Source organism: Grampus griseus (genome assembly GCF_964374135.1).
Source record: "Grampus griseus genome assembly, chromosome: 7".
Taxonomy (NCBI): domain Eukaryota; kingdom Metazoa; phylum Chordata; class Mammalia; order Artiodactyla; family Delphinidae; genus Grampus; species Grampus griseus.
Genome location: NC_139001.1, coordinates 68,596,416 through 69,081,867, shown reverse-complemented (window position 1 = coordinate 69,081,867; position 485,452 = coordinate 68,596,416). Strand labels below are relative to the sequence as shown.

General features: G+C 36.0%; 1 protein-coding gene across 2 annotated transcripts; it reads right to left on the bottom strand.

The window, feature by feature from the left end:
- Positions 1–7,483: 7,483 nt before the first annotated feature.
- KCNH7 (potassium voltage-gated channel subfamily H member 7) lies at positions 7,484–460,210 on the bottom strand (the record flags this gene model as incomplete). Of its 2 annotated transcripts, none has more annotated exons than XM_082658650.1 (16): positions 7,484–7,753; positions 9,118–9,310; positions 16,560–16,728; positions 21,532–21,795; positions 30,296–30,371; positions 32,149–32,360; positions 35,308–35,560; positions 54,476–54,675; positions 60,710–61,109; positions 72,917–73,342; positions 121,968–122,182; positions 130,100–130,120; positions 134,707–135,135; positions 154,206–154,361; positions 458,235–458,465; positions 460,135–460,210. In XM_082658650.1, the coding sequence occupies 16 exons, from the start codon at positions 460,208–460,210 to the stop codon at positions 7,484–7,486; spliced, it is 3,591 nt and encodes a 1,196-aa protein (XP_082514776.1). The 2 variants fall into 2 exon arrangements, with proteins under 2 accessions (XP_082514776.1, XP_082514775.1); XM_082658649.1 differs by having other exon boundaries at positions 21,532–21,783; positions 30,296–30,395; positions 32,155–32,360.
- Positions 460,211–485,452: the final 25,242 nt, after the last annotated feature.

Below are 485,452 nucleotides of genomic sequence, written 5' to 3'. Positions count from 1 at the left end.
GAACATTGCTAGTATGGATGTTCTAGAAACATACTAATTAAAGATCCATATTCTTTTGAAAATTATAGGCCATTTAAAAATGATTTTCTGATTAATTGAACTTGTGGATACATATTTAATTGCCCAAAGCTATCTAAATGCATTACCCCCAATTTATCTTAAGGCAAGAGACTAAGTTTTTAAATATTTTGCTTTTTCATACTTTGATACTTATTTTCTAATCAGCTTCACTTGTAGATATCAATGCAGTGCTTTCTGCTACTCTGATTTCATTTTTTATTTATCAAGTAGGGAATGTTCTCTTGGTTTTTTAAACGTTAAAAATGAATGGTAGGTATTCTCAACCTTAAACAGACTAAACAGCCCTTAGCTTAAAACATGCCATATTATGATTAACCAATTTTATTTAAAAGTTTTCTTTGAAGATAGTTTGATGTTTTAAAAAGTAATAGATAAATGATTCCAGGGGAAGAATTAAGAATGTATGAAACTTAGGCAAATGAAACTAATATCCCAGTGTTTTCATTCTAGATGAAAAATATGTATCAAGCATACATTATGAAAAACTTTGTCTCACATGTAAATTAAAGCCTGATTAGCCATCAAAAATTTTAAATAATCAAACAATAAATGTTTTAGTAAGTTACTGTTGTGTTCTCAAGAGGCAAAAAGTGCAGTGTTTTTATGTTTCTTTAATTTGAGATTTAATGCTTTTTACCACTCAGTCCAGCTTACTAGCACCTCAGTGGAACTCAGTAAAACTGTAGCACTGTTACAATTATGTGATTTTGTGAAATACATCAGCACCACCATGCCTGTATCTATCACTGTACCTAGCAAAATGTTGGAAAGAGTTGGCTTCTCTAATAAAAGTATCCTAAGTAGCTAATGAGATTTACTTTCTTTTTCCCCAAAATAATTTCTTTTACAAATTCTTGAATTTTCATGTATAAATAGATCAGAAATTATATGCTTCATTCTTAAATTATGTATATATACTATATTTTCAATACAACTTGTACACTTTTAGCTACCAAAAATTTGCAACCATTTTTACATGAAATTTACAGTTTTCTTATTTACAGTTATTTGTGGAAGGTTATTGCAAAACTAGTTGTGCAAGTAGATTACACTGTCAGTATCACATACCAATCTTTGAAGAAAATATTTGCTAAAAAATAAATATTTCTGCACAGAGTATTTCAAAAGCATCATGATTTCATGCTACGCTATGTGCATAAAGACTAGGAAATATACGTGTTTTGGTAGATTGTTTCATTATGTTTAAAGCATTCCAAAGTACTACTACTTAACCAATGTGAGCGAGCTTCTTTATATCAGATGACTGACGTTTTCAAGTAATTACACACATTACTGTTTGAAATGTATTATTTTTTAACTGCAAACATTCTGGTATACATATTCCTAACAAAAGTATAGAACACAAATTTCAGCTAAAAATAGGTAATATGCCTTTAATTAAAATTGGCAGGTGCCTAGGAGATTAAAAACTAGGGATCCCCCAATATTTTTATCCTATTTCCTTAATATTTGGAAAAAGAGTACCATATTATTTCAGTGCTATTGTAATTACAGGGCCATTTTGATGAGGCTCTTTGGAGGAGTTAATTATAAGATTACTGATCTTTGAATTTTACACCTAAATAACATAAGAATGATGGAATTGTGTGGAATTTTCTCAAATACTCAAACAATATATGTCAGTATTAAAAAATACAGTTTAAATGTTAACAGTTGTGATTATTTGATTATTTTCAACTTAAAAACACCATTAATATACAGACAGTGGAAGTACAAAGAACATAGGTAAGACATATAGTACTTTAAAACCACAGCTGTGCTAAATTATTTTGTGTCTCTCAAAATATAAATGAATTAATGTAAGTCACAGATGTCATGACTGCAATTCAGTAATTCATCTGGGTTTTGATACTAGCTTTTCAAGAATAACCATGTTAATATTGCCACTTCTCAAAATAAAAATATTTTATTGGGAGCATTTCTGTATTAATTCTTGGTATTCTCACTTAAAAGTTGGATTATGATTGGAAGAACAATGCAATTGGTCAGTTTTATGGTTCTGTGTTCTTAACATTGCATTCCTCGAGATGTGTTAGTCTATTCATAGTAATAATGTGTCAGTTTTAAATAAATTTTAGACATCTCTCTCAACCCCCATTTAATAGTTTACATAAGCCTTGTAATAATTTCTTTTATGCTGTCAATTATTAATAGTTATTAATAATTCATGTCTTTTGTGTATTGCATATTCTTAAAGTGTATTTGTACCACAAGAGCATGTAATGAATTATTGTAAGCTTGGGCACTGATCACTCACAATACCTAATGCTTTATAAAGCATTTAAAAACACAATCCATTTAGTTTTTAAAAGGTTGACATCACTGCATAGTAAGTTAACGAGAACCACAAGAAAAACACCTTTAAATGAAAACAGGTGAGAGGGAGAAGGGGACGCTATTGCATACCTAGAAAACAATTGCAATGTAAATGTAATTTTATGGATCTTGGACAAATGTAATATTTGACAAATATTGGGGTGCTATGGCAGAGGAAGCTTCCCTAATGCTGGCGTTCTCCTCTGACCAGATGCATCTTTGAGAGTTGTGTGAGAAACACCTTATAGATTTTTGTCATAAAGGTTAAATGCAGGCAGTGTCAGGCAGGGGAAAGAGCACTGAAAGGTTTTTAGAAGACAAGTAGTGCTACTGCACTGGTACCACAAGACCACCACCTTTGTGATGATGCATAAGTCACACGATGATCTTATAGTTTTACGGTGCCTTGTGGTTTACAAAGCACTTCCGCAAATATATTTCAGAGACCCCTCAACACCCCTTCAAGATATTTAAGATGTTGTCTCATTTTTATAGTTTTGGATACTGGGGCTCACTGAGGGTCTGTCTTGACAGTGAGTAGAGGAGGTAGGATCTGAATTCAGGCTTACCACACTGAGTCTCTTGCCGTTGCTACCACTGCACGCTAGAGCTTAGGCAGGCTACGTCTGTGTAATGTAATGTCTGTGCCATGAGGGAGTGGGCCTAGATGCCTGAAAAGAGCCATTACAACTGTGAAATTCTATTTTCTGAAAAAACACTATTTTCTTCCAAAATTGTACTTTGAAAATTATTTTTAAATATCCATTTGGGAACTATCATGGATGTAAAGAGGCTTCCTTAGTGAGCCAGTCTTCACGGAATACATTCTAGTTATACTGAATTCAGCAGATCATCTTTGCCCACTTGGCATTTAACATCACTCAGAGTAGAGATGTTTGTAAAGATGAGATTCATAGTCTCACAATTATTATTGTGAATAGTATTACTTTAAAGCTATAAACCTAATAGTGCAAAATACAATTAGGAGAGAGACACCAATAGCTACACTTGAGTTTTTCTGAATCGAAAACTTTAGTCTCGGTAACAGCTATTTAGTTGGAGACATTGCACGTTGTGCAAAAGCTAAATTGTGGAAAATTGTTTGTTTTCGTGATTGAACATAATGTTATGTTCCTGGATGAGAGCCAAAGAATCTAGCATTTTTGAGCACCTACCATGTGCCAGGCACTTTCCTATATGTTATCTCATTTCCTCCTCAGGTGTCTTCAGGGCAGGTACCATTATCTCTGGAAAAAGACTCAGGGAGGTTAATTAACTTGCTCAGGGTCACACAGCTATTAATGGAAGAACTCATGCTGAGACCCAAGTTGGTCTGACCACAGAACCCTGCATGGGTGATTCTCAAAGTGTTCACGTGCATCAGAATCAGAATCGTATGGAGAAGGGCTTGTTATAATGTGATTACTGGCCCCACCCCCAAAGCTTCTGATTTAATAGGTATGGGTGACGCCCAAAAATATGTTTCTAACAAGTTCCCAGGTAGTTGGAGCTAGTGCAGCTAATTCGAGGGCCGCCCTTAAGGATATCATCATCCTGTCTTTCAGGTGCCTCTTTGAACTCACATGATAGACACATTTGTTTTACTGCAAAAAATGTGATTAGAAATCGAATAACATTTAAATTTTTTTTGTAATTTATAAACATTTTAGTTTACAGTTAGAAATCCACTTAAATAATTGATCTACTTTTGGTTTTAACCATGGATAACCCATTTGAAAAACTCCAATTCACTTTTAGTAACTAGTTCTACCAGATTCCTTTTTTTAACCATGAAAGGCATTCAGAGGAAAGATACTATTGTTAATAATTCTTATTTTAGATAGGCAGATCAGGTGATCAATTTTTTCCTTAGATAATATATGATGGGATTTTAAAATAACATTTGTATTAGGACTTTGTTCTTTTAAGCATTTGAGAACCACTGCTAAAGATCAACCTCCAAAAGGACCTTGTGAGTAACATACATTAAACCCTCATACACACATTAAACCTGACACCAAATTCTACTATGGCCTGATTCGGTTTCCTTACGTTCTGACTAGAAGAGTCAGAAAGTTCAACTCTGATGACCAACCCATTATAATGGACTTAAGAAACTGTACTGTCCCAGATGTGCCCCTACCTTCCCATGTTTGTTGAATGAGTGATTATTTAAAAACCCTACAAGGACATTGCTTCAGCGTTTTTCATTCCTGGTTTTCTCAACTAATTAAGAGTATGGGACTCCTCTATAGGAGGATAAGATCTGATAAGTCTTTCAGATCTCTGCCCAGCAAATAATACCATCAGAAAACATCTAACCCAAATAAACTTCAGATATTAGATGTCATTTTATTTAGGCCTGGAGACCTAAATATTAATATTATCTATTATTTTAAATATAAATATTTATATTAATATAAATATTAATATTATTTTTAGGTGGAAGGCAAAAAGAATTATGTTAGTGCTTTTAATTACCTAGAAGGAGAGCGGTTGCTATACTGCTGTTAAACCTACAGCAGTGAAACCTGGCTCTCAGCAGGGTCCCAAGATGGAGGGCTCAGACTGATTTTGCTACCGCCCATGGGGAAAGTGACAGTGACTTCAGGCATTAGATAGATATTCGGCTAGGACAAGAGGATGAATCTTGTAAATTAAGATAATTCCTTTGGTTTAAGTCATTGTAGCTACTAAGTCTTCTGACTTTTATGCCTGACTCACCACATCTTTATACTGCTTGGGCTCTTTTAAAGCTAATATCCTGTAGGAATGGGCCTTCCTAATCCTGTCCAACTCTCTGAGATTCTATCAAGCAATTCTTTTATGTTGAGGAATTAAGAACAAAAAAGGTTTATGTTATACTAGAATTTAAACAATCTGGATGCTTGCACACCCGTCCCCATCTTCCTATTTCTTCGTGCTTAGTTTTTATAAAGAAGTATAGAGACTATGTGTGGAAGGCTGAATTTTATGCATGTCATACCAAATGTTGCAGCTGAAGCGTTCACTAATCAAACAATCAGATCTAAATTCCTCACCTGCCAAATCCTCTCCTTCTACAAATGAACATCCTCTGGTGAATTCATTCTGAATTTCTCTGGAGCGTGGACTGACAATCCTTACGAAACTTGTTGCAGCTGCAAAGATCTGCCTAAATATGGAAGTAAAATCCCTAAGTTGTCCTCTGAATCAGAGGCAGCCATTTCTCTCTTCCCTGCTAGGTACCCATAAAAGTTTGTTGAATGAGGAAAAGAAAGCATTGGTTAGTCCCTAAATTTCTATCTGCATAACACCAAATGGTTTGGAAAGCTGGTTAGAGTTATTATACTTCTATTGAATTGACTGGTCATTCTGTCATGTGTACTTGATCGTTAATGTTTTTGTCTGCACAAATTTAGCAGGGATAAGAACATGCCTGTGCCTACAGATCGCATCCCCCTACAGATTAGCAATTTATGGAACCATTAAAAAACATATATGGAGTAATTTAAGGTCGCTTTAATCATATTTTAAGTAGTGCAAAGTTTTTTGTAAATTTAAATAAATTGCTTGTATCTGAAACTAATATTCTAGTGTCAAAGGTAAAAGTAAGTCAATAGATTATATTTCTATCCTGGAGGGATAGATATTAATCCATTTAATAATGTATACAGATATAATGTCTCTTTAAAAATATATGTGAGTATAAAAATTAGTAAAGGATAAAGAAACTTTGAAGGATTTTCACAATTTTGTTCAGAAGGAGAGGATACAATGGGCCAGTCTATAATAAGTTAAAAATTGTATTCAAATGAATTGAAAAATAAAATTTCTCAACTAGAATTTGACTAATCAGAATCTTAAATTAGCTTGCAATTTTTCTGTACCCTGATTTTATGAGAGGCATATACCACCACTCCCCCAAAATAATCTAACAGTCGAATATATTAAAATATATTCCATGGTATATTCTGATATTCTGGAGTCCAATCCATACAGGATAGATTTTCATTTAATCTTTGATTAGCAAATGTATTTGAGTAACCAAATAAAATTAAATTTTTCTGCTGGTTTGTGCATTTTCTTTATACGTAGGTAAATGCACGTTGTTCTTTTACAGCCGGGATTAGAAAGCCATAGCACGGCATATACTTCATGGAAGCTAGTTTCGCCACACAAATCCACTAAAATTGTACGTTTTGGGGGGAAGAAAACAATGTGCGTCAATAAACTCTTTTGATCAAATTCAGGATTGCCCTAAAATATAAGTCAGAAGAAAGCTGTGGATATCAGTTTGTGTCTGTAGCACTTTAGCAGTTCTGAAGAAGAATCCCTCCCACCCCACCCCCGCCACCAAAGAAAAAGAAAAATTAGAGAAACTTGTTTCTGAGCATTCAAGGAAACATGCCAGTGGAAAATATTTTAGGGAGTTTGTGAATTCAGTTAGAGACAGAATTTTAAATAGAAAGGCCTTTTTGTCCTCATTAAAGCTGGCCTATATTCATGTATTTGGAGACGGTTTCCTCTACTGTCAGAGATTTATAACTCTAAAACTATATATTTTTTAGCGTGCGGGAATGAATGTAATTTACTATAAACATCTCAATCCAGAAGGGTATCTGTCCTCAAAAGTGACAAGGTTCCCTATCTCCCCCTTGAACTTCCATGAGTTGAGGATCATCTGAGTTGCATCCATGAACAATTTTATCCTTTGCTTTCTTATTTGCTTGGAAGGCATTTTCGTAACAAAGTATGGGTTTAGTAAAAGCAGTAACTAGGAGTCTCCATGCAAGAGAAATTGGAGTTTCCTAACATGCACATGATTTAAAAAATAAAAATAAAAAATGAGGTGCCTTGAGATGCTGGCAGTTTTAACATTTGGAACAAAAGAGTTCATAGATATATTTACATCCTAACTGCTCAATTTTACCTTACAAGCTTCAATTTAGGAAAATATACAGTACTTTTGCATATAATGGTAACTTGTGAGCCCCTGAGTCAAGTAGAGAGGATTTAAATACAAAAAAGGAAATCAGCCATTAAAAGCACTTACATTGTATGTGGAATAAATAGTACAAAATGATTATTTCCCCGGAAGACCAGGATCAGAAACATGCCTATGAAGACCCAAGATTCCTACAGTGCTTAGGGATGAATCTGTCAAAGAAGGATGCCTAATTGGATGAAGGCAAGTTTTTCTTTGCCTCGGGGGGTGAAGCTCTAAAGAGAGATCACTGTCTTGTTTTAAAAGTGAAGTCAAGTTGTCTTCCGAAGCTGTGTTCAGATGCACCCCACTTGAGAGGGATTCTTTGGATTTAAGTTTAGATTTTTCAAGGTCTAGAAATTCAGGACACTGATAGAAAGAAAAGAGAAGAAAACATGCTTTTATAATTCATTTGGATATATTTCTAAAATTACACTCATGAAATCTAAACATGTTTTCTTTTTCCATAAATCTGTATTTGATTAGTGGTATTAACCAATCTTTCCCTCTCAAAGGTGGGTCAAGATACTGAAGGTCAGGTATCAGTTTAGATAATCCTATATAACCATTCCAAGATCTTTAATTTTACTTTGAAGCCATATCAGATTATTATTATTATTATTTTAAACACAATATTTCACATTGAGTTTTCCAGATGCGTTTTAATTCAAAATTCCCAACAAAACTGGGATCAAAAAGGTGGGTCATTGGGTGAGTACATTTGGAGAACAAGGAGAAAGAAAAAAGAAAGGAAGGAAAATCACCCATCCCTTGGCAGAAAATGTTATCTAAATCCACTGAAAGCAAAAAACAAAGTACATGGTTTTGCATGTTTCTCAGCCATTCAAAACTCGAGATAAATTATGCTTTCATATTTTAGAAAAATTGCATTATTTTCCTTCAGTCACATTACCTCGTGCTATTAATATAGTTTCATTCCCCAGAGCATTTTGCACTCAATTCCCAAACTTCTAAAAAAGTTTTTACAAGATAGTTCTGTAAATTCTTGTTTAAATCATTGTTCTTAGGTCCAGTTTGGCCACAGTGTTTAAGTAATTAAGAATGATTCCCAAAATAGAATTCCAAAGGAGTTGGACTTTTCATATTAACATAATTCAAAGGGTTCCTCACAGGACTTCAGAGGAAAGATAAGGACACTAACATTCCTCTTACCATCACCAAGGTGAGAAAAGTTTAGAGCTCACTGGTGATGGGTGGGGCACAGATGTGGTTACTAGTCTGATTACACTTGGATCTCAGGTCTTGCTATTGCTTGTTATTGCTGCTATTTCTCTGCCCCTTCCTTCCTGAGACCCTGCTCAAGGGTGCCTCTTGTCACTAGAGCAAATTACAAACCTTTATTTGAAGCATTTTTTGGACCCAGGGCTAATCCTTAGCTTTCAAAGCTCTACCATTTATAAACTTAAGTAGATCGATATTTGAAAAAAAGCTTTTTCTTTAAAAAAAAAAAATACTAGTGTTTTAAGATCATTCTTCTAGGTCCATTGTTCCCAAAGTTTAAATGAGCAAAAGAATCGGGAGTGAAGGTCAGGGTTGGGGAGCTTGTTTAAGATGGAGATTACAGGGCTCATTCCCAGATGTTCTAGTTGAGGAAAAACAGAGATGGGGATGAGAATCTGTATTTTCCACTGCAGCCCAGGTGATTCTGATTCAGGTGGTCCCTGGAAACACACTTGGAGAGACACTCTTGGTTACATGCTATCTATACTCACTTGTGAGGAAGGACTGAAACTTCGATCCGTCTTGATGGATGCTACCGGATGACTGGTTCTCATCAGGCGGATGACGGGTCTCTGATACTCTGTTCCTGTAGTTACCATACTGTAGGCTGGGGGGACCACAGTGGTTTGTTTCTGCAGCAGCTGTAAGATGGTCTGGACGTCTGCAGTCATTTGGGATTCAAGTCTGCAGGACAGACAGAAATGGGGGAAGACAGTCCTAAAACTGTTCAGGATTGCAAAGCATTTGAGAAAATTGCAGCAACACCAAAGAACAGAATTACGGCCCTGCTTTAAACAAGAAGGACAGGAGAGGGAGCACGGAGATGCTCACTTTCTATATCCCACTAATGGCTCTGATAAAGATCGTTGCTTTCCTGTTCGTTGATCTTAACAAAGAAACAGCTGACTGAAGAGGCTACATTTTCACAGTGTACATTGTATTGCATTTTTACAATTAAGCTTTATAGATTTCAAAATGTAAAACGCATTCAGAGTCCATTTTTAATCAGTCATTGTCTCTGCTTTTTATCAGGTTTTGGTCAGTTTCTTGTGAATATTTTATTTACTGTTTAAAAAGGTTTCATAGCACATTTCTCTTATAGCTGCAACAAGTGGATAATTTCTTATGTGTTCCAAATTTATATTATCTATATTTTACTTTACCTCTCTCCTATAAACATCAAATATTGTATATCATTCATTGTATTCTTTCCTTAATGTTAAGTACTGTCAAATGCTAAATTCCTTTCCCATCTACAGTTTGGAGCCTTTGGTAATTAAGAAACAGACCAAACATAAAAGTTCACTTGCTTCTGTAACCCATCTGGCTTGCAAAATACCAGTCTGATCATTTTTTATCCCTAAAGCTCACAAGTAGCCTACTGGCCTGTTAATTTCATTCTCATTTTAAATTAAAATTCAAGGGAAAGATAGCAAAATACAATGGATCTGATTCCCCTCCTTTGCATGTGTTAACAGTATTAAAAAAGGATTTTGTGGGTATAAGAACAGAAAATTTGGACCATATGCCTCTTTAGAAAACTTTTCTTTTAACTCTTTACTTATTTGTGCTTACTATTTTGTTTCAATGAAAAATACAAGGAAAAGGTAAATCTTACCAAAAATTTAAAATCATAGACTAATTTTGCTCAGTTACATACATGCTGCATCTGTGAAATTCAAAGTGGAGAGAACTTAGCCTTTGATTTGAGAGAGAAGAGAATAAACCTGGACAACATGAGAAAAAATCATTTTTTTCCTTTTAGTTTTTAACATTGACACTACAAAACTTCCTTCTGAGAATCATGATAACACAAGATTTGTGCAGGTTTTCTATATTTGGTATATATAGCCATATAGCTTAGCGTCTTCTAAACAAATAGCTATAAATTATACATGATTGTGCCTTGCAAATGTCAAAACCACACACTGAAAAAGAAAATTTGAATTAGCAACTAGTTTATGTATCTGTTACCCATTGTTCCGATCTAATATTTTTATGGTGCCAGCTAAACAGAGGAGACTCGTTATTTTATTATGCATCAATTTTTTCTTTCACACTTCAAGGTACAGCACAAATTTTTATCTGCACCCCCAAATCTTCCCTTATTCAGAATTAATTTCTCTCTCCTCTGAGCCCCCAAGGAAAATTCTACATCCATTGTAAATATTTCTGTATGAATTTATCCCATCATTAACAGCATTGAATATTTAGGGAGTGGCTTACACATTACATGTAAAAGGCTTTGGGCGTGGGGAGTGGAATAATGAAAGCTTCATCAACAAATGGGATTCAAGACCCAATAGAGAGTCAAAAATTATGATAACGATTTTGAGTCCTCACAAAACCTTTGTCAAACAGCAGGGGTCTCCAAGAAACAGGATCTCTGTCTCATAGATTCTATATATTTGAATAGTGTCGATGAGGGAAAAACCTATTGGAAGTGTGTAATAGCAACATGCTACCATGAGTGGGATTCCCAAACACAAGACCATCACATGCTGGTGCAGGGTGAGAACAAGACTGTGTCAACATGACTTAACTAAGACAGCAGACCACCTCTGTCAACATGACTTAGTTGTTCCAGGAAAACTCTGCCTGGGAAAAATAAGTCTAAGGGAATAAATAACTTTACTCCTTCAGGAAATTTCTATAGATTAACTCACTGGAGACAGCAATCTGCTCTTTTGAACAAATAAACTTGCTTAATCAAACAAATTTTATTTATCCATACTTGCTTCAAGGTCCTCATTTCACTGTGTCCATCAATTCTGAACTATTATATTATGAACTTTGCCCAGATCCACTCAGTTTCCCACCTTGAAAGGCCCAGGCTCCAAAATCCTATAAATATCCTACTTCTTACTTCCCCTTCTGAGATAACACTTCGGACTCTGTCTAGGTGGTGGTCTCTCTTCCTGCAGTGACTTTGAACCAAACCTTAGTTTGGTTTTATTAACCAGTAATCTGATATTTTGGGTAGTTCAATGCAATGGATTCAATGTTTATGTTGAAATGCTAATGGTGAAATCCTAACCCCCCATGTGATGGTATTAAGAGGTGTGGCCTGTGGGATTTAATTAGGTCATGAGGGTAGAGCCCTCATGAATGGCATTAGTGCCTCATAAACCAGAGCCCCAAAGAGCTCCCTTCCTTATTCTACCATTTGAGGACAGAGTGAGAAGTCAGCCGTCTATGAACCAGGAAGCTGGCTCTCAGTAGATACTAAATCTCCCAGCAGTTTGATCTTGAACTTTCCAGTCTGCAGAACTGAGAAATAAATATCTGTTGTTTATAAACCACCCAGTCTATTGTATTTTTGTTATAGCAGCCCAAACAGACCAAAACATTCAACAAAGAAGAGCTTTCGTGAGGAATTTCTTTACCATGCATAGGTTGTATTTTCATGTTTCATGGCTAGGGTCTATCAGCTTAATTGGAATGGACTCTTCTAATGACACAAGTAATCTGCTCTACTCTGGAAGAATTACAGAGAATTTAGAAAAAGTCCAGCTTTGTCTTTAAAACAGAAAAGAATAACTCAATTTTATAACTTTTTTGTTGTCAGTGAAGGCATATGCCACTCCAAAACAAGCCACTTTGGCATATGGATTCTTTTGAGCTGTAGGCACTTGGAGAACAGCAAGTGTGGGGAAAAGCTTTCTCTGAACTTCCCTCATCTGCCTAAAGGCAGATCTTCCAGAAGGAACTCAGTTGTCATAAATCCCCTCCCTGGGAGTTTCAACAACCAGGGAAGATCGACTTTTGTCACAGAAGAGGCATCACACTGAGACAAACTTTGTCACAAACTGTCATACCTCCCATCTGTTCTTCTAAGGACCCATTCACCTTCCTAATGATCATTCATTCTCCTCTAAGAGACCTACATCCCCCAGCCCCTTTCCCTATTATGGTGGTATTTAATCTTCAGTTCTAAGGCACCTCAGGGAGTTACTAATTTTCCCTTGAGTATCTCCCATGTGTACGTGAGGTACACATGTTAATAAATTTATGTTTGTTTTTTTCTTATTAATCTGTCTTTTATTATAGGGGTTTCAGCCAAGAACGCAGAAAGGTAGAGGAAAATTTATTTTTCTTCCCCTACATCAGCATAGCTATACAGCTGTGTAAAATGAATGTTTTCATTCTATGCAAAGACCCACAGTGTACCAGGCACCGAGTTCTGCAAGGGATGGACTCCTCACTGAAAGCTTTTACATCCTCTAGGGCCTCGCTATGCAAAGCATGGTCAAATCTGGGAGCTTGTTAGAATGTGGGATCTCTGCCGATTCCAGACCTAGACTTAGAATCTACCTTTTAACAAGATCCCCAGGTGATTCGAAAGCACATTAAAGTTTGAGAAGCACTGCTTTAGGATCAACAATTAGTGATTTCCTGATATATGTATATCTGTAGGCATAATACATAAATATGTAAGAACATTTCTTAGGTAAACTTTTAACCCTGCATATAGTTTAATTGGCCATTAAAGCAGAAAAGCAGCAGCGGCCAGGACGATTCAGGATGGACCATTTATATTTGTTTTTATTGCACTGTGTACTTAATATGTGTATTTGGGCGAAATAAATGGGATAGAATTCACAGTTCTACTACATTTGAACAGACTACTGAGGCTAAACAGAGTAGACCCAACTCTAGAAAGAGTCCCAGGATTCTTACCCTGCAAAGTTGAAGTCTAAATTGAGCTCCCCTTTTCAAACTTGTTTTCTATACTTTTGCCTTCTAGAGTAAACTGGAGGTAAGAGGTTCTTGGAGATGGCAGTGCAGTAAAAATGCAATGTTTTGGATTTTAAACCCAAAAGAGGCTAAGGTGAGTCAGGCAATAAAATGTTTGTGACAATTTCAGAGCTAAATAGGAAGAAGTTAGTCAAAGAAAATAATTATGTTAAAAAACATACAGATGCTAGGACATGTCAAAAAAGATTTAGTTGCAGTTTGGCTGTGAAAAAAAGTATCATAAAAAATTCATTCTAAAACTAATGTAATAAAGTAATAAGAATTATTAGTATTAAAGTATGGTTACTAGCCAAATGGGTCCTGGATGTATATGCCCTTAAAAGTTTACACTTTCAGCCCCAGGACACATTAAAGGCAAGTATTTTCAGTAATCTTTGATTTACACTAGCAGCAATGATTGGTATCCATGATGAAGCAACAAGGGAACCTTAAAATCTCAATTTTCATCCAGAAGAAAGGTCCAAATCAGGAAACACAGAAACATATGAAAAGCAAGAGAACATACTCAGACAAACATCAATAATAGAAGTTAAGTTCATTGTTAATCATATCTTACATGTCCGCCTTCCAATGCAGGGGACATGGGTTCGATCCCTGGTCGGGTGATTAAGATCCCACATGCTGCGGGGCAACTAAGCCCATGCGCCACAACTACTGAGCCCACACGCCCTGGAGCCCTCATGCCACAACTAGAGAGAGAAAACTCGCACGCCACAACTAGAGAGAAGCCCGCGCACCGAATCGAAGACCAGACGCAGCCAGAAAAAATAATCATATTTTACCTAATTACAGCACTTTCTATTTTGTAGCATATACACTCTCCACATGTATTACCTTAGTCTTTACAACAGTAATGCAGGTCAGTATAGGTCAAAGAAAGAAACTGAGGCTGGAGAAATTTAAATGACCTGACCTAGTCATCCTATTAGTAGTTAAGTAGAAGAGTTACGACTTTATCTAGGCTAACCAATTGCAAGTGCTGTGTGAGTATCATGCTGAAGAAATCACGGCTGTCCCTGTCATTAATCCATTCATTCAGTAATTTTCCCATTTACTCCAGGAATTGAATGCATACCATATGTTTCACAATAAAGGAATGGGCAGGAATCAAGGAAGTTAAAGTTCAGAGATCACCCTTTTATCAATTCTTTTGTGTGTACAGTGTATATTTTGACATATGTTATGGCTAAAAGATCAATGTAGCTTGGTATAAATAGCAGGGAGAGATAGTAAATGTACTAATTAACTAAATATGCTTCTCTGAGCAATAATAAGTATGATCGTGTCAAGTTCTTAAACCTTAATTAGGAATTACTGACTCTAAGTAAATGATAGTTTGTTTTAATTTTCTCAGATAAGTTTCAATTTTACAAGACTTTCATTTGGCACTTGAGAATGGGATATAGACCTCAGTTTTTTAACTTTTAAACTTTGATTAAATTACATGAAAACAAAAAATACAAAATTAAATCTTTAATTCATATAGTATTGTCATACTTCTGTTTGAAATTAAGGCATACAAATTTATTTCAATTTACAAATTTGTAGGTTTTCTGATTCCTTTTGTCTGTTTTAATTGCTAGTTCATCTTTCATGGTAATGTATGTGTGTGTGCATACATTTTTATGTTTACTGTATTGTCTGACACTGTTCAATTCAGGCATAAAGATTTAAAAAAGCGATAAAACTAAAAGCAGCATTGATGAAACACAGAAGAAAAATTAAGCATAGATAGCTAGCTTATGTAGTATAAACAAAACTCATAGAATGTGGTAAGTATAGAGAACAAGAAAGCAAGTAGCTTGTTACACATGGGCAGAATTCATAAGATGCATTAAATACACACAGCATGGTAGCAACCTGCAAGACATCCCAAAGGTAGAATCGAAATATGATGTAACAAAGCAGAGCATGGCTTATACATGGAAAGAGATGGAAAGGACAAATTATTCTCCTGTCACCTCTGGGTAGATGACTGCCACCCCCAAGTTTGGTCACCCACTGGTGACACACACACAGTATAATCTCCTTCTGACGTCTCACGTTTTTTACCTATAAAGACCAATAAAACATATGGCTGTTCGGCAGGCTAACTGAAATGCCACAGCTGTGGCCAGGTGTACTTGGCCTTACATGTCTGTGATAGAGCAAGTGTGTCATTGGCACTGGGGAATTATTTTTATCTGTGGACCCCTTTTGTGCAAACCTAAACTCTGGTCCTCATAACCACACCTTCAGCCTGGAAGGCTGATGAGGTATATATATATATATATAATTGCATAAATCAGGATACAGGTTGTATGGTTCTTTTACCAGGACTGCGCTTATTAGAAATGTGTTAATTACCCCATCTGGAGCCCCTCATCACTCACTGTGTTTTAAATGGATTTAGTAAATCCTGTGATTTGAACATTTTAGTTTAACCCATGCAGTTTTCGGTCTGTGACTACTGGAATACCTTGCCCAGTGATGTCCTGGAAACTACCTTGAATCGAGGTCACTTTCTACATGTAACACAACTAAAGCAATATCATGCTTATACATCTATTTTTTTTTCCCCTGAATGTCATTGATCAGTTTAATTTTAAGGAATTCATGTAGATTTGGGTTAAGGGGTTCCATCCTTCCTAAAACCAAAATTTATTCTTTATCTTAAAAGGTTAGAGATCAAAGATGGAGGGAAAATGGAGAGGATCTGGGTTCTTAACTCAATCACATTTTTGACAAGTTGGCTGAAAAACTAAATGTTTAAATCATTTTGTCAATATCCTTAAAAAAATACCGTACCACATAACTAAGTTACCATGAACAGCCAAAAAGTGCAAAAGGAGGATTGAAAGAGGAAGGGTGTTAGTCAACAAACTAAATATGAATTATTTTGAGGGGATAAAAAAGGTTTCTTAGGCAGCCAATGCTGATGATATATACTAATTTTATGACAAGTAAAGAAAAAATAGGATTCATGCTGCCAAAAGTGTGAAGCGTTTTAAGTAAATGCTCTTTGAAAAACAGATTAATAATTCTGTCAACTTGTAGTCTTCTTTTAAATAAGTAAGTGTATAAAGAAGTGTATATGCCATCTATGGTAGGACGAATTTGCTATTTACAAAGAGTAAGGCTAGACCCAGCTAAGGGCTTGGATTATGTTTTCCCTTTGCCTAGCTATTGCTTATACCTGTTAAGCTGTTCTTGGAGCAGATCTAATCTTTGCTCCACTTCTCCGTAGGCGAGGTCACTTTCGGTTTCAGAGATGCCCCAGGCAGCTCGCGGAAGCGCTGAGGGACTAGACTCATCAGCCTGAGTTCCGGCAGTCTCTCTTTCCCAGCTTCTGGTGTCAGCGATATCTGTGGGAAACGGCAAGATGGATGTCAACTTCTTTGGGTGCCCATTTGTAGCTCCAGAGACATCCGCAATACAAGCAGGAAGGGATCTTGGAGTTTAACGGGAAGACAGAGAACCAGAGTGACTCAGGGACCTGTCCAGGGGCCACAACCAGTTGGTAGCTGAATCTCATCCACCCCGATCCCGTCTGCCACTTCCCACACCCATTTCCATACGAATAAAAACATACAGCCAGTTAGGAGTCTTGAATACAATTTTGTCTTCTTTCTATTTTGTGCTAAGAGGAAAACATGAATGGTCAACCCCGAGCTCCGGTTAGAGAGCAATGACTTTGTGCGTTTACATTTGGGAAGAAACAGCACCATTTGTATGTACTGCCGCACCTCAGGTTGAAGATGTTAGGGCTCTTTCACCCAGAATAATGTGCATACTTCATGATTCAGAGGGGGCTCAAGAAGAGACAGCCATGGGGAAGTGAGGATCTTCAGAGCGAGTCCCTTAGGCCATCCCAACTCAAAGTAGAGCCAAGGAACCATGAGCCATTAAAGATGGGAAGAGTCCTAAAGTCTCTAGTCCTATGACATTATTTCATGTTTTTATGTTTCCTTGTAGCTCCTTCTGCACTGTCCTTTAACGTATTCTGTCCATTAATTTCCAATATTTTTTCTTGGGACTCTTCTATTTAGAATATTTTTATGCTGCTATACTTTAAAACATATTGTTTATCTGTTCAAGTCCACTTTTCAGATGGTCCTCATGTCTGTTATGTTCCAGACACTCTGCTAAACGTGGGGGAGTTAGAGATGAAGAAAACATAGGCCCTGCCCTTGAAGAATTCAGTCTAGCAAGGTTTTAATCATTTTCCTCACGGAGATTCATTTTCTGAGCCTCATTTAATTTACCGTTTCTCCTACAATCTGTATTTGCAAGTTGTCAATATTTGAGGGCAAATATAATATCTTACTTTCCCTCTCAGTCCTGCCATAAACGTTTGATGGCTTTTGCTACGCTTTCTTCCCCTCTACATTTCACGTATCTAGAGAAGTACTTAGAATGATTAAAAGGCTGGGAAATAAAACCCAGGAAAAAATACCAGTGGAGTTGGGAGTTTATTTCAGAGATAAAGAAGGAGCATCTTTTCCTCACTGGGAGGGCTGGTGGGAGGAAAATACTGTCTAGAACTGGTCTTCATTTTTACGTGGAAATAGACTTGAATAACAAAAAGTGATTTTGCTTTGATAGAAAGCCTTTTTTTTCCCCCTTTGGACAAGTAGTTATGATTCAACACTGACAAAAGTATGTAAAATTAAGGAATTTATATCCTTGGCTATTTTAAAAATTGGATAGAAAGTAACTGATTTGGGGAGGGTTAGCTATGATTCTAGAAACAAGGAACAGGATTTGTAGGACTTCTTTCCTACGGTTTCTCCAAAAGTACAGTCAGATAGCTCAAAAGCACCTCCTATCCTCCAGCAGCAGACACAATTTCTATATCTTTTCTTCATGGTTTTTCTATCACTATACTTTTATCACTGAATACACAGACATATCTACTGAGGTGCCTACAATTTCGGCTTCAGATGGGTGAAGCTCTAACAAAGGGATTAGCATATCCAAAGACAGTATTAGAAAAATATAAGGTCAGGGTTCCCTGTACTATTGAAATGGCTAACAGACCTCAGAGAGCTTGCTATGAATTCCAGAACAGTTCTTTGTGATTAAGGCTTCCTTAGACTATGGAAGGCTGGTGTTTTGTTCTTTTTAAAGTGACAATATATAATTACCCTTGATACTTAATCAAACACAACAAATGAAAATGAACATCAAAAAATGATAATGCTGAACTTTTAAGTGCAGTAATACATCAGCAGATTTTCACTGAAAAGTATGATTTATTATTCACAGACATGTGACTCTATTTAAAAGGCAAAACAATAATATGATGTCTTAGTACACTAGGTTTTCAATTTTGGAGAATTAATGCCAAACAAATATTCAGAACACACATACTAATGGTCAGATGATGCCAGTGTTTCTCCCTGTCTAGCCTCTTGCTAGACAATAAAACAAAAACAGTAAAAACTGATAGGATGGAAGTTACATATTATGCTCAGAAGTTTTGTGCTGAGAAAGCTTAGAGAATTTCCACTTATGCCTAATAGCTCTCATTCTCAAATCATATATAATAAACTGATTTTTAAATAACAGTGGTGAATCACATGCAATAAATTATGTAGGATTCTATTTTTTCTTCAGTGCTCAAGAACAAAACCTGATAATCTTCTCTTAACAAAAAAGAATAACTGTAAACTATTGGGTAAAGTCTTCCTTGATGATAATTTACTCTTTTATTAAAATCAGTAATGTGTGATTAGCTTATTTTAACAGCAATATGAAAGAAAAAAGGAGTTCAAAGGGGAAATCCTGCTTAGTAGTCTTAATCAAAATGAACATCCTTGTAGATACTTTCTAAATATAGCTCAGAAAAAATCTGCACTTGGTTGCCTTGGAAAATGTTGCTATAGTTGCAAGACACATTTCTAGAAATGGATGAACAGAAAGTAAACTTTCACTTTGCTCTGGGTACACAATTTTCCTACAGTCAACTTTTGACCTCAATCTAAGTAGGATCAGAGTCCATTTAGTTTAATTTTTTCTTTTCAGTTTTGTCTAAAGGTGCTCCTCTGTTGGATTCAGCATGACAAATGCTAGAAATGTAAGTGGCATTTCCATTGATGATAAAACTAAAATTTGTGGGGATTTAGGAGCTCAAGCTGCAGCAGTTCCAGCTACACCCTACATCTTATTCAAACCCTTTAACATTGCACAGTATCTCACCTTAGAAAATCACTAGGGAATGAAATTTGCAGTGAATAAAGTTTTAGAATTCTCCATCGGTTGATCGTATTGATTATCCAGGTTAACCATGTGTCACACTAATAGACTCTATAACAACATCAATCATGCTTATTCAATTGACATGAGTATTTAACTATGAATTGTAAAGGTAATTATTTATTTGAATAGGGATCGCATTGTAAACTTTTGAAAATTAAAATTTTAGATAGGTAGATATTAAAATGATCTGTTAGAATACTATCTTTTATTGTGCATGTAGAATAGCTAATTAAAAATAATTGGAAGAAGTGGCAAAGCAAAATATAAGATGAAGGGCATGAGAATTCACCATCAGCGAGAGTCATTATAAAGTCAAATCAAATCCCCAAAATGTATCATTAACGACTTGTCACTTGAGACTTTAAAACGCAAGAGGAAAACAACAAAAAGTATTTTGAAAAATGTCAGGCCCACGTTATGCTGACTCTTGGAAATAGTAGGATGGTTCAGCAAGTTCTTCAGAACTTCTGCCTTCCATGATACAACCTGTTTCAATTTTTAGTACTTCCCAGAATCCGTTTTCATAAATAACTAAAACGGGACGTTTGGTAATCACATCTAATATTCCATTCTTCCACTGTGATAAATGAGGTACTATTTTCATCCACTTCATCAAGATTTTAGATTGTCCAGAGAAAATCTGCATATATTCTTAGCTTACTTCAACTTGGGGTCATGGCAAAAGCTGATTTGATAATATAGGGAAAGTAACTCAGGAAAAATGTAAAGCCTAAACATCCTAGATTCAATAAAACTTTTGTTGTCAGATATAGTCACTTCGAATAATGGTGACAATGACAGGTAATATTTACTTACTCTGTGTCATAATTTTGTATCCTGCCAGGTCAAGAACATCCTATTTTTCCTTCATTTCTGTTATATTCTTTTGATTTTTTTGCTACACCTTCTTCATCTCTACATTTTTATATATCTAGGAATATGTTCAATGATTAAAGGGTTAGAAAAGAAAAGCTGTGAGAAAATACTAAGCAGAGTTGGGGATTTTATCTCAGAGAAAGTGATTTATGCATGTTCTCTTGTTTAGTAATCACAACAGACCAGTTGGTTAGAAGATATTATTCCTATTCTGAAGATGTGCAAACTGAGTCTTAGTGGGGTCTGTCAAATCACTTACTGAAAGACATAAAGGGAGTAAGTCACAGAGTTGAACTTGGAACCCAAGCAGCCTGCCTGTACCTGTTCTTGCACCCACTTAGCAAGATTTAACAAGATCCGTATATCTAGCTCCTGATGAGAAGTTAATTGTTCTTTCATGTGACTGTCCTCAAGTTTTCCTGAGTTTTCCACTCTTTAGCATCTAATCTGGATATACTGATTAAGCACAATTACCCAGTTCATGCATATTTTCTACAACAAAACCCATATATTTGGGTATCCCTTTTAAACAAATGTGTTCAACTGAGTTGGATCTAAAAGCATACTTTATTTAGGAGCATTTCTCCCCATTTTCTCATAATTCTCAGTAAACTGAAATTCTTTTTGGTATTTATTGCATTGGTCTTTCATGCTATAAAAAAAAACAGGTTTGGGGGTGAGGAATGGATACAGAAGATACATACAAGATTCAATGGGCTTGCTCTCTTCAAATACTCATCGATCCCCTCTCCCCACGGAGTCACTACAACAGACATTCCTACAATGTTCTATGTGGCATTATGTTAAGTCTGCCTGGCCACACAGACCCTCCTATGCTATAATTGGGAATAATGACCACTATTCCAGAACCCTGAAAACACTTTGTAGATGATCTAAGGTTTGATCTTTGCAAATATATCACAAAATTGCAGATTAGATTAATGTGCGGTATGGTTCTTCATTTGTGCGAAGTCACCATTTTGTGATTAGTCCTGAGGAAAGACAACGAGATTCTGGAGAAACTTGATTACCTTTGCAAGAGTGACTTCTTTTATCTATGGGAATTCTTCCTGAGGTGGGTACTGTTTCTTCAAGATCAAGTCCAGTTACTTTCCCTATTCCTGGAGGAGAATCTACAATTCCTGAGAAGAGAGGCTTTTGTTCATCGTCAATAGAGGAGATGAAAGATGAAGATCTGCTTTTTTTCTCTTCAAAGTGTTTCTTGGACCTCTGATAATGTCTTATGGTATCTACAGAGTCTTCGGGATCATTTGTAGTGCTTCCTTTGCCAAAATCTATCAAAGAAAAGTTATTTTATAGAAGAGAATCAAATGTGAGACTCTATGCCTACTGCACTATCTAGTGCTACATAAACTATCTTTGTCATAGTGATTTTTTTTGGAATAACTTTAACATAGATTTTTTTTTAAACTGCCAGAAAAGTTGTTCTTTCTCTTTTTCCTACTGAGAATGGAACTACTTAAGAAGACTTTTTTTTTTCATAATTCACAGGACATTAGATTATCTTAATGAGATACGCTATTCGTTCCAAAATTAAAAGAATATCTGTGGTAGTAATAGCATTTATATCTCTGAAAAAAAAACTTTAGGATAACTTAGACCTTACTTATACATGCTCAACAGTCATTTGTATTCTTAAAATATGGTGTACTATTTCTTGAAGGAAATGAAAAAGTGAAGAAAAATGTGTCCCAATTCTAAAATGTCACCGCTATGCAGCTTACTGTTTGTTTGTTTTTAACCTTCATGCCCTCTCATCTGTGGTGGTCATTCCACATTGTGAAGGTCAAAACCGGAAGCCTCCTTCTGGTACAGGCTGGCAGGCTGAACTTCAACCCTAGTTCAATGCATGTAATGGCCTTGACATTCCAGGCAGTTTGGTTGTGCAGGATATTGCAAAGAATATAAAGCTTAAACACAGTAATTAAGGTAGGTTTACCTAATTACATTAAAGCCAGTAGTGCATATTAGCTGCTTTATACTGAAATGTCAGGATAATTTCAGCCTTGCAGGTTGTGTTAGAACATATTTCAGCAGGAAAAACTCCAAGAGACAAAACCCAGAACTTGTTCCCATTAGTGTCCTGGAGAGACAGTATAATTCTCCATCTGGTTACTGCTAATAACTAACCCACATACTCCAGAAGGTATATCATTTTCTAGAGAAATGTTTAAGACGGTGTCTCCATCTATTCTCCGCCTGGTTGTGCTTACTTTGTTATTTATAGAAGGCCAAATGAACTGATTTAAGGCCACTCCAGAGAAACTTCCAACTGTTTTTTTAAAATTCCCATATGGCACAGAAATTAAACAGAGATCTTTTTCTTTTATTTAAAAAAATCATAATTTAAAATATGAGAAGCTAGAAAGCAGCCCAAGGTAAAAATGGATAGAGTTTAAAAACCAGTTCATGGGGCTTCCCTGGTGGTGCAGTGGTTGAGAGTCCGCCTGCCGATGCAGGGGACAGGGGTTCGTGCCCCGGTCCGGGAAGATCCCACATGCCGCGGAGCGGCTGGGCCCGTGAGCCATGGCCACTGAGCCTGCGCATCCGGAGCCTGTGCTCCGCAACGTGAGAGGCCACAACAGTGAGAGGCCCGCATACCACAAAAACAACAACAACAACAACAAAAAAAACCAGTTCATGTGAAATGGTTATTAAGGAGTTAGTTTACACCTTGCCAATTAAAGTTCAATGTAGTGCAAGCAGATTGCTTAATTTATTTTCTTTAAGATTCCCCACTTGCTCAGTGATTTCATCATTACTGAGAAGACCACAGACCTTTCCAGTCTCAAGCATTGTTGACATCATTGATTACTCAGTATCACTTATATTTCTCTGCTCAACCACTAGTCTAGTTGCCTGTAAATCTCCAGATCAACTCTTCTTACACAAGCCCTTTCTCTCCAGTGTCACGGACACAGCCTTCCTTCATTCTTGTCATCTCTTCCTCTGTTTCCTTTGATTTTAACTTCTCCCCTCCTGAAAATCTGATCAACATTTCCCCACTTTATAAACATATCATTTCATTCCTCAAAAAATAATAGTTTCCAATTTTATGCTAGTAAATGTGAAAAAAATTAGACACTTCACTTCTCTAAATTATATTCATACCTGCTTTGTGAATTGCATCAGTTTGTTGCTCCTAAGTAAATTTTTGTGCAGTTTGGGCACCAATGGAATTTGAACCAACAAAGGCTTCTCATCTTCCCCAAAATGCTTTTCTTTTAAACACTTTCGTGGAATCTTTTCCAGCAGAATCAAATGTAAACTGAATTAACATCGAACTCATATGTCTCTGATATAAGTAAGGATAATGCTAACATGGATATTTGTAATGAATGGACATCACACATCATTAAATCACTTCGCCTGTTTGGCTTGGAAGACCTTGGGAGTTCTCTGTGGATTTGTAAATCCTCATACATAGTAAAATGTTCTGTCCCGCCTACCACACGGGCCTTGGTCTTAGTTTACTAAATTATGGCTTGATTTTGGATGCTTAGGCACAAATTCATCAGTCAAAGTATATTGTTAAACTGAATTATAACCTGTTGATTTCAACTCGGGACATGTGTTCACAAAATGTGGTGAATGAGGGATTATTATTTAGTTCTCTAGTGAACCGGAGCAAATTATTTCATACACATGGCATCTAAATCCTTTAGCAAGAATTTCAGGTAAAAGTAGGATCATGGAAGAAGAAGACGTTTGATATCCTTGAATTTTTTCTAATACAGAGGGGAAATGACTCCACATTTACTTCTGTGTTCATTGCCACTGGATCATCAGCCAGCTGCGTTTTGGAACTCAGGCCATGTGAACGGTTTCTCTGATGCAGCCCAACTGCAACATTTTTCTATTCCATACTAGGTAAATCAAAGCTTCAAATCTGATCATTTAAAATGACAGTTGAAATGACAATCTATTTGTGGATTAAAAATGGAAACTGCTCAGGCTTAGGCTGGAGGTTGGCTAATGGAATACATGATATTGGGCTGAAATGCATTATAATTGGCTTCCAGGTACCTCTAGATTTTGATGGCTTGTTCCATTTCTGGTTAAACTGGATTATTTAATAGACATTAAGTAGCATTAGGTACTATTTTCCTTAATGTTATTCTTAATGCTATTTTATTTTATTTTATTTATTTATTTGCGGTATGCGGGCCTCTCACTGCTGTGGCCTCTCCCGTTGCGGAGCACAGGCTCCGGACGCGCAAGCTCAGCGGCCATGGCTCACAGGCCCAGCCGCTCTGCGGCATGTGGGATCTTCCTGGACCGGGGCACGAACCCGTGTCCCCTGCATCGGCAGGCAGACTCTCAACCACTGCGCCACAAGGGAAGCCCTGTTATTTTATTATTATTATTTCTTAATGTTGTTTTCTTAAATGCTATGTAGAAATAGTATTCCGAATAGTAATCTGAGTAGTTTTTACATTTTCCCTTTTGCTAGAAATGAGACTGTATAATCATTCCTGTTACCATCGTTTTACAAAGAAAAAAACCCCTGCCTATTTAATTAAGCCTCGAATTTTTCTCATTTAGATGACTGAAAACTTTTTTAAAACTCCCTTGTTTCTGTAGGCTGACAGTTCACCTCCTCCCCTTTCCTCACAGGATCCAATTCTAAAGCAGTTGTGAATTGTCTTGTAGGTGTCTCTCTGTGTTTAGGATGGATTGAAGAGCACGGAACGAATGTCCTGATGGAGTGGTTGACCCATCCATCTTAAGAATGATTATATAAAATTCTTACATTTCAAACAATCTGGGAACAAATGCTTGTGCTCTCTCCATTATTTATGGAGTCTTTCTCTCAGGTGATTTATCATTTTTATTTGTCAGACCCAACAGGTGGACCCAACTTTTGGTAAAAGAGAGGCATTTAATGTACTCTCTCAGCATTCGCGTTTAAGATTTCCTACTGGTAACGATTTTGAGATGAGTTGAGCATTTTCCAGCCGAATGCATTAAAAAACATTTATTTCATTGGAAAATTGGAGTCCAAAATAAATTTCTTCATTTGATCTCAAGTACTTTAGTTCTTCTCTAGCATCAAAGAAAGTTGAAAGTGGATTAGAGTCATTTTTCTATATAAATAAAGTTAAAGAATTTATCTTAAAAATTAAAATAAAGATACATTTATGTATTACTGAAATGGATAACAAAAGCTAATCATTTTTATTATTGGAGAAGATATTCCAAAGAGATGCCAAAGTATAATAGCAATATATTTATAAACTTAATAAAGTTAGAATTTGACCCACCTATAGTCTGTAAAAACAAGTTTAACAGTGTATATATTTACTCCTAACTTCAATAACTTTTACAGAAGTTATTTATTTTGGAGAAACACTTTCAAAACTTTACTGACTTTTGGATGGCAATGTGAAATCACTAAACCAACATTACAAGGAGATAAGCTTTATTGCTATTCTTTGAAACACAGGTATGATGAGTTCAAGACCTCTTTCCACTCATTTTCTGGAACACTAGATTTTACTAGTTGATATATATAGAAGTGCCTATTTCAATAAAAATTACATGGGTAGGGAAATGAGAAAATTGCTCTTAGGATGTGTATATCTCTTAAAATGGGTTCCTGTTTTTTAATGAAATGTGTGGCACTATCTAAATCCAAAGTAAAGAAGATGCTGAACATTTTTTCACCTTAATTTCCATCCCTTTGGTTGGTACAGTCATATCTTTAGCACATTTTAATTTTTTTTCTGTTTTCTGTGGAGGCCTGTTAATTGCTGTTCTCATTGCATTATTCTCTCTCAAAAGGTCACCGTCTCCCTAAGTCCGCCATTAGTAGCTACTTTGATATTGCATTTTCCGTTCATAGAAAAAGGTGAGCAGAATATTCCAAATATTTGGTCACAAAAGTGCTATCAGTAAAAAATATATATATGCTTGTGTGTGTATCTCATGTGCCATTTTACATGCTATTGTACTAAAATTTATGTATATTATAAAATATACACAACATAAAATTTTATTTTATTTTATTTTGGCTGTGCCGCACAGCTTGTGGGATCTTAGCTCCACATCACAAAATTTTAAAAGAAGTATTCCCATAACCCAATAAACCACACTGACACACTCTGAAGTAAGTACAATCCAACTCTGAAGACCAGTTAGAGACTATTTTTCAACATGTTCCAAACGGTTATACCACATTTATTTCTATTCTGTCCAGCTATTTTGCCAATGCTTGTGATCACTAAGGAAGTCATTGAAGATACATTTTTATTCTTCACTTTCTGTAAAAATAACATTTTACTTCCCTCTCAGGAACTATAACACCTCCCCCTACAATGACCATAGTCAGTTCGGGGAGGTCCTGGGTACCTCCATGCCAGAATTTTAGGAAGGAAAGAGAACTTCTTGAATATATCTTCAAAAAAATACAAGGTGTCCTCAAATTTGGACCTGAACTGACAACTCTTACTTGTCAGGAGCTGAGTTTATATTCTTAAAAGAAATGTGCAGCCTATGAGGACAAACCACTTTCATCTACAAATGCATTTTAGGAGAGAAGTGATCCGATACGTTAAGCTTCTATTTAGTTCAAGTCAACGTGCAGAGGTTCTATATATATCTTTTCATTTTTAATATCTCTTTTTGAATGTAAGCTCCTTAGCACCACGTGGTAGACATGATGGGGGGCGCTGTGCAGGTGAGAGTTGAAGCCTGAAGAGTTCCAGTGTTGTATTGAGTAGGTCGTGAGTGGTAATTGTAAGACTCAACCTCTGTCTGTCTCCAATGGCTAACCACGTGTTCTTCCCTCTGGTTCTTGATGCCTCTGCTGATTAATTCACAGTCATCAGCACTCTTGGATATCTGCCCTCAAGGTATTGTTTCAAATGAGCAGTAAACCAACTCTAAAGTAATCAATACATTTCATGGGCAGCTTTTAGTTTATGTACCCTCCCATATCATTTAGTATCAATTATCTTCTGAAAGTTCTCTGCTCTTTATACTTACTTATATGCATTTTCCTCCCAGATATTGATTCTATATCAAGAAATATAGAATGAGCGGCCCTTTCAGATCTTTAGATTGGGGTGATTGGGATTAAATTGCTTTCAGCAAATTTTAAACTTGCCTATTGCACCATGGAGTCCTGAAGACTGGAATAGGCTCTCAGGCTCTGGATAACTGGAGTTAATTGTGTTTTCATGTTGACCAAAAAGTGCTTACTCACTGACACACCAGGAAACTTCAAAGAGCTACAGGCAGGCAAATCCCTTACCATCAACACTTTATATAAAATGGGTCTTATAGATTAAGCCTGTGATTAAAGGAAAAGTTTTCAGAGTCAATAGAAATGTCTACATGCATGAGCACAATATAAATTGTGACACACTCAGGGCCTTGTCAGGAGATAAAAACGTTAAGTTATTTAGCTTGAGAATGAAGAAACTAAACAAGATTGAAAGGAGATTTAATAAATCTTCAACTGTATGGGGGACATTATTACATAGACAATATCGTCAAGCTGTTCTTCATTTCTAGTGAGATCAAAATATGAGATTAACTTCAGGATAAGGGATTTAGATTAAGCTGACAGAAGAACAGCTTGACTGTTATGGTTCTGATTTTAGAAAAAGTCACTAGGAGAATAATGAAGGACATTGCAGTAATAAATTATCACCTATCTATGAATGGTTTATTGTTCTGCAATCAGCCAGAGGAGTCAACAGTTAGCCCAATTCAACAGATATTTATCAACCATGATTTGCTAAAAGAATCTGCAGTTTGATAGAGAAAAAAGACAAATGTACCAATAACCACTGTACAGGGCAGATTTTGAAAATAAAGATCTTCCTTGATTTACAATGGGGTTACAGCCCAATAAACCCATTGTAAGTTGAAAACATCATAAGTTGAAAATGCATTTAATATATCTAACATACTGAACATCATAGCTTAACCTAATCTACCTTAAACATGCTCAGAACACTTACATTCGTCTATGGTTGGGCAAAATCATCTAACAAAAGCTTATTTTACAATAAACTGTTGAATATCTCATGTAATTTATTGGATACTGCACTGAAAGTGAAAAACAAAATGGTTGTAAGTGTATTGGCTGTTTCCCTCTTGACCATGTGGCTGACTGGGAGTGGCGCTGCCCAGCATCACAAGAGAGCGTCACAGCGTATTGCTAGCTGGGAAAAGATCAAAATTCAAAATTTGAAGTATGGTTTCTTCTAAATGTGTATTCTTTCCACACTATTGTAAAGTGAAAAAAATCACAAATTGTTTCATTGTAAGTCAAGGACCATCCGTATAACAACGGGGAAGTGGCTTAGGAATTCAGGAAAGAAAGAAAACCTATATTTTTGAGGAAATCAAGAAAGAGTTCACACTGAATATCACTGAAGATTAACCTTGACAAAAAAATGTAATTTAACGGATGAAAAAGTGGTGTGGTATAGTTGTGTGTGAGTGTGTGTGTGTGTTTGAGGATAGGGAAGTAAATTCCAATTAAGGAAAGGATATAAGCAAAAACACAAAAATGATGTACGTGAAAGAGAGGGTAGCTGAGTTCATTTGAAATATAGGGCAAGTTAAAGCTAGTAGATGCTCTCCCCTTGGGAGAGAATCCAGAGGGAAGAGGGCCAAGAAAGAACTTGGATTAAGAAGGCAAAAGGAGGAAGAGAGTCATATGGAAAATGCTCAAATGCTAGTTCATTAACTCAGTCATTCTTTCAACAAATATTTGTTGAAGACCTGCTGTGAGGCAAGCACTGAAGCTTCAGGTGACTAAATATTTCCCATGGGGCTTGTGATCTACAGGCAGATATCACTGATTAAATGATGATGCAAATCATACGGAAGTACAGCTGGAATAAATGCTGCAAAAGAGAGGAGCTGATGCGGAAGGCCAGGTTAGGGTAGTGAAGGAAAGGATGGTATGAGATAAGACTGAAGAGGTAGGCATAAACCTACCCTATGGAGAATTTAGGGAATGGGAAGTCTTTAGAGGGCGTTAAATATGTGGGTGACATAAACATACCTGCATTTAGAAAAAAAAAAAATCACCAGTGGTCCAGTGTGGAGAATAGATGACAGAGGGCAAGTTGGGAAGGTGAGTTGAAATGTGTTTCAGTATTATGGTAGCTTGGTCCAGAGTTGCGGCTCTGAAGATGGAGAAAAGTGAAACAATAGAGACCTAGTTTGAAGAGTAAATGGATGTGTTGCAGGTGCCACTAACAAGACTTGTTACCAGGGTGGATGAAGAGGTTGAGAGATGGTTGGTTCCTAGATAGATCTGTTTTGTGCAGTTTATAGAATGGTGATGCCATTTAGAGACACGGCAATTGATGGAGAGAGAGGTTTCCAGCGGGACATCATGATTTCAATTTAAGAAATGTTGAGTTTGAGCTGCCCTTGCGATTTCAAGTAGATGGCTTAATAGGCATTTGGATATATGAGACTGAAGCTCAGATGATCTGGGATTAAGATATAAATAGGTACATCTCCTATGTGAAAATATAATTAAACTATGGGTATAAATGAGATTACTCAGGGAAAGAGTATGACATAGAATAAGAAAAGAAGAGGGCCTAGGATCAGGTCTTGAGAAACACTGTTGAGAGCTGTCAATCAGAAACCATATCATTAGCTACTGAAAAAAGCAAAGGATTTGCCTTCTTAAAATCTGAATAAAGTTTATCCTTGAAATCAGAAGTATAATGAGCATTTAAGTAAGAAGAACTGATAACAACATGTTCTGCATTTAAATTTTAGAAAAGAATGAATTACCTTTCTCTCCTTCACTATCAAATGACAATCTCCTTCTGCGTAGTTTACAGTTGTCTCCTTCAGAATCATTCATGGACTGGGATTGTAATAAGAGATCAGCCTTTGTTAATGGAACGTGAAGATAAAAATGGAAGATTATTCAATTTGAACACAATATATCATCAGTAAACTCTTTACTATTTCATATTATTTCAACCACTTTGAGATTTAATTATTAGATTGCAGGCAGATAGCTACAATACTTTGCTTAATGTTTTTCTCTAAATTATAAAATAGTCTGCTAGAATAATCCTAGTAGTTTCTCCACCTAATGGGGAAATCAGAGTTGTAGAAGTTATTTATCAGAAATGTCTGGGGATGATGTTGTCAACATTTAGAGACAACATATTCCTTCATGCGGAATATATTTTATGTAACTTGGTAAAGTTAAATAAAAATAATAATAATTTAAAAAATTGCAGAATCTGCATTACTGCAGAGAAAAAAGTGTAAACCAATTATAATTAGCTATGATGTTTAAATTACATGGTAATGATGGCAAGGTTAAATTTCACAAGAATAAATATAAGGTTGAATTCAATAAACACTATGCTCTGAACCCTTGATTATTTTGTTCCCCATTCCTCCTTCCTCCCTCTTGTAAACAAAACTGGAAGTTTCCAAATATTTTTTTGGTTGCTGCCTAAACTTTTTATGTAAATAAGTTATCTGAGGTAGATGCCTGTTGTTTTTAAAAGCAAAGTAAGAATGAGGCTGGTGATCTCAAACTGCAATTTGATAGAATTCTGAATTAAAATCATTATAAAAAGAATATACTCTTGGTAACGAACCTCTTACCACCTAATTATTTTTCAACTTTTCAGCTTTTTGAAAAGAAGTAACTATCTGAGCTGGTGCTTCAGGTTATCGAATGGTACTCTTGTGACCTTAAAATCTTTGTCTCTCACAGCACCCTGGGAATGACTGTAACTCCAGGGAGAATGAAATATACCACGTTTTACCTAACTCTTGACTTGAGGATCTTTTATTTGTTAGCATTAAAATACACTGGCAAGTGTCAAAACATTTGGTTTCTGACAAAAAAGTATTTAGAATTGGAGTTGGGGTTATGAGGTTTGGGGGGAAGGGGATGGAGGAATAACCTAGTAATAAATTGTGGGCTGCAAGATAAAGTCTATATTCTTAGAATACTCGTAGGTCATAAGGAAACATTTTCATAGTGGAAGAGGGTGAGGGATATAAGGGTTACACCCTCAAAATTCATCCTAGGTGAAATCATATGTAGAATTATTTAAAATATTATTTCTAGTAGAGTGAATGTTCTTCATTCTGTAGCATTAATTTTGACTCAGGTATAAGCCTGATTAATTTATACTTCTGCAATTTAGAAATTGTGTTAAATATGGGCCTAAATTTTAAGAGTTTAACTTCTTCATAATTATTGAAAAGGTATCGGTAAACAGTTTATGGTGTAAATAATAGCTGAGAGAATATTTTAACCTCTTTATAAGATAAACTCTTCTAGGCAATTTTCAATAGACTAGAATCACCCATTTATTACAAATAATTGTCACACTTAATATAAACCAAGGCTATTATAAATCAAATATGTCACCCAAGAGTTCCTAAAAGGTCAAATTTAATTGAACTACCTAAAATTATTCAATATACTTGAAAGAAATTAGACTGAATTCCTTCTCTATAATTGAGAAATTCCAATATTAAGTTAGCTTTTCCTTTCAAATATTCACAATTGCTTAAGTTTTTCTACACTAGTCCACTTGATCTTTCAGAGGTATCTGGGCAATCCAAGAATAAAATAAAATGTCAGAGTACAAAAGTAAGCAGGCAACATATACCTTTGCACTTTCATGCCTTAGGTTGAAAGTCAACTCTAGGTTTGTGAGAAAGTGATCAGAAAACTCAGGATACATGTCCAAAACCTCTAGCAAGTCTTCTCTCTGGATCTTATGCAAGTCACAGTACGTGAGAGCTCTTACATCTGCATTAGACTTTCCAGGTTTGGCATAAAGATGAACCATTTCTCCAAATATATCATTTTTTCCTAAAAAAGATAAAAGGAGAAAAGGAAAAAAAGGAAATAAAAGGAATCTGAACTTAATGTTTTCCTTCTGAAAGTAGAAGGGGACCACTGACCAATCCCTGAACCAAAAATTTCATAGGTAAGACCCTACAGCCAACAGACACTTGGGCAGCAAAATTCCAGTACCTCGTACTGGCTGCCCCAGTCATGTTTGTTCACTGACCGGAATTTTGTCTCTTAGAGCACTGGTCCTGGTATAATCCCCATTACTTCCTTGCTTTGATTCTTTGGCTAAGCATCTGGAATGCAGCAAACACGGCTCTAGTCTGCTATGCCACACATTGCTAGAAAAGAGTCTTGCCAATAGTAGGTGTGGTCTAATTTTGTCAACCTAGGAATATGGGAAAGGCTGTGGAGAGTCAAATTTTAAAACTTTCTATCTCAGGATGGTCTCGGGAGGTGATGCCAAACATGGGGTTTTGGTGGAACTCTTTTAACACTTAGAGGACTAAGGGTACAATTTGAACATACCCTGTTTCCTTTAGTAACCACTTTTGGATTTGCCCTTAATAAAGTTGCCCAATTGTTTAATAAATCTAGTTACATTTTCTCAAAAAAAAAATACAGTCATGCTTTTTTACTATATGGCCTTATGGCCTTTCTTCTAAAAGTGTGCCCTTCCTGCTTTTTTGCCAAACCTGGGGTTATTTCACTGTCTGGCTTCTGATGGGCACCCTCCGCATCCCCTCTGCCTAGCCACGTGTCACCTCTTTCCTAGGTGCCCTTCAGTGACGAGGATGATAATGACAGCAACAACAAACGCTGAGGACTAAGTAGGTGCCAGGCACTGTGTCAAATGCTTAGTTGTATTATCTCACTTGATCCCCAAAATAACCTCATGAAAAAATTACTAATTATTATCCAAATTTTATGAATATGGAAAGAAGATTAAAGAGAGTAAACGGATTAGGTCAAGGTCACCTTCTTAGTTGGGTGAAGTAAAGGGAGGGAGAGAGTGGCCATGACTAAATCCCATGCATTCTGACTCCAGTCATAATCTTTGCACCCTTGATATATTTCATCTTCTCCCAATATTCTCCCTGAAAGTCATGGCCACTTAGATTTTTCTGTCTCTGAATGTCAAGGCACTTAAAAATCATACCTATGGAATACATGCGTAATGACTACTGATGGATTCTTGATTACATAACTTTTAAAGGTAGTCAATGGCAGCGTAAAATGTACCTTCTTACATATATCCTGAAGCGTCTTTTCAGATTTAGAAAAAACTCCCTGGATCTGTTACTGTAGTTTTTGGTAGACAAGTTCATATATACCCAACTATGGAAACTACCAAGACTTTTAAACAATAATGTTCATGTAAAAGAAAAATGCTGTAATGTTCTTATTCTAAATGTGAATATAACGGGGAGAAATCAGATGCCATATCTTTATAAGAAAAATTAACATTGGAGAGAATACATTAACTGTAGTTTAAATAAATACTTAGCTTTTCAAAATAGAATAAATAATCACTATTTCTGAGGATTTTAAGTGCAGATTTACATGGAAATGGAGACAGAAAAGGAGAATCTCTTGAAATTCTTTATAGTTTTGATATTTCAGTATAGATATTATCAGAGAAAAGCTCTGAACTAAATTCAGCATGAGCTCCGTATTTTAATTAGCTACGTGACTGTAAATGAGCAAAGGGTAAAAAATTATTATTTTATAAAGCAACAAGGCTTGTTACCTTCCTGTAGAAGTTAGGGATGGCTGATTTGAAGATCAGGAATGCAATGATGTGTGTTCCTTCCCTGGCAACATACTAGAGCAAACTGTCAAAGCCAAATCTGGTGAAAATCCCACTTTATTGTTTAGCTGCTAAGTGATTTAGAATATGTTTTTAGCCTGCTTATTGGATCGTAAACCAAATTGTGCATCTGGTCAATTTTGAAAAAATTTTCAAAAGGCTCTCATAATAAAATTATCAAAATAAATCGGAATCTCTCAAACATCTTCATTCATGTATTGGGTCCTGTGCTATGCCCATTTTGGTTCTGCGTAGCAGTGAAGAAAACAGACAATATCCTTGTCCTTTTGGATGTTAACATCAAGAGTCAAGTGAAAGGAAATCACTGACTTATTTGCTTCTTATTTAAATAGAACCAGATTTAATCTGCAGGAAAAAAGAAGTGCACATGTTCACAGTCATTGGGGGTGGGTATTCTCATGGGGAGACGGAGGCTTAAACATACTGGCTAGGGGATAGGAGAGGACAACAACTGAGCTAGTTTCTCTCTGCTCCCTTGTTCTTCCCCATTGTTCTAATATTCTAAAGAAATCTTACAAGTTCGCAATGACTAAATTTATTTTTGAAGTGGCAGATTGGATAGATGGACTTTCTTTTGCACCCAAACCAGTTTAACTTATTACTAATTTTCATCTCCTCACCACTTTTATCCCTAGGTGTTAAGTTTATAGCCCTATATTACCCAGGTAAGGACTCATGTAATTCTGTTTGATGGGACACAGCAGGTAAAGTGCACAGCAAGTAGATGAAATTCATCAACATATAAACCCACTTCATGACAGGGCATTGGCACATGCTAGCAAGTATGCTTACTACGTATATATTTTATTTAAGGTGATAAGATCTCAGCATGAATCCAAGATCCTCTAACATGAAAAGGAAAATGCTGACTATTTTCATATATCTGGCCTCAAAAGCTTAAGTAGGTGCCAAGATGGAAGCATTTACACACCAGAGAAAAAGTGAGACAGTCAAGAAAACATATTTTCTGCAAGGTTAATTTGATTTGAATTGAATTTTAAATAAAGCTTTAAAATCACTCATCAGTCTTAGTACTCATAAATAAATAGGAAAGTCCTCTTTTCTATCATTTTAAACTATGCATTGCACTAGCTAATAACTGAATTTGTGACTATCCAATTCTAAAACACTCACCCAGAATAGCTACCACAATGTCATCTTTGAGGATTTCAATGGAGCCTCTGGATAAGAAATAAAGTGCAGTGAGGACGTCCCCACAGTGAACCAGGGTATCTCCTGGAGGTGCATGGGTGGTCTTGAACTTCATTGCCAAAGCTCTAAGGCAACCTTTACTTGCCCCTCGAAAGGCTTTGCAGTTTTGCAGCAAAGTCTGGTTGAGATGTAGACAAATGTCAGCTTGTAAACATTCTGGGAAACCCTTTAGGACCTGAAGAAAAAAAAAGAAAGAGTTTCATACTACCGGCGCACAGGGTTACCTCCACCTGAAATAAAGTATATTTCGCGTTCACAGAACTGCAGGTGTAGTAAATGTCACCAAGGAGTTTTTACAATGCTTCTACCTCGCCTGCCTTAATGAATACTTGCTTTGCTGAACATGTCAGAATTTTAACTCAAATACTTGTTCTCTGAATTAACTGCAGGCATTCAGACGCAACACAAATGCTGTCTCATTAAAATGTAATGCCTACAACGTTTCACACTGCTTCTCATTTCCTGCATTGTTATGTAGCACCATACTGTGCACAGATATAATGCAATGTGACGATTAATAAGACATAACTAATGAAAGGTGGTACAACTAGAAAGACAACCTTTAGAAGGAATCTCAAGTCAATTTGGACTACTATCTCTGGTACACATCTTCGTTATAATTAGGAAAAATAATGATCCTGAAATAGCCACGGTATTTGTGTCATATACCAGAAAGTGTCATATACCATACTGTTAGACCTTAGCTAACAATACTTGGAATATTTATGTTTCATATGCACATTATTAGTACTAAATATTTTGATAAGCACTGAAAATAGAGAAAGGGAAGCAGAACAGCAAACGTACTTTAAAACTGTAGTTCAGTTTTCAGAAATGGAAATTGTGCCAGAAGTTACGATGCATACATAAACCTCCTAACAGCTCTACTGTTTTGACAACCTATTCAGTGACTAAATTAAAACTTGTAAAAAAAGATTAAACAATAGCTTGTGATGAGTGCTACTCAATTTAAATTGAATAAAATTTTATGTTATTAAAAAAAATGTCCAGTATACAATGGGTCAAGGATACTCAACTCTTCTGTATGTGTCTTAGCTATTTTGGGTGGCATATAGAAATTTTAATTCTCAGGTTGACTCTCTTCTGTCAGTAAAAATGAATCCATTTAAATATTCTTTGGAGTAGAGGGAGAAGGCCTTATATAGTGCCTAAAAATGTAATTTTAGGATTTCCTACCTTTTTGGGTCAACCTTCTTATTGCTGTCCACTATAGCTAAAAGTAATAATAAATTATTTGTGCAGATAATTCAAATGCATGTGGCCCGTAGAGAAACTTCAAATTAGATCATATTTGAGTTAACTCACAATTTTTACTATGTTAAAGATTAAAGTAACTACAGGGATCCTGTGTCTGCAGGACCACTGTGTGATGCAATTGGTCAGACTGATTGTGATGAGATACAAAAGGATCAATGAGAGACCTGAAACATGACAGCCACTGTTTCCAGTCTTATTTCCTTCATTGCAGGGTCACCCACAGAAATGGGTCAAGGGTGTTTAAGAAGAAAAGCCACAGAATATATAAATTCTGGTCATGAATTTGCCACAGGCTGATGCTTGTGCAAGTCACTTGATCCATCTGTGTTTCTTTGCCAGAGAATAAGAGCCTTTGCAATATTGGAATTCGTCGTAAGTTACCAATAAATAGTGTGTTGATTGTAGGACCCTGCTCATCCAGCTCCAATCAGCCACAGAAACTCAGACTTTTACCTTAAAGTTCCTGTATTACCTGGCTCAGACTCCCAAAAAAGGAGCTCTCCTCTGTCTGAGTTCCTAGGCACTCCTCTGAAACCTCTCCCCTTAACTGTAACCTTCAGGCTTCACCTCCATGACTGGACACCGGTCCGATTGCCTGCTTAGACTGGAGACCTCTCCAGAATGATGACTTGTCTTTGCCCATTTCTGCCTTTGGAGTTGGAGACTCTTTTCCCACGCTTTGCTGGGATCACAAACAACCCAGCTCCTCTCATGGAAGCAACCCTCTAGTTTGCTGGTCCTTCTACCTGTCTAAACTAATCACATTCAATTCTTTGGCACGTGATGCTAGACTAGAGTTAAGCTAGGTGTGGACACTGTCTTCTGAAATGGGGCCACTTTATTTGGAGGTGCTATGTTAGGAACAAACCCCAGTTCACTGGCTTCTCTGCATATGATTTACTTTTCCTGCCTGAAGCCCACTATTGTGGTCTCAGTGTAACTCTCAGATGTCCCCATACAGATAAAAACATAAAGAACATTAGCCCAAGTAACAGATATGCCTATTTTTCTCTTAGGGTTTATCTATAAAGGCATTTTATATTTCACATAAATGGAGATATTGCTACCGTTATAGTAGTTGGAATGAGAATACTGAGCTTACAGCTGTTATTTCTGTCATTTTCCTGAAGTTTCTCAATTATACTTTCTGAATATAGCCTGGTTATAGAAGGAAAAATTGTGCACATGTGCGTGTGTGTGTGTGTGTGTATGCATGCTTTGAATTGGAAGATGCAGATGAGATGATGAAATAGAGGTAGGGGTTATTCACTTCTCTGGGTGCGATATGAGCTATGGAATCAGATAGGCATGAGCTGAAGTCCTAGTTCCATCCCTTACTAGCTGTGACTTTTGTCAAGTCAATTAAATTTTCTTGAGATTCAGTTTCCTTTATTGTAAAAATAATATCTACCTCACAGGGTTGTGCCCACAATTAAATGTCATAATGAATGTAAATCATCCTGTGCATTGTAGATGTTCAGTGAAAAGTGTACTTCTAGCTTTTTCTGCTTTTTTTTTTTCTCACACATATTTATTGTTCCTAAAGAACTGTTGCATTCTCTTTGCTAGAAATTGAGAGATACATGCCCAATGTGTTCTTTTCGTTGGTCTCTTTGGTGAGTAGGAAATTCACCACTAAATTTTGTGTTCCATTGCCTCAAGAGAGTTTAAGAATTCTTTTCCCTTTCATCTCTCTAACTTTTGTTTCCTGTTTCTGACTTGTGTTAAATATTTTGGTTTACTTTCACTTAGGTTTTCACTGTGAATTGTCTTAAATCCTTTTTGAGAGTGGTCAGTTACTAAATCAATGTACAAATATGTTCTTGGAATTCCAATATTCTTAGAATCATCCACAAAACCTTAAGAGTGCTTGAGAAAGTTTTTCAACATCATTCTCAAGGGTCTTTACTATATGTTGTCAGCCCCTAACACTCAACCTATTAGGAGTGGCAATCACTGGAGAGAATGACCTCTAATAGGAGGTACCATAGAGTTCCATGGAGAGGACTTTGTTTGCATGCGGGGAAGATACACAGATCTTAGCATGAAGGACTTGATTAAGTAATTCTCCTGTGTTAGCCCTTAACTGACTTTCTTAATTTTCTTAAGTGAGTTACATAGATCATTCAGGTAAAACTCAATAGAAGTTAAGATTTAATAATGGAATCTCTTCCTAGCCCAGAGGTTTGGATGTCTAAAATAAGTTAGCAGCATCGGAATCTGGCTATGCCTAAGTAAAGGGATTTTAAAGTGGGAGTTATAAGAGAGGGAGCTGTATTGGAACAGAGGTAGAAGAAGATTGAAAGGAGTGGGTAGAAAGGGTAAGTTTAAGTGGGTATTTATCCAAGGCACCCCTTTCCATTGGGCCCAGCCATTTTACCTTTCTTGCTTCCAACGGATAATCCTTTTTTTGTCAGGTTTGGTTCCTCTGCTAAATTACCTAACTTGGAACTTCCTCATTCAGCACTCAGATAGTGGCATTTTACCAGGCCTAGCAGATCTGGCTAAAAGACTATCTATGCCAAGTACACAAGTACAAACCAGGACACAAGCTGGTTTAATGATTATTATAGTCATGTTGCTACCCTCTATACAACCTTCTAGTTTGTCAAGCTCTGGAGCTGCTGTGAGGGTACTTAGCACCTTTCACTGTGCATCTGGAGCCATTGTTTTATGGAGTTAGCCTGTTTTCAAAGACTAAGGAGCATCACCCAGAATTAGTTTCATGGCCTGCAGCTTGGAAAAGCAGTCCTCATTCTTTTAGCAAATATTTATTAAGTATCTACTGTATACCGAGCAGTATGCTTAGCATGAGAGCATAGCAATGAATAAAACATGTTCTGAAAATATCCCTGGTCCTCAAGCCTCTAAATGCTCAGATTAAAAAAAATTATAGGGTTAATCAGAATTTCCCACATTTTCAGCCAAATCTGGACATCTATAATGCACATTTACAATACTAATTGTTGTTCAAAGGAACCCTCAAGGGAACAGTTAATTTAAGGTGAGTAAAAAGCTGTAATTTCACTTTTCTAAAGTTCCAGAACATTTTTTTCAAGGCTGATAAAAATTCCATATCTTAATTATGATATAAAGTCACTTGAATATTTTATAAATGTAAGATTAACTTCCCTTTACTTGAATTTAGGTAGACAAAACTCTGTGGAACTCTCAAATTATGTAAGACAAATGAGACATTTGTTCTTTTAAGTGAGTATGGAGTGTTTTCTGTGATTATTAAAAGAAATCAATCCCATAAGTTAGCATTAGAGAGCCCAAAGTTTAGGGACATTCAAACAAGAAGCACCCAACAACCACAAAACAAGACAGAAGTATTAAATCAAAGTAAAACTGAAGAAATTATACAAAGAGAGAGCAAAAACAGAAATAACTATGCCATAGAAAACATCTATCAAACCCTATTATTCCTTCCTCAAATTTAAGATACCAGATTCAGTGTTTGCTGTTTCTTAGCCTGGATCGCAAAACACTCTCTTTTGGTGGTATGTACACTTTCTAGGTTATGTTGGAAGAGCATCAACAATTGAGTTTTTACCAAAAAAAACACCCTCTTCCATAGTGTTTTGAAGTTTTGTATTTGCTTTTGAAAAAAATCAAAATATATTCTTTAATAGATGCCCCTTATCTAGATAGTATTGGGAAGTTGACCATGGTGAAATGAATGGTTTCTGGTTTGTTTCACTTAGCACAGCTGCGGAGAAGGACATTCCTAAAGAGACGCTAAAAAGGGCACATTGAGAAAGACAATCTGAGTGTGGCAAATGGTTCCCCTAAATAGCAAATTAATCATAGAAACAGCTTTGGTAACTGTGATAACTGACATTAGGAAATATTCTGGGGAAATTCATTGGGTCATTAAATACATGTAAATCTTGACAAATTAAAATTAATCAAAACACAAATTAATGTTCCTTATGAAACACTAAACCTCAAGCATGATTATTAAGTAGATTATGCAAGAAATACATCAAATCTTAAATTTCTGCCCTAGAGTACAACCTTAATATTTTATAGCATTTTTGATTCTAATAGAATTATTGCTTGCTATGTGAGCACTCTAGGCTTGATAAATCTTTAGCACTTAAAAGTGCTTTTTGTTGTTTCTAGAAGTTAATATTCTTTTTGTTGTTTCTTGCTTTTTGTTGTTTTTTTGTTGTTTCTAGAAGTTAATATTGCTTTTTGTTGTTTCTAGAAGTTAAACCTTGCTTTTTGTTGTTTCTAGAAGTTAATATTCTTCTTTAATGGATTCCATAATTTTGAGGTCATCCCAGATTATATTATTTCTATGATTATGGTTTATCATTAAGTGATAAGAAGCAGATATTTTTCATATTTCCTCGGCAATTACACATTTAACCACTAATCAAGGTAGGTAGATTCTTTTAGTAGTTTTAAACATATAAATATATATAGCTCTAGTCTGAAGCTCAAATTGCTTTTTCATCTACTTTCTTATTTTACTTTCATGCGGCTTATTATTTTATTGCATAGGGCCATCGTACCTGGCCAGATTGCTGGCAAAGCAGGGCACTGTAGAATCCATGACTAAGGGCTTTTATAAGTCTTGGGAAAATTAACTAATTTTCTACATGCAACTTTTCAACATATATCATATGGTTACATCATTTAGGAAAAAAACATATGAGCAGAACAAAATCTTACTGCACACAGACATGGAAAACAATGTCATAAATCCTGAACAAGTTCTGGTGCAAGTAAAGGTTCCTTGAAAAATGAAACAGAGTCCTCCCTCCTGCATCTTCCCCTCCCCTCTCCTGCAGTTCCCATCCCCAGTTAACAGCATAACTATGAGATGTTCCTTTGCTTTCGGAAGGACACAGTCGGGGCCTAGGATGAGTTGGAGTGTGGGTGAGGATGTGCAGGCAGAGGGGATTTATTACTTTTGCATACATATTCTTGCTACTCCAACTCTGGAGCCTTCTGCTAAATCAGCAAAAACCTGACTTAAAAGGATGGGTTAGGATTTCTGAAATACGGCCTCAGGGGAAAACCTTGGAACTCACTAGGGTTTCTAAAGGTAACAGGAGGGATCAGCATCCTGAGAAGCAATTTGAGGACCTTCCCCTCAACTGCCCAATTACTTGAGAGAGGGAATGAAGGAGGGGATGGACAGAATTTAACCACAGTGGATGAATGGACATTTTTGCAAATACTTTTTTACAAGTGGATTGATTATAGATGATCTGAGCTTGCTTACAAAGTAAGGAAAAGGGAGGTGCAATCTGCCAGGCGATGAAAAGAGTGATTTAAGTACCACTTCACACTTGATATACCATTTTGAACTTGGATCTAGTTTTATATTTCAGAAAAAATTTCTCATGTATAATATTTTAAAATCAAATCTTCTTTTGATTTATCAACTTTATATAAGGAATATAGAATGGTGATTTCCCCATTTTTCATGTGAAAGCTGAAGTATAAGTGCATTAAGGGATTTTATTTGTGGAAGAATTAAGACTCCAAACTTACTCCAGGATTCTTCCAACTATTGTGACTTGCCATAGCTGTTCATCAGATTGGATTTCAAAAGCTGCTACTAGTATGGTGAAATACAAAATGTTTCCCACTCATTTTATTTATTGGTTTATCAGTAAGTAAGAAAGAATAAAAATGTAGCATAAATGCCATTTTCTTTTTGTACCAGTTAGGGAATTTGTTCCTCAGAAAGATTAAGGCTAGACAGCAATTCAATTGCTTTCTAAGGAAACTGATGGTTGTATCAGCAATTATATAACTTTTGCAAAATAGCAGAAGCTCTCAAAATAGTAGAAGTTCTCTTCCTCCACCTATTAGATTCCGCTTCTGTAAACTATGTTGATTCTCGTTACCCAACGCTCTGAATGTTACATATTGTTGTGTCCCTACACGTTTCTACTTCTACCAGTTGGAGTTACAAACCAGCAGTGTATGTTCTGAAACCTATTTATGTCAGCTGTACTTGTTCAAGAAATTATGTAATTCAATCGTACTACACATAAAAGAATGAAATAAGTACGTGTAAAGAAAGAGAGCAGGGTTGCCCCATACCCACGAAAATAAAGCTAAATGTTTTGGAAAACCTTTATAAAGGTGAGTCATTTTAAACAAATGCAACCATAGATAATTTTTGCACTACATGTGAGTGCTTAAATATTTATAATAGTAGAAAAGTTTATACAGTCCCTTAACTCTGACTGTAATCCAAAAAACAAGAAAAAAAATTATTAAAATGCGACTAAAAAAATCAGAAGTATGTGAAAATTAAGAACCACACTCTATGATAACCTTTGGATCCAAAAAGAAATAATTTACAAAGCAACAGAAGGAGAACATTTCATGTCAAAACCCATGGAACCACAGAAAAACTTGCATTGAAAGGAAAATATATAGTCTTAATGTCTTAGATATTACAGAAGGAAAGACTCAAACAATAAAAAACCTTAAAACAACTGTTAAGAATAATAGGACAATACAAAGAAATAAAAAAGAGGGTAATGAAGGCAAATTCTGAAAATGAAAAGAATAGTAGCAAGAATAAATTAATCCAAAGGCTAATTCCTTGAAAAAGATCCAGTGAAATCAATGAATCTTTCAAAGGCCTGCTACAGGAAAGAACAAAAATATACAAATTTAGCAATGATAAGGCAGATGTACCTACTTATACAGAAAAGACTGAATAAATGAATTAAAAGAGAATCCTACAAGCAATATTGTAACAACTTTGAAAACCTAGATGAAATGGATGAATTTTTCACAAAATATGAATCACCAATATTGACTAAGAAAGAAATGTAATAAATAATTACTGTAGTAGAGTTAGGGATTAAAGAACTACCATTAAAACCACCAGGACCACATGGCTTAACAGATGATTTCTTTCTAACATTTAAAGAGCGTATAGGGAGACTTTCAAGATGGCAGAAGAGTAAGACGTGGAGATCACCTTCCTCCCCACAAATACATTAGAAGTACATCTAATACGACCCAGCAATCCTACTACTGGGCATATACCCTGAGAAAACCATAATTCAAAAAGAGTCATGTACCACATGTTCATTGTAGCACTATTTACAATAGCCAGGACATGGAAGCAACCTAAGTGTCCATCGACAGATGAATGGATAAAGAAGATGTGGCACATATATACAATGGACTATTACTCAGCCATAAAAAGAAACGAAATTGAGCTATTTGTAGTGAGGTGGAAGGACTTAGAGTCTGTCATACAGAGTGAAGTAAGTCAGAAAGAGAAAAACAAATACCATATGCTAACACATATATATGGAATTAAAAAAAGAAAAAGGTTCTGAAGAACCTAGGGGCAGGAATAAGAACACAGATGTAGAGAATGGACTTGAGGACACAAGGATGGGGAAGGGTAAGCTCGGACGAAGTGAGAGAGTGGCATGGACATATACACACTACCAAATGTAAAACAGATAGCTAGTGGGAAGCAGCCGTATAGCACAGGGTGATCAGCTCGGTGCTTTGTGACCACCTAGAGGGGTGGGATAGGGAGTGTGGGAGGCAGACACAAGAAGGAGGGGATATGGGGATATATGTATACGTATAGCTGATTCACTTTGTTATAAAGCAGAAACTAACACACCACTGTAAAGAAATTATACTCCAATAAAGATGTTAAGAAAAAGGGAAAAGTAAATAACAATAAAGTGGATTTAAATAATAAAAAAGAGCTTATAATTATAGATCAATATCACTATAAAATAGTTGCAAAATTCTAAATAATTTACTAGCTGATAAACTCAACAAAGTATCAAAAAAATCTATGACCAAGTAGGATTTATTTGAGGAATGCAAGGAGATTTTTAAAGTATTAGTGTTAATGGTGAAGCTATTTTCATAAAGTCAGCTATTACTATTCAAAATTATTTTGGAGAATCTAATGAACTAATAAAGAAAATAAATAGTATTTTTTAAAAAAGAGAATGAATTTATCTCTTTTTGTTGCTGATATAATTGCATACCTAGAACATCCAAGAGTTAATCGAACAAACAAAAAAAGAATGAGGCAAATAATTTGTTAAGGTGGCTATAAGGAAGATAAATAGTTTATATATTATTTATAAGCAGGTAAAAATGGAAATGTGTAATATATTTCATTTGTTTGACTAAGCTATATAAATTTAAGAATAAATTTAATAACAAAGGTAAGAATTTCTAAGAACATTATAAAATCTTGTTGAAGGAGATGTCATTTTTTAGGATCTAAATCAGTGGCTCTCAATCCTGGCTACATGTTAGAATAGAAATATAAAAATACTGATGCTCTGACTTAGCTATAAGCAATTCTGGTTTAATTGTTGTAGGGTGGGTCTGAAGCACTAAAATTTGTTTAACATATTTCAGATGATTTTAACGTGGGGCAAAGATGAGAATTTAATATTGAAATTTCAAAATTATGTAAAAATTAATATAAAATTCATAGAAAGGAAAGTGTTAGCAACAGGAATACAGTCCATTCTCTATCCTTGCTGAGGAATACCGGGAAAGAAAAGTGACCAGCTAATGACAAAGATTAGTGACCTGCTCCTGGCAAGCACACTAAGGGTGTGGGGCAGCTCCTATCTATGGAGTGTTTTTGGCAGGACGTGTCTAGTTTAAATTGCTTATGATAAACAAAACTTTCATCAGTAGATTTTGGTGTTTTTTTTACCTTCACCTTAGATCATTTCATTTCACATTATTTAAATCCTGTGTTTGATTAGGATAGTGAACAAGCTGTGACAAAATTCAGTGTATGTTAGATTAACTAAAAGTAATGTTGCATAGAAGTTTTGCAAAAGAAATGTTGTCTGGTTTTAACATATACTATCGACAGGGAAATACAGCATGACCTGGCTGTGAATGGTGTTAATAACCTGTTCAGGTAGAAGTAGGTGTGATAAAGATCCTGCTGCCCAACTTTAAAGAATGAGCTGCCTTTTATCTATCTTCTACCCAGAACTAGACTTTTCTCTACTGTTTCTTCACAGATGATACAGAAGTTGGGAAGTATTCAGTCACAACCATCCACTCATCCACCAACAATTTCCCATTAAAGTGAATCCCTGTGTTCATTCCTCACTCGTAAGAAATAAATTTCCAAGGCAGCTTGTACTGGAATAAACTGATCTGAAGGCTTGCAAAGCACCTGGTATCTTCTTCTTAAGATCTTGGAGTCTTTAAATTATAGCTCATATTAATTTTACTATTATTGTTATTTTACTTTATTAATAACTGTTAGGCTAATGTTCTTTCAAAAGCAGATTTGTTTTAATGTCATCAATAGACCTATAGGATATGACTTTCTGGAAAATGTCATGTAAGCTATGTAACTTCCAGACTATAAAATGTGAATGTTTAATGACCAAAAATGTTACATTCTGCTTAAGTGTTATGTCATTGCATACACAGTTTAGGGACCTCCCATGTTAAATCTGAGACAGAACACATACTAATATGCAAAGAAGGATCTCTATGCTTTGCTTATGCCTTATGATTACATATATTCTTGAAATTATTAGTAAACTTTAATATTGGTTACAAGTTCTGATTTTTGTGTGCCAGATTTGACAACCTGAACTTTGGGTTGTCTCAAAAGCCCAACATGGAGTTTGTTGTAAACGAGTTAAAATAGTCATATATTTTATATGGAAGAATAAATACTCTCAAATGCCCCCCAAAATAAGAAAAACAAGATTAGTAAGAGTTGACCTATCTTGTCAGAAATTGAAGTATGGTATAAAGCCACTAAGTATAAATCTTTATTATATTGCCACAGGAATGGACAAATAGAGCCAATTTGGGAGTAAAGATATGTATTCCAATTATACCTAATAATTTAATGTGTAAATCAGGTGGTATTTAAAATCAACAGAAAAAGTACTATCTTCTATTCATGTGAAGAAAATTTACAGAACTACATTTCAAACATATTCAGAATTTTCTTCCAAATCATATAACAAAACTTAAAACCTAGGAAACTACTTGTACAATCCATAGGTTTAGTGAGACCTTTGTAAAACAGGACAGGATCTCTGAACTGTACAAGAAAAGTTGACTAATTGGATGATATTAAAAAACAAAAAAACTTTACAATTCAAAAGATACCCTAAACAAAACCAGCATATTGAAAAGAGATTAGGAACAAATTGCAATATAGATGACAGATAAAGTGTCAATGAACTCTTTGTCTATAAATTATAAAGAGTTCTTAAAAAATGAGAAGAAGGGCTTCCTTGGTGGCTCAGTGGTTGAGAACCCGCCTGCCAATGCAGGGGACACGGGTTCAATCCCTGGTCCGGGAAGATCCCACATGCCGAGGAGCAACTAAGCCCGTGCGCCACAACTACTGAGCTTGCGCTCTAAAGCCCGCAAGCCACAACTACTGAGCCTGCGTGCCACAACTACTGAAGCCCGTGCGCGTAGAGCCTGTGCTCCGCAACAAGAGAAGCCTCCACAATGAGAAGCCCGCGCTCGCCACAACTAGAGAAAGCCCGCGCGCAGCAACGAAGACCCAATGCAGCCAAAAATAAACAAGTAAATTAATTATTTTAAAAAATGAGAAGAAAAAAGTAACCAAAAACTATGCAAAAATGTTATAAGTAATTCATAGAAAAGAACATCTTGATTAACTACTCTTTATTATAATGCTCTGACCTCATTGCTGGTGTTACCTACTGTTAAATATTAAGCACAGCTCATAGATAATGCAGGTAAAATCAGAGTTAGAATCTGGGCCAAAGCTCCCATCTTAGAAAACACTACTAAGGCCCGATTTTCCCAGCGTCCACATATTGTGACTCACAGTCAAAACTAGATAATGGCTCGACATGGACCTCTATGATTCAAGTACAATAATTACACCTGTGTGGACTGAGTCTTTGGTTTTCCCTCCCACTATGGTAGGTGTTTCTAACTACTGATTTGTTTCAGTTTCGTGTGTATTGTAGAGCACTCTGATCTAAGGAGATGACCAGTAGAGTGGGAAAAATTATCTACAGCACATATGTAAATGATTTAGCATCGCTCCAGAGCATTAAAATGCACTATATGAGGTGCTGGACCCCAAGTGAGGAAGATTCTTATCAGATAGTCCCTAAGATGAGTGTAGAGTTCTGCTGGGGGTAGCCCACTTGACTAATAGGAGCCCAAGATGCAAACTAAAATAGGTTCTTTAGGAATATCTGGCACGAAAGAGGCATGATTATATATTTTTTTCCATCCACATTCAACTCCATGGAGAGCAATATGTCTAAACCAAGAAAAACAATTAAAATATATGTACCTTTCCTGAGTCTGATGCCTTAAGCCTATATAATCAATTGGATTAGATGAACTACTTGTGCTTATTTTCACCTTTAAAAAATGATTTAAAATATCTGGTATATTGGGTGGAACTTTACATATCCATTTTCAATATAAATCCTCAGGCTATTGGTAATGTCTCAGAAAATTCTTTAACTAAAGTAAATATTGGACTTTTATTTTGGGAGAAATTGTGAATGGTTTGATTTTATTAGGTTTGATAAGTGCTGAGTTCCTCTAATATTTTAATTTAATGGACTTAAATTCATATTTCCAAAGAATATTTTTAAAGTGAACTTTGATGTCTCTATTTTTTGTTATTGGCTAAACCTGTGTTGAGTATTAACTGATCCTAAACTGAATTGAGCTTGAATTACTCCTGTGCTTCTACTACTCCAAAGAAAGTATTTGGCAACACATCACACTCTTCAGCATAAGAAATTGCACTCAAGTCCTGTTTGAATAGTACCATAATTTTTAAAAGTTGAAAAACAACTTGAGATATTATTTCCACCATCCTACTACTGTGAGAGGAACATTATTAACAAATGGAGACACTGAAGCATAGAAGTGTGTTCATCACCTCAGCATGGTATTTCTGCAATGACTCTTTTTCATGTGTAAAGCCCCAGACCATGCTGTCATTATTTTTCTTGACTCAGAAATGGCTAAAGATCAGATCCCATTGTTGATGAACTTGCTTTGCATTAAAACAGCACGGTGTCAGATGTAAATAAGTCTTTCTTGTTGATGGTTGGAGACCAGGCTGAAGTGACCATCATCATTTGTGAAACATGATTGAGCATATACAATTTGTAACCTGAAAATACCAGATGCTTGTCTTAAGCTTGATATTGTTCATGTCAGGGGGCTCCAGATGGTATTTGTTGTGTTCTGTGGCATTTTTGAGACTTTAGGATAAATAGCCTTGGGGAAAAATAGGAAGGACATGTGACTTGCCCTTTCTTAAGCACCTGTGGTTCAGGTACTGGCTACAGTTGGTAAGTATGTGTGTTAATAGTAGATTTCTTGTGAGTGCAAAATTTTACTACCTATCCAGTTTTTACAGAGCCAGGCAATTCCTATCAACTAATCAGCATGGAGATGAAAACATCTTTTAAGGTGCATTGTAAACAGCATTACTTTAATTCCACTCCTAAGTAGTAACTAAGTATTTCGTTACAGAAAACTAAAAGATGTCACCAATCCTCGGGGTCATTATCTTTTAAATGCATGTTTTTGCCAATCTCCATGCTCCCTTTTTAAATGGGTGGATTTACTTGTTAGGCCATTTGGATATAAGTGTAGAGAAGAAGCGTACGTCTTTCAAATTAGGCAATATTTGTAAAGCTTTCTGTACCTTGACAGCTAATTTTGAACCGATGCTTTTTTGTTAAACTATTACTGGTCAAATAAAAAATATCAATCTAAATTGTAGGCTCACCTATGCAAAAATTGTATTATGCTGTTTATATCTTTAAACATGAGTGATTTTATTTTCTGAAGACTTCTTGAAAACAGGGTCCCCATTGGAGGGGTGGTCAGACGTGAAGGGCATCATATTTGTAGTCATTTTATTTTAGCTCTATGATGAACTAGTCAAAGGTTTTTTATTGTATTTATCAACTTCAGTATATAAGGGTCATTAGAAAAAGGTAAAGGGGGATAAAAATATTATGGTAGAGACAAGCCATGCTATTTTATAAATTTTGCTTTCCTATGGGGTTTAATGTCACAAGGATTATTTTATTTGAGTTGCTTAATTGGACATACTGAAAGAGCTTGAAATTACATTTCACTATGGTGTATCAAAACAGGACATGAGTGGAGTGTATTTGAATGTGAAGGTCTGGCACAGATGAAGTTATTTAAATCAGTATAGAGAATGGATGCAACAAAATTTTTGATGGAGTAGAGTTAGATTGTAGATGCAGGTTAATATTAGTAGTTACTAGTTAAATAGATAGTAGTTAGTAGTAGTAGTAGTAGTAGTAGTAGTAAGCAGTTAGTAGTAGTAGTTATGGTCAGTAGTCAGAGTTAGCAGATAACAGAGGAGCAGGAAAAGAGTCATGGAAGGAAATGAAATCAGACTGTTATTAAAATGCTCCTTAGAAATAACATCAGCCTTATGAAGTAGGAATTTCTATTTAAACAATATGTCATTCTTCATTACTTTCCTTTCCATTTTGATTGGCTTTGCTTGTTGGGTCCATGATAAGTGTATGTTTTGTCACTCAGAGTCCTACTGGGATTCTAAGCAATTTTAGCCGACTAGGTTGACTCTTGATTGAAATCTCTAAAAATTCTCCCTTGTTCAACTCTTCTCCTATCCTACACCTTCTCCTTTCTGAGGAATTCATTTAGTCTCTGCTTGATCAAGGAGACTGGACCATGTAGTACAAGTACCATTGGGTCTTCCCCTTTATTCCTCAAAACCAATGCCATCACCATTTTTCTTTTCTCCCCTGCTTATCTTTAAGGAAACCTCACCAATCTGCCTTGCTGAAGAATTTATTTCTCTTTCTAGGTTCTTATTCCAACTCCTTTCTACAACTGTTTCCCAAATTTTTCTCCATTAACGTCCCAGACTAAAAAAATACTCAATTGTTCCCCTTTCTTCCTAAAATAAATTAAACAAAATTGTTTCTGGATTACCTGCCTTAATTCTGCCCTGGATGTCACAAATATGTGCCTCTATTCCTGTCCTTGTCTTTACCTGAAATGATCCCCTTGGGTTCTCTGCCTTCCACAGTTCTACCACTCACTTAGTTCTGCGGTTTTTGAATAATATTCGAAGCAGAATAAAATGTTCCATGAAGGAGACTCAGAGGGAACAAGAGAGTAGGCAGCAGGCAGATTAGACTCTACATCCTCAAGCAGAAAAACTCCCATGATAATTGTTTTACACATTTAGCAAATGCAGTTTTGGCGCTTTAAAACTTTTTGAAAATGACATGTTGAATGAAATTGCTGAGAGGTTAAGTGACTTGTCCAAGAAAAGTGGCATGTTGAGAACTAGTACTTGGGTCTTCTGAATTTTTATTCTGTATTTTTTTCTATTATTCAGGCATTACTAGGGAGGCATTTTTAGGTAAGGAATAACATTTTTCATTGAATGTTCATAAAGGCTTTTCTTCCATGCAAATATAACTTAAAATTATGCAGTGGTTTCTGTCAAAAGTGATTTATTTCTCTCCATCCAGAATGATGGATAGACCATGGTTATTGGTGCCTTTATTCATTCAAGCCATGCTCCTCTGTGTGCATGGCTCAATTCTACAATGACATGGAAGGTGATTTTCTGTGTTTGGCAATGTTGTAACTAAAATCACTGTTGGATAATGTCTGAAAGTTTCAGTTTGGGTTATAAGAAAGCTTTAACTTGGAGAAATTCGTTGAGATGCTTTCAGTCCTAATCTGAGAAAGTATTGCAGAAGGGAAAGGATTTTCCGGACTTGACCTAGGGACATTTTTGAGCTAATTTTTACTACTCCTAAGCCTGACATAATATGCAAAAGAACACCTTCCTTTCACTAGCCTCATTATTCTGACCCCTTTCCTTTTGCAACCTGAACCATTTGGTTCACCTGAAAGGAAGCCCATAAGTGTTCCCAGAATGCGTTTGGTTCTGGAACATTCTGGTAATAGCTGTTTCACAAAAAGCAAAAGATGCAGGGAATAAGAAATATGGGTACATATTCTTTCTTATGGAGTAAGGAATATGGCTACAATTCTTTCTTATGTTTTGTGATCTATCAAGGAATCAAATATTTTGGGTTATGAAAAATAATTTTAGGTCAATTAATAGAGTGTTACTGAACATCTTATACTTCATTTGGACATGGTTAAACAGCAAAAATGACCTGAAATGTTTCATGAGAAATTATGCTTAAGGTTATACTTAAATGAAATAACATGGAATGCTGATGTAAAATACAACAGTTTGATGTACTTTTATGTATCACAATACATAAAGTTAAATCACTTTAAATTGTTATTCAATTACAATTTAGTTAACAATAAACTAACAAGACAGGGATTTAACGATGTGCTGTTAGAGGTAAAAAATCCACTTAGATTTTTTTTTTAACCTCTCAATAGTCTAAGAGTACAGTTGCTTTATTCTAATCAACTTTCTTTTGCACATTGTTCTTAATTAGCAAGCATCTTCCATCTGCTGAGTTTTCAGAGTTATGTTGCACTTTGATTTTTTACTCACATTGCAGTCACAAGATGAGAAATGTAGACACTGTGAACAAACAAGAAGTTCGTGCAAAGTCAAGCTCTCAAAACCACATGCAAGACTTAGTGGCACATGGTTTAGAGCTCACACACTCCAGGATCATGTGAGACAGGCATGCAGATGAGAGGAAAGAAAAGCACCTACATCATGAAAATAGAGGATGATGAAAGAGAATGACATTTTCTTTATGACAGTTATCTAATGCAAACCGTATACCCATAACCTTTACCAGAGTGAAGGAAGGGGCAGATAAGTGACTTTTTGTGGGGAGGGGGAAACTTTATATAAACGTTATTAGAGGTCAAGTTGTTGTTAAAGTTAAGGATTTCTATTCTGTACTTGGCCTCTTCCAAGTTATCTTTCCCAGTTTCTTGCTTTGTATTTCCTCTGCTACATCATGCAAAAAAAATCAGAACTAACATTGGAAATCATTTAACAAGCTCTAAACCTGACAGATAACAAGGGTGATCTCCACAGTTTACACGAGAATTAAATTGGATATAAATACCTCCTGTTCTTACCGGTGGGTGTTGTGATTCCATGTATTAAGGTGTGAAGCAGACAGGAAAGAGATAAATCTTTCATAAGTACATTGTAAATAGGCAAGTGGTATATACACCATATTCATAGGTAATAGAGTCAAACAATGAAAGGTAAATAGTTTTCACAAAATAGACTTTATCACACAAAAAAATGGCCACGAAACTAGAGTTATATGGAGAGGGGAAGTAAAATAAATAATTGTTTTACTCCGGTTATTGAAATAATCTGGCAGTATGGAACAACAAAATTGAGCGACATGTGTTTTGATTAAAAATTCTTGACACTGCTTCAGCCAACCCAGCATTAGAGAATCCCCAATAGTTTCTGAATGCTGATATCTTCATTAAACAATAATAGGGATGGAAGTACATAAAAGTGACCAATTTGTAGGTAATTTCTTATGAGATTAAAGTGTTACCTTGGTGAGATCAATTTATCAAATGAATTTTCACAAGTAACTTTGGGATAATCAGAAATAACTCATGGGATTCAGTTATGGCTTTGTATGAAATGTGCTGATTGATTAGCTCTTCAAATTAAAAATTTTATGATGGCATGACCTTACTTCTCCATCAAATAAATCATGCACAGCTATGATAAACATCATATAAAAAGATATCTTTCAAACTGGGCAATATTTGCAATGCGTTCTGTACCTTAACTGCTAATTTTGAACCTTTTCTTTTTTTGTTAGGATATTGCTGATCAAATTTTAAAAAGTCAATCTAAATTGCATAGGCTCACTTATGCAAAAATTGTATCATGCTGTTGATGTCGTTAAATTTTAAAGATTCCATTTTCTGAAGAATTTTTAGAAACAGGATCCTTGCCCAATGGAGAAGTAGCTAGATGGGAAGGTACTATAATTCTAATTTTTTTTTAATAGGTCTATGATATGCTATATAGCTTGTATTTATCATATATCTTTAGTAATCAATCTCTATAGCCAAATAGCTAGGTCAAAAAGATGTATGCAATTCTCCTAATAATAAAAGAAGCTCTTTGGATCAATTAATCTTATTAGTTGTATTGATTTTTGAGCACTGATAAAGGAGGGAAGGGTTATGAAAAGTGATTGTTGATGTTGAATTTGCTTGAATTATGAAGGAATCCATATTTCCCCCTTGAAAGGAAAGATGCATTAAACCAGGTACAGTAAAAGGGCACATATTAATTGATTAAAATATAGAAAAATTGTCCTTAACAGAAACATGAAACTTCCTATTATAAAATGTTTATGGTATACTTAAGCTCCTTAACCTCTCCCACAAATCCTCAAAATGTCCTATTTTTAAAAAATATTTCTGTTTGGGGGCATTATAGTTATTATTGTTTACTTGTAATGTCTTAATGCACATGGGTCCACCTATTTTTGGGGGTGCTTGGCAGCTAAGCCAAGTGGTGAAAGCCCAAGTCCCAACTTAGCAATGCTCTCCCTAACCAGAAGTGGGAGCTCTAATACACAGTTATATCAGTTTGCATCATGTTATAATGCCTTTGCCACACAGTGTAACTAGATATAGCACCATGCAATGCCATGAATTGAGAATGAAAGACTATCTCCAGGGGAGAAAATAAACATCCGAGAGAGGGAAACAAAAGCAAGGGGTTCAAAGCTGGTGAGACTGGCTTATCCATTTTGGCTGTAGCTATAACGCCTGAGGGGCTCCAGTTTTGGAAAACAGAAATACGTACCATGTTCATGTCAATGCCATTGGTGTAAGTCCATGCATGCTGGAAATATTCTTCAAGCCGTTGCCTCAGAGGGTTGGGGATTTGGTGAAAGCGAATGAACTCTTTTACTCGCAGCATCTGCATGTGGTACCTGGCAGTTCCGGAGTATAGTCTTTGGATAATTGCTGATACGTTCCCAAAAATGCTTGCATACATTAGTGCTGGATTGGATAAAAAACAAAGTTATGGGGGAACGACTGCACTTGGGGATATTATATCTTGTCAGAATCTCAAATATGTAGATTTTTATTATTTCAATCCGTTTGTGAGGGTTTACCACTGGCCCTAGGGGAACAAAGAAGTCAAGTCAAAACTATTGTAAAATTTATAATTTTGATGGTAAATTTGGAGAGGAAAAATATACAAATTCCCCATGGATTCTCTATATATTCAAGTAGAAACTCAGACTGTTTACAATATCAACCTGTAACTAACCTAGACTATTGACTAGAGATAAAATGTGTTTAAAATAAACATTTCATTTGTAATGTAATAGAAGGTATGTCATGGGGTTACCACACAGATCTGTTTTCTGGAAGTGGAGTAAAAATGATAATTTTTAAATTGTGACAACTCCACCTTAGCCTCAAAGCTAACCTTGCAATATTATAAACCTACTATAAATTTTAAGATTATTCAGAAGATTTTGGATTTCCTAAGGAATAATAAATTGTTTTAAGGAACTCATAGTTTCCTTAGAATGTTTATTTATATGTAATTTTTAATCTATTAAAATTCATTTTTACAGTATTTCTATATGAGAAACAGATATCTTTGGCTTAGACTGTGAGAATATAGTTTTATTTTTTTTTAAGAGAAAAATAGAATACCTCTTTGTTCTTTCATCTATGGGAAGAAAAAAACTAACATTCAATACTTAGAATGCCCTTTTTAAAGCTTCCAGGGCTAAATATTTATGATTTAACATAAGCTTTTTAAGCATCTTGTCTTTCTTTTTAAATTTGTATTTAGTTTCTAATAATCGTAAGAAAAATACTATATACTGTACAGAAAGTCACATGATGATACAAGCCCTATGTCTTGACCTTTGGACATGTGTCAGACACTTACAGAGGAGGTAACACACATTTAAGGCACTGGAACTGCAAGGTACCAAGTAGGTGGGGAAAAAAACCCAACAACTCCTTGAAGTGTTTATTTCAACAATATCCAACCAACGTATTTTTTTCCCCAACACGTCTTATATACACGTCTTACCTATATAAAACACTTCATCATTTTTAAAGTAGATGTTGGCCAGATTCAGTCTGTGTTTTAAAATGACTTATCTTCTTGGTCATTTGTTTTCTTTTCCATCTTATTTTTGTCTCTTGGTTAGTATGATCCTTGTTTACCATAGAAGTCCCAGGTAAGAGAATGTCCCAGACAAAGAGGCAGCCCTTTATTTTTAATCTATTTAAAGGGATAAAAATTGGGGAGATCTATAGGGAGGCTGAACTGGGATTTGTGAAAGACAGTAATTCTCATTAAGGTAGAAAAGCTGTTTAGGTAGTCTCTTCCACAGGGGGGCGGAAAAACAAAACCTGGGCCTAATTTGAGTAAATGCATAGTTGATTAAGAAGGGAGTTAGCAATACTTGTCTGAAATGGATTTCTGCGATTCAAGGAGATTCATGTGAGAAATACATCCTACTCTGCCTAATTTTAGTGTTGGAAATATTTATGCCTGTTGTTAGGTATCCAAAGTACCTATCATGTTCTCAGGAAATAGTTTAGTTAGTACAGATTTTCACTTGATTTAATTAGAAGGCACATAATCAGTGCTAGTTATTTTACTTAAACCACATAATTATGCAAAGAAGAGTCAGGGAAAACATTCTTATTTTGTTTTTAATAAATACTGTGGTTTTAACTCCATACTGCCATAAAAATGAACCAAACATTAGTCTGGATCATAAACACGTATTTCCACTCATTGACAGGATGGCAAAAATCTAGATTATAAGTACATAGTTGAATACATGAATAGTGTATATTTTTCTAAGGAAATTCTATGCTAATGGATTTTTAAATTATAATAAAGGCATACTTTTTTTTTTCTATTTTTTAGGAAGCAAACGGAGCTAAAGTCTGTAAGCCAGAGAGAAGCACAAAATGATTATATTCTGTATACGTTATTAGTTAATGCCCATCGACTGGCATAAAATATGACTCAAAAGCAAGTTGGCAGACTATATAGGCATTTCTTTCAACTCAATATTTTGTTTAGCTTTCCTTAATAGAAAATTCTTCCTTCACCAGAATGGTTTGTTTTACGTTGCAGTATTATAAAAATAAAACAGGTATAATTTAAAACGTCAGCACACCACACTCAAAATTTGAGATGCTCACCAAACTAATGAATTTAGGGTCACTGGGTAATAGCTGAAACATGCTGATAGAACAAATACACTTGCTTTTCTATCTAGTACACAAGCTTAAAAAAAATTTTAACTTAAAGAAATAAATTTTAGTGATGTGTAATTTAGATATAACAAAATGAATCTGTTTTAAATGTATAGCTCAGTTAGTTGACAAATGTATACACCTCTGTTAGCACAATCAAGATATAGAACATTTTCAACATCCCCAAAAGATTCCTCTGTGTCCCTTGGCTGTCTGCCCACTGGTTTCTAGGTTGACCCTAGACAACCACTGAGTTCCTTTATGTCATCACAGATTAGTTAGCATTTCTTAGAAGTTCATGTAAATAGAATCATAATGTACATATTCATTTGTGTCTGACTTCTTTTTGCTCAGCATATTGTTTTTGAAATTCATTGTTTTGTATTTATCAGTGGTTTGTTCTTTTTTTAATTGATGAGTAGATTTGCATCACATGGCTCTACCAGTCCATTTATCTCTTCTGTTGATGAAATCTCACTGCTTCTAGTTTTTGGCTATTATGAATAAAACTGCTATGAACATTTGTGTACAAGTCTTTGTGTGGGCATATATTTTCGTTTCCCTTTGAAACATCTAGGAATAGGACTGCTGATCTGTGTGGTATGTTTAATTTTATAAGGAACTGCCAAACTATTTCCCAAAGATGGTGTGATTTTTACATTCCCACCAGCGATATTTGAGAATATCAGTTGTTCCTCAACCTTTCCAACATTTGGTATTATCTTATTTTAACCATCACAGAGTTTTAATTGCATTTCCCTGATGACTAATAACATCTTTTCATGTATTTACTGGCCATTAATATATCTTGTTTTGTGAAATGTCTGTTTAAAATCTTGCTCATTTTTAAATTGTCTTATTACGGAGTTGTAAGAATTCTTGATATATGCTGAATAAAGGTCCTTTTTTAGATCTAACTATTGAGAATATTTTCTTCCAGTCTATCATTTTCCTGTTCCCTTTCAAAGTGTCCTTTGAAAAGTTGAAGTTACTAATTTTGATGAAATCCAAATGCCTGTATATTTTGTTCAGTTTTCTGTTATTTAAAAAAAAAATTATAGGGGTATGGTAAGGTTTCAGTTACTCCATCATGGTTAAAAGCAGATATGCAATAACTTTTTTTTACATGTTATAAAAAGATGTTTGTCAAGCAGGTCACAGATGAAATACATTTGTCTTTGGATACTGATTTATGTGTTTTTAAATTTAAATGTATATATTATATTTATAATATTTGAATAAAGATATAAACATATATTAGAACACATAGATATAAATATGTGAGCATAGCTTGTATTCCTATTTATTTAATGGCCGCTTACATTTTTCTTTATTTTTCGTCTTGAATTGTGTATATGTGTATATTTTTAAAAAGAATTCTCTGGTTACTGTTCTCTGTACACATTCAGCAGCACAACTGGTGACTGTCTTTGCAAATAGATGCTTTTAAAAATGTATCTATAGGTATTTGTGTTATTTGAATTTAATTAGATGATAGCTTTAATGTTTAATTTTTAGTTTCCTTGAATTATATTGTTGTAAGAGGGATTGTACATTGCATTGCTTTCTACAACTTTGCTTCAAACTTTTATTTTAGAATGAAGATTAGTTTTAAAGAAGCTTAGGGATAATGAGAGTTCAACTTGATAACTAGACTATATCAACTTTAACGTGTAGTAGTATATATACAAAATTTTACATTATATTTTGGATATTTTATTTTTAGGTTTAAATCAAGTCACTCATGTAACTGAGGCGTATGTACTTAGTATAAAAATATAACCAAATACAGAAAACCAAATCATTTTCTAATACAGTTGGATCTAAATGGAAATATCATGTGTAGATATACACATATACATCAAATGGCTAAGAAAATTTCAAGGCATGCTATTATTGCTAAGTTTCTAGTCTTATTTTACCTTTTATGGCATAATAGCTCATGATAGAATTCTCTAGGAATATCTATAAACTTTTTCCTATGTGACACTAAGCTTTACATAATCCCATTTTGATTAAGTTTTGTACAAGCAAGTCTATTCATATAAAAGATATTATGTGGAATATGGATGTATCTTAGTCTACTCAATTAACAAGAGTGTTTTCTCTTTTCTTAAAAGATAGAATTCATCTGCAGGAGACAAATATTCTTCCTAAAGAATCAATAGAAATAGGCTAGTGCCACTTTTAGAAAAAGAAGGCAGAAACACAGAAAGGAAGGAAAGAAGGAAGGGAGGGAGGGAGGGAGGGAGGGAGGGAGGAATGAAGGAAGGAAAGAAGGAAGGAAAAAGACAGGAATAAAGGAAGAATAAAAACTGCCAATAATTTCCTGATTTAAGGATTAGAGATTGGGTATAGAGCAAGTAAAGAACTGAGTTCTCTTTAGTTTAAAATAATTCACATGATAAACAGTACTATGTATTTCACTTAATCCTCACAAGCGGTAAGGATTCCTAAGTGGTGAACACGTTAAACTTCAATGCACTTAAAAAATTCTTCCTTGCAAATTCTAAGTTTCAAGATGCAAGTTCTGTTTTCTTTAAAAAGAGTATACATACATATATATATATATATTTCTATACGGGTGTATAAATAATTAAAAACAGACATTTTTCTTTTCTTTTTTTGTTACCAATGCCACTGAAATTGATAACCACTATAAAGTATTAACTAGCAGTTTCAATCACAGAGTGGGACTGTGTTTGTTCTGAAAGATTCAGTCTCTCTGGAATGAATTTTTCTATTTTTTCAAGTGGGCCTCACTTCCATTTCCTTCTGAGTGCAATTCTACTTTTGTGTTTGTGGCAAGACTTGGTCTGAATTTGCAGAATATCTTGAGTTATTTAAATAGAATGTTATCTGCCTATACAATCTTACTAAAATAAAAACACCAAGACACATATATGAAAAGTAAATTTTAAATACAGTGAACAGTAAACTGGGTGAATCTACTTAAGTTTCATAAATAAAGCTTATCTAAGCACATTTTATTAGACAACATGTTAACATTTAAAAATTAACTCTCTGGATCTACTTTCTAATTTGTATGCAATGTAAGGATGATGCTCTTTTTCAAGCTTTAAAAATCCATCATGTTTTTGTCAACTGCTGTCTGCTATCAGCAAGGTTATCTTTAGTGGTTCCACAGTGTGATTTTTGAAAAAATATATTAATATTAAAGTATCTTTAGTTTTACACAGAATTTTTTTCTTATTCCAAAGACTATACCTTATAAATGAGCTCATGTCATTACCCATTGTAGGGTAAAGGGCAGTCACTTAGGTCCCTGACATAATGTCACAGGGAAAGGAATTTTTAGTCAATGACAGGGGGAAAAATATATATATATCTGTATGTATGTGCATATGTATGAAAGGTTATCTTACATTATAATTAGTAGGGTGATATTTATATATCTATATCTATAGATACGTAAATGTAAGCTAGTCTTTCCCATTCTAATCTGGTCTCAGCTTGAAACAGAAAATAACCATTAGTAGTAAATTACAGATATGTTTTTACATCAGTAAACGTAAACTGCAAGTCTCAGTTCCTGAATCCCAAGATCCATGTCATTCCAGTTTTATGTTCCTGAGGTCATGAAAGACCTTTGTTGTCTCCCCTTCACAGAGAGAATCAGATCTGATAGAATATAATACCCGTATATTTAATCCTATTATTTCTACAACTTTCTATAATTTTTTTCTTTGCCTTATTCTGAATGTTCTAGAGATATCAATTTTCTGATATTATTTTATCCTAATAGATAACAAAAGAGAAATCTACTTACAGCCAATCAACATGACACAAATTGAAAAGATTTTCTCCGAATTGGTGTTAGGCGACACATTCCCAAATCCTACACTCGTTAAACTGCTGAAGGTAAAATAAAGTGCTGTGACATATTTGTCTTTAATGGATGGCCCAGAACTTGAGTCACTGTCATTGTAACGTTTCCCAATTTGTTGTCCTAAGGAATCCAACCATCCGATTTTGTCAGTCAGGTAGGGCCTTTCTACGTTCCCAATCGCATACCAAATGCAAGCCAGCCAGTGAGCAATCAGGGCAAATATGCACATTAAGAGCATTAGAACAGCAGCCCCATATTCTGAATATCGATCAAGTTTTCGGGCCACTCTCACAAGACGAAGGAGTCGAGCTGTCTTCAAAAGACCAATTAATGTTGTTGTCTGTGGAAATAAATGTGCATGGTCAGAAACAGTTGGTAAACAATTCAGTGTATGTTCCTGTGAAGCAAAGTAAGTAGAAACAGGTTACAACAATATGGTAGCACTGAAGATGACTATGTATTTGAATTAAGTATTAAGGTTAGTTGTTTGTTTTTTTTTTTAATTTTACACCTGCTTTGGAAAGTACCTTGAAAGTTTGTAGTACATTAATTCAGTATCTTGGCATGTAAAACTTATGGGACAGAGGCTCTATCTGCTTGGTTTCATGCTCTAACCACATGCCTGGCACATAATGAATACTCAGTAAATCATTCATTCACCGACAAACATTCCAGAGTGCTACTGGTGGGCCTACCAAGGGCCACACACTGGGATTATAGTATTAAACAAACAGTCATGGTTACTTTTATAATAGAAAAAGACATTTATTTACTAGACAAAGTGTCTTATGAAGTGAAACAAGGGCTACTGTCTGTTGGGGAGAGATACATATTTTTAAAATAAACATATAATAAGATCATTTCAGAGAGTGAAAAGTGTGATGATGATAGTAAAACAGAGTGATATGATAGAGGATGTTCAGGGGCTTGGGTTGGGATGGGGACCACTTTAGAAAGGAAGACCAAAGAGAATCTTGCTGGGGGGCTGACATTAGAGTTTAGAAGGGTTTGAATGATGCGAAGGAGCTAGTCAAGAAGGCAACTGGGAAACATATTGGATGACTGCATGCATGCGTGAAGTACTATATTTAAATTCATTTTTTCTTCCTAAATGTGTTGAATTGATAAATTGCTTCTTGATATCCCAATGATATTATGTGTTTTGCTTTGGGGTATGATATGTGTAACTAACTGCACGATTATTACTGACCAGGTATCTAATGATAGGACACTTCTATATAATAACAGGATACTTAACTGGTTGTTTGGATTTGAAATCTGATAAGTACAAATTACAAGTTCATTTCTTGGGTTTCCTAAATAATGTCAACTATAAGTACCATATAATTCACAGGGCATATAATTATTCCATAGTTACATGGTGTTTACTGATCAATTATTGAGCCATTTTATGTGTTTATTGTTGTTATTTCTCAAAGTACATCCATCTATGTTAAGAACACATATTTTATATAAAGAAATAACATGTGGTATAACTATCACCCTATATCTTCATATTGACTTGGTGGAAAAAGAGCTCTAAATATCAAGAAAATATTTTCATTAACATTCTATAATAAGTGTTATAGTTTTTTTTTTCTTGAGCCAGAGTGAACACAAGGGAAGGGAAGATTTCTCAGCCTCCCCTGACTTCTTTTCAGTTAGTATTCAAATCTTCTGGAGATGAGAGGAGCTTGTGTAGTTGAGATGTTCTTATCACAATTGGATTCTGGTCTTTGCTCATTTAGGGATGGGTGGAGAGGTGAGTCTTCTCTGTTTCCAAAGCTGAGTTATTATTTTTCAGGGTGCAATAAGGGAAACAGTGTTTTCTTCATCACAAATTTAAAATTATATCTCTTCAAAGAATGAATGGTGAGTTTAAGTGAGTATGAGGTGTTTTCCTGGGACAGATGTCAACTTTCCACTACTTGTATTGTCAGTGTTTCAGCTTAGCAGTTGTAAGTTAGAACTTCAGAACAAACTTAGGTCTGAAATTCTGCTTCCATACCAGTGTGTCACCTTGGACAAGTTATTTAGTTAATCTCTAAGTGTCAATTTTTTCATCTGTAAATGGCCATAATAATAACTCCTTCTAGGGTTGTAGGTAATACCCAGTAAATTTTAACTGTGTTTTTATTTGAATATCCCACACACTTTCGCTTCCATCACTAAGCAGGAACTTTATATTGTAAAATGGGTTGACAGAGCTACATATTTTCCAAACGTGTTACTTTGATAGCTGGAATTTCAAATGGAGGCTTTTGGACACTGGTCATTCAGCTCCCTATGGAAATTGCAGGGATTTTTAAAGACAAGAACATCATCTATATTCATTGACTACTCAGACTCTGGTAACAGAAATCACCCTGGTTCAGCGTAACTCCATTTCTACATTTCACAGCTTAAGTTTGCATGTTTATTTTTCCTCCTAGCTTGGTTATCTATTTACTTGTGTTGAGAAATCAGAAATATTTGAGGGTTATTATTATTTGATTTATTATCAAAACTGCCTTTCGTTGGAATAATATTTCTGAACCTCAAAATAAATCACACATAATGACATTTCTATAGGTATTTGGTTAACGAAGAGAAATGCTTCAAAACAAATGAGCTGTTTTAATAACATATTGTGATAAAAAGTACTAATGACTCTTCTGGCTGTAAAGATGGTAGAGTAAAATGACGTTATGAAAAGAAAAGGAATCAAATCTGCTGTATATGCCACTTCCCTTCTTTTTGCCTTCCCCCCAAAGAAACCTCTGGTGTTTCTTCTAGAGTTATGTCAGAATGAGGTGAAACCTAGATGACAGTAAGTTAAGATAAATAAATATAATATATAATAATACAAAAATGACCTCTTTTCTGGACCAAAAAAGTTTAAGAAATAAGGTACATGTTGAAGTCTCAAGCCAGCTGACACAAAATAACTGCAGAAGGAGGGGGAGATGGAAAAGAAAAGGGAGAGGGAGATGTAAGGGTCGGGGAGAGAGATTACTTTCAGCTGCATCATAAGGATGAATGAATATTGACCTCGACAGTCAAAGCCATTCTCTTGTGATTCTGTAACGTGTACCCAAGCATAACTACATATGCTAGTTTGACAATGTAACAAATGACTTGGGCTTTTTTCTGTTGTTATCAAGATGCTGCTAACATGCCTGGGCATTCTTAGCTACAGTTGTGTACAGCACATCTTGTAGATGACACTTAGGCTTGCAATAACTCTTTCTTCTTCTTCTTTAAATGTCTCTTTAAAGATTTAAGGCATTTTGCCCCAGATTACACAACAGAGAGAAGTGATTGCACCAAAATCTCAGAAAATGTAGACTAAAAAATGATCCATCTCCTCTTTCAGATTTGTTGGAGACTGTTAGTCTCCATAGTTTAGTTCAACGAGCTACTATCTTTGTATTATCTGCAAGTCAAAAATGGGACCAACAACTACCTTATAATTGTAGTTGTTGGCTGATTAGAATATCTTCAGAATGCATGGTTATCTCACAGTATATCTCATTTCATGTAATACCCAGACATATGAAAATCTACCTTCGTTTTTTTTTTCATTTTTTGAAAATAGAAATAAAACTATCCTTAAACTAATGACAACAACTTTTAAATTGTAGAGGTAAAGAAGTTTCTCTTAGGTGGTATTTATTGAACTTTTCACTGGTAGACAAATATTGTCTTTATTGTTACTTTTGGTAGAGATTGAAAAGGCATAAAAGCTCACTGGAGGTAAGTGTAATCATTATTATAAAATATAAAGACATCATGATAATAAATAAGATCTAGAAAATGGTTAACTATTTTGCAGTAGATTGAAACAAGGTCAACTGTTTTCCAGTCCTGCCCATAAATATATAGCAAAGGAGATAATAATAAACTCTAATAGGTCAACTCTCCACCTCATCAGTGCCCATGTCATCTCAAAATTCAACTCCTTCACTGTGATTGAATGACATTTCAAACTCTTTTTTCCTGAATGCCACAGTAAAGAAGGCCTACTTGACTTGCATTTTGTCAGAATTTTCAAAAAATGTAAAATGATTCTTCCTCTGAAAATTTAATTATTCAAATTTCTGAGTAGCTGATGAATATCATCGAATTTCAATTTTTAAAAAATGTACCCACATCCATAGTTCATTAAAGCCCTAGGTACTTTTTTTTATATTGAGGTAAAAGTTAGTTTCCTTTATTAAGTATGACTTTCTTAACTGAACTTTAATTAAAAATATATACTCTAAACAACTACAATTTTGTCACTATGTTAGATACTAGACCCACACTCAAGAAAACTATGTGATTTTTTTTTTTTTTACTAGACAATTCATAATAGTTCAGGCATTCTCTCTTAATGTAAGCGGTATTCTTTTTGAAGAGCTAAAATCAGAATAGGTGATTTCTTATCAGTATTAAACAACTCTCTACTTAAGAATAAGTTTGGTTACAGTTAAACTGAGAAAGCATCATCAATAAGAGAAAATCTCATGCTCAAGAATTTTTCAAAATAATTTTGAAAAATAATTCTTTCTTTTTAGTAAGCATTTTCAAATACCTTACATTTAAGATGCTTTATTTCAGAGGTTTACTCTCTAAAATCTTTGCCTATAGTAAGTGGATAGAATTATTCTTTTATAAATGAGGAAATATAAGTATGTGATCTTTGGTTTTGCCTACAGGTTGTTAGGATGAATTGTCATTGAAACTTTCTACTTAATCCATCATTCTGTCCTCTTTGTCAAGTAATATTTGGGTACAAATGGGGAAAAGGGAACACTTAGTGAGTAATACATTTCATAACTCCACACTCATGTTTTATTTTAGATTTCATTTCTAGTCCCTCTAAGTTCTGGTGCTTGTATTCATCATTCAATAAATTGCCCAATAAAACTCAATAGTATTGAAACTAGTTTCAATTTGTTTTGTTCAGCTTGAGTCACACTATTTCAATATTTCTAAAACACATTCACTACTACAATCAAAGAGCTATATTTTGAGTGTGTAAAAAACCTTGTGGGGGGGGACACGTAGCTTAGCCTTTCTTAGTCCGTACCAAACCTCACAAATTCCTCCAAAAATGGGCTTTTAAAAAGAAGATTTTAGGGACTTCCTTGGTGGTCCAGTGGTTAAGAATCCACCTTCCAATGCAGGGACGTGGGTTCGATCCCTGGCAGGGGAACTAAGATCCCACGTGCCACAGGGCAGCTAAGCCCACACAACAGCTAAGCCTCCACAACTGCTGAGCCCGTGAGCTCTAGAGCCCGCGCGCCACAACAAAAAGGTCCTGCATGCCGCTACAAAGACCTAAGACCTGATGCAGCCAAATAAATAAATAAATAAATATTTTAAAAATAATAAATAAAAAGATTTTACAACCTCCATTATTTAATAGCTTTTACTGTCAAGACACTTTTATTTTTATTTTGTTTTGTAATTAACATTCTATTTTGCTGCAATTTGACCTCTTTCTCTTTAGTTATAGTAACATGGAAAACTGGTTATCAAATGATTCTAAATAGTATTAGGCAAATGTTACAGTAAATAAACAATTATGAATGTTATGTTATATTTTTAAAATTGGAATTTGACTTGTTCTGGAAACATTTAACCAAAAATTGTATCTTATGCCATCTTTAGCAAATTTTATCAGTGGATCACATGTAAATAATGGATAAGTGATGAACTTAATGCAAAATTTTTTGATGGAATACCCTTATATTTCCTTAGTTCAAAAATTATTCCATTGTGGATCCTGTGTGTCTTTACTTGTCATGGCACAGATTTTTGGAGACATGACCAGTAGCCTCAAATACAAGCCAATGGAAACTTCTGCCTTAATTCCCAAGAACTATCTAATAAGAGACTTTATGTGTAGACACATATATGCATGCAGGTCTTCAAAATGTTTTTTGTCACTTAACTTTGAACATGAGTATGTCTAATGTTTTAGAAATTCATTTCCAACAAACTAATGACAACTATTGTAGAGATCAGGTTCGGAAAGTATCCTGACAAGATGATCAGAGTTTCTATACAGAGGCCTGCTACGTTGTTCCTTGTATCCATTCCATGATTCATCTATCAGACTAATGAAGCAAACATATCAATGTGAACTGAAACTCCTCTTTTCTATGAACTTTCTGTCAAAGGCCTTGCCTGCATTCACAATTCATAAAAAATAGCAGTGAAGTGTGGAAGGAGAGAGGTCAACAAAGCAAGTAATTAACCAAAAGAATACTACTAATTTTCAGGGGAGGAAGAGTTTAATGAAGCATGTAACTAAACAGGGAGCTCTAGATTCTAACTACTAATATCTCTGAAAGTAAAATTTGCCACAGAGAAGCAAACTATGGAAAAATTTGAGGCAGATAATGAAAAGTTGACTTTCTGGAGACTGAACCAATAATATTGTTCCTTCACATCAATGATATTGAGGTAATTTGCTATGGATGGCACGATGCTTGATGATGCAAAAATTAAGAAATAGAGAATCTTTTCCTTGGTCTGTCCAGATGGCATTAGCATCAGGAAGATATTAGTATTAATGACATAGGCAAGCCCAGTTACTGCTACTATTCATTTTCAATGACAACAGGTCTTGTGGTATTTGTATACTATATGGTATACAGCACAGCTATATCAGTAAACATTTGTAGTTATCACAGTCACAGTATTTCTAGCTATCTAAATATTAATATATGCATATAAACATATCTATCTGTATAAATGCATGTACACACATATATATCAATACATTTATAAGTGCACACATTCTATGCAACCCTTTATTAAAATGCAAATATAAAGAAAACTAACAATATCCCATTTAATATTGAATTTATTGTTTAAATATGGACTTTCTCATTATCAGTAGGTACAAGCATCTGATAACTTCATTATATCTTTTTATGCAGACATGCCTGAAGCATTTACATATTCTACTAGGTATTTTATTATGAACATTTCTTTTGTTTTTCCTTTATATTAAGGTGAGCATTATAAATTATATTTGTGAAATTATGTATGTAAGAAAGCTATATTATCTATGACTTTTATTTAACAATAGTAGAAAGGGGCATTATAAAATATTTGTTATGTTAGCTCTGGTAGGGCTGGAAACCAACACTTTATAGCTCCATGCCTCTAATGGGCATGACCTTTCTACCCTTTCTACCTGGGAAACTTCCACTGGTAATCAGAAACTTCCCCTTCCATGCTCACATGTCCCCTTGAATATAGTACTATTAAAGCTGTTATCAGATAGTACTCTACCTGCTCATCCGCTGCTCTCCCAGTCTAGGATGCAAGCTCTCAGGCAGTGGGGTCCTCGTCTCACTCTTTTCTATAAACTCAGAGTCTAGTGCATTGGCACTTAGGACTTTTCCAATAAATGCTAATTGAATGAATGAACCTACTTGAGAAGGGAGTTACCATAACCTTTTCTAGAAATGGCAAAATGAATTAGGTCAATTCTTGTTAAAACTATTGAAAATTTACTTGAAACTCTAATCAGTAAAGCAGATAAAATCAAGCTACTCTTTGTATAGTGGAGATGGATGGTTCTGAGTCTTATCAGCCTGTCTTCTGTCAACCTTTGAGGGCCTCTGAGACTCTCGGGCACCTCCATGAAACCCCAGTTTGAAAAACCCTGGACTAGATTACCCCTCATCAGAGTGACCTCTAGCTTAATGATTTTAGAATTTGTCACTTAATTTGGGGGCCAAAATCCAAAGAGGTTTTTTTTTTTTTTCATATTCATATGATGAAACTTTCCAAATTAGTCCATTTGAACGTAAGATCTCTTTTCTCTGGAAGCATTTCTTTTCTTTTTTTCTCAGAAACAAAAATAAATGCTGAATAGTTTTTATACTCTTGTAATATGGTATATTATACACTTTTGGGGAAATTTTATTCTGAAATATCATTACATCCTGAAAATCCTGATTATAGTTATGGTTTGTATGTAAAAGGGGCATCTTCATTGTCACTCTTGAAAAATGTATGAAGTAATCCAATCCGTCACTGGTCTTGTTACCCTTCATAGTTGATTCTTTTTTGTTGTTGTTGTTATCCATGGGTACTTTTTTTATTAGAGAAGAAATTAACCATTCACACTAGAGGCTACAGAAGGAAATTAGCTTAATTTTGCAGTTCTAGAACAACCTTCACAATAAGGGATTCTGAAGTTTTCAGAGTGAAGAGGGGAAAAGGAGAGAGAGAAAATCATTTAGAACAGTGTTTCCCAAATTTGGCTACTTTCACAGACATATTCTTGGGGGAGGGGGATACAAGTTTTCTATGATAACATTTAAAATTTTATGTTTTACTTTTGTTTATAATCTAAACAAATTAATACACACTTGCTAAGGATCCCTGGACAGCCATCTTACATGACAGAGCGTTGCTATGTGATCGCAGCATCTGCTCTTGTACCTCTGATCCCTGTGGCACCAACTGAGGACCTCACTTGTCATGTGACGTCTCTCAAATTGGGTGCTCAGACCCTTTGCAGAATTGAACATTTCCTGTGAGATCTGTGAGTTGTCAAGTTTCAGAACACCGTTAAAGTAGGATAGGGTAGGGTGGGGTGGGGATGGTGGCTAGGGAGACACTCTTTGACAATACACATTCAAAATACCTACTGATTTCATAATGCAAATTCTATAAAGTTAAACTCAACAAAACGTTTCAGACAGTAGCAGAAAACCAACTATAGATTCATCCTAGGGTGCCTGTGATACACTTGGTTGAGAAACACTGATGTAGAGGTAGAAGAGTCCCAGCACATGGAGAACAGTTGGTAAGAAATGTGTGCCAAAGAGAAGGAACATCTTTTGGGTCAGTGAGTGAATCCTAAGCCATAACTTGTCATGGTCTTTTGGAGCCCTAAGGGCCAATCCACAAGAAACCTAAGACATCCATCAAACTTCTCAGACCTGTCATTTTGGGCAGGTTGGTCCACTTTTAATACTGAGTCAAAGGAAGAAAAAGCTCTTTTTGCCCCCCAACCTGCCCCCCTCCCCCTTTATTTGGGTTAACATATTTCAGAATTTTAAGTAAACAGTTGCTGTAGTTGGGTAAAAGTAGCCCCAGGTCCATCCACCAGGAAGTTTCATCTCTGATTCTTTATGCTCCTTCCAGACCCACCCCTCCACTTCCTATCCTTGATGCAGACCTACTTCTCCCTACCACATACCCCAAATTCCTGTGCTTTGCAAGACAATAACTGTCCTCAAAACATTTCCTTTCTGTCTCTTTCTTCAGGATTCCTAGCTGCAACTAGCTAATCTAATAACTACTATACGATAGTCTATCAATAAATCTCAATAAATCTACTCAGTAAATCTTGTTGAATAATTTAGATATTTATGGATTAATGTGGTAACATGTACGTTTTTAAAGGGAGACTTCATTAAGAAACAGGGACTTTAATCCAATGGGATGGGAAGAAGAAAAGAAGTAACCTTTGGTAAGCAAGTACTACCTACCTGCTACTGGTCTAGTCTCTTCATATATGCTGCTTTATTTTTAGAAATCACAAGAACCTACCTGTCACCATTTTACAGAAAAGAAATAAAGTCCTAAATGAATTAAATATCTTGCTTAAATACAGCAAGTAAGAGGCACAAAGGCGAATCAAACCCAGGTGTGTCTGACTCCAAAGCCAGGATCCTTCCCATATCATATCACATTTCAAAAGAGAGAGGAGCAGCTTTGGAAACAGGGAGGAATCCGGGAAATTATACAAATCAGAGTGGAGAATTGGAATTGCTTTACTTGAGGCAAACTTCATCTTTTCCTTTATGCTACATGAGAAAGATGATCCAGACACCATTTTTTCCCAAGACTATTTCATCCTATATTAATGTGAATCACATAAATTTTCTCTTGTTTCAGCTCACTTGAAGTTCTGTCTGAAACAGTGATTACTTGAATTACATACTTTAATAAACTTTTATTTTCAAGTGATGATATAGTAATTGAAATTAAACTGATCAAGTGCTGCATCTTAGAATAATTAGCATATTCTAATACTCACTTGTTTGATTGCTATTGATTAAATATCATTGGTAAATCAACTTCCCCTAACAATCTTGTTCGCCTATTTATTGTTAACCCATTCTTTCATTTCACTAAGCTGAAATTTAATTTGCTGTTGGTGTATATATTTTAAAATTTGAAAGTGAGGTTTTACTCTATTTATCAATAAGAACTTATTTGGTGTAATTACATGGATTGTAATTGTAAGAAAATCATGAAGATGAATATTGTTTAAAGAAGTATTTCACTTTCTTGCCTTTTAATTAAAAACCAAAGTTAGGAATATCTAACATTAAGAGTTCAACTAGTTTAGCAGCAGCTGATTTTTTTTTGAGTATTTTGCTAGAGTTTTACATATATTATCTCATTAGAGTCTCAAATTAAGAAAAAAAACTTAAGCAGGGAAAGTAATATTATCATCCTTATAGATGCAGAAAGTCAAGTTTGAGACTTTGTCTAAGGTTTGTAGAATCCAGGAAGAATATATTGTTTCATTACCCTGCTCTTAATTCATCCACAGTTAGACAGGCATGCTCTGTGGGAGAAAATTTACTTCTAAACCTATTGTTTCCCTCGGCTGAGGAGAATTCTCTTGTCCTCAAGTGCTAATTGGTTAGGGAGCAACCATCTGCAGAGGGCATTTATGATATTTGATCTCCTCTTGAAAAAATACCAAAACGATGGTGAGGCACTGACTGATTCTTAGGTAGAAAAGGACGCTGAATTTTAGTTCTTCCTTTTTTTTTGGCCACGCTGCGTGGTTTGTGGGATCTCAGTTCCTGACCAAGGATTGAACCCAGGATCAGGGCAGTGAAAGCACAGAGTCCTAACCACTGGACCACCAGGGAATTCCTGACCCTGAATTTAAAAAATTCAACACACCCAGGTTATCTTTCTCAGTCTAATCCCTTAGATCTACTTTCACACCTTCTGTAAAACTTTGTTATAGAATCCAGGAAATTTATTTACAAAAAATTAGTGCAATAAATTGGACGAGATTTTAGGAGAACATAACTTGTTTTAGATCAAAGAACACTTTGAGAAGAATCTGATTAAAAATATGGACTTTCTATCCAGAATCTGCACATCCACTTGTCAGATTTCCTTAAAATTTCCAACTTTAGGGGACTTCCCTGGTGGTCCAGTGGCTAAAACTCTGAGCTCCCAATGCAGGGGGCCCAGGTTCAATCCCTGGTTAGGGAACTAGATCCCACACCCCGTGACTTAGAGTTCACATGCCACAACTAAGATTCCGTGTGTGGCAACGAATATCCCTCATGCTGCAACTAAGACCCGGCACAGACAAATAAATAAGTAAATATTTAAAACAAAAAATAATAGGGTGAAATAATATTTTTAAGAAATTTCCAACTTTATAAGATAGTGGGGACACAAGAAATATTTTCCAACCTAGGTATTATTATGATTATGATTATTATTATTATTTTTTTTGCGGTACGCGGGCCTCTCACTGTTGTGGCCTCTCCCATTGCGGAGCACAGGCTCCGGACGCGCAGGCTCAGAGGCCATGGCTCACGGGCCCAGCCGCTCCGCGGCATGTGGGATCCTCCCGGACTGGGGCACGAACCCGTGTCCGCTGCATCGGCAGGCGGACTCTCAACCACTGCGCCACCAGGGAAGCCCCCAACCTAGGTATTATTTAAGAGAGAGTTTTGAATAAAACATTTCAGAAGATGCCTCTTACACATAATTTGAACATAAAACAAGTCCCTGCTCTTGAAAACCACAATTATGAGTTAAGAAAGAAAGAGGCATCTTCATCTTTGACAGTTTTATATCCATAAAGTTAATATGTAGAAATTATACATTCTGGGAATGTGCTATGTGCTATGAAACACTTGTCTCAAAGTTTAATTTGTTGTTTAAAAGATAGTCTTTACTATTTCTTAGCAAAATTAGAAAGAATTGTGAATTACTTGCAATGGCAAAAATGTTCCATTTCATTTTATAGCATTTCCAATTGAAAATGAATTTTATCTGTGTGATATAGAAAGTTTGTAAAGCAACCGCTGTTTTTGCAGTTAAAATAGCTTCATTTTTATAACTTCAATCTTTCAGAAAATAAGATTCTTAAGCAGCTCTTACCTCATCAGAACCAGATCCAAAAATCAGCAAGTCAAAAGGAATTGCTGCAACCATGTCAATCAGGAACCAGCCTTTGAAGTAGTGTATTGCTATTTTGGCTGGATCACTTACCACTTCTTCATTTTGATTTACATATGTTGTTCTGAAGTTTATTAGAATATCTATGATAAACATAATATCCACAATCAAGTCTACCACATTCAAAGGGCTACAGGAATAGCCACATTCTCGTCTTTTCTGTTCTTCTCTGTCATTGAGGAGAAAGGCTGCAGAGTAGGGAGTGAATATAGCAGTGTATATGACCAACAGCAGAATAAGCCAATCCCAGACGGCCTTGAAAGGACTGTAGTGCAATATTGTAAACTTGTTGATGCGTGGTGTCTGCAGTTTATATTCTGGTAGGACGTCTGCTCCTAAAGAGAGAACCTGAATACAGAAAAGAGAATCATACACTACATAAAAATGTGATTATTTAATCTCCAAATCTATAAAAATATTAAGGCAATTATACAGCAAAATCTTCTAGAAAAAATCATGGAATTGTGAAGTATGTACATTTAAAGGAACCCATATAAGCCCCTACCATCCAGTATATTTGACCCCAGAAAACCTCATTGGTGTTTCTTGATAAATATAATTTTCACTAAAAAATAGTGAATATTGTCACTGAGATACTAAGGAATGGGTTACTGGTTCCTTTGGAACACACTACTACTCAGAAATAAAAATACATAGCCGTTTTTAGAAAATCATAAAATCAGTTTAATACATGAATAATTGTTTTCAAACTTAAGAAAGGATTGGCTGTAATGATTAGAAACAGTCTACTTGGATTCATGGTCATATTTAATTTACATATATTTAATTTATAATTAAACTTTGATAAATTAAACTCAACTCATTCAAATCTTTAATTAAAATTTCCCACCTGCAAATCTGTTTTTAACATTAGAAAAAAAGGGACATGGGATTAAAATAAACACAAAGGAGACTTTTTCCTAAAAGGTTGGATTATTTTATATTCTGGGACAAATATACTTTCACCTGAACTCCTTCATCACATTTAAAGAACCATGTGGAAAGAATGGTGCAAGGAGATATTCAGAATATTGACCTGGAGAGGCTGCAAGATTCTTAGCCATCAAGGGGTACTTAAACTCTAAGATTCATTCTACTTAATAAAGCATTGGGTAGACTAAACTAATTCACCTTTTAGAGTCTTAGTTTATCTGAAAAAATAAGAGCTAAACTTGAAGTGTGACACTACCCAGTAGAAAATTTCCATGTAGATTTTAACTTGTTTCTAATAATAAATTATCACGGCAAATTTCAATTTTAAGTCTCATTTTCATTGTCATATACCATACGTTTTTTCACATACGAGTTACTGTTCTTATCTTAAAAAGAACTTGAGAAGTTAAATAACCCCAAATGAAGTGAAACATGACTTTTAAATATAACCTTAGTTCAGTTAAAATAGACAAAGCTGTTTTAGATAACAGCTAAACTGATTTAATTAGCTTTGAAAAAAATAATAAAGAATTGAGAGTAAAGCCCAGAGTAAATTTGAACTACAATTATATGGTGGAAAAGGAATATTATTTTAAGTTGTGAGAAATGACAGGAATTATTAGTCAAAGAGAACTCTGGAAAATAAGTGACTTCACTGTTTATGAAATACTAAAAATCCTTAGAATCCAAGATCTATATCTATATCTGTATCTATATCTGTATCTATATCTATATCTAACTTCCAATATCCAAATAAGAATAATGTTTGGATAATCTATCAATTGATAAGTGCAGACTGATAGAACTCTATCCTGTTATGCTTAATATAGAAACCAATGTATGATATTTTGGTTTGGAAGGAATGGATCATCTTATAAGACGTCATTATGTAACGTTCCTTTCTCAAAAACCGGGGACTACTCAGTATGTAGAAAGTAAAATCCGAAACCTTATTTTGGCTCTCAAAGTCATCTAAAATATGGACACATTCTATCTTTCAGTTCCTTCTCCTATTCTCTGTGCACTCAGTTTACTCTGGCAACATGACTACATTTTTGAGATCTTCCCAAATCCCTGAAGTCACAAATTTCTCTCATTAAAAAAAAGAGTATATAATCATCCAAAGAGAGCAAAAAAAATTATTTCTAAATATGGGGATATTGTCTGAGCTTGCTTCCTGATTAAGTTTCATACTTCTGATACCTATCTCCCAGACGGGACTATTTGAATACTTGTTTTAGCAGAAGTATAAGTTAGAATACATCCAGCACCTTGGAGTTACCCTTGAGAACTAAAAACTGTGGGTGGAACTCTTTCCATCCCACATATGCAAACATTCATTTAACAGTTAGAAGACTGTTGTGCTAAGAGTGGAGACTGAAAAGCTGGGAAGACACTGTCCCTGAAATCACAGTTTATTGTCGATTGGTAGAGAGACGAGGAAGAAAATGAGAGCCTTGTTGAGGTTCACTCAGCTCCTGGGGTTGGTGGTAGCGCTGCGGGGTGTCATCATAGGGGACTTTTAGGCGAAGATGGCACTTGAACTGAGACTTCGGGTAGGAAGTGGTAGGGGTGATGAAGTTGGAATGGGAAGGCCATTACAGGCAGAGGAAACAGAATGAACAAAGGTGGGGATGCATAAAACAATGCATTGTGTGTTCAGGAATTATAAGCTGCCTTATGTTGCTGATGGATTAAATGCAAGGGAGTGGTGGTGAAGGATGGCAGCAAAAGACCTAATGTGACATGATAGAGATCTCAGGCTTTCTCCTTAGGTTAGCGTTGCTCACGTTTGAATAAAATACAGACTCCTTTTGAAGGGAAAGATACTTAGGGCAGAACTCCAATGATGATTATATTATTCTTATTTATAGTGGTAGGTAAATATGTACAAAAATAAAACTAGGTTGAAACTTTTCAAGCTTACACCTCTTACTATGACTCTTGTGGGCTGAATTGTGGACCCCAAAGATACGTTGAGGTCCTAATCCCCGTGAATGTGACTTTATTTGGAAATAGCACCTTTGTAGATGTAATCAAATAAAAATGAGGTTCTAGTGGCTTGGGGTGGGCCCTGATGCAATAACTGAAGTCCTTATAAAAAAGGGGAAATTTGGATACAGAGACACGAAGACACACAGGGAGAATGCTACAAAGACAAACAGAGAGAATGAAGGCAGATACAGATGCAAGCAAAGGAACACCAAGGATTGCTGGCAGCCCCCAGAACCTAGAAGAGAAGCATGAAACAAATTCTCCCCCGGTAACTCCAGAAGAAATCAGCCTTGCCAATGCCGTGACTTTGGACTCCTGGGCTCCAGCACTGTGAGAGAATAAGCTTTCATTGTTTTAAGCCACCCATTTTGTGGTATTTTGTTACGGTAGCCCTAGTGAACTAATACAAGGACAAATAATGAAAACAAATGATTTACAAAAATATTTACAAAACCAGTGAATTCATACTACCATCACTAATTCAATATTTGACGTATCTGTAGGTCAAAAATGGTTGAACTTTGGCTATTATGTGTGGTTTGATCTAATAGGTAAAATAATTTTCTCTCTTCTAACCTCAATGCTTTTTTTGCAAAAAGTATGTAGTCAGAATAGAATTACAAACTTCAAAGATTTTATTGCTGTATTAGGATAATCTAATCTAATCTTTAATTCAAATTATGCTCCTACTAGGCTTTGAAAGCCCATTTAAGTGGTGCTACTTAATACTCTAAAAGTTTTTTATTTACTTGGAGTTGACTTTAACTTTGAGGCATTATTGAATTCTATATTAAGTAATAAATCAAATTATCTCTGGAACTGGGATCAGAAATGTAGTTCATTTGTTAACTTCCAACATACCTATCAATACTGAACCACTGAAATTTGGTACATACAACAATGGAGTGTGTTTTGACGATGCATTTTTAGTAACTGGTATGGTAACAAACCTTATGATATAGGTTCTTAAGCTTCTTCATGGCTATACCTGTGTTATATGATCACTCAATTCTGTCACAAATTTTATTAGCCAAATGACTTCAAAAACTTATTTATACAGCATGCTTTGGTATCATGAACTCTCGTAAATCCACATGCCATCATAGGCACTGAAATCAGGTAGATGGCAGTACTCTGTTATGAAGTGATTATCTTATTGATTCAGAAGATTATTGTACTGTTTTAGGTTTTACCAAGAGACGAATTTTTAAGATTTTCCAGGAGCACTCATGGACATTTGAGAATATTCCTTTCTGTGGTTGTTGGTTTGAGAATTGTTAGTTTACTAGGCAAGGAGGTTGAGGTGGCCAAGTTTAGTTGCAAATACATGCATCTGGCAGTGGAATGGAGGAGAAAGCAAAGAGGAGTAGAGAGGCTTAGAGATCCCTTAAGACTTCAGTACTAAGAAACATAGGTAAATGAGGAGAGATCAGGAAATCCTGTACTAGGAACCAGGTGGCAGAGACAGAGAGGAAGGACACATTTCAGAAATAAATTCATGTCCGGGTGTAAGAATGAGGAGTGGAGAAGCATTTGTTTCTTTATGATTCCAATAATGAGTCTTATTAGAGCCAATCATGGTAATTACAATCTTTGAAGGCTCAACCAGGTTTGGAATAAGGGAAAGAGCCCTAAATTTTAAATTTGAAAAGCTGGGTTTAAATTCTGGATACAATTTTTCTGGTAAATCATTTAATCTCTTCGGATCTTTTTCTTATCATCTGTGTGATGGGGACAGTAATCTTTGCTCAAATAACCTATCCATACAGAGCTACCATATCACATCAGATACTTTCTATAGAAGTAGCTGATAAAATGGGAAATATTTACATAAAGTAATTTCATTATTTTTTAGTGTCCTTGAGTTACTTGTTTAAATCTTGAATCTAATGAACCAAATATAACCAAAACATATATGAACCAATTGGAGAAAGTTGAACACTGCCTGGATGTTGATAATATTAAGGTATTGTTTCAGTTATCTTCTCCTTAGAATAAATTAGCTAACACATGGTGGCTTAAAACAATAGTTATTTTATTATTCATGATTATATGGATGAAAAGTTTAGGCAGGGCTTGGCTGGGCCATTCTTCTGTTCCACACAGTGTCAATTGGGGTTTCTCAGTCATAATCAGTTGGTGGCTGAGCTTGTGTGGAGTATCCAGGAAGGATTCTCTCACATGTCCAGTACCTTGGTGTGAACAGTTCGAAGGCATGGTTCACTCAAGATGCTGGAACAAATGGGTCTCTCTCTATATATAATGTAATATAATATAATATAATAATATAATATAATATAATATAATGTAATATAATACAAATAATATAATAATCATATTTACATATATATGGTTTCTCCATATGGTCTTTCCTTTCCTTGGAGCTTCTCCATACGGTTTTTTTTTTTAGCTAACAGGGTAGTAAGATGTCTTATGTGGATGTTTAGTACTCCCAAGAGAGAAGTAGAAATATCTAATCCTCTTAAAGTCAAGGAGTAGAAGTAGTATAGCATTACTCCTGTCATATACTACTGGCCAAAACAGTCATAGCCTAGCATAGATTCAAAAAAGTAGAGAATTAGTCTTTACATTTTGATAGGGGAATGGCATGCGTGTGGAAAGAAGGAATTAACTGTGGCCATCTTGGAGACAAGCTATTGCAGAAATTGTTGACGAGTATTGTTTTTAGATGTGACAATGATGTTGTGCTTATGTTTTAAAAATTGTCTTAACCTTTTAGAGATACATAAATATTTGTGGATGAAATGCTATAATATTTGAGGTGGGCTCCAATAAAATCCAGAGTGAGGGAAGGGAAAGGTGAGAGAAAGTCTGGTTATATGCAGTGTTAGATGTATGTTGATTTTTATTGAAACTGGGTGATGGGTATATACTATTCTCTCTATTTTTACAATATGTCTAAATTGTTCAAAATAAAAACTTTTAAAAAAAGAATTATAGAATCTCAGTCAGAAAGGTCTAAGATATTGAGGATGGGTCTACACATATCACCACGGGGGCTTACTCCTATCAGAATTGAGTTGGTTCCTTGTTAGGCAAGTTAGGATTCCTTTTTCTACAACAGAATGTTTACTTTACTCTCTGCATATCTAATTCATATTATGTTTATCTCCATTCAGTCCACGCAGACTGCACACAATCCCAACTTTGCCCAGACTTGAACTGTTTCTCCTTAAATTTGTGTCACATTGGTGGCTGGGACAAATCACATTATAAGAAGATAATTGGATGTGCTAAGTCTGTAGATGTCCATTCCTCTGAGTATCTTTAGCCATATTGCTCATCAAGTTAGATTAAAATAAGCCACTTTTCAAGATCCATCAGGTTAGGCCTCTTATTAAAATATTTTTACTTCATTAGCATTTCAGATTCAAGCGTTAAGCTTTCATTCTGGATTGATATAATAAGCATGTTTTTGCATTCTTTCCTCATAAAACTAAATGCAATGTTTATGTTGTTTGGTGTCATTTTTTGCAAATATTTGCATTATATATACATATTTATAATTCATTTCTAGAAAAAAATGGATCTCTCTTGAGAAATCAAAAGGTTTCATATCTTTTTTGTTTCAAAAGTGACAGTTATTTCATTACTTATAGTTACTTTTTTTAATCTTACAAAAAGCTGTACGAGTTTAGAATTTCAGTACCATCATTTCTCTTTCCCTTTATATTATTTTAATCATCTTATTTCCATTTTAATGTTCTAAATGCATATATCTTTTATAATGCCACCTCATACTTACTTTGGAATTGGATAAATGAATGAATCGTTAAGTCCCCCAAAAGTTAAAATTAATTATGACAGTGCCTGGTAGTCATTCTGTTGGAAACAAAATATTAGATAGGTAACTAATTGTTCCAAAAGATGTAAATAGGATTCTAAGGGGCCAATGATTGAAAAGAAAAAGTGTGCTATACAGTCTGTTACATTTTGCTGAGAGCCAGCTTCTCCCACGCATTTGAGTAATAACACACTTTAGAAAGATAAAACATGATTAATTGAACTATTATAAGGATTTTCTTTTAAGAGAGAAAGAAAAGCGGGGAAGAAACCTCACTGTATAAAAAGGGGAACTTCATGGTCTCCAGAAAGACACTTCTATTTTCTTTCCTCAAAACCACCACTTAAATGTACAGTTTAATACAGCCTAAAATGTGGTTTTCTTTACCAAATACAGTTTTTCTCTTTGCTAGCACATTACTATTTGTTTAACCTCAAACAGTTAAGTGTTACATAAAAACAAAATCTTTATAGGAAACAGCATTATTTATTCAATGAAGATCTACTGTGAAAATTTTGTGTGAACACCAGGATTAATAACTACTCTTCTCTTTTGAAAAGTGCAATAGGGAACGATTAAGCCTTCCAAAAGATTATACAGTACTTTAGGCAGCTGCTAAACGCCATGCTGAGGTGTTGGTAGAGACTGCTCATGTGTTATTTATCCTTTTCTTGGGACTTGCAGTTAACTAATAGGCTAGCTGTATTTTTATCTATCAAAAGAGTAGTCAGTAACAAAATGAATCAGATAGATTATATAGCATCAGAAAAGACTGAAACTCCCCTGGCTTTTAAGCATCTGATTTGAGAAATAAAGTAAAACCTGAGTAATTTTCATTGAAACAGGCAGCTCCGCTGATGGTTACCCAGATATTTAAATTAAAAGATGAAAAATATTCACACAAATAAATCAGATCTGTACCATAGGAAAATTTTTTAAATAAATAAAATACTAAAATTAGGTAGTAGAATCACTGCAGCATTCTGTATTCAAATAACTTTCTAAGGCTTAAAGTAGACATTTAGTCATTTGTGTGTACGTGGGTATGTGTGCACACACGTGTGTGTATTTGTGTGTGAGTGCTGGATTGAGCCGTGAAGATTGTATGAATTTGTGAAAATAAGAGTCATCTAGCTAAATGTCAGGTTTAGTGTTTTGTTTTTGTATGTTCTGTGTATGTTAATATGAAAAATATCTGCTTCTTGGGCTTCCCTGGTGGCGCAGTGGTTAAGAATCCGCTTGCCAATGCAGGGGACACAGGTTTGATCCCTGGTCCGGGAAGATCCCACATGCCGTGGAGCAACTAAACCTGTGTGCCACACTACTGAGCCTGTGCTCTAGAGCCCGCAAGCCACAACTACTGAGCCTGCGTGCTGCAACTACTAAAACCCGTGCGCCTAGAGCCTGTGCTCCGCAACAAGAGAAGCCACCACTGTAAGACGCTGCTCACCGCAACTAAGAGTAGCCCGCGCTCGGTGCAACTAGAGAAAGCCCGAGTGCAGCAATGAAGACCCAACACAGCCAAAAATAAATAAATACAATAAATAAAGTTAAAAAAAATAAAAGAAAAATATCTGCTTCTCAAAATACGTGTGACTCTCAGAACATGAAAGAAATAGGTTAAATAATATCTTAAACATTTATAATACTCTTGTATTACTTCAAATATATGCATATTAAAAATGACAGTTTCTTCCAGAACCATAAACTCCTCTTAACTTCCACACCGATGGCCAGCTGGACAGTGGCCCTCGGTTCCGGCTCTGTATTCAAATAATTTTGAATCAGCCCCACCCCTATGCCAGGCTGATCTGAGAAGCTTGGGGTATCACCTTGTTGCTGATACCAGATACTTTCTGGCCCAATGTTTGCTTTCTTGCCTGCCTCTTCTCTCCTCTTTCCTTTCTCATGGAAACTATACACATGCACTCTTGTCTCCATTTTCTTCATATTTGTTTTTAAATGGACATAATTTAAGGAAAAATGGAAATCAGGAAAAGGAGCACTTGGCACAGCAGTTCAAATGCACGGAGGAATGAGGAACAGCCTTAAAGATCAGAGAGAAGTACAGGGTTTAGATAGGACAGTTTGAGATCGATGTGCCAGATACCAATTCAAGGAGTTGCCTGATAGATGGAAGGTCTGGGATTGGGCTCCTGAGGGGGTAGGAGCCTGATATTTCATCCTGCAGAGGCAGTGGCTCAAGTTCTGGAAACTAGACTCATTTGCCAGGAGGCTGTAAAGAAAGAGGGAATCCACTGGAAATAACTACAATGTGGGATGGAGAAAAAAGCAAGGGAATATTCCCAGGACTTAGCACCTTACCTGAATATACATAGCAAGTGCTCAAAATAGTTGAACGGGCATATTTGTAGCTTAAGAAAAAGAGACAATGAAAGTGGCAAGAAAGAAGATTCACGAGAGAAAGGATTGATAGAAATAGCTGCTGTCACCAAAATTTGTTGTTCTCCCTTCCATGGAGTAGAGTTGTTGCTAGAATGTGTCTGTCTGTCCAGCCAAGAACACATTACTCAGCCTCATCTGCATCTAGCTATGGTCATGTGTCATGAATAGTTCTTCTTGGCCAAAGCCTTCAAGAAGCAGGTGTGTGATTCCCTATTCTCTCTTTTTCCTCCCATGGCATAAGTCAGATGCTTCCAAGGCTTCAGGTCTGTAAGTCCTATGGGATAGGGGAGCCCCCAGAGGTAGGAAACCTTGGTCACTGAATTACCAAGAGGAGGAAATTATTCACTGCATAGAAATACAGTTTCTGGTATTGCTTGAGCATGAAATATAATATTGGGATAAGCCTCAATGTTATGGGGGTTTATTAGTTCCAGTGCTAGCATTACCCTAACTAATACTTGGATATTTAATAAGACAAAGTCCTCAAACAGGCAGGAGAGAAACATCAAGTCCATGGTGTATCCCATCTCTTCCCTCTGCTCTCCCTTGAGGTTTAGTTTAACAGAGTCACATCACTGGTGTTAACAACTTGTAAAAGACCAAGAGAGCCACATCTAAATCCAGTTAAATCACATGAACCAGCACACTCATTATTCTGGTGACTTTTTCAAGGGTGGGGTGAACAAGGGGTAAAAAACCACAAAGGAATAGTTATGTTCATGCTCACTTCACTCAGTCAGACTCTTTCTGCCCAGGTGTCCCCAGAATCACTATCATGGAAAGGAGGACAATGGGGAATGATTGATACTAAGTGCTTTCTCCAACACCTTCTTCCTTAGGCAGGGGAAGACCGAACTCATGGCCGCAGCTGCCACCACCGCGACCTGGGAAAGGAGCGGAGCTGCCCTGCTCAATGTCTTCTGTCAACCTATTTTGACCCTTGCTCTTTTTTCCTTGAAATATGGTGTATTTGATGACACTGGACTCCTGAGAGAGTTCCTGCTCACCTCATCAATGCTATCTCTTGGAGAAAGAGGAGAGTTAACCCTGAGTTACCACGGCCAGTATTGAATTATGACATTCAATTCTCTCAACAGCTCTTTGAAATAAACATTATTATCTCCACTTTTTATAGAAAAGGAAACTGACTCAAGAGAGGCTGAATAATTTATCTGAGGTCTCAGAGCCAACTATAGTATTATCAGTCATAACATCCCTTAACTTTATTGAGTGCCTATTATTTACTGAAGGCTTGACAGGCACTCTCACATTTAAATATTACAATTTTACATCAGAGGTGCTTGCTATGAGTTCAATTGTGTCCCCCCCCCAAAGATGTGCTCTACTTCTAACCCCCAGTACCTGTGAATGAGACCTTATTTGGAAGTAGGGTCTTTGCAGATGTCATCAAGGTAAGATGAGGTCATACTGGATTGAGGGGGGCTCTAATCCAATGTGACTGGTGTCCTTAGTAGAAGAGGAGAAGAGATGCAGAGACAGACACACAGGAAGAATGCCATGTGATGACGGAGACAGAGATTGGAGAGATGCATCTACAAGCCATGGAACACCAAGATTTCCAGCAACAAAGGAGATGAGAGAAAGGCATGGAATAGATTTTCCCCTGAACCTTCAAAGAGAGAAGTGGCTCTGCTAACACCTGGATTTGAGACTTTCAGCTTCCAGAACTGTAAGAGAATAAACATAGGTTGTTTTAAGCCACCTAGTTTGTGGTAAGATAAGATAAGATATCTTATCTGTGTAAGATAACCCAGGAAATTTAGAGAATGCTATTGTTTATTCCACTCTACAGATTCAAAAACTGAAGCTAGAGGCTAACTTCCCAAAGTTGTCTGGTTCCATAGGCCTGTGTTCTTATTTACCGCAGCATATCAGTATTCAATTCATTTTGTCTTGGAGAGAAAGTCTGTGGTTCTGTTTTTTTTTTTAACTATACATATGTTTTCAGAAGAAGAAATTATTTTGCAAGGGTATGTATATTTTCATAGTTGTCAAAATGCCTTTAAGAAAATCCTAATCACCTTTGCCAAAATAGTGAATAAAGAGAATTATGTACAACTCCTTCTTGCCAAGAGCCTAAATGCCACTCGTTTGGACAAACACACGTGTATAGGATACAGGAAGAACAAAATAGAAATGTTAGATGGCCATGATGGGCAGCAAAAATAATAATAAAGACAATTTTAATTAGCAACCCATAATCTGTCAAATATTGCAGAATAAGCCAGACTCCTGACTGAGACAGCCCTGTTACATATTCCAGCTTGGCCATTTCAAAAAATGTCCCTGAGTATCAGATTTCTTAAGAGCAAAATGAGGACAGCAATCGCTACCTCATAGGCATCTGTAAACTAAGTAAGACAACAAACATAAAGTTCCACATATAACTCCTGTTTGGTTCACTATAAACATCCAATAAGTGGGTATTACTATTATGATTTTAGGCATATTTAACTTTAACAGCTCAAAATTAAATGATAAATAACATTCAATGTCAATTATAATTACTGACTGAAGCCAGTTCTCTGATGTGACCTTTGGAGCAAGTCAATTATGCAAAGATAGAGACAGTAGAAGACAGATGGTTAGGCCTCTTGGTTATGTGTGCTTGCTGGTAAGATAAAATTTTTTCTTTGTTTTTGAACATCTGTTACGCTATATTGGCCTGTGGGCCATGCATAGAGTGGTAATTTAGAGAATCAACTATTTTTTGAAAGCCCTCAGACACTTTGAAAGGACCCAGTTTAAGCAAGCAATAGGAGATTTCCTCATAAAGCATATGTCGTGGAACTAGGGAACATTCAGTGGCCTGCTTGGAGTGCCTATCGTAAAGGAAACTGAACATCTGATGGGTGGTTGGAGAAAATGACTCTTGGGTATCTTCAGAGAGTATATGAATTTCTCTATTTTGCTGTCAGTAAGGGTACTTCTTTTAAATGAATGCAGTAAGTATTTGTGGAGTCCCTGTCAGTTTTAAATCTTGAGTGTACTTTCTAAGGATCCTGTAGAAATTATACATGCAACAAAATCAGTATAGCTGATGTCTGAGATTCTGCAGTTCTCCTATATCTCTTATCTCACACTGGTTGTTTACTCAGTTACACTATAACAGTGTGGTTTCACTGTGTTTGCTGTATTATCTATGGGTTAAGGCTTAATGTATTTTAAGGAAAAAAATCAGAAACAGTCTCCATAAAAATTCCAGGATAAAGTTCTCATCACAGGAGATTTTTTTTTCTTTTTATTGTATCTATATGAGATGATGGATGTTGACTGAACCTTTTGTGATACTCATTTCACAGTATGTGTAAATTAAACCATCATGCTGTACATCTTAAACTTACATAGTCATGTATGTCAATTATTTTTCAATAAAATGAAAAAAATTCCAGGATGATGGGGAAATGTAAATGTGTGTATATATATATGAGCAATCACATGATCATCTAACACAGTGTATTATTCCGGGATATATGGGTGGGTTTTTGTGAACTTCCTGAAATTATTTTTAAAAAAATTTAAGAAGTATGGTGGTATTTTTTTTAGGGAAAATGTGTTCATGTTCTTTTTTTGGATTCTCAAAGTCATCCAAGACCTACAACAGTTAAAAATCCTAACTTATGACGTGAACTTCTATGGGTCTCTGAATTCCATAGAACCACAACACATGTATAATCATCAAGTGAGAGGAAATGATAGAGAAGGAGAGGCAAAAGAGTAAGAATAGGAAATGTTTAGAGAGAAAATGAAGCATAAATTAATGGAGGTGGGCACTAGCAGGAAATGTGCTCAAAATTAGAGTGAACTCAAAGATGGCATCTTGACTGAAGCACAGGTGAGCTCTTTCTCCATTACTGACAGATATTTTCTGAGTACAGTTGGCCCTTGAACAGTGCAGGGGTTAGGGGCACCAACCCTGCTCCCAGTTGAAAATCCATGTATAACTTATAGTTGACGCTCTGTATCCATGGTTCCTCTGTATCCAAGGTCCCAACCAATGGCAGATCATGTAGTACTGCAGTATTTACTATTGAAAAAAATCTGTGAATAAATGAACCCACACAGGTCAAACCCGTGTTGTCCAAGGGTCCAACTGTATCTACAAGATGAACGGTCTACTAATTCTAAGGCCTATGTTTTGCTTTTAAATAACTTGGGTTCAGAGATGGTTTCTCATTCCTGTTAACTTCCCAAATGAGAAATGCCCTCCTGTCAAGTTTGAGAATATCCAGTTACTAAGTAGCCTTAGCAACTGTGACCTTCCTACCAAATTTGCAGTTGACAAGTCTTACTCGGTTGGGCCAGGTCTGATGATAGTTAGTAAAACTTGACTCTAATTGCGGGAATCCACTCAAGTGGTTTACTTTAGTAACAAGTTCTTGGAAGGCCACCATTTGCCTCCTGGATTTGTTCTTTTTGGAGGTCTGACAAATTTCATTAGGGACCCAGAAGAGCAATAAATAGAAAATGCCAGACTATCTATAGATCAACTCAATACAACTATAAGAAGTAAAACAAGATGCCTTCTACAGAATCAGGTGTTAAATCATCAATTTTTCTTTGTTTTTCCTTTCTCCCATCCCCCTATCTTCTTTCTCCCTTCTTCTCTCCCCTCCCTCCTTCCCTCCCTTCCTTCCTTCCTTCCCTTCCTTCCTCCCTTCCAAAATGAAAAGGTTTAACAGAAGTCAAACTTCTGCAAAGAGGAATTATGAATTAGTTCATAAAATTGTTTACTAGATTCTAAACTCCCTGATGGACTTAACCACGTTTGCTATTTTTTTGTACTTCAAACCACCCCATATCCATTGCTGCTGACACAGTTATTCAATACATATTTTTCACTGGATGACTAACCTGCAACACAAGTGGTCAAAAATACATAAGAAGAAAGTTGGTTATGTGACAAATTATTTTCCTGTTGTTTTAAATTCAAAAGGCTTATGAAAAATGTCTTACTAGGACTCAGAAATAGCCCCTAAATATGGTATGGTCAGCCCAATTACTAAAACTCTGAATGTTTTCTCCATGTTCAAACAATGGCAAAAACAAACAAAAAAACACCAAAAAACAAAAAAAAACCCTACAAACAGCAACAACAAAAAAGGTTAAAAAAAAAAAAGCATTCTATATTCTAAAAATTACTGAATATACCTGCACAACAAGAGAAAATTTGAAAACGATATTAGATTTTAATCATGATGTATTATCTGCCCTTCTAAGAGAGAAAATAAGCCAAATGTTTTACTGAAAGCCATCACAAATCTTGGAATTAAATCTGAGACTGATTCTACCATAGCTAAGAAAGAGTTATACCTAAATGCTGGCTAGAAGTGGCAATGAGATAACTGTTTTTGAGAGCCAACTATCAATCAAAGTTGCTCTTTCAAAGTCATACAGAGGAATCTTTGGTAGTTCATTCAAGAAAATCACATTTGATCTTTTAAGTACATAACTTTAAAGCAATGGGTATATGAATTATCTGAAATAAGTAAAAAGAAATAAATATGGCATTCTTGATTATTTAGAAGACTTGATGTGGAAGCATAATTTTGTAGCAGAGATCCATTAGCTTCCTGCTTTTGTGCATCACCTCGCAGGAGTAACTTCCTAGGAGGTAATTTATCTTGATTCTAAATGGTCCTGAATTCCATTTTGCCTGATATTATTCTTAACATCTCACTAGACATTTTTTGTACCTTGACATTCTTTGAAAAAAACCTACTAAGATATTTGACTCCTATCCATGTCTCCTGGGGTGAGGTATGAATCTGCAAATGCCTATCTGAAACAAAAAGGATTATGCAAGTGACACAGAAGAAATGAAAATCAAGCCAGTTTGTGCCTTCTGATGACAGGTATCGCTTTCTCCATAACCTTTATCCTAGTAACTGTGTAATAATATGATTATGTTCATGTTTCAATATCCTTGATTTCTTTGTTGCAGTTTTTAAGTCTTACTGATAGATAAAATATGCCAGTTTTTTCAAATACAGCTAAAAACTGTTACAGTTTCTCTTTTGTCAGAGACACATATGAAGAGCCAAAGACATATTATTGCATTTGAGACCTTTTGCCACATTTTACATGGTAAACAGGAGCAATGTCCTTTAACATAGCTCATTGCATAAATAACCCTTCTTACTAATTTTGCTTTATGATAAATTTGTGTGTCTCATATATTAAAGAGTCAATGGAAGAAATTTTATATTGGCATTTAAATCAGTGGTTCCCCAAGTCTTGGATTTCACAGTTTGGTTAAATTAAAAAGAAATGGGGTATATCACAGGGTTGTCAGGGTTTTATTTAATCAATTACAAATGTCAGGGAAAGCAAGTATCTTTTTCTATCATCATCATTTAATAAGATATGTTAATATAAAAAATATAAGGAAGGACAAACTCTTAGAATAAAAGGCAATAATTTTAAATAAGTATATTTAGTTTTATGAAAACCCGACTATACCGCTTTATTTTTCTCATTTTGTTATGGACAGTACAAAAGGTGTTATCAGAAAGTACTGCTCTGCAGACCAGGGTTTGGAAAAATTGTCATATTAATTATGTTAATTATAAAATACGTGGGTTCAGTTAAGTGACCTCTAAAATCTCTTCCAGCCCTAACATACTCTAAGTTTCTGACTGTTAACTGCATTTTTTGTACTGTAATTTACTCTGCTAGTCAAGAGTGGTTACTGTGTTGCCGATATTGAATTCAAACTCTATTAGGAGAGGGAAGATTTCCAAAATATAAATGTAGCTTTTTTAATGCATAAGGATGTATCCTATATACTTATTGGATAGGCATTTGCCTTGGTAGAGCAGGACTTAATACCAGCAGGCCACTGAGTACAAAGATTTCTGCCCAAATATATTTCACGTTTAATCCCACTGTCCTAGAGTGAAAGCTGCCTCAGATCAATAACTTTGGTCACAAAGATATTATTCTGTGTAGGGACAATTCAGTGAGGTATGCTGAGTAATGATGTGCACCGTATTCTTGTTGAGGGTATAAGCAGGACCTGACAATAGTTAACTGTATATTAATGTTATACATTTACCCCAAATCCATTTAGTATCACGTAAATGTGCATACTGCCATATAGTCATGCATCTCTTTATCCCATTTTTATCTTTTCCTCTATGCACTTTTAAGTAGCAATGGATCCAGAAAAGGCATCTATTTCCTAGATAATAGACTGTTTACCGTTCAATTATTTTTCAAATCCACCTTTAATATTTCTTTTTATAGAGTGTTCCTTTGAGCTAAACTCAACCTCTGAAGTAATCAGAATTTACTCAGCATCGCAGTCAAACTTACATATTGTTAGTGTGCTGTCTTATTTCCCTTTGTTTAATTGAATGCATCTACTTTGCCGCTATAAGCTGGGTGGTTAGGGGCTAAACTTATAACTGTGTTGAGAATGAGTGTATACATATAATGTGTGTGTGTGTGTGTGTGCTTAATCGATGTTGGTATGTTGCCTAGAGTCTGAAAATAGCAAGAGAGACACTACATTTTTAATGTGCTAGGGAACTCTTGCTTGGCAATGTTGTGTCATGAAAGAAACTTAGATGTCAAAAACACATTTCTGTAATTCACTGTACATGTTGTAGATTAGGAATGATTGATTCTCTTATAAAGCAAGTGGCAGCTCAGGCTGCCATCTTGACTAGTATTACTTCCCTAGTAACTAGTTTTGGTTCCTCATTCAATTTGAGGACTGGTAATGGGTTTTATGTAATTGCCACTCAGCAAAAATACTCAAAATTATCTAATTGCTGGTAAATTTTGGAACAATTTAACTGGGCACTAACATTATAAATAAGTTGTGGAATGAGGACAGGTAATTCTAATATATTAAATATCAAATAGAGTAATAATGAATACTAATAGAGTAAAGGGAAAAATCTCTCACAAATGAAGAAATGCATTGTTTTATCAATCTTTGCTTGTATCTGCTCTTGAGGGAAAGAGGTAGATTACCCCATAACCAGCATGTCATTTCCAAATAATTCTGTTTGACTTCAGGATGGATTTTAGTTCTTTCCTATGACAGTGGAAGGCTTTGTTTGGGGAATTCACAAGATATTAAAAGAGAAACCATGCAGCCTAAAGGATCCCACACTGACTGTGGGCTTGGAAGGCTATGTAAATTGTCTGCCTTTCAGGGAGAGTTTAGTCAGCAGAAGTTATCATGTCACAGAGTAGCTGGAAGTGACTCTTTCACCAAAGTTTGTGAAATCAATGTCAACTGAATTCTAAGTGTAATCCAACATGTCCGATCAGCTGGTGACCTTGCACATTTACGTGCCAGCAGCAGACGTTGTCAGCTGCTCAGGTGTTTTGATGCTACATCTCTTGGTCCTCTCCAACTTGAGAGTAGCCACCTTGGCAGTGGTGGACTCAGCAGTGACCCCATTTAAAATGCACTTGGTTATGAACCTTGGCAATTGTTTTTCTTAAGTTGGAGGAATCTGATTACTGGCTACTTAATACACTCCAAGTTCCAGTTAGAGAAGAAAACTTCAGTAGCAATCTTAAAGCATTAAAATAATTGGGCCACCAAAATATAAATAAAAATACAAACACATTCTGACCTTATGCCTTTGTACTAAGGAATATAAAACTGTTAAGTCAACACAACTGAAATTTGTACATTACCTAGCTTGCAGTTAGCTATTCCAAATTATGCAAGATTACTGACAAAATATCTTGGCAGAAGAATTTAATATCCTACTTCTATATCTTGGACAAGCTATTTATTCTTTTTTATAATGTATTTGAAAAGTTAAAGTGGTATGTAGTAGCTAAACACTGTTACGATATTCTTATTTTGTATAGAAAAAGTTGTCTTATAGACTCATACAAGATAACACATTTGAGAACAAAAATAGACTTCAATGTAATGGCTAAAATTGCAGGAAATACGAACTGAGCAATGACGATTTTTGACCTTGTGCCAGAAGTGCTGTCAGAGGTGGTCCCTGCACTCAAGTTGCTCTTGAACTAACCCGAGGGATGAATGCGCAAACTAATAATTTTCATAAAACGTGCCAAGGGCCAGCCAAGCAAGGTCCATCAATTGCTGTGAGGCCATCTAGGGATGCTTGACAAGGGTGCTGAGTAAATCCTGAAATCTTTTGTTTTCTTTTTCAGTTGGAAATGACATGCTTTTCATGAAGAAGCCACGACAGTAGTAAAGTTTGGAGACATGCTCACCAAGATCATTTAATGGGACAAGGGCTGTGGTCTTTAAGGCTTTCTATGAATAAGAACTACCTAGAAAGCTTGCCAAAGGCTGATTTCCTCCCCTTTGCCCTCTGAGTCTAGGTGAGACTCAGAAATCTGAATTTTAACAAGCATCTAGAGTAAATCCAAAGCAGTGAGTCTCCTGGTATATAGCTGTGTGTTGGTAGATGTGTGTATGTATGCTGTGTGTGTGTTTAGTACATGTGTGTATGTCTGTGTGTGTATGTATTTGAGAATGGGCAAAGGAAGATTGGGGGTGTGGAGATGGTGTGGATAAAGAGCTCTGTGGGGAGCAGACTGTGTGAAGTTTTAAATGCCCATCTAAGGAGTTTGGCTTGTGAAGCAACGCAGTTATTATGAAGTTGTAGACTTCAAAATCCTAAATAACCGGAAGTCAGTGGAAGAAATACACTTGTGCCAAGAGTTGCACAAGGATTATTTTATTTAATTCTCACAATAATTCTATAAAATAAGTATCATTACTGTTTCAAGTTTCAATGAGGAAATTGAAATGATGTTAATAAACCTGCCCAAGGGTATAAAACTGATAAACTGTGGAGCCAGGATTAGAACCCAGGCAGCCTAGCTTTAAATGAACTTAGAGACCATTTAATATTGTCTTTATGCTCTGTGTATAAAGGGTCTTATATGTCCCATTAAGAAGCTTAGACACGTTCCTAAGGACGATTAGCAGATTTTAGCTGACATATCAAGATTTGCAGTTTTTTTTTTTTTTTTGCGGTACGCAGACCTCTCACTGCTGTGGCCTCTCCCGCTGCGAAGCACAGGCTCCGGACGCGCAGGCCCAGCGGCCATGGCTCACGGGCCCAGCCGCTCTGCGGCACGAGGCACCCTCCCGGACCGAGGCACGAACCCGTGTCCCCTGCATCGGCAGGCGGACTCTCAACCACTGCTCCACCAGGGAAGCCCAAGATTTGCAGTATTTTTTTTTTTTTAAGATTTGCAGTTTTTTTTTTTTTTTTTTTTTTTTTTTTTTGCGGTACGCGGGCCTCTCATTGCCGTGGCCCCTCCAGCCGCGGAGCACAGGCTCCGGACGCGCAGGCCCAGCGGCCATAGCTCACGGGCCCAGCCGCTCCACAGCATGCGGGATCCTCCCGGACCGGGGCACGAACCCATGTCCCCTGCATCAGCAGGCGGACCCCCAACCACTGCGCCACCAGGGAAGCCCAAGATTTGCAGTTTTTAAAGACCACTTTGCCATAGCAAGGATAGTTTGATTAGAAGAGATCAAAATCAGGCCCTAAGACTAATTAGAGGTAGTAGCTATAATTCCAGAGAGAAATGCTGAGGCCCTGAATTAATTCCCTCAGTGTGGTAGGCAGCCTCTATGATGACCCCCATTGATTTCTGTCTCCTGAGAATTAAGGTCTTTATATAATCCCTTTCCCTCGAGTGTAGGGTGGACATATTTGCTTGTTTCTAATGGATAGAATACAGCAGATGTGATGGGCTGCCGCTCTCAATATTAGGTCATAAAAAGACTGTGGCTTCAGTCTCGTGTGTGCTCTCCCACCCTCTCTTGGGCCGCTTCTCTGGAGGAAGCCAGCTACCACCGTGTGAAGTAGCCCTGTGGGGAGGCCACATGGTGCCCTCAGAAGAGAATATTCCGAGGCCAGTTATCAGCCTTGTGAGTGAGCTTGGAAGCAGAGTCCTCTCTAGTCTAGCTTTGAGATGACTGCAGCCATGACTGTCACCTGACTGCAGCCTTGTGAAAGACCCTAAGCAGAACTACCTACCTAAGCGTCTCCTTGATTCCTGACCCACAGAAACGGTGAGATAATAAATTCTTGTTATTTTCAGTCACTAAGATTTTGTAATCTGTTTCTCGGCAAAAGATCACTAATACATTGAGAACTCTCATCCTAATCATCATATATTCCACAGAGCCCTGGAGACACTTGGTATATACGTGGCAGGCTGACACTGTTTAATGATGTCATTTGTGTACAGAATACGATGTAGGAGGATTTTTTCAAGACGATATTCCTGCCTCTAATTGACAGTAAAGGTCTGACGAGTTCAAATTGCCTTATAATAAACTGGTTTTGTCTACTTTTCTAACAAAATATATTTTTGGTATTTCCAGTATAATTTTGGAAGACCTGATAGCGAACACTTCTGCCGGCTAGCATGGCATGAGGCCAGAGAATGAAGCTTGCATTCCCAGCCTCCGCCCCAGACTGCCCCTCACCCTGGATATTAAGCCAGCTCTTTATGCCATATTTATGTAACAGGTGTTCCAGTATAGCTGTTATTGTAACACATACAGTACAGCCAAGTGACTGTTGAGATATACAGCACATGTTTTTGATAAAGGTGAGATTATTATATACTCCTATAGCTGAATTTCACAAGTATATAGGATATTTATAACCCTTAAATAACTGCCTTTCATTATGTATTCTCCCCCAAACAGCTGACAAAGAGGGCAAAGTGGAGTCCTTGAAGGTCCCCGCCCACCTGCAGCGTGTACTTTCTCAGTCCCATGAGTCATGGGCTATGTGCATACAGTTGGCTTAGATGAGCTGGCACCCTTGAAACTGCAGCAGTTGCACTAAACAATTACCAGGCTCTGACTGAGAAAATTTCCCATGGGGGACAAAGAGCCAGCTGGGCATTGCTGGTGCTTGTCTGGTGGACGTTTGTTAGTTTGTATGAACACTGAAATTCCTAAGGCAGCAATCAGTGGGTGAGATAATTCAGCCCAGAATACATTAACGCAGAAAACTGCAACTGGAAAAGACCCTTTTGTGGGGGGAACTCTTTGCCTTCAGCAAAGCAAATTGGCAAGCCTTGTCCTGAACATTTAGAACCTGGATGAAGCCTCTGAAGCTTGGCATCTCATTAAAGGAGCCTGGCGCCCATTAATGAAATTCCATCTATCAATCCTCAGCTTTCTCACTGTAACCTGCTAAAATAATGTCCTTAAACTTTCTGATCAAAATTACACTGGAATTGTATACACAGAGCGAACTTCTAGTGCTAATCTTCCAAGACATATTCATTACATCAAAGGCTGTATCAAAATATTAATATTCACCTGGATTACTGTCAGATAATACCTCAGAGCACCTTTAATACATTCAGTAATTCAGAAAAACTCATTATCTTGAAACTATCATTTACTTTGTTATGAAGACAGGTGTTAAATGAGGTGATTTTTTATAACAGATTTTATATCTTTAATGTAATATATATTTAAAATAAAAGTTATAAATCTTAAATTAATGAAGGATTTCTTACCAGTTCATTTTAAATTATTTCCATTTTGCCAAGCTATATATCACTTGCTCTGCATCTTTAAAATTATAGCTTCATCAGTGCATTTTATCAATACATTTAAAAACATCTTTAAACACAACTAATCTTGAGATAATCAATGGAACAGAGGTTAATGCCTATGCTCTCTGTAGTAAATAATAATGGCAGAAAACATTATGCGTCATTTCCTTATGAGTTGAAGAAAGAATACCTTTCCAGAGAATATCTGCCAATTTGAAGCTTCAAAAAATAAGATCCAGGGGCTTCCCTGGTGGCGCAGTGGTTGGGGGTCCGCCTGCCGATGCAGGGGACGCGGGTTCGTGCCCCGGTCCCGGAGGGTCCCACATGATGCGGAGCGGCTGGGCCCGTGAGCCATGGCCTCTGAGCCTGCGCGTCCGGAGCCTGTGCTCCGCAACGGGAGAGGCCACAACAGTGAGAGGCCCACGTAATGCAGAAAAAATAAATAAATAAAATAAGATCCAGTTGTTACCTCTAGTAGAAACATAGACTCTCAGATTTTAAAAGTGGTTATGCATATGATTAAGTCTCACATACAAGCTTTTATTACAGCAATAAAAATGTGCATTGGTCAGAAGCAGGAGATGCACGGCTGAATCTCATTTACGTTTCATTTACCTCGGGTGTTAGGGAATAGGACATGTAAGGCTCAGGCCAGCCACATGAACCTTGTCGCTCACTAGCATCTATTAAAACTGAGATTTAAAGAAAAATTTTCTAACTGCAAGGAGAAGAAAAAGAAGAGTGAAAGAGGGGCATAAAACGCCTGCCTGGGACTTGGTAACAATTAAGGGCAGTATCTTCAAAGTTCAGGGGTTTATGCTCATTCCTGACATTCTGCAGATTTTCCTGCCATGATACTTCTTCAGGGTTGGGAGTGCTCACCTCCTAGCGTGGACTCACTCAGCAGGAGACGAAAGCCCTGAGAGCATCACAAGCGTTCAGAGCTTAAGGAGCCTTTGGAGAGTAAAGGAGCAGGGGGTGCAAGAGGCAAAGCCAAGACCCAGGGTTTGTGGAGTACAAAGGTGCCTGGCAGCCTCACCAGCCACGTTCTTTTCTTTTGACTCTTTCTCCAGTTCCAGTTCTATCTTCCCCGACAAGCAGACTTGAGAAAAAAAGTCAACAGGGTCTTCCCTGTAGGCTTCAGTGATAGGGTAGGGAAGGAAAGATTTTAAATGGAAGAAGCTTTACTTATTTTATTTTTGTGCAGTTGGCAAGCCCTAAAAAAATCAGCCTGCGGGCTTCCCTGGTGGTGCAGGTTGAGAGTCCGCCTGCCGATGCAGGGTACGCGGGTTCGTGCCCCGGTCCGGGAGGGTCCCACATGCCGCGGAGCAGCTGGGCCCGTGAGCCATGGCCGCTGAGCCTGCGCGTCTGGAGCCTGTGCTCCGCAACGGGAGAGGCCACAACAGTGAGAGGCCCGCATACCGCAAAAAAAAAAAAAAAAAAAAATCAGCCTGCCATTTCTGTCTTCACAAGGAATAATACTGACACATACATATATGAAGCAAAAGTACTATAAACTCTACAAGATATATTGTTCTAATGCTTCCTTATTTTCAGTCTCTTTATATTACTGAATGAAATGTTCAGCTCTTAAAAGCCAAATACCGTAATAGATTTAAGAGGGAACTTGGTAGAAATCTGGCTCCACCTTGCCCCCTCAAATATATGCCTACTCTTCCTATATAGCCATCTATCCATCCATCCATCCATCCATCCATCCATCCATCCATCCACCCAACATTTACTGAGCACCTACAATGTATCAGATACTGGGAAAGCCATGGAAAACACAAAAGATGCAGTTCTGTCTTCATTGAGCTTACATACTAGTGGGGGAAGGCAGGCATAACACAAATAACTACACAAAGATTTGACTACAATTGTGCTATGTATGATAAGTGATAAGAAGAAGGTGCCATGAGGGTGTAAAACTGGATGAATTTAACTTAGTCTGGTGGGGTGGTGGTTTAGGAGAGCAGCCTGAGGAAATGGTATTTCAGCTGAAATGGGTTAGATATATGGTGGCACATAGGGTGAGACTACAGACAGGTCAGGATCACACACCTGGAATAACTGCCTTGAGGCTCCCAATCACTTCCTGGACCAAGGAATCTAGGCTTCTCCTGTAAGACGCTCTCTCCATCTCCCATTAATACCTCACCTCTTCCCACTTAGTTGTTCTTTACAGCTTTGGGAGCTTCACTGGTTTTCCCATGGGGATTATAGAATTACAGATTTTTAGAGATGCAAGTGAGCTAATAGTTTGTCCTGCATGCAACCGTGACCTGCTTAAGGGCACAGAACATCATGTGTTACCTTGGTGGGGACCATCTTGTAGATTTCATCTACTTGTTTGGCATTAAAATTTTAAGTTTAATAAGAATAATTTGTAATTAGCACATTCATTCTGTGACTCTTCTGAAGTAATCCTTGAATGTATATTTTGGTCTCTACTCTCATAGGCTAAACATTTCCTTAACCCATTGTGCAGATTCTCCTCTCCACCTCACCTCAACCCACGTTAGAGAATGCACAAAACTATTTCGAACCAGGTCGTCTTCTGAATTAATTCAAATTCAAAACTGCATAAGTCTGAATGAATTCAGTTTTTAAGCCTTCAGTATTGAACATTATAGCTCCCCATCTTCCAGACCAATGTGAGGCCACCGAATCATAAGCCATTGCAATTTATGGTGCTAATTTAATTTCAAACCTGCTTACCTTTGGTCTAAGTTAGGCCCATGGGCAGGTTAAGCTCCTGGCCTACTTCAGAGTTTCTTTTATGCTCTGGAATTCAGCACATTTTATAGAGCAGGTAAACTCTAGAACAGGTCATTAATCATTGTAGCTCCCTGGGCTAGCTTGGTGCTTTTAAGAAGGAAGCAGAACTGATACAAATGAAACATGGGGAATCTTTATTTTGAAGGCTTCAGATTTGTTCACAGAAATCACCAGGGAGGGGAGAGAGGTAGTATACCCTAAATTTAGGTAAGTGGAGATGACTCAATTACTGGAAAGCGTTAACTTCCTCTAACAGGAATGGGGAAGATGAGGATTTAAAAGTCTTCTTTTAAATTACATGAAAGGTCATTCAATATCTTGAACTTATATCTAATATTTACTGGTAAATTGAATATACATTATTTATCTTTTAAAACAAATTCCAAGGAAGCATATTTATTATTAATGAGAGCAAATGATCTGTACCCTACCAAAATTCGGTTGAATGAGCAATCAGCTTTCACAGTCTAAGCGTAAATTAAGTAATAATACATATTTTGATCCTTGTTCAATTTTTATAGATTAGATAACATTTATATGTACAGTCATAGGACAAATAAGCACTCCAGGGGCACTACCTGAGGAAACTGAAGGACCTAAGATAATTTGGTATGGAAATTAAAAAGTAGGAGGTCATAATGACAACTATAATGAGAACAGAGCATTGTTCTGGATGCTGTCTTCTCAGTTCCACCGCTGGTCCTTGGCCCAGCTCATCCTCATATCTATAGCACCCTCTCCACTATTCCAAATGCTGCTCATCATTCACGGGCCAGAACAAGTCCTCTGTTTTCCATGCAGTTTCTCCCAACCATGTTGATAAAACCTTCATCTGAATGCTAACTTCAAATATAGTCTGGCCCATACATGTTACTCTTTAATTATAGACAGCTCTGTAATGTATTTTCTGATTATGTCATGTATTGTAGTCTCCCTACCTAGACTTATCAGAGGAAGTCTCTGTGGAACGCTGCTTGTGAATAGCAAGTAGACAGTGTCTTGTGTCACAGGTACACAATAAATGATGTCTCCCAAGGTCAGAGGCAGCAGAATTAAACTCAAAATAAGGAATCGTGTGTGTGTATGTGTGTGCTGTGAAAATTGTTCCTACTTGTATGATGACTGAAGTATAGACTGGAACCAGAACTCCAGAGCTGTATAAAATATTTTTACTACTTGGGGATGCTTTTGGAGAGGTCTTGATATAATCCCTACTAATGCCTTTTTAAAGTTCTATTAGTTCCTGACTTTTCATCATTCTTAGAATGGAAATACGTGCAGGCTGATCCTCAAGATAGAGGGATGGAATTTCTTTTAATTTCTACCTCATGACAATGTCATTTTAGATTTTATTTGAAGATATTGCAAATGTAACCTGATATTCTGTGAAGAATGATTTTGCCAAGGAGACCATGATTTCTTGAGGGTTTAATGAAGCTATTTCAAGCCTTAAGGAGAGGAAGGAAAATCTCTAGTTGAAGGCAGCCTTTAGATTAAGCTATGAAAAATGGAGTTCTGATTCATTCATGTAAGAATTTTGTTTTTTTTTTTTAAAATCTAGGTTATGGAAATGCTACTATTTTAAATAGCCACCTGTGGTGTATGCATTTTTCTTGCTTTTCCTGACCAGTTACTATATTGCAAATGGTCCAGTCTATGGTAAACACAGGAAGCCCACCACATTTATAATTTATTTTGAATCACTGATGCCCATATTTCAGGAGAAGCCTGTTTTACTTGAACCCCTAACTCCTTCTGAGGGTAAAGAAAGGGGGATAATTATGGCAAAGGGGATTGGGTATTACCTGAGGAAGGTGGAGTGGTAGGGAATTTGGGAGGATACAGATAGAACCAGAACACCTGCTTTTTAAAAGTATCTTTTCTTTCACCTGTCATCTCTTCAGCTCCTTCGCCCATGTTTCCATCAATAAAAGATTCATTTGAGTTAATGAGTTTCTCCTTCAAGATACAAATATATCCCAGAGAGAATAAAATTCCATTTTTCATGCAGCTATTTATTTATTTATTTATTTGGCTGTGCTGTGCGACTTGCGGGATCTAGTTCCCTGACCAGGGATCGAACCTGCACCCTCGGCAGTGAAAGCGCTGTGTTCTAACCACTGGGCAGCCAGGGAATTCCCTCATGCCGTTTTTTATATGAAATACTCTAATCAAATTAGCAACATCCAGAACACATGGATTTTTTTATTACAAGAGAAGAACTGAGGGAATTTATTTTTAAACAAACTCTGTTTATAATTTTGTACATTACTTTAGAGCGTGTGGGTAGTCTATCAGATAGTCATCCATGATACGGAAGGAGCATTATGGAGTGGAATATAGACCAGGTAGAAGCGCCTACCTTATAGAGCCAGAAGTTATGAGGTTTAAAAATCTCTGCACTGGAATAAAGATGCAGATGTAGAGAATGGACTTGAGGACGCGGGTGTGGGGTGGGAGGGTAAGCTGGGACGAAGTGAGAGAGTGGCATGGACATATATACACTACCAAATGTAAAAAAGCTAGTGGGAAGCAGCCACATAGCACAGGGAGATCTGCTCGGTGCTTTGTGACCACCTAGAGGTGTGGGATAGGGAGGGTGGGAGGGAGACGCAAGAGGGAGGAGATATGGGGTTATATGTATACATATAGTTAATTCACTTTGTTATACAGCAGAAACTAACACAACATTGTAAAGCATTATATTCCAATAAAGATGTTAAAAAAAAATCTCTGCACTAATGTTTGTGTGTGTCTTATGCCCTCACCGCCCATGTCTCTAGCTGGCTACCATCCTTTAACTTCTCGCCTCTTTCATGTTGCAATGTAGGCATTACCTCCCCTGCCTCCTCCAGGCTAGGTATGATGTCCCTTCTCTGCTCACAGATAACCCCTTTCTCCACAGTAGAACCTTTATCACACTTTGTTATGGGTTCTGTTAATCTTTCTATTTTTGCCCACTTGATGGGATGGCAGGGACATGTCACCATTGTAACCAGACTTTCTAACACAGCGTCCTATCAGAGTAAGCACTCCACATGTATCTGGAGAATGCCTTGGACCTGACACTAAACATTAATGAGTGCCTACAACAAGAAAGATATTATCCCTACTTAGATGCTAATTAAGGATCCAAGACAAAGAAGGATCAAACAATGTAGCCTAGAACATTGGCACTGTTAGGTGATGGGGGCTGGTATTTGAATTCAGGTAACATTCTCTTATCTCCACTCAGAAACTAATGGTATCAGAGTCTCAACCTCTTACAGTTAAGCCCAGACTGGTCCACCTCAAGGTGTGCTGTCCGGCACACCGACTCCCTATCATTTCCTGCCTCTTTCCTCATTGGTAAAAAAGACAGAGTATATAAAAGGAGGAATACAGTTAACTTCCATGTGTCTTATTTGACCTGCCTGGAACTTATAAGGAACTCAATAATGTTAAATGAATGGACATATGAGGTCCTTATTCCTTCTTACCAAAAAAGCATTATCAGAAGTTAGAATCTTCTCTTGTGCATATGAAGAATGTACCATATAAATGACATTTTATCTAGTCTAGTCTGATTACCAAATGATCAGTGTGCTAGGTTCTTTGGGGTATATTTTTAAAAGATGTGGTAAATTCTATTTCTCAAGGTATAGTTAAGAAGATGAAAGAAACTCATAAACTCATGCATATACACAAATATCTATATATCTATCAATCTACCATTTATCCATTTACCAAGAAATACAAAGCATCGTGGAAATAAATCATTTGGTTGTGTGAAAATAAACCAAGTATTCTTAGATTAAAGATGGGAGAGGTCAATGCAAGCTGGGAAGCCTGACAAATTTACCTGGAGATGATATGGATCTCAGAAATGGGTAGGATTTGATATACAGAGAAAAGGATGGTAATATTGTAAGTCTAAGGATCACTGCAAACAAACCTCCAGGTCTTGTCATAAGCAGGGCGAGTGGAACTTAAAGGAGACTGTTTGCCCAGAGCAGACAGTATGTGCTTGCAGGAAAGTGGGAAAGCACACATAGTGTTAGAGGGCTTTCGGGAGAGGGAATATTCAAATGTCTTCTACAGAGAGAGAGAGAGAGAGAGAGAGAGAGAGAGAGAGAGAGAGAGAGAGAGAGAGAGTGTGTGTGTGTGTGTGTGTGTGTGTGTGTGTGTGTGTGTGTGTGTGTTTGCTTTCCAGGAAGATGAGAAAAGTTGATTCCAAAGTATATATGAAAGTTAGTTCATGTGGGTTCTAGTACAAAAAAGGAATTTACCCATTAAAGTTTTCTAAGACAGTGTTGGGAATAACTGTTTCAAACAATTCCAGTACTTGTAAATAAATACATTAAGCTCACAGGTTGAACCAGAATCAAGGTGTGCAGCAGGTCACTAAGGTTAAGCATTAACAAAGCAAGAGAAGAGAATGATGTTATTGGTCTGTTACTTTGTGCAGCTACAGAACCTTGGGAAATTAAAAATGCTGCAGAAGCAGGTTCTCCTGGGCTTTATACAGATTAATCAGGAATCTTTCCTTCCTCTACTGGATAACTACACTAAAATAAATACTTCCCTGCAAACTTCAAAGTCTGTTCTTAATGTTTTCTGGAACACAAACTGAATACCAAGTGCCAGTTGAATATAATTATATCGCAACTACTAGCAGGTTAATTTTCACACGTTGTAACTTAAAACTCCTAAAACTGTCATGTGCTAATAATTGTGCTCTGAGTTTATTCTCAAGAGTTGGGGATGAGGATTAATTCCTATTAATAAGGAATTAACTCTCCATCAGCTGTGGAAATAAAAATAGAATTCAGAACAAATAACAAAGTATATTTCTGATCTTAGTATGTTTTCAAATTTCATTCTTGAATTTTATAGATTTTAAAATAGATAATTTAATATACCATATGGGTGGGAACGAGAGATGTGTGTGTGTTAACTACATCAAAAATATTTTAACAAAAGTCTTCCATTACAACCAATAATTTCAAAACTTTACACTGTAACCTCTTCAAATACTGTGGACAATGGGCCATGCTGCCTAAATCAAGTTTCAGGTTATTTCCTCCATCCATGAGGCATATATTTCTGTGTTTTGCTATGGTCTTTTGATATGAGCTTCAATTTTACATACAATGAAAGAGGTTCTGCAATATGAATTACTGTTCTTGATAACATTTAGGAATTCTTTCTTTCAATGATAAAATCAATTTCTTAAGAAACAGAAGTTCACCACTTTCTTTGTTGCTTTTTTATGTTCTTGTATATTGTGTCTCTTCTCAACAATTAATATAAATTTTACATTTGAACCTGCTGGCACAAAAATAGCATTAGATTCTTTTTTTCTGAGAATATTCTCAGAACGAAAGAGTAATATCAGTTTAAATTTCAGTGACTGTGCTAAAAAAGTTGTTCGCTTCCCCACAAAGATAATTTTCTGTCCTATACCCGAGGCAGATAATAGACTATTGGAACAATCTCATTGACAATTTTTATTTTATAAAGGAGGTTTCCTTCAAGGCAGCACTACAGTATTTCTCTCTATTACATTCTATGTTTTCTTTATTGCCGAGTCAGAAACATGGCAAAGAAACCAGAAGACCACACTGTTAGGATGAACCCTAATTTATCCAACGTGCGATAATTCTTTTCTTGGCAGTTTGATACGCCAGAGAAGATCACTGCATGGAAAAGAAATAGGAACTAAGGAACCTGTGTCTCTGTTGTTTTCCCTGAACTTAAAAAAAGGGAGTTTCACGATTCAGGATGGAACAAAACTGCCTTCAAAGCGAGACTCCTTCAACCTCCCTGCACACTGATCGTTTTCCCCTCTCTACCTGAGTAATTCTAAAGGAGTAGTTTGGATTCAAAATGCAGACAAATTTGGGGTAATCTGTGTAAGAAACATATTCAAAATCTTAAAATGGCTAATCAGAAGACTAAGCTGAGGGGTTATTCTAATTTATTATAAAAACAATATAAAACAATTCTAAAATGCAAAAATACGGTAATGAACTCTCTCTTTTTAAATATCCAGCAGTTCATACCTTAGTTTTTACTCACTTTAAGTAATAGATTGTGTAGAGTGGACAGTAATACTTATTCTTTGGAAAATACTTTTGTTTTAAAGTTAACCTTATACTGAAATCTCATGCTTGCAGTTGTTCATTTACTAGCATTAAAGTTCTCTGTTCATCAGAATTTTTTCATTCATTCCTAAGGCAGAAAGCCTAGGAAAAGGAAAGAAGTCTTTCTTCACTGGAAACAAAAAGTAGGCTGGTAGGATCAGACAGTGGTAGAAAAAATGAAAGGGCCTGACAGGTAATAGAGTAGTCAATTTTGGAAGTAATTCAGGTGCCTGCAGGTAGGAACACTTGGGCGCCTGAAATCATTCTTTGCCAATACCAACCCATGAATAATGAATACAGCTATGGGCATAATTTACAAATGACACCTTATCACCTGAAACAGGATTGTACAGCTCAACTGACAACTGCCATTCAACCAAGAAACAGCACCAGAAAATTCCTCTCTACTATCAATACATTCTTTTTCCCTTTTGGCTTGCGTTGCTCAGTCTCACCTAATGTTGTTGCCGTGACCTGAAAATTAAGCCTGTGTTCCTCACAATGGTATAGGGATTTCTCAGCTTGACTCTTCACTTCAAATGAAAGAAGGATCAACAGGCACCAGAAACTAGATCTGCCTGCAGATCCTTTTTTAATATGTTCTGCCACATCTGAAAAGGAGAACTGAGACACCAAAAGGAAATAAAGGAGCCAAGGAAGTACGGAAAGTAGCATGATTATGTGCCCTGGTTCTCACACCACAGACCACCTTGTCTCTGTTCCCACCATTACAGTAACATCCTTAGTGCCACCAACCTCAGGACACTGGAACAAGGGGCAGAAAGAGAGGTTTTTCCATTCTCAGCCTATGGCCAGCTTTAGCTATGCTACTCTCAGAAGAAAGAATTAGACAATTTTTATGTATGACCCTGCATCCCACATTTTTCCATTTCTACCTAATTGAATCTAAAAGAGTAGGCTTCAAAATACAGGTATACATATAACGAATATTTAAAACAGAAAAGGAAATAAACATGGTATTTAGAACAGAGAAGGAAATATATACGGTATTTTTTCCAGCTCTTCTGTACTGAGTTCTATATTTGGTACATTGTTAGGAAAAAAACCTGAGTGGACTTCACTAAAACAAGGAAGAAAAATGTACTTCCTATTATGTACTACCTCCTTCCCACCAGTATTACCTCATGCTTGTCCTAACCCTCTTTCTTTTAAAAATTAAAAAAATTTCTAACACATCCATGTTTGAGTTGAACATATAGTGCTCACAGTTATCTGTGAAAAAACATTTTGTCTAGGCTAGTATTTCCTAAAAAATCTTTCCTCGGGCTTCCCTGGTGGTGCAGTGGTTGAGAGTCCGCCTGCCGATGCAGGGGATGCGGGTTCGTGCCCCGGTCTGGGAAGATCCCACATGCCGCGGAGCGGCTGGGTCCGTGAGCCATGGCCTCTGAGCCTGCGCGTCCGGAGCCTGTGCTCCGCAACGGGAGAGGCCACAACAGTGAGAGGCCCGCGTACCGCAAAAAAAAAAAAAACAAAAAAAAAAACAAAAAATCTTTCCTCAAATATGAATTCACGATATCAATAGATGTTATAAAAAGAAAAAGGCAAATTAAAAATGAATTCTGTCATCAAAAATGTTTGAGAAGTGTTGGGTAAAATTTTTTTTCAGATTTCTTTAATTTAGGACTTCACAGAACTTTTGTGTTAATTTGCCATGTTAATTTCTTGGGGGAGCAGGTATTACTTGACTAAGAAAAGCTTCTTCTAGGAAACAATTGTGAGACCCATGTTTTGAGGAAGACACTTGAAGCACTCTGGCCTAGGCAAACCCTTAAATGGACATTGTTTCTTAGAGGGTTTACACGAGAAATCAATATGGCAGTAAGCCTGTTTCTCCAATATGAGTTGTGTAAGTAAGCTTGAACATGTTTTTATTTCAAAAACAAATACACTGTAATTAAAACATCATAAGAATATATAACTGAACCAGTTACCTCATTGAGAAATCTACAGAACGAGTGATAATGTACAATAACAATGAGGAAATACAAACGCTAGGTCTCTACTGGGTTCTTTTTTCAGCTTTAACTTTACAGGCAGAATGGAAAGATTGGGCTACACCCATGTTTCCCAAATTTGCCTGATCTTAATAATGTGGGAGTAGAGGCTGCAAATAGAATGAGAATTGTTAAAAAGTCACAATCCTCAGGTTCCATTGAAAATTACTGAATTTCCAGGGGGTGGGAGGACACACAGAGAGAGAGAGAGAGAGAGAGAGAGAGATTTAATTCCAGATGATTCCATTGATCAAAGAGTTTAAAAAAATAAACCAAAAACCTGGGCAAGATGATATTTAAGTGTCCTTTAAATTTTAAAATTCTGTGAAGATTAACTGCTTTTTAATGAACTCTTTCGGAGCAATTGAGTTTCAGTGGGTTTATATCTAACTACATATTTTCCATTATAAATGAGATTAGCACAATACAGAGAAGTAGAGCTAAAGAGAAAAATATATTACTCACAATTTCACCACCAAGATAACCAATGAGACCTTTTATTTTATTTTACTTTCTTATTTGGGATTTCCTTCAAATTAGATTCCATGGTTGAATTCACTTCCTAACTCAAGGAACAGTCCACAGCTACTTAACATTACAAGACCTTGGGTTGCTTGGGTATGTGAAAATGCCATGTCTGCTCTGAATTTCCATACCTGATAAAAATAATTAATTCTCATCCTATGAAACATGAAAAATTACTGCTTCTGCCCACTCTCAGTAGCCAACCCACCTTGAATTTTGTTTGTCCCAACCCCTAGGCCATGAGGGCAAAAGAACAAAGGAACTCTCTGTCCAGTGCTTCCTTTCTGCTCCAGAGTTTGACTTTAACCCAAGGCTTATACTGACTGGGGGGATACAAACTGAACCACCTTGGCAACAGATAGCTGCAATCTTTGTCTTGGTTGCCATAGCAACCAGGCGATTGCTATGTATGCTAAGCAAAATTATTTTTACCTGTCTATTCTGACCACTGGTATTTTACTTCTTTATTTCAAGCATCTATTTTCAATCTGGTTTCTTTGGCTGACAGAACTTTTAAAGGAAAGGGGTATTTTTCCTCCTTTCATTTAAAAATGTCTGATGAATGTACAAAACCAAACAGGTGCTTTTTAAAAGCAATTTGTACATAAATGATTGCTTTACAAGCTATGGCTCTTAGTCAGCGGCTACCAGGGATGTTATTCCTTCATCATTTAGAATATAGAGAAGTATAACTTTTGAGCTAATTAAGATTTTTAAAACTGGAAAGAAACTTTATTTATTTATTTTATTTTTATTATTATTATTTTTTTTGGCAGGCCTCTCACTGTTGTGGCCTCTCCCATTGTGGAGCACAGGCTCGTGACGCGCAGGCTCAGCGGCCATGGCTCACGGGCCCAGCTGCTCCACGACATGTGGGATCCTCCCGGACCGGGGCACAAACCCGTGTCCCCTGCATCGGCAGGCGGACTCTCAACCACTGCGCCACCAGGAAAGCCCAAGAAACTTTATTTTAATTTCAAATATGTCAGCAAGTGATGAATTTTGATGTGCATATAGTAATTAGTGAAAATAGAAAATTAATCTTTTACTTTTTAAAATTACACACGTGTTTTCAAAATAGCATCCTTATTTTACGTTTAATATCTATATAGCACACAACATGTTTGCAGTAGTCAATTGCTACTTACATGTCTATAGTTTTTATCTTTTCCTCATCATTCCCTAGATTATATATTTATTTGCCCAGAGAGAACTAGAAGACATAATCCAGGATCTCAAAGATCAAAGATTTGCATTCAATCAAAGGCCACCAAAGGCAAGGACGTTGACTTATACATTTTTGTATCACCATTGTACATAAGACTTTGACTTACATTTAGTAAGCACTCACAAAGATTGAATCAATAATTATCCTGATGAATGTGCTTTACTCCTACTTGCAGTACCCACATATATTGTTTTTCATTTCAATTTGCATGTATAGACACAGACCAAATCCAGAATAGGAGGAAAATATTGGATGGTGATTTCTGTTTTGCTGAACCAAGTTTGATGGTATTCTATAAATAACAGTAAGATAATAGATGCAAAATTAATGTCACATTAAATTGGAAGTGTTCAGAGGCAATTTGGGACTCCTGCACTGCATTTCAAATTTAATTTGGAATTTTGTGTTTGTTACTATTTCTGGCAGTTCAAGATGATCTGTACAGTTTTATTGAGGTTTGCAGGATACTTAGTTTAGGCAAACAATGAGGTTTAGGAAAACACTTAAATCATACTGTAGAAGTATTGTGAATGTTGTTTTTTGTAATTTCAAGAGTGAAGAATCAATGAGGCTTTATAAAAATAACTGTTGAAAAAATAGACTTTTCAATTAAGTGTTATTTTTATTTTTTTTGTGGTACGCGGGCCTCTCACTGTTGTGGCCTCTCCCATTGCGGAGCACAGGCTCCGGACGCGCAGGCTCAGCGGCCATGGCTCATGGGCCCAGCGGCTCCGCGGCATGTGGGATCCTCCCGGACTGGGGCATGAACCCGTGTCCCCTGCATCGGCAGGCAGACTCTCAACCACTGCGCCACCAGGGAAGTCCTAAGTGTTATTTTTAATTCATGACTGTGATATTGCGATTTATAATGAGAAATATATATTTGGTCTTAGTCCTCATTCCTGGCACAGAACTCTTAAATCTTTGGAATTTCCTACATGCTGAGAGAGATAAGTTGTCATTTGTTATGTCAGTGAGATGACTTTTGGAAAGCTTCTAAGTCAGCTAAGGATGGGGGTTGGTCAACAGTGGAATCAACCTCTTGATTAAACGGTTGGAACTGTCAGTCCCACTCCTGATCTCCAGGGTGGGGAGAAGGGCTGGAGGTTGAATACATAGACAATAGCCAATGAATTAATTAATCATGCCCATGTAATGAAGCCTCAATAAAAACCCTAAAAGGAGGGGGTTCTGAGAGCTTCCAGGCTGGTGAAACAGAAGTCTTCCTTGTGCCATCATGCTGGGCCCAAGCACCACAGGGACATAAGCTCCTTCATTCAGGATCTCACCCTATGTATCTCTTCATCTGGCTGTTGATTTGTATCCTTTAATATCTTTTGTAATACATTGGTAATCTAGTGAGTAAACAGGTTTCCTGAATTCTGTGAGTCTCTAGCAAGTTAATCTAACTGACGGAGGGGGTCATGGGAGCCTTCAGTTTAAAGCCAGTTGGTCAGAAGCACAGGTGATACTTGTATTGCAATTGACATCTGAAGTGGGGGACAGTCTTGAGGGACTGAGCCTTTAATCTGTGGCCTCTGATGCTATCTCTGGGTAGATAGTGTCAGAATTGAGTTGAATTGTGTAGAACACCCAGCTGGTGTCAGAGTCTGAATTGGAGTCATAATTAAAATGACATTACTATTGAAAAGTATTTTTAATTTGTAGTTGCATCTAGAAGATATTTTTTAATACTGTCAAAGAAGAAAATTTAGGAATAAGTTTATCTAGTTTGAGGGAAACTACAGAAAGCATTAAGAAAGTTTGTACTATTTACCTGAGATGATATATATTTTCTTTAGCTTTACTGAAGTATAATTGATATACACAAATTACACACATTTATAATTTTAAACATTAGCAAATAATATGAAATCAATGCTATCTCTCCATTACAAATCAATCTCCATTTCTAAAGAAGTACTGAATTACAAATATTGTTTTGGATTTCTGTCAAAAGTAAGTATAAATTGAGAACACTGAATCATGAAGAGATAATGAGCATATTTACAATGGACAAAATTCAGTGAAAAGTGAAAAGCTAATACTTAGAGCTCTTTATGTCAGCAATATCAGTGTAATTTTGCTTTTCCTGCATCCAAGTGGCATGCCACCAATAAAAAAAAATTTCATCATAATCAAAAATTAGCTTAAGAAAAATGGGATATGGGGAGACCTTCAAGATGGTGGAGAAATAAGACAAAGAGATCACCTTCCTCCCCACAAATACATCAGAAATACATCTACGTGTGGAACAACTCCTACAGAACACCTACTGAATGCTGCAGAAGACCTCAGACTTCCCAAAAGGCAAAAAACTGCCCACGTACCTGGCCATGTGGCTGACAGGGTATTTGTGCTCTGGCTGGGTGTCAGGCCTGTGCCTCTGATGTGGGAGAGCCAATTTCAGGACATTGGTCCACCAGAGACCTCCCAGCTCCACGTAATATCAAATGGTGAAAGCTCTGCCTGACATTTCCATCTCAACGCTAAGACCCACCTCCACTCAACGAACGCAAGCTACAGTGCTGGCCACCTACTGCCAAACAACTAGCAAGACAGGAACACAACCCCACACATTAGCAGAGAGGCTGCCTAAAATCATAATAAGGTCACAGACACCCCAAAACACACCACGGGGTATGGTCCTGCCCATCAGAAAGACAAGATCCAGCCTCATCCACCAGAACACACGCACCAGCCCCCTCCACCAGGAAGCCTATACAACCAACTGAAACAACCTTAGACACTCGGGGGAGACACCAGAAACAACGGGAACTGTGAACCTGGAGCCTGCAAAAAGGAGACCCCAAACACAGTAAGTTAAGCAAAATGAGAAGACAGAGAAACACACAGCAGATGAAGGATCAAGGTAAAAACCCACCAGACCAAACAAATGAAGAAGAAATAGGCAGTCTACCTGAAAAAGAATTCAGAGTAATGATAGTAAAGAGCATCCAAAATCTTGGAAATAGAATGGAGAAAATGCAAGAAACGTTTAACAAGGACCTAGAAGAACTAAAGAGCAAACATACAATGATGAACAACACAATCAATGAAATAAAAAATTCTCTAGAAGGAAACAATAACAGAATAACTGAGGCAGAAGAATGGATAAGTGACTTGGAAGATAAAATAGTGGAAATAACTCCCGCAGAGCAGAATAAAGAAAAAAGAAGGAAAAGAACTGAGGACCGCCTCAGAGACCTGGGACAACATTAAATGCACCAACATTTGAATTATAGGGGTCCCAGAAGAAGAAGAGAAGAAAGGGGACTGAGAAAATATTTGAAGAGATTATAGTTGAAAACTTCCCTAATATGGGAAAGGAAATTGTCAATCAAGTCCAGGAAGCGCAGAGAGTCCCATACAGGATAAATCCAAGGAGAAACACACAAAGACACATATTAATCAAACTATCAAAAATTAAATACAAAGAAAAAATATTAAAAGCAGCAAGGGAAAAACAACAAATAATATACAAGGGAATCCACATAAGGTTAACAGCTAATCTTTCAGCAGAAACTCTGCAAGCCAAAGGGGCGTGGCAGGACATACTTAAAGTGATGAAAGGGAAAAACCTACAATCAAGATTACTCTACCCAGCAAGGATCTCATTCATATTCGACGGAGAAATTAAAACCTTTACAGAAAAGCAAAAGCTAAGAGAATTCAGCATCACCAAACCAGCTTTACAACAAATGCTAAATAAACTTCTCTAGGCAAGAAACACAAAAGAAGGAAAAGGCCTACAATAACAAACCAAAATCAGTTAAGAAAATGGTAATAGGAACATACATATCAATAACTACCTTAAATGTAAATGGATTAAACGCTCCATCAAAAGATATAGACTGGCTGAATGGATACAAAAACAAGACCCGTATATATGCTGTCTACAAGAGACCCACTTCAGACCTAGGGACACATACAGACTGAAAGTGAGGGGGTGGAATAAGATATTCCATGCAAATGGAAATCAAAAGAAAGCTGGAGTAGCAATTCTCATATCGTACATAATAGACTTTAAAATAAAGACTATCAGAAGAGACAAAGAAGGACACTACATAATGATCAAGGGATTGATCGAAGAAGAAGATATAACAATTGTAAATATTTATGCACCCAACATAGGAGCACCTCAATACATAAGACAGATGCTAACAGCCATAAAAGGGGAAATTGACAGTAACACAATCAAAGTAGGGGACTTTAACACCTCACTTTCACCAATGGACAGAACATCCAAAATGAAAATAAATAAGGAAACACAAGCTTTAAATGATACATTAAACAAGATCGACTTAATTGATATTTACAGGACATTCCATTCCAAAACAACAGAATACACTTTCTTCTCAAGTGCTCATGGAACATTTTCCAGGATATATCATATCTTGGGTCACAAATCAAGCCTTTAAGAAATTTAAGAAATTTAAGAAAATTTAAGAAAATTGAAATTTAAGAAAATTGAAATCATATCCACTATCTTTTCTGACCACAATGCTGTAAGACTAGATAACAATTAAAGGAAAAAAAAAACTGTAAAAAATACAAACACATGGAGGCTAAACAATACACTACTAAATAACCAAGAGATCACTGAAGAAATCAAAGAGGAAATCAAAAAATACCTAGAAACAAATGACAATGAAAACACGATGACCCAAAACTTATGGGATGCAGCAAAAGCAGTTCTGGGAGGGAAGTTTATAGCAATACAATCCTACCTCAAGAAACAAGAAACACCCCAAATAAACAACCTAACTTTACACCTAAAGCAATCAGAGAAAGAAGAACAAAAAAATCACAAAGTTAGCAGAAGGAAAGAAATCATAAAAATCAGAGCAGAAATAAATGAAAAAGAAATGAAGGAAACAACAGCAAAGATCAATAAAACTAAAACCTGGTTCTTTGAGAAGATAAACAAAGTTGATAAACCATTACTAGACTAATCAAGAAGAAAAGGGAGAAGACTCAAATCAATAGAATTAGAAATGAAAAAGGAGAAGTAACAACTGACACTGCAGAAATACAAAGGATCATAAGAGATTACTACAAGCAACTATATGCCAATAAAATGGACAACCTGGAAGAAATGGACAAATTCTTAGAAAACCACAACTTTCCAAGACTGAACCAGGAAGAAATAGAAAATATGAACAGACAATCAAAAGCACTGAAATTGAGACTGTGATTAAAAATCTTCCAACAAACAAAAGCCCAGGACCAGATGGCTTCACAGGTGAATTCTATCAAACATTTAGAGAAGAGCTAACACCTATCATTCTCAAACTCTTTCAAAATAAAGCAGAGGGAGAAACACTCCCAAACTCATTCTACGAGGTCACCATCACCCTGATACCAAAACCAGACAAAGATGTCACCATGAAAGAAAACTAGAGGCCAATATCACTGATGAACATAGATGCAAAAATCCTCAACAAAATATTAGCAAACAGAATCCAACAGCACATTGAAAGGAGCATATACCATGATCAAGTGGAGTTTACCCCAGGAATGAAAGGATTCTTCAATATATTCAAATCAATCAATGTGATAGACCATACAACAAACTGAAGGATAAAAACCATATGATCATCTTAATAGATGCAGAAAAAGCTTTCGACAAAATTGAACACCCATTTATGATAAAAATCCTCCAGAAAGTAGGCATAGAGGGTATTTACCTCAACATAATAAAGGCCATATATGACAAACCCACAGTCAACATTGTTCCCAATGGTGAAAAACTGAAACCATTTCCTCCAAGATCAGGAACAAGACAAGGTTGTCCACTCTCACCACTATTGTTCAATATAGTTTTGGAAGTTTTAGCCACAGCAATCAGAGATGAAAAAGAAATAAAAGCAATCCAAATTGGAAAAGAAGAAGTAAAGCTGTCAGTGCAGATGAGATGATACTATACATAGAGTATCCTAAAGATGCTACCAGAAAACTACTAGAGCTAATCAATGAATGTGGTAAAGTAGCAGGATACAAAATTAATGCACAGAAATCTCTTGCATTCCTGTACACTAATGATGAAAAATCTGAAAGAGAAATTAAGGAAACGCTCCCATTTATCATTGCAGCAAAAAGAATAAATACCTAGGAATACACCTACCTAAGGAGACAAAAGACCTGTATGCAGAAAACTATAAGCCATGATGAAAGAAATTAAAGATGGCACAAAGAGATGGAGAGATATACCATGGTGTTGGATAGGACGAATCCACATTGTGAAAATGACTATTGTACCCAAAGCAATCTACAGATTCATTGCAATCCCTATCAAACTACCAATGGCATTTTTCACAGAACTAGAACAGAAAATTTCACTTTGTATGGAAACACAAAAGACCCTGAATAGCCAAAGCAATCTGGTGAAAGAAAAACAGAGCTGGAGGAATCAGGCTCCAGGACTTCTGACTATACTACAAAGCTACAGTAATCGAGACAGTATGGTACTGGCACAAAAACAGAAATACAAATCAATGGAACAGTATAGAAAGCCCAGAGATAAACCCACACACCTATGGTCACCTTATTTTTGAAAAAGGAAGGAAGAATATACAATGGAGAAAAGACAGCCTCTTCAATAAGTGGTGCTGGGAAATCTGGACAGCTACATGTAAAAGAATGAAATCAGAACACTCCCTAACACCATACACAAAAATAAACCAAAATGGATTAAAGACCTAAATGTAAGGCCAGACCTTATAAAACTCTGAGAGCAAAACATAGGCAGACCACTCTATGACATTAATCACAGCAGCAAGATCCTTTTTGACCCACCTCATAGAGAAATGGAAATAAAAACAAAAATAAAGAAATGGGACCTAATGAAACTTCAAAGCTTTTGCACAGCAAAGGAAACCATAAACAAGATGAAAAGACAACCCTCAGAATGGGAGTAAATATTTGCAAACGAAGCAACAGACAAAGGATTAATCTCCAAAATTTATAAGCAGCACATGCAGCTCAATATCAAAAAAACAAACAACCCAATCCAAAAATGGGCAGAAGACCTAAATAAACATTTCTCCAAAGATATACAGATTGCCAACAAACACATGAAAGGATGCTCAACATCACTAATCATTAGAGAAATGCAAATCAGAACTACAGTGAGGTATCACCTCACGCCAGTCAGAATGGTCATCATAAAAAATCTACAAACAATAAATGCTGGAGAGGGTGTGGAGAAAAGAGAACCCTCTTGCACTGTTGGTGGGAATGTAAATTGATATAGCCACTATGGAGAACAGTACGGAGGTTCCTTAAAAAACTAAAAATAGAACTACCATACGACCCAGCAATCTCACTACTGGGCATATACCCTGAGAAAATCATAATTCAAAAAGAGTCATGTACCACAATGTTCACTGATCTCTATTTACAGTAGCCAGGACATGGAAGCAACCTAAGTGTCCATCAACAGATAAATGCGTAAAGAAGACGTAGCACATATATACAATGGAATATTAGCCATAAAAAGAAACGATATTGAGTTATTTGGAGTGAGGTGGATGGACCTAGAGTCTGTCATACAGAGTGAAGTAAGTCAGAAAAAGAAAAACACATACCGTATGCTAACACACATATATGGAATCTAAAAAAAAAAAAAGTTTCTGAAGAACCTAGGGGCAGGACAGGAATAAAGATGCAGACGTAGAGAATGGACATGGGGAGGGGGAAAGGTAAGCTGGGACGAAGTGAGAGAGTGGCATGGATTTATATACACTACCAAATGTCAAATAGATAGCTAGTGTAAAGCACAGCTGCATAGTACAGGGAGATCAGCTCGGTGCTTTGTGACCACCTAGTGATGTGTTATAAGGAGGGTGGGAGGGAGACACAAGAGGGAGGAGATATGAGGATATATGTATATGTATAGCTGATTCACTTTGTCATAAAGCAGAAACTAACACACCATTGTAAAGAAATTATACTCCAATAAAGATGTTAAACAAAAAAAAAAGAAAAATGGGATATGAACTTAAACAAGAGATAATGCATCCTGAATGATGGTTTTATTCAGCTGCTTTTTGCAGAGTTTGAGGAGTTTTAGAGAAAATATACCACATTCTCTTCCTTATTTCTGTAGACTCACTTCTCTAATCAGTTACTAGTAAACATTTAGATTAGGATATTTTGCCATACAGCCAAATGTTACAGGTATTTCCCAATGCCATGCTAACTTCTGAGTAGATTTAGGGGACAGATAAGAAAACAAAACAGAATTAAAGAGGATGTACTTTAGAGATTAAGATCTTCACTCTTCGAGTCAGATGATCTCGGTCTGAAGCCCACTTTCACCATCTATTGTGTGACCTAGGTAAGTTGCTTCCTTCTTCCTAAGCTTGATTCCTCTTCTATGAACTAGAGATGATAATAATAGTACCAACTCACGGAGTGTTATGTGGATTAAAACTGATAATCTGTTAAACCACTTAGCATAGAGCCTGGCATAGAGTAAATGCTCCATCAGTGTCACCTATTATTAAATCTATCATAATTCTATTTTCACGCCAATAATATACTTAAATAAAACCCAGATAATGGGAATTTATTTTAGGTTTAAGGTTCTATGTAGATTTCAAAATTATATGGCCTTTTAAACATTCAGAAATTTCTCTCTTGTGACCTAAGTCTCTTAGTGATTACTCCTGAAACTAATTATTTTGAGTATTCTCCTTAGTAAAGCTATAAGAAAACTATAGTTGTGGACTAGTAGTAATTCTTTTCTTCATCATATGTCTTTCTGATGACCACAATATGGGTTTCTATTAAGTTCACTAGACATTTCTTTTAAGTAGTAAAATAATAAGTTGCGGAACTATTTGCTCATAATTTGGCCAGTACTGTATATAAAGGACACTCAAACTACCTTTAGTTTCATAATATGATCTTGTAGTACTTATTATATTAGCATTTGCAAATGCTATTATTATATGTTGCTGTAATATTTTTCTCCAAGTAGTTTATAACCCCTTGAATACTGGTACTAGGTTTTATACTTCTGTGTCTCTAGAGCCTACCCAGCATATAATGTGCATTTATTGTGTGTGTGTGTGTGTGTGTGTGTGTGTGTGTGTGTGTGTGTGTGAGATGCTGTTAGTCTGAATTCTTATCTTCATCTACACAATGGGCCACTGTTGTTTTGTTTTCTTTCCTTAGAGCCCTTCCTTTCCCGCTGCTTTTTTCTGGTGTGGTCCGCAGTCAAGGGCTATACTTCTTCCACCACAAGGCTGAGCACAGGACTCAGGTTGGCCAATCAGAGTCCACTATCTCGGGAATTGATATGGACACTGGTGGAGAGAAAGCCTTTCCCATCAGATCACCAACTGTGAGTATTAGCTAAGACAGAAGAGTCTAAGGACCTTGCTTCCATCAGATGTAGCATGAAGTCAATACAGAAGAAAGCAAGGCTGAGAGGAGAGAATGTCATCAGCTGTTCAAACAATGAATGTAGCTGTGGCCCAAAGCAGATCTGCCCCTGCACTTTTCGGTTATGTGACCCTATAAGCTGACCCTCCTCCTTTCATTTTTTGCTTAAAGTGGTTTCACTCAGGCTTCTATTACTTGCATTCTGTTACAGCACTGACTGATAGAGCCTTATGTGACTGGCCAATAAAGATTTGAAACCCACAATGCCATCTTCTTAAACCTTCTGACATTCTTATGCCTGTCTAGGGAGAGTGATCTAGTACAAAATTTGTAAGAGCTAAATGTGACAACAAAATGATACATTTTATCCTAAAGCTCAGCATAACATCTGAACTAGAACTAGCCTCAAAAATAATGAAATGATATGAGAGTGTAAAAGTTTGGTTTACTTTTATTTAAAAGGGGGCAGATACAGCCAAGAATTTGATCCTTTACTGAGAAATGCAATCGCACGGTGAAAGCAGATCTTTGCTCTTCACCCGTACATTTCTTCCAATTCATTGTTTTCTCTCCATCACTCCACTGGAATTTGGTAGTAATTATCCAACCAAGGCCTCACTTCCCCAAAGTGGACCCTACTACACATTTGCCTGTACCAGGTGGATTGTAGTTAAGGAAGAAAAAACCCACATCCTCTGAGAGTTATTTTCTACTTCCTTCAATGAATAGAGAAGGTCAGGTGGAATATGACATAAAGAGCTGATGCATGCAGAAGTTTGGCCTCTCAGACCAGCCACTGAAAGGAATCTTTGGACCTAAAACAACAGCAAGAATGAGAATCTTGCTTGAGGGAAGAGTTTGGAAGGCAAGCATTTGCCTTGGGAATTTTTTACCCACAGATTTACTCTTGCTTAATTCTCTCCAACACCTTTGGTGGTGCATTTCTGAATTTTTTAAGATTCTTAGGTGCTGTGTCTTACGTTAGGCTCTAGTAATACAAACACCTCATGCTTCATTCATCCATTGGTATTCACAGTTTCCCAAATGTGCCCCACTCCAGATTCTAACACACAATCTCAGATGTGCCCCACTCCAGATTCTAACACACAATCTCAGAAAATTCTCAAGTTTCAAAACTCATCTAAGAGTTTATATTTCCCAATCACCACCCCAACCTCCCAATATAGGCAATGTTTCCTCTCCCAGCACTCTCTGCTCTCTGAGTTTACCTATAGTGTAATACTTCACATTGCATTACAATGCCTATGTACCGAACTTGTCTGTCTCCATCACTTCTTGAAGGCGGAGAATTTGCCTTTTAATATGAATTCCCGGAACCTAACACTGTACATACTAGCTCTCAATAAATGCTTGTTGAGTGAATAAAAAAATACACAGATGCATGAATGAATGAATAGATGAATGGATAGCAACATGGTCCCTGCTCAATAAACTCAATCTAGCTGGGGAGGCAAACAACTAACTGGCTAATTAATAATTAGCCAAAGTACAACAGAGATAAGATCCAAATGGTGAGAGAGTATAACAATGAACAGAGATGAATTGTTTCTTTCATTTATGCCTTTTTTTTTCTTGATGTCTGCTCTATTGTTTGTGCTCAGAGGAGTGTTTAAAAATCCTTATTGAATGACTGATGAACAAAGCCCTGATATCTTTTGAAAAAAGGATTACCGTACAAGTCCATCAAGGGAATAAAACATATTAGAACATTAGATAACGGAAATACTGCTGGCTGCCTACAGCAAATATGTTGAGAATATCTTGACAAGGAGGATTTCCATGTAGTCCTAACAAAGGTAATAGTAAAATTTCTGAGTCACTACAAAATTATTTCTAGAGACTAGGAGGCAAGTGATACTATATGTTGTGAATATGGGGATTCCAGAGATAGCTACAATCAGGAAACTTCACAAACACTAAATGAGAAAATAGTTATAGGCTCGCTCTGCTTTCAAGTGCTTAAAAAAATTTCCAGAGGCTACGTTTGCAGGAGGAATGTCTCAGTATTTGATCTCCACCTTGTTTGGTTTGACATGTTGACAACTGGAAGCTTTGCTACTAAGAGCTAAAGGGGGCCTAAAAAGAAGATAGAGCGAGCCTACATATCCCCTTCTTTCTAATTTTCAGTCTCAATTTTTTTCCAGTCCCTCATCATTTCTGGCCAGAACCATAGCTACTTAAGTGTTCTGTCTCCAGAATCTCCTTCCTATCACTGTATCTTGTACATTGTTAAAAAAAAAGTGAAAAAAAAAAAAAAAGTGTTGTGGCCTCTCCCGTTGCGGAGCACAGGCTCCGGACGCGCAGGCTCAGCGGCCATGGCTCACGGACCCAGCCGCTCCACGGCATGTGGGATCGTCCCGGACCGGGGCACGAACCCGCATCCCCTGCATCGGCATGCGGACTCTCAACCGCTGCGCCACCAGGGAAGCCCACCTTCGAAAGGTTTTTTGCCTGCTCCTCAGCCTGGGGTAGTTGGGAGGCTGTGGGGAGGGGCACTCCATGATGACTTGGGTGAAGTATAAGAAACTGTAGGAAAACTATGGGGCTTTGTTGTGGACCTCAGTGTCCCTCAGTGGTAAGTAACAGTTTTAAACATTTTTTTCAATGTTAAAACAAGTATTGTAATGTTATGGAGCTAAATATGAAAGTCACAGGATTTTAAAGAGAAAGCATGAGACCTTAAAAGAATGCTCACCTTTTGATGGCAGCTGTTGCATTTTACTCAAACCCCCAAGGCACTTGAGGAGAAAGGTATTGAAGAACCATCTAGAGGGGAAAGTTCCAGCAGCTCCCCAATCTGTAACAAGCCCCTGCCCAGCCTAGCAACTCCCTGGCTCAAGAACCTACTTGTTAGGAGAAGGCACGTGGACTTTCGTGCCTCTACAACTTTGTTCTTGCTGTTTCCTCTACCTGGGATTCTCACCCCTTCCCTTGTCTGCTTGGTCAACTTCTCTTGCCTTCCTTCCTTCAGTAAACGTTCATGAACTCTACTCTGCCAGGTGTTTTACTAGGTCATGGCAGGGTGTAGATAAAAGGATCCTGCAGCGATAGTGCAGAGGGCCAGGAGAAGTCATACAAGAACATTAATAAACAGAATAATGGTTGATGTTGCTTGCCATGTACATAGCACCTTGATGAACACTTTCCACACATCATTCTATTTAATTCTTATATCAACACTGAGAAATAAGTTTTGTCATCACTAAAACTTGCCTCCATGTCACAATAAATGACTTAGCCAGAATTAAAGCACAAGAGCATGCGACTCTGAGTTATGCTTTTAAACATCACTCACTACCCAGTTTGATAAGTAACCTTCTGGATCCATCTTAAATGTCCCATCTCATCTGTTTTTCTTCTCTGAAATTTCCTCCCTTAAAGTATAATTACTTTCCCTCGACCTGTGTTCCTGTATTCTTTAACACCACGATTTCATTAGCGCTATTGGTATAAATGTTTCCTCTCACCAGGCTCAGAAAGTCCCAGTAGAGGTGCCACCTCCGATCCATGTGTACATTCATCTCCTCCTGGCACAGTGGACCTGCTGAAGGTGGCAGGATAAGGTAGGCCCTGCAGTGAACCAAGCTCATGAAAACTTTGCAAAGATCAAACTTGGCTGCCCACAGGCCTTAGGTATGTTTTGTTTGGCCTATAAAAGCATTTTGAATTAGTTTGCCAACTTTTAGAAATAAAGAGTTTATCTTAAATTCTGGATTTCTAGATTCTTTTTAAAATTGGAAGATTTGAAAACATTGGTCATGCATTCTTGCATGACCACAGTTAGCTGGAGATGAGTGGCAGCCATCTGCTCAGGAGGGACTCTGGGCTCTGTAAGTCCCTGTAGCCCCTACCATGCCTGCTGTGCTACCATGACTACTTTACTCACTTACGCTACTGGCAGGACCCTGACCCTAATATCTGCAACCAGCCTACTGTTCAATTTCTAAAATCTCTTTCTATATATCCATATGATGATTATGGTCTACAAATAATATATTTTTTGAGTTAATTGCAAGTAAAATTCAAAGCTATCAAAACGGTGTCAGTACAACACAAATAACAGTAGACTATTCATTTATCACTGTTGGGCCCAGTTTACTAAGTATAAGTTGAGAAAAACAAAATGCCAAGGGTAGAAAGACTAATTACTACATAAATATCAAAATATATATTTGAGTATGGCATGTATAATGTCTCATCTCAAATAAATAGAGACTACTCAGGTCTATTTACAACTGACTCATGGTCTTTACATAGCTATTTTAGCTCACATTTAAGACATTATTTACAAACTACTATAGTGTTGTTTGTAGTGATTACAATTACAAAAAACTATATTAATGTAAAATCTTAAATGCTTGGGATAGAGATTGGGGTCAAGTTTATCTTTATATTGTGACTGTTTATAAAAAGATTTGCTAAGCAAATATACTAGGTTAAATTGTTTGTAAAAAAACAAAAACTGTTTACTTGGCACAAATTTTAGACTCATGAATTCCCAACAATGTAAGTGCATTGTAAGCAAAAGCTGGGTACTGCTTAGGTTGGTATTTTGATATAATAAATACAAATCATTTTTCTTTATTCTTTAAAACAGGACTCTTGCTAGACAGTACCTTTTTACCTTAGTTCAACTTGCAATATTTTTTTTAAAAAACAATAAAATATTGTTCCTGTGAAATATATTGTTTCACTCTGACTTTTCATCAACTCAGACAGTTCTTTTCCCCAATTCCACTGACTTATACCTGACTCTACTTAGTAGTGTAAGTGCAAAAAGAGGGCCACAGTTAAGAGTAAATCCCAATTAGTTGCCTAAACCTTCGATAGACACATCCATTATATTAAAAAAAAACACATGCTTTAATAATGCAAGAGTTGGCAGCAAAACAATAAATGCCCAAACATGATGAATAGCTGGTTAACCACTTCTGCAACAAAAGGAACAAGAAAACCAAGCCAGCCCATTTTTGCTTAGTCTTGCAATAGATAAAATCATAGTCTGTAGTTTTATTTATCTATTACATTAGAGGGTCACCCAACTTCTGAGAAATTGGAGTGCAAATAAATGGCTTACCTCTCTTAATATTCATTCATAGGAAAAGGAATGAGTTTTATGGTGCAGAAAATAACTTTAAAAACAGTTAAAATTGATAGTAAAATCGTGTCCTACCTGGGTAACTTTCTCTGTCACATTGTGTGTTCGATCTTTAACTTTGGGTGCAATAATGGTTTTATCTGAAGAAGGAGGGGATGTGTTCTTTTTTTCAGTTTTGACATCTGAAAAATTCAGAGTGAGCTGTGGAATCTTGTTAATGGTGCTGTATTTGTTGAGGTTTGAATCCGACGTGGATCCCAGGAGGCTTGACTTGATATGATTAAAAGGCCCTAAAAAATTGGAAAGTATTTGTAAAAGCAATATCAGGAAAAATTAAGAAAGAGATGGTCTTGAATGACCTGTTAGTAATCCATGACCATTGTGACCCTGATTCAGATGTGACTAAATGCAGCTGGCTGATACCTGTTCACCATCTGACATATGGAGAGGCATGTGAGTATCCAAGGATAAGATGGTGCCCTAGGTGTGCACCCAGAGAGCAGATGACAGCTTTAGCTGTTAACTGGCTTCTTTCATTAAAGGCTGGAATAAAAGAACGAACTCTACTCCCTATTATTGGCTAAATTCTACTTTCAAAGTTTCTCAAGAATTTCTTTTTTTATAATTTAAGAATTATTCACGGAAGGACTTTTATAATTTAGGAATTATTCAAGGAAGGTTAAAATCATGTTGGCCATGAAACTTCTGAATGGCTGTCTAGCCTGCTCCAATTCGTATTACTCCCTTCTCTGTGCCATAACAAGTGACAAGCCAGTTGTGTTCTTCATATGCTTCTATTACATGTATGAGATGCTTCCCAGAGATTCTGAGAGTTAAGTCCAGACAGGAATTTCAGGTAACAATGAGAAGGACAAATGTCATTTATGTGTATGGGTGTGTGTGTGTGTGTGTGTGTGTGTGTGTGTGTGTGTGTGTGTGTGTGTGTGTGTGTGTGTGTGTGTGTGTGTATGTGTGTGTTATGTGGACTATATTGAAAAATTTGGCTCCTATGGGAGAGTTTTAAATCTTTCCTTTCTTTTTTCTCCCTTTTATTTAGATTTAAGGCTGACCACTTTTTGAGGGGGAAAAAAAACACAGCAGAAGAATGCTTTGGCAAACATAACTTAAAATTGAAGTGACCATAGTTGGGTAAATAAGACTTGTCTGGGGTTGGCAGCACCTGGTTACATCTTTTTTTTTTTTTTAACCATGCTATACATTAGATACCCAGATCTTATTCCTGGAAATTTGGACTCTTTGACCAACGCTAGTCACTTCTCACATTCCTTTCTTACGAAGACAATCTGGCACTGTGCCAAGACCCTGGGCCCCTTAGTTGAGGATAAGTACACTGGCCAGCTACATATTCTTTTGAGATGAACCTATTGTCTGTTGCTTATAGAGAGTCAAGAAATGCTCCAAAGAGTTTCTCCTTTCTTGTATCATTCTATGGCTACATTCCCAGCCTATATCTTAATATTTAAATTTGTAAAATATTCTAGGACTTCAGATTTCTTAGATATTGTCTTTTTCCCAACTCTAATGTCATATTTTCACTGCTTAGGTGACTTTACTGCACACAGGGATATTGACATGAAATTATATAACACTGAGCTCAGGTATATACTTAAATTGTATTTCAAACCCTTAAGCATACTTTTCACACTGTAACAGTACTTCACCCTAGAGGCATCTGTGGGGGAATTTTTGTTTGTTACAGTGATGGGAGGTGTCTATTCTCTCACCATGAAAAATTGACCCAGATGTCCCAACGGGCATTCATGTAGGTGAAAAGCCTATTTATAATGATCTGAGCCTTGAACTTGTTTCACATATTTTAATATACACTGAAACTTTCAGAGCTACAACTGCCACATAGAATGAAGATTTTTACTTTTTTTTGTTCATAACTTTACCAAAAGTTGTTCACCATTTTGGAAAACCAAATCACTTGGAGATACACTACTTGTGTTATCTGAGTTGCCAGTACAAAATTTCAGACTTCAGGTTACAGTCTGTGTTTGTAGCTGTCACATGCAAACATATAAATGAAGATATTTGAATCTTTTTAAAACAATGTTGGAACAAAATATTATTAAATTTGCAGACAATTATAGGAATCACACCTCAAATCATTAATAAAATTTCTGCTAAAATATTTTATATTATTGATCTCCTATATATGTAAAATGATGTATGATACAACAAAAAGAAGCCTATGTTAATTTTTAGGTAAAAAATAAACACCTGGAATGATTTAAGAACTCCCTAGAGATCTGCCACAATGTCTCCATAATGTCTTTTTTATTGAAGTATAGTCAGTTTACAATACTAGATTAGTTTCAGGTATGCAACATAGTGATTCAATATTTTTATAAATTATACTCCATACTACAAAATAATGGCTCTATTTCCCTTTGCTGCACAATATATCCTTGTTGCTTATTTATTTTATACAAAGTAGTTTGTATCGCTTAATCCCATACCCCTATCGTGCCCCTTCCCCCTTTCCTTTTGCCCACTGGTAACCACTAGTTTGTTCTTTATGTCTGTGTTCTCTGTAATGTCTTGATTGCCATTTCTTCTTCTAATCCATCTTCTAGTCCACATTGCTTCTGAAGGCGTATGGTCTGCAAGGTCTTTTTTAAGTATTGGAGGATAAATATACATCCTGATGTTTAGTGGGATTTCTTTCTCCTGTGCAATGCATTACTATTGCATTGCATGTTATCCCATAGGGAATCATTTTGACATTAAACTTAAAACCAAGGGCCAGTTCATTTTTGTGGATATCATACTTTCTCACTTTCTCCCCAGTTGATTCTGGCTTTATTCCTAATTTAATTTTGATTATTTACTATTTTAAAAATTTATATATAAATAAGTCCGATCTGTCATTATTTATTCCAATAGTGGTTTTTACTTGGTTATCCCTCAGTACTCCTGCTCTATCATTTTAGCCAGTACTTATGTGGATTGTTTTATATGTCTTTAATGTTCTTAAAACCAAATTTTTTTCTTATTTCTGATAATCACATTATGTCTTCTAGTATAGTTATATTTGAACATTAACATATTGCGAGAAATATTTTATTATAAACTACTTTCCTTTTAACTCCTCCTTTAAATTAAAGTTAAGGAATAATGTTGAACTTTTAGAAATAGGTTAAATCATCTCTGAACGTCATTTCAGGATAGTAAAATGAGTATAACAAAAAGTTGAAACGAGGGGACATTAGTCTGATAGGGCTGAGAAACCAGTGGCCAATACACATCACACTAAGATTTGGCCTCAGAATATTACTTTATTGCAATCTGTGTTTTAGCTTCTCTTACTTACTAGTGGAAAACCTTTCTAAACTGTTACTCTATTCTGTTTTTTTTTAATGTTAAATCTAGGCATTTAAAGAATTCAGCAGAACTTAAAATACTGCTTAAAATAATTCATGCATGCTTAGATAAGGCATTCAAAATCTATTTCATCTTGTATAATAAAAATCATCATGCTATTTTCCACTGATTTTGAAGCAGATGTTTACATGCTGGGGTCTGTTAGTGTCTGCAAGATAATCAGTGTCAGCTTAGGTTTCTCTGAAATCTGTCTAAACTCTAATCAAAATAATTTCCTACACTTTAATTAAGAAACGTATTAGTAATATCCTCATTTTACCAGTTGTAAGCCCAAGCAGACACAATAGGAGGCCAAAATGGAATAAGAATCAAGGACCAGAAATTAGAATGCAGGGTTTCCTATCTCCTAGGTCTATATTCAGAAAGGCCTTGGTTGAGGACTTAAAGGTGAAAGGCAGCCTCCCTGAGTGTGATCATAAACAGATGGCACTTAAAATTCTAAAGAAAGAAAGGAAGATAACCTGAAAAACAAAGTAAATGAATTTAAAGAAAATAAATGGGCAGAAATACAGGGAAATAGTAGATTCAATAGAAAAGAATGTAAAGCTCAAAAGTATTTAGGAGGACTTGATATTCTTCAGAGAAACATTTGCAGAATGGATGACCAGATTAAATTTTCTAATATACTAGTAGGAGATGGAAAACAGGTGACCAAGCAGACTAAACCAACAGCTGGATAAAGCTCTAATATATTACAAGTGTCTGAGTAAATATAAAATAAGCCAGGTTCTAGCTACAAAGAAATATACTGCATTTAAAGATTAAGCTAGAGGCTAAAGCAACATCTAGGAAGAATTTTAGATTAAACGTATTTAAAATTTTTATGATAAGGTTATTTCAATTTATCATGAGTTACAAGATGCTAAAGGAGAATATATCCTCCTTAAGATGGTGCTGGAAATATAGCTAAGGACATCTGATAAATTTTTAAAAATAATAATGTTAAAAAATACATAAATAAATAAAGATTATTGCTCTTGAGAGCCAAATGGGACAGGAGGGAAAGAAACCAAAAAGATTAAGGTTGTTTTCAAATCATCAGGTCTTTATACAATATACCTTACAGCATGAGTTTATCTGGCTAAAGTTTAATAAAACCTAAATTGCTGAAGTGGCTTAACATCAAAGAAAATGCGAATGCAGTGTTCATTAATTGGATTTTATAAAAGATCACTGTCAATAAGCATAAGGTAACCAGTTTAACATTAAAAAATATATAAGAATTAGTCACCAAATTATTTATACTCAATATCCATATTGTTTGTTTCAGTGCATAACATATACTTTATAGAAGAAAACTGTCATGACTGAAAATCAATTTGCAAATTCTTATAAGATCACAAATACTTGGTATGGCCAATGCAGCATATGAGATACAAGTTGTATCAGATCTGTTGATTTCCTTTGTGTGTCTGTTAGGTTTTGTAGCTAGAGAAATCTTGGGGGTAGTTTTGTTTCTGACTCATATGCCAGATTCACAGACAAGTTGGAAACTGAACATATCATTGTCAGTGGGATACAGAGTTACTTGGGATAATGAAGAGGTGGATGCAATAGAAGGGTAAAATTATTTTAATGACTTACTTACTAATAAGGGTAAGTGGGGTTAATTTTTATGATGACTTGGAAGGCAGAATAAACAGAAAAACCACTAGGATTAAGTTTGCCTCCCACATGTTAGAGAAATTGTTTAAAAAGTGATGCACACACTCACACATACATATAAATAGCATATGCAATTTATCTGAATTAACTTTTTCACTCTTTGATAATGGGTTACAATTTTGGAACTCTGAAGTCTTATTTTAAAGAGTCAGAGTGCTAAGGGAATTATTAAAGGAAAACAAAATTGATCTTAAGAAAGGAGGTAAAATGGAAATTATTCCATTTTAGCAGAAAAGCTTAAGTACCAATTTGCTGTTTTTATACTGTGATGTTACATCAAGAATAGAAGTAACTGGCTAGTATCTCTGTCCACTCAGTATAGATGAAGGGGAAAAAAATTACATTTCAGCAAGCAGGATTTGAGTTAGCTCTTTGTATAATAGGCAGTAAAATAGATTTTCCAAGAAAGTTAAAGAATGGGATCCTCTAGAGATAAAGATGCTTCTACCACCTGTGCAAGAGATTTAGCCAATACTCTTGCCTGAGGGGAATAAACTGCAGTGGATGATATTGAAGACCTTCCAAGCGCATTTCTAAATCATTTATTTTATTTTGTTAAAGAAATTATTTTTGGTTGAGTTAGATACTGAAAAAACTGTAATTATGTATTTGCATACAAAGAAGTGTAGAAATTTATTATTATTATTATTGTGTTACACGGGCCTCTCACTCTTGTGAGAAGACGCGCAGGCTCAGCGGCCATGGCCCACGGGCCCAGCCGCTCCGCGGCATGTGGGATCCTCCCAGACTGGGGCACGAACCCGTGTCCCCTGCATCGGCAGGTGGACTCTCAACCACTGCACCACCAGGGAAGCCCGTTTTTTATTTTTAAAATTTTTATTTAAACGTGGTTTAGTGACAAGGTCACAAAAATTTAAAAAGCACACTAATTCATTGTTCTATATCTAATTAGCATATTAACTGCTCTGTGAAAATCTCAAAGAGCCAGGCACTTAAATATTTTTTAAAGTTTTCAAAATCAGAGCCTGAACACATAATAAGGACATTGGAGGGCGCATTTACATTAAATTTTTATTAAATTGCACATGTTTTATCTAATTTAGGAGTTTAACTTTATAAATATTAATATGTGAAAACTTTCTGCAATGGGTTAGAATTTCCTAATCCCAAATTCTGACTTTTATGATTCATTTTTATTCAAGGACTATTGCTATTAAAAAATGGAGGATTATGCCCATCGACAGACGAATGGATAGAGAAGATGTAGTATATATGTACAATGGAATATATTACTCAGCCATAAAAAGGAACAAAACTGGGTCATCTGTAGAGACGTGGATGGACCTAGAGACTGTCAAACAGAGTGAAGTAAGTCAGAAAGAGAAAAACAAATATCGTATATTAACGCATATATGTGGAATCTAGAAAAATGGTACAGATGAACCGGTTTGCAAGGCAGAAATAGAGACACAGATGTACAGAACAAACGTATGGACACCAAGGGGGGAAAGTGGCAGGGGGCGGGTGGTGGTGGTGGGATGAGTTGGGAGATTGGGATTGACATGTATACACTAATATGTATAAAACAGATAACTAATAAGAACCTGCTGTTTAAAAATAAATAAAATTCAAAAAAAAAAGAAAAAATGGAGGATTGAGGAAAAAAGGGTTGGAGATTAAATGGATTAGTTTGCAAGAAAAAAATGAAATTAATGTAGTTTGAAAGACAACTATGTGAACTACTAGTTTGAAAGATTAGCAAGCTCAATTTTCTATTTATTGAGAAAAATTAGATTTATTTCTCACTGCATTTAAAGATCACTGGAAAATTAATGTCTAATAATTTATTGCTAATTGTTAAATGCTAAAGCCAGTCATATTTCACACAGACCAGTTGTCAAGAGCTGTCTGTATTCTGTTTCTTGAGGTTATGTTCTGAATTATATCAATGCAAATCACTACCCACAGCTGACACTAATTTGCTCCCTTTTAGAAATCTGAGTGGACAGGCCAAGGATAGAATAATCATGTGTATGAAATTCCATCCTGCAATTGGAGGTCCTCTACATAGACCCTTTTTGAAGTGCTTACAAAATAAAGTTAGGCTGGGGAGAAGCTGCCATGATTTCTCTTATTTTCAAATTACCCTGCGCTGCTGACCAGAAAAGATCTTTAGCTTCTAGTGGTCTTAATTCATAATCATCACCAGCTCTGAGTTAGTTAGGGAAGCACTTGAGAAATCAATATACAAAACTTCACAGTGATCGGAGCAGCAGTGACATACAGAAGAGGCCAAAACAGTGAATTCTAAGTAATGATGGTTACTGGTGGAGACGTGTCCATGCAACACACATGCACAAATGAGTCATTGTCATCATATGCACACCGACAGCAGCATGCATAGCCTATGTTAAAGGACTAAGCTCCAAAAGTTTTCAACTGGATGAAAATATAATATGTTATATTTTGTGATTATTTGCATCTACTATAATAGAGTAGAAAAACTGAAGTGAATTTCCAATTTTTAGTCAAATCCAGATTTATACAGAGGTATTGCCCAGTTAAACATTACCCTACAGTAGCTGTAGGTCATGCTAGTGATTTCAGACTTATATAGGACACAATTAAAATGACTGAAATGTAATATAGAAAAATAGAAAATGACTATCATGCATATACAGTTTACTACTACAGTAAGCTTAAAACCATACCCCCTGCCATCCAGGAACGTGAAACTAGTTTTAAGGAAACAAAAGAGGAACAAGTGAAGTGATGCTGTCATGTAGCACTTTGCTTATTTTATTTATTCTTGTACTCAAAAAGGCTTTTTTCTTTTTGGCTGAAATAGGCTTATGTGCCTCTTTTATACCGGAATATATTTAGCTTAATATTTGCTTCTTTCCAAATTATTCAAATATTTAGGAAGTCTTCAATGTCAACCTAGGCTTATACTTCTTGCAGGAAAAAGGAGTTCATAGTCATATTGGTGGCACAGCTGAGAAAGTAACAATGTCTCCAGCAAAATCAAGCCATGATGTCTCCACCAGGCACCTGGGCTCACTAAGGGCAGCATGATGTTGCACTGAACACGGCATACAGCAGGCAAGTTAACATGCCGAGTAAAGGGGCAATCTAAGCATCAGATGATGAAATTTGAGTTCATACATTACCTTTAACATTGCGACCATTGTCTGTTTTGAGCACATAAGGAAAAAAAGAGAGAAATATAAAAAGAAGACTAAAATTATGTTATATGCACTGAATAACTTCTGTAACAACAATCAGAGAAAACAGGATGTAATGATTGAAAATTTATCTTTGAAATTAACATTTTGTACTATTCAACCAAGTAAGATGCATATGCTAAAAATATCTGCCATCATAAGCATCTGTGTTCAAATATGTGAAACATTTATCTCACTTAATTTAAATGGATTCCAAGATCCAGATTTGGAGAAAGCCATACCCACATGCCTGCAATTGTGACAAAAACGTTCAAACTTGTCAGAAGTCAATTTTAGTGTTACTTCAGCCATCACTTACAAAGAAAAACTACACAGCATTTTGCATGTTAAGTAACGTTTTTCATATTTAACCTAGTGTGTTAATAGAAAAATGCTTCTAAGACAATGGTTTACTTTAACAAACCAACTTGCATTATTAATCACAATTTTATGAACCGTTCTTCCCACAAGTGTTCTTCAATGTACATTTTGAAAATACCAAATAGTACTCAAAGAGCCATTCTTAGGCAAAAGTAATTATAAGAAATCAGTGAAAGATTTGACTATTTAAAGGTAATGTGAGCTTTAAAAATTTATGTTGTCCACAATGCACTCAGTGTAATACCTAGAAAATTTAGGAAATTTGTTTATATTATAATGGATTTGTTGTCAAATCTCAGAATGGAGTGTTTGCAGATTCATTCTGAGATTAGCATTCTGACTCTTTGTTGCATATATGCTACTAAAAAAATATTCATTACTAGTTTTGAAACAAACAAGCTTAATGTAAATGAAGTCATGTTAAAATCATTTAAATATATCCAAAATTTGAAAAATCTGTTCCACATTTGTTGACATTTATGCTAATGCTGTTCATATTTAAAATTTGGGATATATAATAATTGTTTCAAATCTTACAACTGAAGCAATTTCAATAATGCAGTATATTGAATTGCTAGCATAGACACTACCTCACATAGAGATGCACAAATAAAGTTGTGACCTTACATGTCAATGCTCTGCTCTCTTTGAGGGACCATAACAAACAAATAGCGTTAATGGAAGAGACCTCGATTACATAGAATTAATTATCTCCATCAGAAGCTAAGCCAACAATCATTAGTAAAGTAATAACTGCTTGCAAGCAAGTAGTTAAATATTATAATTCTATTCATCAACCTGGAAATTACATATAAAGAGTTGCAGTTTCCAAAAAACCAAATGCCCCAAAGTTACATTATATAGTTAATGCTGCTTTGACATTCTGAGGCAGGGCATGTGGTCTGTGTGCTGGTGCTAGCTGAGATCTGCTTGTTGACACTGTAAGTGCAGAAATTGACACTGTATGTGCAGAAATTAGAGTAAGCACTAAGAGTGCTTGACACTGTAAGTGCAGAAATTACACTGTAAGTGCTGACATTAGAGTAAGCAGTAAGAGTCTTGTAGCAGTTTGACAGAGTAATTTTACGTCTGTTCAATTTAATAATACAACAATTGGGGTTTATATTTTGTATGTCTATTTTTTAAAATTTCATTTTCTTGTAGTGCAATTTTACTGTATTTACAAATATGTTGGTATGTGATGGATAAGAAAAAAATACTCTGGTCCTTCACCACAAATGATTTGAGAACTATGGTTCTAAGGTATTTGATAATATAGATTAAATGAAAAGATAATGTAAAATATTATGCACTGATATATTTGCAAATTACTTAAAGTTCCATAAAGATAGCCTATAGAGGAGGGAATTTTTCTTCTTGAGTGAAGAGACAACAATCTGAACTCAAAATCTGGTGCATGTGGGATTTAACCTATTAAAGAGCTACATGAATTCATAAAATTAAAATCAGGTTTAAAAGTTTTCCATCTTGCCTTATCAGTGGCTCAGTTTCTAAAGTCTATTAATTTATAAAGCTTTAGGAATTACAGGTTCGCCTATGCTAATCAATGACTTTGTAGCTAAAATTGAAGTACAAAATACCCTCTGAATTTATCTGTTGGTAGTCAGACATTGACATTAGCATCTGCAAGCAAGTGATACAGGTTTTTGAAAATAACATAGCTTGGGTGGGAGAAGAAAATTGAGGATGATCTCAACACTGAGTGTCCCTGAATAGAACCTGTACTGAGAAGCCCAAAATATTAACACATCCTCTTCCATAATTGTATCAGTAACTGTGTGCTAAATGGAAACCATATAAAATTGAAAATAATAAAGTTAAATCATGAAATCTGATCTAACCTACTCAGCACCACTGTCAAAACACAGGCTAAAAGTCTGTACCATGCACTGAATATGTATCATTTAATATTGTTTCTGAACGTTATTACACTGTAACTCAGGTTCTAGGCAATAAGGCCAATCTCTGAAAAGTCAGTATGCTTCCTAAAGATGACTACACAAATTGGACTAACAAACAAATATATATGCTGGTCATTTGAATTATCATATTGGATTTACTGTTGTTCAGCCATAGGATCCATTGCTCAAAGATCAAATTTCAGAGATTTCATTTAGTCAGGAGAGAGTGAGCATGCTGTGACTAGACGCTGTAGAGCCTTACACAATGATCCAGTTTGGAAATTGTCCTTGATTTTATTTTCCTTTTCCCTTTGACTTTCTTTGGACTAGAGATTAAAGTGGATTTGCTAATTGCTCTTGTACCACATCAAATCTATCTCACAGAAAACTGCTCTTTTTGTTTCTTTGACATTGATTTGTCTCTCTTTGATGTTTTTCCTGCCAACTCATTTTCTTTCACCTCTTCTGCCTTCTCTACTTCACTGCACCCTTTAAATAAAGATCCCCACATGATTCAATCCTGAAACTGGTTTAAATTTCAGAGTACTACGGAACAGATAACTCATTATTTCCTGATGGTGTAGTTCTGGAACATAATTCATGAGCACGATCCTCTCAATGTCACACCAAGGCTTATTGAGTTCCTTCCATGAAACAGGCATCTATGCTGGAGACCAAGGCCATGGAGCCAACTATGCCAGAACTCCTGTGCTAGAGAAGCTCTCAGCGACATCATTATTTGTTTGTATATCTAATAGGAACCCAAGACATATAATGTGGAATAAATGTAGAATGTAAGAAATGCTATAATATATGTAAACACTGCCTTGCACACTCAGGTGTGAAACCATTTAATTCTTCGGGTTTGGAAAGGAGAAACGGGTCCTTATGGCTATGAGTAGTAGTGTGAGGAGGGACAAAGTGAGGAAGAGTATTCCCAGCAGAACAAAGAAATGAAGCACAAAAATGCATGATATATTTTTGGGAAAGGCAATTATTTTTGTGCAGGTTTAGAATTGAGTATATAGTAGCGGAGGAAATCTTGCAGGGGCTAGAAATGAGGCTTGAAAACTAACTGTGGAGAGTTGGAAAATTGTCTAGTACCCTACACTAAGGAGCCCCGTGATCAGATACATGTTTTAAAAAGAAAACTAGTGGCAGCACGGATGATGATGGGATCTCGAAGGAATAAATACCACAGAAAGGACAGTGGGCCTCTCAAGAACCCAAATCTGTAGAAAAGTGAGACTAATGTATGCATGCAATGGGTACCCTGAATCTGGACCTCCCCAGAGAAGATTCAATGACTCAACAGACCCTTGCAGCAAAGTTTCATAGAGCAGGAGCGAAGGAAGAAAAGCTTTGCATGGATAGATTGTGGATTCTGGAGACCAGTCCTGGGTTTGAGGGCCAGCTCTGACATTCTATAACCTTGGACCAATTTTTTATTTAACATATCTAAGCCTTAGTTTCCTCATCTATAAAATGGGCTTAATAATAGATCCTAACTCATAGGGTTGTTGTTATGAGAATTATAAGAGAATCAATGTGTGTCAAGCACTTACATTGCCTCACGCATGTATATATCCAACAAATGTTATCCATCATCATGTTAATGATGGATTGCTTTTAGCATTGCCTTTTAAGCATCCCTACTTTCACTACTGGCTAGTACATGAATGTGACCTTGAAGCAGGCAGAGAGAAATAAATGAATTTTGACTTCGCACGTCAAGTTGTTTTTGGTTGAGCCCCTTCCCCCTACCTATCCTTTCCCTGCTCCCAATTAGTGTATAGATTTCTGATCACTCAGTATATCACATTTCATACACCTCTTCCTTTAGAGAGAGTTGGTCGATAAAATAGTCCTGTGACAGCACACTACTCTTTTTTGCCCAGGTCTTGACTATTTACTAAATGTAGCACAATTAATTATGCTTGAGATGATAGTGTCATCACCTAAACAGGTCTTATGTTAAGCATTAGTTAATTAACACTCCATAAAGTAAGCAGATAATAGTCATCATTCTATCTCAGAAAAGGATGAAGAAGCCGGGAGAAACCAAATTATTCACTAGGGCTCAAAGAGGAAATCAGTAACAACTCTGAATGTAGAACTCATATTTTTAATAGACTCTACTCACATTTCTTCTCCAAAGGTATAAAGATTAATGTCAAAATTAAACACAATAAGAAATACCTTTCTTTACCCCGTAACATATGTTTCCATATTTTAAAAATACAAACATACCTTCACTGGCATGTCGGTCTCTAAATATGTTCTTGGGGTGGACACTGAATCCTTCTATATCCTGAACCGATGAAGCCCTCCGTATACTACAAATGCTTTCCTTTGATCTGGAATGAGTCAGCTGGGAGCTTGACTGCAGCATGTCGGGATAGAGTCGGTCCCATTGCCTTTTGGGAGAGGAATGGTCAAGAGGTCCGGATATATTCACCAAGGGGGAACATTTGCTGGGCTGTATCAAGGCTTTTGTATCATCTGCTTCCGAGGGGCTGCAGCTTTCTTTAGTAGGAGACTTAAAGTGCTTCATGGCTACGGAATCATCGCTGTGCTTAGATGAATCGATCACTACCACATCGGGATCTTCTTGTGGTAAAGACTGTTTTCTGTAAGTGAGAACTCTCAGACCAGGGAACTTGAACCCAAAAAGTTTCCCTACAAATACAAACAGGAAAGAACACTGTTACAAGACAAAGGATATAGCGCCTAAAACAAACAAATGAACCTTGTTGACTCATGTTTAAATACTGTGTAAAAAATTATTAATACTTAAGTCATTTTACAGTCAGAATGAGGTATATTGTAGAAAACTTCTCTGGGACCAATGTGAATTATCATATAAGTTGTAAGAAAATAGTGAAATAATTTTACCATGTTTCTGATGGTTAGATATACTCCAGCTAAATAAAATCATTATTTGGATGACGCAAGGTTTTTTTTTTAATAAACTGAAAAAAAAATCACTATCCATCCATTTTTTTAAAGGGAAACTGAAGGTTGGAGCACAGTTTAGAAAGGAATGGATACTTTGTATAAAAGGGCCAGCTACAGGAAAGATTATATTATATTATATTGTATTATATTATGTTGGAGTGGAGGTAGAGGGGGATGTAATTGCATTGGAAGTGGAGGAAAGGGAATGGGGGGGGGGTAAGGCGTTGGCCTGACATACCTAGAAGGTTTGTATTGGATAATATTGCTAGTCAAGTGTGGATGGGAAAAGTGGGGTCAATTACATATGTCCTCATTCTGTTTGGGATTCTTTTTTTTTTTTTTGTTTGGGATTCTTGAAAAGCTTTTGGTTTCAGAGAGAGATGTACACATAAGAATTTCTTTTTCCTGATTATTTTTTGTTCCAGTGTCAAAGAATATGGCATGGAATGTTAAACATATCTCAGGTTGATGCTTAGAAGTGCAACTAAATATAAACATTAAAAGGTAGATATTAAAAATGAAAATATTAGCTAATAAATTTACTGGTAGTAAAAAATGCAAATTAAGACACGATAATATCATTTTCCACTCTTCAATTTAGCAGTAAATGAAGAAAAGAAACATAACATCTGGTGCTGGCAAAGAAAGCTGACGAGCATTCTGACGCTTTGCTGGTAGAAATGCAAATCGTTACGAATTCTTTGGAAAGTCATCCTACGATATCTATTAAAGTGAAAAATACACTTTTCACTTGACTCAGCAATCTCATCTATAGGATATTACTGTACAAAGGCACAAAAACTAGATACAATCTTTTTTTTTTTGCGGTATGCGGGCCTCTCACTGTTGTGGCCTCCCCCGTTGCGGAGCACAGGCTCCAGACGCGCAGGCTCAGCGGCCATGGCTCACGGACTTAGTTGCTCCGCGGCATGTGGGATCTTCCCGGACCGGGGCACGAACTCGTATCCCCTGCATCGGCAGGTGGACTCTCAACCACTGCGCCACCAGGGAAGCCCTAGATACAATCTTAATATCCACTAGAAGGAGAATAGTTGAATAAATGTGGCATTTTTATACTTTGGAATCTTATGATGTTCTTTAAAAAACAATAATATGTTTTGATTAGGTTATTCAAATACAGTTTTATGTGAAAAGGCAAGTTTCAGCTTAATGTGCTTATAGTGATATTATTTCATTAAAAATAATAAAACCTTATATTTGCCCATATAAGTTGCATGGCAGTAGAGAAAGATGTGGAAGAACATATTCCACAGTTTTAATGTCGACTGGCTCAGTATAATGTATGCAATCCTCTTTATATATCTTTATTGTTTGTTTCATTGAGCATGCATTCTTTTATAAATTAAAAAAAATAAAAAGGTAAAACTTCTACCCCTAGAAGAAATGAAAAGATAAGAGAAAGCATTCAAAAACTACTGCATAGTTCAAAGCTTTTCTAAGTATTGTCTACAAGAAAATGCCAATTCTAATTTTTGTTTCTGTTCTACAGTAGCCTAGGTCCACATCGCCCCATGGCTTTACAATCACATGTTGCCCTTCGAGTCAGTCAGCTGGTGTATCTGGGCTACAATATTATCTACCTCCTTATATTCTTTAAATGTCATAGGCACCATTATCTTTAATATATTTACTATGAACTTTTTCTCAATGCATTGAGGATTGTTTTAAAACATGGAAGAACACTCTCAAAACTTATGAAATTTTCTGCATTATATTTGAGTATACTCTTCCAGCAGATGGTCTTATCTACACACATATTTTCAATTCCATCTTTAGCCCAAAGACTCATAAATCTATAACTCAAGCCTAGACTTATTCTCTTAGCTCCAAACCTGCATTTTTTTAAATGCCAAACATTATTCTTTTTTTTAAGACAACAAGAGTTTATTTATTTTTTTAACATCTTCATTGGAGTATAATTGCCCCACAATGGCGTGTTAGCCCCTGCCCCACAACAAAATGACTCAGCCACGTATATACACATGTTCCCACATCTCCTCCTTCCTGCACCTCCCTCCTTCCCACCCTCCCCATCCCACCCCTCCAGGCCGTCACAAAGCACGGAACTGACCTCCCCGTGCTATGTGGCTGCCTCCCACCAGCCATCTACCTTACGTTTGCCAGTGTATATATGTCCATGCCTCTCTCTCGCTTTGTCACAGCTTACCCTCCCCCCTCCCCATATCCTCAAGTCCATTCTCTAGTAGGTCTGTGTCTTTATTCCTGTCTTACCCCTAGGTTCTTCATGATATTTTTTTTTCTTAAATTCCATATATATGTGTTAGCATACGGTATTTGTCTTTTTCTTTCTGACTTACTTCACTCTGTATGACAGACTCTAGGTCTATCCACCTCATTACAAATAGCTCAATTTCGTTTCTTTTTATGGCTGAGTAATATTCCATTGTATATATGTGCCACATATTCTTTATCCATTAATCCGATGATGGACACTTAGGTTGTTTCCATCTCCGGGCTATTATAAATAGAGCTGCAATGAACATTTTGGTGGCTTCATCAACATCTTCTCTTAGAAGTCTTAAAGACACCTCAAAATCCTGTAGCAAATCCGATCTCATAATCTACCCCTCAAAGCCCAGCCCTTTTTTTCAGTGAATGGCATCACAGTCCCTCTAGTTGTATAAGCCTGAGACTTGCTGGCTATTCTAGTAGTTACTCTTCTCTCTCACCTTCATCCCCTGAATCCAATTAACCCACTAATTGTGTTCATTTCACCTCCTGAATATCTTTTTAGTGTTTTCACTTCTCTTATCTCCACTGCTCTCACTTTCTGGAGATAAGAAATCACAGTTCACCTGATTTCTTGCGATAAGATGCTAATCATTTTCCACATTTGAATCATATTGTCTGTCCTTTAAAAAATACTAACTTCTGATCACGTTAGCTATTATTTAACCTTTTATTACTCCCAGTAACTTCCTGCTTTGGGCATGAAGATATCACTAGCCCCACTATCTGCAGCTTAATTTTTCCTCGTGGCTCTCTAGAATCCAGCCATATGAACTTTTTTTTTGCGGTACGCGGGCCTCTCACTGTTGTGGCCTCTCCCATTGCGGAGCACAGGCTCCAGACGCGCAGGCTCAGCGGCCATGGCTCACGGGCCCAGCCGCTCCACGGCATGTGGGATCTTCCCTGACTGGGGCACGAACCCGTATCCCCTGCATCGGCAGGCGGACTCTCAACCACTGCGCCACCAGGGACGCCCCCATATGAACTTTTTAATTCCTCCAGAGGCCTGTGCTTCTTACAGATTCAGGGCTTCCTTGTGTTTGATAATTTTTACTCTTCCTACTTAGTACATCCTTTAGGGTTTTTTTGTTTTGTTTTGTTCTACGGAAATCTGTTGCATTTCTTTTTTAAAAAATTTTTACTTTATATTGGAGTATAGTAGATTAATAACGTTGTGTTAGTTTCAGGTGTACAGCAGAGTGATTCAGTTATACATACTCTATAAGAACATCCTTTAGGTTTTAGCTCCAAAGTCATTTCCCATGGGAAGCTTTTCCTTCCCTCTGAACTAGATTAGCATTCCCTTCATAATTTTCATAACAGCTCATAGTTATACACTTGTTGACTTTCTGATTAACATTTCTCTCCCCTAGTGGACTGTAGGAAGAGCCCCTATTTTGCTCACCAAATCCCAGTTCTAACAGAATGTCTGAGCACTGTAAATGAATTTCCACTAGCAGATTCTAAACTGATAATATCCTTCAATTTTGACTGTGGAAAAACTAATATTTAATTGCTCTGACCAACTTAACCAGAGAATCTTAGTCTCCTGGGATTGTGTTTACTCATATTTACCAAAAATGATTAATTGAGTAGAACCCAGTAGCTGGTGGAAATGGTAAACTTTATACCATGCCCTATATACTTGATACAACACAGTTAATTTTCACCTTTTTTCCGAGGTTATTAATTGTTACCATTCTGATTCTAGAGCATACACAAAAGTGTTTTCAAACTCCTCAACATCTAGTGAATTTTATGTAAAATACCTATTACAGAAAATTTTAGAATTAAGCAGGCTAAGTTCTTACTCTAAGCTTTCATTTGTGTGCTAGTAGTTAACAGTGGTAAATATAATTGAAATAGAATTTATTGTTCTGATAAAAGACATGACACAGTGCACAAACTCCAAGTACGTTCAGCATTAAACTCTGGATTAATTAGTAGATGAGAGTAACCACTGTGTGCATGTACAATTAAATAATGGTGCATCACAGTATCTATTTTGCAAGCATTCTTACATAATTCTACTAACAACTTTTATATGCTCAAGTAAATTGCCAAGTTAAAAATCAGTGAACCGCATCAAAGTCATTTGATTAGTTTTTAATGCACTAGGAATTGAGTTATAAAGCAGTTTACAAATAATTCTGCAAGCTTATTACAATTCACTGAGGTCAATGCCTACTCTTATTCATTTTTCATCAGTTATTACCCTCCTCCTTTAAAAATAATTCACTGCCTTTCTTAAATTAATGACTGCACAAGGCATTTAGTTTGCCCCTACAGTTTAGTCATATCCAAGGTGGTACAGATGGTCTTTTCTGCATCACTAGGTTAATACGACCATGTTATACTGCATTACAGATTTAGTTGTCGAACCGCAGTTCATCCGGAAAGAATACACATTGAGAATTTTCCTCAACGTTAGCACTTTCAGGCATGAAGTATAAAACTTAGATGAGTATAATCCTGTTATGATTCTTAACATAAAAAAAACACTCTTGTAAGTTGTCTCCATATTTTAGTATATTTGCTTTCTAACTTGAATAACTAAAAGAGATTCTACTTAGCCTATTAGCTACTAAAATGTTCAATAAATCTGAAATAATAACAACAGAATCAGGGGTGCTTTGCACATTTTTTAACACATTCCCCAAAATAATTATAAGTGTTGATAAACTACTTACATAAAAACATAGTTTTGTTTAAATGCACCATTTTTCACTTGAGAGAAGTGAAACTTATAATGAACTTATAATTAACTACCACTACAATGTCTTTCTCAGGACATGTCACTTCTGTGAAGCTGCTGAAAATAAATTTGGAAGCTGCATCTTCATACACGCTGTGTTACATTTAACTAAGAGCTTTTTACATCTCAACCAAGAAGGCACAAAGATATTCCCAGTGTCTTTCTCTTTAGAAAGCCTGTAATTATGACTTCAATCTATATATGAATAAATGTTAAATACTTGGCCCAAGGTCAAATAGGAAATCAAGGTAAAATCAAAATAAAACAGCAATTTCCTTGATTTAATTTCAGTTTTACCCCAAACTTGGTGTTTTCTTGGTCCTTAAATATCCACAAGAGAATCTAATGAGAATCCTAACTCTCTCCTCTAAATAATGCAGATAAATGCATACACATTTTCTTTTTATGATCTCAGAGGTCGAATAACAAAATCCTTCTCCTCCAACCAAAAACCCCTCCATTAACCTCCCCTAGGATTCCCTAGGATTAGTTGACTCTTAATATTCCTTCCAGTTTTGAGTTTCTTTGCATGTATATTTATACTAATCACAGTTCACAAAAAATTATAATGATCACAACTACATTTCTACCCTTATGTCCTGTGGGAATGGGACTTTAGAAAATGGTTTTACCAACTTTTCTAAATTAAGAAAACCTCATCAATCTGAATTATTTCTCTGTCTTTCTCTGTCTCTGTCTCTCTCCCTCTCTCTTTCTCTCCTCTGGGAGCTGATTCTTATCTCCTAGAGTTTGGAAGAAAACTATTATGCTAATCTTGACATGAAACAATTTTCTAACTTAAGAATATACCTAGGGATAGTAGAAACAGTAATATTTTTTGCAGAAAACCAACTATATCTGAAAAGTTCTCCATGTATTCCCAATCACTTAATTTCCTCACAATTACAAATTCCCAATCATTCCCTTGGTTTAATTTCTCATCATTTCTACAAACTCTTAGAACTTTGACTACTTAATAATTTTACTACTAAAATCCAGTTAAAGATAAATTAGAAGCATCTTACTCTTGCTTGGTTCTGCTTAGCTGAATTATAAACTGAAAAGCAGAGAAAAATTTTAGTTCCAGCAGTCATTCAAATCAGAGAATAGAGTGGGGTAAGGAGAGGACATATGTGCGTGTATTTGGGTGGGGGGAAGTTGTGAAGGCTATGAGCAGAGATATTTCCCCTCACAAAGGATTAGGGGTGCTGGAAGGTATCTTGATTGGATCCCTGAAAACAGACTGTGCAAAAGGGTTTGGGGGAAGTGTTTTCAGGAGATATGCCTATAAGGAAAAGAGGAAGGAAGGATTGATAAGAGCAAGTAAAACTGATATGAAAATGTAGCTAAAATGTAGCTTCAGTCAGTTCTCCTGGGAGCTGTGGAGCTGGGGTAGCCCTTCAGAGTTATGCCAAAATGAAGTTAGTGTATCTGGTTTTTATCTCCCTGTTGCAGCCAGTCACTGGCTACAGCTACCCCATGGGAAGGGCCATGACCTTGGGTAAGGCAGTTCCTCGCCTTTGACTACAGCTTCCAATGAGGGGTGGAGCTGTGTCCTGAAGTGGCCAATTTCCAGCAGCTGTCCCCCCCCCTCCCACAGGAAGGTGTCTGAGGCACAGTGCCTATGGTACAGATGGGGAAGGATAGCCAGTTTGGGGTCTGAAAAAAAATTATGATCTGAATAAGTCTACTATCAGCTACTATCAGGCAAAATAAGAATTCATGAATTAACATCAATGTACCTTTCTATAATCAGGGTATTCACAAGTCTGACATTTAAATTGGAAGCCTTAAAATCACTGTGGGACTTTTCTCCAACCAAATAGCTCTGGATGTGCAGAGAAATAAAACTTTAATCTCTGAGTCAGAGAGAGCAGCAGATCAAATTTCATTGGAGAAACAGGGAAGATAATTGACATATCTGACTTTTCTCTTTAGGAAGAAATTTCCACAGAGGCACCCAGCAAGGAGATGTCTTTCTTACTAATGTGTTAGGAGTATATGATGATGCCCATGGGCTGCTAGAGCAACCCGTAATATTGTCAAAGAAGGCAGTACTTAGCTGTTAGACTGGGGAAAAAATATAATTCAGTGTGAACTCAGTACTGACCTGGCTAACCTGATTAGTGGGTGACACATGGGGCAGTGCAGACAGTGCAGTCCTGGTGTTAGTGACAACAAAAGGTCACCAGGGAGTCCATCGACCTGGTAAACCTGCAGCTAAATTTGGGACCCTTTAAAGGAGCAGATGTGGTCAGTAAGGCCTTGAAAGACTAAGACTCCTTGGACATTTCCTAGGGCGAGAGATACCAAAGAAAAAGCAACATCTTACAATAAAGCAGTAAGTATAAGACCAAATAGGAATCTTGAAGCCATGTGAGTCCTGATCCAGTAGTGCAGGACACATGTGTGGAGATCAGGAGAAGTCACTGCTGTAGCAGGAGTGAGAGTAATCATAGGAGCTGTAGCAGCAGCAGAGATCTTCTGGAACAAGTTCACAAATGTTGATGATATCTGAGAGACACCAACCTAGCTGGGTCATCATGAGAGCAAAGAAGCAGAAAACACAGGTTTAGAAGAAAGGAGATAGGGCAGAAAATAGGACAGGCTGGTGGACTGCTTTTGCCACCCAAGGTTAAAATCTGTCCACGAGGAGGCACTGGAAATTAAAGCAAACACATCAGTATTATATATACCTAATTAGTTTCCATTTCTATGTGATAACAGCTTAATAAATCAATGTATGATTTACCATACTGCTATTTTGCTTCTGTTTTATAGAATTCTTTCTTTTCCAAATGCCAAGTTAAAGAGTCCACTCATGTTGTGTGAAAGTAGTAACATCTTTTACCTAGATTGACCCAAGATGGCCATGTAGTCATTACGTTGACAGGGACTCTTCTGATGGAGTGTTCCAAACACAAATGGTACAGAAGCCAGTTACCCACATGCTGTAAGAATAGGGACTGTCCCTGATTTGGGTGTTGCTAGGTAACAAATTCTTCCAAATGGTATGCACACCGGGTCTCTGATGTGGACATGCTGATTTAGGCCATCATTAACATTCATTGCTAACGAAAGGATAAAGTATATTTTTTCAACTGTGAGTAATTTTCTTGATCTTAGAAATACGTATTTTGCTCACATCCTAGGGAGGAAACGGTATAAAGTTGACTGCAACTTATGACTGAACTTTTCTCGGATTTCTTTTAGCAACCATGTCACGGTTCCTTTTTCTACAGCAAATTTAATCTTTAAAAAGAGGAAACTTCCAAACACATGATAATAGTAAACATTAGTTATGTTGTAAAACCTTTAATTAAATTCATCTGAATAATAGATTGTTTCTATAGTAATGCTTGCTGAGTGGGAAACTCTGTATTACTACCGTAGCTCTTCATCTTTAAAGAATGACTTTCAGCTCCAATGGAGAATAGCAAAAACATTGTGAATGCCCTTTTATAAACCAGCTACACAGAAAATTTCTTTGTTCCTTAGCTTGAGGTCTGAACACTGAAATACAAATTTGAAGGAGCAAGGTAGCTATACAGGCAAATATATTTTTTATGTGTCAATTATTCAAAATATTGAGTCCAAAGCATATGAATGCATTTTTAATGGCTTAAATTAGCTAGATAGTTGCCTAAATGACCAACTGTATTTTTGTGTATAGACTTTGCTTCAGTTGAAGCTTTTAGAGTAATTCAAACTTTTATTTTAGTAAGCATAAAGATAAAAATTCTCTTTTGATTTGGAGAGTATAATTTTAATCATTTCAAAGATAATGGAATCTCCTTTATAATACCTTAATGAAATGAAATGAAAAAGTACACTTTTGAAAATAACTGTGAGAATAAGATGCTATAGAAATTTAACTTTATTTTACTATATTTTTACTTTTAGCTTCACTTAAAATTTATCTTTATGGTTTTATCTAACCATTAAGTAACTTAGACTAGTAGTTCTCAAACTTCAATGTGGATCAGAATGACCTGAAGGGCTTGTCAAAACACAGGTTGCTGAATTTCTGTGGTTTTTTTTTTTTTTGCGGTACGCGAGCCTCTCACTGTTGTGGCCTCTCCCGTTGCGGAGCACAGGCTCCAGACGCGCAGGCTCAGCGGCCATGGCTCACGGGCCCAGCCGCTCCGCGGCATGTGGGATCTTCCCGGACCGGGGCACGAATCCGTGTCCCCCGCGTCGGCAGGTGGACTCTTAACCACTGCACCACCAGGGAAGCCCTGAATTCCTGTGTTTCTGAATCAGTTGTTCTGGTGTAAGGCCCAAGGACTTGCACTTCAAACATGCTACAAGATGATGCTGACGGTCTTACTCTTGGAGAATCACTGACTAATATGCATTCAGTAGGGAAAAAACCCTTAATTACTCAATATAACAATAACATTCATAAATTTATACATTCTACAAGTATGTATTGGGTACTCACTATTTGCCAGATATTGGGGATACGGAAGAAAACACAACAGCCCTCCTATGAACTGGAGCTTAAGTGTTCCTGGCTACTTTAAACAAGGTAGGCTTCCTTAGTTTTCCACAGCTCTCACCTCTCTTGCTCTCTATTTTTATTCCTGGCCTTATTTAGTCATTTATGTTTCTTGTCTACTAGGCAAACGGATGTGCCAGTGTGGTAGTAGAGACACGTATGAGGTATCATCATGTCACAGGGTTAAGAACAGGAAAATCTATCTGGGTGAATTACGAACTCCCCACAGGTAAAGGGTCCTTTGGAGAAGGTATGCTAGAGAAAGGAAGGCAGTCTAGTAGAGAGGGCACTATGCTATAAAAACAAGGTGGTATAAAATGTATGTGGTTTCAAAAAACCACCACTGAAATATGGGGTATGACGGCGATGGCTTGGGGGGCGCTGTGATGGGAGATGAGGCTACGGAGGTATCTGAGGCCACACGTGTGTCTTTTGCTTAATGCACAGGGTTTCGGAGTTTTCTAATCTTAGGCAATAGAGAACCATTATAAACAATATAAACAGTGGAGTATTATGATCTGATGCACAGTAGTGGGACATGTGATCCTGAGGAAAAGAAGCTGAAAGCAGAGATACCAATTTTGAGATCACCGCAGCAGATGTGTTGAGGGCCTGAGTAGGTAATTACAGTGGGCTGTATGAGAGAGATATTCAGGAGGTGTGCTTAAGAGAATTTGATCACTCTTCAGTTGGGAAAAGAGGGGATTAGAGAGAAAGAGAAGTTTAGCATGATGCCCAGGTTTCTGGCTTGGGTGGCTGGGATGATGACACCATTCACAACGTATGAAGAGCAAGAGTTTTTGACGGAATAGAGTAGATGGTAATTGGGACGGAAAGGCAAGTCTTAGCTTGAAAATGCTAAATTTCCAGAAGTGCTAAAATCTTCCAGAAAAAGATGTCCAGTGGGCAGTTGGATATATGAAGTTATAAGTAATTGGAAAAGTCTAGAGACAGGTGTGGTCTGGAGATACTGATTTGAAAGGGAGCCTTTATCCTGTAGGTCACAGATAAGTTTGCCCAGCAGGGTGTACAGAGAAGATGACTAAGAAGAGAAGAATACTAAGAGCAGCTTCTGGGGGATAAACAGTGTTTAAGAGTTTCTTGTTTAAGAGGAACAAGAAAATGGTACTAAAATAGCTGTCACAGAGATCAAAAGAAGCAAAGGAGCGTGGTGTCATGAAACATAAAAGAACCGAGAGAAGGGAATCGAATTTAGCACAGTACCTTCAACCTAGAGGATAACATTGAGAGCACAACGTAGAAAGCTCATTACAGTGGGCAGAGGAAGAAAGGAAATAAGGGAGACGATGAGTAGGTGTGGAAAATCCAAATGCCTGTAAGAAGAGTCAGGGGACAAAAGTAAAGAAAGCCAAGTACGAACAGCAACAAGGAGAGTTGAGGACTGTGGCAAACTGGGGAGTACATACCGTCTAAAGGTGCGGTCAGTATTCTCTTCCAGCTTATTGCAAATGTGTGGCCACATACTCATCTTTTTCCAAAATAAGCTAGATATGTTGTTTTGGCTGTGCCGTGCGACTGCAGGATCTTAGTTTCCCAACCCGGGATCGAACCCAGGCTCACGGCAGTGAAAGTCCAGAGTCCTAACCACTGGATGGCCAGGGAATTCCCCAGACATCGTAATTTTAGGTGTAATCTTCCAATTTTTAAATGTTGGCAACACATTTAACTAATTGAAACTCTGAGAAAATATTATTTGATGTAAACAGAATGTATCTATTGAAGTATAGGCTATTCTCAGCAGCATGAGCAAAAGGGAAAGCGCCGGTAGAAAACATAGCTGACAGAGGGGCATTGGAAAGGACAGATTTGGAAGGAATGGCAGAGGGAATGGGTTTCAAGTGGAGATGTGGACCCCAGTTAAGATTTGCCTCCAGGGGTTGAGATATATTTGTTGAGGGTGGGCTGATTAAGGGACTTCTTGCCCAAGCCCTCCCCTTGCTCGGAGGTGTAGAAGGGGAGGTGATTTGTCTGACATAGGAGGTGGATTTGACGTGAGAGTCATGACGAGCCTGGTGAAGTTCTGAAATACTTGCTAAGGGAAAGAGATGAAAAGTACCTAAAAAATTAGGATCTCATGTATAATTTTGACTTGTAGTGTAATCATTTATAAATTAATAAATGATAAAATTCAGTATTTTTCTGTGACTAAAAAGACTTAACTTGGGCCTGCTTTCTTGTTGGGATATGTTTCAAGTTTAGTAAAATGAGAAAATTTCATGGATTTTTTTGACTGTGATGGAAACAGTAAATTAAGTAGACTTAAACAAAAACCTATTTTAAAATGATAAGAGGAGTGAATGTTATTAGTTAAAATTTATTTGGGGATATGAGCTTAAGGTCAACATTTATAGTGGCTCAACTGACTCTTTGGTTTTCAGACAGGATAAGAATATAGAATGCATTAATTTTCTGTTGGTTGTATATTGTTAAATCAGGATTTTTTTGTTTAATTCAGGTTCCCCCCAATCCCCTTAAAGAAATTTTTAACAAATGAAAATGTGTATGTGTGTCTGTGTTAACCAGACTGGCGATCCTAGATTTCTGCTATAAAATAGAAGAAATATAAGACTTAAATATATTTGTAAGTAATGTAAAATAAAACTTTAAAATATTTTATTTAAAATAATGAAAACAAAAGCCTCACACTTGACAATTAACTTTGAAATTAATAGTGTAAGCAAGGACACATAATTTGGTTATCTTTCATGTTGTGCAAATATTTCATAGAAACAGATATTAGAGCAGAAAAAAAGAGAACACATCTTCCCATTGCTCTTAGTTCCTTTAGATGTGGCCCCCTTTTAGTTGGTAGTAAAAGTAGAATTTTCTCTTCTACTCAGTATCATTTCCACTTTTCAGATTGCAGAGTTTAAACCATCAGTGAGAAAATGTTTAATTATATCTTTTATTTGGTATTTATATTTATTATGTAGTAATTAATCAACTCCGTTGTGCAGTATATATCAATTTGATAGACCTATCAGAATAATACTCTCTCCTGTACTTGCTTCATTCCAGGGGACTTAAGACATCTATTTGTGGCTGGTCCTGTATCTTCGACAGAGATTAAGTTTGTGAAAAATGAGTTCTTCCCAGAGAAAGTTGCTCACTTTTGCTGTACTGTGTTCCTGACCCAGAAACTAGATATTTGTACTGAGAATTGATCCACCTTTTTATTCAATACAAGTCTCTAGGTTTCCAGAATTTACTCAGCCAATTGATCATAGTGCCTTTTCATGATGCATCTTTTCTATTCTGTACTTAGCTCCTTTTCTATTACTTAATATTCTCAATTTAATACTTCATTTCTTTTTCGTCTAAGTTTCTTATAGCTCCTTCACATTTTTTCCCTTATTTTGTTTACATTTCAGGAGAGGCAGTTGAATATATAGAAACCCACATCATCTCAAACAAACAGTAGCCTCTCCCCATTACTTTCACTTAAATTCCAACACAAGGGCATGCCTACCCCCGCAGACACACACACACACTTACACACTCCTTATTTAGATAAGAAATTGAACTTTTTGAAAGTTGAGATGTTTCTGCAAAAAAGGGTGTATCAAAATTTGATTTTATTTCCTTATTGAGTTATTTGTTTTAGAGGCCGATGGAGCAACAATGTTTGAAACAGCCAACATGTTATTTCACACAGGTAATAAAATTATACTTTAAGAAAAAAAAGGAGTTTTCCAAAGATCAGAAATGATACAAAGTAGAAACTGGATAGTATCAGAAGCTACCAAATATAATTTGTCTCTCTTTAACTTTTCTGCTTGATTTAACAATCAACTCCTCAAAAACTGACACCAAGAGAAATTTAAAGCATATAATGACAGGAGGTATAATCGAAACCAATATAATGGTTGTAAATAATAGGTCTTTGTAATGCTCTGGAAACAATTTTATCTGCATATTTGTACTCTCTCCAAGATTCCCTATATGAGTGACAGCTGCAGTGTAGGGAAACCATTCATGTTCACATAATAAGAAACAAACTACTGAATTTGCTATATGACTTGCACAAGAGATGCCATTTTAATCCTAGTATAAAGTTGCATAGATTATGTATGATACCTGGGAGGCTACTGTATAGATAGTCTTCCATTCAAGATATCAAAGTTTCAAGTCTCCATTTGTATTTCAGTTTGAAATGAATACGTTTTTTTTAAATCCCCTTTTTTGTCATAGGGCTGATACACTACTCCCTTTTTTACTCCCATCCAACTTGATGGACCATGAAAAACAGCTATTTTGGGAGGAAAATGAAGACTTTTTGAAGACAATAAAGAAACAAAACTAGGCTTCCCCCAGAAAAATTATCTTATTGACATTCACTACCAAAATACAGGCTGACATTACCTAAGGTATACTCTCAGGAACCATTCAGTAATGACTAAGTTGGTTAGTAGAAAATATAAAGATATCAAAAACAGTCATCAACTTAAAGGAACAAGTCTTTAGTATTACAATAGTTTTTTATAGTAATTCAGTTTTGTTCTAAACATGTCACCTGGGAGACTGACAGATTGGTGGTTTTAATAGAGAGTTTTTCCCAAGTGTGATATTGCTCAGAATAAAATATTCAAAATATTGGAATTGTATTACACTAATATATTTGTCCCAATATTGCCTTAACAGGATACTGTACTGTCATTTAGACGTACCTAAGGCAGTAACTGACTATGAGAAATTTTCAGCTGGAGTACATTTGATTTAGTATTAATTCAGTTTACAACATAGGCTTTTGGGACTGTGTTTTATATTTTACATATATTTTGCTATCTGATTTACATATAATACAACAATTTCTTTATGCAAATACTACAGTTTTGTGACAAGGCTTCCAGCTTCCCACAGACAATGACAGTAACTTAAATTTTCATTTGCTCATATATCCTCCTAAAAACCACAGAGATCAATAAGGGAGGCAAATAAAAATACCCATAAACTATGCCTAAAGAGTAATTAGAGAAAGAGACATTACAAACTTTAATTTATATGTAGTCAGGGAAATAAATGCCGAAGACCAGCAGAATTGGCTAAGAAGAGTACACGGCAATAGTCAGGCAGAAGCTAAGTGGAAAAAGTGGTGGGGCGGGAGTTCAGAAGTCTCCTTAGAGTAATGGAACACATATCAAATAGGGTTTAACCTTGGGAGAAGAGGTTTAACACTGAGTGAGAAATACTGAGAGAAGTTCTGTGACCTTAATGGACAAAGCATTGCTTACTAGAGAGACAATAGAAAGTGGCTAGAAAAGTGCACAAGACTCCAGATATCAGCCTTGGAAAAGCACTACATCTTGGAGAGGGGGAGGGATATTCAAAGGTGGAATTGTCCCTTGGAGCCTGGGAAATAAGGAAGCAGATAAACATAAGGTCCCCTTATTAATATAAGAGGGGACAGAATATTCAGAAGACAAAAACAAGCAAACAACAAAAACAGGCAGTGCCATATATTTTAAAGAACAAGTAACCCCCCTACCCACAAACCCTCCAAATTTACAAACTCCTTGCTATATATGAATGAGACTTGGAACTGAAAAATTTTTAAAGGCATGCAAACAAGACCTATTCCCTTTGCCCCCCCTCAGATTTCTTGCTAGTGATGGTCCAGGAAAGACCTTCATGAATAGCTATAAACAAGAATACTCTAATATTCATACAAAAATATCATAAAAGAAAAACAGGAAATGGGAACATACTTTGCAGAGGAAAGTGTGCTAAATATCTGGTTATGAAACAGGATAGATATATAACATCCCAAAATAAATTTAAAAAATTCAAACCAGTAATTAGAGATATGAAATAAGATTATAAATTAGGAACTCAAAAACATAGAATAAAAACTGGACAAATAAGAAAATGCAAAGCAAGAACTGAAAGAATACAGGTACTAAATTCAGGAAAGAAAAAGACAAAGTCATCTAAAAAATTAAGACACATTACAAGCAAATCACAAGAATAGAGGCTAGAAATGAGAGAAGCTAAGAAAATAAAATAGAATAAAGAGAGAAAAAAGGACCAGAGGAAAGTGATGGATATGAAAGACAGGCAAAGAAGGTGCAACATCCATATTATTTGAGTTCCTGAGGAAGACAAACCAAAAGAAATAAAATATTAAAAATTATAATTCAATAAAATTTCCTGAACTATAACGAATGTACGTATTGAAAGGGCCCACCATGTATCCAGGAATATTGACTTAGAACGTCAAATCCAGACATACGCAAGCAATAGTTTTGGACTTTAAAAGTCTGTCTTGGTTTGAAATAGGAGTATTAAAATCTACCATTATTAATTTATTTCTGAAATTTTCTGGGACTTGGAAAATTAACAAAATCCCTTACAAAGGGCAGACAAGTGGATTGGCATCAGATTCCTCATTAGCAACATTTGATGCAAGAAGAGTGGAACACTATCTACCAGGTTCACAGGGCAAAAGGTGTGGGCCAAATATCTTATATGTACCCAGGCTGTCCTCCAAGTGTGAAGGCTATAGAAAAATAGTGTTGATTTACTCATGAACATTTACTGAAGAGGTGAACTTTATCCAAGAAGTTATGTTTGCGGAAACTTTGACAAAAAGACAAGTAGTGAGCATTGAATACATTTCACTAGAAGTTTAAGGCCAAAACAAAAGTGAGAGGTATGTAAATTACATCCTCTGAGAAGCTAGAAGTATCACAACCAAACAAAATGGAAGGAGAAGGAAATATAAAATAAGTTCATTGAGTGCCTTGTTGGTAAAAACTGGGAGTGAAATGATATGATTTGACAAACTGAACGGTAGAAGACTAAGCATACTTAGGAGTGCAAAGACACTGATACTAGTTGAGCTGGATAATCTGAATAGTCCAGTCTCTGGAGAAAATAATTGTTAAAAAGCTACTCCACAAATAAGTACCAGGTTTAGATGATTTTACAGGGGAATTGTACTTAACTTTTAAAGTCCAGATCATCCCCAAACTCTTTAAATGGTTATGTAGAGCATAAAATAGAGGAGAAACTCCAAATTATTTTCCTAAGTAATTCTAACATTGATAATAATACCTAACGAAATTGCATATACATATTCAAAAATTAGAGAGCAATTTCCCTGATGAGGATCGATGCAAAATCCTAAATTAATTTTAGATGAAAAGAATTCAGTATTACAAGGTGAAATACATCATGTCCAAATGTGGTTCCTTTCAGGAATGTAAGAACAGTTCCATGTTAGTAACTCTATTAATAAAATTTACCATAAAAATAAGGAAACAGAATAGCACACTCATTTCTACAGATGATGAAAAGGCAATTTACAAATTTTAACACCCATTCTTAATAAATACAAGTCAATGGAAACTTCTATAAAATTATAAAACACATTCCACTCAACCACATGCCATCATTTGAATTAATGGGAATCACTGGTGGCGTTCACACAAAATTCAGGAACAATTGATGTTCACTATCGGTTTCTTTTTAATGATATGTTGGAGGTAATACCCAGCACAATTAGACAAGAGAAAACTATTAGATGTATAAGAATTGGAAAGGAAAATGTAAAGTAATCTTTATTTGATATTATAGAACATCTGAAAACCTCAGAACAATGTATAAGCCACTGCAAACTAAGAAAACTCACTAAGATAGACCATAAAATTAACATACTCAGAAAAAATCAGTAGCCTTAAAAATTATTAGAAGATAATAATTAAAGAGAAGATCCTATTTATAATAGCAGCAAGAACAAAAAATGTTAAATGTCAAGTAGCAAAGTAAACAATAAGGAAAAATTTTAAACACTCTTGAAAGACACAAAAATTAGATTTAAAAATGAAAATACATATACATATTCCTGTATAGAATGACTCAACATCATAAAAATGTTACTTTTCCTCCAATTAATTTATAAAATTAATCTGAATCCAATAAAAATACCATAGGGAATTTTTTTTTTATCCAGACAAGTTGTTTCTAATGTTCATGTGGAATATGCAACAAGAAATAACCTTAAACCCTGAAAATTAATATTAAAGAGAGTATGTCATATAAGAGGTTAACCGTATATTGAAAACAGTGTGATTCTCAATGACACAGATCAAGAGAACAGAATAGAAAGACCAGAATATACTCATGCACGTAAGAAAGTTTAGTATGTGATAAAAGTGATATCTCAAATTACTGGTGAAAGACAGACTTTCTAATAAATGATGTTAGAACAACTGGATAACCATTGATAAAATGACAAATTAAATTTATAACTTGCACTATAAACCAAGCTAAACTTAAAATGGATTAGAGATCCTAAAACATAAGTCTAGAAAAAAATATGAGTTTATTTACAACCTTGGAATGGAGAAAGCTTTTCTAATTATGACTCAAAAATTCAGAATCGACAAAAGAAAAGGTTGATAAATTTAGCCACATTACAAAAAAATAAAGGCTTCGTGTGACAAAAATTAGGAAAAAGATAAAAGACAATTTGCTGGGGAAGCGATTTGCCATTTATTCCACAATTTAAAAGAAAAAGACAAAAAAACTGAACATGTATACAAGTAATGGACAATTGACAGAAAAAGAAATGTCCACAGTGCTCAAATATGTGAACCTCACTCATAATAAGAGAAATGTAAACTAAACTAATTGAGGTATTGCTTCTCACTTATCATGACAAAAATCGAGCAGACTGACACACTCTGTTAGCAAGGCTTTGGAGGAAAGATATAATACATTGTATTTTATACATTGTATGTACAATATTATATACAATGTATATACAATACATTGTATTGTATTATATAATACATTGGTATTAGTGTAAAATGGTTCAAACATAAGGAGAGGAGTTTGGCAGTATCTAAAAAGATTACATATTCATTTACCCTTTGACCCAGGAATACCGCTTATAGAACCTTACTCTGAAGATAATTTTGTCCAAGAATGTACATATACACATGAAAATACATATGCACAATTCATTCTGCCATTATTACAATAGTCAAAATTTGGAAACAACCTAAATGCCCATCAGTAGGGGACTGGCTAAATAAGTTTGGTATAACCAAGTCAAATGGCTTTGAAAGCAGCTGATCACTTCTGTTAGGCACTGATGGGTAATGTCAGCTATGGCTTTTTTATATACAAATTATTTTACATAAAATGCAAACATATTTTGAGAACTGAATCAAAATGAAGCATGTATTAAAATTACTACAGTAGCAGAGTATCAAGAGCATTACGTTGTCTTTTACTTACGGTTTACAGTTTTGACTGGTAATATTGTATTTAGCCTCTCTGGGGAAGCAGAATTTTCTTCATCTGTCACATATTCAAAATTAATGATGAACATCATAGCCACGCCCTCTTGGTTTTTCACTGGAATGATGTGAGTGTTACAAATGAAAGTAGAACCTAAGGAGATTAAAAGAAAATGAGTGTAAGGTCAAAAATATGCCTTCATTTTGGAGTGTCAGTAACATTAAAATTCTAACAAAGCCCTCAATGACCACTGAAATTCAATTAAAATTTGATTTTTTTATTTCATATTTTATTGCACATATATTTACGTAAAAATGCACAAATTTCCCAGAAAGATTTTACAGGCAAATTCAAGTACTACATTATGGAAAAATGGAATCAAATCTTATTTGTTTTTATACTCACCACTTTAATAATAATAAAAAAAGACATATTCTTTAACTTTATAGAAATAACTGTCAGCCTTTTCTTATATATTTTAATTCTGAATCTATATAAAATATAGCTCTATAAATAATTAAGATAACTCATTTTTTCTCATCCTGAAATAATCTCAAATTATTTCCTTTTTCTTCTTTAATTTCTTAGACATCAAATAAAAAATGACTGACTCTGTCTTAAACATGTCCTAATAATTCTTTCCTTTTCTGTGTAAAATTCACAATGCCCAAATCACAATGATTTTGTTCGGTTTGTATTCTGTTAGAAAATAAGAACAAAACTTTTGTCTATATTATTGTGTTAATTTGATCTTTTTAACCGGGAAGGTGATATTCTTTTAAAAGCACAATTATAGGGCTAATAAGATACATTTTATTAGAATCTCCTGGAAATGAAATGAACAAAGGGATGACTCAGTTTACAACTAACCACTGACATCCATCCTTGAACAGAAAACCCAAGACCCAAGATTTAGAGAAGACAGTCAAGAAGCTGACTTCTTTTAAATCAACTGACTTCTGGGGTCTGACTTCTAAAGCTGAGTATTCCCTCAGAGCAGTTTCCTCACACATGGACCCTCTGAATATTTTCTTTAGTCGTGGTGATGGAAATCTCACATGTTAGGGATTTATTTGGGTTCAAAAAATATTGTATTTTTTAAAATGCAAAAACTTCAGGAAGAGTTCAATCATTTAGGCAATAGAGAGTATTTTGATTGCTTTCTCTCTCTCTCTCTTTTTTTTTTTCTAAACAATTAGCTGGGACCCTTTTGCATCTTGAGGAGAAGGACGGTTCAATGTAGAGGCAGGATCAGGGTGGGAGCAAGATCTGTCTGGCGTGAAACTCCGAAGGGAGATGTGCAAAAGTGAGAGTGTCACTGGCAAAGCCCATTGGGTCCCCAGGAAGAATAAGATGGAATCTAGGTGATAAGATAAGGTCTAACTTCTTCTTTTGTGCTTACTCTAGCTTCACTTGCTCATAGGGTGCCTCGGGCAGCACCCTTGCACCCAGCACTTCAGACCAGAGTTCCTAGTGCAAAATGGCTGCGCCCGAAACCCCAACTCAGTGGGCCGCGTGCAGAGTTGCTGCGCCCTTGGCACTGCAATCTGGAGCCTAGAGGAGCCTTAGTTCCACCCCACTCACCAGAACTCCACCCCGCTTCCCCACAGTTGGAGCACTATAAAGCAGCCCCGCCCACAGCCTTTGGGGGCCGGGTAGGCGGGCGTGGGTGGAGGGAGAGCGTGGACTCTAGAGCAGGAGCTCACACCTCCTCTCCATGCTTTGATCAAAGAATAAACTTTCCTTTGCTTCTGAACCGCACTCAGTCTTCTTCTATTGGCTCGAATGACATTGGGCAGGAGGACCCTCGTTGAGGACCAACTCAGGAGGGTCGGTAATAAGCGGACCTCAAGAGGCTAGAGACAGGGTCATTGAGAGCTCCAACATCTACTGTGGACGCTCGTATTCCGAAATGGTGTTCCATGTATGCTCTCGCTATTAAAAACAAAGTAGGAGAAAACTCTTTCCTTTCTTCTCATCCCTGTGAATTGGCTCCTGCTGCCAGAGCTGAGAACAAAGGCTACTGCTAATATTGCTATAGATTGAGACATCACAGGTCGCAGGGCTTTTGAGGGTGGCCCTGGAGACCTAATTATTATTTATGAAATTGTTTCTATGGGTTAATGTGTTCCAATTTCCAAGGAACTGATTTACAAATACACTTTTAGAACATAGACTCTCTGTAAGTTGGGGATGCCTACGTGCTAGTTTTGATTCAGATTTTCAAATGTGGGTAAGCCTCGCCAGTTTGAAATGTAGACGACCTTATTCATAATTAATTTCATTTCTTTCTATAGATATGGCCATAGTTTTGCAGCTATTGGAAAGGACGTTTTAAGAATGATGTGCTGCACCTTCACAGTCTTCAGCTACATCTTCAATTCATTTAATAAAATAGTTAGCTAGAGCAGTTGTCAGTTTCCATGGTAACAAACAGGATGACTTTAGTAAACAGAAAATAAGCAATTTAGGGCTATTCCATTAGCACTAAAAATAGAATTGCTTCAGGCCAGGCATCACAATACAAAATGATTAAACAGAGAGTCTGAGGAGATGCTAGAAATAGCCATTATGTATTTTGCTAATGAACCAAAATACATATTGATTTTACCACTTAAAATGACATTTCCTGGATCATTTAGAATACCATTGTGAATTCACAGATTTGTTACTTCACAGTTTCAAATCTTTCAACGTTTGAGGTTTACTGCTGATTGTACAATAAAACATAAAGCACAGATTTTTGAGAGATCAATAAATAGAAGATGTAGGGATAGAGATCTAATAGGTTTGTAATAGGGCAGAGTAATTTTGCTTTCAGTAATAAGGGACAAAAATCCTGTTTTTCAATACTAAGGCTGGTACATTTACTGTCCAGTGCAAAAAATCATACAATTATAGTGCTTTATAAAAAAGTTTGGCCATATGCATTGGTTCCATAAACATACTGAGTAAGTGTAATTAATCTAGGATTACTGCCCACTATCATTGTTCCCTGCATGTTTCTATTGAGCAATATATCTCCTTCAAAGTCAACTGAAGACTCACATTTACATTTTTTTCTCTTTTAGTTTTTGGATTTAATGTCTCCATCAATCTTGCATAGACTCCTGGAAAGCAGATACTGAAAGGAGATATATGGAATTTATAAGAGGAGAAGAATCTAATACATTTTACAGTGCAAAAACAGTTTAGCTTGCATAATGCTACGAACTCCAAGTTCTGTTAAGATACTATTTTTGTAAAGTAACATTACTCTAAAAAGTCATTATTGTGTGTTCCTAAATACTTTTCTTATTGCAACAGTGGGAGCAAGAGAAATGGAAGCATAACCCAGCAAATACTAATCTAGCAATGAAGACAAAAATAGACACTTTCAATAATGTATAAATAAGAGAACTAAAAAAAAAAAATCTGGAAATAAAAAGTTCAGGCCTTGGTGAAATAAACCTTGTATTCAAATGAAATTAATAATGTTTTTTTAAGAAGCAGCTTATTTACAATAACATTATCCAATGATTATAAAATTATACATGCAATTATACTAATATTAGTTAGACTCAGGTTCATTTCCATGTTTTGTCTCCTGAGTGAAAACACTGTCAAAGTGGGAAAGGCTGCTTAGAAGGAACAGTGCGAATTTTAATAAAATGTTTAGAATGTTAATTTTTAACTGTAGCCACAGAGCAAGCAAACTCGTGGTAATCTGAACAGTTACTCCTTTATTAATTAACTCCTAGGGGCATTTTTAAATAAAATACCAAGACTCTTCCTTCTGAGCTGCTTGAAAGATGTTTTATTCTACTGTTTGTACTCATAGGGTATCCTTACCCTGAAATCAGAAAATGTCTACTGAGTGCCTAATATTGGGTCAGGCACTGGTCTGAGTTCTCAGATGGTAATGAGAAGAACAGCAGTGAGAAGACAAATCAAGGTCTTGAACTTGTAAAACTTATATCCTACTGGGGGGACATAATTAATAAACACATATATCAAGTAAAAATAAGTGCAATGATGAAGAAGAATGCAGAACAAGGTGGTAGATGACGACAGTGGTAAGGAAATGCTTCTCCTGCAGAATGACATGTAAGCAAAGACATTTAGGAAATGGGGAGGGGGGCTATGTAGCTCTGCCAGTGCAAAATCCTTTAGATGGAAGCATGGCTGTGAGCTCAAGGAACAGTATGGAAGCCAGCGTGGCGGTTGTGGTGTAGGACGGGCTTGGACAGTAGGTAAAGTTAAAGGGGAAGTAGGGAGCCATACCTTGTAGATTGTGGGGAAAGGATAAAGGGTAGGAGGTTGAAGCTGGCTTCCCATTGCCTCTGACCTGAAGCTGGTTGGGAACTGTAATTTTAGAAGTGAGACCGTTTGCATAACAGAAAGTAACCAGAAGGCTTTATTATCTGGGAATGACCTAATAAGGGAAGGATCTGCCAAACATCATCCAAAGTAAGTGGGGAGTTACTCTGGGGAATAAAGTTTAATGGGGCGATGAAAAATAGAAGTTAGCTGCATTTTGTTCATAGTCTGAGCTTTGCACTGTTCAGTAGAACTCATATGGGTGTAAAGCTCTTAGAACAGTACCTGACATGGAGCAAAACTTAACAATGTGAGCTATTACTTTTGCCTCTTGTTGGAGGGTCTCCAGAGGGGCAAGTTAACTCTCAAGTCTATGTAATTTCCTCCAAGCTTTTACCATTCTTGGAACCACAAGCTACACTGTTTGCTTATATTTCTGGGCACCAAGTGGAGATTCTTCTTCTCTGAGCTGATAGGTTTAGTGAATGTCTCAGAGTTTTAAATTCCTTTCTTTCTAGTAGATTGCGGGGGGGGGGGGCGCGGGGGGCAGGGGGGTGCTCTTTGAAGATTAAAAAAATATCATTGGAGACCTGTCCTAGAAGAAAAACTAAACATAGCAACCTTGGGATACAAAGGCCTTATCAAAGAGGCAGCATTGTTTTTTAAATTGAAGAGCCTATTAGAAAAGCAAAAAAGGACTGTTATACCTCTTAGAAGGAGAAAGCTACCCAGTCACGAATGACTTAAGATATAGCCAAGTGGAGACACAAGAGAGAAACAAGACAAATTTGTGCTTGACTTTTCAGTATGTAATGTTTCCTTTTATTTCATTTTTTTAGAACCTCTTCCATCTTCTCTCCAAGCCTCCAAGATGAAATATTATGCCTATCAATGAGGTACATCATTAGATATATTAATTTCTCATAGAATATCGATGACATAATGGATTACCACTTTCTGGATACTTTTTTTAAGGGGAGTAGTGAAAAACAACAATCATCACAAGGTGACCTCTAATGTGGCCTCTATATGGAAGAAATATTTTGGTTGTGTGGATAAGACCTTTCAAATATCCCTCAGTTCACACCATATAAGTCATTGCTTGCTGATATCAATATCACTTTTGGACAATTTACGACCTAAAGAACGGGAGAGGACCATCATGGAATCCTGGAACAAGATTCACCCCCGATGTGACTATACTCGGGAGGTAAGGCCTACAAAGAGGTAATTAAGGCTAAATGAGGACGTAAGGGTGGGGCCCTAATCTAATAGGGCTAGCATTCTTATAAGAAGAAGAAAAGATATCAGGAGTCTGCACACACAGAAGAAAGGCCATGTGAGGACCCAGTGAGAAGGCAGCCATCTGCAAGCCAAGAAGAGAGTTCCTACCAGAAACTAATGCTGCTAGCACCTTGACCTTGGACTTTGTGCCTCCAGACTATGAGAAAATAATTTTCTGTTATTTAAGCCACTCAGTCTGTGGTGCTTTGTTATGGCAGCCTGATCTGACTAAGATGCCCTGAGGTGGAGCTTGTCAGGGCAGGCAGCCAGTGTTGCTAAAACAGATTAAGCTGAGAGGAAAGTGGTAAGAGATCCAGGTCAGAGAGATAACAGAGCAGGGGAGTGGGGTGGGAGTGGATGGTAGCTGAGGAAGCAGCGCTTTGTGGACATTGCAATGACTTGGGCTAACCATGTGAAGCCGTTGGGTGGATTGAGAAAGGGAAGTGGTAGGCTCTGGCTGCTGGAAAGACATGGACACATGAAACATTTTTTGTTAGTTTGTCAAGTAATTTGGTTTACATAGACTAACTGTATACTAGAGCACAGAGTGTGAACTGGGAAGTGATGGACAAGGCTTGAGCCATAGAAGGTCATGTCCTGACGGCCTTCTATGTTCTTGAAATTCACCTTTTGGTCTTGGGGATGCAGTGATTGTTTCAAGTATGAGAGTATCTTCAGAGGAAGTATTTTAGTGTACAGACTGAGGACATGGCTCTTTCAGGTCCTAGTGATGTGTTAGAGAAGTAATTTCAAAAGGTAGAGGAGCTATTTGAAGAGACAGAAGGCACATTTAGAAAGACTATTAATAACTCATACAATATCATATCAACAAGAATAAATGGAATAGGTAATTCCAATGAGCCCATATAGTCTGTTTGGACTTGTGGACTGGGTCAAACTTGACTGCTTGTGGGAGGCAAGTCTTCTAAGATTCGCCCATTCTCTTACTTTACCAGTCACCTGCTTAAACCTAAAGGAGTCTAGTGAGAGCACAAGAGGAGGAACTATGTGAGCTAACAAAAACACTTTATACAAAAAACATTATTAACAAAAGAACTGAGCTGCGCCTCTGACGATGCATTAGGTCTAAAGAAACAAGCTTAACGTAATAGCCACCAACATACACAGATTTAACGTAACAATCACCAACATGATTAAGTTGAACAACTGTGAACGTATTTAGATAGTTTAGGTATCTGATGGAGTAACATGGGACTAGAAGTACCCTTTCCAAATTTCCAGGAGAGATTATATATATGCCTTTTATTTGCAAAATGAAGAACTAGCCTAATTTACACAAGCCTGGTTGTCACGCTCATACCCTGTGCGGTAGTGTTAGCACTGAAATGTCAACAGCATGAATTATTTATTTTTAATTACGTCTTATTTAAAACAATTTTAAACATTCAGAAAGTGCTGAGGCAGTGCCAGTGAGTAGTAAATTCCTTGGATATGTAGCTCTGTGTAGTCCCTGGAATTGGACAGACATGGCTCTGCTATTATTTGCTGAGTGACCTTGGGCAGGTTACTTAATCTCCCCAAGACTTAGATTCCTCATCTGAAAAGTGAGGAAAGGAAGAGAGAGTACCCCACTTCACAGTACTGTTGGGAAGGTGAAATTAGGCAATACATTGGAAGTACTTAGCATGGAGTCTGGTATGTAGAAAGTAAGCAATAAACAAGTTTTATTGTTATTAAATGGAGTAGGAAAACCACTTTCTCAACCATTGAAATGGTGGTTCAATTTCCTTCAAAGGTTTGATGATGAAATTGAGTCATTCAGCTCTTAAGGAACTTCAGAGATAAATCCATCAGCTTAATCCCCTTGTCTTCAGAGGAGAAAGTACATCAAACAGCAATTTGAACAGAATGAGAGCTTAGTAGATGGAAGATTCTTTTATCTTCTAGTGTCTTAAAATGTGTCTCCTTAACTTTGTAGTGACGAGGCCCTTAGTTTGATTCCCATATTTTTCCTGTCCCTGTGGACTGTCCTATTGTCTGTAAAAAGTATACTATATACCAGGTAACTTTTGTGATAACAGAACTCTGTCTCTTTCGGCAAGCTCCATAGTGCAAAGAATTTGGTATGTAGTAGAAATGTATGAAGCAATCTTTATTTCTGGATTTGCTCGAGAAGTACCATGATCGGTAATGAAAGCACATTTTAGAAAGAAAGGTAGTAATAATAGCGAACGTCTATTGGGTACCAGCCACTGTTCTAATGGCTTTATGTGCCTTAATACATTTGCACCTTCACAAAAGCTTGATGATGGTACCATCATCATTCCTATTTGCAGATGAAAAGTAAGCCATGCACAGTCTCTCCTTGCCCTTGATTTTGGGGCATTTCTTCCCCTTTCCATGACTGGGTAGAATACTTGGTTCCAATTCCTTCTTTATGCCAAGACCCTGAGTTCCATGATTTTTAAATCAGGTAAGTTCTAAGAGGTTTTTATCTTTTATAAGCAATGGCCTGAGAACTAAAATTCTTTCCACTTCTTTCTCTCAGTCTTGCACTGTCCTCCTGGCTTAGGCAGAATTCCCTTCTGCTACTTGGGAGGCAGGAAGGCATCATCTATCTGTCCAGGCTTGCCCAGCCCCACATTCCATTTGAATCCATCCAGTCATACATTGCCCCATGACCACTTTCCATCTCTCCTTCTTTTTATCAGCTCTGGGCTTTCTGAGAATAAAGGTGCTCCACTCTGCTCCCTCAGTCCCTGTATACTATCTTTACTACTACTATTAACAACTATATAATTAAATCATGGCTACTATTTTCTGAATGTCTTCTATGTGCCACATGTTTCTCATGAGAAAACTTTATCTCAAAGAAGTTTCTCAAGTAAGTAGTAGAACCAGGCTTTGAACTCAGACTTTTACAGTTTTCGCTCTTTCTCTTACATCAGTGTTTCCCAAACAGTGAGATGTTAATCGATGCTACCGGAAAGGGCTTTCTGTTAATGATCCAGTTTGGGAAATGTTCTCCTCTAGAAGATGCTCAACGCACATCATTGTATTAGAGGTTTTGAGAAGTTCTGTAAAAACAAGTATATATTTACTTTGTTTAATGCAGCACTTCCCAAATCAACTTGACTGTGAAATACTATTTTAGAGAAATTTGCAATAACATCCAGCTCCTTGGAATGCCATTGGAAAACAGTGAATTGGGTTAGCTCCCTCCCTGCTTTAAAGACATCCTGCTGAGAGGGAGGAAAACAAATATCATAGGTCACCTAGATGCTTAAGTGACAGGGAACAAGGGGCTGAAGCAGGAGGGGAAAGAGAATGGCAAAGGCCAGTGTTACCTATGCAATACCTTTTGTGTGGTGTTGGTCCTGATCTATGCTCTCAGAAATCCAACTAAAATAGCATTGGCATATTTGATCACATATTTTGCAGCAATGGTTTTCCCATAAGCTAGAAGGTTACCACTAAATGAAATATGATAGAGCACTTCACAGACTAGGTCTAGTTCATACCATTTGACAGAGATCAGGTGTTAAAGCACAGAAGCCTTCATTCAATATCCATTACTATTCTGCATCAGATATTGCATGAGAAAACTCTGACATCTGCAAGGAAATATTTTCAATCTGTTTTCTCAGGAAGTCTTTCCTCTTCATTTTCAAAATGTGAACATATGTGAACTTACAATTATTTGTTGACTCTCACTCCTTTCCACTGACGCTTCCTCTGTTAACATTAATGTTCAGGTGTTAGGTTCTTATCATACTTGTAAACTTGATGTTTGAAAAAAGCAAGTTTAATTGTCTTTCTAAACTTGATAAACCACTGAGAAATTATTTGGGAATTGAAATAAGGAAGAAAAACTCTTACACCTTGTCTGATTCATAAATTAGACTGTCTCTGTAGATGTACTATTATGATTACCCACTTCCTAGCCCTGGTTCCCATTTAATTTTTGAGATTTTTGGATTGAATTAGTGTATTGGGACATATAAGTGTTAGAACAAGCTGAGGCTGATTTACAGGCAAACCAAGTCTACGTTTGTAATCAGGAACTTTTGGGGCATGTTTATGACAATTTTTTAATGCTTTGTGGGTTTTACACCAAGTAAATGTTTGTTATTTGGTTCAAAATTTTTTTCATAAGACATACTCATGTTACCAAGCCTCTGATATACCTCAAGCAAGTCCATCCCACCCAACTGCCATTTACCCAGTAAAACTGCATTAACACTGAACCAACTGGACTGACTCAACATAAGAGCAAATCTGCACTTCACCCTGGTATGTACACACTACTGTCAAGGTCAAACACAAGTAGAATCCTGAGGCCAGGCACCGCCACGCGGATGTCGTTGCTGATGAAGGCTGTGCACGGCCATATGCCTGGTGTGCTGTGTGCACGGTGTATTCTTGGTTGTTGGTTTGCTCTCACTGTGTTTGCACAGAACTTGATGGGGTTAAAATTAGGCTCTGTAGGCCTGTCTGGGACAAAAGTGATAGAAGCAGAAAAAGGTGAAATTGAAGGTATTTCTCTAGGTAACTTAACCCTCCTCTCTTTTCACAAAATTTCCTATCCCATTTGACCATTATAACTTAGGCTTTTCGTTTTTATTTTTTAAATGCCTAGGCTATTTTTACAAAATAGCAGAAGGAGCAGAAAGGATGTCCTGTCCTGGAAACTAGTGAAAGCAGGGCTTTTTCTCCCATTCGCAGCGTTAGTGGGGAACTGCTGGGCTTTGACACCAGGCTTTGGGGCATGTGGCTACTACAGATGTTCTCTATTCCCGAAGGCTGCCAGAGGCATGGACCTCCCGCAGACGCCTTATGGAGGGATTGCTTTGCAGTGGTTCATCTTGCCCTGCATATATTTTTCCAGAAACGGTTGCACAGCTACACAGAGAGATGTTCTATTTAAAATTCACCCAGACCACACTTCTTGTTGCTTTTGCGTTTTACCCATACCAGGATTCACGACCAAGCCTAGTGCCTTTTCAAGGTAGCAGAGTAGTGACTGCCGTGGTCCAGCTACACACTGAGACCATAGAGAAAGATGTAGGGTGGGATGATCTGATTGATGCACACAGCAACATGTTAATCTGAGGGGCAAGATGTACTTTCTGTATCCACGAGAGAATGTACAGTGTAATGGTTAAGCATAGAGCCTCTGCATCAGAATGTCAGGGGCTAATTCCTGGATCTGCCATTTGGCAGTGTTTGATATTAGAATAAGTGACTTAAATGCTCTGAGACTCAGTTTTTTCCTATCTGTAATATCAGGATGATGATGTTACCCATTTCACGGAGTTATTGTGAGGATGAAATGAACCAATATCTGCAAAAGTTTAAAACCTTGCCTTGTATATTGAAAGAAGTGTCTCATCATAAAGAGATGATCAAAGCATAATTTTGAGTTCTGTAGCCAATCATATCTTTAAGTTGGGGAGAGGGGACAAAATGTGCTTGTAATATACCCATTTCCCTTGTGAGCATCTAACTGCCTATGCACACTCCGTATTTCCAGTCCTATTGGCCTCTAACTTTATAATTCCCTCCCCAGACCTTGCCTCTGATGTGCCCTTAGCCCTAAACTTCTCCTGTCCTATCTTTTATGAAAATTTACCAGTCCATATATTTAACCAAAGGTCTTCCCTAAGCACTTGCTGACAGAGATACCTGGGGCTTAATTTTCAGATAAATCTCAGCTGTAGTATTTGAGATTTTTTGCAGATAAACCCTCTGCTCTTTGATTTTACCCATGACTAGAAATAGGCTGGACATGTGCATTGGGAGGAGGCTGAGGTCTGTGAAAGCCAACCACATGCTCCTGCCTTGTACCTCCAATGGGTTTTATTATTTTTTTTAATTAATGAAAATATGTAATATTAATAGTTATTATTTACTGGTGCAGTTGGCTGACATTTTCCCCTAGTCTCCTCACTTTATGGAAGAGTTAGAAAAGAACATTTTTAAAACCAGAGGACAAAAGGGGTTAATGTTACTTTAAAATTACATTCTCTCTCTATATAAATATATATTAAAATACCAAGTTTTTTCTCTGGATGCAAAGATGTTCATTCTTTTAAAAATGTCTAAAAAAAAAGGAAAAACATCCCCTTTCCTCCCCTCAACTTTTGTGCTCCAGAAAATCTTCTATTCCATAAGTCTGATCGTAAAAACTTCAAGTATTAAAGTAATTTGTACATGTAGAGAGAAAAATGACTTTTTCAAAATATACAGGGGCAGCTGTCAAATTGATGTATTATATATTGTGGTTCTGTTTCTTGAAAGAATTTTTTCGTTATTTTTACATCTAACAAAGGAAAAAATTAAAAAGAGGGTAAGAAACGATTCCAGTGGGATGATTTTAACATGCAAAATGCTCCTGGGGTTTCTTCTTTGCTTGCTTTCTTCCTCCTTACCTGACCACCCACCCCCTCCAACACACACACACACACACACACACACACACACACACACACACACACTCTTTCTGTAAAACTTGAAAATAGAAAGCAAAACCCTCAACTTGTAAATCATGGGATTAAAGTTGATTACTTACAAATATGAACTTTGGATCACTGTATAGACTGTTAAGTTTGATTTCTTACTACCTATTGTTAAATAAACTGAGACAGGAAAAAAAAAAAAAAAAAAGCCAGGGTTAATTCCATCAGCTGAAGGTTAAGCCTTTAGCTTCTCTAAATGGGAACCTCCATCTGAATGTCAATGACTCTTTCTTTTTGCCTGATGACTTTGAAGCTGATTAGTGATTCTGTATGTCAACATGTTACCTCTCTTAGTTAATCTAAACCCACTTGATAGGAACTTCCTGGAGATAAAGTCCTATATCAGAGAAGTTTCTCTAAAGATGGGAATTTCAGGCAGTATGGTGAGCCAATGGTAGAGATGTTTTGATGGCAATGGAGACTTTTATCACCCCTCAAATGGTAAAGAAGAACTGAAAAAAATATTAGATAGAACACACTGGTGAGATTTCAGTAGACATTATAAAACCACTAGCAAGGTTGATCTATCATGTATTACATTTGAGAAGAAAGAGATTCAGAGTTTTAAGATGAAAAGACTATTTCTTAGGTTCCTTTCCTTTACTGTCATTGTAAATTTCTAGGGACAAAGAAAACAGACAATATTATTACAATTAATGCTAACAAGAACAGGAAACGAATCAACATTGAGTCATCTAGTAACATCACTGGAAAGCACAGTAAGAAGGCCCTATTCCAAAATTTTGATTGACCAGAAGAGATTGGATTGATGCCATTAATGTTCTTTAAAATGCTGCTCCTTCTAAGAACTGCACCTGAGAAGCAATCATGTATTTCAAAGTGTCTTCGTGTGGACTTTATGGAAAGCTTCCCAGAGAAGTGACAAGTTGCATCTTAATTAAGAATGCGTTAAGTATTTCCAAGCTCATCTCAGAAGCCATGGTGATAGGGAATGCTTGACAAAATGTATGAATGGTATTTGAGAGCCCAGTTGGAGGGAGAAAAATTGAACAATGGCATACGCTGCTCCAAAGCCACATCCTCTCTAACAAGGCATTGAGATTGGGGTATAAGCATTGTTGGTGTTTCTGCTGGATTTCTTCAGTTTCCCTTCCAGGCTCACTCTGCATCCTTCTTTTCCTGCTCAGAATGAAGAGAAGATGCTGAAAGGACTCTGTTATCCTCTGAATTCCAGTTGGGTTTTAGCCAGTGGGGATTTCCGGTAGGAAATCGAAGGAAGGGAGGAAAGTGATGGAGTATTTTTTCCTTACACTCTAGTCCTACTGGGTTGCAGAGAGTTGGATGCATCCATCACTAAATTTCAGTTTCTGGCAGCCCTCATATAGCCTCAGGGTTCCGGTAATTATCACTCCCTCTGCCTGCCTTTTCGAATGGTTCTTCACTGTTACTCAGCCTGGAACACTGCACCATTCCTTATTGTGCTTTTATATGTTATTCTTTTATTAACTCTCTTCAAATTACTCGATTTGAGCATTCAAAAAATATTTGAATATTGATTCATCCAAGATAAAAATACTACAAAACAAGGGAAGTAAGTGGAAACTTGGTAAGCAGACATTCCATATTTAAGGAATAAAGATGTAGCAAAATACTGGGACAATGAGAATAAATCGTACATGTTAAACAAGACAAAGAGAACCCAAAAAATTAAGCCAGATAGTAGTAATAAGGCAGCACATTTGTCCCCATATAAATTGGCAGAAATCGTAACCATGAGAAAATGTGGGTGTCAGGTATTTGGATATGATAAATGACTTTGAGATAAAATTCCTTTAGAATTTCAAGGAAGCTGAAATGTAATAGGTTTAGCTCTGAGCAGTGGTCAGAAGAGTGGTAATTATTAAGTGGTAATAGCATGATCAAATTCAACATTTTAATAAAAGTGAGGGGAACCAAAAATATCCATTGGAAGGAGGGTGCCTAATGATAGAAAACAAAGAAACAGCCAAACTGACAGAATATTTAAAACATTTTTAAAAAACTACTCATTAATATCCCAGGGGAAACCTTTAAGTCATTTAAAAGCACCACAATGTATTTCGAAGAAAGTAACTTGACCAGAAGTCCTGCATGATTAAGTGATAAAACTACACACCTGAATGAAGAAAAAAAAAAAATTAAGACTTTTTTCCCGAAGTGAAGAAATTATGAAAAAAGAATCAGGGAACCTAGTAAGAGTCAAATGTCAAGTGTAAAAAATTAAGCAAAAACTAATTTGAGGGACACTTGCAAATAATTTCTAAGTGGTTAATTAAGTTAACTAAGTTATTGGATGATTAAAAAAAACAAAGGCAATGAACTGGGGAACAAATCTGATCCCTGTAGAAAAGGAAACTCAGCTAAGAATTCTATTAGACGTGGAGTAGTTCTAGAACCACATTATATAAGCGGAATGCGTTAAATGTGTTGTACAAAACCAATATAAATAAATCACCTCCCATGATCAATATTTAAAGTACTCAAGGTGTGGTGCTGGCGCCCAAAGTATGTAATTTATTATTTTGATGATCAATATGCTGGTCAGCGTGATTCCCATGATAAGCATTTTAAGAGGGATCAACAAATTAGAGCTCTTCCATACCAGGCAAGGTGTTGGCAATGGTAATAAATTGTAGAATACTGTAACCCTGTTGAGAATAATGTGTTGGTGGAACGGTAACATTTTTCTGTAAGGCAAAATCTGGTCTATTTGATCTATTGCAGATTTCTGAGTTTAAATAAAAACAAAGCAGAACCAAAATGAAAAGATAAATAAAACGAAGGAAAAGGAGAGAAACTGTTAGCTGGCTACTCTGAACCTAGCATTGTGGTAAGAATTTTAACACACCCATTAAATACTGACAGCACTCCAGAGGTGGGAATTACTGTCTCCATCTTATAGAGGGAAACAGACTGAAAGGGTTCCATAACTACATCACTAAACTGGCTGAGGTCGAGTCACCATGAAGAAGGAGAATCCAGACCCTTGCCCAGGTTTGGCGGGTTCTAAGTACCCTGTTTATTTAAGTAATTCATTTAGACTTAAAAAAAAATTTTAACAGATATTTACCAGAGATTTTAAAAATTGAATGACAGTCTCATTTGGACAGTGTTTTGCAAAGATAAGGAGCTGATTCAAAAATAAGAAAGAAAAAAGGAGAGAAATAATCAGGCATTTCTATGCCTAGGACTTGTTAACAGTGTTTGGTAGGTAGAATTCTAAGACGGTCCCCAAGATTTTCTGTCTCTGGTGTACACATCCTGCATAATCCTAGCCACAGTGAATATGATGGGTTTAACTCTCACAATTCATTTACATCATATGGCACAGTTGACTTTAAGAAAGGGAGATTATCCAGGGGAACCTAACATAATCATTTGGGACATTTGAAGGCAGAAATTTTTCTCTGGCTGGTCACAGGAGGGGGAGTCTTTGCTGGTCCGGAAGAAAGCAAACACCCTATTTTGAACAGCTGAGATCAGGAACCCCTAGAAGCTGAATGTGGCACCAAACTAAGAGTTAACAGAAAAGCAGGGACACAGACCTACAACCACAGAAAATGAATTCTGCCATCAACCAGTACACCTGAAGAAGACCTGAGCTCAGGTGAGAACCACAGCCTGGGATGATAGCTTGATTTCAACCTGGTAAGACCCTGAGCAGAGAACCCAGCCACACCGTGCCCAGACTTCTGACCTCCAGAACCATGAGCTAATATATGGGCATGGTTTTTAGCTGCTAATTTGTAGTATTTTATCAGGCATCTGTAAGAAACTACTACACAGCAAAAATTACTTCTGGAACTTGTCTTATCTGACATTTTTACAAAAGTTCAGTAAAATCACAGGGAGCTTGTGCATGTTGTATAATTCTGACCTATGGGGAATACACTGAACAGAGATTTAGTTATGTTGACTGTGTGGAATGGCAGAAAAAGCTTCAGTGTGGGTTTGAAGGCAAGGCATTTTAGGAATAATTAATCCAGATGATATTTGCAAGATGATGGATTGGTCTCAACCAGCAATTATGAGTCATTAGAAAGCTACAGTGAGCATTTTCATTGCTGCCCATAGACATAGGCTCAGCATGCTCCTGTTGAGTAGACCAACAACATTTCTGAGCACATCCTTAGGAAAGGTATTGGAAACTCACTAGAAACAAAAGGTCTGTAAAAAGTATAGGGTTAATCCATTCCCAGGATAATATAAAGAGTTACCCTTCTTAACTAGACATCAGGAAGTGCATGAGTGATAGACAAGTTCCCCAGATATGCAATTAAAATGAGCAACAGGCCAAACTTTCTTAGGAAGTATACATCTTACAGATATACCCCTTATCTGGAAAATTAAAGATTAAGGGACTATTCTCAAGGCTTATAAAAATAGATAAACAGAAGGACTGCATATTAGGTGTATTGGAAAGAATCTGTGAGTCTAGTTAGTGGGGAAATGCTGCTTCTTTTCTTTCCAGATGTTTCCTTTCATGTCCAGAAAGCTAGATTCGCATAATACTCCCGACCCCTCTCCATCCCTTTGGTCACTTTGCCCTTGGGAAGGTAGTGTGATTTATCTGGTTGGCAGAATTGGGACAGTATGTTGGGAATGTTTGACTCAGCTCTTCTTTTTACCTCTTAAGAATAAGCCTGACCAAAGGGAGCACACTTTCTTCTCTCATGTCTCTAACTGAGTAGATAAGGCTGTTGTATTCTGGGGTTTAATATTAGGAAGTCTAAACCTCCCAAAAATATAACCAGAAAATGCTATTCGAGACATTTTTTTGAGTAGTAAAGGTGAAGTTTTGTTCCAGGAATTGCACGCTTTTATCATATTTTTCCACTAGTTTAATGTTTGGTGTGTGGTAGGGAAGGAGGTGCTATTTATTGGGTCTCCTCAAAGGTCTTAATTAGAACAAGACAGTTCCTCCTAATGTTACAAAAAGGAATTCTTAAAATTGAAACTAAAACAAAGCATAGTTTTATTCATAATTATTAGTATATTTAAGAAATTTGTTACTTCAAGATGTACAGGATGAAATTACAAAGGACATCAAGAAGGGTTTAATGAATCTAATTATGATACATTTAAAAGGATTGATCCCCTTATTTCTGAGATGACATAACTGGGTTGTTATATCATTTTGTATAGTATCCTTGGTATGTTTTAATTCCTTTGCTCATTATTCATGCAATAATCTAAACCCTTGTGGCATTTTTAACATTTGAAAAAATTTCCAGCATTGGAAAGATTCCTTATGTCAACATATAAAGACTAAAAATCACCTTTAAGCCTCAACATGGAAGGTTGGCAATTCTCGTTCTTCTGAGTATTTTTCTTTATTCACTACCACTTTACAGCTTGGGTTTTTAATTACTAAATTCTTGGTACAGATTGTGAATTTTACATTTCATAATTATTCTAAGAGTTGTTATGAGCACTATGGAACCAATGGAAAAGTATGACAAAGAGTAATTAACCTTTTAAATACAAATCTTCCTAACAAGACAAAAGAAGTGACAAAAGAAAGTCTAAAATGAAGACACTAACTGGCCATGTTAGATACCTCATTCTCATAGTTCCTTGGACCCAGCAGTGAGAAAGATACATGTTGCCTTCATCTAAAAAACACAATTTAAGAATCGTAGCTTTTCTCTTCTCTTTGCAGGAATCTAGGGAGTCAAGGGCAATGTAACAGACAATCCCAAAGGGCTCCAGTTACCTTTTAATCTGAATCTCCTCAGCACTTTTAAAAGGATTCTGTACTTTATTATTCCAGTGTACACTGATAGTCTATTTCACAGGATTCTCTTGTGTTATTCCTGTATAAGTTAACTTCCCAATTTGAGTATAAAATGAAATTATGCCACTCTTGGCTTGTTTATGTTTATTAAAACCACATAACCCTTCTGCACAAAGGTTTTGATTCAAGTTTAATGAATAAATAAACTTCCAATAGTAGGTTCTACCAGAAACTGCATGGCTATAACTCATAGTAGAGTTGGATCTGAAGTAACTATGTTAGTTGCATTTGCTTACACACCCCCGGTGTACTTCTTTATAAGATTTAGGGAATATTGGGTTATCAGTGACTTAGGGATCCTAACTTCAAGAAACAAGTCGCTTCATCCTTGGCATAGCTACAGAGATAGTTCAAAATCATTGTGACAAAAAGCAGTAAAAGTAAGATGTAGTTTACTCCATACCCTTTTGTGTCATTTTGGAAGGATACAACTAGAATGAACTTATGCGTGAACACTGAGGGAAATGAGTGAGGATTACAAAGAGAGGTATAAAATATAACCACGCTTGTGTTCTTATCAGAATTCAGCACGTGAATATTTCTATGACAAGTGTCTCTAGCTAGTCATACTCTTCTTAAACTTTACATATTTGGCTACTTTACTGTGAAGAAATGAGCTATGCAATTCTTTGTCGTGACATACGTCACTGGGAGTGTATTAGTTTCCTATTGCTGCTACAACAAATTATTACAAACCTAGTAAGTTAAAACAATATGAATTAATTATTTTACAGTTCTGGAGGTCAGAAATCCAAAATGGGCTGGCAGGGCTGCATTCTGGAGGCTCTAGGGATGAATACGTTTTTTTGTTTTTTACAGCTTCTAGAGGTCACCTGCATTCCTTGGTTCATAACCTCTTCCTCCATTTTCAAGCAATTAATGTTACATCTTCTAATCGTCTTCATACTCTCTTCCTTCCCTCTGCTTCTGGGGTCACATCACCTTCACTGACTGTGACATTCCTGCCCCAATTTTATAAAGACCCTTGTGATGACATTGGGCCCACATGGAAAATCCAGAAGAATCTACCCATCTCAAGATCCTTAACCTAATCATACCTGCAGAGTCCCTTTTGCAGTGTAAAGTAATACATTCACAGGTTCTGGGGTTTAGGGCATAGACCTCTTTCCAGGGCCATCATTCAGTGTACCATAGGGGATATACTTTATTTATGCATGTATTTCTCTACAACCCTTCTAGAAAAAGAAGACTTCATATGAATCTAAGAAGCCAAAAGCTTCTGGTAAAACATTTCATACATGCGTCCACATGACTCCATGTAAAAGATTTATTATGTGAAAGTTGCCCAAACATCTAGCAGTCAGTGGGGAATCCAGAATTGTCAAATGAGAGGAACTTGGTTAGAAGGCGAGGAATAGGAAACTGGTCAGAGCTGTGTTTTCATAGCAAGCTTGATGTTTCTACAGGGATCTTACATGTATTTGTAGGAGGATTGAGATCAGGGGCTAATGAAACTATTGGAGTCAAATTCTTCCCTTCCTCTCCTCCATCAAGCCAAACCTCTTGGCTCTATCACTGTTAGTGTTTGAATATCCTGCTTAAAGGAGCAGAGAAGAAGAGATAAGACGGGCAGGTTGGTCCCGCTGTGTGAAATTTACTTGGGGTTAATACCAATTAAATAACTCACTCTCTGACATTTTGTATTAATCTTTATGTCAGTTCAATGTTAGCATGCTAATACCTCAGTTTCATTCAATTTGTCAGTATCTATGGTTGATATTCTTTACCCAAATTCTGTCTTCAGATATTCACATATGTTTGGAACTTACTTAGTCTTTGATTAGAATTTTACATGACATAATGAAATAAAGGTTCTCTTCATGACATGCTGAACATAATACAGGCACCCAAAGTCCTTAACTAAACTTGATTATTTATGGAGCCTGATAATATTATGGGGAGTTTAGGTTTTTGATTTTTCTAGTTTTTGTGGTCCTACATATTGGTTTTATTAGAATTTTATCTGCATGTAGATGAGCAGACTCATGGTTTCTATAAGGGTTTAGAGTTAATAAAGCATATGCCATATGATCATAAAATATTCTGATCTATTTGAGTAAAAAGTTCCATATATTTTAAGATACTATTTTTTCTGGTTTTCTTGTTTATAGAATCCTATGTGTGAGATACTTTTTAAAATAAGAATGTTCATTGCAGTGTTTTATATAATAGCTCAAATTGTAAAAAAAGAAAAAAATAATTAAAATAGAACTCTGGGTATATTTTACATATGTTTTTGTAAATTAGAGTACAATGTGGTTATAAGGAGAAATGAGGCATATTTCTATGTATTGTTGTAAAACTATATCCCTATGATATAGTGAAGAGTTAAAAAAATTAGCTTGAAAACTAAGCATTTATGATTCCACAAAGTTTTGCTAAAAATGTATACATGTAATTATGCACGCTTAGAATAGAAATCTGGAAGGAAACACACTTATACATCAAACTGTTACTAATTAAAACTAACACTGAATACTTATTTTATTCCAGACTCTGTTATATGTATTCTGCATGTATCATTTTATGTAGTTCCACAGAAAGCCTAAGAATTATTATTATTTTGATTTTGTAGATGAAATTGAATCACAGAGAGATGAAATAACTTGCCAAAGACACTTGATTATCTAACACTATCTTTGGGATGTGAATATTAAAATGACTCTTACCTCTACTCTTTTTTACAGTCTATGCTGGAATTCTCAATAATGAGTGTGTATTACTTTTATAATTATAAAAAAGAAGAAAGGTATTTTTCATTTGGGGAAAAAAAAAGATCCCCACAAAAGAGTAAATCAGTGGGTAACACCTGGTTGCAATTTACCAGCTATGATACATTATTTAAAATGCAAGAAAACTGATACTTGAAAACCTGTCTTACTGAGTCTTCAAAATCCATTATTTTTAAAATAAATTCAGTTTAGATCCCCAAATCCCCACGCAAATAACTGAATAAAAATTCAATATGTTTTGTCTTCGCATGCTAGTTCCATCTTTTCCTAAAAATTTTTACAGTAAGCTTCAAAACGTGAAATAATGTCTTCATTTTAAAGTTAGTTTATAGAATTTTAAAAACACATAGCATCAATACAATGAAATCACTAAATGATTTTAAAAATCATGTTGGTTTTAGTTAAATTGTATTAATGGATTTATAGAATGAAACAAAGGACAATGACGTCTGGAAAATCATGCAGTAGATAGTGTTCTGGTAGCTATTGCTATGTAGCAAACCACCCCAACAAATAAATAATTTTTTATTATTTTGCATCGTTCTGTAGGTTAAGTTCTGAGCTGACTTGTTCAAGCTTAGTTTCCTTCATGTTTCAGTGAGATTTCGGTTGTCGTTGCAGTCATCTGAAGGCTGGACTGGACTGGCTATCCAAGATGGTGCACTTTACATGGCTGGCAGTTGAAGCTGGCTGATGGTTGGGAGCTTAAGTAGAGCTACTGACTGGAATGCTTACATGGACCTTCAAGTAGCTTGGGCTTCTCAAAGAATCGTGCCTTAGTTTCTAGAGGAAGCATCCCAAGAATGAATGTTCAGTTGTGAGCTTTACAGGAGGCAGAAAGGGGAAGCTGCCAGGCCAATGAAAGCCTAAGCCTGGAACTAGGATAGCATTATTTCTTTCATGTTCTATTGGTCAAAGAGGCCACAGGGTCCACCTATATTTCAAGGAGTAAAGAAATAGGCTCTCTCTTTTGATAGGACAGTGGCAAGAGGTGAGAGATAGGGGAGATATTGGTACAGCTGTCTTTGGAAAATGCAACCTGCTGCAGTCGCTTAAAAAGCAACCTTTGCCTAATCTTTGCAAAATATATCTGATATAAAAAAGTTATTATGTCATTGACAAGGAAAGGTTAAATTCCTGGATATATGAGCTTGGTTACCACAGGCTCTCTCTTCCTAACTGATAGTGACTATTATAAATAAAGCTGCCTAGGCCTCTTTACATTTCTGACGGTCTATTTTTCTGTCTCAGTTTGTTTTTTTCTTTTGATCACTGGTGACTGGGAAATGGAGTATGCAGAGTGGGGAAAAAAAGGTTGGCAGTAAAGAGTGAATCCACAGAGGGGATATTTCTGGTCAAACCATGAGAAGTCTGTGGATAATTGCTGTTGACCTACAAAGTTAATGATCAAAAGAGGGAAGATCATTCTTTCTATATAACTGTGACAATATCATACATCTTTGTACCTCATAATTTATAAAGACCTTTCATGTATATTTCTTGTTTTGAGCCTGCATCAAACTCATTTTATGGATCAGTAACCTGAGTGATAAGTAAGTTAAGTGATGCCCTTAAACTCACATAGCTAGTAATGGAGAGTGAAACAGGTCTTCTGTCTTCAGAACCCTTTCCTTTGTATCACAGTACCTTTACAGACTTTTACTGCCAAAACTGTTTGAAAAGCAGGTAAGAAACAAGAATGAGAAGTGGGTAAGAGTGAAGACAGACGTGATTTTGGGCAAATAACTTAATTTTTTTAACCTAGAAAAGAAAAATGCCTTCCACGTATAAGTGTTGGGAAGATGAAGTATGAAAGTGTAATAAAGTCAAAGAGTGTGTCTGATAGATGTCATCTCATAGTCCTATTACAGCAATTATCATTAGTATTACATTAAAGGGAATTTGGTACAGTAGATAAATCATGGAGTCAGACAGATCTAGTTTTTATTTTTCAATGTAATCAGTAGAAATTTCTACATTTTTTAAGGCAGAAAGCCACTTTGTGAGAATAATTTTCTGACATTAAAATTACCTGGGAAACTATTGTTGAACTTTGTCCATGTATATTAGTCACATTTCGAAGACTACACTGTGGATAAAGCAAGTTTCCAAATCTCAGTAACCTACTCAAAAAATGCCTTAGTTTTTGCTCCTACTAATATAGACTAAGGTAGCTGTGGGTTGTCATTGGCTCTGTTCCTAGATCCTTCTTTATTCCAGGATCCAGGATAAAGGGGCTGTCACCATTTGGGGCACATTGTTCTCATGGCAGAGGAAAATTCAATGACTGAACCACGCAATGCCTTTTAAAACTTTTGTTCAAATGCAACATATATCACTTACACTCATATTTCATTAGCCTAAAACATATAGTTAAACTCAACATCAATGTGACAAGCATACTTAATTCTTCTACAGGAAGATGATTAAATAATTAGAAACAATAAAAGTCTATTTTAATCCAAGATAGGAATCATGTGACTGCTAAACTTAAAGTTCCTGGAGGCAAAAAGAAACATTTGAAATATTTTTAAGTACTCGTTTCTCAGTGCCTAGCACACAACTTCGTACACTGTAGGTGCTCATTAAATATTAATAGGTGAATGCATGATATAGGCAAAGGTTAACATGTAGCAAACCCTTACACTGACCCTTCATCTCTCCATGCTCCAAACTGAAGAAGCAATGATTAAAATTTAAATTTCTATTGTTAGCCTAGATGCGTATTCAAATATACTCAGAAAATGAATAAAACACCCTTTATATAACTGCAATCATAATGAAGGAGAGCAAGCTATTACATGCAATTAGGTGAAGTTAGAGCAGTTAGTTCATTCATTCAGCAAACAGGTTATTAGACCTTTCTATTTGCCAGGCACTGTCACAAAGATGTATTTAAAGATGAGTAAGGACTTCCCTGGTGGCGCAGTGGTTAAGAATCCACCTGCCAATGCAGGGGACACAGGTTTGAGCCCTGGCCCGGGAAGATCCCACATGCCGCCGAGCAATTAAGCCCGTGTACAACAACTACTGAGCTTGCACCCTACAGCCCACACGCTGTAACTACTGAGCCCACACGCCGCAATTACTGAGCCCACATGCTGCAACTACTGAAGCCCGCATGCTCTAGGGCCTGTGTGCCACAACTACTGAGCCTGCGCGCCTAGAGCCCGTGCTCGGCAACAAGAGAAGCCACTGCAATGAAAAGCCCGCCCACAGCAATGAGGAGCAGCCCGGCTTGCTGCAGCTAGAGAAAGCGCACGCGCAGCAACAAAGACCAAACGGAGCCCCCCCAAAAAAATTTAATAAAAAAAAAAATGAGTAAGACTCAGGTACAGCCCTTGCCCTTAATGAGCTGGTTCACCTGCCCTTAGCAGGTTCATAGTAAGTTTGATGGTGAAAAGTTTTGCAGATTAATTTGTTGTTTTGATTTTAAATTCCCAAACTAGAGTGGGGGAAGTATGTCTGTGTGGGGATATATAATTATTTTAATAAATCCATTTTCTTTGAATAATAGTCCACCTAATCTAAAGAATATGGTCATTTATTTTGAATATCCTTAAAAGTAGGAGGAAACATTGCATAGACAGATGTCTCAAAGATGCCTCAAATCATGAGCAAAATTATCTTTATATTATGGGAAGCAACTATTTAAAAGTGTATGCATTGTACAAAGTATTAGATTTCAACCTTCAAACTCTGTATCATCTTGTGAAAAGAATTTTAAATTATTTTGATAAGATATATATACGTGCAGAAAAAATAATACGGAGTGCTTTAATTGACACTTTCTTCTGCAAAGACACCATATTCAAGAATTTTGCACTTCCTTTTTTTTAACATAACAAGACATATCTCAGCTACATACCCAAGAGATATCTAGAGACTAATTAGGGTGTAGAGTGAATACTGGTGGAAACAAAAGGAACATTTCCTAACGTAACTTAAGCATTAAGAGCCAGAGAACTTAAGGAACTAGATTCCAGAGTAATAGACAATTTCTAAAGAACTCAGTTACAAGACCACAATTAAAAAGCTCTATATTAAAGAATCCTAATGAATCATTTGAAGGAAAATCAATGTAAAGAGTCACCTGTGAATTGAATATAAGTTGATAAATAAAATTACATCTTCCAAGATCTCTTCCTAATTATCAATCTGTTACAGAAAACAGGTGGGTTTTTTGATATTCAAATAGCTTCATAAGTTATTAAAAATTACAAAGGACATATTAATTCCCTAGCGAAACAGTTTTACATTAAAAAGCATTCTGAAAATTGGCTTATTGCCTTAACTGTGGGATCTGTTTCTGTGGTTAATTAACATGACATTTGATTCTTTTTTTTTTTTGTCATCAAAAAATTTATTGCTAGAGCTCTAGAAATTACAAAACCTGTGACAACACGCATGTTTGGAAAAACTCTACATTACCATTCTAGCTGACTGGAAAAAAACACTCTGCTTTTCCAGACTAAAAAGCAGGGGCACCAGGACCAACGATCACCAGCTGCCCAGATACCAAAAAATTATGCTTCTGAGATCTCTCGATGTTGATTCCAGATGAGGAGCAAACGAGCTACCTTACGTGTGCCACTCTCGACAGAAGCCCTTTTTGACATTTGATTTTTACTAATAAAAAATAACTCACACAATGCTTTTTAAGATTATTATAATTTGAGGTTATTTACTTAGGTTCATATAGACGTCATTTTAGGGACATTTATAAGAAGTGTCTTTAAAATAAATTTTTTCCCCTCATATACTACAGAATAATTTTGGAAATAAATATAAAGAAGAGTCAAAATTAAGTTATTCATCCTCCTGCATGCCCACAACCAAGTGAGGTCTGTGATGGGGGCAGTGATCAAGGGACACTTCTAGTGTATGTGCCACCCAGGTACTCTGCTCCACAGCAGCTGCGCTGGGACTGTTTTTTCCCCTCGCAGTACTTGAGCTGGGTTTTACTCTTTCCAGTTGGTTCTCCCATCTCTCTACCAATACGGCAGTGCTCTTGATCTGAATCACTTGCCTACATTCTGTGAATTTTTGCAAAGGCTTTAACTCTCTCCTTTCTTCTGCCTCTCTGTCTACCTCCTCCAGAACTACAGTGAAACCCAGTTCAGGTGACAATCAGAAGAATCCCACTTTCTCCCTCAAGTTGCAATTACCCCTTGCAGCATAATGCACTAGGTATTCCACCTACTATGGGCTATGGTACAAATGTATGCTTTGAGTCCAAAATCAAAAATCTGAAAAAAAAAAAAACATGTCAAACTATATTAATTAGAGAGTAAACTGATCACAAATTGCAATGTGGAAGGTATGGTTAAAAATAAAATATGCCTTTTTAAAAATTTTACTCAAACTTGAGTACCATTTTATGTGCCCCACTTTTATGTGTCCTACTCAAATCTGGTGTTTTTAAAAAAATAAAGTTCACTTTGAAATTCTTATATCCAAAGCTCTGTTAAAGGAACCATTTTTATATATGTTGTGAGGTCTTGTGAGTTATTTTAGATAAATTTTAGTCTGTACACAGCCTAAAATAAATAAGTGAAAGAAGTAAATAGTGTTGGGGTAGGAAATTTACAAATAAGAATAAAAATAGTTATGCAGAGATGCATTTTGGGGGAATTCATACCCAGCCCTAAACTTTTTCTTTTTGCTTTGATCCACTAAAGGGAGGTGCAAGGGAATAAGAATAAAGTGCATCAAGTTCTGATATAAACCTAAAATACAAAATAGAGCCTTTTCTTAAAAGAGTTGTACCAGTGTAAAAGAATAAATAGATGGTCTACCGGTGGGAAAGGCGTAAAAACCTTTTGATGTCAAATGGTTTAGAAGTCATGGAACGATAGCATTTTAGAACTCATCAGATTCAGGCTCTTCAGTTAACAGATGAGGGATCTGAGCCAGAACATTGAAGGAACGAGACTCCAGAGTAATGAACAATTTGTAAAGAACTCAATTATAAGACCACACTTAAAGAGTTCCATATTAAAGAAGAGTAATGAATCGTTTGGAGAAAAATCAATGAGTCAGCTGTGATTAGTAATGGCAGAATTAGTAATAAAAGTGATGAATTATGCCAGAAGCTGCATAAAATGTTCTTAATATTTACCATTAATCCCAGTACCAATATTGTTATTTGCAAAGATATTATATTTTAGAATGTTTAAAAGCAAGGATATAAAAAACAAAAGCTCATCTCTCTCTTAGTTTACCATTTCTATGACTTCACTATGAAGAAACCCATAACCATTATTTCCAAGTTGTCCAACTGTTTCTTTTGTGTCATTGCCACTGTCAGTCTTTGGTGTAACTGTTTTAAAATCGAAGCTTCATTGAATGCACCATGCGTGAAACAAATGGGACCAATGAAATGATGATGATATTTATATTGATGGGGTAAGGTAGCCCTCCAAAATGTGACTGCATAAACTGTATAGCTGAGTTATGGCTGTTTCTATGTGGACAATGGCAGGCAAAGGGGTGTGGGTGGGTGTGTAACTGAAGTACATTTGTCTCAGTGATATTTAATAGATGGAGTTCTGAATTATGTGAACACAATTTATAATGTAGAGCTGTAGCACAGAAATGTATTGGTTAACGAAACAGGATAGACTTGTTCTCATCTTTAACAATGGACACCCACTGTGGGCATTAGTTACAGCTTTCTAAAATATTGACTTTCTGACATATAAACTTGACCTATATGTTTGTCTGTGATGAAGTTGATTCTCTTTGGGGGTAACTTCCAAAAAATGGTGAGGATGCCAAGTATAAGAATAATCCTTGTGTGGCATGTAGCCAGAACACTGTGTTCCCCAAGTTCAGTAAAGTCAATGCCAAATTTCACTGCCACAAAATTTATAAATCGGGGAAACAAGTTTTTCTCTGTGTTTGGAAGTTTACATTTCTGAAGCATTTCTCTGCCATTTCAACGTTTCCTATGAATGTATCTGGTCTTAGAGGTATCTGTGCTGGAAAGTTTTTTTCACCTCCCTGCAAGTAACTACCTTGTAACTACCACATCAGAAGAGGAACAAAAGTAGCATGCCATTCTGGCCTCCAGGAGAATTCAGGGCAGAGCAGAAGCCCTAGGTCCAAAGGGAAGGCTGTTCCCACTTAGCCAGGCTGGGAACACCTGGGAATCATCATATAGCTGGGTGACCAGCAACCAGGATTAAAAAGGGGACAGAGGGAGAGAAGAGAATATGTCCCCCATAAACAGTCACACCCAAGCTCTGACTGTTTAACCTTTGTGTATAAAAGGATACCTGCAATATTCGAGGTTAGAAGTGTTATGCCTTTGAAGCAGCCAAGTATGAAAAACTTGTGTTTTTCATATGAACACACAGTTTTAATGTCAGTATCATACTTCCAATACTGAAACTGAAGGATAAAACAGATAAAGCTATCTTGATTTCGTGAGCTGTTTGTTCTAAATACAAATTTTATTTTACAAGTAGTTGTGATTTAAACATATTGCAAAGTTACAGAAAATTAAAGCGGCTGTAATCAGACTTCTTAAAAGGTGACTCTTCAGGCAATGGCTCATTCTCTGATTCACCTTCTTGAAATAACTAAGTATGAGGCCATTTTTCCAAAATGTGAGTTTCTGCAAAGATGTCTGCTGTTAAAACGGAATGATTCTTATATAAAACCAAGGCAATCGGCCAGCTTCATACTTAAAATATAGAATTGGAATAACATTTCTCTTTTCTTTCTACAATTTGGAAGTATCACTTCCACTGACTATTGAATTTTATAGGCTCAAATATTTTTGCTCAGTAGGAGATTTCTCTCAGATCAGTAATTTTTATTTACATTCTACCCAGGCCATCCTTATGCATCTAATTTATATTAAAAACCCATGACGTATAATAGGTATGCTTCCCTCTTCTTTTCCCTTTAAGCACTTTCCTTTCCTTTTATTTATTTATTTATATTTTTGTTGTAGCTGTTGTTTTTGTTGTGAAGTAGTAGCTGTCGTTGTTGAAAAAAACAGCATCTCATTTTCTTTAAAACAATTTTAAGTGAAAATGAAAACTTTGCCTTTGCATTGTGATTACAAAATTTTAATTAAAATGTATTATTGAGTCACAGTGTGGGTAATTTTATGAAAATATTGCTCAGATATGTAATTAAAGAGTTAGGTAATTGAGACAGGCTTTAGTTGTAAGGGTGTGGGTTTCATAGGGTAACAGACAGCTCCTTCAGTATGTAACATGCTGTTGCATGAACACTGAGCCTCTCTCTTACTGGAGCGTGGGTGTCCTGGGTAGTGTTCTGAACTGGCTCAGCCGTGGCGCTGGGGTGATTCTGTGCTGCTGTGCGAAGGCAAAGTATAAAGTAGTGGGTATTTCTGGTGTTAGCTACTCAGAGAAGAGAGGCCCGCCCTTAACTCAGATGTCAGAATATGGGAGGCAGACTTGTCTCTTTGTGGGCCCTTCTCACTTGGGGCCAGGCTTTGAGAAAGCCGAGAGTATCGCCAGGTGGTCAGGGAAGGGTGACCTCTGCCGGGGAGAAGCAACTTGCTGGAGAACGGCAAATGGAACGGGATCTTCCAAACTGGCTCTCCAGTGTCTATGTTACTTTCTTTGTCTTGCCCATGTTGCTATTCCTGGGCCCTCAGTAAAGTCTGATTTAAATATTCTAGCATAAACTCAGCCCTTCTAGAATCCATCTTCCGGTTGGGTGTCCACACTGGTGCCACCACAGCCCAGTGGGACCGTGGTAATAGAAAAGAATGCTTGTCCTTGTGGAGATCCTACTGCTATTGCTAACATTGGAGATAAGGATAGAGCTTTGGTCTTTCTTCCAGCTATCACTTATCTGACTCAGAAACACAAGGTCACTTTCCATAGCATAACTATTTTAGACACTTGTAATTTAAATGACTGCCACTAAATGAAAGGTGGCATATTCACTGAGTTTAAATGTGCAAGTTATAAGTACCTCCCAGGCAAGGACAACTGACAAGGGTTTGAGTTGGGTCTCTGCCGTGTATTATCTGAGGAAACTTGCTTACTTTATCTGAGAACTCAGTTAATACTCCCTTGTGGCTGGTTTTCAGCATGAAATCATATAATGACTTACATGAAAGTGCTAGACACATAAATAGTACCATTTAGTAAGCAGCAACTGATAACAGCTCTAAGGTATGTAGGCATTTACGTTTTAATTATACCACCTCATACTGTACTTTTTGGTATGGAAATTTACACACACCCTTCTCAGTGATGGTTTTATTTGCATGGCTTAGAACACAAGGTGGTTATGCTTTTTCTAACTAATGGTAAAGCTAGGATGAAATGGCTTAAGTCTATCAGATAAAAAAATGCCTTTGCAAAGAGTCAACAGCTTCCTGTGTTGTGCCCTTGAATTTCCAGATATGACTGCTTACCTACTATTCTTTAAAAAAAAAGAAGTAAAAACTGAGTTCAAAGTTTATAAAGTGCAAACTAGAAAAACTAACCCAGCATGTTGACTGTTGGATGAAAGCATATAATTAGAGTTCTGCAAATGAGATCCTTTTGGATATTAAGAGGTGACTTCATGGCATTGTCTCTTTATGGTTATAGACAGTGTCTGAATCTAACAATCTGTCAAGTTAAAAAAAAAAAAATTAGGGCTTCCCTGGTGGTGCAGTGGTTGAGAGTCCACCTGCCGATGCAGGGGACGCAGGTTCGTGCCCCAGTCCGGGAAGATCCCACATGCCGCGGAGCGGCTGGGCCCGTGAGCCATGGCTGCTGGGCCCGCACGTCTGGAGCCTGTGCTCCGCAATGGGAGAGGCCACAACAGTGAGAGGCCCGCTTACCGCAAAAAAAAAAATCCTAGTTCTCTCCTCTTCCCTTATCATTCTCTTGTGCCTGGTGTTTACAACAATGATTTATTGTGTGATTATTTAAGGAATATATTTTCCCAATAAAACTAACAGTTATTCTTATCAGAGGCTTAAAAATTTAAAGTTTTCATTTGTTAATAGCAATAAACTATTAAAGTTCAAAATTACTTTCTTTCAAAACTTAAAACTGATGTATTACATTTTCTTCTTCTATATCCTCCTCTCCACATAAAATTCATTTTAAAACAATTATCACGCCATATATGTTGCTTCTTTGATACTGTTTTTCCACCTTCATTTTTACCTTTTTTTTTTTTTTTTAACCTCTTTTCCAGAATCTCTGTGTAGCATGGTTAGGACTTGTATTTTTCCTACCTGGTTTACAGATATGACCCAGAGAGTTTAAATGACATGACCAAAGTTAAGGAACAAGGCAGAAATTTCACAGATGCCAAGTCCAGTTAAAAGCATTAGCGCAGACCTTGAAACAGAATGTTATATTTGCAGAATTCTTAATGAATTTTTTTAGCTCTGCCAACATGAAGCAGGCCATGCACCCCTGAGAAAATTGAGGTCCAGAAAGGTAAAAGGTAATTCATTAACCCCTAAAATTGCTTATACAATTAAACTGTTCTGCTTTCTTTCTTGGAAAACCTTGGGAAGACCCTCTGTGGTAAATCTAAAGAGAAATTTATACAGGTTATTTTTATTATATATTGCAGAATATTTTATAAGTGACCTTGACCACTAATTCTTTGTAACATTAAGGATGAGAAGGATTATTGGTTTAGGATTAAGGAAGTACAACATAGTATTTTTGCATCCATAAAATTACTTCATGATTCTACTTCTGAGGGTCATTAAGGGCTAGATCTCCACTCTCTTTATTTTTAGCATCCCCAGATCAATATATCATCTTCTGTATCGAACTTCTTAATCCATATTTGATGAGTTCAGAAAATTTATAATAGCTTTCTACAGTCTCTCCAAAACCCCACCTGGTTAAAATAAGTTTAGCATTAGGTTAAACATGTTATTGGGAGCGATTTTTATTTTTGAAGGCTAATTCAGCTCAGCGATGGATTAGTGATAGCATATCCCCTTAACCTCCAAAGTAATTTGTTTTTATGTTCTCAGCTTGGAATCATGTCCTCATATTAATATTTCATACCAACAAGTAGGGGCCTCAACGTGTCCATCTGTTATACTGGCATAATGCCTGCCACCCATATCTGAATATTGCCCTTAGGAATGAGTAATAATTTTCAGCCTTCTTCAGTTATGTTTTTGGTTTTTGGGTGTTTTTTTTTTTTTTTTTGCATTTGGTCTTTTCTAAATGATGCTTAGACTAGAGTAACATACGATATATTTCTTTCCTGATCATCACTCATTAAAATAACATGTGCAAATAAATTACTTTGTTCAGAAAAAAATAACTAGCCCTAAGAAACATCTCCATTACATGAGTTAGACAACACAGGCAATCTAAATAGATTTTAATTATTTAGTATATTCCTCCACTGGGATATGTTTTACATATAAATGTCAGGAAAATTAGCAGCATACAAAATATCTTGATAAGAAGTACCAAAGGGTGACAATTTTTACTGAATGGTAAATGAAAAGGAAAATGGAAAGGAAAAAAAGGCAGCATTATGTTTCTGTATGAAAGATCTCAACATGTCCTGTTAAATAGTCACCAGTCGAATGGTGGTTCAGTTACCCTGATGCTATAGAGCAGAGACTTGTTCCCGTGATTCTAAACACATACAAGAACACTGCAAATCTAAAGTCAGTCCTTGGTCCTCCAAGATCACTGCAAGGGATGTGAAACTGTATTTTAAAAATTTCATCATCTGAAGAGTTTTCTTGCTATATTTTAAGTTTGGGAGCAGAATAGTGGGTAGGAATGTACTGACACCTTGGATTCAACTATTAGCTTTTTTATTCTGAGGTATCTGACCTTGGACAAATTATCAGACTTTTTGTGCCTCTGTTTCCTCATCTATAAAATACAAGGATAATAAAGGGTTTTGTGGGGATAAATATAATAATGGCTATAAAGTGCCTAGTATACTAAATAATAAATATTAGCTTATTATTTATTGCTTTAAGATACTATAAGTCACTTTTATCTATCTGGGAACCATGCCCTGCCTAGTTAATGCTCACAGTGGAGAAAAGAATGTCTTTGAAAGACGTTAACCTAAAAGGCCACTGCCTTCTGCGGAGTTTACCACCACCAACCCTTTCCTTCTCAAAAGAGGTATCTGTTGTTTGTTACTCTGCATTTTCCTTTTCCATCATATTTCAAGGAGTTCACCAACCTCATAGTCAGAACAGTTACCTGGATTTATTATGTTTTCTAAATCTATTTTTATGTAAAGCATGGTCACTTTGTCCTAGTCCAATTTTATTTAGGGATAGCATAAAATTTTGAAACTTTCAGGTGCTCAATAAAATCTTCATAGGTATTTTCAGCTCATTTATTTATACTAAGATGAGAATGAGGTTTCCTCAGACTTAGTCCCCTATGGCCTAGCCTGTGGGCAAAAACGACCTGCCTAAATTGAACTAGTTGTCTTGAAATATATAATCATTAAGTACAGGAAGGGAAAATAAGAGATTGTCAATTTACCACCTTATGTAAACGACATTTATTCATTAGCTCATTATTCATTTAATCAGGAAACATTTATTAAGTACCTAGTAAAGACCAGGTATTTTTTACTAGAAGCTGCAAAGACAAGACAGTTAATTGCCATTGACAAGACAGTTAATTGCCAGGTTTTCAGTCTGGTGAGCAAAGGTGAGGGTTAGGAAGAGATCAAATCTGTAAACACCAAAGTATAACATTTTCATTTCAGCAGCTGTGAGTGAATTAGAGTGGCACCCAAAGGAAAAGTGGAACAATTCTACCTGGGTGGCTAAGTGTTGGGAAGTGCGTTTATTGTTCAAATAACCTTTGGGGAGCCTAGCCTTAAAAGATGAGCAGGATTTGATCAGCTGAAGGGGGATGGGGGAATTCAGGTATTCAAAGGATATGGTCTAATGATGACGTGTGAGTAGTGTGAGTTTTCACTGAACAAAGACAGAACTATTACTATTGATATAGCTGTTTATGACATGAACTCAATACATACTACAAGAAAACAAGATAACTGAAAAATATGACCATTCCTTAGGAGGAAGATGATAATTACAAAATTATCAGTTCAGCTATATATCACACTCCAAAATAACTCTCCACACTCTGAAGTCAAATCTTTTTCTAATAAAATTGGAATTTACAAAGGGTTCAGCACAAATAAGACACCTCCTTTTAACTCTCCTTCCTTCCTTCTTTTCTGAATAATTCAGTCCAAAGGCCATTAGGTGAGGTTAAATAAGGTAGGCATCTATGTAAAACTGGGAGCTGGAATTGAGTAAAAGTGAGAACATGTATCACTATCATACATGTTAATTGTCTGAACCCTCCATGAGGGCAAGTTTTTTTCAGGCTTCTTCCTTCTCATCCACCTCCCTACCCCCAAGCTAAAAGCAAGTATGGCTCATGGGAAGCATCTGAATGATTACGGTAGGAAATGCTGTAAGTCACACCTACTGTAAGTTTTACTTATTTATTTTTATTGTTGACCTCTTTTCTCTAGAATGTAAGTTTTATAGGGTAAGTATTTTTACTATTCTTCTCACTGGCTACCACAGAGCCTGGCACACAGCAAGATCTCAATAAATAATTTTCAGATTTAAAAAGTGAAAAGAATGATTTGCACAATACAAATGCATATGAAACATTGTCATTTATTTTAACATCTTTAAGGCATTAAATTAAATACTTTGTATAATCTCTATTTCTAGTTGATTAAATAATTGAAGCATTATAATGAAGCAAAGGTTAGTGACATTTTAATAAGCATTTTTTTCTGTGTTTGGAATTTATTGCTGAGTTGCATGGTGAGCAGACTCAGTGTTTTAGGTATATATGTGTTGAAGAATGAAGTTAAAGCTATTAGACAGTATAAAAAAAAGAAAATCTAAAGGTATATAAGAAATATGTAAAGGAAAGAAGTCTAGCCAGAGATAGTGAGAAGAATGTAAAATTTGGGGAGATTTTATGAAAGTTATTTTAAATAAAATCAAATGTAAATAGAGCGCAAATAGCATAAGAGAGATTTATCTTATCTTTTTTTAAAAATACATTTTTGGCTTCTTATAGTATCTTTACAGTTTTTCTCAGATATTGCACATATGACATAAATACAACTGTAATTTTAAAAGAAGTCATAAATTTTGGTTCTGAAAATAATTTTCATGAAAAAACAAATATAGCCTAATAATTTTCAGACGGTGTCTGAAACTAATCCCTTCAAAAAATATTGTGAAATGGTGGGGGAAAAAAACCTATATAAATTAAATATCTTAAATTGTATAGTACCTAGCAAAGTCAAAAGGGAAATTGTATTAGGAGATGGAAGAATTCTGAAATCAAGCCATGATTGAGGGAGAGGCCCTTAAGGATGAGAGTAATAGCTCATTCCTGTTTATTGTGGCCTTATCTAGCCCCCAATGCCTGAAAAAGAGGAGGTAAATAAATATTTCTGGAAGAAATAAATAAAAAATGAATGAAAGTTTCCATTTAACAAAGGCACTATTAATAACAATTAAATTATAATTAAAAATAGATGTAGAGATTCAAGGTGAAAAACCATAGAAAACACCAAGCTAATATAATTACTTTGCTTGGGAATTTAGAAAAATTTTATTTATTAATTACATGTTCACAGAATTGTTATAAAATGTTTATTATTTTAATATGTCTCCAGAGAAGATTATTTCCTTCAGTCCACTAGATAGGTACAAATATATCTGCTACTTTTTGTGTTTACATTGTATAAATCTAAGTTAGAATTAGACAAATTATTCTAGGTCCTAGTATGGAAGAATTATTCAACGTGTTACGTTCAATAAGGTTACTCAACTATTTTACAGATATATTGCTATATATTTAATTAGCAGGAAATTTTTGTTCTAACTTTTAAGGAAAATGTAAAGAGATATTTGTATCATAGTTTAATACATTTGCAAGTACTTTGTTGCATATATTTACCAGGAAAAAATGCCTGTGAGAATGGGTTGCTATATAAAGTATGAATGTTATAAAAAGGGCAGAATAAGCATATTTGTGAATCACAATTTGTCATTTGTTCAAATTATCAAACCTCTTACTCTCAAGTGGGTAACTTTTTATGAATTTGAAATTTGTCTTAAGTTTTGGTATTTAATCACCTTCAGTTACATAATTCACCAACTATCCATTGAACAAGTCTATAAAACACAGGTGTATTTGCATCTCTATGGCATAGATATTTATATTTCTCATTGGACATCACAAACTATATACACTAAAGATCAATAAACATGAATGTTTAATACGGTGCAAATGTTACTGCTTGAGAGAGCTTGGGCTGTACGTACTAACTTTTCATTAGTCATTCTTCAATTTGACAGAAGAGCCTGTCTCAGCTCATTATTTCTGGGTTTTAATGGTCTCTTTTTAACTTTAGCACAGTTTTTTTTTTTTTTAGTCTTAATATCTTCTCTTTGTTAAAAAAAAAAGAAGGAATAAAAACTCAATCATATACCTGTTAAAAAGTTGGCTCAATAGAAATGTAATATTCCTTTATTATGGTCTCTTAATACAGTTATATAAATGCACTTGAAGTGTAGGCTATTTACCTAATAGATAATAGGTAATAGATTGTAATGACTTTCTGAAGCAACTGAGGGCAAAGCCCTTTTTTTTGGTTTTTCATTTAAAAAAATTTTTTTTCATTTGTTTTTCATTTGAGCATTCAATGTTATGAATGCCACGTGAACTGTCTAGAAGAGAAATCCCCAAATACTTTAGTAGTGTTTATCCCTTTGACTTCCGGAACGAAAATATAGAAAGCTGGGGCTGAAAGGAAACTGAGCTCATCCTGCAAGTATGAACATGACAAGAACAAGACTGGGTGGTGGCTGTGATACCACAGCCAGCCCTTGCAGGTCCAGAAAGCCTACTCCTTGCAGACTCAGTTCCATATTTTTTCTCTATTATAGTATTACCAAGATAGGTTTACAAAAGTAGACCATTAACTGTTGTTTCTTGTCATGATCAAATAGTTTTCAGGTAGAATACTAAACGCTTGGGTAGATGACAAGAGTAAATATCGCATGAGTTAACCTTGGCATAGAACATTAAATGCCAGTAGAAGTGTTGGGCACGGGAGACTTCCACTCTCCCGATTTTCCAGTTACTGTGGTAAAACTGTAGTGCTCATTCCAGGCATGGCCTCAGGACAGCCCCAGGCCCCTCCTCTCTAGCTAAGTCAGTTGGCTGGCAGGCTTAGCCCACCATCCAGAGCTGGGAATCTAAATCTGGGAGGTTTAGAGCTGTAAAGCCTTCTATTCGGGGACACAGGATCAAATCACATCTGCTGCTGGTTTGCTCCTGACCTTGAAGATCAAGTAGACTAATTGGCCTTCTGCCTTATTCTTCAACCCTGTGTCCCTTTCCACACTTACCCTACTCCTGCCTTCGTGTCTGAATCCCAGCCTTTGTAACCTGCTTTGCTCTCTACTCCTCTAGGCTAGTCTCCCATGGGAGATTTCTGCCTCTATCTATTGTCTGGGGCTCTGCTACATGCAGAGAAACTGCTCACCTGCCTGCCTGGAGTTCCTGACACTGTGCTTTACTGCCTGTCCAGTCACCATCTTAACTTCAGTTGGATCTCCTCATGCCAAATGACGTCCAGGATGACCACCTTTGCTTCCAACCAACCATGTTTCCTGCATGTTTTGTTCTATTATGGTGCTTCTTCCAGCACCAGAAGCTGCATCTCACACCCTAGAGACTGACATTCCCAGGGAATAGATACAATTTCAGGTCTGGCCACTATTGTCTGCCCCTTTCTTCTGCATGTAACTACATTGCCTGGCTACATCCCAATGGCATTTTCAAATACTTTCTTACGTCTTTAAAAAAAAAAATAGCATTTATTTGTGAATTCACTAGGAGTATAATATTTTACTTTGAAACTAAGAAGATTATGCTTAAGTGATTTGAAATGGGAGAAATAACTAAAAAAAAAATTGCTTAACCAAATCACTACTTTAGTTAAAAAAAAATCCAAAACTAGCTCACAGAGATATTTCAATTTCCCAGTTAGCCATAGAACTGTAAAATTAATTTAAGCCAAACAATTATTTTTGCAGTGCTTGAAGCATTATGAATGATGTTACAGATAGTTGACTCACTTACAGGAAATGGGGTTTTGCCATGCATAAACAGTTTTGAGAACCACATAATTTGGGCTGGATTTAAAATAGAACCCATCAGTTTTGAAAGAGGTATGAATTTGGCAAAGTGCGTTTTTCGAATAGCAACATTCATTCTTCGCATAAAGAGAAATCATGGCTGCACACCAAGTAACTGGTTTTTTTTTTCTTCTTCTTAATTGATGTAAAGAATTCAAATTCTCTCATGGAATTTTCCCTGTGACTTTACTAACTGTTGGTTTGTTAAACTTTTTTCTCTAACACTATTTGAGGGTAAGAATGAGGAGTTCTTGAGGCAAAAGACAAGAAAAATTGCTGCTCCTTTAAGTTCTCTGCAACTTTGCTTGAGTTACATACCCGCTCTGGCTTTCCTTTTCTTTTTCTGTAAAATCAGGGGCTTGAGGATAGTGAGAAGGAAGGAGAGGAAATATCTGCCAAGTCTAACATCAAGATTTAGGAGTCAGGGAACTTGAAATGGAACCGATTCCTTACTGAGCTCTGTTCCTTAAAGGCAGAAAACAAAACAACCTGGAACTGTTATTAAAATCGGCCACCCCTTCTTTTTATCTAGTCTTAATGTTTCCCTATCTTTCTCTTAAATCTGTTTTTCCTCAACAATGTAACTCATTCCACTTCCCCTCAGAATTCCATCACAGCCACAAAAATATTTGTCGTTTTCTTCCCTTTTGGCAAGAGAAGTATCAAGGAAAAAAGTGGTGAATCATAGATTTTTAGAGCTAGCAGGGACTGTGAGGACGACCAAAAAAGTATTGTAAACAAGAGATAAGACACGAAAAAGAGAAAGGAAAGTTTGAACTGGATCTCGTAGGACTGGGAAGAACAGAGGCTCTTTCCACCAGAATAATGTATTGTAAGCTCTTCCTGCAATTTCTGTTCTCCCTCTACCTCACTTAATGCCACATCAAATTATATTAATATCTTTAATTTCACAGACAGGGAAGAAAGCAGGAGCAGTCACATAATGAGAAACCAAAAGAGGTTTCAAAGTTTGCTGCTCTGGAAACTTCTCTGGAAGCTGGCCTAATATGGGGGAAAAAAAATTGGTGAGCCTTAGGTCAAAAGCCTCGAACTTTGGACTTTGGACTCTGGACCCAGCTTGGCCATTTGTATGAGTTTTCCTGAAACTTTAGCCAAGGCACTTAACCTAATTTCAGTTATTTCTATAAAATAGAGGGAATATAACCTGTTCTTTTCCTCACAGAGTTCTATTAACTTAGATGAGAAAGATTTCTAGGGAGAGTATTTTATAAACTACAAAACACTCTTGCATAAAGTACTTCAATAATTTATTTATCCTGGGGTGGACTTGCCCAGTCCTCACTCAGGTAGCATGATTTTATTTAAAAGACAGTCTTTTCTAGAATTTTCTGCAAGTTCCTAATTAAATGAATGAAAAAAATAACTTCATATATTTATATTACCAGTGTCAGGTTCTTACCACGTAGGAGTTGCTATTTTCATTTCACAATTGAAGCAATAGCACCTAACAAGGTTAAGTCACCTGTCCAAGGTCATAGAGCTCCTAAGTGGCTAAGATATGATTCCAATCTGCCTAATTCCAAAGTCTATGATTCTTCCACTAGAATGCTGTGCGCTATGGTTCCAAGGAATACTGAGACAAATCCCTATGCTGCAATACATACACAGGTCAAATGTGCTTTAGTGATTTGCGACATTTCCCACAGAAAGTTTTTCCATAGCATCTCTAGAGCATGACACTCATTGGATATTCTCTTCTCCCATCATTTTTACTGATTTATTTGGTGCTGACTCAGATCCTCTATAAGCACTGAGTGGAATCAAATTTGGGAACTGACCAGAACAAAAGGCAGAGACGTTTTTTAAACGATGGGGTAGATTTGAGCAAAATTGTCAAGAAGGTGAGCATGTGTTTACTCTTGCCCAGGGCTCAGTCTGCATCTTTTCTTTCTTTTAGTCCTTTTTCCCTTTTGATCTTTCTGTCCGAACTAATTCTCAGGAGGCATCTGTTTTTAACTGTTTATATCTTAGTGGGAAGAAATGTGGTTGTTAAGCAGCCCTGCCCTGGGAATATTCATTTTAATTCATTATCTATCATCTAGTGAAATAATTTGTTTCTGGATAGAAGAATATCATGAATCAAAGAAGTGGGAGAGGGCTTTGGAGTGGGGTGTGTGTGTGTGTGTGTGTGTTTATTTATTTATTGATTTGCTCATTCAATGAGTGCCTTCAAACTGCCAGGTCCTGACAAGACAAAGATGAACAAAATAAACATACTCCTGGTCTTCATAGAGCTTAAAGTCAAGTAAGGAAGGCAATAAATAATCAATTACAAATAAAATGTAATGAATGCTATGACGGAATGTCATGAGAAAATACTGACCTTGCAAATCTACTGTGTGTCTGTGTGTCTATGTGTGATTTTTGGAAAAGAGTGAGCCCTTCAATAGTAGCTTAGGCAATAGCAAAGGGGGAGAGATGAAAGTAACATTTACTGAACAGTAACTTTATTTGCCAAACAAATATCTATTTATTCAGGCATTCAATATAAGTTATTTCAAGGTGTTTAAATAGTTGTATTTATTTTGTGCTTTAAGCTCTCAAGTGTGTTCCACATACATATTGTCAGTCTTCATTATAGCCCTGTAAAGTAGGTATTATCATTCCCAATTCACAGATGTTAATGACGTGTCTAATAAATGACAAACCAGTTAGTGATACAACCAAGGCTTCTGATCCCCAGGTTTGGGCTCTTGCCAGTGTCTGAAGGTCAATTCAATGCCCAAGTATGGCAGACAAGGTAGGGCACTGCACCTAGGACCTCAGGGAGACGGGGCTGAAGCTTAGATGACAGTGAAAGAAGAAATTGGAGTACTTTGCTTACATCAGGGTTTTTCCTTGGGCTGACTCTGAAGGTGGCACCCAGAGAGATCATGCTGTCTCATTCATGGCATAGGAACTGAGGGTTGGAATATATCTATTTACATATGGAAAAAAGAATAATTGCTGGTTGTGGAAGTGAGACCTACTTCTTTTAATAAGCATCCTTTGCTATCAACTGGGAAAATAAATAGAGTTCCTATGAGGACAGTCCTACCAAATTACTATTATTTTCAGTTCTACTAAAAACAAAAATTAAGTTTTCATTCAGGTTTACGAGATTTTTACCTAGCAAGGTAATCAATTTTACATTTATATCTGCCTGTCTACTGAGATACCTACATTTGGACTGACTGGGTAATAAAATAATTCTATTTATTATTGAAATCCAGCCATAGCATTGAGAAAAACATATGTCAGGTTTATTTATTTTTCTCTAGGGTCATTTATGAGGCTTATGGGGGCTGTGTGAATCCTTAAAAGAGTGATATAAATTATTTGAGCAGAGAGCAAAGGCATTTCTCATTTGTGCTGACTGAGGGGGGATGAGGCTGAAGGGAGATTTCACTGCTTCTGACTATGAAACTTATCAGTCCCCAAGAAACAGTATCACAAACAACTGGTCACATGGCTCCTTTGTGGACTTGAGTCACTCTTTACCCCTTCCTGGGCAAAAGAAGGAGAATACGAGCCTAAGTGTGGGTTTATTCAACTTACTTCCTGTAGAGGGAGATGCAGTATTTCTTGGCTGATGGAAGTTTTTGGAAAGAACAAGTGCAATCACATTTCCAAGGAGGGAATGTTCACCCTGTTCCTCTGCTATGTCAGCGTGAAAATTTGGTTTTCCCCAGTTTCAGTGAGCAACTTGGAGACCCTTTAATCTCCCCCGTGTCTGACTTATCAATTGCAGCAGAGAAACCTGTAAGGTTTCTCATCCTTGGTGGAGTGAAACAGTTGAAGGGTAAGTTCAGGGATGTTGACAGATAAACTGCCCCTGCTTATTAGCTCACCCCTCACATGATGTGCACATCTGAAACATGCACAGACTTCCTGAAAGTCTATATAATGACCATAGAGGTGGTCATTTAATGAGGAGCCCTACCCACAGTAGATACATAGTGGATATAATAGTTAATCATAGATAGAAAACTTTTTTTCCAGAAAGGTTAGCAACTGTAACTGTGAAAAAGAAAAAAGGTACAAAGAGACAATGATTTCTTATTTGTGAAATATCCTGGTAATGATTTTTAAATGAGTCTTTATGGAAAAGTAAAATTTGCTTTCTGTAGATGAAAACAAAAAGATAACACCCTCATGGGTAGCTGCTGCCACTTCATGTAGTAGTTCTCCTTCATTCAAAGTGGACTTGACTACAGGTCAGGACACATGAACTCTAGGCTATTTTCTTCAAAGTGTTCAGATAATGCAACACTGTGACCTTCCTGGCTTGTGCTATAGGCACTATAGCTCAAAGCCAGGAAAGTCTTTCTAAGTTGTAAATGAACTCTTGTTCTCTGACAGGGCTGACATGTTTACGTTATTTATGGTTCGCTGTCCATACCCATCAATTAGAAATGGTATAAGTTGGGTTTTCAAACAAACAAACAAAAAGTTGCCAAATGCCTACAAGGAATGAATAAGACCTAGTTCCTCTCCTTCAGGAAGATATAATATTTCATAATAGTGATTTTTTTTAAATTAAAATGGGTGTAAATAAGGAGCTATCAGCCCAAAAAGTGAACCTTGGGATCGCTACAAGAGTACAAACAGGGGAGGCTTCAAAGAGGAGGGGGTCTAGCACCAAGGTATCCCATTCCAGTCTCTCCCATCATAGTCCGATCCATTCCATTGCATTCAAGTCAATTTAATTCACTTCATTTTTATTTGATGCAACTCAACCCAACAATCTTTAATTCTAAGAGCTTTCATGTATTTCTATAGAAAGGAGGTTCCCTCTGTGAATATGATATCTTGGAAGACCAATGAATGACTTGGGTGAGAAAAAGAGGACCTGCGAGAAGCGATCCAACCATTCCACCAACAGCGATGACATCGGAGAACCTCTTTTAGCAGAATAGCACCAGAGAGAATAAGAGGGCTTGGTTTGGGGTAGAAAGCAGAGAGCACAGCCTCAAGCAAAGTATCCTATGGGCATTGAGGAGGATGTAGGAGAAGCCTTTAAGATTCCTATATAGACATGATCCCAGGATGTCAAGAGGCCTGCCTGATATTCTTACAGAGAAAGGAGAGAGCGAGACTAACAGAGCTTTTTTTAAAGGGTGTAATTTTCTATACTGGCTGTGCACATTGAGAGTCCTGGAGTGTTCATTGATACTGTTTTACTATAATTTAAAGCTCAGGGAGAAAAAGCATATACAGCAACATGATTTTCCCAAGTTTTGAAGAATGTGGAGTGATTATGATGGGTAATGATGGGAAACTTCATGTAAGTGAAATTGGGTAAATCCCTGAATTTTTACAAGCAGAAGAACTTCCATTTTGATTTCAAATAATAAAGTTGTGTCCTTATTTATGACACATTCAAGTCAATAGGCAAAATAAACTCAAAGTTTAAAACCTGTTTTGTTTTTTAAATTCCAATCCAAGTATGGCATACTGCACAACTTATTTTGCTAATTGCACTTTTGTATTCTTAAGTGACGGAAGAGACTTCGAGATATCAAGCAACAATGGATAGCTAACTTCAGAACTGCATGGAATATATGAATGACTGAACAATTCAACAATCTTCTATAACAGCTTAGCAAAAACAGAATCATTGTTTTATTATATCCTTTAACAAGGTATTTGGTTCACATTCTTTTGGAGGTGAGAGTTTATTCTCTACTTTGTTATAAGAAGTGGTATTGTAGGTCATAGACCTTGCTTGTGTCCTTTCTGGACATGGAAAATTACCATTTGTTTTATTACAATTCTTTTACGTTTTTTTAAAAAGTATATTTAAATTCAGATTTTTTTCTCAAGACACAAACTTTGTTCTACACAATGGTATCTTATTAGATCACTAGACTGATTGAAAATTAATATTTATTTTGTGGAATAATATTTACAGTTATTGGGAAAAAATATAATATCAAATGCCAGGAGCAAAACCACAATGTAATGTCATATATCTCAATTGATTGGAATTTGGTTTGATTTATAATTAAGAAAACTCCAATAATCCAGAAAGATGCTCAAACCTTTTTTACTGCAAAGGGACCCACCTGACCTGAGAAATAAAAAGCAGTGACGAGATGAGATACTCATTGTTAAAGAATAAACTGCTGTGTTGGAATCTTATTCGTTCCCCTCAGGCTTCTCATTTGAAGACGATAAGCACACAGCATCTGATGAAAGGACTGGGGAGATCTCCATGTACAAGCCAGCTTGCAAAGCAAAATGGGCTGGATAAACTGAAGGGCCGTTTAGACAGGGCTGGATAAGCATGGCTGCACAATACTGTCGTTCACAATTTGAGATTTATGAGAAAGGTGATTCTAAAAGGTCAAGATGATCTCTGCTGGGATAGGACATAAGACCCCATCTGGCCTTGCACGTAGTTAGCTACCTAAGTGGTTGGTTTGGTGGATGTTAGGCTGAGATGTGCTGCCCTAAACAACCTGCCATTCTTTTTTTAGGACTTAAGAAGGTCTTCTGGAATCCCTTATTAAAATTTAACATAATAAACCTGAGAAGCATTACACTGAACTCTCTTGTATGATGTGATACATTAGCATCTCACCCTTTCGTAAGGATTAGCAGGGATAAAATATTAGGACTGGTGGGAAGCCTCCTTAGAGAAACTCCTCTATTTTATGATTTGGTTGGGGCTTTCTGTCCTTTCACATGTGGGTTAAGGCCAGGAACGCACAGTGCCTTTACTCTGCAATCTAATTTTCAGTGACTCAGCTTCGAAGCCAGCCCTGCTGAAGGGGGTCTGGCTGAGTCACGCTCTTTGTTCCTGGACTCAACTACTGCTTTGTCACTTGGGGACAATTTATCTTCAAGCTTTGGGACAGATAAGGTCACTTCCTTCTTAGATTTAAAGCATGGCATTTCAAATGATAACAAAACTTCAACCATTTGGACTCAAATTGAGGGGACTTGACTCTGACACTAATTAGCTGCATGACCACACACAATCTATGAAGCCTCTCAAAACCTCATTTTCTTCCTCAGATCAAAGGGACCAAAGAGATTGCTCTAGGATCATTGCCTTGGATATTAGGTGACACCTGTTATCTAGAAAGTAAAACCAGCAACAACTCAATGTGCGTTTGCTATAATTGCTTGCTTATAAATCTTCCCACACTGAGTAGCGTTTTAAATGTTACATTTTAGTTGCTTAGTAAGAGTGAGATATTTATTATCTATTTTTGGCAGAGACAATGGAGACAACTTCTGCAGTAAAGGCTAAATTTTAAAATTGCATCCCTGTTTGTATTTTTGAAGTTTTAAAGCATCCCAGCCATTGAAACAAGACTGATTGACTAATAGCTATAAATTGTTTGTAGTTAGTTACTATATATTTAGAGAAATTTTCATTTCCCAGAATCTAAAGATGCTTCAGGTAGGTGACCAGATGGTTAGTAGCAAAGATAGGCTGGATATTTGTTTGTTGCAAAGAGAAGATACAGATTTCCTACAGCAAAGGGACTGGGATTTTCCTATAATAAAGAGACTACATGTAAAGTATAGATATATTTTCATGATCATGTTACAAGTAGTAAAAAGTGTTTTCCCTGATACATAGAAAAATATCACAGTCATATTTTAGGCTATAGCTACATTTTCCCTAGAGTAATTTTGTCAGTACACAAGGCTTTAAAAGGTTGAAAATCACTCCAAACTACTACCTTGTTATCCTTGTTCTAGTTGCTAAGTATAATGTTAATAGGATTAATATGCCTGTGTTTAAACAAGCAAAGAAAAATACCTAGTGAACCTTTCAGTGCTGACCTAAAATACTTTTATTATAATAATATAGAAAACATCTAAAGACATAAAATTCAGGACTAATTTCAAATGTCCACAATTCTTAACACACTTGCAACCAAAATGCATTTATAAGTTTAATATAAACAAAACAAAACAAAAAACCCACACAATCAAAATCAATATCAGTAATTAATTATGATGGTTGGTGTTGCCTTGCTGAAAAACACCAGCAATGAAAATAGGGCACTAATGTCTCAATAAAGCTGTCATTAAAAGTAAAGACTAGCACACTTTCCACCTGATGCAGATTCCTTTGCGGTATCACACACATACAGGTGCACAACCTGTCCTTTGAAACCACTGGGTCAAGATCTATTTTAGAATTCAAAGTATTTCAGATTTTAGAAAGAGACAGTACCCAATAATCAAGCATATTACCATCTCTGCATAATAATGTATGAATACATACATATTCACAGTAAAAGATATAAATAAAAATTATAAGTGACCTCATGTCTATACAGGTCAAGTTTGCTAACAAATGAGTCAAAAGCACTTATTTAATTTCTTTTTTTTTTTTGGCTTTCAGAATTTACTGTATGTAGAATTGTGGAAACATGTCTATAGGCCTCTACTATGCTGTGTGATGATTTACTTTACATTCTGTAAAACCTTCCTTCACAAAGCACAATGTGAAATTTCTTGGTTTTCATGGGATGAAAACATCATACATGTATTAAGTCAATTTCCATTGTTTTTATATTAGCACGTTCAATAAGGTCAAAATAATTCTTGCAGAGTATCTGCTTATCCTCAAGAATGTGTCCTTGAACTTCCAAGAGACTTAGACCCTAGTTTGAGAAATGAACGAAGATCTGATACACTTGAGAGCCAAGAATTTGTACCTCAGATACCACCCAAAGTGGTTTAGCTCTTGCAATAACCAAAAAGGGCTTGTTATAAAACGGTGAGAGTTGGTCTTGTGACCTAAATCCTAGAGCTATGGTAAGAATGGAGGTATTTAGAAACTACCACATGCTAGAACCCATCCTTTGGTTTTTACATACATTACCTCATGAGGAAACTATGATAGCTGAGGAATCTAGATCTTATGGTCACATAGTATGATACCTCAGAGCCACTACATTTTGCAGTGTTTGTGAACTAACACATGCTATTGAAAAATTAAGCTTTTACCCACCAATACTGCTTCCAATTTGCTCCATATAGAAAGACAAAAGCAATGGGATGAGCACAGGGCCTAGGTTTTGCCCTAATTTATGTCATTTTAATTTTTTTTTTTTTTTTTTTGCGGTACGCAGGCCTCTCACTGTTGTGGCCTCTCCTGTTGCGGAGCACAGGCTCCGGATGCGCAGGCTCAGCGGCCATGGCTCACGAGCCCAGCCGCTCCGCGGCATGTGGGATCTTCCTGGACTGGGGCACGAACCCGTGTCCCCTGCATCGGCAGGCAGACTCTCAACCACTGCGCCACCAGGGAAGCCCCATTTTAATTTTTTGTTTAGCTCTGGGCAAGTTACTTTCCCTAATTCATCTCCAGCTGCTTAATCTGTTAAACAAGGGATCTAACTGTCTCACTGAGTGTTGTAGAATTTACTGAGAATACGGATGTCAATGAAAGTGTTTGTGGAAAAAAAGACGTGAGAATCTGAGAGAATACTTATCAACCACCACACTTCTGGGCACCAGCAAAGACTAGGCTGGCCTGTGCTGTAGTGCTCCAGACGGTGACTTTTAGGTGTTGGGAGCGGGCTTTTTCCTTGTTCTTTCCCTTCTCAATTTACTCCTCTCAACCAGCAGATTTAAAAGTGACCAATTTGGAAACATAAATGTGATAACTAAAAGTGACCAATTTGGAAACATAAATGTGATAACTTTGAAGTCTGTATGTTTCTTGATTTCTATTTTCTGAACATGTTTGCATTGGTTTTGTGCTTATATCTTACCAGTGGTAGATTGTAAACTCTTTCGGTCAGGATCTGTTTACTCTGTTGTTTTTTTTTTTTTAATTTAACATCTTTATTGGAGCATAACTGCTTTACAATGGTGTGTTAATTTCTGCTGTATAACAAAGTGAATCAGCTATACGTACACATATATCCCTATATCCCCTCCCTCTTGCGTCTCCCTCCCACCCTCCCTACCCCACCCCTCTAGGTGGTCACAAAGCACCGAGCTGATCTCCCTGTGCTAACCCACTGCTATCTATTTTACATTTGGTAGTGCGTATATGTCAATGCCACTCTCTCACTTCATCCCAGTTTACCCTTCCCCCTCCCTGTGTCCTCAAGCCCATTCTCTATGTCTGCATCTTTATTCCTGTCCTGCCCCTAGGTTCATCAGAACCGTTTTGTTTTTTGTTTTTTTTTTAGATTCCATATAGGATCTGTTTATTCTTAACTATATCTCTCACAGTCTCACTCCTGACCCATGAGTAGCAAATTTCTTTTCATAAAGCAACAGTTGAGGAATTGTCTCTGTTTAATAAAATATAAGAAAATGTAGCATATAGAACATTTAAAAGTGTAGTATATCTAAAAACCCACTTTTTCCAAACTTGGATACATCTAATCACGTTTAGATTTTTATTCTAATAATTCAGATTTGGGGAGAAAATGAAATTTGAATTCAGTTTTTGATAATGGTTAGTAATTTCTAAAATATCCTCTAATATATGACTGAATAATAGTCTTTAGTGTAAATGGGCACAACTGGATAAATGACTACATAAAAAAGAAGTGGGTGGGCTTCCCTGGTGGCGCAGTGGTTGAGAGTCTGCCTGCCAATGCAGGGGACATGGGTTCGTGCCCCAGTCCGGGAAGATCCCACATGTCGTGGAGCGGCTGGGCCTGTGAGCCATGGCCGCAGAGCCTGTGCGTCCAGAGCCTGTGCTCCGCAACGGGAGAGGCCACAGCAGTGAGAGGCCCGCGTACCGCAAAAAAAAAAAAAAAAAAAAAAAAGAACTGGGTAAAAGATTAAATATTGCACAGTTTGCTGTGACATATCTTGTTGATCCAAATTTAGAGCAAGAATTTTCAGGAACACTGTTAGATTAGTATTAAACAGGTTAGAAATGTGTTGGAATTGATCATGTTGGCAAGTCTTATGTATACTTTTTTTTTTAAAGGAAGGAATTGTATGTATTATAGAGAAATGCAACAAGTGTGTGACTTCATAAAGCCATAGAAAGATTTTTCCAGAATCTCAGAATATTTAAAACAGTTTATCAGATGTAAAATAGACTTTTACACAATAAAAGTCTTTTATTTAAATAAAAATTTAAACTCACAGGATTTTCTTCCTATGTATTCATGTTTGGGTTACTATTAATATACCAAAGTATTGTTCCTTTTTTAAATTTGATGATTGTGATAGATTGCAAAATATGACCCTAAATTCCTCCTGTCCTTATTACAAGGTGATGCTCCGCTCACCAAAGGGTAGAGTCCCTTTCCTACCTCACCCCCTTGGATCAACTTGCTTTAATAGAATGTGGAGGAGTTGACACTGTGCACATTTTGAGATGAGACCTCAAAAGGCCTCATAGCTTCTCTTCTGTCCTTCTGGAACTCTCAGAGCACCAGGCTCTGAAGAAGCTTGGAAGAGGAGCCACATGGAAAGAAAGAGCCAGCGCCCCCAGCCATTCTACCATCTCACCACAGGCCTCAAACCTAAAGCCATGCTAGACGTCCCACCCCCAGTCAACTGATCTGATCGTGAGCAATGCCTTGTGAGTAATGCCAGGCAAGTCCAGCCAAAAAACTGCCCAGCTAAGCTGATTTCAAATTGTAGAATTATGAGCAAACAAATGATTTTTCCTTTAAGCCACTAAATTTGAGATGGTTTGAAATGCCTAAATAACTGATGAAGTGAATAGCTAATGTATTGATAATGGTATCTTCTCTGTTTTCATTTTCCTCCTAAAAATAGAAAGTTGGGTTTTGAAATCAATATGAGTTGTAAGTTAATTTGAAATTAGAAATAGAATGATGTATATGGATTTCTTAATACAAATAATTTTCACCATGTCATAAAATCCTATTAAAATTTAAAAATGAAAATAATAAACAGTTGTATCAACTTCACTTATCCCCATCTATATTATACCTAGATGACTTTATAAATGAAGTTGATACAAATGTATTTGTATTTGCACATATTCCCATCATTATGATGAGCAAAATTTAGTCCAATTTAAAACCTGATTAATACATTATACATACACTTTTTTTCTTTCCCATGGAAAGAATAGCTTCATGTCCTTTCATCTCAAATTCTACTGCTTAAATGTTACTTGTAAGCAAAGCTTTTGGTTGGTGTTAAATGAATCCATGTACATGAATCCTGTCATGGTGTGGCTGAAATTTTTTTGCCTATAATCTATGCATTTAATTTTATGCTTGTTTATTACACTATTTACTTCATATTTATGAGTGATCTGCCAGTCCCATTAGGGAAACTTGCATAAGCTTCATCAAACACTTGGACTACATTTGGTTTCCAGTTGGAAAATATTTTAAGGTCCAGATTTTTTTCTGGGAAACTGTCATTGAGATGTTAGACACAAACAAAACTTTTAGAATACAGTGTAATAAGTTTTTCTTTAAAATAAGTGTTTACCTCCTGCATTCTGTATGACATGCACTCAAAATAACTTCTCCCATCTATCACAAGCTTGTGGTGAAAGAACAAATACAGAATCAATTTTATTGTGGAGCCTTTGTCTCTATAGCATTTAGACATTGTTTTTTTAAATGTAAGATAGCAGAAGCAGCAGCAATACACTTTTATTTTTAGTTAAACACATATATGCTGGGTCATCCATACACTCTGTGTGTTCTTGTGACTCTATTTTGGTTTATATAGTTTCTTTTTCCAGCTTTGTTCAGAGAAGACATTATCATGTCTTTGCTGATAAACAGCAAATAAAAAAGTATATCCCTTTTTGCACTGTAGTGATTGGCAATAACTTTGGAGTGTTCAAACATTTGCTTCTTACAACAATATATGTTACCTTTCATTTGCCTTGCCTTTGTTATCCATAAGATGCCAAATTCATTTAGCTATGTCTTTGTTTTTTCATACCCTAAGAACACATGATGAGTCAGTACACAAAACTATATAGGCTAGTACAGCAGAGATACACAGAAGTTCTGCTGAATCTACCAAAAAGAACATTTTCCAGGAAGCAGCTTTACATCTGTAATTGCTGCCAAGACAAGGAAACCAGTCCTACTACTGAATAGCAACAAAGGTGCCACTGGCAAACCATCCCTTCTCCCTCCCACTGCTACTGCTCTGAACGAGCTATTAAAAGACCATGGAATATAGACAAGGGAAGCACTGTCACATAAGTAACACATGAAAAGAAGCATCGGTAATGACGACCCAATTCCTCACATCCTCACTTCTGAATATTACCCAAATTATGACACCTGGAAAAGTTAGGAAAAAATTAAGAAACAGCACAAATCTAAATTTAGCGATTTTCCTGAAATCAAAGACAATATATTTTTATGGTATCTTTACCCAGTAAGAAACCTCTATTTGTTATAGATCCTGGTAGCTTCCTTGTCATATTTAATGTGAAGCAGATCTAAATATTTATGAATTCGTTACTATTCACTGACTGAATAATTAATATGTTATTAGTAGTAGTGTGTTACTATTACTATGGTCTTTTCCATACATCCCCCCCCACCAAAAGCAAAAGTTGGGTATTTGTCACATTGAGATATATGTAATAAAATTATGAACCTCTTGTTGAAGTCAAAGTTGGCTTTCTTAATTCATTATTTATTTGAAACATTCTAGATTCATTTATCCAAGAATGATGATGCATCGTCGGTTAACCTGTTTATCCTCTTGCCTCTCCTTTCATGGGATCAATGGCAAGTATAGTCCCAAACCTGCACTGCTATAGTCAGGAACTAAAACTTGCCTAACCAGGACCCACGGAATAGGCCTTGCGATTTTTCTGAAACCCTCTCTCACCCCAACCACATTTTCATGAGTAGATAATATGGAGAGTTAATTTGCCTCTGTAAATGTGGTCTGATTCTTCACATTTGAACCTGTACTAAAGATTTCATCCCTGTTTACCTCACAAGGCTGATGTAGAAATAACTGAAACAAGACTTCTGGGTGGAGAGTAGCAACGTAGCCATCGTGCCCTCGAACCTTCTGGGCTAAACAACCCCCAATGGAGGCCATAAACTACATGAATCAGGAGAGCGGTGGGGAGGGTCCAAAAAGCTGGCCTCGTTATTTATAGAACAAAACTCCACTTCTGAAGAAGGTGGTCTTTTCGATGTTTATCAAGAGAATAGAATATTCTTCTTAGTAGCATGATCTTAGGATTCAGAGAGGTGAGTGTGTGTGCATATGTGTGTGTGTGCACGCACACGCTTGTGACATGCATCATCAGGATTAGTGAATTTCAGTCATACAAGTAGAACAAGTAGGAAAGTTCCAAATCTGACATTTTAAAGAAGCAGATTCAGAATAATGTTTTTAGCACTGAGGTTTCAAATTGCACTTTGTCGAGCATGAAATTTCCTATGGATATATGTCTCAAGCATAATCACAGGGTATGTAGAGGAGACCTAAAGCATGGCTCATCTTCATTTTCCAGCAGAGCAGCTCTCCTCTTATGTATTTTACATACTGGGAGCTGGGGTCCCACATAGGATTCTGTGTGAGGAATGATTCCAGTGATAAAATAAGTTTTAAAACCATGGATTTAACATAAGAGGAAACTATTTTCAGATTTCATATGTGGGTGGCTTTTGATACAAAAGATAACTATAAAGATGATTTATGAAGTACCATTACTGTTACTACCTCTAGTATTTACTGTGGTATATCCATGGGCACACATAATCCATTAAACATGCAGTATGTTATTAAAGTATTTGTACGTGTAGGTAAGAACTGATACATTGAGGAACGAATGAAGGGAAAAAATGCAAAATAAAGAAGAAAACCACGCATGTGATGTGGAAAGCTAGATTAACTTATTCAATGCAGAAGACATTAGTTAAGTGATAAAATCTAAATATGTAGCTTTGGATGGAACTTGAGAGTAGAGGAGGGAAAGGAGACATTCAATTATGAAACACCAATGCAACTGGAGAAAATGGACTTTAGAGTCTTTTATGTAGAAATACACTTGAAGATAGTTTTGTCCTGCTAAAATGAAAGCAACTTTGGAAGTTCCCAACCACAGCATGCCAGGAAAGAAGATGTCTTGTACTAGGCATTTATCCTACTGCATTTCAGTGGGTGGAGAGCTGCACCTCCTGAAGTTCTGGCAAATGCAACAGCTGGGGAGAGGAAAGAGTGAGTGCAAATATTTTTAAAGCTGCAATGGGAGACAAAAACAGAAAAAGCCTTTGAGATTCACATTTTAGCTCCAACATAGGGAAGAGACTAGAGTTATTGGAATCTTAATGAATCAATGCCTAATCTGAAGTGGACTGGAAGATTGACAAGGAAGGGGACTTAGGTCCAGGAAAATAGCAAAGGAAGACAAGTGAAAGGCTATGTTCTCTAGTCTTCCTCATGCTCAAGGCAAACACTAAGTGTCTATTCTTTTCCTATCACCCAAATTACCAGCACAAAGGTCTCTGTCCAGTCTATCAGCAGCAAGTCTTTAGGTTATATTTCCAAAATATGTACTAAATTCATCAATCTCCATTTCAACCATCACTACTCTAGTGACTACCTCTGTAGCCTGGATGACTATGTAGCCCCACTTCTACTCTTCCTTCCGTTAGCCTACTTTCCTTGCACATCTGCCAGAATAATTTTTAAAGTATGTATTTTAGAGCATGTCTTTAAAGTCCTCCAATGGCTTCCCAATAAACCAAGAATCAAACTCCAATTCCTGACCCCAGCCCATAAGGACCACGATCTGGCCCTTGCCTACTATCTGACCTCATCTTAACCACTCTCATCGCCACTCACTATTTTAGCCACAATCAACTTTCTGTTCCTGGAACATGTCCAACCTCAATTTCCACCAAGGGACATTTACTGGTCCCTCTCCTTTGAATGCATTTCCTCAGCTCTTCAATAGCCGGCTCCATCTCCACCTTCAAAGCTCGGTTAGACTTACACCTTCTCAGGATCTTTTTGAACAACCAACCCACCTTCCTCAACAAGGTTATTTTCTTTGTACATTATCCAATTTATTATCCACATCACATTATCTGAAATTACGCATTTCTTTTATTATTATTTATGGTCTGTATCTCACAACAGAATGTAATTTCCCCACAGCAAGGATTCTCTTTCACACGTGTCTCTGCAGACCATATATCTGTGTCCAGCATATTACAAGCATATAACAAGAGCTCAATAATTATTTATTTTAAAAAATAATCTCTAGTCACTTCTGTTTCTATTTCAGAATTCCACCTTTACAAAAGTGATTTTTCTCCAGAATTAAACAGCTACATATATATTGTGGAAGACATAGAAAGCAAAATAAAAACCACATATGGCATGAAAAGAAATGGCCAGTCTTCATAGTGGCTGCAATTAACGCGCAGGTTAGCTTTCATAAGCGGCTGAACAACTAAATCTCAGTATGTCATCAACTGACTTAGGTCGCATAGTTTTGTCATGCCACTGTGTCAAAAATGGGTAACTGTAGGTATCTGACTTATATAAAGTCTATAGAATATTTTTCTATCGTTAAAATTTAAATTGTGGTTGGAACATTTTTTCATATTACAGAAGTGGTGAAGAATTTTTCTTTTCTTTTTTTTTTTTTTTTATGGGCTGGGGCCACCCTCAGTGAGCCCCTACAGGGGAGAGACCTCTCTTCTGAGTGGATGCCGCACCTCTCCTGCTGCTGCCTGAGTGGGGAAGGCACGCATGCGGCACAGAAGATGAGCATCAGAATTTCTCTCTGGTAAATATGAGCGTCAAGTCCTCCCAATTTTAAGGCTCAAGTATGAAGTGTGAGGTAGCAGAGTGGCAGTGGAGAGACAGGACCTGGGATCATGTGGACCTGGATTGGAGTCCTGGCTCCATGCCTTGTGACCTGGGTGTGACCCTGACAAATCACTTCCTCTCTCATTCTGCATTTCCGATTTGTAAAATGGGAAGGAGTGGGGAGGCTCATGTTATATCTCTAAGTATGGTGCAAAAAAGGAACACAGTTTTGGATACAGAAGACATCATTCTTTTTTTTTTCTTATTAGTCATCAGTTTAATACATATCAGTGTACACATGTCAATCCCAATCGCCCAATTCATCACCCCCCACCCCCACCCCCCCGGCCACTTTCCCCCCTGGTGTCCATACGTTTGTTCTCTACATCTGTGTCTCAATTTCTGCCCTGCAAACCGGTTCACCTGTACCATTTTTCTAGGTTCCACATACATGCATTAATATACGATATTTGTTTTTCTCGTTCTGACTTACTTCACTCTGTATGACAGTCTCTAGATCCATCCATGTCTCAACAAATGACCCAATTTCGTGCCTTTAAATGGCTGAGTAATATTCCATTGTATATATATGTACCACATCTTCTTTATCCATTCGTCTGTCAATGGGCATTAAGGTTGCTTCCATGACCTGGCTATTGTAAAGAGTGCTGCAATGAACATTGGGGTGCATGTGTCTTTCTGAATTATGGTTTTCTCTGGGTATATGCCCAGTAGTGGGATTGCTGGATCATGTGGTAATTCTATTTTTAGATTTTTAAGGAACCTCCATACTGTTCTCCATAGTGGCTGTATCAATTTACATTGCCACCAACAGTGCAAGAGGGTTCCCTTTTCTCCACACCCTCTCCAGCATTTATTGTTTGTAGATCTTCTGATGATGCCCATTGTAACTGGTGTGAGGCGATACCTCATTGTAGTTTTGATTTGCATTTCTGTAATAATTAGTGATGTTGAGCAGCTTTTCATGTGCTTCTTGGCCATCTGTATTTCTTCTTTGGAGAAATGTCTGTTTAAGTCTTCTGCCTATTTTTGGATTGGGTTGTTTGTTTTTTTAATATCGAGCTGCATGAACTGTTTATATATTTTGGAGATTAATCCTTTGTCCATTGATTCATTTGCAAATATTTTCTCCCATTCTGAGGGTTGTCTTTTCATCTTGTTTATGGTTTCCTTTGCTGTGCAAAAGCTTTGAAGTTTCATTAGGTCCCATTTGTTTATTTTTGTTTTTCTTTCCATTACTTTAGGAGGTGGATCAAAAAAGATCTTGCTGTGATTTATGTCAAAGAGTGTTCTTCCTATGCTTTCCTCTAAGAGCTTTATAGTGTCTGGTCTTACATTTAGGTCTCTAATCCATTTTGAGTTTATTTTTGTGTATGGTGTTAGGGAGTGTTCTAATTTCATTCTTTTACATGTAGCTGTCCAGTTTTCCCAGCACCACTTATGGAAGAGGCTGTCTTTTCTCCATTGTATATCCTTGCCTCCTTTGTCATAGATTAGTTGACCATAGGTGCGTAGGTTTATCTCTGGGCTTTCTATCTGTTCCATTGATCAATGTTTCTGTTTTTGTGCCAGTACCATATTGTCTTGATTACTGGAGCTTTGTAGTATAGTCTGAAGTCAGGGAGTCTGATTCCTCCAGCTCCGTTTTTTTCCCTCAAAACTGCTTTGGCTATTTGGGGACTTTTGTGTCTCCATACAAATTTTAAGATTTTTTGTTCTAGTTCTGTAAAAAATGCCATTGGTAATTTGATAGGGATTGCATTGAATCTGTAGATTGCTTTGGGTAGTATAATCATTTTCACAATATTGATACTTCCAATCCAAGAACGTGGTATATCTCTCCATCTGTTGGTATCATCTTAAATTTCTTTCATCAGTGTCTTATAGTTTTCTGCATACAGGTCTTTTGTCTCCCTAGGTAGGTTTATTACTAGGTATTTTCTTCTTTTTGTTGCAATGGTAAATGGGAGTGTTTTCATAATCTTTCTTACAGATTTCCCATCATTAGTGTATAGGAATGCAAGAGATTTCTGTGCATTAATTTTGTATCCTGCAACTTTACCAAATTCATTGATTAGCTCTAGTAGTTTTCTGGTGGCATCTTTAGGATTCTTTATGTATAGTATCATGTCATCTGCAAACAGTGACAGTTTTACTTCTTCTTTTCCAATTTGTATTCCTTTTATTTCTTTTTCTTCTCTGATTGCTGAGGATAGGACTTCCAAAACTATGTTGAATAATAGTGGTGAGCGTGGACATCCTTGTCTTGTTCCTGATCTGAGAGGAAATGCTTTCAGTTTTTCACCAGTTAGAATGATGTTTGCTGTGGGTTTGTCATATATGGCCTTTATTATGTTTAGGTAGGTTCCCTCTGTGCCCACTTTCTAGAGAGTTTTTTATCATAAACGGGTGTTGAATTTTGTCAAAAGCTTTTTCTGCATCTCCTGAGATGATCATGTGGTTTTTATTCTTCAGTTTGTTAATATGGTGTATCACATTGATTGATTTGCGTATATTGAAGAATCCTTGCATCCCTGGGATAAATCCCACTTGATCATGGTGTATGATCATTTTAATGTGTTGTGGGATTCTGTCTGCTAGTATTTTGTTGAGGATTTTTGCATCTATATTTATCAGTGATATTGGTCTGCAATTTTCTTTTTTTGTAGTAGCTTTGTCTGGTTTTGGTATCAGGGTGATGGTGGCCTCATAGAATGAGTTTGGGAGTGTTCCTTCCTCTGCAATTTTTTGGAAGAGTTTGAGAAGGATGGGTGTTAGCTCTTCTCTAAATGTTTGATAGAATTCACCTGTGAAGCCATCTGGTCCTGGAGTTTTGTTTGTTGGAAGATTTTTAATCACAGGTTCAATTTCATTACTTGTGAATGTTCTGTTCATATTTTCTCTTTCTTCCTGGTTCAGTCTTGGAAGGTTATACCTTTCTAAGAATTTGTCCATTTCTTCCAGGTTGTCCATTTTATTGGCATACAGTTGCTTGTAGTAGTGTCTTAGGATGCTTTGTATTTTTGCAGTGTCTGTTGTAACTTCTCCTTTTTCATTTCTAATTTTATTGATTTGAGTCTTCTCCCTCTTTTTCTTGATGAGTCTGGCTAATGGTTTGTCAATTTTGTTTATCTTCTCAAAGAACCAGGTTTTAGTTTTATTGATCTTTGCTATCGTTTTTCTTGTTTCTATTTCATTTATTTCTGCTCTGATTTTTATGATTTCTTTCCTTCTGCTAACTTTGGGTTTGTTCTTCTTTCTCTAGCTCCCTTAGGTGTAAGGTTAGATTGTTTATTTGAGATTTTTCTTGTTTCTTGAGGCAGGCTTGTATAGCTATAAACTTCCGTCTTAGAACTGCTTTTGCTGCATCCCATAGGTTTTGGATCATCATGTTTTCATTGTTATTTGTCTCTAGGTATTTTTTGATTTGATTTCTTCAGTGATCTCTTGGTTATTTAGTAACGTATTGTTTAGCCTCCATGTATTTGTTTTTTTTACATTTTTCCCCCTGTAATTCACTTCTAATCTCATAGCGTTGTGGTCAGAAAAGATGCTTGATATGATTTCGTTTTCTTAAATTTACTGAGGCTTGATTTGTGACCCAAGATGTGATCTATCCTGGAGAATGTTCCATGCACACTTGAGAAGAAAGTGTAATCTACTGTTTTTGGATGGAATATCCTATAAATATCAATTAAATCTATCTGGTCTATTGTGTCATTTAAAGCTTCTGTTTCCTTATTTATTTTCATTTTGGATGATCTGTCCATTGGTGTAAGTGAGGTGTTAAAGTCCCCCACTATGACTGTGTTACTGTTGATTTCCTGTTTTATAGCTGTTAGCAGTTGCCTTATGGATTGAGGTGCTCCTATGTTGGGTACATATATATTTATAATTGTTATATTTTCTTCTTGGATTGATCCCTTGATCATTATGTAGTGTCCTTCCTTGTCTCTTGTAACATTCCTTCTTTTAGAGTCTATTTTATCTGATATGAGTATTGCTACTCCAGCTTTCTTTTGATTTCCATTTGCATGGAATATCTTTTTCCATTCCCTCACTTTCAGTGTGTATGTGTCCCTAGGTCTGAAGTGGGTCTCTTTTAGACAGCATATATGTGGGTCTTGTTTTTGTATCCATTCAGCAAGCCTGTGTCTTTTGGTTGGAGCATTTAATCCATTCACATTTAAGGTAATTATCAATATGTATGTTCCTATGACCATTTTCTTAATTGTTTTGTTTTTGTTTTTGTAGGTCCTCTTCTTCTCTTTTCTTCTCTTCACTTAGAGAAGTTCCTTTAGCATTTGTTGTAGAGCTGGTTTGGTGGTGCTGAATTCTCTTAGCTTTTGCTTGTCTGTAAAGCTTTTGATTTTTCCATCGAATCTGAATGAGATCCTTGCCGGGTAGATTAATCTTGGTTGTAGGTTCTTCGCTTTCATCACTTTAAGTATATCATGCCACTCCCTTCTGACTTGTAGAGTTTCTGCTGAGAAATCATCTTTTAACCTTATGGGAGTTCCCTTGTATGTTATTTGTCGTTTCTTCCTTGCTGCTTTCAATAATTTTTCTTTGTCTTTAATTTTTGCCAATTTGATTACTATGTGTCTTGGCGTGTTTCTCCTTGGGTTTATCCTGTATGGGACCCACTGTGATTGTTGGACTTGGGTGGCTATTTCCTTTCCCATGTTAGGGAAGTTTTCGACTATAATCTCTTCAAATATTTTCTCACGTCCTTTCTCTCTCTCTTCTCCTTCTGGGATGCCTATAATGCGAATGTTGTTGCATTTAGTGTTGTCCCAGAGGTCTCTCAGGCTGTCTTCATTTCATTCTTTTTTCTTTATTCTGTTCCACAGCAGTTAATTCCACCATTCTGTCTCCCAGGTCACTTATCCGTTCTTCTGCCTCAGTTATTCTGCTATTGATTCCTTCTAGTGTAGTTTCTATTTCAGTTATTGTATTAACTGTATTTCATTCAGTTATTGTATTCATCTCTGTTTGTTTGTTCTTTAATTCTTCTAGGTCTTTGTTAAACATTTCTTGCATCTTCTCGATCTTTGCCTCCATTCTTTTTCCGAGGTCCTGGATCATTCAGAATTCTGAATTCTTTTTCTGGAAGGTTGCCTAGCTCCACTTCATTTAGTTGTTTTTCTGGGGTTTTATCTTGTTCCTTCATCTGGTACATAGCCCTCTGCCTTTTCATCTTGTCTATCTTTCTGTGAATATGGTTTTTGTCCCACAGCCTGCAGGCTTGTAGTTCTTCTTGCTTCTGCTGTCTGCTCTCTGGTGGATGAGGCTATCTAAGAGGCCTGTGCAAGTTTCCTGATGCGAGGGACTGGTGGTGGGTAGAGCTGACTGTTATTTTCATTTTTGAAATTTAAACCCTCAGTTTTAATAGTTTCTTTTTTCCTCAGTTGTGAATCAACACACCTGTTATGACTGTTAGTGCTCCTTTCTCTTCCTTTCACAGATTACATTCCTAGTTTCAGTGTTCTAAGGGAGCTGTTTACATACAACAGTTAATACACTTTTTGAGAAACCCATTGAAGACTTGTGAATGTTGAGGTAATGGGGAAAGTCCCATGCAGAATCAATGGATTTTAGTCCATTTTCAGTTTTTCCTTATAGTAGACTGATGGAAAGAGAGAGAAAAAGAGAGAGAGAGAGAGAGAGAGAGAGAGAGAGAGAGAGAGAGAGAGAGAGAGAGAGAAGGCATCGTAATCCTTTTCCCTTTAACAAAAACACTGACAAAGAAACGGTTAAGAAGAGTGTGTGAGGTTGGTGGGGTGATTCAAGTCTCCCACAGCTGAAAGGTTACTTAATTCAGAGCTGTGCTGAGTTTCCTGATCTATTCCTAGTCTCCTGATAGACAAAGGTTTCACCCACAATCTGCAGTCAGCACTACAGTTATATTAAGGTGAAGAGGTTAATGCGTTCGTAAGTACATCAGCAAGGAAAGCAGTAGAAACCATCAGAGGCAGAGAGGACATCATTAAGTATTGGAGAGTCCAGCCTAATAAATATAGTCCCCAGGCATGTGTGTGGGGAGAATGGAAAAAACAGTGAGCATCCTCATTTTATCAGGTTTTCTCTGTGACCCTTCTTTCCACAAAAATCTAGTGTGCTTTGGGAAAATGGCCTCTTGGCTAAAGACAATGGGCAGGCTTAGAAATTTAACAGCCAGAACAGATATCAAGACTTAGATGATCTGGTTCAACAGAGCCAGATGAAAGTTGCAAAAGTTGGCTGCAGCTAATGCTTACAATCTCTCCCTGCAGTGACCCTCAGAGCCTTTATTTACTTATGGGAGAATTTAACACGACTTTATTTGTATATCTCTGTTACTATAATGATATTTATATATGTATATATATATATAATTTTATATATATATATATAATTTTTATTTTGTTACTCCTATTAATTGACCTTACTGGCAAAGATTTTTTGTCAATTTTTTTATCTTCTGTTGAGCCAGCCAAGTTTACAAATGGAAAAACTTCTTTCTTCTTGATTTCAAAATATCGCTGTGTTTTTGACATCACATCAACTAATTCTACATCAGAAGCATATCACAGCATTTTGGAAATTAAATGAGTATCTGTATTCCATTTCTATTTTCTAGGTTTAAATATATTCCATTTTATCCAAATCATTTAATTTACTAATAATCAACCACTTCAGTTACTTTTAAAGGAACTATACTATTAATAACCCTGTAAAAGGCCGAACAGTAAATACTCTAAGTTTTGTGGGCCACCTAAGATCTCTGTCACTGCATAATCTTCTTATGAAATAATCCTTTAAAAACGTAAAAATCATTCTTAGTTCTAGGGTCATGTAGAAAAGAGGCTGCAGACTGAATTTGGCCCATGGACCTTAATTTGCTGACCCTTGACATAATTAATGGAAATTATATTTTAAAATTTGCTTTGCTATAACCAAATAGCTTTGCTTTTCCTCCACAGTATAATGGGGATAATAATGTAGGCAGACAGAATTGATAGGTATTCTGTAATATGGGAGAGATGGCTCACTTTGAGAGTAGGGTTGTTAAACATTTCTAAATGCTCACAGTAATGTAGTCAATCTTAGTCTAGCCTAGTAAAATCTTAGAAAAAATGTGACCCAATTTAGCACTGGTAGCAAAATTTTTTTTGCTTCCAGAAAAGGCACCTATGTAATTCTGAAATGTCATCTTCAATACTGTTCTTCGTTGAAGTTGGAGTAGGTTGGGCAGGTATAAGACTTGTCGCTTCTCACCTGTGATAATATGATTTTCCACTCTTTTTTCCTGATTTCTAGCCAAATCTTCGTTCTTGATAACTAACAACAACAGTAATAGGGCTGTGTGCCTATTTGACGTTTTTCAGTTTGCAGAGTTCTCATTTCTAAATGAAAATAAAGCTGATTTCTCTGTGTTTTTTCATTTCTAATAATACTTGTCAAAGATTCAATCTCATAACCAAGGAGAGATAGCTGAATCAAATTATCTTCAATACATGCCAATGTATGTGTTTATTGACTCAAAATATCCAAGGACAAGCACTCGGATATTGCGCAATTTCATTCAAATATTGCGTACGCTCATTCTAGTGTTATCTTTCCTGTCTTGCACTTTCACTGGCTAATCTTACCTATGAAGGATGAGGAAAGGACTATGGCCTTAGCAGAATCATGTTGAGCAGGAGTCTTGTCTTCCATGACCTTTTGGAATCTGGTCTTCTCTCATTTGGTGGCAGTTTTCTCTGGTTGTATAGCATTCATCTACTTTATCATATTCCAAATTAGACTTGTAATTTGCAAAAGCCTTGAGAATTCAGGGTGGGAGGGAGCACATCCCTATCATTGTCTTTCAGAAGGTTCTAGCTTAACTCACAGATATGCTAGTTAATAACCAGTGAATAGTCCTCTCGGAACCACAGGCTTCATGCAGTTGCTTCAGCCACATTTAATCTTTGTCAATCTCTCTCTCTCATACCCCATTCCTTCTCAACCCAAGCAAGGTTTCTCACTGAGGGTGGACACTGAAATGGGGACAAGGGAAAGGGAATGTAGCCCAACAAAATCAACATTTTAGAAAATCCATTTTTTCCTATTATTGGAAATGGAAATATTTTCAGATATTCCTTGAATCAGATATGTAAATTGTGATGAAATCTAAGTTAGAATTCTGTTTGGGCACTATTTCCCAGAGAAAATTTCAACTCCTGAGTCCCAGTATTTCCAACCAATCTCCAACCTCTTTGTCACCCTGTACCAGTATTCATGCTTCTCTTACTCTCTCTTCTTACTCAGATGGCATGGCCACAGCCAGTGCTACAGATGCCAACATTTCTCCCATGGTAAGGAAGCTGCTGAAACATTGTACACACAAGTTAAACTGTTCAGAATCTAGCTGTGTGCTAAAGAGGAATTTGGGTAGTTCCTTTAGAACACCTATGAGGTTAATGTGGAAGTTACCATATAGTTTTTCTTTGTTTATAAGCTGAGGTTGCAACAACAGAGGTGGAATCTTGCAAAAAGTAACATTTTGCAGCAAATTAAGAACACAGTGAGAAAAATCCCTTTAATTATACAAAGACTCATCTGAAGGATGTTAAATGCAAATATAAGCTCTTCATATCCAAATGCATAAATAGTCTTTTAAACTGCTAAAATTCAGTGCCACATGTCACAAAAAAATCCCTCTAGGTATGTAAGAAATGCAGTATTTAAAAAATATATAGCTATATATTTTATGTGCATTTAAACAAATTTAAAGTTTCCTTTACTGAGTGATTTGGTCAATTAAAAAATGTTACTGCACACTGAAGAGGACTGTGTGGTTCTCATTTCAGGTATTTATAATTATTAAAGGTGTTGTTACATTAACTTTGTCAAATGAGAGGATTGATGGGATTAGGTCAAAAGTCTTTTCTAGCATTTAAGTTTCACGGATAATATAGAAGATTTCACACCGGTTTTTCTTGCTTTACATAACAGAGATATGATACGGTATCAGCATTGCTAAGGAATGTCACATATTCTTTGTGATGTTCTATATCAAATAGTATTAAAGATTTTATAAAAGTTTTAAAAGAATTTTGTAATTTCTCAATAGCTGAAATAATAATTTTGTAATCACTTATTATGAAAGGTTATGCAACTCAATCTATTCTTATAAATTAGCATTTCTTCAGAGAGATAAATTAAAAATCCACATAAACACTACTCCCTTAAGAGATCACAGAATCCTAGTTCTTTTGCACTGGTGAATTCAGGCAAAGCTGTAAATTAACAGCCTAGATTGACATCATCTCTAGGAAATAACATTCCAAAATCAAGTCAGAGTTTATAACATTCAAGATCTCTTATTTATAGCCTAAATCCTTTATGATCTTATTTAACATATTTTCTCTTCATTTCTCTTTGGACAGTGAGCAGCTTTGCACTATCATCATTTCCAAATTCTTTTGTTAATATTTCCTAACTTTTCTATTTTGCTTGTAATTATTTTCATCCTAGGCCTCTGATTCTTTTTCAGGGTTTCCAAGCCTATCTTAATTTAGATACCTCATAAATTAATTTAGAAATGTCACAATGGTTAATCTACATTAGTTCATGAACAAAATTATACACTATATTTAATCAAATATTTGATAGTACATCTCACTAACTTTCTAGTCAGCAGAACAAAGTTGACCAAAGTATAGCTTACAACTCACTAGGTAACAACCAGCAATTTCTCAGCTCACCCACTTCAAGCTTGATTTGTGCAGCCTGGGGTGTGTTAAGTATGTTGCTGCACAGTTGATTTTAGGGAACTCAATTTCATTTGCTTGTAATCATTTTTCGAACTGTGAAGGTCATTTTTAATTCTAATCCTGTCTTTCAAGGTGCTCACTCATCCTGACGATGTGATGTACTTGGCAAATTTAATGACCACTCTCTCCAGCTCGTAATCAATCACATACAGAGATGTTAAATGTACGCAGGACTGCTCTCTGCAAAACATCACCTGTTAAGGGCTTAGGGGCAATGGTTCTACACTGTGTTATTTTTAAATTCTCATGATTGCCTTATTCTCCACACTGAACCTCAGAGAAAGAAAACTACAAGTATCGCTGAATTAAATGAGACCAAATAGATACAGGAATGAGATCACCCTTGGGTGGCATCTTCCTTCAGGGCACTTTGTAATCATGGCACCCTACCTTGACATTATTTCATGGACAAACCAGATAATTTGAGGGTGGGATATTTTTGCCTCTGCCAAACTTACTGTTCTTCTGATTTGCAAGACAAGCAACATGTTGCCCAGTATTTAGGAAAACTTTATTTTGTCCACATGAAAAGAATTAGTTTCAGTGACAACGCCTTAAATGCTCTATTATTTTTGCGTAGAGTAAAAATGATAAAGTGAGCCTTTCAAGTTGTCAGCTCTGTACCAAACAGATCTACCTTCTATATGTTTTGCTTCAGGAACTGGAGCAAAGAAGATTAAAGTTTTATTTCCTGTGTAGACCAATTTGCTTTCAAGATTATAGACTGAATCTCCAACACAGTTGCAAATGAGTTCTGGGTCTCTGTTTCCTTAACTGTAAAATGGAAATTTGGACTAGATCAGGTGCAGCAGGTGGTTTTTACCTGCAGTACCAATTGACTTGAAGTGGCTACCCTTAAGCTCTCTACTGCAAATTGTGAACTGGATTCTGTTTCACGGGAAAGAATGCTCTATGGAGTAGTGATGTCTCCCATGAGGAGATAAAAAGAGGAAAAAGATACTATGTATGTTATTTATTATCCCTGAACTAAATGAGTTTTAAAGCCCTCTTTTGCTCTAAGATTGAATGAGAACTTATCCAAAAGGAAAAAAAAGAAGAAAGAAAAAGTAACTCATATTATTCACATGAATACTCCCGAGAGAATATTACCTAGTTGGAGTTCTGTTCCACCAGCTGGTTGGAGAAGAGAACCTGTGTTCAATATGATCAAGTAAAGGTTTGTGACCCACTGGTGGCCAGTGGTTTGCAGATAAAGGGGCAAATGATGTTAGTTGACCAGAGAAGTTTTTATTTAAGATGAGCGTGTGAGTCCACACTTCTGTGTTCTGGGCATTTGACTCTAACTTCTTATACTCAATCATTTGTGTACACTGCATCTTTCTGACTTCCCAATTAAAAAATACTTCTTATTTTTTTTTGTGTTTTTAACATTTCTCAGGCTAAATATCTAAATCAGGGCACAAGTGACCTTTCATGATCTTGCCATTCATTATTCAATTTATACGTCAATGTCACATTCCCTAACAAACCATACTATTAATCTCTTTAACTTTTGTTTGGCCTATGAGTGGTAAAATTTATTCTAACTTGTCTTCTTTGAAGGTTAATAATTCATATAATTATCTGTGTAATGAAGGATGCACTCAGTCACAGCTGATCAACTTTAAGTGTTGGACTTTATCTTATCAAGTTATATGAACTATTGTAAACACTCAGGTGTGTGCAGGCTCCCTTTCATGTGTTAAATATGGATTGCACTCTTTTCCCTAATAACGTTTTCATGACATGACCACTTTAACTTTTATCAGGAATGAACGGTTTGTAGCATTTTATGAATTCATGTTCACTGACAAGTAGATTAATGCAGAATTTAGGAAGCAAAGTGAGAATAGTTTTGTTGTGAGTTTAAAAAAAACACATTCTATTCCAAAATATTATAAACCAGCCATGAAAAAATTAAATGCTCCTAGATCTGACTGGGAAAGGAACTAGAACTGGAAATGTCCACCAGGATGTGAGGGTTGTTGCAGAGGAGGGGACTGAGGTGACAGTGGCGCAGGGCACACATGGGAGAATCCATTACGATATTTTGGAATAAATTGCAATTTCATTTTCTTTTACTCCCTATTTCCAAGTGGGTGAGGAACAAGGTCCAGTAATCTGAACAGAGATAATAAGTATGAGGCCCAGAAAGAAGTTTGCAACAGGAGCCTCCGAGTAAGAGCTAAAACCCTGCAGGTGGAGGGTTTAGACAGATTGCAAAAAGATAATATATGACAATAAAATAGAACACGGTCATTTTACTCTTTATTGCTTTAAAAAAATCTATACTCTCTGGAAGCATTGACAATGCTCCCAAATTCTCATTTTGTTCTTAGATTTGTTGTATTTCTGGAAGATTGAGTTTTGTTTCTATGTAGATACCATACTTTTGTTATTTATATGGCCAAGTATTTCTTTCTATTTTCAAATATTTAATGAAAGATGCAAAGTGGCGGTGAAATATTATTTTCACTATGTTCAAGAAAAATAACAATTACAGAGTTTTGACATCTAGAGAGAGATTTTTCCACGTACTTCCATTTAAGAAATAAACTATGAGCCTTCAGAAAATGTCTGTCTACTCTGAATCACTTCTTTTTTCCTATTCTCTATGTGTTTTATGTTTAAACCATGTCTTTAGTCTGGTCTTCTCCTAGAATTTAAAGATTTAGTCCCAAAATTGATTAACTTATTATCCCTTAATATTTTAGTACTGTGTTTAAAAATATATATATAAAACAAACATGCAGTGCTGCCTGTACTTCTCATAGGTAGCAGTAAAATATTAACAGTTAAAATATACACCTTAAAATAAAATCTCAATCCATAAAATAATTTAAATTATCTAAGAAGCTTGATTTTTTGATTCTTCTTTCATTGACATGAAAATATGGGAGTGGCAAATACATTTATAAGGGAGAATTTACCTCCTTAGCTAGAGGAAGTTGTGTTTTATACTAGGCATTCTCTTTCAAATTTGATTCAGGAAGAAGGCTCATATTTTCCCAAATTATGGCTATTGGCCTCCTTATCTCTTTTAAGAATTTAATAAATTTATGTTGTTCATGATTGATGAACAAAAAATATAGTAAGGAGAAGATATGAACATTCCAGAAAACCTACCCTTTGGTTCAAAAATGGATTATTCATTGGCCCTAAAATTTTAAAAAATGTAGTATTTTCCATTGAGATAATAGGCATCGATTTATAAACTACTGACATTCTACTGCGCTGCTCCAACTCAGTCCTATGGATTCATGACCTTTCAGGTGTTGAGGATTCCTAGATCTATTATTGTTTGTAAGCCCAGACCTCTCTCAAGCACCCACCTGCATAACAGACTGCCTATTCCACATATACTTTGTAAACAATATGCCCAAAGTTGAACTCTTTGTTTTCTCTTCTAATTTCTTCCTCATTCTGTATTTCCTATCTTTACAAAAGATGCCTTCAGCTGCCCAGTGTCTAAAGCCAGAAGTAGGGGAGTTATTCTGGAAGTATTCCTCTTCTTCACCTTTGCCTCACCTCAAATATTTTCGACCTTTTGATTTTACTTTCTTCAAATCCTTCACATCCATCCTCTCTTTTTTCAAGCTAAGGTATTACTTGAGATATTTTTACCTTAGGAGAAAGGAAAATAACAATCAACTTGACCTGTAAAGCAGGAAAGGACCCCCTCTCCCTAATTTTTGATATTAAGAGCTGGGTTTTAGGATTAGTATATCAGAATTCAGTTCTGATGAACAGCTAAAAATATTGTTTTTATCTATCTGTACTCAAAAATAGTAGTACATAGGGGAAAACAACCTCAAATATTTATTAGTTAATAAATTAGTCCTAAAGTATCATCAACTTATTATCAATGTTTTTACAAGCTACCATAGAGGTTCCCAATTAATTCTCTTTTTCCTACCAGAAAACAGAAAAGTATCTGATTTCACATGAAAGAATTGTAAAGAGGAAATGCCTATCAGAAGCTTCATTTTCTTGGGAGAAATAAAAAGTGTGTAAACATGCCAATCTCTCTTCATCCTGTGTGGTTGAAATGAAACTCAACAGGTTTTCCACATACCTAAATTATTACTGTTTCTTGGGCTGAGCACAGAACGAAGGCTAAAGCAGCATTAATTACTGTCACAGACTACATGATAGGCTAGAGTTCACCTTTACAGAGGCAGATTAATTATGCTTTTCAATTTAGTCTGCTCTACAGCTATGACAAGATAAATCATTTCAGAGAAGGTTTGTTAAATCTGATTAGGATTCCTGTTTTAGCAGCTATCAAACTTATAATGGCCCAGTGGTCAGCAGTAAACAGACACCCAGAGGGTAACAACTAGAAATGTTTGGGAAAGAAATACAGAATGCATTTTTATTTTTCAAATCTCCGAGAAAATGTAAAACCTCCACTCTTTTGAAAGAATTTCCTTGCTGTGATTTCCAGATGCCTAGTAGGTAATAGATGTGAGCGCCAGAATTCCACTTTCATGTGAATTCCACAACAATCATTTCTCTAATGGAAAATATTCTAAATGGAAAAAGACATTCTGTTTGTTTAAAGTGTCAGTTTTCAGCTTTGACCCTTTTCCCTTGAAAGCTTGCACCATCCATACTACTGAGCTTGATAATTTGCTTTCTTCATTATTAAAACAGACCCTTGACAAAGTCAGTGAGAAAAATTCCTCAAAAATCTGGGGTTCCACTTATAGCATATACACAACTAGGGTTCTGAATAATTATTTAAAATTTACTCCAATTTATCAAGACTTTTTGGACTTCTCTATTAGTATATAAGGTGGTCATAGTGCATGCCTTCTTGGTAAATTCCACACATAGTATTTTCTTTATTTTGGTTGTGCTAGAAAGATTAATATTCTGTTCAGGAAAGATTTTATAAGCGATGGCTGACTACACAGTAGAAGATCCCTTTGTGTATAAATAAATCTCTCTCACTACCTTTAAATTCTATTGTTAAAGATTTATTTCTCTGATCCCTGAATTTTTTTTCAGATCCTTTTTGGCTGCTACTCAGTAGTAAGTTTGAGTGTGTGGGATGGGATATGTGGCCTGGAAGAAAAGGCATGAAGTAAGTGAAAGAAAACTGTAACAATGTACAAATCTTCAGTGAGAAATTTGATTTAGGATTTCAAAAGTAAAAGCCAAGCCTTAAAAAAACACTAAAACCAAATTGAGTAAAAAACTGTTGTGTTAATTAAAATCCTCATTGAGTTAACTGAGAGTAAATTAAAAGTTGATTAATTTTTAAGTATTCATAATTACAAGGTGACATTTACTGTTACCATTTTTTAAATTATTTTTTAACTCAGTGTTTTAAATCCTAAATTCTATTCAATTCATCAGAAAGAGACAGAAGTATAATAGATGATATGAACAGTTAATAGAAGCAGTACAAATGGCTTATAAATATGAAAAATGTTCCACCTCACTGTTACCACATCAATATAAATTTGAGCAGGCGACCATTATCTGCCTATCATCGTAACCAAGATAAATACACAGTGCTGTTGAGGATTTCAGGCTCATACACAAGAGAATAAATTGGTTTTTAAAAAAATAAACCTTCCCAAGAAGGCGATAAGATAACCTTTAAGGTTCACATATTTTGATTAATTCACCTAGAAATCTATCTTATTAAAATAATCAGAATCTTAAATAAGATATGTAAACAAAGATATCCATTAAAAATATTACTTTTGGGCTTCCCTGGTGGCGCAGTGGTTGACAGTCCGCCTGCCGATGCAGGGGACACGGGTTTGCGCCCCGGTCCGGGAAGATCCCACATGCCGCGGAGCAGCTGGGCCCGTGAGCCATGGCCGCTGAGCCTGTGCGTCCGGAGCCTGTGCTCCGCAACGGGAGAGGCCACAACAGTGAGAGGCCCGCGTACCGCAAAAAAAAAAAAATATATATATATATATATATATATATATATATATATATTACTTTTAATAAGAAAAAAGCTGAAAACAGCCCGATACTATTAAAATTGGTAGTTTTTAAGAGCACATACTGACTTGGAATAATGTTCAAAAAAGATAATACAGAAAAGGTTGATACAACATGCATATATAATGACCTCAATTTTTTAAAATACATATATAGATTAGAAATAAGACTAGAAATGAATATATCAAACTATAAGTAGTAATTATTTGTAGGTGATGAGATTACAAATTATGTTTTCTTCATGTCTTTATTTGCCTAAGAACACATTAATTTTACAATTAGGAAAATAAAAGTTTTTGAAAATTAATAGAAAAGTGGCTTGTATATTATCAGAAAGGAAGTTGACTGAAGTTGCTAAATTTTGAGAGTGAAAACATGTTTGGAATAAGAGAAAAAGCCTTGAATTATTACCTAGTTTTTAATTTGCATCAAATAGACATTAATAAATAATAATACAAGGTGTGTGACATTATCTTCATTAACAATATTTCAATGCCCTTAACTATATAATTAAGTTGAATGAAAATTCTAAATACATTATAGTTTATACAAATTATTTCCCGAACATATAATAGTTAATATTTTACATTTCACATATCTTTGAATGAAAACAGAAAAGTTTAAAGCACTAGATTTTACCCCCCAAAAAACATTTTGCTCTCCTCCCAGTCTAACAAATTCAGCCAGCTTGATGATATGAATATACTACAGTGGTCTGAAAATACAGACTCTGCTGCCTTACAAGATTTCTTAATTTACAAAATCTGACTTACTCCTTTAGCTGTTTGTAAACCTAATAAATATTCCATACTTATATTTCTTAGGTTCATTCTGCTATGTTAGGTCCCAAATCTAGTTAGTATTTGGGGTTGTACTTGGCTGTGGTGTTTACAAAAGGAGCCATATTTTAAAGACAGAATGTGACTTCCGTTCATTGACCATATCTACACACAGGAAACAAAAACAAATAGCTCAGCTTGTGGGACGCTGCTTCGGCACTGAGCAGATACAGATTCTGCGTGAGAGGTTGATGGTATGATTAGCTGATGAGAAACAAGCAGTTGGCAGAATTAGGTACTCTCAAATGAAATCTGTTTCAATAGTGTTGAAGTTTATACTACAGGCTATATAACCAGGGCGCTTCTAGTATGGACTGTAGCTGGGCATAAGGTGGCCACAGTTCTGTGCTGAGTAGAAGTCAGTTCACTCTGATTTTCTAAATTAGTGCAATTTCCCCTCCCTCCCAGTGCACAAGGGGGATTCTTTGGAGCTATCGAAATTCTGCTTTTTATTCAGCAATAGGAGGAAGGCATATTTCAAGGTGGCAACTTTTGCCTAGAGAATTCCTATTCATACCCTGACTTTTGTCAGACGGGCCTGCCTACACTTCACTGAAAATTTCATGCATTCTTCTGACTGCCTTTGTTCATACTGTTAACTCTACTAGAAATTACTTATCATCGTATCTTCCCCACATTAACTGTAGCTAATTTCAAGTAACACCCGTTAATCAACTTCTGAAGTTATAGCATTTTATTTACCTCACACAACTGGCAATTCACTTGTTATTTTCTATGATAGTGTCTGCCTTGTACATGAGTGTAAGGTTTTATACTGCTGTTTAAATGTTTTCCAGTCAGACTAAACTACTATTAGTTTCCTGAAGAAGAGTTGTCCTTACTCTAATTTCTGGACCTTTACAAGTGCGATTCCCTTTGCTCATATCATTGTCCTGCTCTGATTCAATTTAATCATGGCTCCACTACATACGTGCGTGCACACACACACTCATGCACAGAGTCTTCATATCTTAGCTGAAACAACACTTTCTTCCAAGAAGACAATTCTACCTTCCCATCTGGGAGGCGGCTGGGTACTCTTCCTACATGAACGCAAATATCCTCTACTTTCCCTATTGTGGTTCCTTGTAATTGCAATTGCATACCTTATCATCTTCAATAAAGACCCAGAAGACTGTGAGTTCTTTCCTCATTTGTGAATAAATGAATGAATAAATGAACGGACTTCTCAAATAGTATTTAACTTTTCTTGCATGTAGGTCTTCTATGCTTAATAATGAGGTTATAATAATTAGGGAATGTACCCCCCCTTTTTTTTTGAGTCTTCTATCACTCAGCATTTCACAAATAATGGATTTTCAAAACTTACTGAATTTTTTTTGAGGACTGAATTGGATTTCTGAATTGGATTTTTCCTGTGTATTTTTGTCCTCATATGAAGTCATAGAACTCTTCTCTAGAAGGGCCCTTAGAGATCACTTAGTCCAACCTTTTCATTGATATTTCTTTTGGATTTTACTGTGAGGGTATTTTAGGTAATTTGGCCCAGAGGCAAGATGAGTTAGTTAAGGGAGAAAGTGCTAAGAGTGCATAAATGAAGTTAAGGCAAACTTTTTACTGCTTTTTCCTCCTTTTGAAGGGAGATTTGGCAGAAAGGAAAGGAAAGGGAGGGGAGAATTGTGGAGTGGAGTAACAACAATTGAAAGAGATGCAGACTCTAATGGTGACTCTGGAAGAATCAAGGGTTCAAATGAGGGGAGGGTCAGAGGGAGATGACACAGCACCATAAGACAATGGGGGCTGGCTTGGGCTGGGGGCAGACCGGCCAGAAAGTTATAGCCTGGAAGAGTCTGAATCTATATCTAATTCAGTCTAGTTCAGGCTCAAAGCAGATCATCCCTAGGAGCACTGAGATTCTAAACTCTCCTTAGGAGAATGGGGAGCTTGGGGATGATTACACTCACTGTGTGTCTCTTTCTCTCACCAGCATTTTTATACAAGAAGGACACGTTAAACTGAACAACAGAATGAACTTGGAAACGAGAACAGGAACACATCACCCAAAAGTTGGAAATAAGGTTAAGAGTGCGACATATCCTTCCAATATCATATTGGAGCACTGTTCTTAACTGTTGGAAAAGTACCTTGTAGCAATATAACTTGAGAGGTTAGAAAGCCCAGGCAAGGAAGCCTCAACTGATTGCCTAGGAAGACATTTATGTTTTTATTTTATGTATCACAGCTCCTTTAGGAACAGCTAAATGAGTTCTTCTTCCCACTTAGATCTGGCTACCCACAACGTTTTTAAGAAGCACTGCCTCTGTGGAGTTCTGTTCTCCCAAAGCCTAGATGCTGGGAGATCAACTCAAGTCACTACATGCTATGGCTATTTGGTCATCGAGCCAGAAAATAAAAGTAGGTAGAGAATTGTTTATATATGTGTATTTCTGGAGACAACAGAGTCCTAATTTTATTAACTTACATGTGACCCACAATTTATTAAAATATCTTTCAATTTCCTAGTCCCAGGTTTTTGATAATATCATGCAAACGAAGCAAAGATTACTGATTTAGCAATTTTTATCTTCATTCATCTTGTCTCTGACAAGGTATTCATATAATATTTGGGTTAACATTCTGAAAATTATTAATATCTTTTCTCTTTTCCCTTTCTGAGTACTAGGCCCTCACCCTGCTTGCCTCAAGGTAAAGAGTGAGAAATGTGGTAAAAATTAGGATTTGTTATAGAAGGTATTAAATGGCATGCAAAAAAGAGACTGTTCTGCAAGACTATGGGTTTGAAAGCCAGGTTCAGTAAAAACATAATATTGGCTCAAACGGGAAGGTGTGTTAGATAACTGAGGCAAAGGAGGACTCCAGGTCCTACTCTCTTTAGGGACCATGAAAAGAAGCCACACTATTTTTCATCAGTCAAGGGTACAGAATATGAAAGTAAACTTGATGACCCTGAAGTTTAGCTTTTCCAGCCATCTTCAGTCCCACTTGGCATGGGTGCAAATCAGAGAGCCAAGGGGCCCACCATGGGGCTCACTGTGGTGGCACTGGGGTGAACCATCAGGCAGAGGGGCAAATAAAGTTTGTAGCAGAGTCAAAAGTGGTTCCAGACCAGAGTCAAAAGAGATAAGATCTTGAGTTACCTAGGCCTTATTCATTATCTAAGAGTTCTAGCAGGGCAAGCTCTAACCAAGTGAACAAGAGATCTAGCCCCACGACATGAGTAGCTAGATAGCATCACACCTCTAGACTTTGACTTTTGCTCTCTGATACAAGGTTCTATAAGATACACTCTGCTCTCTAATACTCTGATGCCATTCTAGGGTAGAACTGAGAAAGGGATAATGAGCTAAGAGGTATGAGATATTAAGAGATCTTTTTCTAGAGAGAGTAAACATTATTTAAAGGGACTAACTAAAACAGCAGAGTTGAAAAAGAATGGAACGGATTAGGCATTAAGTTAATGTTCTAAGGCTATGATGTACTTGAGGTTAGGGGAAAAGACAGCCCTAGTAATGCGATTAAAAAAAAAGAGTTGTATTTTCTTTGCACATTTAAGTATAGTAATTTTACCTCAAAGCAATGTACCAGATATATCCTGAGGAAGAGTAGCACACATTTCCTCTCCCAAGACACTTAAAATTGAGTAGAAATCTAGATAATATTATTGCTTCACCAGTGTCTGACTCCTATCCCATGTTGTGAGGTTCACTTAAAGGTGGGATCATCAAGGAACACTTCAGAATGGAGGCAGAAGTTGAGTTGAGTCTTAATTTATGCCTAGGGCTTAGGAAAATGGAGAAAGTCACTGTAGGAAGAGTGGATGTTTGGAACAAAGCTGTGGAGTCAGGAACATATATAGTGTGGCTAATAGACAGGATAGAATTTCACTTCCATTTTTGGCGTTATGGCATATTTGATAATTTGAAAAACTCTGTGGATACAAAATATCTAGAAATGTTGGATAAAATGCAGCAAACATTCATTTTAGACTCAGGACTGAGCTTCCAAGAGATGAAGGGAAATAACAAGAATCAAGAGTGAAAAGTATGCTAAAATCCAGAATGGAAGATGATATAGACAGCATGGTTGCTTTGGAAGGGTTTCCCAGTCTTAGTAACTAAGTATTAATTGTTATGCAAGCTTAGAGCAGAGAGCACCACCCAAAGCCAGGATCCATGAAACACTAGACCCTTGGTGAAAGGTGGACTTGAAAAAAACAACAAGTAAACTCATCTATCTTGACCTGAGCTTGAGTGGGAAAAAAGTCTCCTCTTGAAAATCTGTCATCACTAGCCTACATTCACATGGGTTTAAAGCTCAAATCTGCACTCTGTAGGTGGTCTCAGAGACCCTAAATTAAAAATTACCACCAGTAATTGGTATTTATTGATTGTTATTGTACCAGGACATCTGGCAGAAGGAAAAGGAACATCTCAGGGTTCCCAGAGATAAAGCTCAGCCAAACATAAACCCAAAGTCCACAACTACAAAACACATGAGGAAGAATCAGCAAAGTGCTCAATTAAAATCAGACTTACAAATACAACAAATAATTTAGTTATTATATAATGTAAATACATATATTTAAAATGCTTAGAGAAAAATAGGTTGAAACATGGGAAAGAAAAATGTCTTTTTCAAAGATAGTCATAATATAAAAAGAACTTATAAGATATATACATACTAGGAATGTAATGTACAACATGGTTAATATAACTGACACTGCCCTATGTTATATATGAAAGTTGTTAAGAGAGGAAATTCTAAGAGTTCTTATCACAAGGAAAAATTTTTTTCCTTTTTCTTTTATTTTGTATCTGTATATGATATGATGAATGTTCACTAAACTCATGGAAATCATTTCATGATGTATGTAGGTGAAATTATTATGCTGTACACCTTAAACTTATACAGTGCTGTCTTTCAATTATAGCTCAATAAAAATGGAAGAAATAAGAACTTAAAGAAGCAAAGAATATTAATAAATTAAAATTTAAAACTCAATGGAAGGCTTAAATAACAGGTTACTCCAGACAACAGCTGAAGGGATAACTAATAAATAAATAATATGTATTAAAAGAAGTATCCATATATGTATAGCTGATTCACTTTGTTATACAGCAGAAACTAACACACCTAATTAAAAAAAGATAAAAATAAAAGAAGTACCCAGAAATTATCACAGAGACACAAGATGAAAACTATGACAGTGTTTAAGGGACTTGGAGGACTGAATGAGAGTCCAACTGGGCTTCTGGTAAAAGGATTCTATATAATGAGAAAAGGTAAGAGAGGAAAAACCACAGATGTTTTGTAGAATTTAAAAACATGCATCTTCAGATTGAGGGAAGCTAATAAATCTCAAGTAAATAAAAAAGAATCCATAGCTAGACATTAATGTCACAGTGAAACTACAGAACACTAAATACAACAAGTATTTCAAAAACAGCCTGATTTCCTCCGAAGGACTATAATTAGAGTGACTGCAAACATCTCAGTAGCATCGTTAAAAATCAGGAGACATTAGTCCAATTCTATATGCTAAGAGAAAATGCTGTCATGCAGAATTTTATTCAAGGGAAGAATATGTTTTAGTCAAAACAGCACTAAGAATTTGCCATCAAGAGACTTTCAGTGAATGAAAAAATTCTAAAGCACTAAAACTTCTCAGTTACTAAGAATAAAATTATTCTAGAAAAAACGATAAGACGCTCAAAACGTATTGAGGCAAAAAATGGTTAAAATTTAGGTGATCCAAACAATCACTGATGGTATAAAACAATAATAACTATTAATTTGAATGGTAAAAAAATGAGATGGAAAAATATACTAGATAAAAATAACAAGGAAGAGGGGAGAGAATGATTGTAGATAAGTACACACATGAAATATTTGACGGTTCATCACTAAAAGAACAGAAATAGAGTGTTTAAATTCTACAGTAGAGGGGAAATGAAATAGAAACTGAATAATCTCTATGCCAAAAGAAAGTTTTAAAAATAAGCATAGAAAAAGCAGAGTATCTACAGCACAGAGGAAAAAAGATTCTTCCACACTTCTAGTGCGAATCTAAATCAGCACAACCTTTCTGAAGAACAACTGGCAATATTTTAAAGATTAAGTAATGCACACTCCATGACAACACAATTCTATCCCAAGGTATATAGACTACAGCAATACTTCTTAAGCTATCTATGGTTTAAAACAACTTTTTAAATGCATAATCCACTGCAGAACAATAATTTTGCAAAATACAAAATCACATGCACAGATGTTGTAGCAATGTCAAATTTCTATAACAGTTTTCACTTGCTTACTCTCAGTGGTTGTACCTACCTCATCATAGATAACTAGTAATTCATTGATACTGATTCATACTGTATTTTGAGTAGCACTGCTCTATACAAAGTCTTAAACACACCCATAGGGAGAAACATACCAGAGTAATCTACTACTTCTGGATGGTGGGAAAGAAAGAAAAACCTACTGGAGAGGGTTCATGAACTCTGTATTGTTATACTTTAGTTGAGTAGCAGTTTCAAGTGTGTTCATTATACTGCTCATTATATCTTTTTGTATGTCTGAAGCATTTCATAGTTAAAAAAAGGAAGAAGATACATTGATAAAAGTATTTCTTAAATTGAGAGTAAAAATCATAGTCATAGGGTTTAAATGTCAGCAATCATTCAGATCTGCCATTCTTTAAAATACTTGAAGAGTTGTTTTTCACAGTTTACAGAACTCCAAATTGTGTTCAGTTAATATCTCAAGCTAGCATAACACCTGTGGCTTCTGGTCACTAATACTCCATGGTTGAGTCCTACTTCTACACAGAGCAAGCGTTTGTAGGCACCAGTGTACAGGCAGCCTGGAGCCCATCAGAGGAGATTTTTCCAGGGAGATTCTAATAAGCAAAGAAAAGTGCTATGCCTTCCACATTGGGATTCAAGCTTAACTACTATACTCTTTTCATTTTCTTATTCAGCACTTTAAACATTGTCTACAAACATTTAATTGTAAATAAATAGGCAATTGCTTTACTCTGCTGACTGTTTACATAAAAGACATTAAAAATATATCACTCAAGGGACTCAATTAACAACTGAACACTAGCTAGGACTTGCCTCAGTGGTCAGGGTGACTTGTGCATTCTTTGTTAGATTCTCCTGAGGCTTAAAAAATGTATTAAGGTTCTCAAATGTCAGGTGACAAGGCAAAGTCATAATCTTACCTTTAAGAATCATATTACCACTCTGCACACACAGGAAGTATTATCTATCAATTGTTCCTCTTAATTACAATTATTACTTATTATTTATGCAGCAGTCTCAATACAGAGTAATTGAGCCATTTTATTTATTGTTAAGGTAGCAAAACAATGAGGTTATTAAACTCTCCCATTGCTTTACTCCATTTTTGTTCTTTTTAAAAGATTGTGATCAGCAAAAAGTCCTAGCTCTGGGAGACTGTTTATGAATGTAATTATAATTATGAATGCACATGCAAAAATGTACAAATGAGCCATACTTTAAATACACCAGCAAAAAAAGTACAACTTTTTTCCTGGATTGCTTATAAGTTAGTTTTCAAGTAATTAACAAAATGATTTCCTATTTCACACTAAATTAGAAGTTACCAAATTAGAGGTAGGAAAATTGCTGAGATGAGTTTCTAATACTATGGTTTTCTAAACTGCCTTCAAATCCAAAGTATTCCTAGAGTGGAACTCAGGCATATTTCAAAACAAAAAAAAAAGCCAAAGATTCTGCTTGTGTGCTGGCTATGGCACAAATTCACTTTGAAGTTTTCCACGTTAGTCTGATCTAAAGTTCGGTTTCTGACGCACGGGACAAAAGAGTGAAATTCAACTCCACCTAACTCATATAGATTACATAAACCCTGTGTTCTTCACATGCTAACCTATGTGGAGGCTGAAAATGCAGTGGATGACATTGTCTTCCTCATCAGGATTCTTGAAGGCTTTGCAGGAGACAAGACTTGGCAATGTTAAATCTTTTGAGTGAAAAAATAATCACACAATGATGCGTCATATCTGGTGGAGAAGAGAAGGAACATGACTTTAAGGAAACTTGTATTATTGTCCTCCTGGGTCACTAACTAGTTGTATAACTTTGGTCAAATACCACTTTTAGCCTCCCTGGGTCTTCGTTTCCTCATCTGTAAAATAAGCAGATCAGATTACATGCTATTTCAATTCCCTCCCAGTCTTCCTATGCCATCAATTGTCCTGGCCTCTTTGTCCTTACATAGGGTTTGCCATTGGCCTCAGCTTCACCTTCTTCACTGGGTTGGTGTGGGTGGAAGAATGAAAAAAACAGCAGCAAAGAAATGCAAATTCTGTCAAAGTCATTAAAGATGACTCTTGTCCTTAGGGTTTCTCTTTAACACAGGGAAAACATAAAATGATAGAAAGCACTTGTACAATTTATATTACAAAGAAAATGTATTTCTACTTAGAAAAGTATTCTATTTTTTTTTTTTTCCAAAATGCCACTTACTTTTTGGCTTAAAAGTATGTACTCATTCTAGGATTTTCATTCTAAAGAGGAAAATTCGGTAATCCTATCTATGCCTGCTGTGTGGCTTTCAGTTTCTGTATGGTTGTGTTCTTCTTATTTTTGTAAACATGTTTCTCAGGCTCCACATATATTGTCACAGTCCTGAAAAGGTGAAGTTTAAGGTCGGGGAACATGGGATTGAGAACCAGGGAGTCCGTTACCAGTGGCATTGGAGAAACTGGGGGAGAGAGAAGCAAAGCAGAGACCCATGTTTCGGCTTTAGAAGTTAGACAAACCAAAGCCACAAGCCTCCAACAGAGGTTTCACTGGGGCAGATGATAGAGGAATGAAGGGCAAGACAGAAAAACACAAAAACAAAGTCATAAATATAAAGCTGAGCTGAGTGAGGATTTTCAGAGCATTAACTCTAGTCTCAACTCATGTACAGACTGTGTTTGGAGAACACTTGTCCCACAACCAATATGAGTGTAACCTTTCTAATGGATTAAGTGGGTTATTCATGTACAAAACAAAAAAAACTGTTTGAAACTCAATGTGGATTAGTTCCAAATAAAATAACTGTAAAAATAACTAGGCAATTCAATTTATAAATAAGGTGAAAAACCTTTTGCGTTCATTGAAATGATACATCATTTAAAATATTTTTTCTAATTTCTTTTTTCTCTTTAATGGTCTTATATAAATCACAGAAGTAAGCATTTATAATTTGAGCTTTCTTAATTCTGATAATCACCAGCCTAAAATTTAGGGAAAATTTTAATACTTTATTTTTATACTAAAAAATGAAATAAGAAATTAATGTTAGTATTTCCAGGTAAACCTAGCTTTAGTAAAGAAATATCTATTATTAATTTATCCTATCAAGCAGGATAATGAAGGAAAACAGATTGATTATATTTTTCTAAGTAAATGCTGCGTAATAACAGTCAAATAATTGTAAGGTCATCTAATCATAGATTACTGCAGCCGCAAGAGCTTTATCTACCTCTTTGCCCCATCATTTAGTCTCAGGCTACTTTATTTTGTACATGAGAAATGCCCTGTTAGTAGCTCTTGGAGGTAGCATGGCCAGGAAGGATAAAACCAGAGCATATTCCTGACCTCTGATGTGGTTCAGGACAGGCTACCCCCAAATATGGTATTTTGGCATACTATCTCAAGTTGAAGGAATGTGGAAAGTGGCAGGTGCAGGGAGGACTTTCTGACTTTCACCTGAAGCAGGTCATAAGGGTCTCATGTGAGAGGTGCCTTCCCTACACCCAGAGGAAAGGAGCATCCTTGCCTCTGAAGACACAGTGATGCACAGGGGAGTCTGAATGACAGGCCTTAGTAAGTTCCCTCCAGTTTACTACACTTAACCCTTTGTCCTATCACATCTCTTGACTGTTCATCAAATCTAGCATAAAAACACACTGATTTAACCATTTCTTCTGGTCTTCATTTCCTTATGAAGCCTCCTGTGTCATGTAAAACGTCTATTTTATACATTTGTATGTACGTTTTTCTCCTGTTAACCTGTCTTTGTCAGTCTAATTTTCAGATTCAGCCAGGGGCTAAGAGGGTCAAGGAAACCTTTTTCCTCCCCTTCATTTCTAGTACTGACTGTTACAACATAGATCCTACAACATCATTAAATGAGATTATTATAAAATCTGCACCTTAAAGATCATTTTAGAGGGCCCACACATGTACACACACAAGCTTACACAGAATTTTAGCTTAAATGTATACAAAGAAATCATTAGTTAAAAAAATTCAAATGCTAATTTGGAAATAAAACTATATCCAATTTTATTTTTCAAACTCCAATCTTTTATAAACTGCCACATTTGGTTTAAACATTCTTTTGTACTTTGTATTTTATTACTTGTGATCTGTAAAAATCTATGAATATATGGTCTTAGGTGTAAATGGGTTCATGGATCAATAGAATTTTCTCTCAAATGAACTGATTTAGCTTAATAAATGTCTCTGATTCTCTTCTACGTGCACTAGAGGAGGTGTGGAAAACTGTTTGCTGTCCAATCAGCAAACTGATTTTTAAGTTACATTATTATATAGACTAATTAAGTGGGAATGCAAAAGAGTAGAGTAGCTAGCTTAGGAAACACTAGGTCAGGCAGTGCTGCTATAGCTCATTAGCATATTCAGATCTTCTAGGCACTGTTAGGGCTAGGGAGACGAAAAGGAAAATGTTCCCGTCCTTTAGGATACTATAATCTTGTCCAGCTTTTGTTGAATATTCAGCTTATCTCTCTATCCATTCACTCATTTATTCATTCATTCAATTACGCTTCATCAGTTATTGTGTGTCAAGAACTATGCTAGGCTATTCACTCACTAAGCATGGAAAGTACAAATTTACTAATCTAAAAAATTATCCACCTTAATAAATATGATATACTCTATTAAGCTATATCTAAAATAACAAAGCCTAAAAAGATATTGCTAAGAGAATGAGGACAAAGTAAGAAAATACCAAATTTCATTAACTAGGTATATCCTATGGGCAGTCAGGACAAAAGACCAAGGGTGATATTGAAAAGCTCCTTGAGGAAAATTAATTAAATCTTTTATAATTCTCCCTAAAATGGAACAACAAGCAGAATTAACCTTTGGTCCAGGATACTCAATTCTTTCTGTAAAACCGATCCCTTTCCCTAATCTCCCTCTAGAAAACCTTCCAAAAATCGATGTTAGATGACAGCCAATCTATTAATGTTTTCCTCTGTGACAATACAAACTGAAAACAAACTAGAAGGCATTTATGTCCTTCCCCCAAAGGGATTCTTTTAATAGATAAGCCAATGTATATCCCTATCATTGATGAAATAATTCTTTTAGCGCAAGTATTTGCTGACAACTAAAGACTTTGCTGACAATTGCAAATTAATCTCCAGATCCTGGAAGATGCGTCACAGAAATTAAACTCATGTCCCAGAGATCTGGTCCCAAACTATACAGCTTGGCAGTCTCATTTGTTATTATTTGTTATTCAACTTTTATCTTTATACCTTACTTTTAAAAGGACACGAGGAATTTGCATAAATATGTAAATTAAATATAATACTCCTCAACCTTTAAGCTTTTGGAATTTCACCACGACTTGTTCTGTGGAAGCAGATAAATTATAATGGATCACTGGGTTCAAAATACTGGGAGATCTGTGGTCAGTCCTCAGATCCACTGCTTTGTAGTCAGCGGATCCTACATGGAATTATTACATATTCCTTCGATTGATCAATTGATCCATAGATAGACAGAGATGTCTATGTAGAGATATATAGACATAGATATTGGACTCCAAGTTGGACACTGTCCATGAAGATGTTGGATTCCAAGATCTCTACATTCCCTTTTAGGGATTTAAATGTCAACTTGGTCCAGAAATTTTAAGATCTTTGTTAAATCACTTATGTGCTAATGGTTTCAAAGGTGTATTTCCTGTTTCTTTAGACTCCTACTTGTTGATTATTATAGGATGATATTTTAGATAGTGAGCTCCTTATTTTCTCTTTAGAATATTTTTTTCCAACATTTCATCCCTGTTATTGACAATGTCATTTACCAAGTACCCTAGATTCACAACTTATATCTACTTTTGAGATCCTTTACCCATCATAATTATTTTAAATCATTTAAAAATTCTGTATGTTACCCCTTTATGAGGTCTTATGGATCCTCCTCGTTATTTGTGTCTTAATCACTAAGTAAGAGTCAACTCATGTATAGACAAATGGAAAAACCTCTCAGTTTTTCCTGCCTCCCTTTGTTCCAGGTGCCAAGAAATCACAGAATAATCTTACTGTCACAGACCCTCTGTCTCATAATTCCTTTGCTCAGTAATACACAGAACACCTCTAATACCTAGCATTAGCATGATGTATTATTCAAAATGGATATTATGCTGGAACAAAAGGCATGGAGTGGGAATGCTCCAGTCAGCTGGGGACATATGGTCACTCTAAATGGAAGTGACCCAAAACATCTTTTTCTGACTGCCAAATATCTTCACCAGTTAACTTATCCCATACTATCTTCCATTTCACACATATTATGTGTGTGTGTGTGTGTGTGTGTGTGTGTGTGTGTGTGTGTGTGTGAGTTGTTCTGGTTAAACAATTTTTTTTAGTTACCCCCATTAGAACATTGCTAACTTTTAATTTTATAGCTTCTATAGAGGCAATTCTATAATCTTATTTTGTGATTTCTGGTTTTTCCTCTGCTTCAAATTCTGGGTAAAATCATTGCTAAGTCAGAGAATACACATAAGGGTGATCTATGGCATGGGGGACATTAAATGTGTGTCCCTGCTCGCAATAATCTTCTAACTAATAAAGAGCCAGAGCATATAGACACCCCCCTCAACTGAGGACGCTCCTCTGCTCTGCCACACTTAGGAACTTAACGAATTTATCTCACTTTGTGTTCTAAAGTAGGAAAGAAGGCTGGAACCTTTTTCCAGGTGCTGTACCCCTATACATGTTTCTCTGGGATTTTGACAATAATTTGTGCTTAATACATTTGTCTTGACAACTGATTATACACTCTTAACCGTGCGGCTGGATAAAATCACACAGAATATTATATATATGTATGTAATACATGATATATATGTATAAAATATGTGAAATATATCACAGATTTCAAATAAATTCCATAAGTACACATTCAATACCTACTGTGTGCTGGGGGTATATGTGTAGAAAAAGCAAAAGGATTAAATACTATTTGCTTGTTAAATTTCACCAGAGGCTGAAATTTTACATAAAATCTTATCTTACAGAAGAGGTTCAATACACAAAGCATGCTGTTTTCACAAAATAGAAGTAGCTTATTTAGTTATATACGTTAAAGAATTAGTTTGCATTATTCTCTGATCATCATTCGTTATATGCACAGCACAAATATTTCTTTTATGAGAAATGCTACCAAAACACCACAAGATAAAATTGCTATTAAAGGATATTTTCCTCTTGCCACTTCTCTTGTGAGTCTTTTTAAAGAATATTCAGTCTAATTTCTTTCTTGATATATAGTTTGCTATTCTATTTCTGCAAAATGAGAACATTCTGTTCTTTTCATTCTCCCACTACTTTTAGAAACTGCAGAAAGGCTTAAATTAAACTCCTAAAGAAATTAACTGCCATTCTTATGCACAGTTATCAAATATACAACACTCCTGTGTCGGCTGTTCATAGGAGTTGTGCCATGCTGTGAGAGTGAGCAGCTCTGCATTCATATAAAACATCACGTGAAGGAGTACCAAAAGTGGGTCAGTACCATCTCATCATGTGCTGATATTCAGGCTACACTTGTGGGAGACAGTGAAGGAAAAGGGAAAGGGTATTGACCACCCGCTCACAATGGGAAAGACAGAATGGTTTCTTTGGCTTTAACATAACTACATTGCTCCTTATTTCACTGCAAATCGATAACAAGTGTTATCAAACTGGTCTTTCAAGGCTGGTAGAGGCAAAGTGAAGTTAAATTAGTTTTAATACAGATGGTTATAGTTAAATACCTATGTGCCAAAGGAAGCTTTAGTGCCTCCCTTGGTTTCAATTTTATACTTTATTGGAGATGGGGTGAAAGATGGGATTGATCTTTCAGTTTTCTTCTAGGTCTAAAATTTTGTTTTTTTAATGCCTAGACTTCTGGAATGCAATAGTAAATTCTCCAATTTGTATTTATGTATGTGCCACTAAGAACCCAGTTGTAACTGGTCATAAAACATGATCACAGGGGCTTCCCTGGTGGCGCAGTGGTGGAGAGTCCACCTGCCGATGCAGGGGACACGGGTTCATGCCCCGGTCCGGGAAGATCCCACATGTCGCGGAGCGGCTGGACCCGTGAGCCATGGCAGCTAAGCCTGCGCGTCTGGAGCCTGTGCTCGGCAACGGGAGAGGCCACAACAGTCAGAGGCCTGCGTACCGCAAAAAAAACCAAAAATAAACAAAACAAAACAAAAAAACATGGTCATAGATTTCCTAAGAATAAAAAGTCCTGATTGTAGATGATCAGAGAAGCAAAAGCTATCAGGGGATGTGATTAGGAAACAAATACAGAAGACTGGTATGGGATTTGTCCTTTGAGTCTTGGCTTTGCCTCTCATACGTTTTGTCTCACAGATGTTTTGTTGTTGTTAATGATCCATAGATTTCTATTCTGTAAAACAAAGGGGCACTGGGAGAGTATTGTACATTTTTATCCTATGATCTTCATCATTAGTGAGAAGCACTATTAGCCCAAAGATGGAAAAGGGCAAGTAATTTCTACTTCAGAGAAATTCCTGCATTATTTATGGCTGAGATGGGTGGGCCACATAACAGAGTTAGAGTTTTGGGGCTTGAAAACTTCCTTCACATTGTAAATTGTAAGGCTATTTGTAAAAACCTCATGGATTATCTAGCTTCGTATTCTGTATTTCATAAGGGATGATTTGTACTAGGGAATGGTGATTTTCCACAACGTTAACCTATACAAGTTGAAGATGTCTTCCCGTATCTCTCGTTTCTATTAGAAGCAAGTATTTGTCAATCACTTACAGCTCACTACGTTAGAGTTTTCTAAAATGCTTGTATGTCACTGAACCATTTGCTCAGAGATACTGTATATCATAACCTCTCTCTTGTTGCCAGTTTTGTAAGTATAAAATCGTTGACTATTAGCGATTTCATATAATTTAATCTATGATGATAATTTAAATGTAAGATTTATATGATACATATTCTTATTAAAGGATCCGATATGTTGACAAAAATAAACTGGTTTGACTACAGAACTGTTTTTTTATGCGTGGCCTATTAATACTGTAGATACACACTAAAAAACACTGATCTAATTAAAATTTCTCTTACCATGGTTTAGTATGGCAGTTAAGCATGCGATGGAAAAGCTAGACTACTTGGGTTCAAAACCCAGCTCTGTGAATCAGTCATATCACCTTGAGCAAATTATATAGCCTCCCTGTACCTCAGTTTCCTGTAAAATGGAGATAATAATACCTAATGGGGCTGTGGTAAATATTAAATGAGCTAATATTTATACAATGTTTTGAATAGTCAATGTATCTAGTTCATACGATGTATGTGTTAGCTAATATCATTATCTTTTGACCCGATAATTTGAGGAGTCTTTGAGAGTTAGAAGAACACACAGATTAGGAGGAAGGGCTGAAAGATCAGAGAAATGAACATTTGAATCCTTAATCCTTTCAATTTGTTTCCCCATTTGAAAAATGGGAAGCAATAATGCTTATAAATGCAGTGTAAAACTGTATCTGATATCATTTGCTGTGTTCCAGATGATTAGAGGCAAATAAGGTTTATAAGGTACATACATAGTTTGGGGTGTTAAAAGTCCAGAGCTTAACTCACAAAAAGTGAATTCTCTACCTTTTAGGTGAGTGGGGGAAATCAACCTGCTCATTTTTTAGAAGAAACACAAACCAGTGTCATGATTCCCCTTGACAGATTCTACCCTCCTCCCCTTTTAATCTGCAAATGTCCCCTCTAAGATGCAGATAAGTCCTTATTTATTTTAATAATATCGTTTGTGATTTTATGGACTGCCATCACACACATGTTCCCAGAATAAGGAATTTTTAGTAACTCCTTATGTGTTAATTTTGCCTATTTCTAAAACTTTTCTAATCTTTTCTAATTCCAATGTTAGTTACATAATGATTAATTTCATTGTACCAAAGCAAGTTTCACATAGTATTAAGTAGCATCCTGGTTAAATGTTTAACTCCCTGGGTTCCATTCCTGGCTCTATCACTTACTAGTCCAATGCCATGGACAATTTGCTTAACCCCTTGGGGCCTTCATTTTCTCACCTATAAAAGAAGGGAAAAAAGAGCACCTGCCTCCTAGCAGTGTTGTGAAGATTAAATGAGTAAATGCAGGTAGAGCATTTAGAACTTCACCTGGCCCATGGTAAGTATTCAACAAATGTTGCCTAAGTCTTCTCACTTTATGTAAATAGGAGCTAGAGGCGGGTGAGGGGAATGGTGAGGAATAAAGAGTTTTAGAGACAAAGCTGCTTTAGGCAGAATCAGGGCCCAGGCAGCAAGATCCTCTTTTAAAAAAAAAAATGCTCTATAGTTATTACATAATTAAAAACTATAATTGCATAACCAGAAAAAAAAATTAATGAACCTTCACAACACAACCCTTCCCCACAGGGTTTTGTTATTCAGCTTTCTAGTACTCTGTGGAAGAGCTGCGGAATTAAGGATTACACTGGATAGTTGACACTGCAAAGAGGAAAAGCTATAACAACAAAAAAACAGAGTTTAACAAGAAAGGCAGGGATAGGAGCTGGAATAAAAAGGCATCGACTAAGCTGTGGGTGAGGAGAGCAAGGAGGAGAGTCTTGGTCACCTGGGAGAAAAAGGTTTCTAAAAAGTCTTACTGTGGGAATCTTAGTACACATCTGAAATCAAAAAAAAAAAAAAAAATTCTTGATCAACTGAAGTTCATTTGAATGCGATCCTGCCACAGAGCTGGGACTCTAGGGCAGTCTAGTTATAGTCTGGTTAAACTTTTTGTAGAGTGGCATGCTACGGATATGGAGAGATTTTATTTCTATTAACATGTGATTGTTTAGCTCAATTTTCAATAAAAATATACTATCCATATGGTATGCAATTTCAGTTACATTTCCAAATACAAAATTTTAATTGTGGGAAAAATGAGCAAAAATGTAAGCAAACACAGCCATCTGTTAAGATAATAAATATTTAGAGACACAGAGTACCCACAGAAAGCTTTGACATATTTGCATTAAGGCCTTATATAAACATTTAGTTTTATACCCTTTGTAGTACATTCCCAATGTCTCATAAAACAATTATATACTATTAATATTCATAAAGCAAATTTAAAAAATGGAAGACACTGCTATTTGGAAGAACAGAGGAGTAGTTAATGAGAGAAAACTGGAACTTTGAATGTCATTAAGTAGACCGATATATTTTCTGTGATTAAAAATCCAAAGTTTCTTTTACCTACAAAAATAAGTGATGGAATCTTGCCACTTGTGACAACATGGATGGCCCTAGAGGGTATTATGCTGATTGAAATAAGTCAGACAGAGAAAGACAAATACTTTATGATTTCACGTATATGTGGAATCTATGAAACAAAAAAATTGAACAAACACAACAAAACAGAAGAAGTCATATATACAGAGAACAAACAGGTGGTTGCCAGATAAGAAGCGGTTGGTGGAAGAGAGAAATAGGTGAGGGAGACTGAGGCATAAACTTCCAGTTACAAAATAAATGAGCCACAGATATGAAGTGTACAGTGTGGGGAACACAGTCAATAATTACATAACACCTTTGTATAGTGGACAGATGGTAACTAGACTTGTGGTGATCATGTTGAAATGTATAGAAATATCAAATCACTATGTTGTGCACCAGGAACTATCACAGTGTTGTAAGTCAGTTATACTTCAAAAATAAACAAACATAGAAAAAGAGATCAGATCTGTGGTTCTCAGAGGCAGGGTGTGGGAGGAGGGGGAATTGGATGAAGGTAGTCAAAAGGTACAAAATTCCAGTTATAAGGTAAATAAGTACTATGGATATACTGTACAACATGATGAATATAATTAACACCGCTGTACATTATATATGAAAGTTGTTAAGAGAATAAATCCTAAGAGAGTAAATCATCACAAGAAAAAATTTTTTTTCCTATTTCTTTTATTTTGTATCTATATGAGATGATGGACACTCACTAAACTTACTGTGGTAATCATTTTGTGATGTATCAATACGTAAGTCAAATCATTGTTCTGTACAAAAAAAGTGACTGGCATATGTGTAGAGGGTAACCTAAATTCAGTATGAGGAGTAATGGACCCTGTGACATAACAAATTCAGTCATAATACCTGAGCTGAGATTAATTTACTGATTTTTCTGAATTGTAGGCTAGCATCACCATCATTAGGGGATTAGATACTACCTATCGCTGCATAGACAAATCAATCTATACTGATTATAGATCACTATTAAAGATTTATGTAGCTACAGAATTAGCAACTTAATTCTCAGTAATACCAGTTGTAGACATAAAGGCAATTAGTTGAAAAGTCAATTATAAATATAGGAAATACAGGGGAAATAAACTGACGGAACTTCAGTATGTTATGCTTCATTATTTCTCTAAAACCTTAAGAGTGACTGTGTTTTTCACTTCATGCTCTAACAATCAGAGAAGAATTTTTAAAATATATTGCCTTTGACTTCCTGCATCGCGGCAACTTAAATGATCATGCTCATAGAATGCACTCAAATAAAAATATTTGTTGAATTAGTGAGTGAATTCCTTCATAGTCCTGAGAGAGGCTTCTCAACCATATGCATTCTTTTACATCTGTGTGGAAATTAAAGTCTATCCTCTCACGTCTGCCAGAGGCATTCAGCCTGGGGATTTGATTTCTCCTGCGTCTGAGACTTTTGAGAGTGCACTACAATCTAGATTCACTCAGGGCTCTCAGATTCAGGCAACTGCAGTTACTGTAGAGGTCCATGATTGGTGGCCAATTTCCCCATCTGTCTGTATTGTAACTGGTGTCACAGACAAGGTGAGACAGTGAATAAAATAAGATTACCTTATGTCATAGTTAAATATATAAAAAATATAAAATCCAAGTACAGGAAGCTAAATTAATATGCATTTCCTTGTATAAACTGTCTTCCTAAATACGGTTTTGAAACAAAACCGTATTTCAAAAATACAGTTTTGAAACAAAACCGTATTTCAAAAATACAGTTTTTTGAAACAAAACAGTATTTCAAAAATACAGTTTTTTGAAACAAAAAATTTGAGATACCTGAAAACTTTAACTTGTTTCTGAGTAATAAGTACTTACATAATAATACATAGTCTATAGAAATGATTTTAAATTCATGGCTAAATACATTTTACTGAAGTAAAAACTGAAGGGTATGAGACTACCAGTGATTTTCTTTTTTTTTTAAATCATCTTTATTGGAGTATAACTGCTTTACAATGGTGTGCTAGATTCTGCTGTATCACAGAGTGAATCAGCTACGTATACATATATCCCCATAGCCCCTCCCTCTTGTGTCTCCCTCCCACCCTCCCTATCCCACCCCTCTAGGCGGTCACAAAGCACCGAGCTGATCTCCCTGGGCTATGCGGCCGCTTCCAACTAGCTTTGTAGTTCACATTTGGTAGCGTATATATGTCCATGACATTCTCTCACTTCGTCCTAGCTTACCCTTCCCCCTCCCCGTGTCCCATGTCCTCAAGTCCATTCTCTACGTCTGCATCTTTATTCCTGTCCTGCCCCTATGTTCTTCAGAATCATGTTTTTCAGATTCCATATATATGTGTTAGCAAACGGTATTTTTCTCTTTCTCACTTACTTCACTCTGTATGATAGACAATGGGTCCATCCACCTCACTACATGTAACTCAATTTTGTTTCTTTTTATGGCTGAGTAATATTCCATTGTATATATGTGCCACATCTTCTTTATCCATTCATCTGTCAATGGACACTTAGGTTGCTTCCATGTCTGGCTATTGTAAATAGTGCTGCAATGAACATTGTGGTACATGACTCTTTTTGAATTATTGTTTTCTCATGGTATGTGACCAGTAGTGGGATTGCTGGGTCATATGGTAGTCCTGTTTTTACTTTTTAGGAACCTTCATACTGTTCTCGATAGTGCCTGTATCAATTGACATTCCCACCAACAGTGCAAGAGGGTTCCCTTTTCTCCACACCCTCCCCAGCATTTATTGTTTCTAGACTTTTTGATGATGGCCACTGTGACCAGTATGAGGTGATACCTCATTGTTGTTTTGATTTGCATTTCTCTAATGATTGTGATGTTGAGCATCTTTTCATGTGTTTTTAGCAATCTGTATACCTTCTTTGGAGAAATGTCTGTTTAGGTCTTCAGCCCATTTTTGGACTGGGTTGTTTGGGTTTTTTTTGATATTGAGCTGCATGAGCTGCTTGTATATTTTGGAGATTAACTCTTTGTCAGTTGCTTCATTTGCAAATATTTTCTCCCATTCTGAGGGTTGCCTTTTCATCTTGTTTATGGTTTCCTTTGCTGTGAAAAAGCTTTGAAGTTTCATTAGGTCCCATTTGTTTATTTTTATTTCCATTTCTCTAGGAGGTGGGGTCAAAAAGGATCTGGCAGGGATTTATGTCATACAGTGTTCTGCCTATGTTTTCTGCTAAGAGTTTCATAATGTCTGGCCTTACACTTAGGTCTCTAATCCATTTTGAGTTTATTTTTGTGTATGGTGTTAGGAAGTGTTCTAATTTCATTCTTTTACATGTAGCTGTCCAGTTTTCCCAGCACCACTGATTGAAGAGGCTGTCTTTTCTCCATTGTATATTCTTGCCTCCTTTATCAAAGATAAGGTGACCATAGGTGTGTGGGTTTATCTCTGGGCTTTCTATCCTGTTCCATTGATCAATATTTCTGTTTTTGTGCCAGTACCATACTGTCTTGATTACTGTAGCTTTGTAGTATAGTCTGAAGTCAGGGAGCCTGATTCCTCCAGTTCTGTTTTTTTCCCTCAAGATTGCTTTGGCTATTCGGGGTCTTTTGTGTTTCCATACAAATTGTAAAATTTTTTGATCTAGTTCTGTGAAAAAAGCCATGGGTAGTTTGACAGGGATTGCATTGAATCTGTAGATTGCTTTGGGTAGTATAGTCATTTTCACAATGTTGATTCTTCCAATCCAAGAACATGGTATATCTCTCCATCTGTTTGTATCATCTTTAACTTCCTTCATCAGTGTCTTATAGTTTTCTGCATACAGGTCTTTTGTCTCCTTAGGTAGGATTATTCCTAGGCACTTTATTCTTTATATTGCAGTGGTAAATGGGAGTGTTTCTTCATTTTCTCTTTCAGATTATTCATCATTAGTGTATAGGAATGCCAGAGATTTCTGTGCATTAATTTTGTATCCTGCTATTTTACCAAATTTATTGATTAGCTCTAGCAGTTTTCTGGTAGCATCTTTAGGATTGTCTATGTATAGTACCATGCCATCTGCAAACAGTGACAGTTTTACTTCTTTTTCTGATTTGGATTCCTTTTATTTCTTTTTCTTCTCTGATTGCTGTGGCTAAAACTCCCAAAACTATCTTGAATAATAGTGGTGAGGGTGGGCAACCTTGTCTTGTTCCTGATCTTAGTGGAAATGGCTTCAGTTTTTCACCACTGAGAATGATGCTGGCTGTGGGGTTGTCATAATTGGCCTTTATCATGTTAAGTTCCCTCTTTGCCTACTTTCTGGAGGTTTTTTTTTTTATCATAAATGGGTGCAGAATTTTGTTGAAAGCTTTTCCTGCATCTATTGAGATGATCATATGGTTTTTTATCCTTCAATTTGTTAATATGGTGTTTCACATTGATTGATTTGCGTATATTGACAAATCCTTGCATTCCTGGGATAAAACCCATTTGATCATGGTGTATTATCCTTTTAATGTGCTGTTAGAGTCTGATTGATAGTATTTTGTTCAAGATTTCTGCATCTATGTTCATCAGTGATATTGGCCTGTAGTTTTCTTTCTTTGTGACATCTTTGTCTGGTTTTGGTATCAGGGTGACCATGGCCTCATAGAATGAGTTTCAGAGTGTTCCTCCCCCTGTATATTTTGGAAGAGTTTGAAAGGATAGGTGTTAGCTCTTCTCTAAATGATAGAATTCACCTGTGAAGCCATCTGGTCCTGGGCTTTTGTTTGTGGGAAGATTTTTAATCACAGTTGCATTTCGGTGCTTGTGATTGGTCTATTTATATTTTCTATTTTGTCCTGGTTCAGTCTCAGATGTTTGTGCTTTTCTAAGAATTTGTCCATTTCTTCCAGGTGGTCCATTTTATTGGCATATAGTTGCTTGTAGTAATCTCTCATGATCCTTTGTATTTCTGCAGTGTCAGCTGTTACTTCTCCTTTTTCATTTCTAATTCTGTTGATTTGAGTCTTCTCCTTTTTTTCTTGATGAGTCTGGCTAATGGTTTATCAATTTTGTTTATCTTCTCAAAGAATCAGCTTTTAGTTTGACTGATCTTTGCTATCGTTTCCATCATTTCTTTTTCATTTATTTCTGATCTGATCTTTATGATATCTTTCCTTCTACTAACTTTGGGGGTTTTTTGTTCTTCTTTCTGTAATTGCTTTAGGTGTAAGGTTAGGTTGTTAATTTGAGATTTTTCTTGTTTCTTGAGGTAGGATTTTATTGCTATAAACTTCCCTCTTAGACTTCTTTTGCTGCATCCCATAGGTTTGGGGAGTTGTATTTTCATTATCATTTTTTCTAGGCATTTTTTGATTTCCTCTTTGATTTCTTCAGTGATCTCTTGGTTATTTAGTAGTGTATTGTTTAGCCTCCATGTGTTTGTACTTTTTACAATATTTTTCCTGTGATTCATATGTAGTCTTACAGCATTGTGGTCAGAAAAGATACTGATACGATTTCAATTTTCTTAAATTTACCAAGGCTTGATTTTTGACCCAGGATATGATCTATCCTGGAGAATGTTCCATGAGCACTTGAGAAGAAAGCATATTCTTTTGTTTTTGGATGCAATGTCCTGTAAATATCAATTAAGTCCATCTTGTTTAATGTATCATTTAAAGCTTCTGTTTCCTTATTTATTTTCATTTTGGATGATCTGTCCATTGGTGAAAGTGGGGTGTTAACGTCCCCTACTATGATTGTGTTACTGTTGATTTCTCCTTTTATGGCTGTTAGCATTTGCCTTATGTACTGAGGTGCTCCTATGTTGGGTGCATAAATATTTATAATTGTTATATCTTCTTCTTGGATTGATCCCTTGATCATTACGTAGTGTCCTTCTTTGTCTCTTGTAATAGTCTTTATTTTAAAGTCTATTTTGTCTGATATGAGAATTGCTACTCCAGCTTTCTTTTGATTTCCATTTGCATGGAATAAATTTTTCCATCCCCTCACTTTCAGTCCATAGGTGTCCCTAGGTCTGAAGTGGGCCTCTTATAGACAGCATATATACAGTCTTGTTTTTGTATCCATTCAGCCAGTCCACGTCTTTTGGTTGAAGCAATTAATCCATTTACATTTAAGGTAGTTATCGATATGTATGTTCCTATTACCATTTTCTTAATTTTGGGGGGTTTGTTATAGTAGGTCTTTTCCTTCTCGTGTTTCCTGCCTAGAAAAGTTCCTTTAGCATTTGTTGTATAGATGTTTTGGTGGTGCTGAATTCTCTTAGCTTTTGCTTGTCTGTAAAGGTTTTAATTTCTCCATCAAATCTGAATGAGATCCTTGCTGGGTAGAGTAATCTTGGTTGTAGGTTTTTCCCTTACATCACTTTAAATATGTCCTGCCACTCCCTTCTGGCTTGCAGAGTTTCTGCCTAAAGAGCAGCTGTTAACCTTATGGGGTTAACCTTGTATGTTATTTGTTGCTTTTCCCTTGCTGTTTTTAATACTTTTTCCTTGTATTTAATTTTTGATAGTTTGATTAATATGTTTCTTGTTGTGTTTCTCCTCGGAGTTATCCTGTATGGGACGCTCTGTACTTCCTGGACTTCATTGACTATTTCCTTTTCCATATTAGGGTAGTTTTCAACTATAATCTCTTCAAATATTTTCTCAGTCCCTTTCTTTTTCTCTTCTTCTTCTGGTACCCCTATAATTCGAATATTGGTCTATTTAATGTTGTCCCAGAGGTCTCTGAGGCTGTCCTCACTTCTTTTCATTCTTTTCTCTTTATCCTGTTCTGTGGTAGTTATTTCCACTATTTTATCTTCCAGGTCACCTATCCGTTCTTCTGCCTCAGTTATTGTGTTATTGATTCCTTCTAGAGAATTTAATTTCATTTATTGTGTTGTTTATCATTGTTTGGTTGCTCTTTAGTTCTTCTAGGTCCTTGTTAAACGTTTGTGTTTTCTCCACTCTATTTCCAAGATTTTGCATCATCTTTACTATCATTGCTCTGAATTCTTTTTCAGGTAGGCTGCCTATTTCCTCTTCATGTGTTTGGTCTGGTGATTTTTTACCTTGCTCCTTAATCTGCTGCGTTTTTCTCTGTCTTCTCGTTTTGCTTACGTTACTGTGTTTGGGGTCTCCTTTTCGCAGGCTGCACGTTCACAGTTCCTGTTGTTTTTGGTGCCTGCCCACGGTGGGTAAGTTTGGTTCAGTGGGTTGTGTAGGTTTCCTGGTGGAGGGGACTGGTGCCTGTGTTCTGGTGGGTGAGGCTGGATGTTGTCTTTCTGGTGGGCAGGACCGCATCCAGTGGTGTCTTCTGAGGTGTCTGTGACCTCATTATGATTTTAGGCAGCCTCTCTGCTAATGTGTGGTGTTGTGTTCCTGTCTTGCCAGTTGTTTGGCATGGGGTGTCCAGCACTGGAGCTTGCTGGTTGTTGAGTGGAGCTGGGTCTTAGCGTTGAGATGGAGATCTCTAGGAGAGCTCTCACCGATATTACAAGGGGCCAGGAGGTCTCTGGTGAACCAATGTCCTGAACTCAGCTCTCCCACCTCAGGGGCTCAGGCCTGACACCCGGCCTGAGCACCAAGACCCTGTCAGCCACACAGCTGTCCTCAGTGAGGTGTCTGCAGATGGCTAGCCTACCACTATGCCAATCTGTGGTTGTGGATCAAGATCTTGGGTTACAACAGCAGCTGCACTGGCCTTCTTCCCTGGAAGAAGTTGTTTAACCCCAAATCTGCTGCTGCCCCTGACCAACTCCAGTGCCTACCAGTGATTTTCATATCTCATTGTTTGTATAATGAAATTTTAATGTGTGACATAGAACTACTAAGAAACTTGTGGTGGCTTAGTGGCTGGCCTGGACTGTAGAGTAATCTGGCCATAACATCTGTCTCTTCACTGACTGCCAGGATAGGTCTGGATAATTGAACGATTAACATGGGCAATGTTTAAATTTTCCTAGTGAATAAAATCCTTGAAAGCAGAAATTGTATCTTTTTTTTCCTCTTTAGTTTCAGAGTACAGTAGTGACTTGTGCTTATGGATACTTAGAAATTGTTAATCAAAAGAATGATTGATTTATTGACTATATGATTTAAGGAAGTCACATATGTATACCACCTTTGCAGTTTCTATTGAAAACATCAAATTGCATAAAAATAAAAAATGATGAATTAGAATTATTAAAAAATCAAGACACACATCTGTGTATACACATATTCCTCTATGATTCCAAATTTTAGATGATAGATGGATAATCTTTTTATGAGTGTATTGGCATTATGAGGAAAATGCATTTCTTTCTTTCTTGTGGTACTAGAGAAAACAAACTTCCCTCCCTTTTTGAAGCATACCCTACCAAGATCATATGGAACAAAAAAACTAGATTACTGATGTCACAGAAAAGCAGGTTTTTCATCCTTCCCTTGCTCCAGGCAGAGATGTAATATTAACCAGAAACAGGGAAAGGGTCTTAGGCCAAAGAATTTTTATGATTCTTTAGTTTCTGATGCTTTACCCATTCTTTCCACACAGTCTCCTTCCTCTGTGTAGAGTGGGGAACACTCATTCGCTTTCCTTATAAGGAATCTTTATTCCTGGAGAGACTCTTCACAGCAGTTTGTAGGTATTTCTGAACATGGGGCCCAGTATGCACTGCAGGTGCCACTATGTTACTAGCTCTGTGCATTTACATTAAGTTTTTGTTTCTGTACATTGGAAAACTTGTACTTTTTTTCATGTGTCTCTGGATATCTATCAAACCACATCTCTCCAGGATAACTGTGTATTACAGAGTAGTTAAGATATGGTGTGTTCATTTCAGAAGCTGGTGTAACAAAAGTGCAAAAAAATAAGGAAACAAAAATAGCCTCTCAAAATATTCTGGAGAAAAATCTCATCAGAATGTTTCTTACGAATGGATATGTTTGATATCTAACTCCTAAGTAAGAGTGAAGTTGAAATAAGTTTATAATATATTACTTTAAAATTTTAATTTATAATATTTTGTTTAAAATATCAAATTCTCTACAGGAAAACGTGCAAAGGAAAAAAAGTTTATTTTTAAGTCATGGAATAACATGACTTCACTTCAGCTTCATATAAATTGGTAAATGTAGCTATAGTACTCCCAAAGTATGTGAAACATCAGAAAAAAAAGGAACTGTAAAAAAAACAAAACACTAGATGGCAAAGAATTAAAGAAAGAATAAAATTAACAGCCCATTGAGAGGGAAGAAGTTGAAGTCAGAAAGAGTGGAAAAACTAACAGAGTATTAAGAAAAATGTAAATGTAGTTTGAAAAGAGAAATATAAAATTAAAGCATTGCAAGGAATTTTGCTTCCAAATGTCATTAATTAATTAAAATAATTAAAACAATAAAGTGTTCCTTTAATTTTTTTCCTTTTTCTTGTAAAAACTTTGAATAGAGTTTTTCTCTCTATTTTACACTATCTTGCTCCACCCACTTTTCAGGCATCTGTCTCCCAGGAAAAAACTCTAATATCTCTTTCACCAATTGAATGGCCCCCAGGATGGGGAGCAGTTTGAAAAGGGGAGGAAAAAACCTTCCTAACCCCAATGAGGATTATCTACTGGAAATAAAAAATATTATACTTGTGGTTAAATATTGGAAACACTCCTATTAATAAATATTAGGGACAATAATACTATTTAACATCATACATAGGCCCTCTTCATTTAAAGAAAAAGAAAGATAAGTAAAGGAAGGTATAAATGTTGTAAAGGAAGATACAAAGCTTTTAATATGTGATGATGATAAGATTATCTAACAGAAAATCCATGTGAATCAACTGAAAATTTCTCTAAAGCAGGAATACCCAATCAGAAAATTTAGTGGGGAAAAGAATATCATTTGTAATAGCGACAACAATAAACAAAAAACATAAAATACTTGAGAATAAATTGAAAAAAGGAATCTATGTGGCTATATGAAGAAAATTGCAAGTTTATTGAAAATGTGATGTTAAAAATAACTCAATAATAAGAGAAATATATCAAAGCCCAGAATTTAAAAACTTAGTTTTTTAGAATGTCAATTTTTAACTAATTAATCTATAAATTTATAGCAATTCCAATCAAAACCTCAACATTATATTTATAGAACCTGTTATTCCAAAATTCATATAAAAATCCAATAATAGAAACTTTTAATAACACTGTCCTAAAAGAGATCAAAACATAAAGGCATAGTAATTAAAATAAGGAGTTTGTTTGAGGAGTAGATGAATAAATCAGTGGAAAAAAATAGAGTTCAGAAAAAATACCTATAAATAAATAGTAACATAGCTTGAATAAATGGCATTTAAAACTTTTGGAAAGGATAGACTATTCAAGAAATAGTGTTGTGAGAATCTGTTAATCGTTTAAAATTAAAGTAGACCATCTACAGTGCCTTACCCTAACAAATAAATTTTATATAGATTTAAAATCAAAACACTAGATAAAAATAGAGGAGAATATTTTTGCAATCATGTCAAGGAAGTTGAAAAGGTGAAGACTTTCTAAATAAAATGGAAAACCCAGAGACATGAAGGAAAAATCTGATAGATTTGACTAAATAAAAATTTAAAAATTCTCTCTTACAAAAGACAGGAAAAATAAAAGTGAAACCAAATAACTATCTTGGAAAAATTAAAGACCCATATGAGAAAAAGAGTAATATATATTAATATTCATAATCTATAAAACCACATAGCAAGGATAGTAACCCTTTGTTATTTTTAGGTCACCATTTATTGAGTATTTTAACTATGTTTTAGGTAATTCACTGATGGGTTGTTTTTTTTTTCCGGTTTTATTTATTTATTTATTTTTAAACTTTTATATTGGAGTATAGTTGATTTACAATGTTGTGTTAGTTTCAGGTGTACAGCAAAGTGATTCAGTTATACTTATGCACATATCTATTATTTTTCAAATTCTTTTCCCATTTACGTTATTACAGAGTATTGAGTAGAGGTTCCCTGTGCTATACAGTAGGTCCTTGTTGATTATCTATAATTCACTGATGCTTTAAACATTTTAAAATTTGTCATGTTAACCCAATGAAGTATTTCAAAGTTTCATTTTAAGGAAATGAAAGAAGAAGAAAACAAATATTTGGGTGAAATAATTTGCCTAAGGTTGCATCATTATGGGACCCTGCCAACATTTGAACCAAGGGCTTTAGTTGAAGAATTCCTAACTGCAGTACTCTATGAACTTCCCTTTCACCGTGAATATAAAACTTTTTTTTCAGTTTCTGGTTCATAATTAATTTTGTTCATATGTTTATGATGATAAAAAGTTGAAAGATTCTATAGACATACAACCATTAATTGTTAACTGCATGATTTACTTTCTTTGATGTTTAGTATGCCTTCCCCACAACAGACAGGTTTTCTTCTTGTTTCTCGTAATTTCATATAACCCCTTAATCTATCTAGAATTTATTAGAATACTATTCACCATACCACTACATAGCATGAAGTGATATGCTGAATGGATCTTTTTTCCCGTGTAGGTGACCCTTTTCCTATGTTAAACTCTTATTTTCTCTAGAGGTCATTTTGAATTCATCTGTTTAATTCCACTTATTATATGTCTATTCTTGTACCTATATTATCCTGGCTTACTTACTGAAGCCCTGTAATTTGTTTTAATACTTGATAAGGTAAGCTTATTTTTCAAAACTTTCTGGAAATCCACAAACCATTGATTTTGAAAGGTATTATGTTTCTCTACAACATTTAATCTTCCTATCCAAGAACAAGGTACATCTTTGCATTAACTAGAGTCTTTATATATATTTGATAATTTATATAAATATATATAAATTTACTAATTTTATTCCCATGGATCTTTGACATTAATTGTTAATTATTTGCCTAGATTACTTATTTACCATGTGCGTGTGATGGAGTTGTGTGTAACATGAATATTACTATAGTTAATGGGATGTTTTCTGTTCTATTGCATTTTCTATTTGTAGCTATCGCTGGTTGCTGTGATTATAAAGACATCGTTTGTTTGTTTTCCTTTAGTAGCAGCAGTGAAGACTGTATTTTTATATTGTTCAAATTCAATAATCATTTTTAAGCACTGACTAAGTACCAGGTTCTATTCTAGGAGTATGAAGATATAGATAAGACAGGAATCTCTTCCTCAAAAGCATGCAGGGCCTGATAGAAATGCCTGTAATCTTTGTATCAGGGGCTAGGATTAATGACATATTGATAAGGGACAGAAAAAAACTATTGGTATTTACATAGAATAAATGAATGTTTTAGGAAATCATTCTAAAAAGTCAAGGGCTATACTGTATCCTTCAACATCCTCATGGCACTTAGCACATCATTTTACCCTTGAGGCCAACTGCAGTAGTAACAGCTACCATTTACTATCTCTTAGGTTTCAAGCACTGTAGAAACTAAGAATAATTTCATTAATCCTCCCAACAGTTTACCAGGTGGGTGTTCTAATCCCCATTAAACTGATGAGAGAACTGAGACTCAGAGAACTTAAGGAACATACCCACAGACTCTCTGCAAGTACTTGGCAGACTTAGGATTCAAACAGGTCTGTGTGCCTGGTATTCCTCCATGATGCTCTGCTGTAGACACAGAGTTCATGATTATGAGATGGACAAGTGATGCAAATATTTATTTCATTGCAAATAAACAATGAAAACACTAGTCACTTTTTTTACTGGATTTTTTAAGGCTGTTGAAATTTGTCCTTTATTTTTTAATAGAGTTTTTAAAGGTTACTTTCCATTTACAATTATTACAAAATATTGTCTATATTCCCCATGTTGACAATACATGCTTGAGTCTGTTTTACACCTAATAGTTTATGCCTTCCACTCCTCCACCCCTAAGACTAGTCACTTTTTAAAAATATTTTAATTTTATTGGAGTATAGTTGATTTACCATGTTGTGTTAGTTTCAGATGTACAGCAAAGTGATTCAGTTTACATATGTATATATGTATTCTTTTTCAGATTCTCTTCCCATTTAGGTTATCACAGAGTACTGAGCAGAGTTCCCTGTGCTATACAGTAGGTCCTCGTTGCTTACATATAGTAGTGTGTGTGTGTGTGTTCACCCCAAGCTCCTGATTTATCCCTCCCCTGCCACATTTCCCCCTAGATAACCATAAGTTTGTTTTCGATATCTGTAAGTCTGCTTCTGTTTTGGAAATAAGTTCATTTGTATCTTTTTAAAAATTAGATTCCACACATGAGTGATATCATGGGATATTTGTCTTTCTCTGTCTGATTTACTTCACTTAGTATGATAATCTTTAGGTCCATCCATGTTGCTGCAAATGGCATTAGTTCATTCTTTTGTTTTGTTTTGTTTTTGTTTTTTTTTTGGCGGTACACAGGCCTCTCACTGTTGTGGCCTCTCCCGTCGCGGAGCACAGGCTCCGGACGCGCAGGCTCAGCGGCCATGGCTTGTGGGCCCAGCCACTCCGCGGCATGTGGGATCTTCCCAGACTGGGGCACGAACCCGTGTCCCCTGCATCAGCAGGCTGACTCTCAACCACTGCACCACCAGGGAAGCCCTAGTTCATTCTTTTTTATGGCTGAATAATATTCCATTGTATATATGTACCACATCTTCTTTATCCATTCCTCTGTTGATGGACATTTAGGTTGCTTCCATGTCTTGGCTATTGTAAATAGTGCTGCAATGAACATTGGGGTGCATGTATCCTTTTGGATTATGGTTTTCTCCAGATATATGCCCAGGAGTGGGACTGCTGGATCATAAGGTAGTTCTATTTTAAGTTTCTTAAAGAACTTCCATACTGTTCTCCATAGTGGTTGTACCAATTTACATTCCCCCCAACAGTGTAGGAGGGTTCCCTTTTTCCCACACCCTCTCCAGCATTTATTGTTTGTAGATTTAAAAAAAAATTTTTGTTTATTGGAGTACAGTTGATTTACAATGTTATATCAGTTTCAGGTGTACAGCAAAGTGAATCAGTTATACATATATCCACTCTTCTAGATTCTTTTCCCATATAAGCCATTACAGAGTACTGAGTAGAGTTTCCTGTGCCATACAGTAGGTCCTTATTAGTTATATATTTTATATATAGTACTGTGTATATGTCAATCCCAATCTTCCAATTTATCCCTCCTTCCCTTACACCTTAGTAACCATAAGTTTGTTTTCTACATCTGTAACTATATTTCTGTTTTGTTGATAAATTTATTTGCACCCTTTTTTTTAGATTCCACATATAAGTGATATCATATGTAGACTTTCTGATGGTGGCCATTCTGACAAGTGTGAGGTGATACCTCATTGTAGTTTTGATTTGCATTTCTCTGATAATTAGTGATGTTGAGCATCTTTTCATGTACTTTTTGGCCATTTTTTATGTCTAGCTATATGCCAATAAAAAGGACAACCTAGAAGAAATGGACAAATTCTGAGAAAGATACAAACTTCCAAGACACAGCCAGGAAGAAATAGAAAATATGAACAGACCAATCACAAGTACTGAAATTGACATAGTGATTAAAAAAAACTTCCAACGAACAAAAATCCAGGACCAGATGGCTTCACAGGTGAATTCTATCAAGCATTTAGAGAAGAGCTAACTTCTATCCTTCTCAAACTCTTCCAAAAAATTGCAGAGGAAGGAATGCTCCAAAGCTCATTCTATGAGGCCACCATCACCCTGATACCCAAACCAGACAAAGATACCACAAAAAAAGAAAATTACAGGCTAATATCACTGATGAACATAGACACAAAAATACTCAACAAAATACTAGCAAACTGGATCCAACAACACATTAAAAGGATCGTACACCATGATCAAGTGGGATTTATCCCAGGAATGCAAGGATTCTTCAATATCTGTAAATCAATTAATGTGATATACCACATTAAGAAACTAAAGAATAAAAACCATATGATCATCTCAATAGATGCAGAAAAAGCTTCTGACAAATTCAACACCGATATATGAGAAAAGCTCTCCAGAAAGTGGAAATAGAGGGAGCTTACCTCAACATAATAAAGGCCATATATGACAAACCCACAGCTAACATCATTCTCAACAGTGAAAACCTGAAAGCATTCCCTCTAAGACCAGGAACAAGGCACGGATGTCCATAGTCACTTTTAACTAACCTGAAATATGGGACTATATTTTCTCTTGGGATTTCTTACTTGATGAAAGATGATAAATTGGGAGGAGGGGAGATGGATGATAGTTGAATAGTATTAAAACAGCAGGAGATGAAACCAATAACTTCTGTTCCCTTTGCTCTTTTGCAAAATTAGCACTACACTGTCCAACATGTGGCTACTAAATTTTATGTTTAAATTATTTAAAATTAAATAAAATTAATAATGCAGTTCCTCAGTTGCATTAGCCACATTTCAAGTTCCTAATAGCTACACTTGGCTGCAGCTATCAAATTTGGGCAGTGCCAAAAATTTCCATCATCACAGAAATCTCTATTGAACAGTGTTGATTTAGCCCATCTGACCCAGACTTCATATTCTGGAGTTGGTTTGTAATTTCATTTCCTCCATGAATATTTTACATGCACTATGTGCCAGGACATGAGCTAGGCACTGGGATACAAAAACACGTAAGACACAGTCTCCTTCTGGGGGTTTCTCAGTATCCAGTGGGAAACAAATGCAATGAAATTGCTCTTCTTGGGAATAATAATAATAATAATCATAATAGTTTCCTAAAAGATTACTGTACTTTTTCTGGTCTCTTTCCCTGCACCAGTGTATAATTTTTGACTATTTCAGACTGATCTGCGGTACTCTGAATTATCTATTGCCCTAAAATTTTATGAGTTTAGTTCTGATTTTTGGCCTTAGAGTTTTGCAAATCTTAGTGTTGATTTTTACACCCACCCACACAGTCCCAGAACTGCTGCCTTTGCAGCATACATCTGAATCACAATTTCTGCTAATTCTTTTTAGATAATAACTGTGTCGGGAGTGATCTATTCACAGGTTCTTTGTTTATGTTACCTAATGAAAAATAGAAAATCTTGACCTAGAATTCCCCCATTTCATCTTGCACAAAATAACTAATGATGAAATTATCAGCAAAACAGTTTGATTCTTTACTGTGAAGCATTTGAAATTTCTCACTTGTTTGCTGGAAAACCCTGTTCTCTCCCTGTGTGAGAGAAAGCTTGTCTTCCCTATGAGTTTTCATCTACAAGCCAGACTGGCTTCTGAAAACATCTTGCTGCCAGTTAAAAGCTATCAAATATGACCCCAATGGGGGCTCTCTCTTCACCCACAGTTAGTAAGAGTAATTCTGTTTCTCACTTTAAAAAATACAATAGGGCTTCCCTGGTGGCGCAGTGGTTGAGAGTCCACCTGCCGATGCAGGGGACACGGGTTCGTGCCCTGGTCCGGGAAGATCCCACATGCCGCAGAGCGGCTAGGCCCATAAGCCATGGCCGCTGAGCCAGCATGTCCGGAGCCTGTGCTCCGCAACGAGAGAGGCCACGACAGTGAGAGGCCCACATAACGCAAAAAAAAAAAAAAAAAAAAATACAATAAAAACTCACTTCACCTTTGCTGGAAAAGCCATCTCCATTTCATCAGGGCCTCATTTTTGCACCTACTTTGATTTGGGGTATTTTAGATCCTATGCACAAAATGTCTCCTTTCCAAATTGATGTTTACTAGTATTTATTTAGCACATTTTTAAAAATTTGGCACAAGAACATTTTATGGGGCATTATTTCATGAAAACAGCCTAAAATTAACACTATCAAATAAGGGGTAAATCAGAATCTCAGCCAGTGTCCGAAATGGAGAAGAAATGATTAAATGTGTCTAAACATTCATCTTCCTCTGAGGAAAGATTTGTCACTGAATGTTGCTCAGCTTTCATCTGAATCATTCTGTCTGTCTGTAGGACATCCATTACAGCTGTCGCCAGGTGCTGTAAACCAGAGCGCCAACGTCATGTTGACTGCTGCTTTCTGCTACTGTTGGACCCTCATTGTGTTTCATGCAAAATCAGTCTTGGAAGCTTTCTCACACTTTATTTTTCTCACTGTCTAGATAAAATTCCCCCTTTTGTTTCCAGCCCTGCAAGATTCAGGGCTCCAGTGTTTTAATTCCAAACAAATGACTGAATAAATGAAAGCTCAATGACATGACGTAATCATCACATACTACATATGTCGCATCACATAGTGCATTTTTTAAATAAACTGACCATGATCAGTTGCTTTTAAGGTATTTATTTTCTTTCATATAAATGGAAGCAATATATCTCATTGACATTAATGGAAGCAAATAATCGCACTGGGTTAACCTATAAATTCCTCGAGGGCAAGAAACAAAGACTTCCCCAGGTGGGAAGGGGGAGCAGGACGAATTGGGAGATTGGGATTGACATATATAGAGTATTGATACTATGTATGAAATAGATAACTAATGAGAACCTAATGTATAGCACGGGAAACTCTACTCAGCGCTATGTGCTGACCTAAATGGGAAGGAAATCCAAAAAAGAGGGGATATATGTATATGTAAACTGATTCACTTTGCTGTACAACAGAAACTAACACATTGTAAAGCAACTATACTCCAATAAAAATTTTTAAAAAAGAATGAACAACAAAAAAAAGAAACAAAGCTACTCATTCTATTTTTCTCCAATGCCCAAGTCTTGCACTGTGATTTGCAAGGCCAGCCTGATACATACCACTGAGTAACAGGGCTTGTCTTTGTCATTTGCAGTTTAACTCTCATTTAACCTTCCTCCAATCTATTCCTCACCTAATCCAGGGCCACCAGGCTGTCCTTCTCTTCCTCCTCTTACCTCCATTCTGCTCAATTATAGAATCTTACATGAGGGGCCCACTTTTAGGGAATTCATTAGGGCCTCAATCAAGAGGACTCAACATTGGGACTGTCTTCTTTATTCTTTGCAACCCCCCATCATTTTACCTCCACGAAAATGCATCTCCTTTGTGCCTTCTGTTTTCTCGTCTCTGACAGTTGATCATGCTATTTTCCATGTTACGGGCCAGGGGAACCCTCATCCTTATGTTTCCCGCATTTATGGCTTCTATCTACATCATTTAAGCCCTCATTTATGTTACCTGGTCTTCTTGTCTCCTTGGGCAGGACCTATATGTTGAGGCAGGGATTTCCCCTTGCAGCTTGCCAGGTAAGTATCTGCTTTTGTAGACCATCCTTGGATCATTTTGCATTAGCGGAAGAAACATATCAGATACACCTAAGTCTCCAAATATCTAAAACTTACCCTCTAATCCATATGACTAGCTAGAAGGCTGATGGGTTAATCCCCATCTGATTTTGAATTGGAAAACATTGTAATTTCTTTGTCCCTTTAGATTCAAACGTTAATATGTTAGCTTGTATGCAAGCTGATGAAAAACTTTAGTACATTTCCTCTCTTGGTGCTTATACCGGTATTATCTTTTGACAGTCCCTTGTGAGAAACACAATGTTTTAACTCAGAAGGTTTACTGTGATGGCAGGAATTTAGGCTCAGCGGCACCTGTAGGAGAGCATTTTTGGAATACGATGCACCTCTCAAAGCTTATCCTTTAAAGAAAAGCACACTCTAGCTATAGGTATGATGATTGAGAATAAAGTTCTTGACTAGTTTATTTTTGATACTGAGGTGATATTTTCAACATGACCTAGAGGTAATCCTGAACATTTCTATTTCCACCTTCAGAGACCAGGGGTTATGCTGTAAAAGTGCTTGTGATCAGTAGAAAATCTCACAGCGGGCAAAAACAGTCACCAAAGGTATTTGAATTCAGATTCTGCTTCAGATTGGTTTCCTTGGAAAAGAATTTGTACTCATTCATCAGTTGAATTTTTCTACTGATTTTGAGTCAGTTTTTCAAATGTTGATTTTAATATCAATATGAATTCATACTATATACATTGCTGTTTAGGGTGTTTCTAACAGAAAATATTAATGACGAGCATACACTGAAAGCATTTTGAAAGGAAAAGAGCAATTTTCTAGCACGGCTACTGAATTTTATTGGTAGACAAGGTGTCACATCATTAATTCTTAGGAGTTGCTAAAACAGGCATAAAGAAAAGCATAAATTTTAAAAGTAACCAGAGTTAAAGACCAAAGAAGCAAAGTCAAAGGAAGAGTTATTCAACATATTTAATGACTATCAGCCATGTGTACTAGCAAAGTGGAATTGCTCCCAAAGAATATACAGTCCCTGCATGCAAACATTCGCTCTCTGGCTAGTGAACCAATTCAGATCCAGGAGTATAAATTAATATATTATTGAAAGGGTGACAGACCAAGGGCAGTTCTGAATTTGAGGTGGCCAATCAAAGAAGGGATCCTGGAGAATGGGTTTAGGACAAGGGTTAAAGGGGAGCATGGGGATTCACTGGTAAACTATAAGTGATTCTTAACATATTCACACATAGAAATCTATCATCCATCTAAATCAGGTTTTCTTAACCTTGGTACCATGGATATTTTGGGCTGGATAATCCTTCATTAGGAAGGGCTGTCTTATGCATTGTAGGATGCTTAGCAACACCCTTGATACCTACTAGATACCAATAACACATCCTTCCCCTGGTTGTGGCAGCCAAAAATGTCTCCAGACATTTCCTAATGTCCCTTGCATTGGGGATAAGATCATTCCTCTTGCCCCGAGAACCACTGATTAACTGCATTGTTATAGGTAAATCTTTCATTTGATAGTCATGGTCAAATAATAATAGTGATAATAAAGTTTAAATTCTTACCTTAGGCTATGTATTTTGCCAGCATTATGTTATTCAATTCTCACAACTCTGTGAGATAAGCAGGCACTTTTATTATCAAGTTTTTTAAACACTGTATTTAAATTTACTGAATGAATAAGTGCATTGTATCATTTAGCAGTTGAAGAAGCTGAGGCTTAGAGGGGTTATGAAACTTGCCCTAGGTAACATTGCTAGGAGGAGATAGAGCATGGAATCACACCTACTTCTGACTAAACCCAAAGCAGAGGCATGTAAGCAGTACATTACAAGGTCTTTCAGTACAGTCTTTCCTTGACCTATTATGAAAGCAAACAAAAAAATGTTAAAAACTGACATGCAATCTAATCATAATGCTAAGATTTTGGAAAGGAAGCAATAAAACTGCCCCTATTTGTAGATAACATGATTAGTTATATAGGAAACTTCAAGGAATCTGTCAAAAAACTCCTGAGCTGATAAGTGAGTTCAAAAGGTCACAGGATATGAGATAAACATACAAAAATCAATTTTATCTCTCTATATTAGCAATGAACCAAATTTTTAAAATGTCCAATTGTCCACAAATTGAAATACTTAAGGGTAAATCTAACAAACGTGTACAGAACATGTGTGCCGGAAACTATACAATGCTGATGAAAGAAATCAAAGAAGATTTATAAATATATAATACATATTTATAAATATTTATAAAAATTATAAAAATTATAAAAATATAAATATTTATAAATAAAAGGAGTAACCTATTTGTTCATGGATTCGAAGACTCAAGAGTAAATATTTCCATTTCCCCCAAATTAGTATAAAGGTTTAACAATATCCCTATCAAAATACCAGCAAGGTTTTTTAAAGTGGATATAGGCATGATTATTCAAAAATTTATATGGAAAAGACAAAGGAAGTAGAATAGTAAAAACAATTTTGAAAAAGGAAAATGAAGTAGAAAGGATTTCAAAACTTATTACATAGCTACAATTACGAAGACTATGATATTAGTGGAGGCATAAATGCAAAGATCGTTGGAACAGAACAGGGAACCCAGAAATAGATCCACACAAATATGCCCTACTAATTTTTTACAAAGATGCAAAAGCAATTCAAGGAAGAAAGATAACATTTTCGACAAATGGAGATGGAGTAATTGGACCTTCCATCCACAGGCAAAAAGGAAAATGAACCTCAACCTAAGTCTCACACCTTGTACAAAAATTAACTTATACTCAAATTTAAATCTACAAAAAATTTAGAAAAAACGTATAAGAATATCCTCAGCATCTAGATTAGGCAAAGATAATTTGGACTTCATCAAAACTAAAAAAAAAAGATAAAACAGACAAGGTACAGGGCAAGAGAAAATATTTGCAAACCACATATTCAACAAAAGACTAGTATCTACTACACATAAAGAACTCTCAAGGCTCAACAGTAAAAGGAACAAACAACCTAATTAGAAAGTGAACAAAACGCATGAAAAGATGATTCACTAAGATATACAGGTGGCAAATAATCACATGAAAAGATATTCAGTCCTACTGGTCATTAGGAAAATGAAAATTAAAACCACAATGAGATATTACTACACATCTGTCAAAATGACTAAAAAAAGAAAAAGAAAAAGTACTAACACCACCAAAAGCTAGTGAAGATTTAGAGATACTGGATCATTTACACACTGCTGGTGAGAATGTAAAATGGTACAGCCACTCTGCAAAATAGTTGGGCAATTTCTTAAAAACTAAACATGTAACTACCACGTGATCAAGCAATTGCTTTCCTGGAGACTCCCCCCTGAGAAGTGTAGAGTATGTTCACACAAAACCTGTACATGAATGTTTATAGCAGCTTAATTCATAATAGCCAAAACCCAGAAATAACACAGATACACTTTAACAAATGAATGACTAAACAAACTATGGTACATCCATACCTCGGAATACTATTCAGCAATAAAATGAACTACTGATACATGCAAAACCCTGAATGAATATTCAAGGAATTATGCTGTGAAAAAGCTAATACCAAAAGGTTTCATACTGTATGATTCTACTTACATAACATTCTTGAAATGACAAAATTACAGGCATGACTCAGAGATACTGCAGGTTCAGTTCCAGACTACCACAATAAAGCAAATACTGCAATAAAGTGAGTCATATGAATTTTTGGTTTCCAACTGCATATAAAACTTATGTTTACACTATACTGTTTTCTATCACTAGTACAATAGCATTATGTCTAAAAAACAATGTTAAAACCTTAATTAAAAAATAACGTATTACTAAAAAATGCTAACCGTCCTCTGAGCCTTCAGCAAGTCGTAATCTTTTTGCAATAATAACATCAAAGATCTCTGATCACAGATCACCCTAACAAATATAATAATAGGGAAAGTTTGAAATATTGTGAGAATTACCAAAATGTGACACAGAGACATGAAGTGAGCACATGCTTTTGGAAAAATGGCACCATCAAATTGCTCGAAGCAAGGTTATCACAAACCTTCAATTTGTAAAAAACACAGTATCTGCAAAGTACAATAAAATGAGGTTATGTCTGTATAAAAATGGAGAATGGACTGGGGGTTATCAGGAATTAACAAAGGGGTGGGAGACAGGTAGCAGCAAACATAAGGGCAACCTAAGGGATTCTAGTTGTGATGAAAATGTTTTTGACCTTGACTGCATCAATGGTAATATCCTGGTTGTTATCTTGTAGTATAGTTTTGCAAGATGCTACTATTGGGGGAAACTAGGTAAAGTGTATGTGGAATCTCTCTGTATTATTTCTTATATATGCATTTCTTACAATTATCTCAGAATAAAAAGTATAATTAAAAAATATGCCATAGAAAAAAATCAGAGAGTCTGGGACATCTAGATAAGTTTAACAATTGGAATACCTTAAACATATTTTTTAATCATTCCAGTTTCAGTGAAGCCCAACTGGTCATTTTCTTTTATTTGCTCATAAAGAAGAAGGACAATGATGTAGCCATGCAGAGTACCTCTTTCAAGTGGAACTAAAGACTCCTGAACCCAATAAGTTCCAGTAGGTAGGTATAAAGTATGGGGAGTTTTGCCTTGATTAAATTCACTGTCTCAGGACTTCCCTGGCAGTCCAGTGGTTAGGACTTCGCCCTCCAATAGAGGGGGTGCACATCTGATCCCTGGTCAGGGAGCTAAGATCCCACATGTCTTGTGGCCAAAAAACCAAAACATAAAAAAAATAGAAGCAATATTGTAACAAATTCAATAAAGACTTTAAAAATGGTCCATATCAAATAAATAAATAAATAAATTCACTGTCTCAAGCCCTACCCATCCTTAACACAACAATCCAGTTCAAATTTCCTGAAGTTTCCACAGAGATGGCTCCTGTCTGGACTCATAAAGCACTCAGGGGTATATTAATCGTGACAACTAATATGTATTGACTATCCCCCATATGTAAGACACTGAGCTAGAACACAGTACCTTTTGCATCGTTAGCTTGTCATTTGATTTTTATGCTATTTAATTTTCATTTGCACATCATTTTTTTTTTAACAAATAGACTGTAAGATCCTTAAAGTTAATTATTGTTTCTTAATCTTGTCTGTGTATCCGTCATGATTCTGTTGCAATGTCTTATGTGCAGTAGGCATACAGCATGTATTTTTGAATTATGTGATTAACTGAAAGATTTCCAATTTAGCTCTGTACAGTACTTTCCCAAGAAAAGGCATAGCATACATTTCAGGCTCTTAAAAAGGGTGTATTGTTGTCAATATTTGAATGATTCAGGCAGGGTCATTTCTGCTGCTAGACCGCTTTTTTTGTTTGCATCACTTTGGTGATTCCTGGGAGCAAGAGAGCCCCTGGCAACAGAAATACCTGAACATTTCTGATGGAAGTCACAGATGTGCTTTAGGGTTGCAGTGACATTTGCTTAACTTAAAATCCACGTCAGCATGCAGCTGTTTTCTTGCTATTCTTATAGAAGGGAGAGTAGATAAACAGGAAGCCGGAGCAGCACTAAGTAACCAGAAAATTAGCGTGTAAAGTGCCAGAGATTTTAATATGTTTGCTGTTATGCTAAAACAATTTAACAAGGCAAAGCACAGTGGTCAAATTATGGGCATTTGTGGAAGTGTAAGATGAAAGAATGCTTATGGTTTGAGAATTTAAAAAATACTTGTGGAGTGCAATGAAGAGAAAATAGAAATATTTATGCAATTAAAATTTGAAACTGTTCACAGCTCAAGCTGTTACTGAGAGAAAACCTCTGAGTTAATGGAATTTCTTCCTTTGAAATATTATTTTAATGACTCTAAGAAGTGCCCTCCCAGTGATTTTATGGTGATTTTTATCAAATAATACTAAGCCAGCTTACCTTCCAAATTTATTGTTTCAAATCAGCAGCCGGCTGGCTCAGAGCATCCCTAATTGATGATCATTCAGACTATTGATTTTGTTTTAGACACCACACTGAACAATTTGTCAGAACCTATTTGCAAAAATTGTCCCAGAATATATTCTTTCACCCTAATTGCACAGTAAATGTAGGTGTAAATTTTAGGGAAAGTATATGTGAAATTTTATAGTCGAAATAAATTTGCATTTACATTATGGAAAACAATGAAATGGATTTAATTATTTAAAGAAGAATGCTTAACAAAGAAGACTGATACACTATTTGATAATATTTGTCTGGACCTTTAAAAATAGTGGCTCTGACTCTCAGAGGATTAGGGAGACATAATAATGGATGGTTGTAACTAGTGGGCAGGTAGTATGGTTCCTCAGTGTATGACCTTGAAGCCATCACCGTACTGCTCTCTTTCTACGTACTACTTTTTTTACTGTATGTTTTTTTTCTTTTCTGCATCTCCCTACCCCACGTCATCTGTCCAGTATTTAAGAAAGTCCTTGTGTGTAACTTCAGGAAAAATAGGCTTGAGAAAATGTACAGCATCTGTGCTATTTACAATGACTCATTCAGTATCAACAGTCTTTTGCCCCAAAAGGAAACCTTAGCAAATAAGAAGTCATTTATATGAGAGGAAATTGGTGGTGGTATATCCCTTTAGTGTGTTAAAGCATTATTTTTTTAAGTAAAGTTGTAAAAGATTAACAGTGACTGATGATTCCAGAACAATATCCAATAGCTTTATATATTGGATCTACTTGTTTTTATCAGCCACAAAATGATAATTTCCTTGATTTCTATGACAATATATCAGAATTCTTTCTTGCCAAAACAGTGAGCTAAGCCAGGCTGTCCTACTATGCACAAAAAGGCAGCTCAATGGTTTGAAATCTGAACCACATTAACATTGTTAATGAGCAACAACATCTGAACAACAACATAAACTCTAAAACATTTAGAGTTTTTCCAAAGCAGAAATATAGGATTTTATCTATCAATATCTCTATAAAAGAAAGATAATAGGTATTCATTTTTATTATTAGTTATAGTTAAGCGAAGTCACAATTCAGAATAAGTTGTGGGGTTTTTTTGGTACTAATGTGTCATATATCTAGGAAGAAGGAACCGCCCTGCTTTTGCTATTCTAAATAAACTGACACCAACTGCTTTCTTTAACAGTCCTATTTCTTCTTTAATTATTTTATTTTTCTTCTCTGAAAACCCTTAAACACGCTTACAGCAAATACAGACTACACTCAATGCATTGCTTTATTAAAGCTCAGATACTGCTAAATATAATGTCTGTTTGATGGGGATTTCTTGACTATAGAAGTTAATAATCTTATAAATTCAATTTAGTTGAGATATATATATATATTTAATTTCTAAAAATTACCACTTTGTTTATTCATATATAACTTTTAACCTGTACAATTAGTAAAACGTTTCTGCTCTGCTTTAGCAAGACCAATCTCTTTCAGAAGATTTAAAAAAAAAAAAGAATCCCTATGGCATTACTATGTATTGCCTCGGCTTGATTGAGCTTATATTTACTGAAGCATTTTTATAATCTGTATTTTTTTCATTTCACCATGTAAGAGGGAGACAAGTCTCTGTAGCCAAGGTTGTTTGCAATTTTCATGAGCATATGCTACACTCTACCACCTCTATGACCATGAAATTTAAACAGGATATTGCTCTTTTCAGGTATGTGAAATCTTAGAAAAACTGTATCTCGATTTTCTGAGACTATAGCCACACACATTTCACATCTGCTTTCCTGGGGAGTGACTTCCCTTGCAAAAGAGGCTAAGTCAATTTGTAAATTTTCATTATGCATTGAGTATGGGTGGAATGTGCAGCAGTATTTCATTGCTTCAAACTCTCTGTTCTCTCTTCCAAATGAGGTCACGCTGAGAATTTCTGGTGACACCTAGAGAATGTATATTTTCCTGAGAAAGTTTTTTACATTGATACACTGAGAGAATTTGAATTTCTTATATGACACATCTTTCAACGCACATGAATCATCTCTTTTTCCCAGGTTGATAAGCCAATGACAGTTATTTGCCCATCTAATTCTAGAAAGACATAAATGACTGGTTTCTAAACACCAGGAAAATTCAAGAGATTTAATAAAAAGATATGCAATCTGTGCGGTCAAAGTATACAAGGTTTTGTCAACTCAATGCATATAGCAAAACATGCCACAGTTTGATGTTCAAGCCATTAAAAGAAGAGTCCCATAAGCTCTCTGTATTTGCAAATCTACATATTTATGTTTTATCCTCATAGTAGGTGAATGAGAATTTCTGTGTAGGAGAGAGTAAAAGGTTTTACTAAAATTCAACATGATCACATCTGCTTCTCGTATATCTGTATCATCCGTGACACTATCACAAAGAAGGATGAATTTAGCTGATGTAGTATGCACTTCATGGAGCCCCAACATGTAACCCATGGTACTCACTCTTCTTCCTTTTTGATTATTCTCTTACCACTTTGTTTTTGCTAGTCTCCATTTGTCCCCACCCCACTCTATAGCATGGTAGATAGAATTTCTAGAATGGTGCCTCACCACAAAGAAGTCATGTTCTCATCCTCAAAACCTGGAGTACGATGACATATCACTCCGGTGATCATGTTATGTTAAACAGCACAGTTGCCCTTAAAGAGTTTATCCAAGTGGCTGGTTGGTCTAATCACAGGAGTCCTTAAAAGCAGAGTGCTTCCTCTAACTGGTGGCAGAAGGGGAAAGCAGAAAGACGCAAAGCGTAAGAAGGACTTGATGGTTTGGAGATGCAGGAGGCTGTGAAAGAAGGAATAAGAGTGAACTCTAGGAGCAGAGAGCAGCCCCCAGCTGACAGCCTCCAGGGAAAGAGGAACCTCAGACTTTCAACCACTAGGGACTGGATTTTGCCAACAACCTGACGAGACTGTAAGAGGATTTTCCCTCAAAACCTCCAGATAAAGGCCCACCTGGGGTGACATCTTGATTTCAGTTTTTGAGACCTTAAGCAGAGAACCCAACAGAGTCCATCCAGATTTCTAACCGACAGAACTGTGAGATAATAAATGAATTTTTGTAACCTGCTAAGTTAGTGGTAATTTGTTACTTAGCAACAAAATATGGCCTTCGTCTAAAGTCTGTCAGTAGCATTAATAAATACAGAAGGGCTTCAATAGTGTCTTCTCAGAGTCAAGAGGCTGGTTGTTCTAAGCGAAAAAGAGATGGAGAGCCTGAACTATGTGTCTATATGATAGCACCGGGGGCCATATGTGGATAAGTTAAGTTGTTCCTGGTCCAAGCTGCTGAAAGAATTTCAGTTCCCTGACTTTGCTCCAGTCTCCTAAACTCCCTTCTCAACCAGGACTCTGAAAAGTGTGTGTTTGTGTGTTTGCACATGTGTGTACTTGAGTGTGTTTTGGAGGTACAGTTATAAGTAATGCATATAGTAGCTACTCTTATTACATAGGCTTTTGCAGAATATTTGATGATTTTTGGAAGCCGATAAGGGGTCATTCTTAAATTTGTGTGGCCACAATTTACAAATTCCTCATATTGATATCCTTTATTATGGTTTATGACACATAAGACTGTAAATACCTAAGGAATAAGAACTATGCTATATGTATTGTCATACTCTTAATTAGCCTATAGTAAGCATAAAACAAAGATTGCTGAATCAATGTTGGTCACAAGAAGCAAGAAATCATAGAGGTTAGAATATAAGATTTGGAGTCAAACTTCAGAGAGCATATTATTGGCCCACACTAAGTGTTCAATAAATGCCACTAATAAATGACCTATTATAAACCTGCAGTGGTTCCCATTAACTAAACTTTAACACATCACATTATACCCTCCATGATCTGGCTTCTAATATATTTCCAGATGTACCTCCTCCTATGCCTTTTCACATTCAAAGAACACACAACTCTGTGCTTTTGCTTATGCTTTTTCTCAGCCCAGAAAATCTTAGTCATTCTTTAAGTCAGGGGTCAACAAACTATGCCCTGCAGCCAAATGCAGCCCTTCACCTGTTTTTTGTCCAGACCACAAGCTAAGAATGGCTTTTACATTTTTAAATAGTTGCATTTTTGATGGTCACATAAGTACCTACCTAATATCCTCAGTTTTGCCTCTTGGCCCACAGAACCTTAACTATTTACTATCTGGCCCTTCATAGGAAAAGTTTGCTCACCTCTGCTTTAAGTCCAATTCAAATGCCACCTTCTTCATGAAACCCACCTAAATTCTTCCAAGTGGGAAAAAAGTCTTCTTTTAAATCTCTTCAGTAGATTGTTTACAACTTTATTAAGCAGTTATTTCACATTGCTTTACTTTTAACTACATATAAAATACTCAGGCATGTTTCTCCAGGTTTTATCTGTTACATGCCATTCCTGTCGATGAATGAACCATTAAACATACAGAAACCACTTGAATAGCATAACTTCTAATTTACAAATGTTATTGGCAGGTGACAGGTAATGAGTGAGTGTTTATAAAATCTCTCTTCATAGCTGACATTTATTGAGTTGGCCAAAAAGTTCGTTTGGTTTTACGTAAAAATAAAAGACACATTTTTCATTTTCACCGAGACAACGTATTCATTAACCGAATGAACTTTTTGGCCAGCCCAATATTTATTCAGTATTGCTAAAACTCGGCCTGAAATTTCATACACGCTATTAATAGGTTTTGCATATTTTGCAAGAAATATTTGTATTTGCGAGTGTTTATTGAATGATTTTATATATTGTTGAGGATATATACATTTTTAATTTAAAAGCTTTTTAAAAGAGAAAAATAGCTGAACCATGTAAAACAACTTTGAGAAAGCACATAAGAAATGCTAACAGTATGTTAAAAGGAATCCAAATCCAAATTGTAATGACCTTGAGATGCCATGATAGTATGGTGAAGATGGATAAGAACACCGAAAAAAAATGTAAGCAAGTTGAATCCGAGTAATAACAGTGAAACTCCTTAATATTGATCAAATCAAAGTACTGGATATCAATAATCAACAAGTTGTGGTCAGCATGGAAGGCTGTAGTATGGAAAATAATGCTACAGCTAAGAGATGGTGGGTCCTAGTGTTGAACACATCAAATAAATATATGAAATGCTATAATGATAGAAAGGTTTGGATTGGCCTGCTGTCTCAGACATCTACTCTCCTATATAAAGATGCTTATAGGAGATACACTCACAGCAAAACCTCAAAGAGAACCTAAATTAGAGAGCAACTGAGAAGTGGCATTTACTTTCATGGCATCAATACGCATTCACTGCCTGGAAATGGCCCGTGTGAGTTTCAAATACAAGGCTAGATAAAGAGATTGTTAATACTTTATTAATAACTATTAAGGCTTATTACAACAGCATTTATTACGAGAGGGTTGGTAAGTATTAGAATTATTTGCTAGGCTGTCTCCCTGCTATGATTTTGAGCTTTTCTTGGACAGACAGTATGTATTATCTATGTCCATATCCTATCTGTATCATTTTTGCATAAAATAAGTATTAAATAAGTACTTTTTAAATGAATGAAAGTGTGAAAATTGAATTAATGAATTTTAAATGAACCTCTTACCACCCTTACTCTCAAACTAAGGGATGCATGTTGTATGGGTACATGAAGGTAACTAGGGCATAAAAGGTTCCTTGGCACTTCTCAAAGCTTCAATTTTGTTAAAAAATTTTGGATAAAAAACACATATAAATAGAATAATTATGTATTACTCAATAAAGTATAAAATTTGCATTAATTTTTAAGTTGAGAAACAAAACTTCCAAGAAGAGCATGTTCATTGTTATGCATGAGTGTATTCTGAAATCAAAAGAAATGTATAGCCTATGCAAGGGACTGTTTTTCAATTACATTGCAAAGATACATTTTCACTAATCTCTGCCATTAGGAATATTTTGATGAGAAAGTTTAAGGTGCTTTAACCTAAGTGATGGGGGAGAAGAGAAATAGAGACCAAACTCTCTGAATTCCAAAATATGAAGTCCAAATAGAGCTAAGAGTGATACGCAGATTAGGACTCTGGTGTCTCATCTTTGCCATAGTAGTGTCAAAAGAGATGCTGGTCTTGAGATCAGCAGTTCAGAGTCCTTGCATGTTAGTTAAGATCCAGCACTTACTAGTTCTATTAACATCTCTGAGCCTTGTCAACACTAGGGGCAAGTTTATTTTAATTAATTAAGTAGTGGGTGGATGACGCAAAGTAGTTAACACCTTGGGTGTCAGACACACCTGGTCAAGTCCTGTTTTTGTTACCAACTAGAATTATGATCTTTGGCAAATTAGCTTCTAGAAACCTTATTTTTACTCATCTGTAAAATGGGCTTAATAATAATATATTGTTCAAAATATTATAATACATAGAAGAAATAATACATGTAGAAGATTTAGCATGGTGCCTGGCATAAATTAATCACTCAATTAATTTTATATATTAGCATTAAAGAAAATTCCCTGAGGAGGAAAGAGTAGTCATTCCTAAATAATCTCCTAGGAAATACTGGCATCTTCTTTAGAAATGTATAGCTTCCTTACAGCACCAGTAATGTTAATGAATGCTTAACAGCCTTCAAGGTGCTTCCAGCTAATGTCTGACCTACTTATTAGGAAGGAAGCTCCAAAAATCTGGCCCTTACAAAGGTTCTGTTTTCCTGGATGGAGGAGATTGCATAATTGCTACTTTATATATACATTGCTATAGAATGATTTCAATTATATTAAAGTACTACAATCCTCAAAGTAATGAATTGGTTACAGTTCCTCAATTTATCCTTTTTAGCTCATTATAAATGTCTCACATCCCCAGAAAACAATACAATAAATGAAAATTTTATAAAATGTGCTCGTAATGTGGATATTATCATTAAAAATCATACTCTAGAGTAGTTAAGATGAGCTTTAAAGAAATGTTACAAACACGATACTAAAATAATATAATTTTACATTAATTACATACCTATGATATGTATATAATAATTAATTATATATAATATAAATTTTAGTAGCCACACTAAGAATAGCCTCTCTGAACTCTATAGTGTCCAGTGAGATGAAAATCAGATTATTATAGTCTTCTATCCTTCATATCACGTTTTGAAAGGGGAATTGATAGAATAAAATCCTAAGGGAAAGAGGCAACAAAAGATTTAAATTTGGAAGGGAAGTCCATATGAGGAATGCGTGAAAGGATTAAGAAGGGGGAGGAGAGAAGTTCCCCAAAAGGCCATGAGAGCTGCAATCAGAGATGAAAGACAATTATGGAAGAGAAAAAAGAATTACTGTGATTACAGATGGAAGAATGGGGACCAATAAATAAAAGTTACAAATAGCATTGTTCAAAAATGAAATGGACAATTTAGGAGCAGTTTGGGGCTCCCAGTCCTTGGGAATTCCAGCAGATAGCAGATATTAAGTTGTTACTTCCTCAGGATGATGAGATGCTAAGGACACTCTTCATTTATAGTCTCTGATTTGGTGATTCTAGAACATTAGTCAATTGAAGTTCATTTCCTTCTGGACTTGAGGAGCTTCAGATTTATAAAATAAAAAGTGTCAGAGTGGGAGTGGCCCTAATCTTGATATTTGATGATTCTTTCCAAATGTTATGATTCAACGAATGATTATTTTGCGAACTTTATTTAATGTAAGTGAAAATGAATCCACTTTCAAAGTGGCGGTTTTGAATTTAGGTGACTCCCCAGAACACCTGCAAAAATAATCTGTTTTAATGAAATATTACCATTAATAATATCCAGTCTCTGAAAAACAAATACTCATTTAAATTAAAATGTGTTGAGCAAGAACACACACTTCTATCATGAGAATTGTCTCTTCACCACTGCTTGATTGGTATTATTTGAGATTAATGGAGAGAGATTAGTGCTTGAAAAAAGTTTCCACTGCATGTACTTTATATTGCTAATAAGGGTTGCAGCTCACCTATGTCAGGTAACTACACACATCAGTATTAGGTGACAATAAAAAGTAATAAATACAGAGTTCATGTTTCAGGAAGATGGAAATTTCATTAAGACTCTATTTCCACTATCAATTATTAAATAAATTCACCTGAGTGTTTTCTTCTCCTAACCAATTCAAGACAAAACCTTCTCAGAGGAAGATCATGTTCATTGTTATGCATGAGTGTATTTTTAAATAAAAGGTACTAAAGCCGTTTTTGAATGCTAAAGATTTCTTAGAGGTTAATAATTATGCCACAAGGCTTTTTGTTTCTAGAAAAGGTCAAATCTATACAAATGGTAAGTTGTTAGAGAATAAAAGTATGCCAGAAAAATCTGAAAATGATTTTTACCTTTAGCTTTATAATAACAACCACAACCATCTGGTACTATTTTGCATTCAATGAATTTTTAAATATTCTCTTATTATTATTTTGAAGTCGTTTGAATATTCACTCTCTCTTGAGAAGTCACATTGCCTATGCCTAGTAGTACAGCGTGTGTTTTCTTGTTCTGGGCACTGGCACAGAGGAGATGCCTCATGAGAACTCAGTGAGACAATAGCAGAACCTGAGAACAAATCCTGGGTCTTAATTTCCCATTTCTGCATGAAAGACTTCTTTGTTGATATATTGCCACTGAACACTCATATCAAAAAAAATAAAAGGTGGAATTTTCAGAGGTTATTCACAACCCAGAATATTTAATTCAAGTTAAAAGGGATTCTGCTATCTATCATTGTTGGGTCAGTAACAGAGCATAATTAAACATCACTGCATTTACATTCAACTATACAATTATACAGAAATGATAATATATCCTTATGTTAACTACAGAGTTGGTTGATAGCATGTTTACTCATATAATTAATTCATTCCTAATATATTGAGCCTTTAGGTAAAGCCAAACAATGCAGTGAAGAGTAAAGGAAAAAAGTAATTGCTCCCACCTTTATGTTTTTATAGCACTTTAAGTTAAAGAGTTTGAGCCTTGGCATAATTAGACGATATTTCACTCATTGCTCATCTTTGGTTGGATTACGGTCTCTCAGAGCACAGGGGCCTTATCTTACATTTCTTTGAATCTCTAACATCTAGCACAACTCCTGGCAAATTGTGGTAATGTGTGAGGTCTTTAATGAACTCACACAGCTAAAGCTTGCACATTTCTCCACAATCATAGGGCACAGAGTATAGTTACCTCACATGTCAATGGAAATGCTCCATAAGTACTTCTATGATAGGATGGTAAAAAATCCTTTTGTGTATGTAAAGTTATGTACGAAACAAAGACTTCTGTGTGATTTAAACAATTAATTTATAATTCTTTAGTGGGTCTTTTTCATAATTCAGAACCCACATGTTCAGTTATACTCTTGAGGGCTATGTTTTAATATTTGATATCAATGAAAGAAGAACACAAGTATGAAAGAAGCTAACAAGAAGCCTTGGCATATGCTGCTACTATAAGGGGAACTTTTTTCTTCTCTCTTCACTTGGTCAATGCTTATGCATTCCTCAGACCCAGGTTTAAATGTCACCTCTTCAGCAAGGTCTTCTCCAACCCTCCTGACAAGGTTAAATTTTCTTGTCAAGTACCTTCACACACAGTACCATTTATCTCTTCCTTGTGGAACTTATCTCTGCTGCCAATTTTCATCTTTTCAGTGTGATTATTGATGTGATATATGTGTCCCCTACTAGGCTTTCAGCCACACCAGACTAGGGGCCATTTATGCTTTTGTATTCACTCTCTTAGCAAAATACCCGGCATGTAGGAGGCCTTCCATCAAAATTCAATGAATGAGGGAATAAATAAACAGAGGAACCTGTGATGATTCAACTAAGACTCTCACTTAGCAGGTAGGTATATGTAACTAAAGCCATACCCTCCCCCAAAACATTCTGAAAAGAATCACACCATGAATAGTATTCAAAGACAGCATACTAAAAAATATAAATAATTGCTTTGTATTTTGAAAAAATGCATACTTTCATACTGAAGAAGGACTGCTAAGTTTTGGAAACTTTTGGAGGAATAACATTGCCCAAATGTATATTGACCATTTTTTATTCATTAAAAAGTAAACTATGGCCTTTTTTCCCCTGTATGCTCAAGATCAATTCTGCAATATGAATACGTACAATGTGGGAGAGAAATAGCTTAGAGCATGATTTTGTTTATAGTGTCTTAAGCAAAAGAAAATGTTTGTTTCCTAACACTTCATAGTTATCTCCAGTTTAATTAGGAAAACTCAAAAGCAGTACACTTTAAGCTTTTGATGCGGTGGAAAGAGCAGAGACTACGATCTATCTGGATGGGTTGAAAACCACATACTCGTTGCATATTCATGGAAAAATCTAAATTTCTAAGCCTTTAATTTCTCATTCTCAAAATGGAAATAATAATACCGTTTAGCAGGAGTGTTATGAGATTAAATAAGATTTTTTGAATAAAATATCATATTCTGTAGGTATTTTATAAAGACTAGTTCCAATTTCAATACTTTTATAACAATAAGCATTATTCAGCAGTTGCTTTTCTCTACACAACAAACACTTTAAGTCCCTGAAAATACATAGACTATTTGAAGAGAGGTAGACATCAAGGAATCTGGATCCAGGTAGCACCTTTCAATTTGTCTTTGGAATTAACATGGCTGCAGATACCATTGAGTGATTCCTATGTGCCAGGGCTTTACTTTATCTCATTTAATCCCCCAAAACCCCAGAATTATAATTCCATTTCATTCGGAAGAAACTGAGGCATAAGGGACAAGTCTGACTCCAATGTCACAGACCTTAACCTTGTTTTAGTAGATTTTAGACAAGTAAAATGCCTAAAGCTCTGGGTTTAGAATGCAGCATGTTGGCACTAGAAAAGCTATGCAACCTAAGTATGTGCTTGCTTTTTGTACATTGACACAGGTACTCTGTTGAACCTAACAGAAGTTATTGATGGAATTTTAATATTTTTAAAGCACTAGGGTTCAAAGTCTTAGGTACTCTAGAGTATGATTATTAATGATAATATATACATTATGAAAATATTTTATAAAGTTTTCATTTATTATATTTTTTCTGGGGATTTGAGACATTTATAATGAGATAAAAAGGATAAATTTATACATATACATATATGTATACATGTACATATACTCATATATATATATAGATTTGAAATACTCAGCGTATGAGGAGTGAACATTCAGGTGGGGGTCTCTTGAATCCAGCTCTCTTCTTTCTGCTTGGTTGCCCTTTGCCTTCCTATTCATCATTTTTATGAGAAAAGAAATCATAGACTGAAAGTATACAGGGCATACGTAGAAGACTGAAAAGGCATTACTTTAGTGATAATTATTTGGAAAGAAAGACAAGCATAAGGGCCACAAATCTTCTCTTCTCCTTTCTATTCCTCTGACAGTATGTATACCCAGGACACTGCATTTTGACTGGCACATTTGGTAATATGGCAGAAAACCAATAAGTGAGCAGATTGCATCAATGGTGAAGCGTGTGAGATGTTCCTTATGGAGAATCAAAAAAGAGGGAAGAAAAATAAACAGGAAAAATGCAATGATTTGTTCAGCTACATTCAGCTTAAAAGAAATACTGAATATTAGAGATGATTAATCATCAAGCTCAAGGGTTGCAAGTTTAAATAATTACAGATGAGAAAAAGAAGAAACAAGCTAGGAAGGACTATGGCAATTTGGACAGCATGTCCTCTCTAAAGGTGTTAGGTAGCTATAACAGGTTGCTGCTAGAAAAAGGGATACTTACTTGTGTGAAACTTCCAATTTTTTAAAATAAACTTTTTTAAAGCAGTTTTAGGTTCACAGAAAAATTGAGCAGAAAGTTCTCATATACCGCCTGCCCCCACTGTTTTGTTCCATGTATTGTCTTTGCTCCTTTGTCAAAGATCAACTGACTGTATCTATGTAGGTCTAATTCCAGGCTCTCTATTCTGTTTCATTGATGCATTTGTCTACTCTCTTACCAGTATTACGTTTTCTTGATTACAGTAGCTTTATAGTAAGTCTTAATGTTGTCAGTCCTGGAACTTTGTTCTTTTCTATTGTTTTGGCTATCCTGGGTCTTTTGCCTGTCCATATAAACTTTAGAATCAGCTTGTTGATATCCACAAAATAACCTGGTGAATTCTACTGGGATTTTGTTGAATCTATAGATTGAGTTGGAAAGCCTTCCTATCTATAACATTGGAATAACTCTCCATTTAGTTAGTTGTTCTTTGATTTCTTTCATCAGATTTCTAACATTATAAAGTTTTCCTCATATAGATCTTATACATATTTTGTTATATTTATACCTAAGTATTTCATTTTGAGGGGTGCCAATATAAATGACATTGTGTTTTTAATTTCAAATTCCTATTGTTCATTGCTGGTATACAGGAAAATAATTGACTTTTTAATGCTAATATTGTATCTCATAACCTTACTATTATCACTAATTAGTTACAGGAGGTTTTTTGCCAACTCTTCTGAATTTTTTACATGGACAGTCATGTTATCTGCAAACAAACACAGTTTTATTTTTCCTTTCCAATCTGCATCTTTTGTTTATTATTTTTGTCTTGTTGCATTAGCTAGGACTTCCCATATGATGTTAAAAAGAAGTATTGACAGGGAACATCTTTGCCAATTCTGATCTTAGCAGGAAAGCCTCAAGCTTCTCACCACTAAGTATGATGTTAGCTGTAGATTTTTGTGTACATACTTTATCAAGTTGAAGAAGTTATTATCTAATTCCTAGTAAGATGAGAGTTTTTATCACAAATGGTGTTGGATTTTGTCAAATACTTTCCCTATATCTATTGATATGGACATGTGACTTTTTCCTCTTCAGCCTGTTAATGTGATGGATTCTATTAATTGATTTTTGAACTACACTTGCATGCCTGAAAAAATTCCAGCTGGTTGTTGTATAATTCTCTCTACATATTGTCAGATTCAGTTTTACAGTATTTTGTTGAAGATTTTTGAATCTGTGTTCATGAGAGATATTGGTCTCTAGTTTGCTTTTCCTGCAATGTCTTTGTCTTGTTTGATATTAGGGTAATGTTAACATCAAAAAATGTTTGGAAGCATTCCCTCTGCTTCTATCTTCTGGAAGAGATTATACAGAATTGGTATAAGTTCTTCATTAAATATTTGGTAGAATTCAATAGTAAACCCATCTGGGTCTAGTGCTTCCTGTTTTGGAAGGTTATTAATTATTGATTCAATTTCTTTAATAACTACAGGCCTATTTTCCATTTCTCCTTGTGTGAATTTTGGTAGATTGCGTCTTTTAAGGATTAGCTACATTTCATCTAGGTTATCACATTTGTAAGCATAGAGTTGTTCATAATATCCCTTTACTATCCTTTTAACGTGCATAGTATTTGCAGTGATGTCTCCTCTTTCATTTCTGCTGTTAGTAATTTGTATCTTCTCTCTCTTTTTTTCCTCAGTTAACTTGACTAAAGTCTTATCAATTTTATTTCTCTTTTCAAAGAACCAGCTTTTGGTTTTGTTAATATTCTCTATTGATTTCCTTTTTTAAAAATTTCATTGATATCTGCTCTAATTTTTATTACTTTTTTCTTCTTCTTACTTTGAATTTGATTTCTTTTCCTTTTCTAGTTTCCTAAAGTTGAAGCTTAGATTGATTTTGAATTGTTCTTCTTATTTAATAAAAGCATTCAATGCTATAAATTTCCTACCACACAGTTTTCCTAAATCCCCCAAATTTTGAGGAGTTATATTTTCATTTAGTTCAAACTTTTTTATTTCTTTTGAGATATCTTCTTTGACCTATGAGTTATTTAGTCTTGAAGTATTTGGGGATTTTCTAGCTCTCTTTCTGCTGCTGATTTCTAGTTTAATTCCATGGTGGTTTAAGAGCAGACACTGTATAATTCCTATTCTTTAAAATTTTTAAATGTGTGTTCTATGGCCTAGAATGTGGCTTGGTGAATGTTCCATGCAAGCTTGAGAAGAATGTGTGTTCTGCTATTGTTGGATGAAATATTCTGTAAATATCAATTATATCTGACTGATTGATAGTGCGGTTGAGTTGAACTATGTCCTTCCTGATTTTCTGTCTTCTAGATCCATCCAAAAACACCCAATTTTTAACTTCATAAATTAATTTGATTATTTTGTATGTGATGGCAAGCCAAAAACACACATGTTGTGAAACACTGCAGTTTGAATTTCAATCCAGTACAACTTTTCAAATTGGGTATGTAGATATTAAGACCAAGAAAAGGTAAAAATATGTATGTCCTGTAGCTATTTAATGGTGAGACTGAGACAAGGACTTAGTTCATTAGATACCAGGAGACTCAAATTTTATGTTCACTGTGACCGACTGCCTGATAATTCTCAACAAAAAGTTATGTTTAATAATAAAGTACTTTTCTTTGGCAAAGGGATTTATCTTAGAGAATTTTTAAGAAAATTTTATTTATTAATATTTTGAAGAACTATGACAAATTAAAATAATTCTCAACATGCTCTGAAGAAAGGCATTTTCCACAGGCAAGATTGAATGTGACAATACTATGATCCCAATGTCCCAAGAATACAGTGTTCCAGTACAGTCACTACCTCCTGCCTGCACCAGTTCAAATGGAGAAATGCTCTCTCAATATAAACACTGTGGATCTACACTTGTGCAAAAGCAAAATCAATTCTTACCCCCACAGTTGCAGAAGGTTACCAAAATGCTAAAAGTTGCTCTTCGAGATATGAAGTTGGAGAGGTAGAGAATTTAGAGTTGGAGGAAAGACAGTAAAAAAGAAAAAGAAAGTTTATAAAAGATCAAATGTTAAACAGAAACTGGAATAGGGCATCTTTAACAAAATTCAATGCAGAAATGAATATAGTTGGGAATATTTAATTTTTTCAGATAATATTATTTTTATTCAAGAATATAAAAGGTCATTGTATATAACAGAATATTGTTTCTTTGAGAATCTAAACATCTCCACTCATCCAAATCATGAATTTCCAAGTAAGCTATGTGTGTCAATTGTTGATATTACAGAGGTCCGTTCTCTGTGATAAGGAAAAGGAACTGTGAACTGTAATAGACAGATCAAAATGACTCCGTAAGAAGATATTTCAGATAATGAAAATTTCATAAATTTTATAGGATAAAGGTTATGTACTACTGAGGAGACAGTCCAGATTTAGAAAGGATATGAGAGGCAAAAGTTATCTAATGACACCGAAAGATGTTTCCAATGAACTTTTTCATCGTATCTCCTTTGGTGTCTGCATACATTGTTACAAAAGGTCTGAATGCTAATTGGTTGGTTCTAGGTAAGTAACAATTTAAAAAATTTTATATTATAGTTGCATGCTTTTTTTTTTACATTATAGAAAACTTAATGTGCATTAAAATTCTCATTTTTCATGTAAAAATTTATTGCTGAGTAAAATGTATTCATTGTACACCCTCACACCTACACACTATGGAATATATATATATATATATAGTGTTTGTATATATATATATATTCTTCAGCAGACTTATTTTCAGGTAAATTGATGGTTGATACTGGATATACTAATCAATTTATGTCAGCTCTTTATTTGATAGGCACATTTCATCCTCTGTGCAAAAAAAAAAGTCTTTGCTTGACCATTGTGTTTATTCGGAGTTAATAAATCTAGTCTCTTTCTTATCTCAGAGCCTTTGCACATGCTCTTCCATCCGGCTAGAACATACTTTCTCTTTTCATAGCTGATTCCTATAGAGGTCCTCTCTCATCACCTTCTTTCTTTACTCTCAATAAGTTACTTTTTCTCTATGGTTCTTGTTTGTTTGCTTGTGTAAAATCTGTTTCCCATAATAGTTTATAAACTCTATTAGAATAAGGGCCATGACTGTTATGTTCACCATGATTTTAGATATAGCATTTAACAAAATGTCTAGCAAATATAAGGTACACAATAAATACTTGTTCTGAGAATAAATAAATGAATAAATATGACACAGTAGAAAGAGCATTGAATCTGAGGTCAAGAGATGTGGGTTCTTCTTACTTCTATGACACCTTTCTATCTATATACATAGGCAAGTTATTTAACTTGTCTTGGCCTTAGTTGTCATTTATAAACATGAATAATAGCAGTAAGACTCCTCTTACATTGTGGTGAGGATTTGAGGCAATAGATAAAAATTACTAACACCTGTTAGGCACTTGGTAAATAGAAATCACAATTGTGTAGCCTTGGGTAAGTCATAACTTTCAAAGCTGCCATTTATTCATCTATAAAATCAGGAAATGAGTTATTGTGAAATTAAAATATGATTCCTATAAGCTTTGTGCTTGGCACAGAGTAGACATGCAGTAGATGTTTGCTGAATATGCATTTTCAGAAAGTACATTCTCTAATACGGATCCTAGGATTTCTCATATAGCTTCATTTTATATTTTTAAGAAAAAATTAACATTTGAAGAAATTTTGCTTATTATGATTTCATCATTTCTGTTTTCTTTCCATTTTCAGTCTTATCCTAAGATATGTTTTGATGACAATTTTGATAATTTATTAATAACAATGAACTCAAGTAGAATTTCTCTTATTTACTTTCCTCTCAGAGTAACACATACTTTTGATTATCACTAAATTTTCCTTTTTAATAGAGCTGATTAGTTTGCTCTTCCAGAAAACCATCGTTAACTTTTTTTGTCCACTCTTAAAATGTTCAAGAGAATCAAATGATCAACTGTCAGAGAGAACAGAAACTGAAATGCAAATCTAAACATTTAATCTGTGTATGAAAGAGCTCTCTGAATAAGCTACATCAAACTCTAATATCAGTTTTTGAGGATAAGTAACATCAAACAAATGATAATATAACGGTGATGAAATAGCTCAGATGTCTCAAAATGGGGTAGAATTACCAATATACAACACATAATACAATACGCTGAACTATGTAAATGGTTCTGAGTAACAAGGAAAGATAAAACAGAAGCAATGTGAAATATAATAGCTTCCCAGGAATCTGTGAAGAGTCGCTGCCCTTACTGCAGCCCCCATTACAAAGCTGCAATGTTTTCTACCTGGCTGTGTTAATTCTGTGTGACTTCATCTACTCATTTCTGCCAGCTCTACCTTGTCTTCAAGACCATAGCAATGCTACAGTCTCCTTTCACTGTGAATTCTCCACATTAGTTTCCCTGTTTCAAGTCATGAGTCCCTGTTTAGTTGCTGTCCTTATTCCCTGGTTCTTCATTTGTTTCTCTTTCCATGCCATTCCTTCTCCTCTTTTTGCCAACTTTTCTTCAATCACTTCTTCTTCTTAAGTATTTTCAATTCAAAACATCCTTTAAGAATCTTACAGATGTTGTGGACCCTCTCCCCAGAGGAGTGTGTATGCAGATACAACCTGTTTACTTGCAATTTTAGGGAATTATTGGATTGGACATTCTAAGGAGTAACATGGATAACGTGTTCTCCAGGTGAAGAACACGTGCTTTAGCAATCTTCTTCCAATTCTCAGAACAGTAGCAGTAGTTACCATTTACTGAGTAATTGTCATGCACCCAATGCTGTCTTCTATTCTTTGTCTCTAAACCTCATGAGCCCCATTTCACAGAAGATGAAGTTGAATGGAAAAGAAGTTTAACAATTTATCCAAAATTACAATCAGTTTATAGTGGAATTGGGTTGTGAATCCAAGTCTAATTCTAAATACATACTTTTCCCACTGTACCTCACCAAGTGGTGAGAAGGAAAATGAAACAGAGAAGAAAAACAATTGAAATACCACAGACTTTCAGGTAATAAATTGGAGCTTGTGTAGTTATCCTATATACAGTATATAGCATCTGTATAATTATCCATATATGATATCCATATAACTATGGAATATGGACAGTTACTCCATATACAGAGGATAGCACCTACCTGAATAAAGGTGTTAGGTGGTGATGGACAATATTGTTTTGTAGCTAGTATGCAGTAGAACATACATACTGGTTGTTAAATTATGAAAACACTATTTACCAGTAAGAAAATATTCAGCTTTAAGTTCCCTAAACACTCTTCTGGATGATCCAGTTTCCCAGCCTCTCTCAAAGGACACCCAGCAATTGAGGAATTAAGACTTGTCACAGCAGGGCCCCAGCTATGACCAGTTCAGATTTGTAGATGTCAAATATTTTGAATATTCCTCTTGGTTACAGAAGAACATAAAAAGTTGCCCAATTCTTCCTCCTGAAGTTTCTCCACTTCTTTTTTTCAGGTCACACTCAACTCATATTTTTTATCACCTATGATAACATTTGAAGGTGTACTTTTATTTCTAGAAAAGCATTATTAAAAAAATGGAAAAAAGCCTTTGGATTTTGCTCACAATTTTGATATTTATTCCAATTGCCTACATTTCTCATTTCTTTCCTTAAATTCTGTAAGAACTTAATTGATTTGAAATAGTCTTGAAAAAATCTTTTCAAAGTCATGCCAAATTATAATTGTGTTCTTTGATTTTCTTATCTCTATTGAATGTAAAAATCAAACAAACAAAATCCTCATTTTCACTATAGGTATACTGAAAAAATCCAAAGTTACATTTAAGTGTTTGGTTTATGTACAATTAGAAAAAGAGTTTATCTACAACCAAGAATTTTAAAACTCACTTAGACTTTAAATAAGAACAAAATTCTAAATACAGCTCACTGATTTTTTTATTATTCATGTATTTTGATAAAAGTTATGTCTAACTGGCTCTAAATAAAGTGAAATTATGGAAAAAACTAAACTTGCTCTTTTAAAAAAGAACCTTTTTCTAATATCTGTCTTTAAAAAATAATGAAAGAAAAATATTCAAAATGCTCACGGAATCTGTTGCAAGCTAAAAAGATGGAGCTGTTTCTAACCTGCTGTTTTATCTAGAATCAACTCATTTATGAGCTGTTATTAAAAAAAAAGTTTAATCCGTTTTCCCCTCTACTTCCTATCTTCCAAAGATTCAAGTGTTTTGCTATTTGGATTCCATATCCTGATTAGCTTCCTTTATTCTGATTCAATTAAAATGTATCTTTCAGGCAGATTTCTTTACTTGTTTACATACATTTCTCTGATTTTAACTGGCCTCCTTATTCTTCCTTAATCTTATGGAATTTGCTGCCTGAAAACTTTCATGAACATGAAAAGGTAAGTGGAAATCAGTATGTCTCAAAATATGGTATGTATATAACATGGTATATATATAAATGTTATGTACATACACGGAAAGAACAGTTTTTATTTTCATAGTTTTATCTTTATTTTAGTGTAGATTAGATAGAACAAAACAAACAAACACAAAACCCCTGAAGAACTATCACATCAGGCATTTCCCTTTCATGGAAACTATTGTTTAGAATCAACTTGTGATGACCACCCTCCCTAAGATCTTCCAGTGCCTTGTGCTCCAGGGGACAGCTAGACTGAAGCCAAGTAGGAGGTGAGCTACCCTGGGTTTTCAATCACTGGAGCGTGCTCCAACTTCCAGCACTAATGCCATCATGCCTCACACTTCCGTTTATCTCTAACAGCATCAGGAACCCAATCTCCCCATATTCTCACACATCTTACTGATGATCATCTTCCAAATCTTCTCCGTACAATCCTAATAAGTCCTGTCCTTCACCTCTCCTCACCACTACTTTCATAAATCATTCCACCATGTCTTTCAGAATTCCACCATGTCTTTCAGAATTCTCATTGTGTCTTTCCTCCTGCTTCAAAATTTTCTATGATGTCCTTCATCTCTACTTTCAGTGAAACCTCACTCTATCCTCAGCCAGGTTTTTCCCCCCCTTTCCTCCCATACCTTATGTGCCTTAGGTTCCAAAGCTACAGTGAGGGTCCTCCTTGCTCTCTACAGCTGCATTCTGTCTCCACTCCCTCCTCCTTCAAAAATCTCAACTCCTTTAAGCCACATCATCAAACTTTACCATCCTTTATCTCTCTTCTTTATTGTCCTCTACTAATCGTCTGGTCATTTTATATCATTCACTGATAACGTCAGCAGCTAGCTTTTGACTTCTCCAATGTTCTTGGAGATTTCTACTACCTTAAACATTCATCCCAAACGAGGCCTCTCAGTTCCTCTAGTTCTTGAAAACAATCATCTTTTCTTTGGTCACTAGTCATTGCCATATCCTCTGACTTTCAGGTTGAATCCCAGCATGTCTCAATTCCCCATTCACCTCCAACACCTCAGCACCTCAGCCACCCCACTCTTTTGGTAGAACCATACCCTAGATCTTGTCGTCACTCCAATACATGCACCTCCTGCAATATATTGGCTTTGATATCCACCTCACTGGCAAGCATCTGTTCTCCTTCCAGTCCTTCTTCTCTAGCACATCCAATCCAATTCTCTGAGTGCAATAAATCTGTGATCCTGCTTCCTACAAGTGCTTCCTTATCTAGGCTAGATTTCATGATCCAGTACTATAATTACTTTTTTTGCAAACATCATAACTGCCTAATCCCTTTCTACTGCTATCAAAATTGCCTAATAAAATGCCAACCCTGATTAATCCAAGTACCTGCAGCTGAAAGTTGCTAGTGAAATTATGCAACTGGATTGACTGGACTCATTTTAATTTCATGGACACTTATCTGAAAAGTACACCCCCCACCCGGTTTTCTTCTTCATTTTCATTTGCTGGTATGTTCCTCTCTACCACGCCAATAATTGCTGAATTACTCCTATTCTTTGTCCTTAGTTCTTTCCTTCCCTAGGAAAGATTCTGTCTTTTAAGATTTTGGAAACAACAGTGGATCCTATCAAGTAATCAGTAATCACTCTTCCTCTATGTAAGAAACCTCAGCTAATTCAAGGGCTTAAAATAATACAAAACTTTGATGATGCTCAATTTTTTTCTCTATCTTAGACTTTTCACTAGTTACAGACTATGCAACTACCTTCTTAATATATCTAATTGGATATCTAATAGACATCTCAAACTTAAAATGTTAACAAAATAACTGTTGTGTTTCAAAAACTGTTTTCCTATCAACTTTCCCTATTTCAGTAAATACCATTCTTGGAGTCAGCCTTTATTCCTCTCTTCCTCATACCTTTAATTTATTAGTTATACTTACACATGTATCCCAAGACAACCTTTCTTACTATCACCTCTTCTCCAACCCTAATGCAAGCTTTTCTATGACCTTGTGTGGATGACAAAAACATTCTTACCAGTCTACTTTTGTCCTTGCATCCTCCAGTACATTCTTTATACAGCAGCCCGGGCTACCTTTCAGAAGTGTAAATTAGAACGTCACTCGCACGCGAAAAGCTTTACAATGGTTCCACATTCCACTTACTAAAATATCCAAATCCCTCACCATGGCCTACATGTTTTATTATTTGCCATGTGCCTTTATCTCTCTCTCTACTCATCTCCTCATCTTCTGTACTTAGTTAGAACAGCCGTCTTTCCTCAAACTCTCAAGCTATGCATCTCAGGACCTCTGCAATTTCTTCTGTTTGGAACACCCTTCGCCTTTGAATGAGTATCTAGTTCTCATCATTCAGACCTCAACTAATATTTCACTTCCTCAGAGTTACTGGTTCCAACTCCTAGATAAATCAGGCTCCTTATCCCAGATAACTCTATCACATCATCCTATCTTATTTTCTTTATAGCACTCACTGGTGTCCAAAGTGATTCTCTTTATGTATTTGTTTTGTGTTAATTATCTTTTACCCCCACTAGAATGTAATAATTTATTATCTTCTAATAATTATTCATTTACAGAAAGAAGGCATGGATTCTGTCTTTTAAGGTTTTGAAAACAACAGTGGAACCTATCATGTAACAGTAAGAAATCTCATTGAAGGCACCTCCAAATCTGTTAGACTTAAATAGAAAGCAATCTTACAAGTAAAATGGATTTATTTCACATTCTTATTCAGTTATGAAATAATTATAAATTTCTGAGTCACTAGGATATAGGACTTAGGAAACCATCCAAGAGAAGAGCCAAATGTTCCATTTCCTCTGTTCCTATTGACAAAGTTGCATAAGACAATATCCAACAAAAAAGAGATGAAACAGAAGAAAAAAATTAAACTTTCACTAGCAAGCAAGTCAGTTCCAATTTCTATTTCTATGTCTAGGAGATGTTCAACTGCCACAGAGGACATTCCCTGGAGCTTTTGAAGTAATTTTAAAAGAAATCCAGAACTAAATGGTGCAAACAGAAGTACCCTTGGAGAGCTCCAATAGTTACTACTATCATGGGTTTTAAATTTGAAATAATAATGAAGTCTTCCAAAGTAACTTCACAGAAAACTCTTCCTGTTCTGTACTACCACATAAGCCTTCCTTTGTGATAGAATACTCACTCTCTCATTTCATTTGTCTGATGTTTCCCTGAGAAAAATCACCCATGCTTAGAGAATTTGCAAGGTTATCATTTATGAAAAAACAAAAACAAACAAATAAGAAATCCTTTGGCACCATTGCTTAAAGATAGGAAACATTTTTTAATCAAAATGTAGAAAATTTTCTAAAATATTACTCTATAGCACAAACTCATTATTTTAATCCAGTAATTTGTTTCATTGTGCCAAACAAGTTGGTTAACTGAATGTAAAAATATTTACATATTTATATGAAATGAATTGGTTCTTGTGAATTTTGGCAGATTATGTAGCATAAAGTATAGAGGTCTGGAAATACGTACTCTGAAAATGTTTACTTATTTGGTCATTAACTAATTAATATTTATTTTGGAAATGTCATCATGTTATTTTTAACATTATATTGAAATATATAACACAGAAGAGTGAGAAAAGTATAAGTACACAACCTAATGAATTTTTACAAACTGAACATACCCATTTTACCAACACTCAGATTAAGAAACTGACTCCCTGACCTCAGATTACAAAGCTATGGTAATCAAAACAGTATAGTACAGGCACAAAAACAGACATACAGATCAATGGAATAGGAGAAAAAACCCAGAAATAAATCCATGCATTTATGGTCAATTAATCTATGACAAAAGAGGCAAGAATATACAACAGAGAAAAGAGAGTTTCTACAATAAGTGGTGCTGGGAAAACTGGACAGCTACATGTAAAAGACTGAAATTAGGACATTCTCAAACACCATATACAAAAATAAACTCAAAATGGATTAAGACCTAAATGTAAGAACACATACTATAAAACTCCTAGAGGAAAACACAGGCAGAACAATCTTTGACATAAATTGCAGTGATATTTTTTTTGGATCAGTCTCCTAGACTAATGGAAATAAAAACAAAAATAAATAAATGGGACCTAGTTAAACTTAAAAGCTTTTGCACAGCAAAGGAAATCATAAAACGAAAAGGCAACCTCTGGACTAGGAGAAAAGGGATTAATCTCCGAAATATACAAACAGCTCATACAACTCAACAACAAAAAACAAACAACCCAATTGAAAAATGGGCAGAAGACCTAAATAGACATTTCTCCAAAGAAGACATACAGATGGCCATCAGGCACATGCAAAGATGCTCAACATCAATAATTATTAGAGAAATGCAAATCAAAACTATAATGAGGTACTGCCTCACACCAGTCAGAATGGCCATCATTAAAATGTCTACCAATAACAAATGCTAGAGAGGGTGTGGAGAAAAGGGAATCCTCCTACACTGCTGGTGGGAATGTAAGTTGGTGCAGTCACTATGGAAAAAGTATGGATGTTCCTCAAAAAACTAAAAATAGAGTTGCACAAATGGACTTATCTACAAAACAGAAATGGATTCACAGACATAGAGAACAGGCCTGTGGTTGCCAAGCGTGGAGGTGGGAGAGGGATGACGTGGGAGTTTGGGGTTAACGGATGCAAACTCTTATATATAGAATGAATAAAAACAAGGTCCTACAGTATAACACTACATAGGGAACTATATTCAATATGCTGTGATAAACCATAATGGAAAAGGATACGTATAAAAAAAGAATGTTTACATATGTATAACTGAATCACTTTGCTGTACAGCAGAAATTAACACAACATTGTAATTTGTAATGTCAATAAAATTGTAATTTATATGTCAATAAAAAATAAATTTCATAAATGCTCCCATTAAGCATTGAGAACATTGTTAAGGAATGATGGTACCCCTGAATGAGACTGACCTCAATATCCAAACAAACCAAGGAAAAACTCGTAGTTGATTAAACGTTTTCATCAACAATGAAGACCTGTTTCTAATAAGAATCTCTTCATGTAACTGCACACACTGGGGAGAAAGAACAGTGTGTGACGTTTGCCAATAACTTTAGAATGCTCTGGGAAGGATGGCAGCCTGAGGACTATAGCTTCATCAGCCTTGTTACACAACATGTCAAACTCAAATAAGTATATTCTGGAGGCTCTGTCTGTGTGGATTTTACTTTAGACCCTTGGAGAGTAAGAAACTTCTTTAACTCTTAATGCTAACAGACTTTGGAGACTCATGTTTAGGCTGGGTAACCTAACAACCTATTGATCACAGTCAAGGAACTCTTTCAAAGTTCTTGGGGTAGGGCATATTTTCCTAGCATACTGGACATATTTAAGGGAGGGGGGTAATATCAGACTTATGTAGGATATTTATCCAAATACAGAGTGAGAAAAATCTGGAACACTGAGATTGATTGAAAAGATGATGATTACACATACACTCAAAAATTAACCTAAGAGTATGAAGCAAATATGATAGAAGATGCTTTTGAGGAGTCTCAGAGTTTTATATTCCAAAGTGGACTTTAGGAAGTATAAATATATGCTGGGGTTAAATATGAAATAACAGGTCACGGGTGTGAGATTGGAAACAACAGCAGCATATAGATTATTCTGGAGCGCAAGTTTTCAGAAACAGAGCGGCTCTTTTTAGACAAATTGATAATAAGCTCTTGAGATACAAAGGGAAGGGAAGAGCCCCATACAATAGGGTTGGCAAACAGCAGTTTCCCAGGATATCAGTCTTGCTAGTGCAGTTCTCAAAACAAAGAATTGCTATCATGTAGCCATACTTTTAAGAGTAATGTTCAACAAGTAATATTGCAACATTTTCAGGATTACATGTGTAAACTAATGTGTGAGTATTTAATATTTTAAAGTGGATTGGTAGATGATTGAGATATATTGTTTTAATTTAAATTATTTGCATGTTATGCTTTGGGGAAGGCAGATTACTAAAGCTTAAAAAACTCCTAGACTGGGCTACCCTGGTGGCACAGTGGTTGAGAGTCCGCCTGCTGATGCAGGGGACACAGGTTCGTGCCCCAGTCCGGGAAGATCCCACATGCCGCGGAGCGGCTAGGCCCATGAGCCATGGCCGCTGAGACTGCGCGTCCGGAGCCTGTGCTCCACAGCGGGAGAGGCCACGGCAGTGAGAGGCCCACGTACCACCAAAAAAAAAGAAAAAAACTCCCAGACTTAAGACCATCATTCTATATTAATGCATCCCTGATGTGCTAATTACTGAAACACTCTGAGCAGTTGTTTACAATGTAAGAGCAATTTAGAGAGTTAAATACAGAACAACAACATCAAACTATGCATTTTCTTGCATAGTTTCACATTCAACTTTGAGTTTCACATTCAACTTTGCCTTTATGTCATTATCTTCACTTCTCATCCATTCACTAACCCAGGAGTCATATGAAAAATACTTCACAGTGTTGTTTTTAATTATCTTTCTTTGAAAACCAAGGCATGGTTCAGCTTTGTGTTAATTAATGTATTGTGCCTTATTTACGTCTGCACCCCTAATTTCTCAATTTTAATGACGTTCTGAAATATCTCTCTGAATTTGATTCAATTTGCTTTTAAAATTTCATTTAAAAAACTTCTTTGAGAACATTTAAAGTCTGTGGTATCCTTAGAATTTACATAATTTAAGAACACTGAAAATTAAAATTTTCTTTACAGAAGTAGAAAATATGCCATATTTAAACCTACTGCAGAAACAAAATAAATAAAGAATAGAGCATTAGGACTTCCCTGGTGGCGCAGTGGTTAAGAATCTGCCTGCCACCTGGGGTAGCTATGCCACCTGCTGGGGCTGAGCTGTGGAGCACCAATCCCAAGTCAGCCACCATTGAAGGGCCAGAAACCAGATTACTTTCTGACTTGCCCATCCTCCACCTGTGTGGCTGACCGGGTCTTGGTGCTCCAGCCAGGTATCAGGCCTGAGCCTCTGAGATGGGAGAGCTGATTCAGGACATTGGACCAACAGTGACCTACCAGCCCCATGGAATATCAATGGGCAAAAGCTCTCCCACAGCTCCCCATCTCAACGCTAAGACCCAGCTCCACACAACAACCAGCAAGCTACAGTGCTGGACGCCCCATGCCAAATAACTAACAAGACAGGAACACAACCCCACCCATTAGCAGAGAGGCTGCCTAAAATCATTATAAGGTCACAGACACCTCAGAACACACCACCAGACACTGTCCTACCCACCAGAAAGACAACATCCAGCCTCATCCACCAGAACACAGGCACAAGTCCCCTCCACCAGGAAGCCGACACAACCCACTGAGCCAACCTTACCCACTGGGGGCAGACAACAAAAACAACGGGAACTATGAACCAACAGCCTGTGAAAAGGAGACCCCAAACACAGTAAGTTAAGCAAAGTGAGAAGACAGGGAAATAGGCAGCAGACTAAAGAGCAAGGTAAAAACCCACCAGACCAAACAACTGAAGAGGAAATAGGCAGTCTACCAGAAAAAGAATTCAGAGTAAGGATAGTAAAGATGATCCAAAATCTTGGAAATAGAATGGAGAAAATGCAAGAAACGTTTAACAAGGACCTAGAAGAACTAAAGAGTAAACATACAATGATGAACAACACAATAAATGAAATTAAAAATTCTCTAGAAGGAATCAATAGCAGAATAACTAAGGCAGAAGAATGGATAAGTGACCTGGAAGATAAAATAGTGGAAATAACTCCTGCAGAGGACAATAAAGAAAAAAGAAAGAAAATAATTGAGGACAGCCTCAGAGACCTCTGGGACAACATTAAACACACCAACATTCGAATTATAGGGGTCCCAGAAGAAGAAGAGAAAAAGAAAGGGACTGAGAAAACATTTGAAGAGATTATAGTTGAAAACTTCCCTAATATGGAAAAGGAAATAGTCAATCAAGTCCAGGAAGTACAGAGAGTCCCATACAGGATAAATCCAAGGAGAAACATGTCAAGACACATATTAATCAAACTTTCAAAAATTAAATACTAAGAAAAAATATTAAAAGCAGCAAGGGAAAAACAACAGATAACATACAAGGGAATACCCATAAGGTTAACAGTTGCTCTTTCGGCAGAAACTCTGCAAGCCAGAAGGGAGTGGCAGGACATATTTAAAGTGATGAAAGGGAAAAACCTACAACCAAGATTACTCTACCCAGCAAGGACCTCATTCAGATTCGGCAGAGAAATTAAAGCCTTTACAGACAAGCAAAAACTAAGAGAATTCAGCACCACCAAACCAGCTTTACAACAAATGCTAAATAAACTTCTCTAGGCAAGAAACACAAAAGAAGGAAAAGGCCTACAATAGCACACACGAAACAATTAAGAAAATGGTAATAGGAACATACATATCGATAATTACCTTAAATGTAAATGGATTAAATGCTCCAAACAAAAGACATAGACTGGCTGAATGGATACAAAAAAATGACCCATACATATGCTGTCTGCAAGAGACCCACTTCAGACCTAGGGAGACCTATGGACTGAAAGTGAGGGGATGGAAAAGGACAATCCATGCAAATGAAAACTGAAAGAAAGCTGGAGTAGCAATTCTCATATCAGACAAAAAAAACTTTAAAATAAAGACTATTACAACAGAAAAAGAGGTACACTACATAATGACCAAGGGATCAATCCAAGAAGATATAACAATTGTAAATATTTATGCATCCAACAATGAAACACCACAATACATATGGCAAATGCTAACAGCCATAAAAGGGGGAATCAACAGTAACACAATCATAGTAGGGGACTTTAAAACCCCACTTTCACCAATGGGCAGATGATACAAAATGAAATTAAATAAGCAAACACAAGCTTTAAATGACACATTAAACAACATGGACTTAACTGATATTTATAGAACATTGCATCCAAAAATAACAGAATACACTTTCTTCTCAAGTGCTCAAGGAACATTCTCCAGGATAGATCATATCTTGGGCCAAAAATCAAGCCTTCATAAATTTAAGAAAATTGAAATCATATCAACTATCTTTTCCGACCACAATGCTGTAAGACTAGATATCAATTAAAGGAAAAAAAAAACTGTAAAAAATACAAACACATGGAGGCTAAACAATACACTACTAAATAACCAAGAGATCACTGAAGAAATCAAAGAGGAAATCAAAAAATACCTAGAAACAAATGACAATGAAAACACGACGACCCAAAGCCTATGAGAAACAGCAAAAGTAGTTCTAAGAGGGAAGTTTATAGCAACACAATCCTACCTCAAGAAACAAGAAAAATTTCAAATGAACAACCTAACCTTATACCCAACGCAATTAGAGAAAGAAGAACAAAAAACCCCACAAAGTTAGCAGAAGGAAAGAAATCATAAAGATCAGATCAGAAATAAATGAAAAAGAAATGAGCTAAATGATAACAAAGATCAGTAAAACTAAAAGCTGGTTCTTTGAGAAGATAAAATTGATAAACCATTAGCCAGACTCATCAAGAAAAAAAGGGAAAAGACTCAAATCAACAGAATTAGAAATGAAAAAGGAGAAGTAACAACTGACACTGCAGAAATACAAAGGATCATAAGAGATTACTGCAAGCAACTAAATGCCAATAAAATGGACAACCTGGAAGAAATGGACAAATTCTTAGAATAGCAAGACCTTCCAAGACTGAACCAGGAAGAAATAGAAAATATAAACAAACAAATCACAAGCACTGAAATTGATACTGTGAAACAAACAAAAGCCCAGGACCAGATGGCTTCACAAATTCTATCAAAAATTTAGAGAAGAGCTAACACCTATCCTTCTCAAACTCTTCCAAACTATAGAAGAGGGAGGAACACTCTCAAACTCATTTTACAAGGCCACCATCACTCTGATACCAAAAGCAGACAAAGATGTCACAAAGAAAGAAAACTACAGGCCAATATCACTAATGAACATAGATGCAAAAATCCTCAACAAAATACTAGCAAACAGAATCCAACAGCACATTAAAAGGATCATACACCTAGATCAAGTGGGGTTTATCCCAGGAATTCAAGGATTCTTCAATATATGCAAATCAATCCATGTGATACACCGTATTAACAAACTGAAGGATAAAAACTATAGGATCATCTCAATAGATGCAGGAAAAGCTTTCAACAAAATTCAGCACACATTTATGACAAAAACCCTCCAGAAAGTAGTCATAGAGGGAACTTATCTCAACATAATAAACACCATATATGACAACCCCCTAGCCAATATCATTCTCAATGGTGAAAAACTGAAACTATTTCCACTAAGACCAGGAACAAGACAAGGTTGTCCACTCTCACCAATATTATTCAACATAGTTTTGGAAGTTTTAGCCACAGCAATCAGAGAAGAAAAAGAAATAAAAGGAATTCAAATCAGAAAAAGAAGAAGTAAAATTCTCACTGTTTGCAGATGACATGATACTATACATAGAGAATCCTAAGGACACTACCAGAAAACTACTAGAGCTAATCTATGAATTTGGTAAAGTAGCAGGATACAAAAGTAATGCACACAAATCTCTTTCATTCCTATACACTAATGAAGAAAAATATGAAAGAGAAATTAAGGAAACACTCCCATTTACCATTGCAACAAAAAGAATAAAATGCCTAGGAACAAACCTACCCAAGGAGAAAAAAGAACTGTATGCAGAAGACTATAAGACACTGATGAAAGAAATTAAAGATGATACAAACAGATGGAGAGATATACCATGTTCTTGGGTTGGAAGAATCAACGTTGTGAAAATGACTATATTACCCAAAGCAATCTACAGATTCAATGCAATCCTTCTCAAACTACCAATGGCATTTTTCACAGAACTAGAACAGAAAATTTCACAGTTTGTATGGAAACACAAAATACCCTGAATAGCCAAAGCAATCCTGAGAAAGAGAAACAGAGCTGGAGGAATCAGGCTCCCTGACTTCAGACTATACTACAAAGCTACAGTAATCAAGACAGTATGGTACTGGCACAAAAACAGAAATATATGTCAATGGAACAGGATAGAAATCCCAGAGATAAACCCACACACCTATGGTCACCTTATCTTTGATAAAGGAGGCAAGAATATACAATGGAAAAAAGACATCCTCGTCAATAAGTGGTGCTGGGAAAACTGGACAGCTACATGTAAAAGAATAAAATTAGAACACTCCCTAACACCATACACAAAAATAAACTCAAAATGGATTAAAGACCTAAATGTAAGGTCAGACACTATAAAACTCTTAGAGGAAACACAGGCAGAACACTCTATGACATAATCACAGCAAGATCCTTTTTGACCCACCTCCTAGAGAAATGGAAATAAAAACAGAAATAAACATATGGGATCTAATGAAACTTCAAAGCTTTTGCACAGCAAAGGAAACCATAAACAAGACGAAAAGACAACCCTCAGAATGGGACAAAATATTTCAAATGAAGCAACTGACAAAGGATTAATCTCCAAAATATACAAGCAGCTCATGCAGTTCAATATCAAAAAAACAAATAACCCAATCCAAAAATGGGCAGAAGACCTAAATAGACATTTCTCCAAAGAAGATATACAGATTGCCAACAAATACATGAAAAGATGCTCAACATCACTAATCATTAGAGAAATGCAAATCCTAACTACAATGAGGTATCACCCCTCCAGTCAGAATGGCCATCATCAAAAAATCAAACAATAAATGCTGGAGAGGGTGTGGAGAAAAGGGATCCCTCTTGCACTGTTGGTGGGAATGTAAATTGATAGAGCCACTATGGAGAACAGTATGGAGTTTCTTAAAAAACTAAAAATAGGGGCTTCCCTGGTGGTTCAGTGGTTGGGAGTCCGCCTGCTGATGTTGGGACGTGGGTTCGTGCCCCGGTCTGGGAGGATCCCACATGACGCGGAGCGGCTGGGCCCGTGAGCCATGGCCACTAAGCCTGCGCGTCCGGAGCCTGTGCTCCGCAACGGGAGAGGCCACAATGGTGAGAGGCCCGCGTACCGCAAAAACAAAACAAAACAAAACAAAAAACTAAAAGTAGAACTAACATGCAACCCAGCAATCCCACTACTGGGCATATACCCTGAGAAAACAATAATTCAAAAAAAGTCCTGTACCACAATGTTCACTGCAGCTCTGTTTACAATAGCTAGGTCATGGAAGCAACCCAAATGTCCATGGACAGATGAATGGATAAAGAAGATGTGGCACATATATACAATGGAATATTACTCAGCCATAAAAAGAAATGAAATTGAGTTATTTGGAGTGAGGTGGATGGACGTAGAGTCTGTCATACAGAGTGAAGTAAATCAGAAAGAGAAAACAAATACCATATGCTAACACATATATATATGGAATCTAAAAAAAAAAAGTGATTCTGAAGAATATAGGGGCAGGAGAGGAATAAAGACACAGACGTAGAGAATGGACTTGAAGACACGGGGTGGGGGAAGGATAAGCTGGGATGAAGTGAAAGAGTGGCATTGACATATATGCAGTGCCAAATGTAAAATAGCTAGCGGGAAACAGCTGCATCCCACAGGGAGTTCAGCTCGGTGATTTTGACCGAGAAGGGGTGGAATAGGGACTGTGACAGGGATATGCAAGAGGGAGGAGATATGGGGATATATGTATACATATAGCTGATTCACTTTGTTATACAGCAGAAACTAACACAACATTGTAAAGCAATTATACTCCAATAAAGATGTTAAAAAAAAAGAATTTGCCTGCCATCCTGGGGACACGGGTTTGATCCCTGGTCTGGGAAGATCCCACATGCCACCGAGCAACTAAGCCCGTGAGTCACAACTACTGAAGCCTGCATACCTAGAGCCTGTGGTCCGCAACAAGAGAAGCCACCACAATGAGAAGCCCGCACACCGCAGTGAAGAGTAGCCTGCTCGCCATGACGCCCACGCTCAGCAATGAAGGCCCAACACAGCCAAAAATAAATAAATTTTTAAAAATATAATAAATAAATAAAAAGAATATAGCATCTTTCTAGATAAATAATGGCAATATATAGCAAACTGACATTCTGCAATTTTAATGGCTTATTGGTATTCGACATTACAGTCTCAGTATTTTGTGCTGATTCACTTTTAAGGATCAAAACTGAAAAGGAAGCAATTTTTCCTAGAACTGTACCAAAATTATTCCCAGAGAAGAGGGGAAGGCAGGGTGGTGATCACATAGTGGGCCACCTCCCTCTAACAATATTTTCATTCAAGTAAAAGCAGTCTAGCAGTTTTGAGGAGGAAGAGAAGGCAGAGAGGACATGATGAAAGAAGCAACTTACAATCAAAGAAATGTGAGAAAACGGAAACAGAAGACACAGTTGCTGTACAGGCTGCTCATTGGTGGAATGAGTAGAACTTGGGGAGGAATGCAAGGAGTTAGATTTACACAGGGTCTATGTATACAATGTGGGAGAAACAAGTCTTTTCTATTTTTTCCATACACCAGCTGGATGTCTATGAAATTGGTAAACATATAAATAAATATTCAGCCTCCACTCCATCCACTCATCCATTCAGTAGATATATAGCGGCATACCTTGGAGACATGGAGGGTTTAGTTCCATACCACTACAATAAAGTGGATATCACAATAAAGTGAGTCATACAATTTTCTTGATTTCCCAGTGCAAATATTGAATAAGTTATGTTTACACTATACTGTAGTTTATTAAGTGTGCAATAACATTATGTCTAAAAAATGTACACCCCTTAATTAAAAAATACCTTATTGTTAAAAAATGCTACCCATCATCTGAGCCTTCAACAAGTCATAATGTTTTTTGCTGGTGGAGCATCTTGCCTCCATGTTGATGGCTGCTAACTGATCAGGGGGATGGTTGCTGAAGGTTAGGGTGACTGGGGCAATTTCATAAAATAAGACAGTGAATTTAGCTTATTTTATTAATTTTATTAATGGACTCTTCCTTTCACAGAGGATTTTTCTGTAGCATGGAATGCTGTTTGATAGCATTTTACCCACAGTGGAACTTTTAAAATTGTAGTCAGTCCTCTCAAAACCTGCCACTGCCTTATCAACTAAGTTTGTGTAATATTCTAAATGTTTTGTTGTCATTTCAACAATTTTCACAGCATCATCACCCGGAGTAGTTTCCATTTCAAGAAACCACTTTCTTTGCTCATCCATAAGAAGCAACTCCTCATTCATTAAAGTTTCATTATGAGATTGTAGCAATACAGTCACATCTTCAGGCTCCACTTCCAGTTCTACTTCTCTTGCTATTTCCACCACAACTGCAGTCACTTCCTCCACTGAAGCCTTGAACCCCTCCAAGTCATCCATGACATTTGGAGTCAACTTCTTCCCAACATGTTCTTAATGGCATCTAGAATGATAAATCCTTTCCAGAAGGTTTTCAATTTACTTTGCCCAGATCCATCAGAGGAATCATCATCTATGATAGCCAGAGTCTTATGAAATGTATTTCCTAAATAATAAGACATGAAAGTCAAAACCATTCCTTGATCCATGGGCTGCAAAATGGATGCTGTGTTAGCAGGCATGAAAATAACATGAATCTCATACATCTCCACAGTGGTCTTGGGTGACCAGGTGCTTTGTCAATGAACAGTAAGATTTTGAAAGAATCTTTTTTTCAGAGCAGTAGGGTCTCAACTATAGGCTTAAAATAATCAGTAACCCACATTATAAACAGATGTGCTATCATTCAGGCTTTGTTGTTCCATTCATAGATCACAGGCAGAGTAGGTTTAGCATAATTCTTAAAGGCCCTAGGATTTTCAGGATGGTAAATGTGCATTGGCTTCAATTTCAAGTTATCAGCTGCATTAGCCCCTAACAAGAGAGTCAGCCTGTCTTTTGAAGCTTTGAAGCCAGGCATTGACTTCTCTTCTCTAGCTATGAAAGTCCTAGATGGCATCTTCTTCCAATAGAAGGCTGTTTCGTCTAAGGCTGTTTCTTCTGAAAATCTGTTGTTTAGCATAGCCACCTTCATTCATTATTTTATCTAGATCTTCTAGATAATTTGCTGCAACTTCTACATCAGCACTTGCTGATTCACCTTGCACTTTTTGTTATGGAGACGGCTTCTTTCCTTCAACCTCATGAACCAACTTTTGCTAGCTTCAGACTTTACTTTTGTAGCATCCTCATCTCGTTCAGCCTTCACAGAATTGAAGAGAGCTAGCCTTGTTCTGGATAAGGCTTTGGCTTAAGGAAATGTTGTGGCTGGTTTGATCATCTGTTCAGACCACTAAAATGTTCTCCATATCAGCAATAAGGGGCTTTTGCTTTCTTATCATTCGTGTGTTCACTGAAGTAGCACTTTTAATTTCCTTCAAGAACTTTTCCTTTGCATTCACAACTTGGCTAACCATTGGGTGCAAGAGGCCTAGCTTTCAGCCTATCTCAGTTTTCAACATGCCTTCCTCACTAAGCTTGATCATTTTTATCTTTTGATTTAAAGTGAGAGATGTGCAACTCTTCCTTTCACTTGAGCACTTAGGGGCCATTGTAGGGTTATTAACTGAGCTAATTTCAATATTGTGGTATCACAAGGAAGAAGGAGGCCCAAAGAGAGGGAGAGAGATGGGGAATGTGGTTGGCGGAGCAGTCAGAACACACAATATCCATTAAGTTCTCTGACTTATAAGGGCATGGTTCATGGCACCCCAAAACAATTACAGGAGTGACATCAAAGTTCACTGATTGCAGATCACAATAATAAATATAATAATAATGAAAAAGTTTGAAATATTGGGAGAATTACCAAAATGTGACACAGAGACATGAATTGAGCAAATGTTGTTGGAAAAATGGTACCTATAGACTTGCTCCACACAGGGTTGCTACAGACTTTCAATTTGTAAAAAAAAATGCAATATTTGCAAAGAGCTAAGCACAATTAAATGAGGTGTGCCTGTATTAAGCTTCAGTAATTACTGAATTACTGGGGATTACAATGATGTATAAGATACATATGTGTTCTACCTTCACGGAGCTTACAAGACAGCGGGAGAATGCCAATATGTGAATAGGCTACAAATAATTATGTAATTATAGTCATGATCCTTCCATAAAGGTGAAGTTCTAGGTGCCATGACAGCATTTATCAGATCTCAAATCTGGTATGGGAGTCCAGGAAAAACAGTGTGGAATAGTGGCTAAGAACTTGAACTCTGGAATCAAGAGTCCTCGGTTTGGTTCACTTACTGGCTATGTGGATCTTGGTTTTTAAACGTTCTAACCCTTCATGTACTCACTTTTAAATGACTATAGTACTAGTAGCTACTTTACAAAATTTCTGTAAAAAGTAAAGAGGCAACACTCTGAAGAAGGGGAGATGGGAGATGCGATTGGCCCATGGAAATTTCGGTTGGTAATGCTATGTTTCCTAGGTTGCTAGTAGATCACACCTCATGGCTATCATGCTGATATATCACATATATTCTTTTGTGTTTATCAAATTCTTTACATATGATCTTTAAAAACAATTTCTAGAAAAGCTAAAGAAAGTAAGATATCTGAAGTCTTTTACATGTTATCGCTGTAGTGTAGGATTCTGGGGACTTTTACCTTATTATTCATTTCTGGATAGTTTTAATTTCTAAAAATAAAACGAAAATATCCGTTTAAAACATGACACAGAGATGAAAGAAAAATAAATAAGAGGATACTAAGTGTAAAATGCTCATCTCCAGGTAGTCAAATGAAGAGCCTAAGCAAGGGGGCTTGGACCATGTAGGAAATTCGAAAGGTTAGGGTGTAGCTGAAGATTAGGAACACAAGAAAAGTGGCCAACCCTGGGGCTACAAAGTGGAGAAGGAAGGTCATGATGGCTTTGGCCAAGTCAAGTTCAGATGAGGTAGTGTCTCAAGAAGAGAACAGATAGATGTGAATAAGTGCTAAATTGATTAGAATTAACTGGCTGATAAGTACTGTCCAGAGAAGAGGTTCAGATCTATTAAAATTTGTATAAACTCAATGGTTCTTTAAGTTTTTTTGATGAAAGAACCCACTGGACATCACTTTTTAAAACTTTTAAACACCATGCTTTTTGAGTAAACTATGACGTCTTCATGTACTTAAAATGAACAAACTCTAGGAATAATTTTGCCAAAGGGAGGAAGAAAAACAAACTTACTTTAAATCAATATAAAGGTAACAACAAAGAGGAAATCTGAGTGCTACTTTATGGGGTGACCCTAGCACCATCACATCATGTGATGCTCTGGGGAGCATCTTAGGGTTCTCTCCCCACACATCCATCATTTCACCTCTAAAAGCATACATGAGAACCACAGCGGTTAGCCAAAGGACAGAGCTCAAATTGATCCAGGGAGAGGGGGCTGTGAGAACCCAGCTGAAGATACCAATAGGGACAGAGGCAGAGACTGGATGAGTTAGTAATTTTCATTAAAAAGAGGAGCAGATTGTGCTTCTCAAAATACCCTATTCGGGTCTACTTTGCATTTCTCAGTGACTTTCTAAGGTCACTCATTGAAACTTTGCTCATTCGTAATACATTATAGAAGCAATCTTTGTAAAGCATAGATCATGTTTGACAAAAGAAATAGCCAATAATACTTGAAATTCACTTTATGTCCAGTAGGTACAGCATGTCTAATATCATTCAACAATTATAAAATAATATTGAGTGATAACAGGCAGTATCTGTCTTTAGTTGCTCATTTCTTTTACTGATAGTTGGTGAGTCTCTCTGTAGTGGGCAAGGTATAGAGATGATTATTCTATGTGATTATGCTCTGGTCAATTGCCATTTATAAGAAAAGATTTGTTTCTCATTCCTTATACTCAGTTTTTCTTGGACAGGAGTCACACACATTTGTTTAGATATAGGGGAGGAAGAGCTTCCAAAATTTCTGTATGAGAAATCCTAAAACTGACTTTAAATTTCTGTGATAATCTAAAAAATTAAAACAGTCCTATATTTGCTCATGTGGATTACTACCTTATAACTGGTACTGCCGGGTGATGCCCATGTCTCTGTGTATTTTTGATTTTTCGTGAAGTTGGTGCCACATGATACTTTTGAAAATGTTTAAATTTAAAAATTTTAAGGGCTTCCCTGGTGGCGCAGTGGTTGAGAGTCCGCCTGCCGATGCGGGGGACACGGGTTCGTGCCCCGGTCTGGGAAGATCCCGCATGCCGCAGAGCGGCTGGGCCCGTGAGCCATGGCCGCTGAGCCTGCGCGTCCGGAGCCTGTGCTCTGCAACGGGAGAGGCCACAACAGTGAGAGGCCCGCATACCGCAAAAAAAAAAAAAAAAAAAAAATTTTAAGAGGGCATTGCAGGGTAGGTAATTAAAGGCATAGAAACGAGCTGAACCATTTGGGCTTGAATCTTGGAACACTAACATATGCTGTATGACCTTGGGCAGGTTATTTACCCTCTCTGTGCCTCAGTTTCCTCATCTGTAAAATGAGAATAATAATAATATCTGCTTTGTAGTCTTATCTGAAGATTAAACAAGTTCATTCCATGTTAAGCATTTAGTGTCCAGCACATAGTAAGCACACAATAAATGCTAACTATCATTCCTAGTGGGAAAAATGTGGACCTAACACATAAATAATGAATTTGTGTCAAAATAAAAAGGCAAATGGTATCAGTGAGTGCTACAAAAACAAAGGCTTCATAATAGTTTAGGAAGAGAAGAGAGTAGAAGTGGAGTAGTTCGAAGAATGCAGTAGTGGAAACATGTCACACACACAAACTAGTGCTGGGTGGTCTTTAGGAAGGAGAGTGGACGTAGAGACTGGATGGGACACAAGGGAGGTGTGTGAGTTGATGGTAATATTCTACTTCTTGATCTGGGCTATTATGTGGGTATGTTCATTTTGTGATCATTCAGAAACTCTATGTTTATGATTTGTGCACTTTTATTTATGTCTATTTTAATAAATAATTTAAGTGAAAATAAAGAAGAAGGTGTGGACTTCTCCCTCTTGTCCTCCCCCAAAACGGATGCCTTGGTAGTCAGCCCCATATTAATGCTCTTCATGCTATGAAAATGGTTTAGTTTGTACAACAAAAATCACCCCATCAGTGTTGCTGATCGAAATGTTACTAGTTTTGTAATTTTGTTTGGAGTTAATATAAATTTAGATTTCGTAATTATAGGTGTGCTAAAAGCATAACAGGAGTTTGCAACTAGTTTTAAGTGTATACACCTTTAAGTGTAACATAAAGATAGTTCAGTTCAAGACTGTGATTTTTTTCCCTTTAAAAGGAGTCCCGATTTATTTAATTTGCTTTGGTGCATTTGGGAGAATAAAGGTTTAAAAACAAAATGCACAAGAGATAAAGAAAGTTCTGGAAGTCTTAACTCTTTAGCACTTGTCACTTGCTTCCTGTTACTGAAAACTGTTTTCCTTCTCCTCCTTTTTTCTTTTTTTTCAAAACTAACTTTATTCTTTTTTTTTTTTTTCCGGTACACGGTCCTCTCACTGTTGCCTCTCCCATTGAGGAGCGCAGGCTCGGCGGCCATGGCTCACGGGCCCAGCCGCTCCGCGGCATGTGGGATCCTCCCGGACCGGGGCACGAACCCATGTCCCCTGCATCGGCAGGCGGACCCTCAACCACTGCGCCACCAGGGAAGCCCCTAACTGTATTCTTATAGGTGTCAGGTACTAGTCCAAGCAATGGAGACTCAGGAATGGTAATACATGTATGTAGTATACATAGCAATAGAAAGAAATCTGTTACTCAGGAACCATTTTTAGAAACATAAAGCCTGCTGTTGCTATTACCCACTTCCTGCCAATTCTAAGAACTGATTTATTAACAAGTCAAGTTGTTCTGAGAGGGAGAGAAGGGCTATAAGAATTTGGAAATTTATAACAAAATACTTAGATCTAATATACCATGGTCACAGTTCAGTCAATCTGTATTTCAGGGTTTGTAGAAACATCTATAGGTTGATAAAGTGACATCTATTTATTTTTCAAAAGACACAGATATTATAAAAAAATACTGGAAGAATATTCAACAAAATGTTATCCATGGTTAATTCTGTGTGGTGGGGTTATATATGATTTTACTTTCTTCTTTGTTCTTTCTGTAATTTACAATTTTAAATAAAGAGACATTGTTTTTGTAATCAGAGAGAAGTAGTAAATTTTAAATTGTAGACCTTGAAACTAAGTTTAAAAATGTACTAATAGACCTGCTTGTGTCTATAGTGATCAATATCACAACATTTAGACAGAACCACAGAGAACCATCATTTCCTGATGGTTCATTCTGGAAAAACCCAGACAATAAGTAATTTGTCAATCAATGCATTTCAGTTGAAGAAAACCTTTCTTACGTAGTGCCTTGCACAAATTTGCCTTGCTTAATATATGAAAGTATAGATTTTTTTCACATTCCTCTTCTCAAGGACATGGATCAAAAAATAGGCACAGAAGAAAGATGATATTGAAATAGGAAGTGTTGAAGCACACAGTTAAAACTTGAAGCATTGTGGGTAGGAGAACGTGTGATACAGAAATGGTTTTCCTGCTGAATGAACCAGAACTCTCTATTGAAGGGCATGACAAGGTGATGGTGTCTTTATTTACAGAGAGACACATTATTTTAGTATTTAGACATTTACATCCCTCTAGGAAGTAAATCAGAATGTCAGGTTTCTTAAATGTACATCTATCACTCGATATTCAAACAAAGCATATAATTCCTTATTCAGATCATGCAGATATTGAAAGAATTAATTTAATATCTTTAGATCTCCAAGTCAAAAGTTCCTCATTTATAAAAATTTCTCACTTAGAAATTAGGGTATATTAGAGCTGAAAATAGTCTTTGGATTCATCAACTATAATTTCCTCATTTTTGAGATGAAGGCATTGATGATAGAGAAATTAGATGGTTCATTCAAAGTCATCTAAATGGTAAAAAAGCAGAACCCACTTTTGAACCTTGTTCTTCTATTTCTCACCTGGTATCTTTCTGTTAATCTTGTCTAAAATGATTCTTACTTATTCAACCAACCTCTTCTAATATACCATTTCGACAGCTTACTCTTTGCAAGTATTTTTCCCCTTTGATTTTCTGTTTATTTATTTATACATCTAAAGTCATCCTTAACACGACCTCATTTGATTCACTAAAAGCAACTCAAGATAAGATTTCAAGTAAACTACCCCAGTAAGTATGTCAGAATTCACAAATGTGAGACACAGTGAAGACATTTCTAATCTGAGACATGAGGTCACATTAGGAAACTGCCTAATTCCCTAGTATAAAAGGATCTTTCCTGCTCATCTAAATTTATTTAGATATAATATTTCTCTAACTAAATCAGAATACTTTCTGGTATCAACAAGCAATTTTTTAGTACCAGTTGGGTACCTCAAAAATGATTAGTCAGTAAGAGCAATATAAAAATATTTTTGGATCATACCTTCAGGGAAGCTAGCATGTTATTAAGAGATAAAATGTGCAATTAGAAAATAAGTATAGTACAAGATAATATAAAACAAAAGGCCACATGAATATGTTCTAGTGACAGAATGTACAGTAAGAAGACGTCTTGTTATGGATGGTCAGAAGGAAATGCTGGAATTATTGAGAATGCCTCTATGATTAAGCTGGAACTGAGATGGTGCAGAGAGACTGGAAGATATTCAAGGTGGAAATATATTAGCAAGAAAACAGAAGCAACGTCTGGGGGGCAGTGACAGAAATGCCTGGTGACAGGGGCTATTTCAGATGTATTAGGACCAGTAAAATGAGGCCAGAGTGGGAAGTTAGAGATGTGTATGAGAGGCTCATTGAAGTCATGTGGGGAGGACTGTGCCAGGGCCTGGCCCACAGAACTGAAAAGAAAGGGACAACACTAAAAATCAGGAGAAAGGGAAATTAAGAGAGGAAATAAAAACAGATGGATTTACTCAAACCTTAATAATGATTTATTGTCACTCATCCAGTCAGGGAAAATAAAACAAAGCAGAACAAAGCAATAAACAGATGTCTCATGCTAAAACAAGAATCAGCTCACTGAATCTTAGCCCTTTCTTTTCCTAATCAGGTGACTGATAATCTAACTACAGAGGAACAAAAAACAGTTTAGCCGTTGTTCTCTGACTTACTGCCCACATTAGAAACTAGTTGTTTTTTGTTACATCTTTATTGGAGTATAATTGCTTTACAATGGTGTGTTAGTTTCTGCTTTACAACAAAGTGAATCAGTTATACATATACATATGTACCCATATCTCTTCCCTCTTGCGTCTCCCTCCCTCCCACCCTCTAGGTGGTCACAAAGCACCAAGCTGATCTCCCTGTGCTATGCGGCTGCCAACCAGGTCAAGGAGACTGAGACAGAAAACAGGAAAGTGCATTCATCTGGATAGCAGGAAAAGTTTAGTGTATGATGGGGCAATGACTTTGCCTTCCAATGGGCGTAAAAATGATCTTAAAGGATTTTCTGTCATTCTATATACTCCTCTTTTATAGCAGAGGAGTTAAGCACTAAAATGATAAAAGCAATCTCCAAATGTCAAAACCTAAACTTAAACACATGTTGGCTTTCTTCTTTAGCTTGGGGTTAAAAAGCCAAACAATCCAAGGAGGTTAACTTCTCTGCCAATCAGAGGAGCGAATATACCAGTCAATTTTGAATCCTGAGTTTTTGCTAATATCACCAAAATAATAAATTTTATTAGCTAGGATTAGCGAGTACAAACTATCCTCTATTTCAGTGCCAGAGATAATATTATCAACCTTGGCTAGTCACGTTATAAATGTGTGTCATGGTTTGGTCATAAAAGACCAAATCATGTACTCAGAGAGACACTGTGGATCACATTTTTCAAATCTCACTCTACAAGAGATGCACATCAGTTTAGGCCTTAGGAGAGGTCTGGAAGGGGTTCATCTAAAAATCTGAACAGTTTCACGTCTTAAAAGAATGATCTCTACTTTTCTCCCTTGAAATATCTCCTGAAGTCCCTTCCGCAATTCTATATTTTCTTCCGTATTCCAACCTTTCTTAAATGTGCCGGTCCCTTATAGGTCCAAATCAGTTTCACAGACTGCCTAGGTCAGTACAAATTCTCGAAGGTCATCAGCCTGCCTGGCATACAGACTATCTCAGATGAAGTTTCAACCCCTGCTTCACTAGAGATGAACAATTTTCTATTCATCAGAATCTCCAGATCTCCAGTAAAGCCCATTTTCAGTATGGGAAAGTTTGTTTTTTCAGAAGAAAGTATTTTTATCAGAGTAGTTTGGCTATTAGCTGTCTCCAGAATTCCTTGACTAGATTTATCAAGGTCATCATGAGCAGGGAGAAACCAAAAAATGTAGTGTCCAGCTATCTTTCCCCCAAAATCAAAATGCCCATTAGGAAGAATATGGATGATAACAACCTCAGCCTTGAAATTCACCCTGATTGCTTAACTTTGGACCATTTTCCAGTCAGTACTGCCTTCATGCCCTACTCCCTCATTTTCAAAACCTTGATGCTTCGCACTGCTATGTAGTTACGGAGGAAAAAGATGTGCTTAGTACCAGCTGGGGCTGCTCATACTGCCCATTCTAGCTCACAGTGACTCCCAAGAAGGGATTGGTACCTTTTCAGGATGATTGTGAGACAGCAGCTAAACATAGCTATTACTAAAATTAAATTACATAAATTTACGATTGAATAAACTATATTAAAAGCAAAGGTGACAATTATGCAGAACACTCACTTCCTAATTATTTTATAACATTTTATTATTATCTACTCTTGAGGTTAGTTATGTTACTGTATCTATATAGTAGAAATACTCCATAAGGTGTATTACTGTGCATTTCTTCACAACTCTGAGTTCAGTGATGTCACATTGGTAGATTGAGATCAGCCACGTTGAAAGTATTTACCACAAAAACTGGCAAACACTACAAATCAGAGCTCCCTTCCTCGCCAGAAAACCAGTTGTTAAACATTTACTATCATACTAATAGTAAGAATCCACTATTTTGAGGGCTGAGCAATGGGGCAGAATAAAGACTATGTTATTTAAAATTCACCTTTCTCATGCATAATAATCACCAGACTGATTTTCTCTTAGAAGTGTACATTTAAAAGATGGGTTTCTGAGTAAAATGGCCCAAGGGCCTTTCAAGTAAATAAAAACTACATGTGTGCAATCTGAGTTACTTTTATCAAGCGTTTCATCAAGAAATTTTCTTTGCTTTTTTGATTATCTGTGAAAATTGGAATAAACAAGCAACTTAATAATATAAATAAAAGTTTAGGGAAATCATTAATAAACAGTAAAAGACAAGATTGTTTCCAAATATTTTGGCATATATTAATGTATCATTAATTTATGGGATTAGAAATCAGTTTCAATTTATTGTTAAAACACATCCTTCATCAAGAAATTTTTAATTAAAGCATATTTCATTGCACAGGGGAATAATTAAATAGCAAATTTACTAGTGATGGTTTATAATACATAGGACTAATATTTAAATCTTGAAAATGAAATAAAAACTCATTAAGCAATTAGGAGTTTCATAGCTCCTACTAAGCTATTTCATTGCATTAGGTAGGAGTATAGGGCTAACTCTCTTTAGGACACTCAATTTAAAGTGAACGCACATTTTTTCAATGGAGCTATGACTTATCAAGCAATCCAGTGAGACACATCCTTTTGCTGTTATGAATTTTGAACATGGTACAAGAATTCTTCAGGTAATTCTCTGCTTCTATATCTTTATCTCTCTAAGTACTAACCTCTCCTGCTCCAACTCTTTTCCTTTTTGGTCTCTGCTTTCTACATTGCAATTTAATAACATGTTGTGTTTCATTGTTATTCAACAGGTATGTGTAGGTGCCTTATTTCCCAGAGTTTTATAAACTGCTATAGTGCAAAGAGCCCAGAGGTAGAGTAAGAAAGATCTGGAATGAATTCATTCTCTGCCACTTAATAGCCGTGTAACTTTTGAGTCTCAATTTTCGTGTCTATAAAATGGGCATATCACCCGCTATCTTGCCAGAGGTGTTGTAAACCTGAGTAATAATGCAATAATGGTCACCAATTTCCCAAGTCAATAGCTGGCACATAGTTCATTTTACATAAAGAGTATCTATTACTATAGTCCTGTGATACTAAATACTGAAGACAATAATTATTGTATTAGCTTTAATAATTATGGTTATTTAGGCTTTTCTCTTACTCAGTAGCACAGAAATCTTAAAAAAAATTTCTCTGAAAAGACAAAGCTGATGCCTAGTATAAGTAAATTCAATTCAAGAACTACAATATTTAGGGCTTCCCTGGTGGTGCAGTGGTTGAGAGTCCGCCTGCCGATGCAGGGGACACGGGTTCGTGTCCTGGTCTGGGAAGATCCCACATGCCGCAGAGCGGCTGGGCCCATGAGCCATGGCCGCTGAGCCTGCGCATCCGGAGCCTGTGCTCCGCAACAGGAGAGGCCACAACAGTGAGAGGCCCGCGTACCGCAAAAAAAAAAAAAAAAAAAAAAAAAAAAAAAGAAAACCTACAATATTCACGGTTCAGTTAAATCTGCTTGTACTGTTTCCAATTAAAATATATTTAGTGCCTTTTAGAACCTTATTGACTCAAGGAAACAGTGGTGCTTATCTATCATGTGCTTCTCTAGGATTGTGGCATGAACTATTTAATCTAAAACTAAGTAGTTTCTAGAGCTTCTATATTATAGAGGAAATGTATGAACATTTCAATATGCCTTTCAGATAAAAATATCTGAGGAGGATGAGAATGGCTACCTTATTTTATTTTTTTTGCGGTACGCGGGCCTCCCACTGCTGCGGCCTTTCCCGTTGGCACAGGCTCCGGATGCGCAGGCTCAGTGGCCATGGCTCACGGGCCCAGCCGCTCCGCGGCATGTGGGATCCTCCCGGACCGGGGCACGAACCCGCGCCCCCTGCATCGGCAGGCGGACTCTCAACCACTGTGCCACCAGGGAAGCCCTGGCTACCTTATTTATAGGCAGTGGCTCTAAGAACAATCTGCCGTCTATGGGCATGCTAGGACTCATTTTTACACAATCCAGTAGGGTAAGTGCAGGAAAGAGAAATGTCTGTCTTTAAACAGTAGAATTTGGTCTATTGGGTTGCCCAAAACGTTCGTTCGAGCTTTTCCATAAGATGTTATGGAAAAAACCAAATGAACTTTTTGGCCAACCCCATATATTACTGTCTCGAATAATTGACATTTTAATCACGCTTTTATTTAGGGAGAGGAAACTTTCACAGGAAAAGTTCACTTTTTATTTCTGCAGAGGAAGTCGATTGCCTATCCCATTTTCAGCACTACTCATTTGCTGGAATTTCGTGGTTGGTTGTCTGCACTCCTTACTTAGGCAGATATCAGGTCAATTTCAATTATTGCTTCTCCTGATTCTCATTGTTAATGGAGATATAGAGGGATTTGCTGGCTTCCTGGCCCCAGATTTCACTCAGTAGTGTTATTTCCATCCATGAATGATAGAGATGGACTACTAAATCAAAACAACAACAGATTCTAAATCTCTCTAAATATCAAACTTGAGATTAAATGAAAATACATCTTAACTATGATAGAAATCGTGCTGATATGTCAAAATCCATAGAGAAAGTGAAGTGGAGGTTTCCTCTGGATTATTTTGAATTATTTTCTTTTCCTAGGACCATTGTTAGCAATTGCTTTTCTACACCATTGTTGTTTATTTTTTAAGTTTTATATGCTGTCTGTTGTCACTCTAGGCCAGTAGTTAATTTTTTTCTAACCTATGAAGACCTTAGTTTGAATGAATTTTTACCTCTAATCTTATTTTGGAAACAGGCCCCATCTCTGTTGAGATTTTATATGCATGGCTCTCAATAACTCAGTTATTCTCCCATGAAAATTTTTCAGTAGCAAACTATTAAAAATTATGTTATGCAGAAAATAATAAATATTTTATACGTAACTCTTTATAACTCAAGTAAGTCCACTATAGCAAGTTTGGGAATAATCTGATTGGTTAGATCATAGTTACATGTGGAAACAACAGACTAGGAGGTTATATTTTCCACATATGTACGAGGTCCATTCTAAAATTCCACTGTAATAAGGCTGAAAACCATACCTTGGTCCTACATTTTCTTCACCCACCTTCAGTTAAATAGCAAACCAAGACTACTGGTAAAATTTGACAATTGCCTCCAAAAAATACCTTTTATTTTAACAGATAACCTCACATTATTTTTTCAAGTCAAATATTACTATTCTATGACTTTTAAAAAACCAATTAATTAAAAATTGATACCAGTTATTTGAAAGCATGTGAAACAATTCTATCCTTTGAGGAAGACATCAAACACCAATGTTCCTGAGATTGTTAGGATTGGATAATAATCTCTTGACAGCTTCAAAGCAAAACCTTACCTTTTCCCCCCTGTGATTTCTACTTCTGCTGATCTATTAGAATCATGGCAATTGTGTTTAGTTTTGAAAATATGATAGCTTGCATCTACTTATTATTAACACCATGACATTGGTATTATCTAAGGGAAGTTAATCTTGATGTGAATAACATTAGATTTCATAATCAAAGTTACATCATGACCACAATGAATCGTGGATCTCCGAATCCATGTAAGACTTCTCTAAACAAAATCCCCTAGTGAACACATACACACTCACGTGTACACCCAACACACACACACATTTTTGTATCTGAAACATCAGTTAAAGTGTTTGAGCACTTTAATAAAAATATAGTATACCAAATTTTGAAAAAGACTATGTGACAGCAGGGAACAAGACCATTTACTATTTCATTGTTTTACTGAAAAATCCAATAGGTACAAGGGAATCTCCAGATAATTTGATGTTTTCCTCTATTGATGTTTTAGAGTATATGCTGGCACAACACTGTTAAGGATAAAAGCAGTACTTGAAGTGAGCTGGTAAATGTTGAGAGAAGTTCATATTTGTGCTTTATTTTCAATCATGGGAAAAGAAAACAAATATTGGTGTTCAAGAATTAGGGGCCACATGGGAGAATTTGGAAGCCACTTCAAAAATAAATGTAATCCAATAAAAGTGAATATTGTAAAGCCCTCAGCATGCTGCAAGTAATCCAGCAAAAGAAAGTGTGAAAGAGAAAGAGAGATATTGATAAGGAAGAGAGTGCTAAAGTTCCACAGAAAACTTTTAAATAATCCAGAGAGAAAAACAAAAGAAGTAAATGAAAGAAAAACTGCATGGTCTTTTATTTTGTTTAATTTGTAAAAAGGTAAATGGTCAGATTTAAATTACGGCTACATGGGTAAGAATGTCAAATAGTTCGCATACAAGTATGCTGAGTAAGTGAGGAAAAGATGTTTTTGGAGGAAGGGACTCTAAATAGTTTATCTACGTGGACTATTTGATAAGGACTTTTTACTCATTAAAAACTGTCCGTTGAAAACCACATCCCAGAGCCCCTTAGCTTAACTTGATTCTTCATTTCAAAGGAGCTCTTGAGCACACTGAACACCAAAAAATGACCACATTCAGCACATATGCATCTGTAACACCAAGAAATAACTTAAAGATAAAAAGTTATAAAGGAAAGAAGTGGCTACATTTTCAAGGGGGATATGGTGAGTAAGGTTAAATCGGTAATTTTCAACTCTAGCATGAGATTTGTGTTTTCTCCAGATCAGTTCTAACCAGACTTCAGCAGAATGCTATATATTCAGGAAGTATTAAAAATGAGTAAGGTAACACTGAAGAATTATTCCATGTCTAAACAGCATCAGGTCAGTGGAAGGTCATTTTCAATGTTCAATGTGTTATGACATGAGAACATACAACCAACTGCAAATTAGAACAGTTAAGGAAGAGAAAAAAAACCACTGATGGCAAGAGACAGAAGGCTGCACGATGCTGGGGACGTACTGGCGATATGATGCCTCTTAGGAAAAAAGCTGGCTGAGGGACGAGACACTGCTGATCAGGTGGGTGAGAAAATGACACAAAGACCTTATAAAAAAAAGATGACATTTCTGATTTAATGAGTGAAAAGAATAAGGACAATTTCCAAATCTATGAAACATATGTGGCAATAAAAGCTGAACACGAACATTAAACCTTTCTCATGTTAACAAATATAGAAAGAAGAAAAGACTAGCTGTTATCTTAGAGGAGATTACAGATAATAAGGAGTCAATTAAGATATTATGGGTAGAAACTGTACCCTATAGAAACTGTATTCTATTGTTGCCAATTTTGAATGGTGCAGTGATTTCATAATTTAATAAATAAAGCTTGTGAGGATTAATGAGCTACTGTTTTCAAAGTCCCTTAGAGAAAGGTGTTATACAAGCATAAAGTCTAGCTATTAAAAGTATCTACATATTTTAATAATACCTACTCTCATTGAAAACATTTGAGGAACTATAGTTAATCACCTCCACTTTAACGCACAGATCTTTCAGGATACATAGTGTATTATTAAGAATTCTCATCAACACATCTGAACTCGAGAAATAGTGAACAGACTTCTACTATAGTTTGGAGGCTGGGCTTTTACAACAAATATAAAAAAAGGCATCTGATATCATTAAGGAAGATAACTACAATAGGTCATTGTTATATTAACTCAGAACTCAGATTTCTTACTCCACCCTAGCAATTCAACGTTTAATAGGGTCATTTCACTCTGGCAGAGAGGCAGTGAGCATTCACAGATCTTTAGCATATTGAGCACTCAGACAATCATATGGTGTGTGTGCGTGTGTGTGTGTGTGTGTGTGTGTGTACATGATACTCACATGAGGAGTCTGAACTCTTATGATTCTTGAAGCCTCTCACTCAGGAATCTGGTGTTATAGTCTCTGGGAATGAGTACGCATCATCAGAGGCTATACTGTGGGTTCTTGTTCTTTCAAGGCATTTGCTTCCCAGGAATGGAGGACAGGTTATGACAAAATAACTAAGAAGAGGTAGGGAAGTAGGAGCACACTTCTCAGAGTCAAGAGATTGCCTGGAACACAATCGTCTAGCTTAGAATTAAAAAACAAAACAAAACTGAAGTCCTTCAAGTTATTTTCTCAATTAGTGGAGATTTTTACTAAATCTAGATATCCTTACTTTGCAGTGTTTTTGGATATTAATGATATTAAGGGAATAAAATTCCATGTTTTTGCTAAGGAAGAAACTTGTGATCCCATTGTTTGTGTTATTTATGCAGAGTATTTTTATGTCTCTATTCAATAATAACCAGTTATTGGATTTTGGAAGGATGGCAATGTCATCATTACAGAATAGTTTTCAGTACAAAAATAGATAGATTAATCACATAGCAAAGCCAAAAACTTATGGACAACAATTATAAGAAAACTGGGTGACAAGATATTCCCATGAACCCCAAAGTACAAGTTTCTGAGGACAAACCACGGCCAGACACAGGCTACTTGAGCCTTCGTGGAATAAGCAGAGGGAAGTAATAGGGCATCTGGTGGTCCTGAGAATCCAGAAACAGTCAAGAGGTTTTCACTGGATAGCACAATGGGCCAACTGGAGAACAGTAGTTGAAACCGGGAGTGGTTTCACCTAGTACAATAGCCAGAGAGTGCAAGAGACCTCAGCTAGGTGGGTCTTCAGAGCACAGAAGGCTATAGCAGTTTAGTCACTGTATCTCTTAAAACTGACATCACGGGGCCCCACTCCAGAAGAAAACTACTGGACGAGAATCAAAACTGGACTGCTTGTTAACAAAGGGAATTAAGGAGAGAGAAGGTCCATGTAAAAGCAGGTGAGGGAAACAGCTCCAGGAAATCTTGGAAAGCAAGCCACCATAGTTTTTGGATCACTACAAGAAAACAACCAAAAGAGAATCTGTGTAATTAGAAAAGATACTTGGTCCCTACCTCTTCCTAAAAATTCAGAAACACAAATTGCATATAAAGGCATATTGTTCACATAAGCTCTTCTTGATGAATCTACCAAATAATGATCTTCAAACAAGTCCAATGACTAAAGGAGGCAAAGAAATGAGGATGGAGGTGATCATTAAGTATATGGTTACTTGGAGAACTAAGACTAAGTGACAGTTACAAAGGAGAGAAAAGGCTACATATTTAGGCAATGAAGATATAATATTGCTTAAAAAAGAAGGGGAAAAATAATATGTTAAAACATTTTATAAATGTTTTTAGGAATTATAATTATAGTAACAATGTATTTAGAAAGTATATATACATGTAGTACTATTATCTATCATCTATCTATCATCCCCTGAGTCCTTCACTACTAGAATTTTTAATGTGGAAGATACAGAAGAAGTTAAATAATACATCATAATAATAAATCCTAGAGTCCTGATGTAAATGAGAAGTGTCCATAGAAATTCATGAAACATTTTAGTTTTACAGATATATTTTCTAGTACTTTCTATTGAAGAGGTCTGGAAACAATGATCAATGCACCAGCAATAAGCATCTCTTACACTCAACTTGTGGCCTTGAAATACCCTTTCCAACAAAAAGGAACCAGGACTTCTTGAAGAAGTGGCTGATTCCAGGTCTGAGGCAGGAACTGTATAAATGATCCTGAGAAATCTTGTCATATCAGATACCAAAGAAGTTAGCAACATTTCAAAAAGACAAGGCTCATTTCAAAAGGACTCAGGAGTCAAAGTAAAGATGCTTCCCTTTACCAAAAGTGGGACTATTTGAGCTTCCAAAAAATAATAATTGCAATTGACTGTAATCCTTCAAATATGTTTAAATTCATAGCTGATCACAATATTTGAAAAATCAAATTGGCTTTTGGAAAGTGATAGGAAGCCAATTCATTTTATCTTGACAACTGGTAAATAAATGGAAAGGATCAAGCATCTAGTCTTGGTTCTTTCCACTTAGCTAGTCTTTTCTTTATGAACCCCTGCTAACTAAATAAAAGATGGGGCAAGTACCTCTTTATAAAACTATTTCAAGTAATAAATGAAAAAGAAATGCCAAAAGTTTGTAATAGCCAATAAATAAATGGATCTAGGCATTGAACGCCGATGACTGTTATCATTCCAAAAAGAGAGGCAACCAGATATCATGTGCCACCTGAGAAAAGAATATACCGCTACCCACAGTCTTGCCAAAGTGATGGAAGTGAGTCAGATCCAGTCTCTGAATCCATCTGCTAACTTGTAGGAAATACAGAGGACAGAGAATCATGTTGCACTATACCATGAGTATGCAATCAGCAAAATGCAGATTATGGGAATGCTACAGGTCAAATGACATGGGTGCTAGTAAAAATAAACTAAAAGAAAAATCAAGGGCTGGAGGGAGAAACTGTAGCTTGAAACACACTAAGTTGAAAAAGAGTGGGCAACACTAAATAAACTATGTTTTCTATGGCTACACATGGGTGATAAATCTAAAAAGAAATTCTAGGAATTAATGACTATTAAGGGCAGAGTAATGGTTATTTGGGGGGAGGAAAAGGAGGGGTTGATACTGGTAAGGAGTAGGAAAGAGCTTCTGGGGTAGGTGATTATAGTTATATTTCTTGACCTAGGTGGGGGTAGAAGAATATCTGTCTTATAATAACTCATAACGCTAAGCATTTGTTTTGTGTGGTTTTCTGTATCTTCACTTTATTTTATAATAAAGTGTTAAAAATAAAAATAATAATAACCAGTTGTCAATCTATTGCTGAGAAGACTTAATGAGTGGACAACTAGCTTTGGTTTACCTCAGCTGCCTCGCCTTATATTCCTGTTGTTTCTACTTTTAATCTCTTACCTCTGATTTTCTAGCTAAGAAAAATAACTTCATATTATTTGAGTCTCAATTTCTGGCCATGAAAACTAAGAATATTAATTTTCCTACAGTAGATTGTTAACAGTTTGAGTGTAAGAGTTTAGGCTTCCTAAAATTAATGCCACCCTATTACCCTCCTAGTATTCAATAGCACTTACAAATTAGATTCAAAGCTCAGATACCTGGGATAGGTAAACTGAAAATCAGAGCCTTTAGCTCATTTTGTCTCTAATTCCCTCTCCTCACTGTTAAGCCTGTTACTCTTCTGTTTTTATTTCAGATCCATAAAACATTTAATTCCTACAAGAAGATGATATTTCACATATATGAATGGAATACTACAGATATCAATGAGAGAAAGAGTGTTTTATCCTGTTAAATTAATGCCTCTGTCTGGAAATGATATGTACTCTAGCACTTAAGATTATGGATAGAAAGCCATGACAACTTGTAAGCAATAAATCTTACTTTTAATTATTCCTCCTGACTGTGATTCTTTTCTCTGGGTCAGTGAAGATAAGTTTTCATTTCATAGGATAACTGCAATCTACCTCTTTTTTTATTTTCATTGCATAAATTAATCTTTCCAAGTCTTATTAATATGCTATATTTTCTCAGAAAAGCTTTTCTACTTCATATGACTCTCATTCCTTTTTATAACTGTTCAAAATTAGAGGCTCCTAAGAATCAATTGTATGTGAGTAAAACTCAAATAACTGGATGTTAGAAAGCACACCAGCTTTGAGTTAAACAGACCTGTATTTTATTCTTAGGCTCTGCACTACTTGGAGGGGAAATTATTCCATGAGCTTCAGTTTCTTCATCTACAAAATGGAGACCATAAGACCAACATCACAAGGTTGCTGTTAAGTGAGAAAATGCATCTAAAATATTTGGATTCATAGAACTAATATTGTTAAAGTGACCACACTACCCAAATCAATCTACACATTCAATGCAATCCCTATCAAAATACCAATGGCATTTTTTCACAGAACTTGAAAAAGTAATTTTAAAATTTGTATGGAAACACAAAAGACCCTGAATAGCCAAAACAGTCTTGAGAAAGAAGAATAGAGCTGGACGAGTCATGCTCCCTGACTTCAGACTATACTACAAAGCTATAGTAATCAAAAGAGTATGGTACTGGCACAAAAACAGACATATAGATCAATGGAACAGAATACACAGCCCAGAAATAAACCTATATACTTATGGTCAATTAATCTATAATAAAGGAGGCAAGACTATACAATGACGAAAGAAAAACAGTCTCTTCAATAACAACTGGGAAAACTGGACAGCTGAGAAAACTGGATAGCTAACATGAAAAGAATTAACTAGAACATTCTCTAACATATAAAAATAAACTCAAAATAGATTAAAGACCTAAATGTAAGACCAGAAATCATAAAACTCCTAGGGGAAAGCACAGTCAGAACACTCTTTGACATAAATCATAGCATTTTTTAAAATCTGTCTCCTAAAGCAAAGGAAATAAAAGTGAAAATAAACAAATGGGACCTAATTAAACTTAAAAGCTTTTGCACAGCAAAGGAAACCATTGACAAAACAAAAAGACAACCTACTGAATGGGAGAAAATATTTGCGAATGATATGACCGATAAGTGGTTAATACCTAACATATATAAATAGCTCATACAACTCAACATCAGAAAAAAATAAAATAAAATAAAAAACGGGCAGAACTATATAAATATTTTTCCAAAGAAAAAATGCATATGGCCAACAGCACATGAAAAGATGCTCAACATAGCTAACCATCAGTGAAATGCAAATCAAAACCACTATGAGATATCACCTCATACCTGTCAGAATGGCTATCATCAAAAAGAACATTAACAAGTGTTGGTAAGGATGTGGAGAAAAGAGAATCCTCTACACTGTTGGTGGGAATGTAGGTTGGTGTAGCCACTGTGGAAAACAGTATGGAGGCTTCTCAAAAAACTGAAAATAGAACTACCATATGACTCAGCAATTCCACTCCCGGGTATATATCTGAAAAAAAGAAAGACACTAATTTGGAAAGATACACGCACCCCGATGCTCATAGCAGCATTATTCACAGTTGCCAAGATATGGAAGCAACCTAAGTGTTCATCAATAGAAGAATAAATAAAGAAGATGTGGTATATATGTACAATGGAATACTATTCAGCCATAAAATAAATGAAACTTTTCCATTTGCAGCAACATGAACAGACTTGGAGGGCATTATGCTAAGTGAAATAAGTCAGAAGAGAAAGACAAATACTGTATGATATCACTTATATGTGGAATCTAAAAAATACAACAAACTAGTGAATATAACAGAAAAGAAGCAGACTCACAGATATAGAGAACAAACTAGTGGTTATCAGTGGTGAGAAGGGCAAAATAGGAGTAGGGGAGTAAGAGGTAGAGACTATTATGTACAAACTAAGCTGCAAGGATATATTGTACAACATGGGGAATGTAGCCAATATTTTATAATAACTATAAATAGAGTATAACCTTTAATAACTGTGAATCACTATATTGTACACCTGTAACATATAATATTGTACATCAACTATACTTCAATTAAAATAAATAAATTAAATATTTGGTGCATTTCAGATATCCTCTAAATGATAATTATGTTCTGTTACCTGTTAAGTATTATATTCTCAAGTTTGTTTTATGCTAGAGTAGAGTTAATTCTGAAATAGTTACTGATCAGAAAGATATTTTCTTTGGCCAGGCATATTTGTAGTTTTAAACCTCTTCCTACCCTCATTCTCAAATTTTTTGATTAAAAAGATATAGTAGAACTGTATCAGGTGTGCATTCAGTAATCTACAACTGACTTCTCTAAGTGATGGAATCTTTTCTTAGTTCAGATTGTATCTTTCTTCAAACATTCATATTTTTAAACTTACAACATTTGTGATCTGCTTGAAATTTGATAGCCTCTTTTTTACTTGCTTTTATCTTAGTAAGGGCTGACAAACAGCCAATAATCACTTCTAACAACTTAAAAAAATGGTCTTTCCTGTTTCTGGTGAGCACAGTTTTCTCTCTCATAAATGCTCAAAATAAAAGATTTTCCTTTGAACAGCAGAGAAAGAAACATTCAATTCTACAGCTCTAAGCCTGTGTCCCTCTTTCTACTGCCCTCCACTGCCCATTTTCTGAAGGAGTATGTAAGTGAAAGGGTAAAGAAAGAAACAAACAACATGACCTAGGAAACCAAGAAAAGATAAATATATACACATACTTCCATTAAAGGCAGCAGTGATACCTTATAGCTTTGACCAGTCTTTCAAGTTGGCATCTGCCTCTGTAGTATGATACTAGGGGTGGTGGAAAAAACCCCAAACTTGATAAATCTTCAAGTATTTCCTTTCTTTTTCAAAAAAAATTTTTGAGAGTTCCCAATGAATATGTAAATATATCAAAGGTTGAGACTGACTATCCCCTAGCTTCAGCGAGTGCTATGATGGTGGAGTGGGAAGTGCTGAGTTTTGGGAACAGAGGCATGGTGGGGTACACCATCTCCCAGGGCCTCAGCCAAGAGGAAGAGAAGAGAAAAGACATTTTAAATATCACTCTAGGAAAAGACCAAAAACAAACAGTTTCATCCATTTACAGTTTTGCTGTGGAGCCATGAGATGTTATTCCAAATCCCTGCTTGTGCTGCAAACTGACCACCCTTGTAAGTAGAAAGTCAGAGAGAGAGCTCCATGGGTCAGCTTCTCTGCTTTCCTTTCAGGGGGAAAGTTTCTACTCTGTAAGGATCACAATGTGAAATACACACTTTTGGTGTGCATGGGAAAGGAAAAAGGGCTGAATTAAATGTGTCGGAACTGCCAGCCCTTACTCTACTAGACAGCCACTCCAGAAATCTACATGTAAAAATGTAAATGTTTGCAAGAAGACATTGCAAGAATGTTCTCTTCTTTTAAAAAATCCATTACTTTCTGACTGTCAGCATATTTGAAAAATAAAGGTCCTTTCCAACTTCTTTGAAGCTAACATAATCTGTTTCTTAGTGATTGTGTCAGAGGTTTCAAAACTGTTGCTCTCAGTTTTTTCCTTAACATTTAAGAATCTGTTTCTTTTTTGAGTCTGTCAAAGACTTTTTAAGAAATTGGAAGATTGTTGCTCTTTCAGTTAGATTTTTTTTTTTTCCTGGATGAACATGATACAACAAATCTGTTTTGGTGTCTTTAAAATCAGAGTTTTGTCTTATTAAAATAGTTAAATATTGGTTGCTCTCTTTAAGGTTTTGGGGTTGTTCTTTTGAAACTGAATTATCTTGTGTTTGCCCTCTGTGCCAGGGCATTGGTTTTATAACTAACTGGACCAACAGTTTTTTCCGTAATCAGATGCTCAATTAGTAAGAAATGACAAGCATATTGTACTTCCGGCCCTTTCAGAACTATCACAATACAGTCAATGTATTGTTACTAAGGACACTGTCAAAATATAATGGTTTTAAGGACTCATCAGGGAACAACAAAAAAAAGAAAGACATTTTGAATATTATCAGGTATAAATAATTAGGACACATTCATTCTTGTGGTTTAGATTTTATTTATAGTTAATCTAGTGTAAACATCTGAAAAATTTTTTTCTATGGAACATGAATAATAAAAATTTTGCTAGTGAGGTTATCATTGATGAGTTACCTGGAGAATTATTATATTTAGCAAATATACAAATATATCTATTTTTCATAATAATCTATTTTATATCCTAGAAATGCTTAATAAATGCTTACAGACCATTTCTAAAAACTTACCCTGATTAAAATCTATTTACATAGTATTTTAATCTCTTCAAAGTAATTTTACTTACTATTTTCAGCACCAAAGTGTCCAAAAAAGATGACATTGACAGAAGAAGCCAGATATGCTAGTTTCGGATAGAAACAACTATTTTTTGGGCACACATAACATTGTCTTCAAAATTATCATCTCATAACCCCTCAAAATACCTCTAAAAGCCAGTACCTAGACAATTTAAAATGAAGCTTAAGGGTTAGAGTTTAATCTCATAAACATGTAAGATCAAATTAAAGCTTCTATCTAGGTGCTCATCAGCATTGTATAATTCAACCAATTTCAATTTCTAAAGGGCATTACAAGGAGATAAAATATGATTGTTAAAATGTTAAGTTCTTTTAGAAATAAAAGGAATCCAAATCAGGGAAGAAGAAGTAAAACTGTCACTGCTCGCAGATGACATGATACTATACATAGAGAATCCTAAGGATGCTACCAGAAAAATACTAGAGCTAATCTATGAATTTGGTAAAGTAGCAGGATATAGAATTAATGCACAGAAATCTCTTGCATTCCTATACACTAATGATGAAAAATCTGAAAGAGAAATTAAGGAAACACTCCCATTTACCATTGCAACAAAGAGAATAAAATACCTAGGAATAAACCTACCTATGGAGAAAAAAGACCTGTATGCAGAAAACTATAAGATACTGATGAAAGAAATTAAAGCTGATACAAACAGATGGAGAGATATACCATGTTCATGGATTGGAAGAATCAACAATGTGAAAATGACTATACTACCCAAAGCAATCTACAGATTCAATGCAATCCTTCTCAAACTACCAATGGCATTTTCCACAGAACTAGAACAGAAAATTTCACAGTTTGTATGGAAACACAAAATACCCTGAATAGCCAAAGCAATCCTGAGAAAGAAAAACAGAGCTGGAGGAATCAGGCTCCCTGACTTCAGACTATACTACAAAGCTACAGTAATCAAGACAGCATGGTACTGGCACAAAAACAGAAATATATGTCAATGGAAAAGGATAGAAATCCCAGAGATAAACCCACACACCTATGGTCACCTTATCTTTGATAAAGGAGGCAAGAATATACAATGGAGAAAAGACAGCCTCTTCAATAAGTGGTGCTGGGAAAACTGGACAGCTACATGTAAAAGAATGAAATTAGAACACTTCCTAACACCATACACAAAAATAAACTCAAAATGGATTAGAGACCTAAGTGTAAGGCCAGACATTATGAAACTCTTAGAGGAAAACATAGGCAGAACACTGTACGACATAAATCACAGCAAGATCCTTTTTGACCCACCTTCTAGAGAAATGGAAATAAAAACAAAAATAAACAAATGGGACCTAATGAAACTTAAACACTTTTACACAGCAAAGGAAACCATAAACTAGACGAAAAAACAACCCTCAGAATGGGAGGAAATATTTGCAAATGAAGCAACAGACAAAGGATTAATCTCCAAAATTTACAAGCAGCTCATGCAGCTCAATATCAAAAAAACAAACAACCCAATCCAAAAATGGGCAGAAGACCTTCATTTCTCCAAAGAAGATATACAAATTGCCAACAAACACATGAAAGAATGTTCAACAACACTAATCATTAGAGAAATGTCAATCAAAACTACAATGAGGTATCACCTCACACCAGTCAGAATGGCCATCATCAAAAAATCTACAAACAATGAATGCTGGAGAGGGTGTGGAGAAAAGGGAACCCTCTTGCATTGTTGGTGGGAACGTAAATTGATACAGCCACCACGTAGAACAGTATGGAGGTTCCTCAAATAACTAAAAATAGAACTACCATACAACCCAGCAATCCCACTACTGGGAAAACCATAATTTCCCACCCTGAGAAAACCATAATTCAAAAAGAGTCATGTACCACAATGTTCATTGCAGCTCTATTTACAGTAGCCAGAAGATGGAAGCAACCTAAGTGTCCATCGACAGATGAATGGATAAAGAAGATGTGGCACATATATACAATGGAATATTACTCAACCATAAAAAGAAATGAAACTGAGTTATTTGCAGTGAGGTGGATGGACCTAGAGTCTGTTATACAGAGTGAAGTAAGTCAGAAAGATAAAAACAAATACCATAGGCTAACACATATATATGGAATCTTAAAAAAAAAAAAAAAAGTGGTTCTGAAGAGCCTAGTGGCAGGACAGGAATAAAGATGCAGACACAGAAAATGGACTTGAGGACATGGGGAGGGGGAAGGGTAAACTGGGACAAAGTGGGAGAGTGGCATGGATTTATATATGCTACCAAATGTAAAACAGATAGCTAGTGGGAAGCAGCTGCATAGCACAGGTGACCGGCTCGGTGCTTTGTGACCACCTAGAGGGGTGGAATAGGGAGGGTGGGAGGGAGACACAGAGGGAGGAGATACGGGGATATATGTACATGTATAGCTGATTCACTTTGTTATAAAGCTGAAACTAACACATCATTGTAAAGCAATTATACTCTAATAAAGATGTTAAAAAAAAAAGATGTAATAGCTGAAAACTTCCCAAATTTAGCAAAAGACATAAAGCTACAGAATCAGGAAGCTGTGTGAAATCCAGATAGAATAAGCTCAAAGAAGTCCACAACAAGACACATGATGAAACTTTTGAAAACTAAAGGCAAAGAAAAAAATCTTGAAAATAGCAAAATAACACTTTGCCTATAGGGAAATAATAATTTCAGTGAGGATGAACTTCTTATTAGAAAACATGAAAGTCACAGGAGGTAGCACAAGATTTTCCCAGAATTCTATATCCAGCAAATCTATAATGCAGGGTTTTAGATATATTTGAGAAACATTCAATTATATTGAGGTGAGTCCACTTAATCCTACAATTTAAAGGATTATTCCCAAGATAGACTTTTAAATTGTCAAGCTATATAACACTTAGTTTAATTCTCAAACTTCTTTGTCTCAGGGTTTGTTTTATGATCTTAAGAAGTATTCAGAATCCCCAAAGTCCTGTGTTTATGTGAGCTATTCCTACCCGTATTTCCTGTTTTAGAAATTAGAGCTGAGATATTTTAAAAATATTTATTTATCTTGTTTTAAAGTAACAGTAATAAACTCATTACATGTTAACATAAATATCGTATTTATAAATACAATTTTTCAAAACAAAAATTACTCATGAGAAGGTTGGCATTGTTACACATTTTGCAAATCACTTCAATGCCTGGCTTAATCTCAAAAAAAAATGTTGAAATCTCAAAAAAAAAATGTTTAGTCCTCGTAAAGACAAACAAGAAGAGTGAGAAATATCAGCCAGTATGAATCATAAACAACATTGAATATATTATCATCATCATTGTTATTACTGATTGTGATAAGCACAATATTCACTTTGGAAATCTGACAGAGCAAGACCTCTATCCAGTATCTCCCTCCTTCCTGCCAGAGTATTGAATTCTGAGGCCATTACACTATATTATGCATAGATTAGCCACAGTAGTAAAATAAGTTGTATGATATCAATTTGTTCTGTCAAATAAATGACTCACCAGCAGGGAGAGACATCTGGTTCCTACCTTGAATATAATGTGTTACTACTTTAGTGAAATCAATGAAATGCTGTGCCTCAAATGATATTACTCATCATTTACTGGAATTGCTTAAAAATAGTCTAAAATTAATTGCAACAATTACCCCATGATAATCTGTCAAATAGTTAATACTCTGTAGATGTGACAGGAAAGAATGCAAGACGTGTTCTAATATTTGAACAAAAAGAAGTCAAATTCTAAGTTAAATTATTATTCATACATCGAAAGCACTGCATTTCTAATTCTTCTTTCTCTTAGCACTCTGTCCCTTAGAACAAGCTGATGTCTTTGTCTGGAGTACCTTCTCTTAACTGTTACTTTTACCAGGTTAGTTTTTTTTTTTTTTAATCCTCTTTAGTCATATTAATTGTAAACCTCTGTCAAATTTTTTTCTTCCTAATCAGCCTGCATACTTCTTGAGGAAGCATGTTTGATTCATTTTTGGAAATCCAGAGTTCCTAAAATACTAGATCTTTGTAGGACCTCAATAAATGTTTGTGTAAAGATGTATATATAGAGAGATAGATATATAGATATATATCTCTATATATGTATATATTGCAGTAGTTCAGGAGGGCATCAAGGACCTAGACTATCATCAGGGTGGTATGAATGAGTTAAAAAATGCTGGATGTGATAAATATTACAAAGGATCAGTTTTGATATCTAATTATGTATAGTAGTTGGAGGTATATAACAATAATAGATAAAAATAGTTGGTAGTAGATATGACTATACACCATGCATTATGCAATATCTCATTTGATCCTCTCAACAACCCATGAAGTGGCTAGCATTATCTTTACTTTATATATGAGATACCTCAATTACAGAGAGCTTAAGCATCTATACTTGATAGAATACGAGTGGCAGAAATATGAAATATCAGAGAATGAAATAGTTTGGATGAGTATCTAATATCTCATCATATATGGCAAAATTTCAAAAGACACATCTGTATTTAAACACAGATAACGTTAAACTTATATATAACATCTACATGATAGCAATCTCTTTTTAAGGAGCAGGTATTTTTTTAAATGATGAAACAAATAAAGAAACATACAACTTAAATTTAACGACTTCACAATTTGGCCAAAGACTAACATTGACTTTTTCTAGACAGGCATTACCTGTCACCACAGTCACAATGGCACTAGAAGGGTAACAGAAGTCACTTGAAATGGTGATTCAATTATCTCATAGCTAGAACTTCTAGCACTTCTGAGGTGTCATATATGATCTTAAGAAAGTGACAGAAACAGAAGGTACCCTAATCAAGTAATCAATCTGCCAACTGCTCAAAAATTGTATGTGAATTTCTCAGAAAAGGGCAGAGAAAAGAATAGTAGAATGCTTTTCATTCACATGGAAAATATATAAAGGTGCAAAACATCAGTTTATAGTAATACTATGACTTCTGCTACTCAAATATATTAAAGGGTTACCGTCAAAACTATATTAGCAAATAACTATGTATGTGACCTTTTTGATAATATTTTCCAGAGTAGAAATATCATTTTAGATGTCCTATCTCCCTAGCCACTGAAATTATGTTTGACCTTGACTAAATCACATAATATTTCCTGTACTTTAGTTTCCCCAGAGAAATGTGCCTGTTTGCAGGGTAGGTGGGTGTTGATAGATTTGAAAATTAAAAGGTGCAAAATAATGGCAAAGCATTATTCTTACTTTACTGTGTCCAATGAAAAAAATAAAGTCAATTAGGGAAGCAATCAAATTATTGAAATCTCAGAGAAAGACATTACGGACATTATCTTTTCTCCCATGAGTCTAAACTGATTTGAAATGCAACACTTGGTTGTACAGAAATTGTAGCCTATATTTTATGAATTGGTTTGTCTTGGTTTAGGGTGAAAGTAAGGGTCAAATTTTCAGAGCAGCTTTTGTCTTTGGAAGAGTTATTATTTTTTTAACATCTTTATTGGGGTATAATTACTTTACAATGGTGTGTTAGTTTCTGCTTTATAACACAGTGAATCAGTTATACATATACATATGTTCCCATATCTCTTCCCTCTTGCGTCTCCCTCCCTCCCACCCTCCCTATCCCACCCCTCCAGGTGGTCACAAAGCACCGAGCTGATCTCCCTGTGCTATGCGGCTGCTTCCCACTAGCTATCTACCTTACGTTTGGTAGTGTATATATGTCCATGCCTCTCTCTCGCTTTGAAGAGTTATTATTTTTAAATACATGATTCAAAGAAAAATCCACAGCCTCATCCAGCTAGAGTTTCCTCTTTCCAGCTCCATAAGACAGGAAAAGAACCCTACTGGGCAATGCGAGAGACAATTTCTTTCCATCCCCCTCCCTGTTTCCCTGCTGTTTTGAGCCTGAGTATTAGCCAGCTGTCTCTGAAATCCCAAACCCCATTTGGCATCCCTAGGTGATTAAAGTCAAAATGACTTTATGGCCAGGCAGAGTATACAAAGATACCAGAAACCTAAATGAGTATTTGTTTTTATCTGCTCTCTTAATTAAAGTCTGATTTGAAGTAGAGTTGAAGGAAAGGAAGAAGAAATTCAAAGAAAAAAACCTTACAGCGAGAAAGATTCTCATATTTTTGAAAATCTGTGTTTTGGCAAAATTAAAATGGGTAAAACTTAAAATAAATGAGTTAATATCTTAACACTTCTAAATAGTTTGTCATTATGGATTTTTTCTTTTGTAAATCACAATTCATTTCTATTACCATGCATTCTATTCACAAACTCAAAGCTATATGGAACTCATTAAATCATACTAGAATCAAGAGAAAAGCTGATAAAAACTTTTCATAATTGTTAGGAAATTTATTCCAAAATAATCTAATAACTAACAATGGATGAATATCCTATAGAATTTACATGCAAATCACACAGCATATTCAGTAACAGGGTTGTATTGGAACCATAGGCACATGCTCTATGCCTGTTTCTTGACCTAGAACTAGAGATAATAGCTATTTAAAGTGAAACAAGGTATTGGGTGGCATATTTTTTAAGTATTTAAAGAACAGAAATTTTGAGTAGCCGAAGGGTGTAGTGGCAATTTTATTATCACTGGGGTCCTGCTCAAACAGATAAGATTTATAAATCTTGAACTACCCTCCTCACTTATGGGAAGACTGTAACATTACATAACATTTGCCTTTTCAGAGCATTGAAACAATAAGGTGGATTCAAGTTGTTTGCCACATGCCTCAAAGGGAAAAATTATGTCTGGACATAACTCTTTTGTGTCTTGCCTGGTGTAATTAGTAAAAACAGTGTAAACTGTAAAAATGTTCTACATTGGTGTTTAGAGATTTGTCCAATTAACGATACCCATTGTTATCCTTGGGCTGCTAAAATGGACTATGTTGTATTATAAGTGACCAGGAAGACCCAAGTCAAGTAATTTCAGACTTTAAATTAGCCTTTGCCCATTTAAACCTTGATGTGAGCATCCAGCAAAAAGTTGGTATTTAATAATAAAGCCAGCGAATCTTTTCCTTATCAATGAATTTTGGGGAATGAATTGGAAAAATCCTTAAAATGCATTTAAAATTAAGTTAAAACACTCTAAACCAACTGTCAGCCAGTGCTTCCAGCTGGAGCATTCATAATGCAATAAAATTAGAACGTTGGGAAGAAAACACAGTCTACACAAACATACTTGATTTAAAAGTCAGATTTCACATTTCAAAGTTCCTGATATTTCTGCTGAGCTTCTGCTGTGCATGCCCACAGAGGTACACTTTGAGTCACGGAAGAGTGCCCTGCTAAATGTAAAATCTTTTGTGCTCCATTACCCAAAGACAGAAGTGCTTAGGGAGCTTTGCTGGAGACCATGGTGCTTTGTTGCAGTTAAGATGACTTAGCCAACATGGTAAACCCTGGAAATATTTAAAGTTCACCTTTTAATCTACAAAAACATTAAGAAACCAAGAACCTTTCCAAAAATAAAAAACTGGTGGAGGGGTAACTATAATCTCCTAAAAAATGGCTTTAGTAATTTTGTAGATGACCTTGATAATAATATGAATGATGGTGATAATAGGAACATTTCTCATATACTGAATGTTCGCTACACACTTCATGTCCACTATTCGATCCTTATAAAAGCTCTAGGGAAGGCACCCCTGGTATCTCCATTTTACAGAGGCAAATACTGAAGTACAGAGATGACAGGTAACCTGACAAGGTCACAGAAAGCATATGGCTGATCCCAGTCAGGAGCTCAGACAGGCCCTCCTACAAAGTTTTTTACCTTTGATCATCCTACCATTTCACATAATCAAGGGTGTTCAGACTCCTTCTAAAAAATATACTATCTGGGGCTTCCCTGGTGGCGCAGTGATTGAGAGTCCGCCTGCCGATGCAGGGGACACGAATTCGTGCCCCGGTCCGGGAAGATCCCACATGCCGCGGAGCAACTAGGCCCGTGAGCCGTGGCCGCTGAGCCTGCGTGTCCGGAGCCTGTGCTCCGCAACGGGAGAGGCCACAACAGTGAGAGGCCCGCGTACTGCAAAAACAAAACAAATATACTATCTGGTACCTCTGCAACATATTTTTATTTCAGAAGCTTGCAGAGCTCTTGATAAACTATTTTCCTCTAATTGCCTCCATACACAGGGAAGTGACTCTGAAATGCAGCTGACTGGAGGAGGGAAGAGGCTTGGAATCATGCTTGTCCACACAGGAAATAAAAACTGCTTTAAACTGTATCTCACACTTAAAAAGGTAATAACCACAGTTAGAGGTTGGTCGGTCGTTTAAACCAACACTTTATTCTTTACAATGTTTGTTACGGAGAACTTTAACGAGCACAGTTGGAGTGGGGAAGTTTTACATTTCTGAAAGCCACAGAACATCTCCAGATTCTTGGTGTTCCCTCACAGCACATTAGAACATGCATCCACTTAAGCCCAAGGACACAACTTATTAACACACCTTTTGACAGTCCATAATTTTTCCCCTAAGAGGTTTCACATTTAGAGAATGTTATTTCTTCTCCTTGCCTTTGGAAATCAAAGGAAGAGAATCCAAATCATGGGACTATAAAACATCTAATGGATTCCATTTCTGTTTAGTTCTTTTTAATCTTGGCTAGAAATTTGAGGTTACATTTGGAAACTCATTCAATACTCCTTTAGATTTAAAAAATCAAGTGCAGAATTCATGAATTCAAAAAAGGTAAAAAGCACTAGGCTCATAAACCTTTAAGGAGAAGGTTTTAACATCAGTAGATAATGGCCAAATTTAGATATCATTCTGCTTAAGGCTGCAGTACATGAATTATACAGTTTTTATTATATACTATGTAGTTAGCACCCAATGTCATCCGAAAAAATTTAAAGAAATAATTTTAAATATGTTTAAAAAGAAATGCTTCATTTTTAAAGTCATAATTTATTTCATTTATTTCCAAGCACATCTATCGTATCGTAAAAACAAAAGTAGGGGCTGTGAGGGATGCAACAACGAACAAGATCACACCCTACTGTAAAGAAAATGATGTTCAATGGAGATGGGGCGTGTGTGTAAATAGCTTTGACATAAAGATATAACAAGTACCCAAAACAGGTAAAAGATGGGGTGGGATAGAGCAGAAGCAAAGTGACATCATCTGACATCATCTCTTCCTGCCACTCTCCCTCTCAGTTGGCTCTGGGCAGACTAACCTCCTTCTAGTTTTGTTGAATAACCAGGAACTCTTCAACCTTGAGGCCTTAGCACTTGCTGTCTTCTCTGCCCAGATATCACTTTCATTTAAATGCTCCTCCAATGTTGTTTCTCAGTGACCCCTTCCCTTACCGCCCCATTTTAAATGATAGCCCACCATCACCTTTGCCTACTTATTTAACTTCTTGGCTCTTATTAATGTTAAAACATAGTATAATATTGTCTTATAAAGTATACTGTTGTTTCCTTCCTACCATATAATAGCCACAGGGACAGAGACTTTTATTCCAAGCTCATTCACTAGAGTTTGGAATAGTTTTTAGCATATAGCAGGCACTCAACAGTTATTTGTTGATTAAATAAGTAACGTATTGACTAGCTTTAGGGGGATCCTTAGGAAAAAACAATTAAACAACTACAACTAGGATAGTAGCTAGAGTATTATCAGGGTCCAGAAAGAGTCTGGGTTTACTAAAAGTAAGGTAGGTTTAAACATATTTGTATGCCAAGGAATAGGAAGTAGGGACTAGAGAAAGAAAAAAAAATTAAGAAAAATGAAACTATTGAGAATCAAAATCCTGAAAAAAAAATAAAAGGACACAGGCTTAGAGGCATAAGTAGAGCAATTAGCTTCCTCTCTAGGGGAAGACCTCATCGTTTAAGACAGGATAAAAGTAGGGGAGAGAGATAGGTGAGGATAAAGAGGAACTTGTAAACCTTAAAACAGCGAAGCTAAGGAAGCTCATTTTCTCCATGGCCATTTACTAAGAATGACGAGTGTAGGACAGAAACTGGGAACTTCTGGGAGGGTAAAAGACTGGAATAGCTGTCCCACAAAGTGCAAAAGAGAAATACTAGGAATAAGTAGAATGGCTTTTAAGGGTAGTAAGTATTTGAGTGAAAGTATATGATATGCACCTAAAAGGCGTCAATCAGCCACCTTCTATATACTCCCTATCATCCTGGATAAAGACCAAAGAAAGAATATTGTGGGTGTCATCCAGGCCTAGAGACAGGGAAGATCAGAGTGACAGAATGCCAGATGGGACAGCTATGAAATAGAAAAAGTGAGTATATTTTTAGAATCACCTAATATTAGTTTCAACATATAGTGTGGAAACACATGGTAGGCACCTAATAAATGATCTTATGTTGTTGTTGCTACATTTAAAGAATCACACAGATGAAAGAATCAAGGTTAGATTCAGTGTTATTAGTGGGGCAGTAGAGCTTGTCAGTGTAGTCTTAATCATCCACAAATTTCCAAATATGCCTCAACTTTATCATCTATAAAACTGATAATATAAAACCTATTAAACCTATGAGATCGTTTTAGGTTTATTGTGGTGATTAAATGGAATTCATTCTAATCCTTGAGAAAAAAAATGATTAAAAACTAATATAAGTTTAAGATAAACTATCTAAAACAGTGTCTGGCTTTAACTAAGCACTATATAAGTGTTGGCTTTTAAAAAAAAGAAATAACACATGATGCTGAAGTGTTGAGAATCCCTGGACCCAGGTGTTTGCTCCTTGTTGGTGGTGATTGTCTGAGCAAAATCCTGAAAACCAAACCTCTCAATCCAGTGCTATTGGCATTTTCTCCATTCCTTAAAACAACTGAGTGATAAGATGGGCAACCATCTGTAACATTGGTTCCTTAGAGCAGAGGTTCTTAACTGCTCATGTAGAAGGTGCAGTGGGGATGTCAGAACACTTCAGTATGGCTGAAGACAAGACAGCATGGATGGGGTGTGTGTGTGTGTGTGTGTGTGTGTGTCTGCATATATGTATGTGTTTGATGTAGAGCTATAAGTAGCAGCTTTGTATTTTTAATAACACCCTAAATAGTCTTCCTGTGTTTTGCTTGTTTCTTCTATGATTAATTCTACATTTTGATCTCTTCATTCATGTTTGTATTTTTAGCACTTAGAACAGTGTGCGTGGTATATAACATGTACTTAGTACATATTTATTGAATGAAGAAACTCTTTTTCCCCATTAGCTGCATGAAAGCTATGTCATCACCCCCTGGTCTGAGTCTTCTGTGACTATTTCTTATCTATACAGAATGCACTTTGAGCTCCTAAGCTTGGAACTGAAGGCCCCCAGTTTCTCTTGCAAACCTTTACTCCACCGACAGATCTGTTCATACTTCTTCCGACATCTCAAGCTCCCTATCTCTAAGCCTTTGTTTTTCTCACTGTATGTGTTTAGAATACCTTTGCCTGGCTTATTAGTCATCATTCCCTCTGCTAATGCTCTACTCAAGCTGTTCCTAAGCACTTCTGTGTTTGCCCCAACCGTTAGAAATACCTTTCCCTGCTGAATGTTTGCTGAACTCAAAATCTGTACCCTTGCAGGCTGCCCAATATATACTCAAAAAATGTGCATTGCCACTAAAATTATGAAGGCTTACAGCTTGGTCATTAAACAGTGGACGTTGAAGGAATGAAACTTGTTCATTTAAGAGTGAATTTTGAAAGGAACTCATCCTTCTGTACATGCATGATTATCCAACAAGAAAGATAATGAGAAAAGAATGAGTAGGAATACACTAGTTTCGAAGAGTGACAGCCAAGGAGTCACCAATCATAGAGCAGAGATGGTCAAATGTTAAATAGCTTAGCTTCATAGTTACATGAAATGAATCTGACATCCAAAATTACCTCCAAGATTCAAAAGGAGCTTTGAAATCCAGTTGCTCAGAATTAGCCCAGTAAATCCTTTATAGACTCTAAAGCACTAAAATGACTATGGGAACCACCACAGTAATTTGAAACAACAATGTTAACCCAGAAAATACAAAAAACATGCATGTATGATAAAGTTAGATTAGTTTATTTCTAGATATTTTTGATCAAGATTCTGGGTTAGTTTAAAACTTTCTGTTTTTGTTTCTTTCTGATTTTCTGATGACCCAGGCCTATTGTCAGTTTTTTGGTACTGATGCTATGGAAAGCTGAGTGCACCAGGCGATAGAATTGCACAAACTCTCATCATAAACCAGTGTTCACGTACACACACTCAGAAAGTGCCAACATGTTAGCTCTATTATCCATTAATATTTGGAAGAAGACACACTCCAGTTTTAATATTTTAGTGGAACAAGGATCACACAAAGTCTGAAGAGCAGGTGACATGCATGAATGCAGTGAGAGGAGTGTAGGTACATAATACATGCACTGTCTAAGGACATGGACTGGCGTCAGGGATTCTGGCAAACACTGGCCAGAGCTGCCATTTAGGAGCTGCTGTTACTTAGCTCAAGGTCAATTTTGTCATTTGAGAATACAGGCCTAGTGTCTTCTACGAAGTCTTCCAAGTTTTCAGGAGAAGCTAGAAACCTCTACTTTTTCAAGTGAAATTTAAAGAATTTAAAAGTTGGCTCAAATTTTTCTAAAATATTATAGATCAAACTGAACTCATCTGTGGTCCAGATATGGCCTGCAAACCCCCATTTTGCAATTTTGCTTTGGATTCCTACGGTGACCCTCTTCAGTGTCACTTCAATAACCACATAAAAAACTTACCTATCAGATGTTTAAAATAACCATTACACTTTCTGTAATACGTTTCCACACAGCTGAAAAAAAATCCTTATCTAAAAATAACAGGAAAGGCTTTGAAATGATATGTGGAAACCAAGTGGCAAGGGGCAGACATTTTTAAGGGGAAATGTAGATTGCACGATATTCCTGCCCCTGTTTCATTCAGTGTATGCCCTCTGGGATGAATATTTTCCTAAAGCAATATCCAGATATCATTTCTGAGCCTTCTGTATCAGCAGAGATTTTGAAAGGTACCATATTTTTAGAACTCTTTCACTGAGGCTGCTATTGCTACCATTTATCTATTAGTCTCTGCCTTTGCCAGGAACGTACCAAGAAAATAGTCTCTGAAGAGCAATACCTTGATAAAATTTAAATGGGTAAAACAGGGAAACAGGCTATATGCGTAAAAGGCTTTTGCAAACTGTGTTGCACAGTGAAAGTCACAAAACATTGCCACTCCTCCACCTACATCCTGCATTTTCAGTGAGAGATTTCAGCAGGAATTTAGTTTATGTTCTTTTCATTAAAAGAACAACTCTGGAGCTATTGCGTGCCCATACAACCGGGCAGAACCTTTTCCTAGTGACCAAAAGTCCTGTTTCTCTTCAGCAGTTAACATAACTCAAAAATTGGGAAGGGTAAAATATGCTCTCAACTTGGAAGTCGGACCTCCAGAGTAAGTTCTGAATGCTTCACACAGTAAGGGTGCTTTTGTTCCCATAAAAGAAGGAACACTCGGCAGAAGCCTCAGTTCCTGCAGTGAAGCAGCTTTACAGTAGTTATTACCTTCAAAAGGAGAGGGGAAAAAAGGACCAAAACAAACACCCAAACAAACGCTTGCTATAGGCGATAAATCTGAAAGGGTAAAGAGTGAGAAGAAGACAAAAGGAGAGCAGTTTCCTCACCCTCTCTTCCCATCTGTCTTTGTCCCTTTTTCATTGTTATGTGTTTAGGATGTTGCATTTTCTCTTCAAAGCTTCACAACAGGACCTGAATACTTTGATCCAAGGGCGCTTTGCCCTCTTGTACAAGACTTTTTACTCGGCACTTTAATTGGTTATATTTTTTACTCAAGGCTTTTCCCCTCATATTTTTAGCCAGTGAATTTTTGGCATCTTTCGAATTTAAAAAACAAAGTGAACAATTTTAATGTCAGCTGAACAAAAGTAGATTTTGAGAATCACAGAAAAATGCTTCAATGCTGCACACCCTCCGCAGTTCTCAGCACACGTCGGTGTTCTTTGTGAGAATGTTTCCCGTTTTACTTGATTATCATCTCCAAGTCCCACCTCCACCCCACTCAGTAAAGCAGCTCTCCGGCACTGGCAGAGGGCTCTGCAAGAGTCCTTCTCCACAGCCCCTCCGCTATTCTCTCCTCTCGCTTTCCATGAACAAGCAACTGTCTCTTTGCTGCATAAGGGAAAAGTGGTTGAGATAAAATTACTCATCTACACTCCGAGTGGTCTAAAATAACAAGAATTTGAAATAGACAACTATCAGAGTGATTTTCAAACCAAGGAGAATGAAAGATTAAGTGAACAAACCGTTCTCCAAACGTTCTTGAAACAGGTTAATTCATCCTTTTTAAAACATCTATGTTGGTATTTTATGGTACATGAAAGCCTCAATACGACTCTTTTACCTACTTGTTTGCTATGAGTTTTTTGCCAAGCGTCACGTGGGATCTTTAGTTCCCTGACCAGGGAGCGAACCTGGGCCCCGGCAGTGAAAGCGCTGAGTCCTAACCACCGGACCTCCAGGGAATTCCCTCAACACGTCTGGTAACTTTAGATAACTTTTTAATAACTTTTAGATAACTTTTTAAAAAGTATTCGAAGCTAATTTAAACTTTTACATTTTAAACATCACTTATTAGAGCAATTCCCTGAACTTTACTAGGAAGAAGATATTTGCTACATTATTTAAACAAGTAAAGGGGCACCTGTTCATTCACATTTGATTGTGAAATGCCAGCTGAATGCCGTTGTTGCAAGATGTAGCTACCTGGCTCTAATCTCCCTCTTCTTCAGTATGTGGAAGGAAAGAGGTGTATGGAGTTCAAATAACTGATTCAGGATGTTGGAACAATTCCTTATAATTGGAGAAACTAGTCATAGATAAGTCATTCACTGTCAAGAGAAGGAATCAGATGGAAAATTATTGCTTTACCAGTTGAGACAGAGTGACTGGGAAGACAAAGAAATGATAAGAAAACTGCCGTCTGAGCCAGAAAATCTGATAGGCAGAGGACCTGCCTTGTGGCTAGTAGCTATGGGCAAAATTGATGGTATTTTGATCCCCAAATACACTGAACACCTCGAACCTGATGTTAGCATCGAGGGCAAGCTAATTCCAAAGTAAGAAATGGAGGTGAGTTAGAAAGGAACTTTATACAAGGTCGAGGATAAAGACAGAACTATATAAAATTATTCATGCTAGTTTAGTGACTATTCATAACATCAAATATATAGATAAATGAAAGCACTCCAAATTGAAAGTCAGTAAATATAAGCATAATGTTATGCTCGAAGGTAGGGTTTTAATTCTGATGTGTAATTATCTAACAAAACGTTATATATTCGATTTCTTGAATAAGGAGGAAGTGGAAAGTGTAAATGTGAGCTAAACATCGAATGAACTATGCCTATACGATGATACAGCACTGTTCTCATAAATACAGTCAGAATATCTGAGTTCTGCACCAGGCTATTTCTTTTACTAACTATCCACTTATTTCTGAGTAGTTCTCTACTTGGAGCCTAAGTGTTAGGGCAGAGCCAGCAGGCTACAGCTGGGGGATTATAGTTCTTGCTGCCTCTGATAGATGGGGAGTATTGGTGGGGTGCTTCCAGAACTGGACTTCTCCTTGAGATGAACTTCACAGGGAACAACTGGTCACTGAGACTCACATCAGTCAATTGTCCAAACCTGAGCTAGAAGGACACTGCAGAGGGATAGCCAGCTAGTGTGAAGTTGAAAGACTAAATAAAGCAAAAGAGCACTGAGGGGAAAGAATAAGGTAGGAGTTTAGCTGACAAAGCAGGTACATTATCAGTAATGCTAGTCAAAAGTCATATAACTCCTGACCCTTCCAAATATATTCACTGAAGGATTTTAGAGGAATGACCCATATAACTGTGCTAGACTTATTTAGAAATGTCTGCTTAAAACTCTAAGATCCATATAAGTATTCTACAACAGAGGGTCAGCAAACGTTTTCTGTAAAGAGCCAGATAGTAAATATTTTAGCTGCTGTGGTCCACGTGATTTCTGTGGCTATTATTCAACTCTGCCACTCACCATAGCATAGAAGTAGCTATACTCAATATGTAAACTATTGAGCATGGCTGTGTCCCAATAAAACCTTCTTTATAGACACTGATATTTGAATCTCATATAATTTTAACATGATACAAAATATTATCATTAAAATTTAATTTTTTCAACCACTGAAAAATGTAAACCCATTATTAGCTTGAAGGCTGTGTAAACAGAAGCAATAGGACAAATGGGGCCCAGGAACCAAAGTTTGATGACCCCTGTTCTAAATTTATGTCAGTCAAGGCAGATTTATTTTAAATGTCATGTTAATAATGAGAATGTCTATAAAAACACAATGGGCAAAATATAATTTACAAAGGGCTTTAAAGTATATTATTTCATCTTCACAATAACCCTATGTAATAAGTTAGTGTGGTTGATTGATCACATAATGGCCCCCGTTCTTCAGCTTTCTCTGTATCCATGCCCACTGCCAGGACTTTGTTACTTTTTACAGCAAAAATTTGTAGTATATTCCACTACCCCTTATTCTGAGTTCAGCCATGCTATTTGCTTTGGCCAATAGTATGTTATCAATTGTGACACAAGCAGAAATTTGAAAAGTGCTTGAATGTTTCCACTTAGTGCTTACCCCTCAGTGTTAGAGAACATGCTGGAGGTAGCCTGCTGAAGGGTAAAAAAAACACATAGAGTTGATGAACAAAATCAAAGAATAACTATATAAATGGAGAGATATTTTATGTTCATGGATAATGGATAGAAAGACTCAGTGTTGTCAAGATGTCAGTTCTTTCAAACTTAATCTATAGGTTAAATGCAATTCCCATCAAAATCCCAGTAAGTTATTTTGTGGACAATGACACACTGATTCTGAAGTTTATATGAAGAAACAAAAGACCCAGAATGGCCAATATAATACTGAAGGAGAAGAACAAAGCTGGAGGACTAACACTACTTGACGTTAAGGCTTACTATAAAGCTACAATAATTCAAGACAGTGCGGTATCAGTGAAAGAATACACAAATAGATCAGTAGAACAGAATAGAGAGCCCAGAAATAGACCCACATACATATAGTCAACTAATCTTTGACAAAAGAGCAAAGACAATACATGGAACAAAACCAGTCTTTTCAATAAATGGTGATAAAACAGATGGACATCCACATGGAAAAAAATGAATCTAGACACAGACCTTACACCCTTCACAAAAATTAACACAAAATTGATAGCAGACCTATAAGCAAAATGCAAAACTATAATACTCCTAGAAGATGACATAGGAGAAAATCTAGATGACTTTGGATATGGTGATGACTTTTTAGATATGAGTACTACCCAAGAAGTACTGATAAGCTAGACTTCACTAATATGAAAAATTTTTGCTTTGTGAAAGGCAATGTTAAGAGAATAAAAAGACAAGCCACAAACTGGGAGAAAATATTTGCAAAAGACATATCAAATAAAGAACTCTTATCCAAAACATATATAGAGCTCTTAAAAGTCAACAATAAGCTCATTAAAACAACAAACAAGCTCATTAAAAACGGGCTGAAGACCTTAACAGACACCTCACCAAAGAAGATATACGATGGCAAATGGGTTTATGAAAAGATGCTCCACATCGTATGTCATCAGGGAAATGCAAATTAAAACAACAATGAGATACTACTACACATCTATTAGAATGGTCAAAATCTGGAATACTGACAACACCAAATGCAGGTGATGATATGGAGCAACAGGAACTCTCATTCATCACTGGTAGGAATGCAAAATGGTTTAGTCACTTTGGAAGACAATTTAGTAGTTTCTTATAAAAATAAACATATATGATCCAGTGATTGTGCTCCTTGGTATTTACCCTGAGGAGCTGAAAACTTATGTCCCTCAAAATGCTGCAGATAGATGTTTATAGTCAAAGCATGAATTAATTGCCAAAACTTATTATCAACCAAAGTGTCCTTCCATATGTGAATGGATAAATAGTGGTACACCTAGACAATGAAATATTATTCAGTGCTAAAAATAAATGAGCTACCAAGCCATGAAAAAATGTGGAGGAATCTTAAATGCATATTACCAAGTGAAAAAAACCAATTTCAGAGGCTACATACTATATGATTCCAACTGTATGACATTCTAGAAAAGGCAAAACTACCGAGACAGTAAAAATATCAGAGGTTCCCGGCGTGGGGGTGAGGAGAAAGATGAATAAGCAGAGTACAGAGAATTTTTAGGGCAGTGCAAACACGCTGTATAATATAAAGACAGATATATGTCATTACACATTTGTCCAAATTCAGAGAATGTACAACACCAAGAGTGAAACTTTAGGTAAACCATTGTCTTTAGGTGATTATGATGTGTCAATGTGGGTTCATCTTTGGTAAAATCTGTGAGTGAGGTTGATAATAGGGGAGGCTCAGCATGTGGGGGGCAGTAGCCAGTATATGGGAAATCTCTGTACCTTCCTCTTAATTTTGCTGTGAACCTAGAACTGCTCTAAAAATATAAAGTCTCAAAACATGTACACAAAATCAGAACTTTAAAGAGAAGATTTATTTTTGACAGTAGATAAGATAATATAGAAAAAAGACTTAACATGTAGAAATCCAGTTTTTTTAGACCTATTTTATCTAGGTCAATATTCTACTTGGAAACTTCTAGAGCAAGAAGCACAGAAGTGGAGGAAAAATGTTAAGGAATAATAAAATCTCTTTAAATCTGTTTTAAAAATTGCTAAGATTTGTTAAAGGAACATACACACACACACACTGAGAAAGACACGCCCCTAGATGAAAAGATTTATACTGTAAAAATGTCAGATCACTACAAATTTATTTATTAATTTAACAGAATTTCAAAATTAATTCCAAGAATACATTTTAAAATTTCTTCTCATGTATCTACTTTTATTCTTAAATATTTTTTTTTATTTTGAGATAACTGTAGTTTCAAAGCAGTTGTAAAAAATAATACAGAGAGATCCTATATAGGCTTTACCTAATTTCCCCTAAAGGTAACAACTTGTAAAACTATAGTACATTATCACAGCCAGAATATTGACAGTGACACAGTCAAGACACAGAACACTTCCATCATCACAGGATCACTCATCCTGTCCCTTTTAACCACATTTACTTACTTCTACCCACACCCCATCCTTAATCCCTAGCAAACACTAATCTGATCTATATTTCTATAATTTTGTCATTTCAAGAATATTATATAAATGGAATCATGTGGTATGTAACCGTTTGGGATAGACTTTTTTCACTCAACATAATTCTCTGGAGCTTCATCCAAGTTGTTGCACGTATCAATAAATAGTTCATTCTTTTCATTGCAGAGTAATGTTCCATGTTATAGGTAAACCTCAATCTGTTTAATCACTCATCTGTTGATGAACAACTGAGGTGTTTCCAGTTTTTAGCAATAATGAATAAAGCTGCTATGAAATTCCTGTACAGGTTTTTGTGTGAACATAAGTTTTCATTTCTCTGGGAAAAAAGCCCAGGAATGCAATTACCAGGTCATATGGTAGTTTCATGTTAGTTTTTAAAAGAAACTAGCAAACTGTTTTCCAGAGTGGCTGTACCATTTTGCATTCGCACCAGCAGTTTATGAGTGATCCAGTTTCTCAGCATCCTTGCCAACATTTCAGAGTGTTACTTTTTGTTTTTTTAATTAGCCTTTCTGATATCAGTATAGTAACAAATCCCTGGGGTTTTAATTTGCATTTTCCTATAATAGCTAATGATATGAAGCGGAGGAAGAAAGGTGAGGAATAAAGAACTTCTTTTAAATTTGAGATTCAGTAAAACACACACACACACACACACACACACACACACACACACACTCACAGAGAAAGACATGAATATTCCCAGATGAAAAGATTTACCATGTAAGAATGTCAGATCTTCCAAATTCACATATAACTTTAACACAATTCCAATAAAAACCCTCAAAATGCTTTTTTTAGTTTGATAAAATAATGTAAACTTTATCTGGAAATGTAATAGATGATGAGTAGACAAAGTTACGCTGATAAACGATAATGCATAATAAAATTTCCTACAATATATTTAAAGTTTATAATATTACTATATATTGCATATATTTACTTCTAATGTCAAATCATTAAACTAATGTCATACAGGCTCAGGAAAAGACAGCTGAAGGAAACAACGAAAGACCAAAACATACACAACCAATTTTTATACATTTAGTGTTTGAGAGAGACTGTTCTTCAATTTAGGAATGAACTATATTTTGCCTTTAAAAAAAAATTAGTTAGGGCCCCTGTGTACCATACAGTAAAATAAAATTGATATGTAAACATAAAGTCATGAAATATGATCAACTATTTACTACAATATTGAATCACTGGAAATGGTTCAATTTACTAATATTTACATGATTTACGGTTATGTGGAAAGATATTCTCTGATTACAACAATGATGGATATTATATTCTTATATTTATATTTCTGTGCTTTGAAAAAACTTTTCCTTTAACAAACATGTAATACTTCTGTGTTTATGAAGAAAGGCATAAAAGAGTTATTAAAGTTGTGTTTTTATAAAGATCTTGCATTAAAGGAGCTAAACCGAAAAGCAAATAATGGCAGCTGATGCAGGAGGTGTTGAAAGAAATAACTGCATGGAAACTGCGAATCATTAGCTTGATCTAGAAAGTTAATTTTTTTAAGGTTTTCCCTTTCAATAGGTGAACAGATATTTAACTCTTTTTTGGAAAGACACAACCTCATGTCTCTACTCTCTCTTCCTTCATCGGATACTTCATCACTGATGGTGCTATGTGTCCAGTGCTGTGTTCTCGTCTTTAATTGCCACACCTATGAGATGGTGCTGCTGTTATTTGTATTTGGAGCAGCTGGGGATTTGAGACCTGGAAAGGTAAACTGCACACAGATAATAATTGATGGAGCTAATACGTAGGCCCAGGGCATTAACTGCTTTCCTATATACCACTCTGAGATTGGGGCTCTTACTACCAGCCCCTCCTCACTCCTCTTCAGCCTCACTGGCACCTGATTGTTCTTCAAGGTCCTCAGGATCTTTGCACTTGTTCTCTTTGGTAGGAAAACATTCCAACTGTGAGCATTCAGATAGGTGATCATTTGTCAACCACTCAAAGAGGACTTTCTGATCACACTACCTGAAATCGTGTCCCCAGTACACCCTTACCTTTCTTAATTTTTCCTCATAGCTTTTCTCACCACCTGACCTTGTATTATACATTTGGGTGTTTATTGCCAGCTTCTTCCACTAGAAGGTAAGCACCTGTTTTCTTTCAGCTATATTCCTAGCATCTAAATGAATAGATGAATGAGATAGTAGCTGTTTGTGGAAAATGAATTCAGCAGTACCTGAAAAGGACAACAATTTTAAAGATGATCCCTAAAGAATGAAATTCCTTAACTTACATCTAAAAGAAGCTCTAGAAACTCTGGACGCCACTATTTGATTTTAAAACCCTATGTCACATTTAATTTAACAAAATCTACCATGTTCCTGAGAAGCAATGTGACTTGTTAAATGAAACATACCAGGTCATACACTTCTAAGTAATGCTTTCACCTCAAAATCGTCCCCTTGGTAGGCAGTGCCCTGACCCCAGTGATTCTAGCATTGTTCAGACATGTTTCTTAACAACTCTTAGCCAGTACCTTCAGAACTTGTGAAAATTTAGCTTTAATATACTCAATAATGGATATTCGTATCCACTGAGAGTAGGTATGGTCTCAGAAATAGCCAGAAGTCATTTAAAGCCCACTGTGGGAAACATGATATGGACAAAGCAGGTTTTATGAATTTTTCATCAAAAAAGTGATGTGACTAGAACATAACGAGACTCCGTTTTTCACTGATTGCTCATAAGGTGGCTCTGGAAGAACTTGCAAAATTGGATTGTGAGACTCCTTTTGAATGTTGTAGTATAACAGGAACCATGGTACTCGCTCCCCGAATTGCTACTTTTGTTGGAACAATGCTCATTTTGATGTTTGAATTATAATATGTTTGATTTATGTTAAAAAGTGGCAGTCTATTTCATAGTTAATATATACAGAGTTTAGAATAAATATTTTTTCCTCCAGTCTATATGTCTCCTTTAATTTCAAATGTCTCTGATTCTGCATATAGATACAGTTTTAGCTACTCTCTATAAAGTCATATTAACTAGGTAGGTGGATAACTTCATTTTGCCCAGTGGATATGTTTCTGGCATGCTGCACAGCAACCCAATTTTAACAGTCAGAATGGCATAAAACTCTAAATACAGAAAAGAAATTGGTTTTGGAAAAGGAAAAACTATGGCGACAAAAAAAAGATTAGTAGTTGCCAGAAGTTGGGGTGGGACTGGGGAAAGGATGAACAGGCGGAGCATGGAGGATTTTTAGGGCAGTGAACTACTCTTCATGATACTATAACGTTGGATACAAGGCATTACACATTTGTACAAACTCATAGAATATACAACACCAAGAGTGAACCCTAATGTAAACTATGGACTTTGGGTGATTATGACATGTCAGTGTAGATTCTACAGTTGTAACAAATGTACCACTCTACTAGGGGATGTTGATAACGTGGGTGGCTATACATGTATGGGGGCAGGGGGTACAGGAAAAATCTCTGTACTGTCCCCACAATTGTTCTGTGAACCTAAAACTGCTCTAAAAATATAGTATTAATTTTAAAAATTAACCTAAAGGACACCTAAGAAAATATAGTTACTCTAAAGAGTAGGGCTGGGAGCTGAGATTGTTTAAAGGTCGAATTTCATATTTTAGTGTATTCCTTTCCATACTGTTCAAATTGTACGTTCATGGTTTTCTCTTATATAAGACCTGTAGGGAATGTCACACACTTGCTAATGTTTAATTTTCTACCAGTTTTATACAGGACAAATTTTAATATTTAAAAATTATATTTATAATGATGTTTTAGAAGGACTGAAATTACTTAAGTGCTTTCTAAATCATTTAAAAAGATTAAATTAAGTTCAGTATAATTTTATGCCAAGAATATTTTATGTTCTAATTCTTTGTAAATGTATTATATATAATAAATATATAATACATATAATAGCTGGTAACTCTCAATTAACCTGAACACTCCCTTCTCCAAATATTTAGAATAAATATAACTATTCAAAATTTTTAAAGAATGAAGAGAATTTGGTCTATCACCTCCCACCTGTCTTCCAACTCAGTGATAATATCACTTTCTCTGAAAAGAAGGGATATCAGGAGACACAAGTTCTTGTGCCAAATTGGAAACAGAGTAGCTGTAGATCTCATAGAAGATACCTAACTGTTCTGGGCCTCAGTTTCTACTGTGTCGATGTGAATGCAGGACTAATCATCACAGTTCCTTCCAGTCCTAGATATTCTTTTATCCAGTGCATTAGTGGGAGCTTGCTATTTCAAAAAACCTTACTGTAAAATATCTTGCAATGTTAATATCTATTCTTACTTTATCCTCTTTAAGAAAATGTAGTAAGTCTGCATGAAACATGGTAAAATAACATAGTTTATTTTCAGTACATACAATTAAATGTGTAAGCTATGGAGATTTTTGTTTTTTCTTGATGAATGAGATATTAAAAATCCAAACATGCATTCTAAAAGGTTGACATGTCAAAATGCTAAATAACCAAGGATACTTATGAGAGGATTTTTTTTTAAGTGAACTGAGTTGTAGACTATTCTTTTCTAATATACAGAAAATATCTCTAATTTCTTAAGAATAAAGGTTTCATCTGTTTTAGCAAGAAGCATTTTATGATATTAAAGAAGAACACCCTGACTATGCAAATACCAGTTTTCAACAGATGGAGTGAAAACCCTAATTTTTGCAACCTTGTTTTTAAATAGGAATATGTGGGCTAGATACTAAATACAGATCCATGCCTTCAACCTACTCACTATCCCAAATTGCTTTCTATTTTCAATCAACATCCTCAAGTCCAAGAGTAAACAAACAAAAAGCTCCCAAGACAGAAAAAGTCTACCTGAATTTGTCATTCAACTTACCATACCCTTTCTCTTGTATTAACAATCTTTGTTTAAATGGTTCAGGTGTACAGCATTATACATCTGCATACGCTATAAAGTGATCACTACCACAAGTCTAGTCGCCATCCATCACCATACAATTGATCCCCTTCACCCCTTCCCTCCCAACCACCTTCCCTTCTGGTAACCACTAATCTGTTCTCTGTATCTATGAGTTTGTTTTTCTTTTGTTTTGTTTTGTTAGTTGGTTTTTTTGTTTGTTTATTTGTTTTTTAGATTTCACGTATGAGTGAAATCATATGGTATTTGTCTTTTTATGTAATTGTAAGGAGGAAACAAACAAAATTCTCTTTACTACATATGCAGGAAGAGACTCTGTACAGATTTAAAAACCCAAACATAAGAGGTAAAAGGTATAATTATGAAGAGATAATGTCCTGTGACCCAGGACTTCTTAAAAGAAGTATAGAGCACATAAGAGAACATTAATATCTTAGTTCTGATGCTAGAAGGCTACAATCATAAGTAAGGACCAATTCACACAGTTCAAATACAAGTCCTTATCAAGTTTTACTGGAAAGATGTTGTATTTGATAAAGATTCGGTTATAAAAAGTTAGAATTACAAGTTTTCTAGTAACTCTAGTTTAAGTTTGAATTTGGAAAATGAGATAAAACAAATCAACAACTTTGGAGTAATAGGTAATGTTGAAGCATAATAAATTCTGCCTGTCTAATATCTTTCTCGCTGAGAAAAATAGTTAATTTGCTAGATCTATTATTAACATACTTAAATCTGCGCTGTGTGTGTGTTTGTGTGAATGTGTACCACATAGCATTAAAAATCAATATATCGAAATACATATAATGGCAACTGATTGCATCAAAGGAAAGGGTTACTTCTTTCAAATCTCATGCAACATCCCTGGAAAATACTTTTTTTTTTTCATGACTCAGTGAAAGTGTGTTTTATTTTTAGAATGTCTTCTGAAAAGCTAAGGTCACATTAGCCAACAGCTTGCTGATGAACATTTCTGTAATGTGGAAAAGAAAGCTTATAACCCTAATTCTAGCCATATCTGTGGTTTTCTCAATTTAATTACATTTTGATTAAAAGGACATTTCAAATGTTTTTGATAACATGATAAGATTTAGATATGACTTTAATAATGCAAATGCAGATTTGTTATTTGTAATATTAATTTCTATATGTTACATCACACTGATTATTTCTTCCTACTGCAATAGTTTAATATATAGTAAAAGTGAGATCACATTGATATAAAAGTCTACCTTAACATTTTTCCAAATTATCTTTAAATTCAGGAAAAAACACATTTATTACCATCTTGGCTTACATTTTTATAATGAATATTCTTTAGGGCAGGATTTCTCTTTAAAAAATTATTATAAACAAAGATCCTTAATCTTAGGGTAACCACAAGCACTCTGGAAGATACGTTCAGAATGTGTTCATACTGTTCATGCAGTCTTTTTACAAAAGGTACTCAATATTATCTGAGGCTTAATTGCCTTGTCCTACTTCATCTCATGTCACTATACTAAAATAATTGGAGCATTCAGAGGTTATTCGGGAACAAGACCATCAAAAGGAAGAAGGCAAGATTTTCCTTCTTTTCTTTTTCTTTAATCACATTTAGACCTTGTCTCTTTTTTTTTTCTTTTTTCCCCACACTGAGTATATAGGGCACAAGTGATTTTATTCCCAGGTGGACATTTTAAAACTTTTTAAAATTTTTTAAATTTCTAATAACATTCACAATTAGAGATAGTGGGGTAAAACCATCTGATGCAATCAATATTCAGCTTACATAATTATCAATTCATGGGTAATGTTTCATTTATATCCATATCCCTGAAGCATCAGATTATTTTGTAGCAAATTTCAGACATCATATCATATCATCTTCACATATTTCCATACCTATTTCTAAAAGAATATTTTCTTTAAAAAATATATAACTACAATGCTATTATGATGCTTTTAAAAACTAGCAATATCCTCTTAATTTTATTAGATATCCCATCAATATACAAATTTTCCTGATTTTTAAAAGTTTGAATTGAGGTACAATAAGGTCTACTCATTACACTTAGTAGGTACAATATATATCTTATCTCTTTTGATCTATAGGCTTTAAACTATAAATTTTAATTAATAGATTTAGAACCCTCTATTTTTATCCCTTTTTATATGTTTTAAATCTGTATCATTTGTTCTTAGAATTTTCCACAGATTGGGCATGGTCATGTTTTTCGGGCTTCTTTGTCATATATATTTTCTGTTAATTGATGATTAGACCATGAGATTCAGAGATTGATTGGTTTCAGGTTCTAGTTTTTTGTACTTCTACTTCTTAGGTACTGTTGGGTACTTTAATCAGGAGATATGGGATATCTGCTCATCTCCTTTTCTTATGATGTAAGCAACAGTTGATAATCATTGATGGCATCCATCATTTCAACAGAGGTTGCAAAAAGGTGTGATTCTATTTCTATCATTCATTTTTTTATTTATTATCTGTAATGTTTCTTTTAAAAAAATTCCCTCATCTATTACTGGGTCACTGAAGGTAACCAAAGGTATAATTTGTACAGAAAAGCAGGATAAGTGTTCAAGTATTTCCTTTGTCTTCCAGTTTTCAAAACAATGAGTTGGTTTTCTCAAATGGTGATGAGTGAGGGTTTTTTTTTTTAAGTATTATTTTAAACTCATATTTCAACATGTTTCAATCTATGGAGGTTATTATTCTTTTTCTTGTTCAGGTTATACCATCTTTGGCTAGTGGAAGCCTCTTCAACCGGTTCCATTGTCTTTTTGATATGTCCTTAGTGGCTTTAATAGTTTCCTTAGCCTCTGACATGACTTTCTGAGCTCATACATACATTTCCCACTCTAGACCTGAGAGAAGTCAACCATTCCCCAAGGAATGCTGGTTTGTTTTACTAGGAAATTATACTTAGGGGTTATAAATATCAGGGAAGAGGCTTATCACTGCTGGGCCAGTCTTTATTTTTAGGGTTTGCTTTTTAGTGGACAAAGCCTGATATTTTTTTTAAAAAGATAAAAGCACAATGAGTTTATGCAGATACTTCAATTCAAATCTAGTACTACCGAGTTTTACTTAAATGTATCTATCTTGTTTGTTTCTCCCAAGAATCCTGGCTTCCAAAGATAACATAATTACTTCTATATTGTATGCTAGAGTTCACCTATATAACTCTTAGAATAATAATACTAACACTACAAACAAAAATATGATGAAAGAGTTTAAGATCTTTTTTGTTAAGGTTTTGTTTTGGTTTGAATTTTTTTGTCTGAGGGCATAGCCTAACAGAGATATATAACAAAATTATTTGGGTTTTTAAGATCTTCTTTTTTAAGTATAATTGGCATGCAATAATATTAACAATTTAAATGTATAGTTTTGACAAAGGTATGGACTCCACCATAATCAATAAAGGACCACTTCCATCATCACAAAATTTTCCTGTGTTCCTTTATAGTCAATCTCCTCCTTGTCCACCCATGGCCCCAGACATTGATGTAGTTTCTATTATTATAATTTAAACTTTTTAAGAATTTGACATATTGTTTTTGAGATTCATCCATTTGTTAGTATCTCCTTGTAGTAGCTGAATATTATTCCATTTTATGGATATATTACTGTTTGTTTATCCATCCTCTTATTGATAGACATCTGGTCAGTTTCCAAGTTTGAGGCTATTATTAATAAATCCATAACATTCATGTACAAATTTCTGTGAGTACATATGCTTTCATTTCTCTTGTGAAAATACCCAGGAGAGGTACTTCTGGGTTATACAGTAAGTGAATGCTTACTATTATTTAAAAAAAAAAAAAAACTGCTCAAGCTGTTTTCCGTTCACATCAGCAATAAATGAGAGGTCTAGTTGATAAACTTTCTAATACTAAGACTTATCATTTTTTTTAATTTAGACATTTAAAAAAATATGCAGTGGTGGGCTTCCCTGGTGGCACAGTGGTTAAGAATCCACCTGCCAATGCAGGGGACACGGGTTCGAGCCCTGGTCCGTGAAGATCCCACATGCCGTGGAGCAACTAAGCCCATGCACCACAACTACTGAGCCTGTGCTCTAGAGCCTGCAAGCCACAACTACTGAGCCCACGTGCCACAACTGCTTCAGTCCGCATGCCTAGAGCCCGTGCTCTAGAGCCCATGCTCTGCAATTAGAGAAGCCACCACAATGAGAAGCCCGCACACCGCAACAACAACCCAACGCAGACAAAAATAAATAAATAAAAAAAATGCAGTGGTATCTCATTGTGGTTTTAAGTTGCATTTGCTTAATGACTAATGATCTTGCTAAATTTTTTATGTGCTGTTTTACCATTTGTATATTATTTGTGGTGAAATGCCTGTACAAAGATTTTGCCTCTTTTGAAATAAATTTGTTTGAGTTGCAAGTATTCTTTATATTTTCTGGGTCAAAATATTTTATCAGAAATACATTTTCTACAGCAGGTGGCTTGCCTCTTTATTTTCCTCACAGTGTCTTTCAAAGAACAAAAATTTAACGTTTTGGTGGAGCTCAATTTATCACATTTCTATTTTATGGTTCATTTTTTTTGTTCCCATCTTAAAATTTTTTGCTTAATCCAAAGTTATGAAGATTTTTATCCTAAGATTTCTTTTAAGAGTTTTTTTGGTTTATCTCTTATATGTAGGTCAGTGATCTATTTTGAGTTAATTTTTTAATATGGTGTGAAGTAAGGTTTAAGGTTTTGCTTTGTTTTTTTCTTTGTTCTCATATGACTATCTAATCATTACAACACTGTTTGTTTAAAAGACTATTCTTCCCCATTGAATTACTGTGGCATATTTGTCCAAAATCAATTGACCATATATACTAAGTGAAGTAAGTCAGAAAGAGAAAGACAAATACCATATGATATCATCTATATGGGGAATCTAAAATATGACACAAATGAACTTAGTTACAAAACAGAAACAGACTCACAGATACACAAAACAAACTTAAGGTTACCAAAGGGGAAAGGGGGTGGGGGAGGGATAAATCAGGAGTTTGGGATTAGCATATACACACTACTATATATAAAATAGATAAACAACAAGGTCTTACTGTATAGCACCGAGAACTATATTTAATATCCTGTAACAAACCATAATAAAAAAGAATATGAAAAAGAATATATATTTCTGAATCATTTTGCTGTACACCAGAAACAGAACATTTTAAATTAACTATACTTCAATAAAATAAGTTTTTTAAGATGCCCTAAAGTTTGAGAAAATACTATTTTATTGGTAGATTTGTATCCTGGGTGGGTATTGAATTATTTTGTGAAATGTTTTTCTGCATTTAGTGAGATGATCATATGGTTTTATTTTTAGCAATAAAATCAAGTCTATAAAATAAGTAGATTTAAATGTATTACATATAGAAAAAGGAATTGAAACTATAGAAAAAAGCAAGACAATCTGAACATGAAAAGGCTGATTTAAAAAAAAAATGAAATACAATTTGTGGAAATTGTATTACACTTCCTAAAATAAGAAACTTAAAGTGTGATATAAACATCTTACTAGACACAGCTGAATTAGGAAACTGGAAGATTTTAAATGAAAGGAGATAGAAAATACAAAAAAGAAATTAAGAATCATGGATCCAAATGATTCTAATATTTCTAGAAAGAATAGCGAATGGAGAATGAATCAAGATTGATAATTATTACAGTTGACTTTTCCAGATATTATTCTACAAAATTTTATTCACTAAATAGGGATTAAAGAATGATACATGCACATTAGGAAGTGAGAAAGGAGATAAAAAGAAACAACAATAAAAAACTCAGGATAGTTGAAATTAATCCAAATATGTGAGAAATCATAATACATGTATATAAGATAAGCTTACCTTTATAAACAACACCACAACAAAGCTTATCTTATATCCACACAACTGTATAATTGCTATGTGCTATTTACAAAAGGCACTAAAAATCTCAAGAATATGTAAAAATCAAAAGTAAATGAATAGAAAAATATAGATAGGGCATATACTAATAAAAAGTAACTAGTGGTTTTAGCAACAGTAACATCAGACAAAATTTGTTTTAAAGCAAAAGATAATAGGGTGAAAGAGGGTCAATAATGATGTCAAGAAAATAATTGCCAAAATCATAAGTCTAAATTTAGATACAACTAATATATATTAGAGCCTCAAAAGGTATAAAGCTAACATTGCAGAAAAAAATAGAAATCGGCAACCATTGTTTCTAAAAAGTTATTAATGTGTTAAAAATTATTTATTTGCAAAAAATTGACTAAAACAGCTTATTTGCAAAAAAATTACTACAGAAAAATCTCATAGCTAAAGAATTGATATCAAATAAGTTGCATTCATTAACTACATGTAATTAAACTGAAAATAATAGTAGAAAATTAACTAGAAAAAATACATTTGGAAATTTTACAAAATAAAACTGCTTCTAAATAGCTCATAGATGAAAACAGAAGTCATATCCGAAGTTAGAAAATTAAAATATATACAAATCTTTAAAAAATTAAATATTATAAAATAAATTGGTGGAATTAAATCTTGTAGAATATACCTGAGGTCGAGAAGAAAATGTGTAGCTATAAATTCTTGCATTAGAAAATCATAAACTGTAAATTAACTATGCTTGCAACTTAAAAACTGGGAAAAACAGAGAAAACCTGATGAAATTTCTAAAAATGAACTAGGCAATTACAGTAAAGAGAATAAAGAACTAGAATGTCAACAAACAATTAATAAAACCAATGGCTGATTCTTTAAAAAAAAAGTAATAAAATAGACAACTCTGACCATATGTTAAGGAAACCAAAGAAGGCACAAGTAAACAATATTAGAAATGAAACGCTCAAAACTAAAGACATAGTGGTTTAATAAATCATAAGAGAACACTCAATAAATTTCTACATTTACCTCTGAATATGACTGACATGAGAATAAACTAAAAACCTGACTTACTAATGACAATTCAAACAACTGAAGCAATAGTTGAAAACTGTTCATTTCTCCCCAAATAGCCTTCCCTCAAAAGTTGCCAACAATGCTACACGGTTTTACAGGTAATCTCTACCAATCTTACATAAATTATGGCAAAAACTAGAAATAAAGAGAGAAACTCTGTAATTCATTTAACCAGCTAGTAAAAACCTGATATCAAAACCTGACAAAGACAGTAGGAGAAAGGAAAATACATTCCAATATTGTTTGTGAACACAGATACAAAAATTCTAAACAAAATTAAAGGTGTTGGAACAACTGGTTATCAAAATAAGAAAGGAAGGGAAGCTAAACAAAAAAATGTGTTTATTCTTATACTATACACAAAATTAAATTGCAGTAAGTTATTGACCTAATGTGAAAATTAAAGTGCATAATAAAGAATAAGAGAAAAATCTTTATTTATTCAGAATGAAAGGATTTCTTAAATAAGAAGCAAAATATAAAACAAACAAATGCTAGAAATTCATAGCATTAGAATTAGAAACTTCTCTCTCAGAAAAAGAAAAAAAATTAAAGCCTGACTATTGGTAACTCATATAAACTCTTAAAGAATTTATGTCCTGCATATATAAAGAGCCCCTTGAAATCAATAAAAGAGATTATCTTCCCCAAATTGCACAAAGGTATGAATAAACAATTCACTACAGAGGAAGCCTAAATGGGAAATAAACATAAGATGTTCAAACTCACTAATGGGATATAATTGTGCATCCAACACAGTGAACAAACTAAGAAGTCTGATAATTACTGAGATTGTGAAACACTGTGCTATTTCACACACTGTTGAGAGAAAGTTACAGCATCCATTTGGAGAGTAATTTGGCAATATTTAGTAAAGTTGAAGGTATGTGTATTTTTAATACAGCAATTCTAATTCACGTACATTAGAAAATTCTTGCATATGTGCACAAGAAGCTGCTCCTGTAACTTTTTTTGAAATATGAGCTAAAAGAAGAAAAGGAAAAAAAGAAAAAAAAAAGGAAAGGGGAAAAAAAGAAAAGAAAAAAAACCCCTAAATGTCCATAAACAGAATATTGACAAATAGTCTCCTGTATATTCATTCTACTGAATCCTATGCAATGATTTAAAATAAACGTGTGCTATGTGTATCAATATGGATAAACAGTACTGAACAAAAGGTATACATGTAGAAAATAAACATTTTATAATATTTTATAAAACATGCAGAGCAATGCCTTACTATTTTTATTAATATAAGCTATGAATAAAAGTACATAAATATCTATGGAAATGATCTATACAAAATTCAGGATAGAAGATTACCTCTGGGAAGGTTATGGAGGGGAGTGAAATACAATTTGGGAGAGTTTTTGTTTAGGGGTTCTTTTTTAACTGAAATAATTGTGGCAAAAGTTAAATTTGGTAAAGCTTGATTGTGGGTATAGGAATGTCAAATATATTATTTTTATTTTGTCTATATCTGAAATATTTCTTAATTATAAAAATATAAATATGAAAAGAAGTCTGTTGGTTTAGAAACCTGAATGGCTGACAGCTGGCAAATAAAGTTGGTAGAAGTAAGGCACTTGCATTTCCTGCTAAATGACAGAGTAAGCTAAAGCTAATAGCTACAGACACTACACAGATGCTGAGCGGGGTGGCCCCTGCTCTCCTCTGCAGCCATGGAAACATCACTGCCACCATGGTGGTGGAGGCAAGATGCCCCGAGAGTGGGCAGATTCTACAGGCATTGAGAGGGACTGTGTGTGAGGAAGACGTAGACTTTCTTTTTCTGTTTCAGTAGGAAGCTGTTCTCCTGAGTTCATGTTGGAAGTTAAAGGGACATTTGACTGACTATGTGACAGTCTCTGAAGCAAGCTATAGCTGGGAATGACAAAAGTGATCCAAGATCTTTGAAACCAATAGGATCTATATAGAAAAAAGGAAACCTGATATATACAGGTACTCTATTCGCTTATATCTTTCTTGAAAGGATATACTCCCTTGGAGTTTATATGTTCATGTGGATAAGCAATGCTTCATATTTATTTGGTTACTGGTTAAAGAGTGTATGCTTATAAAATCAAGTATCAGGGATCCAGTAGGTAGAACTAAACTGAATGCAAGCTATAATGGAAGGAAAATAGAAGTAGGGATCTGTTGACCTGCATTTTCAATAAAAAGATATATTTACCTCAGCCAGTGACTTTGTTTCTTTGAACTTTAATATCCCCATTTATAACTGTAAAATTAAAATTGTTAATATCCACCTCAAAGAATTACTATGAGATATGGAAAAGATGATGGGATATGGGAAAAAACTGTATAGGCATCTGTTACGTTTATTATGCCTATTACACATAAGGATACAGACAGACAGGTAGACAGGCAGATAAATAAAATAATAGATAGTAGATGATAGAGAGATAGATAGGTAGACCTAAAATCCTTCTCTAAAGGATGTGGCTAAAATCCTTCTCTCTAAGTAATCCAGTCATTCATTCAGGCCAAGTGATTCAAATATAATAATAATAAAGTAAAATAAACTTGCATTCCTGTTCTCCAGGATCTATGTTGCTAAATAATTAGCATATTAAATAGGGGGGGCAATTGTTTTGATAGAAATATCTATATTATCCTGAATATTAATTCATTTAATAGGATACTGAGCACCTGTTTTTGTGTCACATAGTCTGCTAGGTGATGAAGATACAAAGATAGATAGAATGCCGTATCTTCCCTTTACCTAAATGTTCATACGCCTTTAATGTGGCCTTTGGGGTCCTAATTCTAGATGACAGCAAGTACTAGGATATCTAATGGAAAGATATGGAGGAGGGGAGGTCTTGACCTCCATGTGCTTAAGACACAAAATGCAAATTCTTTTTAGATATAAAAGGAAAAATGAAGTTCAATTAGCTGATTTTAATTTACTGTGAGTAATTTCTTATTATGGCTATGAGTCTCTGTTTAATGTCAATTGTCTGATAGCATGAGTTTTACATCCAGTTAATATATCTTTCTGCCATGATTTTTATGGTACATTAAATATAAAATTGCAGTAATAATGATGCCAGCCATCTTTTTAATTTCAAAATTGTAAAGATTTCCGTTGTATTATGGCTTTATGAACATTTACAAATTCAAATTTAGAAATAACTTAAAATACCAGTTGATCATTGTTCATTTTTATTAATTCTATCACTTCAAATGTTTTGTGTGGTGAAACAAATCCTTCACTTTCTACCTAAACACTCTAGACATGTCAGTCACACAAAAATGAGGTCCCTAGAAGCTGGCATTCCCAGACAATGGAAAAAGAGAACGGCCTACTCATTTATCATGTAGCAATCTGACACCTTGTTTGATTACCCCCTCTCAGAAGCTGCCGATTCAGGACAGTGGAGGGATCCCAAGCTACAGCACCATCATTATTCAGAAACTGTGGTCAGTGAGCCAGACTTTGCAAAAACCATGTTTTGTGAGTCTGGCATTGTGTTTTTAAAATACTTGAATCTACTGATGATAGATAGGATATAAAGCTTTTACATAAAATTCCAGATCCCCAGCCTGTCTTGAAAATTTGGTGTGTTTAGCAACAGTGAGTATCCATTCCTTCCAGCCCTGGCATATACTTATTACACCTGGTATTAGAGCTCTAGGGGGCCTGGACTCGTCCAGGAGCTGGATTTGGCTCAGAGAACTATGAATAGACCAAAGTCCCCAGTCCTCAGCTTTTTTTGGAAAACTATACCTGACAACACTGGGTCTACAATCCTGCATGGCAGCAAATAAACTGGAGCTGAGTAGATAGCTATCAGTACTGCCCACCGTTCTCTATTGTTTATATCTTGTCTTCTTTACATGCATTTACTTGTGCCCACTTTGGTAGACTGTGTTACTGATCACCATATTTGTTACCTCCCCCTACTGCAGGATTTTTTTCTTCCCAACCCAATGACATCAGGCTTGGCTACGTAACTTACTGTGGCCAATGAATTGGGGCATATGCCACTTCCAAGCAGAAGTTTTAAGAGCCATCATGTAGCTCTGCCTTCTGCATTTTTCCCCCAGCCAAGAGATCAGGATTCCCCAGATGGTGGCTGCTTCTTTGGTCCCAGAAAGAAGATGATAAGAACTGAAGCAAACTCATGATGTGCATGTAGCATGAGCAAAAATAAGAGACTGGGGTGTCATATCCTATCACAGAAGAGCTTAGCCTAAGCTAAACCATACATCCCTCTAGTTCCTCTAGCCATGCTATTCTCTCCAACATCAGCAACTATCTCTTGCTTGCCTAAAAAAGAAGATGTATTTGATCCAGTGATCTAAACCTGAATGTTTTGAGAAAGGGGAGTATATAGAGCACGGTAAAAATGTCCAGTTGTTATATAAAATGACATATCTATTTCCTCCATTGGTTTATAATTTAGAGTGAAATGGATGTAAATTAATATTAACCGAAGTTTTACCGTGTGCTGGGTGTTTTTCATGCTTTACCTCATTTTAAAAGATCAATATTACTTAAATGTAGAGTTAGTATTCTTCCGAGTTTTCAAACAAGTAAATTGAGGCTCAGAAACTTGGACGAACGCCTGTATTCAAATATGTGTTTATTTTTTAGTCCAAAGCTTATGTTCTTTTTTTCTAAGCCCACTCAATTCTTAAAAGTGCAGATTCTAGGAAGTCTTCTTCAAAAAACTCTACTCAATAATATGGCAGCATTTAAGTTTTACCTGACTTTTGAATAGAGACAGCGATTCCTTCATGGGTCTGTGACATCCCATGATAAAGTTGCATTCCACCCCTCTGGATGTGGATAAATGATATAAATAGGAAAATATGGCACTTTTTTTCTCCCAAAATGTTCCATGTCACCCATAAAGAAAGAACTGTCATTTATTTTTAGTTATGACCTTTCTGTGTTTTTATAACAAAATGTGTTTTTCTGTGAGAAATGATAATGGCCATAGATGTTGATTTTATGGAATGTCTTTATCTGGAAACACGAAGTCACCATGATGTAGTCCTCACTTTCTGCAATTGTCCTGCCCTTGTGTGCTGGGATGTGTTTTGAAACATGAAAAAACTGTGCTGTTTTTCTCCCCCTGTAATCCTTTTTAACGTGAAAACCCTCCTCACCATGAAAACTACACATCAGGCACTTTTTGCCTCAGGGGAAGATCATTTAAACAGAAATGAAGTGTTTTGAGTTTTGAAATGGACTTTTAAAACTCACAGCATGGATAATTTAAAAGAAATCTTTTTTAACCTCAAAATCTTGGCTTTAAATATTAAACGCTACTGCTCAGTAGAATGCAAGACGTAAAGCTTATGTCATAAGCCATGGTCATAGAAAAATCTATGATTGGTTTGAATCAATTTTTCTCACAATCTTTCTTAAATTAACAAATATGAATAGGGACAGGAGACAGATATTAAAGAAAAGGAGTCACTGTGGTTGCCAAGGGGGCAGGAGGGTGGGAGAGGGATGAATTGGGAGTTTGGGGTCAGCAGATGCAAACCATTATATATAGAATGGATAAACAACAAGGTCCTCCTGTATAGCACAGGGAAATATATTCAATATGCCGTGAGAAACCATAAAGGAATAGAATTTTTAAAAGAATATATATATATATGTATAAGTGAATCACTTTGCTGTACAGCAGAAATTAATATGACGTTGTATATTAACTATAGATTAATTTAAAAATTAAATAAACAAAAAAATATAAAGAAAAGGAGTCACAAGCAAAAGTAGGAGATTTAGATGTTGATGTGAGCCTTTGAAAAGGAGCTTTGGATCCTGTTCCTTGTACTACTTTGCCTCCAAGCCTGGTATTTGGGGATCTTAAAGCCAACAGAATCAGTGCCTCCATCTCTGGGAGATGCCAAGCCTTACAGTCAGTCTCACGTGGTATGAAACAGCAGGAAACGGCTGTGACGTGTCTAGACAAGCAAGGCTTGACAGAGCGCCCACCAATCATTTCACAGCCTACAGAACTTTCCTTGACCAAAGATTGGAGTTAGTGAGAAAAAGTCAGTAGATCTGAAGGGCCTGTGATCAGGGTAAGGACGCTAAGTGACTTGTATGGGCCAATGACTTAAGCATGGAAAGAATGGACCTTTTGGATGGATGTCTGTTGGGATTGATGCTGATGACAAAACAAACAAACAGAAAGAAAGTGCAAACTCTGTTAACTGATACCAGCCTGGGCTGAGGATGAAGACTCTTGACCGGGTTTCCTGACATGGCCTCGGGAGAAAGGAGGTAACCTCGCACTGACTAAAAATCCTAACTGGACCAAGGAAACCCTGCTAATTGAGTAAAATGCAGGTCCATAATCAAAATTAATTTCAGTTATTAAAAAAAAAGCAAAGTTACTTTTTGCATGTATCATTGTAAGAAATCCAAACTTTTTGCCCGTTACACATAAACCCCCAACATCTGCAGTCTTACAGCTGTTGATGCCTGTTTCATTGTGGTCCCTATTAGATATGACTTACACCAAAATAGAGGCTTTTATGGGATAGTGTTCTGTATAATAAATGACACAAGGTGACTGCCCTTATAAAGCAAATGTGAGAGGTTATAGAATGAAAAGGGAGTTGCCAACTGGAAGTTACTCAGAAGGTAAATGACCCATTTATGGTTAAGGGATATTTAAACAGCTCATCCGTCATAGATGATGTGCTGTTCTCCAATAACAGGAAATCACAGAAGGAGCAATGGGTGTGTTGGACAGTGGTGGATAATAAGAGGAAGGTAGGAAGCAACAAGAAGTACCTTCAGAATTTAAAGAATGACAGCAAGAGGCACTGGGGCTTCCTAAAGAAAAGGGGCACAGGATAAGGGCTATTGCTAAAAGACTTTGTAGGAGTTCTGTTATTTTCTCACATATCACTATTTTTATTGTGTTTTCTCACACTGAATGGCAATTAGACACTTTCTTTAAAAGATTCATATTCTCATTCTGAGGATTCAGCAACTATAGCCCCTTTGCTGGGAAAGTATAGCCTTTTTATGACCCAATTATATTCATAGGTTCAGACAACTAAAACAAACAAACAAAAAAACAGTGTTATAGTTCTGGAAAGAAGATGCCCCAAACTCTGTAGCTTGGAGAGAAAGAAAGAATCTCACCGAAAACCAGTTGTGGACCTAGAATTTGATCTCTAGTTAACAGTAAGATGACAATGTATACAAATTCCTAGTGAAGCATAAAGCCCATTTCCACCTTCCTATGGATTTATACCTTGACACAGAGTGCGCAAAGAGATGAAACTTTGAAATCCTTTCAGAGGAAAACTGTCCTTACAGTTTCTAGTGAGAAAAATACAGTGTTTTGGAGAAAATGGGTTTTGTTTGGGGCCACCAAAATTTGAACAGCAAATACCCTTACATTATTTGTGGTATGACTGGTATTTGGTGAAGTGAGCTAAAGACACATACTTCAATCTGGACTCTTATGTCTTTTTTGAATCCATCAAAGGCATCTGGGAAGGAAAAGGTAATCAATCCCAAGCGTGGTTGGGCTAGAGATTGTCTTTCTGTTCTGCAGGAGGTGGCTTTCTCTGTCTGAGAGACATGGGAACCCAGAGCAGTAGGTGAGGGCTTGTGAGCCCCAAGAGAAGCAGCTGCTAACAGATTTGAAGAGGACCCTATTCACGGTCCAGGATCAGAACAGTAGAAGAGCACTGCCTGTGACCAGCACAAGGCAAAGTGCCACCATCGGAGCAGGAAGGAGGCAATGAGACGTGGCCACAAGGGCACTGTGGAAGTCTGAGTACCCAGGGATTCTCTGAAATATCTGACAGATGTGTCAAGGTTCTGCTGTCACGCAGGTGAGAGAGAAAATATAGACCTTTGGGCTATGTATATTATTTAAGATCCCTCATGGGGAAAATATGTACAGAGACTAAATAGAGTAACACTTGAAAATAATGCTTTGAAAATCACATACAGTATTTAAAGAAAGTGATACTAATGACGGATAGAAACTACAACATCAGAGACAAGAATAATAATACTCAAAGTCAATCACAAACACACTCTGCAACTTTACTGCCTGAGTCTAAAACATTTTGCTGACTTCACCATTACTGCACTTTCCTGCTGTAAAGTCAAGGGGGTTGAACACAGGATTATATTGCTCAGATTTTGAAAAGAGTTGTAAAAAGTGAATAGCTCTACTTGGTCCCTGCTACTATGTGGTAGACTATTTCTACAATAAGTTCCTTTTTAAAATTATTTTTATTTTATTCATCAGAAGTTTAATATTCTCTTTCTTTTTTTGGATATATATTTTTTTTACATCTTTATTGGAGTATAATTGCTTTACAATGGTGTGTTAGTTTCTGCTTTATTACAAAGTGAATCAGTTACACATATACATATGTTCCCATATCTCCTCCCTCTTGCATCTCCCTCCCACCCTCCCTATCCCACCCCTCTAGGTGGTCACAAAGCACCGAGCTGATCTCCCTGTGCTATGCGGCTGCTTCCCACTAGCTATCTATTTTACATTTGGTAGTGTATATATGTCCATGCCACTCTCTTCATCCCAGCTTACCCTTCCACTCCCCATGTCCTCAAGTCCATTCTCTGCGTCTGCATCTTTATTCCTGTCCTGCCCCCTAGGTTCTTCAGAACCATTTTTTATTGTGTTATATTCCATATATCTGTCAGCATATAGTATTTATTTTTCTCTTTCTGACTTACTTCACTCTGTATGATAGACTCTCGGTCCACCTTAAAAGCTAGTAGCCAAGCCATTGGTCAGATCTGTTCATATGTGTTTGTATGTGTGCGTGTGTGTGTGTGTGTATCTATACACATATACACATAAAAATGTGCTGTTGGTCCTCATTTGCAAAGGCCCTCCTCCCTCTGTGTGTGACCACTTGCTGAGTGAGGTCTTAGTGACCCTCCCTTATTGACAACCAAGCGGTCTGTCCCCACAGTGTTCTTCAGCACAGAGAAGCACCCCTTTTATATGTTAAGATGATCAGTGCCCTAATTTGACATTTTTCAAAGGATGACCTCGCCCTGGTAGCTTTCATTTAATCAGGGTTCCGCAGAACTTGCGACAAAGGCTTTCTGACTCAGTCAGGAGGCCTCTGAACTCCATAGCTTCATGCAGAATGCTACCTAATTTGACCCAGTTCTTCCTGGCGAACAAGAATCCTTTTAAAGGAAACACTGGAATGGAGTCAGTGCCAACACAGCACACTGGACAGATGTTCAAAAATAAAGCTCGGAGCCCCATTTGCCCTGTTTTCTGATATTTGTCTGGCTGTTAAGGAATTTAGTCTTCCTGAGACTAATCCAGAAAATGAGGGAAACATTTACCTCATGCAGGCTCCAAGGAGGATGAGAGAAATAATAAATATAAAGCAACATCTAATGCATCTTAATGGTCGTCCCTCTCTTGTTGAGATCCGGATAATCAAGTTGTCCACCTGCCTTCACCCCATCTCTGCTGAACTCCATCACAACATAAATTTGGTAAAAGCAAAACACGGCTTTCATCAGGTCTAAGACAGGCCCACCCTAATTCCTGGTCCAAAATCACTTCTCACCAGATTCCAACCCTGAGAGACCTAGTTCTGCCTCTGCTTCTGGATATGAACTCACACCTGCACATGAGCTCAACTTCCCCTGAGCTCCCCATGCCTGCTGGCATCAGGCCCTTCTGAAATACAGATGCCCATCCTCTTTGGGAGCCTGAGACTTTCTCTGCCCTGTGTGCTCCAGTTCTTAGAAATGCACTTCTGCCCTGATGCCTTTTTTCAATTCCTCTTTCCAAACCTCCTCCGTACGCCTGCCCTCTCTTGGCTCTAACTTTCCTTCTCACTACTCTCACCCCACTTCCTGACTCAAAGGCTGTGAACCATGCTTCAAATTCCTGCTAACTGGCTAAGACCCACCTTCCAGCTGATTCATCCCCAAACCAACTGTCTACTGCCTTTTCTGAGTACTCTCACCATAGATCCTCATATGCCTCATCACCATCACACTTTTACTTTGTCTCAAACATCTGGATTGCCAGCCACATGCACCTAGATGCTCTCTATTTTTGCCTTACTACCTGAGGAACCATGTTTATTTTTTTCTAGTTGCTAGTTTAAAATTTTTTTTAACCATTTATGCCACTGCATCATTGAGGACCATCCTGTGCTACTACGGGTGACTGAGATATTGTATGCTAGATCCTGCATAAGATTTCTCTAAGTAAGTCTTTTCTTTGGAGGCACTGAGGGCACTACAGGCCTAGCTGTCCTATGTAAGGCCTGGGCATTGGGAGCACCTCCTCAATATTTTTCTGTGTAACTTGGTCTGGCTCCAGGGAGTGGCCAGAATTCCAGATTCCAGACTACTTCTTCCTGCCCCATGTTACTACAAGTAATCTGAAGTCAGTATGATCATACATATATCATATATCACATATGATCACTCAAACACAATAAGAATAGACACCGCTGTGAGGTATGGAATATTAGGGTGGCAGTGCATGGGTGAGGAAGGCTGGGGGTTGAGTTGAGTCCTAGAAGTGCCTATTCACTAAAGCACTACACATGCAGAGAACTAACTGGATATCAAAAACTAATCTAGACATTACCTGGGGTGAAAAGTGGGTGATTCCAGTTCAGTAGATGGTGCATAAAAGCAGTGACAACTCAGTGACAGACAATAATATCAAGTCATCATTGCTCATAGAGATCTACCCTTTGTGTCAGGCCCCCAGTCAAAAGCTGGACAGCAGATGTTTGTGACTCAAAGAGAAAGTAAGAGCTAAATACTCAGAGGAGGCAAAGACTTACTACAAACATCAATTTGGAGCAACATAGCAGTCTTACGTGTGACATTAGGCACCTAACGACGTAGATGTACAGGAGTTAGAAAGCATTGGGAGTGAAAGGCGAAGGTGATCCCAGGGCTCTTTCCAGCATATCAGGCACTGACAAGGTTAGTAGCACAGCCAGCATCAGATGGAGAGAGTAGGGACACTGACCTTCCTTTCTGACTGGAGGGAAATAAGTTTGGGTCTGCAAGTGAAATTCATGACTATATCCAATTAAAGAGAAAAGCACGGGATACAGGAAAAATTATTATAGTTACACCATTGCTCAATGACTTTGATGATGCCTCAAAAAGGATCGAATTTGAATCCTCAAACTGTTACCTACAGCCTGTCAGTCATATGGCAGGTTCCAGTCCTTTCACTTCCTGGCCAGATCTTTAGTAGTGAGCTTCCAGTTCTACATCATGGCATCGGGTACAGCTCCTCAAACTTTCTGCTGTTTCTGCCTCTGTGACTTTGCTCTAGTGCCTCATCTGCAATTTGCTTTTCTCTTTCTGTTACCTTCCCAAGGCCTGATAAGTCATCAGAAATGCTCTAGCTCTTGTGGTCACTGTGTATCCATAAAACACTTTTCTGAGCTTTGAACTGTTAGTTTGCTGTATGTGAGGGTTTGAAATCATCTCAGGGACATGAATTCTTTGGAATTCTTTCTGAATCTTAATTCAAAACCTTGCATATGATAGAGACTTCAGAAATATTTGATGATTGATGAATTAGGCATGCATACCCAGACACAAGTTAACTCAGTATTCTCAAGGTGAAAGTCAAGCAATGTTTCAAAGGAAGGGTGTTGGTATTACCCAATGGCATACTGGTATGCTCGCACTATACATACTATCTATGTTCATGTTAAGTTAAAAAATAAAAATTAAAAGCAAAATCATTTTGTAATTGTTATATATTTTACATTATATATTAAATAGGGTTATTATATATATTGTTATATAATGTTATATACCATATGTTCTATGTTATATATTATTTATTAGATGTTATATATTTTATCCATATATCACTACTGTTTTACCAACATGCCCGTGACTAATTGTAATTGCATGGTAGTCAACAGTCTTAATGGATTTCAGGTTTTAAGTATGAAAATCTCAACTTTCATCATCTCTATTGTGACCTTCTGGAGAAATATGGATAGCCATCAGTACATACCATAAAAATATTGGTGTTTACGTTTATATAAGCTTTACAAAACACTTTACATTTCTCAAGGCGCTTTCATACCTTAGCTCCATTTATAAAATATCCTCCCATTTTTTTGAAGCAATGTGGGATATGTATAAAATTCTAAAACTCAGTCTACAGGTTAAAAAGTCTTGTTTTCTTGCAGTTAAGATAATTTATTTTCTTTGAAGCAATCATATTGCCTGTGAATAGATTTATGGATGCAGAGAATCGTTGGATTTAACTTTAGGCTTTGTTTTGAAAATATATTTATTTTATCACTTGTGATGGGATAATCAAGGTTCAAAGTGATTCTATGGAGAATTCCAAATGTTGTCTTTAAGACCAGGAGGGAACTTCAAAGGTCCAAATTATGACAGAAGCTCTGGGCCTAAAAGCCACATCTCCAGATATTTGTGTTGCCGAGATACAAAATGTCAAAGAATGAAAGAACCCAGAATGAGGAGTGGTATGAATAATTACGATCAAGGTGACCTGAAAATGGTCCAGAGCAATGTGTGTGATAAGAGTGACAGAGGGAATTGGTTTTTCTTTGAACTTTAATCCTGTATTTGTTAATAGAATAGTAGTAAAATGGGCTTCCTCTCACTTCATTTCTATATTTTTACAGATTATATGTTTTTCCTCTTGTTTCTTTATTGACTATAAAATTTCTTCAAAATCTTTTTCTTGTTTCTAGAAGTTAAATGTTAACTTGAATCTGTCTATTGATTACATCAATATATTTTGCATATTTTATCCTTTTTGTTATCTATATTACTTTGCACACTGTACCTTTCATATTTCATTCCTTGGTAAGAATGAAATGCTTTTACTTTTTTCTTCTTTCCTTTTTCCTCTTGAGAACTAAATTTTTTAAAAATATTTCTTCAAAGAGAACAAAATAACATTTTAAACAAATTATCCGCAATTCAATTAAGTGTATGATTAACACAGTACAGATGTTTTCATTTTAGGCCTCCTTCTTTGCATTACACTTTCCTCTGGCATTAACTTGCTACTACAGAAGAGAAGAACAGAGACTGATAGAACTCCCTGTGGTTGATGGTACACTTGAAACTTCACAAAGACACATCTCTTGTTTCTGACATATCTTAACAGCTTATGCAACAAAAATTAGAGCTATGTCCAGTTACCTCAGGTAGCCGAAGTTTATTGTCAGGACACAAAACACAGGAGTGAGAAATATCTCAGAAGTAACACATTCAGGTTTTCGGTGAATTGGCATGCTATCCTTCACTTGTGGTAATCTGCCACAGATTCTGTTCTGATGGCCCAGCAGAAATTCTAGTTGTCTGCATGTTGGGGTCTAACTTTTCCTTCTGTGATTTTCTCACTAGTTGCTGCTTCCTCCTGTTTCATTGATTTCTCCTGTCAACTTCTGTGATTTACGTTTCTCCCTCCCCCCTGCCCCCTTTGTTCCTTAGGACATCACTCTATTTGATAGAGTCTATCATCTGCATGTCTCTCTCTTACTGGTCACAGGTGGCAACTTCCGGCAAGTGGAAGTCAACGGTTAGAGACCAGAGGTGAGAGCATTTTTTATAGTTTTTAGCATGCCTTGTGTATTTATTTTTACCGATCTCCTTTTTTGACATTCAAGGAGCCAAAGTGTTCGAAGATATTTTATCTCTGGAAGACATTAAAACATTGAAATTTGAGATTATCCCTTGTACAACTCCTTGACTTCGTGTGATCTTGACCAGTAGAGCTTTTAGCCATTTTATAGACAGAGGTGACATATAGGGGTCTTGTCAACGATCATGAAATATGAAGCAATTTGACTTAGTCATTTGTCAGTTCAATCTCAACTCTGTTTTTAAGCTTCTTTTACCTTAATGAGGTTCACCCGCCTCTATTCAACCACTGTATGTGACCTACCTTTTATAACTGGAGCTTGACAAAATGAAAGTGTTACTATCTAAAACCTTTTTTTAAACTAAAGAGCCCATTATGAATGGCCAAGAATATTAGACAAGACATCTAGGAAGTGCTATAGGTTAAACTCCCTAATCGAGCTTTTCCTTTAGTTTGAAAAATAAGAGTCTTAACAGGTTATTTCAATAAAAATTCTCCGTAAACAAGAAATAGTAAGTATATTATTTCTTAAAAGAATATTCCCTGAAAAAGTAACATTTCCCACAGAAGATATTTCCTAAAGGAACTAACTGAATATTAAACATAGTAGAATAAAATCATACATAACAGTATGTCATTTCCTACTTCTAAACTGTGTTTGTTTAATCACAGTTCAAAAAGACCAAAACAAATAGAAAATGGTAATAAATATTTTTATTCTAAGCATGCACTAGATAAAACTTCTTTCCAATTGCCTTTTTCTTAGTTTATTTCCTCTTAAAAAAAAGCTTTCTGCTTTTATGTCAGTGTCTTTATTTATAAAAAAGGTATTAAAGAACACTTAAGTGTATTATAGTTGTTTCCTCGTAAATCAGACTGCTGCCTCCCAGTTAACACATTGATACTTGAAGCTGATGTAACTTTATAAAGACTATTGTTTTTATGTATGTATAGTTTGCAAAACAAAACTCATGAGCTTGCTGTATTCTAAGTTAAAGGGCTGTTGTTCTAATTCCTACAACTGCGCGTCTTTTAAAACAAGTACATAACTATTATTTCCTTTCAATCTCCCTTTCCTATGATATTTCGGTTTTCAGATTTTCGAGCTAGAAGTGCAATATAAATATAGGAATTAATATTGCCAGAAAAATGGGTTTAATAATTGCAAAACTCTCGCTGACTTTGCATTTCAGCCAAATCATTCTCAATAATGCTACAGCAAAATTTATGGTTTTCAAGTAGTAATTTGTCATCTTAGCCTGTAAAAAGATGACTGATTTGGACAGTAATGTTATGAGTGTTAATATCTAAAAAGGAATTTGAGTTAGAGGTCAGAAAGTATTTTTATCTTGAAAATATTTATAGTGAATGTGGCTTCAGTTCCTGTGGGTTCCTATCCCTTGAGGATTTCTTTGAGATCCAGGTTTAAATGAACCAGAAAACTTAAACTCAAAACTCATCTCACACTGCCAAACTACATGGTTTCTGCCTGAAATAATAAATCAAACTTGAAATTCAGCCCAGATTTGTTCAAAACTCCAATTTCATGAAATCACCAAGGTCCTTCAACTTTAATAAAACTTGCTGTAAACCTAAAGCAAGTATGTAAATCAGAAATCAGGTAAAATATTAATAAATCCACACACTCAATATGGATCAATTTATTAGTAAATAATCTTTGCTCATCATGGTTTCTGCAGATTATATATGGGGACCCTATAGATAATTAACATAGGAAATTTAAAAGGCAACATATTAAACATTAAAAAATTGAAGTTATCGATGAAGCTTCTCAAAATAGCACAGAAAAAGAAATGAAAACAAGGGAAGACTCTCTTCTTCATCTTTCCTGGATTACCATGAAGTTCCAAATCATCCTGTCCTCAACCATTAATAATAATTCTACCCATATGGAAGTGATAATGAAGGCAAAGTAGCAAAAAAAGGAAAAGAAATATGAAAATTCTGAATCATTTTATTGGATAAAGATATAAAACTGCCTATGAAGTATTCTTAATGCCTTCATTTTCCGAGTTTTAAACTTTAACTTCACAGTGTCACTGACTTGAGTATTCCATTGCATGGAGGAGGAGAGAGATGAAGTGATAAGAAAAAAGTTTTAAACATAAGGTAGCAAAAAAGCCATCTGGTGGGAACAGCAATTGAATGAGTAAGAAAACTGTGAATCTTCGAAAGTAGTTTTATCTAAATGTGAGTTAGATTCTGAGGGTTTAACAGTGATGAAAGTTAAAAAAAATTTTTAATTAAAATAGAAACATTAAGAACTTTGATCTGTTAGCATTGATAAACACAAGAAGCCAGTACCTTAGCTCCTGGGAATTATTCCCAAGAGTTTTCAAAAGCAAGTACATATTCTCTACTTTTCATGGCTGAGAACAAAATGCTTGTGTTTTCATTGCTTTTTGTTGACGTATTTTAAAGTATTGTTTGTACATTCTAGTTGGGTGTGGGTTGAGCAGCTGGGATTTTGTGGAGTGACAGCAAATATGTGGGCAGAACTGAACTCAATATCCCAACCAATTGGCTACTTCAAGATGGTAGCGTGGCTTGCTAACTGAAGTCACCCTACCAGTTGAACTGAATTTAAAGACTTCTCAGAAAATGGAGCCCACTGAGATGATGGAAAGCTACCAAAACTAACCAGGTTTAATGTTTATAACTGCCAGTGTAGAACTGGATTCTTGATATTCAAATGCACTCACTATTCATACAATCATTTTTTGAAAGGGGCAATGCGTTATATCATAACCTAGTGACTCTTAAGAACTACTTAGAGTACTTCCTACATTGGCTCAATAAAAGGATGGAGTGATTATATTATGAGTCTATCTCCCCTATGAACAAACACTCATTCTGATTTTTCATTCTTACCTTTCTTGAGAGCTTTTCTGTAGTTTAGAGAGTGTGATTGGTGTGGCTGCCTGGGAGTCAAAGCATATAGTAAACCTGGAATTGATAATCTCTGGATATCTATGGCATCATTTTATTGTGAAAAGTCTTCAAAAGACACCAAACACGGTATGTATAGACCTGCACAAAGGAAATGCAAATGCCCGTGTGGCCTTAGTATTTCATGGCCCTCAGGGAAATCCTCTGGGACAACAATGCTCAGAACACATTATAAGGTTCCTCATACCACAGAGTTTTGATATGGCTCCTGTGAAATGTGTCTTAAGTGCCATCAGTGTAGTTTTTAAATTCCATGTGCTACCTAGTGATATCCATATTGGATTTTTCAGCTAGAACAATAATCCTTTAGCTGAGATGAGATATACTACATTTTTATGCCTTTCCCCAGATTCAACTCCTCATTTTTCAGCCTAGTCAAGCTGTTTAATGAACCATTATATTATGTGTATGTGAAATACTGAATACCTATGCCAATGCATTGATGATAAAAGGAAAATTGTAGATTCTTTATGCATGAGGGTTGTCTAAATGTAATACATAGTCCCAGTGACTTAGCTGATACGGCTGTTAGACAGGCATCCCCTTTCTCTCCCTCTCATAATTCTGTTTTCCTTCCCAAATTTGATCTTGACAGACAAAATAGAATCGCTCTCTGATAGTAGTATACAAGTGGCTATTCGCTTTTTGCAATAACTTTCAAAACAACTATTAAAAATTATGAAGATGTGACTGTGAACCAAAGAGATAAGACACTAACAAAGCAAGACTTAAAGTCAAAAGGCATCACTTTTCTTTTCTTTTCCTTTCTTTCTCCCCTTTCCTATCACCTGCCCCCCTCCTCTTCTCCTCCTCCTTCTTCTGTGACTGTATATCTATCCAATTTAAATTTTGACCACCTTTTTGGAAACACACTGCACTAAGTACTAAGGAGCATGACAACAGGACACAATGCAGAAGACTGATATTATTCATTCATTCAACAATTATTTCTGGAGCACATACTATATATTCAGTACTATTCTAGGTTCATAGAATATACTGGTGAACAAAATAACAAAAATCTCTGTCCTTGTGGGAGTTATCTTTTAGTGATAAAGTCAGACCATAGACAACAACATAATAAATATATAAGCAAACTTTACAATATGTGTTGTGGGATGTGACAAGTCAAGTGTAAAACATTCAGCAGGCCAAGGGGTTCAGGAATGTGGAGGTGACAAGCATGAGAAGAGGGGTGGGTAGCAAATAACATTTGAAATAGTAAGCCTTTTCAAACAGCTGACATTTGAGCAACGATTTGAAGGAGTTAGCCAACCCTCAAGTTAGACAACCTCCAAGACACTCAAAGTTACGGGCAAGAAGTACACAGATAGACTAAACATGACAGAAAACACCAAAAAGCAACATATCTACCAAAGAACAAATTGGTAGAATATAGTGGGTCTCTGTGGGTGCTGAAGAAATGCATAGCACAGAAATGATTAGAATTTACGATGATAATAAGTATTGAATGAAGGAAAGAGAACATTCCTGCTGAGAGCTGAGTAGGGTTTAAAGGTGGAAAGAAAGAAATGCTGTGATATGAATGAGTAAATCTTTTTAATGAGTCAACTTAATTTTATCCTACTGATGACCTGGAAAGACCTTCAAACTGGAGCTTCTCTACTTTCAATCATGAAACTTACACTGGGGATTTTATGTGAGCCTAGGAAGGTTAATCAGATTAATTAAAAGGAATGACAAATCTGGATTCAACCTATTAACATAGAGGAGATAGGATGAAAACTTTAAAATTATTAATGATGGTAAATCAAGCTTTGCAAAGCCAGGGAGTCAACAGAATACCCTGCGGCATGAACTTCGAGGTAATGGTGCCACAGGAAGAAGGTGACAGTGGGATGGGATACAGAGAGAACCACAAGCCTTGCTGTGTTCTGAATGGAAATACAAAGATGGCACAGAGAATGTCTTGGAACGGAACTTTTAATCTCACAAAGGAAAAAAAAAATCATGTGGACTTCCCTGGTGGTGCAGTAGTTAAGAATCCGCCTGCCAAAGCAGGGGACACGGGTTTGAGCCCTGCTCCAGGAAGATCCCACATCCTGCGGAGCAACTAAGCCTGTGTGCCACGGCTGAGACTGCGCTCTAGAGCCCACGAGCCACAACTACTGAAGCCCGCGCGCCTGGAGTCCGTGCTCCGCAACAAGAGAAGCCACCGCAATGAGAAGCCCACGCACCGCAACAAAGAATGGCCCCCCACAACTAGAGAAAGCCTGCACAGCAACAAAGACCCAACACAGTCAAAAATAAATAAATAAAAATAAATCTATTTTAAAAAAATCATATGAGCAAACAAATACTGGAAAAACTTTAGTTTATGTAGTAAACTAGTAAACTAGTTTAGTTTATGTAGTAAAAGAAATTATAAGACAGCAATTTTAGATAAGCCGAAAATTGAATAAAATGTTACTAGTATTGGATAAACTTTATGCTAAAATGGATAAAATGGTTATAGAATTCAGAGAAGTAATATAACTCAAAGTGTATGCAAGATAATTAATATAGCTTATAAAATATTTTCCAAGTTAAGGTTATATTTAATGAATGAATTTGTATGAATACCTGTAACAGGGATAATTTAAAGGTACAAGAAGTACATTAAGCCATTTATAAAAGTTAAAAGGCAAGTTAATAGATATATTTAACATTGTAGAACAGTTTGCTTTATATAATTTTCATCAGCATTTACATTTTGTTTGACTTAGGTTTTGTGGGTGTATGGAAGAATGTGTCACCTTGGAATTATTTTTGCTCAAGTTCTCACGCATGGGATCAAGAAGGAAAGAAAGTTATGCCTCCCAATATTTTTATGGAAAACGTGCCAAATCTGAAAGAATCTCATGAAAATCTGTACCCCTTTCTATTATACTTAATAAATAATTTTTTTTTTTTTTTGCGGTACGCAGGCCTCTCACTGTTGTGGCCTCTCCTGTTGCGGAGCACAGGCTCCGGACGCGCAGGCTCAGCGGCCATGGCTCACGGGCCCAGCCGCTCCGCGGCATGTGGGATCCTCCCGGACCGGGGCACGAACCCGTGTCCCCTGCATCGGCAGGCGGACTCTCAACCACTGCACCACCAGGGAAGCCCAATAAATACATATTTTTAAATATCCTTTAAAAAAATGTAACTGGCTTAGTTTTCTTTTTTCTTTTTTTTTTCTTTGAATTTGCCAAGACTTAGTTCACTTATATTCAACTTCTAGGACAAATTAAAACAAATTAAAATCAAGACCACAACATCATCAACAACCAGTTATTTCCTGAGCACATGATTCTACCCTCAAGTTTCTTTTACTACCAGCATAATACGGTCTCAGAACAGGAGTCCATTGGTGTGATACTCTGGCCCTTCTGATTTCTGAATGTCTTGGATTTCTTATCCTATGTAACATTATATTTAACCTTTCTCGTAAGAGGAAAGCATTCATGCTTTCCAAAGAATGAATTAAAATGGAAATGGAAATTCATGATACTCATTATACAGGTAAGCTACTTTTCCCCAAAGTATTATATTTTCATTTAATGTTCTACAAGAAGAATGATGTGTAAAAGAGATAAGCAAAATAAATTAGAGAAGCAATTTAGGTTTTCCTGTTTATATTAAATTCCACGTGAGCATTTCTTCTGTTGTTTCTTTCTTGCCATAATTTATATTTTCTACAGTATAAGTCAATAAAACTTACTGATATAATCATCAGGTAATTGATGATTATATTTACCTAAGATGGAGACCAGTCATGAAATAATCCATTACATAAAGTATTTCCTCAAAAGTATTAAAAAGAAAATACTTTTATAACCAGCTGCATTTTTAGCAGAAACTAATAACGTATTTTAATGCTGAAACAAAACCAAAAAAATCTCTCTAAGGACACCAACCAAGGTCTAACTACCCAAGACCACGGAGAATACAGAGAAAGATTTTCAAGATGAAAATAAGACACGTTTGTTTTTTCAAGTATGTTTGCTTTCTAGGATATAATTTCCACCTTTTAAAAAACAAAATCATCTAAAGTCCTCCTTATGTTTGTCTAATTATTTCCTCTTGTCAACTTTTTAACAAGTTACTTTTCAGCTGAAAACATCAGGTTAGAATAACTAAGCAGAAATCACCTAAGTAACTTCTCTGTGCTCAAGCAGGATCATACTTTGAAGTTATTTGAGGCCAGGGATTTTTACCTGTGATTCAGGAAGTCCATGAAGTTGGAGGGGAAAATTTCACCACAATGCCATTAAAAAGTTTTTCAACTTTGTTACCAATAGAAGGTAAAGATAGTTTCATATCAACTATAATGTTGTAAATATCCCAAGCTATGATTTATACTCATCACCTTTGGTCTTCTTACTTAATGGGTTATTGAAGAAACATATATTGATATATTGTAAATTTCATATTTTTAAAGCGATTTAAATGGTTTTATAAGAAGGGATAGGGAGGGTATGAAAAGTAAAAAGAAATTAAGATTGCTAGCAAAAGTGAAATTAATGCATGGACAAGAAAAATGTTGGGGAGAAAATGATGAAAACAATTAGTGTATTTTAAACATCAAGAGAGGTTGAGGTGTGGGTAAGCTTTCCATGTGGAGACATCCAAGAGATCAGGCCTGGGTCTATAAATTTATAAATTACATAACAGATGTAATTATTGAAATAATAAGACCAGAAGAGTTAGTCCAGGGACAGAATCTTGGGGAATTTATAATTACTTTTAAGAGATTAGGAGATTTAAGAGATAGGTAGAGGAAGAGCAGCTGGAAAAGAAGAAGATACTCAGAAGAGTCAAACCCAGAGAATATAATTCTTTCCTACACAAATAAATAAAATGCAAAGAAAAAAATGAAGCTATGAAGAAACCATTGGATTCAACACACAGCAAACTTTTGGACACTTAAGAAAGCAGCTTTGGTAGAGTACAAAGAACAGGAGTCACTCTGCAAGGACCTCATTTTGGCCCAAATTATACGTATGAATTACCTGGCCACTAAGGTCCACATTGGGTGGGAAATCTACTCCACTCTCCATCCAATGACTGCCACATAGCTGTCTGCACAGAAAGGAGAAGTTTCATACTTTACAGCATTCTTCCTGTTTATCTATGTTTAGCGTTCTCAGTCATTATTTTCTCTAGAAAAATAGCAACAAAAATTAAACTCTTTCCAAAAGCATCAATTTTCTTTTGAACAAAGGATATTTTCTATACAGTTGATGTTTAAATACTACATATTTATTACGTAATAAAGACCCCCAATTTTATCAATCTGCTTCACTTAATGTAATTTAATAGTTTTCCTCAGGAGTGTTTAGTTAGAATCCTCACATGATACTGTGTGACTGGAGATTTGAATGTTAAGATGATCAGAGTGAACAGTTCCCAGCAAGACACATGTTGGAAGAGGTACAGTATATCTACCTTAAGATGTAATGACAAAAATTTCAATCCACTTGCAGATATATCCAAACAGATATTATCACTTCATTATTGACTTATGAAAATCTTTACCACACTATTTATGTTATGATATGAAATACTAATTATGAGGCATATACTTGGTAAATCTAAACGGCAGTTTTAAAGAAATCGGAAAGTAGTGTGTACTACAACCAGAACAGTCCTATTTATAACCGCTTTATTGTTGTTAAGTAGATTGAGATCTTAATCTCAACAAAATACTATGTTAAGAGAAGTAGTCAAGAGAAGCAAGTGACATTTTTAAATTCATTGTTTCATATTTTATTTTAAGGCCTATGTTCTATTCTAATTATGTTAACTACAAGAATTCTATTTTGAGTTTTCATAAATTAATCATCATAAATGAGTTCTAAAATACACACAAAAAAATATTAGTTTGATTATTCAATAGACTTCAAAAGACTGACAGAATTTTATATATCTTCCTTTCAAAATAAATAAAAATTTCAAGAGTATAAACTTAACGGGACACCAGTCTTATTTAACAAAATAGCCACAAGAAGTAGAATGATGTACCAAGTTTCCAATTTTAGTAAAAGTCATAGGTTTGAATGTAAACTATGTGAGAGCAAAGACCTAGCCCATTTGTTTGCTGCTGTACCCAGAATCTAGGACAAATCCCGGCATATATTAGACTCTCAATAAATACTTGTTGTTGAAGCACTTCTCCCACTTCAGGCTCCTTTCTATTACATCTAAGGAAAAAATCTCATCTCTGTTGCTTTCAGTTGAAACTGTTAACTAAACTAAATAAAAACCTTTAGAGGACTTGTTTTAAAGAACAATTTAATTTAATTTGTATATAGGGTGCTTCTAAAGTGGGATTTGATCTTAGATAATGCAAATTCAAAAAAAAAAAAAACCGGCTTATCCTTTAGCTAAATAATCCTAAAATTTAAATTAATAGGACCTGAATCTATATCATTTTTTAAAAGAAAGTCCAAGTTAGTCAGCAAAACATACCAGTGGTTAAATTAGGTCCTGTTTACATTTCACTGTGGAATTTATTTTCCACCGTTTGGGAGAGTATGAGGGGAAAAAAATCTCTTAGTTTAAGAATATTTTCTATGTTTAATTTTAGTTCTGTATTTTTCATTTTTAGGTTATTATTTTTTATTTGAATCTGTAAAGCTGTTAGAAAATGTGGAATAAATTACTGAGGTAATCATCATCTGCTGTTTTACCATTTCCTTCTGGTGCCAGTTAAAATTAAAACAGGAATATCAGTGTTTAGAGATTTAAATGTTAGGCAGGATTGAAATAGTATCATTTGAAAGAAAGGCTCCCAGACAAATCTCTCAACATGTATTGAAAAGGCAGCTGATTTTAATGACTACCCTTCAGGTTCCTCAGTTAGTCTACTTAATGCATTTTTGCCTTTCTAAAAGTGTGGTCTTGATCAGACTACTGATGAAATTGTATAGCTTTACTTCTAGAATTTAAATCTGGTAAGGAGTAAAAAATAAAATCTCTCCAAAATGAGAGTTAGCCACCCTTTTCCTCCCAAAATGTATATTTCTAGAAGCTTTTGACCACAAAGGTATCTAAGTTACCAGGTTTCTAAATAAAGGAACTGCAGTGCAGAGATTATTATTTCTTCTGAGCTAACAAACATGCTACAAAGACTGAGGTAAAAGGATTATCCTCCCCCCACCCTGCCCCTGTGTTCTGGAATCAGACCCTAGATTTCTCACAAGATGGTAACCAGGGAATCTATTTCTAGTACAAGTAAATAGCAGCTGAAGACCCTGTTTCTTGGGACAAGTGTCAAGTTATACAATTTCTCCAATAATTTTGCACTTATCAGACACACTGCCATTGAGTGCTATATTTTCATGGACTCAACCATGTGAGTTTGTACCATGCACTATTGAGATGTCCTTATTCTCAATGAGTTCACTGTACTTGGGCAGGACCAAAGCCTGAGTCACTACAATGAGAAAGACTACAATGAGAAAGGATATATGCAAATCTTGCCTGTTAACACCAGGAGAAAAGGGACAATAATCTATCCTTTGTCTGTTATTTCCCTGAGACCCATCGTGCCTGAAACATAGTAAGATCTGAGTAAATATTTGTTGAATAAACAAATGGAGCTTTAATGGTTTGTTCTAGGAAACATGGGACATACACCTTGAGATAAGGGAAAGTCAGGAAAATCAGGCAAATTCTTGCCAGATTTGAATTCTAACAATAAAGCCATATCACTTCATCAGTAATCTGATCAAGGCTACATTTTTATCCCTCGAGGGTGTGACAGCCTGAGCTCATGGACAGACATTAAAGATTGAGCAGGGGGCTTCCCTGGTGGCGCAGTGGTTGAGAGTCTGCCTGTTGATGCAGGGGACACGGGTTTGTGCCCCGGTCTGGGAAGATCCCACCTGCGGAGCGGCTGGGCCCGTGAGCCATGGCCGCTGAGCCTGTGCGTCTGGAGCCTGTGCTCTGCAACGGGAGAGGCCACAACAGTGAGAGGCCCGCGTACAGCAAAAAAAAAAAAAAAAAAGATTGAGCAGGATCTAGTGTAAGCAGCAAGGCTATATTGGCATTGGAGGATATATTGTTTAGTCAAACTGAAACAAACAAACAAAAAATTTATTTTTGATGTAACCAGCAAGCCAAAAAATGTTGAAAAACTTCTTAGCTTTAGGTAGTAACTTAATTTCAGTTGCTTTTAAAATAATGTTTCTATAATTGTGTCAATCATTTAGACACCAAAATATATGCAAGTGACTTTGATAAAGCATTCAATTCAGAAGGAATTTTTCCTATACTAAAGGCTTTAACATTGAATCCCCTTTTAGACTCATCCTGTATACTTAAATGTGAATCAATTTACAGAACTTTCAACAAAAGCTGAACACAAACAAGCAATAACTCTATTGCCTTTTAGCTAAACTTTGAACTCTCATGATTTGCTATGCACAGGAGGAAACTCAAGGGTACCATATGAATTCATTTTGAGGCCAAAGAAATATAAAGGAAAAATGTAATTATTTAAGGAAGCAAAGGATGACACAAAGCATATTCAAATACTGATGCAATAAAAAGTCCCTGTTGAATGACCTAAGAAATTTTGGTCTCTTCAAGAAAGAAGGACAGGTATTTTGCCACCCTTTCCCAGATCTGTAGGTAAGGATTGGGTCTGAGCTGCTTCTACCTCCAGAAGCAGTAGTCCTTTATGTTTGAAAAGGTAGCTCTTTGAAGAGATTATTCAACTGTTTTTGCCTGTGTAAGGAAGTGACTGACTAGAGCCTTGGGGCTCCTGGATAGAAAGGGAAGTTGCCCAAGACAGAGAAGTGAAATAGAGTATCTTTTCTGTTAATGGTGAAGACCTGCAACCCAGTCTTACACACAGGTCCTAGGAAGTGGGACATCCCCTGAGGACGGGTAGCTGATGAATGTTGTTAGAATCTGGGGAGAACTGCCCAGCATGGCACTGAGAGAGTGAACATGACAGCAGAAATGCCATCTTTTAAGTAGATCCCCCAGATAAGTCAAGGTGCGTCTTCAGTGGTGACCATAATAGATCAACCAATCAAGTCTTCTCAATCCACTTTCTTGGACTATGTAAACCCTAGGGTCTCTACAACCCAAGAAGAGTGAGGGTGAATTAAAATGATTGCTCTTTCACCTATCTCGGCATGGGCTAGGAAAAAGTTGCAAGCCAGGTTTGATTGGATTAAGGACCAAACATAAGGAAGAAGGAAGAAAGGAAGAAAGGGAGAGAGGGAGAAGGGTCAAAGGAAGGAGGAAAGAGGGAACAAGGGGAGATGAGAAAAGAAAAAAGAAAAAAAGTGGAGAAAAGAAAACTTTTAGAATTCTTAAAACCAGAGACTCAAAATAATTTAAACCTGTTACAGATATATCAGTAATTACTTTCCAGGTGATAATGGGTATTTGTTTCCATTAATTGTTCTCAACATTGCTACTAACATTGCCAAATTAGGCTTCAGAGGAGGAGTGCCCACTCCGAAACCATTCAAAAGAGGCAAAGCCCTCAAAAGTCAATATGTGGTAACTTTGTGTACAGTGTGTTTACTGAAAACAGGAGATAATCAAGTAGCTTAAGTGGAAAGTGTTTTAGTATTTTCATAGTATTAACTGTGTGGCACACAGCAGATAATTTCTTAATGCTATAAATTAATATAGCTTATGATGCTAGACAGAATATTTATCTTCAACACAGTTTAGAAATAGAAAATGACCCCAAATCATTGTTCAGTAATTAATTTACATTTTATCAGTCTCAACATCTTCTCCTTATATTAGAAAAAATTCATATGTATGCAAAACGTTTTTTTTTCAATCTTCAGATAATGCTCATTTCTCATGGAATTTATGATAATTCTACATCCCCTTAAGGTCTGTGATACACAGGTTGGCAAAGTATAATCACTCTGTTACTTTTAAAAGTGCAAAAGATTGTAAATTTGGCTTTGGGACTAAGTGATATTAATTTAAGATTCCTCCTTTGGTTCCCTAAATGGTATCTTCTGGTCATATACTAATATTATTAATGTGATCAAAAGTAGTGAATCACTTGTCTTTAAAAACTAATTACAACAGAAATGTTGTTTCTGGTATGCATACAAATAAGCTCAGCTTCAATATTTTATTTCATTGCAGCATTTGTTTACCCATGATTTCCTTTTTAAGTATATACTTTATTGAATGCGTAAACATGGTTTTTTTGAACAGCATACTTAAAATGTCTTCGGATATTTGAGCAATAAAACTTCCTGAGAAAGATCAACAGAGTATTATTCCTTCAATTATGAACAATACTTTATTTACATGTAGAACAGCAGCTAATTATTATTTAGATATCATTCTAGTTGCCTGGCAGTGACTTCTAAGTTTATGAATGCATTCTAAAAGTTCTCTATATAAGTTCTATATAAGAATCAGATTGATACATTACATTAAAAATACACTTATTTTTTATTCTATAAAAACAGACAAAATGCCTATCTTTTGACCATGCAATATTTATCTAATCTATGTCTCTGGTTCTCTTCATTTATTTTTATACCTATATTTACATCAATATCTGTATCAGGCATTCATTTAGAGACCTACTCAAGCAAGCTTAATTGAAGGGAGATTTTGTGTAGACTTAGGATAAATATTGTGGATATTTATCTGTGGTGAGCATCCATTTCTTGATCAGCTCCACGTCCCCCCCATCTCTTTTTCTGGAAATATCCCTCCTCTTCTGACTTCAAACTTGTAGTTCCAAAGTCCCTGTATCCTTACAGCCTGAACATGTGACCATACCTAGGATAGCTGGTGACTTTCTCAAGTTGTTTTCAACCTAGAACCTAGGAAAGAGAGACTGTCTCTCTCAGGCAACAGCACTGTGAGAAGTGAGTTCCCAAATCCAAAATATCTGTTTCAATAACAACAACAGTTGATATCAAACACTCTGTTAAACACTTAAAATGTTTTGCGACAACCCTATCATTAGTCACCACATTATACAGGTATGGAAACTATAGGTTAAGAGTTGTTACTCGAGTCTCAGCGCAAATGAGTGGTGGTCTCATGTTTGAAGTCAGGCAGTCTGATCTTAATCTGGCCACTTTTCATAGTACACCCCTCTCCTACCAGCGGGATGAAACCCAGTGAGAATGTGATGCACATGACACAGGAATTAGACAAGACTGCCTGGTTGTATTTGAGTCTGTGATTCCAGTTGCTTCTGAGTTATGGCTATAGCAGCTGTCCAGCCTCTGCCCTTCCTACTGTTTGCTTAAAAACTCCTTTAATTCTGACAGAATCTCAAATTCTTCCAATAAATCTCACTTTTTTTTCCCTTAAGCTAGTTTGAGTTGGGTTGCTCATATTCCAAGGAAAGGAAGCATAGTAAAGGTGAGTCCCTTAGAGATGGATAGAGGATTTGGGAGGCCAGATCCAGTGGTTCTCTGTCCCCTCCAAGGGCAGCAAGGCCTCTTTCTTTCTGCATCCTTCTGTCTTCTTTAGATCTTTCTCTCTCTCTCTCTCCCCCACTGGTTTCCCCCATCTAGACATTCTACTTTCCAGGGCTAAGACCTTCCTCACTTCCTAGGGTCTTTGTTTTTGTTTTCCCCTATATAGTATACAATTTCTTTTAAACAGATCATGAATCAATATATACATGAATGAGTCCTTGTTATAATACCTGGGCAGTAAATTACTTGAGTTAATAAAGATCTTGTTGGAGGAGAAGGAAGCCTAGGATAGGGGGTAGGGCTGGGAGGTGTATGGGGGGACGGGTTATACCTTTTGGAGGAGTGAGGTGAAAGGGAGTGGTTTTTAAGATTCACTCTGGTCTAATCAGCAGAGGAATCAGCAAAGCCCATCCCATGGTACAAATTGAAAGATATCCTCTCAATACTAGATGTACTGTACATATAGTTCATTTAGAACTTATTCTGATGTCACAGGTGTTTGTGTTTTTCACATCCTTTTGAAAGTTTGGGCTCCTTTCAGGGAGTCGGAAGAAAGCTTGCCAGGGCCATGAGAATTGGATTTTAGTCGTATTATCTCTGTGCCTCACACTCATTGTTTCCACAATAAGTATACTAACTCCTGGACTGTCCACTTTATAAAATTGTGAGATGTAAAATTACATAATTAATATGAATATACTAAGGAAACTGTAAAGAGTTAAGATGGGAGGTATGATTCTTTTTTTTTGTTTGTTTGTTTGTTTTGGTTTTTTTTTGTTTTGTTTTTTGTTTTTGCGGTAAGCAGGCCTCTCACTGTTGTGGCCTCTCCCACCGCGGAGCACAGGCTCCGGACGCGCAGGCTCAGCAGCCATGGCTCACGGGCCCAGCCGCTCCACTGCATGTGGGATCTTCCCGGACCAGGGCACGAACCTGCGTCCCCTGCATCGGCAGGCGGACTCTCAACCACTGCGCCACCAGGGAAGCCCGGGAGGTATGATTCTTAACCTGTGTTTTATCCAGAATAAGTACTCAATATATTCTATGCATTTAAGAAACTATTATTTCAGCAGTTTTTTCGACTTGACTGAGAGGAAAGAAGGACATTCAGCTACTAAAATAACAGATTTATAATGACACCTTGAAAGCATTTTATTATATGTTGGATAGAATAGAGATGACAAGATCCATCACTGCTACTGTAATTCTTTCTTCTGTCCCATTTTTTATCCACCCTTCTAAGTGTGGTTCAGGAACCATGTTCCAAGATCCCCTTTAATTGACACATTTCTTTAAACTTCTATAACTTTGTCTGAATTATACAAGTTGACTTTTATAAGACAATGCATACGCCTTTAAGACAGCAACCAGAGTTCACTGAGCACCAATCTGAGTACTCAATAGACACTAATATTTTTATTTCTGAGTCATTTTTAAACACTCAATTGGTCACTATTTTTTTAAAAAAAGTCTTGCATCTAAATTTATTCTTATATCAATTATCACTCTGCCAATTTTCCTTCCCATGTATAAGCCAAGTAGATATAATTTGTTCACTGCAAATAGCATCTATACACTACTGAATTTTATTATTTAAAACTGCAAGTTACTCACTGCAATTTACACAGTATGCTTCTTTCTAGTTTCTATCACCATGCTCATATTTTAAATAATCAGAAAAAAATCCAAAATTGGTAGGAAATAGGGTGGTCAGTGCTTGATGACTCAGCAGATAGTAAATGTTCAACTTAATTAGACAGGAGAAAGAAAGGAGGTATTAGGAACTGGTTAAAAGAGATGAATGACCAGGGATATCAGAGGGCTGGTAATTTTGCCTGTGTTAGGTTGATCATCTGGTGGAAAATGAACCTGAAGGAAAGCATTTGCAGCAGGAGTACTGTACACTACTTGTGCTTGCTGGTTCCTTCATTCATTGAATATTTATTCAGTACCTACTGTGTGTCAACCACTATAGTAGTCTCTGGAGATAAAATTTAGCTTTTTTGTCTTTAATCAGACTGATGTGCGGAAAATGTGACAAATACTCTAGTGGATCAAGGAGAGGATAATAAAGATGTCTTAGGGTTTAGGTGTGTATGTGTTATGGGGTAAGGGAGTGTCTCTACCTTAAGGAAAGATTTTATACCAGCAGACAGTCTTTGTAAACTTCTTTCTTTCTAGTGTTTTCCTTCCAGATACTTGTCTTTTCCTATGCTATAGTTTCCATATCAGAAGTGGGTAAATATTATTCAATAATATATTACATGACTATAAAATTCCCGAAAGTTTCATGTAAATCTCAAGTCGGACAACTGTAAGTCAGGTACTGGAAGATCTACAGTCAGTACGGTGTCTCAGAAAGTTTCATTTTATAAAAGAAAAATATCAACATCTATAAGAACCAGTGATCCTTTCATTTTATGGCTGGTGTGACTATAAAAATTTAAGCTACAAGACTAATATTTGATATCAGTATTAAGAAGAAAATCCTTTCCAAGGGAATATTTTTCTCCACTTAGCTTCCTTTATACTCTTACAATTAGACAGCACATTGTATGTTCTTCCCCAAATATCTAAACGTTGATAAAGTTGATTAAATCTAGTACAAACCAGCAAGATTATTCTAAGTTATTATTAGGAACTGCTAAAAATGCAAACTGATACATAAACACTTCTTAAAAAAATGGTCAAAGAGACTGATTGTTCCACTTGAATGATGCCCAGGCATAAATAATCACTCCCTCTACAAATTACTATGAGTACTACAGCTAGAACAAAACTGACAGGGGATAAACAATGTAGGCTTGGATACAGATATTTTAAAAATCAATTTATGAATTACTTTTCAAAAACTAAATGCATTTATCCAATGTAAACATAAGTATCTCTAAGTAGATGCAGTTTCAACTTTAAATATATTTTCCCAAATTCATGATATTTTACCATGTTATGAAGCATCATATGTTTACTCCAGTCAAAATAAATTTAGGCAACATATTTTGGCTAGTTAACATAATTTTTTAAAGCTGTTTTATTTTTTAATGGTTACACATATATAACCATATAAGCATCAAACAGAACCGTAAAAAGAAATTCAAAAAATATTAAAATGTCATGATGCTGACATGAATATTTACACTGACTTTATTTTGTTTGATGTTACTAGGAAAAGGATATAGAAGGAGGAAAATACAGGCGAGCAAAAATTAGAAGACCAGTCTGCTACTAACACCAACATTCAATGATAAACTTACTCTTCAGAAGGCAAGGGGGAAGAAGAGAAAACAAGCCTAAACAGACCTGAATTCAAGATGCAGGAAGAGAAAAATTAATAGAAGATATGTCAAAATGCCTTTAATATGTGATACTTGAATCCTGGTATGTGTACCAGTCCAAAAACTACATACACATGTAACTTCTTGTCTATCTAAATATTTAAATACCCATCAGCTTACTCCTGACATTATGTTGAAGAATGAGTCCTAAGATTGTAAAGGCTGAGCGTGCATACCTTATACCTCACTCTGTTACAATTTTTCTTAATGGGTTTCAATTTTTTCAATTCTGCAGGGCTTCTAATACATGATAGGTCCTTTGCTATGTACTCAAGTGTCCTCTTCACAGAGCTTGGAGGTGATAGGTCCTACTTTGCTGACACCACACTGTTTTCCTAACAGTTGGTGTTTGTAAGGATAAGGAAAAATGTTTATTGACTATAATGGAAGGTATGCTTAGTACAATTGGGGAGTGGTCACATTACTGTCTTTCATAGAGCTGGTCCAATTGATAATGAAAGTGAATATATAATACAAATGTAATAAATGAATAAATTTCACATAAGTGAAATTCACCTGATGACAAAGTTCTCCGTTTTTTCTTTTACAACAGATGTTCTGCTTTTCACATGATTTTCCTCCTTTCCTCCAGTTTAACTACTTAAAAAATCTTAATATTTCATTTACTTTCCTTTATCCTTCTTTTTCTTTTTAAAGAATGTGTGTGTGTATGTGTGTGTGAGACACAAAAAGCCATCACTGATGCCCCTTATTGACTGGGAAATTCCACTTCCAGCACCAAAGTTGCTCACATTTTGCACATGTACCTTAACATGAAACAAAAGTTTATGTAAAATTAAACAAAACAAAAATCCAAATAGAAAAAAGGGACCGTAAATTTGTGAAAGTCCTGATTATTAGTAAAAAGGAAGGTCTTGAACAGGGAAACGAAATCCCTTTTGCTAAATTTCCAAATCTGTCTAGCACCTCTTTGGTCCACATTCCACAATTGATTAAAAAATCAATGAGTTCTTCAACAATGAAACAAAAAAGCTTGGTCAGTAGAGACCTGATTTTCAGCTTGGCTCCTATCTATATATTTTAGTCAGTTTTGTTATTCTTCACATCTATGATATTATAGTTATTTTTGTTTTTAAAAAAATATTACCTGGCTAACTGTGCATATTAATCTCATCTAAGGGAAATAGTTTCCAAAAGTAGGGTTACTTCTAGAAAGCACCAAAAAAATTTCATGACACTTAATGATATACTATGGTTGATCCTGTATCTCGTAACTCTATTTTTTTAAAGCAGTATTTCCTCATTTATTTAATTTACTTTAAATATTAATTCAGGAATACATTAAACTCATTATGCAGTGCTATAAAAAAGAAACCCTTCTGTCTCCATAGAAACTTGTTTATCAGTCAGAATATTATGTAAGAATGTGAAATAATGAATCAAAACTCATATACTATGCTTTCAAATAACTACAATTCTTTTTCGGTCCATATAAGCTGGAATCTAAACATTTAAAAAAAAATAAGAAATACTACTAAGTAACTGATAATGCAATTAGAATAAATATTGGCAAAACAGATTGAGGTACACCATTTCTGAAAATGCTAAATAATTCTGAAAGTGCCATTTCGTTAAATCAAGACAACTTATGCTTAACTCTACAAAATATTCAATTACTTTTTAAATTTAATGGGTTTGAAGTGTGTATAAATCATGTAGGAAGCTATCACTCCAATTTTTTAAAAAGTCAGATGATTGAGATACATTTATGGAAACTAGAAATTATTTAGTCCAAACATGTTCTAGCAACTCTTGTCAAAGAGATTTTAGAACAGGCATTTTGTACAGCTTCCCATCAAGAAGGTTAATGTTTGAACTTATAAAACAAATGACCAGAGAATCCTACTATGCGATTTCAATTCTACTCTACTTAAAAATAATGTTCATGGCTGTCAAACTTTCTTTTTATTTATTCAGTTTTTCTCATTTTATTGAGATATAATTGACATGCATCACTGTATAAGTTTAAGGTGTACAGCATAATGGTTTGACTTACATATATTGCTAATCTGTTCTGCTTTTTAAAAATACTTTTATTGGAGTATAGTTGATTTACAATGTTGTGTTAGTTCCAGGTGTACAGCAAAGTAAATCAGTTATACATATACATACATCCACTCTTTTTTAGATTCTTTTCCCATATAAAGATTTTAACTTTCACATAAACAAATTTTAACAGAGTTAGCCCCAGTGAGAAGGCCAACTACAAGGTGTTACTGGGTATTAAGGTCTTTTTATAAAAGGCCATGCTATACATTTAAAAGAAGACTAGTACCCTACAACATTTCCTTGCCAAGACAGAATATTTAAGTGACATGAAGGATAAATAGATGTGTCTTAGCAATATAGCCATGATCTGTGTTAGCAGGATAGTTAACAGATAGTATCCACATCAAAATATGTTCCAAGTTTTAAATTACTGATTTAAAAAACAATTTTAAGTAGCTAAATTATTGATTTCAAAACTAATTTGGGAATACAAGCACTCAGTGAAATGAAGGCTGACCAGCAAAAGAGATACAAAATTAAAGGTATTTTTGATAGGCTAATCAAAACCAAACTTTGTGGGACATTAAAACTGAGATGAAATGACTTGAATTTTAATTATTTGAGACAGGTTTTCTGAAGCTGAGTTCATCGTGATAAACTATGCCTGCATTTTCTACCATTTGGAGAAACACAACGATAACATTGAGTGTGTGGCACCACCCATTTACCTCTGAAGTCAAAACTGTCCTAACTTTAGCACAATTCAGTAGCAACCGTGGAATCAGCAGTCACAGATTGCTTGCAGCCATGTTGTGTTTGGCTCGTAGGCATGGACATGGGCTAGGGAAGAAAACTGAAACAAAAAGTAGAGGTGCAAGAGACATCATTGCTTCATCAAGTGGGAATGAGAGATGCCAGCAGTATTTTTAAGAAGGATAAAGAAAAGTTAGGGAATCAAGCAAGCGGGTGGCCCAGTATGAATTTCTGCAGCCTTTTCATAAGCTTTGGCCAGGAGCAAGTCTTCCAGCTCCTGCGAAGTATAAATGCAAACTGAAGTGTTCACGCTGCCCCACCCCCTCAGGTGCAGTCAAATCACCATCATCGTTTCTGTCCAAGGGCAGTCTACACTGGTGCACAAAAGGAAAAGAGGGAGGGGTGAAACGGAGGAATTGGCTAGTGTTAAAGGAGAGCTTTTTCCACAGAGTTCTCTGGTTGCTATAGTAACAGCTTCTTTTGTTTTTCCATATTCAGAACAGCTGCTTCTTTTGGGCTTCTGGTGGCCGGGATATTATGGAGGTAACTGAGAGGGAAAGAAGCACCACTCTGACCATGGAAAACAGTTTTCCATAGTCAGATCATTCTTGTTTAAATGGGTTTAATTTCATACTAGGGTTAAATGTGGGTTTTGAATGTTGGGAACAAGAACTTTTAAAAGATGAATTCCACCAAGGAAAGACCTAGGTGTGCTGTGATCTCAAGATGTCTTCAGCTCACTTGAACAACAGACCTCCACTCCCTTGTGCCCTTAGGACTTGAAACCTTCCATTCTCTTTCTACCTGTTGTATAGGCAAACTGTAGTTCAATCTCCCCAGCGAGGTATTTTTCTCAACAGGAAATAGCAGTCTTTCCAAATGCTCACAAATCCCTGTTCACCGTTCCAAGTCCTAATTAATTCCTTTAATTAGAGCTTTTTCTGGCTGCAACCATTTACAAAGTTGAATGGCTGCTCAAAACAAATTAATGAATATTCATAAACTAATAACGTTCGCTGAATTAACAGTCCTGTTGCCCACCTACTGTCCTTACAACAAGCCTATTAACACCTTCTATAGACCTTAGTAAAGACGGGGCATCCCCAAGGGAAAGGTAGAGACAAATGTTGTTTCATTCTAAGGAACAAAGGCCCTATCCGTCTATCTATCTATGTAAAAGTATGGTTTTAGTTTTTAAGAAACAAGTGCCTCACCAACATATCTCTCTCTCTATATATATAGATAGATATACACATATATACATACATACCCATATATACATATATATACACCCATACATATATACATATATCTGTAAGTACATGGCATAATGTAGAAACCCAAGGGGTTAAAAATAATGAAGCAAAACATTAAAAATGGCACCTGCTGGTTGAGTAGTCAAATTCTGTAAATATACAAACTTAAGATGTAAATAAGCAAAGCAGAAGGCACAGATGTCCTTATAAACAAATTGATATTGAACAGGGTGTACTATCGTATTTCTAACCCTTTGGGATTTTGGAAAAGTGCAATATGAAAGCAAAGTGATGCTCTTGTTTTTTCATTAAAATTTATTCACAAACTGCCCAGTGAAGGGTTTTAAACTTTGAATTTTAGTAAAATCCATGAAATATTTGGTTGGTTTAATTTGCCAACTGCAGGTATTCCCAGGTGCAACATCCTTAAGCCTCAGTTCATGGCAACTTGATTACATATTTGCCCGAGAATTCTCACAACAACCCACTCATTTTATCCTGATATCACATTGAATCTGAATGAACTAACTTCGATTGATTCAAATTTGAAGCAAACAGTAAAGATGTTTAGATTATTTCATTAAATATAGAAGTTCTGCATTAGTATTGGATCTCATATGTATATATGTTTATTTCACTTATTTAATAATATTTTTGAACCCCAAGATTCTGTATTAACTTCGGTTAATTATAAATTAGTAAAGGTGAAATGCTGAGTCCTAAAATAAGCAAAAGTATTCCAATTTCTGTGCCTTCTGACTGCTTGACTTGGGGCAAACTGTCTAAGCTCTTTGGGCATCAGTCTCACAAACTGTAAAACAATGATACTAACACCTTTGGGATACGTTTCTGAGAGAATCAGTTAAGACATAAATTCATGCAGAAACTGTAAATATCATACGATGCTATTACAATAATATATATTATTAAGAGAAAGTAAACAGTTTTTATTGTTTTTTCATCTCATTAAGTGTTTTGATTTCACTTTTATCCTCTGCTTATATTCTTATTATTATCAATATGGTGATGACATCAAAATCTCTAAACTTAGTCCAATTTTCTCCCAAATTCCAGACCTGGATTTTCCAAATGTTTGCCACTGAAGTCCCTTTTGATAGCTCAAATGCCTTGGCCCCAAATCTGAACAACTCATTTCATCTTCCAAATCTCTCCTCCTTCTACCATATTTCTGTTAAAGGCATTACCTTTCTTCCAGTTCCCAAGGCTTAAAAAGCTCAGTTATCTTTTCCTTATGCCCGGACTATTAAGTGTTATACCTTCACAACTTGGAGCTGTCTCATCGATTTGAGCTCTCACTTTCATTCCTATTCAACTCTGGATGAAATAACATGAATTTGCTGGAACTATTGCAGACAGTCTCCAGAGTTCCATGTTCCCCAACGTACTGCAGACCAACTCTTTTTGCCAAACATGTTTGTCTTCCTCAAGTATTCGATGGTTTCTGGCTTCCAACTATACAGCTGAAACTTCTCAGCCTGACCCAGGGAATTCCAGGATCAAAATCCAGCGTAAACGTTATTGCTATTTTCATTGTAAAATAAAATTTTTCATGATCTCCTAACATTATTCATGCATTTACAACTCTGCGCTTTGCAAGTCTTTGCTTTCTCTGTTTCCCTTGCATGTGTAGCCTTCCTCTAGCCCAACTTTTTGAAATCAAGTGCCACTTTATGAAGTTTTTCTTAATTCCCACTCTCGTATTAAGGTAGACCTTGTCGGTCCTTCCTCTGGCACTTATATTTGACTTTGTGTCACTCTTATTTTTGTATATTTCTGATTGCCTTGCGAGATTTTTAGATACATTATTTATTCAATTTAGAGTTCACTATAGCAACTATTATAATACACTTTAATATGAAAGGTATTTTAAATGAATAAATTTCTACATACCTAAACAGTTTACACATGACTCTATAGAAATTACTATCTATCAATAAAGTAAGTCTCAGAGTGAAACTCAGATTTTTTTCCAACCTTTTACCTGATTTCATACTGTTTAATCTTCAGAATATTTCTTTTCGAATACTTCATGAATAGCTTCAAAACTATTAGTATAATGCTATATAGTTTACAAATAAAATTATTGCTGAGATATACCTAATGAGTGGCCACTGCTTTTACAGAGAAATGAACAAGAAAGACAACCCTTTTTCCTCCTGTAGACAGCTGATGCCTAAGACTGAGGTATCTACCTGGGGACCCTCAAAGTGGCCAGCTTAAGAGGATACGCCTAGAGGCTGAGGTAGAGATACATAAAAATAAGAACAACCTGGGTCCATGACGACATAGCTGAGCTACTGAGTTACCAACTCCGGATATGTTCTACCTCCAAACTTTTTGTTAAATAAATTAACAAATCCTTTGTTGTATAGCCCCCTTGTAAGAAGATTTTGTTACTCCAGGCCCAAAACAAAAAGAATGGTACAGGAATTCAGAGAAATGAGTTGATGATAGACACAAGATCTCAGGGAGAGAAAGGGGCAGATAAAGAGAATAGAGTCATAGTGACTTCCAAATTTTATGAGCTAGGCTATACTTCTTTTGATTAATGGATTAGCCACTAATTTCCTTATCTCTTTTAAAAATATATTTCTATTTTATTTGAGTTAGGAAATGGATTTCAGGTTCTTGAATCCAAATGTGTCCTAAAAAGGAAAACATATATTATCACATTCAATTAATCATGACAATAGCTATGTAAGTAAAATATTAGTATTCCCTCCATTTTAGAGATGAGAAAACTGAGGGTTGCAAAGGTCATAGTCAGTAACCCAAGGAAACCCAGAAACAGAAACCCAAGTAACCCAGAAAAACCCAGATTTTCTGACTAAAAAGCTGTTCTTTTTCACCATACTATGTCCTTCCCATTGCATCCATTTCATTGCCTCATCATAGTCTTTTTATTTTTTTTTTTTGCGGTACGCGGGCCTCTCACTGCTGTGGCCTCTCCCGTTGCAGAACACAGGCTCCGGATGCGCAGGCTCAGCGGCCATGGCCCACGAGCCCAGCCGCTCCGCGGCATGTGGGATCCTCCCGGACCGGGACACGAACTCGTGTCCCCTGCATCGGCAGGCGGACTCTCAACCACTGAGCCACCAGGGAAGCCCCATCATAGTCTTTTATTTCCAACTTCTCCAGTAATGTCAATTATATCACCTCTTTGGCTTCACAGCAATGAAATTGTTTTCTAGCCCATTATATATTTTGTGTCCCAATTCATTCAGTATAGTATAGTTTTTCATCTTGGAGTATTTATTAAAGCTGCCTTCCTTTTCCCCACTGTTCATCAGCCACACGTATTGTTAAAGTCAAGCAAGTACAGAGCAGCCAGCTCAGATACAGCTGGAAACACATCACTCTGTTTCAAACTTAAGATCCTCAAAGCCCATAGAATCAATAGTGGAGGCCAATTAGGAGTATGATTGAACTAAATATGATCTTTTTAAAAAATTTTATTTACCTAATTTATTTATTTATTTATTTTTAGCTGGTCTTCATTGTGGTGCGTGGGCTTCTCATTGCGGTGGCTTCTCTTGTTGTGGAGCACGGGCTCTAGGCACGCGGGCTTCAGTAGTTGTGGCTCACAGGCTTAGTTGCTCCACGGCATATGGGTTCTTCCCAGACCAGGGCTCAAACCCATGCCCCCTGCATTGGCAGACGGATTCTTAACCACTGCACCACCAGGGAAGCCCAAACTAAATATGATCTTAACTTTGACATCTCCACACATTTTGCCTCTCCCTACTTTCCCCTACTTCAATAAATTCAATGCATTAACCATTTATTTAGTGTGTGCCAAAGTGAAGGTTACCATCCTTGTCTTTGAGAAGCTTATACAGTGGAGGAAAGAGACACACAGACAACTCAGAGAAGAAAAGCAAAGAGCACCACTTTCCACTATTTCCACAAACAGGAAAAATTGATCCCTACACGTGGCTAGCCTAATCACTCTCCTTGAAGCTTTGAACTATCTTTTTCCAAGTGACTGTTATCAAGTGTCACCTCAGATTGGATCAGTTCACCTCAATCATTATAGTGACCTTTTATATACATTTATATACAACTGTACCTGGTTAATTTTCCTCCCATGTCAGAATTTTTCCAAAAGCAAAACATGACTATGTTTTCTTAAATTAAATGATAATTTGTAACAGTCAAAACTGTTACAGACAGTAGAAACTGTCTGTCCTCCAGTATCAAAGTCAAAGGAAGAGAGTCATTGAAAGAAGATAAACAACAGGTCTTGTTAAAAATAAAAATGTATCTCAAATCAATATTTTCCATGTCTTAAACTGGGAATTTCTGAGATTATAATACTCACAAATTTGACAAAAACCCATCAACATGTCTCCCTGGAATTTCATTAATTTATTCAATATACATTTATTAAATAGGCATTGTGGATATAAAGACAAATATATGAGTATTAGGCTTCTAGGAATTTATGAACTTGCAGAACAAATAACTCCTTTCATATCAAGTGAAGATTTCTTATTTTTTGTGTGTGTGGTAGGCGGGCCTCTCACTGCTGTGGCCTCTCCCGTTGCGGAGCACAGGCTCCGGACGCGCAGGCTCAGCGGCCATGGCTCACGGGCCCAGCCACTCTGCAGCATGTGGGATCTTCCCAGACCGGGGCACGAACCCATGTCCCCTTCATCGGCATGTGGACTCTCAACCACTGCGCCACCAGGGAAGCCCCTCAAATGAAGATTTCTAAATAAACTCTTTGGTGGACACTTTAGCTACTATTTTCTCTGGGTCTCATTATTAGTAACTGACAAGGGCAAGTTTAATTTGACATAACAGTTTTCAATGGTCAAAAAAGTACATATAATAAAGAAGATTACAGGCTATACTTCAGTTGATATCAAACTAAAAGCCCTTTGAATATTGCAGTCACAAAAAAGTATCACTCTAAATAATTCCATTATGTCTTTATAAGGAGCAACAATATTTTTAAGAACCTGTATCTTGTCAACTTGAACTGAAGGTGTTGGCAATGACAATTCAAAGAAAAAGGAGTAAGAATTGTGTTAATTTATGACTCACAAGTAAAATGAAACAGAAAGCACATTGAGGAACAAAAATAAATAAAAACCTCTTAAAGCAAAAACAAAAAAAAGAGTAGAAGTCAATCTTTTCATACCTATGAAATAACACTTCATTTTGTAGCTAGAATCAAACTTTAGTTTACCAAAATCAGTGTCATCACAAAACAACTTAAACCAGTTCTGAAGAGTATCTGTATTTTATAAATGTTTAAAATCTGATTATCATCCATTATGTTTTTAATAATAATTAAATGATGTGATAAGCAGTGGACTTTTTTTAAAAAAAATATACAAATGCAAAAAATGTTTATCACTGCTTTCACAAACGCTAATAATTTATTTTCAAAACAAACTGAAATATTTCTAAGCATTTTTTATGTTTATAAATCATTTTCATTAAAGAAATAATTTGAGGTACTATTTTGATTGAACTTCATAGTTCCTATGTCATGGTTTTAGTGATTTCATTTTTTGAGAGTAAATTCAGGGAATTTATCATGAAACACAAATCTAAGAAAAAAATAATATGTACAGCCTTTCAGATAAAGAGGAGAAACTCCTAACCCTTCTTTTAATTTCCTCATTTTAAATCATTATTTAAAATATTTTCTTATTTCATATTCATTTTGCGCTTTAAGCTTAAACTTGTATAAATTTTTGTTCTCTCTTTATTCTCTTATATTGCACTAATTTTATCACTTGCTTTTATAATCATCAGCAAAACAAGGATCAGAAGTGGAGAGATCTCTTGTCCTCAACAGGGAATGGGCAGAGGGAAAGAGTTGGATGAAAACACTTATCTCTATGCTGCTGTGAGATAATAGAAATATATATTGGTCTCTGTCCCCGGTCCCTGACACAGGGCTCCTAAACCCTTATAAATTCCTAAATAAGAGTACTAGGAGCATCTTTTGCTCTAATGAGGCACTACTGGGTAGGCTCCTGGATAACTCCTGGATGGGGCTGGTCCCCAGAAAGACCAAGCCATGATTAAATGATTGGAATTTTCAGCCCAACCTCTCATTCTCCAGAGATAGGGGAGGGGCTAGAAACTGAGTTAATAATTGATCACACTGACATGAGGAAGGCTGCATAAAATCCCAATTGTAAGGGGTTCAAAGAGCTTCCAGTTGGGTGAACACTTCCTGTGGTAAGTGCTAGGAAAACAGCTGATACCTTCTTAATTAGCCTGCTCATATAGCCTCTGGAGGTGGGGCTTAACTTAGATATCACATGAGCACACTCTCAAATATGCTCAACCTCATACCTAGGAAGGCCAATCCATTGGCTAGTACAAATGATCTGTGCCAAACCTGCTCCTCTTTGGGAAGTGTAGTTACAGTAAGTGAAATACTGAGCCAATTATTCTTGGGTGATGAGATAAAAGGATATATTGATTTAAAGACTGTGTGTTGAACCAACTACAAGTGGAAAATACTGGGGTGGGGGGGAGAGAGAGAGGAGGAGGAAAGAGAGAGGGAGAGAGAGAGAGAGAAAAGGCAGAGGTGAGATAAAGGAGAGAAAGGGGTTGAGAGAAAAGAAAGAGAAGGGGAGAGAGGGGTTTCAGAGGGTGGTTTGGGAGAGAGAAGAGAAAGGATAAGAAAGGACAGAAGATGGAAACCATGTAGCCTCGGAAAGAGAGAGAGTAGCTCAGTGTAGGACTTAGCAATTCCCCATTTCCTTTTCCATGGGGTATGACTGTACTTCGTAATCTTGCATGACAGTGGCATTTACTCTCATATCCTTATAGTATCTGCTACTATTCCACTCTCATTTTTACTTGAGATGTCAAGGTGTGGTTTTGTTTCTCATTCCTCAGAGAGTTTTAACTAAGGCCATACACAGCAGATGAATATGAAGTAACTTCCTGGCTTGGGTAGAGTATAGGCATGGGGCCAGCTCTTCGACAGGAAGTTTCCTATATAAATCCTCCAGTAACTATTTTCTCTCTCTCTATCCCTGTTCTTAGTCCTCTGTTGTTGGAGTTGGTACTTGGAGCCCAGGGTCCACTCACCATTTCAGGATCCATACATATAGGCTGAGTGATTTATCTTACAATGGGGTCCTGCAATCTTTATTATCATTCGCTGTTCACTAAACAAGTATCACATCTTTTACTGGCATTAAAAATAGGAGAGTAAATATTGAAGTTGAGGAGACTAGTACATGTTGAGCATGTCTTATATAAGTTAAGCACTATACTAAGTACTTTATATATACTAATTATATTACCTCATTTTACTTTCCAGCAACCTTGTGAGCTTTGCACCATCCTCATAAAGAAGAAAACTGACAGTCTCAGTAAAATGAAGCAACTTACCAATGGCCTTAAGGACAGTTGCAGAGCCAAGATTTTAATCAGAATTAAAATACATGGCTCTGAGTAAATTCACAACAGCATGCCATAGAGAAGACCTACCAGGTACTTTATTTGGCCCCTTGTGTGAAACAAGGTAAACTCATGACATAAATTAACACTGATGCATTATCACACTGAATATAATACTAAGTTGAAACAGATTTTAAAACACAGGTATCATTTTTCTAAGATTAGTTATTGTTATTTGTTAAAATTTTTTAAAAATGATTGTAACTTTGGCCTATGTAATGATAAAGAATCATTAAATACAAACCCAGTGTGTGCACTAAGAAAGATTTGAAATTAACAGAGTTCAGCAGTAAGCTTAAACTCACTGCCAATTGCTTAAAAAGATGAGCCATCGGAGTACCACCGTTCAAGGTGAAATCACACAAAAAGTGAAACCATGATTGCATGAGGGATAAAAGATTAGCAATAAAATAAATACCAATGTCAGCGGTGTGATAAAACATCAGAATCAGGACAACTGAAAATACTTGACGCATAAGAGGATACATGTCGGAGGAGACAGATAAAGGAAGGTTAAAAAAATAAGATTTTTGAGGGAAACTTTATATCAGAATGGTTTGAGATAAACACTACAGTTCTGTTGCTTCAGAATAACCCGGGGGCATTTAGCTTTCTACTCCTGTGCTCACATATGTCTAAAGTTAAGAAAGAGTTCTAAGAATAAACTGATATCCTGGGTAAACACTTACTCCCTTACTCTTAATGTTTCCATGCAGAGAAACTTTTGTTAGACTAACACTCTCGGCCTTTCACCTCTCCCTTAAGTGGAAATGCTTAAGGTTCAATTTAACAAGAAGTGTTATAAGGTCTATTTACTTGCATCTAAGCCAAAGCTAGTTTTCATCAGTAATAAAATTGACCCAGCTGTTTGACCACTGCAACTAATTCTCAATTTGTTTCTAAATCAGGTAGGAAAGAAAAGGTATTCTTTTTTTACTTCTTAAAAGTTTAACAGCTAAGACATTATATGGGGGAGAGGTGTGTGTGTATAATACCTTACAAGCCTTTACACTGTACATATGACCATTTATGTATGTATAAGACCTCTTTATTGACATTTACGTTAGAAAGGAGTTGCTTTGTTACACTTAATTTTGATTTCACTACTTGATTCATGGGTAATATTGTAACAAACATAGAATGATCAGTGAGGAGTAGAACGGCAAAGAGAAGAAAAAAATTCATCTGGAGGAATTCTTGGGTGACTAGGCAGGTAGCTATACCAGACTAATTATGCCCCGGGATAGCTGTAGAAAGAAAAATGGTGAGGTTGAAGCATTTATTAAAAATAAAAATAAATGTGAAGTGGGAATACTAAAGTTTCAGAAGAGAATAATCTGATCACATCCTATAATTCCATTAAAATTATACCAATTACAACAAATAATTCTGTGATGCTAATGAATCATTTTAATTTATTCTTCAATGCCAAAGAAATTGACATCACGCTAGAAAGCTTCCTACTTGGGCATGTACATGACAAATTATCTAGCTGTCTATTAAGAAAGAAAGTATAAAGAGAGATGATTGAATAAGAAGAAGAAATAGGCCACAGTCAACCTAGAGGTTCACTTTTGACACAAATGAAAATGAAATCTCCTTTACTGTAATGTAATACTTGTAATGATGGCCTAATTTGAATAGCATTTTGAAATATAACAACTTGCTTATTATCGCTACAATTAACTAATATGTCCCAAGCACAATGCTAATAAGTACAAGGCATCTCATTTTGACCTCCCCAAAACCCTCCAGAGCAGGCACCGTTATCCTCATGTTACAGATAAGGAAACAGCCTGAAAAGGTTATTTTCCCCATGTCACATGTGTACAAGTGGAAAAGCTGGGACTCGAATGCAGGTCTCAGACCTGAAGTCTATGCTCTTCCCACTCTGCCACATTTAATGCATTACACGTTTCTAAAATAAATGTCTCCGCCTTCCTCTATACTGTTTCCTTTCTTGACTTTCTTATTTCTGCACTCATTCACCCAGGTCCTTTGGATCAGCCTTTGATGTTCCCCCTCAACTCCTGCATTCCATCAGTTCCCAAGGTCACTCCTATCCTTTCCTCCTTAGTCCCACCTAGGCGAGGTTCCCATCACTTCGTTCCTTCAATAGTGGCATAATTCCCTACAAATTCATCCTGCGAGAACAACCATGTTAACTTGCCTATATATATGTGTGTGTATATATATATATACACACACACATATATATAATTTGCCATTTTATATGTTCCACATAATCCTTTTCATTTGCTAACAACTTTCAACAGCTCTATTTTTTCCCTGTAAGATAGGAGTAGGCAAAGTTTTTTCTGGAAAGGACCAGATAGAAACTATTTTAGGCTGTGTGGGGCTCCACGGTCTCTCCATCAATATGGTGCAAAAGTCGCCGTAGATAATATGTAAATGTGAGCCACAGACTCACATGAGGGAATGCGTCATATTCCAATAAAACTTTACTTAAAGAAAACAGAGGGCAGGCTGGATTTGGCCCACAGACCGTAGTTTATCAACATCTGGTATAGGATAAAATAAAACTAAGAACTTCTACTTGTTCTTCAACACTCTTTATAAATGAATAAATAAAATACAAATATTATTAATGAAACATTTAATTCAGCAAGTCAGGTAACTCATTGCCCCTACTCCCTAGCTTTTCTTTCAGGGTCAAGTTTCAAGAAAGAATTGTGTACACAAAGCACGCATCTTCTCTCTACCCAAATCCCCACTCCTCCACGCCACATTCTGCAATCTTGCTTCCTTCGCTGCCAATCGTGTTGGAGACACTGAGAGTTTCATAGTGAGGCAGATCTGGGTTCTTATACCAGCTTATTTGCTATCTGACCTTGGGTAATATATTTAACATCTCTGCTTCTAGGTCTTTTCATCTGTAAAATGAGTATAGTAATATTATTGCTATTGTGAAGATTAAACAGTTACATAAACTGTAAAATAACATAGCTACAAATACATTGCGAGTGATAATAAATACTAGCTCACCCTCTTCTCTCTTCTTCCTAAATCCACCAATCAATAAATCTAACTGATAGCCTATGGGCTTTTTCAGACTTGATTTATCTGATTCGAGAATTCTGACCACTCTTTCTTTGGACTCTTTCCTTCCTCCTCTTAGACAGCAAAACTGAACCCCTTTCCCTTCTATAACTCTGACTACTCCTTCTCAGTCCTTTTGATCAGCTCTCTTTTCTGCTCGCCCCTATATATCCTTCTGCCCAAAGCAGGTTTTCTCTTGATTTTCTCAAGTCCGGCTTCTTGTTGCCACATAGACATCAGCCATCATCTCCCAGAGATCACCTAATCCAAGTGATCCCTAAGTTACTCTCTCTCATATCAACCTGTTTCAACCCTCTGCATAATCAGTAACTGATATTTTCTTCTGGTTCTTATGTGCTTCTTTGTTTATTATCTCCCTCCACCAGGATACAAACTTCAAGCATCCATTCACCACTATTTCTCCAGCACTTGGAACAGTACCTGGCACACAGCAGGTAAATGCTCAATAAGCATTTATATAATTAAATTGTATCGGCATCTTGATAGTCCCTTGGCTTCTTCCCTTAGCCCACATCTTCTCTTATTATACAAGATGTCCCTGAGCAAAATTATCTACTCCCAGAACGCTGTCAACAAAAACTATTCTAAGTGTGAGCTGCCAGTCTTTGCCCCCTCCAGAAGCCTAACTTCTTTCCTGCCTCCCTTCTTTTCTCCCTAGACTTTAACTGGTGACATAGTTATTTTTCTAAGCCTTAAATCTGAACTCCTAACATCTTAGATTAAACCCCTTCAGTGGTTCCTCACTGCTTATAGAACAGAGTTTAGACTCCTTAGTTTATCAGACAAGTTCTGTCCCTTGTCTAACTTTCCAGTGTTATTTCTTACCACATCTTCAGATAAAAATAATAACAGTCTGATAAACTTTCATTGAGTTCCTATGGTGAACACAAAGACAGGAAAGACAGAGACCCTCCCTTCCCACAGAAGGAGGCTTTGTAGAAAAAAATATCTAAAGGCCCATAAACCAAAGGAGAAGAGAACTGCTCTTTATTGGGAGCCAATTTGTTTCTAGAACTGATCCCAGTACTCTATATTTTTTCATTCAATCTTTATTGCAATGAGATTGTTATTATTATGTTTTTTATCTGATGGAGAAGGCTGATATGTAAGCTCCTTAAGGACAAGGATTTTTTATCTGTTTTATTCACTCACTCCCATTTGCCCATCACCTTAAACTGTAGTGGGCACATGGGAGATCCTTCATAAATATTTTTTGAATACACGGAGAATTATTTAGAGAAGCTAATTACTTTGTCAGCATTACAAGGTTAACAAACAACATGTTGGGATATCAGTCAGGTCTAACTCCCAATACTTTACTTTTTCATAATCATACACCATGAGCATTGGGACTGTGTACATTTTTTCATCATCTTTTTTTCAGTGTATGCACAGAGCTTGGCACAGAGTAGGTAACCAGGAATATTCTTGAATAAATAATTTCACAAGATTCCTTTCTACATAAAACAGATATCAAAAATATATTTTAGGACATGGTCTTAAAATTATTAAATCACGTAAATGGAGTTGATAGAAAATAAATGGATACAATTCATATTTATTTACTTCATGTAAAACTGATATTTTAGATATTCATATTTCAAACTAATATGCTTGCTATCAGACATCACTGCCTAAGATGGTATTCTGAAATAGGCATGACCCATGTGTCTACTATACAAAATGTATCCACTGGGTTATGTGCATTTACTACTCAGTCAGTTATTGATCGAATGAGTCTGACACCTTTTTGGAGAGAAGCCCAATATTTTTTTCTTTTTCTGAAGGGTTCAACTTCCTAGGTTATTCAACTCAAATATTAGTGCAACTCAAAACCTCTGTTGCCATCTTCTTTACTTATATCAACTGCTTTAATATAGAAAACAGTTCACTTTGTTTGATTTTTCTGACAAAATTTATGGAGAAAAATATTTTTCAAAGCCATAATATGAATTCTAACATTAAGGAAAATGATAGCTTTTAAGCAAACCTTAAACAACAGTTTTATACACACACACATAATATGATTTTTTTCATAAGAAGCACTATCCGTGTAAGAACTGAGTTGTTACATATGTGTTTCTTCTGAATAATTGTTACATATGTATTTCTTCCGAAACATATGTGTTTCTTCTCATACACTGCTTTCCACTTCCTAATCTGAAAGCCATTTCATTTTTACCCTCCCTCTAACCTGTAGTAAGTAACCCATAGCATCCAAACTGTCTTGGGTTGATGTTGCCACCTGGTGGCAGAAAACAGTCTGAACCAATTATGTTCCCCCAGGGTTTCTTCTCCCTTCTCAAAGAAATTCTGCACAATCTAGTGTCACTTTTCTTCCTTTCTACATCTGAATTAATGGCACCGTAAATAATTTCTCCTTGTACTCATACGTCCTGTTAAGCCCTCTTCCTCTCAACAGCCTTCATTTCCTCTAGGTGTACACCTGTTTTCTTCTTCCTTCTCTTGCAATTGTGAATTTAAATAAAAACCTTCTTTCTGGTGTATGGCTGATTAGTATAGCAAGAGTGCTACCCATATAAATGCATCCAAGGAGATGGAAAAAAAATTTAAACTGTGTCTTATGAATTCATTTTGATAAGGAGCAGCAAAAATAAGTCTCCCTCTCTACCTTCCTTGTTTCTAGAAAAGCAATTCCCTCCCTTAGAGATAATAACAGTTAGTAATACTCCACAGACATAACCATAGCAATATTTTCTTCAACAAAAGTCATAGCTTATAAGTCAGACCTTTCTGCGCCTTGTTTCATTTCCACAATAACATATTTTAGTGATGTTTTCATTTAAGTACACAAAGAGCTGCTTTATCCTTTTTAAGGGCTGCATAGTATTTCACTGTACAGTTGTGCCTTGTTTATGTAACAAATTCTCCACTGAAGGATTTTCAGGGTTTTTTTTTCCCCTAATCTTTTGCTACTATAAAAAAATGACGCATTGTGCTACTGCTAGGGTAGTTGTACATTGAACACCTAGAAAGAGCCACTGAGTCTTAAGGGTAAGGGCGGAAAATAGTAACATGTTGAGATGAAATAAAAATAAAACACTAGTACCCTAAGTTTTGTGACAATATCCAAACACAACTTTCAGACTCTGTAAAACCCTTATCCTAATTTTTATCTACACCCTTATCCTAATTGAACTCACTTTTTCCCAAGCATGGAAAACACGGCTTCTTTTCCAAACTTATGCCCTTATAAAAGGTTTTAGAGTTCCAAACTTACAAATTTGAGGACAGAATGTGTTTCTAAGAATGGTATTTCCTGCAGAAGACATTATTTCAACTAGTTATTAAACATAAATACACAATTTGAAAAGTGCACTGCCTTGAATTAATATGATTTGATTCCTTCTCAAGAGAAATAGCTGTTAGAACAGCTAATTGTCATATATAATGACTGTAATAAACTGATGTGATGATTTATATGTTCCATTACCGTCACTGTCTAATTAATTTAAGAGAAATTCAATAGAGATTATGTCATGTTTATATATCCAAACATGCCCATTTATACACATAATCTATAATTTTGAAATATTGATAATTCAATATTGATAATTTGAACATTGATGGTAACATGGATTTAATGTGTGCTATGTCTTCAGCATTGTGCTAAATGTCTTATGTGTATTCACTCATCTAATCCTCATAAAGATAGAATCTATTATTATCTATTGTTATTTAAACAGATGAGACTCAGAGAAATAAAGTTTTCAGAATGTTAAGCTGCAGTAAATGGTAAAGCAAGAAAGTGAATTTGAGTTGTTAACTCTTATTCACATATTATTAAGTCCTTATGTTTATTAACTAAACCCATATGTTAATTGATTAACTCTTAACATTATTTATGCATATGCTCATGACTAGGAAAATGGAAGCAACTAAATGTGGCAGAAGAGAATGAGGAAGATAAAAATTGGATTGAAAGTAGAAAAAATGAAAGAAGTAGTGGAAGTGATGAGAGCAGTGGCATAATAAGTAAAGGCGTTTCTGGATTTAGTTATATAATTTTTTCAAAAGCTCTCTTTGATCATGGTTTCCCTAACAATTAGTCAAATGTGGGAAATCTAGACAGTTGGTTTTGAATTGTCCTTCCCTTAAGTCTCTAAGCTCAAGTCTTTTAGATTTCAGGGGGATCACTTAGAAAAGTGACTAATTCAGGGCTCTGAGAGGAGAGCAAACTTCTTACCAGGGCTGAGAAAATCCTTTTGTGATTTGCTGTCACAAAGGTAGAAATTTAGATAGGTAGGTAAATTCAACAAATATTCCTTCATGTTGCAAGTCTCATCATCAGTGGAATAAAAAGTCAGAATGAAAAACTAACTGGAATTTAGATATTTCCAGTGTAAGTAATTTTGAAATATGGCATTTAAAATTACCCCTTGCATTCAAAACACAAAGCCCCTCACGATCCTTATGAACAGACCAAACAATTTTGTGACTCTAATTATTTCACTGAATATATTCAACAAATACTTGTGGGGTTCCTACTGACTTATCTGCTCATCAAGTGCCAAGCACAGCAGTAAAGAAAACAGACACAAATTTCTGCCCTCATGGAGCTTACATTCTTGTACGGGTGAAAAGATAGCACACGAAATACATACGGAATATAAATAGTCTGTTAAATAATGAAAAGGACAGAGGAAAAAAATAGACCAGGAAAGATAAATAGGGAGTTAGGGGTACAGTTTTAAATAAAATAGTCATGAAAAGCTTTTCTGAGAAGTTGATATTTGAAGAAAGACCAGAAAGAGGTGATGGAATGAGTCATGTGGCTATTTTGTAGAAAAGCATTTCAGGAACAGCAAGTGCACAGGCACTAAAGCAGGAGAAGGTCTGACATTTTCAAGGAAACATGAGGGGGCCAGGGTGGCTGGAATGAGGGAGGGGACAGAGAAGCCTGGGGGATAAGGTCAGAGAGGACATGGGGAGTCCAAGCTTCAAAAGCTTTTAGGTCATTTTAAGGTCTTTAGATTAACCACTGAGGAAGAAACAGAAAGCCACTGGAGAGGTTAAATGAAGAAAATATCCAAGCAGAAAATCAATGGTTCCAAGGGTTTCTGCTGCATTATTCTGAGAACAGAATGAAGTCAAACAGCTTCAAAAGGAAACTAAACGTCCCTCACCAAAGCCAGCAATGGAATGGGCATCCATAGCGTGGAGCATGTCATGGTTTGTACTGTGTATATCGTTAAGCTAGAAACCGTGTTTCCCAAAGCCCCTCTCTGTATGTGAGACCTGGAAGGCAGAAGTGGAGCAGTCCAGCAGTCATTACTCTGTGAGGGTCGTCATCGTCAGGCACCATGATAGACAGGTGCAGAGATACCAGGCAGGTTTCAGCCTGTCCTAACTCTCCTCCACTCCCCATCTAGCATCTTCTTGGTCGCTGATCCTGTTATCCAGCAGTGGTCAGGGCCACCACCGAGCGCTTCACTGTGAAGCCACAGAGGTGGTAACTTACCAGAGGTAAGAAGTGCCTACAAACTCCCTCCCCAGCTTGCCCCTGGCAGTCCAACGTGGTAGCTGGAAGTACATGTTTTCTCAGACTGATTGTTTCTCTGATGATCCAACTATCCTTTCTGACCTTCACTTCCACAGTTCCTTCTACAATTGTGGACGGCCTAATTTTTACGATAAATTCTTTATCCCATAACAGTCATTAGTGACTCTGCTCCCTTGCCTGGACTTGCCCCAATCCGGTCCATCTACAGAAAACTGTCCATTTGTTCGAAATCTCATTAATTTAGCTAATATCAGCAAGTTTGGGAAAATCTGTAAAGTAAACTTAAGTACTTTGCAGGACATGTTTGGCTCAGGCCAACAATGTTTTGAGATGTTTTCAGAAAGGCTTCTCTGCAGCAGACGGAATGCGGTTTTATAGCCTGATCCAAGGTTTAAGAATAACATCTAATCCCAAATTCTGCTTCCGAATGCTGTCAGTTTGGAAAATGAAAGCAGATGTTGACAGAGATGTATTTGCCAATGTGATGCCTCAGCAAACACTCTGAAGGAAAGACAATGTGAGACTAGGTTGGATAAATATCCTCTTTTAAATTTATTTTACAAACCCTCTTAGCTGTATCCCCTAAAGGTGACATCTCTAAGATGATGAATACAAAAGGGTGTTGTCATTAAAACTCAGCGAAGTTTTTATACTTTAATACCACAGCTCCGAACATCAGATACCCACATTAACGAGAATCTTTCTGCATGTTTCAGTTTGCAGTGTAAACGAATGTCTGATGTATTCATCAGTGAATCCAGACTTCAGAGTTTCTCCTTTCTAAACGTATTGAGTGCATTCAAGTTGCAGCTCGAAGAGCTAATAACTGGTAAGTCTGAGTAAACGATGTGTAGGTACACTTTGAAAAAAAATACAAGTTGTGAGGAATTCCCTTGATTTTTTTTCAAGCAAAATTCCCATTTAATCTGAATTTACATTGTTTCTACAATCCAGGGTTTGGATTTTGAGAAATGCAGAATGTCTGTATAAGAATGGAAGTCTTCAACAAATTAAAGATTAAAAAAAAAAAAGACATGTTACTTGATACTATTGATCCAAAGCCAACAATGATTTACTGAGTTAATATATGTCACAGATTCTCTATTACGCTGTTTTCTTAATCCTCCTAATCATCCTGTGGTCTAGCTTTACAGAATATGGACGTTCCGAGAGTAAGTAATTTGCACATATTCTTAGCGCCAGTGAGTGGCAGAACTACTACGTGGGCCCTGGCATATTGACTACAAATTAGCGTTCCTTCCTTCAATCTCTGTAATGTTAGGTGTGGAAATAACACTACTGACCCCAATATTTATTTATTTCTCACTTAACCCTTACCAGAGATGTGTTAATTCTCCTCTCATCAATTATATAGACACTGACTGGAGAGTAAAGAATTGACTTCTAGTTGAGTGGTTTTGTGCTAAATTGTATTTAAGTTTCCTTTCTAATTCCATTAAGGAGTGGAAAGAACTTAAGCCAGAGGACTCCACATCCACCCCTTGGAAACTTGGCAACACTGGGCAAACGACTCTGAGCTTCTCTGTCCTCATCCACAAAAACAGCAGCCAGATCACCTTACCCCCAGGACTGCAGTGAGGATCGAACGCAGTCAGACAGTCAATAAGCATTAGTTCACTTCCTTTCCTAAAGATTTCAGAAAGTAGTACTAGTTGGGATACATTACTGTTTTGGAAAATTTCAGCAAATACTTAAAGGAAAAAAAACATCTTTGATAAAGTTGCTCCATGTAACCCACAGTAATATTTCAGAAGTTTTTCATTTAGAATAAAGTCTGGACCCGTGGGGTATAATGCTTTTTAACTTGTGGTTAATCTCCACAGTGTTAACCAGCTCTCAAGGGAAGGAATGGGGCAGGGAGAAAGCTGGTGAGTTTGTTTAAAAGAGAGTCATTGTCTCCTACATCTCTTCCAACTGGTGCTCACGATTTGTCAGTAAGAGTTGACATGGGCCCAATAAGGACAGCCCTGCTATGCAAAGAGTCTGTACTATTTCCTGATTTTTTAAATGAGCCTCAAATATTGTCATTTATACATATATTTCACTTTTGAAAGAAAATATTAGCTTGTCATGAAACAGCATAAACCAAGAAAGTCAGTCTTTTTAACAGCCATGAATCACATTTAGCTGGAGATAAATATACCAGTTGGCAATGTCCCTTCTTAAGATTAATGGTCTTAAATGTAATACTTTAATAAAACCCTTTCTTTTCTATTAACTTCTTATTCTATCATTATTGCTCTTGCTTAATATAGTTATTTTTAGTATATCACCACCACTTAGTAATTTATATCAAAAGTTTTTCAACATTTCACTAACTTATTGACTTATGATCATAATATGCTTTAGTTAGATATCCTGACATTCTTCTTTGGAGTTTTTTGCAGTCACTTAAATTTAATTTGCTTTAAAAGGAAACCATCAACAAAACAAAAAGGCTATGGAATGGGAGAAAATGTTTGAGAACGATGTAACTGACAAGGAGTTAATTTCCAAAATGTACAAACAGCTCTTACAACTCAATATCAAAAAAACAAACAACTCAATCAAAAAATGGGCAGAAGACCTAAATAGACATTTCTCCAAAGAAGACATACAGATGGCCAACAGGCACATGGGAAGATGCACAACATCACTAACTATTAGAGAAACACAAATCAAAACCACAATGAGGTATCACCTCACACCAGTCAGAATGGCTATCATCAAAAGTCTACAAATAATAAATGCTGGAGAGGGTGCAGAGAAAAGGGAACCCTCCTACACTGTTGGTGGGAACGTAAATTGGTGAAACCACTATGGAAAACAGTATGAAGGTTCCTTAAAAAACTAAAAACAGAGCTACCATACGATCCAGAAATCCCATTCCAGGATTTATCCAGAAAAGGGCATATAACTGGAAAAGATGAAAACTCTAATTCAAAAAGATACATGTACCCCAGTGTTCACTGCAGCACTATTTACAATAGCCAGGACATGGAAACAACTCGAGTGCCCATCAACAGATGATTGGTTTAAAAAGATGTGGTATAGATACAATGGAATATTACTCAGCCATAAAAAAATAGTGAAATATTGCCATTTGCAGCAACATGGATGGACCTAGAGAATACCATACTAAGTGAAGTGAGTCAGACAAAGACAAATATTATACAATATCATTTATATATGGAATGTAAAAAACAGTACAAATGAATCTATATACAAAATAGAAACAGACTCACAGACATAGAAAACGAACTTATGGTTACCAAAGAGGAAAGGGAAGAGGGGAGCAATAAATTAGGAGTATAGGAGTCACAGGTACAAACTACATAAAAGAGATAAGCAACAAGGATTTGCTGTATAGCACAGGGAATAATATTCAATATCTTGTAATAACCTATAATGGAAAATAATCTGAAAAAAACATATATATAGGGCTTTCCTGGTGGCTCAGTGGTTGAGAGTCCGCCTGCCAATGCAGCGGACACGGGTTCGTGCCCCGGTCCGGGAGGGTCCCACATGCCGCGGAGCGGCTGGGCCCGTGAGCCATGGCCGCTGAGCCTGCGCGTCGGAGCCCGTGCTCCGCAACGAGAGAGGCCACAACGGTGAGAGGCCCGCGTACCGCAAAAAAAAAAAAACAAAAAAAACATATATATAACTGAATCACTTTGCTGTACACCTGAAACTAACACAATATTGTAAATCAACTAACTACACTTCAACTAAAAAAAGTAAAACCGATCTAACTTGCTTTAGACATTCAAGCGAGTGGGGTAAAAAGGAAACCTTTTCTGCATTTTGGATTTTCATTTCTTCTGATTTTTATTACTACTCTCTACTGAGGGTGTATGGGGAGTTTTCTGTTTTTGTTTTGGTTTTGTGGGAGTTGGGGAGTAGGTAGGACTTCTGTTTTCATTGTTGCTTTTGCTTGTTCATTGTTTGGGTTGTTCCGGTTTTTTGGGACAACTTTTTTCAGGAAAGAATCTGAAACCAGTGCTGCTTAGAACCCCCTGAGAGTGGGCACTGAATTGTGACTGCACCACACTTATTGGGCTATTAATTTTCCAATTATTTAATGAACTTTCATTTTTAATGGTTCTGAAAACCTCTACTGAGACAAGTAATATGAGCCAAAACTCACAGAGTATATTATTTGCCAGGCACTGTGTTTTGATCTTGACACATATCAACTCTTCCTTACTATACGACGCCAGCAGGTAGGTACTATTACCCCATTCTATACACAAGGAAATAGGCACAGAGCTAAGTAACCTGCCCAGGGGCACATGAGGAAGAAGCCACAGAGCCAGGATTTGAACCCTAGGAGTGTGGCTTCAGAGCTCTCATGCGTCTATTAAAAACAAAACAAGTTCAAAAACCTACATGGTTTTATAGATTATTTGAATAAATAAATATTATATGACGTCTTTGAAAATATGTTCAAAAATTTAAGTATATTTAAAATAAAGTATTTTTGAACAATGTTTTCATTTTAAGCAAACATTCTGAATATAAGCTACTGTCCAACATAAGTGCGCTTGAATTTACCAAGCATGAACTGTAACTTTGAGTATTATCTAGATGTTCAACTTTTTAAGCTGAATTATTAAAACAAAATTTACTTGTTTCTCATCTCAGAATTTTTCAGGCATACTTTTGGAAATTAAAAAATTTTTAGTTTTCATATCGGATGGAAATTGTATGGTAAAATAAAGAAGTAAAGATAGATGGATGGATAGCTATCTAGCTAGCTAGTAGAAAGAAGGAAAGGAAGAAAGAGAGAGAGAAAGGAAGGAAAGAAGGAAGAATCTGACCACCTATGCACCAGCGACTAACTCAGATGAATCATGTACCTGGTGTGTGTGCATGTAAAATCACTCCCTGTTCTTGCCCATAAAGAACAGGTACACTGCAGATAGTATATCACATTTCCCCTCCTCAAACACAACTCCACTCAGTGCCGGGCTGGAAAAAGATCTGAGAGACACTGGAGAAAAGATTAGAGCTGTGGTTCTATACACTCACTGTGGTACTCATATCTTAACTGCCAGAATAATCTCCACAAGTATTTAACAACCACCGTCCTGTTATGTTTACTGTCTTTTTCTCTCATACATATGTTCTTTAGTACACATGTACTCTTAAGCCTACTTCTATTGCCCATATGGGAAAACAGAGTCTCAGAGAGATTTCACTGGAGTGAATTGCCCAAAGTCACCCTACTAATTAGGCTTAGCAAACCAATTTTTATTGTACCATTTATATGTTCCTATTATTAATACATAATAATGCGTTCCAAAAAGGAAGCCTAACTTCAAACTATAATATGGTTTAGGTCCTAGAAGAATCTGACATTGAAAAAATGACCTTATTAATATGTATAAAACACATTAATTTTATTTCTTGATATCCTGCAGTTCTAATAGTTTTAAAAGTTCTGATTCATGACCTTGAGTAAAAAACATATCAGAGTTAGTGAAATTACACTGTTTTTTTTTTCTTTTTAAGCTATTCATCACACTCAACTATTTTGCCCAGTTAGTTAAGAACGTGCTTTAGTTTGTTTTGGTTTTTTTACCTTTAGTTTTTGGTTTTTTTTTTAAACGCACACCGTGAGAGCTGTGAGTTTCGGGGGGTTTTTTTGTTTGTTTTGTTCTTTTAATTTACTCATTTATTTATTTTTGGCTGTGTTGGGTCTTCGTTTCTGTGCGAGGGCTTTCTCCAGTTGCAGCGAGCAGGGCCCACTCTTCATCGCGGTGCACGGGCCTCTCACTGTCGCGGCCTCTCTTGTTGCGGAGCACAGGCTCCAGACGTGCAGGCTCAGTAATTGCGACTCACAGGCCCAGTTGCTCCGCGGCATGTGGGATCCTCCCAGACCAGGGCTCGAACCCATGTCCCCTGCATTGGCAGGCAGATTCTCAACCACTGCGCCACCAGGGAAGCCCTAGTTTTTGTTTTTAATTATTTATTTATTTTTGGCTGCCTTGCCTCTTCATTGATGCGTGCGGGCTTTCTCTAGTTGCGGTGAGCGGCGGCTACTCTTAGTTGTGGTGCATGGGCTTCTCATTGCAGTGGCTTCTCTTGTTGCAGAGCAGAGGGCTCTAGGCAGGCGGGCTTCAGTAGTTGTGGCACGTGGGCTTAGTTGCTCCACAGCATGTGGGATCTTCCCGGACCAGGGCTTGAACCCATGTCCCCTGCATTGGCAGGTGGATTCCTAACCACTGAGCAACCAGGGAAGCCCCGTGCTTTAGTTTTTAATATCATTAAAGCGAATAAGTAACCACAAAATCTATATTCTCAGTTAACTCATTTCATAGATATAAAGGGGCTCATTAATTAGTTGTAGATTAAGGTTTGCCTTGCATATTGTCAATGATTTAATGTTATATGATTCAGTAATTCAATAACATAATCACATTCTATTAAAATCTTTTTCATCATTACAGAATTTAGTGGGTAAATTGGAAGGAAAGTGGTTAAAACTTTATACTTGTGGGAGAGTCTGGTGGTGAAGGGGGAGAGAGAAGATAGAGAAAGAGGAGGCAGCAACAATTATGAGGAATCTAGACTACACCAGTGCGGTTCAGATTTCTTTTTTTTGTTCCAGGGACACTCTTGTTTTCAAAGGACATCGCCCTCAGATGGAGCTCCTCTGGTTAAAGCAGGGTGAAGTCTGTCCTGAGGACAAGCCCTCACTACTGGCTCCTTACAGCCCTTGAGTTCTGTCTTCAGGATCCACACTTTGATATCCACTGACTATTAGCTCTGAAAATTTACGAGTGCAAATCTAGTACATGAGAAGAACAGCAAGGAAGCAGTGAAGGAGGTCCTTGTCTCCATTAAGATTCTGACATTGAGGGCTCTTCTAGTCATACTGAGAAACATCACGAAACCTCCTCTGTAGAACAGGGACCATTTCTCTTTATCTTATCTTGAGACATGCCCAGAATAGGAGTGTACGTCTGTGGGATTCATAAACAATTTATGACAATAATTGTGGACACCTTGTTCTGACCGCTTCCATTTTTACAGTGAGAGAGGAAAGCATCCTGGGTCCCTCCTATGAGCAAGTCTAAGAGCACAGGGTCATGCACGTGCTCTGTGCACAGAATCACAGGCAGATATTGGCTGTTTTACTTCTGTGAAGTGAAAGGATGACTGAGTAAAAAGAAGAAACAACGAAGAGTAAGAATGCTGCCTCAGAAAATAAATCTGAAGACAAGCACAGTCCGGCCCAAGGAACAAACAAACAGGAAATTTGAAATTCTACAATAAGTTTGTTCATACCAATAGCATCTATGTGTTGCTTAAATGAAAAGTTGTTTATGTACACCACGAATGACAACAAAGAGCGAGCATGGGCACTGGAATCAGAGAAGCCTGAGTCTGAATCTCATAACTACACTGATCAGCTTCATGACACTGGGAAAACTATTTAATCTTTCGAAACCTTAGTTTTCTCATCTGTAATATAGGTACAACAATATGAATCTGAAAGGGTTCTTGAGAGGACTGAATGTGATAACGTACACAGGGTGCCAGGAAGGAGCACAGCACATAACAGGCTGCAAGCCAACACTGACAAGAATTGTCCGCTGATACAGAGTGAACCAGAGCCCATTGGAATGCCAACAGTTTGTCCAATGAGATGCTCAAACATCTACCCCAGTGAGCTAAGTGGGCTCAAGACTTCCTAATGATAGCAAATTTAGAGGTCTTCTCCTCATGTAATCCAGGTAATACAACTGATCTATGGTCATACACTACCCAGCTTGTCTTAGATAATGTAAAATACGTGATAGTATTTCACATCTCTTATTATCAGAAAAATGTTTCCGAGGACAGGTACTACTTGTGGTTCCTAGGCAGTAGCAGCTACATACACCATATTCTGTATTGTGCTTAGTATAATGCATATGTGAACATTTAACAAGCCATAGTTCCTATGCACTAGCAACTGCAGGGCATCTGAAAGAGAGCTGTAGCTTCAATAAAATAAGCTGTGTTCATGTTTGATAGTCAATACTCAGAATTTTTTTAAGAATGTTTTTTGCTTAATACTGTTTTATTTTTAAATTTGGAATCCCTTTGTAGGTAAAGTTGCAGCAGGAGATAGAGGGTCAAGAAACATCTCCTCCTCTGACCTAGCTTAATTTCATTCCAATTATATAGGTAGCTTTCCATGCGTAAAGCTCTAAGATGGGTGCCACAAGGATACTTAGATAATCTGGTTGCATACACACCTAGTGGGTTACAATCTCGTTGAAGAATGGTGGGGCAATATGGTAAGTACATAATTATAAAGCATAATAAGGTAAATTCTCATCTACTGGAACTATAAAAGTTGATAAACCCTAATCTCCAACAGTCTGTGGCCACCAATAACTATAGTCTCTCACTACACTTGGATTTGGTCTCAGAAATCTTGCCACCACGATGCTCTGTCAAGCCAACAACCTTGATCAGGGTAAATAATCTATTTAGTATCCCTAGATTATGACATTGGTGATTCCTGCTGGAAACACACAAACTACCTAAGAGAACTGATCCATTCATTAGTAGTTACTGGAATATTTACATTTCTTATTTGGACAGAGAAGTCTAACTTTACTCAGGAGAAAACAAGAGCTTTCATAGGGATGAAGAGCTAACATATCTTCAGGGTCCAAATGATTATTATCAATGTGTGTAATGGGTTGGAACTGAAAACAGAAACTGGTTGGACTGAGGTTATAGCAAAATAGACACAAAGGCATTCAAACGAAACAGCAGCAAGAACAGAAGGAAAGCAAACTGAGGGATTCTTACACATGGGCCGTTGTTTGCAAACCCCTGATCTGTGACCTAAATGTTAAAGGTATAGGAACGAAATTGTCAATGCAGATCTTTAAATGTGATAGCACAGTTGGCAGCTCTGACCCACAGGAAGTCCTTAGCAGAGTCCTGAGCACAAGAAGTAAGTTCGCCATTTTGCCTGAGGCAGGGCCTAACTACACTAAGGCTAGCAACTAGATGTACAGGCCAAGTTATAGCTCTGGAAATCCAGCAAAGGTTAGAGGGAGATAATATGAACATATGCAAATTAATCAAGTGTATAACATTATGGAACTGGAAGTTTCCATTGCCTCAGTAGCTGTCTATAGCAAGCCATTTCTGAATTAAATGGGAAACTAATTTTGATCTTTTTTCCTACTTGATAGAATAAAGAATAGTGTGAATAGTGACAAGAATAATATTACTATTTATAATGTGCCTTCAAGCAAACTTTAAAAATATATAAATTTACCTTCCTTCAGTAAATGAAAAAGGTAAAAAGCTTTGTTCCCTTGCGTCCCTACATATACTATATATAGATATAGGTATAGTTTATAGCACTTTTCCATTTTCCTTACTAGAAACTTCCTTTCTAGAAACAGTATTTTAACCAGAAAATGAAAGTGGTTGGCCCTATGGCTTTTTAAATTTTACTTTTTATTCCCCTGCAGATTTGCTATCCCAGAGAATTGCTGGAGTATTGTAGAGCTAACACCTTCGAAAAAAAATATTCGAACAAGCTAATTTTTGCCAAAGCTTTCATTTGCATTGTAATTGGTATTAGTACGGTAAGATTCTCAAAGAGACACATGAATTTTAGAAAATTATACATGGATATTTCCAAGGCTTCATTGCACATTCTACATGTTGTGTGATAAAATCTTGAATAAACTTCTAGGATTTATTTTCTAAGAATTTTTTGTTTCTCTGGTATAGGAATATAATGACAGATCTACTCCAAATGCATAATAGTTGAAATCTGGGCTCAAATAAAAATAATCAACAATATACATTGAACCCCTCATGTCCATATTTAATTCTGTCACGTCCTTAAAAAATAGGCAATATGAATAAATCCTTTTTTTAAATGTTGTCTTAATATAATTTTTAAGATTCAAAAATAGAAAAATGTCCCATAGAATGTGCTGATGGAAGAGCTATAACAATCTTCGTATTCTTTTTTTTCTTATCAAGTGCTTAATATGTGCTAGGCACTGCACTGTGAATGAAAAGTGGTTCCCACCCATAAGGAGCTCGAGATTCAACAACGGAGATAGAAATGTAAACAGTAATTACAGAGTTGCTGTGGGAGAACAGACATCATGTTTCATCTAACAGGCCATGTGTCTTGGATCTGCTACTCAATGGTGCAACACTTGTAGACAAACTCTGAATGGTTATTTAGGATTAATACTGATACACTCTTTACTTTTTTAATTGTAGTAAAAACATTTAATATGAAATCTATCCTCAAAAATGTTAAGTGCAGTACAGCAGAAACTAACACAACACTGTAAAGTAACTGTACTCCAATTTAAAAAAGAAGAAGAAAAATCCGTGAGATAAAAAAAAAAAAGTTAAGTGCACAACACAGTACTGCTAGCTACAGGCGCGATGCTGTACAGTGGATCTCTAGAACTTACTCATCTTGCATAACTGAAACTTTACACCCCTCGAATAGCAACTCCCCATTTCCCTCTCCCTGCCCAGCCCTTGGTAACCACCATTCTACCCTCTGTTTCTGAGTTTGACTATTTAAGACATCTAGGTGGAATCACACAGTATTTGTCTTTCTCTGACTGGCTTATTTCACTTAGCATTATTTCCTCAAGCTCAGTTCATGTTGTTACATAATGCAGGATTTCTTTCTTTTTAAATGCTGAATAATAGCCCATTGTATGTATATACTACATTTTTCTTTATCCATTCGTCTGTTGATGGACATTTAGGGTTTTCCACATCTTGGCTATAGTGAATGATGCTGCAATGAACATGGGAATGTGAATGTCTTTTCGAGTTCTTGATTTCAATGATTTTAGATGAACACCTAGAAGTGGGATTACTGGATCACATGTAGTTATATTTTTAGTTTTTTGAGGAACCTCCATACAGTTTTCCATAGGGGTTGCACCATTTTATATTCCCACCAACAGTGCACAAGGTTCCAATTTCTCCACGTCATTGAAAACACTTGTAATCTTTTAGTTTTTCAATAATAGTCGATATTCTTCATTTGCTTTTCTTATCTAAAAAAAAAATCTGATTCCTACACGACAGAGGATTCGGTATCTCAAATTACGGCAGATAAAAGAATTTTAGGGCTTCCCTGGTGGCACAGTGGTTGAGAGTCCGCCTGCCGATGCAGGGGACACGGGTTCGTGCCCCGGTCCGGGAGGATCCCACATGCCGCGGAGCGGCTGGGCCCATGAGCCATGGCCGCTGAGCCTGCGCGTCCGGAGCCTGTGCTCCGCAACGGGAGAGGCCACAACAGTGAGAGGCCCGCATACCGCAAAAAAAAAAAAAAAAAAAAAAGAATTTTAAATTGACTCTAATTCAGCAAAAATAAAACGGAAAGAAATGGGAATAACAGAAGATTCTGAAAGATATTCTTGCTAGAAATTCTCAGTTTTGTCCTTGAAATAAAACAAGTTGACTGTTAATGCACTGTTGATGATTTTCATCCATAGACCCTAAAAGAAATGAGCTCTTTCACCAGGTTTGCTGTTGGGTGGTATCTGAGCAAAGTTAGTTATATATCTATTACCAAAGACCCTCTGGGTGAAAACCCACTGAGGAAATATCTTTTATTTTTTAAGTAATAGAGAGAGCTTTGCTTCCCTGAGAAACAGATGTTTTCTCCTTTTTAACTGGCCCTTTCTACATTTTCCTTAAGCCGTCAAGAAATTCAGTGCCAAAATCTGTGCTCAAATATAGCAGTTGAGGGGTCTGAATGGTCTATATATTATTTTTTTCTCCATAAATTTTCCATTTAATTTTTGGAAAAAAGTGAGTTCCTGTTTTCATTTTTGGAAAAAAATATTTTATTATTGAACTACATACATTTTTGCTAAAGTGGTTATATATTCCTTGTGGAATGACATGCAGCATGTCATAATCAATGAATTAGTATTTTTTTAAAGATTAGGTAAACACCAATATCATCAATCATTATAACCCAGATCTTAAATATTTAGAAGACTGGTTTTTTGGGGGGTTTTTTGGCGGTACGCGGGCCTCTCACTGTTGTGGCCTCTCCCGTTGCGGAGCACAGGCTCCGGACGCGCAGGCTCAGCGGCCATGGCTCACGGGCCCAGCCACTCCGCGGCATGTAGGATCTTCCCGGACCGGGGCACGAGCCCCTGTCCCCTGCATCAGCAGGCGGACTCTCAACCACTGCGCCACCAGGGAAGCCCCTAGAAGACTGTTTTGTGTGTCATTGTAAATAGTTTTAAGTAATCTTTCTTATTTTATCAAATAGTCCTATTCAAAAAAAATTATCTTATATTCATAAAATTAAAATTCATCTCAAATCAGATGTAAGAGTACATAAATGGGCAAGTCCCTTATTTTCCCTAGAATACTTATACATTTTGAGGCTAAAAGTATGCCAAGAGCCAAATTTCAACCAATTTGTGAATCACAGCAAAGCACAGATGCAGCTGGAACAAACTGCCGCCATACAAGAGGATATTTTCATTTTTGGTAAAACAATTTTGCGTGTCTGGTTTTCATTTCAAAGCCTTAGAAAGTCTAGGGCATCATCAATTATACATTTGCCTTTTCTGTATTTCTGTACTACCAGTGTTTATCTACGTGTAAGAGAAGGGGCTTTGTATTATAAACATAAAATACTTTGTTTCACACATGTGTGTATATACACACACACATATCTATATGCATGTGTACAAATACACTATAAATAACTACTCAGAATGGAGGGAACCAACTCAAAGCCTTCAAATGCAAGAAAATATAAATCTACATATTTTATCTTTTATGAGAGAAACAGATCTCTTACCCACCCATCACCATAACATACAATGGCAAGAGCCTGGGGCCATACACTGAACCCTCTGAATAGATGAAAGAAGGACTGTTGGTGGAAGAACTTAAACAAGTTTAGAAAAATGACCAGGTGCAGCACTGTAGAAAATGAAAGTAAACAGCTTGCCTAGGGCTTTGCCAGATCATTTTACTGAAAGTCAGGTATAGCATTAGTGTTTTTTAAATTTTTACTGGACATGCTATTATCACCTATGTTAATTAGTTTGTTTGTTTTTACCCATCATCTTCAAAACTCTGATTAAAACAGTTTGACACCAGGATACCTCAAGCCCTGATTCCAAACACTCCATTAAGTGCCCTTTGAAGCATTTAAGCCCACCTGCCATGGTAAAGAACAGTATTTCTCTTTTATCCACTCAAAATGGACTAGAGCATGGACTAGAGCATTGGACTTCTCAAAAATGGACTACATTTTTGAGAAGGCATTAGTCATGCACATGAACAAGAATAGCCCTTGTTAACACTAATGAAGACAAAAGCTCCAACGGCTTTTATTACTGCTATGCTTTAGATTATAAAATACAACAGTCAGCAATGTTGACATGGATGTTGCTTGCCAAAGTGCTAGGCCTTTGATACCTTCACGATGGTTAAAACTCTTTGAAGAATGCCTAGCTTTAGAGTGGTGAAAGTAATCCTGTGTCCTTGTATGCTTGTCCTGTTCATTTAAAAATTTTGTCTTATGTGTTTAGGGTAGTGTTTCGAAAAGGAGGCTTTAGGGTTGACAATAGTTAACAGAGCTTTCTTGCTGGATTTTCTCTCTTTGTAACAAAGGGAAAATGTACTCAAGTAGTACATGCATATATTGACTTTTTATTTTACAATTTAATGTAAAATTCATGTTTTATTTCTTTAAGTCCATATTTAGGTTTATGTGGGGATTGAGAAGAAGGTTGTCCATTTTTAAAAGAAGGAAAAATTCATTTTGATATATTTGGAACTAACTTGAAAGGGGTAGATATGTTTAGAAAACAGGTGCACAATATTCTACAGACTTGAATAAAACCATCCAAAAAAGTAAACGAACAATAAAGGAGAAAGTGCATTATTGGGAATTTAGAATACAAAATAGATAAGCTTTCCCTTCTTAAGTATTTAAATGTAAAAATCGAAAGTGCTAAAATTAACAGCAGGGATGGCAAAAAAAGTAATTCTTTTTAATTTTAATTTACACAAGCAAAACTGGAATAAAAAATTAGTCAGATTCTGAAGTAATTTCTTGAAGCACCCTTTTTTCCTTACCAAGAATGTCACATCCAAAATAATTTAGCACCATAAAAGTTACATAATCATTCTGACATTTTCAAAAAGCAACACAATCGCTTTTCATCAAAATGGAAGCAGACTGGAGTGCCTTAGTGCCTTCAAACTAGCCTATTATCCCATTCAGCAATTCTTCTGTGTACACTATAAAAGCAAAAGCATTGTGGTCGATTAGACTCACTTACATCACAATAAACCAGGAGTTGTTTGAGAAATGCTAAGCAGTAAAATCCATTAAGGCAACTGATAATTAAATAGTAAACCAGGAAAATCCCTATCCAGAGGTCTTCCTGAAGACTAATGATTTAATACAAGAAGCTGTTGGAAGAGGGAGACATGATTGTACTTTCATGAGTTCTTTACAGCCTCAGTGCTTAATTATGGCCTTTTAGTTAGTTATTCACTAAATATCTGTTGACTTACTGATATCTCAGCCTACTTTAGTGAATTTTATTCATCAGTTAGCAAGAATATTATATTCCAATACAAGAATATTATATTCCAGGGGTTCACAATCTTAGTGCACCAGAATCATCTGAGGGGCTTACTTACTTCAGAGATTTCTGATCCCCATTCCCAGAGTTTCTGATTCAGTAGATCTGGAGTGGGCCTGGAGAATTTGTATTTGTAGTAAGATTGCCAGCTGACGCTGATGATGTTGGTTCTAGCACTGTGAGAATTACTCTTCTGGTTTAATAAATTTCCAGTTTCTTTTCCAAAGAATGAGAGATACAGTATCATCAAAAGTTTCCCAATACTCAAGTGAATTGGGAAAACCTAAGCTATTACAGGTTAGGTAAAGCTGTCAGTAGCACTCTAGCTAAAAGACAGTTTTATACACTAGCTGCTAAGACAACTCTACAGTGAAGTAGAATCTGTAAGAGCAGACAACTTTTGTTCCCTTCTGCCACAAGCTACCCTTGCTCTCCCAGGTCACATTCTAAGCTCATTTGACTTATCTGAGGCTTGCATTTACTTCTCAGTGTTGGATTTTTTATTCAGCCATCTCTCTATACCAGCATTGTCTAACAGAACTGGAATGAATGCCATAAGTTTCATTTTAAATTTTCTAGTGGCTACAGAAATCAAAGAAAGAAAAAAGGTGAAATAAATGTTAACAGTATATTTTACTTAACCCAATATATCAAAAATATTATCATTGCAAAATGTAATAATATATAAAAATTGTTAATGTGATATTTTACTGTTTGGCATTAAATCTTTGAAAATTTGGTATCCATTTTATACTTAGAGTACATTTCAATTCAGATGCTAAACTTTCAGTGGTTTAAATTAAAATGTAGTTTCACAAAGGTAACAGTTTTGCTTAACAGAAAAGTATTTAGCTTCAAGTTTACTTAAATCTAATTTTTTTTTTTTTTTTTCGGTATACGGGCCTCTCACTGTTGTGGCCTCTCCCATTGCGGAGCACAGGCTCCCGATGCGCAGGCTCAGCAGCCATGGCTCACGGGCCCAGCCGCTCCGCGGCATGTGGGATCTTCCCGGACTGAGGCACGAACCCATGTCCCCTGCATCGGCAGGCGGACTCTCAACCACTGAGCCACCAGGGAAGCCCTTAAATCTAATTTAATAAAAAAACAGAAAATAAAAAATTCAGTTTCTCAGTCATACTAATCTGATATTCATTTCAAGTTCCTGCTCACTACATATGGCTAAGTGGCTACCATAAAGGACAACAAAATTTTATATGTTTAACAACCACATACCCCATAAATTCTACTGAATGTAGCAGAGGAAGAACTGAGCAACTTGAAGAGAAGCAAATCTCTGTGATGTGATGTCACCAAGCCAGAAGAAGAAGGACTCTATCCTCATTGAAAATGCCTTTTGTTTAAATAATAAAGCACAGCTGAGAGTATAAAATTCAATGATCCCATACAATTTACTACTCTATTGTATTTATTACTCTTAATTTCTCCCAAATTTTTATTTTGAAAACTAAATACTATTCTAACTTGAATATGAATAATTTTACAATTCAAACATTACTAGTGAGATAGCCAATTTATTTACAACGAAAATTCTAAACTTCTCTACAGACTTCTTCAGAAGGAATAGTTCAACAATTTAAAATATTTCAATTTTAGACCAATTTCCCTTAGAAATTTACTTCAATTAACATAATTTTAGAAGTAGACAAAAGGGAAGAGTAGGAATTTAAAAATACTTCTGAAATAGCTGCCATTGACAATATGTTTCTAATAAACATAAGGCGTTTTTATTGACATACTTTAATTATAACATTGGACTTAACTTTCCACTCATAGAGGGTTACCATCCCTGTTTTAAGTGATACTTAGAGTATGTGATTTTCAAAAGGACACACAGCTAGTAAATAAAACTTTTCTGCCTATGGAGAAGCTTAAATTCTTTCTACTGTTAAGACTCTGGTACCACGAGATAATATACAATTTCACTTTGTGAAGACATTATTCACAGGCCAATAATCTGAGAACTAAAATTATTGACATATATTTCATTCTAATCAGAGAACTACCTCTGGAATCCTAGTGCCTGAAGAGAACAGTTTTTACTTTGGTATATAATTCACAGAGTAATATTTAGAGCAATAAGAGAACAAAAGAATTTATTGGAATGTGGACCTAAGCTGAAGCTGCACTTCAAATCACGGGTGTTATTTCCTTGTGTTCCCTTGTCTTCATTCCTTAGTTACAGGACCTGTGAGCAATGGCACATTTGGTAGACATATTAAGGTATCTCCAATTATCTCTGAAAAAACAAGGACTGTTCCTCCAAAAATATTTTAGAATCAAAGTAACTTCATTTCATTTTCATCTCCCTTGGCATCAATTATAGTATTTCTGGGAATACCTAAGTTCACAGATATGAAATCTTCTAATATCACTGCCTAAAAAAATTATGCAAATTTATAAAACCACTCTAAACTAACTCTAAGCTTAGGTAACTCAATCCTAGGAATAACAGCTTGTTTCTCCATATTCCATCTTGAATAGAAAGGCTTTTGGATGAAGATAATAAAATGCTATTTATAACTCACAACTTATTGAGTTCTTACTATGTGCTCTGGTCTGTGATACCAGAAAATAGCAAAGTGCCTTTCAGTTGTAACTAACACAAATTGTTACTGTACTTTACAGATTTCCTTATCTCAGTAATTCATGGGTAGAGAGCAGGCAGTTACCAATAGCTGTCATTACTGTCAATAAAAAGTTCATTATTTGGCTTTCTAGTCCTCAAATGTAGCTCTTCAGTATTACAATTTACACTGTGCTTAGGGCATTCTCTTAAAGTTATCAATGGAAGAAATATTAGTAATCTGAGATAATATAAGTTGTCCTGATAAATACCTTGTATTCCATTAGGCATTCACACCACTGGCAATACTAGATGTTTGAATGGAATTTGTGGTTTCAGTAAAATTGAAGTTGTTTGTGGGAACAAGGAGTATTATTTTTTAATGAGGTCAAAACAGGGAATGAATAAATAATTATTAGTAACAAGATTAACTCTTAAAACAAACTGGAAGTACTCCTTAAACTACCTGATATTGACTATAACATAGATCACTATATCACCTATGTGTTTAAAGATATTATATAGAAAATCACTAAAATAAGAAACTATTATAGCATTAGAAACAGAAATTATAGCATAGAAATAGTATAATAATAGAATTAGAATTGTATAGAAATAGAACATAGGAAACTGTAGTAATATAAATGCAATAGGTGAATAATAAACGCTCTCATGGAAGAAAAGTAAAAAACAACAACAAAACAAGAAACCTGTAAAATATTCATCTCTAAGTGTTAATTTTAATAGTAAGTAGAGATTCGAAAAACAATCTTGGGGTTCATTTGCATGTGTAAAACCTAAAGTCTAACATCCCTCTGCATCCCTCTGCAAGTTGAAAATAAAGAGGACATGAAGTAGAAAAGTTATTTTTAATAGTTTATATACTATAGACCTTGAAATCATTTATATTCTTTGCATTCATTCATTCTTTATCCTCATTTATTTATTTATTTAAGTAAACTTTGTTTTTTTAGAGCAACTTTAGGTTCACAGCAAAACTGAGGGAAAGATACAGAGATTTCTCATTATTTCCCCTGCTCCCACACATGCATCCCCTACCCCATCATCAATATCACCAACTGACAGACCTACACTGATACATCATTATCACTCAGAGTCCATAGTTTACATTAAGGTTTGCTCTTGGTATTGTACCTTCTATGGCTTTGGACAAATGTATGATAAGTATCCACCATTATAGTATCATAAAGAGTATTTTCACCGTCCTAAAATTTCTCTATCCCCTGCCTATTTATCCTTCCTTCCCCCTTAACCTCTGGCAACCGCTAATCTTTTTACTGTCTCCATAATTTTGTCTTTTCCAGAATGTCATATAGTTAGAATCACAGAGTATAGTAGCCTTCATAGATTGGAGTCTTTCACTTAGTAATAAGCAGTTATGGTCCTTCCATGTCTTTTCGTGGTTTGATAACTCATTTCTTTTTAACACTGAATAATATTCCATTGTATGGATGTACCACAGTATATTTATCATTCATCCAGTGAAAGACATCTTGATTGCTTCTAATTTTTGGTAATTATGAGTAAAGCTGCTATAAACATCCATGTGCAGGTTTTTCTGTGGACATATGTTTTCAACTCCTTTGGGCAAATACCAAAGAGCATGATTTCTGGATTACGTATAAGAGTACATTTAGATTTGTAAGAAATTGCCAAACTGTCTTCCAAAGTGGCTGTACGATTTTGATTTCCCATCAGCAACAAATGAGAATTCTTGTTGCTCCACATCCGCACCAGCATTTAGTATTGTCTGTGTTCCAGATTTTGGCCATTCTAATAGGTGTGTAGTGGTATTTCAATGTTGTTTTAATTTGCATTTCCCTTATTTGCCATCTGTATATCTTCTTTGGTAAGGTGTTTTTAAGGTCTTTGGCCATTTTTTTTTATATTGTTTTGTTCATGATCTTATTGTAGAGTTTTAAGAGTTCTTTACATATTTTGGAAAAGAGTCTCTTATCAGATGTGCTTTTTGAAAATGTTTTCTCCCAGTCTGTGGTTTGTTTTTTCATTCTCTTTACTGTGTCTTTCACAGAACAGAAATTTTTTATTTTAATGAAGTCCAGCTTATCAATTCTTTTTTTTCTTGGATCATATGTTTGGTGTTACATAAAAAGTCAATGCCTAACCTAAGGTCATCTAGCTTTTCTCTTATAGTATCTTCTAGAAGTTTTATAGTTTTTTGTTTTACATTTAGGTCTGTGATTCAATTTGCAATAGTTTTTGTGAGGGGTGTAAGGTCTGTGTCTAGACGCTTCTTTTTTTTTTTTCCCACATGTGGATGTCCAGTTGTTTCAGCACCACTTGTTGAAAAGACTTTGTTCCATTGAATCATCTTTGCTCTTTTGTCAAAGATCCAATAACTATATTTATGTGAGTCTATTTCTGGGCTTTCTATTCTGTCCCATTTATCTATTTGTTTATTCTTTTGCCAATACCACATTGCCTTGATTATGGTAGCTTTATAATAAGTCATGAGGTCACATAGTGTCAGTCCTCCAGCTTTGTTCTTCTCCTTCAAAATTGCATTAGCTATTCTGGGTCTTTTAACTCTCCATATAAACTTTAGAAAAGTTTTTTTGGTATCTACAGAATAACTTGCTGGAATTTTTATTGGGATTACATTAAATCTATAGATCAGGTATGAAAGAATTGACATCTTGACAATATTGAGTTTTCTTATCCATGAACATGAAATATCTCTCCATTTATTTTAGTTCTTCTTTGACATCCATTCTATTTTTTTTCAATAAATATTCAGTGAATGCCTAGTATTTGCCAGATGCTGTGTGAGGTTCTGGATCCATGGTGATAGTCATTTCAAAGGAAGATAAGTAAGACTCTCACTTTTTACTTTTTACTGTATAGTCAGCTTGAACTTCTTTTTTAACTAAATTTTTATTATTAAAAATATTTTTTGGGCTTCCCTGGTGGCGCAGTGGTTGAGAGTCCACCTGCCGATGCAGGGGACACGGGTTCGTGCCCCGGTCCAGGAAGATCCCACATGCCGCGGAGCGGCTAGGCCCATAAGCCATGGCCGCTGAGCCAGCATGTCCGGAGCCTGTGCTCCGCAACGAGAGAGGCCACGACAGTGAGAGGCCCACATAACGCAAAAAAAAAAAAAAAAAAAAAAAATATTTTTTTGTTTGTTTGTTTGCGGTACGCGGGCCTCTCACTGTTGTGGCCTCTCCCGTTGAGGAGCACAGGCTCCGGACGCGCAGGCTCAGCGGCCATGGCTCACGGGCCCAGCCGCTCCGCGGCATGTGGGATCTTCCCGGACCGGGGCACGAACCCGTGTCCCCTGCATCGGCAGGTGGACTCTCAACCACTGTGCCACCAGGGAAGCCCTATTAAAAATATTTTTATTTTTTAACTTAGAAACTGCCAATCCCCATGTGAAGATCAGGTCAAGAAGCAATATAACAATGGAGTACAAATGTTAACAGATTTTGAAAATGTGAGCCACTATCTTATAACCTCTTTCTCCAATTTACTTCCATTTTGAAGTGCGCCATATATACGCGCGCACACACACACGTACATGCATAATGTGCATATTTATATGTGTGTATGTATATACATACATAAATAAAATAATCCTAATTATATTTTTCATATAGTAATTTTGGAATTAGTTTCCAGTCCCTAAATACAAGCAGCTGCACAACAGAAAACAACAGGAAGAAGGGTTCTGGGTAGTGAGATAACAGCAGCTGGTAGTTGAATTTTGCTCAAGATAAGTCATCATGCTAGTCCTAATGTAGACAGTCTAGTGTTTGCTCTGCAAGGCTCAGTGCTTGGAGAGTGAGGGCTGTCTGTACACATTAGTGATCAGCCAGAATCTCCAAATAGATTTTTCTAATCCACTAATAATTGAATTCTGCAGACAAATCTGAGTCATGATTTAGATGGAGTCACTTTTGGGATCCATCAGCCAAGACCTAGTTTAACTTAAGGATGATTATCATTATTGACTATATAGTGATATGAAACTAAATTATTTTATGAAGCCATTGTTACAAAAGAAAATTCAAAGAAAAAATTTACCTGGCTACTGTTTCCACCCTTTTCTTGAGGCAATCTGAATAAGAAATTTTAAAATTTGTATTTTGTACTTATAACATTTATGTCATACGTCTTTTGACATTCTTTACCTTCTTGTTTCTTATGATATGAATTTATTAAGAACCAGATTTTTTCAGAAGATGCTATTCCTTTAACTTACAATACTAAAAATTATTGGAATGACATTTTAGAAATTCTTTTTCTGCCTCTCCCTAGAATAAGGTCAATGCTTTATTGATATGTAACTCAACCTCATTGAAGGTAAAGCTTTATTCAGTAATTATGACTCCTATAATAACTATCATTGCTCATTTTACTAAGAAACAAATGTCAGACTTGTATATCAGAAGCGAATTTTGCTAAAAATATTTTAGGGAGCATAATAAGACCATTGGATCTTATAAGAATTAAAGCCTTATAAAAGTATCTTTCTTTTAGGATACTCAAGATAACCCAGGTCTAACTAGTCCATGTCACAAAAACATTTCTAGACATCCTTAGATTAGTAAATATATAAGCAAAAGATAATTTTCAAATTGTCCATACTAATTGACAGGAGCAGAGATAATCTGGAACTAGAATAACATTAACTGGTATATTTGAGTCGATAAAAGTTTTTATAATTTTTTGATTGATATACATTCAAATATTTCAGAATTCTTTTGTAGATCATCCATTCTTATTATAATATACATCAACAATCTAATAATAACGTTTATAATAAACCTATATTATAATATTCATATTATAGTTGAATAAACTGAGACCAACAGAGGTTATGCTTTTAACAGGCTGATACAAAATAAGTTTAAAATGTTAAGAACACACCCTTCAAATGGGGAGAAAAGTGAGTAAGGAAAGCAAGATAGGAAGTGGGTGTCAGCAGAAAGTCCGTCAGAAATATGTCATCACACCAAAAGTTACATGTTTAACACATATAATAAAAATCAAATGAAACAGAAAAGAAAAAATATTTTATATTGAATTTAATTTGAGGGTAGAGGTCAACTAATAATAGGAAAGTCATGTTTATATTCATGTTTGCTTATCTCACCCCCATCTTTAGCCTTTATGTCTGCTTTCAGTCTCTACTGCTTATGCCATCTAACTGATTCTAGATAATTTATGCCAGCAAGTTCCATTCTTGGGAGACTTGGTGAGTAAAAAAACTATTTTTTAAATTTAAAATGCTTAACAGACATGATTTTATGTGTGTCACTTTCCTTTTAATCTGCATATATCATTGCACAGAAAGTTGAAAATGAATTTAAATTTAGTTCTAAAATCTGATGCAATATGTGCCTCTAAAACTTAGTGTCCTAGTTTATCTTAAAATACAAAAACCTTCCTTTCACAAATTTAAAATAAAATAGCATCTCATAACTGGTCAAATAACTAGTTATCCTAAAGGCCAAACCACCACCTTTCCAAAAATAACGGGGAATTAGCTCAAAACATTTCCTTTTTTATTTCAGAAACTTTTAAAATTTTTAAGTAAAACATTTAATTTGGAATAATGAACCTTCAGATTTGGAGGTAGCAAATCTTATGATGAAAGACTCTCCTCCAAAGGACACATGATTTAGAAGTTGGTTGTACCTCTTTAGAGAGTCAGGTATTGCGTACTACATAGGGAGACAAGGACCTGAAGACATCCATAATTTTCCCATTTATTGTTTGTTAGACTTTGTCTCGAGCATAAAATTTAGAAAAATATGTCTAGTAGGTAATTGGCATAATCAGAAAAGAGTAACAGGAAAACTAGAGAAAGGACTATATTTGAAAATATTATAAACAAATAGGAAGAAAACCAAGAAAGAAATGTGATAAAATGGTTATGTGCCAGGACAGGATATTTAACAACAAATATTCACTGTGCATCTAGTATACACCAGGGGTTTTCACAAACCTTCTCATTTTATCTTTTTGGCAATTTTCTGAGATGTTAAGAATTTTGCCCAAGATCATGTCTTGCAAATAGTAGAGCTAAGATTTGTATTTAGACTCCTGAAAGTAAGTTCTTTTCACATCATCATATAGATCCAGCAGTTTGAAAAATGAATTAATTACTAGCTTATTGTCCTATCAACTTAAAAAGTACTTAATATCTTTGTTTTGACTACTCAGAGTGCTATGGGGAACACGGTGCTATTCAAGGATGGAGAGGGTAGTGTTGAAATGCAGAGAGAAGGTAGGAAGAAGAAATCTAAGAATTCTTAGGTGGAAAGAAAGGGACAAAAATCAGAGAGTAACCAACAGGAAGATAACAGATCTCCTCTACCCTTCTAAAATCTAGGCAATGTCTTTGAATGTTCAGAGTCAGACAAGACAAAACTACAGAAACAGGGGATTGGAAATGTTGAAGTTGAGAAGGTAAATCAGAAAATGTGGCCTGTGTAGCTAACACTAGATACCTTTTCTCCCCAGAACCCAAGCAGGCCCAGGCATTATTGACACATGCTCAACTTCAATTCAAAGAAAGGTAAAATAACCATGGATGAAAATTAAAGCCAAATTTGCACTCTTCTCCTCTGCCAGAACAGTCTCCTCATCAGGGGCACTTTTTGTATACACAATAGTGTCACGAACAGTAGCAAAATATTAGGTTGATTGGTGAGGCTTGCTAAAACCTGGTGAAACTCCTAACACCTTTAAATCAGCACTTCATGTCTATCATTCACTCTTTCTCAATTTTTAGTGGGAAAAGCTATTCAGGCACTGAGAGACTGAATTATTTACAAATATAACAAATATTTGTAATTATTTACAAATACAACAATTCACCTGAATTTCTCTTAAGTCTGCCATTAGGAAAATTTGATTTTAATATTTGCATTCTTTTTCACAGTTTTACACACCAAACATGACAGAAACACTTAATAAGCCATGCCTTAGCATTATCTAGATCTCTGGAAGAAATCAGACTTACGTGAATGGTCTTATCAGTGATATCATCTATCTCTTTCAAGACAGTTCTTATAACTTCCAAATTTCATTTACTAAGAAACCTCTAAGCAGACATGATAAAGTAATTTACAAAAATTCCTCAGCTTTTTTCTTTGAATAGCTGTTATTGAGACAAATTCAGGTGTGTTATAACAATTCAGCTACAGTAAAAGAAATTGTGAATCATTTCATCAATACATTCTTGATAAAAAAGAATTTTAAATATAAAAACCTATTATTACATACATGAATGGTACAATCTTCCACATTCCCCCCCAATAAGTAACTCCCCTCCTCAATATGACTCTAGTGAATTTTCTATAGTAGAGAAAGAAATTTACCGCACCAAGCTTTCCTAATGGATACTTGCATTCAAGAATGAAAATCACTTAACACTATGTAGCCACTAGTAGTCCACATTTCAAGGAATTTTGAAACCCTGGTATAATTAGAATTCTAATGAATATTAAGAGATAATGTTGGACTTAGCTGATAAATAATAGTTTCCTCTCATTCTAGACTTAAACCAAGCAAGCAACCTAGTTACACTGTTTATACTGAGGAAAAAATCCATATGTGTAATAAATAGAATATAATAATAAGGCATAATAAGAAAGGGGGAAGGGCAAGATAGGGGTAGGGGATTAACTATTCAGTATAATAGTTTGTACTATTATGTGTGAAATAAATAAGCTATGAGAATATACTGTACAATACAGGGACTACAGCCAATATTTTATAATAACTATAAATGGAGTATAACCTTTAAAAATTGTGAATCACTATGTTGTATACCTGTAACTTATATAATATTAGACATCAACTATATCTCAATAAAAAATATTAAGGCATAAATAATATATGTATATGATCAATACATATATGATAATTTGGTAATTACACTCAGTATAGCCATTCCTGTTAATAAAATTCTGAAGTACTTCTGCATATTTTGGCAAACAGCCACTAATCACGGCCCTTTGAATGTTGCCCACACTACTTTGGCTGCACCAGACCCCATAAATTACCACATGATCCAGTAACTACAGGTTTATTCCTGGCACATCAGAGGCCTCCACGGACCTGCTCCAGCCTACTCTGGCTGGCTCTCTACCTTTCTGGGAAGTAGTCTTCTGACTGGCGGTCTAAGCCCATGTCTTACAGATTGATTAATATTTCATCTGTCTTCTCACGTAAGTAAAAAAGCCAGCCATATCATTTTTATGATTCCCGACTTTAGAATCCTTTATCTTCTTAAATACTATACTGCATTTTAGCGGCAGTTATACTGTTATAATTAGTTTCTAATGAAAGTTAGTAATAAGATTTGTATCAAAAGCTGCTTCGATAATGATCCCCTCCTATGTTTAGACTCCTCAGATACCTTGTACTACAACATAATAGTAAATGAGAAAAAGATATATTATTGCAATATTATATTATAAAAGTTTCTTTCCCTAATTATCATTTAGGAATTAAATTAAAAAATGATTTGTAAAAATAACCAAGCCACAGACACATACATCTTTGAATAAAATAGAAAATATGACTCTCACTCAACACTAGTATTTTTTTTAAAGATTTGAGGCATAAATACCTTAACAACACACATACACAATAAGATGTCAGGGCAACAAAGACATTATCTACCAAATGAAGGTAGCGGCAAATGGAACTGTATATTTTCAAAACTCTAACCAAACACCCTCTCAAGAGACGGACTTTAAAAAAATTGAATGTTTCATTATTTTCCACAATTGGGCAAATTAAACGTACAGTCAGCAGGACAGATCATACAGAAGGAAAATATCACTAACTGGGGTTTCTGTAATTGTCCTACCACCAGTGTCCTCTTAGACACAACTGGGAGCCAAAAGGGCACTGGATAAAAATAGTTTGCAGGATGGAGGTACTTCAGATAGGGAGTAATCTTTAAGAATTGTATTCAATTTCTGAAACCGTACTCAGAAAAACACAAAAACTCCAAAAATCTAGCTATAACTAGAATGTACTGTCCTCCTTTGATTATTTTCCTCCACAGTGAACATGAACTGTCTTCATGACAAAGATAAGCCTGGATGATATTAACATTTCTTATGGACACAAATACTAACATTCTCTAAAACTATCTGCAACAGCTCATTACCCAAAACTACCTGCAGGAGCTCATAAAACAGAATAAATCAGATTCACCAACTCAAACAGATCAGCATTCTGTTTCATTTCTAATGCCCCTGTAGATACTCCGTGACATATAAGCTCCCCTCTTAGGATATTGCAGTATCATTTTTATGGCAAACAGTGATGCCTTACTATTTTAATATACAGTACAAATAGCACCATCCCCTCTCAAGTGGCTTAAATCAATTTATAGATTTGTACACTTCATGTATTATAATTGGGAGGAAAAAAGTGTCATGAAAGGTTGTTTAAAAACACCAAAAGAGCAAATGAAATGCTCACTGAGGAAATAAAAAGCTATACGATTACTCAAACTCAGCAAGAAATGCTGCTTTGAAATTCAGGCAGAGTGTTCCTCATCATCAAGAAAAGGAAACTAAATCTTTATTTATACTTATAAGAATACTGCTTGTTTGCGAGCATGAGCAAGAAGACAAGGCTTTCACCATATAATGGGAAATCCAGCCCTGTTTTAGAAACTGTAACATGTGGGCCCTGGTCCTGCTGCCAAGTGAGCTTGGACTAGTCGCTTGGCCTTGGTTTCTTCATTTGTAAAATAAAGGTCGTTGAAGGAAAGAAGAAAGGGAAGGAGGTCGGGAGGGAGGAAAAAAAAGAAAGGGAGGAAAAGAGGCAGGGAGGCAGGCAAGCAGGGAGCTGGTTAGTTAGCATTTGGCGGGCAGCTACTCTGCGTCACTTCCCAAGAAAGCATTACAGATGATCCAGTTTTTCACCATCCTAAAATTCTGTGATTCTGCAGCATTTCATCTCTAGATAGCATTGTTCTAAATTGACTCAAGGGCGAAAATGCCACTATCATTACTATCTTGTTTTCCATGAAGCTCAATTTAGTTACTTCACCAATGAGGTGTGGCAGGCAAAATATGCCCCCAAGTATCAGCTTCTACTTCTAGAAAAGTAAATCTCTTGTTTGGAACAAAGACCTGTTATCTATAGAGGGGAAGTTCTTTCATCTGTGTAACTGTCAATATATGGTTCTCACACAATAAGATATAATGAAGTCCAGCCTTTGTTACACAGACAATTAGGGTATCCTGTTATCCATTATTCATCACTCTTGCCTCAGCTCCAAATAGAACAGTAAACAGATCTAAGGAATAAATATTCTTCACACTGAAGAATTCATCCTTCTAGGATCATGGTGTCTAGTCTCAGATAACCCTCTTGAACTTGTGCTTGTCTGAGACTTCACTGGCATGTTTTCTTTTGAGGGAAGGAAGCAGCAGTCTATTTTTTTTTTAATTCTTTCTATTATTCCCTCATTGCCTTGAAGCAGTTTTCCTATCTTATTCACTCTCTACTACAGGCTTATATATTTGTTTTCTTTCCACTTAACAGATTTGTTTTCCTGCATTTGAATCTTCCCTCCTTTTCTTTCTTTCTTTCTTTCTTTTTTAATTTTTTTTTTTGCTTTTCCACTTCTGTTTTAGCCCCTTCTAATTTCTAAGTAGCAAATACAAACTTTTATATACTCTGAAAGTAATATTTTATCACAGAAAGTAATCTCCCCAAATATTTCAAGTTTAAAGAACATACATCTCAATTTAATGTTTACTACAATTGAAGAAGAAGTTATATCTCATCCTCCTACTTATTCTAAACATGCTAGTTCAGTTTATAATTAGAGGAACGGTATCAAAATAAAGCCTCTGTTTAAACAAGTGAAGTTTTAAATATTCCAAACTGATAGAAGTAATCAGAAGAAAGTAAAATGAGACACATGATTTTTCCCTACTACATATAAATATGAATACATATAAATATGTATTCAATTATCTTTAGTGGCCTATCACATGACAAAAAATTAGAATATAGTTCAACTCTCATTATGATAAATGTTGAGAAAATATTCTGCCATTAGAAAACTCTTATGAAGTAATGCAATTGCATATGCACTGGGTTACGGTGTGGTTTTGAGTTGATTTTAAGCCATTGAACATAAAGAAGAATAAAAGAAAATGAGAAATACAAAACTTGGGTCAGAATGCCCTGATGCATTATGTATATTGCAAAGCAAAGTGGGCACCGAGGGATGGCCACTGAGGAAAACTGGTTGCCCTTCATGTTAATGTCAAAGTCAATAAAATGTTAAGTTTGCATCTCTAACTGGTCTATCTCAACTCTGGCAACACAAATAAACTTTCCATTTAAGACATATTTATAAATTCAACCAATATCATCTCTTGGGGGCAGTCATATTAATCCCAATATAACTATACATTTGAACATGATTTCTTTCAGTCTTCAAAGAAAGCTCCGTCGTTCTAGATTTCAGTATTCTGGTGAAGAAGTTATGCATCTGGCCACATGAGTAGCATGCATGTATCATTTGAATTACACAATTAATTTTCTCGTAACTTTTATCCTTCCTACCAGTCTTGCTTCCTTTCTTCACTGACCCATGTTTTGTTTTAGTAGCACTCTTTGGATTGGCATCTAAGAAAAAATGACGCTCATTAAAATGGTCATTTCTGCCCTTTCCCATAATGTAATCTTGAAAACTACAAGCAGAAATCAATGGAGAGCACCCTACCCTGAAGGGTTCACAGATTACTGAAGATCCACTTTCCACTTAAAAATAAAAATACTGCCCTTAAATAAAACTAAGATACCATTGACTAATGGAGGAAAGAATTGAACGCCATTGGTTTAGACATAGTTTTAAGAGGATGAAATATTGAATTTAAAATTACAAATTACCACTTTTACAAGGGGGGAAAGTGAATAGAAATAGGTCAACATATAATAAACAACAGATTTAGTTCCTTTGAGGCATTGCTAAAATCTAAGAGGCCACTGGGGAAAACAAACAAAACTAGTTGCTAATCAAATATGTAAACCTTGTTTCCTAAATCATGAAAATAAATCCTCATTGGTAATCAGGACATTATGAATGTCTTTCAACTTTGAAAAAAAAGAAAATGAGTTATGGACTGTGATTTTTATTTTTATGATGAAAATCCAATCAGTGGAATATTCAATATAATGCTAATTCCCCTATATGTTGAAGTAAATGCCCAGAATTTAAAGAATTTAAAGAATACATGCCTTGATGCATTTATTTAAGTCTTACTGAAGTCTGTGTAAAGATTGGTTATAGAAAAAATAGTCTGACTCTGAAAGTAAACAGTGACATTATTAAATTAAGGGAAAATTTATGTACAGTGAAATGCAAATTGAGGTATACAATTTGTTGAATTTGGACCAATATAGAGACTCAATACCCCAGTCAAGATAGAGAATATGTCCACCACTCCCAACAGTTCCCATGAGCCCCCTTCCAGTCAATTCCTACTCCCCCCCACTCCACAGGCAACCTGTTTTGACTTCTATCACCATAGATTAGGTTTTTTCCTAAACCTGAAGTTTATATAAATGGAATTGTGCGGTGTTTATTCTTTTATCTGTGGCTTTTTCCCCCCCCAACATGTTTCTGAGAGCCACTCATGGCATTTTTTTGTATCAATAGTTTCTTATTGTTTATTACTAACTGGTGTACTGTCGATGGCTATACCACAATTTATTTAGCTGTCTGCCTGCTGATGAACATTTGGGTTGTTTCCCAATTTGGGCTATTATAAATAAAGCTGTTGTAAACAATTTAAACAAATCATTTTATAGACATGTATTTTAATGTCTCTTGGAGAAAGACCTAGAAGAGGAATTGCTAGACCATAAAGTAGGTGTGTGTTTAATTTTATAATGAAACACTAAACAATTCTTCAGTGTTTACACTATTTTGCAATCCTACTGGCAGTGGATGAGAGGTTCAGTCACTCCACATCCTCACCAACATTTGATGTTGTCAGTCTTTAATTTTATCTATTCTGGTGGGTATGAAATGGTACCTTCCTTTGGTTTTAAATTACATTTCCCATTTTTTTTTTTTTTTTTTGCGGCACGCGGGCCTCTCACTGTTGTGGCCTCTCCAGTTGCGGAGCACAGGCTCCGGACGCGCAGGCCCAGCGGCCATGGCTCACAGGCCTAGCCGCTCTGCGGCATGTGGGATTTTCCCAGATCGGGGCACAAACCTGTGTCCCCTGCATCAGCAGGCAGACTCTCAACCACTGTGCCACCAGGGAAGCTCTTACATTTCCCTTTTCATGTGCTGAATGGTCACTGTGTATCTTTTTTTATGAAATATCTATACAAGTCTTTTGCCCATCATTTTTATTTGGATCATTTATCTTTTTATTACTGATTTATAGACACATACATGTATTTGTTATACGTTATATCTACACACATATATAGAAAATAATTCCTTAGTCAAATAAATGCATTGATAATATTTTCTCCCAGTCTGTCAATTTTCATGTCCTTTATGGAATTTTTGAAGTACTACGTAAGTTTTTAATTTTGATGATTGTCCAATTCGTCATTTTCATTCTTATGGGTAGTGCCTTTTGTATACTTTCTTAGAAATCTTTGCCCAGTGAAAGTTACAAAGATTTGGGGGGAGGGTATTTCTAGAAAATTTATAATTTTAACTTTTATGTTTAGGTCTACAAACCATATCAAATTAATTTTTGTGCAAAGTATAATGTAAGAGTCAAGGTCCACTTATTCCCATATATTTTTGCAGTTAATTTGGCTCATTTGTTGAAATGACTCATCTTTCCCCAACTGAAGTGCCTGTGCCTTTATCAAAAATCAGTTAACTATATATGTGAGGATCTATTTATGAACTATTCTGTTCCATCGATCTATTTATCTATATGTATGCCAATTCCCCTTGTCATGATTACTGTAGCTTTACAGTAATTCCTAAAATCAGGTGGTTAGAGTTCTCCAACTTTGTTCTTTACTGTGATTTTTTTTTTTTTGGCTGTCTATATCCTTTGCATTTTCATATAAATTTCTGAATCAGCCTGTTACTTTACATTAAAAAATCTGCTATAATTTTGGTTAGGATTGCAGGTCAACTTGGGAAGCCTGGACATCTTTACAATATTGAGACTTTCAATTAATGAACATGGAACATCTCTCCATTTACTTATTTGCTCCATAACTTCTCTTAATAATATGTGTGATTATTTTCCTATAGATGTCTTGAACATTTTTGTTAAATTTATTCTATCAATGCTGATCTTAAGGGTATTTTTAAATTTCATTTTCCAATTTTTGATCAAACCATGTGAAAAAATGGCATGACAATTGATCAAAGTTAACATCACCAATAATAGGACAAACTGACATTAGGTGTTTCTGGCAATTTTGAAAAGGATACAGCATAACTTATGTGTTATATATGACAAAAATCTACAACTTGAATCAAGTTATGAGGATTCAACAAACAAACCCAAACTAAACATTCTGCAAAACAGTGAGCTTGTACCTTTAAAGAATATAAATATGATAAAGACAAGAAAGGCTGAGGAAGTGATTCAAATTAAAGGCGACTAAAGATGGAGTGGGAGGGCTTCCCTGGTGGCTCAGTGGTTGAGAGTCCGCCTGCCGATGCAGGGGACATGGGTTCGTGACCCGGTCCGGGAAGGTCCCACATGCCGCGGAGCGGCTAGGCCCGTGAGCCATGGCCGCTGGGCCTGCGCGTCTGGAGCCTGTGCTCTGCAACGGGAGAGGCCGCAGCAGTGAGAGGCCCGCGTAGCGCAAAAAAAAAAAAAAAAAAAGATGGAGTGGGAGGTTAGGGTTAGCAGATGTAAGCTATTATATATAGAATGGATAAACAACAACGTCCTACTGTACAGCACAGAGAACTATACTCAATATCCTATGATGAACCATAATGGAAAAGGATATTAAAAATGTTTATACATATATGTATATGTGTGACTGAATCACTTTGCTGTACAGCAGAAATTAACACAACATTGTAAATCAACTACACTTCAAAAAAGTAATTTTAAAAAAAGGAGACTAAAGAGACCTTACAACAAACTGCAATGTATGATACTGGTTTAAATCCTGAAATGTTAAAAACTAATTAGCTAAAGGACAATATTGGGACAACTGGCAAAATATGAAGATAAGGTGTTTAGATAATAGTACTGGATCAATGTAAAATTTCCTGAATTTGATAATTAAGCTGTAGCTATAATACATAAATGAGTTTCCTTATTATTAATAAAACATTGAAGTACTTAAGGATGAAGGGTCGTGAACTGTGCAAATAATTTTCAAATGGCTTAGCAAAATAAGTAAATAGACGTAAAATAACAATGTGTATATATATTATGCAGAAAATATATACAGAGATAAAGCAAATGTGGCAACTTGTAAAATAGGTTAGTCTATATCAAGGTAGTGTGAGAGTTCATTATAACATTTCTGCAGGCTTCCCCGGTGGCACAGTGGTTAAGAATCTGCCTGCCAATGCAGAGAACACGGGTTCGAGCCCTGGTCCGGGAAGATCCCACATGCTGCAGAGCAACTAAGCCCATGCGCCACAACTACCGAGCCTGCGCTCTAGAGCCCGTGAGCCACAACTACTGAGCCCGCGTGCCTAGAGCCCATGCTCCGCAACAAGAGAAGCCACCACAATGAGAAGCCTGTGCACCGCAATGAAGAGTAGCCCCCTCTCGCCGCAACTAGAGAAAGCCCGCACGCAGCAACGAAGACCCAATGCAGCCAAAAATAAATAAATTTATAAAAAAAGAATGAATATTTTTGCAATTCTTCTGTAGGTCTGAATATTTTTCAAAATAAAACTTGATTAAAGTGATAATAGTAGACTTAGACATATGGATCAATCTTTCCTGTAAATTTGCAAGAATAATGCTAATTTTGTTGTACTTGAAAGACAGTAGTTAATTTTGAGCTTTTGAACTGCCAAAGATTTCTACCCTGTCTAGTTCATTATTCTTTGTTTGGAGGCAGGGCAATGTTTCTCTAGAATAAGGAGTTGAGGAATAATGCAGGGTAAGGGACTAGAAGAAATCATTCCTTAACTAAGAGTATCATATGCTGCTCTTTTCTATAACTAACTTTTCATTAAGGTCAAATTGACAATAATACTGATTGACAGCCTGTGGTTTTTTTTCCATACTAGTTCATTAAAAGGGGAGGGACACATTTTCAGTGAAAAAACATAACCACCCACTATAATACAACTTCTATTTCCACATATCATATAAGTTCTTCAATATGTTTATTCAGGTACTTCTTTATTCTATGAACTTTTATTTAGCAGTTATAAAATGAATGGGACACCATAAGTCAAAAGGAAAAGAGACAGCTGAGTGTGGAGGGTATAATTTCTCATGCCTCCATATTTTTCCCACACCCTTCTGGTGATGTTTTATCATGGGCAATGATCTCAACAACCAGTGGTAATTTAAAAGGAATAATTAGTTGGATCTAGAAGGGAAGAAGGATTTTTATGATTACTGTTATTCATAGGCTTTTTATTCTTTTCTAATTGTAGCACTGCAAAAGCTAAATTTGTTTACAAACTCAATTTTAACAGACAAAGATGACTTCCTTTATGTTTGTACTGGATCTGGAAAAAATACAAACAATATAAGAATACCAGCTGTACCACTTTCATCTAACTTTCCTCTGAAAAAAAATTTCTCACTCCTTAATTTTGATTTTCTGATACTTGCACTTTCTCCTCAAATTCAGAGAGATCAATTTTCATTTAAATTCATGAGAATGAATAAGTTCACTTCATATTGAAAATCTGAATTAACTAATTACCTTTTAAATTGTTTTTATTAGAATGTTGATAACTCTAAGCTTAATGCTGTCTGTCCCAACTTTTCTGGAGTTGTCCTTCCTACTTAATCCTCTAGACAATTAATTTTACCCCCAAAGCAAGGCTAATTTCACCACGGGATTACAAATAGACAAACACATATGACTAAAGCCTAACAGAGAAGCTGGAAAAAAAGATGGCTGTGCACACGCCCTGTGCACACACATGCTTTAACAGATTCAAAGATAAAGATTCTTTATAAGATCTTTGAGAGTCAAAGATATCCTATAAAGAACTGTTGGCATTCAACAAGGAACTCAGTCTCTTTACCTTTAGTCCATTCTGCTCTCATGACTCACTGTGGCTCACAAAGTGGTTAAGGTTAATTCCTTTGCTAAGAAACTTCAACATGGTATTTATAGAGAGAGTCATTTGTAGTCTTAGTTCAAAGAGGTCAGCAGGTGCAATATATCCTTTAGAAGAATCCTGACTCATTTCTCCAGATTGCAAGATACTGCCTTTGTCTACACAGTAAGCATTTTAGGCATCACAGGAATGAGTGGCTACATTTTTAAACTCACTAGTTTCAGGAACCTAAAAACTGTTAAAGATAAATCTGTACTATAGAATGGATTACGTTTTGAAGACTCTGATACACAGGGCCAAATATAGGTTGTATTTACAGTATTCATACATTCAATTTGTCTAGACCGTCCTGGATTTTTCTGTTCTCCTGTTATAATTATTAATAACTTTCCCTTTTATGTTAAAAAGAATCCTTCTTTGCATTACAAATGATATGGTCACTTTAGCTATGGTGCCTATATTTGAATATTTATATCTACATATTTTCTCCAAGTCAATAGGTTTCAATTAATTCCACATCTTTGTTTTAAACAAGATTTATCTTGATTCCCAGTATATCCTGGGAGGAAGAGGGGTAAACTGAGCTTACACCTCCCTGTGACTTGAGGAACTATTGCTTTCAAAATACACTGGTTTCTGGAATACCATTCTGGAACTGGTGCAGTGTAGCTGAAAGATAGCTGTGCAGAGAAAAACTGTAAAAGCCCAAGTTGCTCAGACTGCTGACATTTTCAGGGCAACCACACCTAAAACAAAATGAGTTTCAGCATTTCAAAATAGGTCTAAAAATAAATTAAATTATACAGAATTTGATTGAGGCCATAATCACCCCCGGAATTTCACCTTTTAAATTTTCAAGAAATACTGTTGATACATTCTTTTACCTACTGACGTCAAAATTTGGTCCACATTTTTTACTCAGTCACACATGCAGCTCCAAATTTCCTTTTGAGCACAACACTCAGTAAGAATATCAACTTAATATGTATTTTTAACCCAATTCCTTTTCACATTTTTTAAATGTTCATATCATTTTATTTGTTAACACTTACATTGCACTTACGAGGTACCAAGAGCTTTTGTAAGTGCTTTTACAAATATAGACACTTTTAGTCCTCATAAATCCCTCTAAGATAGGTCCTATTATTATCATAGTCCCCATTTCACTGATGATGAAGTTGAGGACAGGGCAATTAGGTAACCTGCAGATCACACGATGAATATTTCAGGATTTAGACCCAAGCACCTGACTACAGAGTCCATGGCCTTAGCCACTATGCTATGCTCCTTCTTTACCACCTGTTTCAAATAGGCAAGAGACAACTTCCACATTATTGAAGAAGTAACCGACAGATCAAATGTTCAGACAGTTTGCCCCAAGTTTAATTTATTCGTTTATTTATTTAAAGAAATTATTTGTTGAGTAGCTACTTTAGGCAATGGGGAAAGAGAGGTGAATTTAAAGTATTTCTGAAACACCAGAAGTGTTTGTCTAAATGCATTTGAGAGAAGATTAGGAGCCTCCAAATTTAAAACATTTAAATGTTTAAAATCCAAAAACAATTTACATTTTTCTATCAAGATGGAAGGTGACTCTATGTCAAATATGGGTGCACTATGTTTTAGAGACCCTACATGGACAGGAGGGGTTTGAGGTGGTACAGAAGAGTTCCGAGGGCTCAGGCTCTGAAAGAAGACAACCTACACTTAAATCACAGCTTTGTTATATGCTACCTGTGTAGCCTTGAGAAAGCTTATTGACTTCAGCTTTTCAATCTGGAAAATGGGAATAATCAAATACCTACTTCATAAGATGTCGTGAGGATTAGGAAAAACTGAGATTTCAGAAGAGTACTGGCACACTGTAAGTGCTCAGTGAATGATAGTTACTATTAATATCAGTTGAAGTGTTCATACCACACTCTACTACTTCATTCATCCCAGTTATAGAATAACATATAAGTTACCATAGATAATTTTGCAAGCCCAGTCTTTGAACTCATTAGCAAGATACCAGTGTACACAGATATAAATAAACTAAAATCAAGAAAAAGAAAAAATTCCAGGATCTGATTTTTCACTCGAGTTATAGATAAACTGGGTGTAGGGATAGAGAGGGAGTGATTATTCCAATTCTGGAACAATGCAATTGGGAGCAAGAAGGTCCTGCCTGGTTATATTATAATCTCATTACTTCAGAAAAAGTTTTCTGCTTTTTTTAGTGCATATTTCTTGGAATCTTTAACAGAAGTTAGCACGTATTACTTCTGCTGGAATGAAAAGAAAATGCCTGGAATTTCTTGTTTGTTTTTTCTGGGTATTTCAACATTCAGCTAAAATAATTAGAAGGTCGGCTTCACCTTCATTTTTTATATTTTAACATTTTAATTCTATAACCTCAGATATTCTAGCTAAAATTTGTAAGCCCTCTCTTCTGAAAAAAAAAATTTTATTGTTACTAGTGATTTTTCAAATGCCACATAGGAAGTACTTATGAAATTACTCTTGCCTATTTGTTTACACTCGAGAGTAATTTTCATTTCTATAGCTGAACTGTAGTTCAACCAGACATTTAGCTCTAGTTTCTATTACTGAAGAAAAAGCAAGAATATTATAAAATTCTTACTTGGTAAAGATTTAGAGAACACAATCACTATCCCTCACATTTTCAAAAAATTTAGATTAATAATAAAAAGTACTAACAGAACTCTTTTAAATTAATTATGCTCCAGAGGGGAATTCATCATTGAAGTTATTGGCATCCTCAAAGGAGCCAATAATTAAAACAAATGTTGTGTAACTTGCACTATACTCACATTGTTCTGAATATATTTAAAATAATGAATGTTAGGGGGTGTGAAATTTCAGTAGGACACCTTCTGCTCAACTCTAGAAACATGAACTGTGCAAAGATACAAGTCCTGCAATTACAGAATGAGAACTGAATAGAAACCAACGCACAGGACAGTTGGGGCTGTGCATGATTAGTGGCATTTTTGTGTAGTGCTTCATTCTGGGGAGCAAATTCTGAGAATAGCAGGTTAGGAATCTATATATCCTACTGAGTCTTGGTTAAGTGATATTCATTACGAAGAACACCTGGAGGGAAGACCCGAGAACTGAGTCACAGCTAGAAAGATGAGATTACCTGAGCTCTGCATGTCTTGATTAAGTTCCTCTGCAACCTAGGAAGAGAGCGATCTTTCTCTGCAGTCACTTCGGTAGTATTATACTGGGATAGAGTTAGCAGCTTATCTAATACTATGTTGAGTTTCTGTTGCTTGTATATTTCCTCGCACATTATTGTGTAATTTTGAGTAACTGATACCACTTATGATTATAAGTATATTTCATTTCTGTTACATGATATCCTAGCTGAAAGTTTATTTATTATGGATTTATTACCTTTCATGCCTATCACTTGAATCTAAACAAAACTACAAAAATTTGAATATATTTATGTATATGTGGATATATTCATATGCGAATTATTGAATAAAAACTTTTCACTAATCAAGCTTTTCATCATAATTTTCACAGATAATAAGCAATACTGAAAATAACTTAAAATCCAACTCATTCTAAATAGAAAGGAGAAAAAATTCAAGGAATACTGTTAAATAGTCAAAAATTGGTATTAGTTTCTGAATCCAAGACTTGGAAAACTGCCAGCAAATTACTGAACTGAAAATATGAATGTGAAAAGCAGTTTTTGGAAGACGGACCCTGGTGTGGGGAGGGGCATCTAGACAGGACAGTCCCATAGCTCCATAGGTTCAGCAATATTGAGCACTGTTAGCTCTAAATATTTTCTACACATTTTTCAATAACGATTTGGGGTTAAATTCAGTGATCAGACAATAAGATACTATTTTTACTGGTCAACAAAAATTAAAAAGAATACCAATTTTATTATACACAGAAAATGTGCAATTAAGTGGAATATAATTTGACAGGAGGTACCAAAGGTTTTTAGGTACACATACTGTTTTACCCAGCAATTATACTTCTAGTAGTATATACTAAGGAAAAATTAGTATGTTTTTACAATTGTGAAGAGTTGGAAATGGTAGTGTTCAATAATAGGGTGTTGTTGGTAATATGTTCTTTCCTTCAATGCAATACTTTGTGAATATTAAAATAATTTATGGACTGGACATGTTATAAAGATTATACAATCATTAAAATATATACACATTCAGGATAAAGTTTTCAGTGAGGAAAACAGGCTAGAGTTTGGTATATATAATGCTCTCCTGATCATATAAAACAAAAGTGGGTGTGTGTACATATGTGAGTGTATGTGTCTTTGGTAGAAAAATTATAGACAATACATGCCATCATTTTAACAGTGGCTATCTCTTAGGTTCAAGATTATAGGTGTTTTTTTTTTTCTATCTATTCTCTTATTTTCTAATTTTTTGACAGTCAAGTTACACCGCACTGACAGAGAGTAGACGTGAAGTCCTTGCTGAGGTGGTGAAATCCTGTATCAGGATGTGACTGATGAAGTGTCTGCTGATACCATACAGGCCTTACGATCTCAATCCATGACTCAGAGTTGGGGCAAAAGAATTAAATGTGTTTGGAGACACATGGAAGTTCGAGACTGTATTCAGTGTGTGGAGAAACACAGCAGAAAAAGACATCAGAATAATTGCAAAGTTTTATGAGTATTTGATCACGTGTATTCAACTAAGAAGATCCAGGGACAGCTAGGATGGCTTGCAAATTTGCATACATTATTATAAGAACATGTAGACGTATTCTCCCTTTTATTGACCTGTGTTTGCCCCACCAGAATCAGCTGACTGTGTAGACATTAAGGATCTATCTGGACTGTCCTAACCATTCACGTCTCTCCTTCTAGGTGAACTGAAGAAGGCTGATTAGTTGTTATGTCTTTTTAGAAAAAGCTACAGGTTATTGAGCACTAGAACAAACTGCTTCATAAGATACAAGCCACATGGCAGCAAGTTAAATTACTCAACTAATAAACAACATAAGTTGTTAATTTTTACAACTCCCATATCTAGGCACAGGATGTTGAATGAGTGAGACTTCTCTAGAACGTGCTACCTGACATTTTCATCAGTCAACAGGTGTATTCCTGGGTTCTTTTAAATTAATTTTTTGCTCTCCTTCCATTTCCTCCCTTTTCAAAATAAGTGCATTGATAAGTCCCTTCAGAGAGTTTGACTTTGAGTGGAAGAGACAGACATAGAAACAAATTATTACAAGAAAATTTCATAGGTGTTCTTGTAGAGACAAGGGGAAAAAACGTTAGGAACTGTGGACAAGGTTGCCTGAGAAATTTAGATATCATGTAAAGGAGAGAACAGCAGGCTCTGGGAGGAGCTGGAAGGCACAAGATCGTAGGGTGTGTAGCAGGAACTGAGTCTGACATTTGGCCCAAGATGAAAAAAGCTGGAGATGTTTTAAATAAACCAAACCCTCTTCATACCAGTAAATTAGATTTCCCTTTTAAATACTTTGGTGACTTTTGTTAAATCACATAATTTTGCCAGGAAATAAAACCTTGTTGTAGGAAGGAGAGAGGATAAGAATACATTAGGGCTTCTGCTCCTGAATCACACTACCCAATGCATTTTCTTCTGGATTTCCTGGATAAGGAAACAGACACACAGTAGCTGAGGGGGCCTTAAGTAAAAATGTCCCCCAAACCTAAGCTGACAGTCCAAAACAGAGACACATTCAAGAATAAAAAAGAGTTCCATTAATAATAATGCAAACATTACAGGCACACACCACCTATAATCAACCTACTGAAATTGAACATCCTGCCAAACAGAGATTCATTTTGAATGATCGTCCTGTTTAAAATACAAAATACCTAGGATAAAGCTCGCTTCATTCATTCACCCTTTGGTGCAAATTAAATTAATCAGATTCACACCTCAAACAATCAATAAGAATCTATGATTAATAACTAGAATTGGGACAGATAGGATGGGGTAGAGTAAGGTTTAAAAAGTGTATCATTTGGAGGCAACAAAGTTTGTAAGCATAGACAAATCTAGATTTTAAACCGCATCTCCACTTTGCCCTGTGATCATCAGCCCTTTACTCTGAGCTTCATGTTAATCTGTAAAGTGGGATAATGTCTACTCCCAAAGCTGTCATGAAAATCAGATAAAGTAATTTATATAAAGAGCCTGTACAGAATTGAAACTCAATTAACATTAATCCTTTGGGAAAAGATCTATATTGGGTGGAGGACTATGGTCCATGAACTACAACCAGAAGAATTAAAACCCAGAGTGCACAACCATGTATATAAAAGACCTAAATAAATGTGTAGCTAAACATTAACTGATTAACACGATTAAAGAGAATGGATGGTGTACATGGAAATTTTTAGCAAAACCGGAAGAAAATTTAACTAATTTAGCTAAGAGAAGTAAATGGGAATGTATTTAAAAATTAGTCACACAACATATAATGTTGCATGTTGCATTTACTGATTTTTTTTTTTTTTTTTTTTTTGCGGTACGCAGGCCTCTCACTGTTGTGGTCTCTCCCGTTGCGGAGCACAGGCTCCGGACGCGCAGGCTCAGCGGCCATGGCTCACGGGCCTAGCCGCTCCGCGGCATGTGGGATCTTCCCGGACCGGGGCACGAACCCGTGTCCCCTGCATCGGCAGGCGGACTCTCAACCACTGCACCACCAGGGAAGACCGCATTTACTGAATTAATGCAGTCTTAATTAGTATATTCAAAGCCCTTAGGGCTGTGATTTCAATAGGTGATCTTTTCTAACACAAATAGTTTTTTTTTTTTTTTTACATATAAATACCTTATTTAGTTTTTCCTAGATTTTGTTCTTTACTTGATCTTTGAGAAATTGATTATGAAACCACCACCAATTTTGTACTTTAATTTTTGTCATCACATCCATCATCTTGAGTAATTAATACAGATTTCACTGAATAGAATTAAGAAGGGTGTTTGGAACACAGAGGTCAGTATGAGAAGAGACAGTCATTTTAAGTTGTCTTGAACCCATGCAGTTATTACATGTTTCTCAAAACCGATATTTCAAACAACATGCAAGAATTAATGTCCTATCAAAACAGTGAAGGACAATAGAAACACTCCTAATGATTCTCAGGAAAGAAGGAAAAAAGGAGACAACAAAACCAGTAATGGTGAGATTCCACCTGCTGTAACAACATCTTCTGACTGGTTGTCCTGGAGGAAAAAGCCAGGTGAACCAAAGCAGCATGGCTCCGACAGCCCTGCCCACCAGTGCAGTCCAGTTTGAGGTTATTTTAGAAACTGAGTGGGACTAAGGTCCAAAATACACCCCAGTCCTCTCTCACTCCTTCTCCCCAATTCTTATCCACCAAGCACCAGCTAAGGCTATTTTACCCTTTTTAGAAGTAAAAAGTAGTGCGAGACACTCCACAAAACAGTGGAAACCACAAAAAGGAGCGCTTGTACACACACAGATCCACTTAACTGAGCAAAGGGCGTGGGACTGCCTCAACAACAATTTAACTGTCTACAGAAAGAGTACTTTGATTTTCTTAATTAGATATTTCATACAAATTAAAGAAGCAGGAGGAAGATATGAAATGTTCAGTCATGGTGACAGAAGCCTGGTGCTCGGTTTTCTTGTAACGCATCTGTGACAAGTGGTAATTTGACCTTCCTAATCGTTCAGTTAACAGGACAAATTTCCTCACTATGGTGATTAATGCCTTACTACTGCCTGATTCCATTGCTTCTTGGTAGTTCTATAATTTTGCTAAATGTAGACAGCACAGTAAAGAGAGAGAAAACGTTCATTTGACAATAATAATTATTATTATTTGTATTGTTTTTAATAAGCTAACTTTATTATTGTAGATTTAACACTCATTATTGAGTGACCCTAAGATCAAGCTTCACTACCAATTAAGAATTCTCAAGGGAAACAGAGAGGGATGAGATGTTCTACAAGATATAAAATGCCAATACTGCGTAACTTGTATAGTCGGTGGGGTAACTGTGTCAAACATAGCAATGAATTCAAGTCACAAGAGAACTTTGTGTCTGGCTATTACACAGAGATTATTGGAGACACTAGTGAGAGACATTTTGATTTGGTGGCAAGTGAATACGGGTAACGGCTTAATAGTTCCTAGTTACCAACTCTTCTCTTTATTAAATATTTTTCTAGTTATCTACATAGTTATAGGCTATGAAGATTATTTAATACCTTAGTTTATTAAGCAAAGAAATAGGTCCGTTAATAAAATTAAGGTGAAAATTGTTTCTAAGAACAGGCCAACATCATTGATGAACACTGATGCAAAAATCCTCAACAAAATACTAGCAAACAGAATCCAATAGCACATTAAAAGGATCATACACCATGATCAAGTGGGGTTTATCCCAGGAATGCAAGGATTCTTCAATATACGTAAATCAATCAATGTGATACACCATATTAACAAAGAGGGATAAAAACCATATGATAATCTCAATAGATGCAGAAAAAGCTTTCAACAAAATTCAACACCCATTTATGATAAAAACTCTCCAGAAAATAGGCATAGAGGGAACATACCTCAACATAATAAAGGCCATATATGACAAACCCACAGCCAACATCATTCTCAATGGTGAAAAACTGAAACCATTTCCTCTAAGATCAGGAACAAGGCAAGGTGTCCCACTCTCACCACTATTATTCAACATAGTTTTGGAAATTTTAGCCACAGCAAACAGAGAAGAAAAAGAAATAAAAGGAATCCAAATTGGAAAAGAAGTAAAACTGTCACTGTTTGCAGATGACATGATACTATACATAGAGAATCCTCAAGATGCTACCAGAAAACTACTAGAGGTAATCAATGAATGTGGTAGAGTAGCAGGATACAAAATTAATGCATAGAAATCTCTTGCATTCCTATACACTAATGATGAAAAATCTGAAAGAGAAATGAAGGAAGCACTCCCATTTACGGTTGCAACAAAAAGAATAAAATACCTAGGAATAAACCTACCTAAGGAGACAAAAGACCTCTATGCAGAAAACTATAAGACACTGACGAAAGAAATTAAACACGATACAAATAGATGGAGAGATATACCATGTTCTTGGATTGGAAGAATTAACATTGTGAAAATGCTATACTACCAAAGCAATATACAGATTCAATGCAATCCCTATCAAACTACCAATGGCATTTTTCACAGAACTAGAACAAAAGATTGCGCAATTTGTATGGAAACACAAAAGATCCCCAATAGCCAAAGCAATCTTGAGAAAGAAAAACGGAGCTGGAGGAATCAGGCTCCCTGACTTCAGACTATACTACAAAGCTACAGTAATCAAAACAGTATGGTACTGGCATAAAAACAGAAAGATAGATCAATGGAACAGGATAGAAAGCCCAGAGATAAACCCACGCACCTATGGTCACCTTATCTTTGATAAAGGAGGCTAGAATATACAATGGAGAAAAGACAGTCTCTTCAATAAGTGGTGCTGGGAAAACTGGACAGCTACATGTAAAAGAATGAAATTAGAACACTCCCTAACACCATACACAAAAATATACTACAAATGGATTAAAGACCTAAATGTAAGGCCAGATGCTATAAAACTCTTAGAGGAAAACATAGGCAGAACACTGTATGACATACGTCACAGCAAGATCCTTCTTGACCCACCTCCTAGAGAAATGGAAATAAAAACAAAAATAAACAAATGGGACCTAATGAAACTTCAAAGCTTTTGTACAGCAAAGGAAACCATAAACAAGACAAAAAGACAACCCTCAGAATGGGAGAAAATATTGCAAATGAAGCAACTGACAAAGGATTAATCTCCAAAATATATAAGCAGCTCATGCAGCTCAATATCAAAAAAACAAACAACCTAATCCAAAAATGGGCAGAAGACCTAAATAGACATTTCTCTAAAGAAGATATACAGATTGCCAGCAATCATATGAAAGGATGCTCAACATCGCTAATCATTAGAGAAATGCAAATCAAAACTACAATGAGGTATCTCATCACACCAGTCAGAATGGCCATCATCAAAAAATCTACAAATAATAAATGCTGGAGAGGGTGTGGAGAAAATGGAACCCTCTTGCACTGTTGGTGGGAATGTAAATTGATACAGCCACCCTGGAGAACAGTATGGAGGTTCCTTAAAAACTAAAAATAGAACTAACATACAACCCAGCAATCCCACTCCTGGGCATGTACCCTGAGAAAACCATAATTCAAAAAGAGTCATGTACCACAATGTTCCCTGCAGCATTATTTACAATAGCCAGGACATGGAAGCAACCTAAGTGTCCATCAACAGATGAATGGGTAAAGAAGATGTGGCACATATATACAATGGAATATTACTCAGCCATAAAAAGAAACGAAATTGAGTTATTTGTAGTGAGGCAGATGGACCTAGAGTCTGTCATACAGAGTGAAGTAAGTCAGAAAGAGAAAAACAAATACCGTATGCTAACACATATATATGAAATCTAAAAAAAAAAAAAAGTGGTTCTGAAGAACCTAGGGGCAGGATAGGAATAAAGACACGGACTTAGAGAATGGACTTGAGGACACGGTGAGGAGTAAGGGTAAGCTGGGACGAAGTGAGAGAGTGGCGTGGACATATATACACTACCAAATGTAAAACAGATAGCTCTTGGGAAGCAGCTGCCTAGCACAGGGAGATCAGCTCGGTGCTTTGTGACCACCTAGAGGGGTGGGATAGAGAGGGTGGGAGGCAGACACAAGAAGGCGGGGATATGGGGATATATATATACGTATAGCTGATTCACTTTGTTATACAGCAGAAACTAACATACCATTGTAAAGCAATTATACTCCAATAAAGATGTTAAAAAAAAAAGAAGAAAAATCAAAACATCACACTTTCCCTATAACACACTTTGCACATCTCCTGATGTTAATCTGTTTTTTGTTTCCCCAGCTCTATGGTTCCATTTCTTATCTTCTCTGTGTTCTTTGTGTGAATGCTAATTGAGCACGTAGTTCATACCAGGCAGTCTTCCATACATTCTGGACACAGAAATTAATATGACTTGGTATTTCCTTTGGACGAGCTCAAAATTAACTACAATAACATATAATGACACGTAGCACATCCCAGGGGTGCTACCCTGGAGTCGAGAACCAAGGGTTGTAGAGATACGGAGGAATGTTAATGTTCAGGAACAGGCAGTGGGGGCGTCAGGAAGAACATCACAGAGATTTGTTTTGATCTGTCTTTGGAAGGATGATAATGCTTTCTTTAGGGTGAGAAGCTGAGGGAAATGCAATCCCGTCACAGAGACTTTGCGGTGTTTATCATAGGTAAAGGAAGACTTCTGAAGGGTGAACAAAGCCTTGGTGAAATAAAAGCGCATGGCTTCTTTGAGAAACTCTGAGCAGTCCAGTATTATGGGAACATAAGATTTGTAGGAGAAATGGAGTTGCAAGATATTCAACTAATTGATATTTATCAAACACTTATTATAGGCAAGAAACCATACTGTAAATAATGCTATGTACTTTGTTCTATATAAAACATTCAATCAGCCTAACAAAGTAGATGTTATTCTCCAAATATGTATCAGAAAAGGAAACTGAGGCACCAAGAAGGTAAACTTGATCAAGTTCACCTAGTTACTGTCAGAGCTGGGGGTCCAGCTAGTTCCTCTAAACACATCCTACTTAAAAACCCAAGTGAATTCAACTCTGAAGGCACCAAGTATCATACTAAAGAGTCCAGAACTTTATCAGTGAGAGTTTTAAGGAGTTAAGATAGCTTTTTAAGCCAAGGCATGACCTAAGTACTTTGAGCAGAAAATATGGAAAAGTTTTTAAGGGCTTGGGCATCACCACTTAAGTGTGATTTGGCGAGTTCATCTCTCTCAGGTGCAGGGTTCTCCTCATAAAATAAGGATAAGAAGAGCATGTATCTTATGGGATTGCTGTACTCATTATTTAGTACATGAAATTCATTTACAATGACTTTTGGCTCTGATAAGTCATCAGTGGTATGCGATTTTTATTTCAGAAATAGCTCTCTGATGGTATTGTAGAGAATGAATTGTAAAGGGAGGGAAGCTTCAGTCCTCAATCCTCCAGAAGAAGGATGAAGAGGGCTTCAACAGAGCACTTGGCAATGATGGAAACGTGGGGTTGGCATTAGGAGATATTTCAGATGTAAATATTGAAAGGAATTGGTGACCAACTGGGTTTAGGGAGAACAGAGAGCAAACAACAGAAAATGACCCTGAGGTTTCTAGACTAGATGGCCAGATGAATGTTGATGTCTTAACATTTTATACTCCAACTGCTACTTCCCTGCGAATGAATTATCCTAGGACTCTCTCTGCCGCCACCAGTAATTGATTTAGTGACTATTTATAGCCAAAAAATAAAAATAAAAACAACATTGGAAGCCAGTAGAAGCCAGAGAAGTCGGTTCCTCCCACTAAGTCTAGCCTATGCCTATAGCCCTAAGCTGACCGTGTTCTCAAGCCCCTTGGGTGAGAAAGTAACTGAGTAGTTATTCCACAAGCTGGCAGACAAGACAGCTTCTTTTCAGCACCAACCCTGTTTAGAGGTATGGTGCTGGTGGTGGGGAAAAGGGCTGATGAACAGAGCCCACCCACAGTTTTAGGACATTTTGTTTTCACTTGGGACAATACTGAAATAAAATTTTCAAACTGTGAGGAGGAGTGTTTCTTGAGAATTCTTATTTTATCAACAAATACAATTGATCAAATCTAAATTCTATACAATAACTAGAGTCCATGAAATGTTATGAAGTTTAGTTATGTAAAAGAAAATGTAGATTATGTTACTGTTGTTACTATATACTACTGGACGGAGCATGAAAATGTATAAACTGAAAGTTTAAATGAACACCGAAACACATTCTAGGCAAGATCCTCCCTGGAAAACTTTCTTGTTGCTTGAATTACACGCACACAAAATATATTTCTAGTTTTCTCTAAAGACTACCATCTTTATCTCTACTTATACAATTCAGGAATTAAGAGGGCTGAATATTTGCATGCCATATAACATATAAAGCTATTATAAAATTTATTTTGGAGCTATTAAAATTTTAACTAAACTACACTGCCTCTTTAATAAGTTTGTATTATGTATAGTGACAAAAGGTGAGAGGAAATAGACAAGTTTATTTTAGATCTGGGGAACAAAGGAAGAGTGGTAATTAACCCTAAATTCTGGTCTCCATTTATATAAAAGCTTCTTCAATTCATAGTCTATATAGTGTTTTTCTTTAAAAATAATTTCAAGAAAACATCTTGGGGTTTAGAAGATGGAAATGCACATTAGTCACTCTATGATTCAAACATCCTGAAAGCAGAGATAAGGTTGGATACTCCTTTGCATCTCCTCCTACTGTTTCTCTAGTGCCTAAGACCTTACCTGAGAGAGAGGTGGCACTCGGTATGCATCTTCACCTATACTCCTAACAACACAGCATTTTCTATAAGGCCTTTTCTCATAATTCTTAGAGATGGTAGATTCAATCTTACCAAACCAAAACCTCTTTTGAGTTGAGTTGAATCAAACAATACCTCTGGAACTTTGTACTGGTCCCAGCATGACTGGTGCCCTGTCTGGATCTGGTCTCTGACTGGATCAGAAAAGGACTTCCCTCAGTCCCTTCTCATCCTTTAGTTCTTTAAAAGCAACACAAAGATAGGGATATTTCTGATTTGCTAAAAAAAAAAAAAAGTTGCCATTGCACTATGTCTGAAAGCATAGTGGCAAAAATACAGAAACACTCTGACCTCTAAAAATAATGCATTTTAAGTCCTGTTTTCCTACTGAATTAAGACTTTTATTTCTCTTGGAGAAATTTACTTTGATTTTTCCAAATGTTTAGAGTGGCTTGATAATTTAAGGTAAAAATCACATATCTAGATGTGACGGAAGCAGTTTAGCCCTTCAACTAGCTACCTCTGTTGCACGACACACCCCAAACCAGAGATGAGCAATAAATTAAAGGATGACCAACTAAATGGTTCTTCTGTTACCTTACTATTAACATCATCTCCAAACTATGAGCTAGTTAATAGCTGAAGTGTTTGCTATTTCTCAATCACTATTGCTTAAAAAAGGTGTTTTTAAAGTACATGTATTATGCTATTAAAATACATGCCCATCCTTATATAAGCTTCAGCGTAATTATAGTTTTGTATAATTAGAGTTTTATGTCAAAAGATTTACAGCTTTATCACCTCAAGCAATATTTCACAGCTGCCAAGAATGATTTATGCAATAATGACTTAAGCCGTAAAATAGAATCCTCAAAGGAAGGGCTGTCAAATATTCCTACTGCAAATAACTAGGTTTTAAAAAATTGATTTCCTGGTAAACAGCAAGCCCAACTGGACCTGGTAAAATCACATAAAGGAATATTGTAGGAAGCATTGCTTCACAGTGGTGATCATGCAGCTCACCATACACCACGTCAATGTGAACTCCTTGCATAGATCAAAAGTTTAAACTGCTTATAAAGCCTCTGGGTCACTTTGGAAAACAAGCTTTCAGAAATAATGCCATGGGCATGTTTTTGTTACTCCAGTGGGAGTGAATGGAAAAAGTGGAAACAGTATATCTCAACTTTTTGTTAATTTGCTCATTGTGCTTATTGCATCACGATTCATATTACAATGAAATGCTAAATAAAGCATAAATAAAGGAAGCATTTACTGCATATACTTACGAAACCAAGAACCTCTCAAAAGTAAATGACCTCAATTTTAAAGGATTAAGGAAACTTTGGGAAACAAACCAATGAAAATGCTGGCGATCTTGTCCTTTCCTGCTTTTATAAATGTAGAGTGGCTGGCAGGGAAGACTTTCAAAGCATTTGAACTTCACAAGCTCTGACTGATTTTGCAGTTGCCATGTGAATAAAACTAATACACTCAGAAGATTCTATTCAAGGTATCTGAACTAGTAGCAAAAACACAAGTTTATTACATTCAGAGCAAATAAGTCTAACTGTGTCTTCTCAATCTACAAAGGTCATTCAAATTAATATTTTTCTTTGGAAAAAAAGAAAAAGCTGGCCCATCACCTCATTTTCCCCATTATCAATAAAAGCAAAATAGGCAGCATTTGTCATTGACTCTGAGGATACTCAAGCCCTTGTAGATTGAGTCACAACTGAAAATGAAGGCAACAGAATCAAAATTATCACCAAAGGTTGATATTTATATACCTAAACAAGCTTCCAAATAAAGATTCCGTGTCTAAAACAAGGAGGTTTTAATTCATATAACCAAGCAAATCACTGATGGTATGATTTGCGTTAGTCAATGTACCAGCACTTTTACTGTAGAAATTTTTATATCCATGTTTGTGACTCCACATTAAATTGGTTTTTAAAGGTGTTTTGAGATCATTTTACACAGTCACATTGTACAAGTTAAACTAGGCTTCCAAACATCACCATTTTACTTGCAGTTTAATAAATAACACTCTTTTCTATCTGAAAATATGGTCTGAAAATATAGTTAGTATCTAAGTGATCCATACAGTCCAGATTCATTTTATACTTAAATTCTACAAGTTGAAAAAATTCTTAAATGTACCAGAAAACATTAGGACCAACACACCCTACAGTAACCACAATACAGACTATGGGACATCGTGATAGATACTCATATGGGAAAAAATGTCAGACATTCAACTGTTGGCATCAGATACACACACAAAAAAGATGAACTGCATTTGAGTAGTGAGAGCCTCTGTCCAAGAAATGCTTTCAAGACAACAGAGCAATTAAGCTATTTCTAGTATGCCAACCCTACTGATTGAAAAGTAGGGGGAAAATGAGAACTTTAAACCCTATCTCTATTTTGACTGGTAATGATATAACTGATTTCATTCCAGATTAATCCAAAGTTATACAAACCTGTTCCAGTCACACTTTGTTATTCATACCCACTTAAGATGATGTTAAGGAAAATCCAGTAATTAAGAGTTGTACATTTTCTATTATGAAATATTTAATTATAAGAAAATAAGAGGAAGAGCTAAAGCTTTTCCCTGTTAGAATGTATTTTACCAAATGATGAGTCATTATATGATATAAGCTATAACATATCACTCATTTACTCGTTTATAAATCTTAAGAGTTACCTAAAAATCTGACCAGATACCCCTCTGCCTCACTGATTTCTATCAATGGAATTTAAAAAATGATAAGCAATATCAACAAAACAAACTATAACATGCATTTTTAATTGATTTATCTTTAAGTTCTAAATTGTCAGATATCATTAAGCGTTCACATTTGAGAATGTATATACTTTAAAATGGGTATATCTGAATATTCGTACATGTGAGTTAATATACATACATTATGTATATAATGAATGCATGCCCATTTCTTTGAGAACTATTACAGGTCTAACATGCTTACGCTCCCATAGCAAGACTAAAAGGAGGAGGAGTGCCCTTGAAGTTGAGGTATGACCTTAAGTTTCAGATGCCAGTTTTGCTGCAGCTATAAAAATGAATACTAATAATTCTACATATCATAGTTCCTTTTCTCCATTTCTTACTTTAGGAAAAATCTTGAATACATGAACAGGCTTTATTATTTGAATAGACATAGGTTTACTAGACCAATTTTATAAGTTCCTATATATCATCCTTAATCTTATATAAAAAGGATCAAAAGAAACAAGAGGCATTGTCTACCAAATAAAGCCGAAGAGCCAAGAGACATCTATAACAGTAACAGTCTTAGTTCCAGATATACATTTTTCTACAAGACTGTGAAATCTTTTCAAGTTCAAGCAAATAAAACCTTATTTCTCTCCTACTAAATGCATATCAACGCAACCAGGAAATTATTGGCTTTTAAGTTATTCCTTAGGGAAGACAGTGAGATTGATTTGTGGCATTTTGTCCTCAGTGACATTAAGTTACTGGACTTTTGAAGAGTACAGAGTACCCTTATTCAAAAGAGAAATTGTCCCTACTAGTCCACTAATGAGAGTCTCCACATTTCTTGAATGCTGCAACACCACAAGCAAATCATATATCTCCAATTGAATATTAGGGGCTTCTCTCACTATGAACTTTCAGTAATCAATTGTCAAAATTTCATTTTAATGGAATAAAACATAAGGAATCCTAAATGGATAAACTTTACCATTTTTGTGATAGTAGGTGACCTCCACTTTCCTCTCCTCTGACCCCAGCAACGCCTGGGCAATTTGGGCAATATCATGCCTCTTGGTCTCGGGCCCATGGAGGAAGTCGCAGGTGCATGGCTTTTGCATGACATCTGGCCTGGAGAAACCAGTCATCTCGCAGAACCCATCGTTGCAGTAGATGATGGCACAGTTCTGCACTCTGGCATTTGCAATGATAAATTTTTTATCTGTAATAAAAAGATAGTAAGGCATCTTTTAAAAAGCTTCCTCAAGATTCTCATAAACACTGGAACAATTTGTTGCATAATAGGAGATCTGAAATGCAGGTGCTTCCCATATTGCTAACTGCCCAGATTTTAAAAAGAAAAAAGAACTCTAAATAAGAAATTAATGGTCCTAAGTAGTTTTAACAAAAAGTATTAAGAAGCTTTTCTTCAAATTTTGAGAATATCATTTCCCAAATAGTCTAGTTCTCAAGCCCTGTAACTCTCAAGGGTCCTAATGCACACTCAGATAAGCAGCTGGCCCATTGATAGTTCCAGAATGCCATTTAATTGTAAGGTATTTTCGATGCCAAAACAGTGAAGCATCCTGTAGCTGTCAGGTTCCTCATTTCAACCTTGGCCCTTAGAGTACAACTTTCTTAAAGTAGTTATTATTCCTGGATTTGGCTTTTCTCTATCTCTCTAAGGCATACTACACACATCATGTTAAAAAAAAAAAAAAACCTGAAACTATTAGCAATGAAATTATTTCACGTTAATTAGTAGTTTAATAATGCAAAGGTTCACCTTTTCATAATATATATTATCCAGAAGACAAAAATATTTACACACACACACACAGTAAATATCATGTTATCACCTTTTCACATTTACTTTGGGGAACCCTGCATTTTTGTATGGTAGTAGGGATTTTAGTACAAAGGGCTTATTAATTCTGATCACAAATTATATTTACTATTCCCAAATAAAATATGAAACAGGATACACAAGTTTATTTTGAACACAAAGTACTATATCCTCCCATCACTAGATGCAGTGCCAAAATAACTGCATAATGCACAAAATAAATGTGTGTTAATGTAGTTTTAAGGAAATGTCAAATATAAATGAACAAGTATAGGATCTAAAATTAATGTATTTATATAACAATTATTTATTCCTCATAATTAGTGCATATGAGAATATTACATTTCTCTGCATTCAGTCTTTGTGCGATTTACTTATTACACTTCAATTTTTAAATTTCTAGTGGAAATTTAAGGGGATAATGAAGGGACAAAAATATTCTTTAAATAATGAACTGTTTGCCTTGGGAATCAACACGGATCAGATATTACTTTTCCCAAATTATCCAGCTTGGGATTTGCATTGATTCAATGCAAAGTTTAGCTTCTATAAACTAGCAAAAGCAAGCATCCCCGTCATACCACAGCCTTGCAATTTAACCAAGGTAATAAAATACAGTTTGCATAGCCATTTACATCGCTGCTACCATTAACATTCTCTTGTTCCAATAATATGCTCTGCCCTGCTCCTGACTTTCTGGAAGTCTACAATAAAACGGCCACAAAATATAAACCCATGTTACACTAGTTCGTTCCCTGTAAGATAGTAGAAGAGTAGGGCATTAAGTAGCAAGGCAGATAATGGAGCAGTGGGAGAGGAGGATCAAATTGCCTCCTATAATGGAGACCATAATCTAAAATGTAAATCAAAATTAATATCACAGGCAGAACACTCGAGCTGCCATTCGAACCTCCTGACTCGGTTTCACAGCCTCTGAACTTGACAGAGCCCCGGAGTTGCCGTCTCCTCAGCTTGGAAGCGGCGGACGCCAAGTGCACTATCAAAGCAGAAAGCGAGGGAGAGAGAAGAGAACAAATGAACTTACTTTGCCCTTCAAATTTCCGTATGATTGTCCCCAAAAATGTGTTTTGTGGTGCCACATGCCCCCTGCGAACAGGCATGTTGACCCCGGTCTTCCGAGGAGCGCTCCCCGCGAGCTCCGGAGTTCTCCCGGGATCTCTCCTCGGCTAGAGCCCAGGCCAGCGCGCGAGCCGCTCTTTGTGGCAGAGCATCCTCTTTTGAAACCAGAAATCTCTTCCCATTAGCACCACTTCTAGACACCCGCTTTCCCCACCGGAGTCCAATCCATTCCCCTCACCTTCCGGAGGGGGCCTCGCACCGGACTGCCGCGGCGGAGAGGCTTTGGGGGTGGGGAGCGGGAAGGAGGCGGGGTGAGGGGAGCTGGCGGGGGACGGAAGGAGGGAGGGAGCGGTGGGGGGCGGGGTGCGGTGGGGAGGGGGCAGGGAGTCACAAGGGCAATCGATCTGTTTCTCTTCTCCCAAACAGCGTCGATTTCCCAGCGCAAATGGGCTTAACCTGGCGGTGGCCCAGAGCTGTGAGGATGGCTAAGGGGGGGGGGGGGAGGGGGCGGCGGCGGGATGGAAGACTTGGGCGGCTTTTGCAGGAAAGGGAGAAAGAATAGGAGGCTGGGGGGTGGGGGGTGGTTGACGTTTCTATCCCCGCCCTCTCCCCCTACACACACACACACACACACACACACACACACACGCACGCACGCGCGCGCTGCCTTTATCCCGGGAGCTTGGGCGCCGCCACAGCTCGGATTACTCAAGCGTGCTTTAGCGGAAGCCAGCCAAGAAATCTCCAAAACTCAGTGACAAACAGCTACTCTGGGAAGGTGATCTCCATGGCCACCAGCTTCTGGGCCCCATTCCTGAGCTCCTCACGCCGCGGTAGCTAAAACACCCTTAGCTGCAAAGAAAAGACAGGTGGGAAAACGGTCCCTCAGTGAAGACTATTTCTAAGCCCTGGTGGCTCAGGAGGTTGAAGATTGAGGATGAACCACTGAAGGCTGCAGGTTTCGCCTCAGGGCGCAGCTCGGAAGCCTGGGCTCAGCGGAGGTGGGTGCTGAAGCCTGGGCTCAATTGGCACTCTGTCCCAGCCCGGCGCTGAGCCGCGCCTCCCAAAGACCGGAGGCTGCCGGCGCCGCGCTGAGCATGCCCGGTTTCACTGCTTGAACCCTTGAGGAGTTGCAAGGTTGGGGGTGAAAAGGTTTCTCCGCGCTGAAGGTTGCGAGTAAGATAAGAAGGCCAAAGACTGTGTAAGCAACTGGTACAAAACAAGGAAGGAGTTTGAAATGGGCGAGGCTGGGCAAGAGGGGGCAGGAACAAAAGGTGGGTGGGGCTAAGAGTTACCAGCCTTGGTGTGACCTCCCATGCCACTCATGTCCTGAACACACTAGGGACACCATTCTGCTTTCTTCTACCATTTCTAAGAAATCACCTCGTATATGATAGGAAAGGGTTCAAGGGAGAGAATAGTCCTCTCTCCTCTTGCTTCTCAGAGCCTGCCAACACGGCAATCTCATGGTATACATACACTTCTGCCCAAATAGTCCTCCTGGAGACTTAGGAAATCATATGTGACAAGCCATGCCAGGGGAGGGTGTTTTCTAAGTTGTTTCTCTAGTTTTTCATGCTCCTTTCCCTTCATTTATGTCATCTCCTCCCTTAACCAAGTAGTCAGCCCTTTCCACGCCCCTTTCTCTAAATGGAATTTGCCACCACTACAACCTACAGAACAAGAAGACGGACAAATCTCTTATTTCTGCTGGCGATAAGGGTCCTATCAAAACACCTAGTTACATGATGGAGTTTTGGGTGTTCTCGCAGCCCATTAACCTGCTTTGCCTGTGCCTTGAGTAACTCGGGTTCATAATTTTTCAGTTACAACCTCGAAGTCTGAAGTGAAAAAAATGAGAATGGAACTGCAAAGGGCTAAGAAGAAGTGAGTCATGTGGATTGTAATAAATAACGAGGAAATAAACATAACTTTTATTTATGCTCCAGAAAACTCAAGCCAAGGGGAAAAAAAGAAAGAAAAAAAAACAAGAACCTAAGCAATTCTCAATCTTTCCTATCAGAAAAACGAAAATAAATCAGGAACATTGCCTGGGAATGTTGAATTTTCCGGTTAGATTTACTTAAAAAGAAGAAATCTATGACAACCCTTAGGCTCTTATGGTAGCTTCAGCTTTCCTGAATCCGTGAAGTTCCCTCTCTCGGAATATAAAAAGGCACGCTCCTCCAATGTACGGCTTTATTTTCTCCCCGTTTTCAGTAAAAGTAGATCTTTCTGTTTGCTGACTGCAGCTGGGCTTGTGAAACGACAAGAGTTCGTCTCCCAGGTACTAAACGTGTGGAGCTATCCATGGTGCTGACTCTGACTATGCCGTTAGCAACTGCTCTCTGTCTACATCCAGCCACAGACAATAGAACTGCAAACTCAGGCAAGTGTCCCTGATATGTTCACATAGACTACTTGTCTTCACTGGATGTCCGAAGAAACACAGAACTCTACTTGCATCCCATTTCTAAAATACCTTCTTTTTCTACTTAGCTTCTCAGCTGAACCCAAGCTCAAATGTATTCCTCCCAAAATGCATCAAGGACTCCAGAAAAAAATGAACAAACCACACATTGTGTGCATTGTAATTAAGGTTTCATGTACACTATAAAGCCATAATAACACAACACTAAGCTATGGAAAGGTTGTATGGCAAAATTTTGTTTTCAAATCACATGTAAATTCAGTGAATGAATATTGCTTTAAAGAGAAACGGGCATTTCCAAATGCACACATTGGAAACACAGTTATCTGTCATATGACAAGATGTATTGGCATGCAGAAGGTAACAGTGCATAATGTCTCTAGTTATGAGTCTGATACAAACTTTCACAGATTATTGAGTCTGGAAACCCTTGAAATTCCACCTTAAGGGAGGGAAAGTGGCTTCTTCAAGAGGAAAAGCGACTTTTTGTTCCCCAAAGTATTCTTTCTTTCCCTACCACCTTCAGTGTGGTCTCTGTTCATTGGTTCTGGGTAATTACACAATATAATGGTTAAAGTTCCATTGTCTGGGTTCATATGAGCAATCACTGTGGGCTTCACATTTTTTCCAAGTTCATTTAGCTCTAAGATTAGTTCTATTAAGGATTCAGTGTAAGATCATAGGACATTCTATAACCTATATATCGTAATTGATTGATCTGAGCAGAAGATTAAAGGCATCCTGTTTCTAAATTACCCCAGTAATCGTGTTCATGCATTATACAGTGGTACAGTGGAGACAAGTACATCAATCCATATTCAGCCAATAATAGAATCAAATGAGAAGATGGCAATCATGGCTGCTTGCTGGCTGGAAAATCACCCCTCCCTTCAGTCCCACCTCCTATAAAAATGAACTTTAGATTTTGTGTTGAAGCCAGGTTTCATAAGTTTTTAGCAATTTGGGACTTTTTTTTAGAAGTCCCAATACTGAACAAAGCACATAAGTTCCACTGCTGAAATTCTATCAAGTGTACAGATTAACACTGAACACAGGGCACTTATGGGTGAGGATAGAGAATAGATTCAGATGTATTCTTAAAATTACTTGTCTCTGTTACTTTAAAATTAAGTAGTTTAGGATTTACAGTATGTTAAAACTTTTTAACAATGCCTACCACATAGTAAGTACTCCATAAATTTCATACACACAAAATTATGTTTTGCAAGTATGCAAGCCCACAGAATTAATGGAGCCCTGCTTAAGAATCCTACGTTAGAAATTATTTAAGTATCATACATTAATGCTTGAATCTTTAAGGAAACAGCAGCAACCATTATGGGACATTTAAGTGGCATTCTTATACTGACAGAGAATGAAAACTTTTTGGATCAAATAAACAATATAATTTGTTTCATATTTTTCAATAGCACAGAATAGAAGTCAATGAAATTAATGTGAAGTTTTATCAATTTGGCAAAAATGGTTTAATGATCTAATGACTACAATGCAGCATTACAAATGCTGTTTTAATGTGGCCTTCTATGGTAATCCTGGGTATTATCGTAGTAACTGGGTCACATTAAACCTAAGAAACATCTGACTTTACAATTACAAGTTAGGCAAATTTTGGTCTGTATTATCATATGTAGCTCTACAATATCTTAAGAGGCAGAAATGTTGAGGGCATCCATTAAAATAACAATATTTCTCTGCAGCATGGATTAGTGAAAAAGGCAGGAAAAAACTGGGCTCTAACCTGAAATTGCCATTTACAGCAGAAACCAATAAAAATAGTTAAGCCCTCTTGTTCAGAGCTTCATTTCTAAAATCAGTATAATCCCAATTTTCAGTTTTGTGTAAAGAATAACCAGGAAACAGATATAAAATGCTTAGTATAAACTCTGACAGGTAGTGAACATTTAAATAACAGCTGTTCTACAATCTAAAATTAGTAAACTAACAATATTAACATTAACATATAGGACTTAACTAATTTATATTAAGGCCATGCTAGTCGTGCGTGGTGGGGTGAGGGGCATGAAAAGTAAGAATGGGTAGGTGAACTGTACTCATACTCATTAGTCTAAGTGATTGGGACTGATACCAGTGACTGTTCCTAACATATTAAAGTAACATATTTCGTTAGAAACTTGAATATTCCTTCAGAAAATTTAGATGCTTTTCTGATAATGTGTTTTATATATTAGTTTTAATCCAAATGGCTATTGTTCATTTCATCTGAGATACTTTTGTGATAACGTACTCCACATTATAGTTTTTATCCAAATGGCTAATATTTGGCTTATCTCATTGATTACATGTAAGTCTTACTGTATGTTTAGATGTCTCCTCTGTGAGGAATAAGGTGTTGGTAGACACTTCCCTAAAACATGACACCTATTTCTGCAAAAGAGAATCTTTTCATATGTGTAGTGTTAATACATTCATCAATAACTGACATTTAAAATAGCTAGTGACCAAACTGAGCTCTTACAATTTATGAAAAAATAAACCTAGAAATTTAAGTTTGTTGAAAAAAAAATATATATATACATATATATGTACATATAGAGATTTGACTGGGTACCTGGGTAAGGTGGTTTTAGAGAATAATTTCTTGACACAATTTAATAAATAATTTAGCGCATTGGTGTAAAAATGAGCCAGCTGTTACACATTACAGTTTTTTGAAGACTAAGATAGTGTATGAAATTTCTTTTATATCAGTAGATCTTTAAATTGTTTCTTAGTTGACAAATGCACTTGTACCATTACCCAGATTATTTCTTATATTCATTAAGCCTAATTTTAATTGATCCTTGAACTTTGTGGAAATATTTTTTTCCTAGAATTACACTAGGTTGGATTGCTTCTTTTCTGGAAGAAGTTTGCTTTAGTTATTTTTAAAAAGTGTCTCTATATCTGTGGACATATTTATTCTACTACAGAAATTCTATAATATTTTAGCAAATCTGTATACTATGAACCAGCTTTTTCCTAAACTTAAATAGTGTGAAAGCTATCACTTGGGCTTTCACATCTATTCATGATAGAGTAATGGGGTAAGGATTAACTTCTCACTTTTAACAACTATATAATTGCACAAAATATAGAAAACAACAGTGTTCAGACATTGGACAACAAAGAGTGCAGGAGACTGTTCTCCAAAAGAAGAGCCAAAACCAGGTGAGCTCTGTTATCACCCTGGCTTACCAGCTAAGAATTTCCAGATCACAATGCATGAAGTGGGAACCCCATCAGAGCCCAATGGATTAAACTGAAGAAACAAAGTTTGGAGTCCAGGGAAATCAAGGCAGCTTGAATTTACAGAGCAGAATCATGGAGAGGAGGAAGTTGCACAGAAAGAGAAGTCCACATATCTGCATAGGTGTCAACTCAAGTTTTTGTCTGCCTACTGATTTTCACAAGTGTGTAAGGAAACTACCCAAGACCAAAGGGAGAAACTAAGGAAAGTACTGCACAGAACAATTACCAAAGCTTATATGGGAATGGGAATAGTTGCTATGCTACCATCTAAAGTGAAAAACCTACCATTGCATGGAACACTGGTCAGTCTTCATAAATTTATTGTGTTTATAAAGGGGTGAAATTAAACCTTAAGGAGAGACTGATCTACTAAGCTCAGAAGCAAGTCTCAAAGGGATTATATTGATATACTAATTATTTCCCAGAATAAAACCGAGATATATTTAAATGACTACAACAAAATCCAATACCACAAGACACAAAATTAACAATGTCCAGCATCCAAGCAAATACTATCAGGCATGTAAAAAAGCAGGAGAGAAATCAATCACTAGACGCAACCAGAAAGGAAATGGATGATTGAATTGGCATACAGAGACATTGCACAGTTATTGTAAATATACCACCTATGTCCAAAAAGGTAGAGGAAAACAGGAACTTGATGGAAATGGAAGATATAAAAAAGATCCAAATCAAACTGTAGATATGTAAATATAACATCTAAAATTTTTTTAAAAATACACTAGATGAGATTAAAAGCAATTCAACGTTACCAAAAAAAAAAAAAAATCAGTGAAATTGAGGACACAGCAATGGAAACACTCCAAAAATCAAGTGATCTAATGTACATATAACTACATATAATTAGAGTCAGCAGGGGAGAGGAGTCAGGATAAGACAATTATTTCAAAAGTAATGGCTAAATATTACTTAAAATTTTTGAATCCAGAGATACACAAACTTCAATAAAGTCCAACAGAAGAAAAATAAAGAAAACCACACCAAGACACACATTGTAATCAAATTAATAATAACATTTGATACAGATTTTTTTTTACTCTTAGAAACAGTGGTAAGAAAAAATGTATTCCATACAAGGGAGAATTTTCATCAGAATCTATGCTAGTAGATATATAATATAGCAATATTCATCAACTACTTAAAAAAATAACAACAAAATAAACCCCCCAAAAAAGCTGTCAATTTAAGATTCACTATACAGTAAAAGTTTAATAAGTTAAGGCAAAATAGAGACTTTTCAGGCATAGCCAAGAGAATTCATTACCAGCAGACTTGTAGTAAGATTAGTGTTAAAGAATATCTTCCAGAAGGAGAAATCCTATCAGAAGAAAAATTGCATTGGTACAAAATAATGAACATCACAAGAAATGGTAAAACTGTGGGCAAAATAACTTTCCCCACAATTTTTAAAAACTTTTTTTAAAAAGATAACTGAATGTTTATTTGGGGTGTTTTGTGTTTCCATACAAATTTTAAACTTTTTTGTTCTAGTTCTTTGAAAAATACCATTGGTAATTTGATAGGAATTGCACTGAATCTGTAGATTGTAAATAAGAAATGCTGGAGAAGGAGTGGAGAAAAAGGAACCCTCCTACACTGTTGGTAGGAATGTAGATTGGTCTAGCCACTATGAAGAACAGTATGGAGGTTCCTTAAAAAACTAAAAAGAGAGTTACCATATGATCTTTCAATCCCACTCCTGGGCATGTATCCAGAGAAAACTATAATTCGAAAAGATACATGCACCCCAATGTTCATTGCAGCACTATTTACAATAGCCAACACATGGAAGCAACCTAAATGTGCACTGACAGATGAAAGGATAAAGAAGATACACCATGTATATATATGTGTATATATATACACACACACACACACACAAACACACACACACACACACAATGGAATATCACTCAGCCATAAAAAAGAATGGAACAATGCCATTTGCAGCAACTTGGATAGACCTAGAGATTATCATATTAACTGAAGTAAACCAGACAGAGAAAGGCAAATATCATATATCGCTTATATGTGGAATCTAAACAAGAAAAAAAAGATACAAATGAACTTATTTACAAAACAGAAATAGACTCACAGACATAGAAAACAAACTTACAGTTACCAAAGGGGGAAGGATGTATTAGGAGTTTGGGATTTACATATACACACTACTATATATAAAATAGATAACCAACAAGGACCTACTGTATAGCACAGGGAACTATACTCAATATTTTATAAAAACCTATAAGGGAAAAGAATCTGAAAAAGAATAGATATATGTATGCATGACTGAATCACTATGCTGTACACCTGAAACTAACACAACACTGCAAATCAACTATACTTCAATAAAAAAAGAAATAAATAAAATAACCCCCCCATCAACCAGGTAATCTTTAAAATAAAGATAATCATAGGATTAACATGAAAAAAAAGATAACTGAATATTTAAAATAAGACCAATAACAATCAATTTTAAGGTTTATAACAATATAGAATTAAATAATATTACAAATAACAAAACAAAGGACAAGGGGGGAAATGAAAACATATTTTTCAAAGTTTCTTATAATACTTGTGAGACAGTATATTATTTTAACTTAGATTGTAATAAACTAAAAGTATATATTGCAAACCCTAGAGCAACCAGTATAAAAACAATAAAGATGTATAGCTAATCATTCAAACAAAGATAAAGTAGAATCATAAAAAAAAATTCCAAACAAATACAAAAGAAGAGGAGAAAAGGAATCAAGAACAAATAGGACCAAAAAAATAGATATGTAATAGACTTAACCCAGTCATGCCAATAATTATTTAAATGTAACTCATCTAAACATTCCATTTAAAAGGCAGAGTTTGTCAACCTGCCTTTGACAAACTAACTATTGTTGGCTACAACAAATCCACTTTAAATATAAAGATGCAAATAGATGCAAAATCAAAGAATAGCAAAATATAGAGCATACAAACTAGTTTCAAAAGGTGGAATTACTATACAGTAAGTCCCCTACATAGGAACCTTCAAGTTGCCAACTTTCAAAGATGCAAACGTGTGTTCCATCAACGTCAGGTGTGAGTGAAATTTCAGGTTGCCCTCCATCCCCTATTGCTGACAATCATTCAGATCTATCATCTCCCACCTCCTCTCCCTCTTCCGGTCAGTAACTCTTCTTGCCTGTTCACTCGATTGCCAGACCCTGTATGCCACTGTACCTTTCAAGGTACTGTAGTGTAAGATTAAAAATGTTTTCTTTTTTGTGTGTTTGTTTGCTTTTATGTATTATTTGTGTGAAAAGCATTATAAACCTATTACTGTACAGTACTATATAGTCGATTGTGTTAGTTGGGTACCTAGGCTAGCTTTGTTAGACTTAACGAACAAATTGGATGTACAAACACGCTCTCAGAATGGAACTCGTTTGTATGTAGGGGACTTGTTGTATTATCAGACAAAGTGAATTTCAGAACAAGAACTATTACCAGAGATAATGAAGGACACTTCATAATGACAGACATTAATTCATTGAGAGAATATAACAATCTTATTCACTTATAACAAGTTTTAACACATATGAATCAATAATGAATAGAAGTGATATATTCATACAACGGATACTAGTAGGCCATAAAAAGAATGAAATACTGATATATATACTACAATGTGAATGAACATTGAAACTATTATGGTGAGTGCAAGAAGCCAGGCACATAAAGCTACTTAGTGTATGATTCCATTTAGGTGACATGTCCAGAATAGACAAGTCGCTAGAGTTATGAATTAGACTTGTGGTTGCCAGGGACTAGTGGAGCGAGGAATGGAGAGTAATCTCCAATGAGTATATGGTTTATTTTTGGAGTGATAAAAATGTTCTAAAATTAGATTTTGATGATTGTTGCACAACTCTGTGAATATAATAAAAAACACTGAATTGTACACCTTAAAAGGATAAATCTTATGGTGTATGAATTATATCTCATTAAAACTGTTATTACAAAATTTTTAATCAAATAAATTGATAGAAGGAAAAGAAGAAATAGACTAGTCTGTTATTATAGTTAGAAATGTCAACACTCTTCTTATAATAATAGAAAAAGTATACAAAAATTCAGTAAGGATATAGAAGACTTGAACAAACTTATCAACAAATTTAGCTATTTGACATTTGTTGAACACTCCACTGGAGAGTAAGAGAAATCACACTTGTTTCAAGCACTCAAGGAAAAATCACCGAGATAAATAATCACCAAGATAAGCTCTATAAATGTAAAAATATTTAAACCATACAAAGTATGTTCTCTGACTAAATGGAGTTAAACTACAGTGCAAAAAGAAAGATATATAAACAGTCCCCAAATATTTAGAAATTTAAAAGTTTACTTCCATACAATTATTGGGTCAATGTGATGGTCAGCTTATGTGTCAACCTGGCTACACTACAGTTCCCAATTATTCAATAAAACACTAATTGAGGGTTGCTGTGGAGGCATTTTATAGACGTAATTAAAGTTTATAATCAGTACTTACTTTAAGTAAGGAAGATTACACTATACAACAAGAGTGAGCCTGATTCAATCAGTTAAAAGGCTCTAAAAGCAGAACTTAGGTTTCCCTAAAGATGACTGAATTCTGCCTGTGGACTGCTGCTTTAGGGCATGCCCAAGAGTTCCAGCTTGCCCTTCCTTGATGGCCTGCCCTACAAATGTAGGAACTGCCTAGCCAGTCACACAATCACTAAGCCAATTATTTTCCCTTGCACTAAATCTGTTTTATATCCATCTATCTATCTATCTATCTATCTATCTATCTATCCATATGTTTATCTGGTGGAACCCACACTGATACAGTCAAGAAGAAATCACAAGTAAAATTAGAATAGAATTCAAACTGATTGAAAAAAGAAAAATGACATATCAATCTTTGTGAGATTCAACTAACGCAGAGCTGAAAGGGAAATTTATAGAATTAAATGCTCATTAACCATTATCAAATCAAAAATCTAAGCTTCTCACCTAAGAAATGAAAAAATCAAAACAACAGCTAAAAACTGTACCAAACAAAACCCCTACGAAATGTGCATAAAGGAGGAAAATAAAAAATAAAAGCAGAAATAATAAAACAGAAAATGGAAAACCATAGAGAAAATCAATGAAAATAATAACTGACTCATTGAAAACAGCAATAAAATTGGTAAACTTTTAGCCAGATAGGTTAGGAATAAAGAAAAAGAAACACAAACTACCAATATCATGAATTAAAGAGGAATCAATGCTTCAGATCCTATAGACATTTAATTTTTTAAATTATTAAAAAAACTTTATGCCAACAAATTTACCAAATGAGCTGAAATACACACAACCTTGAATGACATAAATTAAGAAAACTCGCTCAAAAAGAAATAGAAAACCTGAATAGCTCCTTAAAACTTTCCTAAAAAAAGTTTATTTCAGTTGGCTTCATTGGTGAATTCTACCAAACATTTAAGGAAGGGATAATAGCAATTCTAAAGAAACTTTTACAGAAAGAAGAGGGAACGTCCCCAGATCATGAAAACAGCAATCAGGTACTGCAACCAGATAAAGAAATTACAAGAAATCTTAGAGAAATATCTCTCATGAACACAGATGCAAACCTTCCCTCACCCAAATTTTAGAGAACTGATTAGAGTTTCTCTTAAGAATTTAAAGTTAAAAAAAAAAAGAATTTAAAGTTGGTTTGATATTTAAAAATCAATCAGTATAATTTACTATATTGACATTAAAAAGAGAAAATGGTGTTCTTAATAGATGTAGAAAATTGACAAGATCAAATATCAACTTGTCATTAAAAAAAAAAAAAAAACTCTCATTAAGTTAGAAATACCAGGGAATTTCCTCAACATGACAAAAGGCATCTGTGAAAAGCCTCTTTCAAATATTATACTTAATGGTGACAAACTAAATTATTTTCCCCACTAAGATCAGGAACCAGGGAAAAGTGTTCACTCAGAACTTTTACTCAACATTCCATTGAAGGTTGTGGTCACTGAAGAAAAGGCAGAAAAAATAAATAAAAATCATACAGCCTGCAAAGGAAAAAGTAAAACTATATTCATTCACAGACTAAATGATTGTTTTGTCAGGAAATCCTAAGTAATTTACCAAAAAAGCTTTGTAACTAATCATTGAGTATATCAAGCTTGCAATTTACAGGCAGAGTTTTAAAAATCAGTTGCATTTTTATATGATAGCAATGAATATTTAGAAATTCAAATTAAAATATAACACAACTTAAAATAGCTTAAAGATTACAGAATACATAGGGACATATTTAAAAATTATAAATAAAGCTTATCCACCAAAAACTACTGAACATCACTGAGAGAAATTAAAGAAGACATAAATAAATGCTAAGATATGCAATGTTTATAGCCCGAAAGACTTAGAATTGTTAAAATGTTAATTCTCCTTAATCTCTAGATTCAATAAAATCAAAATAAAACTCCCAAAAGAATTTTATGGAAATTAACAAGTCAATTCTAAAATTTATATGAAACTCCCAATGCCTAAAATAGTCAAAACAATTTTAAAAGTGAAGAACTCAGTGGGAGGATTTACATTATCTGATTTCACTATTCACATTATCTGATTTCAGTCATACATTAATGAAGACAGAGTGGCATTGTGTAAAAATAGACACAGATAAATGGAACCAAAGGGAGAATTCAGAAATTGACTCAAACGTATATGACTAATTGGTTTTCACCAAATGGGTCTAGATAATTCAAGGGAGTAAGGATAGTCTTTTCAATAATTGGAAGCCATATGGAAAAAACAAAAAAAATACTTGAACCCTTCCATCACACTTTACACATAAATTAGCTCAAAATAGATCATAGGTCTAACTATAAAAGCTAAATCCATAAAATTTATAGAAGAAAACAGTAAAAAAATCCTAGTGATTTTGGCTTAGGCAAAGATTTCTTAAACAGGACACACACAAAAAAGGCTACATTATAAAAGAAAAAATGATAAATTGGAATTCAACAAAATTATAAACTTTTGTTCTTCTAAAAAATGAAAAGGAAATTCAAAGATTGGGGAAAACTGTAAGGCACATATCCAATAAAGTACCAGTATCCAGAATATATAAAGTCTTCTTAAAAGTCAGTAATGAAAGGACAAAAATCAATTAAAAAATGGGCAATTGTTAGTGAGTAATGAGCAAACACTATAATAAAGAAGATACAAAGATAGCAATAAATACTTGAAAATATGGTCAACAATTTTTTGTGTGTGTGTGTGGTACGCGGGCCTCTCACTGCCGTGGCCTCTCCCGTTGCGGAGCACAGGCTCCGGACGTGCAGGCTCAGTGGTCATGGCTCACGGGCCCAGCCGCTCCGCGGCACGTGGGATCCTCCCAGACTGGGGCAAGAACCCCCATCCCCTGCATCGGCAGGCGGACTCTCAACCACTGCGCCACCAGGGAAGCCCATGGTCAACATTTTTAATCATTAACAAAACATAGATCAAAACCCAAAACTACTACTACTTCACCCCCAATAAAATGGCTAAAATTTAAAAAGAAATGTTTGACAATACCAAATATTGATGAGGATGTTGAACAGCTGAAATTCTCTTTGATGGTAGCAATAAAACATGGTATAACCACTACTGAAATGTTTCTTACAAGTTATAAAGTTTCTTATAAAGACTTTCCTATAAAATTAAGCATATATACATTTTATCATGTGACCGAACGTAAGTCCAAACAAGGTCTTGCATGTAAATATTTACAAGCAGCTTTATTCATAACAGACCCAAATTGGAAATTACCCAAATGTCCAATAACTAGTGAATGGATAAAAGAATTGTGGTTGTGGTTTCTTCACACAACTGAACTCAGGAAAAAATGTAATACTCTATACTGATACACTAAACAATATGTATGCATTTCTAAAGCATTATGCTAAATGAAAGAAGCCAGTCACAAAAGCATACAAACTGTGCGATTCCATTTAAATAAAATTCCTCTAAAAAGGCAAGACTATACTAATAGAAATAGGTGAGTGGTTGTCAAAAGCTAGAAGTGAAGAGGAGGATTGAATGCACAGGGACCAGAGGAAAATTTGGGGGATGATGGAAGTGTTTTATGTCAGGAATGTGGTGGTTATAATTATTCAGTTGCGGAAATTAAAATGAAAATAGGAGACTCAAACTTTACAACTCTCAAAATATTATCTTATAAATAGAAGAGTATATCTTAACCATACCTCATACAGAATGTAGTGGATAGACCCAATTATTTGTTGAATGAACGAGTAGTCTGAAGATCACTGTGCAATAAATTTGGTAAAAAATTAACAGTGTATATTTGATGCGTTGTTACTGATGAGTCATTCATTCATCTACTGAGAAGAAAACCCTAAATTCCCATTGAAAGGAAATTATGATATGTGTAATAGTTATAGACTATTTTTCAATTTATTTATTTATTTATTTATATTTTTGGCTGCATTGGGTCTTCTTTGCTGTGCATGGGCTTTCTCTAGTTGCAGTGAACGGGGGGCTACTCTTCGTTGTGGCGCACGGGCTTCTCATTGTGGTGGCTTCTCTTGTTGCGGAGCATGGGCTTCAGTAGTTGTGGCTCACGGGCTCTAGAGCACAGGTTCAGTAGTTGTGGCGCACGGGCTTAGCTGCTCTGCCACATGTGGGATCTTCCCAGACCAGGGCTCGAACCCGTGTCCCCTGCATTGGCAGGCGGATTCTTAACCACTGTGCCACCAGGGAAGTCCCAGTTATAGACTATTAATTAACCATTAAGCCAACATATATTCTCTTTATTAAAGCCAACATATATCCTCACACAGATCACATTGTTACCATTCATTAATGCATTAGATTAAATTATCATAATATAATAAAATGGTATATTTAGTTTATTTTCCTTCATTCTATTTCTTGGCTCCATATTTCAAGATTTCAGACTTTTATCACTTTATTTCTAGATCATAAAGTAATCTCCTAAATTGTTTCCTTGCTCTCAGACTATTATAATTTCAAACCATTCTACTAATTAATATCACATTCATATTCTTTGAAACATCGAATTTTTATTGTGCCCATACTACAGGTTTTAATAGCCTTATATTACTTCTTGGATAAAAAAATCTAAGTTCTATTTACTATGTAAAGTTCTCTACAATTGTACACTTTATCTATCTATCCTCATCTTCTACCATAGCCCTATAGATTCACTATCATTTCTAGCCCAATGACAAACATCTTCCCTTGCATCTAGTGTTTAATGTTTCCTTCACTATCTCCACCTAATTTCTCTACAGGTTACTCAACTCCCACCATCGTTATAATTCCCTGACCACTTGAATCATTGTTTTACTCTTCTTTTCTGATGCCCAAGATGTATTTACCCCTTGCTACCCATTGGGGCACTTTCTTTGCATTGTTATATAATATTTTGAAACTCAATTCTTATAACTTATGAGGTAAATACTCTTACTTTCACCATTTTACAGTTGAGAAAACTAAATTTCAAAGACATTAAGAAACATACCAAGATCACATAGGTAGCAAGTAGCAGAGCTATGATAATGCCCACGAAGATATGGATCTTTTTAATGTGTTAGCTTCAGCAACTCCTGACATAACATTAGCCTCAAATAAGAATTCAATAAATATATTTGAATTGATTGAGTAGGGTTATTAAATTTGTCTTTATTTTGAAGGAGGGATTTCAGTTTGCATCTAACTGGTTTTATAGCATGTTCGAGTACCTCTGGAAGAAAGATGGGGCTGCCCTACAAAAGCTTATTTGTGAGAGGGATTGAGGAGTCTCTTGGGAAAACATTCAACCTAAGTGAAAAAGCATGAATAGTTGATCTAGTAATAGCAACCAACGTCAAGAGAATGCATCAGCATTTCTGGCTACTATAATATATGAAGGACAAGAAATAGAACTTTGTAATAAAGCAATTTAGAACTTTTTTTTTTCTATCTGAACCCCTTACTGATAGAAGTAGCCTGTGTTTCTAGTTCTTAGAATATTTGTGTCAGTATCCAGAAATTTTAAAATCTACTTTTTTGAGATATAATTCATGGAAAATAAAATGCACCATTCTGAACTCTGCATGGAATTCTGAGGGGTTTTTTTTAAGTTTCATTTTGAGATCATTGTACATGCAGATTCACATATGGTTATAAGAAACAAAACATAGTGATCCGATATACCTTCACCCAGTTGCTCCCAATGGTATCATATTACCTAACTATAGCACAATGTGTGGTCTGTAGAGAGTGCAGAATGGAGCAGGTACCTCTTGGCATGTTAGGGATCCCCAAGACCACCCTCAGGCTTAATGATTGACTAGAAGGACTCAGGATTCAAAGAAGTTGTTATACTCATTGTTATAGTTTATTACAGTGAAAGGATACAGATTAAAATTAGCAAAGGAAAAAGGTACACGGGGTGAAATCCAGAAGAACCAGGTGCAAGATCCCAGGTGTCCCCTCCCAGTGCAAAACCCATGTGAGGACATGTGAAGTGCTGCCAACCAGACAAGTTCACCCAAGACTTGGTATCCAAGGTTTTTATTGAAGATTTGTCACATAGGCATGCAGTGCTCATGCAGCTGACCTCAGCTACTCAGTCTCCAGTCCACCACCACCACAGATGTCAAACCACAGCATGGCCCAAGCCCTCAAGCATACAAGCACAATTCTTATCAGGCAGGATAATTCAAGAACTCAGAGGTCAAATTCCCAGGAGTCTAACCAAGGGCAAGTGCTGAAGACAGGCCATTCTTAGGAATGTGCAGGATTGGAGAAGCCCAGGTGGGCTGTCTTTGGTGCTTGACTAACCCAAGGTCTCTTCAGAATGAACTTATGATAATATAACGGGCTACTGAAAGAAAGAACTGAGATCTGAAGAGAGGGCAATTCCTAATTGTGATAACGACTAACACAGTGTATCATAGCAGGGATGGGATGCTTACTGGCTACACCAGATACCTTCAAGTGGTCTCTGAAAGTAGAGATGGATGATAGAAATGGAGCATTGTGCACAGGCCTCATTGTTCCAACCCATACCACTTTCTCCATAGTTTTTTATATTATTTTACTAATAAGCTTTAAATTTTTCGTTCCTCCTTGTGGACACACATTCATCACCTTGAAGACCATGTGCTATTTATTTCAGGATTCCTAATGTTTGGCATGCCATCTGGCACACAGTAAGTACCCAATGAATGTTTGTCATAAGAGAGAAAAAAGGAAAGCATATAGTATAAATGGATGAATGGATGGATGGATGGAAGGAAGGAAAAGAAGTAAGCAGGATCAATGGTTGGAACTGAGTCAGGACAGATAGGAAAGACAGGAGGAAATGAGGATAGGAAGGAGAGACTATTAAAAGGTAACAGGAAGAAAGAGAAGGAAGGGATGGGGGAAGCAAGGAAAGGATAAAGAAACAGATGAAGGAAGAGAAGTAGGTTATATACAAGGAAAGAGAAAGAAAAATTGAAGGAAGGGTAAAAGGAAGGAAGCAGGGGTGGAAGGAAATTAAAAAAAAAGAAAGAAAAGAAGAATGAAGGAATTAAGGTAATCATGAGCCCACCATACCCTTCTGGAAGATGGCCATCCCTGTTACTACACAATCCAACAACCATTTAAAACAGCACCTCCAAAACCCCACACCAACTGTTGCACCCCAATAACATGAAAGAACAGTCTTATTTCTTAAGTATCAATAAGATTCTATTTCTAAACAAATATAGACGTGTTTCATTCAGGTTGACATACAATTGTACCATATGCTTGGTATTATAAAAGTACCTAGAAATAATTTACTGCAAACTTGACATCCATTTTAATGACATTATAAGGAAGAATAAACATGTGCATACAATAAAGTAAACTAATTATTGGCAATATAAAATCCATCCCACCTTGAAACTGCTAAATGGAAATATATATTTGCAATTAATAGCTGTGCTTGACTATAAATCAAAGATAATCATAGTTGCAAGTGGCTGTTACTATAGTAGTAAAATCTAGGGTTTATACAAACAACTTCATGTACATTCATGTTTGGTCTGAGTCCCCTTTTCCTCTTCAACCTTCTCTACACTGACTCTGAAGGGAACTTCCTGCCCATGGAATGAGGCAGGTGAGGGAACAAGGACTGTCATCTCTCTCAGCTCACTTTTACCCCTAAGAAAATTGAGATGGAGAGATCTGCTTTAGGTCACAAAATGAGTTCAGCTCAGTTCATTTCCCAGCTTTGTAACTAATATGTGAATCTCATGCCCTTACTAACTGCTAAAACAGCCTCCCTCTTCCAAATCTGTTAAATTTCTAAATTTGATAACTAATTTGAATGTTTCTTTTTAACCAACACCGCATATCTAAGCCATACTGCACATTCATGCACATTTTAGTAAGGTTTTACAGAACTTTGGATCTGGAAATTCTCTGAGATGCTTTTACCCAATGTGAACATATTTAATCTTTTCAAAGACAAATTTTCATTTCTCTTTCTCTAAGTTGTCCTAAATGAATATTCTGTCTCTTTTTGAGCAAAATATAATTATGAAACTTATGACACTAATATTTTATTTCAAGCCTTCTACATTAAGTTCTTTTGCTGAATACTGTTAATGCATTATATACAGGGAGTTAATCTAAACAGCAAAACTGGCGTTCCATTGAATTAGTCATGAACATTGTTAGCCCTGGATAAAATTAAGCATTGGAAATAATTCTCATCTACTACTTACATTCTTCCTAGTGTATTTTTAAAGATTTACTTTCTTACCATTTTTTAATCTGAATTATTATTTCATAGCATAATACAACATAGTAGCAAATAATACTGGATCATTTTCTCTGGCAGATCATTTTTCACTGTCATTTCTCATTATGCTATCAACCATAATCTAAAGAATACATTCAGGTCAGGAAATCCCTGCTTCAATTCTTCTTACTTTTGTTTCATGATATTTTGTCATGTACCATTGTGGAGCAAAACAGAGTTTCTTATACCTTATTCTGGCAGGCACTACATTACAAAACATGCTAAACATAAAACTAGGGGAAAAAAGACATCAAAATGGGAATTTTTCGCTCTAAATGATTGCTTAAATAGTCCATGAAAGAAACCACATTGGGTATTATTTTGTTCATATGTAGTATTTTCTGTGTTGAATATGTTTTCATAATAACACTTCAGGATAGTCCTAGAATAGTTCACCTTTACAAAGACTTTCTAACATTAGTGTCGATATTAAGCGATGTGACATTGGCATTCTCCTGGGGGATTTCAGGATATCTCATCAACTTTGGCATTGCAACAAGACTAGCATAGCAAGTGATGGAGGGGGCAGTTCTCTGCATTGTGTGATCGAGAGTGTATCTGTTAGAACTGCAGTTGGCTGCAAGCAACAGAAAACTCTAAACTAATGTGCTTGACTCAGAAGTCTGTCAGTGTTAGGCCATAAAAAGCCCTTTTTAGGAAGTCCTGGGCAGGACAGCTCAAGTCTATGCCATTAAAGGTACAGTGTTATCACATCTTATACTTTTCTATTTTTCTCATGTTTGTTTCTTTATGGTTGCAAAATAGCCTCTAATTAGTATTCCAGGCACGATGAGTTAGGGAAAAAAGAAGAGGCAAAAAGGGCATAAAAGGGCACACCCACCTGAATTTGCCCTCTCTTTAAAAAAACGAAAGTCTTAGAGATTCCACCTAGCAAACTATCGATTATCAGAACTATGCATCATGGCCACCCTCAACTGGAAGGTGACTAGAAAGATTGTTAAACAAGTTGTGCTTGATGTCTGAAATTTTTACCACAGTTTCATTCCTCTCAATCAAATGCAAAGGCCCCAGGAAAAAATACACATGCTCAGGTTATGCAACACCTATACTCTTCGTTACCTAATTCCCAAAAGAAGATGTTCTGGCAAACACATTTTTCTAAGATGCTTAGTGACCCAATACATTTCAGAAGCCCTTAGAATTTCAATATTTAAATCAAAAACTCAATTGCTAGCAGCAAAGTCTAAAAAATATACTGCGAAATCATTTGGAGAAAATCCTATTTTTCAAATGTCCCACAAATCTTGTTACCTTAAGGCTCATCAAATCACATTAATAAGACATAAACACACACACAAAACTACTCTTACCTAGATTATGATTTCCAAACAGTTTCACTTTCTTTCATTCTGTCTGTTATACCAGGGTAGCATAATGATTTCTCACTATTCTCACCAAAACTCACTATCAAAAATTAATCAGCCACAAAGATCAACCACATGGTAACTCAACTGATATGACCAGTATTTTTGCTGCTTTGTCAACCTTGCTACGAACTGAACATGGTTGTATATAGCCCATTATTTGCTAACCAGGAAACAATAACTATAACTTGGGAAATGCAGAATACAATATATCTGCTGATGCAAATGTTTTGATTATCTGTAATTGTTCATAAACCTCTTTGGTTGTTAAGCTGTATCACTTTAAGAGCCATTACTTTTGCAGTGAATGAAAATTCAATTAAGGTCATAAAACATGTTTGTAAGTCCCTACAGAAAGTTTCTGGGAGAGAATAAATGGGTTAATTTAAGTTATAATTTTTGCAAAACTGTATGTTCTAACAAATAGTTTTCACTACTTCTGCCTCTGTTTTTATAATTAATTTAGTAGAGTCATTAACTGTCAACTTCCTCTTAACTCTGTTACTTGAAAGAGTAGTTCATAAATGTGCAAAACTTATTCATGGGAGACATTCTTGCACTTAGGACATTTGACATGAACCAGTAGATTTCAAAATATAAATAAAATTTTAACTAATTTATCATTTATATTTTCTCAAGTGTTTGAGAAAGGCTACATTAAAAATAGAGTAATGCTGTTAAAGTATGTAGTACATACAAGTACATATCTTAACATCAGCTTACAAATATACACTTAAATAAAAAGAAAAACAAATACACCCAATTATTTACTTAATGTAGTTCCTATGATTGAATAACAAAGTTAGCTTTTTGCTTTTAGTCATTAAAGGGGAAAAGTCAAATGCGACCTGTTATGCAATTTTTATTGATTGATAAATAATTCAATATTTCAAGGTAAACCAATATTAATTGGGTATAAATTCTAAAATTAATATATGTTGCAGAAAGTCATTGAGACAACATGACTGCCGTTGACCATTGAGCTGGATCGGGCAATCAGAGACTCCTTACTCCCTTCCCTGTCCCTGGAATGTTGGTTCTGCCTATTGTCGCCATACTAGGAGCTGCTTCAAGGATGCAGTTTCTTGAGAGTAACGTTGTTGAGATCATCTGCACTGTGTATGTGTCTAGACCCCATTAAGGCCTCTATATAAACTCTTAAAATTCTGGAGGGCAGATGTAGAGACCTACTCATCTTGTGGCCACCCAAGAGGAGCCTCATATGTAAGTTCCTTTGCTTGTTAAAACCTCTTACCTACCGATCTGGAGCGGCCTGCCTCTTTCTTTGGTCCTTCCTTGCCCTCCTGGTAGGGAGGTCAATTTCAAGTTTCACCTCAGGAACTCTCGAGGTTGCTAACCAACAATATATCATATGGTTATTTGTCTCAGAAACTCATACAAATGGATATAGAAACACAAAATGAGAGAGAAATTCTGGTCTGAGGATAGAGAAATAAGTCCTTAAAGGAATTACAGAATTTTTGATGAATAGAAGGGGGGGGAGGTTTTTACAATTGATTAAATAGCTAACTGACATTTCATATATCAGCAGATTCTTTAGCAATTATATTTACTTGTTTCAAATCACTGATCTTGTAATGTATGATCTCCTTTTAAGAAGAAGCAACAGAATGCAATTATTCTGACTGCAAATAATATAAACACCTCCAGTTGCAGTGAGAATAAAGTGGTCTTGGAAATGGTCTTCTTCATAGTTGGACAAAACCGAACAGATTTATTTGTCCAACCAAAACATTTGGGTGAGCAAAAGCTCCCATACTTCCTAATATCTGCTCTTCTTTTATGTCATTTTCTCTTCCTGAAATGTTATCTTCTCCCATCTTAGACAACACAAACAAAGTAAACAACCAAACAAAACTTCATTCTGCAGGGATTAGATCAAATGTTTGTTTTTCCCCTGAAGTTTTACTTGCTTATGTACAGTTGGTATCTTCTTAAATTCCAATGTGTAGGGACTTTGAGTTATAGTTCTCTTTTCCCCCATATTTCCTCTAGAACTAGGTCAGAAACTTCTTAAGGATGTTGTCTAGTCCCTACATACCTTTTTCCCCCAGAGTATTTAACATAGTGTTTTTCCGTACTAGGTATACAATAATATAATAATTAGGTTGACTGTCTGAAAATAGTTGATGATGAATGTGTCTAAGACCCTGTCCATGAAGATTCATTCTAAGTTCTTCAGTCTTTTTGTTCTGAATGTTGGACATTTTGATTAATAAATATCTACTGACCTTGAATATCTTAATAAAGAGGCTTTTGGGAAACTTACAGGGAAATGGTGAGCTAACTGGGCTTGATAAAAGGGGCCAACAGACATTCATAAGCGCACCAAAAATCAATGCTTTGAAATGGTAACTAAATTAGTGAAATTCTCATATTAACATTTGAATAAATTTTACAACTCCTCTTGGATTCATTGGTTTTTCATGGAACAACATAAGGAGACTATGTTGAGCATTAAAATTAAGGGACTTAATACCTAATTTTCCCAGCAAAAGTATCTTCATCAAAGAGGTAATGTATGGAGCTAAACTAAGCTGGAGTTTGGCTGGAGTTTAGCTGAAAGCTGAAGCACTCTGCATCAGTAGAATTTATTTGTATCAAAGTACACTCATGTGCACTTGAGTTTTAAGGTTGAGGCTCTAATCTACAGATACAAATCTGTACATGCTCATCTAGTATTAAGCAAACACTATGGGGATTTATATAAAATTAGTGACATTTTTAAAACAAACAATATTCTATTATTTTTATCATTAAATTTAAAAATTTTCCACATATACATTTTTAATAAATCTATCTACTATGTCATACTTTGTCGCATAGGTGACCTTTTGTAAATCAATAAACTATTTAGATGAAGGTTTTGGTTATGAAATTTGAAATCTATTTGAGTGCATCTTTGGCATATACCAAAGTGTTTTATAGCTCTATCATACACACTCTGTATATGACATGTGTAATCTCCAGTAAGCAAGGGATTTTTTGGCTTTCTGTTATGGTTACCACTATATCCTCACGACTTGAGGAAGTGTGCCTATCACATCAATCACATAATACATACTATATTAAACACATAATTGTTTTAAACTAATTACAATTAACAAGTACTTATAAAGTATATATGTATGTAATATTCCTATAGTTCTGCCAGGACCTCTGAATGCTTTGGATGATACTTAAGTCCTTATTCTGCTTGCCTCCACTAATCTATTCTCCAATATTTTCCACCCTGTTCTTTGCCCCTTGGGGTAGAACTACATGGACTACGTTAACAGGACTCCTGTCAATAAGAGCACCAACCAGAGTGAGACCAAGGTATTTATTCCCTCGCAAGGTCTCTTGCAAGGCTGACTGTCTCTCTCAAACAACAATCACCGCTCCTCTCAAGACAGCTGACTACAAAATATTGTCTTTCCTTCTGAGCTCTGGTATCTACTCTTTCCCTTTTATGTCTTCTTGCCTAGGGATGGTATTAACTTGCTCACAGTATCGCCAGGTTGCTTATGCTTCATCCTCACACACACATCTTATGCTTCATCTTCACACACACATCTTTGTAAATTACACTTTTTGTAAACAAACTCACTCAACTTATCCTACTTTGTGTGTGCCATCTGTTTCTGGTTGAGACTGAGTGTATAGCTTAAAATTTACTTGAGAAAACAAGCTTATCAGCATATAGTAATCAACAGTATATAATGTAAAAACTATATGAATGTATCAGAATATTGATATAGACTAGTAATATTACATTTCATTTGAGAAGGGGACATTTGATCAGGACTAACGTGACCAGGAAAGGCTTTTTTGAAAGAGGATGGATGGAACTACGTTTGAAGAAAGGGTAAAATTTGGATAGGGAAACTATCCAAGCTCCAGGCAAAAAGACCAACAGGAGCAAAGGTATAGGAGGGATTTAAGTATACAATTATTTTACATGGGGCAATGAAAAAAAATCACTGGGCTAAAATCACTAGGTGTTGGCAGGGCTGGTTTCCTCCTCACAGCTCTGAAGAAGAGTCCTTTTCTCTGCCTTTTCCAGCTTCTAGAGGCCACCTGCATTTTTTGACTCATAGTTCCATTCCTTCATCTCCAAAGCCATCACAGTAAGGCAGATTCCTTCTCATGCTACCATTTCTGGTTCTCTTTCTTCTGCCACCCTCTTCCAAATTTAAGGATCCCTGTGATGATATTGGGCTCTACTGGATAACCCAGAATGATCTCCCTATCTCAAGATCAGCTAAGTAGCAACCTTGATTCCATCTACAATTTTAATTCTTTTTGGCTATGTATATTAATTTTCTATGGCTGCCATAAAAAATTACCATAAACTGGGTAGCTTAAACCACAGAAATATGTCTTCTTATAGTTTAGGAGGCCAAAGGCCTGAAATCAAGGTGTTTGCAGGGTTAAGTCCTTCTGAAGGCTCTGGGAGAGAAATCATTCCAGGTTTCCCTCTTAGCTTCTGGTGGTCGTTGGCAATCCTTGGTGTTCTTTGGCTTGAGATGTATCACCCCGATCTCTGTCTCCAGCTTGATATCACCTTCTTCTCTGCGTGACTTCTGTCTCTTATAAGGACACTTTCATTGGACTTAGGGCCCACCCTAAGCCAATATTATCTCATCTCAATCCTTAAGTACCTAAGCAAGGATTTTATTTCCATATAAGGTCACAGTTTGAGGTTCCTGGTAGACATGAATTTTTTTAGGGGATACTATGCAACCCACTCTATCACATAACGTAATATATTCAACCTAATATATTTCTGAGGATTAAAATGAGAATATCTTTGGGGGTCCATTACTCCATCTACCACACTCATCATCTCTCCTTTTGGAGACCATGGATGTGAGCTAAGAGGCAGATTCTGGTGCAACAGTGATGTATGGCATGACAGTCTAGATTACCTGGCCATGAAACATGTGTGCTCTGCCCTGCTTCTTTCTGATTCAAAGTGAACCACTTTCATCTTATGATGGATTGCTAATGGGTCCACCTGATTTTATGGCTTGATGGGTCTGATGGAACTCAGCTCAAGATGAGTTGCATGGTTGTCTGATGGCCCCTAATCAGGCACTCCGTCCCTACCAAGGCCCAGAATCACTCCAGAGACTAGTTTTCAATTGGTATTTACTTTTCTGCTTTGTCCAGAACCCCAGGAGCATGTGTTGTAATTCTTTTACCGGGGCTTGCCATAAACTCTACACAGCATCTTTTCTCATCACAGGTAACTCCTATATCGGAGAGTCTGCTGGGTCGTATATCCACAGTGGCAGAAGTTCATATGTTGTACCATAGT